At 42.0% G+C, this 568,910-nt stretch overlaps 39 protein-coding genes, 2 long non-coding RNA genes and 1 other non-coding gene across 102 annotated transcripts in view; 24 read left to right on the forward strand and 18 right to left on the reverse strand.

Annotated features, from left to right (window-relative positions):
* Positions 1-9,336: 9,336 nt before the first annotated feature.
* Positions 9,337-12,780, forward strand: fam83fb (family with sequence similarity 83 member Fb). Of its 2 annotated transcripts, none has more exons than XM_028973311.1 (5): positions 9,337-9,864; positions 10,467-10,631; positions 10,717-10,838; positions 11,222-11,886; positions 11,968-12,780. In XM_028973311.1, the coding sequence occupies exons 1-5, from the start codon at positions 9,406-9,408 to the stop codon at positions 12,003-12,005; spliced, it is 1,449 nt and encodes a 482-aa protein (XP_028829144.1). In that variant the 5' UTR covers positions 9,337-9,405; the 3' UTR covers positions 12,006-12,780. The 2 variants fall into 2 exon arrangements, with proteins under 2 accessions (XP_028829144.1, XP_028829145.1); XM_028973312.1 differs by having other exon boundaries at positions 11,971-12,780.
* Positions 12,699-23,073, reverse strand: cyth4b (cytohesin 4b). Its single transcript, XM_028973313.1, has 13 exons — positions 22,863-23,073; positions 20,649-20,731; positions 20,490-20,554; positions 20,226-20,292; positions 17,560-17,678; positions 17,394-17,474; positions 17,174-17,286; positions 16,505-16,653; positions 16,304-16,415; positions 16,147-16,223; positions 15,891-15,962; positions 15,616-15,770; positions 12,699-14,076 (listed from the first exon to the last, which is right to left on the reverse strand). Exons 1-13 carry the CDS (start codon positions 23,038-23,040, stop codon positions 13,995-13,997), a joined length of 1,353 nt encoding a protein of 450 aa, XP_028829146.1. The 5' UTR covers positions 23,041-23,073; the 3' UTR covers positions 12,699-13,994.
* A 3,447-nt stretch (positions 23,074-26,520) lies between these two features.
* On the reverse strand, positions 26,521-30,720 carry LOC114786375 (protein CutA homolog). 5 transcript variants are annotated; one of them, XM_028973437.1, is made up of 7 exons: positions 30,229-30,432; positions 29,893-29,971; positions 27,863-28,011; positions 27,349-27,408; positions 27,227-27,272; positions 26,953-27,002; positions 26,521-26,773 (listed from the first exon to the last, which is right to left on the reverse strand). In XM_028973437.1, the coding sequence occupies exons 2-7, from the start codon at positions 29,953-29,955 to the stop codon at positions 26,674-26,676; spliced, it is 468 nt and encodes a 155-aa protein (XP_028829270.1). In that variant the 5' UTR covers positions 29,956-29,971; positions 30,229-30,432; the 3' UTR covers positions 26,521-26,673. The 5 variants fall into 5 exon arrangements, with proteins under 5 accessions (XP_028829270.1, XP_028829275.1, XP_028829271.1 ...); XM_028973442.1 differs by lacking the exons at positions 29,893-29,971; positions 30,229-30,432 and adding an exon at positions 30,443-30,720 and having other exon boundaries at positions 27,863-28,007; XM_028973438.1 differs by lacking the exons at positions 29,893-29,971; positions 30,229-30,432 and adding an exon at positions 30,443-30,714.
* Positions 30,721-30,912: 192 nt separating this feature from the next.
* slc26a11 (solute carrier family 26 member 11) lies at positions 30,913-39,001 on the reverse strand. Its single transcript, XM_028974253.1, has 17 exons — positions 38,835-39,001; positions 38,355-38,609; positions 38,069-38,261; positions 36,811-36,896; positions 36,379-36,458; positions 35,676-35,818; positions 34,714-34,892; positions 34,563-34,635; positions 34,310-34,360; positions 33,794-33,854; positions 33,650-33,705; positions 33,134-33,274; positions 32,563-32,690; positions 32,367-32,466; positions 32,141-32,274; positions 31,520-31,607; positions 30,913-31,425 (listed from the first exon to the last, which is right to left on the reverse strand). The coding sequence occupies exons 2-17, from the start codon at positions 38,562-38,564 to the stop codon at positions 31,388-31,390; spliced, it is 1,761 nt and encodes a 586-aa protein (XP_028830086.1). The 5' UTR covers positions 38,565-38,609; positions 38,835-39,001; the 3' UTR covers positions 30,913-31,387.
* Positions 39,002-39,032: 31 nt separating this feature from the next.
* On the forward strand, positions 39,033-42,676 carry sgsh (N-sulfoglucosamine sulfohydrolase (sulfamidase)). Its single transcript, XM_028974254.1, has 7 exons — positions 39,033-39,194; positions 39,607-39,767; positions 39,843-39,948; positions 40,137-40,471; positions 40,560-40,641; positions 40,996-41,199; positions 41,568-42,676. Exons 1-7 carry the CDS (start codon positions 39,116-39,118, stop codon positions 42,125-42,127), a joined length of 1,527 nt encoding a protein of 508 aa, XP_028830087.1. The 5' UTR covers positions 39,033-39,115; the 3' UTR covers positions 42,128-42,676.
* Positions 42,677-45,793: 3,117 nt separating this feature from the next.
* Positions 45,794-46,933, forward strand: npb (neuropeptide B). The gene is made up of 2 exons (XM_028974222.1): positions 45,794-46,138; positions 46,505-46,933. Exons 1-2 carry the CDS (start codon positions 45,866-45,868, stop codon positions 46,631-46,633), a joined length of 402 nt encoding a protein of 133 aa, XP_028830055.1. The 5' UTR covers positions 45,794-45,865; the 3' UTR covers positions 46,634-46,933.
* Positions 46,934-47,021: 88 nt separating this feature from the next.
* Positions 47,022-74,784, reverse strand: gnav1 (guanine nucleotide binding protein (G protein) alpha v1). The gene is made up of 9 exons (XM_028973340.1): positions 74,355-74,784; positions 73,690-73,781; positions 70,353-70,445; positions 67,890-68,050; positions 62,734-62,862; positions 50,772-50,901; positions 50,303-50,374; positions 48,558-48,645; positions 47,022-47,960 (listed from the first exon to the last, which is right to left on the reverse strand). The coding sequence occupies exons 1-9, from the start codon at positions 74,482-74,484 to the stop codon at positions 47,770-47,772; spliced, it is 1,086 nt and encodes a 361-aa protein (XP_028829173.1). The 5' UTR covers positions 74,485-74,784; the 3' UTR covers positions 47,022-47,769.
* An 869-nt stretch (positions 74,785-75,653) lies between these two features.
* Positions 75,654-89,705, reverse strand: pcyt2 (phosphate cytidylyltransferase 2, ethanolamine). The gene is made up of 13 exons (XM_028973804.1): positions 89,384-89,705; positions 87,323-87,411; positions 87,016-87,177; positions 86,486-86,552; positions 86,331-86,415; positions 86,207-86,248; positions 83,304-83,442; positions 82,386-82,468; positions 81,512-81,589; positions 77,614-77,679; positions 77,315-77,380; positions 77,111-77,199; positions 75,654-76,076 (listed from the first exon to the last, which is right to left on the reverse strand). The coding sequence occupies exons 1-13, from the start codon at positions 89,503-89,505 to the stop codon at positions 75,962-75,964; spliced, it is 1,203 nt and encodes a 400-aa protein (XP_028829637.1). The 5' UTR covers positions 89,506-89,705; the 3' UTR covers positions 75,654-75,961.
* A 1,225-nt stretch (positions 89,706-90,930) lies between these two features.
* On the reverse strand, positions 90,931-96,279 carry LOC114786202 (uncharacterized). Of its 7 annotated transcripts, XM_028973107.1 has the most exons (11): positions 95,649-96,270; positions 95,511-95,537; positions 94,353-94,655; positions 93,952-94,227; positions 93,601-93,873; positions 93,100-93,399; positions 92,090-92,191; positions 91,660-91,681; positions 91,517-91,571; positions 91,376-91,441; positions 90,931-91,228 (listed from the first exon to the last, which is right to left on the reverse strand). In XM_028973107.1, exons 1-11 carry the CDS (start codon positions 95,680-95,682, stop codon positions 91,136-91,138), a joined length of 1,551 nt encoding a protein of 516 aa, XP_028828940.1. In that variant the 5' UTR covers positions 95,683-96,270; the 3' UTR covers positions 90,931-91,135. The 7 variants fall into 7 exon arrangements, 5 of the variants coding, with proteins under 5 accessions (XP_028828940.1, XP_028828939.1, XP_028828941.1 ...); XM_028973106.1 differs by having other exon boundaries at positions 91,376-91,571; positions 95,511-95,517; positions 95,649-96,274; XM_028973108.1 differs by having other exon boundaries at positions 91,376-91,571; positions 95,511-95,512; positions 95,649-96,272.
* A 111-nt stretch (positions 96,280-96,390) lies between these two features.
* LOC114786693 (hemicentin-1) lies at positions 96,391-100,990 on the reverse strand. Of its 2 annotated transcripts, none has more exons than XM_028974022.1 (9): positions 100,877-100,990; positions 100,760-100,786; positions 100,387-100,668; positions 99,413-99,706; positions 98,774-99,043; positions 97,824-98,117; positions 97,111-97,209; positions 96,981-97,008; positions 96,391-96,904 (listed from the first exon to the last, which is right to left on the reverse strand). In XM_028974022.1, the coding sequence occupies exons 1-9, from the start codon at positions 100,914-100,916 to the stop codon at positions 96,781-96,783; spliced, it is 1,458 nt and encodes a 485-aa protein (XP_028829855.1). In that variant the 5' UTR covers positions 100,917-100,990; the 3' UTR covers positions 96,391-96,780. The 2 variants fall into 2 exon arrangements, with proteins under 2 accessions (XP_028829855.1, XP_028829852.1); XM_028974019.1 differs by having other exon boundaries at positions 97,824-98,123.
* A 3,056-nt stretch (positions 100,991-104,046) lies between these two features.
* tmc8 (transmembrane channel-like 8) lies at positions 104,047-121,820 on the reverse strand. The gene is made up of 16 exons (XM_028974808.1): positions 121,636-121,820; positions 119,263-119,452; positions 115,065-115,213; positions 114,844-114,984; positions 114,303-114,334; positions 114,088-114,215; positions 113,494-113,641; positions 113,211-113,375; positions 112,932-113,080; positions 109,929-110,019; positions 109,652-109,749; positions 109,357-109,543; positions 106,289-106,419; positions 105,816-105,965; positions 105,615-105,693; positions 104,047-105,188 (listed from the first exon to the last, which is right to left on the reverse strand). Exons 1-16 carry the CDS (start codon positions 121,733-121,735, stop codon positions 105,045-105,047), a joined length of 2,082 nt encoding a protein of 693 aa, XP_028830641.1. The 5' UTR covers positions 121,736-121,820; the 3' UTR covers positions 104,047-105,044.
* LOC114787062 (uncharacterized) lies at positions 104,731-106,372 on the forward strand. Its single transcript, XR_003749291.1, has 3 exons — positions 104,731-104,814; positions 105,943-105,983; positions 106,077-106,372. It is a non-coding gene; the product is annotated as an uncharacterized LOC114787062 (long non-coding RNA).
* Positions 121,821-123,145: 1,325 nt separating the features above from the next.
* tmc6b (transmembrane channel-like 6b) lies at positions 123,146-147,786 on the forward strand. Of its 16 annotated transcripts, none has more exons than XM_028971787.1 (23): positions 123,167-123,209; positions 123,615-123,680; positions 124,103-124,191; positions 125,226-125,381; positions 126,524-126,648; positions 128,675-128,815; positions 129,275-129,433; positions 130,328-130,436; positions 131,896-131,983; positions 134,672-134,923; positions 134,999-135,195; positions 135,780-135,924; positions 136,451-136,606; positions 137,076-137,257; positions 137,348-137,438; positions 137,516-137,613; positions 137,741-137,836; positions 138,037-138,112; positions 139,052-139,185; positions 142,990-143,166; positions 144,211-144,289; positions 144,380-144,475; positions 144,930-147,786. In XM_028971787.1, the coding sequence occupies exons 4-23, from the start codon at positions 125,332-125,334 to the stop codon at positions 144,966-144,968; spliced, it is 2,490 nt and encodes an 829-aa protein (XP_028827620.1). In that variant the 5' UTR covers positions 123,167-123,209; positions 123,615-123,680; positions 124,103-124,191; positions 125,226-125,331; the 3' UTR covers positions 144,969-147,786. The 16 variants fall into 16 exon arrangements, with proteins under 16 accessions (XP_028827619.1, XP_028827620.1, XP_028827617.1 ...); XM_028971784.1 differs by having other exon boundaries at positions 125,229-125,381; XM_028971800.1 differs by having other exon boundaries at positions 125,229-125,381; positions 147,101-147,786.
* Positions 147,593-159,158, reverse strand: notum1b (notum, palmitoleoyl-protein carboxylesterase b). The gene is made up of 11 exons (XM_028971802.1): positions 158,689-159,158; positions 155,114-155,166; positions 154,936-155,031; positions 153,576-153,636; positions 151,741-151,799; positions 151,142-151,244; positions 150,470-150,661; positions 150,269-150,366; positions 149,146-149,293; positions 148,819-148,866; positions 147,593-148,737 (listed from the first exon to the last, which is right to left on the reverse strand). The coding sequence occupies exons 1-11, from the start codon at positions 159,018-159,020 to the stop codon at positions 148,404-148,406; spliced, it is 1,524 nt and encodes a 507-aa protein (XP_028827635.1). The 5' UTR covers positions 159,021-159,158; the 3' UTR covers positions 147,593-148,403.
* Positions 159,159-163,221: 4,063 nt separating this feature from the next.
* Positions 163,222-183,703, forward strand: aspscr1 (ASPSCR1 tether for SLC2A4, UBX domain containing). Of its 3 annotated transcripts, XM_028973423.1 has the most exons (17): positions 163,222-163,333; positions 163,555-163,610; positions 163,783-163,897; positions 167,599-167,699; positions 168,304-168,355; positions 168,452-168,525; positions 168,620-169,124; positions 170,422-170,487; positions 170,846-170,985; positions 173,671-173,752; positions 174,399-174,465; positions 174,576-174,638; positions 174,737-174,789; positions 178,651-178,702; positions 178,843-178,912; positions 182,391-182,584; positions 183,523-183,703. In XM_028973423.1, exons 1-17 carry the CDS (start codon positions 163,244-163,246, stop codon positions 183,531-183,533), a joined length of 1,791 nt encoding a protein of 596 aa, XP_028829256.1. In that variant the 5' UTR covers positions 163,222-163,243; the 3' UTR covers positions 183,534-183,703. The 3 variants fall into 3 exon arrangements, with proteins under 3 accessions (XP_028829256.1, XP_028829255.1, XP_028829257.1); XM_028973422.1 differs by lacking the exon at positions 183,523-183,703 and having other exon boundaries at positions 182,391-183,452; XM_028973424.1 differs by lacking the exons at positions 178,651-178,702; positions 178,843-178,912; positions 182,391-182,584; positions 183,523-183,703 and adding an exon at positions 175,397-178,644.
* A 5,709-nt stretch (positions 183,704-189,412) lies between these two features.
* LOC114786854 (myeloid-associated differentiation marker-like protein 2) lies at positions 189,413-190,677 on the forward strand. Its single transcript, XM_028974399.1, has one exon. It carries the CDS (start codon positions 189,446-189,448, stop codon positions 190,364-190,366), a length of 921 nt encoding a protein of 306 aa, XP_028830232.1. The 5' UTR covers positions 189,413-189,445; the 3' UTR covers positions 190,367-190,677.
* A 4,727-nt stretch (positions 190,678-195,404) lies between these two features.
* pycr1b (pyrroline-5-carboxylate reductase 1b) lies at positions 195,405-201,267 on the forward strand. Its single transcript, XM_028972728.1, has 8 exons — positions 195,405-195,494; positions 195,705-195,773; positions 195,882-195,952; positions 196,078-196,257; positions 196,665-196,886; positions 199,165-199,257; positions 199,571-199,734; positions 200,203-201,267. Exons 2-8 carry the CDS (start codon positions 195,707-195,709, stop codon positions 200,357-200,359), a joined length of 954 nt encoding a protein of 317 aa, XP_028828561.1. The 5' UTR covers positions 195,405-195,494; positions 195,705-195,706; the 3' UTR covers positions 200,360-201,267.
* A 3,665-nt stretch (positions 201,268-204,932) lies between these two features.
* On the forward strand, positions 204,933-220,981 carry mafgb (v-maf avian musculoaponeurotic fibrosarcoma oncogene homolog Gb). 4 transcript variants are annotated; one of them, XM_028972731.1, is made up of 4 exons: positions 204,989-205,527; positions 215,621-215,688; positions 215,935-216,381; positions 216,584-220,981. In XM_028972731.1, exons 2-4 carry the CDS (start codon positions 215,653-215,655, stop codon positions 216,599-216,601), a joined length of 501 nt encoding a protein of 166 aa, XP_028828564.1. In that variant the 5' UTR covers positions 204,989-205,527; positions 215,621-215,652; the 3' UTR covers positions 216,602-220,981. The 4 variants fall into 4 exon arrangements, with proteins under 4 accessions (XP_028828565.1, XP_028828564.1, XP_028828562.1 ...); XM_028972732.1 differs by having other exon boundaries at positions 204,933-205,085; positions 215,935-220,981; XM_028972729.1 differs by having other exon boundaries at positions 215,935-220,981.
* A 5,914-nt stretch (positions 220,982-226,895) lies between these two features.
* On the reverse strand, positions 226,896-228,916 carry LOC114786540 (uncharacterized). Its single transcript, XR_003749210.1, has 3 exons — positions 228,850-228,916; positions 227,097-227,156; positions 226,896-226,921 (listed from the first exon to the last, which is right to left on the reverse strand). It is a non-coding gene; the product is annotated as an uncharacterized LOC114786540 (long non-coding RNA).
* Positions 228,917-233,699: 4,783 nt separating this feature from the next.
* Positions 233,700-242,362, forward strand: cp110 (centriolar coiled-coil protein 110). 5 transcript variants are annotated; one of them, XM_028973721.1, is made up of 10 exons: positions 233,700-233,977; positions 234,318-234,444; positions 234,520-234,621; positions 234,704-236,525; positions 236,743-236,834; positions 240,442-240,558; positions 240,844-240,930; positions 241,170-241,283; positions 241,543-241,613; positions 241,952-242,140. In XM_028973721.1, the coding sequence occupies exons 2-10, from the start codon at positions 234,325-234,327 to the stop codon at positions 242,115-242,117; spliced, it is 2,691 nt and encodes an 896-aa protein (XP_028829554.1). In that variant the 5' UTR covers positions 233,700-233,977; positions 234,318-234,324; the 3' UTR covers positions 242,118-242,140. The 5 variants fall into 5 exon arrangements, with proteins under 5 accessions (XP_028829554.1, XP_028829555.1, XP_028829556.1 ...); XM_028973722.1 differs by lacking the exon at positions 241,952-242,140 and adding an exon at positions 242,147-242,362 and having other exon boundaries at positions 233,701-233,977; XM_028973723.1 differs by lacking the exon at positions 241,952-242,140 and adding an exon at positions 242,147-242,362 and having other exon boundaries at positions 233,702-233,977; positions 241,222-241,283.
* A 3,324-nt stretch (positions 242,363-245,686) lies between these two features.
* Positions 245,687-245,848, forward strand: LOC114787259 (U1 spliceosomal RNA). The gene has a single exon (XR_003749385.1). It is a non-coding gene; the product is annotated as a U1 spliceosomal RNA (small nuclear RNA).
* Positions 245,849-248,437: 2,589 nt separating this feature from the next.
* On the forward strand, positions 248,438-252,207 carry sirt7 (sirtuin 7). The gene is made up of 10 exons (XM_028973726.1): positions 248,438-248,564; positions 248,933-249,070; positions 249,411-249,515; positions 249,987-250,057; positions 250,256-250,328; positions 250,413-250,511; positions 250,694-250,930; positions 251,022-251,102; positions 251,201-251,307; positions 251,540-252,207. The coding sequence occupies exons 1-10, from the start codon at positions 248,460-248,462 to the stop codon at positions 251,733-251,735; spliced, it is 1,212 nt and encodes a 403-aa protein (XP_028829559.1). The 5' UTR covers positions 248,438-248,459; the 3' UTR covers positions 251,736-252,207.
* A 6,410-nt stretch (positions 252,208-258,617) lies between these two features.
* On the forward strand, positions 258,618-264,007 carry syngr2b (synaptogyrin 2b). Its single transcript, XM_028973889.1, has 4 exons — positions 258,618-258,845; positions 260,701-260,938; positions 261,299-261,435; positions 262,623-264,007. The coding sequence occupies exons 1-4, from the start codon at positions 258,738-258,740 to the stop codon at positions 262,818-262,820; spliced, it is 681 nt and encodes a 226-aa protein (XP_028829722.1). The 5' UTR covers positions 258,618-258,737; the 3' UTR covers positions 262,821-264,007.
* A 696-nt stretch (positions 264,008-264,703) lies between these two features.
* On the reverse strand, positions 264,704-267,464 carry tk1 (thymidine kinase 1, soluble). Its single transcript, XM_028973888.1, has 7 exons — positions 267,316-267,464; positions 267,164-267,195; positions 266,162-266,275; positions 265,985-266,078; positions 265,495-265,584; positions 265,267-265,386; positions 264,704-265,167 (listed from the first exon to the last, which is right to left on the reverse strand). Exons 1-7 carry the CDS (start codon positions 267,379-267,381, stop codon positions 264,988-264,990), a joined length of 696 nt encoding a protein of 231 aa, XP_028829721.1. The 5' UTR covers positions 267,382-267,464; the 3' UTR covers positions 264,704-264,987.
* Positions 267,465-269,567: 2,103 nt separating this feature from the next.
* Positions 269,568-273,043, forward strand: afmid (arylformamidase). Its single transcript, XM_028971888.1, has 11 exons — positions 269,568-270,180; positions 270,308-270,398; positions 270,494-270,598; positions 270,748-270,796; positions 271,048-271,133; positions 271,213-271,285; positions 271,365-271,462; positions 272,031-272,109; positions 272,247-272,382; positions 272,467-272,571; positions 272,670-273,043. Exons 1-11 carry the CDS (start codon positions 270,100-270,102, stop codon positions 272,697-272,699), a joined length of 933 nt encoding a protein of 310 aa, XP_028827721.1. The 5' UTR covers positions 269,568-270,099; the 3' UTR covers positions 272,700-273,043.
* Positions 273,044-274,121: 1,078 nt separating this feature from the next.
* cant1b (calcium activated nucleotidase 1b) lies at positions 274,122-278,522 on the forward strand. 8 transcript variants are annotated; one of them, XM_028971892.1, is made up of 6 exons: positions 274,122-274,791; positions 275,088-275,155; positions 275,481-275,645; positions 276,397-277,038; positions 277,121-277,324; positions 277,739-278,522. In XM_028971892.1, exons 2-6 carry the CDS (start codon positions 275,149-275,151, stop codon positions 278,107-278,109), a joined length of 1,389 nt encoding a protein of 462 aa, XP_028827725.1. In that variant the 5' UTR covers positions 274,122-274,791; positions 275,088-275,148; the 3' UTR covers positions 278,110-278,522. The 8 variants fall into 8 exon arrangements, with proteins under 8 accessions (XP_028827725.1, XP_028827726.1, XP_028827728.1 ...); XM_028971893.1 differs by having other exon boundaries at positions 274,122-274,470; XM_028971894.1 differs by having other exon boundaries at positions 274,129-274,284.
* On the reverse strand, positions 278,364-285,028 carry ogal (O-GlcNAcase like). 2 transcript variants are annotated; one of them, XM_028971891.1, is made up of 16 exons: positions 284,540-285,028; positions 283,974-284,025; positions 283,785-283,882; positions 283,330-283,460; positions 282,531-282,597; positions 282,342-282,440; positions 281,798-282,073; positions 281,591-281,689; positions 281,263-281,525; positions 280,875-281,049; positions 280,547-280,632; positions 280,366-280,458; positions 279,929-280,017; positions 279,736-279,856; positions 279,530-279,653; positions 278,364-278,896 (listed from the first exon to the last, which is right to left on the reverse strand). In XM_028971891.1, the coding sequence occupies exons 1-16, from the start codon at positions 284,583-284,585 to the stop codon at positions 278,760-278,762; spliced, it is 1,956 nt and encodes a 651-aa protein (XP_028827724.1). In that variant the 5' UTR covers positions 284,586-285,028; the 3' UTR covers positions 278,364-278,759. The 2 variants fall into 2 exon arrangements, with proteins under 2 accessions (XP_028827724.1, XP_028827723.1); XM_028971890.1 differs by having other exon boundaries at positions 282,531-282,702.
* A 2,068-nt stretch (positions 285,029-287,096) lies between these two features.
* LOC114786338 (peroxisome proliferator-activated receptor gamma coactivator-related protein 1) lies at positions 287,097-295,585 on the reverse strand. Its single transcript, XM_028973380.1, has 11 exons — positions 295,470-295,585; positions 292,981-293,106; positions 291,432-292,878; positions 291,250-291,303; positions 290,708-290,794; positions 290,031-290,619; positions 289,735-289,935; positions 289,468-289,531; positions 289,251-289,372; positions 287,898-288,049; positions 287,097-287,732 (listed from the first exon to the last, which is right to left on the reverse strand). The coding sequence occupies exons 1-11, from the start codon at positions 295,554-295,556 to the stop codon at positions 287,635-287,637; spliced, it is 3,027 nt and encodes a 1,008-aa protein (XP_028829213.1). The 5' UTR covers positions 295,557-295,585; the 3' UTR covers positions 287,097-287,634.
* Positions 295,586-301,273: 5,688 nt separating this feature from the next.
* ldb1b (LIM-domain binding 1b) lies at positions 301,274-319,043 on the forward strand. 2 transcript variants are annotated; one of them, XM_028973683.1, is made up of 11 exons: positions 301,274-301,700; positions 310,409-310,511; positions 312,217-312,261; positions 313,421-313,496; positions 313,579-313,681; positions 315,664-315,836; positions 315,932-316,054; positions 316,197-316,280; positions 316,397-316,520; positions 316,620-316,762; positions 317,479-319,043. In XM_028973683.1, the coding sequence occupies exons 1-11, from the start codon at positions 301,673-301,675 to the stop codon at positions 317,707-317,709; spliced, it is 1,233 nt and encodes a 410-aa protein (XP_028829516.1). In that variant the 5' UTR covers positions 301,274-301,672; the 3' UTR covers positions 317,710-319,043. The 2 variants fall into 2 exon arrangements, with proteins under 2 accessions (XP_028829516.1, XP_028829515.1); XM_028973682.1 differs by lacking the exon at positions 301,274-301,700 and adding an exon at positions 306,422-306,552.
* Positions 319,044-319,528: 485 nt separating this feature from the next.
* On the forward strand, positions 319,529-338,215 carry armh3 (armadillo like helical domain containing 3). 4 transcript variants are annotated; one of them, XM_028974090.1, is made up of 27 exons: positions 319,529-319,672; positions 319,776-319,844; positions 320,689-320,795; positions 321,245-321,301; positions 321,780-321,926; positions 322,069-322,176; positions 322,352-322,444; positions 323,210-323,284; positions 323,388-323,474; positions 323,548-323,604; positions 324,009-324,052; positions 324,179-324,239; positions 324,508-324,554; positions 325,445-325,520; positions 327,650-327,743; positions 328,770-328,871; positions 328,964-329,022; positions 329,116-329,181; positions 329,809-329,878; positions 329,988-330,048; positions 330,133-330,221; positions 331,071-331,153; positions 331,662-331,788; positions 332,138-332,213; positions 334,772-334,850; positions 336,425-336,541; positions 337,320-338,215. In XM_028974090.1, the coding sequence occupies exons 3-27, from the start codon at positions 320,697-320,699 to the stop codon at positions 337,410-337,412; spliced, it is 2,067 nt and encodes a 688-aa protein (XP_028829923.1). In that variant the 5' UTR covers positions 319,529-319,672; positions 319,776-319,844; positions 320,689-320,696; the 3' UTR covers positions 337,413-338,215. The 4 variants fall into 4 exon arrangements, with proteins under 4 accessions (XP_028829923.1, XP_028829925.1, XP_028829924.1 ...); XM_028974092.1 differs by having other exon boundaries at positions 319,781-319,844; XM_028974091.1 differs by having other exon boundaries at positions 319,529-319,844.
* Positions 338,216-345,428: 7,213 nt separating this feature from the next.
* kcnip2 (Kv channel interacting protein 2) lies at positions 345,429-365,420 on the forward strand. 3 transcript variants are annotated; one of them, XM_028974193.1, is made up of 10 exons: positions 345,431-345,495; positions 345,830-345,902; positions 358,543-358,635; positions 362,076-362,200; positions 362,322-362,391; positions 362,794-362,876; positions 362,950-363,057; positions 363,197-363,301; positions 363,609-363,671; positions 363,751-365,420. In XM_028974193.1, the coding sequence occupies exons 2-10, from the start codon at positions 345,830-345,832 to the stop codon at positions 363,796-363,798; spliced, it is 768 nt and encodes a 255-aa protein (XP_028830026.1). In that variant the 5' UTR covers positions 345,431-345,495; the 3' UTR covers positions 363,799-365,420. The 3 variants fall into 3 exon arrangements, with proteins under 3 accessions (XP_028830025.1, XP_028830027.1, XP_028830026.1); XM_028974192.1 differs by having other exon boundaries at positions 345,429-345,902; XM_028974194.1 differs by having other exon boundaries at positions 345,429-345,902; positions 362,794-362,864.
* Positions 365,421-367,562: 2,142 nt separating this feature from the next.
* Positions 367,563-372,785, forward strand: arhgap19 (Rho GTPase activating protein 19). Of its 3 annotated transcripts, XM_028973680.1 has the most exons (12): positions 367,563-367,859; positions 367,952-368,149; positions 368,593-368,870; positions 368,979-369,059; positions 369,134-369,343; positions 369,510-369,736; positions 369,906-369,992; positions 370,191-370,256; positions 370,358-370,528; positions 371,165-371,263; positions 371,346-371,447; positions 371,760-372,785. In XM_028973680.1, the coding sequence occupies exons 2-12, from the start codon at positions 368,106-368,108 to the stop codon at positions 371,805-371,807; spliced, it is 1,413 nt and encodes a 470-aa protein (XP_028829513.1). In that variant the 5' UTR covers positions 367,563-367,859; positions 367,952-368,105; the 3' UTR covers positions 371,808-372,785. The 3 variants fall into 3 exon arrangements, with proteins under 3 accessions (XP_028829513.1, XP_028829512.1, XP_028829514.1); XM_028973679.1 differs by having other exon boundaries at positions 367,563-368,149; XM_028973681.1 differs by lacking the exon at positions 367,563-367,859 and having other exon boundaries at positions 368,125-368,149; positions 368,600-368,870.
* A 1,114-nt stretch (positions 372,786-373,899) lies between these two features.
* On the forward strand, positions 373,900-424,947 carry slit1b (slit homolog 1b (Drosophila)). 2 transcript variants are annotated; one of them, XM_028973233.1, is made up of 37 exons: positions 373,900-374,303; positions 379,515-379,586; positions 380,417-380,488; positions 381,663-381,734; positions 393,159-393,230; positions 393,642-393,713; positions 393,796-393,867; positions 394,932-395,095; positions 395,280-395,424; positions 397,257-397,328; positions 400,554-400,625; positions 401,615-401,686; positions 401,793-401,936; positions 402,771-402,934; positions 404,214-404,237; positions 404,898-405,042; positions 405,131-405,205; positions 405,304-405,447; positions 405,938-406,081; positions 406,164-406,330; positions 406,605-406,743; positions 406,901-406,969; positions 408,151-408,222; positions 408,651-408,722; positions 408,847-408,918; positions 412,826-412,989; positions 413,331-413,455; positions 414,499-414,593; positions 414,782-414,921; positions 415,068-415,161; positions 417,734-417,871; positions 418,039-418,267; positions 419,469-419,599; positions 419,698-419,852; positions 419,936-420,263; positions 423,658-423,869; positions 424,083-424,947. In XM_028973233.1, exons 1-37 carry the CDS (start codon positions 374,116-374,118, stop codon positions 424,337-424,339), a joined length of 4,644 nt encoding a protein of 1,547 aa, XP_028829066.1. In that variant the 5' UTR covers positions 373,900-374,115; the 3' UTR covers positions 424,340-424,947. The 2 variants fall into 2 exon arrangements, with proteins under 2 accessions (XP_028829066.1, XP_028829067.1); XM_028973234.1 differs by lacking the exons at positions 373,900-374,303; positions 379,515-379,586; positions 380,417-380,488; positions 381,663-381,734 and adding an exon at positions 387,273-387,393.
* A 12,919-nt stretch (positions 424,948-437,866) lies between these two features.
* On the reverse strand, positions 437,867-470,474 carry lcor (ligand dependent nuclear receptor corepressor). Its single transcript, XM_028973577.1, has 7 exons — positions 470,378-470,474; positions 449,318-449,383; positions 447,651-447,730; positions 446,360-446,486; positions 445,703-446,026; positions 444,686-444,782; positions 437,867-439,629 (listed from the first exon to the last, which is right to left on the reverse strand). The coding sequence occupies exons 1-7, from the start codon at positions 470,472-470,474 to the stop codon at positions 438,555-438,557; spliced, it is 1,866 nt and encodes a 621-aa protein (XP_028829410.1). The 3' UTR covers positions 437,867-438,554.
* Positions 470,475-471,384: 910 nt separating this feature from the next.
* LOC114786466 (MORN repeat-containing protein 4-like) lies at positions 471,385-481,485 on the forward strand. Its single transcript, XM_028973606.1, has 5 exons — positions 471,385-471,520; positions 472,063-472,133; positions 477,669-477,783; positions 478,830-478,939; positions 479,546-481,485. The coding sequence occupies exons 2-5, from the start codon at positions 472,067-472,069 to the stop codon at positions 479,692-479,694; spliced, it is 441 nt and encodes a 146-aa protein (XP_028829439.1). The 5' UTR covers positions 471,385-471,520; positions 472,063-472,066; the 3' UTR covers positions 479,695-481,485.
* Positions 481,486-483,951: 2,466 nt separating this feature from the next.
* Positions 483,952-487,596, reverse strand: hoga1 (4-hydroxy-2-oxoglutarate aldolase 1). Its single transcript, XM_028974056.1, has 8 exons — positions 487,455-487,596; positions 487,164-487,362; positions 486,819-486,947; positions 485,993-486,120; positions 485,546-485,680; positions 485,051-485,147; positions 484,407-484,540; positions 483,952-484,243 (listed from the first exon to the last, which is right to left on the reverse strand). The coding sequence occupies exons 1-8, from the start codon at positions 487,557-487,559 to the stop codon at positions 484,094-484,096; spliced, it is 1,077 nt and encodes a 358-aa protein (XP_028829889.1). The 5' UTR covers positions 487,560-487,596; the 3' UTR covers positions 483,952-484,093.
* A 10,425-nt stretch (positions 487,597-498,021) lies between these two features.
* LOC114786335 (zinc finger protein 239-like) lies at positions 498,022-507,171 on the reverse strand. 5 transcript variants are annotated; one of them, XR_003749193.1, is made up of 4 exons: positions 506,857-507,064; positions 504,907-505,074; positions 499,733-501,139; positions 498,022-499,342 (listed from the first exon to the last, which is right to left on the reverse strand). XR_003749193.1 is itself a non-coding variant. In XM_028973365.1 (4 exons), the coding sequence occupies exons 3-4, from the start codon at positions 505,064-505,066 to the stop codon at positions 500,250-500,252; spliced, it is 1,050 nt and encodes a 349-aa protein (XP_028829198.1). In that variant the 5' UTR covers positions 505,067-505,074; positions 506,249-506,266; positions 507,079-507,171; the 3' UTR covers positions 499,581-500,249. The 5 variants fall into 5 exon arrangements, 4 of the variants coding, with proteins under 4 accessions (XP_028829198.1, XP_028829197.1, XP_028829196.1 ...); XM_028973365.1 differs by lacking the exons at positions 498,022-499,342; positions 506,857-507,064 and adding exons at positions 506,249-506,266; positions 507,079-507,171 and having other exon boundaries at positions 499,581-501,139; XM_028973364.1 differs by lacking the exon at positions 498,022-499,342 and adding an exon at positions 506,249-506,266 and having other exon boundaries at positions 499,581-501,139.
* A 2,853-nt stretch (positions 507,172-510,024) lies between these two features.
* On the forward strand, positions 510,025-520,838 carry LOC114785415 (metal transporter CNNM1-like). Its single transcript, XM_028971664.1, has 10 exons — positions 510,025-511,455; positions 513,677-513,820; positions 515,107-515,247; positions 515,869-516,038; positions 516,475-516,571; positions 516,660-516,805; positions 517,293-517,536; positions 518,300-518,404; positions 518,637-518,741; positions 519,672-520,838. The coding sequence occupies exons 1-10, from the start codon at positions 510,072-510,074 to the stop codon at positions 519,749-519,751; spliced, it is 2,616 nt and encodes an 871-aa protein (XP_028827497.1). The 5' UTR covers positions 510,025-510,071; the 3' UTR covers positions 519,752-520,838.
* LOC114785416 (aspartate aminotransferase, cytoplasmic-like) lies at positions 520,786-525,027 on the reverse strand. 2 transcript variants are annotated; one of them, XM_028971666.1, is made up of 10 exons: positions 524,685-524,803; positions 524,508-524,574; positions 524,230-524,411; positions 523,870-523,993; positions 523,605-523,717; positions 523,168-523,272; positions 522,886-523,036; positions 522,629-522,794; positions 522,374-522,516; positions 520,786-521,482 (listed from the first exon to the last, which is right to left on the reverse strand). In XM_028971666.1, the coding sequence occupies exons 3-10, from the start codon at positions 524,350-524,352 to the stop codon at positions 521,343-521,345; spliced, it is 1,065 nt and encodes a 354-aa protein (XP_028827499.1). In that variant the 5' UTR covers positions 524,353-524,411; positions 524,508-524,574; positions 524,685-524,803; the 3' UTR covers positions 520,786-521,342. The 2 variants fall into 2 exon arrangements, with proteins under 2 accessions (XP_028827499.1, XP_028827498.1); XM_028971665.1 differs by lacking the exons at positions 524,508-524,574; positions 524,685-524,803 and adding an exon at positions 524,822-525,027.
* A 14,999-nt stretch (positions 525,028-540,026) lies between these two features.
* On the forward strand, positions 540,027-541,136 carry LOC114786772 (homeobox protein Nkx-2.3-like). The gene is made up of 2 exons (XM_028974221.1): positions 540,027-540,315; positions 540,559-541,136. The coding sequence occupies exons 1-2, from the start codon at positions 540,051-540,053 to the stop codon at positions 541,134-541,136; spliced, it is 843 nt and encodes a 280-aa protein (XP_028830054.1). The 5' UTR covers positions 540,027-540,050.
* A 7,299-nt stretch (positions 541,137-548,435) lies between these two features.
* LOC114786100 (ectonucleoside triphosphate diphosphohydrolase 7-like) lies at positions 548,436-558,691 on the forward strand. Of its 3 annotated transcripts, none has more exons than XM_028972928.1 (13): positions 548,436-548,580; positions 548,868-548,917; positions 549,041-549,223; positions 549,309-549,514; positions 554,656-554,806; positions 555,062-555,165; positions 555,251-555,310; positions 555,462-555,613; positions 555,737-555,903; positions 556,907-557,228; positions 557,319-557,404; positions 557,745-557,906; positions 557,985-558,691. In XM_028972928.1, the coding sequence occupies exons 1-13, from the start codon at positions 548,557-548,559 to the stop codon at positions 558,199-558,201; spliced, it is 1,884 nt and encodes a 627-aa protein (XP_028828761.1). In that variant the 5' UTR covers positions 548,436-548,556; the 3' UTR covers positions 558,202-558,691. The 3 variants fall into 3 exon arrangements, with proteins under 3 accessions (XP_028828761.1, XP_028828762.1, XP_028828763.1); XM_028972930.1 differs by having other exon boundaries at positions 548,485-548,580; positions 548,868-548,957; XM_028972929.1 differs by lacking the exon at positions 555,251-555,310.
* Positions 558,692-562,215: 3,524 nt separating this feature from the next.
* LOC114786101 (CREB3 regulatory factor-like) overlaps positions 562,216-568,910 on the reverse strand; it is a 7,890-nt gene continuing 1,195 nt past the window's right edge. Inside the window, exons 3-9 of the mRNA XM_028972931.1 lie at positions 568,276-568,392; positions 567,527-568,202; positions 565,155-565,322; positions 564,884-565,073; positions 564,560-564,633; positions 562,764-562,892; positions 562,216-562,664 (exon numbers count right to left, since the gene is read on the reverse strand). Coding sequence (XP_028828764.1) covers positions 562,570-562,664; positions 562,764-562,892; positions 564,560-564,633; positions 564,884-565,073; positions 565,155-565,322; positions 567,527-568,202; positions 568,276-568,392 — 1,449 coding nt within the window. The 3' untranslated portion in view covers positions 562,216-562,569. The remainder of the gene's footprint in view (positions 562,665-562,763; positions 562,893-564,559; positions 564,634-564,883; positions 565,074-565,154; positions 565,323-567,526; positions 568,203-568,275; positions 568,393-568,910) is intronic.

The following is a 568,910-nucleotide window of genomic DNA, read 5'->3' on the forward strand; positions in this document are numbered from 1 at the left end:
CCATGAAAAGGATTCGGGAAATTCATAAAATACGTTCTTTAATAAAATAAATAGTGGCGAGCAAAGAGTGGCCATTTTGAAGAAACTAGAATATAAAACATGTTTTCAGTTATTTCACCTTTTTTTGGTTAAGTACATAACTCCACATGTGTTCATTCATAGTTATGATGCCTTCAGTGAGAATCTACCAATGTAAATGGTCATGAAAAAAAAGAAAACACATTGAATGAGAAGGTGTCCAAACTTTTGGCCTGTACTGTACATATTCCAACAGATAATCATAGTGCTTCTAAAATAGGACCTGGATTTTTATGTGGTCAATACAAAGTAGCACATATTTTACACAGGTAATGTGGTAATGTCAGGAGGGGATCATTACACAAAGAAAAGAATACCTTTTGTATAAACCACTTTTCATACAAATATGAATCCACAAAAGAATAGTGATTGATTTTTTGGGGCCGGAAACAGTCGGACTTAGAGGGCCTAACTACCCCCTAAATACCCCTCTGGGTTGCAACTTGCAACTTGCAAGCAGTGATTTGGGACCTTCTTCACCACGTAAGAGACACGCTCCACCACAGAAACTTTTGGCAGAATCCAGTTCTGGAATGTTCGGTCGTAACAGACTGCACCAATGTTGCAGTGTGTAATGAAATACAGCACCGCAGTTTGTTGTGCTGCATGACCTACACGGTCTATCTATTCATGACTGTAAGCAATTTTGCATTCCTTTTCAGACGATTCCCTCTGTACAACACAAAAAGTATGCCCAGCTCCATGACCAGCTGAGGACTCCTTTAATCACACCTATAGGCAGAAGATGGGGCAAATGGGGAAGGAACCATGCCCCAATAAAACAACCTTTTATCACCATCTCCCCTCAGTTCTTACACTCTTCACCTCAGTTAGGACACTTTTATGCCTATCACATAACTGTTAATGGTTTTGCCGGGATTTTACCTGTTTCAGCCTGTTGCTCAAAAGCTTTTTCAGAAAATAAATGTTCTGCCATGCAAACATCATTTGGGTGACATGAGGTTCGCATCCAGATGAAACGTGCCTTGTCTTTTGTTTTTCTCAGCGTGCCCCTTGGCGGTGCCTCTCGGCACTCTGGCTCACATAAGGCCAAAGGTTCTCCTTTATGCATTTCCTACAGTACAGTTGGTCTTGCCAATGTAGGAGAGAGTAAAGCAGGGCGTGCTGACCTTGATTTTGATGGCTTCTCACTGGTACGCACAGATCATCTGCTTCTCAGTGGAACACATGGTGCCACCTGCTTCGCATGGATATGCCCTCTCAGGCGGTGGAAGTGGTCAAACCTTTGCACGGATCTGTGATGCCTTCAGGTTGAAGCTCAAGCCTGCTATAGCCACTATTCAGAGCTTAGAAAAGATCAGCATATTTCTCCATTAGACCCCACTAAGCAGATCTCTGCCATGTAGAAATCCCCACGGGAAATCTGTTTGTTTTGGTGAGGAGTTTTTGACTTTTAATCGGAATGAAACGGTTACAGTCAGTGGGTTTACTATGGTACTGATGTTTTAAGTATTGGTTAAATGTGTTTTGTTCAGCATATCCATAATCATGAGATCATTTGAGTATAGTGAGTATATACTCAATGAGTATAATGGTAGCAGAGAGGTACTGAATTCTGGACAACTCTTTTGTTTTTCTCATACCCAGATACTCCTACTAGTCCTTGAGGGAATTTGAAGAGTGGAGCAGGCCGATGCTCTCCTCAATACAATTCTAAAAAAACAAAAACAAAAAAAACATAATTTATTATTAGGTTGTTACGGATTAAGATTTTGATAAAACTAAGCAATGTCCCCTAAACACCTATGCAGGTAGACTGCTTTTTGTGCTGTGATAGGAGGCCACATCTGTAAGTCCAGTTGATGGGTTGATCTTGGCCCTGAGGAACATTTTGGGGATGGACTCTTCCTATTCCAAGAGGACTGCACACCAGCACAAAAGGCAAGGTCTGTTAAGAAATAGATTTATTGTTGTGTAAATCCCCGTAAAAACATTTTAAGCCTAGTAGAAAGCCTTCCCAGAAGAATTGAAGCTGGTATGTCATTAAGTTCATGTGTCCCAATACTTTTTGTCATGTAGGTAAACTACTGGTGGAATAAAAAGAAAATTTAAAACCATTACTCGTTCTTCCACACGCTGGCAGTATAACACCAGCTATGATCTACCAGCTCATTGGACTAAATGTACTACAAATTGTACCACAGTCTCAGTCCCGATGCATCAAAAACCGACACATGGTCAGAGCCTACAAGGTTGACTCCTATTGTGAATATTTTATGTTCAACCACTAGAGGTCTGCGCTTCACACCGACGTAAATTTTTTTACTCCTCAAGAATTTCCTGCTCTCAGGAGAAATTTTCAGCTTGACAACCCAATTACCCACGAGTAAAACAGTTCTAATTTCACTTTGACACCTCTGGAAATGTAGCACATATGAAGAGAGGGCAACAGTAAGCATGGCCTAATGGCCTTTTATAGGAACAACCATGAACCTAACATTCCCAGACTGAGTTGACGTGGAAAATATTAATTATTTATCTAAATAGCGCAATTATTATCATTGTACCATGTAAATGGCTCAAACTCTCATCATCCCACTGATGCATTCCCACTTAGCGTATTATGTGTAGTACACCAGTCAGCCACAATTCCTGTAAGTTGCCAGGTGTCGACTACATTAATGTGTTTTTCCAGATGATCCCACAGATGCTTGATCAGCCCCAAACATAGCAAGTTGGGCTTCACTGTGTGTTGTAGTATAATGTTGTATTATCTACACCATAGAAGCACACACTAAAAGACCAAACTTTTTAATTTTAATGTTAATGTTGTTGTGGCTGATAATAAACTGTATAATAAATGTGTAGCATATAATCACTGTGACTAGTTTAAAATTAGCCATCTATAATAACTTTCATAGTGCGTTTAAAATATGTGCCTGTACCATGGTAATGTAGGAGATAATTATGCCAGACTGCACTACGTTGCAGAGAAAAAGCATTCTGAGGGCACTTTATCTAACATAAAATTGGTCGTGTTACTTTTGTTACATGTTGTACCATGGCACAAATCACAAGATCAGGTAGGTGGCCTGGCTAACAACATTCTCATCCAGCTTTCAGTCAAACCAAAAATACATAAAATCAGAAGCAATCTGACTGAATAAACCACACATTCTGAAATGCTTTAGGATCAATCAGCTAATTTCAACTTAAGTTACTATTTTCAGCTTTCTTTCTCCCAGCATTGCATAAGGGGAAGTGGAAAGTTAAATGTGAAAAAAAGGAAACCTGCATTTTTAAAAAAATCCCCAAATTTATGTACATTCTGGTGAAAACTGTCATCAGGATTGGAATTTCCATTAAAATAACTTCTGTCACCTTTTTTCTGCCTATGAATTATGGCCTCATTCGGTTAACCCTATGTTCCGTCTGGGACAACATATTCCTACTGGCGCTGTTCATCCCAGTGAATTTTGTGCGTTATTGGAGTTCTTTGTTAAGCCCACTAATCTGACATTTTGTCCTCCACAGTCACAAATTCTATGCCTCATGGAGTCTGTCTTTGATCTGGTTTCTACCAGGGCCTCGAATGCACCTTGTTGGCCATCTGTCAGACTATAGCCTGGGACGTAAGGGGTTAGCGTGCTCCAGACTTGGCCAACCCCCTTCAATCCACATCAGACTGGTATAAAATGAAAGATATGGACTGGTATGTGTCAGCATAGCTTAGACCCATCTTTCACTGGAAGAAGTGAGACGCAAATGGCTGCAATGAGAGCCCTGCTGAAGTTAATGGTTCTGCTGTTTTGTATGGAGCAGGGAGCAGGACACTGGCTGCCATCTCTGAAGGGTAAGGAAAGAACCCTTTTTATAGAGTACAAAGAGTTTTATGATTTATTTGAAGGGCATGTCTCTAAATTTCAGAACTTAAAGGCCAGTTTGCCTCATCCCACAATGAGGTTCATCAGGGGGGAGAAGGTAGAACAATGGATGAGGAGAAGCTTTCCCAAGACGCTCAGAGGTCCCGTCGCTCGACAAGATCTACGTGCAGTTTACATTCAGCCTTGATCCAGGTCAGACACCTAGGACTGGGCTATGATTCCGACGAGACAATACTTTTCAAGTACTGTGCTGGCACCTGCCCTCTCCTGCGATCCAATCATGACCTGACCCTTGCTAACCTCCTGCAAAGCGGTACCCTCACACCCGATCCACCCGGCGAGCTTTGGCACAGCATGCCTTGTTGTCGCCCGACAAACCATGAGGACATTGTGTTCTTGGACAACACACACCAATGGCACAAAATCGAGAAGCTCTCTGCCACAGACTGTACCTGCGTGGGATGATTCAGGGCTTTCTTTCAGAAGTTCAAAAACTACGATTTGCTCATTTGTTTCATTTGTGTACATTGTAAGTGCTTCTTAACATGTTCATTTTATTTCTGTGAATGACACTAAAAAACGTCTTTCAGTGAGAGATGCATATGTATCGTAGTCAATTCTCCTTAATAGCCAAGCTACAAACTCAATATATCATGCAGGGAATGCAAAAAATATATATGTATTTATGCATCGTAAATTATTTATTTATTTTTTCTTTATTTATTGTGTGCACATTTCTATATGTTTATATTAAAGACCAAAATGACAAATGTAAGATGCCTGTCCTCATTTGTGAACATGGCGACAGGGAAAATTCCTTTCCAGACACTCCCTTCAGTAAGTATTTCTCACTGCAGTGAAGAAATGGTGAATGGTGAAATTTTATTTAGAATTTAGTTAATTTTCCTTTGTACTGCTGACATAAACCCAGACCACACCTAATCAAGAATAGTAGGGGGCTGGTGAAATGGCTAAACGTGGGTACAATGGAAACATGCCGAGTTCCTGTTGAGCACCATGAACGAATGATGGCAGTGTGGATCTCTCTCAGCAATTAAGGAAAGTTAATTTGCAGTTAATTCATGTTTGATCTGCCACTACAATTACAAATCATGGTTTGACACATTTTTTTCAGTCCTTACCTGGCAGAGGAGATACCGTAATCAAGAAGGCAGTTCACCCAGGGCGAGGCTCAGTCATTGCACTTCGTCTAGGGGCAGTGGTGGACTAGCGGTTAAGGAAGTGGCCACTGAGCAAAGCACCGTTAAATTCAGAGGACAATTTTCACTGTGTGCACCGTGTGCTGTGCTGCTGTGTATGACAATCACTTCACTACCTGGGACACTTCCTGTTTGATGCCTGTATGTGTTTTAGAATTATTTTTTATTTTGTGCCCCCATTGTGTCTGGCCATTTTATATTTTCTGTTACAGGGTGACGTGATGATGGATGGAGGCATACACACGACTTACAACAAAAGGGGATGAAATAGAAGAAATGTGAGCATGTACACAGACAGGAGAATGATGATGACCCGACAGCGACACGATATGCTAGGCATACATTTATAACATCGACAACATAAAAACTCCGGAACCAGATAATTCCCATCATGATATGTTCCTTTTGTCTATTTTGTGTGGAGGAAGGTGGGTTATGATTATGTCTGTAGCTGTCTGGTTAGTTTGTGATGGTTTACTTCTTTTATATGTGTTTGGCCCAGTGTGATGTTCATTATTTGGGGAATACATCCCTCCTGAAGCTCTTTACGGTCCTTATTCAGTCACTGGATCTCTTAAGCGATCCGCTGAACTGCATTGTCCTGCCTCGGGTGTTGTCTCTCCTCAATTGCATCCTTTCATACTTTCTGTACATTACATCCAGAAGGTGGCAGTTCACTGGTCCTGGGGGGCCAGAGAAGTGAGCTTGTATATATGCAGATAGGCCAGGGTGTGAGTTAACACTGGCAGATTAGTCAACAGTCAAATGTTTGCACTGATAATTAAATACTGTGTGTATGTTTATTTCCAGATCTCTATCAATTTTATAGACAGACATATTTCCTCATCATTTGAATATGAATGTAAATGTTTTTCATTTACATTTATGGCATTTGGCAGACACCCTTATCCAGAGCGACTTAAAACGTGCTTTCAAGTTACCATCGATGAAGAGATCAATTCCGGTTCACTAGGACCCCAACTATGAATACAATCTTTTTATTCACTCTGTTGTAGATTCTGTACACAAGTTCGACAACAAGAAAGTTACAATTTAATCTAAATATTCTTTAAAGAGGAAGGTCTTGAGCTGTCGTTTGAAGGTGCTCAGTGACTGAGCTGTTCTGACCTCAAGGGGAAGTTCATTCCACCACCGAGGGGCCAAGACGGAGAAGAGTCTAGATGAATGTTTTCCTTTTACCTTATACAGTGGTGGCAGTGGTGGCCTAGTGGTTAAGGAAACAGTCCTGTAATCAGAAGGTTGCAGGTTCGAATCCCGATCAGCCAAGGTGCCACTGCGGTGCCACTGAGCAAAGCACCATCCCCACACACTGCTCCCCGGGCGCTTGTCAGGGCTGCCCACTGCTCACTCAGGGTGATGGGTTAAATGCAGAGGACAAATTTCACTGTGTGCATCGTGTGCTGTGCTGCTGTGTATCACATGTGACAATCACTTCACTTTTATACAGGGAGTGCAGAATTATTAGGCAAATTAGTATTTTGTCCACATCATCCTCTTCATGCATGTTGGCTTACTCCAAGCTGTATAGGCTCGAAAGCCTACTACCAATTAAGCATATTAGGTGATGTGCATCTCTGTAATGTCTAATGACATCCACACCCTATATCAGGTGTGCATAATTATTAGGCAACTTCCTTTCATTTGGCAAAATGGGTCAAAAGAAGGACTTGACAGGCTCAGAAAAGTCAGAAATAGTGAGATATCTTGCAGAGGGATGCAGCGCTCTTAAAATTGCAAAGCTTCTGAAGCGTGACCATCGAACAATCAAGCGTTTCATTCAAAATAGTCAACAGGGTCGCAAGAAGCGTGTGGAAAAACCAAGGTGCAAAATAACTGCCCATGAACTGAGAAAAGTCAAGCGTGCAGCTGCCAAGATGCCACTTGTCACCAGTTTGGCCATATTTCAGAGCTGCAACATCACTGGAGTGCCCAAAAGCACAAGGTGTGCAATACTCAGAGACATGGCCAAGGTAAGAAAGGCTGAAAGACGACCACCACTGAACAGGACACACAAGCTGAAACGTCAAGACTGGGCCAAGAAATATCTCAAGACTGATTTTTCTAAGGTTTTATGGACTGATGAAATGAGAGTGAGTCTTGATGGGCCAGATGGATGGGCCCGTGGCTGGATTGGTAAAGGGCTGAGATCTCCAGTCCGACTCAGACGCCAGCAAGGTGGAGGTGGAGTACTGGTTTGGGCTGGTATCATCAAAGATGAGCTTGTGGGGCCTTTTCGGGTTGAGGATGGAGTCAAGCTCAACTCCCAGTCCTACTGCCATTTTCTGGAAGACACCTTCTTCAAGCAGTGGTACAGGAAGAAGTCTGCATCCTTCAAGAAAAACATGATTTTCATGCAGGACAATGCTCCATCACACGCGTCCAAGTACTCCACAGCGTGGCTGGCAAGAAAGGGTATAAAAGAAGAAAAACTAATGACATGGCCTCCTTGTTCACCTGATCTGAACCACATTGAGAACCTGTGGTCCATCATCAAATGTGAGATTTACAAGGCGGGAAAACATTACACCTCTCTGAACAGTGTCTGGGAGGTTGCTGCTGCACACAATGTTGATGGTGAACAGATCAAAACACTGACAGAATCCATAGATGGCAGGCTTTTGAGTGTCCTTGCAAAGAAAGGTGGCTATATTGGTCGCTGATTTGTTTTTGTTTTGTTTTTGAATGTCAGAAATGTATATTCGTGAATGTGGAGATGTTATATTGGTTTCACTGGTAAATATAAATAATTGAAATGGGTATATTTTTGTTAAGTTGCCTAATAATTATGCACAGTAATAGTCACCTGCACACACAGATATCCCCCTAAAATAGCTAAAAATAAAAACAAACTAAAAACTACTTCCAAAAACAATCAGCTTTGATATTAATGAGTTTTTTGGGTTCATTGAGAACATGGTTGTTGTTCAATAATAAATTTATTCCTCAAAAATACAACTTGCCTAATAATTCTTCACTCCCTGTATATAAACAATTATAAACAATTTAAAACAATAAAGTGTTTTAAAAATCTGACACTCACCAAACCTTTATGAACCATCCGACCTCTACAACTAATACAAAATGCAGCAGCACGACTAATCTTCAACCTTCCCAAATTCTCCCACACCACCCCTCCACTGGCTCCCAGTAGCTGCACGCATCAGGTTCAAAATACTGATGCTGGCCTACAAAGCCAAACATGGAGTAGCACCATCCTACCTCACAGCCCTTATTATACCTCGCACTGCACCTCGTATACTCCGAGCCTCCAGTACTGCTCCCCTGGTCCCTCCATCTCTGAAGGTAAAAGGAAGACATTCATCTAGACTCTTCTCGGTCTTGGCCCCTCGGTGGTGGAATGAACTTCCCCTCGAGGTCAGAACAGCTCAGTCACTGAGCACCTTCAAACGACAGCTCAAGACCTTCCTCTTTAAAGAATATTTAGATTAAATTGTAATTTTCTTGTTGTCGAATCTACAACAGAGTGAATAAAATAGATGTTTTCATAGTTGGGGTCCTAGTGAACCGGAATTGATCTCTTCATCGATGGTAACTTAAGCACGTTGTAAGTCGCTCGTAAATGTAAATGTAAATGTGAACACATACACCGACCAAGATCGGTTCCTCAGAAAGTGTTGTAACACCAGCAACATTGAAGTTAAAAGCACCGAATGTTCACAATATAAATGAACTAAAATAAAGAGAATATAGATTTCCAGTCCTTAAGAGTCAGAGGGTAACACAAGAGATCTAAAAGGAACAGAGAGTCTACATTCGCAACATTTAAATTAATGCTTTAGTTATGCATTCTTTACTCTGTTTTTATTCAACTAGTTGTAAAGTGTACAATGAAATGACAGAAACCAAAGGATAACTAAGTGAGAAATGGAGATACTTCTTCCAGACAGGCATCCTACTCATACATTAAATTACACTTTGTAGTCTTTCAGCCAGTTGTGGACAGACTAAATGAATGAGGCCATTAAAACTAACCCTCAGTGAAGCAGCCTTAATTATGATGAATTGGAACATTCTACCATAATCTTACAATAGTTCTGCAAGTGTTTAATAGAAATACATGTAATGAAACTACACAGAAGCGGATTGCTGAGCACTCTGGAAGAACCCCGTGACGTCACGATAGTACTCGCCGTGATAAGAAGCCCCGCCCACGGATCAGCAGGGAAAAGTTCAGCTCACCTGCGCCAGGTGAACCTCAAGCGTCGCCGGCCGCGTCGGTCATGGCCGAGTCTCAGCTGACGTGCATGGACGACGGCCATATAAACGAAAAGATCGCCGAGTCCAAGCCCCAGTTTTACTACAGCGAGGAGCAACGCGTGGCGCTGGAGGAACTCCTGCGGAGCGGAGACGGAGAGTACAAGACGAGCCTGGCGAAAGACGGCGTCAGGGACTTCCTGTCGGCCCGCGAGATCAAGCTGATCCGGAAAGGCTTCCGCGAATACGGAGACGGCCAGGACCAGGAGTCGCCCTCGGCCGCGACATCGGGCGACTCGGCCACCCTGCGCTCGACCTACTGGCCCGAGCTGTCGGACTACGAGGTGCCTTCCCTGGACATCGGCTGGCCGTCCGGGGGCTTCTTCCGGGGGGTGACGAGGGTCGAAGTTTACTCGCACCCTCCGAAGGAGAATGCGCCTTGCATCAAGGAGCTGGTCCGCAGGATGATCCAGGAATCGCGGAAGGTGCGCAGGATCCAGCATCTGTCCTGGCAGCTTCACTCTTACTAATTAACATGGCCTATGCAAATTATAAAAGGGGAAAAAAAGACCATTAGGACCACATTTGGGCCATTTTTGACCATAGCGTGAGAGCATATGGTAACTCTGGAAAGAATGTGTTCAGCAGAAAGTGTTCAGTCATGTCTTCACTCGTCTGACTGCTCACACTGGTTCCTCAGGTATCTCAGGTTGTGTGCCCTGCGTGCAGTGAAAATGCAAGAGGTAGAAAAGGGCATGTGAAATTAATGCGGCATATGTTGGCTTGCATGTGACCAGAAAAGGACTTTCACTTTCCCTGCAGTGTGATGCCATGACAGTGAATGAATTGCTATATGTGGTAGATTACATCTGATATGATAACCTGGTATGACTCCTGACTCCTTTTTTAAATGAAGGAATCGCTTTGTGGGCTTGTTTATCCATCTAATTATTTAAATCTGATAAAAGGCAGGTGAACATTAAATCCAAACGAGAGCATTAATTCTTTCACCGTTGTCTGGATCAACCTAATCTGGGGTTTGTAGACCACTCGTTCACTCATTGGTGCCTTCCGCTTCCTGTCTCAGGTGATCGCAATTGTCATGGACCTTCTGACAGATCTTCACATCCTGCAGGACCTCCTTGAGGCAGCAGCTAAACACGTACCGGTTTACATAATCCTAGATGCCAGTGGAGTGCCGCATTTCCTGGACATGTGCAACAGGCTGCAGTTTGGCTCACAGAATTTACGGGTGAGGATGTGAGCAAGCCGTATATTTGCCGTATCTATTATTATTTAGAAAAGTGCTGTCATTTGATTTTGTTTTGTTTTTTTAGAATATCCGTGTTCGAATAGTGAAGGGTGCCGGCCTCAGCCTCTCCTTTGGCAAATTAGCTGGCAGTCTGTGCAGTAAATACATGCTGATAGATGGAGACAAAGTCCTGTTTGGATCCTACAGGTAAGTTCTGCTTCACAGCAGTAACCTTCTCAAGCCCTGCTTTATTAGTTAAGATGTAGTAGCCGAATTACTATCATTTGATCCCACGTACCACGGCTCGTTAACATCAAGTATGCTTGAAGGTCATCATTTTGGGATGTCTAGCACATGCATTTGTTTCTGAACAAATCTGCATGCTGGAAGTATGAAGTTTGAACCATGTGACCACATGAGAAAGTGAACACTGCATGGAATTGATATCATGTCATAGTAACTACGTACATTTGATATTGTCATGTAGTATTTAAAACAGTTTATGGTCCAAGATTAGAGAGCAAAAATAGGCTCCAGATTATTTTCCATACATTGTTTCTTAATAACTGAAATATTTTCCCCACCCTCAGCTTCTCCTGGTGTACCTCGCGCATGGACCGCAACACAGTCACTGTCATGTCAGGCCAGGTGGTGGAATTTTTTGACCATGATTTCCGTGAGCTTTATGCCATCTCAGACGAACTTAATCTCTATAAAGAGTTCCATGTGGCCAAACCGATCAATGTCACCCTGTCCAAGACCTCCGTGGGGCCCAAGCGGCCCAGTGTCTCTGTCTCGACCTCCCGCTTTCAGGTTGCCCTGGGTGATGCCAGGCAGGGTGAGGTAAGAGTGCCTGCTCACAAATATTACAATCCAAAATACCTTCTGGCATTAGGAAACCTACCTGGGCCATCGTCTGGTTCGAACCAGGATGTCTCTTCCAACGAGAAATCCTTCACCCTGCAGAGGATGTTACAGGACCAGGCACGTGAACAAATACAGGGCAGCACGGAGACACTGGACTGTTCTGTCCATGCAGACAGCAAAAAGAAAGCAAAGTCTACACTGTCTGGAATATTCAAAAAGAAGGCAGTCAGCGGGAACCCAGCAGGTGCAGAAACAAACACTCCACCCAACTCAACCTCTGAAACAGAACTGGACTATTGTCCAGATCTGGCGGAAAACACTTTAGCACCCAAAGGGAAGAGCAAAAAGCCTCCAAACCGACCTTCCAAAAAAGCAGCAGATGAAAATGGTGAGATTCAGATTTTTTTTACATTTCCTATAGTAATTTCTTTAGATTTCACAGGAATCTATCTCTTTTGCCTTTTTAAAGCAGGAAAGCAATCCAAAAATAAATGCCTTTCATCATAAAGGAAGAAAAGATGCCAATCAGGATCTGATCTAATCTCCAGCATTCTGCCTAGACTGATGTGAAAGGTTTCCATTCCACCATTTCCCTGCTGTGCTATACAAGTGTTATTATCGTTGTTGTTGCAACATTCAGATTGTCACCCTCTGGTGGCTTTTTCCTGGTGAGTGTGAGAGAACAATGTGAATGATCCAGGAAGTAAATGCACACAGGAAGCTGAGACTATGAGAAGAAAGTTGATATGCACAGCGCATATGTTGAGCGCATAAACAAGGCAATACATAGATTGAATAGTTGGTGAATAATGCATGTGTATAGTCTTACCATTAATGTATTAAATTATAGATTTACATTGTAATGTGAAAAATGGTGAGATTAATTCCATATAGATTGTTTTACATTTACTAAATTGGATTATTAAATATTATTGATAATTCAAATTATTTGGGAATTAAAAGTGCATGATGTGGCTGCTTTAGGAGATTAAACCCAAGCGGGTTTACGGATCAGGTCATTGGGACCAGTGACCCATCTGGGTTGTGAGGGTTCTTCTGAAACCCCCCCTCTTCAGTTGGTCTTGGTGAAGTAAATGTATATTCTGTTTGTCTATACATAACATGTATGTAAAATGTGAGTGCAAAGTAAGAACTACTTTACACCATAAACTTCTTAATGTCAATACTTGTTTTAATAGTAAAGTGACAACATTGAGGAAGATTTATAAAACGAGTACATGCAAATCAACCATGTTTCTCAATAAAAATATGTATTTTTTCATCTCCCTCGTAGCTTTCTCTAACGGAAACAACCAATGCATTTGTTTTTGTGCATTTTCCATAATCACGCAGTTAACATATAGACATAGACAACATAGAGATATAGACATCTTCAAAACCGACACAGAGATGGAGAGGACCTCTCCTCAACACCATTGACACTCCTCAACAGTCTTCCAGACTTGGACGGTCTCAGACTTGTTGAAGTTAAAGCCAGATGGGACTCATGCTGCATGTTTTCCAGCACCTTCTTTCACAGATTTTGGCCTAGTTTTAGATCTTAGTCTGTCTGTTGATTGGGATTCCAGCATTGACTGATGAGCACTTGATTTGTTCACTGCACCAGCTTTAAATGCTAATATCATTAAAATACATAAATCTATTGAATAGACCTATAAAATTGCACTGTAAAGTAATTAAACCAGTTGTAAGCAAACCATGTGCCACATATGATACAACGACTGCCTTATATTTGCCTTTAATTATTATTTGCCTAGAGAAAAAAAAGTCTACAGGTTGGAGTCACACAGATTTTACAGAAGGGAATTTTTTTTAACATATCTACATTCTTTACATATGTAACATTGACCAAATAATATTCATATGATCATAAGTAATCATAAGTAATCATAAGTAATAAGTAATCATAAGTAATCAATGGAACATCATGGGGTAGTTTTCCCCAACATTAATTTTAAGTTGGCCAGGGAGGTGACAAATCTTATGGATATGCTTGTAGACCAATATTTTTAGTGAGGTAGAAAGTGTGAATTACAATTTGTTTGTTCATTAACTTCAGATAGCATAATCTGCAATGTTTGTGAGTAAATGCACACTAGGCCACCATACATATGTAATTGCAGATTTATCAAATTTCCCATTAAGTCTTTTCCTCAGTTGTACATGTTTTGGTTTTTGACAAAACCTCACATAATACTCTGCACTAAAAACAACTAAAATACAACATCTGCAGAAGTGTTCATGGACTGACAGTTCACAGAGCTGAAGAAAGCACCCACAGTTTGGTCAAAATGATGCAAGTTATGTTACCTTAATCTTTCTAGCACATAATACTCCCTTTCACAGTCAAGAATGACGTACAACGCAATCATGACATTTCAGTTCATAAACGAAAAAGGGTAGTGGTGGACTTCCTCCATACACTTTGTGCTAAACCAGACACAAGGTTCTAAAATCCCACAGAAGCGTCACCTTTCAGTCCTGAGGTGCCTGGTTGATGACTTTCCTTTTGCGCGCTGACACAAGATCATAGAATGGGTCTTTGGTAATACTGGCTCTGTGGAAGTACAAAGAATATGTTCAGGACATTTCAAAATGTTCATATTTAACAAATAATCAAGACAGTAAAATTGAGGAATAGGGGTTGATTTGTGTAATTAAAAGCTTCAGGATCTCTGTAGCTTTAGGTAACGTCCTTTGCAAACACGGTATTTGCTTTCATTGCTACACTGACGACACACAGATGTATTTATCAGCAATGCCAGACGATAGGCAGCAGCTGAACAGAATAGAGAATTGTCTGAGGGACATTAGACAGTGGATGCTCACCATCTTTCTTCTGTTAAATCCTGATAAGACAGAAGCTCTTGTACTTGGGCCTCAAGCAGCCAGACAAAAGCTGGCTGACTACATCATAACTCTGGATAGCCTATCTATCACACCAAGTACTGAAGTAAAGAATTTAGGTGTCATCATTGATGCAGGCCTCTCAATCGTAGATAATGTAGATAACATCACATGTAGATATATCACCAGGATTTTTTCACCTTATGAATATTGCAAAAGAATGTACAATGCAGAAAAGTTGGTCCATGCCTTTATTACATCAAGGTTAGATTACTGCAACGCATTACTGTCTGGATGCTCTAGTAGGTGCATGAGTAAACTCCAGCTAGTACAGAATGCTGCAGACAGAGTTCTAACTAGAACTAGGACATTTGACCACATCACCCCAGTCTTACAATCACTGCACTGGCTACCCATCAAATTTAGGATTGACTACAAAATCCTACTTTTGACCTATAAAGCTCTAAATGGTCTCGCCCCGCAGTACCTGAGTGAACTTTTAGTTATTTACGACCTGCCACGCCCCCTGCATTAAAAGGGTGCAAGGTCACTACTGGTACCAAAAGTACAGAAGGTCACAGCTGGGAGCAGATCCTTCTCATATAGAGCTCCACAGTTGTGGAACGGCTTGCCGGTCAGTGTTCTGGACTCAGACACAGTCTCGGTGTTTAAATCTAAACTGAAAACACATCTGTTTCCTCTGGCCTTCTGTTAAAGTCCCAGACACAGTGTCAATTATTAAGTCCACTTTATCACACAGTCACCCTGTTAAGCACAGAGAGAGTTAAATTCACCCTAGTTAGGATGTCCTAGTTAGGATACCGGGCCACTGTAGCACCAATATACCACTATAACCACGTATTTCAGTATCGGTCGTACAATGCCACCGTCTGCAGCTGCTTTTGTTTGTTCTCTCCGAGACACTGAATCAAGCTCACAGACTCTTATTTGACAAATCATCAACCCTGCACTGACTCCATTTGCAGGCTCACTCTACCCTGGAAGGGGGTCACTCTCTGTATCACTTCTTCCAAAGGTTTCTTCCTTTCTTTTTTCTCTCTCCTAGAGTTTTTGTGTGGAGTTTTTCTTTGTGTGCATAAGCGTCAAGGGTGGGGAGAGTCAACTGTAAGTCCTGTCAAAGCCCATGTGATTTTGGGCTATATAAGAAATAAATGTTGTTGTTGTTGTTGAAGGAACGGGTTGCAGTGTGTGAGTGTGTTTGTTTTAGTGTGTGCATCACTTGGCTCACCTGATGGACTCAATCCAGTCGTCGCGTTCTTCAGCTGTGGATGCAGAAATCATGTAGGACTGGTGCTTGCCTTCAACCACCCTACCATCCGTGTCAGTTTTACATGCTTTGATTTTCTGGCCTTTACTGTTTGGGTTGTAGAGTTCTAGGCAGTACTGTGTGGGGGGATAATTCAAGAAATGTGAAAAATCTGCCAATGAACAACAAAAAACTAAATGACGACTTTTAAGTGGAGAAGGGAATAAAATAATGAGGAACATGTGGGAGATACCAACCGGTTTGCGTGGGCATGCTATCTCCTTCACACACAGATTCTCCAGGGGAATAATGCCTCTTGGCTCTTTGTCCTAAATTTCAGCACGAAAAAGAAAATGCTTCAAAGGCATGTTCCGTCTACATTCTCAGGATTTCATGAATGTTTTCCAGGTTCCACTGTATGTGTTGGATAATCTGACACATGAGCTATTGTCTTGTCTGCTTTTCTCTTTTTCTGTGAGCAGCGCAGGGATTCTTCAGTCAAGAAGAGCTTACTGTGGTGAACTCAAAGTAGTACAGGCAGTTATCAGTCAAAATGAACCACCTTCTTTTCCAGGTTTTCACTCTCCCACCTTGAAACAACAAATTCAATACATTACAACTGCATCACAACTACACATTTATGCAACTTTACATTATGAAGCATATTAACCAAGCTTTAGAAGCCAGCCTTCTCTGTCAGGGTTGAAGAATGTGTGTGTGAGGTCATTCCCATCATCCTCTGGGATTTTAAACGGCTCACTTTTTATGCTGTCGTAAAGTTTCTGTTGTGTCGGAAAAAGAAACATTTAAACCACTTTTAAACAGATGAAGTGCCTTTAACAGATGACTTTGCTTGCTTGTTTCCACCTACTGTAAGTAGCTCATTGGGTAGATCTTCGCCATTGTTGATACCGCGATTCATGGAAATGAAACGCTCTTGTGTGGTTTTGTCCTTTACATTTGGGTTGTGTAGACTGGTGTTCAACATGATTATTGCAAAGGAGAGGATGTAACAGGTGTCTGAAATCCGAAAAAAAAGTTTAAACTTTTTTCAGATGAGTTGAATGTTTTATTGAGAGGAGGCGTGGCTTAAACTGAGGAATGAAATAAATGAGGAATGAAAAAATTAATATACAGATTGTCAACGATTGTGATAGTAATTAACTGGCACTCAAATTAATGCAAAATGATTGTAAAGATGTTGATTTGAGCTCCTCACACAATTTGTGAGTGTGAGCTGTCAGGGACACACTAATGTAATGAGAAGAAAGGTGTCATCATCTTCCACAGCTGCTACTTTCATAAAGGTGCAAAGTGCATTGGCATGGTCAGAAAAGTAGAAAGCAAAAGCATCAAGAATACGTAAAGCAAGTTTCAGATGGGGTGACAGGGATACTGTGTGGACTTGATGGTGGCCCCTTGGTCAGATTGCTGATAGACTGACCCTAGAAATCCTTTTCTGGAGGCCACAATCCTCAAGCAGGTCCATGACGGAACTAGGAATGGGGAAAAGATGGGGTCTCCAGCTGCTGTCACCTACCAGTAGACTGGAAAACATCTGCATTGCATTCACAGTAGCGTGTAGCAAAAGCCTCCATCATTCGATCGATCTTCTGGGCTTCACCAGGCAGTCGGAAACTCCATAAGAACTGCCTGAGTTGGATATGGTGAGGAGATGATAAGGACATAAAAGTTGCAAACTTTTTCATACTTTGTAATAATATTTTAGATTTTGTAGCTGAGTTATATTAAAGGTTCACCTCAAAGCCTGCACAAGATTTAGATCTGAAAACTCATGGAGCTCCACAAAGGCTTTTAGAATTTGCAGGTGCTTTTCTTCTCTACAAAAATTAAAACACAAAGATTATTACTATGCAATTATTATAATGTACAGATCCTCAATGCCATATTCCACATCCTTCATACCTCTCGCCCAGGAAATCTCCGATGGCAGTTTTGTTGAGTCCCTCTTCCTTGTAAAGAAACTCTGCCACTGCATGAGGTGTGCCCTCCAACAACTTGTTGTCCACTAGGTAGCAGACGCCCTGGTAGATATGAGCCACACTTAGCTTAAACATGATGACCCACTCATGTGAAATGGCAGTTATATTCCAGAAATGATGCCATGTTCAGTCTGCCGCACATTCCTTTAAATCATTTCTAATGTAATCACTTGCTGCAGTACATTCGTTAAAATTCCCACTTGGTGGATGTTTCTGTTACTGTGAATGACATTCGGTTGAAATAATTATTCACACACACACCCTCCATCTCTCTCACCCTACTTCCTCATTCTGTCACACGTGCAAATCTGGCGCAAGGCCCCATCTCCTCCCTTCCTCCTCTGTTTCTCTCTGCTTTTATTTCCCCTTGGCCACATACCATCAGCAAACACATGTCCACTAGCGAACACACCATGTACATACGTAAGTTTAAGTGTCATCTCTGAAACATATTAATGATCATAAAGGTAAAAAAACAAACTAGTAGTATGAACTGTAAGTTTACATCCACAAGTTCCATTGAGAATATTGCAGACCCAGGTTCAAATCCCACATACTACCATTGCATACCTGAGCAAGACACTAAGTTGCTCCAAGGGGGGACTGTCCCTGTAACTACTGATTGTAAGTCACTCTGGATAAGGGAGTCTGATAAATGCTGTAAATGTAAATGTAAATGAATGTTAAAGCTTAAACCATTTTTAAACCAGTTAAAGCTTAACCGTTTTAGGCATACAGCAACATACTTAGATTAGCAGTGTAAGAATTTGTAGTTTGTAAAATATCTGAGTTATTCTAAAAATATTTTTGTGCTCTTCTTTTGGCTTTTACATAACACTAATAATTGATTCACTGGTAGATAAATTATAATCGAATCTATCTTGTTGTTGTCAATATATCCTTCTTGTGGATTTTCTCTTGATACCCCTGATCCAGGTTCACCCAGGTTGTGGTTCATGCTATCTGATCAAACTGACACTTTTAAGAAAAGTTATTACAGAATATAGAAACTGCAGTAAAACACAGTCTTCCCTGTCAGAGCAGTATATTTAGTGTTAAATATTTTACCTGTTTTAAAATCCATACACTGATCAGCCACAACATATAAGTATATAAAATATAAGTCAACATATTTTATATATACAACATATATAAAATATAAGTCCACCTAATACTATTTAGGTCTTCATCATGCCCTGTATATCATATCATGCTCAGACTTCATTGTGCGGGACCACACATCACACTTTAATACCTTGGACTCTATGTTCTTCCAAAACTGTTTTTATGGCATTGCAGGGCACATTATTTCGTTCAAAGGGACCTCTGCTATTGGACAATATTAATACCCTGTATGTGTAATGTCCACAAAAATGCAGGACCCAAAGACCAAAGAAGGGCTTCGCTCTCCAGCATTTCTAGCTGCCATCTTTAGCACAGATAAAGAACACACACACAGATATCAAAGGAACCTAAAAAAATAGTATTCATAGGACCAGTTGGGGATCAAACAAATGCCAAGAATGTAATAATCCAGATAGAGAAACAAACTGGGAAATGAGGAAACATGCAAATCATCATTAAACAAAAACATGCAAACAAGGCTGACACCATGGAACATTATCAAGATCTTAGTACACAGGGTTCATAGCCAAGAAAGCCCAGAAGCATCTCTACTGCCTGTGAAAGCCCATCTCCCACCACCCATCCTCACCACCATCTATAGAGGGACTATTGAGAGAATTCTAATCAACTGCATCACTGTCTGGTTTGGGAACTGCACTGCATCAGACCGCAAGACCCTACAGTCTTGTGGTCCCACAATAACAAGAGGGAAAGTCCCTCCATAACAGACATTTACAACACATGCAGCATCAGGAAAGCCACCAGCATTGTGAAGGCCTCCACACACCCCTCACATTCACTCTTTGCCCTCCTACCATCCAGAAAAAGGTACCGAAGCATTTGGGTGCTCACTGCCAGAATCTGCAACAGCTTCCTCCCACAGGCCATCAGACACCTGAACACTCAGGGACTTTTCACTCTGAACAAACAAACACACTCTACCTCTTATGTTCAGAACATATCTCCATTACATTTCTATTACATTACATTACCATAGCAGCATTTGCACATTTCTTACTCGGCACCTTAATTACCAATTTCACTGGTTTTTAGTGATGTCTGTCTTCTTTATTTATTTTCTGTATCCTATCCCATGTTTTTGCACTTTATATAGCCCGGTTTGTCAATGTTGCACACGTGCACTTTATGTCAGTATGTAACTTTGTTTAAATGTTACATGTAGCACCAGATCCCAGAGAAACGTTGTTTCGTTTCACTATGTACCATCTAACATGTATGTAGTTCATCTTAAACTTGGACTTGAAATTAAAAACATCAGAGTTTTATAGGATGATAAGAGGGAACACAAGGTGAGAACACCACATGCAAAACAGACCATGGTGTAAAATGACCAGACTGCACACGTTTGGGACCACCACAGTCAGTTTGTTTTCTGATCACTTTTACCTCATATTTACAGTGTTGCATAAGATACATATTGGATTATTTTTGTTAGTGTCTTACTTTTTTAGGATCCATGTTGAATTTTTTTTTTCCACTTGCAAACTGCTTCCCCCGCTCAAGTGATTTACTGTAATAAGAAACATATGATAAAATAGGGCTATTATTTAAATGCAGTATGCTAATTCTGCTTGTTAATTCAGGCTACACTCCATATGATTGGGCACATGTTTAAAAGAGCATGCACATCCCAGAAAAAAATAGTGTCATATTTTGACAAATGCCGTCTGGAACAGTTATTAAAGGAAATAAAATTCGGGTACTCACTTCTCTTCCGAAGATTGAAAGTCTTGAATGTCAGCCATCACATTTTCAATAGCAAGTTTTAATTTCTGGAGGGGAAAAATGAATGTTCACTTTACAATAACTATACTACAGTACTATGAATATAAGTGGAAGGAAATGTATATTTCAGGTTCCCCCTACCTGAATGTCTTCTAAAAGGTCTTGTCTGTGCATTCTCAGGCCTTCAAGCTCTACTTTTTCAGCTGCTGTAAATTCCATTTTTACTGTTGAAGAAAAACAGAAGAAATAAATGACAGCAATTTCTTGCTTCTGGAAATCAATAAAGATGTATGTTGGTCATTTGTGTCCATGATAAGTGTATATAAGTTTCTGATCACAATGAATGTTTGCTAATCATATCAGTTCTGAAACCTGTCAATTACAGATTCACTCAAGGCTCAGTTCTTGGGCCCCTGCTGTTGCTATGTTGCTAAATGGTGATTTCATTTGCAGGACATTAGCTTCTAATGATGTTGCAACCAAACTGCAGTTCCTACATTCTAGATTTAAACATCTGTTGGAATGCAACTCACTGGCATGACGAGGCAGGTGAACTGAGACGATGACAAACTAGATGAGGAAGAAGGACGCATTCGCATGACGTCACAATACAGGGGTTTAATCAGTGAAGAACAAGACAGGGGAGACATCCGGTGTATATGTAACATAACAAAGACCCGACGGGATCCAGACCGGAGTTTCACATTAGTCATGTGTAATGTTCCCTAATCATTTTCACCTGTTTAATAACCCCTTCCTGACCGGATCATGACAGACTGCAGGCACTTGCATTCTTCTACTATGAATCCATGCTGTTGTAATAGATGCTGTATGCAGTTTAATATTGATGAAATATGCAGGGAAATATGCATTTGTTGATGATATGATAAACTCTGTTCACAGACAACAATTTCTGGAAGTGTCCTCAGCCCATTCAACGATTTCATCACTGTGCCAGTTTTTAATGCTGCACCACTTGATGGCCTGAATATCTCAGGCGTCCCTTGCACACAGTGATTTCAACAGATTCTTGGATTTTTTTTTTTTAATAAGAACTGTAACAATTGTACATTGAATTACTGCCCTTCCTTTTAGTACTTTTCCAGCCTGTTTGTGTCAGTCCCATCAAATTTAAAGTGAAATAGATAAAAGTCTCACTTTTAGCATAACATATGTTTCTATATTCCATTGTGAGTAAAATATGGTCTTATGAGATTTGCAGTTTGGCTATTGGGACTGTATGTACCCAATATTTTGATGACAAAAAAATGTAACTGGAGACCTGATGTACTCAAGCCCACACTTCATTATAAAAATACATATATGTGACAATATCTAGCCGTCTTGGGTTAGAGATGATATGAGAAATTAAATGATATTTGAGCCAGTGACAGCACAAGATATTGGCAGTTTGGACATTTCAGAACACATGTACAAATACATTTAAATTTAAAACATGTAAAATTTATGTTAAATCCAGACGTGGTAAGTCCAAATTTTCATTCATGTTTAAAATAGGAACAGAAACCCAAGCAATTAGTTTCAGTTTTATCTTAGACAATTTTGAGAATTTCCTTTTTTCACAAACCCTGTTGCTATTTATTATAACCATCCAATGATGGTCTTGCTGGGAGTTTAATTACATTGTAGTTCCTGATTTGCCATGTATGGTTCACAAAATACATGCCATTCAGAGTAAACATGAGCCAAATAATAATTTTATTTCGTTATGTATATGTATAAGAATAACATAGTTCTCGAACACCACAAGACAGCAAAATGGTTGCTCTCATACTATATAAGATAAGAGGCCTTCTTCATAACAATCTCAATAAATTGATGTTCATGCGGTAATTGTGTGTTTCAATTTCAGGTTGATGTTAATTACATTTAAACCAGTGGAACTGAATATTTTCAATGTATGAATAAATCCAGACATTTTACCCTAAAAGTCACTTGCACCAAGCAACTAGATCACACTAGTAAATGTATGTGTGTGTGAGAGAAACAGGAATTGTTGAAACACACCGACTAATCGACATGCTGACTTCTCTCGCCCCTCACCTAAAGATAGCTGCTTCCGTTTTTCAGCCCTGAGATCATTTTCTGACTAAGTTCTGAACAGCCATTCTCACAGACATAAATCTCTCATTTCAGATACGCCGAACGTCGTCGTTTCTCCACAGAACTCGCAAAAATAACTCGTATTATAAAAGGGCGGGTACCCAGCAAACCGAGAGATCATTAAACAGGCGAACTTGTTACAAAGTATCCCCCTCCAATCTGTGCTGCAAACTGCAGGAGTATAGGAATGAGCCCGTTATGACGCGCTCCTCGGTTCCAGAGTCTCCCTACCTTGGTGCCAGTACTCCAGCATGGGTGGAGAGCCGATGAAGAGGAGGGCGGAGGTGAAGTGCAGATGAAGCGCTGCTGCTGGAGCTGCACAGTCCGCGCCCCTGAACCACAAGTCGGCATCTGTTTCCGCAAATGATGCGGTCCCACCCCGCCGATCATATTCAAAGCGGCCTGACATACGCGGAACAAGGTCTTCGTAACACTTGCCGACTGGAATTTCTGAAGAAGGCTCGTGTTTTTGGAGGAGAGACTCGGTGACATCTTCCATTTATCAGTAGTGACAGGGAAGGTCCCCCTGGAGGGTTAAGTGTCTCGCTCAGGGACACAATGGCAGTAAGCGGGGTTTGAACCTGGGACTTCTGGTTCATAAGAGAGCGTGTTACCAACCAGGCATTTAACCAGACAGGTTTTAGATGAAGTTTTGGAAAACCTTTTTAACAAGTCCTACCTGTAACCAATCACAGTTAAACTTGTTAACTCCAAGGTTCCATTTGACTTTATGATCTATGGGGGGGGGGGTCAAACGAATGTTCACATCACATGCTATAAAATGAATCAACAATTTAATAAAGTGTGCTAACTTCAGGCCAGACATTACAGTAGAAAAGTAGAAGTAGATAACAAAGTTACTAAAGCCCATTAAACAATTGAATTGCATTATTTAGGCATCTCTATGTTTCTTAAGTAAGTTGGCTTATTACATAATGCCCTCACTCCAAATTTAACTATGTCTAATTTAAATACTTTATTGTCATTGCATCATACTTAGTACAATGAGATTGTGGTCCTGCCCACCACCCCACACTGCAAAATGCCATAATCAAGAAATAAAAAATGTTTAAAATATATACAGGGAGTGCAGAATTATTAGGCAAGTTGTATTTTTGAGGAATAATTTTATTATTGAACAACAACCATGTTCTCAATAAACACAAAAAAACTCATATCAAAGCTGAATGTTTTTGAAAGTAGTTTTTAGTTTGTTTTTATTTTTAGCTATTTTAGGGGATATCTGTGTGTGCAGGTGACTATTACTGTGCATAATTATTAGGCAACTTAACAAAAAACAAATATATACCCATTTCAATTATTTATTTTTACCAGTGAAACCAATATAACATCTCCACATTCACAAATATACATTTCTGACATTCCATACCACCCCTCTGCTACGTTCCCTCCACTGGCTCCCAGTAGCTGCACGCATCAGGTTCAAAATACTGATGCTGGCCTACAAAGCCAAACACGGAGCAGCACCATCCTACCTCACAGCCCTTATTACACCTCGCACTGCACCTCGTTTACTCCGAGCCTCCAGTGCTGCTCGCCTGGTCCCTCCATCTCTGAAGGTAAAAGGAAAACATTCATCTAGAGTCTTCTCCGTCTTGGCCCCTAGGTGGCGGAATGAACTTCCCCTCGAGGTCAGAACAGCTCAGTCACTGAGCACCTTCAAACGACAGCTCAAGACCTTCCTCTTTAAAGAATATTTAGATTAAAATGTAATTTTCTTGTTGTCGAACTTTGTGTACAGAATCTACAACAGAGTGAATTAAATAGATGTATTCATAGTTGGGGTCCTAGTGAACCGGAATTGATCTCTTCATCGATGGTAACTTGAAAGCACGTTGTAAGTCGGCCTGGATAAGGGCGTCTGCCAAATGCCATAAATGTAAATAAATGTAAAACAAATCAGCGACCAATATAGCCACCTTTCTTTGCAAGGACACTCAAAAGCCTGCCATCCATGGATTCTGTCAGTGTTTTGATCTGTTCACCATCAACATTGCGTGCAGCAGCAACCACAGCCTCCCAGACACTGTTCAGAGAGGTGTACCGTTTTCCCTCCTTGTAAATCTCACATTTGATGATGGACCACAGGTTCTCAATGTGGTTCAGATCAGGTGGACAAGGAGGCCATGTCATTAGTTTTTCTTCTTTTATACCCTTTCTTGCCAGCCACGCTGTGGAGTACTTGGACGCGTGTGATGGAGCATTGTCCTGCATGAAAACCATGATTTTCTTGAAGGATGTGTAAGAATGGACATCGCGGGAGCCTGCTTTGTCTTGCATAACAGATGTCTGCAGGGGGAAGTGTAACATTCCTGTGTCGACGGTTGTGGGTGAAGATTCGACACCCCGGTTTTTACATGTCTTTTGTCCGACGTCAACGTGCGAAGTATCAGCCGTCAGGACCGCCCACCCTCTTTGTCTTCACCAAATGGGAGGCACCGGGGGCGTGACATCAGAAACAACAGGTTCTGATTGGTCAGTGACAACTTCCTGTAGGCCAGTGACAACTTCCTGTAGGCCAGGGGTATAAAAGTCTGCACACATGTGGAAAAGGGGGCTCTGAGCTATCTTGCTCAGGGGGGTTTCCCTCAAAAGCCGGAAGCCGGCTTCTGGGACTTTTATCTTCCCTTCTCTTTCTCTTCTCCCTCTTTACTCTTTCTTCTCATGTTTACTTTCTCTGTAACCTTGGTACCTTTTTACATTCAATATTCACATGTAACTACAATAATTATTTACCGGTGTTAATAAATTAGAAACTGTTCATTTTTAACCTCTGTTGTGCCATGCCTCTTTCTGCCAGGTAACATCAAATTGGACACCATCCTCAACCCGAAAAGGCCCCACAAGCTCATCTTTGATGATACCAGCCACCTCCACCTTGCTGGCGTCTGAGTCGGACTGGAGCTCTCAGCCCTTTACCAATCCAGCCACAGGCCCATCCATCTGGCCCATTAAGACTCACTCTCATTTCATCAGTCCATAAAACCTTAGAAAAATCAGTCTTGAGATATTTCTTGGCCCAGTCTTGACGTTTCAGCTTGTGTGTCTTGTTCAGTGGTGGTCGTCTTTCAGCCTTTCTTACCTTGGCCATGTCTCTGAGTATTGCACACCTTGTGCTTTTGGGCACTCCAATGATGTTGCAGCTCTGAAATATGGCCAAACTGGTGGCAAGTGGCATCTTGGCAGCTGCACGCTTGACTTTTCTCAGTTCATGGGCAGTTATTTTGCGCCTTGGTTTTTCCACACGCTTCTTGTGACCCTGTTCACTATTTTTAATGAAACGTTTGATTGTTCGATGATCACACTTGCGTTGCAATTTTAAGAGCGCTGCATCCCTCTGCAAGATATCTCACTATTTTTGACTTTTCTGAGCCTGTCAAGTCCTTCTTTTGACCCATTTTGCCAAAGGAAAGGAAGTTGCCTAATAATTATGCACACCTGATATAGGATGTTGATGTGTTAAACCACACCCCTTCTCATTACAGAGACGCACATCACCTAATATGCTTAATTGGTAGTAGGCTTTCGAGCCTATACAGCTTGGAGTAAGACAACATGCATGAAGAGGATGATGTGGACAAAATACTCATTTGCCTAATAATTCTGCACTCCCTGTATATATATACACACATAATGCAATCTAACAGTTAGTTATCATAACCCTAGCTGAATGGGCTACATCAGAGAAGCTATTAAAACTAATTACACAAGCAATGTAAGCAGGGTCTCCATGTTCAACAGACCATCATATTATCTAACATCATGCCTCGGATGCACTCAGGCAAGCTCTTCAATGCAAGCTTGCGATAAACTAATGAAACTGGGGAAAACATCACTGAAATTACATTAAAGAGAACAACACCAGACATGATTTTATTAGTTTAATCACAGAAAACACAGTTATTAATAGCACAGTAGTTTTTTACTAATGAATTTGGTTACCAAACATTTTACAGCTCTGTGGCACACAAAGTGGGACAAGGGTCTTTATTGCAGTCAAACTGGTCTTTATGGAAGCCATTCACTCGGGCACAACATCACCGATCCATTTGAGGTAAGGAGGATTTCCTTGATCAATGGGAAGACTTATGACTTCAGCCACTTCATATGGATGGTTTGACCTGATGTCACAATTAGTGCATAAACATACAGCGCAATAAAAAGTGCACAGACTGAATTGGAAGGGTCAAGGCGGGAGAATATTTGAAATTATTTATTGTGGTCTTGTTGTGTTCATGCTTTTTATATCCAGAGAAAAATTGGCTGGTGCCGCATAGCCATTTATGCCCAATTTACTCACCTGACATATTCAGCCAAGGCAGGTATTTTTGAACTCCGTGTTTTAATCATCTGTGGAAGGATGAAGAAATGTTCTATTTGAGTGTCTGGTGTTTTATTAAAATAAAAAAGGCCAGATCATCCCCCATCTGAGCCTCTTTACCATACTTATTTAAATAGCATTACAGTAAGCTTTAGTCAAAATAATTATTAACACGTAATTCGTTGCAAGGGGTGCATAAGATGATTTCCATTTTTAAGCAAAGTAAGTAGATTTGTAGTAGATTACACCTCACCAAGAGAAGCTCACTGTCCTCCTCAATCTTCCCCTGCCATTCATATCTGCAAACATTGCAATATACATAAAACAGACACCAGATAAGAGTTGATATGTGTGAACAGGATTATTATTACTTACACTGACATGATCTTGGGCACAATATTAACACAAGCAGCCAGTTTCTTCTCCACAATTCCACTGTGAAAAAAGAACATGAATTCACACATTATGAATCATAATAAGATTATTATTAATTGAACCCATCACATCTTCACTAAGCAAACTAGGTCACATATATTGTTGGGTTTTGTGATACCCCTTGTCATGACCAATTCCCAATTGAACCTGCATCCTTTGCTAAGTTTTTTTTTTTTTGCTAAAACTGTGCAATAGCACCACTTGCAGTGGTGAAGAAACGTCATAACTTGACTTATCACAACAGGGTTGTCCAATGAAAGTGACACCTCTTCAGAACAATTGATTTTGTCACTAATGGAACAATTAATTTAAATGAAGATGTTTTGGCACCACAATATATATTCACAAGCAAGCGTACAACAGTGGGAGGAACAGGGTGACCCATGAGCATTTTTACATAATTTTATTTAAATTTTTGCTTTAGATGTTGAGGGCTGAGATGCTAAACGCTTACCGCGCCAGATCTTTGGCCACAGTTTCGTTTGGACATGTGACGAAGGCTGCAGAGTGAGTGCCTGAGGTGTACGTTTCAGAAGCCATGGAGAATGCCCGCAATCCCACAGTCCTCAGCAGTGAGAGCATCAACCCACTCAGCAACACTGTCTAAATGGAAATAGAACTAATGACTTTTCAAGATTAAAAATGTGCAAATGATCAGTTTTTTTCCAAATCATGATAATTTCTGTGGACATGTAAGCGGACTAGGGCTGAAACGATTATTCAAATAACTTGAATGATTCGATTACGCAGTGCGGAGCTGTGCAGCACCAAAATCATTATTCTACACAGACTGTTTTAACTGACCACATTTCAAAGATTTAAGAAGGCGCAATTAATTGGCGGAAAATGAAGATACCGGTGTGCGTAAAAAGCATAAAATGTCTGAAGTGTGGGATCATTTTACACTGTGTGGACAACGTAGTGTAGTGTATACACTGTAAAACGGACCTGGCTTACCATAAAAGTACTACGTCAAAGCTACAGCACCTTAACCAAAAGAATCTCCAAGCAAACTCAGAACTTCTACAAAGTATCGTATTTTTCTGATTGCTAACTAACATTAGCGCATCTTAGAACGTACATTATTTGTAATTATTTGTGTTATGAGTCGATAGTGACGGGGCATGATAAGGCATGAAATCTCACTCATGTAATTCATCCCTCCTCATTTTTCATTCCCGCACGCCAAACACACGCATCCGCACACTGATAGGTTACATCTCAAAACACACCAAACAGAAGGTAGTAATAATAAAGGCAACAGATGGACAAATCTACATTCATTAGAATATAGGTTTACATTCGGGCTAGTTTATAGCATTTGTTGTACATCCCAGCGGTGCACATGCACTAAGACAAATTCTCTCTCTCTCTCTCTATTTTGCACATAACATTGCACAAAGACAAACATTCCACCTACCTACCTCACCTGGATACAACTGGAAACTGAACTGTATTGCTTAAGTTGGATTATTAGTAATACTTGAATTGTTTATTTATATTTTCTTTTTACTATTTTGTACCTTTATACTTTTTTCTCTTTATTCTCAGATGGCCAATAGCAGAGGGTTCACCCCTTTTTCCTTTTTTTTATTAAAATAAAACTAAGGATAAATAGGCTAACCTATGTTTCATAGTTTTTTTCATGTATATCATGAATGTTTCACATAAACATTGATTAAATGGGCTTAGTTCTGGAGCCAGTAGCCCAAAGGTTTTAAGCATTGATCTAATAAAAGTATTGAGCTTAATAAAAAACTTTTTTGTAAGGAATAACAGCCAATTGCTTGCTCATTTTAAGAGGATTTTCATGTTGCATAACACACTATTGACAGAGTTGTTTAAAAACGCAAAAGTTGGGAGTTATCTGATTACTCGATGAAATCAACAGAATACTCGATTCTAAAAATATTCGATAGTTGCAGCCCTAAAGCGGACCCGTAATTGGAAGGTTGTGGGTTCGAATTCCAAAGTCAAGGTACCATCCCCACACACACATCTCCCCGGGTGCCTATCATGGCAGCCCACTGCTCACCAAGGGTGATGCAGGGTTAAATGAAGAGGACACATTTCGTTGTGTCACCCTGAGCTGTGCTGCAGTGTTTCACAATGACAATCACTTCATTACTATGCTTATTTATCCTCTCTACTTACTGAGGCAGTTAACAAGCAAAATACTGCTGTATTAAAGGAATGGGTCCAAATACTTGTCCTGGACCAAGAATGGGATGCTCTGGTATATAACCAATAATTCTGGAAATGGTCTATGGATAAATAATTGCTTTTGTGAGCATCCATCTGGTGATTCAGACCGAAGATCCAGCACAATGTCTCTTGGTGGTTCTTCTTCCACACAATATTAATTCCACAAGTCAGCACATAAATTCTTCAACGTGTGTTTTTTAATATTTCGGTTTAATGGCAGGTTAAGTAATCTCTGATCTATTTGGCCTCTGTGGTGTGAAGATTATTCGGCTGACTCACCAAAAGTACAACTCTTAAAGTTCCACCCTGCAGATCCAGAGTAGGGGACAGTCCAACCTGCATTTCCTGCCAGTAATATCTAGAGATATATATATCAAATTCACGTCGCCATTTCAGAATTCAATAGCTGTAGACATATCTGAGGGAATATGTGTTTTAGGACGAGTGCCGGCAGCATTTGCGCACATCCGTGGAAGATGCTCTACAAAACTTCCAATTCACGGTTAGCTGGGAAGCTATTTTTTATGCTTTTCCCGGGAAAACGGCACCGCACATTAACTATTTTTATGCGTAAATGGCCCAGCACGTTGAAAACGCATTTCGTTTAAAACTCACCTTTCCTCTCAACCAGTGCACGCGCTGGTTAAACACGTAAAGAAGCGTTTGACTGCCGTAAAACGACGTCGTAACGTGCACGCGATCGGCGTAATTTATGTGTCCTACACAGTGGCTACTGAATCTCAAGTCGTGCCTGTCTTGTGGATGAGCACTACTGAACTTTAACTTCTAACATGTGTTTCCACGGCCCCAATCCAAAAGCTTCCCTCACCGTGCTACGGCGAAAAATTCCGGTGTCGTGGCGAATCAAAATGTCCTGCCACGATGATAAAATAACGCAAAGGAGGCCGAGCTCGGGGGTGGAGTCAAGCAGGAACCACAGCCCGCCGGGTAGGGCGAAATGGCAGAACACCAGCCGGGTTTCGGAATCTACTATCGTAACAACACTGTACACTTGACAGGAAATCTAATTGACCGCTAATCACATGTGTGGCTTGTGGCTTATCCCTTGTTTTGCTCGTCGCTACCCGGTTTGGACCGCGCATGCGCAACGGTTAGGGTTAGGCCCTATCACGGTTGTTATCCGAGTACGCATGCGCACGGGTTACTGGGCCAAATCGGGTAGCGACAACACGCGTCTTCCGGTTGCTTTAGTTTTCTCGGTTCCTCTTCTTTGTGGTGTGCGTCTCACAAGCAGCACTCAGTGTATCGTCAATATAACATTTCCCAAACAAAGAAACGTTGCTTTGATCATACTTTATTAGTCCTTTTAAGTCTTTTAATAAACTGTCAATATTCAACCCGTATTCCAGACAGGATTAGAGAGACCATTTTTAAACATAGTCAAAAAAGCATTCTTTAAAAAAAATTACAAGAGGTTAAAAGGCATAAGAGTGCTACACAGCATTTTTCAAATACTCTGTACCTTATTATACTGCTTGGTAGGTAACTTCAGTAACTTTTATGCAGTAAATGTGGTTCCCTCAGGCCATGTTGCCATGTCAGTGTCATTTTCTGAGCATCATTCTTCAGTACGTGTGACTTAATGTACTTCCTGTTAATTCAGTTCCGTCACTGGTATTTTTAGTCGACAGCGATGCCTGCTGGGGGTATGGCACCAGCATTTGATGTGATGCAATTTAGTGCTAAAGTGTAAAGAGATTTTTTGGTCTGCACTAGCTGAGCAGTTTTGGCCTCCTCCAGTTTGTAGAATTTCTCAATCCTCGTTAGTTGGTTGGAAAGCACCATGGAAGTCTATCAATGAACGTCAATAGCAGTGATTGGCTCTCTGAGTAGTGAATCATTCTAACAGGAACCTGTCAGTGTTGTCAATCAAAATGGGTGTTACCTGACAGAATCTGCAGTGCTGTTTCTATACTGTCAGTGTACTTCAGTCCTGGCAAGTCTCCAGCCAGAAGAACCTCCAGAACTGAATTCTGTCAGTAAATCAAGGCAAACAGAAATGGAGAAGAAAGGAACAGAATGGATTGAAGGGAGAGAATGTACAAAATCAGATTCATAGATATTGATGTTGTTAGAGTTAGGTCTACAAGAGTTACAGTGGACTTCAGAAATGTTAGTTCAAATGCCTGTTCTACAGGTCTAATGCTTGGAACTCCAGTCAGTATCCAGTTAAAGAAACAAGAAAGGCATTGAGGCTGAAAACACAGCCTTCCGTTGCTACAGAGACCGAATAAGCCAGTGTGCAAAAGATTTGTTAGTACTTTTGCATATTGATTAATTGAATGGACATGTGCTTCATGCATTTTAATGATTAATGACTTCAGAAGTACAGCTTTTTTTAGTGTGCATTGCTTTCATTTTAAATAAATATCGGAGATGGCCAGGGTGAAGAGAGGGCCATTTGATTAGATTTGACTTAGTTTTCTAACTAGGGGGATTTGTTATTTGCAGACACATTGGCCCCTGACAGACAAAACTGAACATCCCCACTTCCCTCCATTCCTACCTTTAAGCCTGAGAAGACGAGAGAGACATTCCGGAGCCTAAACTGCTTGAGCAGATCCTTAAGCTCGTGCACCACAGTGCAGTCAACAGAGCTGATGTGGTGACAGTTCAGCACTACACAGCGAGGAGGGGACACTGGAACATGCAAAAATAAGCGGAATTACAGAAGAAACTATCACATACATACTCCAAATGGCCTTAGAAAATAGCTAATTATACCATCCTACCATGCAGTGCTTGGCTGTAGATGACCTGGTTGAGGTGTTCTGTGGCAGGAAAGTTAAGTCCACTGTCCAGATCCATCACCAGAACACCATGGTCATGAACCTGCACAAAAGTAGCATTAAACATCCCTCACCAGCTTGGCCATGACACAAACAAGACGAAAAAGAACAGCTTTCTTCTATCATGTGTAGAACCCACCTCAATATGAGGTCTGGCCATGTGGTACAACAGCATGGCACCTGACACAAGGACTCCACCCACAATTCCATACTGCACCTCCCAGAAGCTAACCAAGAAGGTGACCATGAAGGGTAGCAAGTCCAGTTCTGTGGAATGCATATACCAGATTTTTTAGCATACACTTATACTATTTTACACAAAAGTCCTTGAGAATGGGAAAGAAAGAACTATTTAAAACCACACCAAATTAACAGCAAAACCAAAGACATGAGCAGTGTCACCGATATAAAAAAAATCCCTGTGCAAGTGAACACGCATTCCTTGCTGAATGTAGCTGTTCTTTCATTTGGCAACATTGCACTGTTAGCTCTGAAATAGGGTGGTAATAGCCTAGTGGTTAACATACTCGCCTATGAACCACAAGACCCAGGTTCAAATCCCACTTACTACCATTGTGTCCCTGAGCAAGACACTTAACCCTAAATTGCTCCGGGGGGACTGTCCCTGTAACTACTGATTGTAAGTCGCTCTGGATAAGGGCGTCTGGTAAATGCTGTAAATGTAAATGTAAATAAATAAATTCACTCACTCCTGACCCGCCACAGCTGCAGAGGCGCACGCCAGTCAGCCATCGGAGCCACTGCACAGATGATGACCGCGGCCAGGGATGCTTTGGGGATGTAGTAAAAGACGGGCATGAGAAACGCCAGGGATAATAGCACTATCACACCTACACAGAGAGGGAGAAAAGGTGAACACAAAAAAATAAAAAAATACAATTAGTACAGCTAGAAGCTTTACAAGTCATGACGATTGAACAAATACTGGTTTAACAATAATAATAAATTAATCCTCATCCTTTTATTTTCCCATTCTTGTATATTTATTCCTCTTTGTTTATTTTGTATTACAAAAACTGGCTCATGCAGCAGTGGGTTAATTGTGGACCCCAACAGCTAGAAATGTGTGAATCTCTACATTCATTTTAGGGTCTTCACAAGTAAGACTGTATTTATAGTGTTCTTTTAGCAATGTACACTGATTCCTGCACAGAGGATTTGTGAAAGAATGCAGTCCTATACCCTGATTGAAAGAGGATGATTACCCGTAACCACTCCCCCTGCTGGGGTGCAAACTCCAGTCTGCGAATTCACTGCTGTTCTGCAAGTCAAATCATTGAAAAAAAATTTTAATGGCATAATATAATACTTTGTGGTATAATGTTATTAATGAAGAATCATATACACACCTTCCAAAGCTCCCAGTGACAGGATATGCAGAAACAAATGAGCCCATGATATTGGTAAGTCCTGTGGACAGAACCACATTAAGATTCTATATTACACTAAGGGAGGGACAACAGTGACATTTTCAACATCACCTTTCTAAACCTTTTATCAGTTACAGCTTTCAATAAACTGTTTAGTGTAATTAAAAGGACACAAAAGTGAAAATTTCTACTGAAGAACATGCTTTTGAGGCAAGACTGTGGCAAGATGCTGGAAGCTATGAGACTTGCAGCTACGGTGCCATGTCAATGTTGAAGCTACAACACATTGTGTGCTGAAACGTGGAACATCGAACTCGCTCCCTGACTCAAACGTGAATCACGCAGAGAAAATATCGGTGACTCCATGAACTTTCATTTCTCCCTTATGCACTGTTCCAGAATATGAATAATAAAAAAAAAGGAAGTAAATTGTCAGTGGTGAAATAGATCAAATTTATAGTGGCCTCCACTCAGAACAACAGACATTCTACGTACCAATTGCAAAGAGCTCCTGGTTTGTGTCGATGCGATAACCATTCTGACTCCCTGATAAACACAGGAAAAATCATTCTTTTAAAATCCTTTATGGATGCTGAGTTTACTCATGACATCATAAAGGTTTCCAATGACTGTTAACAATTGAATCACAAGAAAACAATTTCCTTTAATTAAACTTTGGTTCACAGCTATTATTCAAAGTTTCATTCAAAGTTTTCCTTCTATTTAAAGTTTACAAAAAGTTCTTTACCAAAGGCCTTAGAAATGGCAATGCTCTCTAACAGACCCATTAGAGGTATTACTGCCAAACCTCCTCCCAAATCCTACAACAGAAAAAAATTACCTGGATAATCAAAGTTACAACTGCATTTGGTTAAAAGAGTAAAGACCTGTGTGCTCACCAGTACAATCTCTTTAAAATAGATAATCGTTCCATTGGCTTTGGTTTCTGAAAATGCAGGGGGTTTAAAAGGAGGGAGACCTTTTGCAGTCTGTCCGGTTAGAGTGAAGTAATGGTGGTTGGAAATTTCGAAGGAAAATGCCACACAGGATGCCATAATGACAACCAGAACATTCCGGACTGTAGGAAATAATCAAAACGTAAGCGTTAAAATGCAGACACCACTTCACAGTTCTTTTTTGCCCTTATGGAGCAATTCAATCAATGTCTATTATTGCATTTCTGATCCTTCACACATCAAGCACAAGAATTACATGTAACCCCATGTGAATACTTATTTTCCATCTACCAACAGTTTGGGGCAGTTAAGGAAGTAGACCCATAACCAGAAGGTTGCCTATTCGAATCCCAACTGCCAAGGTGCCACTGAGCAAAGTAACATCCCCAAACACTGCACACACTAGGTTAAAAGCAGAGCACACATCTTATTGTGTGTACTGTGTGCTGTGGTTCCCTGAACTGTTCATGGAAAGCCTGCTCACTCTGTTCACTCTGCATAGTTCTCATCAGGAGACAAGGGAAAGCTGTTTGGATCTGTCGTTTCTAATTTGAATGAAATATTACTTGCTAAATGGCATTTCATTATTAGTCTAGATTTTATATTGACACTGTGATATGGTGGCAATAAAAAAATAAATCAGATAAAGGTAGAGCTGCTGTTACTACTATGCATACTATTTATTGCTAATGATACACTCCAGTCCACTTAACAAAATGATAAACACTTATCTCACCATTTTACAGAAGTATAAGCAGAACTAACATTTTTATTGTCTTTTTCAGCCTTAAACATTTGACAAAAATAAACTAATTATGGACAATTTATTTAAAAATCTGCATGATTTAAATATACTACAACAGGAAAGTCTGGATGGCTGAGGGTTAAGATGACTTGATACTTACTTGTGGCACATCCCCAGACCAGGCCATGAGCCACCTTTACATATGTAGGGTGCTCAGGTGAGGGAGACACCAGATCTGTCTTCATCCATGTCAAAGATACCAGCAGGGCCAGGCAGGACAGACCCAAAACCACATCACCAAGCCTGGGTTAGGATTAGATGAAGAGAGGAGCTCGGTTTATGCACAGTGAACACACAGGCAAAGAGAGAATGAGATCAATGAGGAGAAAATCATATAATTAAAAAGAGGGTTTATTTTCCTGCTCCCTGTACCACATGAGTGTCATGAGTGAGAGCAGCAGCCAAAATATTTTATCACTGAGAGCCTTTTTTTTACGATCAAACAGCCAGTGGAGTCACCCATCTTCCGAACCGTGCATGATGAACACTACACTGAAGGTTCATAATACGCATGTAAGGCCCATGTAAGTGTGTAATTTATTCAGTGTCAATCAGGGTTATGATTCCACGGTCCAGACTGTAGTGAAGAAAGCATGAAAAAAACGCAAAATCTTTTGCTTTTGAGAACTGAATGCAGAAGATGGCTTACAGCAGATATCCTGCAGTTGTCAGCAGTTTCTGGATGACTGTAACACTGCTAAGGTTTACATGCTTAGAACAGCACAAGGCTTTATTTACTCTCTCTGCAACCAACCACAGCTTTTGAAGGTCAGATAAGTGAAAGATCCTCAGAACCTATTTACCTGGCCTCTGGGATCCTGTGGAATGTGTAGTAAACCTGCAGTACAAACTGCTGAGGGATGTTCTTCAGTCCGAAAATGTTCTGGATGAATAGCATGAAAACATCAGATGATCAGTGGTCACATTTCATTCTGTGCACCATGTGCTGTCACAATGACAAAAACAATCACTTTCACTTTCAGCTACACCACCATTTCTCACAGCAAGTAAGAGGAAAAAAGCAGTATTTTATCCACACTGGTACAACCAGACAACTCCATCCTGTATTTATCTGTCTGGTTAAATGAGGGTAACCCAACAAAATAACATCTTGACAAAACTAGAACACCATACCACATATGTCAGGTTTAAACACTTGAAATGACATCTAATCTGCAAGACTTTGTGTTTCTTATACTTTTTTCTTCACAGAGAGCCCTTCATAAGAATCTCACCTTGACCTGACCAAAACCGATGGTGATTGCAGCAGCACAGGTGAAGCCCTTGATCACTGGGTAGGAGATAAAGTCCAAGAGGAAACCTGCAGAGTAAAACCAGGTCACTCAAAACAGTCAGTTCAGCTACAACTATTCTTTTTACCTAACATTTTATTTTTAAACCATTCACAAGGTAAGCCAATAGAAAAAGAAAGAAAAATTTCCCAATATATGTGGCTTTGATGATGGTCAACCCCAGATCGGATCAGAAGACCTTTAAATAAAATGTGATTGTCATTGTGAAACATTGCAGCACAGCACACGGTGCACACAACAAAATGTGTCCTCTGCTTTTAACAATCACCCTTGGTGAGCAGTGGGCACCATGACAGGTGCCCTGGGGAGCAGTGTGTGGGGACGGTGCTTTGCTCAGTGGCACCTCAGTCACAACTTGGTGGATCAAGATTTGAACCGGCAAACTTCTGATTACGGGACCGCTTCCTTAATATTTGGTGATTTTGCAATGAAATTGCACATGAAAATGAAAATTATCATTATTTGGTATAAAAGTCAAATGCAACTTGATCCACGCATTGTTGTTACCAGTAAGTCTTGGTGGCACACATCTGTGAATTCTCAGTGACATCCTGGACTGTTTAAAAGCCGTGGTTTTTGTGCAAACCTCCAGGCCTCCATGGTTAGTCCTACCTTGCCTGCCCCTACTGTAATCTAGCAAAGAGGAAATAGTTGAGGTGACAGGGCCATAGGCTGCCAGAACAACTTCCTCTCATCAGCTTCTCTCCCCTCATCACTCTTCCTTCAAATTTGCCTGTGTACACATGAGCAGAGGTGAACAAAGTCTCCTCGTCAAACATGCTGTGGATAGGACTACTCCCTTTACATTTACAGCATTTATCAGACACCCTTATACAGAGTGACTTACAATCAGTAGTTACAGGGACGGTCCCCCCCGGGAGCAACTTAGGGTTAAGTGTCTTGCTGAGGGACACAATGGTAATAAGTGGGATTTAAACCTGGGTCTTCTGGTTCCTAGGCGAGTGTGTTACCCACTAGGCTACTACCACCACACCCTTTAAAACCACACACTTGAAATTGAATATGTATTTCAGAAAAAATATTTTGAGGCAGTTTGTAACTTGAGATGCATGCAAATAAAAGATCACCTACATTGAAATATAGACCAAAAAAAGTGAAGCATAATGTTCATTGGGTGCTAATAATAATGTTCTGCATGCACCATTACAAAAATTCTCACCTAATCTCAGAATGGCCATAGCAGCCTGAATGGAGCCACACAGGAAGGACAATAGCACAGCATAGACAGGGTCACTCCCCATGTAGGACGCACAAAGCAGGGACATGATGGCCGTGGGTCCAAGAGTCACGTCCTTTGAAGTGCCAAAGACACAGTAGATGAAGCAGCCCATGAAGGCAGAGTAAAGGCCATACTGTGGATCAAGGACACAGAGACTGGGATCAAGGTGACAAACAAGGTAGATGGGACAATCCGAGTGATATCTCTCTCTCTCACACATACACACCTGCACAGGCAGTCCAGCAACCTCTGCATAGGCCAAAGCCTGAGGCACAGTGGTCAGTCCCACAGTAAGACCGGCGACCAGGTCCATCTGCAGCCATCTCAGGTTGTAGTGGGGCAGCCAGCTGAGGACAGGGAACCAGGACTGCAGGGTTCGGCAGGAGCAGGAGGAGGTCGCCCTTTCACGCAGGGAACCCACTAGGGGTTCCATCATGGTGCCCGTGGAGGATGACGTCAGCTGCGTCAGAGCAGTCCAGACCTGTCGCGTGGAAGCGGGGACAAAAGTTACGGCAGTGGGGAGGTGACGTCCATGTCCGGATCTGGGTCCCTCAGCTGTCCAAACCCAAACATCTCCAACATCACAAATATAAGGTTCAAGGTGTGACACCTCTGACAGCGGTGGTTTAAATGGACTGGTCTATACAGAAACGCGCCAGATAGTCCGATAAAAGTCAATAAAACGTCGTTTTCTACGCTCGTGTACCTGTTCAGTGTTTTATGAAAAGTATCCGCGCCCGACCGCGTCCTTTCTGAAAACGTGGGACCCCGCACATCCCGTCGAGATGTTTTTTTATCGGCCCAGAATCAGTGCAGTGTGAAGAACGCAGGTTGCGCCGAAGCGCTACCGTGGCTCCTGGTCTCGCGGGTCACGTGACGCGACTCCAGTCACATGACCGCAGAAGGCGGAAGTAGTGACGGGGCAAAACAGCCAGGGGAGAGCGAGAGGCGGCCGAAGGGGTCGAAAATCGGGCACGTTTGGTGGCGATGGAGCCGGTGTTCGTGTTACTGACCGTGCTGCTGTGCTGCTGCCAGGCGAGGAGGCGGAACGTGTTGCTCATTGTCGGTGAGTGCATGAGCACTGGGAAGAGGTGCACGGCGGGCAATGTCCTAAGGAATTCGAGGGTTTGCCAGAGGAGATGATGGAAACACAGCCTCTCTTCATCATCAACAGTAAAATACGTTTTTAGACTTCATAAACATGTGCGTATTAATTAAGGGATAGGAAAGAGTGACACGTTTGGTTTTATCAGTTGTGTCTAACTATTCCATTACAAGCACGTGTGTAATGCTCTGTTCAACAATCGCGGTACAGTGAAGCTGGCAACTAGACCTACATCAAATGAAGAAGTGGGGCTGCTGTTAGCATTGTTCTTATTGGATATATTAATTTCGAAAGCCACCCCACCAAAATGCACTCTAGTGAGGACTTTGTGGTTATCCGTTGCATGAGTTTTGTTCCCTTTTCACGGTTTCAGCCGATGATGCGGGCTTTGAGACAGAGGTGTACAACAACTCAGTCGTGCGAACTCCTCACCTCCGAGCTCTGTCTGAACGCAGCCTGATCTTTCAGAAGGCCTTCACCTCCGTCAGCAGCTGCTCTCCAAGCCGCTCCACCATCCTCACTGGCCTTCCACAGGTAACGAGGACAGCCTTTCTTCTAGTCCCTGCACGTTGATCTGGGTAATAACCTGCTTTACAACCTGTTTTTTAGCACCAGAATGGCATGTATGGTCTTCACCAAGGTTACCACCATTTCAGCTCATTTGATGGAGTCCGAAGTCTGCCCTTACTTCTCCAAAAGGCAAATATCCACACAGGTGACAGTCAGCAGATCCTATATATTGTGTGATACTTGCCCATAAACATCCATGCATGTGGATAAAAGTGTTGATAGAATTAAGTTGAACCATTTGGTAATTATGTCATGTTTTTTATTCCAGTGACCATTGTGGGTTTTTCTTTCTCTAACGGAAGGGTACAGTGATTCATGTTGTGTGCCATGCAGGCATCATTGGAAAGAAGCATGTTGGCCCTGGACCTGTTTACCCATTTGACTTTGCCTACACTGAAGAAAACAACTCTGTTCTACAAGTGGGGCGGAACATCACTCGGATCAAGCTGTTGGTCCAGAAGTTTCTGAGAAGCCACAAGGAGGAAGCGGAATCTGAAGGAGGCGAGGAGCGTCCGTTCTTCCTTTATGTGGCTTTTCATGATCCACATCGTTGTGGCCACTCCCAACCACAGTACGGAGCATTCTGTGAAAAGTTTGGAAATGGTGAAAGCGGAATGGGCTGCATTCCAGACTGGAAGCCAGAGTACTACACTCCAGACCAGGTCAAGGTGAGAAAATGTAGAATTTCAACTAACTGTGCTAACACAATCCTTCTAATAAATAATTACCTTGAACGTGATTTAAATATCATTCAAGGTTCCATACTTCATCCCTGATACTGCAGCTGCTAGGGCCGACTTGGCTTCCCTGTACACCACTGTCAGCAGGCTGGACCAAGGTAAATATATCAAAGCTTATGTACTATTCCACTATTTACTGGATTGCATCATTATTTCCCAAAAATTGTTCACGTGTCCGCTGAGTGGCACTGCTCAAATTAAAGATTGGGAAAGCAACAGGGTGAAGGCAGTAAAAAGTGATGGTGAGAGATGATACCCTTTGAGGGACATACAGACTTGTATACATTAGTTAGCCACTAAAACATGATGTGCATTTTAACACTTTGCCACTTTATAAGTTACAATAAAATAGATAGACTCTTGTGCTAAGAGTATGCACTTATTGTTTGTAGATTCCTCTCAGTTTGTTTCAAGATGTACGTCAATAAACAGCAAATTTTCTGCCTGTGCAGGAATCGGGCTGGTCCTGAAGGAGTTGAAGGAGGCGGGGTTTGAGAATGACACCCTGGTGATCTACAGTTCAGACAATGGGATCCCTTTCCCGAACGGACGGACCAACTTGTATGGGTCCGGCGTTGCTGAGCCCATGCTGGTGTCCTCCCCCGAGCACAAACAGCGCTGGGGACAAAGCAGCCAGTCCTACGTCAGTCTCCTGGGTTAGCAACAGGGGAATGTTTTTCTTAGTTTTCATGCTATTAGAATTACTAGATGCATCAAAACAATATATTGTTTTCTTCATGTACTGGGATCACGTTTCTGAAGTTTCTGATAAATGTGTGAGAAATCATTCATTTAAAATAGGCATGATGTCCATTACTAAAAACTATCCTCTACAATAGCAATGCAAGACGAGTACATTTCCTGTTGCCAGTCGACAAACGCTCATACCTTACTCATCCCAAACTATACATATACTTGTTTTATATAGCACATAATTTGAATGTTCAGGTTTGTACTCCATTCACAGTGCTAGGGGGTGCTGACAGGCGGTGTTTAATTTGCTAATTCCTTTCCTGTCCTCCAGATATTACACCCACCATCCTGGACTGGTTTTCCATTCCATATCCATCTTACAGCCTGACCGGAGGGCCACTGGTCCAGCTGACTGGTCGATCACTGCTTCCTGTGCTAAGCTCAGAACAGCCCTGGTCTACAGTCTATGGCAGTCAGAGTCTACACGAAGCCACCATGTACTACCCCATGCGTTCCCTATACAAGGGTCCCTACCGCCTGCTGCACAACCTCAATCACCTCATGCCATTCCCCATCGACCAGGACTTCTACGTCTCACCCACATTCCAGGACCTTCTGAACCGCACTCAGACTGGTCAGCCCACCGGCTGGTTCAAGACGCTGAAAAGCTACTACTACCGGGAGCGCTGGGAGCTATTCCACACCACCCTTGATCCGACTGAGAGCCATAACCTGGCCTCGGACATGGCCCACGCTGCCCTCTTCGAAGAGATGAAGGCCCAGATGGTGAAGTGGCAGTGGGCCACATCAGACCCCTGGGTCTGCGCCCCAGATGCGGTGCTGGAAAGCCGGATGGACCCGGTGTGCCGGCCTCTTTATAATGGACTGTGAGAGCAGCCACTGGTTGTAGACTGCAGCACACACCAGAACGGGTTCTTGGGGATTTGTTTTTAAAAAAAAAAAAAAAAGAGGTGCACGGCGGGCAATGTCCTAAGGAATATAAATGAAACAATGCTGTGTCAACTGTTATTGTATTTCAGAGCCTTAAATCATGGTCACCAATGTAAGTCAATTATTACCACAAATAGAAATATAAAGTGAGCGTCATGAACATTTTGTTAAATTAAGGACTGTAAAAAGAAGGACAATTAGATCAGTTTCCGCTGGCAAACCAAATTGAACGATCCATTATTTTCTCTGTTAGGTTGTTCAAAAGGTACAACAATGGGATTTTTAGATAACAGATTGGACTGAATCTTTAAAATGGGTTGTTTTTTGAACTAATCATGTTGTTCAAATGTTTGTGTGTGAATTTAGATACTTTTTTTTTTTTTTTTTATTCTGGATATTCATGATCCCAACACAAGGGAGGATTCAGTGCAAATGTCAGGGAAGGAAAAAGTGAAAATGAAACAATAAAACATGTTTTCTGATATGTAATATAATTACTTTTTGTACGATTGTTGAACTAGGACAGTGGCAGTGAAAATAGTAAGTAAATTAAATATATTTTTAAGACCATTACCATTGAAACAGAAAATAGTCTTTTTGATTAAAATACAATGTAAAAGTCTGGCTGTATAACAATGAAAATGTTTTTACCTGTACCTTAGAAGAGATTATTGCTATTTGGTTACTGTTATTTTTTATCTGCCTGTTCTTTACATGGCCAATAGGCAAACACTTCAATTTAAAGTACTAGTAATCTGGATTTGGTCATTCTGAAATTGCTGTATTTGGATAATAGTGATCATTTGTTGGATGGTAGTGCATCTAGAAGTTTTTTTTTATGGAATATTTCACATGGTAACTTCCTAACAATATTCAGATCCAGAGAATTGTCCAGGAAATTCCAGAAAAAGGCATATCTGTGATTACCAAAAATGCTAGTATAGCTCATGAAAGTGAAGTGATTGTCATTATGATGCACAACACATGGTGACACATCGAAATGTGTCCCTGCATTACCCGTAGTGATCAGTGGGCAGCCATGACAGGCGCCCGGGGAGCAGTGTGTGGGGACGGTGCTTTGCTCAATGGCACCTCAGTGACCTTCTGATTCCTTATCAACTGCCCTAAAGCAGCTCTGTTCAAAGCATCTCTAAATGAGAATTTTTACCAGGAACAACCTTATTGTCTCCTTGGTGATTTGAGCTCGGCTACATGTACATGACTAGGAAATGTCAATATATTAAAACCAAGGACCATTTATTACACTTTTAATAGACACTCCACATCTTCAAAGGATACCTGAGCAATACATCAGGCCTGAATCAGCAACCCCTCCCTGCCAGATGAGCTTCTTTGCATGCTTCAAGGCAGAGATCAGAGAACCACAGAGTACCAGACTCTCTGTCTTTCCACGGGAGACATCAGGATTGGCCTGCGCAGATCAAAGCAGCAGGGAGTGTGCTGACATCTTCACAGATATCTTCAACACGTTGCTGAGTTCAACCGTGGTACCTGCAGGACTCAAAACTACCAAGACCGTCCCCAAGTCAAGTGTGTCCTGCCTCAACCATTATCATCCTGCAGCACTCAGACCCATAATTATGAAGAGCTTTGCAAGGCTCTGGACCTACTTTGTGTAATTGGCGTATACAGAAAAAAATTATTTTATTTATTTACTTGTAGAAATGCACTATGGAAGTCTATGTATACTGTGCATATTGTTATACTGACAATAAATATCTCTTGCATCTTGTATTTTCTCTTTCTCAGACTCTTCTCTCTGTAAACTCTACACATGGTTGAGCATAAAAATCCCAGTAAACCAGCAGATTCTGAAATACTCATATTGATCTTTTTCTTTACCACGTCGATTGACTAAATGCGTTGAGTTGCATTTAAGCAGTGTGTTGGTCTCTAACAGTACTTTTTAATGTCTATTATGCTCTAACAGAGAGGTAGCTACTTCTGTCTCACTCCTCTTGCTTGTCCTGCTGACTCTTGTCTTCTCTTGTCGCTCCCCCGTTCTCATTCTGCCACACCCTCCAAATAGTCAGTAATAGACAATAGAGTAAAAGTTTTTTTTTTTTTAAGTCTTATGATCACCCCACATTTGTACTCCAGTGTTTTAAAGCCCATCCTGGGGGCACAAGGCTTGCTTGAAAATGACAATTTATAGGGCTTGATAGAAAAACCTGGACTTGCAAAATGACAGTAAAGATAAGAAAATGAACTGACCTGTGATTATTAAGAGTTAGTTTAAAAGAAAGTCAGATTCTGTAAACTATGTGCCTTTTCTGTCCTCCAGATAGGAAATTAATTCATGCATTTGCCCTCGTCATCATAGCAACATTCAGTTTTGACCTCTTGGCCGTTTCAGTCTCCAAAATAATGATGCAATGCCCCAAAAAGCCACAAGATGGAGATATGTTTCTCCTTTTCAGTGGCAACAAGAAGCTGCTGAGAGGTTCCTGTGGACAGGTCCATCTGAATGCCTGTGCCGACTACACGATTCCACCAAGTGTCCCATCCGTCACATCCTCAACAATCCATGTCGCTCCCAATCCACCAGGTCTTCTCCATCTTATACCAGGAGCTTCACTGCACTTATGCGGGCTTAAGTCCCTGAGGAACTAGGGCTACAGACCCAGACAGAAGTCTTAGAGAAGATGAAGGCGTCCACGCTGAGGCCTTCAAAATATCCACAATGATTTAAAATGCGAGTAGACATCAATTTATTTGATAATAAACTGGTATCTTTGAGAAATAAAGCAGCAACCAATTATAATGAATACCAATTTATTGATTTAACTAGGCTGTAAATGCAATTTTTAGTCATGACCACAAATAGAAACGTGGAAGGGAGCACTACGTAAATTTTGTTCAATTAAGGCCTGAAAAGAGGGAACAATTAGATAAATTACTGTCCGCAAATCGAATTGAACGCGTCATTCTTTTTCTTGTGTTGGTTCTGGCGACCAGGGCGCAGTGTATTGTCTCTGGCTTTCACCATCCATTTTGTTTTTTATGATAGACCTACCCCTTTCTCTCTCACACACACACCACACACACACACAGGCGCGTCTATAGGAAATAATCATTTTAATTCTGTAATCTCATACATATACACACACACACACACACACACACACACACACACACACACACACACACACACACACATATATATATATATATATATATATATATATATATATATATATATATATATAATTCAGTCTCCGGTGAACAGACACTATAGACCAACATGTTTTCTGCTCCCGCTGAACAATTAATCAATGAAATCAAAGCAATTTGATTTGTGACCGATGCATTGATGTGTGGATTTGTGCACGTGCTGCGCTGTGTAATTATAGTATTAATGACATATCTATTCCCATTATACCATTTATGTTAAACATTCCTTATTATCCAGGCTGAATAAAGTCTGGTTTAGCACGCTTTTTTTTTCAAACCCGTGACGTCTTGGGCCATCATCACGCAACAGTGGAAAAGCGGGAGAGTCGATCGGTCCCGACAGGGATATTCCTCGGCGGAAACATGAATCACGGGCTCTGAAGGGGTCGTGAGAGGACTATATAAGCCGCAGCGTTTGGGACCACCCGCACAAAGTTTACCGGCTGAACGAAGTTGCCAGACAGGTGCAGCGTGCGCGGAAAGATGTGCGCAATGAAGACGTCGCTCCGCTCCGTGGCAGTGTTCGTGATCATCTCCATGCTCGCCTCCTGCCAGCCCACAGAAGCGTGGTACAAACAGTCCACCGGCCCCAGCTACTACTCCGTAGGAAGAGCCTCGGGTCTGCTGTCCGGGATCCGGAGATCCCCTTACGTGCGGAGGTCCGAGCAGGAGACGGCGCTGGACAGCGGAGAGTCCGGCGCCAACAGCGTGTTTCCCGACCAGGGCAGCCGACAGACCCCGGTCCTTAAAAATATGGTGAGCCCACACGCTGCATTGTGGATATATTGCATTAGAATGTTGCTATCCAGCGGGGAGCTCCGTGCGTAAAGCTCCGTGCGTAAAGGCTCTCCGACGCGGCCGGCGCGCGCTAACCGTCGCGAAAACGCAATAAAATCACTTGTCTTTAAAAAGTTCAGATTTCACTTGTGCACATAAATAGCTTTATATTAACAGTCATTTTAAATGTTTCGCCACTTTCACATCTCACACCTGACCTTTTTCATAGCTAATAAACAGAAAATGTATTTCAAAAACCGTTTTAAAAGTACTTCTTAAGGTTATTATTAATATGATATGTTAATATGATTTTAGTTTATGTTACAGATTTGTTTCTCTCTGCAGGCCATCTGCGTGAAGGACATCTCCCCCAACCTCCAGAGCTGCGAGCTGCTCCAGGACGGCGGCAGCGCGTTCCGGTGTAAAGCGGACGTGCTGCTGTCGCTCGACGCGCTGGAATGCGCGGGCGCGTGAACGGCGGCGGACAGCCGTCAGAGTTCCTTTAGCTGAAGCAGCGCGGCGGACTGATGATGACACTGAATGTTTTTCTCTTTTGTTTTTTTGGTGACGATGTTAGCGGCGTAAAAACAACAAAACGAATCAAAAATTATCACCAGAAAAAAAACGCGTGGAAGATTTTTATGATTTTATTTTCACTGCCTCCCTCCGCCGATATTCTGTATCTATTGCCAAATGTATTAAATGTCCAAAAGCCGTTTAAAGAAAGAAAGAAGTTGGTTTATTTTATTTATTAAAGTTGAAATATACCATAAACTCTTCTCCCGCCCACGTTTCTGTTGCCCGCACCGCGCACCATCTTCCCAACATGCACTGCGCAGGAGCAATAAACCAGACGCTCATCTGAATTCACAGTACTTTAGTAATTTACAAAACACAAAAAATATATCAACAAGTCGACATTGTAACAAAAGGCACTTTTACATTTCTTTTACATATTTTTTTTTTTAACTTATGAAGCATATGAAATACATTATCAGAAATGATCATTTCCGATCCAAAACCAAACTAAAGCATTTTGCAAATGTCCAGTGGCATTAAAATTGGTCATAACAAATAAAATAGTAAAACGAGTCAACTCTAAATGAAGCTGTAGGGCACACGAGCGAACCAGCTGCTTTTCTTTCACAAAGACGTAAAGGAACAAGATTTAAATCGGAGGAGGTTATGGGGTCAGCGCTGATATCTTCCCTGATTAAATAAAAGTTAATGTTCTCTCAGGTGATCATTAACTCATCTGAAACACACACACACACACACACACACAGGACGGATGCTGTAAGGGTTGAGACTGACCCCCCCATGCATGACTGGGCATGTGGACATTGTGTGTGAGTGCTTATGAGTGTGTATGCATGTGTGTGTGTGTGTGTGTGTGTGTGTGAGAGTGTATGTGCATGCACCAGTGGTCATGTGACATTTCCAAGACTGTGTAACCCCTGGAATGAAACATGTAGGCAGGCAACATTATTTCCAGTTAGCCTTTATGCAAGAATGACCCATTTTAAACGGACACAAAATTACAGGAAGAGGAAAAAAAGATATAAATATAAATACATAATATAATTTATCTTCAGAAAACAGTAAAAACCTCAAAGCAAAGAAACCGCCTCCAGGTTCTCCTTGATGATGGTGTCCATCACCACCTGGAAGACCACCTGGACATTGGTGGTGTCTGTAGCTGTGGTGAAGTGGTGGTAGATAAGCTTGCGTGGTGTAACATTGACAGCAAAAAACATCCCAGCAATGAAGCGGGCGGCAGCATCCACGTCACAATCTGCCCCTGGACAGAGGTGAAGGGAGAGGAACAGATGGTCAGCATTTCATTTTCATTTAGTATATACACAGCGAGAGTGAAAAAAAGAACATTCATTTCTAAATGAACTATGCATTATACATGGAGCCCTCTGGACCCAAAGTGGATTGAGTCTCCAGCCAGAGGAAGGGGTGGCTTGACATTTACATTCATATTACACCAGAACAGGGGACCGTTTGTGGCCACACACCCCCACCTCAAATCTGGAATGATTTGATTTATTTCGAAATCAAAAAGAAGCTGAGAAAGGTTGAGGATATTTCCACTAACTCTACGCTCTGCATCATCTGCTCCACCCAGGATGACAAGTCAATTCCACATGACTGAGTAAAAAGACCCACACTGCTACAACATAAGGGGTCCTTAATGGACACAAAGCCACCGGGGGGAAAACAGACAAATTCTGAGAAGGCTTCTTCCATTTCAAAGAATAAAATCAATATCAACAGATATGGCTCCATACAGGGACCACAATCAAAAGGTATGATTGAGTTTTGGCCTGTTGCCAATACATTAGAAATATGTAACTGCACTTTGTCTTCTTGTTCGGCGTGAAGGGCATACCTCTGAACTGTGGCAGGTAGAGTCGCAAGTGCCGGCCCGAGCGCAGAATCTTCTCTTGAAAAAGATCGATCTTGTTCATAAATAAAATCTGGAGGAAAGAAAGGGACAAGAACAGACACACACTTTATTATTAACTGTGACAATCCCTATTAAAAATAGTAAATAATTACTTATACTGTTGAGCCACAACAATCCCTGTCCAAGAACTGGGAAATTTGCAAGACACCTTGAACTCTCAATCATCACGATACAATACAATCAAATAATAATAATAATAATAATAATAATAATAATCACCTGAATGGTGAGTGGTGGATATCATCACCACTAGGTTATTCCTACTGCTTGTTTGCCTTCAATATGTTTAGGGTAAATATTTAGGGTCTTTTCACATAGAAACTGTTGGATTCCAACAGTAAAATATATTTTACTCAAATTGATGTGTAATGGAAGGACAAATTTTTAAACATTTAATCTTGGATATGACTATGTAAACTATGATTCAAACGTGAATAACACACTTGCCTGTGAACCAGAAGGTCACAAAGTCCCAGGTTCAAACCCCACTTAGTACCATTGTGTCCCTGAGCAAGACACTTAACCCTGTCTCCAGGGGGACTGTCCCTGTCATTACTGATTGTAAGGCGCTCTGGATAAGGGCGTTTGGTAAAAGCTGTAAATGTGAAATGTACCATGCCCACCTCTGCACTGGCTGATTAATGTGTTAGCACTATGTTTCCAGGTAAATGGGGTCTGATGAAGGAGTTGTACAGACACAACTCAATTACTACGTCCTAGCAGGAGGTGTGGCAGCGCTCATTTTCTATCAGTATATGGATAAAAAAAAAATAACACACACATTTACAAAAGAATAACAAGATCAAATCCTGACAGTTTGTGTGCTGTCGTCGAGTGACAGTGTAGGATGACACAAGACCTACGATCAAACCACACACAGACGCATAATTAACCACAGTGCACCTTTAATGGCTGCCAATCTTCTCTACGGCCTTGGAACTGCAGAGCATGACTAATGCAGCTTTAAAAAAAATCCAATTAAACAAGCTCGTTACATGCATTTTTAAGCAGTGCCGCTGGGGTGGGGGTGTAGTGGGAAGGCAGCAAGTGCGACCAACATCTCCCACAAAGCCCACCAAAATTTCGCCTAGTGGCTTAATTACGGATGACAGAGGCAATTAGAACAAAGGCTGAGCCAGCCAAGGTGTGTGTGTTTGTGTTCCAGTGTGGGCAGCAATTATGGGTGACAGACGATTGTCAGAGAGTTATCCAGGCAGGGAAAGGTAATTAAAAGAAGTGAATTGAGGGGGGTGACAATGACAAAGGGCTTTATCTTTATCCAGGCCTGTATATAAGTAGAATTTATGCTGCTAAACCCGATAAAAATCCGCCACGAAGACGCCGAGCCAGTAAGCCGCTGAGAATGTCTCTCTCATAACAGTGTGGACTCCGACTTGGCATTTATTGAATTCTCACATGATTTATTCCGCATCACCAAGGTTTTCATTTCTCTGATAAAATGGCCATCTGTAGGCTGTCTGGAGGAACTTCATGCAACATTCATGAAAGAGTCATCCAGCGCCGTCCACTCATATACTCATTTGTCCATTCAAATCAAACAGTGTATCTAAAATACGACACTCAGCTGAAGCACGCAGACCTCTTCAAATTAATTGATAACAGTGGCATTTGCCCTTTGTTGCAGTAGGACGAGGGTTGTCACTTACCATTGAGGTGCTTCTGAAAAAAATGTTGTTGCAGATGGAGGAGAACAATTTTAGGCTCTCCTGGAGACGGTTCTGATCAGAGGACAAACAAGAGCAAAATGAAAACCTTCATACAGCTGATGCACAAAGTAAAAAAAAAAAAAAAAAATGTATTCTCACAGTATCTGGGTCAGCAGAATACAAGTATTTTCACCAACATTTTATGAGAGAAACTAGACACATCATATGGCTGGAGCACTACAAAACTGCATAGATGAAGCAAAAAGACACGTCTACATATCACATAAAAAATATGACTCAACATCATCTAGCACTTTCATAAAAAGCATTGCAAAACTGGAAGCCATTCTAATCAGGTTGAGTAAATGATCTTATATAGAAACCTGACATTAATGCATAGTAAAATGATCCTGAACATGAATTCAAGTTCAAGGGTCATGACCTAAATAAATAAATCAATAAATCTGACCATTGATGCGTCCTCTACAAGGGTCATGTCGTAGCCACTCAGGGACACCACAAACAGCACAGCCCGAACGTCCTCAAAACAGCTGATCCACTTCTTCCGCTCAGTCCGCTGGCCTCCAACATCATACAGCCTGCAAACACATGCAGTCAGTTACCTGCCAGCATTTTAAAATGATTATTCAATTTTGATTAAAACAAAATCTGCAGTGACCAAAACAAAAAATTATCACTATGTCTGAAAAACATCTTGCAGTGGTTAGAACTGCTGCAATAATGGAAGTTAGTTGAAGCCCTAAGAGAGACGTTGACTCAACTGCTGGCTGCCAGCATCAGAGGGTCTGCGCGACTCTGGGCCTGCAGCACACTGATTACACATCAGAAGGTTGAAATTCAGTATTAGCACCCTTCCGCACCTCTATTCCCCCAATTCAGAGCCCCACCAGACACAAACCAGGTCACATGGTGACTCACGCTAGGGTGGGGAGGGGGGGGGGGGTGTGGTTCTACAACTCTACTGCCCTGCATCTTTATCTCTGATATGAACCATATTTCAAAGTTTTCGACTGCTTTATAGACAGAGTTACTATAATTTTTCTAATGAAAGGAGCTCAAGGCAAAGATTGATTGGTCTCATGCACTCTCATGCTTCCTACTCATGGACAATGTACACCCATTAATCAAACCGATTAACAAATGCAGCCGAAATTCCTGATAATTTCACCCCCAAGTAGTACTACTTTCATATAAATAAGAAGTGGATTCCTTAAAACACACACACACACACACACACACACACATATATATATTTAGTAGAGGTGGGCATAGATTAATTTTCTTAATCTAGATTAATCTCACTGTAATCTTGGAATTCATCTAGATTAATCTAGAGTAATCTACATTAGTCTAGATTAAAATGGCTCATTTGTATTCTGATGAAGGCATTCAGAATATGTGTGCTACCCAAATAATAACTAAAAGTAAGTCTTTGAGAACGGGTTTCTCAAGCCAGGTGGTATTAGACCAGGGGCTCATCTCCTGTTTCCAAAATGCATCACAAACTGCTTGAGAAAGCTGTTCTACTATGATAATTGGTGCTGAAAATAAATGATGTTCAATAAGATGTACTTGTGTTTACCAACTGTTTATTCAGTTAAATAGCTGCATCCATGTTACCACGTCACGTTTGATGTGGTAATTTCACAGTTCGAAGACTTGTTCTCGCCCCCTACAGTGCAATTCGGCTAGGTATACATCCGCGCTAAAATATCAAGGTGAAAGTCATCATAGTGTAGCGGTTCTTCTTCTGCATTGTGTAATCTTGAACCACAAATGATGAGCTGACACCCAAGAGATTTTCTGTTCAAAGTGTGTTCTGTACAAACATCACGTCTTTCTGCACCTCTCTCTACAGTATTAAAAGAACATAAAAATATTCACAAAATAACACACATGCAAAATATTCCTAATATGTACATAAATTAAAATGAAAGAAATAACTTTTTGCACACAAACCCCATGCACCTCTCACAACTCACGCCATGTGTCCAAGAGACCTGAACCGGGTCTCAAAAACAAAATAAAAGTATTTAGAAAATAGCTTGCGTAGTATAGACCCAGCTTCCAACCCAACTTTGTGAATAGATTAACGGCGAGTCTCACGTTAACGCTGATAACGGCCCACCACTAATATTTAGTTTTATCATAATTGAATCATCATTCAATTATCGTTAACAATCAGTAGTTATCAGTGCCCCTGGAGACACTCAGGGTTAAGTGTCTTGCTCGGGGACACAATGGTAGTAAGTGGGGTTTGAACCTAGGACTTTATGCTCTTCTGGTTTAGAGGTGAGTGTGCTACCCACTAGGCTACAACCACAAGCAATATTTCCCAAAGTATCAAATCTGGCAATGACTGAGCAGAAGATCTAGTGTCCATGCATCAGGGGACATCACAAACAGGATTGTGTCTGCTAACTAATCCAAAACTGCTCATCATTTAAAGTAGTCCCTTTAATAAAAAATTCTGATTGGCAAAATATCTTAAATTATGCCTCACCTGTTAGTCACCATCAAAGAAAACAGCTTGCAGAAACATAATTGACATTTTTATTAACTGCACTAATAAGTATTCATTCATATACTGAACCAATATAAATGTGTGGACACATTGTGTGTTGGATATGTGTGTGGTGAATGTGTGGAAGTGTGTGTTGTCACAATTCTCCCACTTGCTCTCTGAAGAGTGTGTAATTGTCGCACCATGATGTTTCATTAAATATGAAGCAGTAGTAATAATTTAGTGGTGACAGACTGCCTCTGCACAATGCAAAAAGCGGATCAAAGCACCATTTACGCATTAAAATGGAGCCAGCAAGGACTGCGGAATCTGGGGAGCATAAGAGATCAACACTATTCCAGAAGATTCTTCTGTAGTGCGAGGAGAAACTGGGCTACACAACCACATCCCAAATCAATGGTGGTTAAAAAAAAAAAGAAAAAAAGACAATGAATCGTAGTTGCACCTAGTTTGTTAATGTCAGTTCGTTTTATTTTTTTGTTTTTTTTTGGCTGGGCAGATTATATATTTTAGTTTAAATATAATATCCTTATATATCATTAAATGTTAATAACTGTTTAAATTATGATGTCATGTATAAATAAGCAAGCAAAATGCATCATACAACTCTTCAGACATCAATACACTGGAAACTGAAGCCTGTAAGGCACCACTGAAAATTCATGATCTGAAAACACAGTGTTATCATCGAACCACACTAGATTTTATAATAATATTTTATGCAGAAAAAAATTATGGTGCCAATGTAAGGGCATGGCATCAAAAACTCCACGTACAGCATAACAGGTTTGGGTGCAATGCGCTCACACTCAGAGCCTTTCTTTATCAAATCAGTTTTGATTTGGCCTACAGTGTTTCATTTCCCAGCAGCCACTTCAGCATTAGCCTCTATTTGTGCCTGCGGATTCCACAGCACGCTCATAACACAACAGGGATTGAGCAGCTCAAGAAACAGGCCCCTTCACTCCCAGATACAAACAGAGGCGGACAAGAGAGACGAGACTTCATTCAACCCGCCTCACATTGGCTGGTAAGCACTGTAGCATCTCAAGTCCACCACCTGCAGGACTGTACTTGACTTTTTCCATTTTGCACCTTAAAAGAGAACTTTGACATGCCACTGTATTTCAGATGAAATGGGAGGTAATAATAAACTTGCAATAGGTGTCATGAATACAGATTTTGGAATTGATGGACTAACATTTTTTCTGTGAAGAATACACAACCCACTGTGCCTCCTAAAAATTCTGTGCAATTTGCAATATCCAGTTACAGCCACCCATAAACCCCAGCCATTTTTCCACTAGTCAGAGGCACTTATCATTAGCGTCTAATTGCATGACCGATTCATCATCATCGTGTACTGATACAATGCTCTGATGTGGAGAAAATGGCAAATGATGTGCTCTGGGGGTCAAAGGTCAACGCAAGGCATGTCCTGATGCCTGCATGGGGGGACAATCGGGGTAAAAGTGTGACCGTTCAGCTCCAAGCATCAGATTATAATAATTACACTGAACAAAGAGCTATAATTTTAATATCTAATGGAGAAAACCTCATCCTATGGTCCAGATATTTCTGTAGGTATGAGATCTGTCTTACTGGCACTAGAATATACTGAAGTATATTCTGTATTGTTGCGATGTCAGTATTGAGTGCTCATTACATATTTTTGAATTGATTTATTCTTTGAAATATGAATATTAATTTATGCAACTGCAATGCCTTGAAATTAGTGAGGTAAGTACATACAGTCGCAGACATAACAGCAAATGGTACAAAATTGGCATAATATATATACAGTACAGGCCAAAAGTTTGGACACCTTCTCATTCAATGTGTTTTCTTTATTTTCATGACCATTTACATTGGTAGATTTTCACTGAAGGCATCAAAACTATGAATGAACACATGTGGAGTTATGTACTTAATAAAAAGTGGAGACCTGGCCTCCACAGTCACCGGACCTGAACCCAATCAAGATGGTTTGGGGTGAGCTGGACTGCAGAGTGAAGGCAAAGGGGCCAACGAGTGCTAAACACCTCTGGGACAGTAGGAAAACCATTTCAGGTGACGACCTCTTGAAGCTCATCGAGAGAATGCCAAGTGTTTGCAAAGCAGTAATCAGAGCAAAGGGTGGCTATTTTGAAGAAACTAGAATATAAAACTAAAATATGTTTTCAGTTATCACTCCACATGTTCATTCATAGTTTTTTTTGGGGGGCCTGTACTGTATATATTTTTTTCACTATTTTGGTTTCGGCCTCATTTCCAGTTTTGGCCACAAATTTCACTTCACTGCATCCCTAGTATATACCCTCAGATAATAACGATAACTCAATGGCAGACCCTGTGAAAGTGAAAGTCATTGTGAAACACTGCAGCACAGCACACAATGACACAGTGACAATCACCCTTAGTGAGCAGTGGGCAGCCATGACCGTAACAGATTGGGATTCGAACAGGCCACCTTCTGATTACGGGGCCGCTTCCTTAACCACTAGTCCACCACTGCCCTGTGCACTGCATGCATAATCATAACCGCACACAGTATTTGAAATGTACTACTTACTACTTCCTATACTATTCACCTTGTTTCAAGATGAAAAGACAAATATTGGAAGTGCTGTCTTCAGCAGCCCACAGCACCCAGCACTAGGGCTGCAACTAACGATTATTTTTTGATTAATCATAGAATCAGATAAAAAAAAAAAACAAGAAAAGCATTCATTTCCAACCCTTTATTCAAAAACAGAACCAAAATCTTTAGAAAGTTCACAAACATGTTGCTCCTTGAGCTGTTATAATAATAAAATAAAAATATTTTTTTTTATGAAAATAAAGTGCCACCTGAGCTGCCAGAACGATAAATAATTTATTAAAAAAAATAAAGAACAATACAAATAAAAAAAATTAACAAGATTTGTTTGAATGTCAGAACTTGTTCTCTACACTACACTGCAGATGCACACACTCGCAGACGCACACACTCACAAACTCTCACACACACACACTGCAAAAAATGCTTTTCTAACTTACATTTACATTAGTAGTTTAGTAGTAGTAGTAACTTAGTAGTTACTACTACTAAGTTACTAGTAGTAACTTAGTAGTTTTGTCCTGATTTCAGTCCAAATCTCTAAAAAAATCTTGTTTTCTGATAAAACATCTCAAAATTAAGTGATTGTTTAAAACAAGCAAAATTATCTGCCAATGGGGTAAGAACACTAGTCTTAATGAGATATAATCTCATTTAAGCATCACTATATTTTCTCATGCCATTTTTCGTGTCTAGTAATCTGGATTTAAGATTTTTTAGATATTTGGACTGGAAACGAGACAAAATTACTAGGTAAGAAAAGCTTTTTTTGCAGTGTAGCTATACATGACAACAGATTGAAAAATGAATGGTCCAAAAAAGGCTAGTGAATAAAAACATGTCTTTAATCTTTTAATGCAAAGTAACTATAGCACCCCTGCTTTACTACTGTAATTAACGAGCTAACGATAACTTGTCATGCTTGTCAAGCTGGATGACGGGTAAACATTTACATTTACAGCATTTATCAGACGCCCTTATCCAGAGCGACTTACAATCAGTAGTTACAGGGACAGTCCCCCTGGAGCAACTTAGGGTTAAGTTTTGTCAGGGACACAATAGACGAGTCGTCCACGCGGAGACGCAGCGAACAGTCCGAACGCTGTTTCACCCCCCCTCCACACCTGTAGGTGGCGCTGTAAGTCCCCATCTAGTTCTCCTCCGCGGCGAGTTAAACACCAGCACCAGGGACATTACGTTCCTCGCTTCAAAAAGGAACAAAAGTAGGATTCTGTAGCGATTTACCCTGCTGCTGAACTCCCTTCTTCCTCCTCAAACATTCCAACATGTTTGCGTTTCAGGTGCTGGATCATTGTCGTGCCATGTCGCTTTTGCATATTTTCGCGCAGATTTCTCTGCCTCCGCCATGTATCTTTCCTCTACCTCCGCTTGTTTTTTTTTTTTTTGCTTCGCGCTGTCTATGAGGCGCCAAACTCTCCTTGCATCTGTTCGCGAGAGAGACCGAGTGTGTTCACTCCGCTCCGCGCTCAAATAAAGTTTTTTTTTTTTAATAATCAAATGTCTCGGCGTCGCGCGACATAACGAATCGATTAGGAAATTCGTTGCCAACTCTTTTAGTAATCGATTTTTTTATCGATTCAATCGATTCGTTGTTGCAGCCCTACCCAGCACCCACCCATTCACAATGCAGCAGTGTCAAAGAAAACAGAGGAAGGAAGAAAAGAGAACCTGGAGAAGTACTTTAAAGAATGTCACATCTTCAATTTATTTCTTCATTTCCCAAACAGTCATTTCATCCTGCCTAATGACAGCTACTGTCATCCCCATCACCCAACAGCCTGAATGACTTCAGTCTTGTGCCACTGTCCAAAGTCCAGAAGTGCAGTCTCCTATTGACCATGGACCAGGTCATACCAGCTTGCTTATAGAGCAAATAGATTGATGCATGATTCACTGTGGGACGTAAACTCCAGATCAAAATTTGAATACCGGTGAAAATTAACAAGCATTCACATTTCACTTTAGTGGATCACAACAGGTAATGACTGAGCATACCAATCAATCAACAACAACATTTATTTCTTATATAGCCCAAAATCACATACAGTATGGCTTTGACAGGCCCTACAGTTGACACCCCCACACTTGACCCTTCTGCACCCATAGAAAAACTCCACACACAAAAAAAACTAGGAGAAAGCTCTAAGAAAGGAAGAAGCCTTGGGAAGGAGTGATACAGAGAGGGACCCCTTTCCAGGGTAGAGTGAGCCTGCAAGTGGTGTAATTGCAGGGTTTGTGATTGTCCAATAAGAAAATATAGTTGTAGAGGTGGAGTCCAGTGTCATGGCAATCATCTCAATCATCTCAGACATCCTCATAAGAAAGCTGTCCTCTCATATCTGCTGCTGGACCATGGATAAGACATTGGAGCTCTATCCACATGGAAGTGCAATGAGGCACCTTATATTGAGAATAGTGTTGTTTTCGTCAACTACGTATTTTTGTCCACTAACCTTTATGACAAAGACTAATAAAAACACCTTGATGCAAAGACTAGACTTGAACTAAAATTAAGACAGGCTGCCAAAAATCAACAATACTGGAGAAGCTCTCCTATTTTGCTTAATGGCAGTAATTAAAGGGCTTATTCTTTTAGGGTAAGCAGCCCTCTAAATTTGCAACAATTGATGCACATGTAACATATTGATGGGTGCATATTTAAATACTTCAGAATAAAGATCTAGTTTGCACAAGAGCAGTTGACTATCAGGCTCAATCCATTTTAATGTCTGTTTATTAAAAAACAAAAACAACAACAACAAAAAAAAACAAGCTAAGCACATTTGTTGCACAGTGAAAATAGTGCCTGGTAAAGTAACATTCTCTGTTTATACTGGGACACTCTGGCACAAGTTGAAGGAGCACTGAATGAAGAAATGAGCGAACATCCTGCAGGACGGCTGGCTCTTTTTGCTATAATGTTCCAGACTACAGCCAATGTATAACTGGTGGATCTTTTGTGATCTTGATCTAATTGGAGAGAAGTGAAATTAGACCACCAGAGACACCATTTCATTCAAGGAATAATTCCTTGTTTGCATTATTCAGTGAGGCTGAGAAGATTATACAGTAAATAAAAAAATGTGAATGAATCTTGATCTACTGACATGGTCTGAACTTTTGATTTTCATAGCAATGCATAATGATTAAAACACAGCCTTCTGCATCATTTTCAAGAACAGGAAAAATTAAATATGATCTCATGGATTACCATGACAGATGAGTCATGAAATCAATTTAATGACCTCTGCTAGTAAAACGAGCATGCGGTTACAACCAAATACTTCCCAAACCAAGTTAACTACGTTAAAAACAATGAGAAGTGTGAATAATTGGACTTTGAGAACGTGTTCAAATTAAGCTGGCTGTGAAATTGTCAAATTAACATTTAAAAGAACATAATTTATGTATAAACTACTAATATTAAAATTGGTGTAAAAAGTGTAGTCTCGAGTGAAACAAATGCTGTGACATCAGGAAACTACTGAAGAAAGTAACTTTTCTTCACAGTGTAGTGTATAAATGTACAATTACAAACACAAAATCACTGATTCATTTGCAGGGGTTTACTAAACAAATGGGGGAAAAGATATAAATACTGAAAAACACACAGAGAATGTAACTTTGTGCCATTCAATGACTATGACCAGACAGTCTGGTGCCAGGCAATGGTTAAGGAAAAAGGGTGAATCATATTTTTAATGTGAATGATGCTGATGTTTACCTCCAGCAAAATCCTAATTAATCCAAGCGAGGAGCATCACAGTAGAAATATTATAATGAGGACATCATATAATCCAGACCCAGGAGAATGACACAGTGTATGCTAAAACCTTTTCCCCCTAACAATTAGGTAAATCTGATTAGGCTACATTCATTGAAGAATAAACTGGATTGAGGGCTACCACTCTACACATAAATAAACAATGAATCATTAATCTGCCTTTTGCTACGTGCTTATTGTTAGAAATCTCAATATAAAAAAAAATCTCTGGTATAAAAAAAAAAAAAAAAAAAAAGGAAATCAGGAAGACGCACATTCAAAACCATCTGGGTTTACAGTTCAATATTTAAAGATGCTGCTTTATTCTGACACAATGGGAGGTTAGAAAGCCCTTTATGAAAAACTGTCAGTTTTTTATGCAAAGAAATGCATTATAGAAATGAGGCTGAGTGGTAATGGCACCGCAGAGAAGTCAGGTAAAAGAAAGGTACTCCGGGGGCTTCAACATCCATAAGATAATAAGATGAAATTAGATTTTCTAGACAACATTTAATGGTAGGGTGGGGGTGGGGGGCAAAGGCACCAAGGGTTTGTAGTATAGCACTACATCCATATTTCCCACATCCAACTCCCCACCATGATTTGTTGAACTTCCATATTGAAGGCACCGTCAAGTGGGCCATTATCGCTGAAGCAGCTGCCTAAGCAAGTACGAAGAAAATTACCCACAATTCTCCAGATACACTAAAACCCCATTTAAAGACCATCTCTTACAGTCATCTGGCAGAAACACAATGCTGGAGGATAATGGGTAAAGATACAAATGAAGAAAGTTCAGGAACAGGTTTCAAGAATCCTCCCTGCCCTACCTCAAAACTCATACCTACACAATAGCACACTGGGCCATGTTTTCTCAGCACAAAGTACAAGGAAGCATGCAGGTTAAACGATGGAGCATCCTCATCACATCTACCTCCCATCATGACAGATCACAACTCTATAGCGTGGCTCAGAAAGTCTGCCTGCTGGCGATAATGCCAGTTATTGATGTATTGAGTTGTCCCTCTACGCTCCTCAACGCAGAGCTCATTTCTGCTCATCAGTGGCGACAACGGATGGCAGCATCAATTTAGATTATAAGGAGCGTACAATGAAGGGAGATGTTTAGCATTATGTAGACCAGGCATGGGGAAACTGTCAATCAGGATCTAATTTTAGAGGCTGGAAGCTACGTCAACATGCCAAGACAGCATCGCTCCAACACTAACTCTCCATCCATTCAGCTCCGAAGGTGGACTGACCTCTGGGTTTGTCTAATAATTGCTTTCGTTGCATTTATTCAGCTTGAAGAATAATGCTGATAAAGTATGTTTTACCAAAATCAAGGTTATAAAGTCCTTGAGAGAACTGATTTTATGCGATGTTTCTTGTTTATTACTGACTGAACCATCTGATATTAATTTGGCAGGTTTAGTGGCAGGATTTCCTTCTAATTACTGATAGATCTCAGATTAAGGATTAACATCTGTGTGCTTTTGTTACCCGCTGTAACGTGTTTGGTCTGTGTTGTGGAGCAAACTCTGATGAAGATCCATCTGGAGCGGTGATAGCCTAGTGGTGGTAGTAGCCTAGTGGGTAACACACACGCCTATGAACCAGAAGACCCAGGTTCAAATCCCACTTACTACCATTGTGTCCCTGAGCAAGACTTAACCCTAAGTTGCTCCAGGGGGGACTGTCCCTGTAACTAGTGATTGTAAGTCACTCTGGATAAGGGCATCTGTTAAATGCCGTAAATGTAAATGTAAATCTGGACGAACGAGCTCACACCACTGCTGGGGTCTCCATCACACTCTCTTTATTACGCTCACAGCACCTCAGATCCGCCACACCTGGGTAAACGGCTGTAACCGCTCTTACTTGAGATGGGGACAGTACATACCAAAACATCTCTATTTATATGTACAGGAAATAATAAAAGGGACCACAGGAGCTTGACACAGTCTGCGTGGTTCCTCTGCATGATTAAAAAGTAAAGCTGCATCAAAACTGGGCCAGATGACTAATTCCAACAGCCTAGTGCCGTATGCATTTAAAGGAGCACTACACAAATATATGACTGTTACGCCTGGTCAGAGCTGCCCATTCATACTGTGTTTCACCAAGGGTGATGGTTAAAACCAGAGGACACATTTGTGTGAAAGTGAAGTGATTGTCATTGTGATACACTGCAGCACATGGTGCTTTGGTCAGTAGCACCTCAGTGGTACCTTGGCGACACGGGACACCACTGCCCCAACTGTCACCGTGTGCTGCAGTGTGTCACAATGACAATCACTTCACTTCTTACCTCTGCATCTCTTCCACATCAACACCATCTGAGCGGCTATTTTCTGCAGCAGGCAACATAGCCTCAAATAGCAAGCCTGAGCCAGGAGCATGTGGACATGCTCACATTTTTGAATTGCAATGAAAAGTGTGTGAGGGAGTGAGAGAGAATGAATGTGTGTGTGTGTGTGTGTGTGTGTGTGTGTGTCAGTGTGTGCATCTGCGAGTGTGTGCATCAGCAGTGTAGTGTAGAGAACAAGTTCTGACATTCTGTTCTGGCAGCTGGTGACATGTTCAATACTTATTTTACCTGCTCTGTTATACAACAAACCTTTATCCTAAAATATGGACAGAGGCCTTCAGGAGCAATATGTGAAAGGTGCCATAGCACAGCTATATATTGTGATAAAAACAGGAACAGAAGGCACATTCTCAATAGTTTTATGCAATTTAGGACCCCCCCCCCCCCCCCCCCCCCCCCCAAGTATTTTTTCATTCTTCAGTTACAGTTATATCATGATCGTATCAGAGCCAACATGTAGTAGTATCACAGAATGACAATATTGTGTTATAATTATCATATATCATGTTGGGACAGTTTGAATTGAAAAAGAACTATTCATAATTTTTTTTTTATTATATCTACACCACTCCAAATTTGTTTAGAGTGTGCAGACATGGTCAGGCAGACAGTATAGACGAGCCAATGTCACTAGAGGCAATATGTGCCATGCCGTAAAACGTGAGCTACAATAATCATTCATCGTTATTTATTGCAGCTTCACAAAATTGAGGAACGTGTTCATTAAACACAGAGCAACCAGTTCAATAAACACACCAATGGTAAGGAAATTATTGTAATGGATGAAGGGATCATGAATTGGGATGCAAATATTCCACTTTTACAGTTCTAATACAGATACCTGGTTTTGAATATCGGCTGATCCAATACTAGTATTTAATTAATAAACATTACTCTGTTATTTCTAAGGAATTTCACTTAATACTTTCACTTAAATACTCTTCTCTTACTTCCAAGACAATATTACAGTAATATATAATGTATACATTACATCAAGATTTCCCCACTTTTTGTTTTGCAGAACTCCTTGTGTTTTTGGCATGATGCTGTTGGAGGTGCTTTATTAAGTTGGTCACGAGTTGATAAATGTATTGGATCAGTGCATGACCTTTCAAAAGCAGTCTAGCCCTACCTGAAGACCAGGTGGTTGACTTTGAACTGCATCTCTATGACTCCTGTGGTCCGTAGCCTAACTCTTAGCACGTCCATCTCGGTGGGCATGTAATCTGGAGCGATGATCCTGCTCATGTTCTCAAAGAAACTGCAAAAGAAGCAACAAAGAAGGCAATTACTGGGCTGAACCTAATAAACACCCTCCTGGCAAATTCAAGGTGCACAGGTTTTGTGACATTTTGGAATGTAATCCAGTGCTGTCAGTAAGCATTGCTTAAAATGGAAATATGTTCACAGGCTAAACTTTTGGCTGAACCTTTTTTAGTCAATATTCATATGCAGTATAATTATTTGCCATAAAAAAAAAATCACGCAGATTGAATTAAGCTTCATGGGATTTAATTTCTTTATCTTGAGGGACAGGATTATCCTCTACAGCCCCATGGGACAAACTGCGATCTTCCTCAGTTCAAATAATGCTTTGTCAAACATTCAACACCTCGCATGGCGCTTGAGAGAAAAAAAAAAAAAAAACAGTGGGGGTGGGTTGTATTTGACTGTGATGGAAAAGTTGTAAATAGGCGTGTTAGTGTGATTTTTCCAGCTCTTACCCTGGTCCGACTGCGCAGCAGGGAGCCACTTAAGGTCCTCACTTAGTACCACAAACTCAGCATAAACACTTAAGCACCTCAGGTTAATTAAGAACAATTACAGCCATAAGCAGCCTGCTATCTTCCTGCTGCGAGGTTTGGAGACGGGGACCCAAACACACATCTGGTACAGTGAGGCTGACATTATAGCCCTGTCTCATCCCATAGGCCACCTGTGGTAGATGTCTGCCCCTCTCCTTCACCTCAACTCCGACCCTCTCATCCCCATCTGATGAGCTGTAACCAGGCAGGCCAGCTGCTCTCTCTGGCCTTCAGAGTCTGAAGGAGTCTGAAGGCCAGACTCAGCGGGAACCAAAGGGCCCGTCCATACAGATAACCCTGTAAATTGTCCCCACGACAGGGTGTGAGGATTAGAGGAGGAAGGATGCATCTCTGGAGCAACAAGGTGCTTCTCAGAGACTCTCCAGTGTCTGTTTCTCCTCCACCTCTCTGATCATACTACCACACATGGTGATAACCTGACCTTTAACAGTAGCATTCAAGACATCGGTCATGACAGTGTGGAAGAAAGGGAAAGTACAATGTGCTTAAATCAAACTTCATACAGGATACTGAAGGGACAGAACTGAACAGAATCAAATCAAAGAAAGTTGTGGCTGTTCATCAAACAATCCAGCCCACAACATTAAAACCACTGACATCCGGTCTTATCGCAGAACAGAGCTTCAGGAGTACTAAACTGTTGAAAACTGTGACGATCATAAAAAAAGATACATACAAACAGGGATCAGTAACTGCAAACCAGTCAGGGTGTCCCTGCTGACCCCTGTCCACCAAATGACCTACACTACACAAAATAGGGAACACAAAAATAAGATATTCTAGATCCAAATAAATAAAATATTATTAAATAATTTGTACTTTACATAGTTGAATGTGTTGACATCAAAATCACAAAAAAAAAAAAAAAGATTTATCAACCCATGGAGGTCTGGATTTGGAGTCACACTCAAAATTAAAGTGGAAAAACACACTACAGATCCAACTTTTATGTTATGTCCATAACACAAGTCAAAATGAGGCTCAATAGTGTGTGTGGCCTCCACATGCCTGTATGAGATCTCTACAATGCCTGGGCATGCTCCTGATGAAGTGGTGGATGGTCTCCTGAGGGATCTCCTCCCAGACCTGGACTAAAGCATCCACCAACCCCTGGACAGTCTGTGATGCACCGTGGCATTTGTGGATGGAGGAAGACATGATGTTCTAGATGTGCTCAATTGGATTCAGGTCTGGGGAACAGGTGGGCCAGTCCATAGTATCAATTCCTTCATCTTGCAGGAACTTCTGACAAACTCCAGCCACATGAGGTCTAGCATTGTCTTGCATTACGAGGAACCCAGGGCAAACCACACCAGCATATGGTCTCACAAGGGGTCTGAAAATATCATCTCAGTACCTAATGACAGACAGGCAACCTCTGGTGAGCACATGGAGGGCTGTGCACCCCCCAAAGAAATACCAACTCACACCATTACTGACCCACTGTCAAACCGGTCATGCTGGAGGATGTTGCAGAAAGCAGAACGTGGACATCAGGCCCTCATACCACCATCATGGTGTCTGTTTCAGACAGTTTGAGCAGACACATGCCCATTTGTGGCCTGCTGGAGGTCATTTTGCAGGACTCTGGCAGTCTTCCTCTAGTTCCTCCTTGCACAAAGGCAGAGGTCCTGCTGCTGGGTTGTTGCCCTCCTACAGCCTCCTCCATGTCTCCTGATGTACTGGCCTGTCTCCTGGTAGTGCCTCCATGCTCAGTACTCTATGCTGACAGATGCAGCAAACCTTCTTTCTATAGCTTGCATTTGATGTGTCATCCTGGATGAGCTGCACTACCTGAAGAACCTGTGTGGGTTGTAGACTCTGTCTCAAGCTACCACTAGAATGAAAGCACCACCAGCATTCAAAAGTGACCAAAACATCAGCCAGAAAGCATAGGAACTGAGAAGTGGTCTGTGGTCACCACCTGCAGAACCATGCCTTTATTGGGGATGTCTAGCTGTTTGCCTTTAATTTCCACCCGTTGTCTATTCCATTTACACAAGAGCATGTGAAATTGATTGTCAGTGTTGCTTCCTAAGTGGGCAGTTTGATTTCACAGAAATGTGATTGACTTGGAGTTACATTCTGTTGTGGACACAATGGACACATGACTGTCAGACCAATGGAAGGAGGAGGCCTGGAATAATGAATCCTGCTTTCTTTTATCTGCACATGTCTTACCTGGGGAAGAGATGCACTATGGGAAGAAGACAAGACAGTGGAGCTGTTGTGGTGTCAGACACTACAGGACACCTTCAGAGGTCTTATGCAGACCATCGTGGCTGATCATTACAGTGTTTGATAACCAATAAAAACAGCAAATGAAGGAACAGGTCAGGATGGGAGTGGTGAACCGAGGCTCGTGCCACTGAACAAACAAATAAATAAATAAATACAGACACACACACACACACACACACACGCAAGCCTGACCATTTCTGGCAATTTTCAAAACAAAGTCTTCAAAGGGACATTACTCACTGCTTCATGCAGGAAAGTGTGTCACTTTTTGGCAGAACAGTTCCCGGGTCCTGGGGGTTTCAGGGCTGAAGTGCCCAAAATTAACCCTGAGATCTGCCAACCGAATAATAACAACTATACACAGACTTGGTAGGAGTTGGAGGAGTTCCCAGGCTGGGAAATAACAAAATATGAGCGACAACATTATAATGTATTATATTTCTCAAAAAATTTACAAGTATAATGTTGCTTTCCAGGGACACTTTAATCTGGGGTTGATATAATTGCTTATACACATTATTACAATATCTTGTTGAGCAGACCCGTTCCAAGAAATTAGATGACTAAACATGAGTATGTTTTCGTGTAAGATCAACTCTTGCGAAGAAATACGACTTCAACCTAATTTCAACCTAAATTCCAGGAAGGCACTCACAAGCCAGAGGGTGGTGGGTTTTTTCACAGTGCTATATAAAATATAGCACACATGGGGAGTATTATATACACTAATGCGCCTAAATTAGAGCACAGACAGTCTAACTGTCAGGTTGGCCCAGAGGTGACAACAGCAGAGATCACATGTGTGATCGCCACATTTGCACCACTTATTTGCAGATAATGGGTTTCTGTCAGGAGCACAGCTGATGCACCAAAACAAAAGCAGATCCACATATTAAGAGATTGATCGCAATAACCCTGCTTTCTGCTGAAGCTGTAAGAAACTCTGGCTTTTTGAGAGAAAGTCAATGGAGAGGAGGAATTGGCTGAAAGATTCACAAAACTGATCAGGAATGAAACCTTTACTCTGTGCTTGAGTATCTGCCAGTGTGGATTAAATGACCCCCTACATGCATTCGACCCCTGGTTATGAAGCTGAGCATGTGCTCTTCTTTGGTGGACCATGGCGAGTGTTCTGAGTGAAACCTGTCTTGTATGGTCGTGGCCACCCTGCTGCAGCTCTGTTTCTTCTTACAGCCTCGTCTAGAGCTGTATTTGAGCCGAAAAATTGGTGCCAGACCAAAATGAGTGGGTTGGATGCAATGTTTCATGTTGTGTATGTTAGATGGGGGTTAAACACAGTTTAGTGTAGGTGGGCACTTTACTTTACTTAGCAGACGCTTTAAACCAAAGCAAATTACAAGAGGAAGACTAAATTTTGAGTTTACAAAACGAAGAGCCCTGAAAAGGCCTAACTTGTCAGAAAAAGAACATGCTCAAAAATTGTTAAGTGCTAGACGAAAATTCTTTATTTTTCTTATTTTATGCAGTGTGTGTGTATGTGTGTGTTTAAGTGTTAGACTCTTCTGAAATACTTTTTGAACAAGTGGGTTTTCAACTGCTTCTTAAAGGTAGTATTACTCTTGGCTAGTCGAATGGAGCAGGGAAAGTTGTTCCACCAGCCAGGGACAACAAAGTAGAATAGAGTTGATTGGGATCGGAGACCCCTGTGTAAAGGGAATTTTCAGTCTCATTTCATTTGCAGATCTGAGAGGGAGTGCAGGAGTGTAGCTAGGTAGTAGTGTATTGATATAAGAGGGTGTACTTCCATTTTTTTTTTGCAGACACCGTGGGTGTTAACAGTAGAGAGCCAATTTGAATTGAGAGGTTTTGCTGAGGGGAGTTGTTGCCCGGAAAGATTAGAATCTCAGTTTTGTATAGGTTCAGTTGGAGGTCCAACTTTTCAGACATCCATGCTGAAATCCATGCATCCATGTCTGAGAGAATTTTATGGGCTTCCTCTGGTGAGACTTTAGCTACGCACCCTGCTTCCTCCAACTCCAAAGTAACTCTCAGCCTTGACCAGATCTCGAGCTGAAGTTCCGTTGCATGCCTTGTTACATTTATACAAGCTGTACACTGACTACTTTACATTAAAGTATTAAAGTGTCATATCTTTAGTGTTGTCCCAATGAAAAATATAATAATCTATTTACATAAAGGTGATGGAGTGTATGCACCTTTGTGAGATACTGTATTACATATTGAACATGTCAGTACTTACTAAAGAGCTGAATCATTCAGTTCAAACTCGTAACCGCGAGCAGCCGCAGACCGAACCCCTTGGTCTGCCCAGAGGAAAGCAAGGGCATGGCCTATGAAAGGAAAGAGCATCTGGTCTTCATCGAAACAGCGGCCACATGACAGCACAGAGTGAGCGTGAATCTGCGTAAAAGAGAAATTCAGTGATTAATACAGAAACAAATTCTACACACAACATCCCATAATGACAAGGTTTTGGCAAATTTATAAATAAAATTGAAATCACATAAGTATTCACAGCCTTTGCTCAATACTTTGTCCATGCACCATTGGCAACAATTACAAGTCTTTCAGGTTTTCATCCAGGAAGTCTCTGTACGTTGCTGAAGTCTTCTTTCCCTCTATCCTGACTTATCGCCCAGTTCCTGCAGCTGAGAACCATCCCCACAGCATAATGCTGCCACCACCATGCATCACTGTAGGGATAGTATTAGCCTGGCAATGAGCAGTGCCTAGTTTCCTCCAAACATGACACCTGCCATTCACACCAAAGAGTTCAATCTTTGCCTCAGCAGACAAGAGAATTTTGTTTCTCATGGTCCGAGAGGTGCCTCTTGGCAAACTCCAAACTCCTTGCTGCTGAGATGGTTGTCCTTCTTGAAAGTTCTCCATTGACCACAGAGGAGCTCTAACAGACCAACCATTGGGCTCTTGGTCACCTCCCTGACTAAGGACCCTTTGCCCTGATTGCTGAGTTTAGATGGCCAGCCAGGGACTGTATACAGACAGATCTGTCTTTCCAAATCATGAACAATCAACTGTTCTCCACAGCTGGACTATTAAGCTGCAGAAATATCTCAAGGATGATCAGGGGAAACAGGCTGTGAATACTTATGTACATGTTTTTTATTTTTAATAAATTTGCCAAAACATCAAGAACTTTTATCACAATGAGATTATGGGGTGTTTGTGTGTGGAACTCTGAGGGAAATTTTCATTTACTCAATTTTGGAACAAGGCTGTAACGTAACAAAATGTGGAAAAATTGAATACTTTCCAGATGCGCTGTACAACAACAAACACAGACATCACAAGAGAAGAATGGGGGGACGTTGAGCTCAATTATAAACTAAACAATAACCTCACACAATCTGGAAGAACAATCGCTGAAAATACTAACAGTAAAAAAAAAACAATTCTCTGTTATTAAAAAGGTATGATTACAGAAAGGGTCATTTTTGCACAATGAAATGTGAGAATAAAGTACTCTCTCAAAGGTGGGATTCTGATGTAGTTGCCATTCACAGAGACCACAAGTTTGTGTGTATGTGCATGAGACAGAGAGCAAGAGAGAGAAACTGCTGCCATCTAGTGAAGAAAAACATCATTCAACAACCCAGAGCTGAAAATGTCCACTGGCTCGCCACTCTCAGCAGACCAGACCCTTACCAGTCCCCACCATGCATACATGTAACAGATCAAATCAAACATACAGCATAAATGACAAGTAAAAACCTGGCAACATTTCTTTAAAAATAAAATAACATGTAATACTCTTAAACGTCAGCATTCTGTTTTCAGGAGCATAGACTTTAAGAAGATACATAAAAACAGGCCTCTCTATACATATTTATATATACATTTGCCACATAATTTCAGTTTTATCCTCGACACAAAATTCTTGACACATGATTAGTGGGTTTCACACAGATTTACTGCACAGAATCAGTAGTAGTTTTGTTGAGGTGGACCGACTTTTTTATCATCAGGGGTGCTAGAAGCCTAGTGGGTAACACACCCGCCTACAAACCAGACGTCACAGGTTCAGATCCCACTTACTACCATTGTGTCCCTGAGCAAGACTCTTAACCCTAATTTGCTCCAGGGGGGGGCTGTCCCTGTAACTACTGATTGTAAGTCGCTATGGATAAGGGCGTCTGATAAATGCTGTAAAAGTAAATGACAGACAGTCATTATTTATCAGTACAAGCCTTTTTGACAGTGAATCTCAACTACTAAGCATAATATTTCAAGTGTTATGAAATGACCTAATATTGAATTAAATTAAAAGTGAAAGTCATGTATGAGAATAAAGAAGAAACACATGGAGAAATGTGCCTAAATGGCCTCTGAATTGTGAATTTTGAATGTATGGTAGCCAGGTAATGTCTTGCATTTGAAGGGTCTGGACGTAGGAATCCCGTTCAGCAGTTGATTCATATAAAACACAGAGATCGCTGGGGCAGTGGTGGCCTAGCAGTTAAGGAAGCGGCCCCGACAATCCCGATCTGCCAAGGTACCACTGAGGTGCCACTGAGCAAAGCACCGTCCCCACACACTGCTGCATGGGCGCCTGTCATGGCTGCCCACTGCTCACTCAGGGTGATGGGATAAATGCAGGACAAATTTCACTATGTGCACTGTGTGCTGTGCTGCTGTGTATCACGTGTGACAATCACTTCACTTCACTTTGAAGAAGACCAACCTTGTTCTTGTTGTTGGCCAGGTTGATCCGGAGGATGCCCATCCCATACAGTACAAACTTCATTGAGGTCAGCAGGTTATCCAGCACAGCAGGCTACGGGAGACACAAAACACAGCAAAGCCCAACTTTAATAACATGATCTGGGAGTGGCTCTTGGTATGTTTTTCCATGAGTGTGACTGTGTATGCAATGCCTTTCAAAAAAAATTATAAAAAGTCCATATTTAAACGTTTCCCCAAAAAAAGAAATATGGAAACCTCTGATCCTCTATTCTACCATCTTTCAGAAGCTGTAATGAGTTGGGATTTTTTGCAAGAGACAGAAGTCCAAAGAAGTCAACACTGCTGGTTGAGTTTTGCTTTTCATATTTCAGCCTTTACTTCGGATAAGTATTGAGTGTTTCAGTCTAAAACGTCCTGTCACTGCCACAAAGGGTTATTTCTACTCTGAGTGATTGCGATGCAGGCTCCAATCACATTTATCTGGATCTTGACAGAAACGTAGGACGGGAGAGAGACGCCACATGCATTATTCTTCATTATCTAAAACCCATCAGGAATTCATGCTATAATTCCAGCCAAAGGGAAAATTATGGATGGAAGCGGTCACATGCAGCTGATTAACCCAGGTCACCCATCCTCCTCCGGTCACAAACTTCTGTCCCTTCAACTGTTCTGTTCCCACCAGTAAGACACCCAGATCAGAGATCTCTGAACATTCAATTTATCCAAAGCCGTGACAATGACAAAAGGACCTTTTTTTATTTTTCCAGTTTCTTGGGCCAGAACACTGGACTCTGGATTTATGAACTCAGGATCTGAGCTGTCCTACGCCCAATACCCCGGGATGCACTCCGGAAGCCACGAATAAGAGCTTCTGGATAGTGAGTGAGTGAGAGAATTTGTACTGAACACCACCACCCCTACTAACAACAATTTCAAAGCCTAATTTTTTTTATAGCACTTATACACACACAGACAGGTGGCATTACGGAAGACGTTAACAGGGAGACACGTCACCCTTTGTTAGGGCGTGAAGGGGAGAGGGACCGATAAGTTAATAAAAGGCGCAGTACGCAGACGGGTCCCATGCAGCATAATCAGCTCCCACTCACCATGAGACACCGTGAGTCTTCGTCCTTATCACAAAACCAACAGGACAGAAGGCGAAAGAGAACAAGGGGAAGAAAAGACAAAGACAAAGAACAATATAGACGAACAACAAATCTGAAGAACAAAAACACAAAAGCACTGAAAAAGAAGGAATTCGCTGCAGTGAAACAAAGACACTCACCCCATGAGTTACTAGCCATGTGTAACCGACCACACCCTACAGTCACCAGGGCAGAGGTGGCCGGCCACAATTACGGGACTCCTCAGGTAAAAATAGCTACCCTGTCATCATGAATGACCTTGTGACACTGAAGCCAGTTCTGGTCACTATGGTAAAGTCAGCAATATAACCCAGAAGCAGGCTTCAGTTTCTCCTGAACCGCCACCAATTTCACCACCAGCGTTCAAGCAGCGGCTCCAGCTTCCGATTTTCATGTCAATCATTTTGAAGGAATGTAGACGGGTGGGTGTGGGACGGCGATTAAAACCCACAAACCGAGATCTACAGGTTGTCTGTAGGAGAGCATTTGGTGCAGACAAAAATGAAATGAACCCAGTTTCCTCAGAGTCTTGCATGACAGAGCTAAAAAAAATTTAATTTGTGTGCATTTTTACATCGCACCTTTAACACTTGAGTTAAACGATTAATGCTCACAATTAACAGTAAAGCAACCTTTAGATTCTTAATGCAAACAAATTCCACATGAAAGTGAAAGTCAACTGATTGTCATTGTGAAACATGGCAGTCCTCTGCAGTGGGGTAGTGGTTGGAGTGACTGCTTAACCTGAACCAAAATGCATTTTGGGAAGGCAGCTGTTAGTTGTTGGACAGCTTTGGTCTGTCTGGAAAAATTAAGGTTTTGAGATTAATTGCAAGCATTAATGCAGCAAAAAAAACCAGTGTGATGGGAATCTGTGTGACTGTGTGTGCGACCATAAATGTCAAACAATGGTCAGAATTGGCAAGTGGTGGCCTAGCAGTTAAGGGACGGCCCTGTAATCAGAAGGTTGCCAGTTCGAGCCCCGATCTGTCAAGGTGCCACTGAGCAAAGCACCAACCCCACAACCTGCTCCCCAGGCACCTGTCATGGCTGCCCACTGCTCACTAAGGGTGATGGTTAAATACAGAGGACACATTTCACTGTGTCACCGTGTGCTGTGCTGCAGTGTTTCACAATGACAATCACTTCACTTTCACTTCAAATGAAGCTTGTGATTGAAATTGATCAGACAAATGCTTGGCGATGTACGGAATGAAGGTTCATATGCATAAGACCTGCTTTTACCCTGCCTAAGAATAGAAGGGGGCTTTGAGTTGACCAGGTGGGTTTGACAGCCACAGCTGACATCATACAAAAGAAAAATCCTCCCGGTTTCACAGACCCAGCGGGCAGCTGAGTCAGGCCCATCTGGCACATCAGAGGAGGTCGGCACGCCATTACAACACCGAGCGCAATTTTTTTTATGCCAGTCGTGAGCTTGTAGAAGCTAATGGAACTAAATTAGCTCATAGACGATGAAATGTGAAACTGAATTCCTCCGGTTATCACACCGAGCACCTGTGTGTCTGGAGGAGGTGACAACATTCCTGCCTGCCGGCCACATGGCTTTCACTTTCAACCAACAGGAAATGGAGAAGTGGTTCCTTCAGCACCATCTCATAAGACATCCTGCTCAATCCCAGCCACAGGGACCTGTAGATTGTGATGACCTTCGGCCAGCCTGTGGAATGCGGCTTTATTACTTGAAAGCTTTTGATATGAAGCAACAATAACAAGAACCCTCGCCAAAAACTGAAAGAGAAGATAAATCTTTGCAGGAAGCATAAGACAAACCTCTCAACACCTAAATCCTTAACATTGAACATAAAAACACAAAACAGCTGGCTGGTGTCCTCAAACGTTCCTGTCTGCACCTCAGTGTCTCTATCCTGCAGGTCTCATCCTCACATCGCAACTGTGTGTGAATGAAGTCTGGTGAAAAGCCCAAAAGTGAGATGTAAGAGGGGCCAAATGGTCTGGTGTCTACCATGGGGGTGGGGTGGGCTCACTCTTGATTGTTTTTACTAGTTTGCTCTCTCAAAAGGGGTAACACTGACTCCTGTCTAATCAGAACGCTTGCTGTAATCTCCCCAATCTGGGTGGCACTGTTCAATCAGGACAAAGGTGGTTGGTTTTGGACTCAGAAACTACCTGTCGGGGACACAAATCTGTGTGTTTGTTCACCTTGAAGCTGGCCAGCTCTTGTTTTGTGAATCCATGGCTGTGGATGATCTTCATCTGTTTCACCAGAGTGCTTTTTCCACTCTCAGCAGCTCCTACATCGACACAGGGCACAACACCAAACACTCTTACTGCAGGCGGTGAAAATAATCCTCTTTGTGACTATTATAAGACTCCTCCCGCCAGCCTTCATGTAACACATATATTATTGTTCAAAAGCTGTGTCAGGTAGAAATATCCAGATTTTTAATAGATCTTTTTAAAAAATGATCAGAAAACCTGTCCAGACATGGTTAATTTTAATTCTGAAATACTCTATATTCACACTCATTTACAGTTTCATTAACAGTTTAATCTCATACAGTGACAATGATTGACAATCTCTGCACAGGGATTCCAGAACATACTATCTAAAACACAGACTGTGTCCCTGTGTGTGTGGATGTGGATGTGTATGTAAGTGTGTGTTTGTGTCTATGTGCATGTCTGTGTGTGTGTGTGTGTGTGTGTGTGTGCGCGCGTACATGCGTGCGTGGTGAACAGCAGCTTACCCAGCATGAGGATCTTGTGTGTCTGTGAGTGTGTGTATATGTCTGTCTGTGAGTGTGTATAAGTGTGTGTGTGTGTGTGAGAGAGAGAGAGAGTGTGCCTGGTGAACAGCAGCTTACCCAGCATGAGGATCTTCACCACGTTCATCTCCCGCTTGGCCAGCTCGTACAGGTCTCTGTCTATCTGAGCGCTCTGGATCTTCGCCTTCTTGTCCTCCTCGCTGAGTTCTGATCCCAGACACAGACCCATGTCGGCCAACTCATGTCTTCATCTCACCGGTGAAATAACCCTCCCTAATCCAGACTGACATCGGGAACAGTGGAGCCACACATGTCGCCAAGATGTCGCTGCGGTTTGGAGGTTTTGGAAGAAACAGAAGATGATTTGGAGAGAACAGCGGCAGAACTGAGACGTGCAGCGACGTCTCAGCCGCAGAAAGCCGCGACTCTGCTGTACCGCTTCCCAGATGTGAGTCTCAAGCACTGTGGGAATCCCTTCCGTGAAAAAAAAAGTTTTGAAAGTGCAGGCGGGTCCTGGGACACACGGGACTCAGGTTTCGACCGGATGTGACGTCAGCGGGGAGACGCCACCTGAGCTCATTCATAAAGTCAGACAGAGCCTGAACATTTGGGATTTGCTGCGTTGTAATAAACTGTTCTTCATAATAGGTGTTTGATTTTGATATTGCGCTGTACTATAATGTTTTGATTTATCTCGCGTTAAATTACACAACGCTTTCGCTTATTATATTAATTCTAAAGATGCAAACGAAATATGCCTTTTGGAGACTAAACGGTTTTTCGTGTCTTACACTGAATTATACTCGTGGTTTATAGCGGTCTATAGCCCTTTTTTGCAGCCTCAGAGTAACTTTTTATTCCCAGTAACTTTTTATTTATTTAGTCGCACCACCACTGCCACTAATAACTAACTGCGTTATGGCTGGAACAAACAGGGTTATCTGGTGAACAGGCCAACCAACAACTTGTATTAACTGGACGGTGCTGTGTTCTGTGAAAACACACATCTTGTGATGCTGCAGCAGCAAAAGAAACACTGGCAAATGTTACTTATGTGACTTTATTATTTAAATTTAATTTATCGGTCATTTATTTTAAATACAAAATCACACGTCACAAAATCATGCCAAGAGTCCTGGACTGATTAAAAAAACTACCATAAATAAATATGGAGAATACACTACAAATCGAATTCCCAGGCCACCGTTTCCCCACCCTACCCATCTCAGTCATGTGAACGTAATGAACATAGCTAGGTGAAGAATGGTTTTACCTGAGGTCCAAGTCATCAAGAGTGAAGGAGTTACAGAAAACACCAAATCCATGGGGAAATAGTATGGTTAAAATTCCACAAGTGAACAGGAAATTCACACACAAAAAGAAACTGAACACAAAAAGTTAGAAGACGACCTTTAAAGAACACCACAGTGACAGTCAATTTTGTATGATAATGGACTTAAAATAATTTGAGGCTTATATTTATTGTCTGTTTTTTATTCTCTCAGATAGAGAGCATGTAAATCATTAGGAAGATGTTCACCCATTTAATAGCTTTTTTAAAATTCCTCTCCTGAACCGATTATGTGTTACTCTCGTTATGAAAAGCAATTATTTAAAAGGAAACACCGCTGCAGCGCGTAGGGAGAGGTCACTGAAGGCCATAGGGTTCAACAGTCCTGGCTTTCCTTGTTCCGAGGCAGCAGTTCTTATACTGAATGAAGCGACTCCTGCTCCTGAGTCTTCTCCTCTCGCTTCTTCATGGCCTCAATTACCGCCATCTCTTTGGCCTCTTTCTTCTGATTCCTCGCCTCATACTGAAGCCTACAATAGGTAAGCAAAGAAAAGTTCAAATGAATTAATCAATGAAAATGATTTTGAAATGACATAATTCATGGATAAGATATTTTGCCAACAGTTTTAGTTCTAGATCTAGTTTATGCAGGTTATGCAGGGTGGTAGTAACCAGAATACCACAAAGTCCCAGGTTTAAACTGTGTCCATTATGTACCATTGTGTCCCTAAGCAAGACACTTAGCCCTGAGTGTCTCCAAGGGGACAGTCCCTGTAACTAGTCATGGTAAGTACTTTACTTTACTTTACTTTACTTTATTTAGCAGACGCTTTTATCCAAAGTGACTTACAAGAGGAAGACACCAGCAATTCTCGTTCGGTTTCTATAGAATATTGAGTTTCACTTGTCAGTGAAGAGCATGCTCAGAGATTGTTAGGTGCTAGACTAAGAAAAAATATAATGCATTTATACATTTTTGTATTGTTGTGCAATGTGTACGCATGTGCGTGTGTAAGTGTTAGATTTGTCTGTAATATTTTTTTGAATAAGAGGGTTTTCACCTGCTTCTTAAAAGTGGTGATAGTCTCGCCTAGTCGTGTGGAGGAGGGCAGGTTGTTCCACCAGCCAAGGACAACAACGGAGAACAGAGATGATTGGAATCGGAGACCCCGTGAAGAAGGAATTTTTAGTCTCCTTTCGTTTGCCGATCTGAGAGAGCGTGCAGGAGTGTAGCTAGGGAGTAGTGTGTTGATGTAGGAGGGCGCAGTTCCATTTACAGCCCTGTAGGCAAGCATCAAGGATTTGAACTCAATGCGAGCAGCTACCGGGAGCCAGTGGAGGGAGGTAAGAAGAGGTGTAACATGGGTGTATTTTGGCTGATTGAAAACGAGACGGGCTGCCATATTTTGGATCATCTGGAGTGGTTTTATGGTGACTGCAGAGGCTCCAGCCAGGAGAGAGTTACAGTAGTCGAGTTTGGAGATGACCATTGCCTGGACGAGGAGCTGCGTAGCGCTGGATAAGGGTGTCTGGCAAGTAAATAAATAAAATAGACATCTTTTACCTGTTCTCAATTATTCTCTGTACAATGTCATCGGTGGTCAGGCCATTGCCACTGTCCACAGTATGAAAAATTCCCCTCTTCTTTGGTACCTGTTCGGGTGATAAATCACACTTCTTCACATTCCCTGCACCGGACAGTCCAAAGACACTTTACAATTATTATATTTGTTTCAATGACGGCTGCAATGGGTGCTTTAGAACTCACAGCATATGGGTCAGATCCATCTTTATCTGGAAAAACCTCAGTCTTCCCATGACAAACCAAATCAACCTGGAAAGGGAACAACATTCAGGTTACACATCTGCGGTCACATGACTCCTACATTCCGCTGTCATTTAGCACCACAGTGAGCCAGTTGTGTGCATTGTATGTTAATGCGATTACATGTACAGACATACAAACCTCAGTGATGCATTAAACACACAGATGACAAATGATGCAGAGAAGCACAAAAAGGGATCAGAAAGGGTCCTGTAAACATTTCCCCCAAAACAATGTCCTACCTTAAAGTGGTCCAGTAAATCTTTGCCCACAGTGTATGGCGCTCCTATCACCACCTCAGACACATACTGTAGAAATAAATAAGGAAGAATTAAAAGCTGAAAGAAAAAGAAAATATGCAATTTGAAGAAAATAACATATTTATTAGTTAAAAGTTTCATGAATGATTCAAATGGATACAACTCATACAATATGTAGGACAATGGCTAAGTAAGCAAAAATAATTTGCGCCTGGTTGGTGAGAAGTAGGGTTTAGGACTTGTTCCTCTCTAAACTTCTGTTAAGACAGATGTGTAATGTTTGTGTTCAGTGTTATGGAATAATTAGTGGAATAATTTCTGCCCCTCTCTAGCTCACAGGTGGACTATTCTGTAGTATGTCTGGCTGGAAGGGGACATTGAAGGTGACTTACTCAGGACAGTTGGAGGCTCATGAGCACCCTGATCAACAGCTATACTGTGTATACTTTATTATTCATGAAATATAAACAAGAAAAGTATGTGAACCATATACCATATGAGTATTCATTGTTTTCTTCATTAACTTGTTGTAAAATGCAGTCAAGGAAAAAATCATAAAGAAGAGCCATAAAAAAAATAGTGGAAAATTCTAGTGGAAAACGTAAGTGAACCCTTGAAATTAAAACATTTTGAATCCCCTCATTGTTCAGGAAGAATCTAATCCCAGTTTTAGCTTAATACTGAGATAAGTGTTGACAAACCAAGGCAAGTGTGTATAGCTACAAGGTCCCTGAACGTCTATAGTCCAGTGGTCCTCACCGCTACAGGTGCACAATAGAGTCAGTCATAACATAACACACTGCATAACAGTGCGGTACTCTAACTGCACATCAGAGAAGAGGAAGACCCTCCAGTGCATTATTATTACGACCCAGCCGTAATTGTTGTGTCTGGTGTAAACACAGTAATTGCACTCAAGTGTGCATCAAAACAGCCACACCAAGATTCGAATTAAATCGCAAACTCCGCCTGGTGAGTGCAGTCCGCCTGGTGAGAACGCGTGCCGAACTAAAACAGGACCAAATCACGCTATCAGAAGATTTAGAGAACAGTGAATTATGGTTAAATTTCAAAGTCGTTTCACATTTTTTTTCCCACAGTTCTGTATGATTAATGCACGCCACATCCTGTATTGTCTTGTTATATGCCGTCGGCGACTCCATTGCATCAGCATTTTGTTTTCAAGATGAAACCGTTTTCAAACTGTATGTTGGTGGTAAAGTGGTAAATGCATAAAATGTAATATAAAAGTGCCTGGGCAACAGACAACCCATGTATAGTGCATCCGGAAGTGTTCACAGTGCATCACTTTTCCACTTTTTGTTATGTTCCAGAATTATTGCAAAATTGATTCTTCTTTTTTTTTTTCCCCTCAGAATTTTTGCTTTTATATCGGTCTTAGTGCTCCCTTAATCCTTTACATGAAGTCTCTTTCCAAAATTCAGCCTTGATGCAGAATTACAGCCACTTTGATCAAGTCACACAATGAGATTTCCCCAGGATGCACCGTTTCAGTGTCTGTATCTTTCTACGCTAATGAGGCGGAGAGAGGCCCGTTTGGCCCTAACAGGAAATTGTGCCAACATTTTTCCAGGAACATTTTTCATTAACCCACTATTCAGAGTCTTGCATGACTGAACTATCACTGAGCAACTGCACATTTTCAAACCATGACTGTCGGTGGATTTACTTTCTAGGGGATGGGTGGGAAATTCTTTGCGCAGACAAAGCAAAGAGAAACAGGAGGAAAAATTTCCTCTTATGACGACATGAGCTGCTGCTCTCTGAATGGTGAAGCATAATGGCCACTTTTTACATTCATGTATAGCCATTTCTAGCCACTGCAGGACCATAGACGGGCTAGGGAAACTCATGATAATGTTAAATACCCTCACAAAGTGAAGTTTTCATAATAGGGGACCTTTAAAATAAAAAACGTGTACATATGTATTCAAAACCTTTACCATGAAGCTCAAAATTGAGCTTGAGTGCTTCCTGTTTCCCCTGATTATCCAAAAAAAAAAAAAATGTTGATTGGACCTGATTTGGAAAGGCACACACCATTCTATATAAGGTCCCACAGTTGACAGTTCATGTTGGAGCACAAACCAAGCATGAAGTCAAAGCAATTGTCTGTAGACCTCTGAGACAGAATTATCTCGAGGCACAAATCTGTGGAAGGTTACAGAAAATCAGTAATTAAAATTGCTAATTAAGGTGCAGAGTAACAATGTGCAAATACTGCTGTAATAGAAACATAATAAAGAAATGTTCTGAACATAAGAGGTAGAGTGTGTTTGTCAGTTTAGAGTGGAAAGTCACTGAGAGTTCAGGTGTCTGATGGCCTGTGGGGTGAAGCTGTTTCATAGTCTGGCAGTAAGGGTGGTAGTAGCCTAGTGGGTAACACACTCGCCTATGAACCAGAAGACCCAGGTTCAAATCCCACTTACTACCATTGTGTCCCTGAGCAAGACACTTAACCCTGAGTTGCTCCAGGGGGACTGTCCCTGTAACTACTGATTGTAAGTCGCTCTGGATATGGGCGTCTGATAAATGCTGTAAATGTACAAAATGTACAATGTACAAGTAAGGGGCCTGAATGCTTCGGTACATTTTTCCAGATGGTAGGAGGTTGAAGAGTGCATGTGAGGAGTGTGTAGATTCCTTCACTGATGCAGCATGTGTTGTAAATGTCCCTTATGCAGGGAAGAGAGACTCTGATGATCTCAGCTGTCCTCACTATCCACGGTAGGGTAATAGTCCCTCTATAGAAGGTGGTGAGGATAGGTGGTAACAGATGGGCTTTCCTCAGCCTCCGCAGGAGGTAGACACACTGCTGGGCTTTCTTGGCTGTTGAACTGGTGTTGAGATTCCAGGAGAGGTTCTCCTCTAGATGAACACTGAAGAACTTTGTCTTCCATCCCTACAGTGAAGCATGGAGGTGACAGCATCATGCTGTGGGTATGGTTCTCAGGAAAAAGAAGTGGCTTCAGGACAACTCTGTGAATATCCTTGAGTGGCCAGACTTGAATCCAAATTAACATCTCTGGCGAGATATTTAAATGGCTGTGCACCAACGCTTCCCATCCAACCTGATGGAGCTTGAGAGGTGCTGCAAAGAGGAATGGGTAAAACTGGCAAATGAGTCAGTGCTTGTGCATCATATTCCAAAAGACTTGAGGCTTGAGCCAAGACACTTAACCTTGAGCTGGTCCAGGGGGACTGTCTCTGTAACTTCTGATTGTTGCTCTGGATAAGGGCATCTGATAAATGCCATAAATGTAAATGCTGTAATTGCTGCCAAAGGTGCATCAACAAAGTATTGAGCAAAGGCTATAAATACTTTTGTACATGTGACTATGTACTTATATATATAAACCTCAAGTAAACTTTTGTCATTATGGGTTGATGTGTGTAGAATTCTGCAGAAAAATAATATTTAATCCATTTTGGAATAAAGCTATAACATAACAAAATGTGGAAAAAATGATGCGCTATGAATACTTTCTAGATGCACTGTAAATTTACTTCCATCATGTTCCTCCAATTTAACACAAACTCAGTCCACAACAGCAGATCTGCATCCTGTATTTACTTTTGTTGTTCTCGCAGTGATACATCTTATCAATCAGCAGAGAAATTCTCACGTGATTTGAAGTTGCACAATTTGGTTCGCTTGGATTTTTCTCTGTGTGAAAGGTAACCAAACCAAGAGGAAAATTATACATTGTTACAAACTCACCAACTGATTCGGACCAAAGCAAATGAACTATTTTGTGAAAGTGCCCTTTGGTCAGTAGCATGATAACACCTCAGGGTATTGATGGCTTGACTTTGTACAGTATGGTGATGGAATGTGTTGTGATGTGAACGCACTTACCCTGCAAGCCAGCACACTCAGAGTTCTTTCATGTACGTTCATGATTGGGTAGTTCTTCCCTTTGTACCGGTTTACTTCCTGGTTTAAAAAAAAAAAGAAAAAAGGGGTGTAAGTCATCACTATCAGTCCCCCCATTAATCAGCAATAAGTCCATCACCAGTCCCCACATACCCCTGTTAATCAGTAATAAAAAAAAATAAAAAAAAAAGTACATCTAACACACCAACACAAACAATACTGCCGGCAACAGGACAAAGAAACAAAAGTATCCACCGCTCTGTTCTCCTATTTCCTCTGAGCAGCAGTACAATATTTTGTTTACAACCCCCAGCTCTTGACGCACAGCTCGAGATGAAAAATCAAGTTCTCAAATCAAATGGAATTATTGCTACATTGACTTTTTAATAATAATTATTAGTGTGCTTTACACGTTTAACAATGCCACACTAACTGTTAGAAAGACCTAAAATTGGTTTCAATACTGCCTAAAACCTTTGCACAGTACTGTACATGCCCTGGTAACCAATCTCCGAAAGTAACAATAATTTATTAACATATGAATTTGATTAAGTAGAAAAATGTGTAGTCCCATCTAGCTGAACATATATCAACACCGTATGTCTTATTTATGCTAAGAAAACTCTTTCCATGTGTTTTCCCTCATGTACATTGAGGCATTTCCGCAGCAGGAAGTCTAAGATTCATTCAGACAATTATATGTTATAATCTGGACAATAAATTGCAGTCATTAAAATGACGATTCAACACAGTCTCATGGCTATTATGATTGAGAGATGCTGTAATTATATTATAATCCATGGAAAGTCCGTAACAAATACAGCATTGGGACTGCTTTGTTTCCAGGGACAGTCACCTGATCAAAGTGCAGGCCTACAATGACATATGGCCTATCCGCCTGTTTGTACACTGTTTCCAAGAAATCCACATGGCCGATGTCTGGAAGCAGAGTGCTGGTCAAGGCACAAATATAGCAGTTAACTATAAACAGACCTTGTGACTTGAAGGGCTATCCCTTAATATAAATTTTAAAGTGAAGTGACCTTCTGATTATGGGGCCACTTCCTAAACCGCTAGGCAACCACTGCCCCTTAATTCTAGCCTCTCCTCTGTACCTGACAGTAAAAGGCCACAAGGTCTTCACTAGATTAAATTTTTATGATAAGACAAGTTAACAGGTTTCCTAACTACGTGTGGTTATTTGGCAATAATTTGTTGTGGTATAAATATCTGTAGATAAAAAATGCAGGGTGGTATCTGATTCTCACTCCTAAGGCTCCTGATGCCCAGATTTGTAGCTCTGCATTGAAAAAACATTTCAATCACCATTTGAAAGTGAAGTGATTGTCATTGTGAAACTCTGCAGTACAGCACATGGTGACACAACGAAATGGGTCCTCTGTATTTAACCATCACCCTTAGTGAGCAGTAGGCAGCCATGACAGGCCCGGGGAGCAGTGTGTGGGAGACCTTGATCAAGGGGACCTCAGTGGCACCTTGACAGTTAAGAATTTGAACACGCAACCTTCCAATTACTGGTCGGCTTCCTTACCCACTAGTTCACCACTCCCCCGATTCAATTTAGTTAAATTATTCAGAAAAATATTCCAGAAAAGTCAAAGGCCAGTGAAGTACAAACCTTATTATTTACAAAATAAAGTTTAAATGTTAAAAGTTTTTATGGGGCCTGTCGATGTCCATTGAGATGTATTGCTTGTGATTTGGGTTGAAAAAAATGTTGTTGTTTGTGTGAGATATCAATAGAGAAGGATACGGAAGAGGTCAAAAGCTCCAGCAACATAGATGATTGTGTCTGCAGTTTGTGGTTCCTTTCCTGAGGCAAACTGGATAATCTTCTGGGATGTCTGGAGAAACTGTGAGACCCCAGTCCAGGGACTGTGACCTTTAGGACCCTGTGTTTGAGACATGACATTACTCAAGAATATTTCCTATATTGCATTATTAATATATAAGAATGATGCTACAACAAATCTGAATAAAAGTTCCTTTTATTAATCTTTTTTTTTCTTCTTGCTTGTCAGTAACATTAACACATGAAAGTGTCAAAACGTTGACACATGAAACACATGAAAGGAGAAAAGGACAATAGAGAATGAACGACAATCTGCTTTGATACCTGCTTAAAAAAAAAAAAACAACCAACCACTGAACCACTGTATAAGCTAGAGTAAATAATGAATTTTGAATGTTATTTAAAGGCACACAGGACTAATATTATACAAGACATGTTCCTGTCTATAATAGATTCAGTCGGAGTTAAACAAAATATAATAGGACCAACTCATGAAGGTGGTCACATGCTTGATCTTTTACTGACCTTCCGTTTAAATAGTCACTCTTCTGCAATTTCAGATCTCAGATCATTTCGTTATCACTTTTAAAATATGTCTAAGACACAATAAAATCAACTCCCCATGCTACAGAGACAAACGGACAATTACATCAAGTACAGCGCAGAGGTTTATTAATACCCTACCAGATTTATCCCCGCTGATCATCTCTCAGACCCCGCTGAACTTGAGCAAGCAATTAAATCAAATAGCAGACCACCGATTAGAACACTTCAACCTTAAACAAGTAGCACAAGACGTTATCCTTATCCTTATCTTATCCTTAAAAGTATTCATTTGTTGCTTAGCACCAGCTACGTACCACGTTTGTTAGCCCCCTGATTAGACCCCTGATTAAAAAAACTGATCTTGATCGCAGTCAGCTATTGAATTATAGACCGATATCCAACCTCCCGTTTATATAGAAAATTTGACAAATGGTCATGGCCCAACAGCTGTGCACATACCTAGACAGCAACAACATTCATGAAGTATATCAGTCAGGATTTAGACCTCATCATATTACTGAGACAGCGCTGGTTTATATGGTTAATGACCTGTTGTTGGTCTCTGATCAGGGCCGCATCTCACTGCTTGTCCTGCTTCCTACTGATTCCTACTGCTATTCTCCTTGAGAGGTTGGGATTAAGGGAATAGCCCTCTCATGGCTCAGATCATACTTGACTGATTGGTATCAGTTTGTGAATATTAATGGTGATTCATCTTCACATAGTAAGAAGTAGAGTTTGGTGTTCCACAAGGTTCTATCTTAGGTCTGTTGCTATTTTACTTATACATGTTACCTTTAGGTCACGTCATTGGTAAACATGGTATTAACTTTCACTGCTATGGCGACTACACACAGTTGTATTTATCAGCAATGCCAGACGAGAGGCAGCAGCTGAACAGAATAGAGAATTGTCTGAAAGACATAAGACAGTGGATGCTCACCAACTTTCTTTTGTTAAACCCTGAGAACACAGAAGCTCTTGTACTTGGGTCTCATGCAGCCAGATGTATGCTGTCTGACTACATATTAACTCTGGATAGCCTGTCTGTCTCACCAAGTACAGAGTAAAGGATCAAGGTGTCCTCATTGATGCAAGTCTCTCATTCTAACACATAATATCACTAGGATATTGCAAAGATGAGAAATATGATCTCAATGTACAAAGCCAAACCGTTAATCCAAGCCTTTATTAAATCAAGGTTAGATAACTGCAACGCATTACTGTCTGGATGTTCATGAGTAAAAAAAAAAACTAAGACAGAATGCTGCACTAGAACCAAAAAATTGACCACATCACCCCAGTCTTACAATCACTGCAATGGCTACCAATCAAATTTAGGATTGACTACAAAAAAAATCCTACTCTTTGCCTTTAAAGCACTTAATGGTCTCGCTTGCAGTTACCTCAACAAACTTTTAGTTATTTATGATCCACCATGCCCCCTGCTTTCGAAGGCGTGCAGGGTCAACTACTGGTACCCAAAGTACAGAAGGTCACAGCTGGGAGCAGATCCTTCTCCTATAGAGCTTCGCAGCTGTGGAACGGCTTCCAGTCAGTGTTCGGGACTTAGACACAGTCTCAGTGTTTAAATCTAAACTGAAAACACACCTGTTTCAATCTGGACTTCTGTCTGGACAGTGTCAATTACTAAGTCCACTTTATCACATATTAACCTAGTCAAGCATAGACAGTGTTCAAATTGAACTTATTTAGGCTGTCATAGTTAGGGTACCAAGCCACTGTTGCACATTATGTACCATTATTAATGTACCATTATAACCACATATTTCTGTACTAGTTGTACAATGCCACAGTCTTCCGCTGCTTCTGTTTGTTCTCTGAGGCACTGAATCAAGTGCCCAGACCACCTCCATAGTCCAATGAAGAGACCACCAGATGAATCCTAGTACCTAGCAATGAACTGCTGATGAGATGACTTTGCATGAAACATACCAGTGGGTCACCACAGCTATCACCACTACAACAGTTAAAGCCTCCAGGATCTTCAAATAGACCAGTAGCACTATAATGGACATGCATTGTACACTATGATACTGGACTAACATGGACAGATGCTCTATACTATAAATCATCACAAGTGGTTAATAGTGAATGTGGGGAGCCACATATCCCTGGAAAGGAGGCAAGAACACTGCCTGGGCCCTGCTAATCATCAACACTACTAGAAAATCTTTTTAGACTACAAAAAAGGGACAGCAGTGACTCCTTGTGGTAACATAGGGTTTATTTCGTGTGTGTATAAGCTATTTTATATTACAAACCAATAAATAATTTATACTCAGAGAAAGTCTCACCTTTCCAAAGTTGTCTGTGTGCTGCTGATACTCTGAACTGTCCTGATTGAGATAAAAGGACAAGAGGTGAGGACAGACTGAATCAGTCTCACTCGTGCTGTCCTACAAAAGCAAAGACACTTACAATGTTGCTGTGGTGGGCTTTGGTCATGAGGAGCATGCGGCCCACCAGGTCAGTAGTGGAGACGCCCTGCGTTCTCTTGCACTCCCTGCGGAACACAGAACCCTCAGCCAGGGTGCCACAGCCTCCAGTTGATCAGAACACCCAGCCACACTCACCGGTATCGGTCCATCCTCTTCACCTCTTCATAGGTATCCTTCCCATCAACAGTTAAGGTGATGTCATCTATGAGTCCACATAAAATTATTGCAGAAACAAATTGTTCTGAACATTTATATCTTCGATTGGTGATCTTCGTGTCTACTTTAATCAAGGGACAAACTACATTTTTAATTACAGGAGCATAAAATAGAGGCAAGTACCTAAATTATATAATATCATACTAAATTATAAAAATACTAGCAAATCTTCAACATGACTTTCATTTTGCAAGTGATCAATTGAAAAATCTCATGTGCGGATTGAGGGTTCAAACCACACTTAGGTTTGCATTTTTGCAATAGAGACACAATAATACCATTGTGTCCCAAGGGGGACTTTCCCTGTACCTACTGATTGAAAGGCGCTCTGGATCAAGGTGTTTGATGAAAACTGAACATTACATGCATAAACGTGCAACTGGTAATCATTAAAACTTTACCAGTTAAACTATGCCACCTCCTGTTCAAGAAGAGCACTAATGCCTCACCTCCATGCACACAGAAGTCACAGTTGTACTTTTCCAGCGTCTCTAGTGTGGTGACGTAAGGTGCCCCCTCCACAATTTCATCCACCCACTTGATGGCGCGCACCATTTTATACCTCTCTGGCTGCGTAAATACCGGCGGGCCCTTGTGCTTCGCAATCTCCTCTAATAGAGTGAGACCGGGAGAAAGAAGGGAAGAATACAGGTGGGTAATGATAACCTGACATACATGCACTTCAAGTAGTGTGTATGCCTCTGTGTGTGTGTGTGTGTGTGTGTGTGTGTGTGTGTGTGTTTGCATTACTCTCACCATCACTGTGAACTCCCACTATAAGATAATCTCCCATTGCCTTTGCTTGTCGCAGCTGGTTGGAGTGGCCATAGTGGACCATGTCATAACTACATAACAAAAAAAAAAAAAATGGTCAGCTGTAAATGTCAACATCTTTCAGAACACTGGATAGGCAGAAAATACAAGATGGCCCTAAGGCCCTTTAACAAGAAATGGGAAGACTACCATCATGATTCATTATGCAAGGAAACTGGTACCCTGGTTCAAGGCCAGGTGGGGGTGTCACTGTGCATCCTCTGTCTTCCTCGGTCCCTAAATCCCACTTTGACTAACACTGCTCTACACCTTCCACTCATTTGTTTGTTAGGAGAGATTTAATCGTCCAGCTTTTTAGAACGTGCCAGGGAGAGGAGGAAGAAAGCAGGGGTGAGAGAGAAAGTAGCCACCAGATATCAGGCTATTTCATTTCCAAAGTGACCTTAAAGGATAACGTGACACTAAAACACCGCGTTCCTTAAGATGGATTACTGAGATGACCTCGTTCCTTTCTGAGGCAGCGTTTATCGCCTGCAAGTTCTTTGGTTAATATTTTGTACTTGTGTGGAAAGCACGGGACTCAAGGACTCCAGAGAATAATCCTCCTACCTGAAAATGCCAAGCGACCCAATGGGACGTTATTGACATTGTCTCTTCAAGGCTGCTGCTCCAAATGGACACTCCAATCAGCAGACCTGCTGACTTCAACATCAAAACTCCACCAAAAACGCAAATGCACTTTCTTCAAACTTTCTCCCAATGAGAGAAATGCTTCTATCGAGGCTGTTTTTATTTCTTCTTGCATGAGGTTCAACCTACACACTTTGATTTGAAGTGTTGTCGGTCATGTCAGTATTTTTAATTTTCATAATGCAACTATGACAGGTATGCAGACGATTCCTCTGCCACAGAGCAAGCAATGTGTACACTGTGCTGGCTTCTATCATCACCAGGGCTGAGGGACCACTGCACAGGAGCAATCTGGCTTCTCACATAGTGAGTATCAAACATAGCAACCATATCACATTACCTGTTTCATTTTACATTTACATTTACAGCATTTATCAGACGCCCTTATCCAGAGCGACTTACAATCAGTAGTTACAGGGACAGTCTCCCTGGAGCAACTTAGGGTTAAGTGTCTTGCTCAGGGACACAATGGTAGTAAGTGGGGTTTGAACCTGGGTCTTCTGGTTCATAGGCGAGTGTGTTACCCACTAGGCTACTACCACCACAGTAAACGTAAAGTAATAAAACATCTAATGCTCAGAAATATTAACAGGAATGGCGGAGGTCTGGAGAAAGTCCTACTAGAAGCAGCTAGATGTTCAGACCAGTGAGGTGAAGCAGCCTGATTTTGAACAAAGGGTAAATATCACTACAGTTCTACCCTTTACCTCACAATAGTAATTGAGTGTAAGACCTTTACCTGAGACCAAAATACAACCCCCCCTAAGTGCAGTTAAACCCATATTAGCCCAATAAGGAAACTGGACCCAGCTTTCAGTCAAGTCGTCCTTTCATTCATTCATTTCTGGGGCAAATAGTTGGGTGGAGGCACGTAGCAGGCCATATGCTGTGTGTCACAATGAATTCCTGCATGGTCGCCATTCAATCCCCCAGATGGAACAGTCTGCTAATCCCAGGGGTCATCAGGGGCCATCCGCGCTTCTCATTCAACATGAATCCAGCATGAACTCCCCACCAGTGCCACATACACACTCCACTTCATCTCAGTGCCAACACATTACACTAAAAAGAATGAACTGGATGTGACAACCTATTTGTCTTCTGTTGGTATTGACATCAGGATCTAGAATGACCCGTCTAGAAATATCAGCCTTAAACCTAAACATCAGAATACAAGTATATTAAATGTGTCTGTGTGTGATGTAATGATGTAATGTAATATAATGTAATATGCTGCAATACGGTTCTTTAGCTAGCATGTTTAGCTAGCATGCTAAGTCTACACTACAAAGATACGTGACACTTGTGACGACACATATTCTGCGCTTTAAATGGAAAAAAACACCAACTTACCAACCATCACACCAAACCCGTACAACGCGTTTCCTTTTCTCCGGACTACAGGCTGCTGCTCCCGGATTAGCGCAGGCTTCCCTACTCGGCTCGCTGACAGCATGGTGGCCGTTCTTGATCATTGTTCCTGTAGAAAACCGTTACTTTAAAATACCACAAGTTCTAAAATGTCATTAAATTTGGATAAAACCGCTGTAATAAAAGCTCCCCGCCACGGTATTAGCGGAGTCCCGCCCTAGTGAAGAGCGATATTCGGCGGGACAACGCCTCCTTCCCTGCAGGCTGCCGGAACCTACAAAAGCAAAGACACTCTTACAGCTCGAGAACGATGACTCTCTACTGGGTCACATGACGTAAACTCGACCCTCCAATTTACACCACAATTTTCTTTAATGATTGGTCTGTTTTGTGCGATACCAAAGTAGTTTCGACTCTGTTTCATAAAAATTCCTTTCCTCATAACAAAATCCATACTTTTTAACCATACTGGCGAATCAGTGTCAACTGAAACTGAAATGGCTACTTATAAGCTTTTTTTCAGGTGCCGTGTGTGTGTCCGGAAATAACGCTGCCCATATAGTTAATGAGTCCCACCAGGAATTCGCGATGTTGCCATCGCAACAATTAATTTAGCCATTTCCGCACGAATTATGTGCGTTTTGCATTCATTAAAGTGGGGGTAAACTATACAAACTACAGATCCCACGATGCACCACTTCAGTTGCCTTGCCGAACGTCGACGGCAAATGGGTTGTGAAGCAGCTCGAAATTCATTTTTTCGTTCTTCATAGTCACCAAAGCGCCGTGCGAACTCAGTGCGTCGGGTGCTCAGTATTGTCAGCACTTCACGAAAGCCGGGGGGCTCCATTTCCACGGAAACCAGTACAAAAATAATCCTGCTCCGAAATCTGCTCCCACTGAAGACTATATTACTAGGTGCCTAGTAATGGCTACGGTGTAATTCATTATTCTTTACAGTGATAGCCAGTGCTGCATATGTACAGTCATACTAGATACATTTCTGAAAATGTGTACAATGTAACTGTTTGTATTTTTCTTTACATATGTGCATTTTTGTAGCAAATGTTTCTCTTTTATGGACAACTCGTTTGTAAAGTGTAGGATGTAGAATGTAGATGAGCTCACACAGTATCCTAACTAACCACTAATAACTCCTTAATTAATCATGAATTGCAGTATTGGCAGATGTTTGTAGAATACAAACATAGTGAATACATACAAAGTTTTAGTGTATACATGTACATGTGTAAATAGTTTGTAAATCATTAACACACACATCCCAACAGATTTTTTAAGCCATAAACAAGTCCTTAGCAACTAATTCATAAGTGAGAAATTACTTAATTTACAAATGTTTAACACTGTGTTTATACTGTGTTGAACAAATGTTACGTATGAACATTTAATTCATAAAGAACTTTTAAATGAGCTAGCTTACCAGGAACAAAACTTTTATAACTGTGATTACAAATGAGGTATTGATGAGAATTAATGTATGAATTATTGTCAAAGATGAACACAAACTCTTCACCAAAAGATGGAAATCTTTATTCAAATTTAAGGAACATACCAATTTACAGAATTCAGGTTGTAATTCGGGTTGTAACAAAATACACTACAAAGTTTTTTTTATTTTATTTTACTTTACTATCCAAAAATGCATCTTCACACTGTGCATTTTTTACACTAACACTTGAGTTTCAGATTTTGTCTGCATTGTCTCTCTTTCTGTCAGGAACCACTAAGTGGCACTTCATCTTCATCCATATCAGACAGTATAAAATCTTCTTCACTATAAGGCCAATCATCAATGGATTCCACATCCTAATGTAAAACAGATAACAGAATTAGTTTTATTTTCTTATATGAAACACATAAGCAGCATAGCTTAGATCACATCACTAGACTAGAAAAAATACCAATAGAGAAAACATCAGTCGTTCTCTAATCTAGACAACTTGTATATCATACCTGTCTTGAGTCATTAAAGTTGGCTGCTGTGACAACATCCATGTCCTCTATGTAATTTTTCTCATCCTGCAAGTGACTGAAATGGGTGGGCAAAACACATGCAGATATACTTAAAGCACAGAAAGGCACACTTCTACATACCTCATCAGTGTGCTCAGTCCTCACTAGGCTCATTTCAGTGGTGTCTGTAATCAGCCTACAGAAAACAACCATTTTGGAATGAGGTGATGATTGATAGAAGTATTTTGTATGATAGTATGAACACTTCACATGATATGACTTACAATTTTTGGGGGGTCTTTTGTTCTAAAAAAGTATAGTAAAAGATGTATATCAGTGTTCACTATGAGCATCAAAATATTTGGTAATTGTTCATATAATGAAGACCTATATTTTACTGAGAAACACATATATGCTGGTAGCTTCTATGGAAGTGCTTGTAATGATGGTGGCTTTTAGATTTCCTATTAGAGGAATGAATTGTTTAGATACACTTTTTCTGCAATTAAGTTTACATAGGAGAAATAGCACTTGTTTGAGGTATTATTTTGCATAATAACAGACTTAACAGGTATGTATGTACTTTTACCAGGACTGTAATAATTTTGATTACATTTTTCCAGAATCAAAGTTTTTTTCTTACATTGTACTTCTACAAATAATATATAACACATGAAAAGTAAATTCATATAGAAGAAAAGGCAGTGAACTCACTGTGTGATAGTCCAATGAGACAGCACCCAGTTACCAGCACCACAAGGAAGAGGAAACATCCAAATACTACTCCCATCACTTCAGTACTCAGTCTGTTGAGCACTGAGAGACAAGATACGGATGTCAGTTGACAGTATTTCTATGCTATTTTTGTTTTATGTTTTGTCCTTTGCATGGCAGGTATCTCTTCGTTAATCAGCCTCAATATTAAAATGAAACAGTCTTTTATCATTTAAGGAAAGCAGCCACAATTTCATTGATGAAGTGCAGGAACTGAAAATGCCCACTCATCAGGTTTTAGGTTCAAATCTTGCAGGTTTGTCTGCTTGTGAGCTGCTGCTTGTTCAAGAATCGTTGAAGAGGTGATACAAAAGACATGCAGCAATTGGATTATGTGTTTCCAATTTAAAAATAGATGTAGACCATTTTATTTCTAATATGACGTCATCAACACCATTCACCAACCACTGTTTCGCAAGAAGTCATGTTCTGAATGTTCTGAAACATTTTTTCAGAAAATGTAATTAACCCTCTGGTTCTTCAGGGTCTCACATGACAGAACTAAAAAAATATTTGTGCTCATTTTATATCCTATCACAGAGCAACTGCAATGCTTTGCACGTTTTCAAGCCATGATGGTCAGTGGAGTTCCGTTTTTAGGGGAATGGTGGGAAATTCTCTGGGTGGAAAAAGCATGAGAAACAGGAGGTAACCTTTGACGTCATAAGGGGACAAATTCCAGATCCGACCATCTGAGCTGCCGCTCTCTGAACGGTGAAGCAGAATGACCAAAGCTCTCTTTACACCTATCACCACTTCTAGCCACTGCAGGACCACAGACAAGCTAGGGGGAACTCGTATTATTGTTAAATAATCTCACAAAGTGAACTTTTCATGATAGGGGACCTTTACTATAAACACACAGCAGCTGTGAATATTAGTTTCTTGGCATACCAAGGTTTGATAACCAAGGATGTACAATAGCAGGTAATCAAACAAGTTTATAATACCTTCTTTAGTGATTAAAAATTTCTTGCTGGGTGTGCTGGATGTTTTGTCAAAGCTGTTGGTTGCCTCACAGTGGAAGTATCCCGAAGTAATTGGAGTAACAACAAGCAAGAGGACAGAATCGTCTGGCCGTGTGACCATATGGACAGGGCCTTCATCCTCCAGGAGGGTGCCATTCAGGAACCAGTGGTACAGAGGAAAGGTGCCCCGTTCCACATGACAGTACATCCTCAGCCAAATCACTTGGAAGGTCGGGGTCATGTCATAGTCATATGTTAGTGTAACAGCACCCCCCACAGGGACTGTAAAGGTAAAACCACAGCAACAGGAAGCATTTCTGATAAAGAATGTTTACTTGATCAATGATCAATTATAGTGATCATGTTTAGGTGTGGGATTAAGGATTGCATAAAGCCAGGATGAACTGCAACATTTGAGTAATATTACTGAGGCAAATAAGAGAAATTAACAGATTGATAAATGTATGAAATATGAAGGCTTACCTACTTCCAAAGCCACCACGGGGCTCTTTGCTGCCATGTTGCCATTGTCTGCTTGACACTGTATCAATCCCATTTCTTTTTCTAAGGTGATGGGCACTACGAATGTGGTCCAAAGGTGACCTCTAACTATTGTGTCAATGATGTCAGAGTGGTTTAGGAGTTTGAAGGTGATGGGCAGAGAACCTCTGGAAGTGTTACACGTTATGTGGGCTGAGTATTTCCCATCCGGTTCTTTGACAACAGCGTAGGAGATTTCTGGCAGAGAAACAGGCTCTACAGGCAAAAAGTTAAGCATAATTTACTGTACTCACCAAAGCAACTCTGAAATTCACAACATGAACTTTATGCTACCTTTGATGATGATGATTTGGGCACTGCTATTAGACACAAAAGTCCTTGTACTGTTCAGTTTGTTGTTAGCAATGCAAACGTAGGTGCCACTGTCTTTAAGTGTGGTTTTGTGAATGGTCAGGGCTTTGTTCTGATTTGGAACTTGCAAGCCATTTACAAACCAGCTGTAGCGGATATGGGTGCCTTTAATTGTGTTGCAAAGCATAGCTAGCGCCATGCCTTCATACAGCTTTTCATGTGGTGGGTCAGTGACGATGTGTGCTCCTTCGACAGGCTCTGAAACAGTGAAAAAAACATAGAATTCTCTCAGTAAGTGAAGGGTCTGCAGACCGGTCAGCACTGCACTGAACCAAAACAACATGTAACATTTTCTCCACAAATCTCATGTCTCATGTACTCACCAATCACAGTGACGTTCATGCTATGGCTGTAAGTTGGGGCGATCTCAGTGTTGTTATGCACACTGGCCTTGCACACTATTTGGCCTTCATGGTCAGCATTGATGACAACATTAGCACTGGCAATTTCTCCAGTGAGGGAAGTGTATTCAGAAAATGGCTTCATTAAGTTCTTTTTATTGTACCATTCATAGTGTATATTAGTCTCTGGTGGAAACTCCAACACTTCACAGTGAAACGTCTCTATGGAGCCAAGCAGTACAAACTCAGGGGCATAAAGAATAGGTCTTCCAAAACTAAAGGCACCTGGAAACAGAGGATGACAGGGGCCTTATTGTGGATACCAGCTTGGCATCTGTATTTTTATCATGTACACATACAGAAATTCCATTATCAGCCCCTACAGGATTTAACCCAACCACCATGAATTTTGTGCAATTCTGCAATTTTGTGCAATCAATTCGAATTTATTGCATATTCAACCAATAAGTAGAATCCTCATGAGTCCTCAAATGTATCTCCATTTATCCTACCAATGTTCTACGGACCAGAAAAAGCTTAGTGGCAGTTAAAAATAAAATGCCATTAACATTGGCTGGATGTGGCGAGGAAGTAGGGCGAAAACATATGACATCACGAGACAGGGGTTTATTACATGGAGCACAGGACAGGGGAAACATCACCAAACAACGTGGAACAGACATGAACAGGGCAGCTTTACACAATCACACACAGGTGAAAACAATCATGAAACTTAGCAGCACAGGACATACATGAAACTCTTGTCTGAACTCCGGATCCAGACTAATCCCTTCTGGACTGGATCCTGACACATTTCTTATAATGCGTTAAAATATAATCTAAATGCTTGTCCAATCATGCAGAGTTCACTGTTCATCAGTACAACAACCACACACTGACGAAAACTGAACACAGATTATGAAGACGTGTAACATGATTATCTCACATTAAGCAAACATTTTAATTCTCACTGGAACATGCAACATTTTTGCAAAACTTTACTAAAGGTTGGGCATTTTACAACAATCTCAAAAAAGCAAGTGAAACCCTGCACTGCCTCATGAAGTACATCTGGCCTGTTTTTGTAAAAATTTCACAGAAGACAAAATGTAAATAGACTGAATATATGGCAAAACTTACTGCTACTCTTGAAAAACATGCAGAGTCCTCAACAAGAGAGAGAGAAAAAGAAAGAATTAATTGTTGAAACATTCAGCCAACATGTGTGCAGATTCACAAATAGCTTTTTAGATCTAGATCCTGCGGAAATGTTCTTACCAAGAAACAGTATTCCATTTTTCAGGTGCGCCATATCAACTGGTCTTCTTCACTTTTTTATACTATGAAAGCTGTGCTCTTACATAAGCTTAAAATGACATTTTTGAAAGCTTTAAGGGTCACAACTGAGCTCAGTTGAAAGCTGTCGTTGGAGTTGGAGAAATAAAAACCACACACATGTATCCACTCACTGACCTTTGGAGAAGACATTCACTAGCTGCAGTTGACAGTTTTGCCACACCCTTGTTCAGATGTCAGATTCCACCATGTGCACCACAGAGATAGTGCAGTCTGAACGTGGGACTGTGGGTGCAACCACAGAACAACACAACAAAGCCCCCTCAAATGCTTTTTATGAATTTATTTATCACAATCCAATCCAATACATTATCCTGAGGAGATCTCAGGAAATCCTGCTCTTCCCTCATCAAGTGTAGGTCAAGGTCACTGTCGACCTTCCTTTCGCAGGTCATTCATCATGTCTTGACCACGGCTAGAACAGTCTTCCTGTCATGACTACAGACATACAGGGGAAGGAAGTGCAGAGGTTTGACATGCTGGGAACGGGGTTTTTATTATAAAATAAACAATAAACAAATAAACAATGGCTTGGTGGCCGAAAACAGTTTAACTTAAATAAAGAAGATAAACGAACCCGCAGGCTTGTGGCGATTGCCAGAAATCAAAAATACACGTTTAACAAAACCAGGTCAAGTTTGTGCACAGAGTCCACGAAAATGTCGTCCCTTCCGAAGGGGCGGAAATCACAGGTTTTTATGTGCCGTCAGGATTGGCCACCGGTGATGAGCCCAGCTGCAGTCAATCCTGACACTTCCTGACTCTTCTGCCTTTGGACCAGTTGTCATTGCTTCATAATCCTCATATGAATACATACAAGGAGTTATATTCTCCCATGCAAATATTTTTCACCACCAACATATCTGTGTGCATATTGCATTTGGAAACTCAAACAAGAGCAGAGACACAATGACTACCCATAACCACAGGAGGCAGCTACAAATGATATCAGTTTGACCTCAAGAATATAACTGTGACACTTACAGTATTATATGAGGTTATCTTTGATAAAACGACAATTCAAATATACAAAAAGTTACATAGCACATGCTCTTCATAGACAGGACTGCTGTTCAAAGTTAACTGTGTTAACCATAAAGTGGTGCTCCACGCTGTCTGGGTCTGCTTCAGCACTCTCCGGCCCAAGGTATACCGCAGACATTGGAAGCTCCTCAAAGCTAAAAATTGATTAACCACATTAGTTATGTTGGGTAAATCAACTGCTATTATATGAAATGCCTTAGATGTGCCTACCTGGACATTTCTCTTTCATGCATTTGCCCTTATACATACAAGGACAGACAAAAACAGAGCGCTCATTGTTTATGTTGTTGGCATGCTTATGAAGAAAATGATTCTTGTGAAGCCTGCCACTTGCACTCACAGTCAAATGTCCAGATGAAGCATGTGACTCCGAGTAGAACCAGAAGCATGAAGCCACAGAATCCCACAGCAATAATCTCGATTGGAACCACAGCCTTCCCTGTGGGAAACAGTAGGGTTTAATGCATGAAAACCTGCATCTACAATCTTAGTGAGCTGTGTGGAACACATACACTATGGGTCCCATTCATGGACTAGCCTGGTCCTACATTGAAAGAGAACTTTTAGCCTATGGCTAGGCTCAAGCCATGAACGAGAAAGTGAACCTGTCACAATCTATACTTCCAGGTGCTCCGGTTCCGCGTTCCGAGTTTCAAGTTCATTATACCTGTGTCCACCTTTTGTAATGTGTATAAATGTATCCTTGTTGTGTCTAGTCTATGACTGGAAATTGTATTTTATCCTGTTTTGTGTGTGTGTGTGTGTGTGTGTGTGCGCGCACACAAGTCACAGGTTCTAACCCCTGTTTGTGAAGTTGAGTGATTGCTGCCATTTTCCCTGCCCTGATAGAACCCTTTATTGGCAAAAGCTTTGACTATGCAGAAAGTTGGTGAGTTCTTCTGTGCACTCTGCACCTCAGCATGGAAGTGATTAGAACATTCAAATACAGTGATTTGGAGGCATTTCCCAATACTGAAACATACTGAATTCAATTTATTATGCATGTGTAAAATGCTAATAAATACAGTACCTAGGACAACATTGTTTTCTCACCTTTGGCTTCCACAAAAACCTCTCTACTCTGCATCCAAGATCTGTTGTTATTGAAGCTGTCCCTCACAAGACAGTGGTAGTACCCAGGACCCTGCAAACTGAGGTCCATCAGGACTAGGATCTGGCCATGGATAAGGGAGTGGTGATCACTCTTTGTTATCAGAAGGGAGTAGTTGCGTATCCAAGCATAAGAAGGGAACGTCCCTCTGCTGACATCACATTTCAGCCTGGCTGCGGCCACCTGGGAATCTTGGTTGTACAGGTATTCAACATGGATGCTCACGGTGCCCCATACTGCAACTGACACACAGAGACAAAAAGAGTCTTGACAACATGCACTTCTCACCATGCTTATCTAGGCCAAAATCAACATAGAGATGAGCTTGTAAAGCAGCTTGAGGAAGTCATGAAGCCAAGGAGAACCGAGTCAGCTGTTTTAGTTGCAAAAGCTGTGCCTGAATTAGCACTAAGCACTAAGCACAAAGAAAACGTGAACTAAAATGGCAGTTCATGAGACAAGGACTGTAAAACTATCTCATATGAATATCGCCATCTAGTGTAATGCAGTCTGGTTTCTTGTTTCAACCATTCATTAACATTGACATGAATAAATGTAATTAGAACATTTAGACAGCTGCTCAACACAAAGTTGCTGCGAAGCCGAGGCCTAAGGGATCTACAAGCCAGGTCATGGTGGGCAGCCATATTACACCATTATTTAACACTCTGGATTCAGCCCCTCTCCTTGTTACCCCACTAGTTCTTAGGTTGAACATTGAAATGACTGAACGTGGAAACCCTGGGGAAAGAAATGTGGAAAGAACTAAACTGGATGCCCTTCAGGACCAGGTTTGGTGAATTCTGATTAAGTGGAAAGATTTAAGGTGTCAATTCATGAGGACAGATACACACAAACAAAACACCTTCACACATTCACCCTGGACTCTCACCCACTTCAAGATCCACAGAGTTGCTCAGTATCTGCTGATCATGTGTCTCTGTTAGACACTGAGCTGTGCCCATGTCCATCTCCAGGAAAACAGGCACACTGAACCAAACCGCCAGGGAGTCTGACACCCGCACTGCCGCCTCCTGTCCATTCAGGAGCAACCGAAATGTCACAGGAGTACTGCCTTGACTCACGTGACAGCTCATGTTGGCATGGTAACTCGAGTTCTCCTTGTACACACTGTATGAGAGCTGTGGTGTGGTCAAGTAAGCTACAGACAAATCGAGAAGAAATAGATTTTTATCAAGAATAATATTGATTAAAGGCTTAAACGGATTCATTGCAGCAAGAGAAGATTTGATGAAAATAAATTGCATTTATTATATTGATAATGGATTTTAATAGAGTGGATCTCTGCTGTCTATGACAGATCTGAACCACTGCTCTTCAGCAAGGTCAGATCTCCTTGTTTGACTACAAAATGAAAAATGTCTGTATTCCCCATAATTCTCAGTACAGCCTCACTTCGAATCAGCAGTACTCTTCAATATAAAAATCTATTAAATATCAGCTTTGAGAAATACAAAATGTCTATTCCGTTCAATAGTTAGAGTTGAATTGTAAAAATGTAATATATTACTTTTAATGACGACGTGTTCCTCGTTGCTGTTAGAGAGCCGGGTGATGTTTCCAACCTGATTACACGCCATGCAGAAGTAGCTTCCACCATGATGTTCAGTTGCTCTCTTGACCGTCAGCATATTCTCTGAAATATTATACATGGCTGACGCCACAGACACTTTCTGTCTGTTGTGGTACCAGGTGTAAGAGAGGTGTGACCCCTTCTCCACCTCACATCGAAGTCTGAACCCCACACCCTCATATAAAATGGGTGGGTCAGGTTCAGTCAAGAGTCGGGCACCTATGACCGGAACTGGAGTTGTGCAAGAAGGTGGAAGAGAGGGAGAGAAAAGTTTGAAATATAAATCAATCATCATTTCTGATATGATTAAATGGTTACATTACTGGGACCAGTAATTTGAACAGTTCAAATCCTGCCTTGGACCTTGTGTGTGCCTGATTTTACATGCTCTCCCCATGGTAATAGCCCCGTGAGGTGATGCAAACACATTTCACTGGCCTAGCAGGTAAGGGAGAGGACCCGTAATCAGAAAGTTGCCGGTTCAAATCCCTAACTGCCAATTTGCCATTGAGGTGCCACTGAGCAAAGCACCATCCCCACACACTGCTCACCAAGGGTGATGGGTGTGCCGTGCTTCACAATGACAATTACTTCACTTTTGATTTGGGAGTCGTCAGAAATATTTGATACTGCATCACGTCAGTTTAGACTTGATGCAGTATCAGTATCATGATTTATTTTTGTTAAATGCATTTAAAATGTACTTATTTTGTGTGTGTGTGTGTGTGTGTGTGTGTGTGTGTGTGTGCGTGCGTGTTTATTTATTTATTTATATGTGGCAGCATTACAATTACTTGAATTTCATGGCTAGAAATTGTAAATCTAAATTCCTAGACTAACAATGTTAATATTATTAAAATTACATTATGACAGAATTATACACAAGTAGAACTGTCCTCAGTTGTACTCACTCACTACTTGCAGGTGGATGGAGTTACTGTTGCTGGTTTTTCCATTTGTCTTCACATTGCAGAAGTACATCCCTGCTGAGCTTGCCGTGACCTTCCCATAAAACCTAACAGGCTTGTTCGTCTTCAGATTCTTCTGGAAGTCAATAAGCCACCTATTGTCCTTAACAAATCGGTAAATAATTGGAGCAGAAGCACCTAATGCCTCACACTGAAATTCAGCTCTTGTACTCAGGTAAGCCTTATCAGGCCCAGTCAACACCACCCTCAGATGGTTTAAAATTTCTGCACAGAAAAAGTAAATGGGGCAGAATATAGTTATTCTGAAAACAAAATCTGAAATCTTTACATAACATGAATCATTGCATGAACATACCAGTAGTTCTCACCAGGCCAGTCAACACTGAAATAGGAACCAATATTAATATAAACATTAAAAGATGTCAGACTGGTCACTGGATTTGTATGTGTAAGGTCACAAGAGGAAACTCACCAAAGACTGATGTGAACCACAAACCTACTTTCTCATTCATGTCTTGGTATTGTGAGTCTTACAGTGGGATGTTAAGTCTGGCACTGCATATCTGTGTGTATGTGTGACTGGGAGTGTATGGCTGTAAGAGATTGGCTTGCTGTGCATGTGTTAGGCCATATGTGTAAGAAAGATAATACAAACTTTTCTCTGAAACGTTTAGGCATACAGTTTAGTTCAAAATTGGCAAAAACTAGAAAACTTTTAAAATGTCAAAAATAAACAAACCAAAATATAGTACTTGATATAACATTACACTTTATGCACATTGTATCTTAGCATGTCTCATGTATTTGATTTTAGCCATTGACATATATTCTAGATGAAACATATTGGAGGATATTTTTGATACGTAACAAGTAGGTAGGGTTTGCTAATGTCATTTTCACTAGTTGACCATTCAGAATTCTTGAATTAAAGCTCTGAAAATATATGTGGATGTTTAGTTTGGTAGCAGCCTTGATGACAAGATGTCTAAAATATAGATCACTGATGACCCTGTGTACAAGAGGAATTAGGACAAAACAGGGAGATTGAGGAGGGAGGAGACTCAACCTTGTACTACATTTATAGGGTGGGAGTCTGTGTCACTCTTGGATGGGGTGTTCATTATACGTAACAGTCTTGTGTTTGTTTTTATAGTGGTGTTGTGTGGAGTGTACAGTCGGTCTTTTTTTAAATTTAAAGATCAAACCTAGATCAAAACTAAGATGCGAGATGTAAGTGCACTAATGGTTATTGCTATTGCATGGTTATTGGCCTGCTGTACTACTGGTTGCATGAGCTTACTTATGCCGGCATTTAAAATGGAAAACATCCATGGTTTGGTTTTCAGCACCAAGCCAGATTATCAATACGTTTTTAAAAATAATTGATTATACTGTCCGTATAATGGCATCTTTTTTTCATTTTGCATTCGTAATGCACAGATTGTAGAGTTTCAGCAATGCACGTGTTTTACGTGTTACGTGTTTTACGAGAGTAACATTAACAGATTTAGGTGATTGTATTTACAGTCTTTTCAAAAGCATAGACCACATACATCATCTAATAAATTTTGCTTAGGTAGCAAGGGGCTCTGGAAGAAGATAACTGATGATGTGAAGTGATTGTGATACACAGCACAACACGGTTACACAACGAAATGTGTCCTCTGCTTTTAACCCATCACCCTTAGTGAGCAATGGGCAGCCATGACAGGCGCCCAGGTAACAGTGTGTGGGGACGGTGCTTTGCTCAGTGGCACCTCAGGGGCACCTTGGCAGTTAGGGATTCAAACCGCCAACCTTCTGATCACGGGACTGCTTCCTTAACCAATAGGCCACCAGTTCCGGACATCCTTAAGGAGAGCCACGCCCCGTTTTGGTGTGGCCAATTGATATATAGGAAGGCTTATTTCAAAAACCCAGTAGTAAACACTTTTGTGGTTTTGGATTGTTTTAAAAAAGGGGAAGGGATATTATTTTGGACAAGCTGGAGCTGGTGTGCGCTTGGTTTTCATGGGGGTTGCTTTTGGGTAAGCACGATAAAAAAATGGTATGATTCCCTAAAAGTAATTTGCCCTACCTAATATGTTTTTGTAAACAGTGTGGATCTTCCGGTTAATGTTGTTGGTTGTGGAAAGCCGTTTCTTAAACTGAAGACTCATTCATGTGAAGAGCTTCGGAGGATGTATTGGGTGAGGGGTTAGGACATTGTAATGATTCTCCTTTTTATTATTGGTGTCACATGATTCCATCCAAGTGACCGGGAGCAACACGGAGATGAGGTAACGTGACTCCCATAAATTGGCAAGATGGCCACTGCCAGCTGCTCAGTCATTGATTAACTTTTGTCAGTTTGACTCGGCTCTCAATCACCTCGTCCCAAGTAAGATCTCTCCTGTTTTGTCTCCTATCACCTTTGCCTTATCATCCTGTCCCTTTGCAAATCCTGCCCTAACTCGAACATCAACATCAGTGTGGTGTTGCGGCTTTTGAGTTTACAAAAACTAAGAGCCCCGATAAGGCCTTCTTCATCTTATCTTGTTTTAACCTTTGGAATTTACTTAAATAAATTCCCTGATTCCCTCTCTGCTCTGCTTGGTTGTATTGTTTGGTCTTTTATGTGATATGAGGTTCCTAGTCAAGTGTTTTATTTGTGACTTGAAGACAGGTTAGCCCCCCTGGGCCTGGTCACACTTATGTTATACAATTTTAAGCCATTACACGATATACTGATCACCCAAAACTTTGACACTAAAAATTGTAGTTCGACAAAAGGTCCCTTAAAATGTACTAGTTGTTTAGCTGTTGCACCCAGTAACTCTCATTCAGTCCTACAATTTTCACAGGTTCAGCTTCCAAAGACTGTCTGTGGTAAAAATATAAAAGGGGCCTGAAGCCACAGTCCCTGAACAAGACATTGTCCTTGTCACTAAGTTGTTCTGGATAAGAGCATCTGATAAATGTTGTAAAAGTATATATATTATCATTTTAATATTTATCAGTTATCAGAGTAATTAAAATTATGCCATAAGTTAAACATTTCTTTGACCTAAAATGAATTGATCTAACCATTAAATAAAAACTAGACATTAGAGCCACAATAAATCACTGTACTTTTGATACTCAAGTACATTTGAAGGCACTTTTTCTCAAATTTAAATTTAAACTGACTTTTACTTTTACTCCAGTAACAATATGCCTTTGGTATCTACTTTAACTAAAGTACAGGGTTTGTGTACTTCATCCATGTAATGCCAACAGCGAACTTCCGCTGCAGAACCTCATTTCATGTAGTGGGACACACCCACTACATGCACCACACCTCTGCACCTACTGACCTGACAGTGGTTGTCCAATCTACGCTTAGGTTATGTTGTGGCACCACTGGGTTAAATAAATAAATATTGGTGGAAATAATTTGCACCTGGGTCCACCCCCTTCTGTGTCATGACAAATCCTGTCATATGAGGAACAATCACACAAAATCATGCACAGAAACATGGTTAACACAGTTTCAGTTTCAGCTTGAATTATTATTATTTTTACTTTAAATAAGCTATATTATATTAGTGCTGAGAAACAGCATACTTGTTTTCCTGCTGAGATAAATGAAAATTCCAATATAAATAAAAAAAAAACGCAGGGTGTTTTATTTTACTGTCAATTTCCTTCCATCGGGTTGAGGTGTGTGAAGCCTTTTTTGCTTCACATGCCCATTTATAAATAATGTTATTGTTTATATTTTATTAATGTTGATTCTGATATACAAAAACAAATTTACCACACAGAAGTATTACAAAAAATACACAAATAATGATACAGCACAGTTGTAGCTGTAAAGGTTTTATACATGAATTTCAAATATATTTTAGCTAATATCTAAAAGCACTCTGAATACATGATGTTTCACATAATATAACGTAATACATTCCTGAATACATTTATGGCAATGTATTCAGCCATAATGTAGAGGACATGCAATTTTATTTTATTTTTATCATGTTATCTCAAGATCATGCCACTAATATGAAAACTGTCTATCACTGACAAAAAATAACAGTGTTTCTGTTAATGTAATTCTCTGTTTAAGGCAACTAACAACAGACTAAATATTCAAAAGAACAGAATATTCTGAAGAAAGTAATAGTCATTGAAAAAAAAAAATGTATTAAATTCCATGACATACATCACCCATTCTTGAGAATTGGGACAAAACATGTCCTTATCAAAAATGTTGAAGAATTACTTATTCAATATGTTGAATAATCAGCACTCTAATTCAACATGTTTTGGTATGTATTTGGAATGTTTTTAAAAGTATTATATATATTCAATAACAACTATTTACAAAATGTTTAATTTGCTATTTATTTTTTAGCACAGACCCTGAGGAGAACTGAGCAGTTATGGAAAGTGAGTGACTGAGTGAGTCTATTTTCTTAACCTTTGGCCTCATGTACTGATATTACAAAAAGTGGGAATGCTCAAACATGAAATGTCATTGAATCAGGTGTGTCTCAACCATAACTGGCCAAATCTGTTGAATCTATTTGCTATCCTTCTAAAGAATGAGTAACATTAATTAATCCACTTAAGACTTGGTTCAGTCATTTCAATAGGCTATATATTTCTGTAGCTGCTTCTTAGTCACATAGGTCCCTCCGGTGTGTAAGATGGGAGTCTACTGATGCTCCAGATGTAGCCGATAGATGTTCACCCCACTTTCTGTGCTGAAGCCGCATCTTGTTGGTATGCTGCATCACCAAGAAGCGCTTGTCTGCACTACACTGTAGAGTTCAGGGGATAGAACTTTAATAATTGGATCTGTACAAAGTTATTTGATATTTTTCTGTCCATTCTCTTATTCTTCGATTGTGCTTGTAAAAAAATTTACATCATTAAAGTCACTAAGCCCTTCATAGAGCAAGGATACACAGGACACTGCAAAAACTTTTTCTTTAAGTGGTTGTAGTAGCCTAGTGGGTAATAGACTCACCTATGAACCAGGACACAAACCCCAGGTTCAAACCCCACTTACTACCATTGTGTCCCTGTACATTTAACCCTGAGTGTCTACAGGGGGACTGTCCCTGTAACTACTGATTTTAAAGAGCTCTGGATAAGGCATAATGTAAAAGTAAAATGTACATGAGAGCTCAAAATCATTCAGACAGTTGGACTCAATGCTGTTGCCCCAGTTATGTGTATCTTACCATCACAAGCATGTCTTTAAGTCTCTCAATAGCTTTCCGATTTGCTTGTCCACGTGACACAAAAAATGTCAGGATGACGCTAGAATGCAGGTGGAGAAAGAAAATTCTTATGTTATATAACAGACATTTTCAGAGAGATTGTTGCGGTCAAGCAATCATGAGCAAAAAATGTAAAATACAAACCCAAATCAAGGCACTTACATTTCAGCCATGATTAGTATCAATGCAAAAGCATCACTTGCAACAAAGCTAACACTGGTCTGAACCAGATCAGGAAGACTTTTGACACAGTCATTCATCACCGAAGACATATTCTTTGCTTTAAAAGGACCACAGTTCCCAGGTAGAAGACTGGAAGACACCAAGAAAGTAAGAGCATTTATGATGTGTTCCATGTTATTGGCAGACACCACATATTTAACATGTATCTCTCCTGCTAACCAAAACTTTTGCTTTTTACAGAGACAGAATGAATAATTAAATGTAGATGAGCTGGGGTTGACCATGGGGTTCGGTAAAGACTGTATGTGGAATCAGAGGGCCTAATGAGGAAGGTGGAAATACTTGAAAACAGCTAAAAAGCTGACAATTATGCAGATAATTGTTCCTGAGATTCAATTAAATAAACTTCTCTCCAAAAATATTCATAAATGGAAATGGAAATGGTTTATTACCTGGTGAGACTGATGCTCAGGTGAAGGACCGCCATGATGAGGCCAAGTAGCAGCATGAAGTGGAACATCACAGAGGAGCTATACGTGCGGAAGACTTTACTTGGAGGAGCACAGCAGTGGAGGACTGTGAACTGGGAATAATGGAGTTTTAATGGAGTTTTTTCATTTCCACATTAAAACAGCGATTTAGCATCATATGAATTTTGTTTATATTATATATTTTCTGTACTGCATGGACTGTGGTATCTGGCACAAAGTTGTCTACAGTAAGTATTGCTTGATGTTTTTTGCGACTCCACTTTTGCAATTTTCCGGACTGACTGACCTTCATTTCTTAAAGTAATGATGGCCACTCATTTTTCTTTAGTTAGCTGGTTCTTGCCATAATGTGAATTTTAAAAGGGTGGTAGTAGCCTAGTGGGTAACACACTCGCCTATGAACCAGAAGACCCAGGTTCAAATCCCACTTACTACCATTGTGTCCCTGAGCAAGACACTTAACCCTAAGATGCTCCAGGGGGACTGTCCCCTGTAACTACTCTGTAACTACCCCTGTAAGTCGCTCTGGATAAGGGTGTCTGATAAATGCCATAAATGTAAATGTAAAATGTAAAAGTTGTCTAATAGGGCTGTTGGCTGTGTAGTAACCTGACCTCTGCACAACACAACTGATGGACCCAACCCCATTGATAAAGCAAGATATTCCACTAATTAACCCTGATATGGCACAACTGTGAAGTGAAAACCATTTCAGGTGATGACGTCTTGAAGCTCATCGAGAGAATGCCAAGAGTGTGCAAAGCAGTAATCAGAGCAAAGAAATTAGAATATAACATGTTTTCAGTTATTTCACCTTTTTTTGTTAAGTACATAACTCCACATGTTCATAGTTTTGATGCCTTCAGTGAAAATCTACTAATGTAAATGGTCATGAAAATAAAGAAAACACATTGAATGAGAATGTGTGTCCAAACTTTTGGCCTGTACTGTATCTCATCAACTGTCCAATGGCAATGTAACCAGATAATCAACGTCTAAAATCAATTTATTTACAGTCGTGGCCAAAGGTTTTGAGAATGACACAAATACTGGTTTTCACAAAGTTTACTGCTTTGGTGTGTTTAGATCTGTTTGTCAGTTGTTTCTGTGGTGTATAATTACAAGCAAGGCTTTTTTTTTTTGATAATTACATTTATGTCCAAATATTCATAAAATGTTTCATTTTATTTGCACTGTTAGCCCTCTGTAATTCGCCCTGGCATGCTGTCATTCAACTTCTGGACCAAATCCTGACCGATGGAACAAATTCCTTCATAATTGAGTATTGACCAAGTTCTCAATTGAATTAAGGTCCATGAGTTTCCTGGCCATGGTTCCAAAATTTAAATGTTTTGTTCCCCGAGCCACTTAGTTAGCACTTTGGCCTTCTGGCAAAGTCCTCCATCATGCTGGAAAAGGCATTGTTCTTCACCAAACTGTTCTCGGATGGTTGGGAGAAGATGCTGTCAGAGGATGTGTTGGTACCATTCTTAATTCATGGCTGTGTTCTCAGGCAAATTTGTGAGTGAGCCCAATTTCTTGGGACTTTCTTGGGCACCCCGAAGACTTCTTCACAACACCTGAACCTCTCTCCTTGAAGTTTTTGATGATCCAATAAATGGTTGATTTAGGTGCAATCTTACTAGCAGCAATATCCTCAATGATGACTGTGTGTGTTTCCATGCAGGTAACCATGGTTAACAGATGTAGAACAATGGTTTCAAGCATCACCCTCCTGTTAAAACATCCAGTTTGCTATTTTACATTTACATTTATGGCATTTATCAGACGCCCTTATCCAGAGCGACTTACAATGAGTAGTTACAGGGGACAGTCTCCCTGGAGCAATTTAGGGTTAAGTGTCTTGTTCAGGGATTTGAACCTGGGTCTTGAACCATTTTAACTCAATCAACATCTCCAGCCTTTTGTGGCAGGGTTGAAATGCTGTGGAGATGTTATTTTTTTATTCATTTTATTCATTTCATCAAGAGGGACTTTGCAATTCATCTGATCACATCTACATTTACATTTACGGAATTTGGCAGATGCCCTTATCCAGAGCAACTTACAATGTGCATTCAAGTTACCATCGATGAAGAGATCACTTACGGTTCACTAGGACCCCAACTATGAATACAATCTTTTTATTCACTCTGTTGTAGATTCTGTACACAAGTTCGACCATAAGAAAAGTTACAAGTTAATCTAAATATTCTTTAAAGTGGAAGGTCTTGAGCTGTCGTTTGAAGGTGCTCAGTGACTGAGCTGTTCTGACCTTGAGGGGGAGTTCATTCCACTACCGAGGGGCCAAGACGGAGAAGAGTCTAGATGAATGTCTTCCTTTTACCCTTAGCAATGGAGGGACCAGGTGAGCAGTACTGGAGGCTCGAAGTATCCAAGGTGCAGTGCGAGGTGTAATAAGGGCTGTGAGGTAGGATGGTGCTACTCCAGGTTTGGCTTTGTAGGCCAGCATCAGTATTTTGAACCTGATGCGTGCAGCTACTGGGAGCCAGTGGAGGGAGCGTAGCAGAGGGGTGGTGTGGGAGAATTTGTGAAGGTTAAAGATCAGTAGTGCTGCTGCATTTTGTATGAGTTGTAGAGGTCAGATGGTACATAGTGGTAGATCAGCTAAATGGGAGTTGCAGTAGTCCAGTCTTGAGATTACTAAAGACTGAACCAGTAGTTGGGTGGCCTGGGTTGACAGATAAGGGCAGATTCGTCTGATATTGTAGAGAAGGAATCTGATCATAACATTCTGAAGTATATGCAAACTGCCATAATAAAAATGGAAGCAGCAAACTTGCGAAAACCAGTATTTGTGTCATTCTCAAAACCTTTGGCCATGACTGTATGTGAACTGGTTCATATACAGTCCAACCAGAGCACAACTCACATACCAAATCCAACTTAGCAAAGAGCTAACATTAAATATAAAGAGACTGTAGAATAGAACAGGAGCAATAAGTAATTGCTTGATCACAGAAATCTTCACATAAATACTGTAAAGATATAAGAGATTGTCTTCATACCTTTTTCATGTAAAAGATCAGAATTAGCTTCACTGCATTTATGGCTGGCAGCAGGGGGCTGAAGAACACACCAACCCATGAAGCCGTCTGACCATAGACCAAATCTAACACATGCTGAGTGATCATGAATTCTGTCTTCCCAACATTCTTTGCTAGAGTCGATTCCTTGCAGCTCTCGACCAGCCACCTGGATTATTAGTCAAATAAACGGTGGGTTTAATATCGATGCATAATGTTATGCAATATTTCAAAATATCTAAGGTGAAATCTTATATACAGGAATGAAAACACTTACTTTAAAGGCAATGATACAAAGAAAGTGTTGACAATGCATGCCAAGAGGTCAAACACCGAGAGATGTAACATCTTCTTTCCAAAGTTATCTTCCCAGCACTGAAATAAAATTTTACACTCACATGCATGCACACATTACCATTATCTAATGGGCTAATTATTTATTCATAAAAAGCCATTTGAGTTCATCTGTGAATGTGAAAAGCTTTTGGAGCTTTTTGGAGAAATTAAGTTTGGCTTTGTTGTTCAGGGTGGCAAGGATAGTACTGGAAACATACAGTGTCTGTTATTTTGTTGCTCCCAGGTGTGTGTTGTGCATACAGAGAAAAGATGTAGATCCCCAGACTAGTCAGCTTCAGGAACACACTCCTGTAAAGACGAGAACAAAACGTTAGTCATCTCATTCATGGAGTGCTTCTTTTTAGAAATGGAGCCTGTCCATCATGATTGCACTTGTTGGTCAACAAGAATTCTGTTTCTCTTCAGTATGTACTGTGTGCTCTCCTTTCATGATCATCTGTGACAGTTACAGAAGAGTGTAACATGGTCCTGAGCCCATAGCCTATATTCTTAAACCAGGCATTTATTTTGTATTATGTGTTTTTTATTACTGTACTCCTTTTCTGTTTTTCTATTTTTTTTCTTTTTATCTTGAATGCAGAGTATCTGGAAAGTATTAACAGTTAACAGTTCAACACTTTTTCCACATTTTGTTATGTTACAGTATGCTCACCAAGGGTGATGGGATTTCGTTGCTGTGCTGCAGTGTATCACAATGACAACCACTTCACTTTCAAACAATGGCAACTTGAAAAAGTTTACTTGAGGTTTTGGCAAATTTATTTTAAAAAATGAGAAAGCACATAAGAATTCACAGCCTTTGCCATGAAGCTCAAAATTGAGCTGAGGTGCATCCTGTTTCCCTTGATCATCCTTGAGGAGTCCAGCTGTGGCGAAAACAGTTTGATTTGGAAAGACACAGACCTGTCTATAAAAAATCCCACAGTTGACTGTTCATGTCGGAGCACAAACCAAGCATGAAGTCAAAGGACTTGTCTGTAGACCTATGAGACAGGATCGTTTCGAGGTACAAATCTGTGGAAGGTTACAGAAATGTTTATGCTACTTTGAAGGTCCCAATGAGCACAGTGGCCTCCATAATCAAAAAGTGGAAGAAGTGGAGACCCCTCTTCCTAGAGCTGGCTGGCCTGAACCCGATGGTCACTCTGTCAGAGCTCCAGAGGTTCTCTGTGAACAGAGGAGAACCTTCTAGAAGGACAACCAATTGCAGCAATACACCAATTAGGCCTGTATGGTAGAGTGACAAGATGGTAGCCACTACTTAGTAAAAGGCACGAACCCCAGGCACGCACCTAAGTGACTCTCAGACCATGAGAAACAGAATTCTCTGGTCTGATGACACAAAGATTGAACTCTTGGCTGAGAATACCAGGCATCATGTTTGGAGGAAACCAGGCACCACTCATAACCAGGCCAAAACCATCCCTACGGTGAAGCATGGTGGTGACAGCATCATGCAGTGGGGATGGTTTTCAGCTGCAGAAACCTGGAGACTAGTCAGGAAATAGGGAAAGATGACTGCAGCAATGTACAGCAATGTCTGAAGGACATTAGACAGCTTATACTCATCAACTTTCTTCTGTTAAACCCTGATAAGATGGAGGCTCTCGTAATTGGGTCTCAAGCAGCCAGACATAAGCTGGCTGACTACATAATAACTCTGGATAGCCTTTCTATCTCACCAAGTACTAAAGTAAAGGATCTAGGTGTTATCATTGATGCAGGTCTCTCATTCGATTCACATGTAGACAATGTCACTTGGATAGCATTCTTTCACCTTAGAAATATTGCAAAAATAAGAAATATAATTTCAACGCACGATGCAGAAAAGTTGGTCCATGCATTTATAACACCAAGGTTAGATTGCTACAATACTGTCTGGATGTTCTAGTAGGTGCATGAGTAAACTCCAGCTAGTACTGAATGCTGCAGCCAGAGTTCTAACTAGAACTAGGACATTTGACCACATCACCCCAGTCATACAATCACTGCACTGGTTACCCATCAAATTTAGGATTGACTACAAAATCCTTCTTTTGACCTATAAAGCCCTAAATGGTCTCACCCCGCAGTACCTGAGTGAACTTTTAGTTATTTACGTCCCGCCATGCCCCCTTCGGGTGCGTGGTCACTACTGGTACCCAAAGTACAGAAGGTCACAGCTATGAGCAGATCCTTCACATATAAAGCTTCGCAGTTGTGGAACAGCTTGCCAGTCAGTGTCCGGGACTCAGACAAAGTCTCAGTGTTTAAATCTAAACTGAAAGCACATCTGTTTTCTCTGTCCTTCTGTTAAAGGTCTAGACACAGTGTCAATTTAAAGTCCACTTTATCACACAGTCCTGTTAAACACAGACAGGGTTAAATTCACCTTAGTTAGGCTGTCCTAGTTAGGGTACCGGGTCACTGTAGCACTAATATACCACTATAGCCACATATTTCAGTATCAGTCATACAATGCCATGTCTGCCGCTGCTTCTGTTTGTTTTCTCCGAGACACTGAATCAATCGCACAGACCACTGGCAGACTCCAGTGAAGAGACAATCACAAACCCTGCACTGACACCATTTGCAGGCTCACTCTACCCTGGATGGGGTCCCTCTCTGCATCACTCCTTCCCAAGGTTTCTTCCTTTCTTTTTTCTCTCTCCTAGAGTTTTTTTGTGTGGAGTTTTTCCTTGTGTGCAGAAGGGTCAAGTGTGAGGGCTTGTCAAAGCCCATTGAGACATACTGTATGTGATTATGGGCTATATAAGAGATAAATGTCGTTGTTGTTGTTACAGTGACATCTTGGATGAAAACCTGCTCCAGAGTGCTCTGGAACTCAGACTGGTGCGATGGTTCATCTTTCAACAGGACAACGACCCTAAGAACAGACAAGATCAAAGGAGTGGCTTCAGGACAATGTGCTTGAGTGGCCCAGCCTAAGCCCAGACTCGAATTTGATCTCTGAAGAAATCTTAAAATGCCTGTGCACCAACGCTTCCCATCGAACCTGATGGACCTTGAGAGGTGCTGCAAAGAAGAACTGGCCAAACTGGCCAAGGAGAGGGGTGCCAAGCTTGTGCCATCATTTTCAAAAAGACTTTAGGCTGTAATTGCTTCCAAAGGTGCATCAACAAAGTATCTGAACAAATGCTGTGAATTCTTCTACACATGTGATGTGAATTGGGAGAAGAAAAAATTTAGTAAAATGAAACCTGATCAAAGTGAGGTTGAGCTGGGTGGTCAGTGAGTAGTCCTCAAATGCTGCAAACTTGCAGAAGGCCCGAGGGAGCAGGTAATTAGCCATAGTGATGGTAATGGGTGGTAGGTAGTTGAAAAACATATCCATCATCCAGTGGTCTTTCTGTAGTCAAAAAACAAAGATGAGGATAATGACCCAGGTGAACTGGACTCAGCTCAGTGAGAACATTTTAGGTGGAAAGGAAAAGATGAACCAATATTATTCATAACAGACATACACAATGACACCATACCTGTGGTTTGGAATATGTTGTAACATAATAGATCAAGTAGAAGGATCCACCCAGCAGACACAACACCGCAATGTTTACTAGAACTCTGAGGAGAGTCAGACAAGCCCAGTGTTTCACTGTCCTTTGAGAAACCTTGAGATGAAAGCCCTGCTCTTCCATATCCATCTGAATGAGATTACATCAAACTACTTTAATAATAGTAAAATAATCATATAAACAGTTCACTCAATTAGTTTCAAAATGTGAAGGCCCACAAAACCAGGAAACATCCTTCCACCCTCACCTTTAGTTCATTTCTGATTAAATTATGCTTCAGGTCTGCAGCCGAATGGTCCTGGATACAGAAGTCCCAACCAGAGAACACCTTATTACTCATGTTTGTGTTGAAACGTTTGCCCATTAGCCGAGTGTTCTTGTACCCAACCACCATTCTGAGAGGACAGATGTTGAAGGACATTGATTAGATGTTAATCAGTTCTACTCTCTGGCATTTTTACACTAATAGAGCATGAGCTGCCTTAGCAACCAAATTTCATTTTACAATAATGATCTTGTACACAAAAACCTTCTATACCTAAACCTAACACTACCACCATCCATTACCATCACCATAATTTCCTTAAAAAAAATCTGTATTCATGTGAAATTTTTGGGGGGGTTCTGGTTTCCTCTCTCAACACAAATCTGTCATTTGGAGGTGATAAATGTCCATGTGTGTGAGTTTGTGTGGGTTCATGCTGAAATGGATGGCTCCCTTGTATACAGTAATAGGCACTACTACCATGCCTTGGAATGGGGGGCTCAGAGAATAGATCGATAAACGTACAAGGATTAGATATCCTTCAGTTGAAATTAATGCTTGAAAGTTTGTGCTCACCTATGAACCACCATGCCAAAGCTGATTATGAGTAAAGATATGATGCCAAGAAGGAAGAGAAGTGGTGTGTTCAAGCAACTTTTGTCCAGGGATCCACGCTCATAAAACCTGAAATATATTAGAGATTCCTGCAAAGAATGAACATGTAATAAGATGCTAAGACTGAAATAAACATAGGGAAAAAACAAGAAATGTAAATATCAGGCCATACTTACATTTCTATGAAAAATGTCTAGAAAGAATAGTCCTGAGAAGAAAGAATAAATGTTCTCTCATCACTTTACTCACACACATTCTAAGCATTTAGTAAACCTAATTCCATAGGAAAACTAGCTTGGGGAATAAAGAAATAGAATAATAATTGGGTGGGGGGGTTACGGAATGGTGGGCATGGTTTGGAGTTTATGATACAATCGGGGCCCAGACAAGAAATAATTTGTCCCTAGACCCCCTTACTGACATTTACCTTTTTCTAATTGTATGAACTGTAACAGGCTGACTAACCTTAATGATATCTCTAACAGAGTGGCAAAAGCAATGATGTAGTTTTGACCAGTAGTGTATTTGAAAATATTAAAACAAGCTAGACCCAGGCAAGTTAAATGTCTGCAACAGTTCATCAAAGCATGGAAAAATACATCCTCTTTGAAAGTAGAAATCCCATGTCTATGCCAGAGAAAGAATACAGTATAATCTTGCTGAGCTGAAAGGTTGGACAAAGTTTTTTGACAATACATGTTATCACAAATCTCTTACCATATGAGGATATTGTTTTTGTTCTGTACATGAGTGAAGGTATCACAATGGTTCCACCGATGATCATAGAATGAAACAGGTTGAGGAACAACAAGTAGCGCAGAAACGTAAAGTACCCCTTCACTCCCATTCCAAAAAGACCTTTAAAAGTAGAGAGGTTCATTGCTTGGGTAAATGCTTTATGGTTGTGGCCCCTGACCAGCTAATACAAATGTTCTCACCTTCAATCTTGATCAGAGTGTGGCGCCATGGCAACAGGCCTGACAAGCTGATTGCAATCTGCTCCCTGAGTCGTCTCCTGAAAATTTTTTGGCTCTGACTCCAGGACTCCCAGTAGGCAATGTTAAGCCTCTGCTGCTGCCTCAATTCTCTAATAAACAAATACAATTATCTTGTCACTTTTTCCATATTTTGTTATGTTACAGCTTTATTCCAAAATGGATTCAATTTTTTTTCCCTCAGAATTCTACACACAACACCCCATAATGACAATGTGAAAAAAGTTTACTTGAGGTTTTGGCAAGTTTATTTATAAAAAACTGAGCACATGTACAGTAGATAAGTATTCACAGCCTTTGCATAGAGTTCAGGTGGATCCAGGTGTTTCCAAGTTTTATTTTCATTTTGGAATGTCATACAGTGAAATTCTAATCAGGATTCTAATCAGCCAGATTCATTTTCTGTGCATACGGTAGCGTTAATGACTTCATCCAGGAACAATTACAAGGTCCGGAGAAAATGCATAATTATAGATGGATGTCCACAAATCATATTAGCTGAGTTGGATTATGAAGGGTCAGCAAACAGGTGTGAACAGAGACTTCGCAGGAGACAGGGAGCTAACAATTTTTGATTGTAAAGTGACCCAAGAGTTACTAGGAACCATTTTAGAGAAGCCTGAGAAATATTAAATGACTGTCCTAAACTTGCCCATAAGTACCCATAGACTGTGGTATATAAACTTGTGCGCACAGGAAAATAAATTGGCCAGATGGAAATCTCAACCTATATCACTCATCGGAAGGTTTGCCTCAATAAAAATGATGGTTTTACCAAGAATTAACTATTTATTTGCAATGATTCCAAGCAAACCATCATCTGACTGATTTAGGTCTCTAGACTCCATTTCTAAATTCCTCTGGAATACCACCACATATTATCCTAAAAATGCTGCAAAGAAGCAATGACAGAATTAGTAGTAGTTTGATTAGGAAAATTAGACCTACCCAACTTTTAGTACTATTTCTTAGCCAACAGTCATTCTATAAATGACTCAGTCATCACTTATCCTATGCAAACCTACACCCATCTGGAAAAACCCGGAAAAAAATAAAAAAACAACAATATGATAAATGTCTCAAATTGGAGCTGTAAAGGCATTAAATGCTTGGAACACACATTCGAAAGAAAAAACTTTATTCCCTTCAATATATTAGTTTAAAAATATGGTATTAACAAGAATAGATTCTTAGACTATCAACAAGATAAATCTAGAGTAAAAAGGATCAAATCAAATTACAAATACCACCAAGTGTGGTAGAATTCCTTCATCTAAAAACATTCAAACAATTATCTAAAAATTACTGTCCAAAATATCTCCCTTACTATTGCTAAATGGGAGGGGGATTTATCAGCTCAGACCACAATTTCTGGTCTCATATTTAATTAAAAACATTTAGATTGACTAGAAATATCAATCAACAATTAATACAATCTAAAATTCTGCATAGAGTGCACTATACAGGCCAAAGGATGTTCAGGATGGGTTTTACATCTACAAACAACTGCTCACACTGTCAAGGCAACCCACCAGAAAATTACATCCACACTCTTTGGTTCCTTCTTGCTTCCTTCTTGCTATAAGCAAAAGTACAGCAATACTGCAAAACGTTCTTTAAAAAAATAATATATCAGTTGGAGATTCCAAAAAGGCTTAATTAAAAAAGAGGCTTGTCCCTAATCTCAAAAAGGTTTGACAGGTCCTTCTAAAAAAATAGCATATTGTGATAAAGTTCATTATTTCCTGTAATGTACTGATACATATTAGACTTTCATATATTTTAGATTCATTACACACAACTGAAGGTAGTTCAAGCCTCTTATTGTTTTAATATTGATGGTTTTGGCATACAGCTCATGAAAACTCAAAGTTCCTATCTCAAATAATTAGCATATCATGAAAAGGTTCTCCAAACAAGCTATTAACCTAATCATCTGAATCAACTAATTAACTCTAAACACCTGCAAAAGATTCCTGAGGCTTTTAAAAACTCCCAGCCTGGTTCATTACTCAAAACTGCATTCATGGGTAAGACTTCCAACCTGACTGCTGTCCAGAAGGCCATCATTGACACCCTCAAGCAAGAGGGTAAGACACAGAAAGAAATTTCTGAACGAATAGGCTGTTCCCAGAGTGCTGTATCAAGGCACCTCAGTGGGAAGTCTGTGGGAAGGAAAAAGTGTGGCAGAAAACGCTGAGTGTGGAGTAGAAACATCCAGAGCCACCGTGCACAGGAGTGTGCAGGAAATGGGCTACAGGTGCCACATTCCCCAGGTCAAGCCACTTTTGAACCAGAAACAGCGGCAGAAGCGCCTGACCTGGGCTACAGAGAAGCAGCACTGGACTGTTGCTCAGAAATCAAGGCGCCAGAGTCTGGAGGAAGACTGGGCGGAGGGAAATGCCAAAATGCCTGAAGTCCAGTGTCAAGTTCCCACAGTCAGTGATGGTCTGGGGTGCCATGTCAGCTGCTGGTGTTGGGCAGGGTCAATGCAGCTAGCTATCAGGAGTACTTCATGCTTCCATCTGCTGAAAAGCTTTATGGAGATGAAGATTTCATTTTTCAGCACGACCTGGCACCTGCTTATTGCTATTTACCTGGACAACTCACAGCTCTCTCCTTCTACAACAGCCCGCAACCTTGGCGTAACAATAGACAACCAACTCTCCTTCTCGACTCACATCAGCAACCTTTCCCACTCATGTAGATTCCTTCGCTACAATATCAGATGAATCTGCCCTTATCTGTCAACCCAGGTCACCCAACTATTGGTTCAGTCCTTAGTAATCTCACGACTGGACTACTGCAACTCCCTTCTAGCTGGTCTACCACTATGCACCATCCAACCTCTACAACAAAATGCAGCAGCACGACTGATCTTCAACCTTCCCAAATTCTCCCACACCACCCCTCTGCTACGTTCCCTCCACTGGCTCCCAGTAGCTGCACGCATCAGATTCAAAATACTGATGCTGGCCTACAAAGCCAAACATGGAGTAGCCCCATCCTACCTCACAGCCCTTATTACACCTCACACTTCACCTCATATTCTCCGAGCCTCCAGTACAGCTCGCCTGGTCTCTCCATCTCTAAAGGTAAAAGGAAAACATTCATCTAGACTATTCTCGGTCTTGGCCCCTCGGTGGTGGAATGAACTTCCCCTCGAGGTCAGAACAGCTCATTCACTGAGTATTTTCAAACGACAGCTCAAGACCTTCCTCTTTAAAGAATATTTAGATTAACGTGTAACTTTCTTATTGTCGAACTTGTATATAGAATCTATAACAGAGTGAATAAAAAGATTGTATTCATAGTTGCGGTCCTAGTGAACCGGAATTGATCTCTTCTTCGATGGTAACTTGAAAGCATGTGGTAAGTCGCTCTGGATAAGGGCGTCTGCCAAATGCCATAAATGTAAATGTAATTGTTCACAGTGCCAAAACCACTGGTAAATGGTTTACTGACCATGGTATTACTGTGCTCAATTGGCCTGCCAACTCTCCTGACCTGAACCCCATAGAGAATCTGTGGGATATTGTGAAGAGAAAGTTGAGAGACGCAAGACCCAACACTCTAGATGAGCTTAAGGCCGCTATCCAAGCATCTTGGGCCTCCATAACACCTCAGCAGTGCCACAGGCTGATTGCCTCCATGCCACGCCGCATTGGAGCAGTCATTTCTGCAAAAGGATTCCAGACCAAGTATTGAGTGCATAACTGAACATGATTATTTTAAGGTTGACTTTTTTTGTATTAAAAACACATTTTTTTATTGGTCGTATGAAATATGCTACTTTTTGGAGATAGGAATGTTGGGTTTTCATGAGCTGTATGCCAAAATCATCAATATTAAAACTATAAAAGGCTTGAACTACCTTCAGTTGTGTGTAATGAATCTAAAATATATGAAAGTCTAATGTTTATCAGTACATTACAAGAAATAATAAATTTATCACAATATTTTAATTTTTTTAGAAGGTCCTGTACATGTCTTGGTACAACATATTCAGCAACTTCAATCTAAATTCAATCATGTCAGTGTCAGACATGAACTGGAGATAAATGTATAGAGTCTGGAGTATGTGGAGCTGGAGCAGATGTTTCTTCATTTTGTGTCTTTGTCCGTGTGTGCTTTGACAAACCTTGTGCTCCTCTTTTTTTGTATGCAGAGGGGCAGGGCTCTTAAGGGAACATTAGGGTCTGCCCTCTGTCCCACTTGTCCGTCAGACAGCACAGCCTGGTTTTGAGTCTGTGTACTGGGCAGCTGTTCATAGATCTCAGTCTGGTAATACTCATATGAGTCATCAGTGAGGTCAGAGCTATAGCTCTCATCTGCAAAAAAAATGACAAATAAAACATTTCTCTGGAATATTTTGTATAAATACTCTTACAGAATCGCACAGTCAGAGTAACATATTCAACATGGCTACCCAGGTTACTGTCTTTAACATATGGATAACTGCATGATGATCACTGCTTTGTCTTGCTTTTAGTCTCTAATTTCCTATTTTTCATTTTTCGTCCTCGTCTTCCTACGCTTAAACCAGGTCCGGGTCATGGCGGCAGCATCCCAAGTAGGGAATCCCACCAGCTCCACCAGATATAATTTCTCCAGCGTGTCCTGGGTCCCCAGGGAGGCGTCCAGGAGGCATCCTGACCAGATGCCTGAACAACCTCAACTGGCTCCTTTTGATGTGTAGGAGCAGCGTTTCTACTCTGAGTCCCTGCAAATGTCTGAGCTCTAAGGCTGCGCCCAGCCACCCTACGGAGGAAATTCATTTTGCCCGCTTGTATCCGCGATCTCGTTCTCTCAGTCATTACCCAAAGCTCATGACCATAGGTGAGGATTGGGACGTAGATTGACCAGTAAATCGAGAACCTTGCTTTCTGGCTCAGCTCCCTCTTCACCATGACAGATCGGTTTAGTGTCCACATCACTGCCCCAATCTGCCTGTCGATCTCCTGCTCCCTTCTTCCCTCACTCATGAACAAGACCCCAAGCTACTTAAGTTCCTCCACTTGAGGCAGGTCTCTCCTGACCTGGAGTTGGCAAGCCACCCTTTTCCGGTTGAGAACCATGGTCTCAGATTGGAGGTGCTGATCCTCATCCCAGCAAACTCCCATGCCCCCTCCATCACCCCAGCAAGGGTAAAGACCTGGTCCACAGTTCCACGGCCAGGACGGAAACCAAGTTGCTCCTCCTCAATCCGAGATTCAACTAACGACCGATCCCTCCTCTCCAGTACCAGCAAACTCCAGCAAAGGAGAGTGTCCAACCTCTCTCAAGAACTTGGGTTCCAGAGCCAATGCTATGTGTCAAGGTGTGCCCGACTATATCTAGCCGGTACCGCTCAACGTCTTCCACAAGCTCCAGCTCCTTCCCTGCCAGAGAGGTGATGTTCCATGTCCAAATTGCCAGTTCCCTTGTCCGGGGATCCAAAGCTCCCGCCTCGGTCTGCCACCCGATCCACATTGCACCAGACCCTTCATGTTCCTCCTGCGGGTGGTGGGTCCACAGTTGGATGAGCCCATGTATCAATTTTTTTTCCATGAATGGTCTTCTGAACTGTTCTTTGTCTTGCCCTTTACCTAACACCAATTTGTCAGGGGAGACCCTACTAGGGGCACCAAGTGCCCCAGACAACATAGCTTCTAGGATCATTAGGGCTCTCAAACTCCTCCACCACAATGAGGTGACGATTCAAGGAGGAGATTTTTTATTTTTAAATTTTTTAAAACATTATGCAACTCGCTGCTTCTGTTATGTATAGTTATTTATTATTGTTCATAGTGCAATATATAGATTGTCGTATGATCTGGTGTGTCTGATTTGACAACTGTTATATGGGTGCACTGCTCCACTGTGCCTCAGTCCAATTGTTGATGTGCCATTTCTTTCTGAAATTATACTATGGTTGTCTAAATTTAAAAGCTCAGTTTGCTATGTGTAGACAAGTCCAAAAAATATCCAGAATAGAGCTATTGCTTGAATCTGTTTCTATAGATTTATGTAGAACCCATGTAAATAAAAATAATAATAATTGTGCAGATCCAATTAAAATTAAATTCTTTGTGATTAAATTTAATTCACATTCATGCATCTGCACACCCATGATGCAATTAGAAAACTATCCTTAAAATACAAATGTAGAGCTAAAATTTCATTTGTATGACTGTAGAAGGAAATATTTATGTTCATGAAGCTATGCAGATGACAAAAAATGTCAGGCTGTGAACTATTTTTAAAAAGAGGAAGCTCAGAACAAACCTTTATGAAATTGACATGAAATTTATAATATGCAGATTTGTGCCATTTCAAAATATTTGGCAACCTTTATCACACTGTGAAACAGTGTAATTTTTGGACTGGAAAATGTATTTCTAATCAAAATAGTCCCAGTCCAAAGACATGCTTGGATAATAGATATTTACTCAATAGATAGGTACTCAGATTCACACACACACACACACACACACACACACACATGCATGCATACACAGTTGTTTTTATTTACCTGACAAAAGCCTAAAAAACTGCACTCTCCTCTCTTCATTTTGCGCCATCTCTAGCTTCTGTTGTAAAAAGCATCCGGATTTACCATCTCTGGCTGGCATGAGAACTGACACCCATGTTCAGTAGCAAATGCAGTCTAACCACTAAAGAGCTCAAGCGAGATGACACCCTCCCCCTAGCATCCACAGCAACTATGGTTCTTTTGAAACCGTTGCTTCGCTCTCTACAGGAAATCATGTGACTGTTTAGCAAGGAAACGCGTCACTGTCATTGCACACAAGCCCTGACATTTTTGCATTTATGATGACACAAGCTAACATGTCAACTTAAAGTGAAGTAATTGTCATTGTGAAGCACAGCACAGATCACGGTGACACAACTAAATGTGTCCTCTGCTTTTAACCCTGCATTGATGAGCAGTGGGCAGCCATGACAGGTGCCTGGGGAGCAGCCTGTGGGGACGGTGCTTTGCTAAGTGGCACCTTCTGATTAAAGGTCAGTTTCCTTACATTAACAGCATTTACATTTACCTGCTATGCCACCACTGCCCCAAGTCATGACTGCCCCCATGTGGGTGCTGTGTTGTCACCCTGGACAGAGTCCTGCTTATATGACATGGGACAGCATAGAACCCATTTCATTTACGGCATTTATCAGAGCGATCCAGAGCGACTTATCCAGAGCGACTTACAATCAGTAGTTACAGGGACAGTCCCCCTGGAGCAACATAGGGTTCAGTGTCTTGCTCAGGGACACAATGGTAGCAATAGGGATTTGAACCTGGGTCTTCTGGTTCATAGGCAAGTGTGTTACCCACTACACTATTACCACCCATTTCATTTATCAAGCCTTGGGCTTGGTTTCAGTTGTTCTCATGTAATGTGAAACCTACGCACTTTTACTATTACTAATGTGGGTTGGAAAAATCGACATGTAATTTCTAAAATGATTACATTATCGATAACAAATGTTGTGTGTGTAAATGAAACTAACCTTAGGCTTTGCTGAACTGCAGGTGAGTGTTAGAAGTGTTAGTAATGGGGTTAGAACAGGAACTAAAGGTAGGGGAATGGCCCGTGAAGCAGTGTCCTACCTCTGCTCTTCCTTCCCCTCTGTGGAAAGAATGTCTGTCATTTACTGCAAATGCAATGGCAGGACAACAACATATTTCTAGGCAAATTGTAAACAACTGTGTAAAACTGCATTCATACAGTGTGGAATTTTGCACAAATGGAACCTCAGTATCATCCTGAACACACAATTAGTTGAATCCATGATACAGATGGTTTCATGAGTGCTTATATACAAATTTCTCATTTAGAAACAGAGTTTAGTCCAATGTAGGTGGGTTTGCGACACTGGGCACAACTCACATGCAATTTAGAGTCACCATGCGTGCCCTTGTAAGATGGGACCCGGATTCGAAACCCCCCACCTCGGTGTCAGGAAAAGCATGGAGTTCAGAAAAACGAGTTCACACCTGTCCTACAATTCCCACAGTTCTAGCGCGTCGGGAGGTGCGGCCAGGTGTGGCCAGGTGTTCAGTCGGGACAGAGCGACACAAGGCCTGTGCAGGTAAACAAACGCAGCGTTGGACAGTAAGATTGTAAAATTGTAAGATATAAGATTGTCACGATGAAAAAGTAGAGTTTGAAGTTTATTTCAAGGTATTTACATAGCATACAGTAACATATCTGCCAGTGTTATAAAAATCTACTTTTTTTAAATCCCGAACAATGAATTGGACTGTACCACTTTTTAAAAGCTTTTCTTTAACGGGACAATGGGGTTCTTGTAATAGAAGTTGAAATGCTGCTGTGAGGTCCTGACTAAAACGTGACGTTAAAAAAAATTGTCCTATTTACTGTGTATTCAACCTCAAGTTCGCTTGGTATGATAAAAATCGTGTTTTTTTATACCACGCACCCCCCTCCCCCCTCCCGGCGGCGACTTGGTTTGGCTCGTCTTTTCACGCTGCAGCGTTCCTCGCCAGCTCTCTTCAGGGCAGCAGGCAGGTTCAATCTTGACCTGGAGAGGTACAATTCGGTGAGCTATTTTGTCACTTAAAAAAATACGTGTTTATACGTGTTCCCCGAAACGGATTAGGTACATGCGTTTGGAACTCTGTACAAGTATGTCGAGTAGGAAAGTAACCTGACGAGCCCCGACTTTTCGGGCTGAAGTTTCGCGCCAGGCTGCTCTCTTGGTCCGGTCCGGTCCGGTCCTGTCTGTCCCTCTGTCTACTGCTGACGTGCCTCACGTCATCGTACAAGATCCCCTGCGGACTGCGTGTGGAGCACAATCTATTGTTTCGATGCTTGCCACATTGTCTGGTTTATTTATTTGCGTTATTTATGTTGCTGTTCCATCTTGACTTCAGGAAGTGTAGGAGGGTACGGATTCATATTCAGAACTACTCGGTTCTGTCTCTTGAAGCGTTGACTCTAGTCCCGATTTCTTTTGTTTAGTGGCCCCCTGGCTGGCATTTGTGCTTCACTGGTGGCATCTGGAATGATACATCTCGTCCAGACAGTGGGACTGTGAACATAGGCATATTGTATGTATGCTGACTGAACGTTATTTCATTATGCTTTCCTTTTCCTCCTCTTTCTAAAAGAAAATGTCATTATTCGAGATTTTTTTTCAAATGTCAGTCACAGTTACGTCACTGGGCGTCAGAGGCAGACGGAAGTGTGAAGGGTTTGAGGTTTTGCTTGCTGAATGCCTTCCTGATGTGTTGATCTAGTCTGTTTGAAGATCGCCAGGGTCTCGAGGGTTTCCTTTGCGTCTGTTCTCACACAATCTGCCAGTTCACAGCACCAGCAGTCTTCCAGAGGAAACGAAAAGGCCTGGGAACTTCTCCCCCAGTGTGTATTCTAAATATAATCTGTCTGCAGAGATTTTTCGTTAATCTCCATTATTGTGTGTTTGTGGAAAAATAGTTGTCAAGGTACAATTTCAGAGTATGTGTTAAAATTAAATTCATTATACTGGTTTGCAGATTTTGGCATAGGAATTCAAGGCTCCTGTTTGTAGCTGCATGCATAATTGAACGACTGAGACTCTTGAGAACAGAGTAGGTGACCATTGTGATGGAAGCAGATGCATAAAATGAAAACTGTCATGCATTTATAAATTTACTAAATACTATTTTTATTTAGTTTTGATGATGCTGTAGCATCTCAACTAAAAGGTGGCCAACTGCAAATTTTCTCAACCACCCAATTAGACAGTTTCTAATGAATGTGTATATATATATATTTTTTTCTTTTTGCCTGACAAAGCATAATTCACCCATTTTTATGGGCAATTTTGATGGCCAGTTTTTTCTTGATCCAGGCTTTTCTCTAGATTTAAACGTTTTTGGCACTAAAAGACTAATTGAGGTCTGTGTTCTAGCAATGCACATCCAAACTGGTAATTGTTCAGTACATAAGTACTTTTTTCAGTTTGTGTGTTACCACTTCCTCAGAAAGTACCTGTACAATTAATCGCATATTAATGACATGCATGACGTGCTGTTACAAAATGGGATGAAAAGTTGGTTGATTCAACATTTTTCCAGTTGCTCGCTCTCTTCCTCCCTGACAGCAGAGTACAGAATGACTAGAAGAAGGGGAGGAGAGAAGCAGAGGAAGACGTGCCTATGATCTCAGACTGACTGCGCCTCCCACCCAGGGACCTGAAGACTGAGAGGATGGCACGCAATGTGAACTTTGAGCTGCATGACCTGCGTGCAGTGCTGGAGTGAGTATTCTCGCTCATTGTATTTATACAAGGCTATAACTAAAACTGTTACAAGTACAAATCTATACACCTTTTCATCAAGTCATTAAAGACTAAATTGGTTGATATTTGCAATTCTTTGAACTGTTTATGGATGAACATCCTCGTCTTTGTCCATTATTATCTGCTTACTGCATCATCTAGTCTAACTCTTTGTACTGGTTGCACCGGTGTGCCTAAAAAAGTTAGGCACACCAGCACAAAAGTTAGTTGCACCAGATTTTTTTAATCGTTTAATAATGCAGTTTTAGTTTCACATTTTATTTATTTTAAATTGCTGTGCATATAGGCAATATTGACTATTGAATGATTCGAAATCTGGTTAACATAAAGATCTTTTTTTTAATAACATTTCTACAAGTAAAGTAACTTACTGAAAACGTTTTGAAAGTGAAGTGATTGTCATTGTGATAGACAGCACAGCACACGGTGCACATAACGAAATGTATCCTCTGTATTTAACCCATCACCCTTGGTGAGCAGTGGGCTGCCATGACAGGTGCCCGGGGAGCAGTGTGTGGGGATGGTGCTTTGCTCGGTGGCACCTTGGCAGATCGGGATTTGAACCGGCAACCTTGTAATTACAGGGCCGCTTCCTTAACCGCTAGGCCACCACTACTTAAAGTGGTGCTTAAAATGGTTGAGATTAAAATAAAACAAGATAAATGAAATAAAAAGAAAATTAAAAGTGCAAGTGTTTTAAGGGCTTGAATTTGATTAGCATCTCGGCCTGATATGTTTACTAAAAGGCAGTGGGGAGAGGGGCACTGTGTTTTATAAATGCATTGTGGTTTTCAGTGTTTAATTTCTATTGTTTTACTCGGACTCGGATTACTGCAAAAGTAGAAGCATTAACGTGTGTGAAGCATTTTGGTAGGGTCATGTCGGCCGGCATCCGCCGCCTCTGTAATGTCGAGTTTTGGCTTTTAAAAAGCTGTATTTGTCAGGCTCGGGTCTAATGTTTTAGGCCCGATTAAAGCTCTAATCTGTGGCTACATCCACTCTGTCTATCTGAGTGGTCCAGGCTGCTCACCTCTCTGTCTGTCATACTCATGTATTCAAGGAAATGTGTGAAAAAGAAATTAATTCTGTGTCTCCTACAGAAGCCCAGTGGATGAGGATGGTATCCATGACTCATTTCACCAGCTGATAGAAGAGCAGACACTGGACCTGTCTGCTGATGCTGAAGCCTATGAGTTGTCTGAGCTGGAAGAGGGAGAGGGCAGAGGTAAACTCCAACCCTATTACACCAGTCACCACTGTTCAAAATACTGAATCATCCTCATTTCCCTACAAGACGTCTTGAAGGTTTCACACCCTGGTTTCCAGCTATTTATTCCCCTGAGAGTACATGCGAGTAAATCAAAGGCAAAAATCTCAGGGAATGATTCCTTCCCGGATCCATCCCAACATTCACTGAACAATTCTGTGTGCCTCTCTTCCTCTGTCTCATATTTTCATTGTTACAACATAGGACTGTGTGATATGGTGAAAAATGGATAGTCATTAGTTGTCACATGTGACACACCAAAACACAGCAGTGCACACAGTGAAATATTTCCTCTCTATTTTACCCTGCATCACCTTCCAATTACAGGTCTGTTTTAGGGCTGCAACTAACGATTATTTTAATAATCGATTAATTTGTCTTTTTTTTAATTAATCGTAGAATCGGATAAAAAAAAAAAATTAAAGAATGATAAATAATTTATAAAAAAACAATACAAATTTAATAGGATTTGTTTGAATGTCAGATTTGTTCTCTACACTACACTGCAGATGCACACACTCACAAACTCTCACACTGACACACACACACAGCAAAAAATGCTTTTCTAACTAAGTAGGTTTGTCCTGTTTTCAGTCCAAATATCTAAAAAATCTTAAATCAAGATACATTTACTAGACACACAAGAAATTGTCTGTTTTTTTAAAAAAAAACATCTCAAAATTAAGTGAGTGATTGCTTAAAACAAGCAAAATTATCTGCCAATGGGGTAAGAAAATTAATCTTAATGAGATATAATCTCAAACAGATGTTTTAAGCATCACTTAATTTTCTCATGCCATTTTTCTTGTCTAGTAATCTTGAGTTAAGATTTTTTTAGATATTTGGACTGGAAACAAGACAAAATTACTAGATAAGAAAAGCTTTTTTTTGCAGTGTAGCTATACATAACAACAGATTGAAAAATGAATGGTCCAAAAAAGGCTAGTAAATAAAAACATGTCTTTTGTCTTTTAATGCAAAGTAACTATAGCACCCCTGCTTTACTACTATTATTAACGAGCTAACGCTAACTTGTCATGCTTGTCAAGCTGGATGACGGGTAAACATTTACATTTACAGCATTTATCAGATGCCCTTATCCAGAGCGACAATCAATAGTTACAGGACAGTCCCCCCCTGGAGCAACTTGGGTTAAGTGTCTTGCTCAGGGACACAATGGTAGTAGGTGGGATTTGAACCTGGGTCTTCTGGCTCATAGGCGAGTGTGTTACCCCTAGGCTACTACCACCCTCCGTCATCCACGCGGAGACGCAGAGAACAGTCCGAACGCTGTTTCATCCCCCCTCCACACCTGTAAGTCCCCGTCTAGTTCTCCTCCGCGGCGAGTTAAACACCAGCACCAGGGACATTACGTTCCTCACTTCAAAACGGAACAAAAGTAGGATTCTTTAGTGACTTACCCTGCTGCTGAACTCCCTTCTTCCTCCTCAAACACTCCAACATGTTTACATTTCAGGTGCAGGATCATTGCCGTGGTGCTCCCGTGCCGTGCCATGTCACTTTTGCATATTTTCGCACAGATTTCTCTGCCTCCGCCATGTATCTGTCCTCTACCTCCGCTCGTTTTTTTTTTTTTTTTTGCTCCGCGCTGTCTATGAGGCGGCAAATTCAGCTAGCATCTGTGCGCAAGAGAGACCGAGTGTGTTGACTCCGCTCCGTGCTCAAATAAAGTTTTTTTTAATAATCAAATGTCTCCGCGTCACGCGACACAACGAATCGATTAGGAAATTCGTTGCCAACTCTTTTAGTAATCAATTTTTATCGATTTAATCGATTCGTTGTTGCAGCCCTAGTCTGTTTCCTTACTTGCTAGGCCATCCAAATAAATAGTTTTGTTGCATCTGATGTTGAATTTTTTATATATATATATTTGTTGCATCTGAAGGGGCATGGTGTAAAGACAAAGTATTCTAATTCTAACACCCAGTCCAGTGTTTTCATCAATACATTGATTCATGCCCAGATAACCTGGGGTACTTGGCCAGTCCATCATCTAGGCAACAACATGGTGAGATGCAGGAAGAAAGAACAGAGCCTTTGATGGATCAGCAGTGGTCGACCGCCACTCTCCGCGTGCTGTCTTCCATGCCCAGCCGCACAATTGGTGAGTGTATGTAAATGTAAAAGTCTGCTCCATGCAGGTTTTGTTGGGGTCTTTTAATTTTACATGCAAACAGATGTCATATTATTAACGTTTACATCATTAAATAACTTAATTTTCATTAATCGGCCTCCATATAATCAACAATGGTATATTTACTTCTGTATTAGAGTTTAGATTGTGCTTTATATGGATTTAAACATTGACATGGTCCACATTCCAGACAAAAAAACTGTGATTTATGTTTTATTTTCACATTCATTTGAATGTGAACATAAAGGTGTCCAATACACATAACTGAAAAATGGGAAGGGGAGGTTCTAATGAAAGGCTAATGTTGAACGGGAGGATCACACCTGTATAGATCTGCCATTTTCATGCACTGCCATGGCCACTTTCTCTCTTACTTTTTTCTCCTGATTCAGTTGACCTAAGACAGAATCTCTTTCCTGCTCTCTGCAGGCCGCAGTCGGGGAGCGATCATCTCTAACTATTACAACCGCACCATGCAGCTGCGGAGACGTAGGCAGAGTCGACCCTCCATACGCGACTTCGCCCCTTCCTCCCGCCCCAGTATCCGTGGCTATGGAGGAGTGGAGACAGATGCAGGAGTCGATGATGGTGATCATCAACATGGCTTGTATTAAGGCTGCACGATTTGGGGAAAAAGACATATTGCAATTTTTGAGATCAATAAAGGTCACTTGCTTGTATATCAATGAAAAGTCGCATACAAATTACTAATAGTGAAATGTTTAATTTCAAAATGAAACATACAAACTACTTATAACAACTTGAAATGCCCAGTGCTTTCAAAATACAATATTCTACTAAATTAAATAATCACAAAAAAGTAATTACATTACTGTCGAACGACAAACCCTGGTAAGGCTAAACAACTGTTTTGATTATATTTGGCCATAGCTTAGCCTAGCTTAGCTAAGGTTAAGACTTACAAAACGGGATTTTATATTGGCCAAATATATTCAAAACAATTGTCCAACCTTACCTATGAAATGTAATCCCCCGGGATCTGGTTTGGAGCGTACAGCAGTTTGTACAGTCCCAAGCAGCACAAGAGTGAGGCATTTTTATGCACTTCTCTCCATAGACATGTATATGCGTCACTCCACAGCACAGCCTATCGCAATATGGCGGCGACGTTGACTTACGTGTACCCATATGTCTATGTGAGTCACGGTTCCATTGAACCGAATCGAAAGTCATGTGACCAAACACGTCACATTTAAATCACAGCTTTTTGCGTTCATGTAATCGCACAGACTGACATCGTGATTACGATTGCGATTAGATTAATCGTGCAGCACTAGCTTGTATTAAAATCAGCTGTGCTGTAGCTTTTTGCAGTAAATTTCTTAATATTGTTCTGTGTGTGTGTGTGTGTGTGTGTGTGTGTGTGTGTGTGTGTGTGTGTGTGTGTATGTATGTATATATATATATATATATATATATATATATATATATATATATATATATATATACACATGTTTCTAGAGAGAAAATGGAGGCAACTGGTGATTAACCTACAGAACCTGCCTGTGAGTGACCGTGTGCAGATGCTGCGCTGCATGCCACTGAGTGTGGATGAGAAGCGTGAGATCAGGTACATAACCAGCCCATACCTTTCCCCATTCTGTTTTTTTTTTTTTATCCTTCCAAATGGCTATGGAGGAATGGTGGACTAGCATGTAAAGAAGCAGACTTGTAATCAGACGGTTATGGGTTCAAATCCCAAACCACCCAGGTGCCACTGAGGGATCAAGGTACCGTCCGCACACACTGCTCCCCGGGCGCCTGTCATGGCTGCCCACTACTCACTAAGGTGATTGGTTAACACTAGAACTCTCAGGGTTTTCTGACCCCCTCAGCCCTACCAGAGGTAGGCCAAATGTCCCCTTGATTTGAAACTAAGAACTCAATCAATGACAATTGGCACCCATTCATTTGTAAATATGAAAGACACACATTCACAAAATATATGGAAACACAAGTCTGTTTTATTCATAAAAAAAATAAATAATTAAGTGTTTCAAACTTTGCAGTGTTTGCAGACCCAGTGACCATCGTCCCTGCAATTGGTGCAAGTGAGTTTGTAACACTTTGCACAGTTAAACCTGCTGCGATTTCTGTTGCAGTTCTCTTGTACCTGGCACTGAGTTGTCCATTCAAGTCCTGGCACAGCAGCAGCCTTCCTCTCTGTCTCCATTGCCTTTTGTTGCATAAATCAGCAACAGAGTTCCTTGGCTAGAAGACACAGAAAGAGTCTTCTTTTGCCTTCCCACCCTGTACATGCCTTGTACAGAAAATAGGAATTTGCTACTACCAGACTCCAAGTATGAGATGGCAAAAGATGGCACAGTGTGGGTTGAAGAAGAATTAGGCAGGCCGCTCCCTCACAGCCAACTAGAAACATATACATGTGATGGAGAGCCAACAGAAGAAGTCAGAAGAACTGTCAAAAATGTACAGTTGAGCATAGCCGCAAGATGGAAGCAGATTGGGACATGTCTGTCTATGAACTTCATCTCCATCCTTCTCTGGAGGGGGGTGATCAGAATTCTGTCACTGGCTGATGCATGGTCGGCAACATCGTCAGCGTGTCAATTGCCACATTTACAGAACAAAAGCAACTGTTCACATGTGATTAAGTATATTATATAAAAACAACCGGACCAAATGGCCCCTCTGTGGGAGTTCTAGTGTTAAAAGCAGTGGATACATTTCATATTTCGTTGTGTCACTGTGTGCTGTGCTGTCTATCACAATGATAAAAACTTGCACTATCATCTGACTATTTCTTGTTTGTGTGTGTGTATATATGTATATGCAGCTATATAATGCATGCGAGTTTAAAAATATAATTATATATATATATGTATGTTCCAAATTCAAAATTTCATTTTCTCTGATTTAATGTGTGAAATGAGTCATATTAAACAAGTCAGGTGCAACCTCTCAGACTGTCATATGATTACATCAAATTTTAGCGTAAATGTTTGCATCATTTAAAAGATATTTTTCCTTCCTCTGAATTGTGGTGTGTTTTCTCCATTTCCCTCCAGGCGTGCGGCATTGGAATATAAAGGGAGACGGTCTTCTGAGAATCAGAGGGTTCCCTGCTTTAGCCAGCTCAAGATTTGTGTCATCATTGTGAGTCTCACACCCACAGAACTGGTTGGCAGCTCAGTCAGACTTTAAAGCTACAATATTTTAAATATCAAGGCACCTTGGAAAACCACAACCATATACTAAACATATATATACATTTATGGCATTTAGCAGACATGACACGTATGGAAATAGACACCATTCCGCATGTACAGTGAGTATGGAAAGTATTCAGACCCCCTTAAATATTTCACTCTTGTAGCCATTTGCTATTCAGTGTTTAGTAGAAGCTCCCTTTTGATCTAATAAAGTCATTTTGGGAAAGATGCAACAAGTTTTTCACACCTGGATTTTGGGATCCTCTGCCATTCTTCCTTGCAGATCCTTTCCAGTTCTGGCAGGTTGAATGGTAAACATTGGTGGACAGCCATTTTTAGGTCCCTCCAGAGATGTCCAATTGGGTTTAAGTCAGTGCTTGGCTGGGCCATTCAAGAACAGGATCTTGGGGCAGTGGTGGCCTAGCGGTTAAGGAAGCGAGCCCATAATCAAAAGTTGCCAGTTTGAATCCCGCCAAGGTGCCATTGAGGTGCCACTGAGCAACTGCTCACTTTGGGTGGTGGGTTAAAAGCAGATGACACATTTCGTTGTGTGCACCATGTGCTGTTCTGCAGTGTATCACAATGACAATCACTTCACTTTCACTTGTTGGAAGGTAAACCTTTGGTCTGAGGTCCTGAGCACTCTGGGGAAGGTTTTCCTCCAGGATATCCCTGTACTTGGCCACATTAATCTTTCTCTTGATTGCAACCAGTCGTCTTGTCCCCGCAGATGCAAAACATGCCTTGTACAGAACATAGGAATTTGCTACTACCAGACTCCAAGTATGAGATGGCAAAAGATGGCACAGTGTGGGTTGAAGAAGAATTAGGCAGGCCGCTCCCTCACAGCCAACTAGAAACATATACATGTGATGGAGAGCCAACAGAAGAAGTCAGAAGAACTGTCAAAAATGTACAGTTGAGCATAGCCGCAAGATGGAAGCAGATTGGGACATGTCTGTCTATGAACTTCATCTCCATCCTTCTCTGGAGGGGGGTGATCAGAATTCTGTCACTGGCTGATGCATGGTCGGCAACATCGTCAGCGTGTCAATTGCCACATTTACAGAACAAAAGCAACTGTTCACATGTGATTAAGTATATTATATAAAAACAGATGCAAAACACCCCCACAGCATGATGCTGTGATTCACTGTTTGAACTGTATTGGACAGGTGATTAGCAGTGCCTGGTTTTCTCCACACATACAGCTAATTATATCTTGGTCTCATCAGACCAGAAAATCTTATTTCTAGCAAACTCCATGCAGGCTTTCATGTGTCTTGCACTGAGGAGAGTCTTTCGTTGGGCCACTCTGCCATAAAGCCCTGACTGGTGGAGAGCTGCAGTGATTTTCTACAACTTTCTTCCATCTCCTGACTGCATCTCTGGAGCTCAGCCACAGTGATATTTGGGTCTTTCTTTACCTCTCTCACCAAGGCACTTCTCCCCGATAGCTCAGTTTTGCTGGACGGCCAGCTCTAGGAAGGATTCTGGTCGTCCCAAACATCTTCCATTTAAGGATTATGGAGGCCGCTGTGCTCTTAGGAACCTTAAGTGCAGCAGACATTTTTGGAACCATGGCCAGATCTGTGCCTTGCCACAATTCTGTTTGAGCTCTTCAGGCCGATCCTTTGACATTCTCATTTGCTCTGATTTGCATTGTGAGCTATAAGGTCTTATAAAGACAGGGGTGTGGCTTTCCTAATCAGGTCCAATCAGTATAACCAAACACAGCTGGACCCAAATGAAGTTGTAGAACCATCTCACGGATGATCAGAAAAAATGTTAAATATGAGTTTTTCTTTGTTAATAAATCTGCCAAAAAATGCCAACAATGTGTTTTTGTGTCAATATGGGGTGCTGCAATATAAATAACTGCAATATAAAAAAGATTGAAAAATGTATAAAGTGAAGTGATAGGCACCTCGGAAGCAGTGTGTGGATATGGTACTTTGCTCAGTGGCACCTTGGCGGATCGGGATTCGAACCAGCAGCATTCTGATTACGGGGGCCTCTTCCTTAACCGCTAGGCCACCACTGCCCCTCTAGGCCACCACTGCCCCCAAGAATACTTTCTGTACCCACTGTATGTTGCATGAACCAATCACTCAGTAGCTATTCGGTCTGCACATATATTTGAAAATAAAAAAACACTAACCTGAAAATTTCAGTTTGTGTTCCCCTAGCCGGTCTATGGTCCTGCAGTGGCTAGAAATGGTGATAGGTGTAAAGAGTGCTTTGGCGATTCATGACCTCCCATTTCTCATGCTTTGTCTCCCCAGAGAATTTCCCACCCCTCCCCCCCAAAAAAATGTTTCCAGCAACAGTCATGGCTTGAAAACGTGCAAAGCAAAAATGAGCACAAATTAATTTTTTTTGTTCCATCACATGAGACCAGTGGGTTCATTTAATTTTTCTAGAAAAATGCCAACACAACCTGTCCGCATCAAACATTGTGGTTTGTGAAGAGTGACGTCATTTCCACGAATGCCCCCTCAACTTCCGTAGGCTGCTCTCTTTCTTGTCCCGCCTCTCCTCATTAGTTTTTAAAGCTACAGACACTGAAGTGGTGCGTCCTGGGGAAATCTCATTGTGTGACTGGCTTTTGTCCTTTCTGTCTCTCTCTCAGGCTCTGAGGCATGGCTGGTACAGCTGGCTGTCGCTGCTTTCATTTCTGCAGCTATGGCAGATAGCGCTGAAGAAAGTCAGTGGGCGGTTTGGCACAGGCGTCCTTTCATACTTTGTCTTCCTCAAAACACTACTGCTCTTCAACTTTTTCTTGTCCATTGTCACCGGCTTCTTCCTGGTGCTGCCTCAAGCGATCTATCCAGCACTGAGCTATGCTCTGAAATTCCAGGGACTGGAGCTCCTCACTGGAGGGGTATGTAAAAAAACCTCAGAGAAGCAGCTGTGGAACTCTTTTATGGGTTTTGATACTGGTCTCTCTATCCACCAGGGCTATTTCACCAGCACGGTCATGTACTATGGCTACTACACCAACTCCACTCTAAAGAAGGACTGTATCTGGCAGCAGGCCATCTCCCAACACAGCAATCAAACAGCGTGTCACAGCCTGTACTACAACATGCCTCTGGCTTATTTCTTCACCATTGGATTTGCCTTCTTCATCACCGGCATCATCCTCGTTTACACGTATGATCACCCTCACATGACATTGCATCCTTTCATATGTATGTTTGCATGTTTGTTTGTTTTTTGCAATGCAGAAAAATTACTATGCAAGGATTAATCATCCTCAACTGTTTTGTGAGATTGGATTTAGCAGTGCCTGAGGACTTTCTAGCTTTCCTATTCTTTTCAGAAAACTCTCTGGTTTCTAAACATAGGCACAAGGCAGTTTTGGTAGTGGTTTTCGGTAGTCTTGCAGTTTAGACCCAATGCTATTCAAATGTGAGGCTGATTTTAATTGTTTTCAGGATCGTAAATATTTTCCAGAAAGACAGTTAGTATCCAACATTGGCAATTTTGGACAAACACTAGAGCACATTCCATGTGAAATCAAATCAGAGCGCTACACATTTAAAAGGGACTAAAACAGCATTTAAATGTGTCTCAAAAAAACAGTAATAATATATGGTCCTGTGAAATTATTAAATAAATTTTTATTACATCATTCAGTAGAATTGATAGTACTTTAAGACTTTTTTTGGGGGGGAAGGGTGTTCCCCTGATGTGGGTTAATAGAGACTTAAACATTTTTTCCCCCTCTTTTCTAGGATGTCAAAGTCTTTTGGGCAAAGTTTTCGCATTGATAAGTCTCAGGGAGTTCTGGCCATGAAGGTTTTTGCCTCCTGGGATTTTAAAGTCAGCAAGAAGAGTTCTATCAAAATGCAGTGTGAGAACATCAGCACTCAGATCAAAGTATGTAGCCCCATGTAATCACACACACCTAAACAGACTGGCATCCTCATGGCTTACAGGATGGCTACTGGATTAGGGAGCAGAGTGCCATCACGCCTTCCGTCTAGCTCTCTCTACTTTGTTGTCTTTTTGTTTACTTTAGTTTCAGGCTTGAATTATGGTTTTGACTGTTTAAAATCAAATGCTGGATGGCAATTTTAAAGAACAAAAATATAGCTGAATTTTGTTCTTTTAAAATGATCTACACATGCATCCTCTGATGCTATAACTATCATTGTTCTTTATCCTTTTTCCTAAACAGAAAACAACACATGAAGACATTCTTTACTTACTGTAGTTCCACAAATGCAGTTGGCCAACTTGCTCCATGTTTCTCTGCCAGACTCATGCCGCCACCTTAAAACCAAGCAAACTGAAATTTGAGTAACCTCTCTCTCTCTCTCTCTCTCTCTCTCTCTCTCTCTCTCACACTCTCACACTCACACACACACACACACACACACACACACACACATAATCTCTGTAGGAGCTCTTGTCTGAACTGGCACTTCAGCAGAATACCATGGGTTTGCTCCAGAAGTTTGGGAAGTCCTGTGTGCACCTGCTGGCCTGGACCATGTGTGTGGGAAGCACCCTAGCCTGCGTTCTTGCTGTGTTCTACTTCTCAGATTATATGCATATGGTGAGAGGGACTTAAACACACATTCAGATGTAGCTGAAGGGATCAACAGACACATGTGTATATGAATGACAAAATCGTCTTTTATATTCCTATACTTTAAATGAATTTCTTATTCATAATGAATACAACGTATTGCTATAAATTAGTAATCCGTTGATTACTTAGAGAAGCAATACTCTTAAGTGAAATGTTGAATGTACTCAATACATTGTAAGTGAAAGCATGGAGAAGCAAGGATGGGAGGAGAATGGGTGTAAGTAGACTAACAAGTACTACACTCACCTATGATCCAGCAGACCATAAAGTCCCAGGTTCAAAGCCCACCTACTACCATTGTGTCCCTCAACAAGACACTTAACCCTGAATGTCTCAAGGGGCACCGTCCCTGTTACTACTGATAGTAAGTCACTCTGGATAAGGACAGAATATGCCAGAAATGTAGAGCGTCAGTCCCTCTGTCCCCCTGCAGGATCAGAAGAGCCGAGCTCGTGTAAATGACACCGCAAATCCGTTGGTGAAGGAGGCTGGTCTTCTGGCACTCCCTGTTGTGGTGTCCACCATTAACCTGCTGCTGCCTGGTTTCTTCAATGCTGTAGCCTGGATGGAGGAGTACAACTCACCCAGCACCAGCAACTACGTCTCCATTTTTAGGTGAGCCCGTATATTTGCAGCTTCTGCAGTTAGGGGGACTGTATCATAACTGCAGTTGACAGATATTTCTTTTACTTCTCTTAAACAAAGAAACTTGATGCTGAAAGTAAGCGTGCTTGGAGTGCTTTGTTATCATTGGCTTGGCCGCATTGCGCATGATCCAACAAGTCTCGGTCTGCAGGTGAGAGAATTTCTTTATTTCTTTGTCTTCCAGTCACCAAAATGAGTGGCTTTGATTCTGTGTCTGTGTGGTTGCAGTGCTGGGAGAGTTTTGTGGGTCAGGAGCTGTACCGTTTCCTCCTGATGGACTTCATCTTTACCATGCTAGACACCTTCTTTGGGGAGTTCCTCTGGAGGTAGGCTCTTCCCTTCCTCACTATTAGCCTTAGCACTTCTTATAACATCACTATCATTTTTTAAAAAGTACTTTAAATATTTTTGAGAGTAACAAGCATCCGTACATTTTCTCCACCGATACTGAAGGTTGTTTTCTCAGAAGGCTCTGAAGAGGAAGAGGAAGCCGGTTTTTGACATTGCTCGTCATGTTCTCGAGTTGATTTATGGACAGACCCTCGCTTGGTAACTATTACTCACTCCACAATTGCTAACAGAATGATCTCCACCAGGCTGAGGCTTACTCTCATGCATGCATACATGGTTCACTTCCATTCAATCCCATGGTTCAATTCAACCATTTGTGTAGATGTTCCATGACTAGACTCTCAAACTGATATGTCCACCTCAACTTTCAGTACTTTGACTTGACCTCTGTTCCTCAGGCTGGGTGTCCTGTTTATTCCAGTGCTGCCGATTGTACAGATCATTAAACTCTTATGTATGTTCTACATGAAGAAGGTATGATGCTGGTACCGTTGAATAAGATGTATGAAGATGTGTAAGTTAAATGTATACATATTTATTTTTATTTTTACTTTACTTTAAATATTGGAACATTTGTTCAAATTTCAGGTCAAGTATGAAAATTTTACTGCTCTTTATAGGTCCTCTGACATTTTTGCATTGATATAGCCCTTATTGGTCCCCAAATTCTATATCTGAAGTGTCTTTTCCGAAATCCAGCCGTGATGCAGAATTTCAGCCACTTTTAGCCAGTCCCACAATGTGATTTCCCCATGATTCGCCGTTTTGGCTAATGAGGAGGCCTATAGAAGTTGAGCGGGCATTCGCGGAAATGACGTCAACACCATTCACCAACCACAACATTTAGTGTAGACAGGAAATCGTGTCGATTCTTGTGTGACAATCACAGAGCAACTGCAATGCACCTCTGGAAGCCATGATTGTTCATGGAAATAATGTTTTAGGGGAGGGGTGGGAATTTCTCTGGGTGGAAAAAGCATGAGAAATGGGAGGTAACCTATGTCATAAGGGGAAAAATTTCATATCCGACCGTCTGAGCTCCCGCCTTCTGAACTGTGAAGCAGTATGACCAAAGCTCTCTTTACACCTATCACCATTTCTAGCCACTGCAGGCTAGAGGAACTCGTATTAAGGTAAAATAATCTCACAAAGTGACATTTTCATGATTGGGGACCTTTAAAGGTGCAATGTGTGGTATTTAGGGTACACTTGAAATAGAGAGCAGTATTTTACCAGAATGCAGTCTACTTCTATTGTATGAAATGTGCAGCTTCCCTAATAAAAAAAAACAAAGTGACTTCAAATAAACTTCTCACTTGCTGTTAAATAATTAATTCCATGAGAATAACTGGTGAGTCCACTTTCCAAACTTTGGACACAGATTATGTATCCAATTTCCTCTGAAATTTCCAGGCCAGTCTGATGATGAACTGCCAGGCCCCCAGGAAGCCATGGCGAGCATGTCAGATGACCACCATCTTCATCACCCTCCTCTGCTTTCCTTCATTCCTGGGGGCTTCTGTGTTTGTGACCTACACAATGTGGACGTGAGTGTGCAAACACACACATTCACCAACTCATACACTACCAGCAGCCGTACCAGTAGCACACCAGACTAACAATACACTCTAGCTAAACAACTATGAAGAGGAAGCAGCTTTATTTCTATCGTACGACTTACAGATAAAAGCAGCTTTAAATAGTGCATAGAATGGCAATTAAAATGTTATGAATAATAACAAATTACTACTAATAAATAAACATGAGTAATGGTAACATTAAAATAATTAAAACCATAAAACTGCGGTTCCAGTGGCCAAAAAAGCAAAAAAAACATAACATGCAAATGGTGTCAGTGCAGGGTTTGTGATGGTTTGTACAATAGGAAAGAAAGAACGAAAAAATAATAATCTACAGTCCTACAGTTGTAGGGTTGGAGAAGTCCAGAATGTAGTCCTGTGTCATGGTCTATATTACACGTCCATTATGGTATTACTGGTCCATTTGAAGATCCCTGAAGCTGTAGTTGTTACGGTGGTGGTAGCTGTGGTGACCCTCTGGTTCGTTTTATGCTAAGTCCTCGTTTAGCAGTTTTTCAGGAACCAGGATTTATCTGCTGTCCCTTCAGTGTGACAATCACAGAGCAACTGAAATGCACCTCTGGAAGCCATGATTGTTCATGGAATTAATGTTTTAGGGGAGGGGTGGGAATTTCTCTGGGTGAAAAAAGCATGAGAAATGGGAGGTAACCTATGTCATAAGGGGAAAAATTTCATATCCGACCGTCTGAGCTCCCGCCTTCTGAACGGTGAAGCAGTATGACCAAAGCTCTCTTTACACCTATCACCATTTCTAGCCACTGCAGGCTAGAGGAACTCGTATTAAGGTAAAATAATCTCACAAAGTGACATTTTCATGATTGGGGACTTTTAAAGGTGCAATGTGTGGTATTTAGGGTACACTTGAAATAGAGGGCAGTATTTTACCAGAATGCAGTCTACTTCTATTGTATGAAATGTGCAGCTTCCCTAATAAAAAAAAACAAAGTGACTTCAAATAAACTTCTCACTTGCTGTTAAATAATTAACTCCATGAGGATAACTGGTGAGTCCACTTTCCAAACTTTGGACCACTGGAACCGCAGTTTTATGGTTTTAATTATTCTGAAGCTGTAGTTGTTACGGTGGTTGTGGCTGTGGTGACCCTCTGGTTCGTTTCATGCTCATTAGCAGTTGTCAGGAACCAGGATTTATCTGCTGTCCCTTCAGTGGAGTCTGCCAGTAGTCTGTGCTTGATTCTGTGTCTCGGAGAGAACAAACAGAAGCAGCGGCAGACGGTGGCATTGTACGACTGGCCCTGAAATGTGGTAATAGTGGTATATTGGTGCTACAGTGTCCCGGTACCCTAACTAGGACAGCCTAACTGTGTAATAAACTGGACTTTATAATTGACACTGTGTCAAAGTGAAGTGAAATGAGTGTGAGGGTCTTTAACAAAAAGCCAGAGAAAACAGATTTTGACTGTTTAAAATAAACAGGTTTTGAGATTGGATTTAAACACTGAGACTGTGTCTGAGTCCCGGACACTGACAGGCAAGTCGTTCCACAACTGCGGAGCTCTATGTGAGAAGGATCGGCTCCCAGCTGTGACCTTCTGTACCCTTGGTACCAGTAGTGACCTCACACCCATTGATCGAAGGAGGCGTGGCGGGTCGTAAAGAACCAAAAATTCACTCAGGTACTGTGGGGCAAGACCATTTAGAGGTCAAAAGTAGGATTTTGTAGTCAATCCTAAATTTGATGGGTAACCAGTGCAGTGATTGTAAGACTGGGGTGATGTGGTCAAATTTCCTAATTCTAGTTAGAACTCTGGCTGCAGCATTCTGTACTAGCTGGAGTTTACTCATGCACCTACTAGAGCATCCAGACAGTAATGTGTTGCAGTAATCTAACCTTGATGTAATAAATACATGGACCAACTTTTCTGCATCATGCATTGAAATGATATTTCTTATTTTTGTAATATTTCTAAGGTGAAAGAATGCTATCCTAGTGACATTATCTACATGCGAATTGAATGAGAGACCTGCATCAATGATGACACCTAGATCCTTTATTTCAATACTTAGTGAAATAGAAAGGCTATCCAGGGTTATGATGTAGTCAGCCAGCTTATGCCTGGCTGCTTGAGGCCCAAGTACGAGAGCTTCTGTATTGTCAGTGTTTCACAGGAGAAAGTTGGTGAGCATCCACTGTCTAATGTGGGTGGTAGTAGCCTAGTGGGTAACACACTCGCCTATGAACCAGAAGACCCGGGTTCGAATCCCACTTACTACCATTGTGTCCCTGAGCAAGACACTTAACCCTAAATTGCTCCAGGGAGACTGTCCCTGTAACTACTGATTGTAAGTCACTCTGGATAAGGGCGTCTGATAAATGCTGTAAATGTAAATGTAAAAATGTAATGTCCCTCTCTATTTTGTTCAGCTTCTGCCTCTGATCTGGCATTGCTGACAGATACAGCTGTGTGTCATCAGCGTACCAATGAAAGCTAATACCGTGTTTGCGGGTGACGTCACCTAAAGGTAACATGTATAGGAAAAATAGTAACGGACCTATGACAGAACCTTGTGGAACGCCAAACTCTACTTTACTATGTGAAGATGAATCACCATTGATGTCCACAAACTGATATTGGTTGGTCAGATATGATCTGAACCATTCAAGGACTGTTCCCAATAACATTCTCTAAGGAGAATAGTGTGATCGATAGTGTCAAATGCTGCACTCAGATCAAGCAGGACAAGCAGCGAGATGCGTCCCTGATCAGAGGCCAACAGCAGGTCATTACCCACTTTAACCAGCGCTCTCTCAGTGCTATGATTAGGTCTAAATCCCGAAATAAGTAGTGTTATGAGTCAGTCTAAGGATATGGCCCATAACAAAAGAAAAGACAAAGACAAAAACCTACCAAGATGAAACGGAGAAATTTAACCAATATTTTATTAACAAACAAACAAATAAATAAATAAGAAATACATCCAAAATCAATTACAACGAAATGGGAAAACCGAGAAAACCAAACACCGAAAAGCAGGCAGACACAACAAGTTGCGTTGCCTCCTAAGGGAAGCACCGGGGAACCGGAAGTGATTCAATCGGGAAATCTAGGGAGGCAGGCGGGGTGGATGTCACAGCAAGCACAGCCCCGAAAAAGGAAACTGAGGCCCCTTTTATTCTGGCTGTCCACAGCAGGAACAGGTGGGCTCAATTTGCTATCACCAGGCATCCTGCAAGCACAAATACAGAACAGAAACGCACCACAAAAACCAGGACGTAACAGTAGAAATAAATATCAACAGATATATTTTTTTTAAATAACCACATGCAGCTGTAGGTAGATACCTGAAAAATAAACTATATCTAAAGTTATTGTAAAAATATCTAACTTTTAAAACAAGTAAGCGATTTTTTTTTTTTTATGTAAGAACTAAAAGCTACATTTCTTATTGTTGTGAGGTATGTGAAGAATCTCAGTGGAGATAGATCTTGAAATCCTAGTGTAGATGGTTAAAAGGTCAGTAATGCATGATTCTTTTAAGTGATTAAAATATTTTTTTTTACACTGAAAAATAACTTGTTTAAAAGTACAGTTTATACAAAATGAAAATGAACTAATCCAAGTTTATAATTTATTTTTGATCCTTTACATTCTTTGAACTGGAAGTTGAAATTACTATGTGACATCATTTGTGGTGCATGCTGGGGTGGGAGAAGAGGTTCTCCCATATCTATTGAGGTGATGTGTTTGAGATATATTGATTATTTTTTTTTTTTACACTTGTTGCTCAGTATAAAGCCATCAGAGAGCTGTGGACCGTTCCGTGGGCTCAACTCCATGTTCCAGTCAGGGAAGCGGTGGGTGGAGGAGCTGGAGAAGGGTAACCCCAATCTGGGCTGGCTGGTCTGGGCCCACACCTACCTTGTGGAGAACCCATTTTTCCTCTTTGTTGGTGCTGGCATATTTCTGTGAGTGCCGCATAAGTACACAAACATCCCTGAGCTCCACTAGGCCTGCGAAGGTTTACTGTGTCTGGCCACACATAATCACTAATATGAAGATCTGGAGAATTTGGAGTAAAAAGCAGTGGAAGAAGGTGGCCTGCTCTGATGAATTGTGTTTTCTTTTACATCATGGCTGGGTGCGTGTGCATCACTCACCTGGGAAAGGCATGACACCAGTAACCACTATGTGAATAAGGTGTGCTGCTTTGGGGAACCCATGGGTCCAGCAGTCATGGGGATACCGGAAACGGTATTCTCTGACAGCAGTGATAACGCAACCTGCGCAACCAAACTGCAAAAAGCGTTTGAGGAACACAACAATACGTTTGAGGGATTTACACCAGATTCCCCAGATCTTGGTCCAATCAAGCATCAGTTATATCTTCCAGAAATACTGGCACCACCTCACGGCTTACAGGACTTGGTACCAGACATCACACATTGACTGATCAGTATTTGTATTAATGTGAATATTTTAGAATAAACAATTGGTTTAGGTTATTGATAACCAGTATTGGTCACATTCATTTAAAAAAAGTGAAGTGTGAGACTATGATAGGAGCTTCATCAGATATAAATTTCTTGTTACCGATGTGGATAAGAACTTAGTTCCAGGTGCATAGTGTTCATTTACATTCTTACTTTTAAGGAAAAAGTCATGTCTGCAAAACAGTACACTCTGTAAAAACAGTACTTTTGCAGTGGTGGCCTAGCGGGTAAGGAAGGTGCCACTGAAACCCCCTTGATCCTCGGGCACCTTTTATGGCTGCCCACTGCTCACTAAGGGTGATTGGTTAAAAGGAGAGGACACATTTTGATGTGTCACCGCATGCTGTGCATCACAATGATCACTTTCAGTACGGCTTACTGGCCAATACAGATTGGCTGTGTATGAAGACCAAACCTGCTTCTGTTAGCATTTCAACAGACAGCTAATATTTTTGTTACCTTTCAACTGCTGCTGTTCATGAATCATCTGAATAATTGTTTTTCTCCCCCTCCCTCCAGAATAGTCATTTATTTCCACACCCAGGTGCTAGATGGGCAGAGGAAGATCATCAGTCTTTTACAAGAGCAAATTAAGAATGTAAGATTTGAAAATACAGACTTAATTCCTTTTGTATTTGTGTGTTTTTAACTGCATGTTGCTTTGAATTATATGCTTGTGGCTCTGCAGGAGGGTGAAGATAAGAAGTTCCTAATCACTAAACTGCAGTTCATTCATGAACAGAAACGCCCTCTGTCCTCACACAGAATTCGGGGAGCCAGTGAGGTAAAGCCAGTCTCTGTACCCCTGTCTCTGTGCTACTTGTGATGTTTTGACAGGAGTTGGTTTACATTTAAAAACTTTTTATTACATGTTCTTGGTGACTCACCAACTGTGTTGGAGTTAGACTGAGCAAAACCTATTCACGCTACAGAGGCTCTGCTACCAGCAACCTGGGGCAGTGGTGGCCTAGCAGTTAAGGAAGCGGCCCCGTAATCAGAATGTTGCTCGTTCGAATCTCGATTCGCAAAGATGCCGCTGAGGTGCCACTGAGCAAAGCACCGTCCCCACACACTGCTCCCTGGGCACCTGTCATGGCTGCCCACTGCTCACTAAGGGTGATTGGTTAAATGCAGAGGACAAATTTCACTGTGTGCACCATGTGCTGTGCTGCTGTGTATCACAATGACAATCACTTCACTTTAACCTCATCTACCCCCTATTCTACTTCTCAAACAAGGTTGGTAGGAGGACTCTGGAACTGCCAGTCTGCTGTTGAAGAAGATGACTTCATCTCTGCCCTCACTAATTTTCACTCCCTGGACTTCTTGGCACTGAGACATGGATATCTGCTCAGAATAGAGCTACATCTGCTGCCCTTTCTTCTGCCTATACTTTCTCCCACACTTCTAGGAAAACTCAGAGAAAGAGAGAGTGGTACTTGCCTCTTACCATCACGGAATTGGCCATTCACACCACTGCCTTGATTAATTGGACACTGCTCAGCAATTTTCCCCTAGACACCCCTCTAACTCTCCTTGGTGACTTCAACCTTCTACTAGATGGTGCTGCCTTCTTCCCCCACTCCACATCTTTTCACTCTACCTACTGGACCCAAGATTGACCAACCATCCTTCATTGTACACAATCTCCGCTCTGTCTTGCCTTAATCTGTATCTTCCTGCACTCTTTTGCATCTTCCAAGCACTGTGAAGTGAAACACAGCACACGGTGCACACAATGAAATGTCCTCTGCTTTTAACCCATCACCCTTGGTGAGCAGTAAGCAGCCATGAAAGGCACCCTTGCATGGTACTTTGTACATTGGCACCTTGGTGATTCAGGATTTGAACCGGCAACCTTCTGATTACTTGTCTGTTTCCTTACCCACTAGGCAACCACACCTCTATTTCCTTTCCTTTTCTTTGGGCCATCTCTGTCCTCTATTTTCTAAACCCAAAAGAACTTCTGCCCCTGCTCCCTGGCTCTATGATGCGCTGATACAGAACTAAGAGCAGCGGAGAGGAAATATAAGAAATCACAATTTGATTCAGATCTGTTGCATTATCAGAATATTCTATGTACATTCTCCACAATCCTCACCTCTTCTAAAACTGCTTTATACAAAGCAAAACTAGAAGCCTCTGCCCACCACCGTCAAAAACTCCACAACATATTCTCATCTCTACTTAACTCTTTAATTTCCCCGTACCCCATCTTTCCTAACCGCTGAAGATTTTTCTTAAAAAAATGTTGGTCTAATTTGCCAGACATTCTTCACAACTACAACACTTAACTCTACCTTCTAAAGACTCTCCGACATCAGATGAAATAATCCAGATCAAATCTACAGGCAATCCAACCACCTGTCCACTGAATTCAGTCCCCTCCACAATACTCCAAACCATCTCTCCTGATCTCATACCATTCATTTCTCACATTATAAATGGTTCAATTACATTTGGTCATGTGCCAACTACCTTTAAAAAAGCCAGAGTTCTTCCAATCCTAAAGAAACCCACCGCTGATCCTGCAGAACATCAACAACTACCCTCTCTCATTTCTTTCTAAAGTTCTTGATTGTTGGGTCTAAAGTCAGCTATCGCTTCATCTGTCTCAGAACAACGTTCTGGATCCCAACCAGTGTGGTTTCATAGCAGGTTATTCTACTCATACTGCTCTTTCTGAGAAGCTTAATGTGGCCAAATCAGCTAAATTAATCTGTTTTTATTCTTTTTGACCTTTCTGCAGCATTTGATACAGACAACTCTCTTGTCCATCCTAAAGATACAATGGCAGTTGTTTGCTTCCTACCTTAATGAGCAGTCATACCAAGTGACTTATAAAGGATCCATGTCTGCTTCACGCAGACTCTCCACTGGCATCCCTAAGGGCTCATTATTCTGTCCTCTCCTTTTATCCCTCTACATGAGATCACTTGGTCATTTCCTCACATGGGATTTCTTACCACTGCTATGCTGATTACACACAACACCTCTCTTTTGCGCCCTCAAATGTACATGATTCCTCTCTGCATGTCTGTCATTTCATCTTGGATTGCAGCCCATCATCTCACCCCCGCATAATTCAAAATGCTGATTCTGGCATACAAAGCCAAACATGGGGGTAGCACCATCCTACCTCACAGCCCTTATTATACCTTGCACCTCACACTCTCAGACCCTCCAGTACTGCTCGCCTGGTCCCTCCACCAGGCAACATCTCATCCATATGTCTATTATAGCGAATCGAAAACAGGGCATTTGTTGTTTTAATAAATGCTGGGTAAAAGCACAGACCCTCCTGATCTTTACATATGTAAAGCTGACTTCTGTCTGAAGTCCTTCTTGACTGAGGAATTACCCTGAAACCGCAGACAGTGTAAAATGGTGGTGCTGTCACTCTTTCTAGGGCTCCAGTTCATACTGACTGCTGGAGGCGGCACTGGAGCCTTGCTGTACACATCCTGGAGTTCAGCTGGACTTCCCTCTCTTCCCCAGGTGGCCTGTTACCATGGGACACACAGCACACTTTTTCTGAGGGTCCTACTTGATCAACCGCTGTGACTGTCTTCTTGGATGGTGTCTGGCCATTTTGAGGCCCAGTGGGAAGACCATTGTTGGTCATTTTATCAGATATATAATCTTGTATAAAGGAAAAAGGGGGTAAGGCAATTATGTCTGACTGGGAGAGTCTGTAGGAAAAAAGGGTATAACCGCTACTGTTTTTAAAATTCATACTGTGAATTTATTTTTCTCAGCTCGTCCTCCCACTGAACCTGAATAATATTTGTTGTATTCGTAGCAATTAATCCTGTTTTTAGGAGTTATAATGTGTATATTTTAAGTGTTTTTACAAATTGTTTACTGCAAAGAGGCTGAAAAGAAGAGAATAAAATTGTTTTGCCATAATGTAATATTTAAGATGTTAGACATGCAGTCAAAAACATTTACACTTTACAGAGAAATCACTTCTCTGTCATAATATCATTCATAAATATGATTTACATAAAAAATAAATATGTCGAAATGATCAAAGTAGCTTAGGTTCTTATCTGATGTTTACAAAAATATGTTACATAAAAGAAGAAAAAGAAACTTCTGTTCCTGTGCTGCCTGTTCTTTCTTGGCTGAATCCCCATGATGCATTTGTGATGTGACTGCTCCCCTGCTCCAGGTTTTAGGTCACTGTGAGCCCAGACTGCTGACACTGTGCCAGCAACAGAAGCTTTTTCTCTGACCTGTCGTAGTGAGCACCATAGCTAAAGGAGAGAATCTCCCAAGTCTGGGTTGTGACTAATCCCTGCGTTAGTCTCCCTTCCTACCAGTAGAGGGCAGGAGTGCATTGAAACCACTTCAGCTCAGAGTTGACATGATGAATATAGTCTGTGTATTGTGTGACTGTTTTATCGAACCCTGTGAACCAGCATGAATTTGGTCTGGTGACCCGTATCATTATGGTTTTCCATAAGATCCAGCACTCTTCCCTTTTCAGTCCGCATCGGACAAACTGCGGCAAGGCCTGTAAAGTCTGGAAACTTTATATATGCCACATCTATTTACTGTATTATATTATTTCTCTGTAGGTCAGTCCTCAACTTGTTTTGTATATTTGGCCCGCTTTTCCCATTTTTCTTTAAGGAGAAGCTCTCGGTTGTGGTTCCGCTCACACTCTGCCATAATTGTCCTCCCTGCTTTGAGTCTCTGGGCTGTCTTCAGTTGCCGTTGTTGAGCATGCCCAGTAGCTTGCTGGGCTCCATGCCCTGTTGCTGAGCAATCCTCTTTACATCAAAACCCATGTGGGTGAGGAACTGAATGACGTTCATCTCCTGCCCGGTCAGCTGGTCCCGGATTGTCGGGCATGTGGGGTTGCAGTGGGGCCATGGACAACTGTCAATCAAGTGCAAGGGACAACCCCTGGGTGGAGTGCGGCTGTGTCCGGTGGTGCTGTTAGAGCTGATGTTGCGCAGGCTGTTGTGGAGGCTGCGGTCCCAACACTGCAGGGCCCGAGGAAGAGACGTCCCCTTCACCTGGATGTCCATCCAGTAACTGCAACACAGAAAACAGATGCAGAATTTATCACCCAATTCCACGGAATGGTGGCATGTTCCATGTGTGAGTCTCACTTACGTCCTGGTGATGATTTCGTGAGAAAGGCAGGCAGGAGCAAACATGGCCCTGCAAAACAAGACAAAAAAACTGACACAGACCATCCAAAACAAACATTTACAAATTACACATTTAAAACAGTAGTAAAATTAAACCATGACCAATGAAGCTTTCATGCATCAATGTCAGTGTCCTTCAGACAGACTGAGCAACAGTGGGGGAAACTATTGATTATGATGGCAAAAATGTACAACTACTATATTCACGTATTTGCAGCGCATGCTTTTTTTTTTTTTTTTTTTTTTTTTTTGTTACAGTCATAATGAAAAGGTGCAGCTGATTGCTTACGGGACATCTTTCAGTGTGTTCCTCAGCTCAATGCCCAGATTCTGGATATAGCGCCACTGGCCCTCCTGCACTGGCTGCCCCGTCAGATGGACGTTGTCTACGGTAAGCTGGGCTTCATCAAACAGCCACTGCACCACAAACACTGGACCTGTGGTACAAACAACAGGGTTTTAATTCCTGAACCATCAGCATCTGTGTTTGAGACATTATCTGGATCATTCAGAGCAGCTACTAAGGGCTTTCTTTTGACAATCAAACATTTTACTTGGATTAGGGTTGGGGGGTGATAATGTCTTCAGAAATTCACCACTTTGTTGTGTTTAACTACAATGCAGTACCCTTAATATCCCCACTTGATGTGTGTTTAGCTGCATTATTGACAGTAGAATGACTTAAAATATGAATATCATTTAATAACTGCCTCCTTTAGTCAAATAGGCCAAGGTTACTGTTTTATTGTGGACAATTTTAGAAACACTGTTCAAAAATATTGGATATTGTAAATATGAAAGAAAAAAAAAAAAAAAAAAGTCATTGTGTCTTGGTTTGACAGGAACCTTTTTCCCAATGCTTGTAAATGTCTAAATGTTATGTCTCCAGCCAAATTACATTCACAGCATTTATAAAACTGCCATATCCAGAGCGACTTACTCAGTAGCTACAGGGACAGTCCCCCTGGACACACTCAGGGTTAAGTGTCTTGCTCAAGAGCACGATGGTAGTAAGTGGTGGCCTAGCACTTAAGGAAGCAGCCCTGTCATCAGAGGGTCACCAGTTCAAACCTCAAGCTACCAAGGTGCCACTGAGCAAAAGCACCGTTCCTACACACTGCTCACCAAGGGTGATTGTTAAAAGCAGAGGACACATTTTGTTGTGTGCACCGTGTGCTGTGATGCAGTGTCTCACAATGACAATCACTTTCAATACCTCCCCCCTTTTATTAGGGCTCTTTTGTGTGTGTGTTTGTGGTGAATGTCTTGCTGGATTCTTATATATAGTCTCAGTATAAATAAATGCGCTCTAGTACCGTTTGGTAGCCTTTGTGTGTCTCACTATTTCTTTCCCAAATACATCCTGGTCACATTCCTCTGCACCCGTAGATGAGGACGTGACAGTCACTTACTTTTCAGGGTTGGGTACACTTTGTATCCAAAGAAACATTTCCACTCCTCCCCCTCGTGGGCCTGTCTGCAGCGCTCTGGCACCACACCATCCCAATATCTACCAGGAGGAGGAAAAGTATAGTTAATTTTTTGGAACTAAAATTTAGACATCCCTCACTAGAGTAAAGATTTCTGCATACTGACAAGTCACAAACACACACCTGATTCCTCTCTTGATGGCCTCAGTGGGGGCACAGCTGATTGTGTCCACACAGTCGGTGCAGCGGTATTGCTTGTTGTCGAGGAACCAGCCGGAGTCAGAAAGCCCACGCACCTGAACGCTGGTGTGGCCCAGCTCCTGCAGCAGCTCGGACACAGGGTCTACGTTCAGCAGCACACCTGTCCCCCCAGCACTGCGCGCATGCACACACACACACACACACACACACAAAATACCCAACAATGTCCACATTGCCCAACAAAGCTCTCCATCTAATGGACAGTATGTATGTTTTATGTTGAGGAACTGTAGAAAGCAGGGCCACCCTCTCAGCAACAGATTGTCGAGGGAAAGAGATCAATCAATTTTCTATTAAAATACAAAGGCCCAACATGGCAACACTTTTATAATGATAACTCGCAGACATTTCAACCTACATCATTCCACCTCCACATCATGCATTCCTGTTTAAAAGAGATACACGTAGGTGTTATGTGCACACGGGCAGTAGTGGCCTAGCAGTTAAGGAAGCAGCCCCTGTAAGGTGCCACTTAGCAAAGAACCGTCCCCACACTGCATGGCTGCCCACTGCTCATTTTGTTGTGTCACTGGGTGCTGTGCTGCAGTGCATCACAACGACAATCACTTCACTTTCACAGAAACATTTACTAACCTGCTCCCAGCTAGTAACAGGACCTTGGCATTGTCCAGGCCTTTGGTAAGAAGCTCCTTCACCACTTCTTTAATGATCAAAGACCCCATGAATGCATAGTCATCTAAAAGCACAGTACAAGGGTTAATGCCGGCCTGGTTCTTTTGCTTTAAATAATGTATAATTTCACTTATAACATCAGACGTTTTCTATCAGTTAAGGTTCGTGTTAATGATCAATTTAAATCATAATAATGACTTAAGGTTAGGTAAAAGGGACAAATTTTTAAGCACTTACAAAGCCACATTAACAGACACTAATGATTAGCAGTGTTTATTCTTCTGGACCCTATTGAGTCACACAACACAATCTCTTATAAACCAAACCCTTCTGCATCTGTATTTGTTGAATGAATCCCAGCAAACAATTTCTGGAGCCAGACAATATCCTAAATCCTATATGAGCAAATCCCAAGTGATTCATAGTAGTATTTCAGCCTCACTCTGTCTTACAGTCATGCTGCACTACGGGGACATTTGCTGGTCTCTATGGATCCCTGTGTCCTCAAAACACAAGCAGTGGCTTGTGATGCGGGTTTAGGGTGGACAACTTTCCCTTACTCTCATTTGTCTTTGGTGAGGCTCCACTCCACACGTCACTGGAGCAGTAAGGAATGAACCTGAGGGGGGAGAACCATTTTAAATAACTAATACATACTCTCGCTGTGTTCTCTATAGCCATTATTTCATTTACTTGCTTGGGTCAACATGTAAGAAAACGTAAAAACAATAGATAATTATTACAAGACTCAAGTCTCCATTACATGCAAACACAGACACTTTCTAAATGCGTGTTAAAGGTGCAGTGTGTTATTTTTGTCCCCAGGAAGAGTTAAACTATCAGATAGGGGGCAGTATTTCACCAATTCTTCAAACCTGTCTACCAAATCCTCTCTCATTGGGTACTGGTGGAGGGGAGGTTCATCATGAATGACAGATGTCCTTGTAGACATCTGAAACGTAATCAGTCAAGTACTGATCCATTTCCAAGTTCAGCTTTAGTCAAATGCGATCAAAGATTCAAGTGATGACTGGTGAGAACTTTCCATTCAAGTACAATGAAAATTTTACATAAATTAATTTACTGTATGTGTGAACAGTGGAGACTGGATGTGGCTGATTGGTATGCTTCAGTATCAGCATTTGACTTCATGCTTTTTGAAGCATCATTATCCCTTAGGGCATTAGAAAATTTGGCTGCTCTGTTTGGGTAATGCCAGTTTTGGCCAGATGAATTAAGCTTGCTCAGCACTGACATGGAGTGCATTTCTCACATTTTCAACTTACATGGACCATTGCAGCTCCATACTTTCAAAACTAAGATGGTAAGCATCTTAAGTTTTTGGAAAAGCTACTTCAGCTCAGTATGCCAAGGCTCAAAGTTAGTAGTCTTGAAATGCACATAACCTCTTATTTATAAATTGCTTAAGCCTTGGGAAATTGCTTTTGGGTCATTCTCTTGTCTTGTTGTCTGCTGCTGTTGAGTTTCTGTGAATTATGATTACACTGTTCTCCAACCAGAAATACAGCAAATGCAATGTTTTCATGTGGACACAACTGTGTAAATAATTCACAAGTCAAGGAGACTGGAAAGCTATTTGAATTGAGGGTGCTGACCAGATCAGTAATGGAATATTTGTCCTGGTCTGCATGAAACATAACCTAAAATAAAACATGCACACTCTCTCTGATTAAAGTATTACACTACACCCAAAATACAATAGAATAAATATATACATTGCTCAGATTGCAACAGAAAAAACAAGGGGCACCGCAACACCCCTAGATCCCTTGAGCTAAGGTCAGGTCAGTTCAGCCACAGGTTAATGAGAATTTTGTTTGTTGTAAATGTTTCCATTATTCTTCTCTCATTATCTCACCCTGAACACCCCATTTGCTTCCACACACATGCGCACACTGTTAAAAGGTTATTCATATTCCTGGCATTAAATCACAACACCTCAATCTCCCCCCACCAACTTATTCTCAGCCAAAATAAATATACATGTTGGTGCAGAGAAAAACACTTAACTAGCAACACAAACACACACATGCATGTGTTTTTTGAGCCTCTCTCAGTTCAGGCTGCCCAATTCAAATATCAAACAGGAGCGGAGGGTGGCAAGGAGGAGGAAAGCAGCGAGAGCTCGATTCCTTCATGTTTGTTTTTTATATTGAGCCATATTTGCTTTTGATTGACATCATCGTATTTCCTGACATTGGCAGCACCAGCGTGTGAGGGGTTGACCGAAGGTTAGTGAAACAAATCTGGCTGTTCTGACTATGTGAGAATGTCAGGTTTGCCGAAAGGAACTCTTCAAAGTGAATGATGGAAGCAAGGGGACGCCGGGAGGCGAAGGAAGGGGATTGTGGGAAATTAGAGTAGGAACACTTACACCATGTTGGCGTTCCACCAGTGGGGGTTCTCTTCGGGTTGTGGTGACAGGATCCCAGTCCCTGAGGCCATGTATGCACACACACACACAAAAAAAAAAAAAAGAACGATTAATGGTTTCATTTTCTCCTTTGGCAGTGAAAAAGCCACAGTGGTTGCTTGACCAGGAACTATCAGTTGCTGCGACGTGATTGCAGAATGACATTAAGCATCATTTCTGGTGCTTAACCGAGCCCTTGCAGCCCAGCCCGCTGTAGGAAATCTCAACCCCTGCATTGCCCGCAGAAATCCTGTGTGTCTTGGCAGCCGTTTAAAGCAAACAGAATCTGAGAGGTTGTTTTCTGTTTTTTTTTCCCCAACCACCAAAAAAAAAATTTTTTTTTTAAAATCCCTTCTCTTCCTCATCCAGTGGAATAACATCCCATTACGCGAGCACGCTCAATTGCCGCAGTGTGGCTTAGCCCACTGCCCATAGCTCGGGCCGCCAGGCCGAACCCACCTCATACAGCGAGATCACATGAGGTCTCTTTATAGCAAACCGCCATTAGGACGACATATAAACACGACAGAGGACGCAGAGACAGAGAGAGAAAGGAAGGAAAAAGATGAGAGCGGGGGGGGGGGGGGGTTAAGTAAGTGATGATGTAGTCAAAACATGGAAAGGCTGAGGTTTGTGTGTCATGAGGGTAAAAGAGCACCACAAAGAATCATTCTGCACCCCAAGGGTTTACCCAGACCGTAACATGCTGCCCCCCTTTGATGATGAACGTAAACAGAGGTGGAGAGGAAATGGCCGTTAGTGGTTACTTTTGAAGTAGGAAGTGTTCCCAAATGCTGCACACACCTTGTTAAAAGCATTATGGGTGTTTTTGGGGAGATGTTTTTGGACAGGAGCAGTGGGCACACACACTTTGAAAGAAATATGCGCTACATTTTAAACTGTGCTGATGCTTTTTTCATTATTGAAGACTACATGAAATCAATATGGTGTCCATTGAACCCTTGGCATTTTACCATATATAGAAAAGCTCATTGGACATAAAACATGACTATTGATCTCATACTTCAGTACAGTAAAGTAAAATGTACAGTAAAATATTATAGCTATGCTAAATGCTAAAGCTTATAGAGAAAGGTACATACATGTAATTTGAATAAAGTAGTGGATATAAATATAAATATTGCACAGATGCAGTGGAAGATATTGGACATACAGTACACGAGTAATGGACATTCAATTATAGTCAAGAGCTGTACTTCAACTGGGTTTGGACTGGTAGAGGCCTATTACGTGATGTTTGCTGGAGAATCTCCTTCATGAGGTCTCTCTCATAAGAGATTGGAGATGAGATGTTCCATACCTGTTCTGGTCTGTGGCCACTTGGTGGAGCTCATCAGTCTCCTCAGCGTTTCATATCGACTGTTGCAGTTCTGCTTGTTAAAGCAGTACCATCCACCTACAGAAACATCACAGCGGCCATTCAAAATGTCAGTTTTCTGAAAGGAGCCTTTATAGCCACGGGCTGCACTTGCGCTCACCTTCCAAGAACACCAGCCACCTTCTGCTGCCTTTAGACTCTTTGATGTAGTACCTAGAGAGAGAGAGAGAGAGAATTTAAAGTCACCAGACATCTCAGGATTCCCTCCTGCATAAACAGTTTCAGACAGTCAGCGAGGAGTCTGGTTGCCATGGTACCCCTATTTCCATACAACTGAGTGGCATGAAAGATTTGTTCGTCTCACTTGCACAACTTGCACAAAAACACTTATGAAGCAAAGCCGTGACACCGTGGTAACATCTTTGAAACAGTCTAAAGACACAAGCATCCTATCACAATCATTTTGGTGAGTTATGAGTTATCATAGTTTCCAAATGTACAGTATGATCATGTGTGTGTTTTGGGGACCAAATTTGGATCGACCATGGAGCCCTGAAGGTTTTTCATGTGTTTACATGAACACACATATGTTTGGCTGGATAAATATAGATATATTTAGCAGTGTGTGGTGCGTGTGTTTGTCCTTTGGTTTTCATGTTTGCACGCGCATGTGCGTGCCTTTCCCCATTTCATTCCCCTGTCTCCTCCACTCGGAATGGGGGTGAATTGCATGTTTCGAGTGAGATGTTGAAAACAGCCCCATTTTGACTTTTATGAGCCAGAGCACAGACCACTGGCAGGTGCTCGCCTCTTTTCATGTCAGAAAACAAGTCCAAATGAAACACATCCCCAATGGTGTTTCCAATAAACGTGTTGATCGCACATCACGACCCGTCTGAGTCGACCTGCAGAACTGACCATGGTTTCTCTTCACCATCACATTATGTACCTGCAGCACTCCCCAAGTCCAGCTGTTGGGTCCTTCTTCTCAGTCAGTGCATTGCCAGTGCAGCTCGTATTACTCACCTCCAAAAAACATGTGCTGTAACCTACGGCTTTGATCGCAAACTTGAAACATTTGGCTTTGATTTCACGGCTAAAGCGCTCCCTCTTTATTTTTTCAGTCAGCGGCTTGTTTGGAGCCCTTTTCAAAAGGACCTTGAGAACAATTTCTAATTATTGAATTAGTGTAATACGTGTAGTTGCTCCAAAATGGACAATTGCTCTCAATCAACCCACCGACTTCATGCACTCTCCAGTCTAACAACATCAGACGAAATGAAGGAAGTGCTTTTTTCTCTCTATCTGTTCCGGTGATTGGTTTTGTGCGTTTAACATACGATCTAAAACCTGTATCTAAGCCTGACCCTGGATCAGTTCATCCATTTGTTTGGCTTAAACTGAGACTAAATGGATCTTTGTAAATCAATGACAGATGAGTTAATGAATACATCACCATTCACACACTTTTTCCTCTTTCGCTCACTGATAGACTCTCGTGCAACACCCATATTTCATCGCAATCCATCTCCATTCCTGGCGGCACGCATGTGTTCTGAGTTAGCGCCGAATAACTGAGTCCGCAGCTGCCGGCTGAGCGGCCCAGGCTATGCAAGGCAGAGCACACGCACTTGCACGGATTCATCATCACATCCATCAAGCAGAGGCGGAATAAAGCCATCGCCGAGGAGACGAGAGATGGACGGCCAGCATTTCATCTCAGGGATGAGAGAAATGGATCTGGAGAAGGAGGGAGGGAAGGAAGGGACGGATGAAGGGGCACATCTTTTGCTGCTAATTAATCACATTCACCGCCCAACAGAAGTGTATGTGTGTGTTTGTTCAAAAGGGGGAAATTATCTTGAGTTACTGTAAAAAGGCGGCATTAAGTTCTATGCTGTTTGAATGCATACAGTACAGATGTTTGTGTGTGAGCAAGCGGTGTGTTGTCAGATCTTGTGTGACTACGAGAGAGAGAGAGAGAGAGAAGCATTTTTTTTTCCTCCCATCCTCCCCGCTCAGTATGGAAGCCAGACGCAGAGCCGGAGCTACAGCTTTCGCCTCACATAAAGCTCTGTGTCTCCTGTGGAGGAATCCCTTTGAAGTGTCCGCGTGAGTAAACTCACTGGGCTTTTCAGAACGGGCCGCTGCCTTGACACCAGCACACTGGACCCACCAAAACCAAAAACAAACTACCAGATGCACAGGAGACCTACACGTGGACTGCAGCACTGGCACCTTTCAGATGTATACCCCTTCCAAAAATGTAATCAGTTTCATGGATATGCCCATTCACACTAAACTATGTATACGTATCTTATCTTTTTTACCACTCATACCACTGCTGCTTTGTACCCATGTATAAATACAACTAAGGTGACAATAAAAGCAATGCAATTTGGCACAGAAAACAAGACTGTAGATCACCCCAGCTACTAATTACTAATACATTTACATTCTACGGCATTTGGCAGACGCCCTTATCCAGAGCGACTTACAACGTTCTTTCATGTAACCATCAATGAAGTGATCAGTTCAGGTTCATTTGGACCCCCAACTATGAATAAAATCTTTTTATTCACTCTGTTGTAGTTTCTGTACATAAGTCAGAAGGGCAGAGACAGACAAGAGTGTCTTCCTCGTACCTTCAGAAATGGAGGGACCAGGCGAGCAGTACTGGAGGCTTGGAGTATGAGGTGCAGTGCGAGGTATAATAAGGGCTGTGAGGTAGGATGGTGCTACTCCAGGTGTGACTTTGTAGGCCAGCATCAGTATTTTGAATCTGATGCGTGCAGCTACTGGGAGCCAGTGGAGGGAACGTAGCTGTGGGGTGGTGTGGGAGAATTTAGGAAGGTTGAAGATCAGTCGTGCTGCTGCATTTGTATTAGTTGTAGTGGTAGGATGGTACATAGAGGTAGACCAGCTAGAAGGGAGTTACAGTAATCCAGTCTTGAGATTACTAAGGACTGAACCAGTATCTGGGTGGCCTGTGTTGACTCAAACTTATTCATTTCCTTCTCTACAATATCAGATGAATTGATCATTATCTAAGTTTGAGTCCCACAATCAAGCTTCAGCCAGAGGTGCTACACCTGTAAAGTGTGAAAGCAGATCAACCCGACAACACCATTAAAGTCACTTCTGAGGTTCTCAATTACAAAAGTGTTTAAAACGTTGGGGCAGATTCAATGCCTTTGTTCTGTGACTTAAATTGACTCGAACACATTTACTGTTTAAAAGCCCCAAAGTTGCATCCAGCAGCGTTTGTAGGGCAGGACGACACGTGATTTCAGGGTCGCGACCACATGACCCCTAAATTAACCCGCGCAGCCATACCTGAGCCCAGGAGAGAGAGGAGGAGGAAGAAGAAGAAGAAATCTTTTTTTCTTCTTTCTATCTTTTCTTCTCGCCATCCAGCAGGGTGCTATTAAACAAATTTGTCTGGGAATGTGAACTTTCTCCTTCCAGGAAGATGAATTAATCTCTCGACATTAATTTGCAGGCAGAACGCTTTGATCCCCCGGCTTCCCGCTGTCGTGGAGCCTAGTGGAGTAAAAAGCTCGCAGCGCGTTCGGATTTCACGCTTACGCACCTGTTGCGTGGCCGCGTTTTTCAAAAGCGTATTAAATGCCACAAAGTCGGTGGATACTAGATGATTCTGATAATCGGCGGAAAACGTATCTCTCGCTCAGTGGAATTTGTGGAGCAGGATTAGATGTTGGACGGGAAACTCACCCAGCCGGCGTCCCGTCGTTGCACGTTACCGACGCGTTCTCCAGAAAGCTGAGCTTCATGTCATGGTCCAGTTTCTGCGCCGAACACGGGTAGAGCGACTGCGCGAGGTTCTTCACCTGGGTCATGAAGTTGTCCATGTTCTCCTCCACGGCCGTGAAGTCTAAGGGGAAGCTCTCCGTGGCCTCGCCGCGCTCCCGGTGTGACGGAGGCGGCTGCGCCCGACGGGGCTGAGCCCGACTCCCGCGCACCTTCCTCCCCTCCGGCGCTCCGGCCAGGAGCACGAGCAGCAGGAGCAGCGGCAGCAGCTCCGGGGTCCGCATCCTACCTCTCATGCCCAGCGAAAAGAAATACGACTTTAATCTGCAGCCAGGTGGCCGCTCTTCATGTTCAGTAACGATTCCTCCCGGACTCCATGAGGAGCGTGGGTGAGATGTTCCACGGGGGTGGAGGTCTACAGTGGACTCATGACCTTCGTCGCCACGACTTTAACACATTTTTTTTTATTCCGTTAAAGTGGGTTGGTCTTAGCGGGGGGCGTGGCCAACACACGCGCTTTCTCGCTGTGATTATGAAGCGCAATGCCCGCCACGCGTCGCTTTTATCTCCGGCTGGAGTCACGGAGTCACGTGTTTGGCCACACTTTTACAGATAGATAAATAGATACGTTTGTTTGGATTTTCTGATTGTTTTTTTTTCTAATATTCAATAACGTGACAGCCTTGCATTATAGTGAACACAGCAGCATTCCACTGTGACTCAAGACTAATTGTTTCTGAAGAAGTTCCTCTCGCCATCTATGCGGATGCACCATTCATTCCGGCTACCGCAGTCATTTACACATTTAACAACGTTTTAATCAATTTGATGTCGGACAAATCAACAGCTTTCTATCAAATCTGAGCATATTTCTTAATATGTTACCATGAACATTTAAACGGTAGTGTGCATACATGAACACATTTACACAAACAGTTTCGTCCATTGTTTAATAATTGTGACAACATTAGAAACTAGACGACGTTAAAGTGGCGTCACATAGACGACTTGTAATACTTCCGTTCTGCGATTTACGCGTGGAGGGTCGGGCAAAGCGCGCCTTTTGAAGTTTTTGCCGTCTGGCCGGTTTGTTTATTCAGACGGCGTGAATTTCCCCACGAAAGAGCGCGGCTCCCCACCAGACCAGGGGTGAGCTGGCGCGTAAATACGATTCATTCATTCGAATTCGCGCCGTTTCAGCGTGTCCTCCTTCACGTTTCAGCGTGTACGACGCGCGCATGCGCAACGCGAACGCGGTGTATGGGTCTATATTACATCTATATAGCTAGATAGATTGCCACGACTGATGAATACCGTCTTCCGTTTATCATCAGGTAGAGTAATTCATATCATTTTCATTCAGAGAGCTGAACAATCTGCTTGGAATTACTTTCTTTAACTACTTTTTTGGTCACCCCTGGGGCTTATTAAGACCGCTGGCCCAGTCAGTAAACCCATAAAAACATTAGTTTAATGGCGGCAGTAATGTAAACGCTGTGGAGATTAAAGCTGTATAATAAAGTGAAAGGCGCAGGTAGACAAATGGGGACATTCAGAAACGCGTGGATCAGCGGGGCATTAAAGCGCTCGCCAAAAAGCAAACAGTACGGTGTCGCTCCCGACACCCACGGCCTTCAAAGGGATGCCTGCGTGGATGTGTGGACATGTGGCAGCACCCATCCCCCCCGTCCTTCCCCACGATCGACCATCCTCTCTTGGACACGCAGCCCCTGTTCCATCACCAGGAAGAACAATCAGCGGCAAGTAACGAGTTCACATCCCAGCTTCTGAATTTATTCATCTTTATTCATGGGTTGAAAGAAAGAGAAAAGTGTATATGTTTTTGGCTTGACATCATGACCTTTTCCCGCAGCTCTTGGATACGATGAGACAATAATAAGAACAAAAATAATTGGATTTAAATGAGTCGTCTATATATTTTCATCACATTAATATTTATTGGATTTCTCAATTAGATAAGTTACAATAAAATCCTAAACGAGCACAATCGAACATTTCTCTCTCTCTCTCTCTCGCTCTCTCTCTCTCTCTCTCTCTCTATATATATATATATATATATATATATATATTAGAGGTGGGCATAGATTAATTTTCTTAATCTAGATTAATCTCACTGCAATCTTGGAATTAATCTAGATTAATCTAGAGTAAACAAAATTAGAAAGAAAAAAAGGTTCTAGATTAATCTACATTGATCTAGATTAAAATGGCTCATTTGAATTCTGACGAAGGCATTCAGAATATGTGTGCTACCCAAATAATGACTAAAAGTAAGTCTTTGAGAACGGGTTTCTCAAGCCAGGTGGCGCATTAGACCAGGGGCTCATCTCCTGTTTCCAAAATGCATCACAAACTGCTTGAGAAAGCTGTTCTACTATGATAATTGGTGATGAAAATAAATTATGTTCAACAAGATGTATTTGTGTTTACCAACTGTTTATTCCGTTAAATAGCTGCATCCATGTTACCACGTCACGTTTTATGTGGTAATTTCATAGTTCTCGCCCCCTACAGTGCAACTCGGCTAGGTATACATTCAGGAAACTTTTTTATTTCGTTTCTTGAACCACAAATGATGACCTGACACCCAAGAGATTTTCTGTGCAAAGTGTATTCTGTACAAAAAGCAAGGTCGCGTCAGAACATTGAGTCACACATCGCGTCTTTCTGCACCTCTCACAACTCACGCCATGTGTCCAAGAGAACTGAACATTAACATAAAGCATTCACAATTTACAATACTGCATTCCTGTACAAAAAGCAAGGTCACGTCAGAACATCGCGTAACACATCGCGTCTTTCTGCACCTCTCTCTACAATATACAATATTAAAAGAACATAAAAACGGGTGCAAAATAACACACATGCAAAATATTCCTAATATGTACAGAAATTAAAATGAAAGAAATAACTTTTTGCACACAAACCCCACGCACCTCTCACAGCTCACGCCATGTGTACAAGAGACCTGAACCGGATCTCAAAAACAAAATAAAAGTCTTCAGGAAATAAGAAACTAAAAGACACAAAAAAGAAGAAATATACTTATAAATCTAGTGTAACCATTTAACTCCGGCACAATAGCTTGCGTAGTATAGACCCAGCTCCCAACCCAACTTTGTGAATAGATTAACGGCGATAAGAGACTCACGTTAACGCATCACGTTAACGCCGATAACGGCCCACCACTAATATATATTTTATTAGTGTGTGTGTATGTGTGTGTGTGTGTGTGTGTGTGTGTGTGTACATACATATATATACACACACACAGCCACAGATGACAAAACTCAATATTCTTATCTTGTCCCGTTACATCAAAGAGGCGAAGAAGCCTCTTTTTTTCCTGATTCCTGAATCAGGAAAAAATTAATTCCTGAAAAAGGGCGCCGAGTCATCCCACCTGTGGGCCCGAGAAATAAGCAGCGCCACCCGTTTTCATTTCAGCGATTCAAAAAAAAAAAAAAAAAAAAAAAAAAATTGGACACACCGCGGCCAGTCCTGCGAGTCCTGTTTGAACTCTGCGACAACTTAGATACATCACAATGTTTTAATGTTATTCGGTTTCAATAACGCAATAAACCTGCTCAGTGGGTTAGACACCTGACAGAAGAGCCCAAAGAACCAGGTTCAAACCCCACTTACTACCATTTTGACACTTAACCCTGAGTGTCTCCAGGGGTACTGTCCCTGTCACGCGGCACTGTTGCGGCCTGGCCAACGACATCACCCCAATCCTGGACATCAACCTTTAACTAAATGTCTTGTACATGTATTTGGCATTTTACAACAAATTACCGACCACCGGTAATTGTAATCTATGATTACAGTTACGATTAAAGGACGTTGATAACAGCTATATGTTTCCATGTTTCCGTCCCGTGTGGTCCTAGGTTTGTAGATTAAATACATAACGAAATAAAAGTTTTTAATTCGGTGTGGTTGACGTTCCTGTCGCTGTTCGGTATGTGGTGCTGAAAAAGTGTCTTGTCAGCCATTTTGTGGTCGATTTATAAACCGCAAACCGAAAAAAACGAAATCTAAACTTTTGAATGATTTTTTTCAAGGTTCTGTATTTTTATTATCTTTCAAACAAAGTTCTTTACTTATCTTTCTTTGTCAACATGACAAAGAAGATTTATAAAACCGCATAGAAAGTCTCAGTTCGTGATCGAATAAATAAATTGACTGAAATAATAACGGAGAAGATAAAATGTTGTAGGTTCAGCGTAAAGATGTGAGTGTTCTCCAGGAGAAGATGAAGACCAAACATTCAGATGTAGTTTTATGAAGCACCGACACACTGTCTCAGCAACCAAAAAGAGCAAAAAGTCAAAACATGGGCAAATATTCCACATTAGAAATAAACGCTTTTGAGTCACGATCTGTCCAAAAAAAGAAATAAATCAAAAGACACTCTTTCAGCAATCGTCCCGTCTTTAATAAAGTGTAAATAAAGCTTTCTTTTTTCAAACTAACAATGTGACGTCACTTTGCAATGGCAGCCAGCAGTATCGCTGTTTCAGTTCTTGTTCCAAATGGAAGAAGGCAAACTGTTAAAGTCTCTCCGAATACACCCCTGCTGCAGGTAATAAAACACAGGAAAGGGAACGCGGTCTTTAATATTTTAAGCGCAAATGTCGTGCGTTCAGCGCGAAAACACGGCGCGTCGTGTGGTTAGTACCATGACTGTTCGTTTCACGTACTCTGCTGAGTCAGACTGTCCAGGATTAAAACGTTCTTTGTGTTGTTGTTGTTGTGTGTGTGTGTGTGTGTGTGTGTGCGTGTGGCTTTCTGGGTGTGCTGCAGGTGCTGGAAGACGTTTGCAAAAAGCATGGATTTAACCCGGACGAGCACGGACTGAGGTGAGTGTGTGAGCAGGATGCTAGGTTGCTAACCAGCGCCTAGCCTGCTGTGTGTCGAACAGTTACTGCTGGGAAGGCACTAATCCAGGAGATCTGAGGCTACGGTTGTTTTTGCTGCCTGTCCGTTCTTCATTCAGAAACAATAGTCACTGTTTCTCTGTTCGACGGGTAGATTTCAGAGGAACGTGCTGGACCTGGCCCTGCAGTGGAGGTTCGCCAGCCTGCCCAACAATGCCAAGCTGGAAGTTGTGCCGAGCACCCGGCAGAGGACTGGAACAGAGAGCTTGGTGAGTGGGTTTGGGTTCAGCATGGACACATTGTTTTTTGTGTTTAGTCCTCCTGGAATTTAAGAGTTTCCTGTATTTGTTCTGTCTTAGCTTCCACAGTCATGTAGCCTGTCATTTTCTCCTGTTGTGCCCACTTGGGAATCTTTAATGCATACGTAGTATGTAACATTCCTCAGCAATTTGAACTTTTGCTCTGGATTAATACTGTTGATAGTAATGCTTTTAATAATGTAGTGCCCTGTGAATATAAATTTCTTCACTTGTGTGGGTGGGATCTTAAATCCTGTGGAACTCTGTGGTCAGTTACTTCACCACAGCTCTGTCCAGAACGCAATATGTGCTCATGTTTTACTGCGGCATTATGGGGTTGCAAAAAGAATAAGTGCTTGTTTGATTCAGTTTTTTTGTATTTGAATTTTTTTAGTGTCTCATATGGAAACACCCTGCCTTCTTTCCTCTTACCTGTCTTTGTGTAATTTCCACTTTCTGTTTTCTCGGTTGCTGCCATGTGAAAACCAAAATGTGGTGGCCTTTTCATGTCCCTTGATCCACAAATACACACGCAGGGCTGTATGCCGATGGGTAAACAGTCGTCCGTGTCTGGCTTGCGTCAGGCAGTGCCATCTCAGATGTGGACTGGAATGGAGGGTATATGGGAGTGAAGAGAGGTTAGTTGACATCTGCTGAGCAGGTTACTTTGCCACTCTTGTTCCCCTCCTCACTCTCTCCGTCTCTCTGATGAGCGGTTCATATTGGCTGCAGATGAAGCCCTGTTTGTATAGGACACTAATTATGTCAAGGCAGGACGGGAGCCCTTGTCCTTTTGAGGGTCTGGAATTTTTTTCCTCAGCTGGAGGAATGATGCTGGCAGGTTTTGGTCTGTGTGCAGGTGCTGGAGATTGGGTTGGGTCGGGTCATGGTTGCCTTCAAAACAACTAGTGTTTTTGTCAACAAACCGTTTTGATGTGATAACGAGACGTGAATGCTGGTCATGTTACAATAACTTTATGAATATATCATGAAATAATGTTGACTAATAAAAACAAGACTAATTGTGGTTTACAAGATAAAAAAAATATTTTGTCATTTTCATTGACGAAAAAGACGTTATTTACTCTAGTTTGATTACTTTCTGTACCCACTGTAATATCACATTTTCACCGTTATATTGCAGCCATTTGCTGACATAATTACATTTTTTCCTCCTTAATGTACACACAGCACCCCATATTGACAAATTTATTAACAAAGATAAACTGACATATCACATGGTCCTAAGGATTTAGACCCATTGCTGTGATACTCATATATTTAAATCTGGTTCTGTCCATTCCTTCTGATCATCCTTGAGATGGTTCTACAACTTCATTTGAGTCCAGCTGTGTTTGATTATGCTGATTGGACTTGATTAGGAAAGCCACACCCCTGTCTATATAAGACCTTACAGCTCACAATGCATGTCAGAGCAAATGAGAATCAGGAGGACAAAGGAACTGCCTGAAGAGAGACAGAATTGTGCTCCACTTAAGTTTCCTAAGAGCACAGTGGCCTCCATAATCCTTAAATGGATGCGGTTTGGGACAACCAAAACCCCTGTTAGAGCTGGCAGTCCAGCAAAACTATCGGGGAAAAGTGCCTTGGTGAGAGAGGTAAAGAAGAACCCAAAGATCACTGTGGCTGAGCTCCAGAGATGTAGTCAGGAGATGGGAGAATGTTGTAGGGGTGGTAGTAGCCTAGTTGGCAACACACTCACCTATGAACCAGAAGACCCAGGTACAAATACCATTGTGTCCCTGAGCAAGACACTTAACCCTAAGTTGTCCCTGTCCCTGTAACTACAGTGGTGCAGTGGTGGCCTAGCGGTTAAGGAAGCGGCCCCGTAATCAGAAGGTTGCCGGGTGATGGGTTAAATGCAGAGGACAAATGTCACTGTGTGCGCTGTGTGCTGTGCTGCTGTGTATCACATGTGACAATCACTTCACTTCACTACTGATTGTAAGTCGCTCTGGATAAGGGCGTCTGATAAATGCTGTAAATGTAAATGTTGTAGAGAGCTTGACACAAAAATTAGACTTAATTAAAAACAAAATTAAAACAGTCCGCCACCGCGACTGAACCTTGACTGATCACCTCGCTATAGTCTTTTTGTTTCCTGGAAATGAGGTAGTGTCAAGCAAGTGTGTTCCATGATCTCCTTTGATTTCAGGCTCTACACACACTTATGCAAATATGTGTACACATGTAATTCACAGAGCCCTTCACTTCAAATATGCATTGTAAATAATCTGTCTTTTTGTCTTCTTAATTTGTGCTCTCTTGTCCTCATCTTTTCCCATCATGCATGTTTGTAGAGAGTTAAATGTCTTCACAAATAAACACTTGCATGGATTGCGCACGGCAATGTTTTTTCCTTTTCTCAGGGGAGATGAGCTGTTTAGGGGAAAGTGATATATGATGGGTGTCAGAACTTCAAAAAGGTGAAGGAAGAGGATGGAGATGCTGTCTTGGAATGGATGGTGGTGGAGGTCAGGCACCCTGTGGTGGGGCCAGGCAATAATGACATCATCAATCCACTGCGTGTCATCCATGTGTGCGTGGGCCACCCACCATGAACCGTGAGGACAAAAAGAAAACACAGGGTCAGCCGGCGTTCTGTAACAACAACATACATGTCAAGGGTTTACACTCCAGCAGACTCTCAGAGAAAAACACAAACAAAAATGAGACGGACTGACGTGCCGTTTCTATGTTCCCTTCGCCATTATCACCAGAAATACCTGTAATCTGCTTTTTGTTTTTGTTGTCGAGGAAGAATGTGTTTACAGTGCTGAAACACTTTCAAGAGTAGAGGGGGAGAAAGGCAAAAAGCCCAAATTCCATCAAAGCACACTGGTTAACGAGCAACCACCACCCTCTTTTCTTTTTAATGGGCGGTGTTAGATGAGAAGATGAAGAAACTCATAATTGAGCACCCTTCGTGTTGTGTACGCTGTGTTCAGCTGCTTCTTTTTAAGTATGTCCATTTCAGTGACACAGCAATTAAACCTTCACGATATTATGACGCCACAACAGCCTACAGGTCGTGCTTTCTGAAACCATGAAATTAGCAACAGATACTTTCAGTTGTAGGAAGGACATCCATGTTTTTCACACAACTTCTTGATCAGACCAAAATCTGGGGAATTTGTCGCTCAGTCGAACTCGAACTGTACTATCCTGCTGCAGGAAGTCCCACTATACCCATCAAAACATTACACAGCCTCCACCAGCTCAGCTTTTTCTTACTGCACATCCTGGTGTGGTAGTAGACTAGTGGGTAAGATACTCGCTTATGTTCCACAAAGGTTTAAACCTCACTTTCAACCATTGTCTCCCTGAGCAAGACACTCCAGGGGGACTGTCCCTGACACTACTGATTGTAAATCGCTCTGGATAAGAGCGTCTGGTAAATGCTATGAATGTAAATGTTGTCACCTATTGAAGGGTAAGATGGCCACAGGTCCACAGCCTGGTTAGGAATTGTTTACCACCTTTAGTTCATCCTTTATAAACTTTGTGTGCATACAGATAAACAAAACCGCACCTATAGAAGAATATCAATGCTGTGTGGCAGTGAAAATCTCCAGGCTGGTCTGCTAGTGTCCTGGAATATCTCCCCCTCTTCCGATAGTGTTCAGATTGTGGTTCCCTGTGTCTTCTAGGTGCGAATTGCCCTGCAGTTGGAAGATGGTTCTCGGCTCCAAGGATCCTTTTCCAGTGGACAGAGTCTATGGGAGCTACTTAACCACTTTGAAGCAACAAGGTTTGTTTCTGTTTAGTGCCCCCAAATTTCTCAAAATGCCTTCACAGTTAATTGAGTAATCCTATATTTAGTCACCCAATGATATGCAGCTAGGTGCTGTCTTTACTACTGTAGAATGTGAAAAATATATTTCTTAGTCATCAGCCCGATCTTCCTACCCAACTTACCCTGCCACCCCTCCCACCCACTTGCTTGGCACCTGTTCTGATGTCTTCTTCTCATTGGCTGTAGTGGGCTTTCATCATGTCATCAGGGACATCATCTCTTCTTTTCCACAGAAGCTTACAGGAATGCATAATGAAAGGTGGGAAGGGGATAAATGAAAGTTGGACGAGACGCAATCCTGCCTTTGATCTTCGGTTACGAGATGACTCATGTTAATATGTTTGTGGTTCGGAGAGTTTTATGTGTGGACACACACAGGCACTCAGGCTTACTCACTCGCCGACTTACATCTCACACATGTGCTCCGTCGCTGATGCATTCACATGTTATGTGTGTGACTCATTGCTGCTAATACCATGATGCGCTTCGTCAGACCTTGACTAAGTGCACAAGTATGCCTTGTTTTTGAGACTTCACTGAATGGCTACCTTTTCCTCAGACCTTCAGAAGAGCCCGGATCCACACCTTTATGTGTTTACATGAGGGATGAGGTAGTTACTTTTTTCTCTCTCTCTTCTTCTTAAACAAAGCAAATATGTAGATGTTGAGAACCACATTTAAGCCCTTCCTTGATTTTGTGTGAGTAGATCAGTGGTGTAGATGCTCTTAAGAAGACCACTCTGAAATCTCTGGGATTGACAGGAGGTAGTGCCATTGTCAGGTGCGACAATGAAATTCTTGTGTGATCAGTAGCTGAGCAACATTTGCCAGTGTGATATTTCCATGGTGGTTGTCTTTCTTGTTTTTTTTACCAGGTATGTGCTTAAAAAGACAAATGTGGAGCCCATGGAGGCAGTGGCAGCAGACAATGGCGCCATGGTGTCCACTCTACCCCCTCCTCAGCCAGAGCTTCCACCACAGACACTAGAGATGGCAGACGAATCACCACCCCCACCTGTCCATATGGAAACTGCCCCTCACTCTGATGCCAACATCACCATTCGGCCAGATGACATCATGACCAGGCAGGAGGCAGAGTCTACAGCAAAAACGCAACAGGAACAACCCATTCCAGCAGAGAATGAGACACAAGCAAAACCAAAGAAGGAAGTGGAACCAGAACTGGACGGTGAACAGCCCGGCACATCTAGAGAGTGCCAGGCTCACACTCGGTCTTCTATGCCCAGTAGCTTCGTTCCTTTCTCAGGTGGTGGCCAGCGTCTGGGTGGCCAGGGTGCCTCCGTTTCCTCGTCACCCTCGGCATCACTGACTGGAGGTCCTCCTAAAGCCAAGAGGCCCAAACCCAGTTGCGAAGCAAAGGTGAGGCATGGAAAACAGTACCAGAAAGGACAGTGTGAAGGTTCAGTTCCTTCTGAGAAGGAAATGTCAGTGGTTCTGCCTTGGTTGCTTCTAATTCAGAATTTTGGTCTGTAAGGTTTTTCCATTTTCATGATGTTGCCATTATGTGTCTTTGACTTGGCACACACAAAAAAGTGCCACCAGATCAAGATTCTTCTTGGAAATCTTTCTTTTATCTTTTGTTCCCATTATCTACGTGTTAGGCTTTCCCCCAAGCATTGTCATGGTCAAAATCTTTGAGAATGACACATACTGTTTTTGTTTGCTGCTTCCGTTTTTATTATGGCAATTTGACTATACTCCAGAATGCTGTGAAGAGTGATCAGATGTTTCGTTTCGTTAACACAACACATGATCTGGTGTCGGCAATGAATAAAGAATGGCACCAAAACATCCTCTGACAGCAACTTCTCCCAACCATCCAAAAACAGTTTGTTGAAGAACAATGTCTATTCCAGCATGATGGAGCACTGTGCCATGAGGCCAAAGTGGTAACAAAACATTGAAATTTTGGGTCCATGGCCAGGAAGCTCCCTGGACCTTAATTCAATTGAGAACTTGTGCTTCTCAATCCTCAAGAGGCAGATGGTCAAACAAAGCCCCACAACTCCATTTAATAAGCACTGTGTTAAGTTCAGGTAAGATGATGATTGAGAAAAGTTATTGCACTCCAAAGACATATAACAAAGTAAGACAGTTAGAATAAAGTACATGAGTAGTGCACGACAATTTTTAACACCGCATTAAATAATAATAAGGACAGAGTGGATATTTGTGCGTGTATAAGTCCAGGATAGAGATGTGTGTGTGTGTGTCCATGCAGAAGTCCAGTGAGTCCTGGTGTTAATTTGGAGGAGCGTATGCTTGGAATTCAGAAGTTTGATAGCGATGAGGTAGAAACTGTTCCTGAACCAGAATGTGTGTGTCCTCTAGCGCTTGCCAGGCTGCAGCAGCGTGAAGAGTGTGTGCTGGGTGTGTCTCATCTATGATTATGTTCTTCACTCTGCGTCTACACCATGTATGGATAAAGACTTGCTCCTGACATGCATCCCATATGTAAATGCAGTCTGAGAGGCACGTGTCTCTAATTATAGTTTATCCCCAGTGTTGATCCCTGCATAGAGACAAAATCCACCATAGCTACACTCTGATCCACACTTTTAAGTTCAGAATAGAAAGGCTCAAAGCCTTGTTATTTGTTGTTTTTCCTTTTTTTCATCATTTCTTTCTTTGATGGTTTGTTCTGTTTGTTATTCAGAGCTCAACCACTGCCAAATGTGGAGATGGACAGAAAGTCGAGAATGAGGGGGAGGAGTTTTTGGAGGTATGGCACAAAAAAAAAAATGCACACATTTCTTCACTTCATTTGAGGCAATTTATGAGAAATTGAAGCATCAAAGGAAATGAGAAAACAATCATGTGCAATTTAAAACTGTCAACGTTCTGTTTGCTCTTGGCTCAGGACAGAGGAGCCAATCTGGGGTCCATCCAGCACACACCCCGGGTGTTCTGGAGGTCTCCTGTGTGTGTCTGTGTGTGTATGTGCGTGTGTGTGAGTGTGTTCACTATGGTTTTGAGTGGTGAGCTAGAAATGTACACACACACATCCATCTCTACTCTGTATTTTGGCACAAGTCAAAAACAGACCCCACTTATCCCATCTTTTCCCCCTCTTCCTGTAGCCAGTTGACCGAGACCCCTTGGTCTATCACTTGGACTCTGGAGGGCGGCGACAGTGTGAGGGGGAAGAGTTGCCTGATGAGTTTTTTGAGGTCACAGTGGATGATATCAGGAAAAGATTTGCTCAGCTGAAGAGTGAAAGGTAAGTTGTGAAATGTCCCTCCAATTATAAATATTACTCCTGTCTCGCATTTTCTCTTTCTGCCTAATGACTTTTTTTTTTTTTTTTTTTTGTAAATGAGCTCCTCTTCCAAATTAGGCCTCTGTCTCAGGCATGTGTCTGCTCTTTATACTACAGAAGAGCCGCTCTAGACAAGAGTGTGTGGGCATGCCTGTATGCTTAATTGTGTGTGTAATCATTTCAGAGCCACTGACTATGTTGGCATGTGTGTGGGGTGCAGACATTTCGTGTATATCTTTATCTTTTTGTACGCCTAAGTTGTCCCTGAACACGATGTGTTTCATGTTAGTGATCTTCATCACTGTGTTCTTTGTGTATATAATGCAATATATTTCATCTGAAATGTTGTGGGGAAAAAAGTAAATGCTTCTTCTATATCACATATTTTATTAAAATGTTATTTTAAAAATCTTCAAAATTATTATTACAATTACTTACATGTAACACAGTGCTTTTATAAGGCACATACATATTTATTACCTTTGTAATACATTGTGTTTTGTATATTCTGTCAAAGGATTTATTACATAAAGGAATAAGGATTGGTTGTTAGAGAGAGAGAGATTTTGTTCATCTCTGTTTAGACCTGAATAGCATTATCACATAGACATTTTTGCACAGTAATTATAGAATTGGCTTGTTGATCATACACTGCTCAAAGAAGTAAAGGGAACACTTAAACAACACAATGTAACTCCAAGTCAAGCAGACAAACTGTCCACTTAGGAAGCAAAACTGACAATGAATTTCACATGGTGTTGTGCAAATGGAATAGACAACAGGTGGAAATTTTAATCAAACAGCAAGATGTCTCTAATAAAAGCGTGGTTTGTATTTCAAATGAAATAATACTAGATCCAGAGATAACTAAAGATGTGAGGAAAGACAGAGATAGGCTGACTGAAATCTATTCTTAATTTATTTCTAGGCATGGGTATAATGACCACAGACCACTTCTCACTTCTCAACTTTTTTTTCCCCCACAACATTTCAGATGTAATATATTGCATTATATACACAAAGAACACAGTGATGAAGATTACTAACATGAAACACTTAGGTGTACAAAAACTTAAAGACAAAGACATACACAACTAGATGTCTGCACCCCACACACGTGCCAACATAGTCAGTGGCTCTGAAATGATTACACACACAATTAAGCATACAGGCATGCCCACACACTCTTGTCTAGAGCGGCTCTTCTGTAGTCTAAAGAGCAGACACATGCCTGAGACAGAGGCCTAATTTGGAAGAGGAGCTCATTTACACAAAAAAAAAAAAAAAAAAGTCATTAGGCAGAAAGAGAAAACGTGAGACAAGAGGAAGGGACGGAGCATGGCAACCAAGAGAGAGTACACCATGGTAGACGAGGACAGAGGAGACGTTTTTGTTTTTGTTCATCACTCTCTGTTGCTCTGTGGGCAGCAGGGTTACTAATTAAGCTCAGGAGGGCAGTCGTTTTGACTTTATAAATAACCCCACGACAAGTCTGTCTGAAGCAAAGGTCAAAGAGCAAAGTAGTGTTAAGGAATGCATATCTACAATGATACCTACTAATGAAAGCAAAAAGAAAAATAGACGTTTTACTTCTAAAACTAAGTAATAGACTTTTGTGGTTATTTATTTTAAAAATTAAATATTAAATCATGATTAATTAGAATGAACTAATCCACATATCTGTGAATGGCATAAACATATAATATAATATTGGGAACATATACTGGAAATAAAAAGTAAATAAGCACAATTGTATTTCAAATTAAATAATACTAGATCCAGAGATGACTAAAAATGTGAGGAAAGACAGAGATAGGCTGACTGAAATCCATTCTTAATTTATTTCTAGGCATGGGTATAATGCACCACAGACCACTTCTCAATTCCTATTCCTGTTGTGGTCACTTTTGAATGCTGGCAGTGCTTTCACTCTAGTGGTAGCTTGAGACGGAATCACAAGTGGCTCAGGTACTGCAGCTCATCCAGGATGGCACATCAAAGCGAGCTGTGGCAAAGCGAGCATCTGTCAGCGTAGTGTCCAGAGCATGGAGACCCTAACAGGAGACAGGCCAGTACATCAGAATATGTGAAGGAGGCCGTAAGAGGGCTACAACAGGACCACTACCTCCGGCTTTGTGCAAGCACAAATGTGCATGTGTCTGTTAAAATGGTCAGAAACAGACTCCATGAGGGTGGTATGAGGCCCAACGTCCACAGGTGGGGGTTGTGCTTACAACCCAACAATGTGCAGCACGAATACTTTAAATCGTTTAAATCTGTAATGTATTATTTTGGTGTTCCCCTTTTGAGCAGTGTATTTGACTTGGGCCAAAGCCAGACACCCTGCAGCGTCTCAATCCCCAGTCTTGTGGCCGCTTGATTGGTGCATGAGACAGCCCCATGGCATGGCTCCTTCTGTATAATTGTCCCCTAATTATGAAACTTATCATTACAGGTCTGAGTGTCTGTATTCTTTCCCAATTTTTTTTTTTTTTTTTTCATTTTTACATACTCACACTTTTCTCAGAAGAACTGATTCACTCCTTGCTTCACGGGCATCCTTCACTGTACTAATCACTCTGACTTTTCTGACCTTAAGCCACCAAATATGGATAAACCATCTGTTTTTAAAATATTTCTTCTCAGGAAGGTGTTGGAAGAAGGCCCACTCATGACTAAGGCACTAAGAGAGTGTCAAATCAGACAGAAGATGGAGCGATATCCTAAAGTGAGTTGCCAGCTGTACATGTAAACTCACTCACTAACTGTCCTTAACTACTTAGTCCTGTTACTCAGGGTGACTACTTCCGCAGCCCATCCCAGGAACCTAGCCCACCACCACAGGGTTCTGTACATCTATACATTCATTTTTTATATATATATATATGTATGTATGTGTGTGTGTGTGTGTGTGTGTGTGTGTGGATGTACAGAACTCTGTGGTGATTCTATATATATATTTTTGTTTGTTTGTTTGTTTGTTTTTTATTCCTTAATGCATCTTACTTGCTTAGGAATGCTGTGTTAAAAGCAGGCAAAGTTACATTCACCATATTCATTAAATATACACACAGAGCTTTCTGCCTACAAGGTTGTGAGATATTGGAAATAAACAAGCAACCGGAAACATCCACACAGTGGTCACAGACTAACAATATTCCTAAATGACTTTGTGAGAGTCACTTATTCTAAACTATGTATAAATTATTTTCATGAACCAGGTGGTCTGGCCACCCTGCCTGCATCAGAGCACCTGCTTGTAGTTTGGTAGAATCTGTTCATGTCTAGTACCAGAGTTGTATCATTTATTTCAAATGTAGATATAAAAATTGTAATTATGAATTATTTGTAAGTATTTTGTTCTGGATCTGCAGGTTGTTTTGAGAGTTCAGTTTCCTGATAGACACATTCTGCAAGGATTCTTCAGGCCACTGGAGACTGGTGGGAATTGCTTTTTTGCCACAATGATGAATAATTCAGTTATCAGTGATGAGTTATTCAGTAGATTCAATGTACTACTTTCTTCTCTTTTTTTTTTTCTTGAAATGCAGTCAGTACTTTGAGGCTGTTTGTGAAGACCCACCTGGCAGACCCCCATCTCAGCTTCTATTTATGTGAGTGGAGAAGACACAGTAATAAACACACTTATTACACAGATGTACACAGATTTTCGGCACTTTAATATCATTTTTCCTGACCAACTCTCTCTCAGTCATTGCTCCTCCCAGAACCATTTTGGGTGACCAGTCTGCCACCCTTTTCCAGGTATGTCCTCTCAGAACAACACACATCTAGACTCCTGTGTGTTACTCCTTTGCTTACATTAGAAAGGAGATTTTGCGCCTGGCCTGTCAATGAACCCAGCCCAACTACTGCATACTGAACAATGCAGATATTGAAACATTACAGTAACCCACCCCAAAAATCCTTTCACTTAATCTCTCTCATTCGCTCCACCCTCCGTTGGCTATTCGCCCTACTTTCTTGTTTTTGTGGGGCTGGTTGTGTATCTGGTGGTCGTCACTAAGGCAGAGGTTTGGCTACAGGTGACATTCAGGCTCATGGTTGGAGGTGGGGTTGCATTTATACCAAGATGAGGATGTTTGCTCAAGGGATGAACATTAAGAGAAGGAATGAAAAAATATGGCCTGATTAGAAGGGCCTCTCTTCCTTGGGTGTTTCAAAGGGAAAAGTCCAGAACATTTTCTTCTCTTCTTTGGCCCTAACCTCAGCTGGGTTTGATTTTTGGACCTGCTGAAAATTGGCACATGGGGGTTAGAGAGGGTACTTTGATCCTAAACTGGCCCCCTACTCCCATTTCTTTCTTTCCTTTCTTTCTTTCTTTCTTTCTTTGTCATTTTCTCTCCATCAGAGGGATACAAGACTGAACTGCTTCATTAAGGCCAGTATACTGACACTCAAAGACATACAGACTTTATTTGGGGAAAGACTGGCAGATGTGAATTCAGGAACATATTGTGCTATCTACGTTCTCTCACACACACACAGTTGTAGAGATTTTAAAACCCAGCTGCTATTCAGCTGGGTGTCTTGAGACGCAGACACTTGTTTTTGTTTGTGATGCCATCACTTTTCTTTGCTTTTTTTCAGTGTGTGTGTTGTGTGTTATTTTATGGAATATTTTAGGGAACAAATTGTCCTCACAAAGACACAAATATCTAATCTCAGGGTTGTAAAATATATTTTTATCCCACACAAATAGAATAAAAAGTCAATTATACATTTAGAATATGGTTATATATTATATTATATAACACATTTTTAATATGTTTTAGGACCTCACAAATAGATCAAGTTGTGTATGTACACACATGCTTTATCATCACTGTGTTTCCCATTTGAGTGTGTGTGTGTGTGTGTGTACTTCTCCTGACCTGCTGACCAGTCTGTGTGTGTTGATGTGGTCGCGTTCAGGATGAGATGTAATGGAATCTGAAGGTTGATTGTTGAAAGGGGGAGATTCTCCTGATTAGAGGACAAAAATAAACTTTCCATCCTCACATGAGCAAGTACTCTCTGAGCGCTGCAAGTGTGCGTGTGAACCCTTAAGCTCCCATAGGCAAGTGAGGGTTGAAATTCTCACCCTCATCCTCTGCAGGTAGGGATTTCCTGCGCTGCTGTGACCATGGTGGAAGATGGAGCAGGATGTTTTTTTTTTATTTGGCCTTGACCTCTGCCAGCTGTCCATAAGCGCTGTGGCTTCCCAGAATCCAGCAGGGAGAAGTGCCTTATGGGATATTCAGAGCCACAGTCATGCAGCGTGGTGACCGCTCCATCCGCACACAGAGAGAAGCCGACACATGCCAATAGAGACAAGGAGATGCGAGAGCGAGAAACAGACACACAAATGCAGAGAAAGAGACAGAGAATGAAAGAAATAAAAAAGGCACTGTCTTGTGGTTTAAAGGATCTGTCATGCCATTGCTTTTTTCCTCTCTTCATTTTGATGTTTTTGTATGTATGTGTGTATTTCTTTGGTGCTTTTATTGTGGTATGGGCTTAAAAGAAGTGTTGTGCAGAGAAATGTGATTGTAGTGGCTAAGCTTTAGTGAGCGTGTGGTTCCTGACATATAACTGTTTGTGTGTTTGCTATTACACGCAGTATACAGCACACACATGCGAGCGTGGATATGTGTTTGATGACAGTATATTGAGTACATTGTTGGGCTGCATCCTCCAATATGAGGGCACATTATAGTTAGAATGAGTTGTCAGACGCCTGTCTTTGGCCGTCCCTTTGTCCGTGTTTAATTAAAAAAACTCAGGGCTGGTGGGGGGGACACTTTGACCTTGGCTTCTCTTGGTGTCCTCTGGGGGCTAGACCCACTCGCCCAAGCTGTCATCAGACACGAGAGAAGGAATGCACTGTCTACCCTGCATCACGCCATCTCCCGCACCCTTCCTTCCTGTTCACGCCTTTCATTCTCTTTCTCTCCCCCTCTCTTCTTTCTTTCCTTTCGTTTAACCCCCTCTTCTCGCTGAGTCTCTTTCTTCCTTCCTCCCTGTTTCCTCTGTCTCCATCGCTGTCTCTCTCTATTAGAACTTAAAAGCATTAGAGGCACACAAAACAGAATCTTTAATCACTTTGTCATGTCATGGAAAGAATGTTCCCATCCTGACAAGCCTTTGATACCATCACACACCGCCCCACTGCAGCCCCTACGGGGGCAAGTCTTCGAATGCCTCTCAGCCCCCCATAAAGACCTCTAATAATAGCAATTAGGCCAGTGCTGGCCACTGGGACGGAGCAGCAGGGAGCGGGTGGCCTGCAGACTGGAGTCAGATCCAGTGCATGACCTCGAGCTCGGACTGCTGAATACACATAAAGACAGTGTCTGTGTCTGGTGTACACACATTTGGATGCTGCAAGTAGGGTCCAGGTTTCAGATAAATTACTAGTGCGTGGATGTGTGTGACGGAAGGTGTGCGAAACATATGCATTTTGTGAGTACTGTGTATGTAGGTTAATATAGACAAACACTGGGCTGAGGAAATCTCTTATCAATACAGAAGAAAATAATGAATAAAAATGCAATAATATAGCAATGCATATATGTCCACACAATTTATTCTAACCTTTACAACCTTTGCCTTTTTTGTAAAGACGGCTGGGTGAGCATCACTGGGATGTTCAGGGTGTTCCAAACCTGAGTCTGAATGAGCATCTATAAGATGCATTGGAATAATATGTCCAATATGGCAGGAGGTGGGAGTTTTTCTTGGAAAGCAAAACCCCAGTTCTTGTTGCAGATCTCCTATAATTTCTCAAATCAAATGATATTATTGCCATTTTCACATTTTTGTAATGATTATCAAAACTAATATAATATCAAGAAAATATTATCAAGTGAGCATATTGTTTTAATACTGCATATTTTTATTGTCTATATTGTTTGTGTGTGTGTACATGTGTAATTAGATGTATGTAGATATAGTTATGTGTGTGTGTGTCAGAGAGTACTTATGAACATGTTGAGTGTGTGTGCCCTGAGTACTTGTCAGGGCAGGTTCTCTGTGTGATTAATGAGTGCAGCTTGTCATGGTGTGGTGTGTACGGTTGTGTGAGGGTATGCATGTTGGCAATTCAGGAACTTTCACATAGGAAAAAGGAACTCTTAATAAAATAAATTATTTAATTCCAGCTGTGTGCGTGCCTGTATCTTTGGAACTTAAAATGAGTAAAACTTTAATTAGGCAACTCTATACAACAATTGGCTTTAACTTAACTGTACAATGTTATTTACCATGAGTTGTAATGTGGTATTCATGGTATGTCACTCTTTATATCTATTTAGTTTTAGACTAGGATTTCTCAGGGAAAAAAGCTCTAGAATGTACAGTAACGTGCAGAAGTCTGATACAAACCAGTGAAAACAAAATCACTGTTTATCTGAGCAGCAAACAATTTTCTTAATGCAACATATACCCCTACGGCAAACACTGATCAAATATTTACCTAAACTGTTAATTTTGTAGAAATGTCCTTATTTTTTATGTTAGCAAGTTAAAAAAAAATATTTAAATCAGGATTATGCCCTTGTAATATGTTTGAGAGAAAGGGCCATGGTAAACTGGGGTCTCTGTGTTTCTCTTCTGCTCTCCCAGGCTAATCTCTTCCCTGCTGCTCTTGTGTACTTTGGCTCGGATGTGCAGACAGGTTTGTTAATGGCATCATTCCTCCGCTTCTTTTCTACTTTCTAGGTTGGCCCCTTTTTTCTGTTTTAACTAATGTCAGTAAAGAGTTCATCTGTATGTGTGCGTGTTTTACTGACGGGCGATGTTTGTGTGTTCCCTTAGACTGTTATTTGCGCAGTGAGCTCTTGGACTCGAGTGTGTCTGCACTGCAAGCAGATGAGCATATAGCTGGGTAAGTACATTTCTCTTCATTCATAAAACAATAGTGCTGTGCAATACACGCCATATGATATAAAAAATGTTTTATCAACTCACACTTTAGTTTAGTTTCTTCCAGAAAGCTCCTTTATGGTTTGGGCTTAAGATTCTAAACCTCCATCAGTACCAGCTCCTCTCTCCCATCTCACACTCCATGTCTTGCTTTAAAAGTCACTTTTTTTTTTTGTGGGTCTTCATTCCCAGTGTCCACCAAAAGGCCATTACCCACTCCCCCAGGTTCCCAACTGAGGGTCTCATTAGTTACCACAGCCTGTGAATAAAGATGTTATGCCCTTTTTTGTAGCGATTTGTCTATGCTGGAATCTCTTTGAGGGCCCAGTCTGCATAAGAGCACTCTTCCCCCTCCCTTCACCCCACCACAACACACTTACAACACACTTCCTCTCCAAAATAAGCCCCCACCCCTTTCCAAACAACTTCCTTTCATCTTTTCTAAAGATAGAGATTGTTTCCAAGCCACTGACCCCCCCCCTCCCCCCCAGGTACACACACACACACACACACACGCACACTCTATTACCTCCACCCCACCCACCTGTTGCCTCCTTCTCCTTCCATAGAGGACATGATTCCCCCTTCCCTTTATTGCCCCACTTCAAACGGGATGCCATGCTCTGCGGTCACACAGCTATGCACAGTCACCCTGACAACTTCATAGGAATTGGCACACATGGCGCGCAGCCGGGCAGGGTAACTGACAGGCCACTCACGCACAGACACTGGAACACAGGAAAGGAGGCTTTTGGGTATGAAAATGATAAACCGAGAACATTCTGATGGAACGGACAGCAAATCAGTAAATTGCAACAGACAAAAAGGCTTGTTACCAGTCAGTTTAGACATCAATTCATTTATGGGACTTTTTTACATTATAGATCAAATTTGAATACACAGGACTATGAAAAAAAACATGTGAGGTAATAAGTGAAAAGATAATGCCAATCAAGGCAAAAATTGTAAGATTTTGCGTCTCTCCAAATCAGGGAGCTTTTTCTGTGGTGGCAGCAGCATTTCACATTCTTGTCTTCTCTCCACCACCTTAACTACAAGGACGGAAGGTCCTGAAGGTGTATGCTGAACACTTTCTTATCATTCACTAATGTTAATGAGCAGCTAATGATGGCACTTTTTATGATGAAAATAGTGAACAAAGCAGCCATTAAAGTAAAAAAAAAAAGAGTACTCTGGGGGGGCAATTCAAACATACTTCACCTTCTCCTGATATAACAAATATAAAATATGTTTCTTTATTTGGATTCGTCAAAATGGCTCCATCTTAGTATCCATAAGCACCAACAACAACAGCAAAATTTATTTCTTATATAGCCCAAAATCACATACAGTATGTCTCAATGGGCTTTGACAGGCCCTACAGGTGACACCCCCCACACTTGACCCTTCTGCACACAAGGAAAAAACTCCACACAAAAAAAACTGTAGGAGAGAGAAAAAAAAGAGAGGAAGAAACCTTGGGAAGGAGTGATACAGAGAGGGACCCCCTTCCAGAGTAGAGTGAGCCTGCAAATGGTGTCAGTGCAGGGTTGGATATGATATAATGATAAGTCCTACGGTTGTAGGGTTTGAGAAGTCCAGGATGTAGTCAGTGTCATGGTCTAGATTACGTGTCCATAATGATGTTACTGGTCCATTTGAAGATCCCTGAAGCTGTAGTTGTAACGGTGGTGGTGGCTATGGTGACCCTCTGGTTTATTTCATGTTTTGTCCTTGTAAAGCAGTTGTCAGGAACCAGGATTTATTTGCTGGTCTGATCACTGGGGTCTGCCAGTAGTCTGGGCGCTTGATTCCGTGTCTCGGAGAAAAACAAACAGAAGCAGCGGCAGACGGTTGCACTGTATGACTGATACTGAAAGATGTGGTTATTGGTGCTACAGTGGCCCGGTACCCTAACTAGGACAGCCTAACTGGTGAATTTAACTTTGTCTGTGTCTAACAGGGGGACTCTGTGATAAACTGGACTTTATAATTGACACTGCGTCAAAATCAAGTGAAATGAGGGTCTAGGACTTTAGCAAAAAGCCAGAGAAAACAGATAGGTTTTGAGATTGGATTTAAACACTGAGACTGTGTTTGAATCCCGGACACTGACAGGCAAGCGGTTCCACAACTGCGGAGCTCTATAGGAGAAGGATCTGCTCCCAGCTGTGACCTTCTGCACCTTTGGTACCAGTAGTGACCCCGCACCCATTGATCGAAGGGGGCGTGGTGGTTCGTAAAGAACCAAAAGTTCACTCAGGTACTGTGGGGCGAGACCATTTAGAGCTTTATAGGTTAAAAGTAGGATTTTGTAGTCAATCCTAAATTTGATGGGTAACCAGTGCAGTGATTGTAAGACTGGGGTGATGTGGTCAAATTTCCTGGTTCTAGTTAGAACTCTGGCTGCAGCACCACAGAGTAGGGGGAAGACTTTTAACTTGTGTAAGCCATCCCTGTGTAGCTAATGTGTAGCTAATGTAGGGCATACTGGCATCATGTCATTGTAAAATAGAGACTAAATTTATTCACATCTCAGTGTCACATCACTTGCATCTCCAAGCCATTTATGTCTTCTTAAAAATGTTTCGAAAAATTCCAGTCTGGATTTTGGCCTGCATTCACTTATGCTAAAATACAAACACTATTTGGTTACTGCTTGATCTCAGTGATGTGGTCCTGAAATGGTTAAATTCTTACCTACAAGAAAGGAGAAACTTTGTTCAAACAGTGGAGTACAATTTCTGAGGGAGTTCCAGAATCATGTGGTGTGCCTCAGGGTTTCGTTCTTGGGTCACTTTTATTTAATTTATGTATTTCTTTTGGGCTAATATTACAAGACTATAACAGTCAGATAAAGGTGTATACCTCAAAATTCATTCTAGTATGCTAATTATTTGAGCCAAGTAGAATTCATAGATCAGTCAGTCCTGGCCAATGACATAAGCTAGAGATACAGCTTTCATGACAATATGGCCTAATATTGTAATGATCTTAGTTATGAAAGCTGTATCTCTAGCTTGTGAAACCTGCACAATAGCAGGCTTAAATATGTTGAACTTGGCTTTTTACAACGTATCATAATGCAGTTTTTGCCCTGTTCAGGTTCTGCTCTTGTGCGCTTTCTTTCATTTTAAGTGATATTTCGCATTTGTAAAGCAATTTGAACGAACTTGACATGCCTGAGTGTTCGGTGCCGTGTGGGATTTTTAAATTTTGCCTTCCGAGTTGTGGAGCAGCAGGTATCATACTTGTTCACGCAGCCAGAAAGATTAGGATGTTTTCAATAGAGAGCCTCCACAGGAAACTTCTAATAATGCTTGCCTCTCCAGGGTTTGGCACCCCTGACCCCACCCCACCTCCTGCTCACATGAAAGGCGTTCAGGGCACCCGATGCTAATGTTCTGACTGGTCTTTAACCTCCTTTCTTTGTTTCTCAGCTGCATGCCGAAGTCTCCTGCTCCATCATCAGCCTCTCTGCTTCTGGATGATGTCTCCATTCCTCTCCCTGCTGAGATCAGTGCGGCAGGCAGTCAGCAGGGCGCAGCAACGGATGGGGAGGAATCCCACGACCAGGAGCCAAAGGCAATCCGCACTGACCCTGGCAAAGTACCAAAGTGGCTGAAGCTGCCAGGTAGACGGCCGGGCAGACAGGGCCGCCAGGTTTCGCATCAGCTGTAGCCTCAGCCAGACTCCTTGTTCATGTAGAGATGAACTATAACTTTGTGGTTACAGGTCATCATCATGGTTTAATGTTTGACTAGTACGCCTGCTTAGACCAGTCCACACATTCATCATTCTATTTAGATATCACTTAATTCTGTGTTTTACATTTGGAGATTTGGAGATTCTAATGACAATCTGATGTGCGGCTAGGCTAAAGCTAGAAAACTAGGGCAGGTTGTGTGTTTTGAATCACAGCGCAGTTTCCCCCTCTAGACTTCTCGGATCACATTGTGGTAATCTCCTACATCTCTCTTGGAATTCTTGCCTGGCCGCATTCATCTTGTCTTTACCAACCAAAGTCAATAACAAGTGACACAGCACTAAAAGCAGTGAATCGGTGATAAGGACGCCTCTTAGAATGCTGATTTCCCCACCCCCACACAGTCCTGACTGGGCCACATGAAATGGCAGCAAGGCCCTGGGCTTCGTGGCTTTTTTATGGTGGTAGTGGTTAGTGCGTTGACATTTTGTTTTGCTTCTCGTCTCTTTTGCTGTCTTTCTTTCCCCTTCTTCTTTTCACAAGACAATAAGTAGAAGCAAAGACAGACATAAAAAAATATTAGTGGAGGGGCCTTTATGTTGGCCTCCATGTGTGAACTGGAGTCAGAAGAGTCTGGAAAGGGGGGGTGGCTCTGTATGAACTCGGGTATTAAGTCATTAACTCCACCTAGAGGGCTCTTTAAACCTAATCTCTCAGACTGGTTGATATCAAAAAGAATATTTCATTTACAAATATCTGTTTAATTTTTTCAGCTCACAAGGCACTACTTTTCAATAAAACAATGTATAATTCCTTTAATATAATTTTTGTGTTTTGTTCAAATATATGTTTCTGTTTGTCTGCAGGTAAAAAATGAGAACCAGCTCTTTACCAGTTGCAGAAATGTTAGAAGTGGATTGCTGAAGATGGTTCAGTTTGAGGAATGATTTTAGTCTCACTCCGGCTTCTCAGTTGCCATATATGTAGTGCCATTGTGTATAGATTTACACTAAAACATGAACAATAAATATCCCGTTTGCTCATTCACTGACTCTGTATTTGTGTACATTTCAGACTATGTAAGATATTCATGTTCTGCTACCAATACTCAACCATATTTCAGTTTGTAGGTGCTCAAAACCTATTTCCAGCGAACACTGACAAGTAGTGACAATCACTTTTGTGTTGAAAAGCTGACAAGCTACTGAACACATTTGCAGGGTGTAATCAGTTTCCGTGTCTGTTGGAGAGTTAAAAGAGCCTGATTGATAAAAGAAAGGGGGTGGGGGGAGGAAATTGGCCAGATGTGTTCTGTCCTTCAGTGAAGTTCTGTTTTGGGCCAATTACACATTAACATTTTTCAGGTGCCTTTTTGGCAATGGATGCTTTGATGTCCATAGCCCCATTTTCACTCTCACTCCCATACACACTTAACCAAATAACCCGGCTGCCCAGTTGAAAAGACATCAAAGTGGTTGGAGGGGGTTCTGTGGCGCTCCTGGCACTTGTCATCCGATAACTAGCTGACTGGCTCTCTATGCCCTCCTAACATTGCAGTCCTTCTTACACACACACACACACACACACACACACTCACACTCCTCTCCTGTTCAACCCCCTAATTACTTCCAACCGTGGCAGAGGCTTTGATGGCCGGGTGCTCTTGGGGGGGGGAGTAGGTGTGTGCATGCTGGACGCACCTGCTGAGGGGTTGCAAGGCACATGCAGTTGGGCACAGGCAGTTTCAGGGAGCTGGAAGGTAAGAAGGTGATCATAGGGTTAACTAAGGAACAGCATCCAAGCTCTGCAGAGTTGAAGTTAAGTTCAGGGTGGTAGTAGCCTAGTGGGTAACACACTCGCCTATAAACCAGAAGACCTGGGTTCAAATCCCACTTACTACCATTTTGTCCCTGAGCAAGACATTTAACCCTAAGTTGCTGCAGGGGGGGACTGTCCGTGTAACTACTGATTGTAAGTCGCTCTGGATAAGGGCGTCTGATAAATGCTATGAATGTAAGCTTTATTGTCATTTTACCTATAGACGTGTTATATGGTACATTGTGAATCAAAATAACGTTTTCCTGGAACCTGGTGCTACATTTAACATTTAAAACAATTAAACAAAGTTACAAACACATAAAACTGATATACTGACAACGTGTGCGACACAGACAAACTGGGTTACATAAAATGCAAACGGGACTCCAACAGTGCAAGAGTAACTTTTAACAAAAAACATGTAGACAACGAGACAACGTTACGGCAATTATTGCAATTAATAATAAATGTGCAAGGTAAAATAATGCAAGTATTGCTGTGCAAAATGAAATGGTGCATTAATAGACAATATTATTCAATAAACCAGAGTGTGTGTGTGTGTGTCACAACAGAGTGGAAAGTCCGAGTGTTCAGATGTCTGATGGCCTGTGGGATGAAGCTGTTGCAGTGTCTGGCAGTGAGGCCCTGAATGCTTCTGTACCTTTTTCTGGATGGTAGGAGGGTGAAGAGTGTATGTGAGGGGTGTGTAGTCCTTCACAATGCTGGTGGCTTTCCTGATGCAGCGTGTGCTGTAAATGTCCGTTATGGAGGGAAGAGAGACTCCAATGATCTTTTCAGCTGTCCTCACTGTCCGCTGTAGGGTCTTGCGGTCCGATATGGTACAGTTCCCAAACCAGACAGTGATGCAGCTGGTCAGAATGCTCTCAAAGGTCCATCTATAGAAGATGGTGAGGATGGGTGGTTGGTGATAAGCTTTCCTCAGCCTCACAGGAAATAGAGATCCTGTTGGGCTTGAGCTGGTATTGAGATTCCAGGAGAGGTTCTCCTCTAGATGAACACCAAGGAACTTTGTGTTCTTGACTATCTCTACACAAAATCCATTGATGTTCAGTGGAGAGTGGTCCCTCCGTTGTCTTCTGAAGTCAACAATCATGTCCTTCGTTCAATCATCTCCTTCATTAAAAGAGTGTTAAATCACTTCCTCTCGTTTTTATTTTGGAGGCAGCAGTTGGACTGTTAACTCTCACAAATCTTTCAATTCAGAGAACATATAAGAAGTAATTGCGCAATACTGAAAAAAAGCATTTTGGGACCAGTGGTATCGCTTACAAGTAATTCTGAAGGATGTCTGGGTCCCTCTGGTGGCTAAGGATTTGTTCGATTTATACGAGACTTACCGGCAGGTGGCAGTATTCCTCCATAAGTAATCCCAGAGTCCGGGCTGGTAGATAATTGAGTCTCCAGGATATCTTCTGGCTTCCCTGCTTTTATATCGCATCAGTCCTATGGGATACATCTTTACTAATGACTGAGGCCTCTTTTTTGCTCTCCAGATGTCATTGTGGCCACATGCCTCACAGGATTGGCATACATGCTGTCTGTACCCATGAAAGAATTCACAGAGACATGAAGGCATTTACCCAAAGATACCCAGCTGAGACGGTGACAGCAATTTTAGACTGTTTTGCACAACTTGTATTTTTTTATTTAACATCTTTGTAAAGGTAGATGTAGGACTCAGTCGAGAAGAAAAACTTAAATGGCTGCAATTAATGTAGGTGCGTTTTGTTTACATCATGTGTGGGTCTGACCTATGACTGTAGGCCAACCTGTAGGGTTAAGAGAGTGTATTTGGAGAATGTGAGGAATTCTCAAGCATGCAATACATGCTATGCATGCAGGGATGGCCCTAACAAATTTGGAGGCCTAGGCAAGAATTCAGGTGGCGCCCCCTTGCATAGCAGTAAATTACACTGCTAGTATACTGTAGATTTACTCACAAGCAACTTTGCACACTTTGACGCATGTATCCTGGACTACTAGCCTTCAATTTGAAATTTTAATATTTGTCCACCAAATGCCACTTTTTTATTATTTTATTATTTTTTAAGTTTAACACCTTTTATTTATGTAAAGTTGCCTTCCTAATGAAATGTTTAGTGTGTATCGATATGGATGTCGGACTGATGTATGTGTGAGATGTGTCCAACTTCTAATAATAACAATCATCAAATAACAACATTTCCATATAATACATGTAAAAAAATTATGGACTTATTAAATTAAATTTAAAAAACGATTTGTATTTGATATGTAGGTTTCAGACTGAAGTAGCTCTAAAAGATTGACTCAAATGGGTACAATTGTTATTATTACTATTATTATAATTATTATATACTTTTACAGCAGATTTTTGGAATGGGACATTTTTTGTCATCAGAGGAGGAAGTTAAACAAAAGTTTTGTACACTTTGACGCACATGTCCAGATGTATTATTTTCCATTTATTATGGACCAGTAGCCTTCAATTTGACATTCTGACATTCAAGGCTAATTAGAAGGAGGGCTCTCAAGTTTTAAAGACAGGTAAGGAAATATTTTAGGCTACAGACACGCAGCGTTGAAAGACTAATGCTAATTATCTGCGTTACATTTTCTAACAGCAGTCAAGATGTCATTGTTTGTGTAGAGCAAGTTGTGAAATTGATGTAACATTAAAATAGAGGATGACTTACTCTGTGCTTGAAGTGATGCTCTGAGCTCCTATGGGTGGGGGTCAACTAAATTTCTAATATTCAAGTAAAATAATTTCAAATTCATTTTTTTCAGTTTTGATAATTCAAATTTACACAATTCACATTCAAATAGTTTTGTCATAATATTAGCTCCATAAAAAATGCAAAGAATTCCAGATGTGAAAGCCCCGCCCTGGCAGCTCCTCCTGCCGGCCTTGTTAAAGGCCAACTTGGGATATCCACAGGTTTTAAGGGCCGTCTTCAGATGCCTGGCTTCCTTAGTTCTGGCTTCTGAGGTGGTGGGAATGTTCTCTGTTCTATGGTACAGAGTCCTGATTACTCCTAGTTTGGGTTGTAGTGAAGTGAAGTGAAAGTGAAGTGATTGTCACAGCAGCACAGCACATGGTGCACATAGTGAAATTTTTCCTCTGCATTTAACAAGTCACCCTTGGTGAGCAGTGGGAAGCAATGACAGGCGCCCGGGGAGAAGTGCGGGGGGACTGTGCTTTGCTCAGGACGGTGCTGAGTCAAACAATGTGAGTCAAACAATAGATATTGGTCAGTGTGGGTGGGTTTTCTGTAAACTTCTATGCCCAGCTTTCTGTCAGTCCCAACAATAACCGCACAGTACAGGAAGGCTAGACGGTTATTATTGGAGTCCTCCCTGGTGAATTGTATGTTTGTGTCCACTGAGTTAATGTGATCTGTGAAGGCCTGTACTTCCTGGCTCTTGATCTTCACCCAGGTGTCATCCACATACCTGAACCAGTGGGTTGGTGTCATCCCTGGGAAGGAGTTTAGTGATTTCTCCTCCTCTTCTTCCATGTACAGGTTGACTTTTACAACTAGAGACATGGCTGTGCCATGGGCTCGCCTGTGTCACCTATTGTTGCCAACCTGTACATGGAGGAGAAAGAAGGCTCTAGGTCTGAGAAATATTGTGCACTGCAGAATATTAGACAACAAATTATTTTTCCATGTGAGAAATACAAGGTGTGGCGGGAGTGGGTGACAAAAGACTAGAGGAAGGTGGGTCCAGTAGGTGGGGGAGTTGCATATTATTATTACCCCTACTACTTAAAAGGCTTTGCTAAGCAGGTAAATTCATGTTGGTTTGTTCTTTTAGTATTAAGACCAACAAGTTTAAAGAACAGTGGAATATTTTTTTCCTCCTCTGTTTGGGGCACCCTCAGCACCCTATGCCATGCACCGGCCCTGCATGCATGCCTTGGGAACATACCTCTATTCCCATCCCATTCCTATGTGCATTACAGACCCTATTTATAGCAGTTCTGCTCTCATCCCCCATGAAGGGTCAATCCAGAGCCTGTTCACCCCCAAGCACACACCCCAACATCTTTAAATACAGCCCCCCTCCCCACTGCTGCTTGAAATGAGGGCAGCAAGAAGGAGAGGAAGGGCATTCTTTTGTCGGGAGAGACCTGTCTGGCCACAGAAAGAGAAAGTGCTGGAATTAAGCTGGACAATTTTTTTCAGAAGAATTCTTGGCTTCTCTGCTGCCTCCACTCAGTCTAATGGACATTTAATTCTACGAGAGCCTGAGGATCTGTGCGATTTATTCATTTCTGGCTCTGGATTAGCTAGGCCCATGCGTGTCATCCTTGGAACATCTGAAATGTTACTTGCTTAAACCGGAAGTGAAAAGGACAGAATTGATCCAGCACTGGGGTAAATATTACAAAGGCACTTTTTTAATGATGAGAACATTTGTTTTTGATACATTCCCAACTGAAGAGCTGGTTCATTGATTCCTAATGCATCACCAGTATTCATCATATGTTGACACGTGAAGCACACAGCACCATGTTTTGAGATATTTTGACGATTTGGGATAGTGACACATTATGAGTCACACAGACACACAGAAACAGAGACAGAAATACTTTTGCATCCCCTAGAGACAGCAGGGGAGGCAGCCGGAGGACAGCTTCCGAAAGATTGAGAGCCAGAGAGTGATCTTCCAAAGAAAACAAATCCCACCCCCACATTGCCAACCGCAGGCAGCACTGCAGCCAGAGGGCCTGGGGTGAGCGTGAGGACAGGAAACCTGGGAGACTCACAGACCTGACAGCCTGGACACGACAGCTAGCATGATTCAGACCTATTTACACACACTCTCATAATACAGCAAATTGTTGACAGTAGGACTGCCTAGACATCAGGTTGCAAAAATTTGTTTTTTTTTTTTTTTTTTTTTACTTGAAGCACAGACGTGAAGGACAATAAAAATCCTCATCTCACATCGAGGCAAAGCATGGATTCGCACGGTGGACACTACTTGAACAAGGCGGCACTGCTCTCCCCCATCGGCGGTGCCCGTCTGTGCCAGCTGGCCCTGGGTTGCGCGGTCATTGCTCTGGTCAAACATCGTGCCAGCTACAACACGTCCTATGGTGCCATCTGCATGGCAGTCTGGTGTGCTTGCTTCGCCGCCACTGCCGTGATCTTTGCTCTGGATGTGACCCGCCTCCACACCTGCCTGCATGTGTCCTGGGAGAACCTCCCTGTGGCATTCGCCGCCCTAGCAACGTTGCTCTACCTCACGGTGTCCGTTATATACCCTGTGCACTTTGTGCGTTTGGAGTGTCCCTATTCCGGCTGCGAGGAGCGCAACTTCCGCATGGCAGTAACGGCATGTTCTTGGGCGGCGTTCGTGGCCTACAGTTCGGAAGTTTTCCTGAGCCGAGCCAAGCCAGGACGTGTGGTGGGATATATGGCCACGCCCCCTGGCATGCTGAAGGTTGCACAGGGCTTCGTGGGGTGTGTAATCTTTGGGGCGCTCGTGAACGGGAGCGAGTATGCCCACCATGTTGCCACCACCTACTGTGTGGTGGTGTTTGCCATCTGCTTCACCATGACGGCTCTAATTGTCATCCTGAGCATCTCGGGTCGCACTGCCATACTCAAGCTGCCGTTTGACCATTTCGTTGTCATTTATACTTTTGTGGTGGTGCTGTTGTATGTGAGTGCTTCAGTGGTCTGGCCCATCTTCTGTTTTGACAAGAAGTATGGTACGCCCCAGCGACCCTCAGGCTGTCCCAGAGGGAGGTGTCCATGGGACGGTAAACTGGTTGTGACTGTGCTCAGCTACGTCAACCTCTTGCTGTATGTTGCCGATCTCATCTACTCACAAAGAATCAGGTTTGTGTCTCAGCACCCAAGAGTACAGCTGTAACTCACATTGCCATCAGGATGCTAGTGAACCAGGGAGTATCACTGAGAAGAAACCTTCTCCCACAGGGGATCCGTCTGAGAAAACCACAATTCAGAGTCTCCCGGTCACCCAAGTCCCCCCCCACCAGTGGCCTTCCTGCAGGCCATCTGGCTGGCTCCTTTACAGTCAGCACATTCCAGCCCTCCTGGAAGACAAAAACTGCCAGCTCAGCAAAAGCATCTGCAGAAATCCTTCCCATCTTCATTCCTTTTTGTTTCATCCATTACTTTCCTCTTCTTTTGTCAGACTAGGCTTGTCCATTAGTTCTCACTCCACACTGCCTGCTGTGCACACCTCCTTTTTTTCATCTGAGGGGTACTTCAGGCTGATGGTCTTATAGGCCTCATCTACCTTTCTGCAGAGGCCAAATTTTGATGAACACTCTGCCGTTTCCATGGTGATTCACTCCACACTGCTTTCTTGGGTTTGTGCTCATATATATATATATATATATGTGTGTGTGTGTGTGTGTGTGTGTGTGTGTGTGTGTATATATATATATCATTTATTTTATTTTTTTTATGGGGAGTTTTGCTTTTCTGTTGCATTTTTGAACAAATTTGTGACATGACCTAATACACATATAAAAGTTTTTTAATTATAACAAAAGTTTTAAATTATAAACAATTTTTAAAAGTACATTTCTTCATTTTTGTGAATACGTATACAATTATGCCTATTCATCCATCAAGACTATCCTCAGTTTAGCTTTTGATTTTTTACAACTTTATGTATTTTTAAAATATTATCTTAAGCTTGTAATAATAAATTGAACCATAAAATAATTATGCATAGGTTGGTGTTTGTTATTTTGTTTTGTTTTTTCAATAGATGGTCAAGTTTCCAGATAAGGTTCTGGGATTGTGCTCCCTGCCTCTCCCTTTCACAATGTTTCTGTTCTGCTTTTGCATCCTCGTATCACAGCAGTGGTGTTAATGCGTGGTTTTGTTTGAACATGATCACATTTGTCTGATTTTTCTGCATGGTGTTCACTCTGAACTGACATTCAGAAGCATGTGGGTGTGGGGTGGGGAGAGGACCCTGAGGTGCAACATTCCACAGAGATCAGATCAGGCAGTCCTTGCTGAGTTTGCATCTGCCATGTGCCCCCCTCATCACCCCCCTGGAAATCTTATGGAATGTGACATTGCTGCCCGCCCCTCCCCTGACATCAACAGTCTTGCAGACGACTTTGTGCAGGGTCTCCCCTGAAAAGGATCACACAAGCTCCTAACTGCCTCTTGGGTGGTTCCGTGTGTCTTGAAACAGTAATATTTGTCACACATCATCTGGGACATGGTTTTTACGATGACTCCGCCAACAGATTGGCGGTGACAGCTGTCAATCACCTGATCCACTGCTGTTGTGCTGCAGGGTTTGGAGAGAGTGTATGAATAGTGCCTCATTGTCATGACATATCTGTCATTTAAAAACAGGAACAATGACGGTGTCATCTTTCTCTGTCAGTCTCAACATGGTGCTGCTGTTGGAATCTGAGTTTATTACTGAAGGAAAGTAATCTGAAAAGTTGTGAGAAGGTTGGAAAGTACTCATACTGTAAGCAACACGAACAAACTGGATGTCATCCAAAACTCCAACATGATTCCCAGTTTGAATTACAGTTCCAAAGTTTTGGGGTTTCCAGTGTTCAACCCCGTATATCAAATGTTCAGCCATGCGCCACCAGTTAGTGCAGCTGTCCATTAGTAATGTATTTTGTTTTGTGTAGATCTAGGGAAATAAAAATGTAAAACTTTACAATGGAATAAGTTAGAAAGCTAAGACCCTTCATGTGATATCAGAAATTTTGTAATTATTTCAAGAAATGAATGATCAAACAATATATATTTATATAGTTACTAGTGGTAAACTCACAGATGCATCATGCTAAGACATAATGGGCACACAACCATCATTAATTAGGCAGAATTACAATGTTGTAGAGCACAAACGTATGTTGCCAGGCCAGGGCAATTATTTTTTCATTTATAAATGTATGCTGTTGGTTGCTAAAAATGCTTGCTGTCAATTTATTTCATATTTTTCTGGTTTACCATGAGTAAATATTAATGTATTGGGTGTATTTGGATGTCATAAGGATATTTCTGTATCGTTGTACATTGATATTTGTACATTATAGCAGCTGGGACCTTAGCATCAAATGTTTAGTCATTATTTTCTTTCAGCTTTTTACCTTGTGTAAATATGTCTACCATCATGGCTCCTCTGACCTGGTTGGCCATGCCCCTCCATAAATTGCTGGTTTATTAACGTGGAGGCGAAACGTCAGCCAGACTCTGGGGACAGAAGACCTGCACCTCGGAATGCCACACATTCTGCTCGGCCGGGGACTTTGTGCAGGTGTCTAATCCGGTAGTCGCAAAGGTAATTTTGTGGGAGATAACACCATAATGCAGAGGCTCCTCGTCAGTCTCTGCACTCCATCTCTCATTCTGTCAGACGGTGGAAGAAATGAGCGAGCGTCTGGTGACGGAATTAGCTGTGTGCATCTTTCCCAGCAGGCCGAGGTCCTCCTAATCACAGTGACAGAAATCGTCTACGCTTCGCCTAGATTCCCTTTCAGACTAAACGTGAATCACGTATTTCATTTTTCCCCCCTTCGAATAAATCTCTGGGGATTAAAAAATGACTGTTGCCACGCTCCAGCAGTCTCTGTAAGAGATTGTTCCCACGCAGGGACTGTGTAATTGACTTGTTGGGTATCTCGCAAGTTTCCCCGTACTCATTTTAAAAAACTCCATATTTGTTTACAAAACAGTAGCCCAGTATGTTCCACCTTGAACCAATCATTCTGGCAAAAGGTAGCCTAATCTTTTTTTTCTAACTTTAATCCAGTTCTTCTGGGAAAATTGCTCTTTTGTAAAATGAAGTGGGACCAATAAATGGTGTTTTTATGGGAACGCCATGAATTAGGATTTCCCCGGTTGCGCTTCCACTTCACCTCCAGCTGATGGATTAGACAGGTGCTGCACATGGAATGAAATCTGGCTTTGTACACTGCACTGTATATATAGCCTACAGCTATGCAGTATGAATGCAACCCCCACCCCACCCGTCTGCATTCCTTTACAAGTGTGATCAGTGACTTGGAAGAAAACAGACATCTATAGTAGTACAAACTGCGTGATCTTGTCAAAAATGAATTGAAGTGAATGAATTCCTGCATAAAATTAGGTTTAAACCAATCTTGTGATGGTTCATCACCATGGTTATACAGACCTGCATTACTGCATTCAGTGTCCCCTCACGAAATCAAATGACCTTTCATGACAGAAGATCATCAAATGTCCACATACGTACTGTAAGTGGAACATAATTAAGCTGTTCTGGATGGAGGAATGGGCCAGAATTGCAGGATTGATCAGAAGTTCCTAAGTTATTGCTGCATGAGAGGATCATATCTTAATGAACTAATGGCCAAAGATTGGAGGTTCTGATTTTTAATATATCAGGAAGAATAGAAAGGATGAATGTGCTATTGAGATTATTGTTTCTATCTAAGTCATTACCCAATGCAAATCCTATTGTTACATTTAAGAGACTGGATAAAAATATGAGTTTTTTTATGGCAGAACAAAAATGCCCAGATTAAATATTGTATATTTATGTGTCCAAAGGAGGAGGGTGGACTGAATTTGCCTAATTTGAAAAATTATTACTGGACGCAGATAAGAGGGTTAATTATGTGGATTACCAAAGAGGTAGATTTAATATGGGTGGGAAGAGAGGGCATGTATAAATACGTCATTAGAGTCACTGCTATAAACAGAAGGAAGTTAAAAATGAATGAACGGATTAAAAGAACAATGCAAATATGGTAATCAATGTCAGAATCGAATTGTAGGGCAACAAAAATAGCAATATTTATGCCAAAGTTTATGCCATCACTTATAGATGGAGGTTTTGCTAATTGGGAAGAAATGGGGCTAATTTACATTGAGCAATTAAATGAGGGTGACATCATAAAATCATTTGAACAATTTAGGATTAAATTTGGATTGTTGGCACAAAACCATTATAAATATTTACAAATTCGTCATTAACTCAATACTCAAAAAAGTGTATGAGGAAAGAAATGAATGAGGCAGAAGAATTAATACTGAAATATATGAAGGGGTTACCCAAGAAAATGATCATATCGAACAAATGTAGTGATTGACAATGACGCGTGGTAATATTCCTTCAGGGCCGGACATAAACTAACAAGTAGTCTGACAGTAAGGGAGTTTAACTGGAAGGTGAAGATGTGTTAATTTATTACCCCAGTGCTGACTGCAAAATACACATCAAACTGGATGCTGGAGGGGATGTGGGCAAGTGGGAGATTTGACTCATATATTCTGGGACTGTCCAAAAATAGCTAAATTCTGGAAGAAGATGCAAAAAGAAATTGAACAGATGTTAGTAAGAATAGGTAGAAATAGTGAGAATCATGATGGGTTCGCAAAATGCAAGCATCAGTGTACTTAAGATGGTTCCCACTAGATTTGACATCAAACATCAATCCATTGTCATTCTGTGAGCTAAAGAAATTAACTGACCTTGTGACATATACCGAATTTGTATTTGAACAGCCACTTTATTGGAGATGGCTGAACCTAACTATTTTTTCTACTCATGTTTTTCTGTTTTAACTACAACATCAGGAAATGTGTGACCATGGATGCCATCATATGTAACATATGATATTACATGAGGGGAATTGTGAATGAAAGGAAACAATAAAAATGAAAAACAGTAGCGCTGGCACAATGAACGCAACCCAGTTTCATCCTTAAGGCTTTGGACTTGACCCGTATTTTCTCTGAACCTCCCCTGCCTGTTTTTACTAAAGGAAATGATGCAACCCGCGCCTTATCCCACAAGCCCCGCCCCAAAATAACACGGCGCCAGCTGAGCTTGCGTTCATTGGTCAGATTGACTGAGCGTCTGTTCTGTGATTGATCGCCGCCCCCGTCAGTCAGACAGTTCAGCCATAACACGTGGGCTGGCAAAAAGAAGGAAGCCACGTTGACACCGGTGTTTTCACACCCAATCTCTGTTCCTGACTCATCAACTCACACATACGGTAAGAATGTCTGCATACAGTATATTTGAATGTTAAAAATGAACCACCAAACGACGGTGTTTGTATAATGAGGAGTTAGCTAGTTGCGGTTAATGACAGTACAGTAAAACGCGGTGAATACTGCATTAAAACTCCGAAACGGCGCAGTTCCTCTGCTGTACACGATGTCGCGGCAGACATTGATGTCGCTTTTGTCTTTATCTTCCGCAGGAATGAGCGTCGGATTCATAGGCGCGGGCCAGCTGGCCCAGGCTCTGGTTAAAGGATTCACGGCAGCCGGTAATCAGTCTTCCACACCGATCACGTCATTAATCGTGGGCTAATCGTGGCAGTGCTTGCTCATGTCCCCCTTTTTTCCCGGTACTTTTCCTCTCTGTTTTGTCTCAGGTGTGATTGCAGCCCAGCGGATCACAGCTAGTGCCCCTGACACAGATCTGCCTACCGTTGCTGGGCTTAGGGTGAGAGTGTCATGCCCTGACAGGATCTCTCCTTCTCGCTCTCCTTTTTTTTTTTTTTTATCTCTCTCTCTCTGTCTGTGTATCTGACTTTCTCATTACTTTTTTTTTCGGCTTGCGGTTCCCAGAAACTGGGTGTGAACTTCACAACCAGTAACAAGGAGGCCGCACACAAGAGTGATGTGTTGTTCCTGGCCGTAAAGCCACACATCATCCCCTTTGTCCTGGATGAAATTGGACCAGACATTGAGGATCGGCACCTCATCGTGTCCTGTGCTGCTGGTGTCACAATCAGCTCCATTGAGAAGGTTTGTTCGGGTTGAAATCTTAGATTGACATTTCACATACACACCTTTACTTTAAATGGATTTAATTTACACTTTTCCTTACAATTACGAAGTGGTTCCTGAGTGTAACATGTTTTCCTAACATCACATAATGTTGGTAGAAAAACTAATTTTGTTGACTTCACTGCCTTAAATTCTGATTTGTAATAATCTAAACACAAGCAGTTAAAACACTCATTCACACAGATTTTTTTTTATATCCTGGATACTTTGTCAGTCCACCAGCACAAAAACTGGCTTATGGATTGTACTTAGTAACACACCACCATTTTCAGACATTTACTGTTTCTCTGGTTATAGAATTACATAACATTTCACCTTTTCATTCCTCATATACACCCCTCTTTATCTCCATCTTCCACATCCAGAAGCTGCAGCAGTATCGTACATCTCCAAAGGTGATGCGCTGCATGACCAACACCCCAGTGGTGGTCCGGGAGGGGGCCACCGTGTATGCCACAGGGACCCATGCAGACGTGGAAGACGGAAAGCTGTTGGAGCAGCTGATGGCCAGCGTGGGTTTCTGCACAGAGGTGGAGGAGGATCTCATTGACGCAGTCACCGGGCTCAGCGGCAGCGGCCCAGCTTATGTGAGTATGGCCATCACGATTGGCGAAAAAAAGTCCAGATCCCATCCTTGTTGTTTTGACCTTCATTAATCTTTGCTAGTTCTGAGTTGCTTGATTTTTATATATATATATATATGTGTGTGTGTGTCTTACACTGTATTCTATTCCGCTATGAACACAATACCCAGGGGTCAATACCATGTTATGTAGTGGTGTATAGTAATTAAGTAAATGTAATACATTACTGTTCTTAAGTAGTTTCATCAAGTATTTCCCTATGAAATGTAGAGGAGTCAGTTCCTAACCTCCTATTATAGTAAAACCTCTGTCAGTTACACCTAATGGACATTTTTTTGCATGATCATTTTAATGAATGTCAGTAAAATTGTTATGCCGAAAGTCTTTTCACCTAAAACAAGGTGAAATTTTAAGCAAGCGTTCTTACAAAACTGTTAATAGAACATTTACAACCATAATAAATCTCTACTTTTTGGTACCCAAGTACATATTGTTACGTTCTCCTCGTGTCTAGGGGTGGAAGAGAAGTAACAAAATGAATTAAGATAGCAGCTTTTATCTACTAACCTGAATACAATGTCTAATTTGCTTTTCACCTGTCCAAACACTCCGAAAAGATCACACTATTCTTAAATGCCAAACAAAAAGATTTTATTTACAAACTCAAATATCCAAAACAGGGAGCAAAACAAACTTCAGGAGGGAACAAGGCCAAAATAAAACATAACAGTTCTAACTTAGTGTTAAAGAAACTCAGGTAACCTCACAAAAGAAAATATCAAATAAACAACAGAAGTCTTACCTGGCTCCCTTACTAACTCAACACATGAGAAAAGATGACCATAAGTAAATGGAGTCCTCCTCCCTACTGCTCCTTCTTAAAATAAGTAAGTAAACAAAAACAAAGAACTCAAGTTTCGGAAAAGAGTAGGAATGGGGTTGTAGTAATGACTAATAAGATGACAACGGGTGAAGTTGAAGTTAAGGCTAGCATCTTAGCACAAATAACAAGCTAACAAATAACACAAGCAATAGCACACAAGCTAATGTCTAAGGCAGGAGAAAACACAATCTTCTCTAGTGAGCGGGTCAGAAAGCAGGAGGGCACCTTCTCCTAAGCTGCTCTGCTCTGCTCTGCTCTGCTCTGCTCTGCTCTGCTCTGCTCTGCTCTGCTCTGCTCTGCTCTGCTCTGCTCTGCTCTGCTCTGCTCTGCTCTCAAAACACCCTCCCTCGTCCTTCAGGTGTCGGCAGCCTTTAACTCCACAGAGCTCCCCTCGTTAGCCAATGTGGATCCAGCGGTGATTGGTGAAATTAGGCACAGCTGAGCTCCACCAAGCCGGCAGTGTGGTAGACGAGAGGAAGAAAAAAAAAAAAAGGGAAAAAGATGAGAGAGAAACACAACATACTGTAGCATGACTATTCATGTTTACAATACAATAAACCTAAAATAAATACGTCAGAGGACGTAACAATTTGAATTAAAATTTCATTATTATTTCAGGTACCACTGAGCAAAGTATCGTCCCCACACACTGCTCACTGGCTGCCTGTCATGGCTGCCCACTGCTCACTCAGGGTGATGTTTAAAAGCAGAGGACACATTTCATTGTCACTGTGTGCTGTGCTGCGCTGCAGTGTTTCACAATGACAATCACTTCATTTTCACTTATATAGCCCATAATCACATACAGTATGGCTCAATGGGCTTTGACAGGCCCTACAGTTGACACACTTGGCTCTTCTGCACACAAGGGAAAAAAAGTCTCCCAAAGAAAAGATTGGGGGGGAAAAAAAAAAAAAAGAGCTAAACCTTGGGAAGGAATGATACAGATTAGTGCAGGATTACTTGTGGATGTGTATACCATGTGTATCTCTAACTCAAGTACCTGACGTGTGTACTTTGTCCACCACTGTTAAAATGACTTTCCCAATCATTAGTCTTTTACCATTAGGCCAACCTAGGAGACTTTAAATCATTGAAGCAACCAAACACGCATTGATTCATATGTTGCTTAGGAGTCATTGTGTAAACTTTTTTTTTTGTTTGTTACTGCTTATTAGGTTAAGAAAAAGTTCAGCCTCTGCCAGATGAATGGGGATGTCACTGGTTGAGCTGGGGTTAGTTTGAGGGTGAAGCTCTGTGGGGGCAGTGAAGACCAGACTCTCTTCAAATAGAAAGTGACTCAGCTGCCACACTCTTGAAACTAGTAATAAAACATGTGTCTGTTTCTGTCAACGTGTGTGTGTGTGTGTGTGTGTGTCTGTGTGTCTCTCCATCCAGGCGTTCACAGCTCTTGACGCTCTGGCAGACGGTGGAGTGAAGATGGGTTTACCCAGGAGACTGGCTGTCAGACTAGGTGCTCAGGCCCTTCTGGTCAGTAGTGGGGAACATCCTTCTATCTCTGTATTCCTCAACAGGCAGCCACAATTGCTGCCTGTACCATTTCTGTTCAAAGCCCCAGCAGAAATTATATTCTCAATGCTTTAATATAAGACAATTTATCACACTAAAATACTATGGTTACAAACGTCTTCTACATTGAGTTCATTTTTTCAATATAGCAGTTAGTACCAAAGATGTTTGGCAGTTCATACTGGAATTTACTTTTAGTGTCCTAGATTGTCTAGTCCTAGACTTAATTGAAGCTTGCTAGAAGGTTCAAGATTTGTGTCTCTCTTGCTAATAGGGGGCTGCTAAAATGTTGCTGGATTCTGAGCAGCACCCTGGGCAGCTGAAGGATAATGTGTGCTCACCAGGGGGCGCCACCATCCACGCCCTGCACTTTCTGGAGAGCGGTGGCTTCAGGAGCCTCCTCATCAACGCCGTGGAGGCATCCTGCATTAGGACCAGGTACCTGCCACCACAGACACTCGTCACACTGCTCTGACTGTAGTTCTGAACATGCTGGCCTGTTGCCATGGTTATTTTGGACCGCTCTCCTCCAGTTTGACTGATAAAAGGACGTTTTCACTGTCCTTTAGTGATTATTTCCACTCATCTCAGTGACTTAGGCAGTAAAGTCTCCTAGACTAAAGGCTTGAGCATCTGAGGACTGAGAAGCAGTGTTTGAAAGCGGTGTAGTGTGTGTGTGTGGGTTTGTCTATTCATCAAACAATAGAAACCACAGTTGAACAAAATGAGTTCTCAGATGCAGTAATATTTTTAACTACCAGTTCCAGGTTTTTGCTGTCTTCATGCCAGGCCTCTGTGTCAGCAGTTTTGAGCCCAGTAAGGCCTTGCGGTTGTGTGTCTTTCTGTGTTGCCTGTACACTCTTGTTTCACTTGCTGATTCTTTCTTGTACTTTGTAATCTTCACAGAGAACTGCAGTCTTTGGCTGACCAGGAGAAGATCTCTGCAGCAGCCATCAAGAAGACCACACTGGACAAGGTCCTGCAGCAGCCCGGGGTGTCTGAGGCATCAGTCGGCACCAGGAGCCGAGTCAGTCTCTTCAGGAATGGAGTCAAGAAGCAGTGAGAGCAGACCAGTAGATGGTTACAGACTATGCACAGCCATAAAATGTCCGTCCAGAAAGACAAGTCCTTGGCCGTTACCATGTTGGAGGGGGGAAAAAATGTTTCTTCATGTCACTCAACAAATTACTGGGTGCATGTTTGTTTCAGTGACTTGTTATGGGTTATATTTCCGGTGTCTGTCTTTGTGACCAAAGCAGCACATTTTTTGTGTCCTCGAAGACTATGGTCCCCACAACTTTATACAGTCCTTTTCAGGAAATTAATGGGTCACCATGGTTACATCAGTTACACTTATATCTGTAACCAGTCGCTTAACCCAACATGCACTTCAGTCATCTCAATTTGAAACAATGTGTGTCCAACCAGAAACTGTTTCTCACTTTTGTATTTGTTTTTATGGATCAAGTTGAATCTATACCAAAGTTACCATTTCTTATGATTCATTTTGCACCATTTCTGGCTGGATGTATGACTGTTGGGCTGAAAAACAAGTAAGCACTAAAGATAAAGGACATTTCGTATTTTATTTTAAACTTAATGACTTTTTATCTGGGAGATGTTAGGAGCATGCATCTGTTATGGCCCTATTATTTATACTCACCTCTTCATTATAGTGGTTGGAAGTCTTTGAATAATTAAGTGTCCCTAATTGAATTAACGGGAGACCTTTCCAAAAGGAGCCATTACTCAGACTGGTGGGGGGAAAGGGCTGCTGTGAACGTTCCTCATCTGCATACTAGTGTCATTACGCACGTTGGCGTGCACAACCACAATGAACCTCGCCAGAGCCGTGGAGGCGGCACAGCAGACTGCCTGCTAAAGAGATGATGTTGAGCAAGCAGCTTCTGTGAAACATTTCCTTCCTCGTTCTGTGGACTGTAATGTGAGACAGTAAAGCCTTGCATCACACTGTGTGTCTCCATATCAGCTATTATCACTGCTTTTTGTTTTTTTACCATTCATGCAACACTCAACCCCCTTTCACGTCCAAAAAGCTGTTTGTAATCAGGATCTTTTCTTTAGTCCATTACTTAAGGTTGAAAATAGATAAGGTTTGTAGTAGAACTTTTCCCATAACCTGGCACACATTACCGACAACTGGAAGCCTGAAGTCACAGCAGCTTATTTTACAAGGTAAACGTGGAAATAATTTCCGAGACTGGGCTCCTCTGGTTTCCACCTCCTGAAGCGGATGAGATATAATAAACAGTTAAAATGGAAGAGTCCTGTAGGTTTACATTATATAGACTGGAAAAGATGGCACTAATGACACTAACCCCAACTATACCTACATGGTCCCCTGTGGTCAGAAACTGTTCATTCATGACATGCCTGGGCGAGAGCCTAGGGGTCTTTCACCTCGGGCAGTGTTCAGAAGCATAAAAATACACACAAAACGACCGAAATAACCAGACTAATTCTTCTATGATGAGAAAAGGCGCTGGTTTGTGGAGAACAGGGAACGTTCGTACGTCCCTCGGGCACAATAAATCATGAGCAGCGGGATTAGTTCCGACGTCCTCGGCCTTCATCGTTCGATTAGAAACGCCGGCTGTTTATTTGCGCGCGGGCGACTTGGCGTCTCGAGGCGCTCGAGTGTTTCGGTAATCCTCTCTTAGTCCAAAAAAAAAGGTTATCCTCTGCCTGCTCCTGCTCCATTCAGATAAGTTCCCCCTCGAACACCTCCAGCCCACCTGCCGCGGCGCGCCTGCGCCGGCTGGAAGGCGCGCCTCCGTGGCCGCGCGCACGCTCGGTCACCATGGCTACTGCTGCACGGGCACGTCACGAGCACAATACAGCAGCAAGAGATGCAGCTACGAGATTCCAATCGTGTCCGGAGTTGAGTTTCTACAGCTACGGAGAAGAATACAGAATAAAGGTGTGGTGAAGTGTGGCCGGGTGCGGATAAGCCAGCCAGCTGCTTAATGCGGTTTTATGGATTAATGCAGGTCCCGTGCAAACTAATCATCTTTGGATTGTGAAATGATCTGATGGGTATAATGACCCAGGGAACGTACGCCCAGGGATGTAACGCAGAGGCCGACCTTTGACCTCACAGACTGACAGCGGTGATTTCTTAACTCCTGCAGCATTGGCTTTGTGAAATTGTGTCATTTCCATGACACATTAAGGCTGTCAAGGGGGCCTTGTGGATTTGTGTGATCAACACTTCCCTTTCTAGCACGCAGCCAAGTATAAAGTGTGCAGTTGAGGCCAAAATGATTAGCCCCCTTATGAATTTAGACAACACTCTTAATTTCTGTATGAAAATGACCATTAACAAGTGTTTGTTATTTTTTAAGTTTAATTAGGATATTTTATTGATACCATTGGCAATTAATAGGCAACATTGTCCCCTAGGTCTTTACTAGGTTGGCACAGGTCTCCTGAGTGATTTTTTTCTATTGTTCTAGCTGGTTTCCGAGCATGGACATTCACCTGCTACAGACTCTCAGTAGGTTTTAGGTCTGGGTTCTGAGCAGGACACTCCAGGATCTTGGTTTTGGTGTCTTTGAGGAACTTAGACTAATGTCTGCTTTGGGTCATTGTCTAGTTGGAAGACCCAGCGATGACCTAAACCTAGACCACGAGCAGATTTTTGCATTTTTCTCCCTCAAAACAAAAAAAAAATGATTATGTTTTTTCATGATGCCATGCACCTGGACAAGACTCCCTTTGCCTGAGGCTGATTTGGTTAATCACTGTAAGGTGTGTTTTGAAAGCAAACATTCACACTGGGCTAACATTTTTTGAGCACTTAATTTTTTTATTATATTTAATATTAAGAAAGATTAAACATTTTTTGGGATATGACAACACTACTAAATACACTGGTGAATGTTTGATTATATAAAATTTCATCAATGCTGCAGACATTTGGGAGAAGTTTAGAAAAAAATGTTCCATAATTCCTGGGGGGCTAATAATGGGCTGAACTGTAAACCTTTCTAGTGCTCCACAATTTTGGAAATTTGGCTAAGCAGTGTGCTGATCTTGACCATTTCTGCTGAGGTGGATAAGTTACGACAAACCCACTGACCTTCCTCTAAACCCCCAATTATGGGTTAGAGAGGAAGCCTCGGCAGGATAAGTTTAGCACGGCCATGCAGGGGACTAGAGGGAAGGATGAGTCTTTTTTTTTTTATCATTGTGGTGCAGCTGGCGGCACAAAGAGCCAAAAAGCGGAAGAGGAGAGAAGGCCTGTCTAGGCGTCGGGGTTTGTTCCGTGTCCAGCTACAATGAATCGTGCTTCTGGATACCTCAGGGCAGAGAACGGGACACGGCAGAACCAGATAAGAATGGAAGTGTGCCAGGAAAATACAATTCCCACCTTTGAATTTTTCGGAACGCCACAGAACAAACAACGTTCCTACGACCAGCTATCGCTGAGTCAGATACTTATTAGTCATTGTAATCTGAGATAATGGTGGTTCTCCAAAGTTCAATGTTGGCAGTTCCTTTTACAATTTACTGGCAACTCCATTAAAGAGGATTTTATTTAGTAAATCCTCCTTTTGCTGAAGTATTCTCATGCGGACCAAATCTCTCCTGATGCTCCAGGTTCCGAAACCCTCTTTTACACGCTCTCCTCTTCTACTTCATACAGAGGTTTTTAGTGGTATACAGGTCCAGAGAGTGTTGTCTGATTGGGATCGTTGTCCTGCTAAATGATCTGATGATGGCAGAGTTTTTGTTTCCGGGCAGAGGCATTTGACATTTTGATGAGTGATGAATGAATGATGTCTCCCAAGTTGAAGTTGAACATTGTTTTTTTGCTCATGTCTGCAGAGGACACTGATGCTGGCAGCCCTCAGTGAAGCTGAAACCAGACACCAATGGACCATAAGGGGGCACTATAACCGAAAACCTCGAATATCCAGCAACGGAAACAACTTTGTGGTAACAGGTCCTCACAGCCCAAGCAACAGGAGCACCTTGCCTCGGAGGCCAATGAAAACGCAGCAGAAAGTAGTAAACAGATTTTTTCTGTCCACACTGATGTCCATTGACATGAAATTGCATCAGTGCGGATTCCTTTTGGAGGAGGATAATCAGAAAACAACAGACCGTTCAACAGATTTGAGGTTCTAAAGATGTAATGCAGTCACGTGGTCCAGTTATTACTGCTGAGCCATGATGCTCCAGGTTATTTGGTTTTATATTTCACTACATCATAAACCCACAACGTCCCAGAGCAGGTTCTCAATCCTGGTCCTGGAGAACCTCTACTAGAAGTTAATGAGCCTCATTAACTGTAATAATTTATTATTGAAAATGGCTTTACCCTGGTTTAGAACCATTTGTCTAGAGTGTTTCTGGTACTTCGCTGATGTGTCATAACTCTGATCATTCACCAATGTGCAAAATCCTTAAATTATTATAAATAATACTGCCGTTTTATGTTATTATTAAAATAATCTCACGATGTTGGAAATATGATCGCTCGCGCACTGTTTCTTTAAAGCAGCTAGTTCTTTGCAACAACCTTTTTTGTGCAAAAAAAAAAAGGCGCCCGCCGTCGTGGTCCTTTAAGACTCGTTTTGCAAGTTGCGTAGATCCTTCATGAATGAAACCATGTGACCAAACATCATATGACGTCTGGCCTCGGCACCAAGAGAAAGAGGATCAACAAGGAGAAGGCGAGGGGACTACAACGTTTTCCGAACACCGTCTGCAGACGCGCGCCTGTGTCCTGGCGGAGCTCCTGCGACGCTGCGAGCGGTTCGGTGAGTCGACTCACTCCCGGTATTACTTCGTTATTTATCAGGCTGGCGACCTGTGCGTGCGTGCGTGTGCGTGCGTGTGTTTGTGTTTTTGCTGAGTGAGCACGCATCTGCTCGCCCGTGTGCGTTCCTGCCGGCGGCCGCGCGGAGCGACGTCGGTGCTGCGCGCGCGGCGCGCGCGTTAAAGGGCCGCCCGCCCCGTGCTGATTCATCACCGTCCGCTCGGCGGCCGCTCACGGGCGCCTTCGAGCCAGACAAAAGCGCCTCGCTGCGCCGCGGGGGATTCCCTCTCGGCTGGAGGTGGGGGCGGAGGGACGGAAAAATAGAATCCGTAATTCGGTCCGAAATGGAGGGGAGGAGGGCTGCGCGGCGATAGCCGGGTCCGTGCTGGAGGAACCGACCTGAGGCGGCTCGTCTCGAATCGACTCGGCGCGGACAGTGTGAGGTAAGGACGACAAAAAAAGCCACCTGAGCCCGCGGCGCCGGGGACTCTTCGCGTTGTTCACTAACAGCAGAGTTGGCGTGTCGGCGCGACGTAGCCGGATGCCTCCGCCTGACCCGGCTGTGATTTCTTATTTTTATTTCATTTTACTCGACGTCTGGGCTGTTTTTCCGGTGCGAATGAAAGTTCGCCTCCGCCAGCCCGGGCTAACCCTGCTCCGGAGCGTGCCTGGTGCCGGCCGGCCGGCCGGCGTGCCGGAGCTCGGGGTCTCGGGTTCGGCTCCGCCGCGCGTCATGGCGCCTCGGCCGCGTCCTGCAGTTGTATGTGCAGGAAATGTCGGCGCGGGGGCAGAGAATGTCACAACGCCGGCGACACCCGCCCGCCTATTGTTCGACGCCGTCATTTTGGCCGGGAGGAAACGGAGAGGGCGGAATGATGGAGATGCTGATTCATCAAACGCCGAATTTGACGCGGGGAGCCATGGCAACATGGCACCGGCGGACAAAGGTCTGGCGCGGGGAAAAGCCGGGAGACAACGGAGGGGGTCACCGGGCAGAAGACCCTCCTCTTCCTCACCGAGAGAAAACAGGCCGGTTTCTCGCAGTAGTGGAGCGTGAAATAAACGGTGACCTGTGAAGTTTGTCCTCAGATATTTATAATCATGTTCTGTCTGTGTGAGTGTATGTGGGTCATGTGACGGCCCCTCTGGACCCTCATCTGTTTGGCTGGTTTCAGCGAGACCTCGTTTGGTAAGGTGTGGAAGAAAGTGTGCAATTATGAGAGAAATCCCCATTATTAAGGTTCTGTGGCAGACAGAATCTGCCTTCGCTCGCTCGCTCCCTCCCTCCCTCCCTGTTATGCTTTGAATGCATTTTTTGTCACACATTTTGCCCTACCTGTCCCGGTTTCTTAAATGAACGCTGACCAATGATGATGTTGAGAATCTGCTGATGCTTGGGATGGAGGGATGGAGTGAGGGAGGGAGAAGAATGTGAGAGATGGGGATTCGTAAAGAAGGAGGGTGAACAAGAAGCGTTTTGTCTTCAAGGCATTCCGTAAAAATGCTGAGGTGAAGAAAATGCTCCCTTTCGCTTGACAGATGGTGTTTTCACTTGTTACTTAGCAAGCTACTTCTGTGTGTGTGTGTGTGTGTGTGTGTGTCTCACACTTACACACAGACAGACGCGTGTAGTGTAGCCCAGGTTTGCATCTGTGAGCTACTTAGAGGTTGTGTGTGTGTGTGTGTGTGTGTGTGGGTGGGTGGGGATCTGTTTAGGAAGGCTGAGCGTAGGAGTGTGTGTCCTTTTACAAGTAGCATTTAAAATATTCTGCTCTGTGGAGAGAATAAAAAATATTTCAGAGTATAGATGGTTCTTTTAATTTTGAATATTTGCATCTAGACATGTTCTGTGATTGCTTTGAGATTATTCTGGACCAGCATCTGGTCTGTGCAAGCAGATATATTAAATTTAGATTTTATAAATGTATCATATTTTGACCCCATGTTCACTATAAGGATGATATCTGAATGCTGCTGTTTTTTTTTTTTTTTTTTTTTGTTTAATGTACTGAGTTAACGTAGATTAAAAACACTATAGAAAATGTGGGGGAAAATCATGGGTCTTTATTTATTTATTTTCTTCCCTCCCCCTTTTCTTCCTTATACATGTTTGTGATAATTATGTTGCCCCCCCCACATATCAATGCTTCATAATCCATCACTTTTTTTTCTTATAAAATAAAATGTTTATTTGTGAGATGCAGTCTTCAGAGGGTTGAGATGGACAACAAGTAGGAAGAAGGTTGGGTGTGATGCTCTTCAACCTGTTCATCTCCTGAGAAGAGAGAAAGGAAAGCTGGCGAAAGCTCCTACAGCATCTCGTCGTACTCCACCGTGCTATGCTTCAGATGTGCACTAGTTTTTTTAATTTTTAATTTTATTTTTTTAAACGTTAAAAGTGAAGTGAATATTTCAATTTCCTGATCTTGAGTAACATGGTGTCTAAAATAAGAGAGTTCATTCCATAACATGCAGATATGTGCACAGACCTTTCTATTCACAGCGTATTCTGTGTAGGTTGCCCTTCTTTGCCTTTCAGCTTTCCTGCGTGCTGTAATATCGGGTGGCTTGAAATGGGAGCGCCTGTGAATAAAAAAAAAAAAAAAAAAACGGCCGGTGATTCTGCGTTTCGGGATTCCAGGGGACAACCTCCTGACTGCTTTCTCACCTTCCTCTTTTTGATATGTGGATGGACCATACCCCTTTCTCTTTTCCTTTGGTGGCCCACTTTGACTTCCACGACTCAGTCCCATGCTGACTGTCCACTGATATTCTGCCTGCCTCAGACTTCCATCTGGCTAAATGTGTATGACAAACCAGGCAAAGTGAAGTCCAGTTTAACCACCACTCGTTCCTTCTATCCATCCATCCATTCATCCCGTCAAGGGTGGTAGTAGCCTAGTGGGTAACAAACTCACCTATGAACCAGAACACCCAGGTTCAAATCCCACTTACTACCATTGTGTCCCTGAGCAAGACTCTTAACCCTAAGTAACCACTGATTGTACGTCGCTCTGCAAATGGCGCCTGATAAATGCTGTAAATGTAAATCTCCCCTCTGTGTCCAGTATAAATGGGACCAGAAGCTGGTTCTGAAAACTGATTCATTGTTTTGTGTGTGTTTGGTTTTATGGTCATTTGAGCTAAAATTGCTGAGCTTAGCTGCAGCAGAGCCCTCAACCATCAGCTTCTGTCTACCAAAGCATGTACACGCACCATTTCAGACAAACATATTCTGGCCCAGGTTACGAGTGTGTGTGTGTGTGTGTGTGTGTGTGTGTGTGTGTGTGTTGGGCAGAGGGAGGGGGCTGCAGTGACGGCGGCTCTGGTTGATGAAACACTGGGAAAGATCTTCATTGCGCCTTTGCAGCTCTGCCTAACTAATGTAGCAGCGGCTCTCTGAGTAAATACCATCCCAGGCTAATCATTAACGGGGTGGGCGTGGGTGCTTTTCACCTGTTTCCTCTCACTGTTAAACTGTGCTTATCTCGTGATTTTGTGAGTGGTGTGTGTCTAGGTTGAAGACTTAAACTTGGTGTGTGTGTGTTTTTGTATCCATTCTGTATTTATTTATTTATTTATTTTTATGTGCTCTGTGATGTGCTGGCAAAGCTCCGTGGGGACTGTTGAAAGCTTGCGGGCGAGACAGAGCGGTGCAGGAGTGTGGCATGTGGGGTGGTGAGCAGGAGGGGTGGGGTTATCGGCATAGAGAGTGTGTGTGTGTGTGAGAGGGTTTTTTCGTTCTCTTGTTTGAGTAATGATGAAATCTGTTGTAAGTAGGAACTTAGGCATAATCTCCACTGCAGTGTGACGGGGGCCGGCCGGTGTTTCGCTGCCGTTGCAGCAGGAGTGGGAAGCGAACCCCGGTTTCATACCAGCACAGTGTCAGGGAGGGGGTGGTGGAGAATTTTGTAAGGTGAGCTTTTATCACAACCCCTGGACGCACCAACGTCCACACCACGTCAGTGCGAGCAGATGGCCGAGTTAACGTCCGAGAAGCGAACTGAACTTTTTGGAAATCAGCCTTTCACTCTGATGGCAGCCAAACACCGGCCATCGGCATTCATGCACCTCTACGGGACCTTTATTCTCTATACACATCCACTTTCCCTTTTTAATTTTGTCACATACCCCGCAACCTTAAATGAGTCGGCGTTGAGAAGTTGTGTGTTTTTGCTTTTCTTTGCCTTTTTTGGTGCTGAAGGTCTTCCAAGACTGCTGGGTTTTTCAAATGGAGGCGAGCGTCGAATGTCTTTGGGTTGCATCATCCCTCCACCGATGCGCTGCAGTTTTTACCCGCAGTGTCGAAAAAATGTAATTCTGTCTCTTCAGACTCTCCAAATATATATTTATTTATATCTAACCAAAAAGGGGAAAAAACAAATGATTCAAGCTCACATGAAATAGGGCAGAGGAGGGTGGATAACGAAGATTGCTGCATTCATACGTTCCCCCGGTGCTTTTAATGTTTGTTTGGTTTCGTCAGTTGCTGCTCAAATTTTAATGGGATGATAAAGATGTTTGCAATACGGCCTTGTTTACCCCACCTTGAGTCGGTGTCTGCTCCGGTTCGGGGAGCTTTAAGTTGCTGAAACCTGGTTGACCAGGACCAGGTTGTTCCCTGCAGCATCTCTCCTCCTTGTATCGTGTCTTTGCTCGCGTGGGGTCTGCTTCACGCAATAATTAGCGTTTTCTATGAGCCATAGCCATGAAGAGTGTCAGTCTGCATGAGTGTGGAGGGAAGCTGTATTTCTGTACTTCTGGAGCGTTTGCTCTGTTATTGCATCACAGTCTTGTATATAAATATCCCTCTTGCATGCGTGAATGTGGAACTCCTGATTGATCATGGAATCAATTTTAGTTTTTTTTTTTTTTTTTTTTTTTTTCTTGCCCTTCCTCTGTGCAACCGATGAGATTTTCTTTGACACCCCCACCCCACCCCCAGGTTCTTCATGTGAGGAAACTTTTGTAAAAGGTGAATGCTAGTAGGCAGTCTCATGACTGGAATTAGTGGCCTTCTGGGGTGACAACTGTCACCATTATTCTGGGGTTTATGGTCTAGAATTTTAAGTCTCTGTGTTTGCATCTGTCCCCACATTGTCCTACGTAAGTGCAGAAATTGTCCCACATTTCGGCCGTTATGAATCCAGTCACACTACGCCATGAAGTAGACGAAACTGGCAACATACAATCAACCAATCAGAGCGGTGCTGACGTTTCCAATGTCATCCTTTTTTCTGTCAATGTGTGAGATGTGACTGCAGGCATATCATCACATCTGGCTTACTATTTTAAATGTTTTGATTATTTTCTGTATTAATACTACCGCCTGGCATATGTAGCCCATTCTCGCGGAATAATGAAACATTTCTGTAACTTGTATACGTTTATTTCCTCTTTTGTTCTGCTGACCTGTGCAAGCCGAGGAGGAAGTAAGATTTGGTTAACTCATCTCTGTCTCCCTTTGAGAAGAGACCAAATTAACCTGTGAGCTTCTCGACTGGAAAAAAGCCTTACTTAAAAAAAAAAAAAAAGCGTGAGCGAAAAAACGGCCGAGCGCCTGACTGTGCACTTTTTTCTGCTTGTGTTGGGAAATTTGTCATCACACACAGTCTTTACTACCTGAAACGGGGGAAATGTGAAGATTGAGCTTTTTTTTTTTTTTTTTTTTTTTTCTTCCCTCTCTTCTTCCTAATACCACTCATCTTCTTGAGCTTTTTTTGCAGTGTGGAGTGTTTTCTGCTTTACAGCCCCCGCCCCCTCCATCTTTCCTTGCTTCTGTGCACAAATATGTTTCTACATCTACAGTCTCTTCTACAATTTTACTTTTTAACTCTGATGTGAATTTCTCTCCTTTTTTGTGGCCATTTGGATCAGCCTATCCAATGGACTTACCCACATGTCAGTATTTATAATAAATTGTTTATTAATATTTTTACAAGAGATGGGGTAATATGGCAGGTTGGATGAAGATCTTTGCCACAATTCTGTACTAAACTGTCTCTTAAACTTAAAAAGCACAACAAGAATGGCTCAATCTTCTAAAACACACACACACACAAAGGCTGAATGATTTATTTGGTGGCTCATCAGGAATCCCTTCTCACACCATCACCCTGGGGTGAGGAGAGATGATGGAAATCACCCTTCACCATCTCCTCTGCTCCTTTCCATCCTTCTCTTCATTCTGTTGTCGCCAGATGTTCAAGTCCCACCCCCATCTTCACACACACAAGTTGTCTAACCCGGTGCTCGTCACAAAGACGTGACACTGCTCGTCTTTGTGACGACGCACGGGGTTAGACAACGTGTGTCCTTGTTTCAGACATGTTGACTTGATTGAGCAGAATGAGTATCAAGGTTTCTTCTGTTTATCTTATGTTTCCTCAAAAGGAAGTCTAGTTTTTTCCATCTCAATTACACTTCAGTTGTCTTAATTAAGACTGAAAATTAGTTTGTGTGTGTTTACGCATTGTGACGGAGCGTGGCTTTCCAGGAACAGACGTGAACATTCAAACGAGATTAGCAAGGCCGGCGCTAAAAATGGCCCGTCATTAAGAGTCCTGTGGAAGACAAACACACTAACACACATCCCCAGACAAACACATGCCCACCCGAGATTAGCACCCACTCTTAATCTCACCGCGGGGGAAAAGCGGCAAGCAGCTGGATACGGTTGCTTCAGCTAATCTGGATTCCTGCTTTAGTGGGACTGTTTGGCTATAAACGTGGAGCGTCGGTACGCCCAGCTTCCTGCCACCTTTTATCGCTTCTTATCACGGAGATTTGATTCATATGCTCCTCTGCATCACTCTGGGTGTGCTATCTCTGCATCTGTCTCGGCAGAATTCGCTCGGCTCAGCAGTTGAGCAGTTCCTGGGTGTTGGAGGACGGCAGATCAACGGAGAACCCCCCCCCCCTCTCTTCTCCTCCTCCTAATTGGAGGGTTTAACTTGTGGTCGGTGCTGAGTGCGGCGTTTTCCCCCACCTCCCCTCCCCTCGACCCCAATCCTCCTCCCCAACCGTTAAGCTCTTACGAATGTGTCGAGGATGCAGTTTCAGCCGAGCTCTTTCCTCCAGAAAGGAGTTCTCTCTCCCTCCTGCTGCCTCTTCACGTTTTTATCATGTACAACATCTTATATTAGATCACTTTCTCATCCCTTGTCCTTTTTTTTTGTTTGTTTGTTTCTTTGTGTGTGTGTGTGTGTGTGTGTGTGTGTGAGACTGCACTCAGCATTTTTCCCCTCGCGTGATTGCTGACATCTTCAGAGCTGAGCATTCTCACAGGCTGTTCGGGAGAATTCAGCGTGTGCCCGCAAAAGGCCATCACCACGGCAACGACCCTGAACACCGGCACCGCAGCTGCTGGTTCTGCTCTCAGCTTGTCCCTCCTGTCCCACCGTACCCTGTCCGGAGTCCTAGACCAGTACGCTTAGGTCCACACTTCCAACACTGCTGCTCCATCTCGGACACAGACACACACACCTCATTATTATTCATCTTTGTGAAGAGGTCACTGGCGAAGAGTAGGAGTCCTCCTGAGCAGGGCACCCAAAACACATTCACTCTGACAGCAGACAGAAACTCGCTGTGTGTTTTGTAGATTTTGTCCGTCCATTTACAGATGAATCACTGTGACGTCTGTGTAGTATTTTCAATAAAATGTTTCTTCATAAACATAACTTAAACATTATTAAACATCCCTTTACTTGTTGAAGTGTGTGTGTGTGTGTATATATTTAGATTTATGTAAATGAAAATTATTTGACCTGTTAATTACCAATATTTTTTTTTTTTCCCCATATTGATTTGTTTATTTTCTTATAAGCTTGTACAATAAATGTAACCAATAAAATTGGGTACTTGCTGGTTTCTTTCATGATTTGAGGCTTGGTGCTATTTGCCTTTATAAATGCACATTGGGACATGGGAATGTTTTTCAAAAATATTAATGACACCCTGTTGCATCATTAATCCAAAAAGTTTAAAGAAAGCGTGAAATAAAGAAAAAATGGCGGCGTTTGGGAATTGTAGGGCTGGTGGCTGCTCCACTGCTACACAATTTTTTTTAACATCAGTGGCTGTGCTACTTAAAATTGATTTAATTGATCTGTTTTAATGTGCTTTTTATCTTTGATTTTATATAGGTTTACATATACCAACATATTTCCTCTGGCATTCAGTATCAATGTAAGAAGGAACAGATAGTTATTAGTTATATCAAGTCTATTCAGTCTTTTTTGGAGTATATTAGAACATGAACTAATGCTAGTCAAATAAAAAAAAATTAATGCATTCCCTTAAGGGAGACTAAACCTGCAGCTCAAGCTCGGAACATAAATATTATTTTCTGGGGGTGGTGAAAAAAACACTTATTAAAATATTTAGTCAGTAATAGCACCCTAGAGTGAGCAGGCCCCTTTTAAAAAATGTGAAAATAATAAAAGTATAGAAATTTCTCTGTTGTGTTGGCACAGTTAACTAAATCTGACTAACCACCCACAATATTCAACCACTGAAGGTTGAAAGTGAAAGTGAAGTGATTGTCATTGTGAAACACTGCAGCACAGCACACGGTGACTCAGTGAAATGTGTCCTCTGCTTTTAACCATCACCCTTGGTGAGCAGTGTGTGGGGACGGTGCCTTGATCAAGGGGACCTCAGTGGCACCCAGCAATATTCTGATTACGGGGCTGCTTTCTAAACTGCTAGGCCACCACTGCCACTTGATGTGAATAATGAGAATTTTCTTGCTGCAAAAGCATATTAGTCAGGACATGACTCGCATGGAAACGTGTCAAATGTAATGATCTGAGGGACCTTGGTGAAGGACATTTTTTGGCTAGACGAGCTTCTCTCTCTCTCCAGAACACAGGTCTTGTTTGGTGTTCCACAGTGACAAGGTTATGGGACGTCTGGTCTGCTAAAGACCTTAATTCTGCTCAAAACACACAATGGCCCCCAGCATATCTGTTGACCAGCCGCAGCAAGTGAAAGCTACTACGATAGGCTTATTTATCCGCTGTTTCCCAAACCTGAAACGAAGGTATTTATCTTCATTCTGCCCAGTTGATAGAGTGCCAAGTGTTGCTAACAGGCATTCGTCCAGTCTTGGTCGTGCTGAAACTCTCTCAAAACGCTTCCTAAGCCCCATTCTGGATCTGGAAACTTCCTGTTGTTTCCCACAAGCAGCCTCTCTGTACAGATTAAGAGCATTACACTGGGATTAAAATGAAGTGGGGTGTGGCTGTAGTATGGCTTCGTCTGTGTTAGATCAGCATCTTAGGAGAGAAGAAGGGGGGGGCGAGATACAGGATTGGGGTGGAACCTGAATCCTTCAGCATCAGCCCTGTAGGTTGCGGTCGGGCTGGGGGTGAAGAGTTAGGGGTGACAAGTTGCTGAAGAAGCGGTACGTTCGGTGTGCGTGTGTGTGCGCACGTTGTCCCCAACTGGTGTTTCCCTTTGATGTGCTCCTATTAATAGCTGTAGGACGTGTTGCGGCTGTTCAGCTAATTTCAGAGGGAATCTCTCTTTATATCGAGCACAAGCTCTTGCGCGCATGCTCCATGCCTCGCCCACCTTAACATTTTAACCTGCAGGCACATGCTGCCATCTTTTAAACACATCAAGCATTTTCCAAAGCACAAATCCTTGAGGCCGCATTTGTCCAGCATGGGAGAAGTTGGCCGACTGTGCTGACCTGTGACCTCTCTGCCATGTTGCGTCTGTAGACATTTTGCTGTGGGCTTGTGACTGAGTGGCAGAGTTGGGTAGGTGGGGTGGTGGTGAGGAATTTGCTGAGTCATAGTAATCGGGTCTCATGGTGGTTGCTGGGTGGCCAAAACAATAGACACGTTCTCACTCTCTCTCTCACACACACTAACTCACTCACTCACTCACTGATGGCACTTTTCTCCCTGGGTGCCATCTCTTCACTTTCCTAAAAGGCTATATTGTACATAGGAGTGTCAGTGTTACACAAGTGTGTGTGTGACCTCATCCGCATCACAGTTCTGTCTTCTTTGTCCTCGGCCTGTATAGTTGGATCCTTTTTGTTTTAAGTGAAAACACCCCACACGGTCCACAGCTCCCAGATTTCTACTTCATTTTTTATCATAATTAAATCAGAGTTACTCCTCTGAAATCAACATGAAGCGAGCACTCTTTATAAGTGTGTAATTTCTGATTGGTAATCCCCTGGAATCCTGCCCACACATACAACTGCCCCATGATCACCCTCTCATTGGTCCTTGGCCAGCCTATCAGCAGCCCCCAGGGCTGGAGTGAGGTGCTGAGAACAAGGGTTCCTAACCACCAGCACCACAGAGGAACTAGGAAAGAGGAAGCAGCCTCTGGCTTTTATAACAACAGGTAGAACAGCTTCCTCCTACGTGGGGAGCGGTGAAGTGAAGATCTTCCCTCTGGGTCACACGTAGTGCTTTGAGCTTTCGTGCATGTGGAACTTCTGAGTGCTCTGTTGCTGCTCCTGGACGTAATTTTTTAAAAAAATTTATCTTTCTTTATTTTTTTTTGCAGGTCTCTGTGGGTTGAAAGCGGCTCTTCGTGGCATGACTACTACTAACAAGGGAAACAAGGCCTTGAAGGTGAGCTGCTCCTGCTGCTGGACTCGGTCACCTCCAACATCTCAATTCCCCTCTTCAACCTCAGACACTGTAGGTTGCTCAGGAACACAGGTAGTGGCAGGATTTGTAAGACTGGGGTTCATGCTTATCATAGTAATAATACATTCTATTCAAATCTAGCGCTTTTCTAAAAACTAAAATTGGTTAAAAGTAATGACTGAAGCTGAAGGTAAACCCCCTTTTTCCTTTCCTCTCCCTCCATGTCAGGTGAAGAGGGAGCCTGGAGAGAATGGCACGAGCCTCACCGATGATGAGCTGGTGTCCATGTCCGTGCGGGAGCTGAACCAGCACCTCCGCGGCCTCTCCAAGGAGGAGATCCTGCAGCTGAAGCAGCGGCGGCGCACTCTGAAGAACCGGGGCTACGCCGCCAGCTGCCGTGTCAAGCGCGTGACTCAGAAGGAGGAGCTGGAACGCCAGAAGGCGGAGCTGCAGCAGGAGGTGGAAAAGCTGGCATCGGAGAATGCCAGCATGAAAGTGGAGCTGGACACGCTGCGCTCCAAGTACGAGGCGCTGCAGAGTTTCGCCAGGACTGTGGCCCGCGGGCCAGTGGCACCTGTCACCAACGCCAACTCAGCCGCTGCGGCCACCATGGCAGCTCTGGGCAGCGCCCGAGCCCCCCTGGCCTCGGTCATTGGGCCCCTGGTTCCGGGAAAGGTGGGGGCCACTAGCGTCATCACGATAGTCAAGTCCAAAACGGACGCACGGTCTTAGTATTCAGCAAGGATGGAGAAAAGGGAGAAGGGAGGGATGACATGAAAGGAGTAGGGGAGGGGACAAAATTGGTCAGTGCATAGTGATTTAGGCATAGGACCGATTAGGCAGGTAAAAGGTTGGTCTTGCACATCCATTTTCGCAGCTTGCTCTGGGAAGGTGAGGAACTGAGGACCGTCCTGCAATTTCTGGTGGCAGCAGTCTACCAAGGTGGGGAGGGAACTCTCAGAAAGCAGACCACTGGGCTTCCAACTGGGATAAAGATGCTTGCAACTGGGGGTACATTTTAAGTATTTACTTGTCGTTTTTACAGTTTATTCATATGGGGTCCAAGTGTGTTCTGTTTTGTGATCATATTATTGAATTTGTGGATATTTCTTTTTTTTCTTTTTTTTTTCTTTTTCAAATTTAGTTTGGTTGCCATCATTTCTTGTGTAAATCACACTCTAACAAAAATGCTTCCATGCATTTGGCTTTTTGCAAGTGTAAGGCTTGCAAATGGTCAAAACCCATTGACTGGAGGAACCACAAGATATTGCTCACCAAACCTGAACGGTAATTAATAATAATAACTTTGTGACCTTATTTAATTATTGGGTTATAGTAATGAGTAAAAGACTGTCTGTCTTTACCTGTGCCTAGTCTTATGCACTGACCAACAGCCGATGCACATGGAGACATTTGGGAGAGTTAATCAATGTTGTCGTTTGTACAGTAGATATTGGGTTAAATAGAGACCAGTTTATGTGATAAGGTAGTCCTTGTTTTCAAGAGGAGAAGAGAAAAAAAATGGTGTTCATATTGTTCTATTAAGCAAGTATTTTTGCTAATAATACGTTAATATCGGCGAGGCAATAAGATGTTTGTGTTGACAAGTTGCAATTGAAGCTTTCTGGTTTTTGTTTTTGAAACTCTATAATGTTTTTGTCCAATGGTGTCTGTAGGTGACTGACTGATTGGTTGTACTGTTTTTTTTTTTTGCCAAGGTAATATTATTTATTTGCATTACATGACTACGAGGTATTGACTATTACCCATATTTATTTATTTTTTACTTTAAAGATCTCCAAAAAGTGTGCAGGTGACATTTAAATTTTTGCTATTTAAATTGTGGAGGAAGAAGAAGATGGGGACTATCTGGTCTAATAAACAGACGTATTCTCACAAGCTTTACCATAAAGTTGTTGCTGTGACGTTACGTAACGTATTCTAAGAATCTTTGTCTATATGGTTGAGTCTTGAATTTTATAAAAAATACATAGAGTATCTTGCATTATTTATAAAACCTTAAAAAAAAGAAATATAAAAGTTGTTTGATATCTCTTTTTGCAATTGTACCAAAAGTGGCTTAACTATTGAAGTTGATAGCTTTTTCTAGTGACTAGGCACGTAAAACTGTGGACTAGCGCGTGGTGTGCCGTGTAAGTGACAAGGTGACGGTATTGTTCACTATATGGATGTGATGCTCTTTGGTTTTTACTTTTTGGCCAAGCTCGGGTGACATTAGCTTTGATCCATGATCCTCCCTTGCACCCTGGTGCAGTAATTCTGCCTTGACAGTGTGAGGTGGCCCCTTGCATATCAATACACCTCCATATGTATTTCACCGCAGCAACAGGCCTAATTAGACCCCTGCCCCCCAGTACCAAACAGTGACAGGAGTTCCAAGCTGGGCTTCTTCTCCAAGCCAGAGCCTCCACTCTGGGGCCAAGTGTTTGTGCGTCCCCATGCCAGCGGGACTGGAAGCAGTTTCCTTGGCATGTTCATAGAGAGCCGTTGTTCACGCTCTCTTATTTTCTTGTATTTACCTTTCAGCTCTATGTCCCAAGTCAAGGTAGGGGTTTTGGGGGTAGAAGGGAAAAGGGGATTTGGATGGAGTTACTGTATCCTCAGGAATGCAGAAGTACTGCAAGGGTTTATGGGATGAATTTGTGGGGGATCAGAGTTGGCGTCACCTTTTTGTGTTCATCTTTTGTGATGTGTAATTTTATTTTTTTTAAATATATATTTATTTTTTATGAGTAAATATATTTCTATGGTATATTTAATGCATTATTTTCTTCTTTTTTTCCTCTCTTTTTTTTAAATGCCAGGGAAGTGACTCTGATCTGCACTGTTTAAAAATATATAGGAACATACATGTGCTCTCTGCTTTTATCAAAAAGGGCCTTTAAGTCTGAGGAGGTTATAGTTGAAGGTTACTGCCATGCAGTATGCTTGACTGTGCCACTTATCAAGAAGACAAAAGGAATCTATTATCCATTAGGAATGCTGTTCTCATATGCTCTTTGGCTGATGTGACCAAATATTCAATCTCATTTTTTTTTTTGTTTTTTTTTGTTTTTTTTTTCCCCAAAATGCCCATATTTGGACTTGCATTGAAAACATGCTAATTGTTAAGGATTGGGAAAGTGTTTTGTGCTGGTGATGACATTGACTGGGTGTGGCCTAGAAATATCTTAAACATTTTCTCCTACGTTATGTTGAAAATTGGACCTGTCCTGCTATTCAGTATTCACTATTAAGTATTTTGAGGAATGGCGTTACACACACAAAACTCTTGTTTTCCACCTTGCCAAACGTTCCTACCTCCCTATGTCATTTTCATCAGCTGAAATTTCCCTGAAACAGCAGCGGCTGTGTGACAATCCATGATTGAACTGTTAAGACGCGCCTTTCTGTACATTCACAGAAAAGGAGAGAGACATGCGCATCCTGAACGTACCTGATCTTCGATCCCTTGACATTTGAATGCACTTATCTGGCATTTATATATATATAAAATCTCAATAAGCATTTAAAAAAATGTTTTCTCTTTGGTTTTAACAAAAATGATTTGTTAAAATTGGTAAAATTGTTCTGTAATTATTCTATATATTTATTTATTTTTTTGGTCCATTTTTTGGCGTTGCTTTTGTAATCAATGTTTAAAGTTCCTATTGGCTGTGGCAGTTCTGTGGTGTGTCAGACATTCTGTGAGCAATGTGTTTTTAAGATTTCAAAAAGAAAAGAAATACTACTAGATAACGCAACAAAAATGTGAAACTTATTGAAGTGCTCGTGTTACAGCTATAGCGCCACCGCCCAGTTTGTTCCTCCCATTTTTCTTCTTTTTACTCATTTCTTAACTTGTCGTTGTTTGAGAGGACTAGTGGCGCACGCTCACGTACGTCGTGGTGGTGACTGTTATTGTAAAAGTGAACCGTGTTCATATATGCAAATCAGTGGGCTGTAGGAAGGGGCCAGGGCCCTGAGGTAGGAGTAGAGTCTTCGCTGTTGTCGTTGGTAACCGCAGATGTGAAAATTGACCTGTTTTACTGTTTTTGTCTCTCTTCATCAAATACCGATCATCCGCTAGTGATTGTCCGATTGTCCCACAGTGCACCGCTTCCATCTGGCGAAGGGCCCTTGTCTCTTCCTGCATCCACAGTAACTGTTGGAGTTCCTTAGCAAGGGCTGTTCATTAGCAGGCAACCCTGCCTGCTCACTAGATTGGGAGCCAGTTGGACATAGTTGTGAGATGTGAACTGGGCCAACCAAGCAGCTCCACTCCCCTGGGGACGATAGAGGTAGTTTTTTTTTTTTTTTGAGGCCGGGACACCTAGGGGGTGTAACTGATGTTGTTTGGGTGTCCAAGATTTGGATGCAGTTCAGACCAATGCCACCATCACTCATGCCTCAAATCCATAAATTGTGCCATCTATTATAGCAGAAGCATCCTGGTGACCTTTTACACTTTGAACCCTGTATAGTGGGAGGTCACAGGAGGTCATCGATGGGTGGGAGGGGAGAGTCAAGAAAGGTCCGCCTTTTATGCACACCTGCGTCTTCCTGTTTTTAGAACGGTGTCCTGTTTCTTCTTCTCTCTTTTTTTTATAGTAATACCTAATCTTCACTTATTCTCCCACCATTCTGATCCGAAGTCTGGATTTTGTAATATCCATAAAACATTTTTAATGAATTTAAGGGGCAACATCATAATCCTTTTTCAATTGTTAATGTTTAACTAGGGTACTAAGTTTTTTGCTGCATCAAGTTTTTTTTTTCTTGAGGGTTTTAAATCATTAACTCCTTATTTGGTGCTTGTCCAGTCATTATGTCGATGCCATTGGTATTTTAAAGTTGGTCACGTTGAAGACTATTGCCCCAGATTTCTTAATCGTGGATCAATAAATCGGAAAGCGCTGAACCTTCTTATTGACCGATTGGATGCTTTCTTTGAGAGCACTGCTTCTGTCACAGCTGAATATTCATGTCATGTAAATTAGAATAATTTAGATGCAGCACTTGGACAAAGTGAAAGCTTCTGATTTATTATTATTATTCATATTATTTTTATTTTTATCCACCCCGCCTGCATTTAAACCACATGTCCATGTCAACTGGAAAGCATATGACTGCATATGACTACCTTGCTCCAGATGAGGGACGTTTTTCTGTGTCTTGTTTCCAAAGTATACAGTGAAAAATTGAAGCTATAAAGCCTAGTGAGTTTATTGATATGGTAATTAATGTTGATTTTGAGTTTTTTTTTTTTTTTTTTTTTTCTGTATGAGGTGTAATAAATTATCACAGTACTTTGTATGAGTAAAAATACATACAGTAAAGTCCATTTAATTGTAAGTATTTATTAACTAAATTATTGTACTTTTGCTATTTGTAGATAAGTAATATGATGTATTGGTATATAACGATGAAATTAACTGTATCAGTCTGGGGCGTCTTTTAATTTATTGATGTATATATTGTATGTTTGTTGATATACAGCTTACTTTATTTTGTATATGACAAAAAATAAACAGATTTTAAAAAAGATCACCTGTTTGAAAAAGGGGTCTGGCTGCTCCCGTAAAAGCAAGGAACCTATTTAAATTCCTTTCTGTCCACCGCGTTTTATTTTTACTTTCATCCCCCCGGAAACAGAGGGAGGGATGGAGGGAGAGAAAGGAGAAGAAAAAAGGCGAGGCGACGGGTGACCCAGTTCGAGGAACCTCTCGGCGGACGTATTTTTGGCCTGACATTAGTAAAACATGACAGACTCATGAGGGATGTCTAGGTGCGCCGCCGCCGCGCCGCTCCGTGCCGCGTAATGGGGACGCGCGGCGCGCGCCTGCGCCGCGGCGCGGTATTTATTGTCCGGCCACCTTGGGGAGCGACAGCGGAGACTGATGGCCGCGTCCTCGTTGTCCCCGTCCAAGCGCGCAGCCTGGTTCGCAATGGTAGAAAAAGAATAAGCAGCTACGCTCAGACGTCAAATCAGAACTTTTAACGCCGCTTTGCATCGACGTTTGTGGGGAGCAGAGCGGCGCGGTTGTGATGGATCTCGGTCGGTCAGGTGGAGGTGATTTAGTGGGTAATCTGGGTGGAGAGCTGCTCGCCGATAACATTCGTCTTTGGGCCGAGGAAGGTGTCTGTCTGGCCCAGTTCCATCGCAGACAGCCGCCCACCCGATCCATCCCGCCACTCTGCGCGACAAAATTAACATATTCAAGCGTCAAAGGACCGAACGTACCACTTGTCCACAACGAGAGATAAAAAACATTTATTACAGCGTAGAAAGCTGCTGCTTTAGATATTTTGGTTTAATTCGAAATTAAGCCACAGTGAAAATGACTAAGATTTTTACACATCAATTATTTTCGACTTTTTGAGCAGTTATGACTATGTATTAAATACGGCGGAACATAAAACCAAGATTCTCATTCGTCACACGGACCGCTCTGCCTTTTTGTTCTGGAAAACGCGAGCGGTCTGCGGCTGCAGATGGCAGCAGCGACAGTCCCGTTATGTTTGTCGCTTCGAGTCGCAGCGGAGCAGAGGAAGGGTCACGTGGGGCGACCGAGCAAGATGGCGGCGTGCAGGAGGAACTCGCTAATATAGCTTCATTTTATTTCTCTACATGTCTTCAACGTTCCATTCAAATCCTTATACAGTTGATGGCTAAGACCCGGGTCCTGCTTTTAAAAGAAACCGAACTGCCCTAAAAGTGGCCGCCTCCTCGACAAGAAGTAGACCTCAGTATGAGACCCGAGGCAGCGACGCGAATATCCAAGCTAAAGGACGTGAAAACGGAGAAAAGGCATTTACCACTGCCTCTCAATTGCGTGTTTATATATATATTAATTTCACGTTTTTGTTTTCCTTGTTTTTGAGGTTGACCTTTTCACCGGCATGCATCGTGTGACGTCAGCATGAACGTTGCTGACGTCTTATTAAATGAGGGGGTTAAAAGTATAATTTTTTAATGTTGTGCCATGGAACATGAACGGATGTGGGAGTATAGTCAAAAGAAAAAAAGTTAAAAATATAAAAAACACATCACATTTAATAAGGAATCATGAGGATCACTGATGAAAGACTTTAGTTTGGTTTTTGATTTGGAGATTGACGCATCTAAGTGACAGGCATTCTACTTTGTTCTCACACTGCCACAAATTATATAATATCTTCCAGTTATCAAACACAATAATTGTGTTATTGGCTGACCACAACCCTTCAGACAAGCAGATTGGAAAGTTTACTGAGGCACGTGTGCTCGTGACGACTGAGAATGGAGGAGGGAGCAGGGGAGCTTCCAGGCCTCTGATGTTTCAGAATGTTCCAAAATGTCTCCCAAGGCCACAAGTTCAAATTGCTCAGCTGAAGACCAGTTTGTCCGACCTGAAAGCATGCATTCGTAAAGTTCTGGAGTCTGCTCTCACTGAGGTGCGGAAGGAATGATTTCCTGATTTCAAACACATTATTTGAATGGGTATCTGACTGTAAAATCTGCTCTTTTGCTCTGTCAGATCATGCGCTGGTGGAACTCCATATTGTTTTAAATACAGATATGAAGGGGAGGGGTGTGAATTCTGTGAACAAAACTGGGAAATCACCAGGAGTGGTTGGATTTCCAGTCAGTTAAAGATCTTATTGACCCCATACTGGAGAAGGTATACTCAGAATCATTTGAAGTTAGATCTCTCACGGATTCATTCGATGAAGCTTTCATATCATTGATCCTGAAAAGGGACAGAGATGTAGCTAATCCATCCAATTTTGGTCCCATCCAATTATAGTCCTGTTTGTCTTCTAACTGTGCTCACCCTGCAAAATATTGCCAAAAAGAATACACTCAGATCAAATTGCCTTTATCTTCTGCAGATAACATGAGACAATTCTTTATTAAACCACTTACAGTCATTTCATTGGATGCCAAGAAGAATATTCAGTATGATTTCTTAAACTTGTCTTGGTCAGAATTTTAGGGTTTATGGGTTAAGGATGCTTAGAAAAACATCCAAAGCAGCTGATCCTTCAAATGGTTAAATCTAACCATTTTTAAATCCTGTCATTGTTGTCCCTTGTCTCCACTATTATTTGCAGTAGCATTAGAGCCAGTAGCAGAGGTTATTACAACATCTTGAAAAACCAGAGGTGCATGTGGAGGATAATTTACTAAACCATTCCACCTTTGAAAAGCAGTGAACAAAAGATTATTTTAATAAACAAAACCTGATTATAACCCGCTCAAGAGAAGTCTGGATAAAAAGTTACAAGTCTCCTTATGATCATGTGTACTCCTCTCTCCACCATAAATCAGAGATTAGAATAGGAAAGACCAGGATCTAATGAAAACATCTAATGCAACATATCTCATTGCTCGGATGGAGGTTTAGAAGGTAAAAGAGACTCTGGGTGGGATCCAGTCCAACCAAGATGATGTCTCTAGAGAGACACATTGCAACCAGCTTCCAGATATTAAAGAATGGACTGAGTCTGTGATTCAGATGGCATTCTATGAAGCTAAATTTGTTCAAAAAGGTGAATACTGTGGGAACATGTCTGTAAGATGTGTATATGTGTATGTATTATATAGTCCTGTATGTCTTTACTGTGCTCTTTACATGACTGTAAAGAATTGGGTGGTTTACAGCTTTATTGTCACCCCAGTCATATACATGTAGTACACAGGGGTACACTGTAAAAATATTCTGTAAATAAAACAGTAATCTACTGGCAGCTGTGGTTGCCAGCATTGCACTGTTAAAATACATTGGGTTACTGTTCTTAAAATTAAAAGCAAGATGCTGTTTTGTTAGCAGCAGAATACAACTGTTTAGGGCTGCAACTAACAATTATTTTAATAATACATTAATCTGTTGATTTTATTAATCGTAAAAAAAAAACAAAAACAGAAACCTAAATCTTTCTAAATCTTTAGAAAGTGCACAAACATGTTGCTCCTTGAGCTGTTATAATAATAATAAAATAAAATAAAAATGGACTAACACAAAAAACATACACATGTGTGCTTTACATCTGCCAAATATAGACTTTTTTTTTAAATAAAGTGCCACCTGAGCGACCAGAACGATAAATAATTTATAAAAAAATAAAGAACAATACAAATCAGAAAATTTAACAGGATTTGTTTGAATGTCAGAACTTGTTCTCTACACTACACTGCAGATGCACACACTCACAAACTCTCACACTGACACACACACACTGCAAAAAATGCTTTTCTAACTTAGTAGTTTTATCCTGATTTCAGTCCAAATCAGGACAGAAAATATTAAATCAAGATACATTTACTAGACACATGAAATAGCATAAGAAATTATGTCTTGTTTTCTGATAAAACATCTCAGAATTAAGTGATTGTTTGTTTAAAACAAGCAAAATTATCTGCCAATGGGGTAAGAAAACTAATCTTAATGAGATATAATCTCAAACAGAAGTTTTAAGCATCACTTAATTTTCTCATGCCATTTTTCTTGTCTATTAATCTTAATTTAAGATTTTTTAGATATTTGGACTGGAAACGAGACAAACGTACTAGGTAAGAAAAGCTTTTTTTGCAGTGTAGCTATACATGACAACAGATTGAAAAATGAATGGTCCAAAAAAGGCAAGTGAATAAAAACATGTCTTTAATCTTTTAATGCAAAGTAACTATAGCACCCCTGCTTTACTACTGTAATTAACGAGCTAACGCTAACTTGTCATGCTTGTCAAGCTGGATGACGGGTAAACATTTACATTTACAGCATTTATCAGACGCCCTTATCCAGAGCGACTTACAATCAGTAGTTCCAGGGACAGTCCCCCTGGAGCAACTTAGGGTTAAGTTTTGTCAGGGACACAATAGACGAGTCATCCACGCGGAGACGCAGAGAACAGTCCGAACGCTGTTTCACCCCCCCTCCACACCTGTAGGTGGCGCTGTAAGTCCCCGTCTAGTTCTCCTCCGTGGCGAGTTAAACACCAGCACCAGGGACATTACGTTCCTCACTTCAAAATGGAACAAAAGTAGGATTCTGTAGTGACTTACCCTGCTGCTGAACTCCCTTCTTCCTCCTCAAACACTCCAACATGTTTGCGTTTCAGGTGCAGGATCATTGCCGTGGTGCTCCCGTGCCGTGCCGTGCCGTGCCATGTCGCTTTTACATATTTTCGCACAGATTTCTCTGCCTCCGCCATGTATCTGATATATACCTCCGCTTGTTTGTTTTTTTTTTTTGCTCCGTGCTGTCTATGAGGCACTTAACTCTGCTAGCATCTGTGCATGAGAGCGCTCCGCGCTCAAATAAAGTTTTTTTTAAAATAATCAAACATCTCCGCGTCGTGCAACATAACGAATCGATTAGGAAATTCGTTGCCAACTCTTTCAGTAATCGATTTTTATCGATTCAATCGATTCGTTGTTGCAGCCCTACAACTGTTATTTAGCAGCAACATACTGTTTTGTTAGCTACAGCATTTAACTGTTATTTAGCAGCAAGATACTGTTTTGTTAGCTACAGCATTCAATGTTTATTAAACAACTGTTATTTAGCAGTATATAGCTGTTAATTTAAATTATACCCTGCATTTTATATTTATGCGAAAAAATAAGACCAACATATAGTTTTAGTTGTTTTTTATTTAAATTTAACATTGTTAAAGCTGTTGTGTCAATAGATGCAAGGAGTGCATAAACTATGGTGCAACAAATAAGCAGCAATAACAGAGGAAAGAGAGAGAGTAAAAATAAGTAAAATAAATCAACAAAAGGTTTAAAAAAAAAAAAAAAAAAAACAGCCCTTTCTGGATATAAAAGGATTAAAAGAAAAACATAACACCATATACACAAAACAAAAACATTTTAAAAGTGCCACTCAAAGTCCATCAATTCTTTTGGACAGTTTTCCCAGTGTTTTTAGATGTCACTTTTCCTTTTGCAGGGGGAAGACTTTCTGTGATCAGTGTTTTAAAACTCTAATAATAAAACAAGATTTAAAAGAAAATACCATTATTACCATAGTATTGAAAGACAAAAATAAATTTACCTTTGAAGGAATTCCAGTGTGCATGCTGCTTCCTCTTGGTATTGCAGGTTGAAGATGTAATGCAGTGAAAACAAAGCAGCAAGTCCAGAAAGAAACACCCTCACAGATTATTTTGCCCTCCAAGGTGATCATCCATTGTTTCAACCACTGCACTTGAGTATCACCTGGACCTTAAAAGAGTGTACAGATTATGCTATAAATTAACCTTGGAAAGCTAGCATAGAAAAGGCAGTGAGAAAATTATGCAAGCCCTGACAAAAGTATATAATATTGTCTTCCAAGACAACAAACTTTGCAATTTCAATATTTTAGCCGACAAGACACTATCATATTTAATATACTTACCAAGCAGAATCAATCGAGGAGGTTACCAGTCTTCTCAAGGTCAGCAGGAGAGGCAGACATCTATCGTTAAAGATAAAAATTAGAAATTAACATCTCCAAAAAACAGATGTGCTAATAATATTCTTGAATAATAAGCCCATCTTGATTCTCTGCAAAGTGAGCCATTATGAGTTGAACAATGAGGTGGGCTGAATCAATGGCTTCCTCCTTGGAAAGAACTGCCTTAACTTCTGAGTTAGTTGGTGTGCCGGAGTTAAATGGTTACACTAGATTTATAAGTGTATTTCTTCTTTCTTGTGTCTTTTATTTTCTTATTTTCTAAAGACTTTTATTTTGTTTACCTGTATTCTGATATGGGTAAGGGAATTATAACGACAATCAGGGTGTTTGTTTAATTGTAGAATGTTAAAATGTGTTAATGTTTCTGGTTATGTTAAATATGTTTCTGTATTTTTGTTTGTTCAATTTATGGTTATTGTAAGAAGTTATGTGGGTTCTAAAACTTTGATCAGCCCCGAAAAGTGGTTGGATGCAGCCGTGCCCTTGGGTTAGTGGGTTGGAGACCCGGTTTAGTTCTCTTAGACACATGGCATGAGCTGTGAGAGGTGCGTGGGGTTTGTGTGCAAAACGTTTTTTTTTTTTATTTTAATTTATGTACATATTAGGAATATTTTGCATGTGTGTTATTTTGTGAATATTTTTTCATGTTCCGTTAATACTGTATATTGTAGAGAGAGGTGCAGAGAGACGCAGTTTGTGACGCGATGTTCTGACGCGACCTTGCTTTTGTACAGGTATGCGGTATTATAAATTGTGAATACTTTATGTTATTGTTCAGTTCTCTTAGATACATGGCATGAGCTGTGAGAGAGAGAGAGGTGCAGAGAGACGCAGTTTGTGACGCGATGTTCTGACGCGACCTTGCTTTTGTACAGAATACACTTTGCACGGAAAATTTCTTGGGTGTCAGCTCGTCAATTACGGTTCAAGAAAAGAAATCAAAAAATTACACAACGCAGAAGAAGAACCGCTACATTGGCCTGGTTTTGAAAACCTCTACAATGCTCCTCCCACAGAATGTTCAAATGCACGTAGGACATTGATCTCAGTCAGAAGCTCAAAATGTGTAAATAGGCCTTTCTGAAGAAAAAGGTATGGCCACTTTTTCATGACCTCTGCAACAGAAGGTGCTGGAGGTGTTTATTTGACTTCGCTGCAGGCAGAAAGTTGTCTCCATCAAATGAATTACTTCAGCTTTCTCGCCACCCTTTGTTCCTTCACGAGAGTAGATATCCTAAAGCTTTTGACGTTTTTTTCAACTGAATCATCCGTTTCCTCTAAAAGAAGAGCAGGCTGAAACCGTACACAACCATATGTGTTGGTTGGTCCTCTTTTAACACCATGGACTGATGACCGGTAGCTGGTAGTGTGACTAAGGTTCTCAATGTCTTGACCTGGGCCAAAAGTGAGCTGTATCCTTCCCCTATAATTCGTCCATCATGAAGGTGGTCTCCAAAGCTCTGGGGATATTGACTGACAATTGTTTTACAAATTGTAAGACACTGTGCACGTGTTGGGGTTGTCTCAAATTTTTTCATTTCATCTGCAAGCACCCTAACCATTTGTCGTCTTGCTGCTGGTGAAGGCCTTTTTCCAGAGGAAATAGCAGACTGCATTTGTGCAGGCATGAGCTGCCAGGGTACTTTGAAGGTGTCAGGCTATGATTTCCTAATAGAGGATGTAGATGGCTTACTGCATTCAAGACTGCTGGATTCTCCATCAGTAGAGACAGACAAATTAGAAGAGCATGGCAATGGTGAGGAGCACCCATCTGACAAAGAAGGTGTCTTCTCCATGATGGTGAGATCCAAACTGGCAGTGTCCCTCTCTATAAACCACAAAATATTGAACAGGCAGTTAAAATTTACTGTATAGACACAACTTAAGCAACTTAAAATATATACATAATCACATATTGTTTAAAATGGTCCGTTTGTTTAGGTTTTTACAAATGTAGGCACCATTTAAAACTATTTACATTTTTCATTTTATTACTGTAGTAAGCAAGAAAATTAAATTGTTGAACAGGAAATTAAAACCCCATCTACATTTTAACACTCTTACATCCACTTCATGGTATTCTAAAATATCACTTCTAAAATTTGTCTAGTCACACTTTTTAATATTAAAGAAATAGTTCACCATGAAATAAAAATTAACCCATAATTTACTAACACATCATCTTTAGTGTATATGAATGACTTTCTTCAGATTAAAATAATAGGGTTATATAATTATATTTGTTATATTAAATAATAGTGTGGCTCTTTCTAGATTTAATGGTGTCCAAAGTTTTGATGCTCTACAAAATGCATCCATCCAGCATAAACGTAATCCACATGACTTTGGTTAATAAAGAAGAATAGCTAATTCAGTGAATGCCATGTTACATATAAATGTATATAAAATGCACTTGCACATAAAGCTTTAACTTGAACATCATTGAATGGCATTACAAAGGACCCAAGATATATTACGATTGTATATCAAAAGACATATCAAAGACTGTGTACTTGGACAATGGATAATAATCCAGAAGGTCATTCTGATTAACACAAGAGTAGGAACCATTTTTTGCTGAAAAGCAGTAAACACCCATGTTATGGATAGTGGAAGTTTGGAAAAGTTCAGTGATAAAATACAGGGAGTGCAGAATTATTAGGCAAGTTGTATTTTTGAGGAATAATTTTATTTATGAACAACAACCATGTTCTCAATGAACCCAAAAAAACTCATTAATATCAAAGCTGAATGTTTTTGGAAGTAGTTTTTAGTTTGTTTTTATTTTTAGCTATTTTAGGGGGATATCTGTGTGTGTAGGTGACTATTACTGTGCATAATTATGAAAGTGAAAGTGAAGTGATTGTCACACGTGATACACAGCAGCACAGCACACAGTGCACACAGTGAAATTTGTCCTCTGCATTTAACCCATCACCCTGAGTGAGCAGTGGGCAGCCATGACAGGCGCCCAGGGAGCAGTGTGTGGGGACGGTGCTTTGCTCAGTGGCACCTCAGTGGCACCTTGGCAGATCGGGATTTGAACCAGCAACCTTCTGATTACGGGGCCCCTTCCTTAACCACTAGGCCACCACTGCTCCACTTGACGTCCCTGGGTGGGAGTCAAGTGGGGCAGTGGTGGCCTAGTGGTTAACAAAAAACAAATATATACCCATTTCAATTATTTATTTTTAACAGTGAAACCAATATAACATCTCCAAATTCAATATACATTTCTGACATTCAAAAACAAAACAAAAACAAATCAGCGACCAATATAGCCACCTTTCTTTGCAAGGACACTCAAAAGCCTGCCATCCATGGATTCTGTCAGTGTTTTGATCTGTTCACCATCAACATTGCGGGCAGCAGCAACCACAGCCTCCCAGACACTGTTCAGAGAGGTGTACTGTTTTCCCTCCTTGTAAATCTCACATTTGATGATGTACCACAGGTTCTCAATGGGGTTCAGATCAGGTGAACAAGGAGGCCATGTCATTAGTTTTTCTTCTTTTATACCCTTTCTTGCCAGCCACGCTGTGGAGTACTTGGACGCGTGTGATGGAGCATTGTCTTGCATGAAAATCATGTTTTTCTTGAAGGATGCAGACTTCTTCCCGTACCATTGCTTGAAGAAGGTGTCTTCCAGAAACTGGCAGTAGGACTGGGAGTTGAGCTTGACTCCATCCTCAACCCGAAAAGGCCCCACAAGCTAATCTTTGATGATACCAGCCCAAACCAGTACTCCACCTCCACCTTGCTGGCATCTGAGTCGGACTGGAGCTCTCTGCCCTTTACCAATCCAGCCACGGGCTTATCCATCTGGCCCATGAAGACTCACTCTCATTTCATCAGTCCATAAAACCTTAGAAAAATCAGTCTTGAGATATTTCTTGGCCCAGTCTTGACGTTTCAGCTTGTGTGTCTTGTTCAGTGGAGGTCGTCTTTCAGCCTTTCTTACCTTGGCCATGTCTCTTAGTATTGCACACCTTGTGCTTTTGGGCACTCCAGTGATGTTGCAGCTCTGAAATATGTCCAAACTGGTGGCAATGACATCTTGGCAGCTGCACGCTTGACTTTTCTCAGTTCATGGGCAGTTATTTTACGCCTTGGTTTTTCCACACGCTTCTTGCGACCCTGTTGACTATTTTGAATGAAACGCTTGATTGTTCGATGATCACGCTTCAGAAGCTTTGCAATTTTAAGAGTGCTGCATCCCTCTGCAAGATATCTCACTATTTTTGACTTTTCTGAGCCTGTCAAGTCCTTCTTTTTTTTTTTTTTTGCCAAAGGAAAGGAAGTAGCCTAATAATTATGCACACCTGATATAGGGTGTTGATGTCATTAGACCACACCCCTTCTCATTACAGAGATGCACATCACCTAATATGCTTAATTGGTAGTAGGCTTTTGAGCCTATACAGCTTGGAGTAAGACAACATGCATGAAGAGGATGATGTGGACAAAATACTCATTTGACTAATAATTCTGCACTCCCTGTACACTGAAGATTTCTGTATGACTATCATCACAATCCTGCCCACAATAATGCCTTCATCAGTTTCCTAAATAACAACATACATGTTTTTTTTGTATGTTGTTCCCTTAACAGTTGCCTCATGAGCAACTGTAGTATTTTCAGGCTGAAAATCATATCCAGCCACTGCTTCCCTAATGACGTCATTGTAGTCACTCACTACAAACTCTGTTGCCTTGTCTGCTACAGTAGTGGGAGGGAAGAACTCACCGGCACGAAGAAATGCCTGGAGAAGCTCATGTCTTTCTACAAGAGTAAAGCAAAGATTTTTAAAGTTATGTAATTTTTTTACACACTGTTTGAAATAAACATGCTTGCTCTCAAACCTTAGTGTTCACAACCGAATGAGTGGACCAAAATGAATAATGAGGTCAGGGTAGTGGCTAAGTGGCTGATGTTTAGGTCTGAGACAGTGGGCAGGAAAAATGTGTTTCCTAAAACGTAGGCACTCATCAATCAAAACTCTCAAATACCCCACCTGACCATTGGAAATGGCTGGTGAACAAACAAGTGCAACGATTTCCCTTAATACTAATATTAGTTGCCAAACTTCATTTGTACCAGGAGATTCAATTTGTTCACCAATCACCAATGGCAGCATCCTCAAAAAACACCAGCTTTGTACAGTGTGGCCACCAGCTTCTCACTTCTGGGGTCAATTTCACAAGGTCTGTCCCTGTTTTTGTTACCCTGAAACTTAAACCGACTGATCCTGTGAGTTAATTCCAGGTAAGTAAACTGTCTGTCAACTTTTACAAGATGTTGTATACATAAAGGAATGTCATATGACACAACACCTTCAAGCAAATCATGTCCAAGGCATGGGGGCAACCCTAGCTGACAAACAGGATAGAAAGAGAGCTCATTGAATGATGAGTCAAACTTGATGCATCTTCTATGAGGCAAAACCTCAGCACAGTTTTGAACATGATCTTTGTATGACTGCACTGTATGAAATGTGGCCCTGGAAAGTGGATCTTGCTGAAATGTTTTGTTTATCTATTTGACAGTATCGGCAGAAGTATGTGCTTCCACTGAAATTCTCCACAAATCCACCTATGCTATGTGAGCCTAAATTGTCACCAACTATTGCCCACAAAATTGCTTAAATATTCAGTCTCTAATTCTTTCTTTCTTCTGTCCTCACTTGCAAAAAATCTCACTGATATTCACTGACACATCAAATCATGCCTTCAATTTAACTGTTACATTGCATTTAATTATACACTTACTTTAAAACACAATTTAGAACATTTTCTTACCACGTATATCAATACTGTGGTGAGGAAAATGTACTGGAATTACTGGAACGAAATATTCTTTACACTCACATGTAACTGAACCCACATCAAGGACCTGCTCAGTCAAGTCGCATTTTCATTTTTTTAATGACTGTTTTTGTTTTACTGTTATTTCATGTTTTATTGTTGGTGTTTTCCCATCATAGTAGATTCACACCTGGGCATCCTGAGTATCAAGAAGAATAAGCAGCTACACTCAGACGTCAAATCAAAACTTTTAACGCCGTTTGTGGGGAGCAGGGCGGCGCGGTTGTGATGGATCTCGGTCGGTCAGGTGGAGGTGATTTAGTGGGTAATCTGGGTGGAGAGCTGCTCGCCGATAACATTCGTCTTTGGGCCGAGGAAGGTGTCTGTCTGTGGCCCAGTTCCATCGCAGACAGCCGCCCACCCGATCCATCCCGCCACTCTGCGCGACAAAATTAACATATTCAAGCGTCAAAGGACCGAACGTACCACTTGTCCACAACGAGAGATAAAAAACATTTATTACAGCGTAGAAAGCTGCTGCTTTAGATATTTTGGTTTAATTCGAAATTAAGCCACAGTGAAAATGACTAAGATTTTTACACTTCAATTATTTTCGACTTTTTGAGCAGTTATGACAATGTATTAAATACGGTGGAACATAAAACCAAGATTCCCATTCGGCACACGGGCCGCTCTGCCCTTTTGTTCTGGAAAACGCGAGCGGTCCGCGGCAGCGACACCCTCCATCCCCGGATCATCCTGACGTGGCGGCCAGTAAAACCCGGCCGGGATATAGACCGGAGTCAGATGCCAGGCTTCATATTTCACCATCACGCATTTTCAAAAGCGGAGAGCGTCAGTCATTCTTTACAGCCGCGAAGACTCGAGAGAAAAGCGAGTCCGCGGCCAGAATCCGTTCCAGGAAACATCCGACCGTGGCGGTTTCTCCAAACCGCCCATTTCTTCAGGAAGCGGGCGAAATCGCAAACGTAACACGAAACTGGTTCACAAACAAGGTTTGTGTTGTCTACACGTCTTCTACACTTTGCGTCCAAATTATTTTCAGCACTTTTATCGTAAAACAGTAAAAGTCAACGTTGCAGCTTAGAAACAAGTGAAACGCAGCATGGTTACCAGATAGCTAGCTTAGCCAGTTCCGTACTGCTAGGATCAACATTACTTGTCACGTATGACCAAATGCCGAAAACAGGACTAAAAGACACGAATGAAACTGGAAATGCTGTAATTTGCAGCTGGAACGGCGAATGACTTTAAAGAGTTGCGGTGGTTTGCGCTTAGCCTCCTACAACTAGCTTGCTACCTGTCACCTTATTTAAGAATTGAACTTTTTTTTAGCTGCACAATGGAGAACTATGAGGAGTTCATTCGGAACCGTCGCTGCCGTTTGAAAGAAGCCAAGACACCTTTAAACCGTGGGACATCGGAAATTCGATTTTTCGGACGTTCAGTTCTGCCCCCTCTAGTAAGTTCCCCTCCTGCTTGTTCTATTGTTATTTAAGCAAAGCTGTACTTGTCTAATAAAAAAACTGTAATGTAGTTGAATACAGAGCAGAGAGAGGAGATGACGAGTCACAGGGAACTGGCTCACCTGCGAGAGTGCCAGAAGTCCGCACTTCTGCCCATTCTTCACAGGAGTACGGTAATGTACTTCCTTAGCATATTAGCAGCAACACATTCGGCTGTTCATAGTTTATAAATACATTTTCTCTTTTTCTGTGTAGCCCAGGCAAGCTACACCACTTGAAGAATTAGCAGTCGCTGACGGTGGCGGTCCAAGTGACCAGCTGGCAGAGACAAAGTCGTGTGGACAGACTCGTGATTGGAAAGTAGTGGGGGACAGCCGACCCTTGACATCAACAGCTCGCAGTGATGTTACACACTTCCAGGATCCTCCCGGAGACGACGCCATGCGGACCAACCCACGGAGCGCGTTGAGTGAAGCCGTGACTGCAGCGGACCATCAGACAGGAAGAGGCGAGGAACCCAAAGCAGAGACTCTGGATGATGTAAGCCACCAGTCTGTGTCATCAGGTTACATTACGGGCGAGATTGTGGCGACTGTGGTGCATAGTGGGACACAGGAGGAGGACAGTATGAGTCATGGGATGGAGAGGAGTTCTCAGGGAGAAGCGAGTTTCTCTTTTTGCCTTTTTCAGACTGATGGCTACAAGTCTGACATCATCAGCCATGCACCTGTGGATGGAGGAGACTTGGAAAGAGAAGCAGCAGAGTGTCACACGGACCCTGCATGTTCTTTAGCTCCTCAGGACCCACTGAAGTCTCCATATCAGATGAGCCTCCAGAGCCTCCTGAAGAAGTCCCAGGAGCATAGGCGCCAGCAGCGGATGTTAAAGAGCCAGGCTAAGGCCTCCAAAGCAGCAGAGGCAGCCTCTTTGGATGACCACCACTCTTCAAATAAGCAGATTGAAGAGTTTGCTGAGGGATGTGGGGTTGTGAGGACTGAGCCAAGAGGAGAAAGGAGGAGGGAGCAGAAGAGCTTCCAGGCCTGTGATTTAGAGACTGTTGTTTCAGAAGGTATAGCAGAAGTGGAGTTTTGTGAAAGAGAGAATGTGCTGCTGACTAAGAAACTGTGTGAAGCGAGATGGACAGACTGCTCTGAAAGTGAAAAAATTATTTGTGATAATACCACTGGGCCATCATCATCATCTAATAACCATCATCAGCCTATCATATCGAACAGTCTTCAGGCTTTGAAGTTGGCCAAGGGAAAGAAGTCCCATCCTGGTGTCTCGTCTGCCAGGAAGTTCTGTAACATCCCCACCCCTCAGTTTTGCTTGAGTCCTGTACGGTGTAAGAAATCTGGCATGAATGGCCGCCTTACAAAGAGAGCAGCGGGTAGGACACGTCTTTGTGTTGAAGATGAATTGCAGAATAATCCAATCAGTTGCTGGGATCCCAAGATGTTACCTAAGGTTACAGGTGGCAGTTTGTGTCTGGTTTCAGACCAAACTCAGCAAATCGCTGAGCTGGAGCTCAGTTTGTCCAACCTGAAAGCATACATTTCTGTTCTGGAGTCCACTCTCACTGAGGTGCAGAAGAACCCCTCAGATGGTCCCAGAGAAGCTTCTGCTCAGCACAGTGACCAGGACATCCCTCCCTGTCACCCATCTACTGCTGAAAACGAGCCGCCTGTGATCTCTCTGTCCGATTGTGGGTCTAGGCCAGATGCGCTGCCCTTGCGCACCATCACTTCCCTTGGCCAGAAGATGAGGGTGGTGGCACCAGCAGTGTTTGGGGTCCTTCAGGAAGCAGGTCAGTGCTCACAGAGGGGGGTGGTCCTTGCAGATGCCAGCAACCTGCAGGAGAGGAGGAGTGCAGCAGTGGAAGAGAAGAGGGAGCTGAAGGAGGACTCTCCTCGGGTTTTATCTCTGAATCAATCATATGATGTGGACTCCCCATCTGGGCTCTGGCTCCAGCTGACCCCAAAACCAGGTGACCAGGAGAGGGGCTCTCGTGCAAAACGGAGGCTTCTCATGAACATTTCGGATGAGAATGCTGGTTCTCCATTCACTATCTATAAAGGTGAGGTTTTCACATAGCTTTAGAAGTCTCCAAAGCTATTTTATTATTGTAAGAGAGTATATAGAATTAATCTATGCAGGTAAATATCTCTAGAAAGTCTTCTTTCTGACTGGAACAGACTTAGAGAAAAGTCACTAAAAGCGCTACAGCCATACAGTTGTGAGCTTCTTGCGATTTTCCCTGGTTGCTCTACTGATGTTGATTTATGCATTTGCAGCAGTGCAGTCACCTGTGCAGGAGATTCAGAAGCTGAAATTGAAACATGCACATTTGGAGCAAGCTGGGGTGGAGCAGCGTAAGCAACAGCAGGTAAGAAAACTGTAAGCATCACAGTTTAGAACCTGCTGACCTCAACCCACCTTCAGTCATCTCTTCAATCTCTTTTTCCGACCTTTTGAACCTCAACCGTGTCTGGGGATGAGTATTATTGGATTTTCTCTCAGCATTAGTCATGATTGTATCTGTTATATGCTACAATATTATTCATTTAACAATACAATTGTAATTCTGCAGTGTCCTATCCATTATGCAAACCAAACTTTTGATCTAATTAGTAGACTGATATCCATTACTATCCCACTACCATTGTGTTCCTGCGCAAGATACCTAACCTGGAGTGTCTCCAGGGGGACTGTCCCTGTAACTACTAATTGTATGGCTCTCTGGATAAGAGCGTCTATCAAATGCCATAAACGTTTAACACTGTCTTTTTTCAGTCAAACGTAGGACAATTTTGTCCACTATTGGATTTTGTTGGTCTCTTAAGGGCAAAGAGTCCTGTTGGTTCAAATGTCAGTATTTGTAACACTAATAGTGGTATTATAAAGCATTGCTTGAGCACTGCATTTTTTTTCTACTTTAATGGTTTAGCATATTCTGGAGTGGATTTATACCTTCAGCGTTATCTAGTGTTTTATTTTCACTATTACTCAGAGTTGATGTCACTATAGGAGGAAAAGAGGGTGGCGTTTTATAGTGATGCTCTCTGGAGCCCGGGGATTTACTGCCTTCTTGATGTGACACCGCAAGGCCAATTCAATAGCAGGGTCACTTGTTTGGATATTGTCAACCAAATCTGCCCAATTAAACGGAATCATCAAGAGGAAGTGGGCTGAGAAACATTTGCATGATTAGATCTGTGTAAGTGAAACGGTTTAGAAAGGTTTTTGAAACCTAGCCATTTAGCTCTTGGGTGAAAACATGGTTATTAAAAAAATCCATGTAATGAAGTTTTCTGAAATGGAAACTAACTTGTTCGTCCCTGATTAGGATCATTCATGTTCAAAGGAGGTGACTTACAAAAGCACTCAGGAGCATTCATTGTACAAGCAGCGTAAATACTAGGGGTGTTGAAATTAATCATATAATCGATGCATCGCGGTGTACACATTGCATCAATGCAGTACAGAACATAATCGATCCCATCATAATGACGTTGCTTGGGGATTTTCTGGCGGTGGCATAAAGGTTCTTGTTAAAGTAGTGCCGGTAGTGACTGTGGCGGCCTGATCTATAGAGCACGCCACTGCTCCGGGTCCGAATGTTAACGCTGCGTGGCACCCGGCGGGCGCGACAAACAGAACACCAGCGGCCGTGTTTTCTTTCTGCCACTTCGAAACACACACGAAGCGGGAACAGAGGAGAAACGGACCCTCCTCTGAGTGTCAAGAGATCTACGACACGACATTTAGGAAAACACGCAGATTTTTCGCACTGACCGCGCCGCGCTATAACTGTACACACAGTCTCAAAAGTCATAAATAATAGTCGTGTAAAATGGGATGTTTAGTTTAATTCAGTTGAATTTGAAAAAAAAAATCATATTCACCTGCATGTTTTCGGCTGTGGAGGAATTAACCGGCCGATTCACTGACTCTGGTTTGGAGCGTTCGTTCGAATGGGTTGTAGTAGCCTAGTGGATAACACACTCGCCTATGAACCGGAAGATTGTGTCCCTGAGCAAGACACTTAACCCTAAGTTGTTCCAGGGGGGGACTGTCCCTGTAACTACTGATTGTAAGTCGCTTTGAATAAGGGTTCTAATAGGGTGGTCAGACATCCTCGGACTTGTGGAATGTGGGTTTTTAGAAATGCTTTTGTCACAAGGGCAATCCGGTTACGCACTTGCAGACGTACTATGGGTGGGGGGACAAGCTGTCGTACCGGGAGAGGATGCTGGACGCGTTTGGACGGTGAGGGAGAGACTGGCGGGGAATGAGGACTGAAAGGAAGCAGTGGACGCGCTGCTGTGCAGTGGGGAGTGAGTTGGGGATCTGTGGGAAGTACCAGGGCAGAGGAGAACCGGAAGACAGCAGGTTTCAGGATGGTCCGGGAGCGTGGACTGGACGGGAGGACGTATTGGTCGGCAGGAATGTAGTGGAGCATGGATTCACGTCTTAACCGAAGGATCAGGCAGGCAAGCAGAGGTTGTGGCCAGGAAGTTCCAGTCGGGGTTCTTTCGTGGTTTCAATGGGGTCAGGCAATTCTCGAAGTCGGGGTCAGGCGAAGGTCGTATTTCATGGATGCACCACGATGCATCGATATCGAGGCACTGATAATCGTAATTGAATCGTGAGACAAGTGAAGGTTCACACCTCTAATAAATACGTTGACCAGTGTGGGGTGAATGGGAAGATGCAGTGAGAGCAAAACCCTAGACATGGGCGATCAAGACGGATTTTTGGGGGTAAATGTGGGCTTTTTGGATGCCCAAGAAATAAAAAATAAAAAAAGTGAATATTAGAATAAAATATTAATGCTTTCTGTACTCTTTACCTTTAGCAGTTAAGTTCTCTCTCTCTCAGAATTTCCACCTATTTCATTAGCTGTGTTGGAGGAGTGCACCTCAAGTCTTCTCGTGTATCTCACCAGTGTCTTTCTTTATCCCTGTCCATTTTCATGACATCCCTGTAAGCAGCATCTCTCACTTCACAATCAAAATGGGAGTGATATTTTAATTTCTAATGCAGGAAAGAATGTGCCCTTTGCTGGATATTGCGATATCACTTGAACCTCTACTCTTCTTGGCTTCTTCAGTGTGTTGATCTATTTGAGTCAGAAGACTATCCACTGGATTTAAAAAGCCTACTCTAAATGTTTCATACAGTTCTATTGGTGATCCTCTGGCTGTCTTTTTTTTTTTTTTTTTTTATTTGTTGAAGAACCCAAGGACACTGCTGTAGGCATCTCTCCCTCCTTTGGTTTGTACTTGTTTGTGTTCATGTCCCATTAATTATAGCCCCTAATTTATGCGTTTTACTATTAATGAATAGAAGCAGATTTATAATGCTGTGTGTGTGTGTTTTTTCTTTCTTCCCATCTTGTTGTGATGGGGCAGAATGGAGGCTGCTCAGCCCTGTTGTGGGAATTGACACAGAAAATGAGAGGATAATTTTGCTTAATTCATGAGCATTTGAGCCTAAGAAGCTGATTATCCCTCTGTGGTCTGTTGCCTATATCACCTCTTTCTCTCTCTGTCCCTCTACCCACCATCTATGCTCTCTGTCCCCCTATTAACTTATTTCTCGTGCCTCATTTACTGTCCTTCAATGCCCTTTTCCTTCTATCTCTCATCAGCCCTCTCTCCTTCCCCTCCTTTCCCGTTTGATTCCTTTCTCTCTCTCTCTCCCTCCCCTTCCCTCCCAGTCTGTGGTAGCATGGTGCTGGTTTCTCCAGAGCGTGTCCTTCTCCTGTCCCAGCTCCGGCTTGTGTCTGTCTGTCCCCTCCCTCCTGCCCTCTTATGTCTCCTTCCCGCTTCGTAGCTCACCGTTACCCACATGTTGTGAGGCTGCCTCTGTGCTGGGCATTAATAACTGAATTATTTTAAACCGGCCTACCATTAACAGGAATAGGCTAGTGAAAGAAGACAAACTGATTTGGCATAAACACCATGAAATGTAACATCTCTTTCCCCCAGGTGTGTGGGTCTCTGTCTCTGTTCCATTGCCCCCTGGTGGCTGCAGCGGTGAAGGGCTACCTCACACGCCGACTCCTGCGCACAGAGAGGGTGGCTCAGCTTGTCCGCACCATCAAGGTGACTCTCAATAAAACAATCAGTCAGTCAGATCAGGACAAAACAAGGACGAAAGAGGAGATGGCTAGATTGGCTAACGGTGCTGGTGAGGGCATTAGCTTGCAGCATTAATCAGGGCACATTCGTTTAATCCATGTACATTTTTTTTTTCAATTAGCCCTTAAAAGGTGACATGAGGTGACTGCATTGATTTATGACTGTAGTGATGGGTTCTAGTGCTTTGCTATTTGTCCTTTAATTAATTGATACACAGAAAGGATTGTATCATCACTGTTGTGTTCCCAGGACACCCAACAGTTCTCCCAAACTCAGACCCGGTGCTACTTAAGAACCAGACAGGATGTGGCTCTGCAGAAGAGAGTCTCCCTACAGGTATCTGTGTTTTTAAATTTATAATGCCATGTGAGGTTTTGCATCTTGGTTTGGAATGTAATATGGTACATGAACTGATTAAGTACTTTTATCATTTATATTTCCTATTAAAAAGCCCAGTGTATTTGTTGGGCCATTGATGGTGACCATCAGTCTTTGTAATGAGCTTTTCCTTTCAATATATGTAATCCTGTGACTTTTTACGATCTGCCCTCATTAATCTCTCTGTTTTATCTCAGTTGCGTTCAGCTCGGTATGACCTCCATGACATCTTTCGTCTTTCGGCTGCAGACAGGATGCAGCTCATTGCCTGGGACCGGGAGTTGCTCAGAGAGAGACAGTTCAAGCGAATGGTAGGGTCCCGTGACACGTTAGCAGAATAACAACATACCTACACTTTCTCCGGGGGCACAAATGATCTGGCCAGATCATGAAAGGAAAATACTCCCATTGTTTTCAAGTTTATATGAATTATTGACTGCCTTTCTCGTCCTGTTGATTATCACTCTTGAGTAAACTGCATTATGTTCTTTGGCATTGGCTCTGCTGTATGCAGGAGCTGTTGATGGACAAAGTTGAAGTATGCGCTGTTCTAATTTTGTCTCTTCACAGGAGAGGAAAGACAAGAAGGTCTGTCTCTCTACAGCCACTAGGAAATACATAGAAAGGAAGAGGGGTGCGATGTAAGTCACTGCCAGACATTTCCTGTTTAAAATCCCCCTAGGTGATGCTCAGTGTCATGTCCTAATTGAGGGGTGGAGAGGAACGTGACAGCAGGTTGGTGAGGGAAGAGGGCTGAGACACACAGACAAGGGCTTAACAAAATGCACAAGCAGGGCTTTTATTTACAACAGAAAACAGAACCAAGCACAACTACTAACAACATTACAGCCAAAGGAAGGGGACAACAAAGCAAAAACACAGGCGAAGGGTCCAACACACTGAGTAAACAATGACAAAAAAGTGGCAACCACAGACCTCCTGAGCATTAACTGAGGTCTCCTTATATGTGTTGTGCCAGCCAATCAGCAAGCGGTAAGGTGGAGCCGGTTGGCGTGGACCTCCACCCACCGAAGCAGCCTAGAAGAGACAGACGTGTGGAAGCATACTCCCCGATGACACAGGGACATCCAGCAGAGTTCGCTGTTATGTCAGGCTATTTAAAATGTCTGCATTGTACCAGATGATTACTAATGTGAAATTTCACTGTTTTCAGGCTAAAGAACCCTGTTGTGGAGAGAAGACCGCGGTGAAGGCCCTTCATGCATCTTCATTGAATGTTCATGTTTTTGTGAAGTTTCTTGGTTTATATTGTGGTTCCTGTTCTATGTTTTACTTTTATATTATTTATATTGTTCTGCTGGTTTTGAGACTTGTTTTTATTTATATACTGCTCAAAAAAATAAAGGAAACACAAAAGTAAGACATCCTATATCTGAATCCACGTGCCTGTATGATGTCCCTACAATGCCTGGGTATGCTCCTGATGATGTGGCAGATGGTCTCTTGAGGGATCGCCATCTGCCAACTCCTGGACAGTCTGTGGTGCAACATGTAATTGGTGGATGGAATGAGACATGATGCTCCAGATGTTCTCCATTGCGTTCAGGTCTGGGGAACAGGCGACCAGTCCAATGCCCTCATCTTGCAGGAACTATTGATGCACTCCAGCCACATGAGCTGTAATATTGTCTTGCATTATGAGGAACCCAGGACCACCAGCATATGGTCTCAAAGGGGGTCTGAGGATCTCATCTCGGTACTTAATGGGAGTCAGGCTACCTCTGAAGAGCACATGGAGGCCTGTGTGTCCCCCCCCAAAGGAGGATGGATGTTGCAGGCAGCAGAACGTTCTCCATGGTGTCTCCATACCTGGTCACATCTGTCACATGTGCTCAGTGTGAATCTGCTTTCATCTGTGAAGAGCACAGGGCGACAGGCAGGCCCTCATACCACTCTCATACCAATTCCTGGTCTTTTTGGACGAGATGGCATCCACCCCAACTGGGCGGGTGCCACTCAGTTGTCTAAAAAATTGGCTCATAGTCTTAGATTCAAAAAACAAAACTGACTTGCCAGAGCAGAGACCAGGCGGCAGACAGACTGGCTAAACCAAGCGTCTGCCATTTGCGTAGAGCCTCCACCCAAAGTGTACAATATTGACACTGTATCTAACTCGCTCTATTAAAACAAGAGATTCTAAAATAAACATTAATAATAAAACTCATAAATATGCTGACACTGTGTCTGTTCCACGGAATGGGCGGGGTGCCTGTTTCACCTCTGAACATACCACCAACACCTCCGATATAAGAATAAGATTATTCAATGTTACATCTCTCACACCTAAAACGCTCATTGTTAATAAAATTATTACAGATCAGGGGTTTGATGTACTGTGCCTGACCGAAACTTGGTTAAAACAAAACAAATTTGTAGCATTAAATTAGTCTAGTCCTCCTGGATACTGCTATGTATCCAGTCCTCCAACTGTAGGCCTTATTATTATATCATCCCCAACCCTGCACTGATACCATTTGCAGGCTCACTCTACTCTGGAAGGGGGTCCCTCTCTGTATCACTCCTTCCCAAGGTTTCTTCCTTTCTTTTTTTGTGTGGAGTTTTTCCTTGTGTGCAGAAGGGTCAAGTGTGGGGGGTGTCAACTGTAGGGCCTGTCAAAGCCCATTGAGACATACTGTATGTGATTTTGGGCTATATAAGAAATAAATGTTGTTGTTGTTGTTGTATGTACACAAACCTCACTTAACTGGAAGAGGAGGTGGCGTCACAGTAATTTATAATGACAACCTTGGTATTACTCATAAACCCGGACATGGATTTAACTCTTTTGATATTCTACATACCAACACCTTAGAAATATTGCAAAAATAAGAAATATAATTACAATGCACGATGCAGAAAAGTTGGTCCATGTATTTATTACATCAAGGTTAGATTACTGCAATGCATTACTGTCTGGATACTCTAGTAGGTGCATGAGTAAACTCCAGCTAGTACAGAATGCTGCAGCCAGAGTTCTAACTAGAACTAGGCAATTTGACCACATCACCCCAGTCTTACAATCACTGCACTGGTTACCCATCAATTTAGGATTGACTACAAAATCCTACTTTTGACCTATAAAGCTCTAAATTGTTTCGCCCTGCAATACCTGAGTGAATCTTTAGTTCTTTACGACCTGCCACGCCCCCTTCGATCAACGGGTGTGGGGTCACTACTGGTACCGAAAGTACAGAAGGTCACATCTGGGAGCAGATCCTTCTCATATAGAGCTCCGCAGTTTGGTGTTTAAAATCCAAACTGAAAACCTATCTGTTTTCTCAGGCCTTCTGTTAAAGTTCCAGACACTCATTTCACTTCACTTTGACAGCACACAGACCACCAGCAGACTCCAGTGAAGAGACCAGCAGATAAATCCTGGTTCCTGTCAACTGCTAAATGATAACTCAGCATGAAACGAACCAGAGGGTCACCACAGCCACCACCACCTTAACAACTGCAGCTTCAGTGATCTTTAAATGGACCAGTAACATCATAATGGACCAGTAACATCATAATGGACACTTTTTTCTTATTGGACAAATCATCACAAACCCTGCACTGACACCATTTGCAGTTTTTGTGGGGAGTTTATCCTTGTGTGCAGAAGGGTCAAGTGTGGGGGGTGTCAACTGTAGGGCTTGTCAAAACTATTGAGACATACTGTATATGATTTTGCGCTATATAAGAAATAAATGTTATTGATGTGCCATCCTGGATGAGCTGCACTACCTGAGTCATGTGTTTGTGTTGTAGACTTCATCTACAACACACCACCAGCATTCAAAAGTGACCAAAACATCAGCCAGAGAGCATAGGGACTGAGAAGTGGTCTGTGATCAAAACCTGCAGAACCACTCCTTTATTTGGGATGTCTGATTGTTGTCAGATTGACTTGGAGTTACATTGTGTTGTTTAAGTGTTCCCCATATTTTTTGTAAGCAGTGTATATTATTTGTATAGTGGTTGAAATACATTTTTATTTGTCAACTGGTTGTGTTCAGTGTTTTATCATGCATTTTGTGACTGGGTTATTATTATGCATTATACTTCAAGGACAGTATGGTGGTGCATCAGGTATCACTGTGGCCTCAGACCTCCAAGGTTGGGTGTTCCTTCAGGTTTCCTTCCATCATTCTGGAGGGCACTTTTTTGTGTTCATTTTCATTTAAAACTCCTGGTTCAACTTAAGTTGAATGAAGTGAAGTGATTGTGATACACTGCAGCACAGCACACTGTCAGACACAAAATGTGACCTCTACATTTAATCCATCACTTTGGTGACCAGTGGGCAGCCAAGACCAGCAGCCAGGGAGCAGTGTGTGGGCAAGGTTCTTTGCTCAGTGGCACCTTGGCAGTTTGTAGGCACTGTGATTGGCTGCTCCCCACTGGTGGATTAAGTGCTTATTAAAGGTGAGTGAGAAATCGTGTAGAGATCGTGTAGAGATTATGGGACAGTCTGACCAAAAAATCTTCTCCAGCACATCCCAAAGAGTCTCAATTCTTAAAATCTGGACTCTGTGGTGTCTCTTTATGATGTCTCATTCTCCCTGAAGAATGCTTTCACGATGAGGCCAGTAAATCAAATGTATTGCCAGCTGACCTCCTTCTTTGGGATCAGAACGTTGCAGCAACCCCAGATTATAGCTCTGCCCCCCACAGGCTTGTGTGATAGGGACTGTGAATAATGGCTGCATCACTTACTTGGCAGGGGAGATTCCATGCTCAAGTATGTGGTCTTCCCAGGCTCTACCACTACACTTTTGTAGAGCTGACTCCTGCGAATTCCGCAAATGTGGGAGTATTGACTGCATCAAATCTGATAGTGGTGGAGTGTGTAATGGGGCAGTGGTAGCCTTGAACTTTAGGAAACAGACCCGTAATCCGAAGGTTGTAGGTTTGAATCCTGAACCGTCCAAGGTCCCCTTGATCAAAGGACCGTCCCCACATGCAGCTCCCCGAATGCCTGTCATGGCTGCCCACTGCTCACTAAGTCTGATGGTTAAATACAGAGGACACATTTTGTTGTGTCACTGTGTGCTGTGCTGTATTTCACATTGACAATCACTTCACTTTCACTTCATGCACCTTGCTTCTAACCCCGATTCCTGGTTATAATGCTCAACAGCTTTAAATGTGTTTAAATGAAAACATTTAATATTTCATAATTTCAAGAAAAGAGTTCTCTTAGTGATCACTATAAGTCTGTGGTTGTAGCTAATTTACAAGCTAAATATAAGACATGCTAGTTAACATCAAATTCCCCCTGGAAATTAACTCACTGGATGAATTGAGGATCATCCCATTTATCTATTCGGCACCAGTATGTTGAGCTGGATTCCATGGGAACACTAAATGTGTCTTCCAACATGATAGTTTAAAAAACAAGAAGTGACTCACTGCTCCAGTTTTGGTTAAATAACTCAATAAATAAATAACTCGCCAGATGAAACATAATCATCCATGCAGTAATTGACTAATGGAAGGTGCCAGGTAGTGTGTACTGTAACACAGACTGTGATGTCCTAATGTTAATAATGGGATAAGAGCCACCTCTAGTGGTCAACAATCTCTCGTTTTGCTGCTGTAGTTGGACTAATTTCAAGAGGATTTCCATTTCAGCATGGAGCAAGTGTAGCGGTTCTTCTTCTGCGTTGTGTAATTTTTTTTATTTCTTTTCTTGAACCGTAATGACGAGCCGACACCCAAGAGATTTTCCGTGCAAACTGTATTCTGTACAAAAGCGAGGTCACATCAGAACATCGCGTCACAAATCGCGTCTCTCTGCACCTCTCTCTCACAGCTCATGCCATGTGTCTAAGAGAACTGACAAATAACAAAGTATTTACAATACTGCATACCTGTACAAAAGCGAGGTCACATCAGAACATCGCGTCACAAATCGCGTCTCTCTGCACCTCTCTCTCACAGCTCATGCCATGTGTCTAAGAGAACTGACAAATAACAAAGTATTTACAATACTGCATACCTGTACAAAAGCGAGGTCACATCAGAACATCGCGTCACAAATCGCGTCTCTCTGCACCTCTCTCTACAATATACAGTAATAACAGAACATAAAAAAATATTCACAAAATAACACGCATGCAAAATATTCCGAATATGTACATAAATGAAATTAAAAGCAATAACGTTTTACACACAAACCCCACGCACCTCTCACAGTTCATGCCATGTGTCTAAGAGAACTAAACCGGGTCTCCAACCCACTGACCCAAGGGCACGGCCGCATCCAACCACTTTTCGGGGGTGATCAAAGTTTTAGAACCCACATAACTTTTTATAATAATCATAAATTGAACAAACAAAAATACAGAAACATATTTGACATAACCAGAAACATTAACACATTTTAACATTCTACAATTAAACAAACACCCGGATTATCATTATAATTCCCTCACCCACATCAGAATACAGGTAAACAAAATAAAAGTCTTTAGAAAATAAGAAAATAAAAGACACAAAAAAAGAAGAAATACATTTATAAATCTAGTGTAACCATTTAACTCCGGCACACAAGTAGTTACATTTCAGTCTTTAAGAAGACTGAATGAGTCAAATTGTATACCACACATATCAATCATTAAAATGACTTGGTTGTGTGACTGAAGGATGTTCCATGGACAAATGTTTAGTATCTGGGCAGCAGGAATGTCCCTTTAAACAGATAATATTACACATACCTTCAGTGTGGGTTGGGAGGTAGAATACAAAATATAAGTAACTGTATTTCGTTAAGGTTACCGTTTACATGAGTGATAATCAGAATACAGTTACTTTGTTGAAATAAATGGATTACATGGCGGTCTGATCCGCGCCCGCTGCCACCTGGACGACCGGGCCGGGCAGCACCGCGTGGAGCGCTGACCGGCGTGCGCAAAAGCCATCTGCCCGTTCCAGAGCAAGCACAAGTGTACGTAATACTGCGCGTAATAGTGTCAAACTTTTCCGCAAAATGTTCCATTTTCTTCAAGTACAGTATGAGTGCGAGGAATAATTAATTCATGCATTTTTATAATAATGTCATTAAGGTGCTTTTCAATGGCATATTTTATGTTTGTCTAATACTCTTCCACTTTTCAGCTTTATAAATAGAGAAATGGTTAAGGAAAAACAGGGCTTCTTATTATCTGTGATTGCTACATTCATGTAGTTGTAAAAAGCATAAATACGTTACTCACGGAAACCACATTTTGGGTCATGTATTCTGTAATCTGTATTGGAATGCATTTTAAAAGTAACCTTCCCAACACTGCATACCTACTACTTTTTTTTACCAGACCGATGTCACCCACAGTAACGCTGAGAAGTGGATCAGAACGGCAACCGGCGCTGGTGCGCGTTACTCGGCCGCTCCTGCAGTGGGCGCTCCTCTTTCTGCCTGTAGCCGAGTGGCTCACAGCACTCGTTGGTTTTTGTTTGAATGCGTATCAGTGACAGGAAGAATGGCTGAGTCGGAGAGAGTCGTTGTGTCTTCCCGAGCCGAGCGGAAAGCGCTGGAAAAGGAGAAGATTCTGCAGCGGGAGAGCCAGAGAAACGCGTTTAAGGAGGTGGGAGGAATCAGCGGCACGTCACACCGCCGCGTTGTGGAACCTCTCCAACTTGCACAAACGCGACTATGTTTTACAGACACCGGAGCGCCCTACAACCAGTAGTGACAGGGACAATCCCCCTGGGGACAGTCGGGTTTACGTGTCTTCTTACCAGACATTACTGTTTTTTTTTTTGCCCCTTTTCATGACTGCATCTTGCCTGGAGAGTGAAGCCTACTCGGCTCCATGCTATTTCAGGGACACTGGGGGTCATTTCATCTAATTCGCTTCAGGCTAATGACGCATTATTCCAATATGTGTGTCAGAAGCCTGAATGTTTGATGGAAGGTCAACCGCTCCATTCCTCACATTCTCTTTCCTTGCAGGTGTCAAAAATCCTGAAGAAACAGGAGAGCGAGAGGACTGAGGAAGACCTGGACACGCTGCGGCAACACCAGGACACCGTAAAGGAGCTGTGCAATCGCCAGAACCGGAGAACGGTGCTCAAGAGAAAACAGGAGGAGGTTTGTGTGCCATGCATGTGATCCACAACACTGCGGTCTTCCAGCTCGTGAAATGTTCCTCTATTCACTTTTCATGAAGAGAGATTTATTATATTCCTACTCAGTTCAGTGCATTATGAAATCACAATTCCAATGTCCTTATGGTTTAATTTAGAGTGAAATATTAATCTTTTCATGTACATAATTATAGATTCACACCACACATTCAACCCTTTATCCAAATCAAAGCTGTCCACCAAGCAGATATGTCCAGCCTGTACGTCTGCAGACACCTGCAAGGCGTATCTGTACGCTCCGTGTTGTTTATGAAGTTTTGGTCTCTGTGCTCCATCTCGTCTAGTTGTTTGATAATGCTGAGGACCTGAAAGCAAAGGTGAAGCAGTTGGCAGAGGCCATCCGCCAGGCCCAGCACTTGGTTGTCTACACAGGAGCTGGCATTAGCACGGTGAGACAGATAAACCTGGGACTGAACCACCTGTCACTAGATACATCTAGGAACGTGAGTTGGGTTTTTGTAAGATCTGAATCACCTGAATCGTTGTAGGTATTTGAAGTGAATCCATCAGCGATTGGATCACCTACTGGCATCTAAACTAATTACGTGTTCTAATAAACCAATAAATACTATTTGAAAGTGAAGTGATCGTCATTATGAAACACTGCAGCACAGTACATGGTGACGCAATGAAATGTGTCCTCTGCTTTTAACCGTCTTAGTGAACTGTGGGCAGCCATGACAGGCGCCCGGGGAACAGTACCTCGATCAAGGTGACCTCGGTTGCACCTTCGCGGTTCATGGATTCAAACCTTCAAGCACTGCCCCAGCACCAGTTATATCATATTTTCTAGTTCACATTAGTGCATTGATGAAATTATATATTTCCTATTGTATGAGTACTATGGAATGTATTTCCAGGCTGCATCAATCCCAGATTACCGTGGCCCTAATGGCGTGTGGACACAGCTGCAGAAGGGCCGATCAGTGAGGTAGAGGACCGTCTTCAGTTATATGTTTTCAATTCTAATATATAGACTAATGTACAGCATTTATCAGATGCCCTTATCCAGAGCGAATAACAATTTGTAGTTTTAAGTTATACACAAATATTCCCTCATTACTTCCACCTTTTTCTTGCTGTCTCTCTTTCCATCCTCCTCCCTGTTCCTGTTCCTCCTCCCTGATAGTGCATCAGATCTGAGTGAAGCAGAGCCCACGGTCACACACATGTGCATTAGGATGCTTCACAAAGAAAACCTGGTCAGTGAGTCATTTTCATCACAATGTCGCTTTATGTGCTTGGTGCAGAGCGGGTTAATATATATAATATAGTTCCTTTATTAGATTCAGCATGTGGTTTCTCAGAACTGCGATGGCCTTCATCTGCGCAGTGGGCTGCCCAGGCATTCCCTTTCTGAGCTGCATGGGAACATGTTCATAGAGGCAAGTTCAGATCTACCTCCATCTTCTGTTTATTTTTTTCTTACTCCAACTATATGGTGGTGTATAGAGCCAAAAAGATTAGAATGCATGACTGTATAAAAATGTTTTGGTATTAGTCGACTTTTTTTGTCATTAAATATATATGGATGCTGAATCATCTGTCCTATATCTCCTTTTGCTAGGTGTGCACCTCTTGTTCCCCAGCCAGGGAGTGCATTCGACTGTTCGATGTGACTGAGCGCACCGCGCTCCACCGGCACGGAACGGGGCGTTCATGCGGGGACTGTGGATCCGAACTCAGGGACACCATTGTGCATTTTGGGGAACGGGGCATCCTGGAACAGCCCCTGAACTGGAAAGGAGCAGCAGAGGCTGCAAAGCAGGCTGACGTCATTCTCTGTCTTGGCTCTAGTCTGAAGGTGATGGTGTGGTCCTCTAATATTGCTCAGGTTGAGGCTGTGTTATGTCTGCTGTGTTGTAGATCCCTGGCCTTGTTTTTTTCCCCACTAGGTGCTGAAGAAATATGCCTGTCTCTGGGCCATGAACAGACCAGCTAACAAGAGACCAAAACTATATATAGTCAATTTACAGGTACACATTAGGGATACATTAAAAAGCTTTTAAAAATATTTAAAAGAGAATTAAATGTGTCAATGAAATTTTTTGGGTTTATCTGTGTTTTAATATAGTGGACACCAAAGGATGACCTGGCTGCCTTGAAAGTCCATGGCAAATGTGACGATGTGATGCATTTGTTGATGAAAGAACTGGATATTCCTATCCCAGTCTACCACAGGTGGGAGATGTGCATGAACTGGAATATTCCAGACCATCACAGAGCTGTACTCTGAATTCCATTGTTTTGATGAGATGCGTGCCTGCAAAGTATTATGTGTATGTTGTTATTAGACAGTAGTAAAGCAGATAATTTGTTGTGCTGTGTGAAATTACTTAATTTGACCGCGCTGGAAATGTATTGGACAATTTATTCGATAATATTCATCTGAAAGTTTAATTATTTTAAACAGGGCAGAGGATCCCATTTTCACCCTAGCAACACCACTGAAACCAGATGAGGAGGCAAGTCACACTCGAAAGCAGCTACTGCCTGCTGCACTGGTAGACTCTTTACAACACCTGGAGCCTTCACCCTTAGGAGCAGGAGTGCAGGGTGGCTGGTTTGGGAAAGGCTACAATAAAGGCAAAAAGAAACTTGCGAGATAGATGCTGGAATCTCTGTATCTTAAAGATTATGCCCAGTGGGCAACTGATTATCTTTCTCAGGTAATATCCTTATGTTCTGCAATGAACCTGGATTAATATTATTGTTTAATAGCATGTGAATAACTGAGATTCAGTTGTAATCACGACTGTTTACATATCTCTTTCAGTGTTACAAAATTTAGAATGGTTACCTCATTGTTTGTATTTACATGTCCATGTATTGTGTATATTGAGGTAGAATTCTAAATAGGAGATTCTTTGATTTTCGTACTGAACATACCTCACAATGTTGGCAGCTAAAAGCTTCTAAAAATAAAGTCTGTTCTTATAAATGTCTTATACCAACAGATTCTAAAGTATTTTTAGAACATGCTAGTACGTGAATAAACAGTTTGTCAGTGGTGGCATTACTGCATCATATTGCATTGTATACTTTTGGAGATTAATAAAATGTTTTCATTTGTTCGTTTAATGTGTTTTTTTTTTATCATTAATGTAATAATACGGCATTTGTAATAATAATAATAATGGCATTAAAAAGGGGGTACTTGGTGAGAGTCATCCTTAAATATATGCAGTGGGCACTACATACATTACAGTCTAAAACGTTATATTTCCCGTACCAGACAGTGATGCAGCTGAACTGCACTCTTATCTAGAGTAATCCCATATAAACTTTTAATCAAAATACTTTTTGCCTTATATTGCCAATACCAAGAGACAACCTTTCTCAGTGTGGCATAAATGTGAACATTCTGTGGGTATAAAAAGCTGGTATTGTCAGTAAGTCATTTCAAGTTCATCATTTAAACAGCCATGAACACACAATGTCATTTAACGGACAAGCAGCGTCACCTGGCCATGACGCGCCTTTGGGTTGGTGGAAGGCAGTCAGATGTTGCTTGTGAACTTGGTGTGTCTAAAAGTGTCATCAGAAGACTTGCATCAAGACACAGAACTACTGAAAGAGTTCATGACGGACCCAGGTGGAGCCCCATGAAAGTGAAAGTGAAGTGATTGTCACATGTGATACACAGCAGCACAGCACACAGTGAAGTTTGTCCTCTGCATTTAACCCATCACCCTGAGTGAGCAGTGGGCAGCCATGACAGGCGCGAACCATTCGCAACCGACTCCACCGCTTTGGCTTGAATGCCAGATGACCATTGCAGGTGACTCCACTGACACCGCCGTGAACATTTGCAGTGGGCACAAGACCATGTGACCTGGACAATGCAGCAATGGTCTACTGTCAGGTGTTGGGTCACCTTGCACAGACTTGTACATGATGGTCGTCAGCATTGTTGTAAAGGTGAGGTGAGAGATGCGCCAAGGTCAACATGGTCCCCAGGGTTTGCTTTGGTGGAGGAGGTACAACAGTCTGGGCAGGAATCACCAGTCGAGGCAAAACAGATTTGGATATTGTAAATGGCTCAGTCACTGCACATTCTTTCCTCAGAGACATCATAGAACCCATCATCATCCCCCAATATCACCAGTACATGGATGATAATGCTCTGCCATTTAATTTTCATTCTGATCAAATAGGAAAAGCACTGATGTAAATAACAATATCCCTAACTTATGTATAATTTATCGTGTATTGTGACATAGGTAAAAAAAGATTGCAATATTATTTTTAGGCCGAATTGGCCAGCCCTATCTCACTCTTATTCTCACTCTTATTCAGAAGGTCATATGTCAGAAACATCATTCTTATTATTACATATGTAAAACTGTGGAGAATGGTTATCACACAAAAGCTGTATTAAAAACCACTCCAACCTGATGTTACCTGGGAGAAAGAGGCACGGCACAATAGAGGTTAAAAGAATGAACAGTTTCTAATTTATTAACACCAGTAAATTATTATTGCAGTTACATGTGAATATTGTATGTAAAAAAGGTACCAATGTTACAGAGAAAAGAGAAAAGGGAGAGAAAGAGAGAGAAAAATAGTTAAAATAGAAAAGAATCAGGTACTGATGGGAAAATTCCCCTCAGTTCTCAATGGAAAAAGAAAATGGAAGGTTCCCAAAAACCACAAGTGAACATTCTTTATACATTTGACTCACAGGAAGTTACTACAGACCAATCAGAATTTGTTGTTTCACGCCCTGGGGCAGACAAAGAGAGCAGGCGATCTCAAAAAACATGGCTGGCGCTTCACACGTATTTACCAAATGGTCGCAAGAACAAAGAACCGGTGAACGACCCCCACGGACCATCACCACCAAATGGCCACGAGAACAAAGAGGTGTTGGCCTCTCCACATGCCAAAATCTGCAAAAGTATCATGGTCCTGAAGAATGTCCCATCTTACAAATAACTTGATGTTGTGTTTAATGTACATAAATTAATCAGTTGGTGTCTCTGTTCACTCAAAATATATATTTAGTCCTTGTTTTTTGTAGTAAAATTTGAAGTGCATCCTACACATAGATTTCCCCCCCTCAGTAATTAGTTAAACCTCAAGTAATAGTAATTTGATTACTCAAAGCATCATGTGTATGTTCTTATTAGACAGTAGTAAAGCGTAATCTGATAATTTGTTGTGCTGTGTGAAATTACTTAATTTGACAACACTGGAGATGTATTTGTAAATGATTTATTCGATAATAGTCACCTGAAAGTTTCATTATTTTAAACAGGGCACAGGATCCCATTTTCACAAGCACTCTGGAGCAGGTTTTCATCCAGGTTGTCATTGTACATTGCTGCAGTCATCGTTCCCTCTATCCTGACTAGTCTTCCAGTTCCTGCAGCTGACATCCCCACAGCAATTACATTTATGGCATTTGGCAGACACCCTTATCCAGAGCGATGTACAAGGTGCTTTTATGTTACCATCAATTAAGTAATCAGTTCTGGCCCATGAAGAATCATGAAAACAATTATTTTATTCCCTATGTTGTAGTTTTTCCTTGCATAATCAATACTATAAGAAAGTAACAAGTTAAGATAAGTATTCTCTAAAGAGAAAGGTCTTAAGCTGCCATTTGAAATGCTCAGTGACTGTGCAGTGACCAGATGTAATTGAACCATTTATGATGTGAGAAATGAAGAGGATACAGTCAGGAGAGACTGTTTGGAGTATTGTGGAGGGGATTGGATCCAGTGGACAGGTTGTAGATAGGATCTGAATGTGAGATGTGAGTTGTGGCAGAGGTTTCCAATTTTGCTCGGTAGAAAGTAGATTTAGCAGAGGTGAGGTTAGTGGAAAAGTTACATAAGAGTTTCTGATAAAGCAACAGTCAAGCTGTAATGAGTCAAGGTGTGATTTCTTATATTTCCTCTCCACTGCTCTTAGTCCCATTCAACTGTTGCGCAACATCTCAGATTGTCAGAGATGTGAAGTGGAGTGGAGTGAAAGAAAGGTCAGTAGGTGGAGAGGGACAACTTAAGAGGCCAATACTACCACCTCTCCCAGTAGAAACTTCAGGTAGAAGAGAGAGCTGCATGTGTAGCTGTATTCTGAGGGGATATCCAAGTCTCTGTTAATGTCTGGAAGTCCAGCTGATGAAGTCATCTTTTTTTAACAGCAGACTGGCAGTTCCAGAGCCCACCTACCACAGTAGATGAGGTTGCTGGTAACAGAACCTCTGTAGCGTGAATATGTTCTCCCAAGCCTTTAAGAGATTACTGAGTTTCAGTACAAGGATTGGATGAAAAATGCTACTGCTTACTACTATGCCACTTTACCGTCTTTATTGTTGCCTTCAATATAAATCACTAAGCCCTGCCCCCTAATTCACACCTGATGGGAACCTGAAACTATCAATGATTCAGCAAGCTAATGATAACACAACACTTGATAATACTGCACAACACACAATCTACCACACAATTATTTGTCCTACACAATCCTACAACTGAGCTTATAAACTGACAGTAAACAAAGTCTAGATTCTCACCTTTCCAGAAGAGAAAGATTGACATGAAGCACGATTCCCCCACCATCCTTCATCATTCACATCAAAGAGTTCAATCTTTATCTCTTCAGATTTATGCCTCGAGACAATCCTGTCTTGGAGGTCTATAGACAAGTCCTTTGACCTCATGCTTGGTTTGTGCTCTGACATAAACTGTCAACTGTGCGACCTTATATAGACTGGTGTGTGTCTTTTCCAGTGTTGGGAAGGTTACTTTTTAAATGTATTCCGTTACGGATTACTTAATATATTGACATGCTTTTTACAACTACATGAATGTAGCAATCACAGATAATAAAAGCCCTGTTTTTCCTTAACCATTTCTTTATTTGTAAAGCTGAAAAGTGGAACAGTATTAGACAAACATAAAATATGCCATTGGAAAGTATTTACTGTTATTCCACCACTAAAATAAAAAAGTACACAAGGTAAAAAACAGCATTTTCAATGACCCTCTTCCTGATTAGGTAAAAAAGGTAAAAAAAATCTTTTTTAAAGAACTTACTTCCAGATGTTTCTTTAGGTTGCATCTGGAGTCTTTTGACGCTGAGAACAGCTTGGTGGCTGGCAAACAGTGTTTGCATTGCATGGTCAGATTTCGCCCATCCCTTTCTTTTTTAAATGTGAAGTGATGTCGGAATTTCCAAGGAAGAAATGCATTCCTGCCCGGCCACTGCTGGCTCTGTTGTGTTGGCTCCGGGTCCACCAACGTTAACAGGACGCTTACATTAGAGCCGCTTATTGCGTGCTTTGTTTGGGTTTTCGGTGTTGCTGCTTTGTTGGTGCTACCGTTTAAAAACCCGCCATTTAATCCATTTATTTCAACCAAGTAACTGTATTCTGATTATCACTCATTTAAACAGTAACTGTAACGAAATACAGTTACTCATATTTTGTATTCTAAATACGTAATGCCGTTACATGTATTCCATTACTCCCCAACACTGATCTTTCCGAATCAGGTCCAATCAACTGTTTTTCCCACAACTGGAGTCCAATTAAGTTGCATAAACATTTCAAGGATGATCAGGGGAAACAGGATGCACTTCAGCTCAATTTTGAGATTCATTGCAAAGGCTATGAATACTTGTATGTGTGCTTTCTCATTTGTTTTATTTTGAACAAATTTGCCAAAATCTGAAGAAAACTGTTTTCATTGCATCATTTTGGGCTGTTGTGTGTAAAATTCTGAGGAAGAAATGTATTTTGGAATAAGACTTGTGGAAATGATGCACTGTGATGCACTGTGAATACTTTCTGGATACACTGTACATCGCATGGGCTTTCTTGGCTATTGAGCTGGTGTTGAGTTTCCAGGAGAGATTCCCTGGAAGATTCCTGAGATTCACCATCCAGACAGACTGAGGTCTGATGGACTTCTTGACTGAGAAACCACAGTCTGTCCAGATCGGGAACAGCATCTCCAGCACCACCACACTGAGCACTGGAGCTCCTCAGGGCTGTGTGCTCAGTCCAATGCTGTCCACCCTGCTGAGCCACAACTGTGCAGCAATGCACAACTCCAGCCACATCATCAAGATCACAGATGACATGATCGTGATGGGTCTCATCAGCAAGAACAATGAGTCAGCATACAGAGAGGAGGTGCAAAACTGACAGACTGGTGTAAGGTCAACAATCTGTTTCTGAACGTGGACAAAAAAGAGATGATTGTTGACTTCAGAAGAGAACGGAGGGACATCTCCACTGAACATTGACGTTTCTTGTGTGGAGATCGTATTGAAGGTATGATAGATGGAATATGTTTCAATGGATCAAGTATAATGTATATATATATATATATATACACACACACACACACACACACACACACACATATATATATATACATACATACATATATATACATATATATATATATATATATATATATATATATATATACACACACACACACACACACACACACACACACACACACACACACACACACACACACACACACACACACACCCGGATCAGGGATGTATTTTAAAGTTGTTGTTTTTTTTATAAAACCTTTAAAACAATAAATGTTTCAAAGTGAAGTGATTGTCACATGTGATACACAGCAGCACAGCACACGGTGCACACAGTGAAATGTGTCCTCTGCATTTAACCCATCACCCTGAGTGAGCAGTGGGCAGATATGACAGGCGCCCGGGGAGCAGTGTTTGGGGACGGTGCCTTGCTCAGTGGCACCTCAGTGGCACCTTGGCGGATCGGGATTCGAACCGGCAACCTTCTGATTACGGGGCCGCTTCCTTAACCACTAGGCCACCACTGCCCCAAGGAGGTCCCCTATTATGAATTATTTACTTTTTGCTTTTGTATCGGTCTTAGTGTCTCCTTATACTGTATCTGTCTCTTCCCAAAATTCAGCCATGGTGCAGAATTACAGCCCCTTTGATCCAGTCTCACTATGAGATTTCTCCGTGATGCGCCCCCCTACAGTCAGAGGTGGAGAGAGGCGGGACTAGGAGGAGAGCGTGCAACGAGAACGTTTTGTCGACAATTTTCCAAAAAAAAAAAAGAAATGCACCCACTGGTTCTCGCGTGATGGAACTAAAAACGTTGGTGCTCATTTTTACATCCAATCACAGAGCAAGTGCAATGCTTTGCATGTTTGAAAGAAATGACGGTCGGTGGAGATCATGTTTTAGGGGAGGGGCGGGGATTAATATGAGGGGAACTCGTATTAATGTTAAATAATCTCACTAAGTGACAGTTTCATAATAAGGGACCTATAAAATGTTTAATTCACAACTAATTCACGAAGTAAAACTCAACATTTTCAACATTTTAATTTAACTCTTTGTTCAAATTGAATCATGATACTTGCTCTGAAAAATGTCGCAATGACAATAATGATAAGGAAAGAATAAGCAAGAGCTGGAGCCTAACTTGCCAAAATCAGACGTGGACGTCACTTGAGCGACGGTCCCTAAGTGCGACGTTACGTGGTGTGGAGATATTTGCATGATGGGTGGGTTCTGTTGTTTGTCGGGAACCGAAACGAAGATCCAGCTGTCAACAGGTCCGCGGACTCCAGGCTTTTGACGCTTGTGGAATGGAGGCTGGTGCGACCGGCGCGTACGGAGTGGCGCTCGCCGGCGGCGGCTTCGACCCCGTCAGCTTTCTCAAACGGCCGCAAACTGTCGTGCGAATCCTCGGCTGGGTGAGTGACAGTAGCCGACCGACGGTGGCCCTCGCCTTCCATGCGGTAGTTTCCATTTCTTGTATCTATTAAAGGCCATGAGCGGGGTCCAACCAATAGGCGACGTCGCCGATCTGTCCTCATTCTGCAACCCGACAATAGACAGTGACGGAATGGCTGATTGGGTTATTTTGACATCTTTTTCCGGGGACTTTCGGCTGGACAATAATCTCGTGTGTCCACTGTCAACAAATGCGGCCACCTGCTGCGGCGCTTGGTCCCCCACCGCCACCAGAAGTAGGAATATGAGCTGCGTCAGTGCGATGTCTGTCCTCCACATGCAGAATGGACATGATATTGAGGGAATTCCTTCATTCTGTAATCCTCTGGAAAGGTCACAAGGTGACTGGTTGAGCAAAGCAAAGTGTGTCAAAATTACTCTGCACAAATCCTCTTTAACTGTAGGCAGCTTGCTTCTCAACAGAAAGAGTGCAGTGGAATCATAATTCTGGTGTAAAGATTGCTGGGAGTTTACACTTCGTTTGAATGTGCAATTGAATAATTATATGAGCTGAATGGCAAAGACATGGGTCAGTAAACTGGAGTTCGGTGTTTGTGTCCTTCTTCGTCATTCGGAATTTCTCTCTGTTCTACATTGTTCCTGGTCGACTGTTTTATGTTTGGTGCTATTATTAACAAACCAATGCACGTCATGTAAAAAGTGCAGAACCCTGGAATAATAAAGATGCCGAAATTGGAGCATCCTGGAACGAAGCTGAGAACCGCAGCCCTACTGAAAGATACAGAGTGATAAGCAGACAGTGAATTTATTGTATTACTGTGTGTGTGTTTCTGAGAAATACCTTTGCTGGTATTTCCTTTTATTAACCCTTAAGATCCTAGGGACATTTTGATGTTTTTTTTATTTTCAAGGCATTTTTGCTGTGTTGAATGAATATAGCTCCAGTTTGCCAGAGAATATAAATTTTTAAAAACTTCATTATTGTTGTCTCAAAATGCCTAAAGAGCCACACAAAAACATAATGTAAATTAATGCATTCATAGCTTTCAATTTCACATGTTTATATTTGTTTACCAGATGGTCCTTCTCAACCATACAGCAATGTGATGCTTTTTATTTATGTGAGGGCGCCCTCCTAATGAAATGTGTGTGTCAATATTGCTTTTGGATTGTTGGTGTAAAAGTGAAGTGGTTGTCATTGTGAAACACTGCAGCACAGCACATGGTGACACAGTGAAATGTGTCCTCTGTATTTAACCGTCACCCTTAGTGTGTGTGTGTGACGAGTGGGCAGCCATGACAGGCGCCCGGGGAGCAGAGTGTGGGGACAGAACCTTGCTCAAGCTGACCTCAGTGGCACCTTGGTGGTTCAGGATTTGTGAGAAGTGTTCAACTTCCAATAATAATAATAATCATCAAATACATGTATTTTATATAACTTTTTGTAGCTTATTATTAATTTTGTTATGTTACCATACTGGCCTTTAATGGGTTTAAATATGCATGTTTCAGGCTGAAGTAGTTCTAAAAGACTGACTTGTTTGAACTGGGGGGAAATATTAATATATAATACTTTTACAGCAATATTTTGGAAGGTGACATTTTTTGGCCTTATGTGTCTGATCTGTGTGTGTGTGTGAAGATATGGGCAGAGAGGATTGTAATATATGAGGATATTAAATGTTCTATTAAGATTTAAATGGAAAGTGGAATCCACATTAGCTGCAATGCTAATAATAGTCTGCAAATATCCAACCCAGCCCCCACACACACTACTCTTCCAGAATTAATCTGCTCCTGATACCTGCCTGTAGTTTCAAAGTGCATCTTTTTCATTGTGATTTGGTGATCCAGGTTGCTGCCATGGTGGTTTTTGCCTGCATTACGGGAGAGGGGTATGTGAACTCTCTTCACGACCCGCAGGCTCGGTGCGTCTTCAACAAGAGCGACTCTGCCTGCCACTATGCAGTGGGGGTTGGCATCATTGCCTTCCTGGCTTGCATGGCTTTCCTTTTGGCGGACGCCTACATGCCTTTCATGAGCAATGCCCAGGACAGGAAGAAAATCGTGGCTGCGGACCTCATCTTCTCAGGTGGGAGGTTTACTAGACAGGATCTTGCATATGCTTCAGCCACTGTAACCATGAAGGAGCAGAAGTAACTAAATTAACAAGGAAGTAGGAAACTGGCATTATTTATCTGGGACCTGTTAAGAGTAAAGATCTGAGTTGTCGTTCTAAGAAGCTGAGCCAGACGGTCTCCAAAAAATGGACAGTCCTGGTGTTTTAGTATCTTGGTGCCAGATACCGACACCTTCAAAGGTCATACACAATATTAGTCAGGTGGTTGTAACTGTGGCTGATCTGTGTGTGAGTGTGTGTGCGCATGTGTGTGTGTACATCAACATTTCATGCATTTCAATACTTTTTTTTCATTTTCATGTTGGATGAAAGGAGTTTGGACGTTTCTCTGGTTTGTGTGCTTCTGTCTTTTGGCTAATCTGTGGTCAAAGACTACAGACACAAATGGAATCCCGGCTGACGCTGTCCATGCTACCGTTGCTTTCTCGTTCTTCTCGATTGCTGCTTTTGTAAGTATTATGTAATCAGCATGCTGGTATCTGACATCTGGATAGTCATCTTTTTTTCCAAATCTGATACAACCTGTCACCATTCTGTTTATCTCCAACGACTCTTAGTGCGGTCGCTTAAAGGCTGTAGTTTATAAAAAAATACACTCACACAATATACAGGAATAAAAAAAAAAAAAAAGTGAAGTGATTGTCACATGTGATACACAGCAGCACAGCACACAGTGAAATTTGTCCTCTGCATTTAACCCATCACCCTGAGTGAGCAGTGGGCAGCCATGACCGGCGCCCGGGGAGCAGTGTGTGGGGACGGTGCTTTGCTCAGTGGCACCTCAGTGGCACCTTAGTGGATCGGGATTCGAACCGGCAACCTTCTGATTACGGGGCCGCTTCCTTAACCGCTAGGCCACCACTGCCATAGACAGTTTCATTATTTTAAAGATGCTTTGTGGAGACAGCTATTTTTCATGCATCCAGCTAAAACAAACGGAGGATTAAAGATATGGTTATATGGTTATGTTGACATTATACCAGAAATATTACATTGCTCACTTGTTCATATATGTTATTCAGCATTTAATGCAACATCAGTATATGTTAATGAAAGCCAATATTTGATAGATAATCTATTTAACCACTTCCACGTTGTTGGACTGGCGAATCGGCTGGTGCAAAATCGAATTCAAAACTCTGTTATACATTATCAGATGAACTGAAAATAGCATTTTCAGCCAACACGATTTCTATATTTCAGTTATGTTCACAGCTTTCGTTATTCCATACATTGTTAATTTCTGCTACAAACTGACGAAGGGCTAAACACTGTTTGCAGCTGAAATTGTACATGACAACATTAGAATGGGGACACATACATGTCTCTTCTGACACATGATAATATGCCCTATAATAATCATTATTTGTGGTTTCATGATCTTAAAAAAGCTGCAACTAAGACAAGAAACTGCAATAATAAATCAGAATGTGCAAAGAGACCAGCTTCTATTAAAAAAGGCACAGGAATGTAAAGATGCAAAACAATGTCTTGGTGTGATGGTAATAGAGAATGAGGTAGAAGCGTTTATGTCGTCAGATAAGGAGATGATGGCCTGTCAGCCTACATGATGCACATGGCTGAGAGAAGGCAGCTTATTAAGTATAATTGTTCTATTCTGACTGCTGTTGAACAGGGAGCCCTGACCTACTTCTCCCTGATGAGGTTCCGCCAGGGTGTGGAGGATGTCCCACAGACCTTCCCTCCGCCTGCATCCGACCAACCCTCCCCGTACCCCTCCTACCCGTCCAGCTATGCACCATACCCAGGCCCCGGCTTGGATGGTGCTCCGCAGCCTCAGGGGGAGAGTGGCTATCTGCCCCCTGCATACTGAGGGAAGAAGGGACTGGGACAAAGGGAGAAGGCCAGATCACGTGACAATGTGCATCCCTGGCCATGCACACTTGTAGATGTGTTTAGAGGAGAGTTTCAGTGTAGCCTTTTTTTTTAGTCAGTCTTTGTGTGTGTGCATGTGCGCTATGGGACGATCTCCAAAATAACTAACATTAACTTCCGAATGAAAGCATATTCATCTCATTGCATTACAGGGTTTTGTAAACGTTTTCTAAATTTTTTTTTTTCAGATATCTGGTCGCAGGGTAGACTGCTGCCTTGCATAGATTTTATAAAGAGCATGGAAAGGTTGCACTGGTCCCAGGTTATGCAAACCACTGATGTTTGATGAAAAAACTCCACACAAATGTTCCTTCCAGAAGCCGACAATATAACTATAATAATTAGCTGAATATGAAACTGTTGCAAAACTGTTGTTCTGCTCTAAACTGTAATTGAGACGTATTAAGCTCTGATCTTGCTCTGCAGTTAACACTAATGCTATGAGCTTTATCTGTTAGTAAGAATTGATCGGCTGCCTTAATCCAGCTATTACAGGAACGTACCTTTGAAAACGTGAAGGCATGGATAACCTCTGATTTACCACTAAGGAATCCGGGTTCTGTATTGATGCTGTGTGATTATGGAGTAAATGTGAGTCAGCATGGTACTGTTATGACGTGTTTCTGCCAAAAAGGAGCTTGTCATGTTTTTTTTCAGTGCTGTGGTTATGTGAATCTGAGTTTGTGTTTTTAATATATTTTATAATCCCCAGGCATTATCGAATGGTTCTGTCTTGTTGGAACAGGCCAATTCTCAGGTAGCTTATAGATAAAAAATATTAGGCAAAACCTGTGAAGGTTATTTTCAAATTTATCTACGTATCCTTTTGGTAGCAAACTTGCCTCTGACAGCACAGTAAATTGTCCATTACTACGCTACTGTACATTACTTGCCTTAAAGCTCATGGTGTCTAAGAACATTTGGGTATTACAAGTGCACTTTTGAACCATCATGTTTGCTTAACTTTGCTTTGGGAACATCTGACAGATCTGCCTTAATGCCACATAAGCAAGTTGTTTATTTGAACTGCAGTGTAATGTTGTGCTATGTCTAATTTATTGTCTGTGCCACTGGACAACAGAACAGGAGACTTGTGAAACAGGCTAAATAAACAAAAAACACCCACGCTGTAGTTTCTACCATCACTGCAACTACTAATGAATATGAACATTTATAAAAAAGAAAAAGGTCCCCTATTACACAAATTTAATTTGGTGAGTTTTTTTTTTTATCATTAATACGAGTTCCCCAAGCCTGACTCTGTTCCTGCAGTGGCCATAAATGGTGCTTTGGCGATTCATTCTCCTGTATCTCATGCTTTATCTGCCCAGAGAATTACCCACCCGTCCCCAAAAACATTATTTCCATTGGATTGGATAGAAAATTAGAAAATGTTTTGTTCTTTTACAGAACTCTGAAGAACCAATGGGTTCATTTAATTTTTTTCTGTAGAATTCCAGACACAACTTCCAGTTTGCACCAGGAATCCTTGGTCACTTCTATAGGTTGCTGTCCTTATTAGCATTTAAAGGTACAGACACAGGAACTGCACATCCTGGGGAAATTTAATTGAGGGACTGGCAAAAATTGGCTTTAATTCTGCAACCAGGCTGAATTTCATATACACTTCAGATACTAGTATTAGGGGATTAACAAAATTATATATATATAAAAAGAGGGGGACTTTAACAATTATGCACAGATACATAAATAATAAATACACTAGTAAATAAATACTTTATTAAAATCAATATAACTATTCCTTTACACATTTAGAATTCATCATATGTAAACATACAGATGATATTTTATTAGCTGGTGGACTGAAGTTTAGACTGATAAAAAAAAACAAAAACAAACATACAATACATAAATGTTTGGTACAAAAACTGAACTGAGATGTGGGATTTGATGGATGATGAAGGCCAACGTTCAATCTTCAAGTGTAGACCATGAGCACAGCAGAGCTGAGTTAGTAAAAACACCCTGCTAAATAAGGTGAACACGATTTTTTTTCATTACCTTGGGAATGAAATAAAGTAATCAGATGAGGATTATAACTAAATGTAGCAATAGATGACAGGGAGAAACACTTTGAGTTAATGTTATATTTGAAGAGAGCCAAAAGGTTTGCGTGGCCCACTGTGATCCAATGGTCGAGCTGAGACCATCTGTGGCGGGGTCTCATCCCTGATGGGCGCGGAGTTCTCATTCCCAGTGCTGAGCCCACCATAACAGGCCCGGCACACGGCATGGTATTTATCAGTCCCTCCAATCACCTCCACCTGAAGAGAGAAACCAGTACCACACTGAAAATCTCTTCACCACAATCATGGTGAATTTCAGACAGGGAACATAAGGTCAGGCAAAGAAAGAGTCCTCACCTCCTTCTCATTTCCAAGTCTCTTTGTGTAGGCAGCTTCCTTAAAGCACTCCATGCAAACGGCGTTGAGCTTCACCACACTCTCAGCCAGAGGTACAAGATTCAAAATGTTGCCGAAGGCCTGAAATCAGACAGAAGCACAGGGGAGAATATTACACTTTCCCAATCACCCAAACATCCACACAAAGGCAAAGATTGCTCAAGGAAAACAAGGATTTAGTTCACTCACCTTCCTCTGAAAAGTGCCATCCAGAGCAGCAACAATGACCGTCTTGCCCAGGTTGGCCATTTCCTCACAGAACTCAACCGTGTCTGGGAACTGAAGAACAAAAGCACATTTGGTTTCATGATTTTAAACCAGAGGGTATCAATAATTATTTATAATTATAATTATTAACTTATTCTTAACTGCACCTCGCTTATCAGAGTGCCTTCAGCAAAGCGAGTGGTCTTGTTTATAATCTGTATTTTACATCTATACAGATATTGTGTTATTTGAGACTGACGTCCAGTAACAAATTAATTTATATTCTGCACCAACATACATGATTCTGCAAATGAATATGATTTGGTAGTAAGTGGTGTTTGAACCTGGGACCCCTGGTTCGTAGGCAAGTGTGTTACCAACTAGGCTATTACCACCATTAACACGTGGAGGTTATGATGGTCGTTTCTATGACAGACAGCTGGAGTTTTTAAAAGTAAAAAACAACACTCACAAATTGCCCCTCATCAATGCCGATGACGCAGAACTGGAGGGCAAAAGTGCGTACGTCACGCAGGCAGCTTGCTGGGACAGCCTCCATTGTGGTCCTGAGGAGACACTCAGTCATCTGAACCGGACACTCACACGCAGAATCCGCCATTGAGGACAGCAGGCACATCCCAACACCCACCTGTCATGCGTGGCCATCCCCTTCTCTGAATAGCGCGTATCCTTCGCATACTTGACCACCAGGCAGCTGTACTGTGCAACCTCGAAGCGACGGACTCTGCGCATGAGCTCAGTGCTGAGGAAGTTGGAACCATTGGAAGGTAAAGATACATTACTTTATCATCCCAGTGTGATGACTTTATTTTGATTTAATTTTTTTTGTAATTTTGAATCAAGATTCAGGGCAGTGGTGGCCTAGCAGTCTAGAAAGCAGCCCCATAATCAGAAGGTTGCCGGTTCAAATCCCAGTCCCCCAAGGGGCCACTGAGCAAAGCACCGGGCAACTGTCATGCCTGCCCACAGCTCACCAAGGGTGATGATTAATGGCAGATGACACATTTCCTTGTGTCACCGTGTGCTGTGCTGCAGTGTTTCACAATGACAATTGCGTTCCTATTTATTTATATTTTAGTATATTCTGGGACTGTCCAAAAATAGTTGAATTCTGGAGGAAGATACAAAAATAAATTCAACAGATGTTAAAAATTAAGCTAGCTTTATAGACAACTACTTATATCTGGGGCATGTTGCCTGAGGATAACATGCATAATGATTCAGTCTATATATTAAGAGTGCTTTCACTGGCAGCACAGAAAACAGTAACCATGTTTTGGCTGAAAGTAGAAGCTCCTGGCTTGAAACACTGGCGAGAGAAAGTCAAACAATATAAAGGCAGCTCTACAGTTCAGAAATAATTGTCTTAAGAGATTGGCTCCTATATTGCATACTGCAATTCACAAGCCACATTTGCCACAAACGAATTATGCACGACTAATGTATCACGACAAAAGTTGTAGCGGCTGGAGTACAAAGAAATACGCAACAGAAATAAAGCTCCTATAATAAAATACCCTCCAGAGGCTGAAGAAAAACTTGCTAAGAAATGCTAACGCAGCTTTACACGGTGCGACTACCAAGGCACCAATTTGGCGGGATGCGCTGCACGGACGATATAAAAACTCACCTTTTCCCAGAAAACATGGGTCCGAAAATAACCTAAAAAAAGCACAGCAAGGGCGTGAGTCAACGCGACATTATTTTAAACTTCTTAGTTGCGTTTGATTTCTGCTATTGAATTAAATTATCGACCTGTTTGTTTGAATACAACTTGTTTACCTGGATTTGTCCCCTTGCTTTCCTGGGTGAGTTTGGTAAGATCTTAGAAATATTCAAATACTCCATTTTCAAATTTTTCTAATTAATGTCTAAGCTCTGCTACTTTCCGAAAAGAAAACCGAACATCCCGCCAACATCTCGCCGGTTATGTACCCCGAAACCGACGTCATGACGTAACGAGCGGGGGAGCCAATGAGTGGCGATACACGTGATGGTCGACGCAAAGTCAGGTGGTCTCGCTGAAACATTTCTCACATTTCTTGCTGCTTTTAGGGGCGGCTATTTACGGGGAAGGGTGGAATTTTTGTCACCGCTACTATGCAAAATTTTAAGCATAAGTGGTGGTGGCCAGAAAGTTGATGGTTCGAATCCCGAACCGCCAAAGTGCCACTGAGGTGCCACAGAAAAAGCACCGTCTCCACACACTGCTCCCCGGGCGCCTGTCATGGCTGCCCACTGCTCTCTTAGGGTGAAGCAGAGAAAACATTTCCTTGTGAGCACGTGTGCTGTACTGCAGTGTATCACTTTCTTCATTCTTTTAAATGGCAATTCAATGTCCAATTTTTTTTTTGCTTGTCCATCTGCTGAGAATTTGTTAGAATCAACATATACTTTGTTGCATTTTGTCCACAGAAAGATAACCCCCTGTCACATTTGGACCACAAAAGGAAGAAGTTGAAATTTTATTTACTTCACAAAAACTAAAACAATGATTAATTTTGATTCATCAGCACTTACCATTTTGTGGACAGAAGGCTGTGTTGTATGAAGGACAAGATCATTTAGTCACAAAAATTTCATAAACATGTTGGGTCAATGACCAAATGTAATTTCTTCAACAAAATCCACATAGTGTTATTTTGTCCTACTTCTTATGGTGGTCAAAATGACTAGATTTTCTAAAGAAAGTAAATGCATGTTTAAATACAGACAGCATTTCTGAAAACAAAAGGCCCATCTAAAACAATATGGTTTGGTTGCACCATTGTGGTCTTTATCAGTCGGGATTTAGACCTCATCATAGTACTGATTAGTAGTGATTTGGATTAAAAATCCAAAACTATCAATATATACAGAAATGATGTAGTCTAGTGAGTAACATGGTTGGCTATGAACCAGAAGGTAGTAAACCCCACTTACTACCTGGACAAGGGTGTCTGGTAAATGCTGTAAATGGAATGTAATGTATCCTTCATGTTCCACAGCATGACTTTTTAAAGAAAGAGATTATTAAATGATGATTCATTGCTTGAACTTTCTTTGTGTGAAAACGTCTGATATTTGCAGGCTTTACTGCTGCCAAAAAGGCAATCCTCCAGTTGTGCTTTAAACCTGATACTAAGATTGAATTGCTGCTGGATCAGATCATTACATAACATTGCCTCCTTAGATAAGACTATACAATTAAACTGAATAATGCTAGTTTGTCCACAGTAAATGCATGGATAAGTCTTTACTCATCAATGAATAACACTCTATGCAGCTGAATTCCTGTAATTGTCATGATGTCTTTACCGTGTCCTTTTTGTTTGGTATAAATCAAGACTGATTTCCACATTAATTATGACAACATCAAATGTAGACAAATGTGTTGCAGTTTGTGAAGGCCTCACTAGAAAATGTTGGGTTAACAATATGTATGGAAACACAATAGTGTTGCCAGCAAAATCATTTCATGTTAGCTCAAAACAAAATGTTTTAACTTTAAACTTGTCATTAGGTTGTGTTGGCTGGTACTAGTTCACATTAGATGATAAGGTAAATAGAACAGTTAAATCCTAGTAAATTTACTAATTTACTAATATTAATTACAAATTTTATACATTTGTAATCAGCTGTAATCAGTAGGGTGGTAGTAGCCTAGTGGGTAACACACTCGCCTATGAACCTGAAGAGCCAGGTTGGAATCCCACTTACTACTATTGTGTCCCTGAGCAAGACACTTAACCCTAAATTGTTCCAGGGGGACTGTCCCTGTAACTACTGATTGTAAGTCGCTCTGGATAAGGGCGTCTGATAAATGCTGTAAATGTAAATGTAATCACCACTCAATGCATCTTTATCCAGATTGCCGTACAATCAGTAGTGACAGGGAGTACTCCTGGAGACACTCAGGGTTTAGTGGGGTCTTGCTCGGTCCCAGAAAAAAATTAATCAGGGGAAACATTAACCCAGTTGAAAAGTAAGTGGGGTTTGAACCTGTGTCTTCTGGTTCATAGGTAAGTGTCTTTCCCATTAGGCTACTACCCCCCCTTATATAATTTTTGAATTAAGGATAAATCATTTAAAGGGAAAACAGGGAGCTGAACCAAGTGAGCACAAAAAAGAACAAGACATCCAATTAAATGGAAATTGACATTACGTCTGTAAAATGTGGTATTCTATACATGCATTTACTGAAACTTATTTTGTTGGAGAGTTGATGTTGCAGATTTGGTAGTAGCCAAGTGGGTAACACACTCGCCTATGATCCAGAAGACCCAGGTTCAAATCCTGCTGACTACCATTGTGTCCCTGAGCAAGACACTTAACCCTAAGCTGCTCAAGGGGGACTGTCCCTTGTAAGTCGCTCTGGATAAGGGCGTCTGATAAATGCTGTAAATGTAAATTCATGGATTCACAAGCTTCATTCATATAATCAAGACGCGCGCACACACACAGATACACTGATGCTAGCCTGATTTAGTCATATATTCAAGATCTAGGCAACACCCACTTGCCCACTGCAAGCCCATTGGTCGCAGTCATTTCCCCTTTTTTGAAGAACCAAAGGTCTTCTCTGTCATGAACTCTGTCGTGAACCGTCCTGCTGGACCTGGGGCGCTTGCAGCCGCAATGTCGTCGTGGACGGACATGAATGAACACGTAAGGGCCAATTATTAAAAACCAAATATGAGCTCTGCATTGCTTTTGAGCTTTGTTTCTTAATGGCTGTGGAGCTGTGGGGGAAGGCCGGCAGGGGGCGCTAAACGGCTGTCCGTGTCGCGAGCAGGAACTGCGGAAGCAGTACTCGCCCAGTGAGTGGACTCACAGGATGTCCAGGGAGGATGTGGTTAAAGCCCACGAAGCTTCGCTCACGGCAGGTAAGTACATTTACAGCAGAGGCTCACTTGTGTCTGGAGCTGAATGAAATGTGTGAGTGTGTGTGTGTGTGTGTGTGTGTGTTTTGTTCATTCAGGGACAGAAAGGGCTCGTAGGGTCGCCCAGACCCTGCTGGACGTCCCGTATGGAGAAGGAGAGGATGAGAAACTGGATGTGTACATGCCGAACTCCTGCAGTCCCGGTAGGGCTTATTAAACCCCCCAGTCATTCATTCTGCCCTGAAGAGGGTATGTGATCAGAAAACTAATAATAATCCAGCATTCTATTATAATAAAAATAAAGAATTGTGTTATTTTTTTATAACGTATATTTCCTGCTTCTGTGCTTTAGATCTGCCATTAGTTGTTTACTTCCATGGAGGCTATTGGCAGTTTCTGAGGTAGGCCCTCCATGCCGTGCACTTCTAATGTCTGTCCATTTTAATGTAAATGTAACAACATAAATTTGCAAGCAGTGTTGACATTTGATTACGATTCGTACTGCACTTGGACATACTTTGCATCATATGCAAGTTAAAATGCAAATGTTATAAATCTGCTCGGGTCAGGTTGGAAGGAGATAATTCGGGAGGGACTGGCAGGGGAAATCACAGATTGTGATTCACAGTTGATTTTGCTTGGTACCTGACAGCAAAGATCAGTCTGGGTTCATGGCAGTCCCACTGGTCCAGAAAGGCGTTGTTGTGGTGGCAGTGGATTACAGCATAGCCCCCAAAGGTAGTGTGAACCTGTTGACCTCTCATATTGGTAGCATGTGTTTTAATGACGATAAAACTCCTCTCTCTTCTTCGGATAGGGAACATGGACTTGATTGTATCACAGGTTCGACAAAGTGTGGTATCCATAATTCAGCAGTATTCCCACGTAAGGTTAGTGTCGCTTTTAGTTTGGCCCTGTGTGTATTGTGTCTGCGATTGTATGTCTAATTCCATTTTCCATTCTTCCCAGTGGCTTATACATATGTGGGCATTCAGCCGGTGCTCATCTAGCAGCTATGGTCCTTTCTACTGACTGGCCTCGGTACAGCATAACACCCCAGATTAAAGGTGCGGACAGGGGTTAACAGTGGGTTGAGTATTGTCTACTAAATCTGGACTGAAGAAAGAAACACCTTAATAATCTGACATTTACACATGACATACTTCTCCGATGGGATAATCTTTTTCTACTCAGCCAACACACATTTTTATGTTCCGGCTTGTTCACTGAAGGTGAAGTGATTGTCATTGTGAAACACAGTGAAATGTGTCCTTTGCTTTTCACCCACTGAGCAGTGGGGAGCCATGACAGGTGCCCAGGGAGCAGTGTGTGGGGACAGTGCTTTGCTCAGTGGCACCTTGGCAGCTCAGGATTTGAACTGGCAACCTTCCAATTATGGGGCCGCTTTTTTATCCGCTAGGCCACCACTGCCTCCTTTTTTTGAGCATCTAGTGAAGTATTGTGCTCAGTATCTCAGGGCTCGATCTGTGGTTCTTGTATCAGAAAGAAAGCAAATTGTGGATCATCTGATGAGCCACTTGTAATTTTTATACTGGATTGTTGCACATAGTTTACTAAAACTCCTACATGGGTCAATTAAAAGAAAGTGACTTGTCTGCTTCATTTCTTCTTTAGGTGCGTTCCTTGTTAGCGGAATTTATGACCTCCTGCCCATTCTGTCCACCTATGTGAATGAACCAATGAAAATGACAGAGTATGAATCCATTACAGAGTCTTTTCTCTTTATGCAAGTTTGCATGTAAAAGATGGCTGCTAGTTCCCTGTTAGTCTGGATTGATGCGTGTTTTGTGGCTGAGAAACAGACTGTTTGTTCTTGCTCACTTGCTTCAGGGAGGTGGCTTTGAGGAACAGCCCTAGTCAGCTAGTTGGGCAGCTGAAGTGGTCCTCTGGTGACTGTGACATTGTGGTAGCAGTGGCACAACACGACTCTCCACAGTTCCGGAAGCAGTCGGAGGATTACTTTAAGGCGAGCACCTATTCACATTGAGGCAAATTGCTATTTGCTATAGAAATTCCATTAAACATTCATGTTTCACATGTTATTATGTAGGCTTTGAAATCCTTGGGGCTTAAGGTGTCCTTTGAAGACATCCCTGACACAGATCACTTCAACGTTATCGAGAAGTTCGTGGATGCAGACTATCACCTGACAAAGGTAACAGCTTTAATATCTCAGTTGTTCACACAAATGTTACTGACACCATTGCTGCACAATAATACTTTGTTAATTATGTTTGTGTATTTCTGCCCCAGCTTCTTCTAAAGGTGATGGGAAAAAACTGAGGCGTCAACAGCCACCTCTCAGACAGCAAGGCCTTATAATTTGTAATTAAAACCATAATTCCTTTCTCCTTCCTGAGATAAAACCCCCAGCTTGTTTGATTTGTTTGACCACATTTCACTGTGTGCACTGGGTGCTTTGCTGTGGTGTGTCACATGTGACAATTAATCACCTTCACGTACTTGCCGTATCAGTATTTTTCTTTTACAGTATTGCTCTTGTGATTATTGTGATGTGATGATTTCTGTTATTATGATTTATAAGATGTTTTGCACTTCTAAAATACACTGATAAACATACTTCAAAACTGTAATTATTCTAAAAATAAAGCCAAGCCAATCAATTTCTTAATCTATCTATCTATATATATATATTATACACACACACACACACACACACACACAAAAACCATTATTAGATTAGGTTCAACTTTATTGTCATTACACATGTACAAGTACAGGGCAAGGAAATGTAGTTTAGGTCTAACCAGAAGTGCAATAAGCACCAAGTGCAGGATACAGGTCAAATAAGTTATGTATATACATACACAGAGACAGCTCTGGGAAAAAAGCTGTTCCTAAGTCTGCTGGTTCTTGTCCGTGGTAGCCTAAAGCGTCTGCCCGAAGGCAGGACAGAAAACAGTCCGTGGGCTGGGTGGGAGGAGTCCTTAAGAATATTGCGAGCACAACGCAGGCAGTGCTTCCTCTGGATGTCCTCAATGGATGGAACTGGAGTCCCTGTGATGCGCTGGGCAGTTTTCATCACCTGCTGCATCGTCTTACGCTCAGCAACAGTGCAGCTTCCATACTACACTGTGAGACAGCTGGTTAGGATGCTCTCTATTGTAGAGCGGTAGAAGTTCACCAGGATGGTTGAGGATAGCTGGTTCTTCTTTACAGTGTAATGTGGACGTGCAGTCAGTGCAGGGTGTGTTCTGTCTTTTATATGATAATCAATGGGAACCTTGTTTTAAACAACAAAGCTTCTGTGTGGCCAAACCCAGTGACCTCCATCCATTGTTAAGACTTAAGTTGTTGGCTCTTTTTTTTTGGAACGAAATAAGTAAAGAACAAAACCTAATTGACGTGTACTCAGTTGAAATTACATGTGTTTCTCTTTAGGATATTTTCACTGAGGATCCTCTTCCCCAATTTAAATAAATGACTAAATATATTCAATCATGACTTGGATATATATATATATATATATACACACACACACACACACACACGCACACAAACTAAACGCTTTTGTACATAAAGAGTTTAATTATGTGTTCACCAACTAAAAAACCAGACTGCAAAAGCGATATATTATACTCGGTTGATACTAACTTTCAGTCTAATGAAAAAAGGAACAGTAGGTTCCTCAGTTATGCTCTGTTTGGGTTGGATGAGAAGTGGTTTCGGAGGCTGTCACTAGGGGGCGGCATGTGTCGCTCGGGTCCACCGGCTCCAGAGTAGCGCCGTCAGGGACGGCCGACTGCCTCCGCTCTGTGGACGCTGTGGAGGGGATACGGAGCTCATGAAACGCCACAATATCCCCGTTAACAGAAACACGTCGTGTCCAGCAGTCCAACTTCATCCGGTACGTCTCTCGCTAGTTTTTTAAAGTCTCCTTTGCTGGAGCTGGAAATCCGGATGCCGGACAGGCCGAGCCCGGCGCGCTGGATCTTCTCCCAGCAGCCACGTCAAGTTACAGCGGCGACAGGCGTGTTCGCGGACGTATAATGCAGCTGTAAACGTGTCGTGTGTTCAGATGCCTGGTAAGCAGGTAAGGAGGTAAACACGCCACGTTTGGTGAAATTTGTGCACGGACAGTACCGAGTCCACGATGCAGGGAATTTAGAGGACTGTGTATTCCACTGGCCACGTTCCGCCTTTTAAACGCAAATGATAAGAAGAAGACATGATCTGGAGTAGTCCTGTTGGGAATAAATGGAAAATATGACTCTAGGAACTCAAAACTGCTTCCTGTAAATAATACGTGGCGCCAGGAGCCTTCCAACTCGCGGGTTGCCAGATCTTCTGCGCTAAAGAAGCTGAACAGGGGCCGATAAGTTCATGCCAACTCTTGCTAATAAAATGTTAAATGGTAAGGTGGGATGGTGACCTAAATCAATAAAGCAGTAAAACTGTCTAGTGTAAAAAGTGAACTAACAATGACTGAATGTTTCAGCACCACTGCAACAGGTTATTACCTTATTATGTATTATTATGTAATGTATGTGCACTGTTTGTCTTGGTGTGGTACTTTCTTGTACTTTGGAAACGCATCACACTCTACAGTATGATGTACAGTATGGTGATCAATGTAAGATGTTAAAATGACCTTTTTAAAATTAACATTTTGCACAATATCCGTGTAAAATCATATTGTGTTTTTAACAGATGCCTATGAAGTTTACACACACTTAATTAATGCAGCCCAATCTGGTCAACATTTTCTATAATGGGAGGTTAGTCATTCATTCATTTTTAACGATTGTCCATGTGAGCTTATTTGTCTTAATCTACAGTGAAAAGAGTTTTTACACTGTGTGGGGGAAAAACGGTAAAAAAAAATGTAATATTCAAGGCATTCCCAAATGTTATCGGAACAACCCATAGTTTTTTTCCACACACCTCTGTGCCAGTGGCCTTTGTTACAGATAAGCTCACATGGTTCAGGTTTGCCCTTCTTGTAATTAATCAACCACAAACGCTGAGTTCATTATTGCCTCCCTAGTCAAAGTTCAGAGCTTTCTTTTTATCTTTGACCTTTGTCACTGTTACAAAGTGCAGCCACCTTATTCCAGAGAGCGGGTGCACGTATAGGCCATTATAAAAGAGCATTAGTGCAACAGAAGAGAAGCTTGAAAAAGACGAAGAGACGGGTGCAGGTGACAAGGATGACAAAAAAGACCAGGATGGCTGATGTCCAGGCTACTCACAGGATAAAGAATAATGGTAACTAAAAAATTGATTGCTGGTTAGTGGTAGGAACTGGAATGCTATGATAAAATATCAATGATGTCACCTGTGACTGACTATGAAATCACAATACCGCATAATCATGATATGCATATAACAATTTTCTAAACAATTTACAAAATGCATTGACATCTAGATGTCTCTGCTGTCTAGGTCCTTCCTTTGTCCAATACAAAGACGACTTTAAAATGTTGGATAATAATGATAATTCTGGAGGGTAAATGCTGGTAAATTTGGGCAGTTTAATACTTATTTCATGGAGATGTTGGCATGACTAGGAATTTCCTTTGACAATGCAACTCCCACTGGTTGCAGACCTTGCCCCTGACGACGGTTGCATAAGCAGTGATCTTGTCGCCACTCGGGCCCAACTTCCCCTGCGATCTCCGGTTCCACACGCTGCCCTGCCATGCAGGAGGGGCTCTCTTGATCTTGGGTGTATTGTGGGAGGCAATCCTTACTCCACAATGTCATGGATTATTTATTTAAAGCTTTTCTTTCCTTCTATTTGGAAACGGACAGTGTAGATTTCTGCAAAAATAGAATGTTTTTGTTGTAGGAACAATGTCATGGTTGCATGATAAATGGCCTTAAATAGTATAAAATCTGAAATCAGCAATTGCTTGAGTATCGTGACATGCCGGCCTCCTGTCCGAGGCTGCACCTTGTTTGAAAAGGTTGCCTGGGTGGTAGTTCCAGATTCTTATCGGTTTTCTTCTTTTCCCAGGCAATCCCCAGGCCAATCCCGAGGACTCCATGCATTCCATGCGTTTTTCTGTGCGAGGCCTTCCCACCTTGGCCTCCGTGAGCAGTGGTGCCGCGTCCGACCCCCGTTTCCGTCTCAAGTGGCGGGCCATCACCCTGGTGATGCTCCTGGCTCTTGGTCTGCTCCTGTATTTGCACCAAATGGCTCACGATGAGGCTGTCAGCCATAATGACTTCAGTCCATGGCACGCCAGTCGGGACACGGTTCCCTCAGAGATGTCCAGTGTACACTACAATGACACCTATCCACTGAGCCCACCCGAAAGGACGCGCAGTGGTATCCGCTACCGCATCGGCGTGATCGCAGACCTTGATTTGGAGTCCCGCAGTAAGAAGGAGAACACATGGTTCAGCTACATGCGCAAAGGACACCTTTTAGTGTCTGAGAGCGGGGACAAAGTGGCAGTGGACTGGGATTCAGACACTGTGATCCTGGAGAGCCACCTGGCTGAGAAGGGGCGGGGGATGGAGCTGTCAGAGCTGGTGGTGTTCAACGGGCACCTATACAGTGTGGACGACCGGACGGGAATTGTGTACCGCATCGAAGGCCGCCATGCCGTGCCCTGGGTCATCTTGCCTGATGGGGATGGGCTGGTTTCAAAAGGTCAAGGGTCATTCTCTCCCTGTCCTCTCATTCAAATGTTCACAGATAGTCGTGTGCTGACCCCTGAACTCTCCCTCTGCAGGCTTTAAGGCAGAATGGCTAGCTGTGAAGGATGAGCGGCTTTACGTGGGAGGCCTGGGCAAAGAGTGGACCACCACCAAGGGGGAAGTTGTTAACAACAACCCAGAGTGGGTCAAGGTGGTCGGTTTCCGTGGTGATGTGGAGCACAAGAATTGGGTACCCCGTTATAATGCCCTACGAAGTGCAGCTGGCATCAGCCCTCCAGGTGAGCAATCAGTTTAATAGACATAGTGGGTGGGGCTCATTCAGTAGCATAAGGTCAAATATGACCTCAGGATTCACACGGCAATTCGTCTAGTCTTAAATAGTTCCCTAAATATCATTGAACACCTTCCTGCCATATTGGGGCAGTGGTGGCCTAGCGGGTAAGGAAGCGGACCCGCAATCGGAAGGTTGCGGTCCTGAACCGCCAAGGTGAGCAAAGCACCGTCCCCACACTGCTGCCCACTGCTCACCAAGGGTGATGGTTAAAAGCAGAGGACACATTTCGTTGTGTCACTGTGTGCTGTGTATAACTTTCGAATCATGCGACCTTTAGTACGGATTTAAATTCTTGTTTGCGAGATATAATCTTCTCTTCTTGCTGTAGTGTCCATTCTCTGTGTTTTCCTCATTTCAGGCTACCTCATACATGAGTCTGGAGCCTGGAGTGAGTGGCTGCAACGCTGGTTCTTCCTGCCGCGCCGCGCCAGCTCGGAGCGCTACGATGAGACAGCAGATGAGCGACGTGCCACCAACCTGGTGCTCAGCTGCCCTTCTGACTTCAGTCACATCTCTGTTGGTCACGTGGGACCCCTGAATCCCACGCACGGTTTCTCCTCATTCAAGTTCGTCCCCGAAACTGATGACCAGATCATTCTGGCCCTAAAGTCGGAGGAGGATGCTGGGAAGATCGCCACCTACATCACAGCCTTCACGCTAGATGGACGAATCTTGCTACCTGAGACCAAGATAGGTGACGTGAAGTATGAAGGACTGGAGTTCATTTGAACACACATGGTGTGGCTCAAACCTCAGGCCCCTGTTGTGGGAGGGTGACTTATGCAACAGGGTCCCAGCAATGAGACAGGTGTGATGGGGACATTGACTGGCACTCAGGAAGGATGGGTGAGGCTGACACCACTGTCTTCGTGATCCTTGTACTGATTGTAACTCACTGGGCACTTTGATTCCAAAAGAAAACTAAATTATTTATCTGTCTTTAACTGCTTTTCAGAGGTGAATTTTTTTTATTCTATTTTGACTGTCAGAACTAATCCTATTTTTATTTTATTTATAACATTTCAAACATGTTCTCTGTCTACAAATCCAAACACTGGATAAAGACAAATAATTTTACATTAATTTAAGGCCCTATAAAGGTCACTGACCAAGTCAATAAAATGATTGGTATTTAAAACAAATACATTGCAGTGAATTTCTTTTTCCAGCAGTTGATTTGTAGCTTGTATACAGTAAATTATTAGCATTCATTTCTGGAATGGAAATGTTAACATTCAATCTGACAATCTCTTTTGAATCAGAGAGACAGATCTTCACAATCATCTAGTGCAAAGCTGCTTGATCACCACGCACACTTGCTCCTTTTTTATGACCAGGAGTTAAAAGCCAGTGAAATCTTAACTGGGATTGATTGGACATCATAGGCTAGTCCCCATCACTAGCAGATGCTTAGGAAGCCTTTCCACATCCAGCACTCTGAAGGAGCCCAGTTTGGTGAAGAAGTCCAGCGTCCTCCGCTCACCCTGCCTAAACTCACAGAATGCAGATCTGCAGCCTGGAAGAGGAAGAGGTGGCAGAGTCTGTGTAAATAAACTATTTACTTTTATCAGTAAAAAGTCATTTAAACTGGTGAAGGGCAAACAGATTAGATCACATATGTTGAGTCACTACAGCAGTGGTTCGCAGTGCCATCTCTGAAAATATTAGGTTATTATGACTGCTTATGTGACCAACCCTAGATTAATTCTATTCAATTTACACAGATGGTCAATCCTAATCTGAATATTTATTATCATCCACTGTAAATGCTTAACACAGAGCAAATGATGACACTAACAGAGGACATTCTCATATTTTGAATGTGTAAATTACATTCGGCAACTAGCATGCACCACTTCAGTCTGGCTGCAGATATTCAAATATTTGAAACTGAAATATTGAAAGTCTGTGGACCATCCTGAGTAACTCAGTCATATTTTCCAGAAAGTGACAGTGATGATGGCATTTTACATGTTGGTTGTTCTCATCAAAACATAACTCAATAAAAAAATGGATATATAGTGCTATAGATCACTGGAAAGACAAATCATATCGAGCTAACCCATCCTTTAAGAGTGAGAACAGGGACGTAGAACCAGTGAGAAATGTAGCCTCTTGCAGAAATATAAATGATATTGTAAAAACTCACCATTAGCCCTTAGTGCAGAAAGCAGGTTCCCCACTAAGCGCTTGGCAGCGATGGGGTCAGGGACTCTGGGAAGTATTTGCACAGTGATGAAAGCCGGGTAATCACGCAGGAGGACTTCTGGATACTATTACCCCCACAGAGACAGACACAAACAGAGTAACATCTCATGCCACTGGTTTACACCAAAGTGACCTGGGTGTGCTCACCTTGTTTGAGGTCATGGCGAGTTTGGCTTCAGTCAGGCCCAGGGCGTAAGCACAAATGCCAAGCTCATCCTCCAGCAGAAAAGCACATTTTGGAGAAGAAGAGATCTGCCCACTGGCCAGTCTATGTGAGTAAATGAACACAACTGTGAAATATTGGCTTTTTCCATTCTAGACAGAGGAAATAAACTCTCACCTGTGTCCTAATAGGTCAGGGATGTGTGCGGCTGGAGCCAGAACCGTTCCTTCACTCTGCATCTCATTCTGAATTCTCTGGACAGCTGACTACAGGAAAAAATAAACAAAAAAATCACATATTTGTGGAGAAAAGACAGACTATGGATTTGAAATTAAAATGATAGTTTTCTATACACTCTGTTTATCACCATATCATGCTACTTTAATGCAGGGGTGGGGAACCTAATCCATATAGAGACAATATTTTGGAGACACTGCACTAAATCATGAACAGGGCCCACAGAGTATTCAGGGTTTATTAGTTTACACAAACTACAAATGTGAAGACTACAAATTTCTGATATATTGGGTGATTAGGCCATGTGGTGCTTAAATTGATCCCAAGTCATCCTATCAAATATAATTCTAGACATTCTCCTCCCTGGTTGCACTCACCTGGTCATCAGGTGTGTAGGGTCTGATTGTGTAAACCCTTGATGCAGACGGCTGGCGGAAGAGATCTCTGTTGCCAAGACTGGGCAACATTCTCTGTAGGGAATAGATGATTAATTGATGACATATATTCCACCATTACATGACAAGTCATGATTTATGAGATCTGACAGTAGAGGTGCACCTGGAACTCTCCAGAAAGTCCACCTCTGAAGCCCCAGGGCTCAGGATCATCATTCATGGGCTGAACAGATGGGGTGCTCAGCCCACCTGTTTTACATTCAGTATTACATTCAGTCAAAAGTGATGTAATTTTACAGCTGATGTTATGTACAAGACAAAGTGGATGCAGTAAGACCCATTCTTGGCATATCAGAGGTCTGTTATTACACTGTTGCCCCCCCTCCTAACATTTTATAAAATCCAGCAAAGGAAGAGCAAATGGTTTTTGGTTTTCTCTCATTAGACTATTCATTTCATGAGATAAAGATATTTTATAATAAAATATGTACCTAAAGACTTCACATAGGCCCGAGCCATGGAAACCCCACTCTTAATATCACAGATATAGTTGTAGAGATCGTAGAGAATGCTTCTGTTGGGGACATTTGAGAGACGGTTAAACATCTGGACGACTGCCTCGCACATCTGGTCAAACTGGTCGGCTCGGGTTCTCCACTCCACAGCCTATGAACCCAAAAATGTTGGATACATCACCACCCAGTATAGTCATCTGTACGTGTCTATTTCCTTCAAATGCTTTACTGTTTCAAAGCTGTCAGCAGGCCAAATTTTAAAAAGGGATGCAACAAAAATTACTTTTCACAAATAAGACATGTTTCATGGCACTCCAAGTCCAACATTTTAAATCTTCATTAAATTGAAGCTCTGACCTCTCACCTTGCTATTATCTGGGGCAAGTGGGCCAAATCCCGCCGCATCACTGTTGCTCTTCAGCCAGTTGAGCTCCTGCAGCATAGTAATGGCCGTGGGGCCATGCTCATAGGGTAGGTAGAAGAGCTGGGACAACAGCATGAGGTCGTCCAGGGTGAGCGGCTCTGCGGTGTACAACGGGTTCTCCCTGGGGCCTGGAATGTATCCTGGGTCTGTCTGCATTGGCTCCTCCTCTGATGATTCCTTCTTTGGTTGCCTTTTTCGGGAGCCTTTAGAAAACCAAATAAGCATCAAAGTCATTCACATATACATCATTATTTGTGGGTTATCTTACCCCCATGCTGGTCAGATATACCAAACTCCACCAGCCATTCACTAAGGGCTAGTCGCAGTGCTTCTTGGGGAACATAATCCGGCACATTATCCTCACCATCTGGGCAAAACATTTGGTCATTATTACAAAAAATGTTAAAGCTTTTAGTAAAATAATACATTATTTGGTAATCAAGCGAGCAGAATCAGTATGCACAGCAACACTCACCCATGGACACATCTCGCTGAGGATCAGACTTGCACCAAGTAGCCAAGGTGTGAATTGCCACAAAGTTCAGCTCAAATTCACAGTTGGGATTGGTGAGGACTCCCCTGAGATTGGGGAGGAGCTCTGTGGGACGGTCCTTGAAGGGTCCCATCATGACCCTCTGGGGGTCAAAGTCATTGGCATGGATATTGTCCCAGATCACAGGTGCCCTCTTCAGGACACCTGAGACTTCCTTGATGGACTCTACTGAGATCTCCTTGGATACCACTTTTGGGCCTGTGTGTTTGTGTGTGTGTGTGTGTGTGTGTGTGTGTGTGTATATATATATATATATAAATAAAAGAAAAACAAAAAGTGAAATATTATAGCAAACAGGAATTTTAATTTACAACACAAAATGACTTTCAAGACTCAATTATAAAATTGTATTTTTGTCTAGACACAACATGTAAGACAACACTAAAGGCTATTGAAGGAGCATACTTCTAATTATTCTGATTTAATGGGTAAATAAGCATTGATTTGATTGTATGACAAGTCTTACCAGTCCACAGCACATCAATACCAGGCAGCAGTGTCTCCCCCACAGTGTGCAAATAAGACGACTTGTTGACACTGGGCATGCAGAATGCTGCACAGTAGTCTTTGAAATAGAAGGAAAGCAAAAAAAAAAGTATGTTTAGCCCTTGGTTGTGGGATCTACAGAACGTAGGATGTGGGCTGCTCAGGCTACCTGTGGGACAGAAGAGGAAGGTGTCAGGCTCCGGCAGGTGCTGGAAGACCTCATTGGTCACGGCCACCTGTGCGTGAGCAAAAGAGCTGAAGGCCTCCTTGTCAGCAGGACACATCTCTGTCTCAATGTCGTCAAACAGCAGGGCGAAGGACCTACATCCAAACTCACTGACCTACATTCAGTTTAAGAAGCAAAAAGTTTCAGGCTTCATGCTTAGAATGCACTCCACTTATATAAACTGTTTAAAATCCATAAAGATCCCTTGTCAATGGAAAAACAGTCACATGCTGGATGCTGATGCTATTTTATGTATATACAAGCCACCAAATCTGAGCTGTGTTGAATACAGAATTTCCTTTTCGTGAAACAATGACATTATGTGTGTAGAGACGCAGCAATAAAATGGTGTTCTCCATCTGTAGACTTTTGCTTGTAGGAGATTGTTCATTAATTTAGAGTTGGGAGAAAATGGCACCCAGTTCTTCTTGAACATAAACATATTATAGACAAATAAAGCGTATAAGATAAGATCTTCATTTGTGGGTTTTACACTTTAGACAGACCCTTCCAGAGTTGCTCTACATATATTTCAGTATTTTTAAAAATGGAAAGACTCTCACTGACTTAAATACACATAAATAGCCTCTGACAGGTCACAACTTCTGTAAAAGCTGTAACAGTGTGCAGTCATTGCAGTTCACATCTTAAGATAAACTTATTATCTTGGTGAAGTACTACCCATAAAAGTGGGTAGTAGAACCCATAAAAGTCAGAATTTGGTGCTTGTTGGCAACCGTACCTGGTCCAGCTTCCTCTTGAGTGTGGCCACCTCTTTGGGGTTTGAAAAGGTGATATCCAGACCAGGGGAGATGGCGTAGATGAACTCGATATTGTGCTTTTTTGCAGTGCTGATCAGTGTAACAAGTTGCTCTTGGCCATGATAAATAAAAAAAAAAAAAAAAAAAAAAAAAAAAAAACAGTAAAAGGCACGTCCTGAGGCAGCCTTCTTATTGGACAATGACAAACCATGCACTGACACCACTTGCAGGCTCACTCTACCCTGGAAGGGGGTCCCTCTCTGTATCACTCATTCCCAAGGTTTCTTCCTTTCTTTTTTTCCTCTCTCCTAGATTTTTTTCATTGTGTGCAGAAGGGTCAAGTGTGGGGGGTGTCAACTGTAGGGCCTGTCAAAGCCCATTGAGACATACTGATGTGATTTTGGGCTATATAAGAAATACGTGTTGTTCTTCTCACCAGCTTCTGCAGGACTATAGAGGTCCCTCCAATACATTCTGTGCTTGTAGTCATCTTTCGGGGCATACAGGTATGTGTTCAGACCCCATTTCTGCTCCCTAGGAAAGATAATCACCAGCACACCCACAGTTATACAGCCTCACTTGCTTGGCAAACTTTAGTACTAGAGTTGGGAATCGAGTTTATTACCGGCGGAAAAGTTCCTTCCTTTGCTCCATAGTCCATGGTCGACCATAAAACCCTGCATTAAGCAAGGTTCAGCAAGTAAAGACAATTATTACATGAATGATATCTAAGTAACATAAGAAACGTGTAGGTCATTATCCGATTCTGCCTGCTGCAAACATATGGGATACATGTGGATCCAAACATGAAACAAGTTATTGAAATAAATTTCACATCCCACTTCCTACTCATACTGAAATCCAGAATCTTTTGATTTATACATCAACTGCGATAAATTCCCCAAACTTCTTGGACAGCTAACCAAGAGTCTCCCACCAGGAGGTTAAGGGTTCAAAACTTTAAAATATTTTCTGTCATTCATGTTGCTTTTTCTGGATTACAAATTGACAGGACAACTTTTCTTCACTATATATTTGCATATCCTGTATTTGAGAGGACACAATTGTTGACACCATATTATTATTATTATTATGTATTATTATCGACGTTTCTGTTGCATTTTCTGCATCCCTGCAGAATACAGGTTAAAAACACAAACACTCACAAAACTTGCACATACACCTACTCACCCTCAACCACACCAGACAAAAAGCGTCTTGAACTGTCATTAGCCATGACCGAGGGTTTCCTCGCAACAACGCAAAATATGCAGCAGCGGCGGAGGAGGAGGACGAGATAATGACGATGATGCAGCTTATACGCCTGATGAGCGCAACGTCACACGACGTGACGCCTGCGCGCTGTTAACAATGCGCCCACACACAGCCTGCTGCTGGCGGGGGAGACACGGGATCCGACGAATTGCTACTTGCCCGGCTCTACTTTTTATGCACTGGCCAACTTCTCAAGTTCAGCCCCACACGGGATCGAAGCCCGAAAACCATTCCTGGGTTCTACCCACTGCGCAAACGCAGTCGCCGCGTCCCAGCTGCACAAAATGGACATTGACGTTCCGACTCATGAAGACGTGGTCCTCTTCCAAACTTCATTTTAACTAACATGTGCAACACGAAGACCGTGCGATGATGGAAAAATAAGAACAAAAGACAGAAGATTTAAAGGTACAGAGCGCGACGTTCTCTTAAAGGAGCCGCGCACATTTTGGCCGCCAATCGGTGGAGTTAGCCGAAGTGCATTTTGGGACATATCGCCATATTGAGGGTATTGCTCGTGTGGCTACCTGTTTTGGACTGCGCATGCGCAACGGTTAGGTTTAGGAGTATGGTTAGGTTTAAACAGTATCGCAGTGGCTTTCAGAGTACCGGGTTTTTGGTCCAAATCGGGTATCGACAGTTCGTTGTAGAAGCGTATTGCATTGTCGCTGTCGCTACCCGATTTGTTAAGGCAATTGAAGCAGTGCATCATGGGATCTGTAGTTTGTTTGTCGCCGGGCCATAATTGTGAATCCGTATGTGGTGATCTCGCGGGATGTTTGACGCCCCGGTTTTACAGGATTTTTTCTTGAATTAAAAAGATGCACTCCTCTGATAAGCTCTTACTTGCAGTGTTTTTTATTTGTCCAAACTCCTGTTCAGGCACTGGTCAAAGTCAAGTCAAGGTCAACTTTATTGTCATCTCACAATATACAAGCACACAGAGAGAGGAGATTGCGAAACTTTGGAAATTCACAGTGTGCAAAAGGACATAGTGGAATGGAATAACACACACCACAAAAACATGACCAAGGACATTGTGGACATTGTGCGCTGAGCCATAAAATAGGTACAGGTCGAGACAAACTAGACAAACCAGGCAAGTAGCGGCAATATATCAAAATGTATTTAGGATATAGTATATGATATACTATGATAATAATGGCAGTAGTAGAGATATGGCATGATGATAATAATATCACAGCATCACAGTGTATGATCGTTATTAATCAATCACTTAAGTCAGAAATATATAATATTAAAGAAGAGTAAGTGACGGCTGCTGTAGTACGTGCCTCAACACGGAATTACATCTTCAGTGACACACTTCAGTATTTCACGTCATTTTAGGTTACACAGCCAACCTGTATCTCTGATAATTCATTAAAACCACCAGCTTACTTGAAAAACAGTTAAAGCTTTCACTTCTCATGTTGCACTTCATACCTTTCTGTCAACGTTCATTTTATTAGTTAATTATAAACACGGCATCTAAATAAATAACCAAGCCTTATGCAAAAGTACACTGCTCAAAAAATAAAGGGAACACAAAATTAAAACATCGTAGATCTGAATGAATGGAATACTACTACTTTGTTCTTTACATAGTTGAATGTGCTGACAACAAAAACCACAAAAACGTATCAATGGAAATCAAATTGATTAACCCATGTAGTTCTCAAAATTAAAGTAGGAAAACAGACAATAGGCTGATCCAACTTTGATGTAATGTCCTTAAAACAAGTCAATGTGAGGCTCAGTAGTGTGTCGCCTCCATGAAGTCTGTTTCTGACCATTTGAACAGACACATACACATTTGTGATCATCCTGTTCCTCCTTGCACAAAGCCGGAGGTGGTGGTCCTGCTGCTGGGTTGTTGCTCTCCTACAGCCTCCTCCAGATGTACTGGCCTGTCTCCTGGTAGAGCCTCCGTGCTCTGGACACTACGCTGACACAGCAAACCTTTACTTTGAGTTACATTGTGTTGTTTAAATGCTCACTTAGTATTTTGGAGCAGTTCATCTTCTTCAATCAGCTGCTTCCATTAAGGGTTCCTTTTTGGCAAAAAAAATTCCAACCCCAATTACAGGTTGGGGCAGTGGTGGCCTAGTGGTTAAGGAAGTGGCCCCGTAATCAGAAGGTTGCCGGTTCGAATCCCGATCCACTAAGGTGCCACTGAGGTGCCACTGAGCAAAGCACCGTCCCCACACACTGCTCCCTGGGCGCCTGTCATGGCTGCCCACTGCTCACTCAGGGTGATGGGTTAAATGCAGAGGACAAATTTCACTGTGTGCACAGTGTGCTGTGCTGCTGTGTATCACATGTGACAATCACTTCACTTCACTTTAAAATTATTGTTAAAATATGCATTTTAGAAACCAAGAAAAGCTGCAGTCATTTAAATTTTTTTCACCCACTTTTATTAAATTCATTTAACACTGAGTTCAAAATGGCTTAAAAAAAATACAGGACCCACACATGGTCAATTTAGGGACAACAATCCACCTGCTGTCCATGCCTTTGGACACGGGGAAAGCATGCAAACTCTGCACACAGCAGATATTAATTCATAATTGTCAATATACTCCAGGTTCATTTTGGTTCAAGCATTTCCGCGTTCATTAAAAAAATGGAAAACTATAAAAAAAATTAACAAAACTAACAAGCAGGTCATGTCCGAATATTTTACATAATTAATATTAACATGGTCACTACACAAGGTTTGACTCTGGAATAATATAACTGGCAAGTTCATTTGCAGCTCTGAGGCCAACACTTTTCTGCAAAAACTTGTGCTGCCCCTGATCAAGTGTTTTTGGAACTAAAAGAGATGCCAGAAAAGTGTGAATTTTAAAAGTACTTTCTCCTACCACAAAAAAAAAATTAAATCAAAACAAAAAAACATTAGTCAAGTACTAATAAAAAAAATATATATATTTTTTTACAGACAGCCTTGGGTCGCTCCCTGTAACATTTTCCTCCTCTTCCCACAGAAACTTGTTCTCCTGCTATCACTTCAGCCCTCTCTGTGCCTGTTTCAGTAACGTGTCAAAGTCGAGGGTGTCAATTTTACTTCTGGGTGGAGTGGGGTTACCTTCGCGGTTTGAATCTGGGGAACAAAAAAAAATAAGTTTTTATAATCACAATAGAAAGAATGAATACAATAAAACAGACCCAACTGGATACCAGATTCTATTTGTGCTTTGATCCATAAGACCCCTAATTCTTGCAGATATTAACTGACTTGACAACTTGATCTGTCATAAACACTAACCCAGGTCAGCATAGCTTGATTTGCAGAACTGGCGTCTTCCACCAAAGCAGAGGTCAAATGGTAACTCGTCTGGTTGGCGAAGCTTGCCCCCCTTCTCGAGGGCAGTGAAGGCATTCTCTGTACTATAGTATGTTACAAAGCCATAGTTGTCACTGCAAACGGGGACAAAAAAAAAAAAAAAGTTTCCATGGTGATTAACAGTAGTAACTCAACAGAGACAACTTTTTCCAAGTCTTTGTGACTATATATTGATGTGTGCATGAAATAAAAAAAAAAAAAAAAAAAAAAAAATGAGACAAGATTGAGCTGTGTTCAGAATATTAGCTTATAATAGTTTTTTTCTTTCCATACAAGGAATTGCACTGGGAAGATGACAAATGCTATCAAAATTAAAGCATGAAAAGAAACTAATCACGTCTTATTCCTTTACAGAATGTGAAAACTGAGTATTAGGCTGTTAAGAAAATAGCACTGTCCACATTCCTTTACAAACTCAAACATTCACTGTGTAAACTGAATTTTTTTAATCATTCATTTAATATTTAGCTGTGTTCCACTTGTGTTCCATGAAGTCAACAAAGTCCTGGGTTTGCCTCAAACAGCATTTTTGATGTCACTCCACAAGTGTGCGCATCCTAAAGGTACCGGAATGGGGTCAATCACATGTCTGATGATGACAATTTTGTTGGTCTAGAACAAAGATGTTTACTATGAAGGGCCGCATTTTAGACTTTTGTTATACAAACACATTCACATGTAAAATATTTCCTAAATATTTCAGTATATCCAGAAGGCATTTCACTAAATCCGGAAGGTTCTATGGATTCTTGTGTGGCGACCCGATTCAAATCAGGTAGTGACACCACTCTCCCTTCCTGACTAAAGCTTCTCTGTCAACCGAGCACCACCGTGCTACCAGCCACAGCGCGCCTACTATAAATATTACTTTTTTTTTTTTTTTTTACTTGGCTCATTCCTGGGAGTTTGGGCAAATGAAGACATAATACAGTTCTTCACGGATACACTGTGATGTATTGAGATGATACAGAGAAGACAGAGTGGCATCACTACCCGGTTTGGACTGCTTACCACTGTGAATTGGGTCGCCTCACAGAAATACATAGGACTGCCTTCTGGATATAGTGAAATGCCTTCCGGATAGTGAAATGTTCACTCCGGATATACTGAAATATTCACTCACACGAACATGTAAAAAGCTAATGCTATATGGGCGTTTAACACACTGCTTACGTTTAATGCTGAAGCCTTTTGTTTGTTACATAAGAGTACAACATTTGCTGGTTTAATTAGCACTTGGTTCAGAGATTATTTATTTCCATACTGTACTCTTACCCCTGACTCCTGAAATGCACAGTGCAGTCCTGGATCTCCCCGAAGACCGAGAAGCGTCCCCTGAGCTCAGACTGTGTCATGTTCCCATGGATGCGTCCCACATACACCACCCTGCGTTCATCCTGAGACACAAACAGCTTAAGCTATAAACCCACACATATAGACATTTTAGGAGTTCTGAATGGCTAGTTGATGTAAAGCAGCAGCCAGTACTCACAATAGCTTTCTGTTTCAGGATCTTTCTCTCTATGGACTGGTGTTCAAAATTGCGGTCACTGTTCCTACAGAGATAAGAGGAAATATTCAGATTGTCGTACCTAAAAGAAAAGCTGAATGATGTAATAAGGACTATGAAATGACAGGCTGGAGTAAGTTCAAGGGAGCTTTATGGTCATTTAAGCTACTTACATGTTAGACAGTACATAGTGAAATGAAAAACCATTTCGCTAGAACTTGAGATTGTGGGAATTTATTCAGGAATCACCTTGAGAATCTGTAAGAGCCCCGGTGCACGTGGCTCCTGTGTGGCCGTGAAGACCGAGATCTGGAGTAATTAGGGTGGTGACAACAGGACGAAGAACGGGACGAAGAACGGGACGAAGAACGGGACGAAGAACGGGACGAAGAACGGGACGAAGAACGGGAGCTGGAGCAGAAACTGCTCTCTGAGCACCTGAAGCGGTAGCTGCAAAACGGAGTAGAGATAAAATGCAAATATCTAGAAAAAATACATATACATACAAATAAATACATACATGGGATCATCCTATGAGGTCTCACCTCTTTTGGGGCGGAGATGGAGACCTGGAACTTGAAGAGCAAGACGAGCATGACCGGGATGATGACGAGGATGAACAGGAGTCAAATCTCTCCCTGTAGGACCTCCTTGTCCTGCTCCTCCCTCTGAGAGGAGGACTAAGGGGCCGAGAAGAACGCTCAGCACTGTTACTGCTTGCCCTTTGAAACGGAGTTGCAGTGTCAACATCTGACCTGCAAGGGGAGCTGTCAGGAGAAAGCATGACCGACTCAGCGACACAGAAAGTCCTATGATCCAGCGAATGCTGGCTGACACATTTCCTCTTGGCCTGAGGTGAGGTGCCAAGCTCCATAGACGGAAGTTGCATTGTGACATTCACTTGGGCTCCCTGAGGTTTGCAGTAGTCGTGGTCCAAAAATGCCTGCACCTGAGACAAAGTAAGGGTGGAGACAGTCACTGGGGCACAGGTCCTGGGGTGGCACCTGCTGGCACGCAGCGGGCGGGCGTCGATGATCTGAATGGCCTTTGATAAAGGCTGTTTGTTGGACTCTGATTTCGTTGGGGTAAGGGGTTTCCAGGTCTGGTGTGGAGGAGTGGCCGGAGGGGTAAGACCTGAGGGGACAAACATACAGAGGCGTTTTCATTCATAACGATACATTTATAGCAGCTATGTGCAGGTGAAAGCACGACAGCTACACACCTGCAGTGCTGCCCAGATCTGGGGTCTTCTGTCGAGTCTCTCTGTCACACCTTTTCTCCAGTCTGACTTCAGGAACCTTCGGCCCCACTTTGGGTACAGAAGAAAGGGATTATAATAATGCATTTAATTTATATTACCCTTTTCATTGCAAGATCACAAAGGATTACAGGTTAAAACATTGAGAGATTAAATACCTGTGGGGGTGGAGACCAAAGGTTTTACTAAAAATAAACGTTTATTGTAGAACACTGAAGTTGAGAAAAAAAAAAAGAAAAAAAAAACAAAAAAAAAAAAAAAACAAAACAAAAGCAGCCCAACCCAACCAGAAAAAAAAAAGAAACAAACTGGTTATATCACTTGGATATCAAACCAGGACAGAGCCACACCATATCTGACGCTTGGGCTCACTTGGAGAGGGATCTAAATCCGTAACAACCATAAACCTTAGTCCTGCCCTATAAACCGCAATAAAGGCTCGCATCAATCTGAAAAGCGACACACCCATACAACCCCCCCCCCCCCCCTTCTCCTCCTGCTCATACCTTGTGTTTCTTCAAATTGTTCAAGTAGACTGGCAAGGTCACTGGCTTCGATTCCTGCACCATAAAACACAGGGAAGGGGGGGAGAGAAGGCACTGAAACCACACCCGCTGGGCCAGAGTGACGACAGTCAATTTAATCAAGTTCTGAGCAGGAGCACAAACACAGCAGGTTCGTGCCTTACCAACATCTCCGATCACTGGGGGAGGAGATCGTCGAACTCTCTGGCTCCTGTCCTCAGGCTTATCTTGGGTTTTTGATATGGCTTGGTCAGAGAATTCCTCAATGTTTGTTGAGTCTGCGGGTGGACTTCGGCAATCATTAGTCAATGGACTTGTTTGGGGGGGTCGGCTCCTACACTGGCTCTCTGGTAAGGAGCTGGGGCCACAGAGAAGTTCTGTCTTGTTACGGTCCTCCATTTTTGGGCAGGAAGGTAGAAGAACTCTAACAGGGTTAGGTGGATCACTACAAACAGGAGCTCTCCATTTAGAAAATGTGGGTTTTACTGGTGAAAATGGCCTTTTTTGAGCCTTTGGAACATTTGCTGAAGGAAGCTCTGCTTCAAGACGTTGGGAAGCAAGTAGGCAGGGGATGGGAGGAAGCTTGCTAGGTATTTCAGGAACTGAGGGCCACTTGGTTCTGAGGTTATCCCGTTTCTCCACCTGCGGGATTTTCTTCTGCTGCCTCAGAAGGCGATATTGCTGCAGGCTGAGCGATCGGGGCTTGGGTTCATCGAGAAGAGAAGCACATGTTTCTAGGACACCAGCCAACTGACCATCTTGAAGTCTTGTGGAGACAGACTCCACTGATTCAAGTTCTCTGCAATCATGTGAGAGACCTTCACCTTGATCCAAAACTTGGACTGGCATATCATGGATTGATGTTAAATTTGGAGCGAATCTCACTCTTTTCTTCACCTTTAAAGATCTGTTGTGGTTTGTTGAATCCCATTTGACCAACACACTTTTTTGAGACCTTTCAACTGTGTAGATGTCACCCTTCCCACCCCTACCTTCCCACTTTTGGGTGTCACTCAAAGAGCACTTGTCAAGTGCCTTGTCTTTGGTCTTTTCCACATGGGCTATTTTGGTGGAAGATCTCATACAGTTTTTCCTGCCTCCTGTCACCAGGTGGTGCTGCAACTTGCCAGCAAGTGATGTCACCTTCTCAGAGAGTGCCAGGACTATTTCTCCTTGCTGCCTGCTCTCCAACACATCCAAGACAATCCCTTCCTCAGGCAACCCGATGACATCTACATCCTCATCCTCAACGTCCTCCAAAGAGGGCGCCAAGCAGTACGAGTGCATGTACCTCACCAGATCAGTCACGTACACTGTTATGAAGTCGGACAGCCTACCATCCTTGGTCATCCATGGTTCTGTGGTGGGAGGATCTGACTCTGTAAAAAATCTCCTGCAGGGTCCTTCCCTGACCTCAGTCTGCTCCTCTTCCTCTTCTACCGCCCTCATGGGCACACAAGGCTTCCTATTGTCATCTGACACCTTGGCGAAAAGGCCTCCATCAGGAAGAGTATCAAACGGTGACAGGGTCTCGTCATCAACATGATCAAGGATTTCAGTCAGGGCGGTGAGTAGTGTGGCCTCGCTCTCCTCATCAATCCTGCTCAGTCCCTGAAAAAGTCAATAGATTTAATACTCAAATGTTTAAATGTATGTTATCAATGTTGTGATTTTGACATTTAGTCACTAAAAATCCTGTAAAACTTTTCTTACCTCTGCAGCATTTTCTGTTTCCTGAAAAAGGGACAAGATGGTGGGATCAAGGCAGCCATGGAGGGACTTTTCCGTGTTCAAAGCACAGAGCCCAAAGCGTGAAAAATCGTCTCTTCCCACTCTGCCCTGTTTCAAAGAAAACAAAAAATTGAATATGGGTATAATATCATACAAACTACAATATCAAGCACGTTCCCTTCTAGTTCTGTAACTGTGGTGCAATAGTGGAAAGCCCACCCCAAAGTGCTATCAGGAAAGTATTAGAACACCACCCAACCCCAAACAGATGATAAAATTAATGTCCATTATCTTCTTACAGTGTTTATTGTTGCATAATTACATTCAACTTACACATACACACACAAAACAATATGGGATTCGCCATTTGTGTGTACTAAATATAGCTTCTGAAAAAGAAACACAAAGAGATTTACATTTTATAACATTTTTATTTGATATTTCAATTCTCACCATTAATACCCCCATGTTTAACATTTATTAACCACGCCTCCTCATGGTCCTGGGAAATTCAGATCTAGCCTGTGGCACAGGTGTCATTCTGATGGGAATCATCACATTGAATCACTCAAAGGCTGCTAAACAATTAAAGTGAAACTTCCATGATTGAGCAGGTTGTGACGGGGTTTTGGTCTGTGGTAGTGGAGAAAACTATTCTGAAGCAGGCAGACAAATGAGGTCCGCCGGCAAGAAAGAGAATCGCACGCCGCTGCTGGGGTTTCCATCACGCTCTCTATTTATTATGCTTACAGCACCTCAGTTCCACCATGCCCAGGTAAATGTCGGTAACCGCTCATACATGAGACAGGGACATTACACGTACCAAACTCTTTTGGTACTCTAAAATAATAACCACAGGAGCATGGACCAGACTGCTTGGTTCCTCTGCCTTGTGGAGAGTCTCATCAGGACTGGGACAGACGACTATAGGCAGAAATGTACTTGCTGTTACCTACATACAGTACAGGCCAAAAGTTTGGACACACCATCTCATGCGTTTTCTTTATTTTCATGACTATTTACATTGGTAGATTCTCACTGAAGGCATCAAAACTATGAATGAACATGTGGAGTTATGTACTTAACAAAAAAAAGGGTGAAATAACTGAAAACATGTTTTCAAAATAGCCACCCTTTGCTCTGATTACTGCTTTGCACACTCTTGGCATTCTCTTGATGAGCATCAAGTGGTAGTCACCTGAAATGGTTTACCAACAGTCTTGAAGGAGTTCCCAGAGGTGTTAAGCACCCTTTGCCTTCACTCTGCGGTGCAGCTCCCCCCAAACCATTTTGACTGGGTTCAGGTCCAGTGACTTTGGAGGCCAGGTCTCCATTTTTTGTTAAGTACATAAGTGTTCATTCATAGTTTTGATGCCTTCCGTGAAAATGTACCAATGTAAATGGTCATGAAAATAAAGAAAAGAACATTGAATGAAAAGGTGTGTCCAAACCTTTGGCCTGTACGTATGTATGTACGTACGTAAAGCCGTGGTCCATATCCTGCGTTCTTTGTATCATTTTGGGCACGAACGGATGAGTACAAACAGATACAATACGGATTCAAACAGGGGCAGTGTTGTGAGATCTGCACTCAACAGGTAATTATTTTAAGATACAGGCACAAACATTAACAAAGCAACTGCTTACTTATACGCATACATAGCTCACAACAAAGTATATTTCTGTCTTAACCCCACCCACAGCATGATGCACTGTGCATTTAAAGGAGAACTATGGTCTGCAGGTAATCGTCTTTTACACGTTTAATACAACCAAGGTGACAGGATTTGCATTAGAGTGCGTCCGTATGGATGTGACTTGTAAAATACAAAGATTAGTGATTCACCATTCTGCAGACACACACAAACAAAATGACGACAGACTAAAGCCTGTTGTTTGGGTCTGCACCTATGACAGCTCCTGACCCTGGTTTTACACCAGACACACAAATCAATTCACCTTTATATAGACATCAGCTGACAAATAATTGTGAGGGTCTTTGAAGTTATTGACATCGCATGAATTGTTCTCAATACAAAGTCTAAGATAGGGTAACAACAGATCAATGACGCGAAAGCGGCAGTGACAATTAAAAGCTGTCAATCACCCGCAATACAATATGCGTTCCAGCCCTGATGGAGTCGGTTTCCGGTCAGATCAGCAGTACCTGCAGCTGCCACTATTCTAGACACCCACGCCGCAGAAGTTCAACTTCAATACACAATCTGCTCAAGTGGCACACAGCTGTCACTTCACTCAACCATTCACTCACTCACTACGAATCGGGTAAAACCTTTTGCTAATTCCAGCGGCTCGCGTCCTCATACCGAGTTAGCAGCCGGCCACGCGTCTCCCGCAGCTAGCATCATCCACGTGTCACACACGGGAACAGACTGCCTGCGTTTATCCAGTCCGCTCCAGAATCGACATTTTTCCTTGACCAAATAACACGTAACACATTAAATACAAACCTGTGCGTGGCTTGGCGTCTGAAAAATGCCAGATTCCACGTAACCGGTGGCTCCCTCCTCCAGGCTGGGTCCACGCGGCTCCGCCATTTTACTCGCCCGCGCATGATTCACGCACTGAGAACACGTGGTACCCACTTTCCCGGGAAAACGACGCTCACGTGACTCGACTTGAAACTTCTATTCTTCTTGTTGCAAAGGACAACATTTTATTTAGAAATACTTTAAAAATAATATTTCAATGGTAGAAATGATACACATCACTGTTCTGCACAGAGACATGATGTTACATGTTACAGGGTGATATTCTTGAGAGATTGGTTTAAATTTACAGAGTTACAGTTACAGAGTGAAGTGATGATATCAAGTAAACTCTCCTACCCTAACAGTCCCTGTGGAATGAGAGCTGAAGGCCTATAGAATTTAGACTTGATTAATATCCTTTACTGACAGATTGAGAGGTGGAGGGCAGCTATAATAGTATAGATTGTTCCCATTGATAACTGCCCATGGTTCAGTATGCAGACTGCTCATGTTTACATTATGAAACATGAAGTTTCATGTTCATCTTGATTTATCAGTACGAGCACATTCTGTGTCTGTTTTAGTAATTGGGTCTAATATTACCATTACGTTTTACAATGTATCAGCAATGACCGATGAACGCTGCCGAAGATCAGATGGTCTGGTCGTTCTGCACAATTGACCTGGCAAAAGTTTTACGCCGGATGCCCTTCCTGGCAGAAATCTCTTACCCAGGCTTGGGACCAGCACCAAGAAATACACTGTCACCAGCGTCCCCAGTGAGTTAATTTGTCACCAATGACCAAATAACATTATTAATATATTCAGTTATTTATTTACCTCATTTGTAATGTAAAGATAAACATTTAGGCAATTATCATAATAAAAATATTTTCTTTATGATCAGACTTAAATCTATGATGCCTTTGTATCTAATGAGCAGTAGTTATATTTTCGTTTCTTTAAAGAAATGTTGGCAAATAGCGCCCTCTCCAGCTCAGGTTTGTCATATTGACTATACTGGACCTTTAAATGTCTCTGAAATATTCAGAGGACCATAACCTATACCATTTGCTTCAGAAACATTAAAGCATCTCTGATCTAGATTCATTAAAATGACAAGCCAATGTGTATGAAGTGTGTGAAGGGCAGTGGTGGCCTAGCAGTTAAGGAAGTGGCTTCCATAATCAGAGGGTTGCCGAGAGGTCCCCTTGATCAAGGTACAGTTCCCACACCCTGCTCCCCGGTGCCTGGTTGCTCACTAAGGGTTAATGCAGAGGATATATTTTGTTGTGTCATCGTATGCTGTGCTGCGGTGTTTCACAGTCACTTTGTTTTCAAGTTACAAGAAATAATCTAATTGGCAATTTGAATATAGCTGTGCAATATTTCAGAAGTCATTTTGTATTTTATAATTATTCCATAATTCTTTATATTGGTACTTCTGTCTCATAAAAGCACCCTTTTCACTGGAAGGGCAGGAGAATCAGGTTTTGATTACTGAAGCACTGACGGTGAAATTACAATATAGAAAACACTGGGTATTGTGTTTATTGTGATTTATTAATCTATTGTGCCAAAACATTAGAAGAAAGGAATTCAAGGGCAACTGAAGAATACTTAATATGCCACGTGCATAATTATAGCAGTACAACACACAGTGAAATGCACCCTGAAACACACCCTTGTCGTGCTCCTGTGTTGAGGTCATACATGGAGTTCATACATGGAAACACTTTCAATCTTATAACATCTCTAAATTTAGAATCAAAATGAATGGGTCTAGACATTTAATGTGAGTCTCACTTTTGTCTGGGTGTTTATGATTATAATTCCGCAGTCTTAATTAAAACTGATGCTGTATTCTGTGCCTGAATCACAGTTCTGTATAAATCTGAACCAGTGCTAAATTAGGCAGGTGATCTCACTAGAAAATCAATCTCCTTTTCTTTTCTTCTGTTTTTCCTCCTTTTCTTTGTCGTCTTTTTGCTGGTGTCAGGTTTGGACAACGGTGAACAACACCGTGTCTGTGCGCTCCACTGCTCGCACCTCTCCTTACGCTGGTGCCATTCTCGCTGGATCAGGTCACCAGTGATGTTCAGGCCGCACCAATAGGTCAGCGGGTACAGGCTGTATAATGACTCCGCTCTCAGATGCGGACTGGCAGAGGCACTTTCCCTGGATTATTCAGCAGGGGTTCCATGCCAGTTTCTTCAGTAAAGAAACCATTATTCCCGGCGTTCTCAAACCTGTTAGAACAACGCAGAACAACATTTAATGTCACACTTTTAGAATTTAAAGCCAGCAGTGGTGTTTTTATACACCAGATATCAGACATGAAATGTGAGGCCATGGGTCAGTAGTGGCCTCACGGGGCAGTGGTGGCCTAACGGTTAAGGAAGCGGCTCTGTAATCAGAAGGTTGCTGGTTCGAATCCTGATCCACCAAGGTGCCACTGTGCAAAGTACCATCCCCACACGCCTGTCATGGCTGCCCACTGCTCAGTAAGGGTGATGGTTAAAAGCAGAGGACACATTTAATTCTGTGCACCGTGTGCTGTGCTGTGTTTCACAATTACTTTTTTTATTTTATTTATTTACATATTGTTTTGTAACAATGTTTCCAATAAATTTGTAATTGTAGTTTAAAAAATAAATAAGCCTGACTTTAATGCTCCTGTAGTGTTTCTAAAAGGGCCAACGATGAAGGTGGCGGTTTCTGACATGTGGTGCTCCAGGGGTGACACATGCAGGGACAGGAGCATCTGCTGGCACAAAAAATCTAACTCAAAGTAAATCTCTTCCAGGCTGTTTTTCCGGATATCTCTTAAAGGCCATGATTTGAAAAAAAAAGTAAATGGGACAATAAGTTCATTATCTATTCATGAGGGCATTCAGTCAGAATCTCACGTCTTCCCCTCTTTCTTCCTTGAATCTCTCGTTCTGGCTGAGATGAGACAGTTGTAGTCCGGTTGGTGTCTCTTCTTTCACCCTCCTTGTCTCTGCTCGCTCTGTTATTTAGTGAAGTGCCGCTGTCCCCTCCCCCTCCATCCCCTCCTTCTCTCACTCCACATCTTGAAACAGACACTGTTTGAAACAGGGCCAGCGCGTCTTCGGAGACGGGAGGGAGGCCTGAGAAAAGTGGGTCACCTTCAGGCTGTATCCGGACTGCCGAGGAGACTTTATTATTTATCCCAGGTATGCAGAAGCAGATGTGTAAATAAGAGAGAAAGAAGGAGAGACCCCTCCTCCGTCCCTACTGTTTTTCCACTAGCGGCAGGAAACCCAGAGTACCCCTCAAATGGAAAGGACAGAAGGGGGGAAGAAACACACAAACACACAGCTGTCTGCAGTACTATTTCCTGCTAAAACAAGCATTTTATACAGAATATTAAAAATGGCAGGAGTGCTCTCACTCTGGCACTGTGTGTGTTTAAAATTGAAATACATCCAGGTAGGGTACGCTCACGCTGGCCGGGTGTGTTTCTCTGTGCTCCAGCGTGTGTTTGGACAGGCCTTGCACTCACGCTACATACTCTGCACTCTGTGTGGCCCCTGGGGATGCAAGGCTGTTGCTGAGGTGGCAGAAATTGGCGAGGGAGGGGGATAGTGTAAATGAGCTGCATGCTCTGCCCTTTAACGTGACACCCTGCCTGCCCATCAGCCCCCACGGGTGCCAACGCCGCTCAGGGAGTGGGTGACACTGAGCTTTATTTTTGTCACTCCTTTTCTCTGCCGAATTTTTTCTGGAAGTGAGCAGGGAGCATCTGTTCCCAAGGAACTGAGGAGCTGGAAGATCTGACAGGGAGACGGCCCCCTCACAGCTGCAAGGCTTCGGAGGAGTTGAGGGAGACACTGATCATGGTGATAGAGCCATCACACAGACACACATTCCAGCGCAACAACAGTACATTTCACACACACACACACACACACACACACACACACACACACACACACACACACACACTCATACGTTGACAACATCTGCATTGGGAGTTCCAGCGAGCTCTGTCTCTGATGCGGGGGTGTAGAAAAGTAAATGAAACCCGGCGGGGCGACCACCTCTCTCGCCCGATGCTTCCATGGCCGTTCAGAGGCAGCCATGATACTGGCCTGGGTTGGAGCTCATTAGGGGCATCGGGTGCAGACTTGAAGGCCGCACCCACATGTCGGTGTTCCATTTCCATTGTGTGTGCAAACAAGTGATATAGGGATTGTGACTTGTGTTCATTAAGCATTTTTTAAGTGCCTGCCTGTGTGCAACCTGCCTGCACAATTGCAGCTCTGCCACATTGCCATGGCGACAGTGCCCTATCCAGGTACACTGTTGTGAGCTAATCTCCTCCTCTCCACCCACCCTTCCCCTTTTTCCTCCTTTTCTTGTCTAATTAACTCTGCTGAATATTCCCCCTTCAAACCCTCACAGTGATACAGCACGGGCTGACTAACGAGAAGGGGGTGGGCTCATTGTCCCTTATTAGAGCTGAAAGCACGCAGGCATGGACAGAAATCTCGGCGTGGCAGTTGGAGATGTGCGCGGGAGCCTGTCAGTGCGTGACTGAAGGAGAGAGAGATGGGATGAGAGGGTGAAGGAGTGTGTATTTCTGTTTTTGTCTGTGTGTATTTGAATGTACAGTCTGTGTGTTTTCCGGTGCTTCAGCTTGACAGTCCCAAGCGCCTTGCTCAGCCTCAGGGGGACTGTTTACTCTGTCAGAGCCACTGTCACGCAGCCATGCCCCCTCCTCCAAAATCTGCCCTTCATCTCCCCATCACTCCCTTCTTCTCCACAGCTCTTCTGTCTTGTCTGCATATGTGCATGTACGTTTTCCCACCCTGAAACTGGTTCTGAGAGATGTCGACCTGTCAGCGTGCCCACATGAATCAGCTGAGCGATGCTCTAATGCCTTTCTATGTCTACCAGGAGGCCAGTAAGTTACAGCAGAAGCCGGCCAGTATGTCAGGTAGAGAGACCGCAGCCATGTCATGTTTAGCCAGACACGTACCCCTGATGAAGTGAACATGACCACATGATCATGCTTTTCTTTTCTACACACACAATTCTCTCTCTCTCTCCCTCTCTCTCTCTCTCTATATATATATATATATATGTGTGTGTGTGTGTGTGTGTGTGTATATATATATATATATATAGAGAGAGAGCGAGAGCGAGAGAGAGAATTGTGTGTGTGTGCTGATAAAGGATAAAAAAATGACCAATAACCAAGAGTGCTTGGTTTTAAAGCTCCCCCTTGGAGAAAAAGTCATGACCTTTATCTGAACCGCTCAGTTATTAATGAGCATTGCCAGTCCCTCAACACGCATCCCTAACCCACATTAACACACGCTGAACACAGCCCATGTCTGGCCGCAGTCTCGCCGGTATCAGGTCTGGTATCTGTTCATCCGCAGAGAACGAGAAGGAGGGGACGTGTGCGTCAGATAGATGGATAAAAGGCTGGAATCAAAGCAAAGATGGCAGCCCTGCAAAGGTGTAGAGGAGTGTTCAAGAGTGGGTGAGGGCATCCGTGTGACAAACTGCAGAGACTAATGGAGCGAGAGAATGAAAGAGGGGATGTAGGAGGGGACACCTCCACCTCCAAACGCCATCGCCTGCCACCAGACTCTCCTGTTGGAGTCGCAAAAACAGACCATACACCTTTAAAAAGCAGAGGGTGGGGAGGGGAGGGGACCTACATCACATGGCTGTTATTCTCTGAAATCTGCCTCTCAGGTCACTTTGACAGTCCTCCCTCCCTCTCTCTCTCTTTCTTGCTCTAGTTCTCTCCTCCCACCCGCATTGCTATCTGCACTCTAATGAGCGTGAGGGCACAGCCGAGGCTGGAGCAGCACAAACACAACTCCCTTCTTCCCTCTCTGGCTCTCCAGCTCTCATTCCTTTGTGCTCTTGTTCTTTTTTTAACCTTTCCCTCGCTCGCTCGCTCGCTCACTCACTCACACCCTCCCCTTCTCCTCCTATCCCTGACTTTCTCTCTCTCTCTCTCTCTCTCTCTCTGTTGATCTCCCTACTGCTGCGTGCGGACCTCTGGATAACAGACGCCCATGAGCGGGAGGCAGTAGCAGTGACGGTTGGCTGGAGCGAGGGAGGGAGTAAGAGAGAGACCGAGCAACACCACCATTCCTCCATTCCGCTGGAAGCAGCAGGACCAGGCATGTGAGAAGATGTCCGTGGGAGGCTGTGCGTGTCCGGGTAAGCGCCCAGGCTGTGTTGCCGTGACTACCTTCGTTGCCCTGTGTGTTGCCAAGTTGCTGTTGGTGGTGAGCCCAGGCCCCGAGAGGATGGGAGGGGGGCTTTTTTGGTGTTCTGCTTGTTGTTTGTCCCCTGTTCAACAATGTCAAATCTTCGTAAAGCGTGGGTGACCTGCTGCACTCCCAGCATGCTGCTCTGTGACTTGAGGAGAACATGGTGAAGGTTGCACCCCTTGTACAGCTGTTTTGCATTGGTTCATCCTGGAGGGGGAGTGGGGGTGGCTGCATCATCACAGTTTACTGCCTGGCTGACATGGCCGTTGTTGTTGCTGCTGCTGATGATCATTTGTGGCCTAAATTCCGAGCAGACTGCAGAAGGGAAATTGGGGCTTTTTTTCCCCTTGTTCCTCATTGGCTATCCTGTTTCATGTATAATAACAGATGTTGAGGTTCCTCGGGCTTAGTGGAGCAGATTTGTATGTTCTTTCTCTTTCATGTGGAAATAATTAAATGAAGCTGTTTGGAGGGGGGTCCACTGTGTCCTTTCTTGCAAAAGTTAATTAAGGCATAAGGTTGCAAATGAACTAGCCAATGAGTAAAGACATGTAGTGTCCAATCCTGCCATGTTTTTGGAAACATATTCTTGTTTTTGGAAACATATTCTTAGGCAGTGGTGGCGCAGCGGTTAAGGAAACGGCCCTGTAATCAGAAGGTTGCCGGTTCGAATCCCGATCTGCCATGATGCTACTGAGGTGCCACTGAGCAAAAGCACCGCCCCCACACACTGCTCACTGGGTGCCTGTCATGGCTGCCCACTGCTCACACAGGGTGATGGGTTAAATGCAACAGTTCGGAATCTGGGCAGCATCCCAAATTGATATGCTTGCTGATAACCCCACATGTCCATTCACGGTAATGTGACCATTTGAAAAATGAAAACCAGAAGATGGTTGCGGGAGTAAGAACAGTTTTTTTTATTCCCTCCCTAATGAGTCATGTTTTCCTTCGAAGAACTGAACCAGTGAGCGCTTTCACTCTCCTTGCTGCCAAACCACTTGGCCATTGTAAGAGTTCAGACACATTACAAAGCAATGGCTATATGCGACTTCTCTGGGTTGCCTAGGGTGCTTTTTACATGAATGAACCATATGGAGGATATATGTATGTTTTTGTATGTCATTTACAGAAATGGCTCTCTATAAACTAACCATCACAGTTGAATTGCAACTCCAAGATTTTTCTAAAATTCACCAGCCAAACCACAGAAACAGACAATGTGGTTAAAACAATACTGAACAACTATGCAACTTTATACACTATTAATTATAGTGCTTATGCTTAGGAAGGGTCCCATAGTCCAAGGGTCCAAACTGAATAAAATAGGTGTGTTGTTGTTGAAATTCAATAAATATTGGACATGAAATGTCTGTCATAGCTATAGAAAAGTCACTTCACTTTTTTCAAAGCTTTTCTGAGGTCCTCCATACTGGTTTGTATCTGCAGTGTTTATGAGGGTACAACTCCAAGGACCATTTTGTCCAATCGCAGCGTCTTCTGTAATGTAAAAGATAGGCACATGCACTGGGGTTGAGTGGCTGGGGGGGCAAAGTTGGGAGACAGTTTGGGCCATGTAATTTCACAGTTGGTGCAGCAACACGCCCAGTGTGACATAACGGAGCGAGTCGGCCTGACGATGGCCCATTAAACGCCTCACTGCTCTCTCTTCTCATCCTCCCATCTACAGAGAGGGAGCCAGAGAAAGCCACAGAAAATATTCCACAGATCAGAGAGCTTTATCATATTTCCTTCTGAGCACAGAGACCAGTCGGCTGAAGCAGGAAACATTTGTCTGACACATGTGAACAGTTAATGAGAGGAGGTCATGGACAATTCCACAGAAACACTCTTCAGTGTACAGGATTGCGGGATTGTGTGTGTGTGTGTGTTTTTTTTTTTGTGACTAAAATGGTGGGATAGAAGTCTGGACGGATAAAAAGAAAGAATTATATGCTCCTTGTTTCCCTTGCTCTCTCCTGACAGTGCGTCACTGTATTTATAAGCAGACTTCCCCCATCCCTCTTGTGGGATGCCTTGTGGGATGCCTCTTCTGAATTCATGAACTCACAGCAGATTTTTCTGGTTTATTTTACATTTGGACATAAAGGAAATACAGAATATTTTCTCTTGAAGAATCACTGGGGAATCCATAACTGAACACTAATAGAGTTTGGCTTACGGGAGGGGTGTTTGCGTGTGATCATGACCTATGGGTGGTGACGAGGTGATGGAATACACGCATGTGAATGTACCAGGGGGCTTTGTGAGTGGGTTGCAGCGATCGTGCTCTGTGCACTCCTGGCTCTGTTTACATTCCACTGCCATGTAGAACACGCAGAACCTCCCTCCTCTTGTGTGGTCTGAACTACACCATCGTCTGCCTGAACATGTGAGCATTCTGTCATCCCAGTGGCTGTGTAATTTGGTGGTCTACACACACCTCCACAGCATTTCATGTTTGATGTTTTACATGCATAAGCGTTGCCAGGATTTGGTCTTTCTTCCCCTCTCTGTGTGTCTCTGTGTGTCTGTCACTCCCTGCCTTCCACCGCCCCTTTCCCCTCCTCTCCATTTATTGCTCTGTTCCCCTGTGCTTCTCTCTGCTTCCACACAGAGGCTCACATGGTGCCCTTGATTGCAGGAAAATGACTTAAACCAGTACAAAAATGGCAACCACTCACACACACACAAAGGCTGAGCAGTGCAGAGTTGCACAACAGCATGGATTCCTCAGCTAGGGGAGGTGTGCCAGCTTGAGAGAGCGAGTGATGAAAGAAAGAAAGAAAGAAAGAAAGAGGATGGAGTGGGCATTTCTGTGTTGAAGGGGAGGGTCAGAGAGAATGTGAGAGACAGCAAAAGAGAGGGCTCTCACTTAGCTTGGCTGTTTCACTGTTTCTCTGGCAGACTGATCTGTTGTTGGCCACACTCAGCCTCCCTGTCTGGGCTGATCAGACCTGTCTTACAGCAGCCAGATCTGAAACAAAATGGCTTCCTGTGCTGAGAACCGACCGTCAGGGCAATGTCACAATCCCATCAGCCCTGAGGGCAGAACCGTGCATGGTGAGAGGACAGGCTGTTCACACAGGCATTACTACATTATCACAATTCAACCATGCAATTACCGAAAGGTCTATTTAAAACATAACAATAAAGTAAAGTGAAGTGATTGTCACATGTGATACTCAGAAGCACAGCACACGGTGCACACAGTGAAATTTGATCTCTGCATTTAACCCATCACCCTGATTGAGCAGTGGGCAGCCATGACAGGCGCCCGGGGAGCAGTGTGTGGGGATGGTGCTTTGCTCAGTGGCACCTTGGCAGATTGGGATTCGAACCAGCAACCTTCTGATTACGGGGCCGCTTCTTAACCGCTAGGCCACCACTGCCCCGTTTCTCATTAGTCTCATATTCTCATAATAATTCTCATTATTTATTCCACAATTGCAATTTATTAATGTTGCTTCTTATCGTATCTTGCAATGTAGAAGACAAAAGACTGTCTTTACTCATTGACTAGTTCATTTGCAACCTTATGCCTTAATTAACTTTTGCCAACTTATTTGTCTGATGCTTCACACAGTTGGTCATCCATGCTCAACTACAATCAGCAGTTTTCATTTTCTGACCAAAGACCCAAATGCTGACCATATTCTATTTAAATGTGGGTCCTGGAGGCAGTTTGTCAGTCATTGCCCTGGGATTGGAAACTGACCACTGATGCAACGCTAAAGATGCCTTTTGATAACTCCTCTTTCATATTTATTATACGTTATATTCTTTATGTACACCTTCACACACTGCATGTATAGAATTTGCACTGAATGACAGCAATGTTCCTCTTTGGGACATTTGGTGGCACATATTCATTGCACTATTAAAACAGTAATTGACAGTGCAAGTGGCTGTTTCATGTGCACATCACATTATCTAGAATTTTAGGAGGTTTTAAATAATGTGTGGAAATTGCATCTTATGGTCCAAATATTTAACTTCCAGCTATATATCTCAGCATAATGTTAAAGGCACAATGTTAATTCAGTGTAATTAACAATCATGACAACAGAAGGAGTTGGCACAAGATTGCTCCACTTGTAGCCCATGGATTGGCTCCATGACAGCCGAGCACTCAGATGAATTAAAAAGCAACATCCAAACACATCGCAATGGACAGCAGCGTGAACAACAAACGCTGTACCCGAGAGCCGGTTCTGTCTCTCTCCGAGCCTAGATAGCATAATCCCCTCTCTGTGATCAGCTACATCAAAACAGTATTGATCAGCAGGCCCTGGTGCTACAGTAACATAAGCCTCAATAAGAGACCTGTCAATCATGAGGCTAGCCCACCCCCTTCTTAGCATGTCGAGTAGAAGCTATAGGGAAGCTGCAGATACATTATACATGAGAAAATTATGTTTTAAAGATATTTTTGAAAAAAAGGCCACAGCTCTGAGTGTGTCAGGTTGGTTTTGCATTGGGGTTGCGGGATCATGTTGGCTACCCAGCCAAGGAGGCGGAGTAGAGAGAAGATTTAGGGTGGACAGTAAGGGGGGAGCAGAAGGGGGACGGGGGACGTTATCAGGAGTGTGGCAGATGTGCGCCTCTCTGCTTCCTGTTGGCTACAGTGCTGAAGGGCGTAAAAACTGCTGTCCCCAAACTACGCCACTTCACAACAGCAGCCTGGACACCTAAGATATCCTCTAATAACACTGAGCGTACAAGCGAGCAGGGGGGTCATAGTGCATTTATGCCACTGACTGTGCTGGAGGCAATGGAGCAAGAACTAGAAACTGCAGGTGAGAAAATGGGGATTCTTTAGTTCTTTTGCTTGGATTTCTCAGTGAGTGTGGATGTCAGAAATACTGTTCCATGTTTTACTACATGTGGCTTAGTTTTTACCACCACGTCTTCCATAAATATGTTGTGGCGGCAAGGTTCTGATGATTGACAAGTGACTTCTGCCTGGTTTATGAATACCGTTTGAGACCCACACTGTGTGTAGGGAGGAGCATTAGCTGCTGGAGTTCTGCTGATAAGGCTGCTGGCGTGACCACTAAAAAGATCCTTTATGTGCCTGACCCCTGAACACCACAAGAGATTAACCCCTCTGTACCATTTGAATGAATGACTCCCAGCTCCTCTCCACCAGCCACATCACTGGGTGGTTTCCATGGAGACGAAGGCTTTAGGATGATTGGGCGAATTTGTCTAACACATCCACCAGCTCAACCAGAGCACAAATTCTGACATTACCTATACATTCATCAACAGACGGTCATTTCAACCAGACTACCCGCAACAAGAGTCCAACTCTGTCCATATGGAGGTCTTACTATGATATCTGATTAAAATATCGGAGGCGCATTAGAGGGATTTAGAGATTTGGAAGACAGTCCATACATTAATATTTTTCACTGAAAAGAGATCTTACTGCAATCTGCTCTTAGGAGCGGAATCCTGTGGCCCAGCTGGGATGATTCCTTCTCTGACACAAACTAGTGGAAATGTATTTAATGTGCAGCATTTACCCAAAAACAAAAATGCGCCTATAGTTATTCAATTACAATGGTGCTTTGCACTTTAAACTTGAGTGAATGAAGAAATTTTCAATAAAATATTTTAACTGAATTATAAGGAGCTGCTACATTCATCACCAGGAATGATATGGACCATGAGAAGCAGATTCTGCACTAGTGGAAGTATGACCTGTGTGAAATGATATGTTGTGTATTCAGAACTATGCACATAATACAGAATTATGAGAATGATGGTAGTGATCAGTTTATAGACTCCCTTCACCTCACTTTCCACTTTCTTAAACATGAAAAAAAATTCATTTGTGACTCTGAGGTGACAATTGGTTTAGGTTTTGGTGATAGAAATATACATTGATTTTGCTCTTTTGACCTTATGCAGACAGTATTGATTTTTTGTCTAAACTGCTCGTTTGGGGCAAATGGAAAAAACACTTTGTTGCTCCTCCACCTCATCATCGAAAATCATTCGGCTCATTCCTTAAGTAGCTATGATATTTACATATGCAAATTAATAATCGATACCTTTGGACAAGGTTGATAGGGGATTTACAAAAATAATCTGACAGGACCTGCTTATTTTATCGAACGGATTTTACAGAAGGAAATCTGTAATAACTTTTCACAGCACAGCCAACAGAACAAGAGGCTGTTGCAGTGCAACATGGTATTATTTTACTATAACAGAAATGACACGGCTCGGTTTCCGTACGACGGGACGGGGGGAGGGCTGGATCCTCTCTCACTGCCGGGCCGGGCCGGCCTGGGCCGGCCTCCAGTCTGCGGGATAGAGAGAGGGAGGGAGGGAGAGAGAAGGAGGAGGGCCTTCCGCTATTGTTCACGCCTGCCCTGGAACAAAGGGCTTAACGGGGTCCGTACGGAATACCGCGGGAGGCTTTTGCTTATGGACCCGGCCTCGCGTTGAGGGAACCGTCGCTGCTCGGCCGTGCCCCGGATGTCGGGTTCTGGTTCGTCTTCTCGGTGGCGAGTTGCGTGTTATCCTGAGACCAGCCAGCCACCGTACCCGCCGCCCTGCACTCACTACCGGAGCTGAGCCAAACGCGTCGCTTGTCCCGGACTTTCACCAGGTAACCCTTCCCGATTTCAGACAATATCCAGCGTGGCTCTCGCCGTGTCGACGTTAGCGGAGCGGGACTTCTTTTGTGCTCACGGGAGCGCTTAACGGGAGCTTTTGCTTCGGTTAGCCGACATGCTAAGGCGCTACCTGACCAGATGGCTGTTGTGTGTGTAAAGGAGCTCAGCTGCGCAAGGCTAAAAGGAGCTAAATAATCACCGTTAAAAGTCGAGTAGAGAAAGGCGTTGTACCGATGTCTGCTGTTTTAGTTAGCGGGCTAACACAACACAGGCGCCGGTGCAGCAGGCTGGCTAGCCTCGGTAATGCCGAGGGGTGAGAATCTCGCCTCTCATGCCCACAGATGATGAATTCGGACTTTCTCCTGATTCTGCCACAATGCCGGGGATGTGTTTGTTTGGCTGTTTATGGCCAAGTGAACGAGAACATTTAAGGAGTGAGAAGGTTCCTTTGAATTGGAGGCTGTATTCGTGGCTCCCCATCTAACTTGTTCAGTTGATGAAAAAACCGCCAGTGTTCACACGTGTTTTGTGGCAAGAAATGTCACAGAATCCGAGAGAAACACTGCAGCATGTATGAACTCACGTTTTAGACGTTTCAGCTTGATGTGTATTGAAAGTGTGTGTGTGTGTGTTGTGGGCTTTAGGGAGATGGGATTTGTGCACAGGAAGTGCAGTTTGATGCTTGATTCGATTTAGACAGTCATTAACCACCCACCAAGCCATCCCAGTTAATGGCGCGCTCTTAAGATCTAATGGACGTGTATTTATTTATTTATTATGGTGCAGCAGTTCTCCTCGCCCCGATCGGACATTCCCCACTGTATAGTTGCTGCTGTATAGTTTCCAGTCTCAGTGTTGCTCTCTGCCTTCAACCTGACCCAGTGGCATCTTTAACCTTCTAGGGCATCGACATGAGCCTGTGGCCTGTTGGTAGCGCTTGTGACTTCAGGTGGCATTACGTGACGTTTGACAGAGACTCTCTGTGTCCAGTGTCCCTCTGCTTGGTGAATATTTTATGGCCGGACTGTGTGTGGTATGAATGTTTGATGAGCGACCCGGTGCAGTGTAGGCCAGACGGTTTCCTGTCTAATGGACTGCTCTCTGATTGCAGCGCCTTTTCTCTGGTATTTCTACGTATGCAGTGAAGAACGTTGAGGATGCATTTGTGTCTCTTCCCCTCTGTAATAGCCAACATTTCTAAGCACCATTCCATTTTTCATTGGCCACAGTTGGCAGGGATGTTTATTGAGATGTGGGTAAGACTAAAGCTGTAAGACTAAAGCTGTAATAATGATTGTTGTTCTGAGCAGCAATAAGTGGCCTGATGTCATTTTAGACAATCTAGACAATCATCTAAAAGGGGCAGGTGGGTGACACTGCTTTCAGACAGCCTGTCCACAGGGAGCATTGCCAGTGGACGGACACCAGAAGAATGGAACTCTAGAGGACGAGCAAAGCCTCTGTGTTTTTTTTTTTTTTTCTTTTCTTACATGGCAGGTGGGGACTTTGAATGACTTTGCAGGATACTGACTCCATCCATAAAACAACACATCATGTTTTCTGCCTATAAAGAGATGATAAAGCAATAAGGTTATTTGCTGAAGCCGCTTGAGGACAGCCACATTATCACTGAAATACAGTGGATTTAATGAGTTACTTTAAGCAGACTTCATTATGGCCATGCTCCCCTCTTGACAAGTCAGATTTATTTTCTAGACAAGTGGGCCTGCCTTTATTAGGCCGCGGCGTCTCTCCGGCGACAGGGGTCATGACCCTGTCTTGGCTGAATAGCTGTGACAGTAGATGGGTTTAATTGGCAGAGAGGGGTGTGGCAGTTCATTTTGACAGAAGCCCATTTTATTGGGTGTTTGGTTTGCTCCATCCACCCCCACTTCACCACCACCACAGAAACATCCAACTATTCCCTTTTGCCCTCATTTGCAGCATTTCGGCAGACATTTTGATATGTACCAGGGTCTCTCTACCGTTTGAATTTGCGAACATTTTTTTTCTTCCATTCCAGGCTGTTCCTCCAAGTCGTTCAAGCTGTACTCCCCAAAAGAGCCCCCCAACGGCAGCGCCTTTCCTCCCTTCCACCCCAGCACCATGCTGGACAGAGATGTGGGGTGAGTGGAGCTTGATCTGGCATGGGCAGAAATGTCTGTCTCGATAAGGGACGTCAGGAACTTGGGGAAAATTCAACTCTGATCTATACAGAAACAGATACAGTAAATGCTGGCAGAAAATAATAGAATAAGCAAACCTGACTTGGAAGTAGAATTTTAGATTTGTCTATTCTTTTGAGGTCAGTATGACTGAGACATGGCATGTTCCAGTTTTTTTTTTAAATCCAGACCAGAATAAATTTTCCTAGATTTCCTACATTTAATAACCTGTACAATTAAATATAAGATTTAAAAATGTACAAAACACCGCTTGTGTAAGTGTACAGACCTTTGTCGTTGTGTTGAAAGGTGAAACTCAGCTTTCTTCTAGACACCTGAAGATTTAATGCCAAAAATGAACAGTGTTTGGAACAGTTCATAATTCCCACCACCTTTGCTGAAAGCAACTCCAAAGCACAATACTGCCACCACCGTTCTGTAATGTGGGTATGGTGTTCTTTTGGCGATGTAAAGTATAGTTTTTGTGCCAAACATTTTGGAATTGACACAATCTCATCAGACTAAAACACGTTTTCCCCACATGCTTTTGGAAGACTTGATTGATCAGGATGTCCAGTCCAGATATATGGAGAATACAGGAGATTGAAGGAGCTGCAGGAATGTGACGGTTACTGTAGTCTTCTTCCATTTTGGTTTCAGAGCCTGCTTTGATTCTTTGTTTCTATTGGTCTCAGTGTGGTCACGGTTTTCACAGGAGCTCGCAGAAGCTTGCAAAGATGTGATTGGCTGAATTGCTGTTGGTGTGCATGCCATAGCAAACAGTGGGGTTTTTTTTAACACTGTGTCTTGTTCTGAAACCCACTTTGATACTGACAGCCCCCAGGTCCCCACAGGAGAAAGCAGGGAACTGCATGCAGCTTGTGGGCTGCAGGTTGTACCCTTTTCCTGACTGGTTCCTTTAACAATGAAAACCTTTTGATGCTTTGAAGCTGTTGTGGTGCCATAGCTGTTTTTCTGTAGCTGTTCTGTTACTGAGAAATTTTCTGTAGCAGTTCTGTAACTGAGAAATCCTACTTTTGAGATTTATTTTCTTTATGGACACGTGTGTGTGTGTGTGTATATATTTCACTTATTAATTTTACATGGTATAAGTAATATTAATCATGTTTTAAACAATCACAAAATCCTGACTTTTTGACAGTGCGTTTTTTTAATCATGCGGTTTAGCTGAGGCAAAACAGGCCATTTGTTGGGATCCATGATAAAAGAGAGACAGGAAGTGGTGTTGTGGAGAGGGCCTGGCATCAGTAGTAGTGGGGTCTCTCTGGTGGAGGAATACTGTGACCCGGAGCCCTGATGAGGAGTGAAGCAGGACAGGGTGGTGTTGACTGTCTCCACTGTGTCTCAGAGATAAGGACTAACGTCTTCCTGTCTGGGGAGTTTTACAAGCAGGAGTCAGTGAGCCACTGATCTTCCCTGCTGTCAACTTTAACATGATACAAAAATGACATTTGCTACAACTGGACATTGTAGGAAATAAAGTAAAATATTATCAATGTTGCATTTACAAAAGTAAAGGTTTTGCAGATAATTGGTGCTCGGAGTAACAGGGCAAGTGATTTAGGAATGCATTTAAGTAAAGAGCAAAGCTCATAGTCCAGTGCAATAAATGATAACTAAATCATTGTATTTTTCGTCCATCTAGCCCTACCCCCATGTATCCCCCGACGTACCTGGAACCAGGTATAGGGTGAGTACGCACATATACATGCGTATATTTTCTTGAATTACTAAGTTAAGGGCAAAGCAGATTACTTTTTTTTTTCCCCTTTCAATGCAGCAAACACACATTGCCATGTGTTGGAAGTGCTGGTTTTCTAATCTTACCTCAGATATTAAAGCATATTTTTAAAGCACCTTTTATGGCTATTATTTAATTACTATTATAATATTGTTATAAGTTTCTTTTTCAGTTTTTATCTACATGGACCAGTGCTTCAGCTCCTTTTGCACTAAGTGCCGTAGTTGGGCAATTTATAATCTGTAGGCTTTTTTCTGTTGAATACTCCTGATAATTTTTGGTGCAGTGCAGTTGGGTAGGGTGATTTATCAAAGGAGGATCGGGATAAAACCTCAATCAGCGATGGGCATTGTTTACGATCACAATGTACAAAAACACACCATTTTTAATTTTTAAATTGAGACACAGGACTGCTGGGGTACTGGTATATTGAATCATGCATGCAGTACCATGGTTCACTGTGTTAAGCCATCAAAACTGAGGCGAGGAGGGCAGTCGTTTTTGACAGTAATGGTTTGGTTATGGCCAAAGTGACGTGGAGCAAATGAAGCAACTGTGTAAGATATGCTGAGTGGCCTGTGCCTTCAAAGACATCCAATTGTATGCAGAGAGCTTGCAGATTAGGGCTTTGCCTGAACAGCATGGATGTCTGCCTACAAGATCCATCATGAGTGCTTTAGCTACATGACCAACACGGAACCAAAAATCTGTCTCATCTTTTGGCCATCAAGCCATATGCCATTCTAAAAGAAGGCAGGCTATTTCTTTTTGCTTAGCCTCTGACCACCATTGCATATTATTTGGTTTTATATCTTAATAAGCTGTTTATTATCTCTGCTATCTTTGGTTTTAGTCTGGCAATATTAGAAAGAAATTTTATAAAAAACAGTCCAATATGGAAATGTCTATGTGATAATTTTTTGCCATTTCACCCAGCCCTATAGTATTGTCCCTTTCTATACTGTTGCCACTTTATGGATATCTGAACACACTGGCACATTTTAAAACTGGGTACATCTGTGTGTACACCTTTCCAGACATACCATGTTAAATGAAAACCAAATATGCAAAGATTTCTGTCTTAATAAACACACCTTTTCTTTTTCAGGAGGCACACACCATACACAAACCAGACAGACTACAGGATATTTGAGCTCAATAAACGGCTACAGAACTGGACAGAGGTGAGATGGATCAACAGGAGGAGGAAATGCGCATTATGTTCTTGGTATGATTTAAATTCATTGTTGTTTTGTCTTTCACTAGGAGTGTGATAATTTGTGGTGGGATGCCTTCACTACAGAATTTTTTGAAGATGACGCCATGTTGACCATTAATTTCTGTTTGGAGGATGGGCCCAAACGCTATAGTAAGTGGAACATAGCTGCCTGAATTATATGTTGTGCACCACATAAGTTGTTATTGATGATGATTGAAATAGCACAGTGGAATTATCAAACACAATAACAACATACAAACCATTCCCCTTTAAATTAATGGTACTCGTGTGGCTTAGGATGTAAACACATCAAACGTGAGCAATAGAGACCAGATTCCTGCGTTTATTAAAAAACTTGTTTTAATGTCTTGAGAGGAATCATGTTTGGTGGCACAGGAAGATAACCACCCATCCAGTTTACACCCTTGGACTGGATGCAGTCCTACCAGAGTTATTTAATTTTTAAAAAAATGTTTATCAATCCTATTATTAGAAACACATGAACATAATTAAAACTAATCCTGAAGGGGGTTGTGGTTCTTGGAAAAGGCTTGAGAAATTGTAGGAAAGTACTACCCCAGAGTAATCGTGTACCCTCTATTCCAGTGGTCTGTTAAACTACTTGCAAATAATATGACCAAAGCCTGTCAGATTCAAGAAGGGTGAGAGTAAAATTTCAGATTATATATTCGGGCTGCAGGATTTGGGGAAAAATACATATTGCAATTATTGAGATCAATATTGCGATTGTGATATGATAAAGGGCACTTGCTTGTATATCAATGAAAAGTCGTATACAAATTACTAATAGTGAAATGTTTAATTTCAAAGTGAAACATACAAACTACTTATAACAACTTGAAATGCAAACGAAAGGAGACTAAAAATTCCTTCTTCACGGGGTCTCCGATTCCAATCATGTCTGTTCTCCGTTGTTGTCCCTGGCTGGTGGAACAACCTGCCCTCCTCCACACGACTAGCCGAGACTATCACCACTTTTAAGAAGGTGAAAACCCTCTTATTCCAAAAATATTACAGACAAATTTAACACATACACATGCATACACATTGAACAAACAAATACAAAATGTATAAATACATTATAATTTTTCTTAGTCTAGCACCCAACACTCTCCGAGCATGCTCTTCAATGACAAGTCTAAGCCTTATCAGGGCTCTTAGTTTGTATACTTGATATTCTATAGAAATCGAACGAGAATTGCTGGTGTCTTCCCATTGTAAGTCGCTTTGGATAAAAGCGTCTGCCAAATAAAGTAAAGTAAAGAAATGCCCAGTCCTTTCAAAATACAATATTCTACAAAATTAAATAATCACAAAAAACTCTTACGACAAACCCTGGTAAGGCTAAACAACTGTTTTGATTATATTTGGTCATTATAAAATCCCGTATTATAGTTGTTACGTTTAACCAAAACGTTGTTTGGAGGCTGACTTGAACACAGGGATGAATAGCTTTGTTAGCTTAGCTAAGGTTAACATTTGTAAACTGAGGTGAATTTCTTTAGGAAACCTTCAAAGTTTGAAAAAAGTTAACTAAACAGCTAAGAACAGTCTAAACGTTGTTTGGAGGCTGACTTGAACACAGGAATGCATAGCTTCGCTAGCTTAGCCTAGCTTAGCTAAGGTTAAGACTTATAAAACGGGATTTTATAATGGCCAAATATATTCAAAACAATTGTCCAGCCTTACCTATGAAATGTAATCCCCTGGGATCTGGTTTGGAGCGTACAGCGGTTTGTACAGCCCCGAGCAGCACAAGAGTGAGGCATTTCTATGCACTTCTCTCCATAGACATGTATATGCGTCACTCCACAGTATGGCGGCAACGTTGACGTACGTGTACCCATATGCGAGTCACGAATCTGAGGTCTCCATTGAACCGAATCGAAAGTCATGTGACCAAACAAGTCACATTTAAATCGCAGCTTTTTGCATTCATGTAATCGCACAGACTGACATCGCGATTACGATTGCGATTAGATTAATCGTGCAGCACTATTATATATTAAATTCTGTACTTCCTTTGCAGATCCTGCACATTTTTTTTCTCCAGTGCGATATAACTGTCTACCTACTATGGTATTGAAACTAATTAATATTGTGTTTTCCAGCAATCGGGCGGACATTGATTCCTCGCTACTTCCGCAGTATATTTGAAGGGGGTGCCACTGAGCTGTACTATGTGCTGAAGCACCCCAAGGAATCCTTCCACAACAACTTTGTTTCCTTGGACTGTGACCAGTGCACTATGGTCACTCAGAATGGAAAGCCGATGTTCACACAGGTGGGTTCCATTCAGCCATTTCACAGGCTGCGGGGACTGATCGATGTCATGGAAAGCCAATTAGTGTTTCCTAATTGCTTTTCTTTTTCTTTTAGGTGTGTGTGGAGGGCCGCCTGTACCTGGAGTTTATGTTTGATGACATGATGAGGATAAAGACGTGGCATTTCAGCATCAGGCAACATCGAGAACTCATTCCACGCAGCATTCTGGCCATGCATGTATGTATTCCTGAAATTGTGAAATGCTGGGTTGGACTAGTATTAAATTCCTTGCTTCTACATAATTTTATGCGACCTCTAGTCATTAGTCATTGCATTCATAAAAATCAGTTTTCAAGTTTTGCTTGAAATTCTTTCTTAGGCCCAGGATCCTCAGATGCTTGACCAGTTATCAAAAAACATCACAAGATGTGGCCTGTCCAACTCTACCCTCAACTACCTCCGAGTGAGTAGTTAAAAAAGAAATTAATTTTATACATATATGGCATCGCCACCATTGTACATTTAAAGGTGCATGGTTGTTGGTCTTCCCTACTACATCTGTCTCTTTCCCTCTACCAGCTATGTGTAATTTTGGAGCCCATGCAAGAGCTCATGTCCAGGCATAAGACGTACAGCCTGAGCCCGAGAGACTGTCTCAAGACTTGCCTCTTTCAGAAGTGGCAGAGGATGGTAGCGCCACCAGGTACTGCTTGAATTTTAACTCCCAGTTAAACTCTCAGAACTCATTGCTTGTGCCTGCCACATGGCTATGATTGTTGTGTGTGTTTTTGTTTTTTCCTAGCTGAGCCAACACGACAGCCACCAAACAAGCGGCGGAAACGTAAGATGTCAGGAGGGAGCACCATGAGTGGTGGGGGCAACAACAACAGTAACAGCAAGAAGAAGAGCCCAGGCAGCAGCTTCCCTTTGTCCAGCCAGGTTCCTGTAAGCAGAGGGCCTTTTATTCATTCAGTTCTGTCTAGGGATTGAATGGTCTTCTGCCCCCTAGTGGATAAATAAACTTGGAATCCGGGGAATGAGGTCTCCCTTGCATGGGCCTGCTGTCCTCTACTGGATATAAGGAAAAAGTGTTTTTTGCAAAAGCTCTGCAAATGACTTCTGAAATAAGCATGTAAGATTCCCATCCCACCAGATCAGCTGAATGAACTGAATTGTGGGACCCGTGCGGTGCAAGCTCCATCCAATCCGTCTGTTTAAGCCCGCTGTGCTCTCATGAATGGTTTCCCTGCTCGGCAAACACATTCACCACTGAGCATTAAGATGCTGCAGGAAAAGATCTGTTCTTGTGCAAAATGATTTGAGTAAATGTGCCCAAAGTTGATCGTTGTAACTGACCTGAATTATGCCAGGATTACTAATCACAATCGTATAATCACCCAGCCCTACGTCATGCAGGCATTTTTACTTGCACGGTGGTCCCAAACCTTTACAAAGAGACCAAGGCAAAGGTTGTACCAACCCTTAAATTGCTGTCCCCACACACAATCATTGACTGGTTAATGGTAAACGTTGTACTGCAGATTCACAATGGAACAAATGTAGCTGTGGTTACTGAAAAATGTGTTGTGTTCTTGTCAACTGGACATTGTAAGCCTGGGACATGGTTGTTATGAATGTTTCTTTGTCATCTCTCTACTTAGGACGTGATGGTGGTGGGTGAACCCACTTTGATGGGAGGGGAATTTGGTGATGAAGACGAGCGTTTGATTACGCGGCTGGAGAACACACAGTTCGACGCTGCCAACGGCATCGATGACGAGGACAGCTTCAACAACTCTCCTGCACTGGGCGCCAACAGCCCATGGAACAACAAGGCTCCCTCTAGCCAGGAGAGCAAGAGTGACAACCCCACTTCTCAGGCCTCGCAGTAAGCCAGTGTTGGTGAAGACGGGGGTGGGGGGGATGAGACATGGAGGGGTGTAATGATGACAACTCTATATCTACCTGCTGAATCATGCTCATTTCATATTGGCTCTTATTGCTGGCCCCCACTCGGCGGCTGCTGTGGGCAGGAAGTTGAACATAGTGACTCACATGGAGTGCTGGAGCGGGATTGAGAGCTGGTGTGTTTTTCAGATTTTATTTTTCCCCAGCCACTCTGTAAAAAAGAGAGAATGACTTCATATTTCAAAGAAACATCTCTAATGCTGTACCCACCCCATTCTCCACATGAGGGGTATAAATGACAGTCATATGGCATGTGACTCAAACACTAGCACTCATCTAGTCTCTGAAACTGTTCAGAGGGCTGATTGTTTTAAAGGTAAATAGCATTTACACACTGCATTTTGGAAGATTTTATCCAAGTTTTATACAGACCTCTCTTGCCCTAGAATGTTTTTTTTATTGTTATTTTATTCTCCTCTCTTCTTTTTAAACTGAAAATTTAAAGCTACAGACCAAGGAGCCATGGGACTAGCAAAGTCCTTAAAATCTCAACCCTCAAATTATTCTATTCTATCTTTTTTTTTTTTTTTTTTTTTTTATACCCCAGAGTAATTTAGTATGGGCTTTGGTTTTCTTTTTGTGTACTTGTGCTTGTATATTTAAGGTAGTAGCAAAAGTTCTGTATAACTGTAATTAAGTGTATTCTTCCTTAGAGTTATCTAAAGCCATCTTGATCTAATGTTTAAAAGAGGAAAAAAATAAATGCAATGTGGCAAAGGAAAAAAACATGGACTTCTCTTTCCTTAAATTCTAAAATTGTGTGGAGATTTAAGTTAAGGGTACAGTCACCATTTAAATAATCAAGTTACCATATTTCCTTAGAATGCAGATTAACCTTTCTATCAACTGAATTAAGAAATTAGTTGCCTTTTGGTTTCTGCTTTACTGCGTGAATACCTGTGAATCACCTACTGTCCAATGCAGAGAACCTAGATATGTACAGTGTGACCATGTGTGCAGATGTAGCAACTCCCATTGTACAGGAGGACACTGGGTGATACACAGGGACAACAATTGAAGGAATAAATTATAAGAAGTACTTCAACTACAACTGATTTCTCTTGTGTTGACCATAGTGGAATGAATGATTTTTCTTTCATTACTTCTTCCTGTCTTGCTTGACGTTTAATGGTGACCTGTACCTCACTGATCCCTGTAGAAAGTTCCCTGTTTCATATATATATTTTTGTTTTTCTTAGTATCTTCTCTTGATTTAATTTAATGTATGGTACCAATAAAATATGAATTTTCACTTTAACTGTGTCTGTGTATGCATTTAAACAGGATCTAAGTTGCCACTGTAATAAACAGGGATTTATATAATGTACAGTTTTGCTGAACTTAAGGCTATAACAAGGATAGTCCCGAAAAGGACCCTGGAACACAGAAGGATGATAAGAGCAGCAAAGATAACTCTATCTCCATCCATGTCTTCAGAACCACCTTCAGATGGCTCCTCTATGCCAACAGGTTATGTGGAAGATCTGCCAGAACAAAAGCCTTTTCATTAAGTCATCCTCAAATTCCAATTTTAGCCTTATGAGCAAGTAGAGTCATTAATTTATACAGACATGGTTGGTATTGCCATAGGAGCGCAGCAGCAGAAACAAATGTGCGTCAAATTGTGCTTTCAGGGACCTTGCATGTAAATATTCACACTGTTTCACTCTTCGTAGAGAAAGTCAGTCATTTCCTGTTGGTTTTGACACTCTCGGCCCCTCATATGGAAACAAGCATGTCTGCCTTGTGGAAGTGACGTTGTGCAGATCGAACCAGTCGCTGTACTCCGCTTCACAGTTAGCTAGCTGAGCAAGCGTTGTCTTTATATATATTTTTTTGACTAATTTAAAAAAATCTGGCCCAAGCAGGAGTGTCCCAATCATTTGGGTGAATGCACACTAACCCCTGCATTGGGAGACAACTTTAGCCATTCTGCACCAGCCAGTGGTTAGCTGCTTAGCTTACTGACACTGCTTTACCTTTTCCTCAGATTAGTTATTTGCGAATGTGAATCGGCCGTCCCGCGGAATGGGACAGTGAGAATAAACGATTTGATAAGGTATCGGCATTTTTTCTTAATTTTTGTTGCTTGGTTTGGTAGATTTCGCAGCGTCAGTGGCGAAAAGGCTGGCTAGCATGGTAATGAAACAAATTTGTTAGCCCCCCAAATGTAATTCTGTTCTAATCGATCGGAAAGCTCGGAGTGTGTCGTGTTCTTATTTTAAACCGGGCGATGTGGTTCCGAGGTTGTCATTTGTAAAGAAATGTGCGTTGAGAAATGTGCCACATTTGTTAGCCGGTTAGCCGCCTGAACTTGAGCCTTTATTCGAATGACTCTCCATCCCTAAACTTTCTTTTATCTTCTGCCTTTGGATCACGGCGTGCAGTTTAATGGAAGTAAAGTTGGAACTTATACTGCAGAAGGAAGAAGAGAATAAGAAACCTGCGTGGTTCGACAGGCCTGTATCCGGTTGCGCAAGACTGATCTGAGGAATTTTCAAAATTTCTCTCATCCAAACTCCATACAACAATTGCGCAATATGACAGACAATTTTACACTTCCCCACCACTCTTCTAAATCCATTCAGGATGATCAGATTATGATTTGACAACTGGCTGCCCTGGGAAGACTAAAAGTGCGTGATGCTGGGTGGTAGTAGCCTAGTTGGTAGCAAACGCGCCTATGAACCAGAAGACCCAGTTCAAATCCCGCTTACTACCATTGTGTCCCTTAGCAAGACACTTAACCCTAAAAAATTGCTCCGGGGGGACTGTCCCTGTAACTACTGATTGTAAGTCGCTCTGAATAAGGGCGTCTGATAAATGCCTTAAATGTAAACCCCACACATCTTATATGACCGTGTGTGTGTGTGTGTGTGTGTGTGTGTGTGTGAGTCCTGCAGGAGTAGTCATGGCTCAGGTGGAGAAGAAAGCAGGCCTGCTGAGGAGGACCTCATCCAAGAAACCCCTCAAAGAGAAGGTGGTACTGATGTATGATGAGATCTTTGCGGTAAGTCTGGTAAATGGCAGCCGGATGGGCTCATGCCATAAAACACATCACATGACTGATTAATCCCAGTCCCAGGGCAGGGATGTGTCAGATTTCCATCTCCCAAGCTGCTTTTCCTGCCATTTTTGCTCCACCACCTATGTAGCCAAATACATTAGATTTGTTAATCACATTAAATTACCATTGAGTTTGTCCCCAGTGGGTACCAGCATGTTCTGTATTGATTTGTAGTTTTTCCACTTATGGCAGCATTGTGTATGGACATAGCTGAAATATGTTTTTAGTAGCTTCTGGTTCTGTTTGCCCAAATGACATTCATTGAAAAGTGACCCATGGCATGCACATCATGCTAGAAACAGTGGTTGTTTCAGAACGTGAGGGCTGCTCGGATCCACCAGAAAAAAGGGGAAAATGACGTAATGTTTTTGCGTATCTCTTTACTCTTGCAGAAAGATAATCCCACTAAGACAAACCCACATTTCTGGGATGAGCTCTTCCTAATGAAGGTGAGGTGGTGTACCGTCTGAGCAGGGGCGGTCCTAGACCCCCACACACAAATACATAAAACATATTAAGAATTGTACATTTAAATATTTATTGTAAAACCCGTTGTCGGAACCATACTGAAATTGTTTTTCTGCAATTTTGCACAACCCAGGAAAAATTAATTGCCATACAATGGGCTTGCGCTGCCATTTATTATGGATGAAATGTGCTGTATTTGGAAGCTGCAGCTTCCAAATAAGATAATCTTGTCATATGTCAGATCATTAACAAGTTGTGAATTATCTTTGATTGCAGTCTACCTCCAGATTGTTCTGTTTTCTGCTTAGAAGCAACAATGAAAGACATTTGTTTAGAATGAAATTTGAATCCAGTTCCATTGCTCCAGTGTTATAAGGCATTTGTAACATACCCGGTCAGAGCCCATATTGTGCAGTGGTCAGTCTGTTTATTCTGCCGTCACTGTCTTGCCTTGTCCAGGTGAACCTGGAATACCTTGAGGCCAAACTGGAGTCCCTTGATGGTGAAGAAGTGATGAAAATCCAAGACAACATCAATAGCCTGTTCCACCACTGTGTACAGGCGCTCGGAGAGGAGCACCAGATCAAGGTGGTTAACGCCCTGCAGGTATTGAGTTAACCTTCTTTTTTGCACCATACTTTGCAGAGACTTTTTTTTTTTTTTTTTTTTTTTTTTTAATTCTCTTTTTTTTTTTCCCCACCGTTCCAAGGTTCCCATGTTTTTCTGCTGCTGTCTTGTCTTTCCACAGACCCTTTGTGCTCTATTTAGAGGAGTACACCAGAAAAACAAATCAGCGTCGGGCTTTGACATCATCAACATGCTAATGGGCTTTGATAAGGCTGAGCACCGCATGAAGGTGATAAATTTTTTATAGTACAATTAATCATAGAAATGCAAGAAACACAGATTTAACTAAATAGATGTCTTAGCAGTCCAAATTAATGTCTGTGTGCAAGGGCCCATATAAAGATTGTGATGATGGTCCAACGCTGCTCAGCTCTAATCTCTGTGTTTTGCTGTGTGTCCTGTAGGACCTGATGGAGAGCCTGAACACTTTGCTGTGTGGAGAGAGCTCCGACAGCCTGAAGAGCTTGTGTCTAAAGCTGCTGCTGTGTTTGGTGACGGTAAGTTTAGTGATGTCTTCTACAGGTACTGTAGACATCACAGATACTGTTCATAGCATCACTGTCATCCATTTCAACAGCATGCTGACTTCAAAGAGAATTATAATATTTTTAAAGTGGACTTTTTGCTGGTATATGAGGCATATAATATGAGGTATATTTACATGTTTGGCATTTTCCAGAATGCTTTTATCTAGAGCGCCTTACAATAGTAGTTACATGGGGGTTGTAGTAGCCTAGTGGGTAACACACTCACCTATGAACCAGAAGACCCAGGTTCAAATCCTGCTTACTACCATTGTGTCCCTGAGCAAGACACTTAACCCTAAGGGGGACTGTCCCCTGTAACTACTGATTGTAAGTTGCTCTGGATAAGGGATAAGGGCGTCTGATAAATGCCGTAAATGTAAATGGACAGTCCCTCTGGAGACACTCAGGGTTAAGTGTCTTATTCAGGGACACAATGGTAGTAAGTGGGATTTGAACCTGGGTCTCCTGGTTCATAGGCGAGTGTGCTACCCACTAGGCTACTACCACCTTGGTTGGTAGAGTTGTGAGTGCATGGGAGGGAATTGGTTTACTGACTCGTGTTAGTAGTTGACTGTAGTTGCATTACTTATTTTCTCTGGTCAACCTATTATGTGACATACCAGAACAACTTAAGCTTGTGGAGCTTTGGCAAGTTTTTGTGACATTAAATCTCAGTAATATCGAAATATATCAAGTTATGAATGCAAAAGATAAGAATTTTGTTTTGTTTTTCAGGTGACTGATAACATCAGTCAGAACACCATACTGGAGTATGTGATGATCAATAGTATCTTTGAAGCCATTCTGCAGGTAATAAAAAAATTCTGCTAATGTAATGTAATAAAGTGATTTAAAGGGAAGGAATTGGTATGGAAATAAGTTGTTGTGACTGACATTGGTCTTCTGCTGTCAGATCCTGTCAGACGTGTCCAGCAGGAGGCAGCATGGTTACGATGCGGTCGTTCTCCTGGCTCTTCTGGTCAACTACAGGAAATACGAGGTGATGACATGGCATGTAATTGATAGTCTTACTATATTTATGAATCATTTCATTTTTTACATTTTTTTGGCAGTCTGTGAATCCCTACATTGTGAAGTTGTCCATACTGGATGATGAACCAACACTGGATGTAAGTATTTAAGTTGTTACTCCCTCCTGTTCACCAGGAAATGTCTTGGTCTTGTGAACACAACACAATATATTACAAATGCATCATTTTACATATTTGATCTATGTGTTAATTTCAAGAATGAGCTGATTAGACTTTGGTGTTTGAATGGTCTTGTGAGCTCAAAACATGGTAAAAGGTTTACCTACTCAGTGGTGCTGAGTACCCATAAATAAATAATGACTTGGTTGTTGATTGCTGGTGGGTTGAATCATTAGAATGATGTTACTCATTACGGTAAGAGAGGATTGGTTTTTGCAACTCATTATCTACTCTCATTAGTAGCCGTAATGTGTAGATAAAACAACTTAACCCTAATTGAAAGTTGCACCGAATCAATAAAACATTATTTTCTTTGCATCCAGGGAATGGGGATGGTTGTTCATCAGGCGCTGACAGAATACAATAGGTAAAGCTTCGGCTTTTCAGGTTAAACACTTTGCTGTGGCACTTTGTATTGTCTTTTGTCAGTCTCATTCTCCGGCAAATCCCTGCCCCTGCCTGGCCTTTCTAATCTGCCCCTTTTCATGTGCAGGCAGTATAAAGACAAAGAAGAGGAAAATCAAGGAGGCTTTTTCTCCACTCTGACCAGTATGGTAATAGCCTCTTTCCTGGAGTTTTATGTGGTTACGAGGGCTGAGCAACAAAAGAGTGAATATATGACGAGACAGAAATTCGGTATTCACTATGACCATATGCTACAGATGTACTACCAATGTAAATTTATTACAAATGTACTGGGCACATGCTGGAATCTTCAGTATATTGGTGTGACAAATTCTAAGATATATTTGCAGCAAATTATATGAGTGAAGTGTAGGTAGAGGGTGTGTCTGAATGTGCTATTCTCTGTTCTGTCCACAGGTGGGCAGCATGTTCATTGCGGACACGGATGAGAAGCTCTCAGTTCAGTAAGTGTTTGGAACAGGTTAGAGTCTCGGCTCTGACATATCCCAGGTCAATGTCTGAAGTGATTTCAGTTACCAAAAATACAGCATATGAGATTCTATCTAAAATTGTAGTCCTAGGTTGATGAGAGCTCCTCATTACCGTGACCTCACAAACCAAAATTTTCATGAATGGGGATATTTAAGAAACTCTTTTTTTTTTCTTTTCTTCCTCCATTTGTGGCGCCCCTGGATGGATGGTGCCCTTAGCATTTGCCTGTATTGCCAATTCTGTGGGCTGGTCCTGATTTTTAGACACTGTAAACATACTGGTCCTAGACTCCCACCGTAGTCACAATGCACTACATTTGCTTAGTCATATTTCCTCGGCTTAGCCTTCGAGAGGCTTAAGTTTCTCTCATTATCTCCGTCTTTCTATCCCAGTTTGTTCACTGCACGTCATATGTCTCTTGTTTGGTGCAAAAAAACACCCTACTCCCTGCAGCAAAAAAGCATGTTCATGGAGTCACACGCGCCCCCTGGTATTGCTCTGAACTATTTGAGAAGCACTGCCTTAATGTAAGAAGCATTAACACTCTCAATTTTATATATGCCTTGATACATTTGTGGTCTATTTCTGTTGTAAAACTCCCTTTAGAGTGATATACGGACTGGTGTGAAATGCGGGTGTGCTCAGTCATTAGTGATTAAATGTTTAGTTTCAAATAATTTTGTTCCATCTGATGGAAAGACAAAACAAAAATGGATGTTTTCTTTTTATACTGAGCAGCAAGTCAATGTATTCCTAGAGTCGCCTGAATATTAAAGAGGTTGGGGAATTCCATGTGCCTGCTGACTGTATTAGGATGGAGGTGGATGTTGCAAAGTAACTCTGACCTCTTAATGACTTTCAGGACTAATGAGGCCATACTGTTGGCACTGTATGAGGCGGTTCACCTGAACAGGAACTTCATCACTGTTCTTGCACAAGTGAGTGTGTGTATGTGCTTTGTTCTATTGCATGGTACAAGTTTGACTTGATTGAATTCTGCTTATAATGGACAATATTATGGAACAGCTCACCTTGGTCAAACAATATGCAAGACTGCCACACTGGCCACACGGTAGCACGGTTGTTAGAGACATGTCCTTATATCTCCGAGGTTGTGAGTTTGAATCTCTGATCTGAGTTTAAACACTTAACTTGTGTGGAGTTGTCTCGGGCTTCGTCCGAGTTCTCTGGTTTCCTGCTTTCCTTTGGTGAGTGAATGTTGTGTGTGTGCACCCTGCAGTGGGCTGGGTCCCTGAGAATAACTAAGAGGTAATGTATAGTCGGGCTGCACGATAGGGTTCGTTATCGCGATAACAGTATACAGTATACAAAGAGTTGCGATAAATGAAATAATTGCATACTATATACTATTGTGACGAGCCGTTGCCGCAAGGTCAGGAAAGGAGAAATCGGCTCAATCATGAGGGTTTCGAAATAACGCTTTTTATTGAACGGAATCCAGTATGTGGCGCCAACAGCCAATAACTACTCCTCCGGATTCCAAATAACAGGGAGGCATCTCTTCTTCTCCTCCAGACCTACACCACTACGTCCCGGTGTAAAGTTTCTCCCCTTGCACACGCTACATTAAATCCCCATAACACACACATCCCAAACCCCAACAGAACACATTTACCCGTAACATGGTTAACTATTTGCAGTCCCCGGGCACGTCCGTCCCGTCTGCGCGAATCTCACCCGCAAGGCATGCTGGTCCCAACTCATGGCCAGCCTTCACTGACACACGAAATATTGTATGTGAAAAACAGTATGCGAGGCAAGTAGTATGCGCTGTACTTCTGCGCGTGTGGACTGGACACCGACACCGGGCTGGAACCGGACGAGCTGAGTGGATGAGCATAGTATTCGAAAAACAGTAGACGAGAAGTACCCGGATGACCTACTACTTCCAGACGATCTCTGTAGTAGCCATTCGATGGACACTACACTATCCCATAAGGCAGCGGGAGAGGCGGCGTCATATTTGAAACATGGCGGGAAACGGCTCTTTTCAAATGTAAAATGTAAAAATGTAATTCATAGTAATACTCAAGTAGTATGTGAATTTGGATGCAGCATTAATTTATGTGCCAAGCATTTGTGTGTCCAAATTTTATTTATGTGAATGTTGACAATATGTTAGTGTTTCCACTACATACCAATTTATTTGAGACCTGTACACTTTGTTTTTAATAGTATTTTCTTATTTCATTTTGATTTAATAATATTATTAGCATGGCAAGGAAATATTTTGTTTAAAAGATGCTCTTGTTTTAAGACACTAGTGATTAGTGTATGGTTACATGTAAATAAAAAGTAATCTTTGAAAGCAATTATTGTGTTGGCAGGTCTATGGTAACAGCAAACCAGAAATCAGAATATCTGCTGAGGTTTTTAAGTCATTCATAATGTTATGAAGTCTAAATATTTGCAGCTTCCTTGACACATTGTTTCTTTTTAGCCTGAATTAGATTTAATTAGATCAGGTGAATATATATTACATGTTTATTTTAGAATGATCATTACATATATAAATAATTTTTTTTAAATAGCTAATAATGATTAGAACATTTCTCTAGGGAAATGTTATATCGCAAGAAATACCGTTATCGCAATATTCAACAACAATACCGCATATTTTCCCAATATCGTGCAGTCCTAATGTATAGTGAGTAACAGTAACCGTACATTTAGTAAACGTGATTTAGTTTAGATTTAGATTCTTATCAGTCCTTTGCCCAGTTTAAAGCCATCTTTAAATTTACCAACTATTATTCATTTACAGCATATCAGACACACTTATCCAGAGCGACTTACAATCTGTAGTTACAGGGACAGTCCCCCTGGAGTAATTTAATGTTAAGTGTCTTGCTCAGGGACACAATGGTAGTAAGTGGAATTTGAACCTGGGTCTTCTGGTTCATAGGCGAATGTGTTACCTAGGCCACTACCACCCTGCTACTACCATTATTCATGGTCCACAGTCACTTTTGAGTTGTAATTTGCAGTAACGCAGTAAAGTTTTGTACTTATTTGTTTACCCCTACCACATTTCTGTCAATCTCAGAGTCACCCGGAGATCAACATGGCGACTACACCTGCTATTGCTGCACCTACCACACCCACAACACCCTTGGGGACAACCCCGCCTTCCCTTGATAGTAAGTATTCACCAATGAGGACAGCCACTCGTTGCAGCCACAAAGTTCACAGAGTTTACATTTACAGCATTCATCAGACGCCCTTATCCAGAGTGACTTACAATCAGTAGTTACAGGGACAGTCCCCCTGGAGCAACTTAGGGTTAAGTGCCTTGCTCAGGGAATGGTAGTAAGTGGGGTTTGAACCTGGGTCTTCTGGTTCATATGTGAGTGTGTTACCCACTAGGCTACTACCACCCCAGAGTTTATGTTAGCAAGCGGGGAGGAGAAATCCTTGCAAAAGTTTGTATTTGGAGTTATTCTCTCCTCTTCTAAAAACTTCCAATGTGTGCACACGTGCAGGCCCTTTTTTGTCATTCATTTTTGATAAAGCTCCAATGCCTGTAAATTTTTAAACATACCTGTAATGCTATGTTATTGCAAGTTATTCTCCAAAATAAGTTGGTCCAATGTGGTTCTAAGGAATTATTAAAAGGAAAAATAAAGAACCTTCTCGGGTTCATCAGTCGGAACCTTGAGAGAACTGTGGCATTATCTGTGTTAACAGATTATTTTCTAAAGGTAGATGAACTTTAATGAATAGGCAGAGTGTAAGAGAAAAGACTAGACCAATCATACTAAAACACTTTTCCAAACTTAGGGACGGACAAATGAGAATTTAAATGGGCACAGCCTTGTGCTTCACATTCATTTGGAGCTAATGTGACCGTGTGTGTGTGTTGCAACTACCAGTACTAGTTACCATCTCCTCTTAGGCTGTGCTTCTGACTGCTCTATAGCTAAAACCAAAAACCCATTTCCTGCATGAAATATTCATCTTCACCCCCTCATACAGCAATGAATCTTTCAGTTAGATGCATCATGCCACTTCATGTGAGAGAAGTCCCATTGGAGCCCTGCTGGGATCGTTTCGTGATGATGATGATTTTGCATTTTCCCCCAGAACGCTCAGCACATATTTCATATCCATATACCTTATATATGAAATATATATGAAATAACTTTCGGGTTTTCCTTGCTACTTAGTGATGAACTCAACTGAGTTACCCTTGGACCCCAACCTCCAGACCAGTAATCTGCTCATCACTTTTTTGAAGTACTCGTCTATTGTCATGCAGGATACCAAAGGTATTACCAGACATCTGCTTCTCTCCCACATGCCATTTACATCTCATCTCATCTGAGTCTCATCTTCTCACTGTTCTTATCTCTGTTTGCAGATGAGCATAGACTGAACAGCGCTCGACTGTGTCTCATTATCCTCACATGTATAGCTGAGGTGGGCTTTTTTGGGGTTTGTTTAATGGATGAACAGTTGATTTATTGCTATCTTCCTGTCTGCGATTGTTAAGATGAGTCTCTGGTTTGGCAGGACCAGTATGCTGATGCCATTCTACATGACGATAACATGAATTTCAGAGTCAACCTGCACAGAATGGTAAGGCTGAGCACAGCTGAGTGATTGGTAGTGATGTAACAATGCACCGTGATTTGGCTAAAAATCCATGTAAAAATTGCAATTTGATTTTTAAAATTGAAAAGCAAAGTCGTAAAAAAACATGGACATGGGAAGCTGAACAATGTTCGGCCCACACATTAAACCCCCCATGTCATGTGTCTGCTGGTTCTAATCAGGCCAGTTGTGTCTTCTGTTCTTCCATCACTGTGTTGGAATCCAGCTAAATATGCTAAACTTAAAGTGATTTATTTAATTTTTTTACTTTTGTTTAGGCAATTACATTATATATGTATATACACACACATATGTATGTATGTATGTATGTATTATTTTAAATAAATTATTTTGTTATAAATGATAATAAAATTGCATGTTTTGATTAAATTGAAACTATAAACATATTCAGTCATAATTTGTCAGCTGCTATTTCTGTTAAAACATACTTTGTTTTACTTTGAATTTAAAATCTGTATATGAATGCAATGGCTGTTGTGCAGTACAGTTCAGTGAAGACCAATTCCAGAATGTCCAGTATCCTTCATCAGCAGAAAATATTTAGCTGTAACATGTGCATTTTCTTATGTCATTTGTTTAATTTTTCTTCAGCCAATGAGGCACCGTAAAAAAGCTGCAGACAAGAACATGCCTTCCAGACCCCTAGTGTGTGCGGTTCTGGGTGAGTCACCTGTTTGTTTTCAGTGTTTGTATCATAATTCAAAATGTTTTTTATGTAAACATGTTCAGAAGGAGCTTAGTGACTGACGCTCATTCTGTGTCTGCTGCAGACCTGATGGTGGAGTTTATAGTCACACACATGATGAAAGATTTCCCAATGGACCTTTATTTGTAAGAGACATTCAATCAACTTGTACTGTCAGCCCTGCTGCTGATGAAGGTGAGTTTAATGAGCTGCTGCTTATGTGGCTGCAGGCGCTGTGTGCAGATCATTCACAAGCTTATCTGCTACCAGAAGAGAAGTAGGATCCGCCTGCATTACACCTGGAGAGAGCTTTGGTCGGGTAGGGAACTGCGTACTTTTGCCTGCCTGCCAGTCAGTCTGTCTTTACATTGTATACTGAATAAGCTGTATGTGCATTTTATTAATTAGAGATGTCATTTTGGTAATAAAATAAAATCGCATCAACAGTAACTGCAAATCCAGAACATATTTAGCTCTTTTTTTTAAAACATTAACAACATGTGGAATTCTCACTCCTCAGTAAAACAGTTACTGTTTGTCATTAACAGTAAAACAGTTATTATATTAATTAGCTATTATTGCAACATTATATTATACAGTACATTTCAGTATTCTGGTTATCAGCATGGCAAACCATATTAAACTATAATAAAACAATACAGTGCTTCATTTTTTGTTGAAAGTAAGTCTCCATGCATTCTAAGTGTACACTGTGTGTGTTTGTGAGAGAGTGTGATTGTAATGATTCTTTGAATCAAAGAACTATAATGAGGGTTTCAAACCTAAATATGTGTTAAGGAAGGCAACAGGAGAATGAAGAAAACCAAAAGCTGATGATCCATAATTAGAATGCAAATAACTATGGCAACTCGTAAGATTTTAATGCCTGGTCCCTTGAGATCGCCTGTCCCTCCAGAGAGGAGTGTAATGAGAAAAGGGGTGAGAGACCAAATAATGAGTGAATAAAACTGTTTCCCTTGTGGTTCTAGAATCCCAACCTGCTCAGGGCATCTGCCGTGTTGAATTTGAATACATGAAGCCGGCATTTATTTGCTTTTCTCACAATTTCCCTTTTATTTTTTTTTGTGTAGACCCGATCAAACTGCTTTTCATTCTCGTACTTTCCTGCCTTCATGCTCAATTAATCTCCCCCTCTCTCTTTCCTCAGCCCTCATCAATCTGCTGAAGTTCCTGCTGTCCAATGAAACTGTCCTGCTGGCTAAGCACAACATTTTCCACTTGGCTTTGCTGGTAGGTGACAGAGGCCCGTGGAGATCAAAAGGCCTTTGAGACCATGGGTGTGTTTGCAGCCTTAGGATGGCCTCAAGATGGAAATGAACTACATTTTTCATTTATATATATATATATATATATATACACACACACACACACGCACGCACGCGCGCTGCAGTACTATTAAATGTCCCCTATTATTTCCACGATTGCCTGCTCAACTTCTATTGGCTGCTCTCCTCGTCTGTCCTCTCTTCTCCTCATTTGCATTTAAAGCTACAGACACCGAAACTGTGCGTCCTGGGGAAATCACATAGTGGGACTGGATAAAAGTGGCTGTAATTCTGCATAAAGGCTGAATATCTGAAAGAGACTTTAGATACAGTATCAGGCGACACTAAGACATCTTTGCTGGAGTTAAGCTTGGAGCTATAGGTTTCATCGGAAAATTTTAATGCTATTGACCTGCATCTAAAAATTTCACGATGAAGAAGCTCTACCTATTCCGTTTTCTCTCTTTCTGTAGGTGATAAACCTCTTCAACATGTTCATCACATACGGAGACACCTTCCTCCCAACTCCTAGCAGCTATGATGAGCTTTATTATGAGATTGTCCGGATGCACCAGGTCTTCGACAACCTCCACTGCATGGGTGGGTCTCTGAGGAGATTAGTTTGCTTTAATAATAATTCTTTTTATTTAAGGAGCACTTTTAAATGTTCGAAAAGTCACTTTACGTAAAATTGAAGAGTAAAAAAAAATATTTCACTTCAACTTTTACAGTTCATTGATTAAAGCACATACTTATTAGCAAATAGTCTAAAACCAACGTATTTAAAACTTACATAAGGACACAATATTAGTAAAAACAGATAAGTGGTTCATGTGTATACAGTGCGTAAAGGCTACATCGGTTAGGTAGTATCACTTTTATGTTGTGTTACTCAGTCATGTTATCGGTGTGCAGAATGGAGTTTGATTTATCTATCTTTCATTATTAGTTCTCAGAGTCTCCACCAATACTGGCCAATGGAAGGAACCAGCCAGCAAAGTCACTCACGCGCTAGTCAACATTCGGTAGGAGTTCTACATCCACTCCTTCCCCTTTCTCTCTCTCTATACTCCCTCTCATTAATTTGCTAGGTCGTCAATCACTGTGCTGCAGTTCTCGCAGAAGACAAGCTGCTACCCGTGCTCCCTTGCCCTGGCCCGTACTCCCTCGCCCTGGCCCTGCTGCCCGTGCTCCCTCGCCCTGGCCCTGCTGCCCATGCTCCCTCGCCCTGGCCGCAGCCCGTGCTCTCTCGCTTGGCCCAGAAGTTCATACCCCCTCCCTCAGCATTTTCTCAGTGTCTGCACTTAAGAGCTATTTCATCAGGTTGTAATTGATTTAGATTGGAGTCTTTTGTTTCTGGTGTGGCTGCTGGACCCCCATTGATCTGCCTTAATGTTCTGCACAATTAGAGCAGCCTGTGAGTGGAGAGGCCTTTACTTTTTCCGATATGGATGTGCTGGGGAGACGTATTGTGTGCAGACACAAAACTGTATTAAGACACTATGTGCTGTAAAAAATGTAAAAAAAAAATTGGAATATTTCAAGTTATTGCTACATGTAAATTGATGTCTATGTCTACATTTTCTTGTTCTGGTTCAGTAGAAGCCAGGCACAGGATATTAAGCAGACACCAGTTGTATTTCTTAATGATCCTCTCAGATGTAAAATGGAACAGCCCAGCAGATTTAAGGCCCTGTGATAATGACTTTGACCCCACTGTACATCAGTAGTCATCATGGCTTCGGGGAGATTTCCTGGCTGGCCCCATCAGAAAATGCCTTGCTCTGTTTCACCAAAAAAAGACCAGCACAGGTTCTTCATTTACTTCAGCTCATTTCTTTCCTTTATTTATTTCTTACCGAATTATGCTTTTGCTATTTTGGGCTTGTGTGTCTTCTGCCTGTCTGCCTTCCTCACATTGAGACGTGCTGTTTCACGTGCGTACCACAGGGATTTTTGTTCATTTCTAAGAGTGCTAGCTCCAAACCTCGCCAAAATAATCTTTATTTGTATGACAGATGACAGTACTGTTTGTTCTTCTTGAATTTCTTCTCTAAACACCTCAGCCGATGAATAGCACATGCCTTGTTATCTGGAAGGTTAGGCCTTTCACTCTTGAATGGGAGTGGCATCTCATAATGACCATCTTCCTTAAGCCTCATGCCCCTTTTTATATATGCACCCGTGCCGTCTGCACATGCGTTGCTGCAGATTGGCGCCACTGAAGAAAGGAGAAATAAAAAGTTAAAAGACAGAGGAAATAAGCAAAGTAATGTTGAGAGGAACTACAGCCATATAATAATAAATTATTTAGCCTCTCATGGATGTCAGCTCACGAGGTTTGTTGACTTAAATATAAAATTGTAAAACGCTTTCTGAACGTTGTGGATAAACAACTGTAAAAACACTAGGCGCTTTGTAAAGGTAGTACAAATGAAGATCAGATCATATGTTGAATCGGCTGTGCACTGTGATCAGTCTGGGCCAGTAGTAACGTGTGGTTTGGATATCCAGACTTCTTAAGAACACAGGAAAACCTGTGAATTTGTGGTCATCTGGGTCACTTGTGAGTTAGTTACACTCTGGTCTTTCTTGACATGAATATAACACACTTCCAGCATATAACACACTTTTGTGTTTTCAGAGTGAGAGAGTTTTTCATTTCTTTCAATTCTACAGTGCTATGAATGGAAAAAATGACTTTAACCAACTCACTTTTTATGCACTTGCAAATTTGATCACATTCAAATTTTCCTCTGCGTTTATCTAATCAAAACGCTGCTACGAAGAAAATATGAGGGTTTTGAACCTGGGTTTCCTTAGTGGTGGAAGTGCCTTGACCCTGACCTCTGATGGTCCCAACCCTATTATGCCTCTGGGGGCAATTTCTTCCGCTTACTTTTACGAGTGGGCTCAAATCTAATTAGCTTGTGCCTTTAAAGCAATGGTTATGTAAGTCATTAGTTAAATCAGTGGGAGTTGGGTGCATGGCTAGAATAAAAAGCACCATACTGTAAAACGATTCTGTTTCAAGGCATCAGAAAGCTCTCACGGTGTAATGGAGCGCCATTACACTACAGTTTGCACGATTATGCTGGGGGCAGCAGCGTCATGCTTTACATCACGAACACAGAACGGGTTTCAGAAGATGACTAGCTTCATTAGGATTCATGTCTGACTTTTTGCTTAGTGAGGTGATGCTGTCACATAAGATGCTTGTGGTGCGTGCACATAGACCCACACACAGCAATTAGGGTGTGATTGCAATAGCTTTACCATGGAGAGTGTTACTTGTACATGTATTCTTGTACATCTTACACATTCAGAAAAGCAGAAGTACTGGTGTGAATATTTTGATGTGTAGGTTTATCAAGAACCCCACCCCACTTTGTGGCATTATGTGTCTGGGCGTGGTTGGGAGTCTTGTCTTTAAAATACATGCTTTCTAAGCACTCTTATGATGGGGGAAGGCTGATTTAGTTTTTAATGCATGCACTTTCATTCACTGTTCTTTCTATAATTCAGAAAAATTACTGGTTCATTTTAATCTCTGCATACCTTTTGGGGTATCTTTGTGTTTCAGGGCCATCATAAACCATTTCAACCCCAAGATTGAGTCCTATGCAGCAGTGAACCACATCTCTCAGCTTTCCGAGGATCAGGTGAGCAGACTGGACAGTAGCTTGGTTTGAGATGTACAAATGTACAAATTCTTTTAAAGCAGATGCCTCTGCAATGTGAATTTCAGAATGCCTACGTATTACCCTGGGTGTAAAAACCTTGAATGAACTGAAACTGTGTTCCATTAGGCCTTTTCCAAGGTCATCAGAGTTAAAGCCCCTGACCTGAAGTAAATGTTGATGTGCGCCAGTGCGCCAGCTCCCCTTATTAAACTCCAATTACCTTCGGTAATCACATTCCACACAAAAAGCTCTGGCGATAAGTGGGTCGCAGAGATGACCTCCATTCTCAGCTTTTCCACTGATGCGCGTGTGTGTGTGTGTGTGTGTGTGTGTGTGTGTGTGTGTGAGAAAGAGACTTCAGAGTGAGTCCAGAGCCATTGTTTCTCAGCCTCATCTGGCTGTTGTCCTGTGGGGACTGTAATGGGTCTAATTAGATAAATGATGTGACAAAGTGAGAGAGTCTCTGATTGAGAACAAATGACTATTCCAAAGTCTTCACATGTTGACTACATCACTTTGCCCTTGGCACCCTTGACCATGTCACCAGTAATTTAATTATTGAATCAAAGGCTATTGAATTTATATTAAACAGGTGTGACTTATTGGTAGTTTTTATGTTTATGTATCTAGTGTCTATTACTTTGCCTTAAATACCTCTTGAGGTTTGGAATGAGAATGAAAGGACTGAAGTATGGTTGGGCTTGCAACACAGTGCAGCTCATTAAGCTGATCAAAGCGTCAGGTGCTTGGGTGGATTCATTAGCAGGTGCACAGTGTGTGCTGATTGGCCTTTGATCCCACGCTTAATTGAGCCAGGTGGTCGCGTGATATAAGGGACCGTCCCACATACAGTCACATTACACACACACATACATGTACTTATACACATTTCTACGTACATTTCCTGTGCAGTTGCTGCATAAATCAGTCGGAATGGCAGACACACTGTGCGACATCTCCACAGCACACACACTCGACACAAAGGCGCATGTGTACATTATGAAGATAAAAAGGCCTGTCAGCGCTGTGCTTGGCGATGCAGAAAACTGTCAGGCTGAGATGACATGAGCCCTGTTACAGCCCAAAAAACATCATCTTTTTTGGTGCCTGATGAAAGTGCTCTGTTTATATCTCAGAATGTGCTTCCTCTTCATGCTTAAAAAAATCTATTTATTCAGCATTGCTTGAGTATGAATATTTTAGAAAGCACCAAGCACACAGGACCTGGCGTGTGGTTTAAAAGGTTGAGCACAGTAGAAAAACACATTTGTATTCAGTATCATCTACTTCTGAATAGGTTCGATTACATGTTTTCTTTATTGTGAAGACCTCCAGGGCAGATGCCTGTCTGTCCATCTCTAATGCATGGACGCAAATTGTCCACTCTGTCTGGGGAGAGGGTCTCTAAGTGCAATGTTCAAAGGGTTGAATTGTGTCATTGTCATGGTTATATTTTGTATCAATATTATTGATTAATATGGCCACTGTACTGTTCAGCATTTGGATTTTGTGGTGTTTCAGTCCTAATTCTTTTGACTTTCCTTCTTCTGTAGGTTCTGGAAGTTGTTCGCTCCAACTATGACACCCTCACCCTGAAGCTCCAGGATGGACTTGACCAGTTTGAGCGTTACTCTGAGCAACCCAAAGAGGCAGCGTTTTTCAAAGAGCTGGTGAGACTGTGGTGCACTTAGACTGACCTGACATACCATTATGTTCCATTAGCTGTCTGCTTCTGTCCTTTAAATCTTTGGAGGAGCGGAGTGGATTAACAATAAGGGCTACTGGTAACTAGTAAGCAGCAATTTTGATGTGGTTTCTATTTCATCCTGTTAATCCAGAGAGCATAAATGCTGTGATATTATTACAATGTGTCACGATATGATTATTTCATTGTGATACTGTACATATATTGCGATATTCTCTGAAAATGTAAAAACATAGCTGATATGAAAGATGCTGTGTATAATCTGTGCATAGTGGTTATCCCCTGTTGTCAGTATTAGCATTAAACAATGAAACCATGTTTAACAAAACATGTTCTGCTTGAACCAGTGAGTACTTTGCCTGATGAACTAGAGATGTAAGCACGTTTTTGCTTTCATAGTTCAGATCTGTCATATTCTGTTCCACACATTGCCCAAGTGTAAGGTAGTGTGTACAGAGAGAATTTTTTTGTTGGGTTGGGGTTTAACCATTGAGCCTTTCTTCTTTTCTCCTGCTCTGTCTCCACCATTCCCTGACTCGCTGCTGACAGCAGTATGTCTGTAGGTACGGCCTGCAGGTGTGCTGATCTCCACCTGGGGCGATTCTCTGCTTTCTTTAAATTATTAATGTATATTTTGTCTCTCCTGGACCTCTGTCAGCTCCCTACAAGCCTTTTTCTAGTGTGTGCATCAGTAAAGATGATGATGTGTGCTTGACCGTATCTCTTTGTTGCTGTTATTGCAGGTACGCTCTATCAGTCTGAACGTGCGCAAGAACGTCTCTCTCAACACACTGAGCCAAGACATTCTGCTCAAAGAATTCTCATCTATATCCTGAAATGCAGACCCAAAACTGACAGAAGTAATAGACGGGGAGTATGAGTGGGACATCCCTCTACTAATAAAAGCTGCTGTCACCCTCATTTCCTCATTTCATGAACGCTTTCGGAACATGCAGTCTTCCTTGACTTCCACTGGACTGATGTTGTACCTGTACTCTTCCCCAGCGTCCGTCCCTCCTTCATCCCGAAACACTGAAAATGCCTTTGAAATGGACAAATCCTAGAGCGGTTTTCAACACTGGGATAACAAGACTAGTCCTAGGTTCTTACTTTGCTGTCAGTGAGTGAGTGAACAAGAGAGAAAGAGCGAGAGATGCAGATTGTTCTAGTATAGTTTAGTTTCTAATTTACTTCTGGTTCAGCTATGGTTTGCCATCATCTTCACTGGAGCCTGGGGCAGCACAATCATTTGCATTTCATGTTGCTGCTTGAGTTGCAGCAATTCATGGCTTGGAGAGAACAAAAGTGCTCAATCAACAAATTTGACCTGTTATGACAGAAGGCCTAAAACAGAATGCCTTCTTCTGTGCTGTCAGTCCCAGAAAAGCTTGCAATTTCAAGAGATTTTTCCTGGTGGAATAATCTCTTCAGTGGGAGTGTTATTTAAACAGCTGTGCAGCACTATAATGAACAGCAATGTTGTGAATGGAACTATGAAAGCCCATAGTTCCAATTGGACAGTACAGTATCTTCATGAAGATATTTTGCTCTCCCTGCCCCTCAAAAATAATAATAATAGTGGGATTATTTAAGTGTGTATGTGTGTGTGTGTTTTAATTAAAACCCTCATTTGATACTACTTACATTATGTTTTTTTAGTCTTTATTTTTCCACTTGTCAGCTGTCTGTCTGCAGTGTGTGAAAACACATTTTGATCACTGGAGGCTTCATTGCCCATTTTATGGTGTAATGTGAGGATTAAGTTCTTGTTCCATTACATTTACATTTATGGAATTTATCAGACACCTTTATCCGACTTACAATCAGTAGTTACAGGGACAGTCCCCCTGGAGCAACTTATGGTTAAGTGTCTTGCTCAGGGACACAATGGTAGTAAGTGGGATTTGAACATGGGTCTTCTGGTTCACAGGCGAGTGTCCCACTAGTCTACTACCACCAAGGCTACAAGGCTACTTCCAACTTACTATCAGTAGTTACAGGAACAGTCCACCTGGAGACACTCAGGTTTAAGTGTCTTGCTCAGGGACACAAATGGCAGTAAGTAGGATTTGAACCTGGGGCTTTTTGTGGTCTTTGGTTCAGAGGTGAGTGTTTTACCCAGTAGGTTACTACCACCCATTAACAAATACAAAACTTTATTGTACAAAAATTTATTGAGACATTAGCCTTTGCAAAGATGAAAACAAATAGAAACATGGTTTTATTTACAAAAGCCTTTTCATATCTGTGTAGCATCGGGAAAGAATAATCTCACCATTAGCATAGGCTTTCACCCCAAAACATCTTACAAAGGATTACATTTCTCATTACTTACCGTGGAGTGCATTAACTGTAGATCGTGAATCTAGATCAAAGCGTTAATTGTTTTAATTTCTTTCAGGTAGTTCCTGATTCAGACTCTTTTTAAGCCTGTATGGGAACAAAGATGTTGAAGTAAGGATTGAAAATATTGACTGCTCCATTCAGCTCTGAAGGGGAATGAAAGGAGTCATGGGGCTCTGTCAGTGTTCATCAATCATAAATGCACTTTCATTTTATTTTTGCTAAGGGTGACGTTTAGCTTGTAGAGCTGTCTACCCGTACTGCAAAAATAAATAAATAAAAATAAAGGAAATTCAGAGATCTGCAGACAATCCTGAAAAAAAGTTTTGTTTTTTAAAGCACAAAATTCAATAAAAAACACCACTGGACTAAATTAAGGGTGATGCTACTGAATCCTTACTTACTAACCTTACTTTGCATGACTTTTTGCTTTGGGAGAGTATACATGAAGAGAATCATGGAACATTACAACAAACAAAAATATGCAGAAATTAAAACTTGCATTTACATGCATGTGGAAAACTGCAGCCAATAAAACAGGTAACAGCGCTGCATGCTATAAAAATTAACCCCTTATTTGTGAATATCGCCTATGAACCATCAAATCCAACTTACTACCATTGTGTTCCTGAGCACTTAACCCTAAGTTGCTCCTGGGGGACTGTCCCTGTAACTACTGATTCTAAGTCGTTCTGGATAAGGGTGTCTGATAAATGCCGTAAATGTACATCTGTTCATGTACAACAACTTCATGTCTTGTGGAAAAGAAATAACCACAAACTAACTTTTCTGACATTCCTTTGCTAGCTTTTGGTCAATAACTTGGGGCAGTATGTTCAGCACTACTGGCAAGAGGTTAGAATATAATCTTAGTCTATTCTAATGAGAATATGATCAGATGAGCAAACATGCATAACCTCTTGACCTGTTCAGTTTATTTTTTCCATTCAATGTGCTACTTTTTCTCACTGAGATTTTGTCTTGTCATCTAATAGTCACTCTTCTGTCTTCCCTCCCTGTGAGTGAAAATAATTAGCTTCTATTAACTGTGTTAAGCATGAACTGCATTTAAAGTTAAAGTTAAAGTGAAGTGATTGTCACATGTGATACACAGGAGCACAGCACACGATGCACACAGTGAAATTTGTCCTCTGCATTTAACCCATCACCCTGAGTGAGCAGTGGGCAGTGGGCAGCCATGACAGGCGCCCGGGGAGCAGTTTGTGGGGACGGTGCTTTGCTCAGTGGCACCTCAGCGGATCGGGATTCGAACCGGCAACCTTCTGATAACGGGGCCGCTTCCTTAACCGCTAGGCCACCACTGCCCCATTTTCCTATGTGTCGTGTAATGAATGTCAAAAAGAGCCTTTTTCTGGCTGGAGACATACATGGACATGAGGAACTTACTTTCAGACAAAGACAGACAAAAGGGTTAATGTTCTTTTAGCACAGATGAAACTGAAATAGACTGACTATTTCATTAGAGTGCATGGTTACTCTTTTCATCATTGAGTTCAGAAGACAACAGGATTATTTTTTGTGATCTGTGATTATTGTCACACCCTTGACCATAAATATGAAGTTTTCTAGGCTCATCCTGGGCAGATGGACCCTAGGCAGCTAACTTTTAATCAGGAGCAATTTTTGCTAATTTAGTGCTGGAGTACGGCCTAATTGTTTCTCCACACCTTGGGGGGTAAGTAAATGGTTTCTTTCTATCAAGCTGAAGAGCAGCATTGAGTGACAGTGAAATCCTAGATTTTGGGGTAAAATTTCAGTCTGCCAATAGTCTACTAAATGCAACACTTGTTGCCCTACAGAGTCCATCAGCCTAATTTATTTCTTAAAACTTCCCATATTTGAAATGATGTGTCAATAGATCTCCTGCCTTCTCAACCACCATGTCTCATTTCACAGTGTCGTGTCTGCTCATGTTTGAAGAAGATAAAAAACAACAACCATTAAAAAGTTATTTTAGTGGATTTAATTAATAATCTGTCGCTGTACCCTTCATCTCAGCCTGTGCATTTTTAACATTTCATTTCACGTCAGGACCCCATCAAATGTTTGCTGGCATAGGGTGTAGAGAAATATACAAGAGAACCTTTACTGGTTCTACCTTCAGGAGATGTCTCACAGTTTCCCTGTTCTGTAGTTTCACAGCAATAACAAAATAATCCCTCACCCTAAACCAGCCTGTTCTCCTAAATCAGACTCTTCAGGCACTGAAAGACTTTATCAGTGCTGAGCCATGAGAGTAATCAGCAGCCCCCAACACCAGAGCATTTGGAAGCTGAAATGAGAATCAAAGAGCTGTCAGCCCTGTTTGTTCCTAAATTATTTTAATTGGCACCGCTCTCATAGAAGGTTTCATTTAAATAGATATTGTACAAGATGCTAATGCCTGATTGATACAGTATTTAAGACATGTTCAGAAAAAAAACATAAAATGTAGTAGTCACTGTTCAGTTTAGGGAAGGTGGTTGTATCCAGGGATTGAATTATTTCCAGTGGGCAGATACATGCAAGCAGTGCATGTTTATGTTTATGGTGCTATTTTTACTTTAACAATACCATCACAAAGAATACTTTTTAAAAACCATGCTGGACATTTGGGTTTGACTGTTTAAAATTTCAGTTACTGTCATGAGTAAGATATAAACAAAAAAAGTCAAGTCTTTTGAACATGTAAAACATTTTATGTAAGGTGAAACACAATGCAAAGGCTTAGACACCCCAGTATGTATGATTTCTGAGAAAAGTTAGATAGATCTTAATTAGATTATTGAGCTCTGGTTACTTCAAAATCCCATTCAGGAAAGGTCAGGCATATAAATTGAATGTAAAAATATCATCAAAACCAACAGCCATGGGCTCCTCCAAGCAACTCTTTAGCATCCCGAAGAGCTGAAGCAGGAGAAGGCTACAAGATGATAGCGTTTTCTTGAAAGAGTAACTGTACCTGTCCAGCTTGTGTTAAAAGCTGGTCCATAGTCATGGTTCTGATTTAATACTAATAAAAAATTGGCTGATTTGAAGGTGAGTTTTGGTTTAATACCATCAATTGCCTTTCATATAAGCACAATAACAACACATACAAACGTCATTAAAGAAGCTTAATGTAGATAAGAGTAGATAAAAACAGTCTTAATTGATGGACACTAAATTAATGGTTGGAATTTACTGAGTGGCAAATGGAATGAAAACACACCATACTGACATGCTTATGCATTTTTATTTTAGGAAGTTTACTGTGCAGTAAAAATATTTATAGCTGTAACAAAAAGTGAAACTTTTTTAGAGCTGAGTTGGCCATTAGGTGTGAAATATCAGTCTAGTTTTCACTCTGTGCAAAAAGGAAAATGCCCCATGGCCATATATTATTATGTACTAACAGTTTAAGACTTTACAGGCACATTTGACCTTTCTCACTGACTTTAATTCCCATGCACACTGAAAAGGTTAAAGCAAACAGTACATTTCAACCTTAATGGGAAAAAGCAGACATTCACACTTCTTCTATTCATTATTTACAAGATCATACACGTTGGGACAGAATAACCCCTGCTACCCAACTTTGGGTGGTAGTACCCTAGTGGGTAACACACTTACCTATGAACCAGAAGACCCAGGTTCAAATCCCACTTACTACCATTGTGTCCCAGAGCAAGACACTTAACCCTAAATTGCTCCATGGGGGGACTGTCCCTGTAACTACTGATTGTAAGTCGCTCTGGATAAGGGCGTCTGATAAATGCTCTAAATGTAAATGTAAACTTTGGTACGCTTTCTCTGTCTGTAGCAGCAATATGAAAAAACCACAACTACCTAAAATAACTGATGTAGCGTGGATGAAGCAAGATCAGGTTTAGAGCAGATTCATACCACTGGCTAGATTGAATAAAGTTTAATCAGGTTTCTTTTTAGTGAAGAAGAGCGTTTTTGCCTGCATTTGACATTATAACTTACTTTCAGTAACCGCTTCATGCAAAATTCAGAGCATTTTGGATAAAGCACATACTGCATATTTCTTGTAATCAGATCCAATAGATCAGAGGAGAGTTTGTTAAAGTTCTCAACAACAATCATTCTGTACAGTTCTCCTCTTCCAGTAAATACGTCATTGTGTTCTGGAGTTTGTTTACTCTATTATGGTGTCTCAAAACAACTGAATATTTTTCCTTTACCATTCCATAACAGTTAAAATGCACATACAGTATACTATAATGCTCATCTCACCTCGGCTGTCCTAGATAGTCCACCTTGGGCCAGTGCATCATTTTACATTTAAGGCATTTGGCAGATGTCCTTACCCAGAACGACCTACAACATGCTTCCATGTTATTATCAATGAAGTGATCCATTCTGGTTCACTAAAACCCCCAACTATGAATACAATCTTTTTATTCACTATGTTGTAGTTTCTATACATAAGTCAGACAAAATGAGGGTTACAAGTTAATCCAAATATTTTCTAAAGAGGAAGGTCTTGAGCTGCAATTTGAAAGTGCTCAGTGACTGTGCTGTTCTTACCTCAAGGGGAAGTTCATTCCACCACTGAGGGGCCAAGACAGAGTACATGGCCAGATGTGATTGAGCTGTTTATGATATAGGAAATTAAAGGGATGAGGTCAGAAGAGATGGTTTGGAGCGTTGTGGAAGGGATTGGGTCTCATGGACAGGTAGTTGGATTACCTGTAGATATGATGTGAATGATTTCATCTGACGTTAGCTTAGAAAACTGATTTAGAGCAATTGTAGAATCTCCAGAGGGTAGAGTAGGATTTGTGGTGGAGAATGTCTTACAGATCTGTTCAATCTTCCCTGTGAAGAAGTCATCAGCAGTTAGGGAAGATGGGGCAGGGGGAGTCGGAGGGTTGAGTAGAGATAAGAATATATTGTGGAGTTTTTGTGGGTTGTGAGAAGAGGCTTCAGTAAGGAAGGCAGCAGTAAGGATGACTGAAGACCAGGTCCAGGACATTCCCTCCTTTGTTGTCCCACCATTTATATTTACATTTACAGCATTTATCAGACGCCCTTATCCAGAGCGATTTATAATCAGTAGTTACAGGGACAGTCCCCCCCTGGAGACACTTAGGGTTAAGTATCTTGCTCAGGGACACAATGGTAGTAAGTGGGATTTGAACCTGGGTCTTCTGGTTCATAGGCAAGTATGTTACCCCTAGGTTACTACCACCCTTGTTGCACTAGAGTCTAATCTGTCTCTCTCTGAGTTACTCTAGATCCTGGTTCCTGGTAATGAGATTGATGATGAATGAATTCATGAAATGACCATGAAATGTACCAGAGGGTCATCACAGCCACCAACACTGTAATGAATGAAGCTTCAAAGATCTTCAAATGGACAAGTGACATTATAAAGCACATACACTGTGGACCATGACACTGGACTAAATCCTGTCCAGTGCCTCCAAACATGGACAGATCCTTTTATAATACACAACATTGGACTTTTTTAGTGAAAGTGAAGTGATTGTCATTGTGATACACAGCACAGCATATGGTGCACACAATGAAATATGTCCTCTGCTTTTAACCCTCCATCCTTAGTGAGCAGTGGGCAGCCATGACACACACCGGGGAGCAGTGTGTGGGGATGGTACTTTGCTCAGTGGCACCTTGGCGGATGGGGATTCGAACCGGCAACCTTCTGATTACGGGGCCGCTTCCTTAACTGCTAGGCCACTGCCTTTTAATACCAACCTTACCATTAGACATGTTGGACTGTTTCTCTTGGACAAATCATTACTAACTGGGCTCTGACACATTGTATGCTCACTCTACCCTGTATCTAAATCTCTCACTCACTACTTCCCAAAGTTTCTTTTCCTTATGTGCTGAAAGGGTCCAAGTGTAGGGGTGTCAAGCCTATTGAGACATACTGTATGTGAAAAATGTTGTTTTATTTGTATCTAGTCACATTATGTAGTCTAGAATTCCATTACTTCTGCTTAAAGCTGTGCAGTCTGTACTTACATGTAGTCTGTAGTTGACAACACCATTCCACATTCTTTGGCTAAATTGTAAATTCCTCAAAAGAAGCATACAAAATATATTACACACTTCTTAAAAATACAAAATAACTAGTAGTATAGAGTGGATTTGTTTTATTAATAATCAAATATTTAATAACCTTTAATAAACTACCATATGGGCAGTGGTGGCCTAGCGTGGGCAGTGTTGGCCTAGCGGTTAAGAAATCATAAGGTTGCTGGTTCGAATCCCAATCCGCCAAGGTGCCACTGAGGTGCCACTGAGCAAAGCACTGTCCCCACACACTGCTCCCTGGGCGCCTGTCATGGCTGCCCACTGCTCACTCAGGGTGATGGATTAAATGCAGAGGACAAATTTCACTGTGTTCACCGTGTGCTGTGCTGCGCTGCTGTGTATCACATGTGACAATCACTTCACTTTAAACTTTACTTATATTAGATGTACTATTTTTAGTGTCCGCTAGAGGCACTGTATTCACAGCTCCATACGCGGATTTCCGCGCTCTCAGGCAGCAGAATCGGGCTGCTGTTACTACAGTTCATAGCACAGGAGCTTTCATAAGTATGCTCTTCCATGTCACTTAAGAATAATTAGTGTGTATTATGCCAGTGGTTGTCTCTCGGCTACCGATGATTACAGTTTAAAGTCGGCGTTTTAAAAAAGGCGGCACGACGTCTGCGTCCCGCTTGGAGAAGGCGCGCATCTGCAAGTGGACCGTGATTTTTATTGCAAGAAATAGCTTCAGATGTTAAATTAGTTTTTTTTTAGTAGGCCCCAAGTCTCGGGCGACCACTGTAATTTTTTGTATTATTTTTGAAGCCGATACTCCTGAACGAGCAGGTAGTGCGCGGGGTTTTTGACCAGATCTGTAATTTGTCTGGTCCTTTCACCAAAGATGAAGGCGAAATCCAGAGAGCAGAGTTTTACTGATTCCAGGGATCTGGATGGATCCAATGACCTGCTGACAGGTGAGTGGAGACATGAATGGCGCTTCTGGGAATAAACAGTCATAATTGATATGATTATTTATGATATTTGTCGATTTGCGGTTTTATCAGCAGTTTTCGCACTGAAAAAAGTGAACACTAAACTTAAAGAAATTAAGTAATCTGTCACATTTTAGCATTGCTGTAATGTATGTAAACATGTTACAGCAGGTTTGTTTGGTTTATTTACTTTATGTCAATGCTAAAATATTGTGTGTGACAGATTACTTCAATTTTCTAAGTTAAGTCAATTTTGGATGGATGCACTGAAAACAGTAAACTGCAGCTGGTGGATATTTAATGTGTTTTTTTAAACTAAGCTGTCTAATTTATGCGTATGAGTAAAAAGATTTTTTTACTTCACTATAATTATACTGTCAATAGGTTTACATTATGGCAGTGCTAAGATATTAGGTGCATCAGATTACTTTAATTTTTCACCAGTGGTCACTTTTTTTGTTGAAAACAGCTTTAGATAATATTAGCCCATGTTGAGTAGGTGTAGACAAGGTGTAGATGATTTTCAGACAAAAAAGCATTTTGGAAGAAAAAAGTCTGACCTGAAGACTTCAATCGCATCCAAAAATAGCTACATTTTTATCTGAAGAACAGCAGTGTCATGGCAGAAATGCCTGTTCTGCGGCTTATTATTATTAAGATGGTTTATAATGCATAATTAACAGCAATTATTGTATGATGAATAAATCACCATGGGTGACCCAGACTTGTCCTTACAATGAAATTATGATCAACATATTAATGGATGTTAAAAGTATGTGGTGTTCATTTATACGTTTAAAACCTGATACAATAGATGGAACCTCCTGTGGTATATAGAGAGTAAATGACTTGACTTGTTATATTGTTGGACTATAGATAGACATTGGAAACAGATGTTCACAACTATGACTTTGTAATGGACATTGAATAATTCATATGATATTCACTGCTTAATGTGTCTCATAATTGTAGAGAGAGAGTTTTCCTCTGTGTCTTGTTCACTGTAGGACAGTGCATCGATTTAAAAAATAAATTACATTCATGACCATTTTTTTTCTGTAATTAAAGATAAAAATGGATCAGAAATCATGTTGGTACACTACCTGCTGTGGACGTTTTATATTTACAGGGAGTGCAGAATTATTAGGCAAGTTGTATTTTTGAGGAATATTTTTATTATTGAACAACAACCATGTTTCAATGAACCCAAAAACTCATTAATATCAAAGCTGAATGTTTTTGGAAGTAGTTTTTAGTTTGCTTTTATTTTTAGCTATTTTAGGGGGATATCTGTGTGTGCAGGTGACTATTACTGTGCATAATTATTAGGCAACTTAACAAAAAACAAATATATACCCATTTCAATTATTTATTTTTACCAGTGAAACCAATATAACATCTCCACATTCACAAATATACATTTCTGACATTCAAAAACAAAACAAAAACAAATCAGTGACCAATATAGCCACCTTTCTTTGCAAGGACACTCAAAAGCCTGCCATCCATGGATTCTGTCAGTGTTTTGATCTGTTCACCATCAACATTGCGTGCAGCAGCAACCACAGCCTCCCAGACACTGTTCAGAGAGGTGTACTGTTTTCCCTCCTCATAAATCTCACATTTGATGATGGACCACAGGTTCTCAATGGGGTTCAGATCAGGTGAACAAGGAGGCCATGTCTTTTATACCCTTTCTTGCCAGCCACGCTGTGGAGTACTTGGATGCGTGTGATGGAGCATTGTCCTGCATGAAAATCATGTTTTTCTTGAAGGATGCAGACTTCTTCCTGTACCACTGCTCGAAGAAGGTGTCTTCCAGAAACTGGCAGTAGGACTGGGAGTTGAGCTTGACTCCATCCTCAACCCGAAAAGGCCTTTGATGATACCAGCCCAAACCAGTACTCCACCTCCACCTTGCTGGCGTCTGAGTCGGCCTGGAGCTCTCTGCCCTTACCAATCCAGCCACGGGCCCATCCATCTGGCCCATCAAGACTCACTCTCATTTCATCAGTCCATAAAACCTTAGAAAAATCAGTCTTGAGATATTTCTTGGCCCAGTCTTGACGTTTCAGCTTGTGTGTCTTGTTCAGTGGTGGTCGTCTTTCAGCCTTTCCTACCTTGGCCATGTCTCGAGTATTGCACACCTTTTGGGCAGTGATGTTGCAGCTCTGAAATATGGCCAAACTGGTGGCAAGTGGCATCTTGGCAGCTGCACGCTTGACTTTTCTCAGTTCATGGGCGGTAATTTAGGCCTTGGTTTTTCCACACGCTTCTTGCGACCCTGTTGACTATTTTGAATGAAACGGTTGATTGTTCGATGATCACACTTCAGAAGCTTTGCAATTTTAAGAGTGCTGCATCCCTCTGCAAGATATCTCACTATTTTTGACTTTTCTGAGCCTGTCAAGTCCTTCTTTTGACCCATTTTGCCAAAGGAAAGGAAGTTGCCTAATAATTATGCACACCTGATATAGGGTGTTGATGTCATTAGACCACACCCCTTCTCATTACAGAGATGCACATCACCTAATATGCTTAATTGGTAGTAGGCTTTTGAGCCTATACAGCTTGGAGTAAGACAACATGCATGAAGAGGATGATGTGGACAAAATACTCATTTGCCTAATAATTCTGCACTCCCTGTAGAGTACTGTATCAGTATTGTTCTCCAATCCAACCACTTGGTAAACTTTATGCTATTATCTAAGCACTTAAAGCAGTCAAGGTCGGACAGGCTCGGGTCAAGGGTCAGATGATAAATGAAGACTGAAGTTTGTGAGGGTAGTTTAACTTACTCTTATTTAACAGTAAGGCACAATATGTTTCCATAAGTTTATTCATAATCTTCAATATTTTATAATATTTTAAAATATTTTATCTATTAATGTGTTGTTTCTTACCATTCATTTAAATTTCAGTGTCCAATGTATTTCACATGCACATAAATATAATAATAGTCCATCTGCACTTTAAAATGAAAAAGATGACCTGTGATTCACAAGATTACACAAATCACTTAAAAAGCAAGAAAGAAAGCAGATACTTCCACATACTTCACTTACACCAAGACCCAGAGCATTACATAAAGAGGCTCTGTGCTTTACATTCATATTGGGATATAAGTTCTTTAAACTGCCCTTTGTGGAACTCAAAAAACATTCACATTAAACCCAGAAAGCATTACTATATGAGCAAATATATCTACCTTTTAAAACCCTGTGACCCTATCACTGACATTCTTGCATTCGTGCCATTATTCTTTATATATTCTGTGATCTATTCCAGTGTAGTTTCTGAACCATGGAACTGTCTATGGTGCTGATCCATGGATGGATAGCATTTTGATTTATTGATACTTGACAAGTAAAAGTTGAGGAGACAAAAGCAAGAGGTGTGAGATACAAGTGGGAATGACATTTATAATAAAAAAATTCCATCTCCGCAGTGCAATAAATTTTCTTCATGCCAACTGCACGTGTGACATTTCTTTAATTTACCATCATGTGGACTGCGTGTTCCATCAGCGTGATTTATGGAAATGAGGGAATGAGTTATGCAAGAGGTTTTGCACATATCCAGCTGGATTATATTGGAGGAAAACAAGGAAAAATTAGATATAGCACGTATCAGGATGCAGGATGAGATTTATGGGTTGAATGGGCGGGGCTAAAGACAAAGAAATGTGCAGTTGGTGACTTTTGTCCTGTTTCTCTACATTTTATAAACGAGTGATTTAAATTCTGTCTGTGCATCAGGACAAATCATAATTATTGTAATTTCACTGATATTGCATTTACTGCCATTTCTGCAGGTTTCTATGGGGCTTTTGAAGGCTGTGTATTTACAGCCTTGGATGCCAGTCCTAATTCTGTTGCATAACAGTAACAAAAGTAACCCTTGCATAATTAATTGAACTAAAACCATCTGGCATGGTGGTCAAACTGAGTCCTGGTCAATTTATGTTTGAAGCCAAAGACATAGAAGTAAATAATCAACACAACAAGAGTGCAAAGGCCAAAACGCAGGGTTAATAGCAATCATACAAAAATGTTCACAATTCTGTCTGATTGATGCACGTCATCACTTGTACCCTGTGTTCCTTCTACCTTATGATCTAAACAATCTAAAATCCGCTTTAAAGCAATTATGCAGCTTCTGCTATACAATTAAATTGAAACAAAAAATTGTTTTTTTTATTTGATTACAGCATTAAGTCTTCTTGGGTAGGAGTCTTGACGTGGCAATATTTAATAATTTAATACTGACAATATTTAATTATCGTTTCTTGCAAAATCATCCCAAATCTGTCTGCTATAGTTCACTTCCATTTTTATGGTTTTTGATGGATTTAATAAATGCCAAGGTGTCATTATTAAACACAAATCTCATTCCTTGGGTGGTAGTAGCCTAGTGGGTAACACACTCGCCTATGAACCAGAAGACCCAGGTTCAAATCCCACTTACTACCATTGTGTCCCTGAGCAAGACACTTAACCCTGAGTTGCTCCAGGGGGGAACTGTCCCTGTAACTACTGATTGTAAGTCGCTTTGGATAAGGGCGTCTGATAAAGCCCATAAATGTAAATGTAAATTTAACTACTGAGATGAGATGAGATGAGATGAGTGCATCCATACAATGACAAGTCTCTGGTCAATTAACAGACTGTTATCCAGATTCTGTAAACATGCTATGCATTTCATGTGTTTCATTCAATTGAATCTAATAGGCCTTAACCAAACAAACCTGCTGTAACCTGATTACATTACAGCAACTCTAAAATATTAGGTTTGACAGATTGGATTTATAAATGAATCCTCTTTTGTTTTCATCATCTGCCAGAAAATCCTTACTCATCACCTGGGAGCAGCTGGGATGAATTGAATATTGATTTTTAAATCCCACACCTCTATCAAGTCTGTCCTCTGGTTACATCCTTCCATCTTATTCTTATGATATGTGACCGGCTGGGGCTTGTCGGGGTTGGGTTAAATCGGTGTTTAAAACGCTGGTGCAGCCATTCGTACGGCCCTACACTGTCGAACCCTTTAAAAGAAGACATGCTCATTCATTTTTAAATGAAAATATATGACACCAACATACAAAGTCTCATTATGTGCTCCTCGTTTCAACTTAATACCCATGGTTGTGCTTATGTACAGGATAGGATGTGTCTCTGCTGGTGCGCAAATTATGACATGTTATGAGGTGCTCACTGATGTGAGGAGGGTGCTGATCAAGCTTTTTTCTTTATAGGGCTTGGCTTCCATGGAAATCCGGGAAAGTGCATTTTTTTTCTGATACTCTGCAACAGGTTAATTAACAGTGTTGACCAGAGTTCTGCAGGAAAAATAGCCATGTTGAAGATTCAAAAGTGTAGTAAACACTTCATCTTGTGAAAACCCTCCCAGACGAGTAATTTTAACAATTTTAACAATTTTCCACCCCATAACAGGTGCCATTGTAACAAGAAAATCTGTTATTCACTTCACTGGTTTTAATGTTGTGGCTGTGTTATTAACCCACCTAAATTTGTGGCCTCCTGAAGGATGTAATTGTGGTCCTCACTGCTTGTGCTGTTGTTCATGCAGCTAAAAATATCAATGTGCTACTGAGTTAATGCCAATTCAATTAAACTCCATATGAACATGTAGTAACGTGCGTGAGAATTATGTAAACAGAACAGTTTATTATATTTAATGAAGTTGTTGGCCAAGTTATTTCTACTGTTCATTTGAGTGTATGTATGTATATGCTTTTGATTGTGTTAGCTGAAGTTGATCAGTGCAGCCATGCTTCATTTTGAAGTGGAATACTATCATGTTGGCTTAAAACTAGTGGTGGGCCGTTATCGGCGTTAATGTGCTGCGTTAACGTGAGACTCTTATCGGGCGATTAAAACGTGCTGCGTTAACATGAGACTCTTATCGTACGTTAATCTATTCACATAGTTGGCTTGGGAGCTGGGTCTATACTACGCAAGCTATTGTGCCGGAGTTAAATGGTTACACTAGATTTATAAGTATATTTCTTCTTTCATTTTGTTTTTGAGACCCGGTTCAGGTCTCTTGGACACATGGCGTGAGCTGTGAGAGGTGCGTGGGGTTTGTGTGCAAAAAGTTATTTCTTTCATTTTAATTTATGTACATATTAGGAATATTTTGCATGTGTGTTATTTTGTGAATATTTTTTTATGTTCTTTTAATACTGTATATTGTAGAGAGAGGTGCAGAAAGACGCGATGTTCTGACACGATGTTCTGACGCGACCTTGCTTTTCGTACAGAATAGACTTTGCACAGAAAATCTCTTGCGTGTCAGCTCATCATTTGTGGTTCAAGAAACGAAATCAAAAACTTACACAACGCAGAAGAAGAACCACTACACTGATGACTTTCACCTTGATATTTTAGCGCGGATGTATACCTAGCCGAATTGCACTGTAGGGGGCGAGAACGAGTCTTCGAACTGTAAAATTACCACATCAAACGTGATGTGGTAACATGGATGCAGCTATTTAACTGAATAAACAGTTGGTAAACACAAGTACATCTTATTGAACATCATTTATTTTCAGCACCAATTATCATAGTAGAACAGCTTTCTCAAGCAGTTTGTGATGCATTTTGGAAACAGGAGATGAGCCCCTGGTCTAATACGCCACCTGGAGACTTTTAGTCATTATTTGGGTAGCACACATATTCTGAATGCCTTCTGCAGAATTCAAATGAGCAATTTTAATCTAGATTAATCTAGATTAATTAATTTTGTAGATTAATTAATTTTGCTTACTCTAAATTAATCTAGATTAATTTTGTTTACTCTAGATGTATCTTGATTAATTCCAAGATTACAGTGATATTACTCTAGATTAAGAAAATTAATCTATGCCCACCTCTACTTAAAACTATTACAACTACTACTTAATACTATTACAAATACTAATACTATACTGTAAAAGAGCAGTGTTCATTTGTATTTCTTCAGATTAGTCTTCACTGGTGTAAAACAATTTAAGGATAATTTACATACTCATGTTGGGGTGTTGAATTCATTAAGGGTTGGATTCATTACTTTGGCTTGAAACTGTGCTGAAAGCCATTAACTGCAACAATGAATCTTCCAGGCGTCAGTAGAGCTGCCTGTTTATACAGGTTAAGCTGTGTGTGTGTGCATGTTAGAATGAGCTCTGTGTGTTTGGTGTGTGTGCTAGAGGAGTCAGTGTGGTGTGTGTGCGCGTGTGCATGTTAGAATGAGCTCTGTGTGTTTGGTGTGTGTGCTAGAGGAGTCACGGTTGTGTGTGTTTGGTGTGTATGCTAGAGGAGTCACTGTTGTGTGTGTGTGTGTTCATGTTTTAACCCATCACCCTTGGTGAACAGTGGGCATGACAGGCGCCCGGGGAGCAGTGTGTGGGGACAGTGCTTTGCTCAGTGGCACCTCAGTAGTACCATGGCCGCTTGGAATTCGAACCGACAACCTTCTGAAACGACAACCGCTTCCTTAACCACTAGGTCACCACTGCCACCACTGTGTGTGTGCATGTTAGAATGAGCTCTGGGTGTTTGGTGTGTGTGCTAGAGGAGTCAGTGCGGTGTGTGTGTGTGTGTATGTTAGAATGAGCTCTGTGTGTGTGGTGTGTGTGCTAGAGGAGTCAGTGTGATGTGTGTGCATGTTAGAATGAGCTGTGTGTGTGGTGTGTGTGCTAGAGGAGTCAGTGGTGTGTGTGTGTGTGTATGTTAGAATGAGCTCTGTGTGTGTGGTGTGTGTGCTAGAGGAGTCAGTGTGGTGTGTGTGCATGTTAGAATGAGCTGTGTGTGTGGTGTGTGTGCTAGAGGAGTCAGTGGTGTGTGTGTGTGTATGTTAGAATGAGCTCTGTGTGTGTGGTGTGTGTGCTAGAGGAGTCAGTGTGGTGTGTGTGCATGTTAGAATGAGCTGTGTGTTTGGTGTGTGTGCTAGAGGAGTCGGAGTGTGTGTGTGTGTGTGTGTGTGTGTGTGTGCATGTTAGAATGGGCTCTGAGTGTGTGGTGTGTGTGCTAGAGGAGTCAGTGTGGTGTGTGTGCATGTTAGAATGAGCTGTGTGTGTGGTGTGTGTGCTAGAGGAGTCAGTGGTGTGTGTGTGTGTATGTTAGAATGAGCTCTGTGTGTGTGGTATGTGTGCTAGAGGAGCCACTGTTGTGTGTGTGTGCTAGAGGAGTCGGAGTGTGTGTGTGTGTGCATATTAGAATGAGCTCTGTGTGTTTGGTGTGTGTGCTAGAGGAGTCAATGTGGTGTGTGTGTGTGTGTGTGCATGTTAGAATGAGCTGAGTGTGTGGTGTGTGTGCTAGAGGAGTGTGTGTGTGTGTGCATGTTAGAATGAACTGTGTGTGTGGTGTGTGTGCTAGAGGAGTCAGTGGTGTGTGTGTGTGTTTGGTGTGTGCTAGAGGAGTCACTGTTGTGTGTATGCATGTTAGAATGAGCTCTGTGTGTTTGGTGTGTACAGCAGCAGGACAGTTAAGCTCTTGTTTGTCTTTCCAGTCCACGCCAGGCCAAATGCAGGGCAAGCAGCAGCTGTTCACTTTGATTGGCAGCTCGTAAATGCCATCTTTGTCTTTGAGCGCTGCATGATGTTGGATTTACCACCTTTCTGCTCCAGATGGGAAAAAACGCTTGCTCTGCTAACCTTGCCCATGGACTAATCCACAGCTGAAAAATCATTAGCTTTACCTTCATTAGCGTAATGAACTGAATTGGAAAACCATTATGATAAAATAATGGTATAAGCCGTGGCTTAGAAGAGATTCATATGAAAATCATTTCAATAGAGGATAATTTTTGCTTGATGCTGCTTTGCCTTACTCAGTGTAACACATGGTCATATGTGTCAAGAAATCAGTTTAGTTCAGAGGAACATGCAGCAACCTTTTACTCGGCATTATATTTGCTGGTTCACTGTGTTGCCCGCACCATATGTTAGTGCGTCCACCATATTGTGAGTGGCAGATTCCACCCTGTAAAACAATACAGGTAGAAATGTGTTTCTCAATAAAACTATGTTAGAACATTTACATTTACAGCATTTATCAGACATCTGATTATGGGTCTGCTTCCTAATCCACAGTTTTTCAGTTGTGGTAGGCCACCACTGCTCTCAAATTATCGATGAAATCAAATTTATCAACCCATGGAGATCTGGAGTCATGCTCAAAAGTAAAGTGGAAAAACACACTACAGGATGATCCAACACCTTTATTGGGATGTCTTGCTAATTGCCTATAATTTGCCCCTGTTGTCTATTCCATTTGCACAACAGCATGTGACAGTGGACAGTAGTGTGATTGACTTGGAGTTACATTCTGTTGCTTAAGTGTTCCCTTTACTTTTTTGGACTTTTTTGCTCCCCGGGCGCCTGTCATGGCTGCCCACTGCTCACTCAGGGTGATGGGTTAAATGCAGAGGACAAAATTCACTGTGTGCACCCTGTGCTCTGCTGCTGTGTATCACATGTGACAATCACTTCACTTCACTTCACATACAAGTGTGCTTTTGGTTCCATGGACCTTTTTGTTTTTACAAAATATCTTACAAAAGAGAATTGGAAAATGTATAATTACAGTAATAGATACAGTAATTTTTCTAAAATGATTACTTTAACTATGAAAAGTCAAAACAGCGTTGTTCAGGAAGCATTTCACTTCGTGTTCTTCTGCTATAACTATGCAATCTCAATATGAACTAAAAAAATCAAGTATTAAAGAATTTCAAGTTTGTATTCTTATAAAATGACAAAATAAAATAATAAAAGCCTCAATGACAAATGCAACCCTTTATAAATCTAAAACAACAACAACAACAACAATAATCTTAACAATCAACATAACAAATACAAACAAAGACAGTATGTGATCACCAGTGAAAGGTAATCCTCTGGGATTTGGTTTGGGGCATAATGGGTATCTAAGAAAGTTATACACTGCAGCACAGCACATGGTGCACACAACGAAATGTGTCTTCTGCTTTTAACCCATCACCCTTGGTGAGCAGCCATGACATGCGCCCGGGGAGCAGTGTGTGGGGACAGTGCTTTGCTCAGTGGCACCTCAGTTCCACTTTGGCGGACTGGGATTCAAACTGGCAACCTTCTGGTTACGGGGCCGCTTCCTTAATCACTAGCCCCTCCCAATTCTACGCAACATTGTTACGTTTCCACAGAAATGCCACTTACAGTATGGCAGCAGTGCTGACGCACAGACATGACGCGACTATCCATATCTATGATTCCAATGATGTTCATGAAAGCGCATGTCTTTTGCAGCCTCTGAAGTTGGAGCCACTTGCATCAACCCTGGTTTTCAGCCCAATGCTGTCCCCTTGTGGGAAGTTCTGATCAGTTTTGATTTTAAATTTAGAGAAGAAGGTGAATATAATCTGGTTGATTTTGTTCTCATGCTGTGCAGTCAGTAAAACAGTGTGAACAAATGATCAGTAGGGATCTAATACATCCCAACACGGTGCTGTTAATGATCTGCTGATTTGAAAAATGCCCTAGAAGATTTTTCAAATATATTTATACCACTTTATTTACAAAATCTTAGTACTGTGTAAAATATCCCCAAACTTTGACAACATGGTCTTGAAAAGTGATTCCATTTATGAGTTGGGTCTTTTTAGTAAACATATAAAAAGTGTCTCCTGTCATACGTCCAGATAACTTTAATGTGAGAACAGTGGCATTCACAAAGAATTGGGAAAATACATTTAAATATGTTGGCTATGGAAGCTCGGTGACTTTTTAAACCCTATTAACCCGCAAGCATGCATCAGTAAACCTACTTCTGTGTGAACTACTTAAAAATGCCTACACTACTGCTTAATATATTGAATCAAATCCATCGTGAAAAGTTTGAGAACTGCTGCATTAGGTTATTTATAGTTGTGTGTTTCTGCTATAATATTTTGCTCAAAGTTTCTGGAATGTGAAATTGTATAAGATAAAATTAGATAAGATAAGATGATTCTTTCTTAGCACCACAAGTGGGAAATGTACATTATCATGGCAGAAAGTGGACAGTTGTTATGACCACAGGCTGACAGGGGAAGGAAGTGCAGAGATGGGACGTCTGGACAAAAGGGTTTTATTACTAACAAAAGAAAATGGCATGAGGGCCAAAATAAAGGAAACCAACAAAAACATACCCACAGGCATGTGGCGATTGCCAGGAACATAAACACGCAGGTAATTTGTGTGTTGTCCCTGGCTGGTGGAAAGCCCTGCTCCATTTGACTAGCCGAGACTACCGCCACCTTTAAGAAACATTTGAAAACTAATTTGTTTAAAAAGTATTTCAAAAGAGTAACACGCACACACTCAAACACAACACCAAAAAAAAAATCATCTAGCACTTAACAATTCCCTAGCATGTTTCTTTTTCTTGACAAGTTAGGCCTTATCAGGGCTCTTAGTTTTGTAACTCACAATTTATGGAAATCGAATGGGAATTTCTGGTGTCTTCTCCTTGTAAATCGCTTTGGATAAAACTGTCTAAAGTAAAGTAAAGTTAAGTAATGTAAATGTATCCACATTAATGCAGCAGCCCTGTCTGCATGCTGCATTCTGGTTTTATGGAGTCCTGATCTATTAAACCCAATTGGTGCCACCTGGGCTGGTTCAGGACTCCATAATCAGGTCCATGGGCACCTGCTGTGACAGCCCCATGACCCCAGAACGTCACAACAGTACAAGATAAGACCAGCTAAATTAAATAAATATATAATAAATAAATATGCCGACAGTATGATATAAAAAGATCACTATACAAATAAATAATATGGAAATAGTTGTGGATGAATGTGTGTGTGTGTCAGGACTAACACCCGTGATGGTACTCCAGTTCTGTGTTTTGGTCCAGATTTTTTGTTTTCATTTGTTAAAGGTCCCTTATTAAAGGTCCCTTATCATTCCCCTAACCTGTCTATGGTCCTCCAGTGGCTAGAAATGGCAATAGGTGGAAAGTGTGCTTTGGCCATTCTGTGCTTTGACGGTCAGATCTGGAATCGGTCGAATCTGGAATCTGATTGTCAACTTCCTATCTGCGGCAAACATTGAGTTGGTGAATGATGTTGATGATATCATTTAGACGAATGTTCCCTCAACTTCTATAGTCCCCTCTCCTCCTTATTAGCATTTGTTATAGTTGGTTGTTATAGTTGTGAAAGTGAAGTGATTGTCATTGTGAAACAGCATAATTACGGAACGTGTCCTCTGTATTTAAACATCATGATTAGTGAGCAGTGGGCCGCCATGAAAGGAGCCCGGGGAGCAGTGTGTGGGGACGGTGCTTTGCTCAGTGGCACCTCACCTTGGCAGTGATTATTGGTCCGTTTCCTTACCCGCTAGGCCAACCACTGCCCCAGTTGGACAGTGAATCTGTCATTCTTCCACCACATTCCTGTGACAATATAAAATATGTTTATGTATAAAGCATATTACAAAGAGAAATGTAACATTTTCATATACATAACAAATATAAATTGTGACATTGAGGCTAGAAGGGAAACATAATTTCTTTGTTTCTTGTTCATTTTGTAACATGTTTGTAGACCCTGACAGTCTGCTTCAATTTCTTTGTTGGTTGAAAATGTACAGGCAACCCTCCCTCTGGTAAAAAAACCATAAAGCAGCGCTTCCTCAAGCTGCTGCCATGCTGCCGCTCTGACTCAACCTCTCCCATCATTCAGAGTAAGTTACTGCACCCGCACAGCCAGTTTGTTGACCTCTTTATTGAAATCCGTTCGAAACGGATTAAATGCTTTAACAGATTACATTTTTTCCTCAATTTTTTTATAGAACACCCCATAATGACCACATGAAAAAAGTTTGATGTTTTGGCAAATTTCATTAAAAATAAAAAACTGAAAAATCACATGTACATAAATATTCACAGCCTTTGCCCAATACTTTGTTGATACACCTTTGGCAGCAATTACACCCTCAATTCTTTTTGAATATGATGCACAAGCTTGTTACACCTATCCTTGGCCAGTTTGGCCCATTCCTCTTTGCAGCACCTCTCAAGCTCCATCACGTTGGCGCACAGCCATTTTAACATTTTGCCAGAGATGTTCAATCGGAGTCAAGTCTGGGTTCTGGCTGGGCCACTCAAGAACATTTACAGAGATTTCCTGAAGCCACTTCTTTGATATCTTGGCTGTGTGCTTAGGGTTGTTATCCTGCTGAAAGGTGAGCCATCACTCCAGTCTGAGTTCAAGACCACTCAGGAGCAGGTTGTCATCCAGGTAGTGTCTGTACATTGCAGCAGGCATCTTTCCCTCTATCTTCACTAGTCTCCCAGTTCCTTCAGCTGAAAACCATCCCCACAGCATGATGCTGCCACCACCATCCTTCACGGTAGAGATGGTATTGGCCTGGTGATGAGCGGTGCCTGGTTTCCTCTTTAACATGACACCTGCCATTCAAACCAAAGAGTTCAATCTTTGTCTCAGCAGACCGGAAAATGTAGTTTCTCGTGGTCCGAGAGTCCTTCAGGTGAACTCCAGGTGGTCTGCCATGTGTTTTTATTAAGGTGTGTGTTACCTCCCTGGACGTATGCTCCCACGTGTTCTGTGTGTCTGGCTGTGTTTTTGTGTCCCGTCTCTTTTAGGTTGACTTCGTGGGAGGAGTAACATCCTACCAGCTCCACCTACCATCTGCCTATTGGTCACCACCACCTACATAAGACTTTACTCTTTTGGGAGGTCCCCAGGGTCCATGGAGATCTGCAAGGAGCTCCGTTGGGGATCTCATTCGTGTGTCTTGTTGCTTTGTGTGATTAGACCCTTTGTTGTTAGCCTGTTAGCTTTATGTGCCATTTTTGTTAACTTTTGTGCGTGTTTGAATTATCCCCGCTGGACCACCCCTTCTTTTAGGCTGTTTTGATGTTGGTTAGATGTGCTGAGTCCGCTGTTTTATTATTTTGGCTTGGAAAGCCAAAATCTTGTTCTTCCACTTCTTATTATTCTTATTCTACTGACGTTTTTCTAGATGCATCTCCTCCTACAGTTTTCACCCTACATTCTCCAAACTTCACACATGTATCCGGCCTATTGCCGTGGGGTGTGCTTGTGCTTTTCTAAGGGATACGTGGTTCCGCCCACCTGCCACACCCAGTTTTATGAGCCATTTTTCCCATAGACTTAACATTGGAGCGCTTTTTGACAAGCTCTCACATCAACAAATTTAGCCCTACACACCCGAAACTCAATATCGAGCATCTCCATGACCCCCTCTTTCCGTTGCACCCCTTTTTTCCCCAGTGGCCACGCCCACACTCCTCCCAGTCAGCCCCAAATTCTCCCCATTCACATATAATGGGAACTTTAACCCTTTCTCACATCAACACACTTCAACATATTGACATGAAACTTGGTACACACCTTCTTCGGGGTCCCGCCTAATTTTCTAGACCACGCCCCCGACTACAACCACGCCCCTTGCACCAAAACCACGCCCCCAACAATTAACCATGGCCAAATTCACTTTGCTGGTTAACAAACAACATCCCCTAATTGCAGGCCACACCCCCTTGTACACCACGCCCGTTTTAACAAAAAACACGCCCCCAGAAACTAAAAATGCCCAAAAAATTTTGCCAGTCGACAGACGACACCATTCAGCAAAAAACATGCACCTTTTTCTCTTTTAACCTTTTTACGGCTTTCCAAGCCAAAATCGAAGTTTGTTCACAAACTTCCCCGTTCTAGTTGTACCTGTTAGCTCACGGTAAATAAAAGCACTGTTTCATATGCTTTGTTTGGTTGTGTGTGTAACAGTGGACCTCCTCCTCTCCACACCCTTCTCACGTTTCTTCGACCCCTAGAAATAGAAACGTGACAGTGTGGCTTCTATTTGGCTACTCTACCATACAGGTCTGATTGGTGGATTGCTGAAGAGATGGTTGTCCTTCTAGAAGGTTTTTCTCTGTTCACAAAGGACCTCTGGATCAAAATGACCCTCTGGTTCCTGGTCATGTCCCTGACTAAGGCCTTTCTCCCCTGATTGCTCAGTTTAGATGGCTCTAGGAAGAGTACTGGTGGTTTTGAACTTCTTGCACTTATGGATGATGGAGGCCACTGTGCTTATTTGTACCTTCAAAGCACCAAAGCACTGTAACCTTCCCCGGATTTGTGCCTTGAGACAATTCTGTCTCAGAGGTCTACAAACAATTCCTTTGACTTCATGCTTAGTTTGTGCTCTCACATGAACTATCAACTGTGGGACCTTATATAAACAGATGTGTGTCTTTCCAAATCAGGTCCAGACAACTGTTTTATCCACAGCTGGACTCCAATTAAGATGCAGAAACATTTAAAGGATTATCAGTGGAAACAGGAGGCACCTGTGCTCAATTATGAGCTTCATGGCAAAGGCTGTGAATTCTTATGTACACGTACATTCTCAGTTTTATTTTTTATAAATTTGCCAAATCCTCAAGTGAACTTTATTTCACGTTGTCATTATGCCGTGTTCTGAGAATTCTGAGGAAAAAAATTAAATTGAATCAATTTTGGAATAAGGCTGTGAATGCACTGTTAATACTTTCCGGATGTACAGTAGCACATACTGTGCCACCGGACCGCCCTTATTAATGCCTTGTTTCAGTTAATTAGCAGACCATTACTAAATGAATGTTTTTTTTTAAGTAAAATTATTTTGTTGGATTTTTTTTACATTCCATTGCAAATGACCAGGAAGTAAATGTTTAATTCAAATACAAATTCCTGTGTAATATGCATTGTTATTTTAGGGAAATAGGCCTGACAAAAGAAAAGTGAATCCCTTGCCTCTAACACTTGTACATTTTTGTAATGCATGGTGTGGTTCTGTATATTTCATCGGTGATTTCCTCTGTGTGAAATATAAATAGTAGGAACCAATCATGCTGCCAAACAGCTAATAATACATGGATTACTAATATTATTCAATTAAATGTATTTATGTTGCATGCTTGCATGAAATTGGTTGAATCTAGTGTAAATGTAGTCAAATTATTTAGTTAAACATGATTAGAAAGTGTTATAACTAATTTTCCTTATTGTCTACAAATGTACAAATTTCCTTTAACTCCTGTGGTTTGCTATATTAAAACAGCTCTTCTCTGTCTCTCTCTCACTCTCTCTCAGACAGTGTAGATGATGACTTTGAGCTCTCCACCGTGTGTTACAGACCTGAGGGCTTGGACAAGCTGATGCAGGTGACCAAGTTTGACAAGAGAGAGCTTCAAATACTCTACAGGAGCTTCAAAAGTGTGAGGCTAATGATCTGCCGTTTCCATTTTCCTTTCCTAGCCCTTGTTGATTTGTTCTTTGAACGGTGATAATCATGAGTATCTTGCATGGGGTGTCTATATGGGTTTATTTGCATTGTAGGAGTGTCCTAGTGGAGCAGTTGACGAGGAGACCTTTAAATTAATCTACTCCCAGTTCTTTCCTCAGGGAGGTAAGCATCCAATTTGCCTCACCAATTAGGAACTGTGTATTAAATGGGTCATCAGACAATTGATACACTCTGATCAGGTACTGGAATTAAAAAAAAATCTATTTAGGTTTAAAACTACTACCATTACTAATGCCGTTAGAGAAATGAATTTATAAATTAATTCAAGGAGAAAATGTTATATAGTTTTTTTTTTTGTTTATGCAATTGCTTATGATTTCTTTATATCTTAAAACTGAACCAGTCTGTTTTTAATCTGGTTCTTTATTTCTCCAAAAATGACCACTAAGAGGTAAGAGCAATATTCATGCCAATATCCATAACAATGTTTCACAGAGAATGAGCCAGAGAGGTCCAACCACAGAATTGATGCCCAAAATAATAAAATGCTTTATCATTCTCCAGATTCAAGTAATTATGCACACTTCCTTTTCGAGGCCTTTGACAAACAAAAAAATGGAGCAGTGAGCTTTGATGTGAGTACTGATGTGAGTATGCATTGATTGTGCAGTGATTGCTTAAGAAACTTAACATCCTGACTCACTGTTTGACATCTAACAGGATTTTGTCACAAGCCTGTCGATTATCCTACGTGGGTCAGTGACAGATCGTCTCAGCTGGGCATTTAATCTCTATGACCTCAACAAAGATGGCTGCATTACCAAAGAGGTACTGTAGAGGGCATTGTGTAGCAGCTGATGCTGGTGGAGTGCGCAGATGTTGCTGCACTGCAACTGAGAGAAACACAGATATGCAGCGTTTTGGTGTTTCGGTTCATGGATGATTCTTTCCTCCCTCCCTCCTTCAGGAGATGACTTCCATCATCAAATCCATTTATGACATGATGGGGACATACACGTACCCTTGCATCAGGGATGACGCTCCCAAGGAACATGTGGAGAGCTTCTTCCAGGTGTCTGTCTGCCGCCAACATCTACCCTGCTCTCACTAAGATAGATGAGCAAATATACTAGACAATCATCAATCATAAATGCAGAAATGCCAATTGTTGTAGAAAATTATTTAAATTATGGTCATATTTATTTATCTCCCAGTCCTATATATTAAAGTGACATCTGGCTGTAAAAAATGTGAAAGGATCCATGGAAAACACACATGGTTAACCTACAGGCTGTGTTCTACCTGTGTAGACTGTGTGCTCTTGTGTGTGCAAGCATCAGATCAACAGACCATTTCCCCCCTTCTTTTTCTTCATTAAGAAAATGGACATGAACAAGGATGGAGTCGTCACCATGGAAGAGTTCCTTGCTTCATGCCAAAAGGTCCTGACCCCAAGTATATAGAGCATTGTTTTATCTCTCTGATGCTCATAATCATTGTGTACTTGTGCTTGTTTCACAGGATGAAAACATTATGCAGTCCATGCATCTATTCGAAAATATCTTGTAGAGTAGATGAGGTTGGGGCGTGCTTCCGTTTCCTCCATCACCTGCAGAAGAGAAGGAAGAGATGGTGAAATATTTATTTTAAGTGTTCACACACCTTTTTTAGAATAAAAACAGTCCTTGTGTTCCTTCACTTCAACCTCAAAAAGACCAGATCTCAGTGGTTTAAAACCGATGAATAAACCATCTTGTCATTTTTATACATAAACATATGTATATGATGTATGAAAGGATCTCACATCTGTTATCTTTTTTTTTTTATTCTTTATTTCATATTGAAGCAAGGTCATGGGACAATTTCCCCTGCCACCTTCTAGTTGTTCTAGTCTTCCTGTTCTGACCATCACACACACTCATACAGCAATAATCAAAGCGCTGCAAGATTTAGTCTGATTCAATGGCCTGAGCTATGTATTTACAGTATGTCTTGTCTTCTTCGGTGAATTAGTCTTGGTCAGTAGGTAACAATAGATCATGAACAGGTGACCTGCATGGTGGAGGAATAATGGGGAATCTGGTTGACATTTGTAAAACAGTGAATGAGGAATGTAGACACTGCTACATTTTTTTTGATTGCTGCTTGCGCAGTGGACATGGTGCAACTATTGCAGAGCCAGTCAAACGCATGAGACGCCACAAAATCAGTGTTCATGCTCTGTCTGAAATGAGGGACGCTCTGAATCACTATGCTGGCATAAGAAGTGTTCATATCGACTGTGTGTACTTTGTGCATGCAATTAAACGTGGACAGCAAATCTATATTGGGGGTTAATGTTGCCATGGCCTGATATTAACCGAACAAAATAAATTCACAGTTGCTATGCAGTTTGCCCTCATTTATTTGCATTTAAGACCAAGTGATATATTACTAATTCGGTTTGTCAGAATTCATGAATAAAGCCATGTTTGGTTTGGAAGTTGGAAATGAACAAGTTTTAGTAGGGGGACAGAAATCCCATGGATGTGGGTAGTTTGTTTCACTTCAGAAAGTAGATTTGGAGAGAGTAGACAAAAGAAATAATAGCCAACATTTTGAACAGCTGGACTGTTCACCTAAATATGGCTGATGATTCATGTCCAGAAAGAAAAAAAACAAACAAGGATTTAAAAAACACTTAAGAGTGTGTATTGTTTCATTTGCTAGGTTACATCCATACTTCATCCACATAATATAATCTGAAATTAGGTTCACATAAAGTCACTATATTATGGGTGTTAGTAGCCTAGTGGGTAACACACTTGCCTATGAACCAGAAGACCCAGGTTCAAATCCCATTTACTACAATTGTGTCCCTGAGCAAGACACCTAACCCTAAATTGCTCCAGGGGGATTGTCCCTGTAACTACTGATTGTAAGTCGCTCTGGATAAGGGTGTCTGATAAATGCTGTAAATGTTCATGTATTAGCTGTTCATAACTATTCTGATTGCAGGATGTCAGATATTGTTAAGAAAAATTTAAACAATTAAATAATTATGAGGAAATACGACTACTTTTCAGAAGAGGAAATACAGAATATAATACAGAAATATATTCTGACCTGTAAGCTGGATGCTTTATTGTGAAGAGTTTTTCAGCTTGTCTCTGAAATAGCAAAGCCACATGGTAATAAATTATTAACAAATATATTGAAAAATGTCCTCCAATCACTACACAGTAAAAAAAACAAACTGTAGTAGCCTAGTGGGTAACACACTCGCCTATGAACCAGAAGACCCAGGTTCAAATCCCACTTACAACCATTGTGTCCCTGAGCAAGACACTTAACCCTATGTTGCTCCAGGGGGGACTGTCCCTGTAACTACTGATTGTAAGTCGCTCTGGATAAGGGCGTCTGGTAATATGCTGTAAATGTGAATGTACACTAAAAGACTTTTAACTCTTTCAGATGACATCCCCCTCATAATTAGAGTAAAATTTACTCTATGGCCTGCGTTATACTGAATTTAGTGTCAAAATTTACAATGAAATGTGTAAAATTATTTAGCATTGAGGTTTATTCACAGTAATATGATTTACTCCTTATTTTTACTCCAGAATTGGTTTAATTTGAATGTGCAATGATATATAATGTGTATTTCTCTGTAGTGTTATTTTTTACATATTCATCATATGATGCTATATTACTAAATGCCTGTGATCAAACCTTTATTATCTAGGAAGTAGCTACTTAACATTATAACCATGGGTGAATGGTGCCAACACGTCCTTCAGTGAAATAATACTCATGTAGCATTACTCATAAAACTCATTCAATGTCAGGCAGGACTGGATTGGGGACAAGACAATTTTAACTTGAACCTCACTGGCAAGATCAACACTCTTGCCTCTCGATCTCTGGGGTGCTGTGGATAAAGCCGGCAATCATTCGTAAAATAAACCAGTGGAAACTTACCTCCTTGTGTTCAGCCTCACTGGCGTTCTCATTCCCACCAACACACGCTCTCTTTCTGTTCCACGTCAGTGTTCTCAGATGTATGCATGTGTACAAGAACTTCTTGGCAGAACATTCACTTTGACCTAAACATCTTTATTAAGAAATAAAATACGGGACTTTTGTTAATGGCAGCAAAAGCAATTTCTGTTGTAGACCTTGAACATGTGATTATGAGTTGGTGTTGAAAGGCACCTTATCTCACCAAGGTTATGAATATTATAACTCATTCATGTTTTATGTTTGCACCTCATAGTATACATGTTTTTTTTTAAAAGCCCAGCAGATTGTGCTGTCATGCCTCTCTTCATCCCTTTATGGGGGATTACAATTATTAATATCACCAGATCCCTTTGTAGTAGGATTACTGTGATTGTCTTTCATTTGTGTTTCTCTACTGACTTTGTTTGTGTATTCAAATGCTTTTTAATCATTCCCACAGGTAATAAAACACATCCTGATAACAGGCCCAAAAACCGGTAGAATGTGGCAGAAAGTAGCTGTTTTGGGGCATGCTGTGTGGGGCATGAATTCTGGAGAAGAAGCATGAACACATATATATTTATATATATATAAGGAAGAAGTGATGGAAGAATTGAGTGATTGTCACATGGGATACACAGCAGCACAGCACATGGTGCACACAGTGAAATTTGTCCTCTGCATTTAACCCATCACCCTGAGTGAGCAGTGGGCAGCCATGACAGGCGCCCGGGGAGAAGTGTGTGGGGACGGTGCTTTGCTCAGTGGCACCTCAGTGGCACCTTGGATCGGGATTCGAACCGGCAAACTTTAAGATAGTAAAGATAATATAGACAGATAAGAACCTATTTTGTTTATATTATAACTAAATATTGCTTCTGGCAGCAGTTGTTTTAAATTGATTTCACAAATTTCCATATCTTTTATTGCCACTCACATACACAATGAGCAATCAGACACAATATCAGAGGAAGGTAAGCTCACTCACAGCCTTTTGTAATAGAGCCACCTGTCCCACAGAGACAATGCAGGCTGTTTTTCAGGCAGCTGAATTCATTTACATGTGCAAAATTGCAAACCTATGCTGACTGCTAGACTAATAAATCCATCAAATATAGAATCAGATTTAAGTAAGACCAGACCTTAGTTTAGTTCTCTCAGTGTAAATGAATAAGCCTGTCTTGATCTTGTCTTGGAATTTATAGTCTTTAAGGTCAATTTAAGTTGAAGCAAACACCACTGCCTTTCTTCTTCTACTTTGCTCCATTATCTTTCTGTCCTCTCTCTTTTCATTACTGCTTGCTGACCATTGCCACATTATTAGGCTGCATTATTGCTCACCATCTGCATCATGGGCCTCAGAGGAGGGAAACCGAGGAGCATTTGTGAATTTTTGACGGGTAACGTTTGTAAGCGTGAGAAATGCGATTTGTGGCGTGTGGAAATGTGTGTTTCACACGCTCAATGCACTTGGTTACATTCACACATCTGCAATACACTTATTTTTAAAGTCTCCGCATTTAACATTTTTTGGCATATACCCATATACAGGCTTTTCCCATATGTGATCCAGATAGGTCATACCTGAAACTGTAAGATCGCCACGGGTTTGATCCCATGTGGCCTCCGTCCTTCCTCAACTGGGAAATGTAAAAACTTCGTCTGTTTCTGAATGTATTTTACATTACATCATTGTATAGCGTGGGTTTTATTTTCAAGTAAACGCTTGTTTATATCTCAGGATTAAAAACGTGAAGCGACATATTCAAACGGCCCAATAGGAGACCTAGTGAAGCTGGGACGCGCGGTTAAGCCACGCCCACGTGCGAACGCGAACCAATCCGGCTCATAGTAGGCGGAGCGACCGTGGCAGTCGCGCTGGATTCAAACGGAAGATGGCCGCTGAGAAAGAAATCGAGGAGAGCCAGCACAATGCAAGGTAATTAAAAAAATGATCATATTGCATAGGCACATGCATTATACATGTAAATATATATAGATAAAGGGAGGGAGGGAGGAAGACGGAGTTCCCAGCCTTTCTGATCCAGCAACATCAGGCAGCTTCTGCCAGTTTACATAAACCAGACAGACTGCATAAACAGACCCACCTTTCCTAGGCAAGTCTGGTTTTTAATGGATTTCCATCTCTGATGAACTTTCATTGGTCAGTGGTCAGTGATTATGACCTTCCTATGTTACTGTTTGATATATTTCTAAACCTCTATAGAAAGCATTATAATGAATAACATTGTTACTTTTGCATCAGTGCACCTTAATGCTATAAACAGTACAGAAGCAGCGCTGGGGATGAACAGTCGACTCTGTTCCTCTGGCTGCATTCTGAACAGGTCTGTGCAGTTTGCTATTTTCTGGTCTTTCCAGAGGCAAGATGTGCAACATGTCAGCCAAGCCAGATTCAGGAGCCAACGGAGGAAGTGGCTGTGCGCCTGTAATCTACAACCCTGACTTCTTTGTGGAGAAGCTGCGGCATGAGCAGCCGGAGATTTTTACCGAGCTGGTCCTGAGCAACATCACGCGGCTCATCGACCTCCCTGGCACAGAATTTGCTCAGTTGTTGGGGGAAGAGGAGCCAAAGACGCCCACCAACTCTGGTTCAGGAGTTGGCTTCTTCCGCTCCTTCAACTTCCTGAAGCGGAAAGGTCTGATGTAATATGGTTTACAGATTTTTATGGGCAATTTTAATTTTAATGAATCAGTTTTGCATGTTTGTAATTCCATTATTTCAGTGTCCATCTTTTTGTTTTCAGATAAAGGAGTTGTCTTTGGGACGCCGGTGAACGAAGAAGGAATTGTCCACATATGCCATCTTATAGAGTACCTCAGCAAAAGTGAGTTGTTTGCAAGGTTCAATATTTAAACTGTCTGAATATCTACCTGTCTTTTACACTCAACGTGTCTGCAGACCTGCATGTGCAGGGCCTGTTTCGAATCCCGGGAAACAGCACAAGGCAACAGGCTCTTCGCGAGCAGCTGAACAGCGGGGCCGACATTGACCTGGCTTCCGGAGACTTCCATCCAAACGATGTGGCCAGCCTGCTGAAGAGCTTTCTAGGAGAACTGCCAGAGCCACTGCTTACTCACCGTCATTTCCACGCCCATCTCAAGATAGCAGGTGCTCCAAGTCTACAAGTCTAATAATATTTCAAAAACCTTTATACCACTCTGTTCACACCTTACTGTCAACTCATCATCATCATCATCATCATAATAACCTTAATGTGTTGCTTAACAGATATTCTTATGCATTACATGATAATTTTTCACTCATCCTGGTGCAGATCTCACGCTGTTTGATGAACAGGGGAACAAGACGGCCACGCCCGATAAGGAGCGGCAGATCGAGGCTTTGCAGCTGCTCTTCATGCTGCTGCCCACGGCCAACCGGACGCTGCTCAAGCTGCTGCTGGATCTGCTCTACCAGACCGCCAAGCACCAGGACAGGAACAAGATGTCCGCCCACAACCTTGCCCTCATGTTCGCTCCCCACGTCATGTGGCCTAAAAATGTACTACTTCCCGTTGGTTCTGTTAGCTGGCCAGTGCAAGTGCGGCCTTGCTTGTGACATTTGTAATCTTGTATTTTGTTGCATGCTGTTATTTATGCGCCGTCATCATATGTTTAACACCAGACATTTAGTCTCATTCACAGATTAATGAATCATTTAATTAAAACAGATGACTGCAAATGATGTACAGGAGAATCTAAAGAAACTCAACAGTGGAATGGCCTTCCTCATTAAACACTCTCAGAAGCTGTTTAGGGTGAGTAGTGTGAAAATTTAGTTAAGCTTTATACAATTTTGCAATTTAGCAGATTCAAATATGAAAGCTCAGTTGAGCTTTTCAGAGAGACAGTTATTCCATGTAAATTTTTAGTTGGATTTCCATACCAGCACACTTGCATGTTTTTTTTTTTTTTTTTTTTTTAGTTTTAATAGTATACTGTTCCCTCTCCTGCAGGCTCCTGCGTATCTACGGGAACTCGCACGGCTGCAGTTTACTGCCACAAAGCTCTTACATTCCAAAGTTGGTGTTTTTTTTTTTTTTTTTTTTTTTTTTTTTTTTCCTTCTCCTTCAGTTACAAAGACCTACAGTGACTGTCAGTTGTATTTTTACCTCTGTTTAAGGATGATTTGGACCTCTTGCCGGCGAACGCATCCCCAGCTCGGCTTCTGTCCAAGAGACGCGGCCAGGCCCTCGACTGCGAGCAGCACACTGAGGAGGCGCTGAAAGAGCTCTTCCACCACGTCAACAGCAACATGCCGAGCTCCGCCAAGAAGAAGAAGCTCATTCGACAGGTCCCTGCACATCATTTCATTAAATTTCTAATTATTTCTCAGTCTTAGTGACCCCTTATACTGTATCGGAAGTTTCTATCCGAAATTCAGCTTTGGTGCAGAATTACAGGCACTTTGATCTAGTCTCACAATGAGATTTCCCCAAGATTTTAAATTCCTCATTAGCATTTATGAGGAGGAGGAGAGGCGGGATGAGGAGGAGAGCGGGCATTTGTGGAAATGGTGTCATCAACACCATTCACCAACCACAATGTTTGGCACAGACAGGAAGTCGTGTCGGTGATTTTCCAGGAAAAAATAAAAATAACCCACTGGTTCTTTGCATTAAGGAACTTAAAATACATTTGTGCTAATTTTGGCATCCAATCACCGAGCAACTGCAATGCTTGGGTCTGGAAGCCATGACTGTCGGTGGAGACAATGTTTTAGGGGAGGGGTGGGAAATTCTCTGGGCGGAAAAAGCATGAGAAACAGGAGGTAACCTTTACCCTTATGACTTCATAAGGGGACAAATTCCAGATCCGACTGTTCGAGCTGCTGCTCTCTGAATGTGGAACTCGTACTGATGTTAAATAATCTCACAAAGTCAAATTTTCAGGTCATGGGAGCATCTATTAACATGCTTATCCTCTGCAGTTTGTCAAGCAGTCCACACCTGGGACCCCAAGCAGTCAAAACCAGACCCCCACCAGCACGAAGCATTGTCGCTCGCGCTCGTTTGGAGGCCTTATCAAGGTGAGGAGGCTTTGTTCAATCCACCACCTTTGTACTTGCATGTCATATCTGCAATTCCTGATGCTCTCTTTCCCGTTTCCAGAGGAAGGTTTTGGGGACCCAGCCTACTGTTGACCGGCGGGGGCGTCATGTTTCTCCTGAGGCGGTAGGAAAGGCTGGGAAGGAGAACATCAGCCTACAGCCGGTAAAAAGAATCCCCTCAGATGAGTCCAGGCTTTGTTTTAATGAGTATCTGGTAGATGGGACTCCAGGGTCTAATTTAATTGCAACTAGTGGAGATTAAACATCCTTACACATATATGTACAGATCAGCATAAAGGTTTTCTGCGCTGGTGATCTGCAATTGAAACAGCTAAGCCGAGAGGGCTTTGATATGGCTAGAGATTTGTTTCTTTAAATTCTGTATTGAACTCTGCAAATATGAAGAATAAACCAATTAAGTTTGTAGGTTTTTTCTTTTTTACAGCCCCTTGCTTTTTGCTTTTTCTCCCTGCAGGACTCTTCAGCTGTGTGCATTTCAAAAACTCAGAAGACGTACATATAGACGGCCAAAGGAGGAATATTCACCGCTGTTTATTTTAATCTGTAATAGACGCGACTAATATATGATAATAACTCATACAACTGCCTGTTCCCAATCAGAGAAGGGACTGTTGTTTGGGAAAGGCACTTCGGCACGTCCTGTGCACTTGTCGGTGTCTGTTGGGATTGACCACTAGGTAGCTGAGCCTTAATGTTTAAATTCCGTATCTGTTTTTTTTTGTTCATATTTAACTTTAATGTAATTCCAGTGTAAAATTGTAGTCCAACTCTGGACTGCAATCAATTGTGATTGCAAATGTGTTTAGGTTGATTGTTACGATAGGGTACGAATGGGAGAGGTAGCAATGGGGTGTGGTCACTGGTAACTGTCATTTAAAATACATCATATTCCCCAAATGGCGCTAATTAAAATGTTTATAGGAGTTTTGGGGGTTTTGCTGGCATATAATATTTTCTGCTGCTGGTTGCATAGTCTTTGTGCTTTAGGAAGGTGTGGAGCTGACTGCTGTTTTGACTGAAAGAGCAAGTGAGAGCAGAATGTGTTGAAGGTAAATTGGAAGGTAGGTTGGAGTAGGTTCATGCTGGTTACTTTGTGTGTGTGTGTGTGTGTGTGAGAAGGGTTTTAAGAGTGGTTATTTTTATGTTTACTGTTCTTCAGCAGCTGCCTGATCTCCTCAATATCATACACCACAGTGGCTGCTCAGAAACATAAAAAAACTGACCTAGGGTTCGTGGGAATGTGTGCTTGTGGAAGCTGTACCTAAAGCACTTGACTTTACCGCTGTTACATACAGTGTCTAACATGGACCAGCTGTTACATAACAACCTTTTATTCTTTTTATTCGTTTTTTTTAATCCTTCTGTATTGTGTCTAAAATGTTCTGTGAACTCCAATTTTATGAGGTCTTAATTGTCTTTGTGTAGTTTTTATTTATGTCTAATACTTATGTGGAAATTTATATTCTTGCTATTAAAACAATCTCCCTAAATGTATTGTTTTTTTTTCCAGGATCTGATACAAATTACAAAAGTTACAACCCAGTATATATGAACTAAATGTGTGTAGTAAGTGTGCGAGAATGTTACTTCATTCCATTTTGTATTCCTATTTTTTTTTTTTAATGTATGAGTGACATCAAGCTATGCATTTATCCGAATTGAAAAGAAGTCCCACTACTTTTCTCCATGTAGGTAACTGAGGATAGTGTTACATTTGTATCCACGAGGTGGCGCTCAACGATAAAGAAAACGTAAAGAAGGTGGCTCAGGGCACGAGAGGACTGTTGTTGTTTTTTTACTAATGTTATAATATTAGGAATTATTAAAAAATATATATGTGTGTCATGTTGTAATAGGTTTAATGAAAATCTTCATTAATATACTTGTTTACTTTGCATAATTCAGGGTTGTTCTATGTCACATTGATTACAGACCCCTCATCACTCTGAGGGGGTTGCCCTGTGCCCCACATCCCTTCCTCTCTGGTCCACAGGATCCACATTTGGCAACAAATACTGCAGAATTTGTATAAAATGTTATGTATAAGTGAGGTTATATTTTTCCTAACAAAAGCATCAGTGAATAATAAGTAGGGCAAATCGATTTTTCTGGAATAGGATAAAATGTAGGTGTTAAGGTGGAGAGAGGGGGGTCAGGGATAGTAAGCATGGACCCCCACCCCCCATCTCAGGCCCTAATTACCCCCAGGGATAGCATCTGAGCACTTTACAGACAGCGGGGCTCCTGCTACTGGAGGTGTCTGATAGGATGCTGAAGACTGGATGGGGATGGGGGGGTCTGTATGTGGAAGGGGCTACAAAAGGGGAGGAGTCAGATGGCTGTTATTTGTGGAATAATGATTGCTTTCAGTGAGTGAGAGAGTGAAAAAGACACTCTGGTTCTCCTTTTCTCTCTCTCTATTTGTCACCCTGGTCCAACTCCCCCCGAGGACAGAATGAATGATCGAGTGTTAGTACAGAGGGAGAGAGTCTGTACAGTACAACACAGCAAGGGGAGGGAACTGCACCATAAAGAGGAAAGGCAGAGAACAGAAAGAGACTCTCTGAAATGGATTTTTAAAAAGCAACTGGACAAAACCTTGCAGTGACATTAAGAAGGCCTTTCATACCTGTTTTACATAAAGCTGTGGAATTTTATTTTTAGGGAGTAATTAGCTTCTCCGTATCCTCGCATCTTATTGGCTTGTGTAATTGGGGGCGGGCTTGAGGCCAGCAGGACCCCCTGGCGAGGGTAGTGGCAGTGTGTACAAGGGTAGCCTGTGTTTTTGGATTTGTGCTGGAAGACAGAACATGCCGAGGAGGTCCAGGTTTCCCATGGCAGAGATTTGGACGCTGTCCCTGTGGGGGGTCCTTGTGCTGGGGACCAGCAGAGTGGGAGCCTGTCCCCCTCACTGTTCCTGTACCGGCACTACCGTGGACTGTCACGGGCTGGGCATGAGGAGTGTGCCAAGGAACATACCCAAGGGCACAGAGAGACTGTGAGTACTATCCTACCTGGTGTGCATGTGTAAGTGTGTGTACATGTGTTCTATTTGCAATATTATACCGTTTTAAATATTACGTTAGTACGTTTTGTTTCTTCATTCTTTCTGTCTGTTACTCTGTAAAACAGGTTAGCTGGTCACTACACACACACACATGCTATAATGATTTTACGGTGTGTAAACCAGCAGACATGCTGGTTCATTTCACCGGGCCCTGGGTCAGGTCCTTACCTGGCGTGGTGGGTGGGTGGGATTTAAGAAGGCTGGATGCCCATCCCACTCAGTACTGTCTGATTGCAGTACTGGATTTCAAGAACATTTGTATATGTCTGATGTATGGATCTTTGATTACCTTGATTGATTAATGACAGAGACTACTTGTCAAAGAGACATTTTAATTAGCTGATTTTGCTGAACCTCTGCAATAAGAGGAGACCAGGCAGGTTTGGACTGCCCCCCCACCCCCTACTGCTGGTGCACAGCAAGAGCCTCATTTATCAAGGTGACTGCACCAGTCAAACAATATCCCTTCCTGTCCCCAGAGCATTGTCACAGCACTGGTGAAAAATGGAGGTAAGGGGGGACACACCAGAGGAATCGTTATTTAAATGGGGTGGGGGGCATAGAGGAACTGTGCAGATTGTGTGTGTGTATTTGATGTAGTGTGTTGATCATTTTTAAACACAAAGACGTGGACCAACAGACCCCTGTCCTCTTTATGTCATTCTGTATCAGTGAGGAAGCGAAGCAGCAATTCCAGGCTTCTGCTCGGCTCATTTTTTTGGACCATGAGCAATGATGATTTTAATGTAATGAGTGTCTGGAAGTTAGCCCTGCATCACCCTTAGTGAGCAGTGGGCAGCCATGAAAGGCGCCCGGGGAGCAGTGTGTGTCCGGACAATACCTTGATTAAGGGGACCTTAATAACATATAATTTACAAATAATCGTTACATATAATTTATGTTCATTACATATAATTGATGTTTAAAAACATGAATGTGTAATATTTGTTTATATTTGCAATATTTGTAATATTGAGGTCAATAGCATTTCACTGAATATCATAACGTGTATGACCGTGTACGTGACAAATACAATTTGAATTTGAATTTTGAATTTGATCTCCAGTCCACCAATGCTTGGAAAAAAAAGGTTGTAGAATTTCATATGCGATGGAAAATTAACAAAAGCATCTTTTTTTTTTTACTGAAAGTGTTTCAATGTATCTTTTAACATGATTGAAACTCATACCATTTGCTTTGACCTTAGCACCAGCAGAAAGGTATGATGATATTTTATGTATAAAATGGATGTACACCAGACAAGAAAAAAAATCATATTTTCTCATTAGTAACAGTATCCCAGTGTTTCTCCAGTTGAACTCAACTATCTTCAGTATATATGAGAAGACCTCCTCTTCTGTGCCAGTCATGGTTTGGCCAGTGGTACGTTTCTACAACGTATAATAACTGTAAACTGACCAAAACATTGAAAACCGGTGGACAGATGTTACATTGTAAGAGAGATGACTTCTTGATTCTGTCTCCACTGTAAAAGAGGTCTGGACACCAGTGCCCAGTAAGAGGGGTTGATGCATGCATGTCATTCATGTGTCCATTCAGACATTTTTGATGGGTGGGCACCCATCATAATCATTTATGAAATGTAAAAATTGAAAAAGTATAATAGTTACATGCAGATTACATAATTACATAATTAAATCAGGATTCCTTACCATGACATCACAAGGAAGGAGAGAAAGGTTGGATGCTGTAGGCCTGCCATGTATTTTTTTTTACATAAAAGTGAAATGATTGTCATTGTGAGACACTGCATCACAGCACACAGTGACACACCGAAAAATGTGTCCTCTGCTTTTAACCATCACCCTTGGTGAACAGTGGGCAGCCATGTACTTTTCTCAGTGGCACCTCAGTGGCAGCGTGGCGGATCGGGATTCGAACGAGCAACCTTCTGATTACGGGGCTGCTTCCTTAACCACTAGGCCACCACTGCCCCATATATACTGCCAACAGTGCTCAAAATAGCAGGTGAAATCTATAAAGCTACTTTTCAATTTGCCAACTGAAATAATGAGGTATATTTATAAAATGTAATATGTATCTTTACCTTACCGCTAACCTTTTTAATAGGCTATTTGTAAATACATCTTACAAATATACATTATTCAAGTACAACAGTGATAAAATAGTACCTTTGTATCCCACTTAGAATCACTAGATCTCAATTAATTGATTTTTTCACAGAAGCTGAGAAAAGCAATAGAAAATTTGTCACTTATAGAGTCAGGGGCCAACCTGAGGTCAGACACCATCTGGGGTCTAGGTGCACCCATGTGTACTTCATCCATAATGTGAATGCGGTTGAATCCATTACCACCAATAGAGTTTGGGTAACTCTGTGAGTTATGAGGGAGGCAGAACACGTTGTGGAACACGGGTGGATATTCGTCTTAATCAGCAGCACACTTACAGGCCCCTGTGGCCTGAAAAGGGACACTGGGGACAATAGAAATGCCGGTCTGTATAGATAGGGTGTACACTCACTGTTAAGGTTCATTTAAGAAAGGCGATGGTGCCTTAGGGCACGTCTGATGGATTTGTCCCGGTGGTGTGTGAGTGTGTATTTGTGGGTGTGTCCAGTCATGGGCGCAGATGCTGGACTGGCTGAAGCATTGTAGAGTTGTCTGCTCTGATTGGTCACACGCGAGTCCTCATTAAGAAGACCGCAGGAGACATGGCAATCATTGTCCAGGTAAAATAAGTGTTTGTAAAAGAGCATTAATGAGAGGTTTTGCCAGTTTGATTCTGTTTTGTACACTGTGTGTGTGTTTTATGCTGTGCTTCTGGTGGTTTCTCCATAGTTTTTATATGTTGGCCTTTATCAGACGCCCTTATCCAGATATTTGCTCACATACTATCCCGGAATTGTGAACGAACACTGACTCTCTACATCAGGCCTCTGTCTTCTCACACTTCCTCTCCAGAACTTTCCAGGTTCCCAGGCCCTGCTACTGTACCCTGGTTGAGGTTTGGGTCACATAACCCCACCCTGTATCCACCCTCTCAGTCCCTCATAAAGAACAGCTGTCCTGTCCAGTGAAGCTGCTACCTGATACACGCACAGTCCCAGCATGTCTCACCTTACCACATTCACTGCACAGGCCCATGGGAAAGGTGACATCAGCTCAGCTTGGCTGTAGCGTTATCGGTCAAAGCAGGAGATGAAGTCATGCTGTATCGTTGCATTGCTGGATGTGCAGAGATGTTTGCAGAGCTAAAGTTTTCACTGGTTTTCCTCGCTTCTCGCAGTTTATATATCTCGTATGCGTGTGCGCGGACACACACACACACATCTCTCACTCTCTCATACAAATGAACCTGCATTAAATGGATTATTCTGATGAAGCCTTTAACCCATGGCAGCAATAATTGTAAATACAACAATTGTAATTTAGTACTGTAACAAAAATATCAATGAAGGTTATTTTCGTATATTCTCCTGAAATTCAGTCAGTTTGAATCTGAATGGATGCAACACTTCAATAGTCTAGGGGGATTTAGAATAAAAAATGCAGAAATAATAATACATAGTCATTTACAAGTAAGAATGTGTGCATCACATCATTGAATTTCATTCCACATTGATCATTAATTCTCTAATCCAGTAGGGGGCACGGGCAATTTCTTAATAGTTCATTTTGGTCCTTCCACTTTTTTTTTAATTACGCCAGATTAACTGATTTTTTTAAATCAGTGCAACTGTTTTCAGCAGGCGTACTAAAATACTTTAAAAAATGAAGTTTTTAAAGTGACAAGTTACTAAGTTACCAAACACAGCATGATTCCAAGACCAATAAAGTTCCTCTCAACATGCATGCAGATATTTTGTCATCAACAAACTTTTCCAGTTTCCAGAGTCATTTACAACATCAGCAATGTATGAAATGGCTTTTTAATTCATTTTGACCCCTCCCCATGTTTTTGTAGCATGTCCTAAATATTTAACTGTTGTTACCCTCATAAAGCTAAATGCAGTAAGTGTAAATATTTCTGATGAAACATTTGACAGATGTTTGGAAGGAGATTGGTTGTATGGGGACGGTTATTGAATTTGATTGATCTGATTTTAACTGGTATTCAGTGTGTTTACACCTGCATTATTTTACTTGTGTGTATGTTCTATATGTACTGCCCTGTTTCCCATCAAAACATTGCAAAGACTTTACAGTTGCAAAAGCAGAAAACTTGCATAATTGGCAAAAGGTTAAAATCTGATGTTGTGCAATGAATGTATTTTACAATTGAATATTCTCAGATATAACTTTATTATCTGAAATATGTATAACACAAAGGACGTTAATGAGTGATCTCTGTCATGGGTTATTAAATTTCTGCTTTAAATTTTGTCACAATATTTTAATGCCTTGAAATTCTGGGCCTGTTTCAGAGCTGGTAAAGAAATTACTTTAGTGCACATCATGATAGATTAGAAAAAGATTCCCCGGTAGATTGGGTGTAATGAATACTTGCCTTAAAAGCCCACATTGGGGTTCAGACTTGAGATGGTCGTGTGTGCAATGGTTTTTGACCCTCACTATGGATTACTGTTAGTTAGTACTTAATATAAAATATGATATGATCTTATTATCACTTCTATGAGAGTGACATATAAAATTACCCTTAATAACTAGATCAGATTAAATGTTCTATGCTGGTCCTTGCTTGAAACTTTTCTCTTTTCTCCTGTGTGTAGCAAAGTCCAAAAATAAATCTCAGAAGATTTTTCTTTGGGCAACTGTGACCTGTTCACCCACCCCAGCATTACAAACACTCACACTCTCTCAGTCACTGCGGTTTTAATTAAACTTGTCACCGGTGAAATCACCCACAGTGACCCAGACATAGATGGAATCCCACACATCTCAATCACAAAGTAATTTTCTTCCATGACGACCTGCTCCATGGTGATTTCTCACTAGGCATGGTTTGGAAAGCAACCTTGCTATGATGGGATGGGAGCCAGACTCTCGGGTCACCAAATCCATCCTTTCTCCAAATCTCACTCAGTTAACTGTATATTTTCCTTCTGAGGTGAAGATGGTTCACGTTTTCAGGATGATGCACATTTATTAAATCAAAACATTTGTCTAACAAATGATTCTCCTCTGTTCTTTCTCATAGGGACCTAAATGGAAACAACCTTACTCACATTAGCAAGAATGACTTTGCGGGCTTGAAGCACCTCAGAGTCATGTAAGTTCTGTTCAAAATGACAAAATATGTTTTTCTTTCATTACTCACAGGTGTTAATACTTATTTGTGAATGTCAAGATAACAGTGGCTGTGAAGCATGTTACTCTCCATTCAGAGACCGCAATCTAATGGCAAATTCCATGTGCTTTTTGGTAAGGTTCTTGGGTTTATCATTCACCCAATCAGCTCATCTAGGGTTACATTTTAGCCCCTGGCTATGCTGAGGGAATCAGAGAATCAGAAGGGAGATACAAAGAAATACACTGGATCTGTATAGTTGCAACTGACATTACCTTTATGACTGACAAATCTTATTCTCAGTCAGTTTTATGTTTTATGTTATGTTTATGTTACAAATAAAATGTCATTTTTGTAACAATTCCCTAACTTTCTTTAAACTCTGTGTTTGCACTCTGCCATTGACTAATTTACTCTATACAGTTTAGGCAGCTTTAGGCCAGCCATCCTCTTCTCCTGACAGTTTTCAGAGAAAAAACATATGGCAGCCTCTCTAATACCCTGATAAGCCTAAGACCCTTGAATGGTAAACTCCAGGTCCTGACAGAAGGAAACACCCCCAGTGGCAAGTTCAAGTGAATTTTGCTATTAGACAGCAATTACACTGTATTTATACAGCAACCTGCATACAGTCTCCATTATTCATGTCAACAGTTGTCTACAGAAATACTTTACAATCTGTGTAAAATATTTTTTTTAATAAATCTCTGTGTGGTGTGTAATAGTCAGTATGCATATTTAACAACCTGGGTTTCCCTTAATTCCTCCTTCCATCTCCCTCTATCTTCTTCTCTACTGCTGTCTTCCCACAGACATCTGATGGAAAACCAAATTGGGGTTATTGAGAAAGGAGCATTCAATGACATGAAAGACTTGGAGAGGCTGTAAGGACACACACACACATGCACACATCACCACCAACAACAAATACCACAACGCACATAATTATTTCCATCTTGATGAGGTCCTGATGTACGTAGTATATGTTATTGGCCGTGGTGGCCTAGCAGGTAAGGAAGCAGATTCATAATCAAAGGTTTGCGAGTTCAAATCCCAAGCACTGGATTAAATGCAGAAGACCATTTCCATGTGCTGTGTATCAAAACAATAAAAAACACTCTCACTGCACATTTAACTTATTATTTTCAGGTAATGAAATACTTTAAGTGTAAATATCCAAAGTGAATTGGAAAGCGGGGTACTTTCAGTCCTACTATTGGGGAACTGTCATGTGCCTCAAACCATTCCTCACCAGTTAATGTGGTGTGGTGCTGAATGGGGTGTTCTTGGTCAGCAATGATGTTATGGTAGATGTCAAAAGTAGCATATGTGTAAAAACAGGACCTAAGGTTTCCCAGCAGAACATTGACCAAAAGTATCACACATCTTCTGCTGGCTTGCATTCTTACCATTGTACATCCTGCTGCTCGAGTCAGACCCTTCAGACCACCAGCCTTATTTCCTTGCTCTGTGGTGAACGTATGATGCTCATTGTTGGAGATTTTGGGGCTAGATGTGGGTCAGCATGGACTCTCAGATCAGTCCATTTGATGAACTGATGTGTGTTCTGACAGCATCTATGTAGTCTAGTGCTATCTTCTGCTAGTCAGTACTTGACAATCATCCTGTTGATGGATGTACTTCTCTGTTCGTCCTTTTTTTGGCAGATATAGTATATGAGGGACACCTCACCTCAAATGGTTGTTGGAGATGCTCTGACCTATTAGTCTAAACTAATCATAAACTACATTATTTCTGACATATCCCACCCCAGAGTGTGTTTGTGTGTAGGGCTCGTCTTTTAATTTTTTGATGAAATTTGTGTATGTCCTGCTTTTCCAGGAACTAAATACATTCTGTGTTTAAATCAACCTACACCTTTTGCATTTAGTCGTCGCTTTAATTTGTTCACAGAACCGAAAACAATGTTTTAAATGTTCTGTTGATAAAATGCACTGAATGTATTTTGTGCTCGGAAATAAGCACTTGACACATTACACCCAATAGCGTGTGTTTGAACTCTGACCCCTTCCTCTTCCTTTTCACCCTGCCCTGCAGACGTCTGAACAAAAACCGGCTACAGCAGCTGCCAGAGCTGCTGTTTCAGAATAACCCTGCCCTCTCCAGACTGTGAGTACACACTTCACTCCTACACTCTCTGTTTCTCTTACATATTTATGATAACACATATACAAACATGCTTTCATAGTTTATATTTATGTGCGTTCAGAGAAATGTGCAAATGTGCAACAGACAAACCTTACATCAAAAAATGCCAATTTTTAAGAAGCATTTGTCCTCATGTAGACTAGTGCAGACTTCTTTTCTAATATTTGTGAGGACAAGTACAAGTTCACACCCAGTCTCATTTTCCCAGGTGAGAATGTGGTTGTGGGTAAAAGCCATTATCAGCCACACAGCAGATTCTTTCTGCTGGTGTAAAGTGCAGGCACCCTTGTGAGTCCTGCACCACAGGCACCGATAGAAGGTGAAAGAGGGCAGATTTAAAAGAGGGATTTACTTTATTTATTTCATCAGACAATTTTACACTCATTTCATGATAAATGCATGAACGTAAGACTTTTCTTCCCAATGCGGTACGTGGAGTTCATCGAAATTCCATTCCATTGCATATTTTCAAGGTCATTGGCATGTGTTTGATGTTGGCATCAAACCTGTCACTGCTTCAGTAACCATCTGGATCATTCAGGAATAATAAGTGAAAATCCTGCCATATTTTATGTTTTATGACATTCTCATATAATGATGGAGAAGGTGTCTGGAGAACAACAGGAAGGTGTATGGAGGGACGACTAGAGAAGGAGGGTGGACAGATGTTCTTGCAAATTTTACACCTTCTCCCTCTCATTAGGGAACGGCCATATGGACTTTCTGTGTTCAGTCGATAAGCATGTAAATTCTTAACACACACAAGCACACACACATGCACTTTCAACATCCAGCCAGCCAGGACGGATTTTCTCACGTTGCCTTGATAAATTCATAATGCACATCTCAGGGGGCATACACACACTCACACACACACACACACACACACACACACACACACTCACAGTGGGATGCCATCTGTGTGTGATGCAGTGTCCGATGCCCGTGCTGGACAGTTCGCCACATGAATGTTTTTGAATGTTGTTTTGAATGAGTTTGGCAATTAATTCGGTGTCCTCTCTGTCCCCCTTCTCTCATTCATGGCTTTCCCTCCCTCCCTCTCTCTCTCTTCCTCTCTCTCTTCCTCTCTCTATGGCTGGGTGTGGTCTTTTGTGCTACCTCTGTCCTCTGTTGTGCTGCTTCCACACCCAGACCTGCTGCTTTTGTTGTAGAACCTTCCTCAGGGTCTTGCCAGGTCATTCTGGGAACTGCAGCAGGAAATGGGCAAAAAAAAAGAATTGCTCAAATATTTATATATGAAAATGAGCAGTGGGCAGCCATGACAGGAGCAGTGTGTGGGATCGGTGCTTTGCTCAGTGGCACCTCAATGGCACTTTGGTGGATCGGGATTTGAACTGGTAACCTTCTGATTACAGGGCCGCTTCCTTAACCGCTAGGCCACCACTGCCCCACTGGTGTCTTGCCCAGGGACGCAGTGGCAGTAAGTGGGATTTGAACCTGGGCCTTTCTGGGTGAGCTTATGCAGAGTGATGTCATACAGATATTAATGTAATTAAACCTTATCAAACCTTGAAATAAACATTACTAACTAACAACAATCATTACCTTCAAATTAAATGTATATATTACAAATAATAAATTATTCTGTTATTTCCATAATGGCATAAAACTTGCTTCATGTTATTATGAAGGTAATTCTTGTGCCACCAAAATATTCCTGACCTTTTCAGGCCTATAGTACTGACAAAAGGTGTCATATAGCATGGCATTGTTGGATTTTGGATAATACTGTAATAACCCTCAGAGGTACTGCCAAGGCTTTATCAGTGCCACTGGTCCGCTCTCTGTGCAATCAGACGAGGCTAATTAACATTGCAATTACCAGGAGCACTTTGTAATGATGGCTTGGCTCTAATTAGCATGTAGGATCTCACTGGAGTGTAGTGCTGATTGAGCAGTAAGCTTGACAGTAATGGCTGCTTGTGCGTGCATGCTTGTGTATGTGTATGTGTCTAGACAGGGGTGGCGGGGAGGGTGTGTGTGCATGCTTTGTGTTCTCATTAAGCTGAATGGCTTGTTTGCGAGCAGGTAACAGAGTCAGATGGATTCTGGGGGAATACCAATTAAAAGGCTCCTAGACGTGGCTTCAGAAATGCCAGCAGTAAACACACACACACACACACACACACACACACATATACACACACACACACACACACTTAACTCTCTCTCTCACACACATATCATAATCACATGCAAAGAAGCAAGAAGTGAATTTGGAACTGGAACGTTTGGGACCAGCAGCACACACCCACACACACCCCTCCCCACCACATACTCTACGTATTACTGTTGATCATCGAGTGGAACTCTGGTGGATTGTGTCTAATGTACCCAGTCTTGTGATGTGCCGGTAATTGGATTGGGACTGGGGTACAGGAGCAGAGAAATGTTCCTCAGGGGCAACACATAATAAAACTCATGCTTTATTTACACGCTTCATGAATGTGTATGTGGTTTTCGATGGAAAATAGTTTCAAGTATGTTTTTAACCATCTTTACAGTAACTTACAGGGACTGCATCAGTGTAAAAATAGGAACAATAATTACATTTGATTTCATAAATGCTCTTGATATCCAGAGACCTGCTCAAAGATCTGAAGGATGGGCTTCAAACCTTTTAAATAACTTCCTATGAATATTGGATTAGATATTTTTTAGTCAAAAGCTAAAATAGTCAATCTTGCAATAAACCATTCAGGTAAATCAACATTAAAAATGCACTAAATCAACATTAAAAATGCAACATTAAAAATGTATTTTTTATCATTCTCTGTCTCTCACTTAGTCACATTTTAAAAACCATGAAAAACGTAAAGACCAAGTCTAGAGTGACTGGTTGTGAGGTCAGTGAGTGGAAATATTGCTGAAAATCTGTCTTCTGCTCCCTGCTCTCTTTTCTCAAACGACCCAGTAGTGTTTCTGGGAAGAAACAGAAAAGTCCCTTTGAAAATGGGGATTCAGACTTTTTATAGATATCACAGCTGAGTGTTGAGAAATGGAAAGAAAGGCAAGCAGAGATCCACACAGCACCAGGCAGAAAGCTGAAAAAGTAATGGCAGCGTTAAAGTTCCCAGTGAACCAACTCGATACAGTCCTCCGCTCGTGTAAACGGGACACAGCACTTTCAAGCCATTTGAAGAAACAAAATGTTTCCAACCGAGCTAAAGTACATTTTCCTGCCAACTCATATTATTAAAATAAAAATTAGAAGGATCTGTGCAGTGGTAACACCACCCACACAATCTTCAGTTTAGGTCAGGCTGCATTGTTTAAAACACCTGTTATGAACAATGTAAAATTTGACATAAAATAAATTTATTTCAGCATTTGTGTCAAAAGAGCAAAATAAAAATTTTCATTTGTGATACTGGGCATTTCATGCCACCGTATCTTCCTTTGAATGTTTGTCCTGAAGGCTCAGCAGTTGAATTAAGCTCCTCTGTGACAGATGACCAGGGAAAGAAGGGCTTTGATGGAGCAGCTAACACCGGGTTAAACTAACTTTTAATTTCCTAATGCAAACAGCCAATCAAAATTGGGTAAATATCAGCGGGCAAAAAAGGCAAGCGATTAAAAATACAACAAAGACGCTCAAAGTCTCTCTTCTTCTTTCCCACTCATCCCTCCATCCCTCAGTGGCCCCTGGAGGAGGATTTTTCAATTAAACACATCACTCCTGGGGTGTCACACAGCATGTCCTCAATATTTACAGAGGAAATGCTGCCGCCAAGATGATGGTCTTGGATGGCCTTTATTGTGTTTGCAAGCAGAGGTCTCAAACAGTCCGAGGTCGGCACAGACGCGGAATGTTGCCGTGGGGAAGCTGATCCCACTGCACCGGTGATGGCAGGGGTTACTTCCTTCCCAGGGTTCAGTGGGGTATTTGTAGAGTTGCAAGGATTAACCGGTTCGATGATTATCTGTGCTGTGAAACGTCAAGACTTTCCCAACATTGCAAAAAAACTAAAAAAATACTCAAGAACCAAAGACATAGAACAGTGTGACCTGCAATGACAAAGTGAAACACCCCAAGCGGATCATGGCAGAAGGATGATGAGAGACAACCAACAAAGTGACTACTCCACCTAGGAAGCGCTTGAAGTCTCCTGTGTGGGAATATTTAGGATATCCAAAAGAAGCTAAAGGAGAAATCCAGGACCAGGACCCATTTGCAGAGCTTGCAGAAAAAAGTTGTAGCCAAAGGGGGGTTACAGATTCTGGGATGGAGGGGTGGCTATTATAAATCTGCAACAATTCACCCCTTCAGAGGCTAATTTTATAAAACACGTATCTATTAAATAAAACGTCATAAAAAGGTGCTGCTCAAGTTGCCGTCTAGTGTTGTGGGCTGCTAATTAAACTTTGCTTCCTATTTGTCTATAAAAACACGGTATGTTTACTTCTCCGATCGTCTCCTGAAAAGGAATTTCAAACGTAGCCTGTTTGCATAGGTGCTAAAACGGTAATTCCCATAAAGCATTGATTTAGGAAATATAGCGTCTCATTTTATTAAGTGCGGTGACAAGTGGAATTTTTGTGTGGATAACTACGTGAACATGCGCACCTTTTCGCACTTCAACTTGAACTGATTATGAACTGTTGAAACTAGACAGGTTTAAATTATTTTCTTTTTTTATAGTCAATGCATTTTTGTAGCATAAAAAATGCTACAAACATGTGTACAAAGATTACTTTTATTTTATTTACACATGCTTGTGTGTTTGCAGGATTATTTCTATATATGACTATAATTTTAATCGTATCAACCCTCCCTGTAGGTGTGTGTGTGTTTGTATGTTGATGTGGACGTTCATTTACATTCTGCGCCTGTTTGTGTGTGTGTCCTTTTTGACTCTCTCAGTTGTTTTAACACATTTTTGCCTGAAGCCGGCTCTTTGATTGCTAGGGAGCTGTAATGATGACACAAAGACAAATAAGAAAGAGAGAGAGTGAGAGAAATGGCCCCCATCATGGTAAAGCTCATTAATGCAGGTTTCTTGATGAAGCTGTCAGGCATATGGAGACAGCGGTGGGAGTGTAAAGGCCTGCAGAAGCGGTTCATTAGAAAACATCCATCCTTACTGTCCTGAGGCAACACAGCAGTGATGACACACACCCACACACACCCAGATGATGATGATTAGCGTCTGAAGCGCTGTGTACTGGTGATGGCCCAGCACCGCGTCTTCCCTGGGTTTGCATAGTTGGTACAAAGCACCATCTATCTTGGTGAGCAGCATTCATCGTTGGTAAGAAACAAAAGAGACAGGGCTGAGCAAGTGTTTCCAGGTATCTGAGTGTGCGGTTCTTCACTCATAAGCGTCTTCTGGTGACTTATTCAGCATGGCAGCCTGGAGCTCAGAGGAGCACCATCAAAAATTCACACGTTGCTTTTCTCTGTTTTCCTCTGTGTGACTTTTCTCAGCTAGAAGGACGTGTTAGCATCACAGCGCCTGATCCGTGGCACTCTGCAGAGTTCACGGCATGAAAGAGAGCAGCGCTGATAAGATGCTCAGACGACAAGGAAACAAGCCACCGAGAGGAAGTGACATGGGATTGATGGATGATGCATGATGAGGCGGCAGGGTGCACTAGAGTAAATACGGCATCGAACAAACACATGTGAACAGTTGTTTCCGTAGCTACATGACATTCTTGGGGAAAGGGGCACAACTGGGAATGCCTTTGTATCCTAGAAACTGACATCACATCAAGGATTTTTTGGGTGGTGGGAGCTGTGTAGCAGCGCCACATGTATCTGTAGGAAAAACAGGGCCCGTGACTCCTCTCAACATATGTGTCTTATTGTCTTATTTCCACTTAGAGGTCACACTTTACAAATTCCAAGAAAAAAATTAATCAAACATAACATTGTGTAGAACATATGTAACCTTTTAAATCATGTGTCATTCAGAGCAGAAAACAGGCCATATTTTAAGATGTTTAAACTGAAACAGTGTACCCACGATGTAAGAAGAGAAGAAAGTCATGAGGCCAGAAAAATTGAGACAGGTCCATAGTCACTACTGAGTAGCCTGTGAACATCTGGGAACTCAGGAGACCAGTTGCTGGAGTTTTGGGAGAAAAATGTTGTCCAATTTTTGCCTTATTTGGGATTCTAGCTGCCAAATGATGTGCCAAATGTTTTAAATTTGCCTGGACTGCAATCAGGCCAGTTCGACATCTATGAATATGTGGTTTAGCATCAACTTGCAAGATAATCTACAAAAATTATATCCCCTGGATGGGAGCAGATGTTGCTCTGTTTACACATTTGAACAGTGATGGTGCCTTTGCAGATGTGCAAGATGTCAATTTCATAGGCACTAATGCATGGCCCTGCTCCTCTTTAGTCTGGATGCGGCAACCATGCTTTGCCATTTTAAATGATCCTTGGCCGAGAGAAGACAGCAGCATTTCTTGACATATTTCTTCCTTCGCTTTAACCTGCATTTGTTAAAATGAACCTACTTTGTTACGAAATGTGTCTCCATGAGCTCATATTTTTCAGGTTTTATTTTCTACTGTAAATATAATGTAGGTTTAATGGTGTTTTTTTTCTTCTTTCATAAAACCTGATACTGACCATCTATCAGTATAGTGACACACAAGGGGCCAGGTGTGGCACTGTCTGCAGAAAATGAAGCACCTGCAGCACCTTTGCCACAAAGAGAGCAGGAGGAAATTATTTGGGGCGGACAGGGGAATCAATTAGTCATGTCTTCATTTACACCATGGATTACCTCACATGGGAAGCAGCCATTTTATTGTAGTGAAATTTAGGACACAGGCTGTCTGGTCTTTCATTGTGTTTGAGATCGAGGTTAGCGCACTCAGTCGAGACCTCTGGTCATTTGTGAGAGATATGGAAATCCATCATACACAGCAGCTCCTGTCACTGATGTCAGCTTCCCTTTTGTCAGAGGAAGGACAATGAATGTTCATGCTAATGACATTTATTACAAGAATGAATGAATGAATGAATACAGTCTTAATATTCACTGTGTTGTAGTTTCTATACATAAGTCAGACAATAAGAAAGTTACAAATTAATCTAAATAATCTCTAGAGAGGAAGATCTTGAGGTGCAGTTTGAAAGTGCTCAGTGACTGTGCTGTTCTGACCTCAAGGGGAAGTTCATTCCACCACTGAGGGGCCAAGACAGAGAAGAGCCTAGATGAGTGTCTTCCTCATACCTTCAGAGATGGAGGGACCAGGCGAGCAGTACTGGGAGGCTCAGAGAAAACGAGGTGCAGTGTGAGGTATAATAAGGGCTGTGAGGTAGGATGGTGCTACTCCATGTTTGGCTTTTAGGCCAGCATCAGTATTTTGAATCTGATACGTGCAGTGACTGGAAGCCAGTGGAGGGAACATAGCAGTGGTGTGGTGTGGGAGAATTTGGGAAGGTTGAGACCAGCTAGAAGGGAGTTACAGTAATCCAGTCATGAGATTAGGACTGAACCAGTATCTTGGTGGCCTGTGTTGACAGATAAGGACTAATTTGTCTGATATTGTAGGGAAGGAATCTACATGAGCGGGAAGATTGCTGATTGTTGAGAAGGAGAGTGGGTTGTCTATTGTTACTCCAAGGTTGCTGACCGAATGATAAGTGAAGACAGAATGAAGACAGAATTCATTGGGTGTGTGATGATCTGACAAGACTAGTATTGTTGATTTTATTCTTATTTTTATTTAATTTATTCATCACATCATCTTTTCCCAGTGAAATTGTATTAATTTGTCTCTCTGCCTCACAGTGCTGGTTTAGAACCCTGACCTGAAGGGGGTTTTAAGTGGACCCCCCTGTACATCATATCTAATAAACATATATATATATATATATATATATATATATATATATATATATATATATATATATATATCTATATATATATATATTATATATATATCTATATTACTATATATATATATATATATATATATATATATATATATATATATATAAAATTCATAGGTTTCATGCCCTGATGACTTTGCAATCCTCAGTCATCAAAAGAAGTAGAACTAAATTTAAACCAATCTTTCACATTAGATTAACAAACGTATTTTTGACCATGACTTTACATGGTGAGAACAGCAACATCCTTATATTTTAGAATTAAAACCAATAGGTAAGAATGAGTTATGTATTATTTAATATTTAGCACCCATCCTTTGTGTTCATCTTCCTGGGAATGAACTCAATCCATCCAGAAAATCCTCCATTAGTCACTCTTAACCCATTGCGTAGTGAGATGGAAAGGTAAGATTAGATACTTTGGTTGTCTCTGTTAATGGTCTCCAGAAGCCAGAATAGATAAGCAGAGCTGGGGAATGTAAACATCACTCCATAAATTGCCCATGATTCAGTTTGGTGGACCAGAGCTATCTGTGTTTATTGCCCCAGAGTCTACTGTTTGATGACTGGTTAACCCCTGTATGGCCTTCTAATATACATCCTTCACTCCACCTCCTATGTACATCATCCATCCATTTAAAAAGCAGACGCCGCCTATCTTTTTTTATTGAACGGAAGCCAGTAGATTGTGCCAACAGCCAATACCTACTCCTCCGGCTTCCACATTCTTCTCCTCCAGCCCTACACCACTACGTCCTGGTGTAAAGTTTCTACCCTTCACACACTAAATTAAATCCCCATAACACACACATCCCGAACCCCAACAGAACACATTTATCCGTAACATGGTTAACTATTTGCAGTTCCCGGGCGCGCCCGTCCCGTCGGCGCGTATCTCACCAGCAAGGCATGCTGCTCCCAACTCATGGCTGGCCTCCTCTGACACACGACATATTGTATGTGAAAAACAGTATGTACTTCTGTCTGCGTGTGCGAACTGGACACCGACACCAGGCTGGAACCGGACAAGCTGAGCGGTGAATTCATAGTATTCGAAAAACAGTAGACGACAAGTATGCGGATGACCTACTACTTTCAACCGAATTCTGTAGTAGGCATTCGATGGACACTTCACTATCCCATAAGGCAGCGGGAGAGGCGACGTCATGTTCGAAACATGGTGGGAAACGGCTCTTTTCAAGTGTAAACTGTAAAAATGTAATTCAAATGAAGTACCTATTCAGGTACTATGCGATTTCAGACACAGCATTAATTTATGTGCCAAGCATTTGTGTGTCCAAATCTGACCAATCTTTATATCCGTCTCCTAAGTAGGTGATATACATGTAAAGAAAAGTAGATGGTTACATGTAAAGAAAAAGTAATATTTGAAAGCAATTCAAATTGTGTTGGCAGGTCTATGGTAACAGCAAATCAGAAATCAGAATATCTGCTGAGGGTTTTAAGTCATTCATAATGTTTAGAAGTCTAAATATTTGCAGCTTCCTTGACATATTGTTTCTTTTTAGCCTGAATTACATTTAATTAGATCAGATGAATATATATTACATGTTTATTTTAGAATGATTGTTACATTTATAAAATATATTTTTTAACAAGCTAATAATAGTAATAACTAGAAACCAAAATTCCAGAGGAAATTTTGATGGGCCGGTCCGGGCGTTTTTCGTAGGAGCGCAGGCATAACCTCCTGAGCTGGTCTCAGCTGTGAAATCAAGTGTTATTAAAGTATCCAATAGAGCAGGCAGTGATGTGAAATTTGTTGACGTTGAAAAAATAGCATGTTAGCATGCTAATGCTAGCATGTTAACATCAAAAACGCTAACAGGGTGTGGCCAAGATGCGTCACTGTAAATATGGTTACGTTTGGAGCATGTTTAAAAATTAGCATGTTGGCATGCTAATGCTAGCATACTAACACCAAAAACGCTAAGAGGGCGTGTCCAAGATGCGTCACGTTAAATTTGGTGATGTTTCGAGCATGTTTTAAAATTAGCATGTTAGCATGCTAATGCTAGCATGCTAACATCAAAAAGGGGCGTGGGCCGTGGCCAAGATGCGTCATGTTACCATAAAGTTACCGAAGGACAGGGTGTCCCTACAAAAGTGACCGAAGTACCGGGCGTCCCCACTAAAGTAATCGAAGGACAAAGTGTCCCTAATAAAGTGGCCAAAGGACAGGGAGTCCCTAATAAAGTGGCAGAAGGACTGGGCATCCCTAATAAAGTTCCTGAAGGACAGGGTGTCCCTAATAACGTGGCCGAAAGACAGGGCGTCCCTAATAAAGTTACCGAAGGACCGGGCTTCCCTACTAAAGTGGTCGAAGGACCAGGTGTCCCTAATAAAGTGGCTGTAGGACAGGGCGTCCCTAATAAAGTGGCTGAAGGACAGGGCGTCCCTAATAATGTGGCTAAAAGACAGGTTGTCCCTAATTAAGCGGGCCAGGTGGTCTTAATAATGTGGCTGATTGGCATCCTAATGAAGCTGCTGGTTTAAGATTCCATTGAATTACAGTGCTGGCGCTGCTGCTGTATCAGTACCCCTTGTAGGGCCCCCTTTGCTGGCAATGACACAGTAGCAGTAGTACTTAAAAGGGGTCCCATTTTACAAATGCTACCAATGCTAAAATTAGCATTCAATACATTTCAATGGGAAATGACCCTGTTTGAGTGTTAATAGCTCGGCCACGCCCAGTCCCATCGCTTATAAAAGTAATAGCACACCTCACACAACAAAGTAAAAATGTATTTATTTATTTATTTTTTTGCCCATTGACATTTTTTTTTAAATTTGTGCATAATCCATAAATCATACAGAGACAAGCCATATGTCAACCCTGTCATTGCAAATTCTAAGAAAACAAATATTTTCACACTTTTAATGGTTTGGTCACGATTTGTGCGTTTTTCCCAGTTTTCCGGATTTTTCCGGGTTTTCCAAACCCCCGTTGGTGGTAGCGACTCGTCCCATATGTCAGATCGTAGGAGGCCTTAGGCCTCGCCTTGATTTTCGGGTCGCTAGCTTCAGCAGTTAGCCTCAGGGAACCAAAAACCTGTTCCCAGCACAATAGAAAAATAGTCTGTCATTCTGACAGGCCCAAATAATTTAAAAAGCATTTCTCTAGGGAAATGTTATATCGCAAGAAATATCATTATCGCAATATTCAACAACAAAATCGCATATCGTATATTTTCCCAATATCGTGCAGCCCTACTGCAGAGGTCTACTCACTCCCAAAATTCCACACAGTTTCTTTGCCTTTTTGTTCCCCTTCTGTTTTGCTGAAGGAAACTGGAGTCACCATTTCCATGATTGTCTGATCTTTTATAGAGTCAGTGCCATGAGAATGCCCCTGGCACTATTGGTATATTAGAAGCAAATCTAAGATTTGAAACGTTGAGTACTCTGGGGCGTATCTGTGCTAATAAATGGCAACTTAGGCTGTACCAAAATAAAAGAATCATCTGTGGCTGTGCCGACAGGGACCTGAGTGAGAATGCCATCCAGGCCGTTCCCAGGAGAGCTTTCCGTGGTGCCATTGACATGAAGAATCTGTGAGTATCGACATTTACATGCACTTAAATGCTGTGCTGTTATACAGACTGTCCCCTAGTCTCTGATCCATTATTGATCAGATATTTTTCCCGGTGGTGGTGTGTGTTTCCTCCGGGTTCCCTCCCACCATGTGTACTGTGTGTATGTGTATGGTGGGATGGGATCCGGCAGCGGTTATGGAAAGAGAGTGAATGAATCCTTGTAGCGAGGTGCCACAAGAAGCCTCTAGTTGAAGTTGCATCTGCAGAACATAATTGTGAGGCATGAATTGAGTTGGGATTTCCTCAACTCTCTTCCTTTATTGCTTCTCTGCATAAACCTTCAGTGGCAAGAAACTATTGTTATCGGTCCACCATCTTAATAATGGCTGTTTTTTGTCTGTCTGTTTTCTTGCTGGTGAACGTTTGTAGACAGCTGGACAAAAATCACATCAGCTGCGTTGAGGATGGAGCTTTCCGTGCCCTTCGAGTTCTGGAGGTTCTGTGAGTGTCCCCTTCTTTTTGTGCTGATCTCTTGGTTATATCTTCAATAAATGCAACAGTCTTTATTTAAATTTCTCCACAGCACCTTGAACAACAACAACATCAGCACCATCCCGGTCTCCAGTTTCAACCACATGCCCAAACTCCGCACCTTGTGAGTCCAGCGATCCTTCAGCATATCCTGTGTAATTCATATCCCTCCCATATCAGTTGTTGGATCAGCACCCATATTTAGTTCTTGTGGATCAACACCATTTCCAGAGTACTTCATGGTTAATGGTCCTTGTCTATAATGTCCACAATCAATATCCATTATGTGGATCACAGGCACGTATACAAAACATGTTACAGCATCTCACTGCATCTCACTGCATCTCACTCACTTCCAACTCAGCCTTCATGCCACTTAAACTCGTACTTCTTCTTGTCTGGTGTCTGCTTTGCTCAATCTTTAGCATCATTTATATTTTTTTATGATCAAGCATGTGTGGAAGCTTGTCCTACTCTGGAGAGTCATGAAGGAATTTCAGCCACAGCATTACATTTTTGGAATCCTGCTCCTGTGCCTGCCACCGAGTACTGGTTGTGATATTTTTGAAACACTTAATTCCATTTGTCAGCCCAGAACCATTGGATTCCAAACAAAACCACAGTTGGAGCAAGGGTTTTACTAAAATACTGTATATGTCAGAGTTGTCAAATTACTGTTCTTGGGGGTGTGGTTGGACAGTGGTGGAGTAGGGTGACCTTTCTTTTTGCAGAGAAAGTCATTATTTTGATGGGTTAAGAGTTTTATAATATTATGAAATCAAAGTGCTTAAATGGCATTGAATCTAATTTAAATATAGAAGACAGTTCAATTCTACACAAGCCCTCTTTGGATCAGAGTACCTCCAAAAGCCTGGCCTGATATCTCAGATTCTTCTATCATTCTATCAAGGCAAACTACAATCAACAATGTTTTTGCTGATGATTAATTAACTTCACAGTCTTCACAGTCTGCATGCGGAAGGCCATCCCAATATTTTTAACAAAATAGTGGATGGTTAACTGCTTTAACAGCTGCAGAAAGTGTGAGACATTTATGGTGTGAACTATATCACAAGATCAAGACAACAATAAGAAAAAATAATCCAATGATTTGAGACCCCAGAGCCACTCTGCAGTTAAAACCTGGACCTCTGTTTCATTTCAATTTCCTGTTTCAATGTTCTCCAGTCGTCTACATTCCAACAGCCTGCTCTGCGACTGCCATTTATCATGGCTCTCTCAGTGGCTGCGTCAGAGACCCACACTTGGCCTGTACACCCAGTGTAGCTCCCCACCCACACTACGCGGCCTCAACCTGGCGGAGCTGCAGAAGAAGGAGTTCACCTGTGCAGGTTAGTCTTGTTGGTCCAATCCTCTGTAAACTGGCAAAAAGTAGTAAACAGAAATGACTGAACATTAGACAAATGAAGGTCCAGGAACACTTCCCTCAGAGGACAAAAATGTCACATTTCCTGTAGGTTTGTGTAGGACTGAGTTTTCTGCATGTTCTCCTCATTTGTGCCACCTCCTCTGAAGGCATTTTAGATGCAACTGTACAACCGTGTGGACTGGCCTCAGGTTCCTGTCCTCCAATGTGTAGCTGCAGTAACAACATTGTGGACTGCAGAGGGAAAGGACTGACTGCCATTCCAGCCAACCTGCCTGACAGCATGACTGAGATGTGAGTACCAAGAATATCAAGCAGGTCACCACTGGTTGCCAGAGGATTTCCATAAGAAACATGTACAGTACAGAGACTGTGAAAAAATACATTTGTGTCTCTCGAAATCAGGTAGCCTTTGCTGTGATTGCACCATTTCTCACTCTTGTCTCCACCACCTTAAGTTAGACAATGGGGACAATTTCCAACAGTCCTGAAGGTTTATGCTGAACACTTTCTAATCATGGAGGTAAAAAGAGGCGACTCTGAAAAAAACTGATTCATCAAACATACTTTGATTAATCAAACATACACTTCCTTCTGATACAGAATTACTGCGTTGTCACCTGATTTCCTTCAGCTGCTTCCATTAGCGCTTGCCACAGTGGAACAACTGGTCTGGTTGTCTGCACAATTGACTTGACAAAAGTTTGACAAAAGTCTTTCCCAAAAGGACTCATGGCTGTATTAGTTCAAAAGGGTGCTTCTATTAAATAATGAGCAAAATATTTACATTTTTCTTTGTTAATAACTCTGCAGAAATTTTTTTATGTCAATATGAGGTGCTGTGTGTACATTAATGGAACTTTAGTAAATGGCTGCAATATAATAAAGAGTGAATAAGGCAGAGATTATTTTGTGTATTCCATATTGGCCCTGGGAACAGCATGTGCCAAGTTGCTATGTATTCTGGAAAGTGAAATAAGGTCACCATTTCATTTATGTGATGCTCAGAGGCTGCTGGGTGCACACAGTTGGTGTCAATGCACCTGATTATGGAGTCCAAGTTGATCAATCCAAGATGAAACCAATTAGGCTGGATTGATCAGGACTCCATAAGAGCGGTCAGTTGGCACCCAGGCAGCGTGGCTGTATTAACATTGAGACCAGTACCTTTGTGTCTGTTTTACTCCTGTCCTTGGACACACGCCTCTGAGTTGATTTTAGTTCCTTTTGTTTCCTTTTTGTGGCCCTCGTGCCTGTTCTGTTTATGTTTTTAAAAAATCCCCTTTTCCAAAATGCCCTGCTCTTGCACTAATTTGGCCACCCAGTCCTCAGTCGTGACAATTTAAATTTTAGACTCGATCTGGATTGGTTCAGAGGGCATGTTAACATATCAATTACAGGAACAGTGAGCTGAAAAATGATGCAATTATTTTTCAGTTCTGGCAGAGCTGAAAATGAGACTTGTGACCATTCTGCATTAAAGTCAGTTGCTTCAAGAACAAAGCAAACATGATTCAAGACTAAATCAACATTTTTCAACAAATTATATTAGCGCTACATACAAAGCACATCAACATTGAGTGCCTGCCCTCTTCTGAGTGTTGAATGGGCTACATTTACTACTGACCTCTAGTTTCGTGCCTCATGAACAGTATGCGTTTAATTACCAATGAAAATGTTGTTCTATTTGCACACTTAACCTCTTATCCCCAGTCTCAGCCCACTTCCACCTAAACATTCACACAGTATGACCTAGACCCATGCGTGGGTGGGCCATCTATTTAAATCTGCAGTGCATTATTAAAAGGTACAGACTCTCCTCTAGGTATCCATGGCAATGACCCTAGCATAATGAAACCATGGTAATACATATTGTGATAAGATACAAAAGCTAATATCTGTACATGGTAGAGAGAGATCATCTTCAGTCTTGGTGAAGGTGACTAGAGGCTAATTGTGTACAGAACTGAATCAGTGATGCACAATCATAGGGAAATATTAATATTCATGTAAATGAGTAAATTAGGACATTTTTGTTTGCTCACAAAATTTCTCTTATCATAAAACCCAGACAAAGCAAATCAAATGTACTGGAAAACGTACACATTCTTTCTTTCTTTCCATAGACGGCTGGAGCAGAATGGAATTAAGTCAGTCCCCCCAGGCGCTTTCACATCCTATAGGAAGCTGCGGAGAATGTGAGTGAGCATGTCACTGGAATAAAGGCTAGAGATTTGGAATTAAAAAAAAAAAAAAAAAAAAAAAAAAAAAAAAAAAAACCAACCTTTGCAGGCAACATGACATTTTGACAATGAATTTCCAGGATATAGAAGGCACATTTCATATAAATGAGCTAAAGAAATAAGCTAAACCATATGCGGCACCAAGTGTCAAGTGCAAAAAAAACTACATATGCAATATGTGCAACAAAATGAATGATATGACTCAAATCACTTGTTGCATTTTGTCCACAGAAAGATAAATCAGTGTCACATTTTATCCATAAAAGTAATGTCATTGTTGTGACCGTAAGGTTACTTAAATGCTCCCACTTGGTCCACCCCAGACACAGGCAACAAGCAAGGTATAATTCAAACAGTACACTTTATTTGTTGTTTAAAGACAAGATGCATGTTGGGGACGAATATGAGAATAACACTGCCAGGAACGGTTACACCTCACTAGTACTGCAGGGTTGATGTCACGATTTGCTGTGTGTACCGGGGGTGGTGGCAACAGTTCAGAGCACACGTACAAACCCACAAATCAGAAATCGGAGATCACACCAAACACACGTTTACAAACTGCAAGTGAAGCACCACAAATGCACATTTTAAGAGGGTTGGGTGGGTAATAAAATCAGTATGGTGACAAACCAGACTGGTTCTTAACCCCCATACACTAAATTATCTACTAAGAAAGATCTTAAAAACTAGTGTACCCAAACCCACGAAACAAATGGTCACACGAATTGTCAAACCGGAATTGTTCACACGTCGGTCTCCAAGCGCTCCACTCCGCAGCTGCGCCGGATCACGAAGTCCATGATCCCGCGAACAAGCTCCGCCCAGTTCCCGGCCAGGCAACAAGCTCCGCCCAGTTCCCGGCCAGGCAACAAGCTCCGCCCAGTTCCCGGCCAGGCAACAAGCTCCGCCCAGTTCCCGGCCAGGCAACAAGCTCCGCCCAGTTCCCGGCCAGGCAACAAGCTCCGCCCAGTTCCCGGCCAGGCAACAAGCTCCGCCCAGTTCCCGGCCAGGCAACAAGCTCCGCCCAGTTCCCGGCCAGGCAACAAGCTCCGCCCAGTTCCCGGCCAGGCAACAAGCTCCGCCCAGTTCCCGGCCAGGCAACAAGCTCCGCCCAGTTCCCGGCCAGGCCGTATGAATGAAAACGTAACAAGAGTAGGCGCCGTTCCACTCGGTCCACGCTTCCTTCTTTCGTCGGCCGCCGTCGCTATATGCCGATCCCGCTGCAACACAAACACCGTCGGGCTGCTAGACTGCCACAGGTCCACATACAATAACGCATTAACCGGAATTTGCAACTCCGACGGTTGTCGGTTACTGGCGGTAGCGCCGCTGGCCGCTCCATCCTCCACTACGCCGCCGGTCACGGTCCGGCGTCTGGTCGCGTCGCCGCCGTTCGCGCCGCTGGTGACGTCACGGGTTCCGGTTCCTCGTCACCTCACGATGCAAGGTGGGCCCTATTTATAAGGCATACAAACCTACCCACCACCAATACCCAGTCTCCACCAATTAGTCCATCAGAGTCATTGAAAACCAGGCTGATTCAACACACCAGTCCCTGGTAGGAACATAGCCGGTTATTATTAGTGTTCATTTAGTCCAGGACCCACCAAACGAGCACCATTCAGCAAAAACCAAAACACATTACAGCCAACAACACCGCTGTACTTGACATCATTACTTCATTTATTCAGAGAAATTCAAAGGCATTCTTTGCACCAAAGTGAAATCAGCATCGTTATTGCAATCCACAAACATACACATGGGCATACAGTACACTCTTTAAATCATTTTAAATCCTGCCTTTAATTCAAATAAATGTATTCTGGGGAAAAAAACAGAATCCTTCATAATTAAATAAGGATTTTTTTATTAAAAATGCTATTTGGAACCCTTACATTTGATTCGTTGTACAACAGCCTTTGTCAATACAACTGCACTGAGGCTTAGGTTTTAGTTAGGTTTTAAAATGAAGTGCAGGGAATGTGAGAGTATTGTCCTCATCCACTCAACACACAGGTTTTCATTGGGATGTAGGTTATGGGACTGAGATGGCTTTATTTTGCTGCTAGTTCCCACTTTATCCTGGGTTGAGAGTGGCTCTCTAATAATTCATATTAGACAATGTTCTTGATAAATCCTAACACTACATTTTACTGTGTTATATGTTTGGTTCTTTACTGGACTAGTCCAGTATCCAGATACATGCCCTCCTCCATGTTGCCTTCCTTCAACAAATACATACTGAGAATCTTGTGGTTTTGAACTGCTGTAATAGCCTTCAAACATGCAGGAAGCCCTCTAAACCTCTAAATCACTCCATCATTTACTCATTCCCCTCTTCATTGGGGTCAGAGCAATGATTCTACAGGGTGGACCATTCATATGGATACACCTTAATAAAATGGGAATGGTTGGTGACGTTGAACACATTTTATAAGTGGTCAGTGTTTTTCTTGTGAAATTACCAATAAATTTGATGTGTCACATGACCCTCTTCCTACTGAAAAAACAAAAGTTGGATTCAGGATGGCCGACTTCAAAACGGCCACTACTGTCACCACCCATCTTGAAAAGTTTGCCACCTCACATATACTAATGTGCCACAAACAGGACATTAATATCACCAACCATTCCCATTTTATTAAGGTGTATCCATATAAATGACGTTGTCAACATTTTCACAGTCCATTTCTTCACAACCCTCTAACAGAAATGGAAAACATCTTAACCATGCATATCACCACAGGCTGAAGAGAACAAAACATCAATATCAATTTATACCTGATAGCTGATTCCTCAATATAGTGAGGGGGGACTGTCCCTGTCACTACTGAGTATAAGTCGCTCAGGATAAAGGTGTCTGATAAATGCCATAAATATAAATTTAAATGAATGGAATAGGTGTCTGGTCCAGCTGACAAGTTCTATAAACTTTGACAGGTTATGACTGTAATGGGAGGTTCTGGTGCCTCCTGGTATCTTCTTGGGTTCTATTTTTGACTCTACTTTGATCATGTGGCTCCCTGATCCCAGGCCCCCAGCCACAAGCATTTCCTCTTGGAACAATCCACCACTAGAACATGAGTCTATTTTTTTCCCAGTGGTTTAAACATGTAAGAAAGTGATGATTTAGAAGTGAAAGACTGAATTGTATAATTTTTCCTCTTCTTCCAACAGAGACTTGAGTAATAACCAGATCTCAGAGATTGCACCAGATGCTTTTCAAGGCCTTCGGTCCCTCAATTCACTGTATGTACATGTGATAAAATCTTGTGTGTATGTTAAGTAGGTTTGTGTGTGAGACTCAGTCTGCCCGGTTGACATGTTCTGTGTAATGTGACTGTGGTTAACTCATGTATTGTTGGAACTCAAACTCTTGGGAAAATACACTCCTTTAGTGCTGGGTCAACAATGTACCAAATTGTTGTGGTTACACGGTCTCAAGGGCTAATGCAGACTTACTAACCAAGCTATTCTGCATATGACATCTAATGATGCTTGACACAAGGAGGCTTTAGTTTTCCTGTAAAGCCACCACTATGAACAACTGTGAGTGATCACTGATAGCAATAATTCATACCTGGAATTACTGTGGGTCACCTGCACGTTTCTGAAGATTTACCTTTTCAGGCTCCAATGTTCTGCATATGAGTGTATCTATAGGTGTGTCCATATTGTGTAAAGAGGTAAATGTCCCCTTGTCTAGCTTTTTATCAGCAGTCAGGTTCTGACTACAGTATGACTGCTAACTAGATTTTTTTTTAATGGTTACACTAACATCCACTGCTACTCATTCTGGTGAACAGGCTGATAATTATATTGAGATGTGGATGAATGTATAAAGGTAAGCGTTCTTAATCAAGTGACTGTTTTTTTAAAAGAAATCTCTGTTTACTTCTTTGGTGAGTTTATACATGGGTTCACTGTGAAGAATTATTACCCACTTCTGTCCACAGTTTATTATGTATATTAGACTGAACACCAAACACAACCTGTCTGGCTCACGTCCTGTGTCACTCTCATCACCTGTGGCCTAAACTTTCTGTTCAAAGAGAAAGATTTTCAGCCATTCCTGGTGATCATTACAGTTTCTTTGGGAGTTGTTTTGCTATAGGTGATGCTTTTACTTTCAGTAAGCTTCATATAACTCTTTTGATATGTTTTAATAAGGTCCATGTATTGGTCAAATTTGCAAATAATATTAACCATCTGTGCCACTGATCTGTTTGATTCTGCAGGGTTCTCTATGGGAATAAGATCACTGACCTGCCCAAAGGGGTGTTTGATGGTCTGATTGCGATGGAGCTACTGTGAGTGTGTGACTGATACAGTAACGTTGGACTTGAGTGTTTGCGATGTTGTATCTGCTGAGATTTTGATACGCGTGCTGTATTCTCCTCTTCTCGTCTGATACAGGCTCCTGAATGCCAATAAGATCCATTGTGTCCGTTCCAGTGCATTTCAGGACCTGGAGAACCTCTCACTGCTTTCTTTGTATGACAATAAGATCCAGACTCTGGCCAAAGGCACCTTCAGCTCACTGAGAGCCATTCAGACACTGTGAGCATGCAAAAACACACATGTGCATTTATACACACTTATACTCACATTTACAATTACATTTACAGTATTTATCAGACGCCCTTATCCAGAGCGACTTACAATCAGTATTTTACAGGGACAGTCTCCCTGGAGCAACTTAAGGTTAAGTGTCTTGCTCAGGGACACAATGGTAGTAAGTGGGATTTGAACCCGGGTCTTCTGGTTCACAGGCGAGTGTCTTACCCACTAGGCTACTACCACCTCACAAATACACATCAGTATATATACATACAGAACATACACAGAAATACACTGATATATATTAATAAATTCCCTGCTAACAAAATTTGGACTTAGGGACTTTTGAAGGAGCAGTTAAAATTCTTGAATAAAAGCACTGATAATCTACCTGTTTGGTTTCATAGCAGACACGGTGCCAAGATGTCTGTAAAAGAGGCTAGATTTGGCAACCCGGGGTGGTTGTAGCCTAGTGGATAACACACTCGCCTATGAACCAGAAGACCCAGGTTCAAATCCCGCTTACTACCATTGTGTCCCTGAGCAAGACACTTAACCCTAAATTGCTCCAGGGGGACTGTCCCCTGTAACTACTGATTGTAAGTCGCTCTGGATAAGGGCGTCTGATAAATGCCGTAAATGTAAATGTAGCCCAAGAACAAGGGCTAGAGGTTTGGGAGGGCTGAGAGCCATCAATCATTGCTCTGGGCTCCTCCCATTTTAAATGTCGTTCAGAAATATTTACACATGAAATATAGACATTATGTGGGTACATGTGGGCACTATTACGTGGGGCATGTTCCTGTCACGTTTCTCTCCGTCTTTCTCTCTCAGTCATCTGGCTCAGAATCCATTTGTGTGCGACTGCAGTCTGAAGTGGTTGGCCGACTTCCTACGCTCCAACCCCATAGAGACGAGTGGCGCTCGCTGCTCCAGCCCCCGCCGACTCGCCAACAAACGCATCAGCCAGATTAAGAGCAAGAAGTTCCGCTGCTCAGGTAGAATGCAGACAAATGTACAAAAGACAGGCCTGATTCTAGACCTGACTTGCTATATTTTACAGGATCTTGGCACATTAACATTATGTATGAAAATTCTGCATTTCTTGAACGTAGTCATACAGATTATTTTAGTTAGGCAAGATTCATGCAAAACAAGTAAATGTAACAGCATCATGTCATGATGATGAGAACTCTTTATTGCGGTTGCAATACACCATATCACTAGTCACAAGTACCAGCAAAAAATTGCTAATCAACCAAACCGTACATATACACAAACATTACATATGGGGGTAGACAGGTCAGGGCGATAGGAGATATGGAAAAACAGAGAAAACAGAATTACATGGGGAGAGAGGAGGAGAGTGAAAAAATAGTCCCTAGACTGTGGTCCAGTAGGGAGTACACCGTAGAAACTTGAAAAAAATCTCCTCAGTAACATAAGTACATGGTCACGACACAACATAAAAAGTCATTCGCACCAGGGGAGGGCTGTAGGGTTTTCGGGATAGTCCAGCACAAACAAACAGCCATCTGGTCATGCAGCCACTGGGGGCGCTGTTCAGCAGACCTGCATGTCCACTCTGGGGGTATGAAGCTGACGGAAGCGTAAGTTATGTTGTCCAATCTATGATTGATCGACACAGTCTGAGCGTCAACAGCTCTGCCCACTCTTTCCACCATCCTGGCTAGCCCAGTGGGGATTCGAGGGGCTGTGACCGTTTCCAATCTTCTATAAACCAGGGCAGTGCCTAATCCAATCAGCACAAGACCTGTCATCATGATTCCGAAAAGGGAGATTTCCTCGAGGTCTTCCACAGAAAGAACTGCAAGCCTCGCCATTCAAACGTACATGATGTACCCAGCTGCATACGTTCCAGAAGGCCACTCAGGTTCTCCCGCACCTGGATTTCTTTTCGAAAAGGTGGCGTCAGTTGCATTGAGAGACCAGTTGACCAATTCCATGATTTCCTCAGTTCAGAGAGCAGGGCTGGGAGAGTCTCTCAAGTTATGAGACAGTAGACTAGACGAAGGAGCAAGCAGGAAAACCGGGAAGGGAGGGAGAGAGAAAAGATGCGTCCGCCTCCGCCAAGAGCAAAGTGAAGAAGAGGATAAGTGTATGGGATAACTGGATGATGTGCCCCCATATCAGATTACCACTGTACCTGCGCTGCTAACTGATAATTTCATATTTCTGATTTTCATATTTTACTTTACCCTTCATCTCATATCTATATGATAACTAACTGTGTTATTCCTTCTGTCTCCATTTCAGCCAAAGAGCAGTACTATATTCCAGGTGAGTTAGAGATCCTTGGTTATCTGCATTAATGGATCTCTGGTATGATTACCTTTGGCACGTTGTCCCCATGATCATTCCTCCAGATTCAACAACTGGGCCAGTAAAGTGCAGTTTTTAGAATGTAATCATACAACTTTCTGCAAAATTGATGAGTATTGTTTGTTTCGGACATGTTCCGAAAAACAAATGTCACCTATCACCATCTTTCATAAGCCACAGCGCAAACAATTAGTGACAGTAATAGGCCATAATAGCTCCTTTGCACTCATACAATGTACCTCTAATGTCAACTAGATTTGTCTTGGTTTTAGAGTGTGGAATTTGAGGCATATACGTGTTTATCAGGGTGAAGATATGTTTACATTTACATTTACAGCAATAATCGTCCTTATCCAGAGCGACTTACAATCAGTAGTGACAGGAACAGTCGCCCTGGGGACACTCAGTGTAGTACGTGGGGTTTGAACCTGTAACTTTGTGGTTTCCTGATTCATAGGCATGTTTCTTACCCACTAGGCTCTAGTGGGTAAGAAGCATCTAGTGTGTACAGTAGCATTAATTTGTATGTATCCTCTATGCCATTTCTGTATATAGTGTGTCTGGATTTTTCTGGTGCCTGCTGTGTTCTATATGTGTGTGTGTGTGGTTCTCCTGTAGGCACTGAGGACACTCGTCTGAATAAAGACTGCAACAGTAAGCCAGTGTGTCCAGCCAAGTGTCGCTGTGAAGCCGGTGTGGTGGACTGCTCCAATTTACGCCTTACCAAGTTCCCTGAGCACCTTCCCACGTCCACTACAGAGCTGTGAGATCCAGATACACTCCTTCATATAGTCACACACAAACTCGGACCTGAACTAATGTGATTCGTTATTTTATTTGGCGGCTCACAGGCGGCTCAACAACAACGATCTGTCAGTCCTGGAAGCTACAGGCACCTTCAGAGCTTTATCTCATATGAAGAAAATGTATGTTCTTCACACGCTTCACACAAGCAGGTGCATGAATGAAAACCTATTGTGAAGTTTCCAGGTGACTGTGTAGGCTTACTTTCTGTTAACTGCAGTAACCTCAGTAACAATAAGATTTTGGAGATTGAGGATGGAGCTTTTGAGGGAGCCAGCTCTGTCGTGGAGCTGCACCTCACAGCAAACCACCTGGATTCGGTACGTGGAGGGATGTTCCGCGGCATGGAGGGCTTACGCATGCTGTAAGTACCTGTGGCCAGGCATCTTAGCTCATCATTATCATATCATGTAGTGCAATGTAGTCACACTGTCATATGTTGGCTAAATCCAACAAGTCCAGTTGTTAAAAATCTAGTAGTTATCCTTGAATCCAATTTATTCTTTGATAAACAGATATTATAGGTTGTTAAGAGCTGCTTTTACCAACTAAGAATTCACTTCCAGTGAAATACAGAATCAAATTCTAGATTTTACTATAGGGTTTCAAATCTGTCTGAGCTGCTTGTCTCATACACAACTTCACGTTCACTCCATTCTTCTGAACAGAAGTTGTCAGTAGTGCCAAAGATATACAGAAAAACTAGAGGTGACTGAGATTTCACGATTTTAGTCTACCTTTAGAAATTAGGTTGGCTCCATTTTCAAATCTAGACTTCAACACTGTCTCTTTAATTTGACTTTGAATTACAAGACTGAGCGAAATCAGGTTTTCTCTCTCTCTCCATTGTCCAGAATGCTCCGAAATAATCGAATCAGTTGCATCCATAATGGCAGCTTCACTGGCCTTCAAAACGTGCGCCTTCTGTCTTTATATGACAACCAACTGACGACCATTATGCCCGGAGCTTTCGACACACTGCCCAACCTCTCCACTCTGTAAGCTGTCTGTCTCTCCATCTCTCTCTCTGGCTGCATGTGATTAAGCCGACAGCATCTCAGCCATCTCACTGTTCCTCAGGAACCTGCTGGCCAACCCGTTTAACTGTGACTGTCATCTATCATGGCTGGGAGAGTGGCTGCGCACAAGGCAGATTGTGACAGGAAACCCACGCTGCCAGAACCCCTCCTTCCTCAGAGAGATCCCCCTGCAGGATGTGGTCCTGCCCGACTTCCACTGTGAAGAGGGTGAGCGAAAACCCCAAAACACACGTTTTCTCCACATTACATTACATCTAATTAAATAAAACCTTGTGTGTTTGGAGTTTGCATGCTCTCCCCGTGTTGCCATGGGTTTCCTCCAGGTTCTCCAGTTTCCTCTCGCCATGTGTATTTGAATTCCCGGGATGGGCTCCAGCAGCCGTGACCCTGAGTAACAGGACTATGCAGTAATGGAAAGTGAGTGGGTGGATTTGCTCATGTTTTCCTCTAATTTGCTTTCTTTCTCTTCCGATGTGGTCAGGCGCCACGGTGGACGATGGCCGCTGTGTCCCCCGCTCGCAGTGCCCAGCAGAGTGCACCTGTCTGGAAACAGTGGTCCGATGCAGCAACAAACATCTGCACAGCCTGCCGAGGGGAATCCCACGCAATGTCACTGAGCTGTGAGAAGTTTTCTTTATCAGGGTTTCAATGCAGCACAAAAAAAATGGTCTCAGTAAAGCAGCGCCTGCCAAATCTCAGGCGCACGAACTGGATCAAGCAGTGAGACAGGTCATCCCCTCCATCTGCTCAGCTGTCCCTGCCTGCATCTCTCCACAGGTACCTGGACGGGAACCAGCTCACCGTGGTGCCCAAAGAGCTTTCAGCGTTTAAGCACCTCCAGCTAGTGTGAGTGTCTGCCAGCCTTTCAACACACACACACATACACACTCACACACACACACACACACACACACACACACACACACACACACACACACACACACACACACACAGACTAAACAGCCTGCAGTTCCACCTAAGGCTGATGTGACATGGTCCTGTGGTCACACCTGATGTCTCTGTGTCCAGCCTTAGTAACCATTTGTCTCCATTTTAAAATAATGTAAATGCGCATGCAAAAGATAAACCTCCTTTAATTAATCTTTATGTAGGGATTGATTTTGATGATTTTGCATCCGTGTCACAGATCTGACCAAAGACAAACAGCACATTTATTTTAGCATGTTAAAAATGTAGTTAACTGTAGCAATTAATATGGTAATTTTGAAATATTTGTGTGTTTATTTAATCTAATACAATTAGCAATTTCATCATGTATTTATCTCTCTGCTTCTTTTACATACAGTAATGTTCAAATGTCTTGGAAACCAATACAAACCAGAGAAAACTTGGGTGGTAGTAGCCTAGTGGGTAACACACTCGCCTACAAACCAGAAGACCCTGGTTCAAATCCCACGTACTACCATTGTGTCCCTGAGCAACACACTTAACCCTAAGTTGCTCCAGAGGGGGACTGTCCCTGTAACTACTGATTGTAAGTCGCTCTGGATAAGGGCGTTTGATAAATGCTGTAAATGTAAATGTAAATGTAAAACTTAATGACTGTTTATCTATATGCTGCAAGCGATTTTGTTAATGTAACAAAAAAAACATGTCAAACATTGATTTACATAAAACATTTATTGCAGTATGTCCTTATTTTTATTCAAATATTAGATTACATTATTTTACAGAGTTGGAAGACCAACCCCTAAGCACATCTTTCATTTTTTTCTAATTATTATTTTATACTGAACAATGAACAGTGTCTTACTGTTTAGAAGATGAAAAAGCTTTAATTTCACTACACCCTAAAATAGTTAACACTGTGCTGGAAAATAATAGTGGCCACACAATTTATTAACACTTTGAGCATAATTTGGACATTTTCACTTTTGTATGCTTGAAAGTGTCACATTTTCAGTGCTGTCCCATGGAAATATATAATAAAATGTGATGGTGTATTCACTTTTGTCTTTAGAAGTCAGATACATTAATTTTGGCTGAATCTGCTTTAACTGTTTCAGTGACCTGAGCAACAATCGAATCAGCTCCCTGTCCAATTCCTCCTTTGCCAACATGAGCCAACTTACTACGCTGTAAGTCTCTATCACATATCTTTCTAAAACTTGAATAATAAACATGTCCAGCTTTGCCGTGTTTAGGCATTTATGAATTACTAAGGAAGTGTGAATGGCCAGCCTCACCACAACACTAGGCCCACAAGCAGGAGTGTCATCAGCATGGACAATCTTCGATATAATGTTTAACCCAGTGTTAACAGTAACACCGCAGTGCTGCCCATTGCATGCTCTTGCAGGCTCTCCTCTCTAAATTACTCCTTCCCAAGGTTTCTTCCATTTTTTCTCCATGTGAGTTTTCCAGGGAGTTGTTCATTGTGTCCACAGAGGGTCTAAGTATGAGGGGTGTCATTTGAGACACACCGCTTGTGATTTTGGGCTATATGAAAATAAATAGTTGTTGTTGTATAAGTAGTGTTTGCGTGTCTGTGTCATTTTCTTTGCAGGATCCTGAGCTACAACGCACTTCGCTGCATCCCTCCTCTGGCCTTTGCGGGACTGCGGTCTCTCAGGCTGCTGTAAGCATCTCACACCTCAACAGTGTCCCACATTCTTCCACATTGCATTCAGCATACTGCTAAATGGAGAGAAAATCTTTACAGAGAGCTGAAGTGTGACCTCTCTTTCACCATCTATTCTCAGATCACTCCATGGCAACGACATCTCCGAGCTGCATGAAGGGATCTTCAGAGATGTTGCATTCCTGTCACACCTGTGAGTTACACACACAGCAGCTACATCCCTTAAAATACTCACAAAACACACACTGATCCATAAACTACTGCAATCCTATACCTGAACGTGTGATTGCATGTGTACAAAGTGTTTGAGCAAGTGTCCCGCATGCTGTCAAGATGGCAATATGGGTGGTAACAGCCTAGAGGGTAAAATACTCATGTATAAACCAGACAACCACAAACCCCACTTACCAGTAAGTATTCATTTGTAAAGTGTATTTGTCCTCAGTACATACTGACCAGAATGCTGCGTAGAATACAATTAAAACAGAACAGAAGAAAAATACCTTACTACCATTGTGTCCCTGAGCAAGGCACTTTACCCTGAGTGTCTCCAGGGGGATTGTTCATATGACTACTGATTGTAAAAGTAAATTTGTTTCGTTATATGTATATGTCCTTTGTTGCGATATATTACTTATGACCATCTCAGTGCTGAATAGTGCAGGTCAAGTGGTCTGGAAGGGACTGCGTGTGTCTGAATGTGTATTTTATGTGTGCGTGTATTTAGACTCAGTCACTGTGACCTGACACTTAAGCCAAGTGCTCTGTGGCCATGTTATTGAACTGGAATTAAAAAGACGCTTGTCCTCCATAATTGATCTGCAGGGATCATGCAGTCATGTATCTCTGTTAGGCGAACAAGGGGGATGTACAGGTATACAGGTCAGACATGTGCATCTGCTGACCTTGTAATGGTGGAAAATAGTGTGAGACATCGCAGAACAAGATGACACACTGTTCTGCGCACACACACACACACACACATTTGTGATATATATACAGTACAGACCAAAAGTTTGAACATACCTTCTCATTCAATGTATTTTCTTTATTTTCATGACCATTTACATTGGTAGATTCTCACTGAAGGCATCAAAACTATGAATGAACACATATGGAGTTATGCACTTAACAAAAAAGATTAAATAACTGAAAACATGTTTTATATTCCAGTTTCTTCTAAAAAACCCTTTGCTCGGATTACTGCTTTGCAAACTCTTGGCATTCTCTCGATGAGCTTCAAGTGGTAGTCACCTGAAATGGTTTTCCAACAGTCTTGAAGGAGTTCCCAGAGGTGTTTAGCACTTGTTGGCCCCTTTGGCCAGGTCTCCACTTTTTGTTAAGTACATAACTTCAGACCTGGCCAAAGGGGCCAACAAGTGCTAAAAACCTCTGGGAATCTGGCCCTTTACCAGATCCCCTGGTAAAGGGCCATCTACTGGTGATGGGAAAACTACAACTGTTCAGTTGTGAGAGAAAAAGCTGAATGGTCAATAATCTACATTATCTGGTGCGTTATTAGCTGCTTACATGATCATGATCAATTTTACTACCATTAACAGATGTATTGAATAATATTGATCTGGTTGCAATAACAGCTGTTAAGAGGAGGATATATTTGACACGTTTGACAAATGACAAGTTTGTTTGGAATCTCTTGTAACAGAACATTTGCAGAACTGAAGCTCTTGGTAGTGATCCCTGTACTGAGTGGTCCACAACTAAAGCTGTCCACAAAATGACTTCAGTCTATTAAAAAAATAACAAAAAAGCAGGGATTTGATGAAACATTTATTCTTTATGATTATTTGAATGACTGTGCATGTGTGCATCATGTACCTAGCAGCAGGATGCATTGTGGGAAGGATCCTGCTTTTACAATTGAGGATTTTGAGGGATGAACTGAAATGCAAACATGGAATCCAATTTAAAGAATCTACTGGTAACAGCTTTCAAAGGGCTCTGATGACATGCATACAAATGTGTGTGTGTGTGTGTGTGTGTGTGTGTGTGTGTGTGTGTGTGTATATATATATATATATATATATATATATATATATATATATATATACATGCATACATACTTACTTACACACACACACACACACACACACACATTTGTATGCACTTAACAAAAAAGATTAAATAACTGAAAACAGACCCAAACACACACACACACACACACACGGGGGCAGCATTCCAAGTAGGGAATCCCAGACAGCCCTCTCCCCAGCCACCTCCACCAGCTCCTCCGGCAGGACGTAGATCGACAGGTAAATCAAGAGCCTTGCTTTCTGGCTCAGCTCCCTCTTCACCACGAAGGCTCGGTTCAGCATCCACATGCTCTCAGATTTGGAGGTAGGAGGATGAGATTCTCCTGCCACCAAACTTACCACCCTCCACACCATGGCTGTGCATATAAATTCTATACATATAGGTTATGAACAGAACTGGTGACAAAGGGCAGCCCTGGCGGAGTGCAACCCTCACCGGGAACAGGTCCGACTTACTGCCGGCTTTGCAGACCAAACTCACGGTTCTCTGGTACAGGGACTGAATGGCCCTTAACAAAAGGCCATCCACCCCATACTCCTGGAGCTCCCCCCATAGGGTGCCCCTGGGGACACGGTCATAAGCCTTCTCCAAATCCACAAAAACTCATGTGGATTGGTTGCCCCCTCCATCACCCTAGCAAGGGCAAAGAGCTAGTCCACAGTTCCATGGCCCGGACGCAAACCACCACCCCAGACTGCCACTCCACCGGAACTGCCCCCGATGTCCAAGCAATGTTGGAGAGACGTGTCAAACATGACAGCCCTACAACATCCATAGCAATGAGATACCCAGGATGGATCTCATCCACCCCCAGGGCTCTGCTGCTGTGTGGCTGTTTGACCACCTAAGCAACTTCTGCCCCTGAGATTGGACAGTCTATACCCAGGTATCCCAGCTCTGGTTCTTCCTTGGAATGCGCGTCGGTGGGATTGAGAAGCTCCTCAAAGTATTCCTTTACCACCCGACTATAGCCCCAGTCGACGTCAGCAGCTTCCCATCTCCACTGTAAACAGTGTGAGTGAGTTGCTGCCTTCCTCTCCAGAGGCGTTGGATGGTTTGCCAGAACCTCTTTGGAGCCAATCGGTATGGCCTCACCAAACTCCTCCCACACCCGAGATTTTGCCTCGGCAACTGCCACTGCTGCACCCTCGGCAACTCACCAGCCATGCCCTGTAGCCCTCCTTCTTCAGCCTGATGGCTCCCCTAGCCTCTGGTGTCCACCAGTGGGTACGGGGGTTACCGCCACAACTTGCACCGGCCACCTTGCGACCACAGCTAGCAACAGCCGCCTCAACAATTGCAGAGTGGAACAAGGTCCATTCGGACTCAATGTCCCCCACTGCTCTTGGGACGCAGTCAAATCTCTGCTGGAGATGGGAATTGAAGACCATTTTGACCGCGTTCCCAGCAGACCCTCACTATATGTTTGGGTCTGTCAGGTCTACGTGGCATCTTCCCCTGCCATCTGATCCAACTCACCACCAGGTGGTGATCAGTTGACAGCTCCGCTCCCCTCTTCACCCGAGTGTCCAAAACATATGGTCACAGGTCAGATGATATGAGTACAAAGTCAATCATCGCCTGCAACCTAGGCTGCCCTGGTACCAAGTATGCCAATGGGCATCCATATGTTCAAACATGGTGTTCGATATATGGCCAAACTGTGGCTTGCACAGAAGTCCAATAATGAAACAACTCTCGAGTTCAGATCTAGCGGGCCATTCCTCCCAATCACGCCCCTCCAGGTCATGCTGTCATTGCCCACGTGAGTATTGAAGTCCCCCAGCAAGACCATGCAGTCCCCAGTTGGAGCACTACTCAGTGGCACCTCAGTGGCACCTTGGCAGTTCGACATTACGGGTCCGCTTCCTTAACCAATTAGGTCACCACTGCCCGTGCTAGGCCTGATGTAGTGTTTCCTGTCTGTTTCTATACCTATTGATCTATCAACAGTATGTCTGTTTTATGATAATGAGGCTGATAATTTCTTAGTTATTGTACTGTATAAACATAATTCCCTGCTGACATATTCTTTGTAAATGCAGTGCAATTGGCGCCAATCCGCTGTATTGTGACTGTCGACTGCGCTGGCTCTCAGACTGGGTGAAAAGTGGATATAAGGAGCCTGGAATTGCCCGTTGCAGTGGACCATATGGCTTGGAGGGAAAACTACTTCTTACCACTCCTGGGATCAAATTTGAGTGTCAAGGTAAGATATAGGGATGTATTAATAAATGATGTAAAGACACCAGTGAACAGTGTCCAACCTGTTGTAGAACAAAACAATAGAAATATCTTAAATTATGGAAAAATGCAGTATGTCAGGATGCTCTGTTTTATGATATGCATTTGATGTGTGCTTTTAATTTTTTTTTTGTATGTATCTGGTTTGTACTGCTCTACGCTGTTCTAAGTGCTTGAAAAAACACACAAACACTGAAATTTGTCTGCCGTGTAGCACTGGTCATGTGCTTTATTCATATGATGTTGCAATTTTCTGAGGCTTTGTCAGCTCGATAATAGAATGATGTTTGCATTTGTGTGTCCTAGGCCCAGTAGACCCGATGGTTCTAATGAAGTGCAGCCCATGTCTATCCAGCCCTTGTCAGAACCAGGGTCGATGTCACCCCCACCCAATGGACCTTTACCGCTGCAGTTGCCCAGCAGGTTTCAAGGTAGCAGCCCAGACCTATTTGGTGGTTACCCTGACATGTCTGCTTTTGGGTCACTGCCATCAATTGCCGTTGTAGTGTTTCCAATATTTCCAGTGCTTCCGGTATTTAATGGTACATGGAGCTCAGCCATAATGTTTTTTGTCAAAGTTATCAAACAGCATTAATATTAATGTTAATTTCTCAAGGAGAATTCACTCTCTCTGTTGTCGTTAATGGTCATTTATGGTGGTTCATTATAGCTGTACTTTGTTATATTGCCATTTTATAAAGGTCATCTCATCCACATCACATTCCTGGTGACAAGCTCAGATCTTGTAGGTTGATCCCCTGGCATGAACAGGCATGAACACAAATAAGATTAAATCAAATGCAAGAGAGGTGGGATGAATGCCTACTCTCCTACATCAGGTTATGAAGAAGTCTCAGATCTCAGACTATAGAATGACCACATTATCTCAGACCAGAAAGTCTTCAAGAGAAACACCCATATCACCTGAGGAGATAGAGTTGCCACTCTGCCCTTGGTGTGTATGTCCTGCCGGTAATTTCAGCAGCCTTTGAAACACTCACTACTTCCCGGGTGCCGTTCATGTCTGCCCACTGCTCACCAAGGGAAACTAATAGTTTCAGAATCTCACTCCAACCGAGGATAAATGTGGTTATAATGACTGATGACCTTCTACTACTCTACAGGTCATGTTGCCTTGCATAACAGAAGAGAAATATGGCCTTTCCTGAGTCTGCATGCCGTACAAATCCTTGGTTACAGCTCTCGTATAGGGCTTTCCCATTCATCTGTAAGTTGCGTGTGATAAGGGCGCCTGCCAAATGAAAGTTAAAATGATTCTGGTTTATACAACTGGTTCTTTGATTTAACAAAAACCAGTAAAACCAGCACTGGCACAGAGAAAATGTCCAGTGTTTGAGTGTTTCAGACATTATACCTTTTGGATACCAAACCTGCATAATCCATTTTAAGACAACCCTTTCGATTAAATATCTCCCAAGAACCTAGTCGTACATTTGTTGTTGTGCTTTTCCAGAGTACGAATTGTGAAGTCCCTGTGGATGCCTGTGTCAGTAATCCCTGTGCTAATGGAGGAACCTGTCACAGTTTGGAAGACCATAAAGAGTTCAGGTGGCAACAGAAAAACTGCATCCATACCATTCAGTGTACACACACTTAAATGTCCATTGACCTTCTTTACAGCTACACAATAATGCACATTTATTTTATATTCTTCATATTTCTACACTTTTTACTTAACATCACAATAATGTAATGTAACAGATCCAAACTAAGACACATGCTTTGCTCTCTTTCAGCTGCTCCTGCCCTCCTGGATATGAGGGTTATTTTTGTGAAGTGGAGGTGGATGAGTGTGAGAGCCATGACTGTGAGAATGGCGCCACCTGTCTGGACCAAGTGGGAAACTACACCTGTGTTTGTCCGGCCCACTACAAAGGTAATGAATCCAGCATGCTTACACCCCGGCACTGGAAAACACTGCAGTGTTTAGTATTTCTATTAAGTAGGTCTCTCTCTCTCTCTCTCTCTCTCTCTCCCTGTGTGTGTGTGTGTGTGTGTGTGTGTATGTGTGTGTTAAATAAGGTCTGAGGTGTGAGGAAGAAGAAGGTGTATGTTCTTCAGGTTATAACCCTTGCCAGCTCTACTCTACCTGCATTAGCACTGCTAATGGACCCAGGTAAGAAAACTATTTACACACAGATATATGTCCCAGAGGTGGACAGTAAGTAATGTAATTCACTAGTGTTCTTCATGTATCTGTACTTTACTACAGCATTTCCCTTTGGAGAGACTTCTTACTTTAACTCCCACATTTCAAAGTCAAATATCTTACTTTTTACTCCACTGCGTTGTGGTAAATCAGTCGTTCCGTTTTACTTATGGTAATCAGACACCTTAAAACAAAACTCAGTGGTCTAAATCTGTCCAACAGCTGTCAATGATGACATCAAACTGACCGGTAATACAAATTCTGATTGGTCTAGCAGTACGGTCACCAAAGACATTATCACGCAATGCAGTTAGTAATAAAGTATATAAGGAACACGTCAAGTCCATTTTAGATGACTCACGGATGCTATAGATACAGTCTATACAGGGAGTGCAGAATTATTAGGCAAGTTGTATTTTTGAGGAATAATTTTATTATTGAACAACCATGTTCTCAATGAACCCAAAAAACTAATTAATATCAAAGCTGAATGTTTTTGGAAGTAGTTCTTAGTTTGTTTTTATTTTTAGCTATTTTAGGGGGATATCTGTGTGTGCAGGTGACTATTACTGTGCATATTTATTAGGCAACTTAACAAAAAACAAATATATACCCATTTCAATTATTTATTTTTACCAGTGAAACCAATATAACATCTCCACATTCACAAATATACATTTCTGACATTCAAAAACAAATCAGTGACCAATATAGCCACCTTTCTTTGCAAGGACAGTCAAAAGCCTGCCATCCATGGATTCTGTTAGTGTTTTGATCTGTTCACCATCAACACCAGCAACCACAGCCTCCCAGACACTGTTCAGAGAGGTGTACTGTTTTCCCTCCTCGTAAATCTCACATTTGATGATGGACCACAGGTTCTCAATGGGGTTCAGATCAGGTGAACAAGGAAGCCATGTCTTTTATACCCTTTCTTGCCAGCCACGCTGTGGAGTACTTGGATGCGTGTGATGGAGCATTGTCCTGCATGAAAATCATGTTTTTCTTGAAGGATGCAGACATCTTCCTGTACCACTGCTCGAAGAAGGTGTCTTCCAGAAACTGGCAGTAGGACTGGGAGTTGAGCTTGACTCCATCCTCAACCCGAAAAGTCCCCACAAGCTCATCTTTGATGATACCAGCCCAAACCAGTACTCCACCTCCACCTTGCTGGCGTCTGAGTTGGACTGGAGCTCTCTGCCCTTTACCAATCCAGCCACGGGCCCATCCATCTGGCCCATCAAGACTAATCAGTCCATAAAACCTTAGAAAAATCAGTCTTGAGATATTTCTTGGCCCAGTCTTGACGTTTCAGCTTGTGTGTCTTGTTCAGTGGTGGTCGTCTTTCAGCCTTTCTTACCTTGGCCATGTCTCTGAGTATTGCACACCTTGTGCTTTTGGGCAGTCCAGTGATGTTGCAGCTCTGAAATATGGCCAAACTGGTGGCAAGTGGCATCTTGGCAGCTGCACGCTTGACTTTTCTCAGTTCATGGGCAGTTATTTTTCACCTTGGTTTTTCCACACGCTTCTTGCGACCCTGTTGACTATTTTGAATGAAACGCTTGATTGTTCGATGATCACGCTTCAGAAGCTTTGCAATTTTAAGAGTGCTGCATCCCTCTGCAAGATATCTCACTATTTTCTGAGCCTGTCAAGTCCTTCTTTCGACCCATTTTGCCAAAGGAAAGGAAGTTGCCTAATAATTATGCACACCTGATATAGGGTGTTGATGTCATTAGACCACACCCCTTCTCATTACAGAGATGCACATCACCTAATATGCTTAATTGGTAGTAGGCTTTCGAGCCTATACAGCTTGGAGTAAGACAACATGCATGAAGAGGATGATGTGGACAAAATACTCATTTGCCTAATAATTCTGCACTCCCTGTATACATCTGCTAGAAAAATGCTGCCAATCACACAACTATGCAAGGAACCTGGAGCACGCACTTCCCAATGCAGGAGGCTTTAACTTGAATTGATTAATATATAAGGCCAAAATTGGAAATGGGCCCGTCTAAATGAAAGTGTGAGGACCAACTCTGTTGCATGACCAGCTCAGAGCATGGAAATAGGGACAACAGAATTAGAATATCTTTATTGCCAGAGAGGTATAAAAAAAGCTATATACTAATATAAAAAATATTATACAGAATATAAAATGAAAGGGTGAGGTAGAAACTTTATTGCACATGAAGAAAAACTTTATTGCACATGAAGAAAAACCTTATTGCACATGAAAAACAAATTGAGTTGGAGGTGGAAAAATGTATTAAATGTCATTAAGTGCCCTGATAGCAACAGGGTGGCTACAGCTTTTTCATGAAGACCCTGCAAGAAAACAAGGAGTATGAGTGTTTCAAGGATGTGGCGAAGCCCAAGATCACCACGGCCATGAAGAAGTTTGTTTAAAGAAATAATAAAGATGCTTTGGTGTTAATTTCTGGTACATTCTGTTCTTGTTTCATGAGGTGACATAGGGTCATCTTTTGTGTCTTTATGTGCCTTCACAAAAATGTAAAAATGTGTTTTTCAGGTGTGTGTGTCCACCAGGTTTCACAGGTGATGACTGTGGGGTGGACTTCAATGAGTGTGTGGGCCACTACTGTCAGAACGGAGCAGAATGCGTGGATCAAATTGACGGCTACTCCTGCGTCTGCCCACCAGGATACAGGTGACCGAGCTGAACTGACAGTCTCCATAGGTGCCCTGAGGAGATTAACCAGCTTTATTTCTTAGATACATTTTCTTAAACATTGTGATCATACATTGTGAGTAATTGTCATCTTCAGAAACCCTACCCCCTTCCCCCTCTCAAATTCTCATTTTTTTTGTCTGTAGCGGTCGGTTATGTGAGGTGGCATCTGTGCTGCCTTCAGCTTGTGGAGGGGTGCGGTGTGAAAATGGCGCCTCCTGTGTCGAGAAGGACAGCCAGGTGATCTGCCAGTGCCTGCCTGGGTACGAGGGCCAGCACTGTGAGAAGCTGTTCAGTGTGAACTTTGTGGATGGGGACTCATATCTGCTGCTGGGAGACCTGAAAAACTGGCCTCAGGCCAACATTACACTGCAGGTACAGCCTGGAACTTTATGGATATTATCTCAAATAGATACAAGTATGTTGCCAAGATTGAAATATTACAATCCAAATGTTAACAAAGAACAACACTTGCGAAAGTTCACGCCCATGGAATTATTGTCACGACAGCGAGCTGAGGGGGGAAGGAAGCGCAGAGGCGGGACATGCTGGGAAATAAGGATTTATTTATAAACAATAAAGGAAAAAGGTGCGATGGCCTGAAACATTTAAACTTAAACGTGGAACAACATGAAGTAGCCGGCAGGTGTGTGGCGGTTGCCAGAACTCAAAAAGGTTGCCAGGTACAAAAACACACAGTTGCACGCTCCACAAGAGTTCATCAAAATGTCGCCGCTGCAGAAGGGGCGGAGTCACAGACTTTTAACCGTTGTCTGGATTGGGCACAGGGGATGTGTCCAGGTGCAGTCAATCCTGACAGTTATGAAGACTTCATTTTCATTTTAAGTTAAGTTGAGGGAACTTAAAAACGCTTCATACAGTGAAGCATGAGCAAAATATTTATTTATTATTGACAATTATTGATTATTGACAATTATTGTATTTAAACATCACGGATCAAAATTCATATAAGTTTAATGAACTTCCATGTCAGGATCTATACTCACACACAGTAAATGAACAGTAAATTTACAGTTTTACATTTTACATTTAAAGCATTTATCCAGAGCATTTTACAATCAGTAATTACAGGGAGAGTCCCCCTGGAGACACTTGCTCAGGGACACAATGATAGTAATGGTAGTACTACCACCCTAAACATCTTCTGCACAATTTTACAATGAGCATGTAAACACTAGCTGTTATTCAGTTTTACCTCTCTCAGCACACAATTCCAAGTAATTCCAACAATTCCCAGTTTCCCATCTCACTCGTCAACCCACACTGCAGATGAATTTTAAAAGTGGGAGCAGACAGGAAATTGGTAAGATACAAAAAAAAAATTACATAATTCATACATGTTTAGTTTTAAATACATAAATAGCTGTAAACACAATAAACCATGACTGCCATGCTGGCACACGGTGTATAATTTGTTTTTATATTGTTTTCATGCGAAATCCCACACACCCACGCAAACAGCAATTATCATCATTCAACAAACAAATGTTCTGCACACTGACGCACACGAACATTCATATTCATTATTTCACCATGCATTGTGGGACTCCTCCAGGTTTCTACTGCAAAAGAGAATGGTGTACTGCTGTATAATGGAGACAACGACCCCATCACCGTGGAGCTCCACCAGGGCCATGTCAAAGTCACCTATGACCCTGACAAGCAGCCCAGCAACACCATTTACAGGTCATCTTAAAGGTCACAAAGGTCACACTCGTGTTCCTGTTAACCTTGCCGATTCTGCTTTTTTAGTCACTGGTCGGTCTGTGTTATCATTTCCATAGCACTGAGACTGTCAATGATGGGCAGTTTCACACCGTGGAATTGGTGACCTTTGACCGAAGGGTGAACCTGTCGATCGATGGAGGTCTGCCAACTACGCTGGACAGCCTGGCTCATCCTCTTCCTCTCTCTAGGGAGACGCCGCTCTACGTCGGGGGTGAGATATTCTTTGTCCTACAGTTTGTTTTTTTTGTCTTATTATGTTGTGTTGATGTCACTGTTTGGTTTCTCTGAGTCCAGGAATGCCAGAGACTGTTCAACCCTCCTCCTACCCCAGCATCTGGACCCTCAACAACGGCTCCAGCTTCCACGGTTGCATCAGTCACCTCTACATCAACAACGAGCTGCAGGACTTCACCCGCACTCACATGCAGTCGGGCGTGGTGCCCGGCTGTGAACCGTGCCGCAAGCTGCGCTGCCTGCACGGCCTGTGCCAGCCCGACAGCGCCAGCGGCCCCCTCTGTCACTGCCAGCCTGGCTGGAGTGGCACACACTGTGACCAGACAATAAACCCCGGTGCTAATGACACTGTTACCCTCATAAGCCCCAACCCATGCCAAGACAGCAAGTAAGTGTCACCTTGATAGGGCAGAATTTGATGCATAATTACGAGTTGTGTTCATAAGTATAAGTTGTGTTCACACAACTTAGAGTATAAACTCTATTTCCATATCTACAGTCAGGTCCATAAATATTGGGACATTTTTTGGCTCTATACACCACCACAATGGATATCAAATGAAACGAACAAGATGTGCTTTAACTGCAGACTGTCAGCAGGGTATTTACATCCAAATCAGGTGAACGGTGTAGGAATTACAACAGTTTGCTTGTTGTACTGTACTCTTCAGTTCCTGCTTGTTCCTGGGGCATTTTCCCTTCAGTGAAATGCATGCTCAATCGGATTCAGGTCAGGTGATTGACTTGGCCATTGCAAAACAGCCCACTTCTTTCCCTTCAAAAACTCTTTGGTTGCTTTTGCAGTATGCTTTGGGTCATTGTCCAACACTTCAGAATTCATTGCAGTCACATCATCAATAAATACAAGAGAACCAGTTCCACAATGCCCATGTCATGACATTTTCAGCACCGTGCTTCACTGATGAGGTGGTATGCTTAGGATCATGAGCAGTTGGTCTTGGTCTCATCTGTCCATAGGATGTTGTTCCAGAACTGTGAAGGCTTTTTTAGATGTTGTTTGGCAAACTCTAATCTGGCCTTCCTGTATTTGGGGCTCACCAATGGTTTACATCTTGTGGTGAACCCTCTGTATTCACACTGGTGGAGTCTTCTCTTGATTGTTGACTTTGACACAGATACACCTACCTCCTGGAGTGTGTTCTTGATCCGGCCAACTGTTGTGAAGGGTGTTTTCTTCACCAGGGAAAGGATTCTTTGGTCATCCACCACAGTTGTTTTCCGTGGTCTTCCGGGTCTTTTAGTGTTGCTGAGCTCACCGGTAGGTTACTTCTTTTTGAGAATGTCCCAAACTGTTGTTTTGGCCACGCCTAATGTTTTGCTATCTCTCTGATATGTTTCTTTAGTTTTTTCAGCCTAATGATGGCTTGCTTCACTGATAGTGACAGCTCTTTGGATCTCATCTTGACAGTTGACAGCAACATATTCCAAATGCAAATAGCACACTTGAAATGAACTCTGGACCTTTTATCTGCTCATTGTAATTGGGATAATGAGGGAATAACACACACCTGGACATGGAACAGCTGAGAAACCAATTGTCCCATTACTTTTGGTCCCTTAACAAGTGGGAGGCACATATGCAAACTGATTTGGATGTAAATATCCTCAAATAAAAGCTGATAGTCAGTTAAAGCACATCTTGTTTGTTTCATTTGATATCCATTGTGGTGGTGTATAGAGCCAAATATTACAAAGGTGAGTGTGGGAAAGAGAGTAATAATGATGACATTAAGATGTTCTAATGTCATGTGCAACCAAACTGAATTGTGCATTTATCGTATGTGTGATTCGGGGCTGTTAAAATACAAATGGCCAGCCAATCAGTCGGACTTATGCCGGGGCAATGCTCCATGGTAGGTGCCTCTGGAGAGTGCAAGCGTGGCAACCAATCACTGTTTCTCACAAATTGACAATACAGCCGGCATAAAGCCAACTGACTGGCTGTTTTTTTACCCCAGGTAATTGCATAAATGCATTTGATTGGCTAGTGGTTTGAACACTTTCTTTCTAAATGCATTTCAGAGCACATGATCCATTTAGACTGAATATAGAGCATCTCTGTCAATGCTTCCACCGGACCAGCAAGAAATATACTGTCACTTGCATCCACTGTTAAAGCAATCTTTGGTCTCAAAAATTACTCAAGATTAATAATGATTCATTAATTGTTAAAAATGTGCAATTAATTTGTTTTTATTAATAAAAAATAAATGAATTACCATTACATTTTTATAACAAGAAATAACGCTACCCAGAGGGCATATTCTAAGCTTTTTAACAATCATGTTCAGTGCACCACCTCCCTGGGTAATTTCAAGGTAGCCAGTGAATGTGTTGTATTTCCTCTTATTACTCTAAACCTGTCTGTGACCAGGTCTCAGGCAGGACCTCCCTCCAAGGTGTCCTGTTGTTGAGGTTTAATGGACGAAGCCTGAGCAGGCATACAGTGTTTTCTTCATATCTGTCCTGATTTAATAGCCACCTAACAGCCAATCATAAAGTAGCATGTTGTGGCTATTCCTGGATTCATCATAAAAATTAATGACACATTCAGCAACCCTCCCCTAAACACACTGATTCATTTATATAGTTGAAATGTAGAAATTTGACAGATTCCTTCCATTTCTAAATTGTACTGGTCAGCTGTGAACAATTATGAAAACCTGAACTGTTTGTTTGGTAGAATTGGGTGGTAAATGGTGCTTGCAATTTTCACTTGAAGAAATGTACGCATGCCCTGGTTTAACAATGTCTGAAACATGGCCACAAGTTACATAATCAAGGAGCAAGGTAATGTTGAACTGAAGAGTTATACACCAGTGATATTTCTGATTTGTTCTCCAACTGATGGTGGTTTGGAGTATTGGAGATATGTTTGGTCGCCAGTGGTTTAAAGGGTCGTCAGACAGGACTGTGTGCTTCCTTTTATAGAGGTTTCTCATATTGACGCTTTAAATAATGAATTAATTGCATTAAAGCACAGCAGCGTCTCTACTTCCTCTGCAAATTTAGAAGAGCAAGAGCACCAGCCCCCATCATGTACACATTCTACCGAGGAACCATCGAGAGCATCCTGTCTAGCTGCATCACTGTGTGGTTTGGAGCCTGCAATGCGTCCTGCCAAAAAACTCTCCAACGCATAATCAGAGCAGCTAAGAGAATCATCGGTGTCCCTCTCCCCTCCCTCCAAGACATCTACAGCACACGCCTCACCAAGAAAGCCCTCGGCATAGCAGCTGATCCCACCCACCCAATGCAAACCTTCTTCAGCCTGCTGCCATCAGGGAGGAGACTGCGGAGTCTCCAGGCCAGGACCAGCAGACTGAAGGACAGCTTCACCCATCAGGCTGTCAGGAAACTCAACTCCCTCCCGGCTCTGCCCCCACTCCCCTCACTCCCCTCTTCTGCTCCACAAACTTTCTGAACCCTAACACACACAAACTGACCATGCACCAGTCACTCTGTGCAGCTTTGGTCTGCCAACTCCCTCACTTGTCACTTTGTCACTTTAAACTTACCTCTGTTGCACTACATGGTTTTGCACTCTCCACCATGTGCCCTTATTTGTATATGGTGTTTTTAAAAATTGTATTCAATGTTACTGTTTTGTATTTAATGTTACTTGTAAGCACCATGGGTCTGAGAGTAACGTAATTTAAATTCTCTGTATGTCCTGTACATGTGGCAGAATTGACAATAAAGCTGACTTTGACTTTGACTTTTTGACCAATTGCATTTCTGCCTCTCGCTCTTCTTTTCAGGTGTGTCCATGGAAGCTGTGTAGCTCTGGATGTGCAGACCTATCGCTGTGAGTGCATGGATGGTTACCGTGGCGCTCTGTGCAACCAACAGGAGGAGCCTCCGAACCCCTGTTCATCATTGCCATGCCAACATGGCCGCTGTGAGGTGTCGGCGTCTGGAGAGGCACATTGCGTTTGTGAGAGTGGCTACAGTGGAGTACTATGTGATGCAGGTGAACAGACACCACAGATATAAAGGAGACAACATGGTGTTGTATTCATGTACAAATCAATCATTATTTCAACCCAAACAGTTACATTTTAGCTTTGTGCATTTCTTATGAATGAAATAATACGTTTGATGATCCTCTGGAATGGTGCATTGTGATGTACAATTGTGAATGTAAATGTACAGAATCTACATGACATTGTTTTGTTGTTGTTAGAGGTGCTGTGCCGGGGTGAGCCGTTACGGGATTTTCATCGGATACAACAAGGCATGGTTGCATGCCAGAGCACGCGGCCTGTCTCCTGGGTCCAGTGTACGGGCCGCTGTGGGGAGAGCCGGGCCGCGGCCACCGCCTCCTGCTGCACCAGCCTCAGGTTACGGAGGAGGCGCTTCACCTTTGAGTGCGATGATGGCAGCTCCTTCACTCAGGAGGTGGAGATGGTGGTGGAGTGCGGCTGTGGAGAATGTGTGTAGCCCCTTCAGAATCTCAGAGCATTAAGGGGGACTGGCGCATGGACAGGTGCACAGAAAGTTTCTCATGAGTGAGCCTTAGTTGAACATGTGTCCTCCTCGGCAAGACATTGTTCTGGTAAACAAGTAGTACAAACCAGAACTTATAATTTGTCTTAAAGGCTGGTTGAGAGGCGTCACACTATTATATATAATGTAGCTTCGAAGCCTGCCCAAAGATGACCTGTTTGTGAAACCCCTGCCCAACCACTCAGTATTAACAAGCACTCACAAACAGCAATGCAGTCCTTTCATTGTAATCACGCCTATTTATGTGCTTGTAAAACTAAACCATTTTTAACCTTTTTGTTTTTCCTTTTTTTGTAACATTAGTTCTTCATAGACAAATGGCAGATGGTAATATATATATATACATTTGTTTTGATAGTATTTTTATATGTTTTTTCCAATATTCACTCCAATAACTCATAAAAACTAGTCATGCTAGTCAAGGTAACTAATTTTACTGTTTGCTGTATTGTAATGTTTAATGATGTATTTGATTTCTCCTCGTGAGTGTTCTAGTCACTGTTTCCCTTATTTATTTTATTAAAGTTTTATCCCTTAATGGAGGTCCTTTTTGTTCTGTTTTTTAAATATTTTTTTTTGCGCCCATCCAGTTTCACTGACCTTTTATAATCAGTCTTGCAAGTTGGGCATTAAGCATTTTCCTCAAAGTGGTTAACATTTAAATGATTGTAGGCTTATAAAGAGAGGGGAAAAATAGAAAGTGTTTATCGCAAGCCCTTCCAGCCTGAATATATAATAAAGACGCTTTAGCATGGAGGACTGGGTCAGATATATTCACTCAAAATGCACCTTGACAGCCGCAGTAGTGATTTCATTATGGACCTCCCACCATCACTTTAGGGCATTTAGCTTATGTAAAAAAAAAACGGAATTACATGTGAAAAACAGATATGTGTGTGTGTGTGTGTGTGTGTGTGTGTGTGTGTGTGTTTACATGATTGCGCTACTCTTTATGAGGAAGGAGGTAAAAACAATGCGAATCCCTAGTGTTTCTAATATTTGATGAAATACTGATTTATGGCGGCTAAAAAGCCATAAAACTTAACATATTCATACTTTTCTGTCCCCACCTCCCAACAGCAGCTGTGCCCTTCCTGATCCATGTCGTCCTAATTTACTTCCCTTCCCCACCCCCCAAGCAGACCTGAAAATATAAAGAATTCTATCCTATTTCTCTACATTCTACTCTTATCTGATAGAAACAGAATAAAAACTTTTATTATTTAGGGTTGAAGATGAGAACTGAGAGCCCAAAGCCACTTTTAACCAATACGTTCCACAAGAGATAACTGTTCTTTTTCTCTTTACGCAAAAATCCAACCTCAAATACAACGAGTCCTGAATGGATGAGTATTTAACACATGTAATTCTCAAGCAGGGTCTTTACTTCACTCAACTCCCACAAAGCTCTCTTTAGCTGTGCCTCTCAGGCCTTGAAACAGGCCAGATGTGTTTTTATTGATATGATCATGGTTTCAAGGTGCGGATCACACTGCAGGGCACAGCGTGCATACGACCCACGGTCCCGCAGTCCTTCCGCCAATTTGTGTCATCACATTTAGCATGGTGAGAGAGAAAAGGGCGGTGGGGGTGGAATAAGCTTCTACCATGGAAGAAAACCTGTTCCATCTGACTTTGTAACACTGTATGTGTCTGTATTTGTGTGTGTGTGTGTGTGTGTGTATATGTGTGTATGTATATTAGGTCTGCACAATTAATCGAATTTTAATCACGATCAGGATTTTGGCTGCCACAATTAAATTAAGATGATCGTCTGCGATATTTATATTTTAATAACCAACCACCAGGGGGCGAACGAAAGCATCGACTGAGCAGCAACCTCAAATTTTGACAAGTGAAACGTGCGCCTGCAATAAAGGGTCCTTCATCACCTAATAGATATATGCACCACAGATACATACACCATAGACACGTGTCTCTGATGGAATGGGTGTAAATGCTTTGCTGCATGTGGCTGTAATAACGAGCAAATGTAGATGTATAACATTTCCTAAGTAAGATTGTATTTTATCATCTTGTATGTATGAACTTTTGTGTTCCACAACAACATTATTATTGTTACAGACCAGTGGGGGTGTCTTTCCACCCCCTCTAAATAGAAAAGGCACAGCTTCTGTTTTGACACCTGTATAAATTGTATAGTTAGTTCATTGTCTATAGTTCTTGACAAATCTAAAAATGCCTTTTTTATTGGACCTGCCCTGTCAATAGTTATTTTTTTTACAAAGAAGCAGGGAAATGGATTAAGTATTTTCATAATGACCTGCTATTGATCATCTCTTAAACCAGAAAATGTTGGCAGGCTAGATTTATAACAAAAATAAATAAATAAAATATATAAAATGGTGTTTTACCTAAAACAATGAATCAGTTTGATTAATAGTTGTGATTAAATCATGATTATCATTTTAGCCATAATCGTGCAGCCATAATGTATATGTGCATGAATATGTATATGTATTTGTGTGTGTATATATTTATGTGTGTGTGTGTGTGTGTGTGTGTGTGTGTGTGTGAACAGCTACCGAACACCCGAGCGCTGGGTGTTCGGTGGTTAATGAGTGACGGGGGCCACCATGGCGTCTGAGGGAGGGCGCGCCACAGGAGGTACGCTTCATTACGGCCCTGACATTTCCACAGGAGCGCAGTGACAGAATTCAGTCCCCAAAGCCCTTAAAATCCAAATCTGCTGTGTGGTGTGTTTAAAGAGAAACTCTCTTCAAAATATGCTCACCAGACACTTTCTATATTAGTGAAGTCGTTACTCATGTGTAATTTCTCAGTATTACTTCAAGTGATGTAAAGATCTAAAGAGAAATGAAATAACTGAAGAATTCAATTTTACACGACGGCATTCACAGCTGAACTCGGATCTGTTTTACAAGGACGACTTTGAGAATAACACTATTAGAAAACAAAATAATTCCCTCATATATATAGATATTTATTTTGGAGTCACTGTCAAATCATTAGTGATAAATATTTGATGGGTTTCAGCACAGAAAAGTTATGTCTTTTTTCTTCTTCTTCTTCTTTTAGCTCACTAAAATGCATAGCTTTTTTCTTCAGGCATAAATCCACAAAAACACTTTTTTTTCAGAAGATTATTAATCCAGAATTGAGAGGATATGAAAGGCACTGTATTTCAGACTGTATTGCTAGTGTCCTATAAATATATAAAAAAGACGGTAATTGTCTGTAAACTAAATACCCTTTGAGTTGATGTGTAATTATTTCTCTTACCCAGAGATTAAATAATAACTTCATATACGTAATTTAAACTGCGAGGAGCCACGTGATTGACAGAAACATGCAATCTGGTTTCTTTCTGTAAATGTAAATCCTGAAAATATATCATGCCTGAGTAGAATTAACATCGTAGCTCAGAAGCTCTCTGATTCCGTTTGGCCCATGGAAGGAGCCCAAGGAAGACGGTGAGAGTTTGCTCAGGGAACACCAAGCAGAATCATCTGATGAACAAAGCACACAGTGCTATTTTCACAACAAAGTTTATTAGAAGAATAGTGGTTTTGAAAAGAAGATTCTAGCATCCAGTGAATACTACCTTACACAGCATTACAGTTGAAATGTGTTGTGAAAATCATTTTTTAAATCGAATAACATAACCAGTAAAACTTTACACATGCACAAAGACGGATCTACTCAGCTTTGCCCGACGTTCGATGCAAATAATAATAATAATAATAATAATAAAAAAAGACCACAGGAACTCAATTATTTCTTTTCTTTTTAAAAAAATCATACATTAGGAGACAGCTTATTACTCATCAGCCTAGTTGAGAAAAACAAATTTCTGGTTTTGCAATTAAACAGAAAAAACAAATAGTGCAATCAACCCAACAGAATTATTGTGATCCTTGTAAGTGCTCCGAAACACAGACTTCGATCATAGCCTAGAATAAAAGTCCAACTCACATGGTACAAAAAAAAAACAACACATAAATAAAACTACAGTACAAGAAAAACATTAAATTATACAACATTTTGTCAATCTGTAAACAGTAAAAATTGAAAGTGAGGTCCATTCCGGTTTTGGAGAAGCCTGTTATCTGAGCGCAAGAGAGGTGACTGACCAAGGAAGGTCACTTTATTCTAAAGGACACTCCCCACTCGATCTGGATGGTGTGAGGTATATCGATAAAGAGTCGTGCCTTTGAAAAAGCAACCCAACCCTGCACAGCAAGAAGGTTCGACCTCTTTTAAGAGAAGTCGACGTGTAAGTGTTTTTTCCATTTTTATATATCTAAATAAAATCCTTGCTTCATGCCTACACTTGTTATCAAGTGTCAAAAACCCATGTGCTAATAAAAAAAAACTGTTTACCCTTAGTGTCAAGCACTGCAAACCTGAGCCACCCGAACAAGGAACAAAGACCTGCATGTCCAGAAAGACTGACGGAATTTACAGCGACATCTGTACAGCTGTTGTGCTACAGAATAAAATGTGTACATATCTATAAACGTCAGCTGTTTCACCTTGTAAGACTGCGAGGAGGCCGGGAACAACTTGAGAAAATGTTCCTGGGTAGGAATTCTCAGAGCAGCACGTCATGCCACTTTATCCCCAGAAAATTCGACTCAGTCCAGGAAAAAAGCAGCACTTGAGAATCATTTAAGAAGAGCAGCAGACAAGAGCAAAGATGCCGAAAAGCTTAATGCAAACTAAAAAAATACAGAGTAGAATGTCCAGTAATGCCTGACCCCTGCAATTATCCACACTTTTCTGCAGCTGAAATACTTACACGGAGCACCGAGCTCTGCAGGAGTGATTTAATTGGCAGAAAGCAGGCCTCATACTGTTCTTATATTGTGTTCATGAGAAATGCTGAAGATGGAATGCCACCATAATGCTGTTTCTTACCATTTTACAGCCTATAAAGGTAGAGCATTTATGCTGAGCAACTTAGGCACAGTGTGCACAGAGTAGTCTAAATGCAGCTTTTTAAAAACTAAAAAAAAGCACAGTCTGGGCAATAGAAGCTTACTACTTTGAACCAAAAATATACATACATTCATACATACATACAAAATACCTTAAGATGGTCAGTAAATGAAATGATGTTTCTTGTGGTGGATGTGGTGGATATTTTCTCCGCTCAATTTAGTAAAAATACATAGTTGTAATAGCAAGATTATTTGTAATGGCAATTTCATAGCTAGGCCCCAGAATCTAGACAATGTACCTGAATAGAGAATAGTTTGCCAGTAGTCCCTGAGGGTGTTGGTGTTCGCGGCTAAGCTGTGGGGAAACATACACCGATTGGCCGAGAGATAAAAGTGACATAAAAACGTTATGCTGCAGTCGGGATAAGCAGAATAAAAACAGGCAACAGAACTAGCATAAATCACCTCACACTCACTCATTCATTCACAATTTTCTTTTTTTTTCTTTTTTTTTTTACATTTTACCCAGAAAAAGAAATCACTTTAAAAAGAGCATAGCAAAAAACATTAAGAGAAAGGCGGTTGCAGCAAAACACACCTTGGGTTCATGGTCCTTCTTTTCCTAAGTACAAAGATGATTTAGGTCCTTGTAGTAAAGTATCATATTTGTCCAGTGGACGCCATCTTCAAACCAACGACTTCTCAAGCCGAAGTTCAGAACTAGGTATGTACACTCAGCATGCAAAAAAGGAACACAATAAGCCATCGAGGGGATAAAAACACTCCTGTCATTTTCAGGAAAAAATATGTACTAATTTACATCACTGAATGATGATGCCTCGAGTTAAAACTAACTTTATGGTTTTAATCATTTAAAAAATCTTCTTGTGTGTGTGTGTGTATTTAAGCTCCCAGGAGTTCTATGTACACCTTGCCTGATCAAAACACAGGACAAGAGATTGAGAGATTGGGTAGTGAAGCGCTATATACATCCAACCCAAAAGAGTTTCTGGGCTTTTCTTCATAAATATTCTGCATTTGCAGCAAGTCTAGGACAAAGAAGAAGAAATATGAAATAATAGATGCACCCACTGCACACTGATCCGGCTCTAACAGTCTACCATCCATAAGTTGTGTCACTACCAGTTCTAATCATTGCAAGAAATCCAGAAATAAAGAGAAAAGAAAGAAAGAAAAATGGTGTGGCCAGAATGGAGTGACACCTAAATATACTGCACGAAACTTTTTTTGTTCCCTGAATCATAAGAGGATAATATCCCTATCCAGAAGTATACGTTTATACAGATCAATATATACAGTGCACTGTGATGGCTGTGTCTACACACACACACATATATATATATATAATTCATTTAAAAACATGTTTAGTTAAATAAGAGGTTAGTTTGTGTTAAGCATTTTTACATTCAGTTTTGGTAATGATAATGAAGTTAAAAAGGAATGTCCAAAAAAAGGGGGCTGGAGAATATGGCTCGTGCTCAAGTGCTGCCCTTCATACCACTACCAACCCACTTCATAGGAAAAAATAATTATGCAAATTATTATGTCATGGTTGGGGTTTTTAAAACAAGAGTTCAGATTTGCACTTTCAATTGAATTTAATTCATTAGTCTTGTTGAACAATTTAAATAACTTTGTTCAGTAGTTTTAAGCAGCATTATTATGCAGGGCTGCACATCCGTGAGCGCAGGAGTGAAACGGCAGTAAACAGGTGGAGGTTGTGGGTTGGAGATCTACCTACATGTGCTGGCTATCAAGCTTTACATGGAATTCTATCTGAGGTATTCTGCGTTGTAAAAGTTTTTTTTCTCAATATTCCCACATTGACACACACAACACAAACATGAATAAAACCAAAAAAAAAAAAATCCTGAAATTTCCGTAAGATCGCAAACGGAATAGTCACATGACCATCTTTAGAGTTGGCACCACTCTCCCCCATCATTGGTGTCCTTATTTCTATTTTACAATCCTTGCTGTATTGTAAAGCACTAAACACTTGAACACTTTGCAAATAATTTAGAAAAGGCCGTTGGAAGAATCTATCTGAGCTGTCTGGCTTTTTATGAAGCGATATTGTCACCATCTTTGGCCAGAAAAAGCCGATCAGGACAGGGACAAGGAGTGAAGATAACATTCAACACCTTGGTTCTTGGTTCATGGAAGTGTTACCAGGACTGACTGACCTTATTTAACGCATTGTGTATGTTTAATTACTTGGCTATACTTACTCTTTGAGAACTGCTGTAAAAAAGGGCTATTTTCTACCTTCATACAGCCAAAAAAGCTATATGGAGCTATACGTACAAAATAAAGGCAAGTGGTTCTGCAGAGTGGAAAACTGAAAGACAATTCCTAACAGACCCAGATATTCCCTTAACATAAAACTATGCATTAGAGTACTGCACATAATGCATGAAAACAAACATCCAAAACACAATGACTTCTCCTGAAATGACAAACTGTGGACCATGAAATTCTGTGCAGAGGAACAGCTTTGTGACTTTTTTTGGCACGGCTTTTGAGCTGGCATGAAGTGTGAGGCTTGTTCGCTAGTGTAACATCAATAGATATAATTAAAGAAAGAAGCACTTGGTTCTGTGTCTTTATCTTGAAAATGAGAAACTAACTGCTGTATTTGTTGGTGTGCAATTATTGTTGCCGCCCAGAACACAATTTCAGAATGTTTACATGGAAGGAGACAGATGATTGGCGGCTCCTACTTCCTCGGTCCAGATGATCTAACCTGCACCAATGTGAACATGTGAACAATGTGAACAAAAAAATAATTAAAGATGTATTTATTTGTTAAAGTCATGCACTAGCAAACAAGCTACGCACTAAGTGCCAGGTCGAAAGTAGTGCCCCTTGTCTCTTTATTTCTTTACTTTTTATCAGCAAAACACTGGTTACAGCGTAGATGTGACTGTGATGGTCACATGATAGAGAGGTTAGCAGCCATCACGAGAGCCACAGCAGGACAGCACACCAAAAAGCACTAGTGGAAAATCCTTCAAAAAGAAACGCAGTAAAAAACAAGCCAAGCACGTCACCTGTCCCACAAAGATCCAGTCCAGATCAGCATAATATGTGCTACATACTGTTTCCAGTGCGTAATCAACCATATGCTGAATGCCAGCCTTCCATACAAACTCTGTCACACACACCCACTGGTAGGCTGAGGTAGCAAAACACCCACCCCCTCCAAAAAAATATACAAAATCAGTCAGCCCGACTGAGAAATAGGAACAGTCACCAAATCTACCCACAGAGAGAACGTGGACAAATGAGGAGACACATGTAGACCACGCCCAGTAAAGACCAAAACCAGGGGGTTGGGGGTTAATTATTCACAATATTTCACTATCCAATGTACACACTTCAGTAAACAGACTGACAAAGACGCTGCGAGAAATGATCAATTCAACACACAGACTGAGGACAATGGTACAACCTCGAGTAGGAGACACACCTTTACCTGTGACTGATGCCGCAAGATTGTCATGGCAACGCACAAGGACCATCCTTAGCATCCTCACAGCGTGCCTTCATCCTCTTGAGTTTAGTCTGAGGAGACACTCATCCCCTGATCTCCTTGCATATGTCATCTCCGCTCGGAAACACCCCGCTCGATTTCTTGCCGCTTTCTCACGGCTTTCTCGGGAAATCATGGGCGGATTTTGACTACTTCAGGCAGCTCTTTTGGGTTCGGGGTGGGGGTTATGCTGACTCATGTCAATGTGGAGTCCACACACAGACAGAGGCAGCTGACCATAGATGGCTGTGTTCCCTATTCATCACAGTTTTGTTTTCATCCCAGCCTGAGCTGAGACACTTCCTCCTTCCTTCATACATCCAGAAGTAAAGGGTTCAAATCTGACTAAATAAAGCCACATCCTGACAGCTGTAGAGACCAAATCAGACGAATGTTAATTTGCCTGGGCTGATTCTCACACTTTCACAGGATTGTTGCAACGTTGTCTGCTTTAGGAAAAGTTGCTAATTAATATGACAATAAGAATTAGATTTAAATTCCGAACTGTGCGAAATCATCTTGAATTAAGAACTGTGATTGCGACTGGATTGAAAAAAGGCACTCCAGATTACACCAAAGAAAAAAACAGTCAAAGTGACCTCAAAATCGAACATGATTTCCGGTTTTAAATAAAATGTACATTACAAACATGAATTACACGTCTGGAATCACGACTGCTGCACTAACCTCATTATCTGAAGTGCATAGATATAAGATGTCTGCCCTCTAGCTACAGCGCCTGCTTGTTTCCCTCTCCGAAAAAGCCAAATCTCAGTATATGGTATACAGTATATCTTCATCATTCTGGGATAGTTGCACCACCTGCATAACAAATTCTGGAATTGGCAGCTCAGCATTGAACAGGACAGGTAAAGGTGTGCCTTCAGCCTGAATAAAAGGATTGGGAAATTACACCTTTCAGTCCATCAAAGAAAAAAGGACAATGGCGTGAGTGAAATCATCTTTTTCTTGTCCTCTAGCCAAAAGCCAAAATGAATCAGAAAAAGCCAGGACAGCTTGGTTTTGCGTTTCAGTGGCAGTCATAAAGAACGGATCTACTGCTTTTGTCCTTGAGAGGTACTGACAGTGAGGCAGTGGTTTATTTTCTCATTATATACATGTCTGTGTGTATCTCTGGACGCCTTTGTCTTTTCAGCTTCTCTTCGACGTCACGCCCACCTCCTTCTATAAAGGAGTCTGCAGACCTGCAGTCTTAAATCTGTATATATCCCACCCACACAGAGTGTAAATACCTGATGGTGCTTCTGTCTGCGTCTGTTACCGTATGCTAATGTATGTGCAGCTCTTTTGAAACAATGTGCTTGTGTGGTAAATACAGTTAAGATGCATTCAAAAGGGGAAAAAAAGGTAAATTAGCTTTGTTAGGTTGTACAAATTCTCACTTTTTTGTAAAAACATAAAATTCAATTAACAAAACAATAAGTCATAAAATGTAATAATTTAAAAGCTGCTTCCAGAAAGCCCCCGGAAACATGAGGGGAATAAGAATAGTCCTGATTAGGTGTTACTAGCGAGATACAATCAGTTGTACGTGAGTGAACGGACCTGAGGAGTAGCTATTAACTGGCTGTGGAGGCCGTGGGGAGCTGAGACTCCGCACGCTGTGCTAATGACATTCTGAGAGGTTGCGCGCAAAGAACCCTAAATCAGAAACTCCCCCCACCCCCACCCAATAAAAAAAAAAAAAAAAAAAAAAACGTCACGCACCATCCACAAGAGAACGAATGGCACATCACATGGTCTCTGGAAAGTGCAGTCAGAGTGGTCAGTGCTGATATTTCACACCTTCCCACCCCAATCTGTTTTACAATCACAAAAGGAACATATGAATAAACAGAATTTGTACAAAAAAAAAACATAAACCTATGTTGATTTTCTTTCATTTAAAATTAGTGTTTTTTTTTGGAATGCAGTTTAAAAACAAGCATAGATAGATTAGACAGACAACAGAAGGTTAACTTTTCCACCTGTCCCAATTCTCCCCTTTCTCAGTGTGACACATAAAAAAATGTGTCACAAAAAAAAAGATGGGTTGATGGGTTGAGCCTGGCTCCCAAAATTTGAGAAAGAGCAAACAAAAAAGGAAGGTAAGCAGAAACCTGCCTAATCCTTCTTTTAAAAAAAAAAAAAAAAAAAAAAGGTGGGGCTCCACCTATAATATCTCCTTATATCCACCCTGAAGGTGAAATACCAGGGTAGTGGGAATAAAAGATGAAAATGTTCCAATTTCTAGAACAGAAGGGAACAGATAGAACAGAAGGGAACTAATTATTTTTTATTTTTTTTTGGTCGGTTGTGAAAAATTCCTGATAGCGTCGGGTGCAAATATTGGTCAGTCTGTTTGTTATATATATATAACAAAACCAATTTTTTTTTGTCCTCTTTGACGGTCATCCAGGAGAATTTGATACGGTCGGTTGTGAAAAATACCTGATAGCGTCGGGTGCAAATATTGGTCAGTCAGACAAAAAAAAGAACCCTCCCTGCAGTGTACCTCTCACAAGATGAAGGCCAACATAAAGAGAAAGGATGTGTAGGAAAGAAAAGCAGGAGGAATCAGATTTCCCAGAGTATCAACTGTCCCTTATTTTTCAGACATTCCTGAAAGGGACGTGAGTATGAGGCACGGAAAGAAGTTTTTTTTTTCCATTCTTCCGAGGTTGAGGTATAGTACTTGGTTGCAGAGAGCCAAGCTGAATTATATGTTTACACATTTCATCTAGTTCAGGTAGTTATGTCTGTCATCCTCCGACTGACAAATATTGCTGCCCCTCCTATATATCCTGAGATACTGTACTGAAGGCTACTGGTGCATGTTTTCCCGAAAATAGAAGAAAAAAAAGTATTTAAATGCAAGCAGCAGATGGTGAAATAAAACAGTCTTCAGAAATCGACAGTGGCATCTTTTTGCAGATTTGGTGTGTGTGTACGTGTGAGGTTTACAGGTGGCATGACTACATTCACGTGTGTTCATAAGAAGAATAGAAAGCACCAGTTGTTAAAAGTAGGGGGACATTTTTGGACAGGGGGATCCGTTAACCAGTCTTTAAAAGAATAAAAAATGGAATCAGTCTTTTTAAATGGCATGCACCACAATAGGCTAAATGGCTGATGTCGTCTGGTTGAATGTTTTTTTTGTCGTCTGGGAGATAATAAATTCTTAAAATTTACATTAGAATAATGAGTGGTTAATAATGCCTCCTCTTGGAAGTGAATAAATAAAAATCAATTCATAAATAAAAGTGCTGCTAGAGTAATCTCAGTCTGGGACTTCAGTACACCATTGTTTAAGTGCCAATTGAAAAGAAGTAGAAAAAAAAATATTGTTTTGGAAGCAGTGTTCCTCATATTTTCAGCAAAATTAAATATACAAGTGCTTCTGAAACCAGTATCGAATTGTCACTTGTGATTGAGAGGTGAACTCAAATTAGATATTAGCATGTGGGGTGCATTTCATGCACAGGTCCCACTGTGGGAGAGGAGGTGACGTCTTGCTGTTTCAGCATCGTCACATCACCGAGCCGCAATAAAGAAGGTAAGTACAGTCTTCTAAGACATGAGCACTTATACCGCTTTCACTGTTTGAGGGAAAGCTGGAAACTGTTCTTCCCACTTCCGAATCCCCAGACCACATCAGCCGTAAATGAAACTGGTGCATGCCCTTCACATCCAAAAAATAAATCCAAATACAAAATGAATAATACATATCAAAAGATGACTTTTGTCCAAGTTTTCAAATAATGCAGGAGTTAAATTCATCTAAAGCCTCACAGACTGGGTGAGCATTAGGCAGTGATGGAGCAAAGAACTACACAATCCCACAATGCACTTCTGATACCGGAGAGGACAGAGCTAAAATAAGCTGACCAACGATCTCATTTTTTCAATTCATCTGTGATTCATTGAAGAAAAAAAAAAAAAAATTAGGACTCCCTCGACACTTGACAAGAGGACGAACAAGGGGACAAGGACAGTGACTACACAACACAAATCCAACAATTCAAGCTGTCCACCAGTGTAAGTTGAAGAGGTAATCAAAAGAAAAAGAGTATGTTTGGGTCTGAGCTGCAGCTTCCATGGAGTCGATCTGACACGTCCCATCCTCCAGCGGTCTCCTCGGCACCTTCTCCTTCCAGCCCCTACAACTCCACCTGCTACTGCAACAGCTACACATGCACAACCTCAGAACATCTCTCTCTTTTAGGTTAAAAGTGCTAGTTTTAGTTTCCTGCTAAATTTCCATCCCAGGATCTTCCATTTTTTGCCGTTTTTCAGCTAGGTCCTCTGTTCATGGCTCAACTAGATGCCCCTTCTCCACCCCTTAGCTGGGTGTAGCCTGCTCATTACAGGCCACAGATCAAGCAGGAAAATTAGTCAGCATTTTTTTTTGTTTGTCTCTCAAACACATATACATCCGTCTCAGTTGCCCTGAGTTCAAAATGAGGAAAAAAAGAAAGAAAAAAGAGAGAAAAAAGATTGGCTTTTAGAGTTCATAATAATTTAGAATATATTAAAATCTTTCCAATCCCTCCCCCTTAGTGACCCCCCCAGCGAGGCTATTTAAAATTCGCAGCAGAGGAGGAAAAAACGTCTTGTTTAGTTCAAGTTGGTGTCAGCCCTCAATCAGAAAGGGTGTAGAAAAATGTTCACAACTGAAAAGCTCTCACCAGGTGAAGAGATTGAGTTTTTTTTTCTTTTTTTTTCTTTTTTTAAGTAGAATAGAGAGGGCTAGGCAGAGCTTTAAGTGCGTTATGCAAGCCATGTCAATCAGATCTAACGCCAGATTTAGGCACTGGAAAGCGCCAGACTGAAACTGTAGTGCAAAAGAAAGCAAAAAGAAAAAAAAAATGAATCAAACACAGAGAAGTTACCATAAAAAAAAGAAAAAAACTCAGATAAACATGTATCCCTGAATGACTATTAATTGTGTCTCTTTGAAACAGAAGGATCTGTGTGACATTTAAGCCTAGTGGAGATGAAGCAGTGAAGGAAAAAAATCTAAATGCTTGCAGAGCACTCCCTTCCCCCCCTAAAAAGGAAAAAAATGTGGATTTTCATTTTTGGATCCCTGGTGAGATTCATTCTTGACGCTGCTTTCAAGATAAAGGACTTATCAAGACTGTTCACTTACCAATTTAGATCTCCAATAATATACAAGAGAGGGGGGAGGTTGGGTCTTTGAAAAAGTTTGTGAGAGGAATCATATATGCTCCGCTGCCCAAATTGCAACAACATGCAATTATGGATTGAAGCTTTAAGTTCAAAATGGGTGGTTTGGGATAATCAGCTTGATAAAGTTACATATTTTCTTTTGTATACGTCTGTTCATGGCTTTCAAATGCATTTGTTTCATTTCTCCACTCAGGAAAAAAAAGCGAAACAAATGCTTAGACAGTGTCAAAGCGACCACCATAGATGCAGTCAAATTGTTTCTGTTGTCTCCATGTTTACATTTTTCCATCCCCATTTCATTTGTTAATCCTCCTTTAGATCCCTGCTTTTGTGCTCACCCAGATACTGCAAAGTAAATTGGCACAATTAAAGCAACGTCCTTTTCCAATTATTATTCCACTTTCCTACTTTTTTTCCCCAACCTTTTTAGTTTCTGTTACTTTATTTTATTTTTCTGTTGATTTTTTCTTTCCTTTCACTCGTCTTTAATGTCGGTTCCCCCCTGAGAGGTCTCCTCTGGTGCAATGGGGGTGGAGGTGGGGGTGGGTGTGTTTTCAGCATCGGCAGTGACCCCAGATTCCTGGCCCTCCATCCTCATCATTAGCTTGAGCTTCTTCTTTGGCGGGTTTTTCAGAGTCCCCATGCGCTCTTTCACCTTGTACTCCAGGGTGCTATGTGGAATGCCATAGATGTTCTGCGCTTTGGACACACTCATCTTCCCACCCATCACCACAGCAATGGCTTCCTCCAAAATCTCGCTGTTGTACTGCCGGTAGCGGCCCCGTTTCTTGCGGGGCTGCTTGGAACCATTGGCGTCCCCTTCAGGGTCAGACGTTGGGTACTGGGGTCCCGAGGTGGACTGGTCCACGTCTGAGCTCCAGTACTCACTGACAGCTGCCCCATCCAGGAGCCCACCGAGGCCGGCCCGCCGGCTCTGTTTAGGCAGGATGGCTCTCAGCTTGCGACTCAGGGCATTGTCCGAGTGCACGCCACCCAGCGCGATGGAGCCATAGCCATAGAGGTCCGTGTTGGCTGAGTGGGTCTCCCAGGACAGGTCCATCCCTCGCACCTGAGGGATCTTCAGGTCTACAGGTGGTGAGAGGCCCGACTCCTTCTTCACAACAGCACACGGACTCTCCTGGGCCTTGGCGTGAGAGTTGGCGGTACCCTTGGCAAAGCCAGTGTGGTTTTCCAGGTATAGTGGCAGCTCTTTACGCTCCCCAATGGTGCTGTTTGCCTGTTTGAGCTTCAGCAGGTTGTCCAAGTGGGGCTTAGGCCAGGCAGCTTCGCGAGAGAGGAGCTGGTGGGGCTGGGTGTGGTTGAGGATCCCTGCTGATTCCAGGCCAGCCAGTGACAGGGGCGGTTGGCTCAGTAGGCGGTGCTTCTGGTTCAGGAGCTCCTCTTTGATGAGCAGTGAACGGGCCAACGGTGGCTTGAGTGGAGTGGAGCCAACGTAATTCTCCCAGCTTCTCCCATCCTGCAAGCTTCTAGGGGGCAGGCTGTCCTCATCATCTGGGTCCCGGAAGTGGTGGTCAGCTCTCAGGGAACGCCTGATTGGATAAGAGATCAAATAAAGGCTTTGTGAAGAAAGAAACACAGTTGAGCCTGTGCTGCATAAGGGCATTCAAATTCTGGAGAAATATGGGAGTAATAATAGCTCTGAATCACTCTTAAAGGTGCAAAGATACAAAACCTTGCCTAGCACCGCCGGCTGCGGTTCTCAGAAGAACAGGAGTAGCGTGTGCAAAAGGACAAATACTGCAGTACTACTGTATACATATTGAGCATGTCCCTGGAAATGATTTCCAGTTTTTCCATTAGTTTCACACAACAGAGAATATTTATGAACATCGGTTTCACTATATTCGAGAAAAGATGTTTGGCTTGTATTGATTCCTTAATGCCAAGATTGCTGCCTTAAGTGGCTGCTTAAATAGCAGCATGTACACAGGTGTGTGAAAGGATTAGGCATTGATAATAATGGAAGTGAAAGCTAATAAATAATTCAGCAAAAAAGGATGATAGAACACCACGTAATAAACCGTATGCCATAATGCTCATGTGTCTATGAAGCCTGCTTGGGCATTCAGCAACAAGGTCAAGAAAAGATGATGAATGAATTGAAAAAAATATCCCATAAACTACAGCAAGCAAACAAGAGCATAAATGCATGACAGTAGTGCTCATCCCACACTTTAGAGAAGCCCAAACACAATGGAATCAGAGAGAGAGAGGATGTGTATGTGTGCAAACGTGTATGTGTAGATCTGTGTGTGTTGCTTGCTCATGTAGCTCATGCTAGAAAAAGAGCATCCTGATTGGCCAATCAGATTTCAGTGTGGGTGGGTTGTTATTAAACTTCGAGGGCCTAAGTTACGATAACTTTGAAAGCTGATCACCAACAGCATTGCAACTGCACAATAAATGTATAATGTGGTATTTTTGTAATCTGTAATCATTCGTTCATTCACATACTTGGCCAATAAACGCAATTCTGATTCAGTGGGACATTATGCCAGAGGAAGAATGGCCCAAAAAATGTAAGTATAAAACACATTTAACCTCAGACTACAGGTTTTTTCAGATCCCATGTTGGGATGTCTGAGCTACCGAGGCGCTGGACTAAGGAAGCAACGCAGGCTGTTCCTTGTGACGTGGTTTAATATGTAAAGCTAGCAAAGAGCGAAAAAAAAGGCTGAAAACAGAGCAAAGGAAGGTAGCAATAGTCATAGTTTTATATACTGTTTTAAATACTGTTTATTATCTATGGTGTCTACTGTTTCAGTATGACAATATCAGAAAAAATTGTGATAAAAATCTATCTATTTTGTGAAGCATCTGAACACTGAAGCATCTAACATTTAACATACTAGCCTGTCTCCTTCATGAACATCGGTTTCATTATATTCTAGACACTATATTTGCCATAGCTTGGGTGTGGTTTCGGCAAGTGCTGGGCTCTCCGGCCCGGCAGCAACAGTTGAATTCTCATCATATTTACAAGGCTCTGCAGAGACCGAGCCAAGACCTGCAGTGGCCTTGAACTCAAACCGAACTCAAACCCCCATCTTGCAGCCTAGCCCTGATCGGTGGTGGGGATATAAACCACCTCCACAGACAGGTCCTCTGCGTGGTGGTGCGGCCTCTTGTTTTCGGCCTCTTGAAGAGCCCAAATGCTATTTGTTTGATATTAAAATGAACAACACAAGCATGAAGACTTTGACCAGCAGCTGGTCCTTATTGGACTTATATTGGACTTATTTAATAAGTCAAATATCTTTACTTTTAGTCTTCTGATTTTAATGTGATTAGTAGTTTAGAAAACATGTTTTACATTGCAGATTTTACACAGATATTCTCCCTACAGGTTTGTGTATGTGGCCGCTGGGGTGGGTTTCTCCAGGTTCCTCTGGTTTCCCTCCACCATCTGAAGACATGAGTGGCGTGGGTGTGCGTGTGTGTGTGCGTGGATCTCTGCAGTGGGTGACCCTGCTGTAGACTGAGAGCCTAACATGGCCTAAAAAAAAAGTCTCTGTCAGAAGACCAATTTTAAGAACAATATCAGACTCCTCGTAACACTGAATTCTTGTTTAAATGATGAAAACAAGCACCCCCCCAACCCCATTATAATTTTTTTATAAGAATATATTAAAGAATATTTTATTTTAAAGAAAATTTTTGCTTTAAAGATCTTTTGTAATAAGATAAAGAATTATTTTTATTTTATAAAAACACCTATATAAACATCTGCTGAATAAACAACAGAGTAAACAATTAAATGAAAAGAGAAACAAAGAACCAGATAAGAAGTATAACATGCATGCAATCCCCACTTACAAAGTTGAATGAAATGAAGCAGAAGCTTCAGACCACCACCCTGCAGAGGGAGAAGCTGCAAAAGGAGATAAAGGCGCAACACATAGCCCTAAAAGTCCAGAAAAGTGTTCTTCAAAAGAAGTAGAAACAGAAGAACGATATGAATGACAGTCTTGCTAAGATCAAATAGCTGGTGCAGGACCTGAGTCGCTAACATGAGATGAAGAAGCAGAGAGTAATCAAACTGCAGGATTTTGCCTGCCACATTAACACTGAGAACGGCAGGCAGAAGAAAACTTTTGAACAAGAGCTCAGCAAGCTGCGCTACAAGCTAGCAGAATGTAAGAAGAACACTGAAACGCTCAAGAAAAGGATGGTAGATCAAGAAAACAGGGTGTCCATCTGCAAAGAGAATGTCATGTTGCAGGAGGAGGAAAAGAATCGCCTCAGTTCAATGATTAAGGAGCTGAACAGAAAGAATGAGGCTAACACCACCAAATTCAATTCATGCATCAAGAATCTAAATGCTGTGGCTGGAAAAATACAAAATGATCTTGTGATGTTAGCGAGCAAGCGGTAGTAATGTAAAGAGAACAAAACAAGAAACAAGGACAGGATGGCAGCGCACCATCTGAAAGAATAGCTGATCTACGAAGCCCAAAAGAGGCAAAACTTCTTAGAGAGGCGAATGAGAGTAAAGAAAGCTCAGATTGATCTGAGGGAACGTGTCCTGCAGCAAAAAGACATTATGTGTGAAAGGCTGAAGGTTGCGCTGGCTGAGAGACTTGAACTGAAACAAAATAAGGTGGTCGAGCTTATGATCAAGATCACAGAGGCAAGCGGCAAAATGTCAGAGTTTATACGCAAGCAGGACCGATTAGCGGTAGAAGCCCTGATAACTGAACTGAAGTCAATCAAGAAGCAGATTTCTGAGGCGAAGACGAAAGTACAGGAACCCAGAGATTAGTTTTGAAAAAAACATGACGAAACATAAATGCTGGTCATGTGACGATAACTATAATGAAATATATCATGTACTACTGAAATTGAATGACTTTAAATTATTAACGGTTTACTTTAGTAAATGATGTTTACTGCAATCTATGTTTTATTTCTTTTACTCTAGTTTTAATCTAATCGCAATCATAATCGCGAACGCATGATTGCGACATGAACGCAAAAAGCTGCGATTTAAACATGACTTTCGATTCGGTTCAACGGAGACCTCAGATTCGTGACTCACATAGACATATGGGTAGACGCCGCATGACGAGCTGCATCGTACGTCAACGTCGCCGCCATATTGCGATAGGCTCTGCTGTGGAGTGAAGCATATACATGTATATGGAGAGAAGTGCATGAAAATGCCTCACTCTTGCGCTGCTTGGGGCTGTACAAACCGCCGTACACTCCAAACCAGATCCCGGGGATTACATTTCATAGGTTAGGCTGGACAATTGTTTTGAATATATTTGGCCATTTTAAAATCCCGTTTTATAAGTCTTAACCTTAGCTAAGCTAGAGAAGCTATGCATTCCTGTGATCAAATCAGCGTCCAAACAACGCTTTGGCTAAACGTAGGCATTAACTATTTAGATTGTTCTTAGCTGTTTAGTTAACTTTTCTTAAACTTTGAAGGTTTCCTGAAGAAATTCACCTCAGTTTACAAATCTTAACCTTAGTTAAGCTGGCAAAGCTATGCATCCCTTTGTTCAAGTCAGCCTCCAAACAACGTTTTGGTTAAATGTAACAACTATAATACGGGATTTTATAATGGCCAAATATAATCAAAACAGTTGTTTAGCCTTACCAGGGTTTGTCGTTCGACAGTAATGTAAAGAGTTTTTTGTGATTATTTAATTTTGTAGAATATTGTATTTTGAAAGCACTGGGCATTTCAAGTTGTTATAAGTACTTTCACTTTGAAAGTAAACATTTCACTATTAGTAATTTGTATGCGACATTTCATTAATATGCAAGCAAGTGCCCTTTATCATATCGCAATCGCATATCGCAATATTGATCTCAATAATTGCAATATGTCTTTTTTTCCCCAAATCGTGCAGCCCTATTTTACACCTTTGCACTAAAAACATACCACACAAAAGCAAGGTACGAAATGAATTGTAAACCTTTGAGTAGCAGTACAGTTCTAGATTCTGTGTGATGTTGGTCGGACTCGGTATGAAATGTTCAGTTTCAAGGGGATTTGTTAAGAGCTCCTCCCTCTTCTCTGTTGGAATCCTTGTGAGTTTCTTTTCCTCTATTAAGTAAAATGCTTGAATTTAGCAGCTTGTCCCATGTGCAGGTCCTGCTGTTTCCTGAAGCGCAGCGTGGGGCGGCAGCTCTTTTTTTTCCATGGGACTGTTTCAATTTTGGAATCGGCTCATTTTACGTCTGCGAAATGTGCATTTTGAAGAGCGGGGTTTGAGTTTCCTCCATAGACTTCCAAAGCATTGCATCTTTAATGTTCAGCTCTTTCGAGTCTTTTTTTTGTGTGTGTGTGTATGCTGCGACTAAATGCATTTAAACTAGTGACCCCCCCCAATATGCACATATACACTATATGCACATATCAGCCAAAGTGTACATCTAATTATGAAGTACAGTGACAATTATTTTGGAACATTCTGATCTCAAATGAGAACAAGGATATCATCATTTGTAGTTTAAATAGACACAGACACACAGACTAAGTCAATAAAGTAATGAATAAATTATTGCAGTATATATATTTGGAAAACATGAAAAGAAGTCTGAGAAGAGAGACAAAGATGAAAAAGTCTGTACCCCTTCAAGACGGGCGTGACGGAGAAGCCATGAGAGCGTTTGAAGGTTCCACCACTGAGGCCGTAGTTCTTCTTGGTAGAGAGGTCAAGGACTCCATCTGTCAACGGCCAGACAAACAAAGACAACAGAGCTCAGTTTGTTTCGCACGTTCTGATTTCAGACACTTTTGAAGCATGATTATTAGACTCCAGAGACCTGTCTGTGTATCCTGGCAATGTGTGAGGAAGGGAGCGCACAAGTGCCTGACGGCTGTGTGCATGCCTGGTGAAATGTGTTTATTTTCACATTTGCAAAGGGGCTGACAAGTGTGAGGCAGGCATTTAAAAGCAGCAGGCAGTCTTCCCACTTTAGTGCAGTGCTGGGGTTTAAAATCCCAGTTTTTAAAACCCTTCCCACCACCGCTGCATTGTTGCTTACACACACACACACACACACACACACAGACTGTATCCTGTAATCCTGTAAAAGTACTGCTGCCCCCTTGACTCCCACGTTGACCTCTGACCTACACTACTGTATAATCTTTTGGGATTTTTGCTGTTGTCCAATCAGACCATAAAAAAACAACGGTAAAAATGAAAATCTGCACAGGGTATTAGTGTTACTAGTCTAAGCCAAAATTTCACTGAAAATTTAATGATAATGTATGGGATTCTGCTTTTAATTCCAAACGTAAGAATGAAACTTCACTTCACTTCACTTGATTGATTGTCACAATAAGATGATGGTTTTGAAAAACCTGAGAATCGATGAGAGAAGTACATTCTTAGAATGTGTGGATTTTAGAGAGTGCTCCTTCAAACTTGGAGCTTGTAAAGTGTGTGGTTATGCTCTCAACTGTGGTTATGCTCTCTAACAAATTTCCTGTCTATTCATTTTACCTTTGGTGCAAACACACATGCACATGTAAAGCTCTTTTAGAAACTATTTCGCTTTCAAAATCCCAACAGCGCACAGCTGTTCACAACTGCTATGAGGCGAGAGACAGTCAGCAATGGTCACATGGCGTCGGCCTACCCTGGTCGCTGAGCTCTGCCTCGGCTTTCTTGACTGTGAGGTCCAGCGGGGAGTCCTGGTCGGCCATGAGGAGCTTGCTGAGGACGGGGTTCTGTGCAGAGGCAGCGGCGTTGGTGCCCGTGGTGCAGCTGGGGTCCAGGCCTAGCGAGGGCGCTTTCGGCAGGCTTTGGTCCTTGGTGCCGTTGGGCTGAGGCGGGGGCTGGGATTTGTCCTGAGTAGAGCTGGTTTTTGAGGTATATTCGGCAGCGAACTGACGTATCATTCGCTGCATGATCTCACGGGCCACTAGAGGAATGTGAGGGTCCGAGAAGCTTGGGAGGTCTGCTGGAGAGAGAATGGGATTGGAAACCATGTCAAATTGGGAACCAAGTCAAAGAATAAAAATATAATACAATTATAGATCACATATAGATTCGACAAAAAAACAACAACACTGAAGAACATAGAACCTGGAAAAGACCTTCTATGAACTAAAGAATGTTGGGGTTTTTTTTGGTTTTTTTGGGGGGGGGCTTCCTGTGCTTTGAGTGAACAACATGTTATGTATTATAAGAATGTGTGATTGAAGATGGTCAGGAAGACAAGGTGGGAAGGCAGGAAGGAAATACCCTCCCTCCTCCGAGGAAGGGCTCTTATGGAGTCTTCTGAAGGACTCACCCTTTCGGTAGAAGACAGCATTGAGGAACTCTTCTGCTTGTTTCTCAAGTCGGTTAATTTTCTGCTGTTCCTGCTTGTAGCTCTCTGCTTCTGATAAAACTTGGTCATTCAAACCAACCAAGTGTTCCTAGGATCATCAAACAAACAACAATAATCAATGCTTATTCATTTCATTTTTTTAACATAAAAAAATATCATTTTGTGCATTAGCAGCTGTTATGAATTATTAATATTATGCACTGCCTATTCAGTGCCTATTTGATATTATTTTCTGACAGTTTTGGGACTGACGGCGAACCAAAAACTACAGCAGTGACGTTATGGTGCACCATTGTACTTCATTTATTCTCTCTCTCTCTCTCTCTCTCTCTCTCTCTCTCTCTCACACACACACTCCGCCCTTTTCTGTATGTCCTATTCTTTAGGGGGGGCCTTTTGCATAGCAGTAGATCAATGAATCAATTGTTTCTGTCCTCTGTGGGTCCTCTGGCATTTCATGCAATTAAAACCGATGACAAATAAAATATCAGGCCTCTTCCTAAAAAATAGATGTGTGTGTGTGGGCAGTTGGCTGACCTTGTAGGCTGGTGAAGGGAGGCTGAAAAATGTTTAAGCCACACTCCCTACGCCCTCACGCTAAGAAACTCAATTAAAATAGGTGTGAGACCTACGTGTTTTTTTTTTTTTACCAGAAGAGATCTGACCGGATCCGCCGCCATCTAAAAACTGAACAGAGGCCGCTGCACACAGAACAGGAAACAAAGGATGGTAGACGGGGAGAAATGTGGAGGAGGGGTGGCATTTGTTTGCAGCATTTGCTTAAAATGTTTGATAAAATGGTGAACATGACAGCGATTCCATTCTGCAGCGAACAACAACCACCACAACAGCGCATCGTGGAAGGCGGCTGAAAGAGTATCATTGTTCGGGCTGCACACACTTGAGTCCATTGAAAGGAAATGGAGAGAGAGGCTGGCCGGAGGATAAGTGACGGATTGTTGCCAAGTGATGCCTCGACGAGCAAACATTGGCATTGCTGCTCATCTCCGTGTAAGTGTGGAGAAAGTCACGGTAAACACAATGCTCCTGCTTTTCAGAATTAAGAATTAAAATAGACAAAAACAAACAGAGCAGGGACGGAGATGTCGCTGCTTTTGTGTGGTATGTTTTTAGTGCAAAGGTGTAAAATAGGGCTGCACGATTTGGGGAAAAAAAGACATATTGCAAGCTTTCTCTAAGGGCGGGGCCCAGAACTTACTAAACTAACCAAAAAAATATATATATATTTTACCTTCACTTTCTGTCGTCTTAAGCAGCAAAAGAGACAATTTTCATCAAAGGACCAATCGGACACACCCTCGGGCTCACAATCTGCAGGGAGGCAGACAAAGAGAAGGAAACATAAGACAGATGGCAGGAGATAATAACATGAAATGCATATCTCTTCGTGACAAGTCGAGGCAAAAATGGATTAAAATGTTTTTTTGGTTTAACAACACACCCACAATACCAGTGTATGTATGTGTGTGTGTGTGTGTTTGTGTATTTATTTATTTTCAAATATTGTTTGGATTTTTCCAATATCCAATTTGTAATCCTTTTTTTTGTTCTGCTCACATTCTCCCTCTTTCTGCTAGTAATTCACTCCCTGTCAACACTCACTGAAGAGAATAACAAAAACACACTTCACAGATCCACCGTGGCCTGTCTGCCTCACACACACACACACACACACGCGCGTTTGTTACTTATCGCTGTACGGGATTTGTGACGAGGGAGTGAGCAGAGTGGATATTAGACCGGTAAAGACAGGGAGGTTCCACCATTCGGAGGTTACTGTAAATTCACACCTCTTCTGTGAGGGAAATCACAGCTTTTTTTTTTTAATCTGCCAACTTGTAAATAAGAAAGAGGGTCTAAAAACATCAACATGCACACCCATGGGACAGCGAGCAGGGAGTGTCCTCACGGGATGTTCTTTTTTAATGGAAAAAAAGTCTCCCCAACAGGAAACACAAAGTTGTTCAGAAAGCAACCTAAATTTTAAACACACAAATAATAATAATTTCATATGATGTGAATCCTCTTATTGTATTGCTGCTCAGATAAAATAACAAAGTTTCTATCTCTAAACACATCATGTCAATGTTTCACTCTCCAGCAGTGTGATCAGTTTCTTCATTATCACTCCAAAAGCAGACCACATTTACCACATCTACACACAGTGGCCCTGCATCATATAGACTGCTATATTAACTTCATGTCTGGCCTGTTGCCATGGCAGTCAGCTTCCTTTAAGTCCTTTAAGAACCTTCATTTCACACAATGAAGGAGAAAATAAATAATTAAAACCCAGGGGAAGCTGAGTTTACACCACCAAGTGTATTTTGGCATATATAAGAACAAAAGAGTCCCAATTATGACGCAAGACCATTGTTTTGTTTTTTTTTTAGTTTAGCTGTAATTGCCTATGGTCTAATATCAAGGGCTACACATCTTCATCTGCCTTTCAGCACCTTTCCTCTGTGGCTGAACATGACTGAACATGACTACCATCGCATTGTATTTTTGAAAAATAAATGCACAGAACATACAGGCTCTGCAGGGTGGGACGTCATAGGAACCTCTGCATAAGGAAGTCTCTGCAAAGTGCACAGGCGGTATGGGGCAGCAGCGTGCGGCGGGGCTGGATGGCCCGGTTACCGGCCCTCCGCTCAGGAACCATTCCCCCCGGTCAACTCCTCTCAGCAGGGGGTAATGTGCTCAAAGCTCTTAATGCATTTCTGCTATGGGATGTATTGATTCATTTTAATGTGCAGGCCGTGTGTATATTTCTTTTCTAATCTGTTGCAAAGGCTAAGAAAATGAAGTTTGATTTAGACGCACACACACACACACACACACACACACACACACACACACAGTCTTTATTCCAAAGGAAAAAGGTTAAAAACTTACCTTGAAAAATGGTTAGGTCTTTTACGAGTCCTGGACCAAACAGCCCTTCCAAAATACTTTCAAACCCTGTGAAAGATACAAAGACAAATAGAGAATGAATAATAATTAATTGGATGCTTCAGCGTCAGTAAATGTATTGACAGAGAGAGGGAGCGAGAGAGACACCTTTTCATTTTCTTTTTTCCCCCTTCCATTAAGGCAAATCAGGCCTTTGCCTAGTATAATACAGACTGCTAATGTCACTCATTTTTTATTAACTGTAAATACTGGATCCAGCTGTTGCCTAGCAACCACACAGCATAACGCAAATGCATACTGCAGCTTTGTCCCAAAAAGGTGGGTGTGGGGAGAGAAAAATAAAAAGGGAAGAAGGGAAAAAAGAGCCATGAAGTAGGTTCACTGAAGAATGTGGACTGAGTCTGTCAAATAGAGACAGGAGAAACAGAGAGGCAGAGGATGAGGGAGAGCGAGAGTGAAGAAGATAAATGAAGAAAGAAACTGCAAAAGTAAGAAGAAGAGAGAGAGAGAAGGAGAGAGAGACTGAGATGGAGAGAGAGAGAGACAAAAAGAGACGGAAAGAGGAAGAGACGGGGAGAGAGAGAGATGGAGAAAGAGGGAGTTGGAGATAGATGAAGAGAGACATAGAGTGTATCTGTAGTTCCTTGAGTGTAAAAAAATAAAATAAAATCAATGTACTTCAGCATTGCAGTGTTTTATGTTGCCACATTATATTGATTTTTAATTCGCTGGTTATCAGCCTTAACTTAAGTTGACCAAAACAACTCTGACATGTAACAAAGGCCAAAGGGGACAAAATGCCCAGTAGGGACTCCACACACTGCCACCAAATCTGCAAGCATGTGTTTTCAAACTGATTATTTTTGTGTGACTTCATTTTATTTAATTAGTTTTGGTGTCTTTAGCGGTGCCTCATCTGCACACCTTGAATGCATTAATAACCATCATGGAGGGAAAAAAACTACTTATTTTTTCAGTTACTTTTTCAGTACTTATAGTGAGTCGTACCGGAGATAAAAAAAAAGACCAATGACCTTAGGAATACATTGACTGCTACATTTAGCATTTGAAGTATTTTAAAACACCCCCTGCTTGCAGATGCTTTGACAAAAATGCGCAAAAATTTGGATCTCACCTCCCGGAGACACCAATGCCACATTTTTACTTTTCTGGCATCTCACTTTCCCCATTGAATCCCATTCATTTTGGCTCTGATTATGGTCCTTTGTCCTGCTTGCACACGGTTCAACCAAAAGTCGGCAAATTTTGTATGGTGGGTCAGACACACACACACTGAACGAGTAAATGGGATCGATTTGAACCTGTGTATGTTTTTCTGGTTGTTTTGACATCCGCACTGCTTTTTAGCATTGAACTTGCATGAACCCTAGCAACAACCTTCATAATCATTACCAACAACTACAACACAATCACAAACCTGATCCTTTGGCCAAACCTATTAGGAACGCCAATTTATTAAGAACGCCTGGTCTTGTGGCCTCTTTATTTGCAATGCCTGACCTTTCAGCCACTTTATTAGGATCGGCTGGTTCTGCAGCCTTGTTCTGCTTTATTAGGAGCGCCAACTCTTCTGGCAAAAGTCCAGACAGGCCCATTAAAATTTCTTCATTTTCATTGAGCAAAAATTATGACTTATATCACAATATATTAAGTCATATTATCTGTATATTGGTATGTGTATTAGTGCAGATTGTCAGCCCCCATTGTCAGGAAAAGTTGCCAAAAAAAGTTGTTTTTTTTCATTGCCAACTCAGGGAGAATTCAGAAGCTAAACTGCAATGCTGACCGGACCAAGCAGCATGACTTCAAGGCCCAGACTTATTTTGGTCCTAAGCCCCCTCACCACAAAAAAAAAAAAGTAAACTACAGGTATATGCTCAGGCACACGCTCATTTGTTCCCATGTGCTCAACCCTCACTGGCCACTCACGCAGAGCTGGCTGCTGATTGATGAAATTTCACAAGCAATTTTCTCATCCAGAGAACTGCGCTGATTTCTAGCAGTAATGGACTACTTAGCCATGAAGTGCGGCCCTTTTTTTTTTTTTTTACCTCCTCTGTCAGGTAAGGCAAAAACAACTCACATCTGAAAGCACCCCTCCTTCCCCAAACCTGAACATACAAAATTCATATGGTGGCTACAAAGACAGCTTTGAAAAACAAGTGCTTCAAAGAGCTCAGCCATTTCTAGTCCTTTAAAAAAAAACTGCACATTCCACAACAGCACAGAAACAGCATGTCTTTCAAGCGGAGCCAATAATTAGCTGCGTCGTCGCGGCTTGAAAATACATATCCATCTTCCTTCAGTGTCACAGGGCTGCACAAGTATTAAATCAAGCACAAAACCCCCCCAAAAAAGAAATATCTTTCTGCAGTACTTGCCATTCTAGCCTAGCCCAATTAGCCCAAACGTCAAAACACGTCAGCAGAACAAACGCTTTTGTTCTGGACACACAGCCAAATGGAAATAGAAGCATCATTTGAAGAATCTGTGGGCTGGAGCTTCTGAAAGGACAGTCTTTATTTTAATGTACATGTAGAAGGGTGGTGCCAACAATGGGCGCACTGTTCCGATTCCCTGGGTGAGACAAGCTCTCTACCCAGCAGTAACTGTCTGCTATTTGGGCGCCAGAGGTTCATGTGCGATGCCAAAACAGTACCATCCTTTATCGGAAAACACAATCAGCATTCATCCCATACTCAATTCACACTGTTTACAACAACAACAAAAAAGACGTAATAAAGAGCCTAAATCTTTACAGGGACGGATTTCTGTGGACGGAACATGATAGCAAGGAAGTGGTCAAATCAATTTGACACCAGGGAGGGAAGCGGCATCCCATTTTTGTGTTTGGGCTTCTTCGTGACCATTAAGATACTATAAATAGTCCAGAATACATGAATAATTGAATCTCACAGGGGCAATGACCAGCCCCCGTGCACTAACCAGTGATCAGATCAATACAAAGCAAGATGCCTCAGATTTGAAGACAGCCGGGGGGTGGGGCCCAGTTTCCCTCCCCCCGCTGACACCGAACGTTCACAAGATATTCAGATAATGCCAGTCAGCTGACACCATGTTTACTGTTGCTGTGAGGTTATGCTGATTTAATAGGGAGACCAGCTAACATTATTATTCTAAGTAAAACTACAAAAATATTTGAACATATTTTTTTTAATCAAAAGCTCATTTTAAAACCCCGCCAAATTTCTGGTACTTATTTTCTCTTTTACCATAAACAAAAAGCCTGTCTAAAATCATTGTTAAACCATATTTCAGTGACTGCGATGTGCCCAGTGCAGGTACATAGCTATGCACCAGGGTTCGTGCACCTCTGCCTTTTAAGGAGACGGGCTGTTCTGATTGGCCCATGACATGTTACAACCAAAACATACCTCTGAACAATCAGCAGTAATGGGCACTTTATAAGTACTTTCATTAGTTATAATTAATATAGTTAGCATAGTTACTAAAGTTACTATTTACAGCATTATAAAAATAACTAGTTACCAGAGAAAGTAACTTAAAATTTTAAATGTGTAAAAAAATGTGAATGGCATGGTTCCACCTCCTCCTTTGTTAGCGGAGCTCACATTAGCCGCACATTGGTTCGTTGTTGCTTCCAAGTTCTTGGCCACTAGTTTCGATGAAGCAGGAGATGATGAGAGGAGCTTCATCAGGTTTGAAGTGCATAAACACTTAGAACCCATCCACACAACACCTTTACCGCTCCTGTGGCTGGTCAGATGAAAACAGCTTAGTTACAGTAACGCACCGCATGTTATTGTCAGTAAAGACGTTGTAATGATGGAAATAGTAATTGGTTTGTTTTTTCAGTAACGTTGTTATTGTAATGCTGTTATTCCCATCACTACTGTTCTGTGTTAGCTCCTTGCTAATATAATGAAAGTGCAGCCTGCAGGAGGGATTTGAAACCGCAGCCATCTGTACAGTAAACCATATGGATTTATTTGTACGCAGACAGCAATAATAATTATGATAATATGCTAATTCAGAGACACCCCCAGGCTTCTAAGAGGCCAGGGGACCTCAATTTTCCCAAACGTGACCCTCAACCGGAAGTCCGCTCCGACTAACAAATACAAGTCAACAATTCCCAGCGTTGATAAAAAGAACAACAAACAAATAGAATCTAATTTATTAACTCGTGTGATCATGAAGGCGGCAATTCCATTCAGACTCAGCGTAGTGCCACATGCCCACGGGCAACAGCGTGGCAAACTGGAGCAGCTCCAAAACTCTTTTAAAGAAACAGGCACCACCTAGGAGATCAGTATCAAAGGAATGAATCTGAAACAAAGAAAGGAGAAGAAGAACAAACCTCTGTGAATCCCGAGGGGGCTGAAGTGCCATCGTTAAATCATCAAATTCACCCCACCCATGAGCTCAGCCGACATTTCAAGCCGATTTCTCAGCTTGAAACACAATCGATGGCAATTCCATCATGTTTTAAATTGGATGCAAATTTCTTAAAATCTAAAAAGAACATAGCCTGTTTACTCACTCAACTCTTTGGCTTCAGTCTTCAAATTAAGACGAAATATTCAGATATATGACGGATGCTGATTATATTGGCCAAAATTTAAATACTGATTATTTAAAATGATTACACAATGACCTCTGAAACAGCCAGTCTTGACTGAACTATCTTAAAAGGATCTTTTTTAAATGTAACTCACAACTGAAAACAAAAATTATTAAATAAAAAACGCAGTGGTGGGCCTCATGGGTAAATGAATTGGACTCGTAATCGTAAGGTTGCTGGTTTAAATCCCAAACCTGCAAGGTGTCACTGAGCAAAGCACCGTCTCCACACACTGCTCCCCTGCCATGGCTGCCCACTGATCACCAAGGGTGATGGTTAAAAGCAGAGGACACATTTTGTTGTGTCACCATGTGCTGTGCTGCAGTGTATCAAAATGAAAATTACTTCGCTTTAACTTCAACTTCACAACTAAAGATAAAATGTTAAGTAAAAGTTATAAAATAAAATACATAACATGAAAGTGAAAGTGAAGTGATTGTAACATGTGATACACAGCAGCACAGCACACAGTGCACACAGTGAAATTTGTCCTCTGCATTTAACCCATCACCCTGAGTGAGCAATGGGCAGCCATGACAAGCGCCCGGGGAGCAGTGTGTGGGGACGGTGCTTTGCTCAGTGGCACCTCAGTGGCACCTTGGCAGATCGGGATTCGAACCAGCAACCTTCTGACTACGGGGCCGCTTCCTTAACCACTAGGCCACCAATGCAATGTGGGCAGGATTTCTGACACATGGAGGACATTTCATCTCCATGATGTTATGTTTCAAATTGTCGGAAGCTAAAATCCTAATAAATCTCAAATAAAAACTCTGGCCAGTTATGTTACGATAACATAGAGGCACTATTTTTACACACAGGACTTGCATAAATAGAAAAAGCAAGAAAACTGCTGGGAACTGGTCATACATTGTAATCTCTATCTAGAAGAAGAGAAACTCACTTTTCTTGGTGTGTAATTATTCCTGTGTGGCCAACAACACAGGACTTCTTGAATTATTTTTTTTATAAAAATAGGAGGAGCCAGATGATTAACAGTGTGTCACATGTGTATTTTTTATATATATCCTGAGCACTAGGTTGACTTTGCACAAGCCTCACGTTTAGCACTGTACTTGCCCCCAATTCAAACTCAAAAACACTCGATAAAAGCAGAAATGTATAACAAGCTATAAACCTAATCATTGTAGATTCATTGTAGTCATTTAAGTAGAGAATTTATGTTTAACTTTTAAAAATGATGCAAAATATCAATCACATATACACCAATATACCCACCATGTCACCCTAAAAATGAGTATTTGAGTGATTTCTTTAAGGATAGAGCTCTCTAAAATTGTACACTCTGACATTTATGATGGCCACTGTCTAGATTAAGAAGCCAAAATGTTAAGTGATAATGCAGGAAGTCTGAAACACACACTGACACACACTCGTGCATGCCGATACACACCCACACTTACACACCCTGCACATGTCCAATCTGATGGGTTCTTCCAACAACCAAATCTCTAATCACGGAGCTAAATGCAGATGGTGAGAAATGGTAGGAGAGGCTCAACCCCCGCCCCCCTCCCAAAATGCCCATGTAAATAAATGTACAGAGGAATTGTCTGTTTGTTTTTTAAGCAGATAAGAGCTTCCCCACACCACCACCCAAAAATCTTTTCTGTATGAGTTCCATATTTCAACTGTGCTTATCCAATTTCACTTGGAGCGTTCACATGGCAATAGGGTGGGGGGTTGGGGGGGATGAAACTAGGTCATCCACTTTTATTGGTCGAAGAATCAGTGCCTAACATCAAATGTGCATCCAGAAAAAAAAAAACACTCCAGATCTGCTTCATCCTCAGATCCAGCTTCTCATGCATGACAAATCAGTGTATTTTGGGCTAAAGCTCAAACCAAGAGGCAACTTAGGCTAACAACCCCCCCCACTCTGCCCGATTCTTTATGCTGTCAGAGCGATGCAGCAAAGCGCAGCGGCACACGCTGTGCGGCGGAACATATCCTGTTGGTGCCAATGATTTATTCAGCGCAACGGGTGCCAAAAGCAGACTTAATTAACCAATTATCTAATTATCCTACTGAAAGGCCCCCCGAAATGAGAAAGTGTTTGATGCACACTGAAATGTGTTTTTTTTCACAATGATAATTTAAAAAAATTAAAGATGGAAATAAACATAAATAGAAAAAGGCAGGTGTGTGTTTTTTTTTTTTTTTGGGGGGGGGGGCTTAATAAAGATGACTGTGTCTCAGTCTCACAGCCGCTGAAGAGCACCTTGCTCCCTCGGCACCCTTAAGTAGAGTGGGGCGCGAGGCTCACAGGGAACAGGGTGTCTGAGCCAAAGTGCTAACGAGAAAAGAATCAATAACAATTAGGAACGTGATGGAATGGAGGGGGGGGTGTCAGATAAAGAGGAGGTGAACGGCTAAGGCATGATTAAATCTGCTCCAATTATCCCCCTGAGCGCATGGTTCTTAAAAGAGAAATTGGGGGAGAGGGGAATCGTGAGAGATGCCGAATGGTAAATGGCTAATTAATTCTTTTCCTCCAATTAATGCCGCTGCCAAATAGCTACAGAAACAGATGAGTAAAGAAACAAGCAGGTTGGGGAGGAAGGAGAGGCTTTACAATGCCACTGGAAAGGCAAGGTAAGATAAGAGAAGGCAGAGTGCAGGCTTCAGCCATTAAGGGGTCCTGAGTCATGCCTGCTTACTCATGCCCACCACGTTAGCATCAAGCTTTCGGAGGAGTGCCAACAACAGACAGACAGACAGAATATCCGAACTGATAGAGAGAGAACAGAAGTTCATCATCTTCTCAGACTTTATGGACTAGCGCTGAGTCGATGTGAGCTAACATGAAGATTGTGCAGTAGTGTGACCTTTTATACGTATACATTATACCTGTGAAAAGACGAATCCATGTCGTTAACATGCCTGCTTTTTGTTTACTTCCTGAGTGGCATCTGATCTATGACACGGGCGCAAAGATTCATCCTAGCCAGGGACATGCAGATGGAGAGGGATGGCTTTATGTTAATTTCTGATGGGACCAACGTGCTTGTGGTGTCACCGTGATGCGCCTGCTGCTTCCAGATCTGCCCCAATCAGGCCGGTCTGCAGGGTATTTTATTAAGAAGAAATTGAGAGATAAAAAGATATATAGATAAATATAGAGTCACATACATCCACACACACCCAGCCATCCAACACAACAGCAGCAGTCCTACTCCAGGCTGTACATTAACTTTGACCCATGTGGTGGCCACGGTCTTTTGTGCCTCGCTACACTGCACCCATCGTTGCGTGCTCTCACACAGAAAAACAGAAAATTAAAGAGAATGAATTCTTTTGTGGACTCGCAGCGCAGTGTATATTATCAATGCGATGACCTTCAGCATTTTAACTAACATTTGCCCAAGGTGCTTAATACCTAACCACGGCAGCATTCAAGACAGCAATGCTGAATAGCAGAGGCCAGAGAGAGCGGTTTACATAAAGGCGAAAAAAGGAGCCGACTTGCCCGAGGTACTAGGGATTGTCTACCTGGCCAGAATTCACACACACACCTCAAAAGAGCTTCCACTCTCCAAAACATTCACTGTACACTGTACTCCGCAGCACACAAGGCGAGTGTGTGTGTGGTGTGTGTGTGTGTGTGTGTGTGTGTGTGTGTGTGTGTGAGTGAGTGAGTGAGTGAGTGAATGCGAGTGGGTAGATCAGCCTTCCTCAGGGTCACCGATGCCACTGAACAATTTCTACAGAAAAACAGGGAGAAAACAAAAATACAAGAGAATATGCTTGTATTTATTTTCAGTGGTGGAATCTGGGGGGGTCTGACCAGCTCCACCATCCCACCGTCTTCATTTAAGAAGCTGTGAATTTATCCGGGTCCACTGCCTGACACACCAAACTCAAATCTCTGGCACAACAGCAGACAAAGAGCCATCAGAGATAATTAAAAAGAAGATGGCACACACCAACATGCAGTAATTGTGAAGTGGTTGTGTGGTAAACTTAACAAAAAGTAATTACCGAGAGAAATCTCATGTTTATTGTCATGACACTAAAGTTTTCAAATTCTGCATAAACCACAAAGACAGGGTACAAGACAGGTCAGGAATGAACAGATAAAAAAGGAATCAACGTTACGCTGATTGGTGCGTTATAAATGGCTGTTCTTTGTCTCTTCATTTCATGCCCTATTTATGACACCTTGTTTGGTTTAAAGCCACCAAGATGTTTAAACTTTCATTTTCATTTCATTAGCATTCAGAATATATATATATGAAATATATTATATACCAATCCCCCCAATAAACAACAAAAGGGTTGTTGTAAATAGCCAAAGATGGAGATTAATTAAATTACATATCTATACTCTCTATATTCCCCTTCAGGTTTCAGGCAGTTGTTCCCACAATTCAGGCCTAAACCAACGGAAAACACACAATGTAAAAAAATGACACAATGTCCGAGGAGAGAACACCTTGTGTCTTCAATGCCACCTGATTTCCTGAAAGGATTTAAAAAGCGGAATAAACAGGCATACAAGCCTGCACCTGAATGAATGTATAGAGTGTATGCTTTCCTGGCCACGTATCATCAGGATAATTCACCTATTATTTAAAGGCACTGTCCTTACACAACATGCTCAAAAAAACACTAAAGCAACAACCGTTTCTATAGGAGCACACATAAGCACTCGAATGCATATATACGTAGCATAGAGACAAACACGAAAAAAGCGATCGTTCTGACCTCGAGACATTTCACTCCTATTTGCTCACATACAAACAAACATGTGTTGGTCTCTATATAATGAGACCAGTTCCTCATGATTCAAAAATATTTTCCCTTTTCAGAATTTCACGTAAAGTGTTCTTATGTGGTCATTAAATGTCAATTATATTTAATAGATGTTAAAATCTATGCATGTTACACATGTAACAGCAGGTTAAATGTAAAAATATTTCAATATACAATAACAGCATGTTAAAAGTCAAATATAAAAGTATCGCAATTAGCAGATCTATTTCTACTTAGTAAATATTCTTTACATCTTCTGATGTAATTATTTTTGTGATGTTTTGATGAATTATAGATTGACGTCCATGTCTCATATAGCAATATAGCAATAATAAATAATGCCCTGATTTAGCACAGCAAGTGGCCAATCATAACACCATTATTTGAGCTGATTGGACTCATCCTCGCTAAAGGAAAAATATAACCTTAAAAATATACGAATGCATTTTCATTTCATTTTACTGAGAATGACATGATATGAAGTCACGTGTGTTTTGTATATAATTTTTCTTATCTCCTTACTAAACAGTCAAAAAACTTTGTTTAAACATTTACATGAGTAAGGAGATAAGAAAATTTCAATCACAATTTATTCCTGCTGTAGTATAGGGTGTGGATGGGGAACGTTTGTTAGCCACAGAGAAAGAGAGAGAGAGATGCGCTTACAACACCCTACAGCGTGTTCCCCTTCACCTGAACTCCTGAAAGAGCCAAAGATGCAACAAGTGGCCCTTCACTTACATCTGAATAACATATACACACAATCAATGACATTCCAGATAGTAACAACATCATGTCCAATGTTTTCATATTAGAGCATTTTTTTTTCACAAAAAATCAGAGGGAAAAAAAGAAAAAAGAAAACACGTGCTATAACAGAACCTGTCAATAAGTTTTCAAGAGGTGAGGTCTAATGTGCTGTCTATAACACACACACAGCATATTTTTTAATATGGCAGTGTGTGAGAGTGCCAGAACAGGTGAATTCAGTGAAGAAAAGGTTAGGCATTCTCATTTAGCCTTCTCTTGACCTACATTTCCTTTAGAATTAAGGCTCGGTGTGACAAGGCGCTGGAGGGACGCAGGAAGGGGGGGGGCATTTTGAGTGACATCACTCCACATACACAGCTGTGCTACTGGAGAGCAGCAGATCCAATTTAAGCAGCCAGGACTTTGTCCGCCTCACACTGGGATGTGTATGGGACAATGTGAGTCCGCTGTACGAATACACTTTACATTTATGAATATATGCAAGAAGCCACTGGAAAACATGGGGGGAGGGGGGGTGTTAAGCTTTTAATGCTGATGATTAGTGCCAGAGGCAAGGTCTGACTTTACTATTAAGTACCATATATGCAGTATTGCCTCAAAGCCGTGTGAATACAGAATTTCAGACAGAAGTACAGCAGGTTATTTATGGAAGAAAACGTCATGGGAACTGCCCTTTCACAAAGAGTGAACTCAGGACAATAGAATAAAACTAAATGAAATAAATAAATATTAGATGCACCAAAATATTAATCAATGAGTATAAAGCCTAGAAGAGAAACCTGCAAAAAAAAGGGCCATCATCAGGAAATATCTGAACATGTGTGTGATTAAACAAGGTTTGCCCTACTTCAACAGATGAGAAGAAGGGGGACATGGCAGTGTGTTAAAAAATAGATATAAACGGTCTCCATAAATCTCAACTGAGCCCCCCTCTCTATATATATATATATATAATCAATCACATGATGGCAGTAGCTAACCTTTAAGCTGTTTTTTTTTTAAGGACATTTGGGTCAAAGTTCAAGCTGATTTTTTTAAAAATGAGATAAGACAAAAATACAGGGTGAGACGGCTTATCTTCAACTGCATAACTGGTAAAAAATAAACCATATACTTCATAAAAGGTTTGATAGCTGGGTGGAAAACACTTATAACAGCATTTATACAAACAGCAAACAGAACAAGAGTATTCACCTCAGACCTTCACCTCCTCGCACTAAACAATGGATCAAAGTCATTTCTAATCATAGCCCAAAGGGGGAGGAAATAATTTTAATTATGTGGTCAAGTTATATCAATTGCAAAGGCTTTGAGACACAAAACGAGTTAAAACTAGGGGATTTTGGGAGACCCAGCAGGGATCTCTGTAATTCATTCTAATGCACAAAAGAATTAAACGGGGCTTGAATATTCCCCGAAGCTATGAGGAAGCCACTGACATTATTTTATTTATTATTTTTCTAAATACAGATTAATTGCCTCAGCAAAGACCACGGTCATGTGCTCCAGTCTGCACATGTGTTGATGATGGCAGGGAGGAATGTCCTATAAAACCCATTAGTGTATAAAACCAAAAATCCTAAAAACATAAGCTGACTACGCAGTGGGATATAAAGAACGAGATTTTAAAACCCATACCATTAAACCATACTTTTTTTTTTTGCGGTTAGCAGTGATCAGTTGCATCGTTTAAATGGCCCCTGCCCTTATAGCTCGCTGTCTCCACACTTATAGATTTCTGCCCTAATCTAATAAAATGCTAAACAAACAGCAGTATTTTCAAAACTGTTCCAGTGGAAATATGTCAGACATTAATTCTGCCACTGCACTAAGTCACATGTTTCTATATGTACAGGAAAAAAACGAGGTTCCAATGTACAGTTTTACACTTCAAAATTCCCATTATAATAAAGAAATAGCATTTTTACAAAAGAAGACAACCAAGCAACACACAAACATCTTTAAAAAGGAACGCTGTGTTGGCGGAGGCAGGGATAAGACGGCAAGTTTTTGCTGTAATTGATAGGAAATTTTAGCATGCTGGCAGACCTTAAAATCTGGCCTCTTATCATATGATGTTCACATGAAGCAAGGCTCCCTATTGCTGGAGAACAAAGGAGATCATTCACATGCTGGGATCTGCAGATGCATTGGCGTTCCCGAATACCACTGTTAAGAAGCGCACACAACATATTGAATGTGCGTGTTTGAATATATAAGCGGACTGTAACACAGTAAACACAGCTGCATTTATCCGCTCATTTAACAATCTGTATTATTACACAAAAACCAATGAGAACCAAGTTGCTGCCTAACGAGGTCCAAAATTTGGGACAAATGGGTGACTTGGACAAAGCTGCACAGAGGCCGTGACCCCTGAGGACAATTTTTTATACCTGAAAGTTAAAGGCCGGGGTCTGGGGTCAATTCTTAAGTGGACGAAGTGTGTAGACCAGTGGTTCTCAACTTGCGGCCCGTCACAAATGCAAATGCGACCCGCAATGCTGACATAAAATAAATAAATAAATAAATAATAAATCAAATAATAATAATAAATGGTTTTACAATTCATTTTTAAAAATGTATTAAACAAATAAATGTATTAAACAAACTTTGAACAATATTTTTGTCACATAAAGTCATTTTGGTGATCATGTTTTCATATATATTTCAGAACTGACGCAACTATGAACTGATGCAATTACACCGTTAACGCACACAATTACAAGCGCGCGCGCTCTGACAGATTTAAAACAATCATCAACTAACGATCAAAATGGACAAATTTGTTATTAGTGGAGAACAAAGATGTGAGGAAAATACTAATGAAGGAACACATGTAAACAAAAAGAGTTGTTGCAACTTCATTGTGCTGTTACTCCTTTTGAGCCGAATTTCACCAAATTGGTCGGCTCCCGACAACATCAGGTGTCCCATTAATGGTAAGTAGAATTATACTTTCTAATGATAATAATACATCTAATTCGAATCATTTTAGATGCATAATATCTGGTTATTGAGCGTTGATGAGCGTTGATGTCATATGTAAATAATATGCGGCCCGTGAGACTTGAACTTGGACATAGTGTGGCCAAGTATGGTTGAGAACCACTGGTGTAGACCATCATGAGGAACTCTGGAGGATACGTTCTAGAGAGCGGTGGAACACAAACAAACATTTACATACGTTATTTATCATACGCCCTTTTGCCGAGCAACTTACAATAAGTACTGACAGGGACAGTCCCCCGGACTGTCTTGCTCTAGGACACAATGGTAGTAAGTAGGGTTTAAACCTGGAACTTTGTGGTCTTCTGGTTGATGTGCGAGTGTCTTACCCACCAGGGCACTCTCACAACACCCCATGAGATCACAGACACAGAGGCTGACTCAGTTCTTAGATCCCTAATAAGGCTGATAGACAATGAAGCGTCCCATAATTTAAAACTGGTATTTTGTGCAAGGTAGCCAACTGAGGCCATGTTTACATGGTTATTTCAGCCATGGTGGATTTTTAATCTTCAATAAATTGAAAGTATTTCAAGCCAGCTAATTATCACATAAACACATGAGACCTATTTCAGTCCTTGTCTTAGGCGCAAGGCTATGTGCTGTGAGGAAGTGTCAGTTTTTTCGAATAACAAGCACCAGGCAGAATTCGCCAAATTCTGAAAGTTAACCATCCAATTTCATGAGAAGTAAATGAGTAACATGAAATTATTTTGAATGTACAAATGCGGGATGTCAGGAAATTAATTAGATTGTGTTATTGCATTTTCCTGATAGTAAACAGGGCACTTATCACTGATTTTTAAACAGCATGTAGAGAACCGAGGAACCCATTTCTCATTTCTCAAACCCTGTCGCGTGATCGCTATGATCCCTGCCACATGTGTGTAAGGCGCGGGATGTAAGATCTTGGACCATGAAATTCCTCTTGGTATGTAACTAACCCATCTAACCAATCTCACAAAGTGAGGCGATACAGGCATGTAAATGCTGAACAAAGTCAACTATATGCATTATATATTTTAGAAATAAGCATGTATTATTATGGCCAATACGAAGACCAGCTGGCTGCTTTCAGAGGAACTTCCATTTACAGCATTTGGCAGAGTGACTTTCAGATGTCTTATCATTGTAACTCCTCATTTTGTTCACTAGGAGCCGATCTGCAAATAGTGATATACTCCTGCTGCTGTTGCTGGGCAGCCAGCTAGCCATCAACTGAAGGCAAAAACGAAAGAAGTGGGTACAGCTCGAGGATTTTTACTCCTCTGACTTTATACAGCACACGCACATGCTCGAGTTCTCAAGTAGACACTCAATGTTGCAACTGGTTCTGCGCCAAAGGTTCTGAGCATCACCCCGGCGGGTGGACAATCCCTGCTCCCAAATCCCGGGCTCCACTTCCTTCACAGCCAGAACCTGCTAAAATATGTTATCTGCAGGCTAACAAGACTGGAATTTGGAATTAGATTCCAGTGGGTTAGACGCTCATCTACAAAGTCCCAGGTTCAAACTACCATTCTGTCCCTGAGCAAGACACTTAACCCAGAGTGTCTCCAGGGGGACTGTCCCTGTAACTACTAAGTCTAATCTGCTCATCTGATAAATGCCGTAAATGTAAATTAACTATGTAACTATAATAGTTTTCCATGAATATGTCATTTAATATAGGAGAAAGATACAGTGAGAGAAATTCTTCTACTGCCAGGTGGTTAGAAAACGAAGCCGATTAAAGAGAACTGTCAACATAAATCAACCAAATTATAATTAAGGTTCACACTATTAATACATTCAAACAGAGACTGCTGGCATACTTTCTGGCAAGGCTGTGTGTGGTGATACATCCTGTGAATGGCTAGACGAAATGAGAAGGTGGCCAGGGAGATGGGGGAAAACATCTCAACTGTTCCTGAACAAATCAGACAGAGAGGGCTGCATTTCTTCATTCCACCATGAAAACGAGCCTGATTTCAAGAGGAACACAGGAAATCTGTCCCTGATGCTGATCTCTGCTGTTTAAGATGGTTCATTGTGTGCTTACCTTGTATGCCCTGAATAGGGTTCGATCTAATGAGTGTTTTTGTATTATGTAGAAATAACATGAAACTTGTAGATATATCTTTACAATGTCTCTGCATAAATAGCACAATTTTATAAGTGAAAAACCCAGAAGGTACACAATGCATCCAAACAAGGTTCCCAACCATGAACATTATTAGGAGTGGTTAGCGGATGCAGATTTCAAATGTGAAAATGTTCCCTCCTGAAACCAAAAACCTACAGCCATTACCTCCTCTAAGAAAGAAGAGGCCAACGTAACAGAAAAAGCGGGGGTCATGTTGAGGTCTGACAACATGGTCATGAATTTATTGTGCTTTTTTCAGCCGCTGGAAACATTTCATCGGTCAATATATGGTGAATATACTGACAATTAGGGTGGTAGTAGCCTACACTCAAACCAGAACAGCACACAGTCAAGGGTTCAAACCCCATTTACACCATTGTCTCCCTGAGCAAGACCTTTATCCCGGAGTGTCTCCAGGGATACTGTCCCTGTCACTACTGATTGTAAGGCGCTTTGCATAAGTGATTGTCATTGTGATACACTGCAGCACAGCACACGGTGCACAATGTGTCCTCTGCTTTTAACCCATAACCGTTAACCATGAGCAGTGGGCAGCCATGACAGGCGTCCGGGGAGCGCCGTGTGAGGACAGTGCTTTGCTCAGTGGCACCTCAGTGGAACCTTGGTGGTTCAGGGATTCGAACAAGCTTACAGGTCCAGTTACAGGTTACAGGTCCGGTTCCTTAGTCACTATGCCACCACTGCCCCATGTAAATGTAAATGTAGATTTGAACTTCTGGAAGCAAATACCACACCATGTGCCATTTTGTGTTTTATGTATGAAAAAGGAGGATCAGGAGCAGAACAATAGGTAGCATGTCACACCTTTCCTGATGGACCTTCAGATTTGGGATTTATGTTAAAAATTGGACGTGAAGGCATGATAGGTGAGGTGAAATTAGCCACGAAACAAGGCAAGCAGGCCTGGAAAACATTCGATAAGTCTGATTAGAACCGCAGCTTACACATGTGACTATTCATATCGCCAGAGTTCATAAGAAAACAAGCTATGTACATGCTGCAGGCTCTCTTCATATATATAACCACACCTGCAACAAAATCTGTAATATTTGTACAGTGTTCAGCAGCCTAAAGAACAGCAAAGCAGGACAATCCCACCCTGCACACTGATAGCAGACTCTGCCAGGATAAACTAAAGCAGCAGAAAAATTCTGATTCCACAGTGAATAAAATATATATATATATTTTTACAATTACGGAATATATTAGACGTCCTTATCCAGAGCAATCAGTAGTTACAGGGAGAATCCCCCTGGAGACACTCAGGGTTAAGTGTCTTGCTCAGGGACACAATGGTAGTAAGGGGGGTTTGAACCTGGGACTTTGTGCTCTTCTGATTCAGAGGTGAGTGTTTTACCTACTACGATACTACCACTCTATAAACAAAAGGACCACTCTGTCCAGAAGAATTTTATTTTCAGATCACCAGGATCTGTAGTGTGTGTGTGTGTGTTTGAATTCCTAAAGTGACAGAAATGCCCCAGCATCATCAATCCTTCCTGCATTTGCATGAGGATGTGTGGGAAAGATTTTAACTCAACCCTCCCTTGTCATTTGGGTGAGGCCAGTCAACAGGTTTGACACTTTGCACCGCAATTGAGGCATCGCTTAAAGAGGAACTCAACAAAATCGGTGGGGGAACACATTAAAGGTCACATCTATTGACAAATGACTCTGAATTAGAAACAGCATAATCCTTTGATGATTCTGATATCGTTCTGCAACTGTCCCAAGATAATAGTTGCACTTTGTTTCATTTATATAGTATGACAACAGATACAACTAATGTATATCATAATACTGTAAAAAATAATAAAATACATATCTAATGTAAAACTGAATACTCATATTATGATACAATACCAGGCCAAATTCACAAGTAAGGTATTTCCTAGAAAGCATATAAAAAAGCATAAAAAAATCCATCTGATATTAAGGACTTAAGATGATAAAAGATAAAATGCCTCAATTCCTCTGAAATCCGAGGTTTAAATAAGAGATCCCAAATCCTGCTCTGGTGGCTTTTCAGGCCACCCCATGTGGCGAGCATAATCTGCACCAATCATAGGGCAAACAGGCAAAGTAAGAGGTTGCCTAAGAACAAATGCACGCAACACAAAGTTGCTAGAATATGGTGAGCTAAAAAAGAAAAGAAAAAAAAAAGAAAGAAAGCAACACTCTTATGGAGCCACAAGGACGGAGCTAAAAGCCCTGCTGAATCACAGCAAGACGAGGCTAAGCGACATCGGTGGCAGCAGTGGGGCAGAAAGGGTTTTTTCGCAGGTGAGCATCAAGTGTTTTTGGTTTCGGGTAGAAAGGCAAACAGTGTTGCAAGCTTTCGAGAAGAAAAAAAAAGCAAACACCTTGTGCCACAGCCCAGTCATAAACTGCTCACTTGGCCAATTCAAAGGTTGCTCTTATCGCAATCGCTCTTTTGGTAATTTGGAGAGAGAAAAATGGGACAGGGAGAAAGGGAGAAGGAGGGAGGGAGCGCAGAGGCCACCTCACTAGAACTGATCGTGGACGCGTCACGTCTTTCCAGGAATATGACAATACTGACAAAACAATAAATATTCCATCTAATTTTGGAGAAGATAAGAACAGCATCATTTTGTAAATTCATAGTTCAGCAAGAAATGAATATGGTTTTATCAGCATGACCTTTGCCCCATGGATGGGTGCAGAGGAAAGTGTGAACTCCTGCACAGTTAGACGCAATCTTAATGATTTGCCCGAATTTCAGCACCCCAAATTCTGGACAATCCAGTCAGAACATCCACATGAAGAGATGTTTTGGACCTGAACATTGCACTTGCACACACACACACACACACACACACACCATAATTCACTACATCCGGTGCCTTTCCTGGAACTTTCCACTTCCCATCACTGCATCCTCACAAAAAATGCAACAAAGATTCAATTTCAGATTAGAGCAAAAACAAATCAGAAAGTATTTCTTTTCATAAAGAACTGAGGTTTTATCTCCCTCTGCATGAAAGCAACAGAAATCGGACTGCAGCGAAACAACAAGCTTTTTCCCGAACAGCCTACGTACCAATTAAGTCTGAGGGAACCTGTTGTCAAAGAGCTCTGGCTGCCTCTCTTGTGACCTGTGCATAGGGGGGTGGATGCATAAGAGCTTCCAGAAATATCACACAAAGCCAAACGAGTTCACGCCAGACAAAAATGAGAAACATACATCAACATAAGGATCCTTCAGCCAGCAAGAAATGTTTTTTTTTTAAGGACAGTAGAAAATGGTCAAATGCAGGCACATCTTTTTTTTTCTTTCCCAGTACGCATTGTGACTGACACTTCACAGAAGAAAAAGTCAATAAAAAATGTAAAAGAAATTTAAGAATGTTTGCTTCCAGGTCTAGTATTCCTTGTGCATTTCAGAGCATAATGGACCACTCTGGCATATCTAGCGGTGTTCTGTATAGATGTGTAGATGGAACATTCCCACTAAAAAGCTGCATATGAAGTCTACACCAAGTACTGCAGTTCCTAAAAAAAGAGAGCCCACATTGGAAAATAGGTATGAAATAAAGGGTGTCAGTGACTAATTGTGCATTGTGCATGTTGGGCAGGATTTTCTTTCAAAGCATCCAAAATAGCCCTTATATTACAGAACACAGAACCATTTCCCCAAAACGAAATTCAGCATGAACACACGCACATGTACATGCTCAGTTCATGCAACCCGTCTCAGAACTTGTTTCAGTCCGGACAATGTGCCTTTACTGAGGAAACACAAGACCTACAGGGTGGGGTGGAGGACAATGTTTGGATTGGAAACTCCGATCACTGGAAGCATAAGACAAAGGTCATTTCACCCAAAGTTCATATAAAACATTTTATTGCATCTTTAGCTGTTTGTTAAGGGCTGTCTGCACGAGTCACTTTCAGCCATTCTGTTCCTGATAATTAATACACTAATACTATTATCGACTCAATATGACGGCAAAAAAAGAAGAAAAACGGGCAAATATTGTTCAATCACAATGGCATGAAAGGTAAGTATTAAAGGGGAGGCTGGGCCACAGACCCCCCCCGGTAGCGGATCATCGTGGGTCCAGAACACCAGATTAACCCAGGGGTTTCAGAGCCAACAACACAAACACATATTGTCACCAGCAAGGATTTCACCTCTACTATTAATTTACAATTAAATATATACAATAAAATGATAAATGAAAAATTTGATAAAATGTATTCGACTGCGGCTGCCAACAGCCCAGACTGCAGGACTGGGGACCGTTAATTCAGCCGTTAACCCTTATGATGCCGTCATCTGCATTTTATTAGTATTCCTGACTGAGTAGGTTACTGGGGAAGGGACCCGAATTTGAAAGTGGCCGGTCAGGGGGTCACCGGTGGATCAACCTAAACCCACCCAAGCAAACCAAACTCGCTAGGTCGAGGGGAAATAACGGACGGCCTCTCAATCAAGCCGAATGTGTAGATTTCCATATCATGTCTGCAGTGAGGTATTATGATAAATAATGTATAGCGATATTGTCCGCAGAATTACACGAAGTACCGACCCCTATGTTGCGTTTTAATATTTAAGCCCCTAATAAAAAAATATACAGGCTCACCATGAAGTCGTTTTCGCAGAGATAATTAATCATAAAATATAGCAATAATAATAATAATAGGTTCTGCAGCATGAGGGCTTGGAAGATTACAAATCCAGGTCTGAAGCCCAGGAAATTTCCGGGTTAAGAGATCAGAGCGGGAGTGAATCATAATCTCTCAATAACACAGGATATACTGATTTAACCGGATTAAACAAAGCTAATGAAACACCAGAATCCGGCGAGGGGGAAATGTAGATACGTGTGTGTGTATGTATGTATATGTGTGTGCATGTGTGTGTGTGTGTATATATATATATATATATATATCATATATCAACAATGATTGATTTTTTAAATAAAATTATGAAATAATGAATTCTGTAAATTGATGCATTCATTGGGGGGTGGTTTAAATTAAATCTGCTTTACACGGGCAGTAGAATGCCCAAAACGCTCCCGGACAAAACCCACACAGGAAGCATATTCGACCAAAACCCGTCCCGTGGACAAATGAGCCAAACCAGAGTTTAACATTAAGCCGTACGGCCCTGTCGCTAATGTCATTCGCCGTGTCATTCCCACCCCCCCACCCGAAAATATACAATTATTTTCGGTGACCCCCCCGTACCCCCCACCCAATGCAGCAATGCGCGCTCCCTGCGTGCCGATTCGAGGGCAGGAAAGGTAACGCGCAGCGCGCGCAACACCCTCCCCCCCACCTAAAATAAACCTCTACAATAAAGAGGAGCGCGCGCCCGGCAATAACTGCGCAATCTCATTGGACGAGGCTCGATTCCTTCTGTACACGTGACACGCCCTGCTTACAATAAATAAACAGCAATGGCAAATTGCTGGAAAAAAGCACAACAATAAATAAATAGCAAAAATGCGCTCCGCGTTATAAGAAACGCAAACAAACTGACAGCAGCGTGCCGCAATAAAACAAGCCGTCCGAATGTAAAAATGTAGGAGTTATAGCATGACAGCTGCATTTTTGACAGTGCGGGGGACATTTAAAAAAAATACTCCGCGAACGGCAGCAGCTTGAGCGGCGGCGGCGGCGGCGGCGCGGACCCCCGCCTTTTAGCGGCGGCGCTTCTGCATGCAACGCGAAACGAGCTTACCTACACAGTGAATGAGTTTATGCCGCCACGAGTCAAGTTCCTGCCGAAAGCCGCGCCTCTCGATCGTACATTGCTGCCGCTTGCACAGACTCGCCATTTTCTACCGGCCCCTCCCGCGGCCGCGCACGTTCTGCTGGGTGCTTCCCAGCGCCTACGTCATCAGCGCCGATTTTTTTATGTGTGAATATGGGTGGAGTACGTTGGGGTGCGGTGTGGGGGGGGTCGCTGCAGCATCCCGGATTTTATCCCCGCCCACCAAAATATCTCGCTTCATAATGACCGTTTTGTTCAAGCAGAAGGAATTTTAGAACTGCGTTAATACATTACCGCCACATTCAGCAAAGTGGCCGCTGCGCAACTGCATTTCCGCGTTTCTTCGTCCACTCAGAAATTCGGAAGAATATTACGATTACTACCTAGACAATAACTACACAGTAATTACTGTGTATCTCTATTTGCCTTATGATATCATTTATTGTATGACTATAACAACGGAGGATATTGATCTTACCCTGGGCTTTCATTGTTTTATAAAAATCTGGCCCTGGTCGTGAGCTTGAGTTCCCCGTAACTGGAACAAAAGTCTCGATTTAGTAAAGGTGGAGCCGCCTTTCGTGCAACTTGAAAATGAAGACGCGAACGAACAAGGATTTCCAAGGAGTGTGTCAAGTGAACTGCGAACAAAATAATGTTGAAATATCTCCATCGCTGTGAGAAAATAAACGATTTCCCAGCAAAATATATCGGCATCGTCGCGAAATCGAAATGGTAGGGCATCATTCAATTCCAGCTCTAGTTTATTGGCCTTTGGAGACAAAAAGGCAAGGGCATGCGGTTTAACAAGGACCACTCCAGCTAATTAAACCCGTGAACTCCACGGGATCTGCCCTCAACAAAAATGGCCGCAGTGGCGCAGCCCAAGTGCCCGCCTCCGCCAATCGAAGAACAGCTACTTTCGCGGTTAGCCGAGTGGACCAACCAAATGGCACGTCTCTGAACTTCAGTGAAGCAACGGTGCCACAAGATGTGGTAGATACTAAGCTAATTTTCCCATCAAGGTGTAGTTTTCACCACGGGCCGGGGTTTAACGGGAATGTAGAAAGCGTGGATTCGCTTGATCTTGCGCGTAAACAAACACAACAGGTAATGTCGTTTTGTCACTCGCGTTGGAGAAAATGACAAACCAGCCGTCGCGATTGATCCCGATGTGCCAGATATGCCGGTGGCACGAAAGGCAGCGCGTTACTGTGGCAACATTAGAGATGGGGGATGCACATGGTCTGGATTCATGAAAGAATGGATCAAAATTGCGCTCTGTCTATTTATTTAAGGCTAAGGAAAACGGGATATCAGTAGGTAATAATAATAACGCGGTGTATTAATGGAAAGCCTGTGGAAATTGAGAAAGGAAACGTGACTGAAGGGATATTAAAACATCCAAATTGTACAATCATAATGAAATGGCCCTTAAGCCAGTAGTATTTAAATGCTCCCTGAATTAAGCACAAAAAAGAATGCCCTTGTGGATGAATTTTTAGGATCTCATTGGTTTAGTAGAGACTTGTGATTTCTTCCCACTGTGTGCAATGTTGTGATGTTTCTATTTGAATAGACTTACTTGTATCTTGATCTATCTATCTATCTATCTATCTATCTATCTATCTATCTATCTATCTATCTATCAGTAACATGACCTTGACAAGAGGATCTTTTACCTACTCCAACGGTGAAGAATACCACGGCGAATGGAAAGAAGGCAAGTGGTTATCCTTACCATTACTGAACTTAACTATATGCAAGAGCAGCAAACTTGATTTTGAGGGAAACCAGTATGGCATGCCATGTTGACTTTACCAAGTTGCTTGTGATAAGAGGATTCCTGCAGATTCGCATCTATGTAATGCCATATGTGCAGCAGGTGCTAATATCTGAACTCGTGCTTCACCAGAAATGCCAGAATGCCAGTTGTTGGCTCCCAGGGCAAATGGTCAACAGAGTTAGCAGAGTTTACATTTACAGAATTAATCAGACATCCTTATACAGAGCACATTACAACCAGTAGTTAGAGGGACTGTTGCCCTGAAGACACTCAGGGTTATGTCTTGCTCAGGGACACAATGGTAGTAAGTGAGATTTGAACCTGTGACTTAGTGGTCGTCTGGTTCATAGGCAAGTGTCTTACCAGCCCTCATGTAGTGCAACTGTCCAACCAGTCTCGACTAAATGCTGTCCTTTGTTGTTTCTCGATCAATGAGGCAACAAAGAGGTAGAGCCACCTTATGTTTCCACGGAGACCAATTTCTTCCATTATATGATTTTTCATCCAGTTTCTTTTTAGAAGATTGATGTACATTTGCAGACAGCAATTTATTTTGTCTGTTTTTACAAATGATTGAAATGAAAGTGAAGTGTAATAGTCATTGTGATACACTGCAGCACAGAACATGGTGACACAACAAACGTTGTCCTCTGCTTTTAACCCATCACCTTTGGTGAGCAGAGGCAGCCATGACAGGCGCCTGGGAGTAGTGTGTGGGGACGGTGCTTTGCTCAGTGGATTCAGGATTCAAACTAGCAACCTTCTGATTACAGGTTCGTTTCCTTACCCGCTAGGCCTCCACTGCCCCGATATGATTGTATCTTTACAATAACCTAAAAAACATGCCTTTGACTACATTTAAGCACAGTTTTCAGTCTGCTCAAATCCTTAACCTAAAGCTGTATGTTCACCACTTCAAGTATTTAGGGATAATCTGACATTTAAATACCAGTAGGGTGGGGGAAGGGTTTTGGGGGCAGAATTACATGGGAAACAAATCTCATGTGAGATTGGGTACACTGTGGCTCCTTCCCACAGAAAGGGAGGGAGCAAGTCTCCAGTTTAAAAGAAAAAAAAATCATAGCAAAATCAAATGTGTGTGATCAATGTGATCAACTGGTTATCCATGTACACATTCTCAGTCTTCAAGCTCAGTTTAGTCTGCAAAGTTTGGTATACACACACAATTGCCATTTCATTATAATGAACTATTATTTATTTACACCATAGAAGCTTTGGTTCTATTGACTGGCATTATAAAAGCCTCACAAAATTAGCCAAATCCCATTTAGCTGAAAACCGTGACCTAATACAAGATTGGCCCGGCATAGTACTAAGAAGCGCTGAACAGATTAAACTCAGAACAGATTTAGGAAGTCAAACTTAAAGGCGGCTATGCATTGCCTGTTACTTCCATTGAGCTAAACCACTGATGTGGTTTCAGAAATATTCTGAACAAAATCGTTACTTTTTGCAACTAAAAAAGACTGCACTGCCATCTGCTTTAATTCCCTTCTCCATGGCTCTGCCGCTTGGGAAAATCTCGATGGACGGCCTAAAAAGAAAGCAGCAAAAGCAACAGAGCACATGAGCAATAGTGCAAGACTTTTAAATGTCATCTTCTGAAATCTTCTGGCACTCCATTATTCATTATTTTTATGGTGGAGATCAAACATTATAATTATCTCATTTGATGTTGTTTTAATTTTGGGAGTGCTTAATGTTTAAACAGCATTACCAATATATAAAAAAAAAACTTGCACTGGAGAAAGAGATATTAACCCATTTCTTGTATTTAATAAAATGTTCTTATAAGTTAAACCTTGCCTTTGTCTCAGATATATGATGAACATGTTCATAGGGCTTGTATCTTAACTGACCATCTATGCTGATCTAGTTATGCAGGTATGAAACAGACTATAAAGTATGAGGGGCCGTTTAGGAAATATTTCAGACTTTTGTTACACAAACACATGTGAAACACACACACATTCACATATGAAATTGACAAGCATGCATTTATAGTACTGAAAACTCGCACACACACATATGAAACACTCACACAGATACAGGTGAAAACCACACACACACACACATATGAAATGCTCACACAGATACAGGTGAAAAGGTCTCTTATGTAACAAACAAAAATTTAACTTAAACTGTGTTAAAGGCCCATAAAAAGTAAAGTGAATGTCATTGTGATACACATCAGCACAGCAAACGGTGCACACAGTGAAAGGTGTCCTCTAAATTTAACCATCACACTTGGTGAGCAGTGGGCAGCTATAACAGGCTCCCGGGGAACAGTGTGTGGGGACGGTGCTTTGCTCAGTGGCACGTTGGCGTCTCGGGATTCGAAAATGGCAACCTTCTGATTACCTGATTAGCTAGGCCACCACTGCTCCATGAGCTAAATGAAAAAAATGAAAAATATTTGAATATTCATAGGAGGCGCGCTGTGGCTGGTAGCGCGGCGGCGCTCGGGAGACAGAATCTTCCGTCAGGAAGGGAGAGCGGCGCCGCGACCCGGTTTGGACTGCGCACGCGCAAAATACAATTACAGTTTATTGAATCGGGTCGCCAAAATAGAATCCATAGAACCGACTTCCGGATATAGTGAAATGCCTTCCGGATTTACTGAAATGACTTCCGGATATAGTGAAAATTAAAATTTTTGTTTGTTACATAAGAGTCCATCACATGTATCTGTCTGAGCATTTCATATGTGTGTGTGTGCTTTTCACCTGTATCTGTGTGAGTGTTTCATATGTTTGTGTGGTTTTCACATGTATCTGTGTGAGCATTTCATATGTGTGTGTGCATGCTTTCACCTGTATCTGTGTGAGTGTTTCATATGTGTGTGTGCGAGTTTTCAGTACTATAAATGCATGCTTGTCAGTTTCATATGTGAATGTGTGTGTGTTTCACATGTGTTTGTGTAACAAAAGTTTGAAATATTTCCTAAACGGCCCCTCATAATAAAGCAAGGATGTACGTCACTGTGGACAAGAGCATCTGCTCAATGCCATAAATGTAAAATGTAACAATGTACAGGTCCCTGTTTTATCACTAAAGTAGATTCTGTCAAGGTGTGGACTCCACAAGGCATCTGAATGTGTTTTTCTGATACATCACACAGAAGTTTGATGCTACTGTCTGTTTTCTGGTAAATTTGGAGGCCAAGACACAACGTTCCTCGGTTTTGTGTATTTCCTCTGTATCATTGGAGCAGCCTGGTTAACCCTCACTTCCCACACATGTCATACTTGGGTCCCCATCTTTGTTCCTGCTTTCAACACATCAGGTTTAAGAACAGACTGTTCACTTGCTGCCACCTCTTGATAGACAACAATGATCAGTGATATGTTCAGTAGCCTAGTTGGTAAGACACCAGAAGAGCACCAAGTCACAGGTTTAAACCCCACTTGCCACCTTTATGTCCCTGAGCAAGACTCTTAACCCTGAGCGTCTCCATGGGAACTGTCCCAGTAACTACTGATAAAGGAATCTGATAAATTCTGTAAAGGTTCACTTAACCTGCCTGTGGACTTAATGTTGTGGCTGATTGTTGTTTAAATTGATTGATTGTTTATTTGAATAATGTATAAAGTGGAAAGGTCATATTATTGAAAAGAACAGATTAGGAGCAGTCAGACAGTACAGATCTGAAAACAACTAACACCCGAGGTGATCTGCAAGTGATGAGTGCAGCTCAACAACTGTTCACCCCAAATTAATGGGAATCACCATTGCAGACTACGTGTCCTGAGCTGACTGCACCTTCAACCTTCTGAGAAGACTAGGAAGAGTTGCTGGTCCTGCTTTTACAGCGAGCATCTCGCCTACCTGAATGAAAGTCTGGTACAGCAGGTGCACCATAACTGCCAAAACCAGCAGCCTCAAGGACATCACTCATCAGATCCGATAAAAAAGAAATAAAAAATGCCTTCTTCCAATCATTATTTCTCAAAGTTTCTGTCATCATTTTATAATATAAAATAAAAATTACTGAGCACTAATGCAAAAATAATTAAATACACTGTCATATTCCTTTATTTTATACATATTATTTTTTTCTTTAGTTTTAAGTGTTTTTAATAAACATTTTGAAAAAAAAAAAAAAACATTACAAACACAGTAGAAACAGTTAAAAATATGCTCTGAAAAAACTACCTTCAAAATAGTTTTTTAAAAAACACAATGTCTCCACAACTTATGACCCAAAGAACACATTGCCTAATGGCACCGATTAAAAGTTAACTTGATTTTAGCCCTTCCATCAAAATGTACTGAGACCTGCGGAACAGCGAGAGTATTTTACCCTTCTTTCTAGTCTACGAAATCTGTTCAGTCTTAAAACCCCTCTCAGATTAGGGAGCGGGTAGCACTCTAAGAGCCGACAGATGGAGGCCTAATTTAGTAAACCATTAGTTGGCAGAGAGAGAGAGAGAGAGAGAGAGAGACTCAGCCTCCCTCCTCATTTCCCAGGCCATTCAACCCCTCAAACAAGTCTGAACCAATCAGCTGTTGCTGGAAAAACTTTTTTTCTTGCTTGTGTTAATTACATGAACATGTCATGTACAACATTATGCATCTATATATAGGTTCTTCTTCTTTTTTTTACTGCTGTGGTATTGCAATTTTGCATATAAGTAACTTGAAGTGCATCACTAAATCAATAAGTCACGGATAGCTGTGAGTTATGGTGATTTTATTATGTTTAAGGGATAAATTTATGCTTAAATACACTGCCTGTTAGTAAAAAAATCAATACAAACTGTTCATATGAACATATTATTGTTTCCTAGCAACAAATCAAACCCTATCCACTTTATCCCTGAGTAACTAGTGTGTGCCACTATAATGACCAATCTGATTAGAGCTTCCGATCGATTCCGATCTGTCCAAAAGTATAAGGAATTCAACTGGCAGATGTTTGAATCAAGAGCTATAAGAATGGGGTGCTAGTAGCCTAGTGGGTAACACACTCGCCTATGAACCAGAAGACCCAGGTTCAAATCTCACTTACTACCATTGTGTCCCTGAGCAAGACACTTAACCCTAAGTTGCTCCAGGGGGGGACTGTCCCTGTAACTACTAGTTGTAAGTCGCCCTGGATAAGGGCGTCTGATAAATGCCATAAATGTAAGTGTAAATGAATAACATTATTCACTCTTATTTTCTTCCCCCCTCCTGGTGGTGGGGAGGTGCAGAAATCTTATCAATCAACTGTAAGGGAGTTAATAAGAGGATGTAGTAGGGTGTTGAGACACTCGCCTATGAACCAGAAGAAGGTTCAAACCCCAATTACAACCATTGTGTCCCTGAGCAAGACACTTTACCCTGGGTGTCTCTAGGGGGACTGTCCCTGTCACTACTGATATGTCGATTCTACTGATGGTTTTTGCTTCTGGTTTTTGTCATTAAATGTGGTATTTTTCATCATGGTGTGTTTGTTGTATATTGTAGGTCTGAGACATGGTCTGGGCCAACTCACATTCGCTGATGGGACATGCTACACGGGACAGTTTGAGAATGGATTATTCAATGGCTACGGGATGCTGGTTTTCTTGGACGGTTCAAGGTTTGTGTTCAGTACCATGTGGTTAAAGAGGGATGTAAAATAATAAATATTACTCTCATTCTGTAGTGTTAATCATTCGGAAAGTCAGCTGTGTAGAAATTTTCCCCAACAATAGAATGAAGCAATAGAATTTAACCAGTGACCACTGAAATGGGTTCCTGTGAAGTAAAGGGTGGGTGGGGCACCACCCAAAGGGTACCACCAGTATAGGTTGGTAGTAGCCTAATGGGAGGCACACTTGTCTATGAACCAGAAGACCCAGGTTCTAACCCCACTTACTACCATTGTGTCCCTGAGCAAGACATAGTCTCCAAGGGGACTGTCCCTGTAACTACAAATTATAAGGGCCACTGGTGGCCTAGTGGTTAAGGAAGCGGCCCCGTAATCACAAGGTTGCCGATTTGAATCCCGATCCACCAAGGTGCCACTAAGGTGCCACTGAGCAAAGCACCGTCCCCACACACTGCTCCCCGGGTGCTTGTCATGGCTGCCCACTGCTCACCAAGGGTGATGGTTAAAAGCAGTTAAAAGTGTGTTGTGCTGTGTATCACAATGACAATCACTTTCTTTCCTTTCTTTTTTAAGTAGCTCTGGATAAGAGCATCTGATAAATGCCTTAAATGTGAAAGTAAATGCTGTAAAACTCTGAATGTCACTATGGATTTGTGCACTAAATTGGCTTGACACTGAGTAAATTAATGCAAGAATTTTTCAGCATTTATTTATGGCCAACAATTAACACTTTACAAACTTAAAAGAAAGTTGCGATTTAGCATTCACTGTGGGTTGTTCCTTAGCAACATCATTCAGGTAGCAGCTTGTGACCATAAACAATTTCATAAGTCAATGAAGTATTTCCAGAGTGCGCTGATAATTGTGATATTGTCACTCTTGGGATTCTTCTTAATTTAAAAAATGTCAAATGGTATTATCAGGGTTAAATTATGCCTAAAACAGACTGAATTTTATTTCTAGACATCAACAAATTTCAAATGCACATGTTAAAATAGATGTGTAACATGCAGCATCTGTGTTTGGCTGCACAGGTATGAGGGCGACTTTGCCCAAGGGAAGTTTCAGGGCGTCGGCGTCTTTACCCGCTTTGACGGCATGAGGTTTGAAGGAGAGTTCAAGAGTGGCTGTGTGGAAGGCTTCGGTAACTTTTATCCCCGCTGCCTGTCTCTGCTTCCTCCGAAACTCTTTTGCTCTCAAATGTGTTGATTGTGCCTTTATTTTTTACCCTTCATGTTACAACTTTGAAGATGCTGCTGCTGAGGCAATCAACACATTTTTGATTTAGACTGTTTAGAGTCGATTTTGCCGGAAACAGGAGAAAATCATTGAAATAAACTTTGCTTGCAAGTAAGTGATGTGTTAAAAGTGTTTTAATACGGTAATGACAACTGTCACTCCACATAAAGTTTTGGAAGTTATCGTGAGGTAATGTCACTAGACATTAGAAACAGATTTATAGCCTCTTCCCCCTGTACTTATTCCTTGTTAGATTCTGTTGAAAAATTAATTATGATTGCTTGAAACGGAAATTTTGCAAATCTGTCATTTGACCCTCTCTGGCATAAACATCAGTGGATGTCATGCTCTGAAAGATTTTACTAATGTAGCTTTGACATTTTTTATGCCCATCAGTCTCCTTCCTTGTCATTACCGGAAATATGGAAGGGTGTCTTGTTGTTTCTTTCATAAATTTTTGATTAATGATTGAAATTATGAGAAACCGCAAACATTCTTTTCATTTTTCTAGGGCTACTGACTTCGGCAGGTGAAGTCCAAGGCGTGTCTGTTCAGGAGGGCGTCTTCGAGAACAACCAGCTGCTGCGGAGAGAGCCATGCCAGCCTGTGGTGCAGCGGGCACAGGCAGCTGCTGCCAAAGCCCGCAGTCTGAGCCAATGACAAAAGGAACATGCCCAAAAGTCCAGCATCACTCACTCACTCACTCACTCTCTCCATCACTCATCTTCAGTCTTTAGTCAAGACCAAGTCCAATCAAGCAAAGTCACACAGGCATAGGCAAGAACAATCTGCTGCATACAGCCCATGACACTGCACTGCACGGTACAGAGGTTTTCTCTGGCCAGCAGAGCCTCTCTACAAAGATGATAAAACAGGCCTTTGGTGTTTGGAAGGTGGGAGGCATGTCGACTCCATGTCCAGTCCTGCTAACCACTCAGTGTTTTCGTCATGTCCTGAACAAAGAAAAGGAATTTGCGGGCACATCCACACCTGTTCCCATTAGCAAAAAAAACATAATGAAAAAAGCCACCAGCTTTATTAATCTTCTTCCATTCCTAGCTCCACTCACTTCATCATCGCATTCTGTCCATAAATGTTTGTGTATGTGAATTGCTTGGCACTTTGCAGCATGCCCATTGTTCCTGTTGCCCACTTCCTGCGTTCTTTTCACCACGTCCATCTCTTCGGCCCACCTGTATGTTTTCCAAGTATGTCTTTGTCCCTTCCTTTACATATATATCATGTTTACACATATCTGGTTGTGGTTGGTGCTATGATAACACCACGTTTGCCTACACCTAAGTGGATCACCACTGTGCCACTGACCACTGATCAGTCCAGCCAATCACGTGCTCACCCCTCTACTATCCAAAGGCATCAATTTGTTTCTTCACTTGGCTTCAGAACCCTTTAATGCTTGAAAAAAGGATGAAAAGGATGGTGAACCATCTTGGCACTGGTATGACCTCACCGTAGTTGGGCATCGCCTCCGTCGCATCACCGATGCTACTTCAGGGATGTCATTCTTTCTCACTGGGATTGTTTTATGCTAATCACATGAAAATAGCATAAGGCAAAGTGAGCAGCCCACCATGACCACTGGTGCATATGTAAATCACATGGAGTTTAAAGGCTGGAGGTGGGGGGCTGACTGCTTACGTTACTGACCTCAGTGCTCCTTTATTTATTCACACTTTGTGGCACTAGATCTTTGGACCTGTCTGCATATATGTGTTAAAATTGATTACAGAGCCATATTGATGTTGTTTTGACAATAGCGCACAGCCAGGTTAAGCAAATGAAGTCCTTTACCACAGATTTGAAAAGAAATTACATTAGATTTGCCTCTGATGGACTGTGACTTGAAGAACCTTGGTATTGTGCATAACACCAAGCCTTGAAAGCTGAGTTTTTGGATACATTGCATCATTTTTTCTTTTGTTCTTAACACAAGTGATTTGCTAATTTTTAAAATACGTGTATTATGCACCAACATCAGCCCATGGCTGTTTTATTATGTTTTGAAAGATGTCATTTTAACCTTTAAAGTATGTATGGACATGCTGGTCAAATCAAACTATGTCTTGTGTGTAGTGAGATATAACACATTGGATACATGCTTTGCAACTGTTTAACAATTTTTGTGTTATGAAAAAGATTTAAGTGTGTGTGACGTGACTGTGTTAGGTTTGAAGGAATCTAAATTAAAGGTCTCTACCAGCGATTGAAAAAATGGCCAAGACAGTGAGAACTGATGATCGGAGGGATTTACCAGCCTGCCTTTATGTTGGTTGACTTATGTTAGTTGTGCATGTGACTTTATTCTCTGCAGTAATACGGCTGGGACTGTTTCTTTTAGAGGGTATCAGGTATTTTTTTATGAATCCCTTTAATCCCTTTAAACCTTAGAAGGGGATTTCTTCGGTTGCTACAAAATTGTTAATTTATACTTCACCCACCAGTGTTTCTTTCATGTACACATGACAATACACCTTTACAACCACAGCAGTCATATATTTAATTATTTAATTGCCCCCTAAATGTTAAATCAATAAATACTACATTTAAATGGTAATGGTCAAACCTAAAGTGTTTCATACAAAATGTTTTAATCATAAATGTGTCATAATTCATAATCAGTATTGAATCAGTATTGACACTGGCACAATGGTATCACTCTTCTATTTATGTACCACGTTCCAACTGAAAGAAACATGCTGGTAGAAATACTACTCCATCAACATGACCCTGTGACGTCACAGAAATGGGCGGGTCCAGCCTGTGGTGCCCTCGGCTAGCACAAACCCCACCCCCCCAACAGCTCCAGTACACAAGACAACCCCCCCGACCCCCCTCATGACGCCGCAGGACACACACTTTTTAGTTTGACTTTCCAATCACATTTAGTTTTTGTATAAAGTATCAGATCGTTATCGCAAATACCTATCTGAATTTTACTATATCGGATCGGAAAGGAAATCAGTAGTATCGCACATCCATAATTCCCAGTCCTGTTCCTGAAGGCCACCCTCACAGAGAGTTTCATTCCAGTCAATGCTTAATTAGAATCAGGTAATAATGGGGTGGTAAGAGACACTCGTCTATGAACCAGAAGACTGCAAAGATCCAGGTTCAAACCCCAATTTACTGAGTGTCTCGAGGGGTACTATGGACTGGATAAGGGCGTCTGATTAATGTTCCAGTTTGAAATGACAACATTACAACACGACTGGTTTGATCGTGCGTGTTCAGTTTTTATGGATGAACCAAATGCTGGCCCCCAATTCGCAACATTTTGGTCAATTTTGTAGATATCTGCGACTATTGTTTCAATCTGTGGCTTGAGTCCTGACACAGGAAGCACCTTCCGCCCCGGTGTTTAGACTATGAGCCTCTTTTCGACGTTAGTATATAATAACTTGTAGTAATTTGAAAGTCCATCTTGCGCAGGCGCGGAGCCATATGGACTTAGGCCCTGCGGCCTGTCGAGTTGCCATGGCGACCCGCCGCAGTTCTCTTAATATGTATCATCTCGCAATCCCAAGTGCCGCAGCAGTTTAGCCGTGTTTCCCTACCCACTGAGCCTGTTGCCATGGCAAATATTTAAATAAGTCTTCCGCCTTCACCTGAGAGTCCAGGATTGTTGGCGGTGGTCAGAGGATCTCTTCCATTCTCACTTTTTCTATTAGCAGCAGGCTGCCATGCGAGGGATTATTTTGTCTTCAACTTTTCAGATGGAATACACCCATGTCACATCACGCTTTATTTAAATAGTCGCCCAACTTTACTGTTTAGTGAAGTTAGAAGCAGCTTCCTGTTTTATTCTATTGCACCACTTTGACCTTTTCATGCCAATCCATACTTCCTCCTTCTCCATGTACACTCAGCACATAGTCAACGGTGGGAAAACTTCACCAACATTGTTAATGCGGCCATTGTAGAATTTGAAAATGATGCACCAGAAAGCTTTAAGAACACCATAAAACACAGATATGCCTTTAGAAACAAAGATGGAACTCAAATGACAAGAGTTTCTCCACCAAAACAACCCTGCTTCCTTTACAGCTCCTGATTAGGCCTGTGTATTTACCAAACCCCTCCATTAGTGGGCCCATGAGTCACGTGGCGGAACGGGAACACCAGCTCAGGGGCTTATCAAGCAGTCAATCAAACATCTTAACGCCTGAGGAGATAGAGGGGGTGGGGATGGAAGCTGCTACTGAATGAGTAAGTGGGGGAAAGGGAAAGAGACAGGAGGAGGGGGAGAAGCATGCTGCTTTTGAATTTCAGAGGACAGGCGGGGTGGGCCCGGCCGCTCTACATGGTACACTTCACAGAGGGGTCAGAGCATTGCCCGAGGAGGAGGAGGCCATCTCTACTGCTTACGGTCAAAGATTGGAAAGGCAGAGAACAACAGGAACTAAAATTGGATAACAAGCGAGAAATAGGGATGGAGTGTATACAAAGGAGATGTTAGACAGAATTAAATCAAAAGAGTGGAAGTGATGGGTCTGTGGAAAGAGAAGGTGATGAGCTCTCATTTCAGCCCTGCACAGTCCCAGCCATGACAGGAGGATCATGGGAACAAAAATCACATGCCACAGCTTTCCTACTGTAGCACAGGGATGCCAGTATGGGTGAATAAGATGAATAGAAGCCTTACATGGGCTGCAGCACTCCCCTGTGGTGGCACTGCTGCAGTGCAAGCTATGCTTTTAGAGTTAACGGACTAAAACCACACAGTTCTGCAAACAGAAATGATGCAGACAGGTCTCAAACCCGCACACGCAATCAGAGTTGCATTCAGATATCTTAGGGTATCAAACAGAAATAGAATAAATTAAATCCACTTCTACCACCTTCTCAATGGGTGTCAATATAATAAAAAAAAATAAACAATAAACGGAATATGAGGCCTGAAATAGATTTACTGTATTGCAGAATCAACAAAGTTTCATAATTACAGAGACAAGAAAGGTATGTTGAAAGGTATTGTGCATTACGTATTTATGTCATGTCAATTATTTTAGAATGCCAGCATGTCTGCACTCTCTCTGAGTCACAGCCAGCCATTAGTAGCAAAGTCCTGTTGGAGCTGCCGGGTCTCCGCATCTGACAGTGGCTGTAGAGGGGAGCGGGTGGCTCCACCATGGTAACCAAACCAGTCCATGGCCTGCTTAAGGGCAGCCACTCCAAACTTCCTAGTCACCTGGCAAAAAAAAAAAAAACACATCTTCATACAGGCCTAAAGTCTGTAGTTAATCAGTCACTAAAAGAATAATTCGTCTTTAGTAGTCAAAATAATCTGAAAATTCCAGTTTTTTTAATTAAAAGTCAGATATAGGTGTGTACTGTGTGTGAGAGACACTCACTGCTGTATTGGGCTCTATGAGGCGGTATTGCAGCTCTCTGGCTTCCTTCCAGCGGCCCGACTCACACAGCTTCTCTAACTCACACACCTGAGCTCCTAAAACATTGGCCAGCGCACAAACACCCCCCACTGCCCCTATAACACACATCAACAGAGACATATATATAAATATATACATATACATGTACATGTACACACATATGAAACCTGCCAAGCAAATGGCAATTTTCATAACAAGGGATTACTGTAAAATGAGTGACAGTTTAACGCATCTTTGTGCTTTATCACTGACACCCTGTCGCTCAAGCACGACTCCCTTGTTGCTGCATAATTGACGGTTTGTAAGTAACTCCCACATTCTGTCTGTGGCCTGACTGACAGGCCCCCTCCCACACAGCATTCTGAGTGACACCCTGCGAGCCCACCCCCACCTGACCGCAGACTGGGTGAGTCACCGCCGCCTCTCTCAGGGACCACAATGCTTTCACTGTATTTTTTAAAACGGGGTGCAGGGACACAAGACATGAGTGTAATAATTCCTGATTTACTGCAGGACATGGAGAAAATGGTCCCCATGCTGGTGTCATGTCCAGCACCAGATCTCAGATGAAAACTACTGCGTTTTGTGCACAACAGAATCCTTACCCACAGCATATGCAGCCATAAGGAACCCGGCCGAGCCAGCTAGCACCTGAAAGTCCTGTTTTCTGGTCTTGTGCACGATCAGACCAATCCTCGTAATCTGAGGTGAGATTAGAATGAAGATGTTATTTCCTCTCAGGAACTTCACCAGAAACCTTCTGCCTTCGCTGTTTAGTGGGCACATTCCTGTATTCTTAAAGAATAACAAAGAAGGAAAAGGCAAGCAAAACCCAAGTGAGAAATGCTCTGACTTCAAATAGACGAGTAGTGGGGAGTAAACCATGAAATATTCAGATGCCTTTCCACCTGTGTAGGTGTGAAAACCAATGTGAACTGCATGAGGGATTTCATGTGATTGATATGGCCATTTTGGGAGGAGATTACATTTACAACATCTGTTATACCCTTGGTAATAATCTGCAAAATCATTTATTTATTAATATTATTTGATAATTTTGTAAGTAGCAAGCATGAATAAATGATCAGAGTGAATCTCACATCTCCACCACTGTCTTTCAGCCCCACTATGTTGGGATGCTGGGAGAGGTGAGCAACGACTTCCACTGGCAGGTCCAGCCCCGTGTTGCCCGGCACACTGTACAGAACAACTGGCACTGGGCTGACATCTGCTACCTAGTGGAGGGAGAGTAAATTAGCTGGATAATCACAACTCAGTTACAATACTGATACATGGTGTTTGGATATCGGCCAATCCAAAGTACCTATCCAATACGATTATTTAATGAAGAAACTTAATCTTAGTCTGAGGAAAACTCAGAATTAAATAATTCACTTATATACTCTTTTCTTACTTCAAAGTCAATATTGCACTAATATATGTAGTATAGAATGCATCAAGATTGTATTGTTTTTGCTGAGATTCTACAAAATTCGTATATTGCGGCGATATTATCCCGTCATTTCTCGGTGCCGTTTCGGGTTGACCTGTGTGTAGTGGTGAGCGAGCGCTCGGCTGTCCATCCTGCCACGGTAGAAACACGGAGTCACGACAAGAACAGCATCTGCTCCGGCATGGGCCATGGCCTCTGACATCTGGATTGTTGCTCTGGTGGCTGCAGTGTGTGTGTGTGTGTGTGTGTGTGTGTGTGTGGGGGTGATGGAAGAGTATAAAAAAAAAAAAAGATAAATCCTTTAAGTCATAATGACTACTCAGAGTTTTATTACCAAATTAAGGTAAAAAAAAAAATTACATTAGGGGTAGGCTTAGGTGTAAGGCTATCAGTTTGCTCCATGTAGTGCTTGGCTTCATAGTCACTACGTTGGGAGACGAGGAAAGACGTGAAATGTTTACCTCTTCCTAGGGGGGCTTTAACAGAAAATAATTGCGAAGCACTGGTATAGAGGAATAGTATGACTGTGAGAGATGAACACTGATCTGCTGAACAGCAATGGCCAAGGAAGGAAAGCTGGTGAACCAGTGACAAGGTCAAGTGCTGATTCATGCTGATTCCAATAGAAAGGTGTCAGAACCGACAGTGCCCCACAGCTGTAGACCAGTCAGGATGTCCACACCAACGTGGACATTACTTGCTTGGAAGAAGCCAAGCCAGCAATGTTCTGCTGGGAAACCTTGGTTCCTGCATTCAAATTATCCAGATCTCAGTCCAAGAGGAAAATCCATGGAGGCACCACTTCACAACTCACTACGGTCCCAGACGAATCCCTCGTTGCTCTGAAGGTATGCTGTGGTATCTTAAGTGTAAGATCAAGTTTGGTTATATTTTAACATATTAACATAAAACTGTCTTACACTCGCAGCCAGATCCGGCCATGATCAATTTGTCCTTGGGCAGGACATTCCGGACCCGTCCCACCACATCAATCCGCTCTTCCACAGTCAGATACGGGTATTCTCCATTAGAACCCTGCACCACCAGACCTGCCACAGAACCCAGAAGGCCACACTGTTACCACTGTGACAGACACCCACAAGTGGGAAACATGACCAGGCCGCTTCTGTTATTGCAACACCAGTGTGTAACACTGAACTGAACTTTGAACCCTTATTTTCATGAGAAGTAGACACCTGCTTCATGGTGTTTGTGTAAAATTCTAACAATTCAAAATGTACAAGGTTTTAATAACGACGGTGCACCTCTGAAAGGGATCGCGGAGTATTTGTGCAGGTTTGCGCGCAGTTGTTCGTAGTCCACCTCTCCTCGCTGAGTGAACGGCGTGGCAATGGGGGGGTAGATGCCGCGGAGATCCAGCCTAGACGCCGATCCGTGCTGCCGCAGGGCCACGCGCCGTCCGCACGCTGGTCGGATGCTTCGGAGCGACCACATCGTCCACATCTATCGGCGCCCAGCAACAATATTTCACCACGACAGCGACAACGCTGGAAAATTCCCGACAACGAGGAAATTCCTGTCAGAATGTACATTACCAGCAGCCGCGGGATCCACGTGCCGAAACACGTGAGCCGAAACACGGGAAGAGACCAGAAAGTTTTCTGAAGCGAACCGATGGTGACCGTTTGACTAGTTGTCATTTATTTCGTCCAATCAGTTGGTAGATCTTGGCTGGTGATATACTGCCACCGTGTGGAATAACGAGTAATTGTTTTTGTGAGAAGTATCAAATAAGAACAAAAGTACTGGGACACATGACATGCCATCCTTAATCCATAACCCCAGCTTGGCCCAGCTTCAAATCTTCTGGGAAGACTTTCTACAAGGTTTAGATGTGTTTTCATAGGAATTTACAGGTCATCAAAATTCAGACTTCCTTTCGTAGAAATCAGAGCCAATCGGAACCCCTGTAAAACAACAAACAATGGCCTCCTATCAAGGCACCATGCTGGAATTCACTGAGCTCCTGAGATCGATCCATTACAAACACAGTGGGGCAGTAGTGGCCTAGCGGGTAAGGAAACAGACCCATAATCTGAAGGTTGCCGATTCAAATCCCGATCTGCCAAAGGTGCCACTAAACATGGGATTTACAATGGTTGTTTCGTTCTTCACAATTTTGTTTGTACTCCTTTGCCTCAAAGGAACTCAATTTAATATAAATGTGCCTGTGGTGTTCAGCACCATAGAAACACTAACAACGTCTCTCACTTCCCTCACACACCTTCCCTCCCTACCACCCTGCTCCACTCTTCATATCGCCCTCAAGGATTAGTGGCAGTACCTGGGTATGAGAAAACCAAACGCCACAGCCACAATTCCATCCTTCTCTGGTTTCATTATAATCTTCTAGACAAGTGGTTGTCCACAAATATGTTCCAACCCACTTTTCTGTTTGCAAACAACTGTACTATGCTGAACAGAACACATTTAACTCAATAGTTAAAACAAAACAATAGTAAACCCACTGTAATTGTTTCATTCCAATTAAAAGTCAAAAACTCCACACCAAAACAAACTGATTCCTGCAGGAATCTTGTGGGTTTCTACCTCATAATTTTTTACTATATTCAAACATCATACAGTAATTTTTCTTTCATACTGTAATTTTTCCTGTTCCTTTCACTTCAAAATACACAGTTAATATTTATTCACATCAACACATACGCTTACGTCCTTTTTTATTATTATTTATATTAAACTCTTGACCACAGCTTTACTTGCATAGCTTTTTGGAAAAAAAAAAATTCTAAGAGTAGGTTTACAACACGATACTTTTTACTTTTACTTGAGTACATTTGTGAATAATAAACTGTACTCTTACTTCGCTACATTGGGCACCACTCGACTTGATGCTTTATTTTTGCCAGACAGATGCTGCCAGTAGAGCACACACGTTTCACCAGCAATTATCACCAATAAAGCAGCAATAAATCACATTAAACCATTTCGCTAATCAGATGCAGCCATGCAGTCACAAGCTGGGGGGGCAGTGTTACATCCCTTGGGCTGTTTTCAGGCTGCGTTTCAGGCTGTTTGCTGGGTGGAGTTTGGGAAAATATTCACTTCAGCTTGGTACATGTGTATTCCCACCTCATACATCCCTCTCCTTGTTGTCATGTTTGCCAACCCCTAGACGGGGACGTGAGTGACACAAACGTAACACAGGACAGACATGGAATGAAAAATGGCAGGTGCCACTGTCAGATGCAAAACCAAAGAATATAGAATATAGAATCCCAATCTTTCATACAGACCCTTTTAGCGTTTGCTAACATTTTGTTAAATGGTGCCATGAGCTAAGTAGACCTCTATACATTTTCTGTAGAGGAAAGAATTAGCGTTATCATTTAGCTATTTTATTTATTACAGCAAAGCTAACATAATAATATAATTAGCATATAAAAATTGTACTCTCAGATTTAGTCCATTAATTACTACACATCAAATAGCTGGGCATACACTGTGCAATCCTTCCTGGTCATTTCCTGTCGTGAGTAATACACCCAGCTTAAACCGTACAAATAAATTGCATGCAAAAAGAAAAAAACTCCCAATTTATGTGTGCACAATTTACAGTCTATGCGACCTGACTACTCACTACATGACCAATATGAAAACATCAGAAGCAAAAGGAGAACCCATATCAGTAATGTGATGCTAATGTTAATCCCCAGTGATGCTAAACAGAATGAAAGGCACTTTAATGTCTTCCACAAAAAGAGCTGCCAGACATAAAACCCTCCATCTCTGCATTGTGTAGCCAGCCACATACATTCTAGCAGGACAGTTAGGTACCCCCGCACCAGGGCTTCTCTTTGAGAAGATAGTGTCAATAGTGCTGACCAGTTGATCGCAATTGGGTTTCTCATGTCCTCCCTCCAAACTTATAAAATACTTGTAATTATATTGCAATACACCACAGACTGACAAAAAAATCGAAAAACACTGAAGCGGCAAACTTTGTGATTCACAAAACTTTTGGCCAGTCTGTTCAGTGCTCTCACCTACCCAGGATTCCTTCAGCACATACAACTTGAATCTGATGAGCAATGAGCAATGGTTTAAAGGGAGAAAAATCCTGTGGATGCCAGTGGTGTCTCCCAGTAATTGAACATCAGATCTGGAAGTGTCATCCATGATGACACGTTGACCAGGGTCTGTCAAAACGTCTAATCCCCAAAAGTTCGTACACAACCCGTCTAAGGGTTTTGCTCATAAAATTTGTACCTTGGTCTATCAACACCTCTCAGGGGATTTCTGCTCTCAAAATCAGCTGTAACAATGCAGTGGCTTCATTGGGAAAGATTCCAGATATCTAATGGCAAAATCACATATTACCAACATAAACCGACTTCCTGTTTTACTCCTTTCTAAGGACCCAACTACACCGCTCAAAAAACACTTAACACAATGTAACAAACAATCACACTTCTGTGTTATCAAACTGTCCAATTAGGAAGCAACACTGACAGACGATCGATTTCACATGCTGTCATGCAAATGGAATGGATAACAGGTGGAAATTATAGGCAATTAGCAAGACGTCCCGAATAAAGGTGTGATTCTGTAGGTGGTGACCACAGTCCACTTCTGGCTGATGTTTTGATCACTCTTGAATACTGGCGGTGCTTTTACTCTAGTAGCATGAGATGGAGTCTTCAACCCACACAAGTGGCTCAGGTTGTGCAGCTCATCCAGGATGGCAATGTGAGCTGTGGCTAGGTTTGCTGTGTCTCTCAGTGTAGTGTCCAGAGCATGGATGCGCTACCAGTAGACAGGCCAGTACATCAGGAGAAACGGAGGAGGCCGTAGGAGAACAACAATAAGCAGACACTTGTAACAATTGTGCATGTGTCTACTCAAACGGTCAGAAACAGACTCCATGAGGGTGGTATGAGGGCCCGACAACCAACAACAACAACATTTATTTCTTATATAGCCAAAAATCACATACAGTATGTCTCAATGGGTTTTGACAGGCCCTACAGTTGACACCCCCCACACTTGACCCTTCTGCACACAAGGAAAAACTCCACACAGGAGAGAGAAAAAAAAGAGAGGAAGAAACCTTGGGAAGGAGTGATACAGAGAGGGACCCCCTTCCAGGGTAGAGTGACCCTGCAAATGGTGTCAGTGCAGGGTTGGATATTATATAATGATAAGTCCTACGGTTGTAGGGTTACGTGTCCATTACGTGTCCGTTACGTGTCCATAATGATGTTACTGGTCCATTTGAAGATCCCTGAAGCTGTAGTTGTAACGGTGGTGGTGGCTGTGGTGACCCTCTGGTTTGTTTCATGTTTTGTCCTTGTAAAGCAGTTGTCAGGAACCAGGATTTATTTGCTGGTCTGATCACTGGGGTCTGCCAGTAGTCTGGGTGCTTGATTCCGTGTCTCAGAGAAAAACAAACAGAAGCAGCGGCAGACGGTTGCACTGTACGACTGATACTGAAATATGTGGTTATTGTGGTATATTGGTGCTACAGTGGCCCGGTACCCTAACTAGGACAGCCTAACTGGTGAATTTAACTTTGTCTGTGTCTAACAGGGGGACTCTGTGATAAACTGGACTTTATAATTGACACTGCGTCAAAATCACGTGAAATGAGGGTCTAGGACTTTAGCAAAAGGCCAGAGAAAACATAGGTTTTGAGATTGGATTTAAACACTGAGACTGTGTCTGAATCCCAGACACTGACAGGCAAGCTGTTCCACAACTGCGGAGCTCTATAGGAGAAGGATCTGCTCCCAGCTGTGACCTTCTGCACTTTTGGTACCAGTAGTGACCCCGCACCCATTGATTGAAGGGGGCGTGGCGGTTCGTAAAGAACCAAAAGTTCACTCAGGTACTGTGGGGCGAGACCATTTAGAGCTTTATAGGTTAAAAGTAGGATTTTGTAGTCAATCCTAAATTTGATGGGTAACCAGTGCAGTGATTGTAAGACTGGGGTGATGTGGTCAAATTTCCTGGTTCTGGTTAGAACTCTGGCTGCAGCATTCTGTACTAGCTGGAGTTTACTCATGCATTACATTTTTACATTTACATTTACAGCATTTATCAGACGCCCTTATCCAGAGCGACTTACAATCAGTATTTACAGGGACAGTCTCCCTGGAGCAATTTAGGGTTAAGTGTCTTGCTCAGGGACACAATGGTAGTAAGTGGGATTTGAACCCGGGTCTTCTGGTTCATAAGCGAGTGTGTTACCCACTAGGCTACTACCACCACGCACCTACTAGAGCATCCAGACAGTAATGCATTGCAGTAACCTAACCTTGATGTAATAAATGCATGGACCAACTTTTCTGCATCATGCATTGAAATGATAGTTCTTATTTTTGCAATCTTTCTAAGGTGAAAGAATGCTATTCTAGTGACATTATCTACGTGCGAACTGAATGAGAGACCTGCATCAATGATGACACCTAGATCCTTCACTTCAATACTCGGTGAGATAGAAAGGCTATCCAGGGTTATTGTGTAGTCAGCCAGTTTATGCCTGGCTGCTTGAGGCCCAAGTACAAGCGCTTCGGTCTTGTCAGGGTTTAACAGGAGAAAGTTGGTGAGCATCCACTGTCTAATGTCCTTCAGACAATTCTCTATTTTGTTCAGCTGCTGCCTCTGATCTGGCATTGCTGATACACAGATACAGCTGTGTGTCGTCAGCGTAGCATCAAGCAGGACAAGCAGCGAGATGCGTCCCTGATCAGAGGCCAACAGCAGGTCATTAACCACTTTAACCAGCGCTGTCTCAGTGCTATGATGAGGTCTAAATCCTGATTGATATACTTCATGGATGTTGTTACAGTCTAGGTATGCGCTCAGCTGTTGGGCTACAACTTTTTCTAAGATTTTTTATATGAACGGAAGGTTGGATATTGGTCTATAATTTGAAAGCTGACTGCGATCAAGATCCGGCTTTTTAATCAGGGGTCTAATGACTGCTACCTTGAACGAACTTGGTACGTGGCTGGTGCTAAGCAACGAGTTAACAATTTTGAGGATAGAATTTATAACATTGGGTGCTATTTGCTTAAGGAACCTTGTTTGAATCGGATCCAAAGCGCAAGTACATTGATTTGATGACGAGATTAATTTGATTAATTCATGCTCTTTAATAAGGTTGAATCGTTCTAATCGGTGGTCATCTATTAGAAGATTATTTTCCATGGAAATAAAGTAAAGTCACATGTGATACACAGCAGCACAGCACACGGTGCACACAGTGAAATTTGTCCTCTGCATTTAACCCATCACCCTGAGTGAGCAGTGGGCAGCCATGACAGGCGCCCGGGGAGCAGTGTGTGGGACGGTGCTTTGCTCAGTGGCACCTCAGTGGCACCTTGGCAGATCGGGATTCGAACCGGCAACCTTCTGATTACGGGGCCGCTTCCTTAACCGCTAGGCCACCACTGCCCCTATAAATATCGGCGGAGCTATTTGTTGTGCTTTTAATCTTCTCTCTATTTGCGACAATTTTAGTATTAAAGAAATTCATAAAATCATCGCTACTATGATGATATTGAGTTGTCGCATCCATTTCTGTCTTATTCCTGGTTAGTTTGGCTATAGTTTTAAACAGGAATCCGGGATTATTTTTGTTTTTGTCTATTAACGAGGACAGATACGTTGATCGAGCCGCGCTAAGAGCCTTCTTATAGTTAAGTAGGCTCTCCTTCCAAGCTATTCGGAATGTGTTTAATTTACTTTGACGCCATTTGCGTTCTAATTTCTTAAGCGAGCGCGTGTGATCATTATACCAAGGAATTAAGTTTTTATCTCTTACTATCTTCCTTTTGAGGGGAGCGACTATATCTAAGGTACTATGCAGTGTTAATTCTAGACATTTGGTCGCTTGGTCAAGTTCAGCGGGGTCTGATGGTGAGTTTATCAGCGTTGATAAATCTGGTAAGGTATTAATAAACCTCTGCCGTACTTGATGTAATTGTCCGTTTGTCTCTATAACGAGGGGGATTGAGTTTGTTGTGTCTGAGACGTATTTTAAAAGCAATGAGGAAATGATCAGAGACCATTTCAGATTGCGGAAGAGTAACTATATCTTCTATATTGAAACCGAAGGTCAACACAAGATCGAGCGTGTGACCACCTTCGTGAGTAGGTCCTGTTACATGTTGGTTAACTCCAACTGAGTCTAATAAAGACAGGAATGCGGTTCTTAGTGAGTCTTCTAATTTATCACAGTGGATGTTAAAGTCGCCGACAATTAGGGCTTTATCCACAGATACAACTAAGTTGGAGACAAAATCTGTAAATTCACTAAGAAACTCAGAATAGGGTCCAGGGGGTCTATAAATAATAATCAATGGAATGAATTTTTTATTTTGTGAGACTACATGAGTTATATTGGTATGTAGAATCTCAAAAGAGTTAAATCCTTGTCCGGGTTTATGAGTAATATTGAGGTTATCCTTATAAATTACTGCGACGCCACCTCCTCTTCCAGTTAAGTGAGGTTGGTGTACATAGCTGTATCCAGGAGGACTAGACTCGTCCATTGCTACAAATTCGTTTTGTTTTAACCAAGTTTCGGTCAGGCACAGTACATCGAACCCCTGGTCTGTAATCATTTCATTGACAATGAGCGTTTTAGTTGTGAGAGATCTAACATTTAATAATCCTATTCTTATGTCGGGGTGCTGGTGGTAGGTTCAGAAGGAGTGATAGTAACGGGTAGTAAGTTCCTGAAACAGACACCCCGCCCAGCCCTTGGAACAGACGCAGTGTCAGCATATTTATGAGTTTTATTATTAATGTTTCTTGTAGAATCTCTTGTTTTAATAGAGCGAGGTACAGACACAGTGTCAATATTGTACACTCTGGGTGGCGACTCTACGCAAATGGCAGACACTCAGTTTAGCCGGTCTGTCTGCTGCCTGGTCTCGGCTCTGGCGAGTCAGTTTTGTTTTTTGGTTCTAACACTATGAGCCAATTTTTTAGACAGCTGAGTGGCACCCGCCCAGTTGGGGTGGATGCCGTCTCGCCCAAAAAGACCAGGCTTCCCCTAAATATTGGCCAGTTATTAATAAAGCCCACTTTATTTTTTGGACACCACTCCGACAACCAGCGATTTATGTCGAGGAGCAGCTACAGGTCTCGTCGCTACGCCGAAACTGCGGTAATGGGCCAGAGCAGATTACTTTATCCGACATCGTTTTAGCCAGTTCAAGCATCTCTATAAAATTATCTTTAGTTATTTCCGACTGGCGTAGCCGGACGTCGTTAGCGCCGACGTGAATTGCTATACTAGAGTACCAGCGGTTATTTTTTGCCAGCGATTTTAAATTTGCGCGGATGTCGGGCGCTCTGGCTCCAGGAAAACACAGGATTTTATTCGCTGGTGCCGGTATCCTCACGTTTCGAACTATAGAGTCGCCAATGACTAGAGCCGGTGGACTGTAGGACCCAGCGGATGCCTCGCTGAGGGGGGAGAAGCGGTTCTGAACGCGAACCGGTGTGTGGTGCCCAGGTGGTGGAGGAGCTTGGCGGGTCGCCACGGAAGCTCGCTTGAGTGATTTACGCCGAGCCGTCACCCAACTGCCATGCTGTCCGGAGGGCGCTACTGGTACCGGCGCCGGGGTAGACACACTCACCGGCTGACTGGGCTGGTGCGCGTCCGGGACTAGAAAAGAGTCAATTAAGACTTCTGTTTCCCTAATTAAATATAAATTTCGGATGCGCTCCTCTAGCTCGGCTATTCTCTCCCGTCATTTCAACTAGTCTCCTACACTTCCCACAGGTGAAATCCTCACTACTGACGGAGTTCGTCAAGCTGTACATTTCACACACTGCACACGGAATTAGCGAGGGAGCCATAACTTACGTTTTTGGCGATTAATTCTGAGGTGGTTCAGGAAGTCCTTGGACGTAATACAGGCTCGCGCCAAACACACCAAACAACCACAGGTGGGGTTCAGCTCTCCATGTGCTTGACAGAGGAAGCCTGACTGCCATTAGGTAATGAGATGAGATCCTCAGATCCCTTGTGAGACCATATGCTGGTCCCTAATAATGCAAGACCTAATGCTAGACCTCAGGTGGCTGGAGTGTGTTAGCAGTTCCTGCAAGACAAAGGCATATGGACTGGCCGTTCCCCAGACCTGAGGGAGGTCATACACACACTACTGAGCCTCATTTAGATATGTTTTAAGGACATTTGAATCAGCCTGTAGTTTTTTTCACTTTAATTTTGAGTGTGACTCCAAATCCAGACCTCCATGGGTTGACCATGGGTTCCATTGATGATGTTTGTGATTTCATTGTTCTGTGCTGACAAAGTATTTATTTATTCAGATCTAGGATGTCTTAATTTCATTTTCTTTGAGAAGTGTACATCCATTCCAATCTTGTCGAACAGTACATTTATTACAGGAAAGGGAATTAAGTGAAGTGATTGTCACATGTGATGCACAGCACACGGTGCACACAGTGAAATTTGTCCTGCATTTAATCCATCACCCTGAGTGAGCGCCCGGGGAGCAGTGTGCGGGGACAGTAAAAAGACCTCCTTAAAGACCTCGGTCCAATAAAAGTGTTTGCTGATGCGTTGCAGGGTCTTGGCCAGTCCATGGGATTGTGTGTTCCAGATTCAGCCCTTGTTTTCTGCAGACATCTGGTAACACCAGTTGCAAAGGAACAAACTCAATATCTTCTTTTACCTTTTTAAACACTGGGGCCATTGTGGGATCAATACGCTGTAGCTCTGTCAAATTACCTCCCAAAAAGTTAAGTAAGCAAAGTTGCACCTCCGACGGCAGATCACCTTGTGAAAGCATTTCCCCCATCGTGTGTATGTGAGATTCACAATGCTCCACTCCCATACATGGTGGTGCTATCAGAAGTTTTTCCCCCTAAAACAGCAACTCTGACAGATACAAGCGCATAACCATTCCACAGCAGCTAATATTACCAATGAACCCTGTCCCAGAAGATCTTGTCCCAACAAAAATGGATATGGGAGTCTATGAACCAGACCTAAAACGTCTGACCCCACATGTTCACATACATATCTCATTCTGATCGAACCAGGTGTGCTTGTTTGAGCGCTTGTGAAAATCCAATTAAAAAAAGTGGTCAGGATGTCACTTCTTTCTTGCCAGACTCCTAATCCTACTTCTGACACTAAATTTACTTTACTTTACTTTATTCAGCAGACACTTTTATCCAAAGCGACTTACAACAGGAAGACACCAGCAATTCTCGTTCGAGTTCTATAGAATATTGAGTTTACAAACTAAGAGCCCTGATAAGGCTCAAACTTGTCAGTGAAGAGCATGCTCAGAGATTGTTAGGTGCTAGATGAAGAAAAATTATAATGTATTTATATATTTTTGTATTGTTTGTGCAATGTGTACGCATGTAAGTGTTAGATTTGTCTGTAATATTTTTTGAACAAGAGGGTTTTCACCTGCTTCTTAAAAGTGGTGATAGTCTCGGCTAGTCGTGTGGAGGAGGGCAGGTTGTTCCACCAGCCAGGGACAACAACGGAGAACAGAGATGATTGGAATCGGAGACCCCGTGAAGAAGGAATTTTTAGTCTCCTTTCCTAAATGCTGCTGGAGGGGAAGAAAGGAGGTAGACAACGTGGTTCCACAAATCAGTGTTGTGTTGGTTGCCAGCTCTGATAGTTCACTTCAGAGAGCTGGCTTCTGTGTGGAGTTGCTTTTCGTCTTTCTCTATTTTCTTTCCCCAAAAACGCACATGATTAGCCAAATATATGATGCATGTGTGTACTGAGGAAGAGAAGGAGGGGCCATGTTATAGGGTGCAACTTGGGCTTTGAATTTTAAAAATGTCTTTGGTGACGTTTTGCAGCACCTGCTGAAAAAAAACGGTGTAAAGTCAAATGCACCCACAGACAAATACAGCAATCGCAGGCACAGAAACGGGGGAAGTGACAAAATGAGTGACAACAGAAAACAGGAACATTTGTATGCATTTCAATTACTTTCATAATACAAAGTCAGAGTGTAGAGCAAGCAAGGTTAAAATCTCATAACAGGGTCTACAAATAATCTACGTCAGCACATGAAAACTGTACATCCAGCTGTGCCAGCAGAAGAAAACAAAAAAAATTGGATATATTTTTGAGATAGTTTTATTTTTGTATCTTAAAATGTATTATTCTTTACCATTTTATAAGACATAATTAGCCATAAATTTTATATTATTTAAGTTTTGTATTTTAGTCATTAATTTCAGTTATAATAATATTCAGTTATACATATATTATTTGTAATAAATTAAAGCACCAAAAGAGCCAAAAGAGTCAGTTCTTTTAAGTGAGGAGAGCTTTAAGAGCCAGCTCTCTTAAAAGACATGCAATTCCCATCACTACCACAAATAGTGCTTGTTTTTTTCCTAAAAAATGTGATATCAAAACACATATTTAGTGAAATTGAAACAATAGGGGTCACAAATAAATGAACCATGGTAAGAATAAAAAAATGACAGAAATGAGCAGTGAAATGTTTGTCGTTACACTGGCAGCTCAGTTCGTATATACACATAATTTAAAATATATACACACACACACACATCATATTCACAAAACACACAAGATCACATACAGAAATGCATGAACACCACAAAATTTACAAGCATATGCTAAAAACCAAAAAGTAAACCCCCCTTTACCAAAACCTCCAAACATCCCCAGTGATGGTAATCCCCTCACTCCTGTTGCACCCTGTTAAGTATTAGGGACACCTGTTCATGACACCCACCAGCATCAGGTAACTACGATGGAAGCTCCGTACTGTGTGAGTGATAGGGAGCATGATATATCGAAAAATGATTGTTATTGCGATAATAGTATACACAATATCTGTATCACAAAGAGATGTGATAAATGAATTCTATACTGCATCCGAAATTGTATACTATATACTATTGTAACGAGCAGTCGCCGCAAGGTCAGGAAAGGAGAAATTGGCTCCATCATGGGGGTTTCGGAATAACACTTTTTTTTTTTTTTTAACATAAGCCTGTAGGTGGCGACAACAGCCAATACCTACTCCTTCGGCTTCCAAATTACAGGGAGGCGTCTCTTCATCTCCTCCAGATCTACACAACTACGTCCCGGTGTAAAGTTTCTCCCCTTGCACATGCTACATTAAATCCCCATAACACACAAATCCTGAACCCCAACAGAACACATTTACCCGTAACATGGTTAACTATTTGCAGTCCCCGGACGTGCCTGTCCCGTCAGCATGTAGCTCACCCTCAAGGCATGCTGGTCCCAACTCCACCGCCACACTATATTGTATGTGAAAAACAGTATACGAGGAGAGTAGTACGCGCTGTACTTCCGCTGTACTTCTGCGTGTGCGGACTGGACACTGACACCAGGCTGGAACCGGACGAGCTGAGCGGTGAATTCATAGTATAGAATTCAGGTCTATGGTAACAGCAAACCAGAAATCAGAATCTCTCTTGAGGGTTTTAAGTCATTCATAATGTTTTGAAGACTAAATATTTGCAACTTTGTTGACATATTGTTTCTTTTTAGCCTGAATTAGATTTAATTAGATCAGATGAATATATATTACCTGTTTATTTTAGTATGATCATTACATATATAAATATTTTTTTAAATAGTTAATAATAATAACAATAATACTTTTAAAAACATTTCTCTAGGGAAATGTTATATCGCAAGAAATATTGTTATTGCAATATTCAACAACAATACCACATATTTTCCCAATATCGTGCAGCCCTAGTGACTGTCATGGTTACTTTATAGACTCAAGAATACACTACATATACACAACAATTCACTAAATACCTCCTTTATCCTGGAGATGTGGCTCCCAAAAAGGTTGCCACAGACCAATCAGATTGTCCTTTGATGTTTGTGCTTGGTCAAGAGACTGCAGGAATGCAGTGGTCATCCACCCCCAAAAAAAGACTTTCCTGTCTTCCTGAAGGCCATTTGCTTTTGAAGGTCTTTTGCTAACCTGGTGATACTTCTTTAAGAGGGGAAGGAAACAGCTTGGAGATAACGTGGGGGTCTTCATTAACACATCAATTCAACTACGCATGTACACTTGTAGGGCTTTTCATCAGAATATTCACATTAAGGACATTTGAGCTGATCTAATTCTGTAAAGTATTTAAATCTTGCCCTAATACTACTGTCCAATGTGTAAATGTTGGTGCATTATGAGGCATAATTTAGTTGAAAAACTCTTCCAACATGTCACACACTGGTAGGGGTCCTCTCCAGTATGGATCATCTGGTGTATTTTAAAGCACAATGCTTGTGTAAAAGTCTTCCAAAACTCCACACACAGTTAAGGATTCTATCCAGTATGTATCCTCTGGTGTTTTTTAAGGTCTGATGCTCGTGTAAAACTCTTCCCACATGCCACACACTGAAAGGGCTTCTCTCCAGTATGTATCTTCTGGTGCATTTTAAGGCACGATGCTCGCGTAAACCTCTTCCCACACTCCATACACTGGTAGGGCCTCTCTCCAGTATGTATCCTCTGGTGTATTTTAAGGTCTGATGCTTGTGTAAAACTCTTCCCACACTCTACACACTGGTAGGGCTTCTCTCCAGTATGTGTCCTCTGGTGTATTTTAAGGTTTGATGCTTCTGTAAAACTCTTGCCACACTCCACACACTGGTAGGGCTTCTCTCCAGTATGTATCCTCTGGTGTATTTTAAGGCACGATGCTTGTGAAAAACTCTTCCCACACTCCACACACTGGAAGGGTTTCTCTCCAGTATGTATACTCTGGTGTATTTTAAGGCAGGATGCTCGTGTAAATCTCTTCCCACACTCCATACACTGGTAGGGCCTCTCTCCAGTATGTGTCCGTTGGTGTATTTTAAGGCACGAAGCTTGTGAAAAACTCTTCCTACACTCTACACATTGGTGGGTCTTCTCTCCAGTATGTATCCTCTGGTGTATTCTAAGGTTTGACGCTTGGGTAAATCTCTTCCCACACTCTACACACTGGTGGGTCTTCTCCCCAGTATGTATCCTCTGGTGTATTTTAAGGTGCGATGCACCTGTAAATCTCTTCCCACACTCCCCACACTGGTGGGTCTTCTCCCCAGTATGTCGCCTCTGATGTGCTTTAAGGTTCTTGCCTTGTCTTGAACTGTAAATACACTTGTTGAACTGGTGCATTTCTTCCTCAGTTTCCTTTTTACATGTTTGATCCGTGAATTTGTTTCCGATTTCTGCAAATATAGGAACAAGTTATAGAAGTTTTTACATTATGTTTAACTAGTTGTGACTGGTTTGGTTTAGTTTTTTGTATTTCTATTATGTATAACACACTTCTGACAAAGTTAGAGTTAAAATTACTATTATCAGATTACACAGATTGAAGTTAAACTCTCCAGCAACAATAAAATCACATCTGGTTATTCCAACTAGAAATAATTTTGCATTAAACAATAGCAAAGAGTTGCTGCTGCCAGTTTAGTGACTATATATTGATTTCAGAGCCATTTAACAACTTTTAATAAACAAAGCTAGTGAGACTTTTCACAAACCCTAGATACTTTCTTGACATCATCATTGTCAACTATTTCTTTTGTTTAAATTTATAAGGCCCCTTTGTGCCCATGTGTTTGAGTGTCACCCAATGTTTCAAACAGAATTCCTCTGTGAAACAGATCTTTCCTCTAGAAGCCTCTCAGACAGAGTTTCATTTTGTTACATAAACATCAACTATTTCACATTTCAAAACGTCACATTCCAATCCTATTGATTAACTAGAAAAGGGAAGCTTGTACAAAACTTTGATTTTGGCTTGGAAAGCAGTGAAAGGTTAAAATACAAGAGAATGAAAGGATGAATGGGAAGAGATATAAAATCTTTGTTTATTTAATTAATTTCTTGGAATGGAATTTAATTTCTAAAAAAAAATTAAAAGCGTAGAGCAAAAAAGACAAAGTGTGGATTCATTGTTGAATTAGTTAATTTAGTGGAAAAGCTTTAATTTGCATATTAACACAATGCATGTTAAAAATGAGCATGTTAGCATGCTAATGTAAGAAATGCAAACGGTCATGTACACTATGTAATTTGGAGCATGTTGAAAAATTAGCATGTTAGCATGTTAATGATAGCGTGAAAAATGCTAACAGGGTGTGACCATGATTCACATTAAATTTGGTGACGTTTGGGACGTCAATTATCTTGAAAATGTGACAATTGTTCCTCTGTAAAATTAAGGGGCTTCAATGGAATAATGGAGGGATAAAAGGAGGAGAGGAGGATAAGGGGATGGAGTGGAAGGAGGTTAAATGTGGTTCAATAGTTGATATGTGGTGGTTGGAAGGCTGAAAATGTGACTATTGTAGGGTTGAAATGATTATTCGAATACCTCAAATGATTTGAATACAAAAAATGTTCGAGGAAAATTCTTTGCCTTGAGGCTTTGTTTAATTAGTCACCAAAGTCCATCTATTATCGTATCACTCCCGTGGAGCTACGGTGTGTGTAAAATGTCTAAAGTGTGGGACCATTTTACGCTGCGTTAGGTGGACAATGTAGTGCAATGTATACACTGTAAAACAGACCTGGCTTACCATAAAAGTACTTTGTCAATACTACAGCACCTTAACCGAAAATATCCTCACGTAAACCGCACTTCTCCAAGAGGACTCGGAGCTTATACAAAGTATCGTATTTTTATGATTGCTAACTAACATTAGCGCTTCTTAGAAGAAGGCCTTAGAACGTACATTATTTGTTTTTACATTTATAGCATTTATCAGACGCCCTTATCCAGAGCGACTTACAATCAGTAAGGGACAGTCTCCCTGGAGCAATTTAGGGTTAAGTGTCTTGCTCAGGGACACAATGGTAGTAAGTGGGATTCGAACCCGGGTCTTCTGGTTCATAGGCGAGTGTGTTACCCACTAGGCTACTACCACCAAGTAATGGGAATGAGCAGAAGGAGGCTAAAAGTGGTTGAATATGTTAAGTTTGTTAAACAGGTTAAATATGTGGTGGTTGGAAGTAGGGCTGCAACAACGAATCAATTAAATCGATAAAAATCGATTACTAAAAGAGTTGGCAACTAATTTCCTAATCGATTCGTTATGTCACGCGATGCGGAGATGTTTGATTATAAAAAAAAAAAAAAAAACTTTATTTGAGTGCGGAGTGAACACACTCTCTCTCGCGCACAGATGCTAGCAGAGTTTGGCGCCTCATAGACAGCGCGGAGCAAAAATTAAAAAAAAAAAAAAAAAACAAGCAGAGGTAGAGGACAGATACATGGCAGAGGCAGAGAAATCTGTCCGAAAATATGCAAAAGCATGGCACGGGAGCACCATGGCAATGATCCAGCACCTGAAACGCAAACATGTTGGAGTGTTTGAGGAGGAAGAAGGGAGTTCAGCAGCAGGGTAAGTTGCTACAGAATCCTACTTTTGTTCTGTTTTGAAGTGAGGAACGTAATGTCCCTGGTGCTGGTGTTTAACTCGTCGCGAAGGAGAACTAGACGGGGACTTACAGCGCCACCTACAGGTGTGGAGGGGGGGGTGAAACAGCGTTCGGACTGTTCTCTGCATCTCCGTGTGGACGATGGAGGGTGGTAGTAGCCTAGTGTGTCCCTGAGCAAGACACTTAACCCTAAGTTGCTCCAGGGGGACTGTCCCTTTAACTACTGATTGTCGCTCTGGATAAGGGTGTCTGATAAATGCTGTAAATGTAAATGTTTACCCGTCATCCAGCTTGACAAGCATGACAAGTTAGCGTCAGCTCGTTAATAACAGTAGTAAAGCAGGGGTGCTATAGTTACTTTGCATTAAAAGACTAAAGACATGTTTTTATTTACTAGCCTTTTTGGACCATTCATTTTTCAATCTGTTGTCATGTATAGGTACACTGCAAAAAAAGCTTTTCTTATCTAGTAATTTTGTCTCATTTCCAGTCCAAATATCTAAAAAAAATTTAAATCAAGATTACTAGACAACAAAAATGGCATGAGAAAATTAAGTGATGCTTAAACCTTCTGTTTGAGATTATATTTAATTAAGATTAGTTTTCTTACCCCATTGGCAGATAATTTTGCTTGTTTTAAGCAAACAATCACTTAATTTTGATTGTCTTGTTTTTTCAGAAAACAAGACAATTTCTTATACTATTTCATGTGTCTAGTAAATGTATCTTGATTTAAGATTTGATTTGGACTGAAATCAGGACAAAACTACTAAGTTAGAAAAGCATTTTTTGCAGTGTGTGTGTGTGTGTGTGTGTGTGTGTGTGTGTCAGTGTGAGTTTGTGAGTGTGTGCGTCTGCGAGTGTGTGCATCTGCAGTGTAGTGTAGAGAACAAGTTCTGACATTCAAACAAATCCAGTAAAATTTTCTGATTTGTAATGTTCTTTATTTTTTTTATAAATTATTTATCGTTCTGGCAGATTAAATATGTGGTGTTGGAAGGCTGAAACCATTGTTTCTCTGTAAAATGCATGCTGTTGAATGGGACTATGGAGGGGTGAAAGGAGGAGTGAAGGAAATTGTGATAGGTGTAACAAATGCTTTGGACATTCTGCTTCGCCATTCAGAGAGCAGCAGCTCAGATGACTGGACCTGGAATCCACTCGTTTATGTCATTACAAGGGGATTGGTTACATTATGGTTGGTGAATGGTGTCATTTCCATGAATATCCCCTCAACTTCTATAGGCCGCTCTCCTCCTCATCCCGCCTCTCTCCTCCTCATTAACATTTAAATCTACAGACACCGAAACACTGCCTCCTGGGGAAATCTCATTGTGGGACTGGATCAAGGTGGCTGTAATTCTGCACCAAGGCTAAATTTGTGGAAAGAGACTTTAGATGCTGTATTACGGAACCACTAAGAAATCATAATAGGGGATCTTTAATCTTCACACCACCATGTGACCTTTGGCAAATTGAAAAAGCTAAAATTCCTACTAATATCCAAATCTCAACAACGTCCTCATATCTATATGACTCCACTTACCTGAATAGTCTTCATCATCCGACTCTTTCTTCACATCAATTCCTGTTATTTCCAGGGTTTTACCACAGTTCTGATATGTGATGATATCTGATGATATTTCTGTTTTAACATGTGTGTTGTTCCTCAGATCAGTAGGTAACAGAAACAGCCTGGGATCCATCTTGGGACCTTGGAATGAAGCAGAAGTAGTTGTAATTATTGTAGCATGTCAGCTGTCTCAGTCTTTTACAGCCAATCACATCAGAGTGCTTTCTTATTTAAATATGATGAAAACATTTCATTAAAAGTGGGAATGATCCCAGACATCCTTGTGAATTAGTATTTAGCTGCTATTTAGCATAACTGTATCTGTGATAATGTGTAGTGTTCTTGGGTGTTGGGAAGAGTGTTGGGTGTTACAATTACAAGTTATTCTATTTAAATATAATAACTATTATGTAACTATTGAAAGCAACATTACAAATTACAATTCAGTGACCTAGAGGGGGCAGTGGGTGGCCTTGCAGTTAAGGAAGCGGCCCTGTAATCAGAAGGTTGCCGCTTCGAATCTTGATCCACCAAGGTGCCACTGAGCAAAGTATAGTCCCCACACACTGCTCCCTGGGTGCCTGTCATGGCTGCCCACTGCTAACTAAAAGTGATTGATAAAAACAGAGGACACATTTTGTTGTCTTGCTGTGTGCTGACAATCACTTAAATTTCACTCATGCCATTTACCAGACATGCACCTTAGTCAGCAGTTACAAGTACAGCAAATCCCCCTGGAGACAAGGACACAATTGTAGTAAGTGGGAGTGTAGGTGAGCATGTTACCCACAAGGCTACCACCCCCATTCTTAACCACATGAAATAGTGTAACCAGTAAACACTGCCAGGCTACACAAACTACTGTCAAACTCACTACATTCATTAATAATTGAACATCATGTGGCATAACGCAGAAGTGGACATGAGCACACGCTCTGTAGAAGGAAGAATCTGTAGGCCCGGACAATCCATGTTTTTCACCTTTGGTCATGGAACAGTCAGAAACCAACTGTATCTCACTTTAAACCTTGGTAATTCACAAGGCTAAGATGTTTTCCAAACAAGCATATGCAAAACAGGTTCTGGTGTCCTTGTCCAGGCGCCTATGACGAAGCTGGCATGATTCTGCTTTCCTACCCTTCATTACCCACAGTGGTATAAATATGCTTGTGAACTTACTAACGGTGGGAGTTCTCTCGCGAGTCCCCCCGTGCACGGAATTAAACTTGGATAGTCAATTTAGTTGACTTCCTTCATAGCAGCTCTCCAGACGGAAAACTTCCCACCACAGCTCAAAGAAGAAGTTTAATCTTACCCAAAGGTTAATCCTTGTCTTAACCCAGGGCACACAGGTTCGATCATTCAGAGAGGAATGAGACAGACATAAAAAATAAGATTACTGTACATATTACACAATAAAAAATTCTACTACATCAGTAAGTTGAGAAAGGAAAACCAAAACCACACCGTTATACAGTCTAATTATAACCACCAACATCGGCACCAAAAGCAAGACCAAATCCACAATAAAGCAAAACAAGCAATAAAGATGCTCATGTGCGCGGCTGGTTGCCCGAGAAAGGTGGCTAAAAACACAAGCAATTTTAAAAAGGGAGTTATAACAGGTTGGGCCCGAGCTTGTTAAAAGCCAGACTACGAGCGCTGGACCGCAGCAGGAAATGCGCATTTTTCCTGCTCGTTTCCTATCGTGGGGGAAACACCCAGGCAGCTCAAAACTGTACTAATCAAATGTGATCATGTTGAAGGCAGAAAAAGAATGAAGTGATGCTGAACAAAGTGAAACGCGCGGCTTTGGTCATCTGTGCGCAGAAGAAAAAACCCGCGGCGGCGGTTAGGGCTACACTTAAAACGGGGCGGGTTCACAAAAATCATTTGATTTAGCACCATAAATAACTTCTCTACCTGCTGTTCCAGTCATGGTAAGTAAGCGAGACCACGTTAAAATGTTTACTTGCGTCTTTCACAACAGAACGAGCCGAGATACCATGTTCTGGTGCTTTAACTTCGGTTCAGCAGTCGCACATGCGCAGTGAGGACCAACCTCACGACGGGCGACACATTTCTAACAGGGAGGGCGGATCGGTAATTCATGTACACTGTAGTGAGAATAATCCCGTTTCCTACCCGGTCGGATATATCCACTCTCCCGCTGCAGAGACCACGTCCGTACTGCTTACTCCCCGGCCCGGATCAGCTGACACGAACGTCCAATGACAGCACCTTCCGGGGAGTGTGTGTGTGTGTGTGTGTGTGTGTGTGTGTGTGTGTGTGTGTGTGTGTGTGTGTGTGTGTGTGTGTGTGTGTGTGTGTAGCGGAACTGAAGCATCAACACTGCCAGATGAACTCTGCAGGACGCCAAGAACCTGGCCAGTGGACGGACTTCATGAGATCAACCGTAACGTCCCAAGAACGTAGCACCTCATAGCTGGAGGAAATGTAGCAAGTGCCAGAAATCTTGTAGGATCTTTTTAACGACCCTGTACATCCTGAAGTTGTCAAGTCATCATTTCCACATCATATATATGGAAAAGGTGGAGTGTGTACAACATAATAAAGCAAAGAAACATCAGATCTGGGCAGATTGGGCATATTTGTTTAGAAATTTGGGGGAAATTGCTTGTAGAAAGATTTTAATTATTTGAGCAATTTTGTTTGCAGCATTTATCAGACGGCCTCATCCAGAGCGACTTACAATCAGTAGTTACAGGGACAGTTCCCCTGGAGCAATTTAGGGTTAAGTGTCTTGCTCAGGGAACCTGGGTCTTCTGGTTCATAGTAGCCCACTAGGTTACTACCACCCTAAGTAACTACTGATTGTAAGGTGCCCTGGATAAAGGCGTTTTATATAATTCATACAATCGTCTGCAAAAAGAAGCCAATTAGATACATTTCTGTATACGTAGATGCTTCGATTGTAACTTGAAAGCACGTTGTCGCTCTGGATAAGGGCGTCTGCCAAATGCCGTAAATGTAAAATGTATCTGAAATAAAATGGTTTAAACGTTGCTTGAAGATCTCAGATTACCAGCGATCTGCAGATCATTGCGAATCTCTAATTAGGAACCACTAGTCAGCCTCTCTCTCTCCATGTAGAACCTGATCCGCCTGGTGGCAATGCAGAAGTTGCGGGAGGAGTCGCTACAGCGCCGGAGACGAGGGCATCAGCCATGCAGCGACTGAAGAGCGGCTTTCTGCGTGTGTCAGGACTGCCCCGAACACAAGGGGGCGCTGCTGCACGGTGACCTCACCATTGCGTCCTCCGACAGCCATAATTAATAATGTATTTATTAATTCATTTTAACAACTTGTTTGATATATATGTTTTGTTGTTTGGTTATGACAAATCTGTTTAGTGTTCTAAAGCAGGGGTGTCAAACTTCCTACGAGATCAGCGCCTAGCGACACACAAACTACAGATCCCATAATTCACCACTTCAACAGGCTTACCGAACAGGATTTTCACACTGCAGCTGAGTCTGTACAAGAACAGATCCCACGCCGATGGCTTGTGACGGGTTGTGAATCAGCTCGATATTATTTGTTCGTGCTTCAAATTCACCAAAGCGCCGTGCGTCACCAGCGCACTGCATTATGGGATTCACAGCCCGTGCGCCAACAGCGCGTCGCATCGCCGGGCCCGATCAACAGAGCGGCCGAGTTTGACAAATGTGCTCTAAAGAATCAAAATAAAATAAAATAAATCCAGTCAGTCAGGATTTATTTGTATTTAATTGTTTTTTACAATGCTGATTGGCAGAAAGCGCTCAAGGCTCCTAGGAAAAAGTCCATGAGCAAGGAAAAAACCTTCAGAGGAACCAAGGGCAAGGGGAACGTTCATGTCTGGTCACTACGTCCATGATTTGTCATGGTACTGTGGTTCGTCCAGTTATGTATTGTGCTGTAGCCGAGGTTGGTGACCTGCCCTGGCTAATGTAGTTCACTGTGGAGGTCTATTGAGGTGGAGTGTTGGAGAGATCAGGGCTTTGAGCATCAGTGAAAACTTCAATCATATGTGAGCAGGGGAATTTGAGGAGCGGCACTAACTATTGCACCCTCACTAATGCTGAAGCAACTTTGACTCTATCGATACATTTTATCTTTGATTTAAATACTTTGATTTATATTAATTGGGAGGTTGATCCATAATTCGTGATGGGCTATGAGAAATCAGATGGGCCAAGACCATGCAAAGCTTTACAAGTGAGTACAATGTTAAGCTTCATTCACACTACAGAACAAACGTGGCCCAAATGTGACAATGTGAACAGCACAGGTGACATGGAATTCATTTTCATAAATTGGGTAAAAATGAGAACCCTGAAAAAAGCACATCAGATTGCAGCTTCACCTGAATTCACCTACTGCAAATTCATGATCATTTCATACAAAACACCTTGATGATGAAATGGCTTTATTAAACAAGTCGAATTGACCCAAAAGTATTTTCTCAGTCTGGTCTAACAGTAAAACCACCACTGCTATCACACTTACTTTCTTGGGGTAAGAAACGCTGTTGGGGTTGACTGTATCAAGGGATCCACAAATACAGTCATATATTCTTGCTTTAAAGAAGCCAAAATGTAGTTCTTCACCTATTATCAACACTGGAAAATGTTAATGACATAATTCATGTTTTGATTTTTGAATGAACCCCAGTAAGCAAAATATAATAGCATGCTAACAAAATGATCAGTGTCATATTTCATAATATAACATGCAAGTCTTGTTAAAATTACACATGGCATTCAGTCAGACACTTTAACCCATTCAACCAGTTCCACCATCCGGAGTACATGGGGTTTGAACCTGTGACTAGTTCAGAGGTGAGTGTCTTGCTAGCTAGGCTGCTGCCATATATATATATATATATATACACACACACACACACACACACACACACACACAGACACACACATATATATATATATATATATATATATATATATAGTGTTGTGTTGTTGATTAGTAAAGGTGACAACCACTTCATTGTCGTCTTTAGTTTTATTGTAGGAAACGTTCTGCAGCTAAGAGAACCGACTCTTTTTTTTTTAGTGCGCTCGAGGGACAGAGTGGGGACGCGGCCACGTGACCGCGCGCGCACCCGCTCACTCAGCATCATGGCTGCGGATGCTGCAGCGGCAGCGCTGCTCATGGTCCTCGTCGTGGCGTGCCTGCCAGCCTCCAGCGTCGCGCTGCTGGGCTTCCGTCCGGAGGACACGGGCGGGGACCTGACGGTGGAGGACGGGGTGCTGAGAGCCACGGAGGGCACGCGCTTCATGCTGCGGGTTTACTACGCGTCCACCCTGCAGAGACCCAACAGGACGGCGAGCGGAGGCAGGGTCAACGCTGCGCCCTGGATCGCCTTCATCGAGGAACCCAGCCCGGGCAGACAGGGGCAGGTTCAGCCCAAACGGAACATGTGCGTGGACAAGAACGCTAGAACGTCCGACATCGAGGTTCTGGGCTCCTATAAGTCCGCATCCAGCCAGAACTCGGTCCTGGTTGAGCTGCTGGCCAAAGATTTGCGCAGGGGTGAGAGGATCAAGTATTACTCCATGTGTGCGTTCGACGGGACGGCGTGGGAGCACTACCGGACTCGGGACTTCTGGGTGGCAGTGGCCGAGCGCTCGGCGGAACCAGACCTCTGGCTCCAGGTCCTGGTGTCGGTGCTCCTGCTGGCGCTCTCTGCGCTGTTCAGCGGACTCAACCTCAGCCTGCTGGCCCTGGATCCGGTGGAGCTCCAGGTTCTGCAGAACAGTGGGACAGACAAGGAGCAGAAGCATGCGCGGCGCATCGAGTCGGTGCGGAAACACGGGAACTATGTGCTGTGCACCCTGCTGCTGGGCAACGCACTGATCAATGCGTCGCTGGCCGTGTGGATGTGCCAGATCCTGGGCATGACCTGGCTTAGCACCTGTGTCTGTGCCTTCACCATCTTCTTCATCGGCGAGATCCTACCCCACTCTGTTGCATCTCGCCACGGGCTCGCCATCGCCTCCAAGTCCATCTGGCTGACCCGCCTGCTGATGGTCCTCTCCTTCCCCATCTCCTTCCCCATTAGCAAGCTGCTGGACATTGTCCTGCACCAGGAGATCAGCAACTTTTACACTAGAGAGAAGCTCCTGGAGATGCTGCGGGTCACCGACCCCTACCATGACCTGGTCAAGGAGGAGCTCAACATCATCCAGGGCGCCCTGGAGCTCCGCACCAAGACAGTGGAGGATGTCCTGACCCCGCTGAGCGACTGCTTCATGCTGGCCAGCGACGCTCTGTTGGACTTCAACACCATGTCTGAGGTCATGCAGAGCGGCTACACCCGCATCCCCGTCTACGAGAACATGAGGTCCAACATCGTGGACATCCTGTTCGTCAAGGACCTGGCCTTCGTGGACCCGGACGACTGCACCCCACTGAAGACCATCACTCGCTTCTACAGGCACCCCATGCACTGTGTCTTCAATGACACCAAGCTGGACGCCATGCTGGAGGAGTTCAAGAAAGGTATGTTGGAATAGTGGCAACATTCTCACAAAAAACACACAGTCAGCCAGAGAATAGCGAAGCTGGTCTGACCTTCCTGGCTACTCATTATGTAAAGGTTCCTGGCAGTGAGGTGATGGGGGGGTCACAGGTTCAAGTCCTAAAATGACTACTGTGGATGGAAAATTGTCTCTTTTTCACTTCCCTAGGATATTTATTTATTTATTTACAGACATAACAATTAAAACAGAAAACAATGATGATTGATATCATTTGACAGGGATTACATATCAAAAACTGTCAAAGGAATGTGAAGGCATAAAAAGAACCATATTAGAGACTGACTTTGACCATACGAGTATCGACCTGCCTGGTCACCCCTTGTGGTGGGTTGAAACTTGAGACTCAGAGGGACGTAGATTGCTGTTTATTGTGATTGTTCTGGCAGTCGGCACTAAGCCTCTCTAAAAGCTGCTGGAATCATTAATGGTTTCCCCCACCATGTATCACAGGTCAGCGTTTCGTCTTCTTCTTCTGTGTGGATTCACTCTTTGTTGACAGATCAGCTATTTAAGAAATGATATCTAAATATGTAACACCATGAGCCCAATGATATAAGAGACTGAGGGTCACAGGGATAATTTTGGGGGGATTTTGGTAATATTGTCATGAACAACGCTGTTTGGGTGAAGTTTCTGCGGACGATCCGGCCGACTGGCTGCTGTATAATTAACTCTGACCCACATAGAGCTGCAGTGTGCTGACGGTGGGAGGGGGGTGTGGGTAGTTTCTGTGTGTGTGTGTGTGTGTGTGTGTAAGGGTACATGAGTGATCCTTTGTGTGTTCGTATAGGTGTGTGTGCGCCAGATTGATGCCAACACTTTTTTTTGGCAGGGGGATGTCCCCCAACTGCCAAGCACGGGGGGAAGGGACTCGTGAGGAGATTAAATAAGAGAAGCATGGAATGAATAAGTCCGGGCTGGAAGGGAACTGAAGGGGGGAGTGGAAAATGGTGCAGACAGAATGCTGGACTGCGCTTGTTCTGTGAGCAGAGCCACTCTTCTAGAAGTTATGAAAATAAATGATTTGCCCCGGAATCGTAATAGATATGTTTGTGGATCAGTTTCCTTAGCTGAGCTTTGCCCCGCCCCTGCCCTGTGGAGGGGCATGGCTACGTCTGTCACATACAGCGTTACAAGACCTGCCTACGTACTGATATAAAAAACATGACGATGGCTCTGAAAGACCATGCTTAGAATCTCTGTCATTGTTTATATAGGAGCTCACACACACACAGAGGATGTCACACTTTCCCACAGATCCAGAAAATGCGTTCCTCCCACTGACACAGAGCAGTATTAACCCACACAAAAGCACAGAGCCAAACAAACAGCCACACAGTTGAAGCCAGACAGACCACACACACACTCACTGAAGAATCAAAAGGGGCTAAAGGGCCCAAATGCCCAAGACGTGCATTTGGGCAGGACAGGAAGTGTATAATCTTACCTCACCCAAAATTAGGGGCAGCAGTAGCAGGCGTAAAACAGGGCAACACGTCTTTTGCCTAAAATACCACATAAAGCTAATTTCCGGAGAGGATGATTCAATGATGGTGCTGGTTTTCTGCACAATTTTGCTTGTGGAGCCCTGAATTTCGACTCCTGGGAGAATGATGCCTCTGAGATCATGTCTGGGTCTGCAGGCCTACGCTTGTCTTTGTACTGGAACACGCTATCACTGTATCCCCCCGTCCAATAAAGTGGATGTGACATGTTAAGCTAGAGCACTGGTTCTTAAACCTCATGATTACCATCACCACTGAGAATCAGTGTCTCTCCAAGCACCACCATTATAACTGGCATAAGAAAAAAGGGCCTTTTAAATAAGTATACATACTAATTAATATTATTTATTACTGATCATCATACACTGTCAGTGCTGCTGAGAGACATGCAGTCTTCATGGGGGATGTCTGTAGAACAACCTTTGGTCACACTGCTCTTCAGAAACAGCTGGGATGGAACTGTGCCAGGGTGGAGGAACGAATTCACAGCATTGCACCACGGTAGACAATGAAAAAAAAATCTTAACAAAAATTTGGCAATTTTCAAGCAATTATGCAATAATTATGACAGGCTAACCAGGCCATCATTCGTTGAAGCAAGAGATGGAAGCAGCTGTTCTGTCTGACTAAAATAAATTTAGCATTTTGATGTTAATGTTTCCTTCCTATGTACAGGTAAGTCTCACTTGGCCATTGTGCAGAGGGTGAACAATGAAGGGGAGGGGGATCCCTTCTACGAGGTCATGGGCATCGTCACCCTGGAGGACGTCATTGAAGAGATCATCAAGTCTGAGATCCTGGATGAAACAGACCTCTACAGTATGTATTATTTATGTTTCTTCATACAGTTATATGCCTTCCCAAAAATGATTGAATGTATTTTCACTATTTAGATTTACAGATTCATTTTTGATGTTTAAATGTTTAAAACATGAAGTCAATACACAGAAGTCAATTTTTTTAGATGTTTGATGGAGCAGCTATAAGGGGGTTTAAGTGCAGAAGGACAACTGTTTTGTGCACCCTCTGTGAAATTTCAGAAAAACATACAGTAAATACAGTCCACTCACCAAGTGTGATGCAGGGGTATATGCAGAGGAGTGCTTGCTGTGCATTGTAATGACAATCACTTTACTTTTACTCACTTGAATCTGAAATGATGCAGTGAGTAGCTCCTCATTTCTTAAACAACCATGTCTGACTTTACAGAAGAAATGTGGTGAGAAAAGGGATCAGCAATCACTGAACCATAAAAACATCCACAGCTGAAGTCTATGTTCAGCATTGATAGTGCAAGCTTTTCGCACTCCAGGGACTAAACAGCTGTGGAGCCTTAAGAAATCCACTGATTAATGAGTCTAATCAGGAAAAAAGGCTTAAATTTACTCAGAGAAATAAAGATTGGACTCTGAAGAAGGTTGTGTGGTGTGATGAGTCCAGATCTCCCCTGTTGGGGGAGGCACTGTATATATTTGGTCCTCCACAGTTCTTTCTGTCTGCCATTATATCTGAATCTGTCCTTCTCCATGCTTTTCCTGTAACAAACACTTCAGACAAAGCCCTGCTCAACTGCCAGCACTAATGAAAAGGCAGAGGTGTGCATGAAATCAGATACCATCATTTATGTAAAAAGCCCTCCTCACTCCCTCAAAATCAGAGTTGCTCAATATTAAATATAAATTTTTCCATGTGAAAACATCACTATTATAGCAACAGGCTGTCCATCCTGTACAATTCTGCCACCATTTACACTCATGAATAATAAATTACTGCTCACAGTCATTACTTGTGCAAAAAATATGATGTTTTAATAGTACTCATGTGATTTGATGTATGTTGAAAGCATTAGCTATGGATACTTCATAAATTTTTAAATGCCTCATTTGACTCCATAGCAAATATCCTGTCGCAGGAGCCCGTTTTCCCCAGACGTTGCTTGTTTGACGAGCTCTGAGGGACGCAGTGTGGCCCAGATGATCTGTCCTGATGCATCTCCAAACTCATGCTGCTGTGCTAGTGCTGGTGTACATCATTTTAAAGGCTGGGCTATAACAGCGTGGGAAAAGTGCTGACTCTGATCCTCTTGCCCCTTGCTTCTCTGCCAGCTGATAACCGCACCAAGAGACGGGTGTCGCATCACGAACGGAAGCAGCAGGATTTCTCCATTTTTAAGCTCTCCGAGAACGAGATGAAGGTGAAGATCTCACCACAGCTGCTACTCGCTACTCATCGCTTCCTGTCCACTGGTGAGGAAAGGGCGCAGCCCGGAGACCATGCGGCTCACTCAGGGTCTGCCGGCATTTGCAGCAAAGGCTGCTGTGTATGAATAGTGCATGAGCAGTAATCTCGCATGTGCCTTTTCAGTCCTGATATTGATCTAAACCCAGTGCTCACCAAAAAGGTGGCAAGATAATAAATAAAGGAATAATATCATAATGAGCTGCTAAAACTGAATCCAGCTGCTGGAGTCAGAACCAGACCATTATCAGTGTGTACACTGGGGTGGCCTGTATTCAAAATACAAATATGAAAAATTGAGTATTCAGTCACAAATCCCATGGTTATGAAGGTGATATGACAAGTATGGTGACAATCAATAATTTAAATAATAATTTAATAATTCTTTTTCATGTTAACGCTGATATGCAAGAAATAATTTGACACCCAGAAGTACTGCAAGTTGATTTACATTAAAATGTAATTTAAGAAGGAATTTTATTTTAATTTACAATAGTAACTGAATTGTTAAATATGTTTATGGCAATAATGAAGTCAGTATTCCAACATCAATACCTTAAGTACTATGGAAGTATTCTATAATTTCCAATAATATTTCTCCTTTTCCACTGGCCACTCTTTACCCTCAGAAGTGGAGCCCTTCAAGCCATCTCATCTGTCTGAAAAGATCCTGCTCAGGTTGATAAAGCATCCCTGCGTGGTCCAAGAATTCAAATTTGATGAGAAGAACAAGCAAGCACCACAGCACTTTCTGTTCCAGAGGAATAAACCTGTTGACTACTTCGTCTTGATCCTGCAGGTGGGATTGGGCAGTCATGGAAACACATATAGTGGTGGCACCAATAAATCCATTTGCCAGTGTAGCATGATACTAACTTTGGTCATATGTTGCAGATTTAAGCACTAAAACCTATGTGCAAATGTGCAGCAAATAGTGCTGCTGTATCGATATGCCACATCAATACTTTGTCATATAGATGCACTGTCCACCATTATCGGAGACCTGATCATGTTTTTGACATTGGCTGTGACAGAGATGGTTATGATGACGCACACTGTTATTTGAATGCTTTAAAGCAGATTTAGAATGTTGGTGTTTTGCTGATTGATCCATCAAGTGATAACTGATTATCTTGTGGAACAAAGGACATTCATGTACATAATGTTATTGAAATAATGACAGATATAATGTCTGAATGTGTCTATAAAATTCTTATCTTTATTCATATTTGCAGGGCCGGGTGGAGGTGGAGTTTGGCAAGGAGGCACTGCATTTTGAGAACAGCGCGTTTTCCTACTATGGAGTTCCTGCCATCATGCCGAGCCTCACAGGTAATACCAGCCACTCTCACATCTCTCTAGAGTGTGCCGTGTGTGGGAATGAAGCCAGTCGAGTTGATCTGTGGCCCTCTATGTTCAGTTCACCGATCCCCCTCACGCAGCAGTGGCCTGGATCGCTCCGACTCCATGCTGTACGGGGGCAGCATGGTTCAGCTGAACGGAGGCAGCAGTGCCTACCTGCCAGAGTACTCAGTCCGCCAGCTCACTGACCTGCAGATCATCAAGGTCAGAGAGACCAGAGCAGCAAAAAAAGGTCTTATATGGCTTGTTGCTTGTATGTGTTTGATGGTTTGGACCCCATAAGACCTCTATTGTTGTTCTGTCACATCTGGCACAAAGTCATAAATATTTGTATGATCAGAAACAATCTTAATATTAAAATGAAAGTGAAAGTGAAGTGATTGTCACATGTGATACACAGCAGCACAGCACACGGTGCACACAGTGAAATTTGTCCTCTGCATTTAACCCATCACCCTGAGTGAGCAGTGGGCAGCCATGACCAGCGCCCAGGGAGCAGTGTGTGGGGACGGTGCTTTGCTCAGTGGCACCTCAGTGGCACCTTGGCAGCTCAGGATTCGAACCGGCAACCTTCTGATTACGGGGTCACTTCCTTAACCGCTAGGCCACCACTGCCCCACCACTGCTATATTGAATGTCATTCCATTTGCTATTTTATGCTCATTTTTGTCTTCTCCTCTGTGGATGAAAGATCACACGTGGTCACTACCAGAACGCCCTTACAGCGTCACGTATGGACAGTTCAGCACAGACGCCGGACGCAGAACCCCACACAGGCGATGGGAACTCCCCCACCCCTGATGCCTCCTCAACGGAGCATGGAGATACTCTACTGCCCCCCAGAGAGCCTCGTCCAGGTCCAGCCCAGGGGAGGGGCCACCAGTCTGGCACCCCCCACAGAACCACCTTCCTCAACGAGAAGAACCGGATTGTCCGTGAGCTTCATGTCCCTCTACTTCATTCACTGCTTGGGAAAGACAGAGAGGGAGGGGACCTTGAAAGATTAGCAGTACAGTAATAGAAACGCTGAGATATCGTTTAGGGAGATGAGAACACATGAGAACAGAGGGCAGACAGTGGTCAAGGTGGATGAGTGACTGAGTCTGACTATGTGGAATGAGTGGGGCACAAATAGCTGCTCCTGTTTCAGACCCTCGTAATGGAAGCGGTTGTGTGGATTGATTTCACGTGAGAGGGTGTATGAAAGCAGATCTGAGCGGGACAGCAGTCTCAGCTCTGTCACCTCTATAATCTCCAGTGCTTCTATCTACCACCCCTCCAACCACGTAGACTTCTGATATTAAATGAATGAAAGCCAATACTTGCATACACATAAATACACTGAAGTCATACAGTTATCCCAGTAGGGGGAAGCAGGGAAAAATTCGATATCCAAATAGAAATAAATCAATATTGCAAATATACTGAAACATTATATATTGCAATGCATAAAAAAAAGGAATATATATATTATATAAATTCTATACTTTTTTTATTTCATTCATTTTGATTCATTGCAATACATAATATTTATAAAATTAAATAATTAATGTTTCTTTACAGTTTAGCAATGTGAATACATCATGTTGTTTAAAATGTACAAGGCCAGTTTTCAATTGCTGGTCTGTAAAGGCAAGAGTAAAGAAAAATGTGCATCCTCCCTCCTTCTTTACTCTGTCTCTCTGGCGCCACCTTCAGGCAGTAAGTCAGATGGCCAGAAGAGCCCAAGTGACTCGGTTTTCCTGCGGATGGACGAGATTCCATACATCAGGGAGAACCGTTCTGAAAGTGATGGAAACAATGGTGAGCAAAATCATGTTTCACTCATCTGATTCTAGAAAAAATATAATATTATGATTTGAATGTCTGGTATCCAAAACTGTACGTATATTTCTCTAGAAAATATAATTTTGTTCCTCTGTCTGTAATTGAATGTCTGACTGTTTGCATTGGACTCCCACGTACTGTTTGTTATGTATATTATCTGTGTTTTTATGAAAGTGGAGCTTCTCTGCTCTTCCTCTCACTCCTCCAGACTCTGAGGCTGTTCCCATAGAGACAGACTCCGCCCCCTTCATTAGTACTCTCTCTCTGAGTGGTTCAGAGGACACGCTGGGGAAAAAGCTTCTGCTGAAACTGATTAAGTTCTCTCTCTCTCTCACACACACACACACACACACACACACACAGTCAGTTCCATACACATTCCTCTGTTTGTGAAAAGTGGATGTAGAAGCAACAGAACATACATTGTGACAGCTTAGCTACTGAATGTTACATCTAAATCTCACGACTCTTCACTAACCTTTAACTCACCATACCGTAGCAACCAATCAGCTACTTTGAACTACTTTCTTTTTCTCACAATGTCAATACCGCTTCATCACAGGCCAGACATACCATGAGAAAATGCTCACTGCTTATTTCAAATGAACTAATGAACAGAAGCTGACTGTAGCTCCATCACTACCCACAACAGAAGTAGTAAGGGCTTACACAAAAATATCTAAATTAAAATAATAATTAAGTCTATGTACTCTACTTCCATAAGTGAATAGAGAAAAGATGCAGATTTTTTAACATATGCTAGATGGCCAATAGGCAATAGTCTTTTGATTGGTTAAGAAAGAAGAAGAAAATAAAGTGAAATGATTGTGATACACTGCAATACAGCACACAGTGCACACAATGAAATGCGTCCTCTGCTATTATCCCATTACCCTTAGTGAGCAGTGGGCAGGGAGCAGTGTGTGGGGATGGTGCTTAAGAAATTTTATGTTTTTCATCTTAACTGATGCAGTGAATAAATTATTATTGCTTAAACCACCCTGTTAGAAGACATTTCCCATGGTGCATGAGTTAATGCATGCTGTCTTCGAAGCTAAAGATGGTCCAGACTGACAGACTAATATATGGCATAAATGTATGACAGGGATTGTGTGACTGAATACAATCTATATTCCTTCGTCATTTCTTATTTTCTGTGAAAATGTTACATAATACTGTCTGATGTAAAATTATTTCATCAGGCATTTCAAACCAAGCATTTAAATTTACAATTTCCCTACAGGTCATAACAAGAGGAAAAAATCTCGTGAGGGGGAACGGACTCCCGAGGACATCTCAGATCAGCCACTGGTCAACACCTAGCACAGCGCCCCCCCCATGCGAAAGGGACAAACGGTGATGTGTACATGTTGTACACAGACTCTGTTCAAAAAATGCATGGCAGCCAGGTTACCATCATATTCTTATTTGAATTCATCTTTTTCTCTCTTTGGTGCAAGATTTTTGTGTGATTCTGCTCGCTGGTTGCTATGGAACTTTTAAGGGATTTACTTCTTCACAGAAACCAAAGGCAATCTTTTTTTGATGAAAACCAGACAGTTTTTTTTATTCAGTATTTTTCTGTCGCTCTGTTTACACATTTGAATTCTCATCCTTTTCAAGGTGCATGAGCATCATGGCTGGGATTTTGGGGGTGTTACGCGTTTCACTAGTGCTCACTGCCTGCATGTGTTTGACTCGGCATGTTTTCTGGCCATAATAATGTGGCCTGTTAGAAACCACATGCTTCTCTAGTTGCTCATTGCGAATTTAGGGTGAAGTGAAAGAATGGATGGTCTCCTCTTTCCTAAACTGCATGAAAGGGTGACCGTCATTTATAAAACTAAAAAAGAAGCCAGCATTTTGTCTTTGACAATAAAACCATTCAGTACCCAAAATTTCATTTGATAGCAATGGGGTGGCCAGAAGCACAAAAGAGGCGTTTGTCACACTGCTTTTCTTGTGCTTGAGGCACGGCACACTGCAGGTCTGTTCTTCCAGTGATGTCAGGAGGGGTGTCTTGTGGGTGTTGCAGCCTGAGTGGTCCAGAATCTGCAGGATCGGGGGTGTGGTCCGTTTGCTCTCCAATCACTGGCCAGTGAGATGCAGGGAGGGATGTACGGTGGTGCAATTCGCATAAATGGCTGAGTCACTTTAAAGTAGGGTTACGAGCAAAGAGCAATCAGAGGCTTTCTGGCTCCTTTCGTTGTTTTGTACCAAAAAAAGAAAAATGTATTCATCCTTTATTATTTTCTATTTATTGTTTCTATTTGGGCATTTAACTATTTGACTTTGAGAATGGAAAATATTTTCCCACATTCTTCTACACCCAGATATTACAAACATAACAAGATTCATTAATGTAATGTTTGTTTTATTGTTTCTAAATAAATTTATAGTTTTCAGGAAAGGGCTGGGTGTTTGTTAGACACAAAAACAAAATACCAAAACAAAAAAACAAGGCTTCAATGGGTTAAAAGCACAAGATGAAAGCACGGCAACGCAAATGACGTCTGAGACTCGAGACTGAATGGCTTGACCTATTGGGCACAACGCCACACCTGATCCTTTAACCTGCAGTAAAAGGGTTTGGCACACGATACACATCACTTGCCGATTAAAAGCCTTTTTCCATATCTTTCAGCATTTGGCCGATTAATTTCTCATACAACGACTAAACCAACATTTTTAGAAGTAGTAGGGATTCACTAGGCATTGCATACTATTTGAAAATAAATACACACAAAACTGCTAAATTCATTAACTTGATTTCTCCTACAGATTTAAGGAGAGAAAAAAAAAAAAAAAAAACGCTAGAGAAAAGAGAACGAAACAGAAAAAAAAAAAAAAGAAGAAGAAAAAAAAACCTGCTGTGCACACACTGGTCATGACAAGGCCACCAGCAAGCCACCTCTTACTGAACCTTGGAAACGGCTTCGTGGATGGACTCGGCAACATAGTCAATGTTCTTGGTGGTCAGTCCACACATGTTGATGCGGCCACTGGCCATCAGGTAGATGTGCTTCTCTTTAATCATGTATTCCACCTGCTTAGCTGCAAAGAGAAAAGGGGAAAAACATTTACAAGCTGAAAGCTATTTCTAAACTGCCGACAAGTACAAAATAAATAATCTTGAAGACGATTGATCATCATGTTGAAGAGAAACTAGCTACCTTCTTTGTTGCTGTGTAATTACTTCCATCACCCCCAGCACAATCTTTGCCAGAGTATATACAGTGATATTGTTGATAAATTACACGTACAAACATCATAAAAGATTGTGTTTCTTTCCTGGTTTATTCGTTTATTTTTTAGAAATGCCTAACCTTACACTAGTGAAGAAGCCCCATGCAGGGTATCTAGCACCAGCTCAAAAACAATGGCCATAGTGGGCATGAAGCATTTAGTGAATAGAGGAAAAAAAGCCAGTAGTTTCATTTCTTGGGTGGTAGTGGGTAAGACACTCACCTATGAACCTGAAGACCCATTTACTACCATTGTGTCCCTGAGCAAGACACTTAACCCTGAGTGTGTCCAGGGGGATTGTCCCTGTTACTACAGATTGTAAGGCACTCCAGATAAAGGCGTCAATGCTGTAAGAGTAAAAGTAGTTGACTGCTGCATCCGCAGCAGCAGTGCTGGGCCTGAGCTACAACAACCTAACCATTAGATATACACACTACACAAGCACAACTGTTTTTGCAACCTATTTACATGCTTGCAATATCTGGAGGTTCACCAACTCCATACTGATGGAGAATATGGTGTCACCATAAGTGCTTTTGTGAATCTAGTATTAAGTTTGTTTCTGGGATTCAAATGAATTGATTTTTGGCACAGTAGTGAAAGAAAAGTGGAGGGGAGTTCATTTTTTAGATCTCTAGATCTCTTGTATTCAATCACAAAACTCATTAGAGACTAGTTGAGTGAGCTGTGGCCACGTACGGTTTAGCCCGGTGAAGCTAAACATCCCGATCTGCTGAGTTATGTGCTCCCAAGTGCCTGGCGTGGTCATTGCCAGCAGTTTGGACTTCAGCTCAGAGCGCATCAGCAGCACCCTGTCGGCCATCGTCTTCACGTTGCCCTGCCTGGAGACAAAAGAAAAAAAATGTGGAGAACTGCGCCACATATTACATATTCTTAGCACACAAATATATACCAGAGAGTTAACAAACTATTAAAACAATGCAGTAGCCATACCATTCTGCAAACAGTTCAGGGGAAGTGAGGGTTTTGGCCACAATTCGTGCTCCCTGAGAGGGTGGGTTGGACCAGATGGTTCTCACAATCTTCTCCATCTGTGACAGAACCCGGTTGAGGTTGTCACCATCTTTGGCAACCACTGTGAGGTTTCCAACCCTCTCATCTAGAATAAAAAAATATTTCCCCCATGTGTTTTTAAAAATCGACATATATATATATAGAAATGGGTCAAATCAACAAAGAAAGACACTGACTATAGAGACCAAAGTTCTTGGAGAAGGACTGAGCACAAAAGAGCTCAAGACCCTCAGAAACAAAAAAGCGAATGGCCCAGGCATCTTTCTCCAGGCTACCAGAGGCAAATCCCTGATAGGCTGAGTCAAAGAAGACAAAGAGCTTCTTCCGCTGGAAAGGAGAGAACAGACAGAGAGAGACTAATTAGAGATGAAGCCAAACCAAATAATTTTTCCTGAAGGTTTCAGCCAAAATTCCCAAAACCCACTGACAACCATTTTTTCCCCAATTTGGCCACTGACCTTCATAACATCAGCGATCTTCTTCCACTCCTCTTGAGAGGGGTCTGTTCCAGTGGGGTTGTGAGCGCATGCGTGGAGTACAAAGATGGAGTGCTCTGGTGCTTTCTACACAGAACATAGTTTTTTATTCTCAAGCAACAATTGCCATTTTTACTAAAAGATAAAAATACAGGAAACTTCTGCTCTGATGACAACATTTCACACTTGTGGTTTCTCACAACAGCCTTACAATGAAGATGATTTTCCAACAGCCCTGAAAGAGTAAAGCTCTACAGAAAAGCTCACGATAGATTAACCTTTTTTTTTTATTCGATTATGGAGGCTTGACTTTTCAACAGGAACAATACATTTCAAGATGTTAACTTTTTGGCAATATTTGTATTGTCAAGACAATGGATAGTACATGAATGACAGAACAAAACAAGAATCCTCCATACTTCCATGTCCTCCAAGAAGCCAGTAAGATCCAATCCACGCCTGGCAGCATCCCAATAGCGGTATGGGCGGATATCTTTGAATCCAGCGTCGCTAAAAACTCCATTATGGTTTTCTACATATAAGACCAGCATGGAACGTGTGATTGTAGGGGATAGGTTCATACCAAGACTTTACTTTTAATTTCTGAAGGTATGCCTGTATTCTGTAATAACGTTATAGCTGGGATATATTTCATCTGACTGCTCCTGATGAACTTCACCTTACCCCATGTTGGTGCAGACACATAGACAGGCGTGGCAGTGTTGTTGGTGCCGTTGTACCAGCGTCGCAGAAACTCTGCCCCAATTTTCAGCGCTCCAGTACCACCAAGGCTCTGAACCCCTCCCACCTAAAATAGAGACAGAGGGTGGGGGTATGTAACAACTGCAACATGGACACTCCGGGGGTCTCCTAACTGTCTCCAAATCCTCCACATAGAGGATTGCAAAGTTCTCGCCCCAAACAGACCAACATTTTGTACTAAATAATGAATAGTGAACAATTAGGAAGCAAGATTGCTGCATTAAGACATGACTGCGTTTTACAGATTTTAAATAATCTGGGAGATCTCCACCAGCGTTTTACCCTTTGCTCTTTTATTGCAGGGCTGTCGTCTCCAAGAGCGATTTTGGACGCGCTGGATCGGAACTCAGGAAGGCCCAAAATTGGTAGGTACTCGTGGTTTAGGCTCTGGTCCTCACAAATCATGCGTTCTACCTTCTTCACCACAGGCAGCACCCATGGCTGGCAGTCGTCTGTTCTGTATGCTGCACATACATATTTTAGACATAAAATAATAACAAGATTTATTCAATGTTACTCATAATGACAGAATTAGTTTTAAATCATTATTTTGCACTCACAAATGGAAGAAATTATCAACTACAGGTTGTAGTCTCCTTGTATATACCCTCTGCTGGTACAAGGAGGCTAAATTAAGGTCAGGGGAGGGTGGGAGACACGAAATGTCAAAGTTGGCAAACACGTGACAAAATTAAACGCGACACAGTAGCCCGTACTCAAAGAGTAACGCAACTTACACACACACAGCGAAATAAGTTCGGTGTCGTGCCGCAGCGCCGACTGTTAAAAGCCGCCTGCCGGTGTTCTCTGGAGACCAGAAGGTCAAACACGAGCTGCCTGGCTAACCGTAACTTCTCCCGGAGTTGGATCTTACCGCCGACCCCCAGGTTCACCTTCTTCGGGTGCGAATCTTCGCGGAAATCGGCTGTCAATTTGAAGACAGCCACCGGCGCGGCCTGAGGAACCTCCGTGAAAGTTGACATGACGTCGGCGAAGCAGCCGGAGAACGCGGAGAAATGAGCCGGACGGGGAGGACTGGGAAAGCTGCACACGCCTTCACCTTCAACTCGCGCGGGAGGCTGTGCCCTCTCGTCTGCGGCAGGAGCCAATAAGCGCTCGACCTTTCTCTGAGGAACCAATCAGAATTTGCCGCCGTACTTATTCATGCAGACGTTCCTGTATAAATTCTAATTTAATAAAACCTTCTACTGACGTTCAGTACTTTAAATAGTATTTTTTTGTGTTTTCCAATATTGGAATTTCAACCTATTATTATGGTAAATTTGAATACAACGCAAATTAGTAATATTACACATTAAGCTAGGGTTGTATCAAAAGAAAATACTAACTTTTTACAAATATCTGATGACAGCACAAATGTAATTTTTATTTTTTATTTCGAGTTCTCTTTTAACAGCACCATCTTATCCACAAGTGGGCAGCAAAAACAAGCATATTGCAAAGTGTCTTTCTCCCACATACTGTGGATCTTTCACTCTCTCCAAACTTACACAGAAAGGGGTCAGCATTTCTTCTCCGTTACTTTTCCTTTATGAGCATCTGGTCCTTTACCAAATTTGGATGCTTACTAAAATTTGTCCAATGTTGCCCTTTATGGGCCACTTTTGCCCTATATCCTGAGCCGCCAAGCTGCCACTGAGGTCCCCTTGATCAATGTACCGTCCCCACACACTGCTCCTTGGGCGCCTGTCATGGCTACCCACTGATCACTAAGGCTGATGGTTAAATGCAGAGGACATATTTCGTAGTGTCACCATGTGCTGTGCAGCATTGTTTCACAACGACAAACATTTCACTTCACTTTCACTAACAACTTTCATATTCTATGCTTGAAAATATATTGGGCAGATGGTGACATTGGGCTGCTTTTTCAGTAAAACAGATAAAAACACTGACTCTATGTCCTGTTTTTTTACAAAGAACCCTGTCTTACCATCTTGTGGTGTTTCCCTTTCTTAACTTTCAATATGCAGGTGTTTCTTTTTCTAATTCTCCTGTCCTTATTCCTCACACTTTTCTGTCCCCCAACTCCCCATTCTCATTGATAAATTGGTGTGGCCTCACTTCTCCAGCTCCACTTGAGGTGTGTGTGCAGCAGAGTGTGCAGCCAGCCTCAGATCTCGGCCCTCCGCTCTCCGTCACCGGCTCGTGTATGCTTCTCGTTTTCTTTTGCTCCAGCAACCATGAACAATCCCCCGAGTTGCATTTCAAAGAAAGAGGAGCCGCAGGATGAGGCCTGAGACTGAACCATTCTGTCAGACACCTGAGTGTGGGCGAGCCTCGCTGTCTTTGCCTGGGGCGCATAAACAAGCTCCTGTTTTTGGTGGAGATTTCTCAATAGGCCTGTGATACAATGGTCTTGAACTATAACTATTTATGCCACCAAGGTTACTTCCCAGCTACTCCAGTAAAAGACAAAGGACGAAGGGCGCAGGCGGACGCCGCAATCTCGTTTCTGAAGGTCAGGAGCAATCCGGCCTCCAGCACCTGCATGATGACACACTCTCTCATCTGGCCTCCTCCTCCTTCCCTACTGTAGATGTTTTCATTCCTTTCCCGATGCTCAGAGGCGCTCTTTCAGATTGTGGCTAGGGGGGCTGTAGCTGACACATCACCTGTCATCTGGGTAATTATCAGATTTCTGGTTTGAGGACCCCGCAGGGCATTCTGGGGCTGGGGCTGGGGAGGATCGTTGACAACGTCGGTTCCTGCAGACTCTTTTCTGAGAGCCACATCTCATCCACAGCATAAACAGCGTACAGTGGACCTTCTGGGGCAGTTCATCATTCAATTATCAACTTTTTAACCCCCACACAGGCACTGTCAGACATTTTCAACAGATCCATGGGCTGGCGTGAGGTGAGTCTTGCTCGCCACAGAGGTGAGGTGACCTGTGGAGGTAGCTGCACACAAACAAACAGGATTCCCCTTGTGTTTGGGGCCTTAGCCTTTGCCCTGCAGGGTCGGGATGGGGGAGGCCGCTGAGTGACGGCCTTTCGAATCGCTTGTCTCTGGTGTTTGTTTTCAGAGGTCGGCGTCATCCTTTCTGCTCCAGCGGTGGCTCCTGTCTCCAAAGCCCCCCTGTGTGGAAACACGGCGGACTTCCAAGAATGAGGACACAACGGATGAATTTGGAGGAGACAGTGAGTCCGGAATGCACTCACTGCCCACTCTCCCCCCTTTATACAGCTTGACTCTCCTGACTGCAGCACCACAACTAAAATCAAGCGGTCACGGCACCACTCAACACTGCAGTGACACTGGTGGGGTCAAAAATATCCTGTGGTCAGGAACTGACCCCTGATGATGAGGACAAGGCCGCTGAGCAGAAGGATGCATTTCTAAACATTTCTTTAACCAATAAATTCTGGCCCGCAGCAGATTTATTAGCCATTTGAAACATCACAGATTGCTTGAAAATTTATGTGCAAACAATCACAGCCAAAGTAAATTTATGGCTGCACGAAAACCCCTATTTAGCCCGTGTTTAAATAAGGCGACATGAAAATGCCATTTTTAAGGGCTTTGACGTTAATTATAAACGTGACATACAATGGCCCTGCAGACAGTTGCTCAGCCATGTTTGAGTAAATTCTCAAGCTATGCTGTGTTTATAGACCTATAAATAAGAAGGACAAAGATATGCTGTTTGAACGTTCTACACAACGCGTTCTTTGCTCTAGTGCTGTAAGGCCATTGACTAATTGCTGCCTTTTTCCGCTGGATTTGGATATTGTTCCGCAGCAGCTGCTGTCAAGGTTAACCGGCAGCAGGGTGGACAAAATGGCCTATTCTATTTTAGCTCTTTAGGAATGGAATGGCAGCCCTCTCAACCCCACTGACAGGAACTGTACCCAGGCCACTGCATTTCCACTGTCTGGGAAATCGTATCTGCAGTGTTTCCCCTGCACACTAGGTGGCGGAACTGGGCTGGAAACTTCTACCATCTTGACTGTTCCCTAGGCACACACTGCACAGGGACTTTCAGTTTAAGTCCTGGTAGTCAACCAATCAAATGATTCCTTTATTTATTCTTTCCTGCCATGTCTACATTAGTGATACTCTTGATACAATAATGTGTGTCCTAGCATAAAACGGAACCTGACTTTTAAATATATTTTGCATAAAATGAACATATTCTAACCCCTCATGAGTAGGGGCAGTGGTGGCCTGTTATCATTTACATTTACATTTATGGCATTTATCAGTAGTTACAGGGACAGTCTCCCTGGAGCAATTTAGGGTTAAGTGTCTTGCTCAGGGACACAATGGTAGTAAGCGGGATTCGAACCCGGGTCTTCTGGTTCATAGGCGAGTGTGTTATCAGAAAAAAAAGTTATCAGAATGTTGTTGGTTTTGGTCCCCACACACTGCTTCCCTGTCATGACTGCCCATTGCTCACCAAGGGTGATGGGTTAAAAGGACACATTTCGTGGTGGGCACCGAGTGCTGTGCTGTGTATCACTTCACTTTCACTTTTTAATTTTTGACATAAAACAAAAATGAGGGAATCAAAATACATGAAAATATAAATGAGGGAATCAAAATACCAGCCAGCCAGCCAAATTTCTATTAGAAATATGTGAACAAAGTGAATGTTTATTTAAAAAATAGGATTAAAAAATGAAACTTGGAAAATTTATCTTTCTTCTGTGCAGAGTTGTTTAAAGACTCTCTATTTTTTACTTACCTGCCATTAGTGATGCTGAATCCTAGTTCCAGAAAGACTCTGACTCTGTGACTCTGTCCTATTAGAAAAGTCACCCCCTGGGTTTAAATGAGCAAATACGTAAAAGCCTTTGGTTGGTTAATTGCTGCTTTAGAATGTTTCAGCCAGAATAACTTGTCAGTTCTTTTAGTTTGGACTCTAGAGCATTGGAAGAAGGTTATGTGATGAGTCCAGAATTATCCTGTTCCAGAGTGATGGTGCATCAGGGTGAGAAGAGAGGCGCATGAAGTGATGCAGCCACCATGCCCAGTTCCTGCCATACAAGCCTGTGGGCCGGTGCTGTGATCAGAAACATTGGATTCAGAAACGTTGTGTGGCAGGATATACTAAACGAGCATATGCCAGGATTAATCATCCATATGCAAATACACAGAGAGAAAATATTGAAGCTTCTAGGATTCACAGTGTGCGAAAAACAACTCTAAATTTAAAAATCTGGAAATTTTAAATAACACACAACACAACAGTGTGACATAGGAAATATGAAAACAACTGCCAAACAATGCCACAGCAAATGCATCCAGCAATCAAAGCTAAAAATGTCTGAGTGTGGGGCAGTGGATCATTTTGGAAGATTTGTGTCCATGTTTTACATATGAATCTATTAACTATTAGCTGTGTGTTATTCATCAATAAAGATGGGCTGTGCAGTGATGCCCAGATCATTTAGGCCTCAGTCAGCATGTTGTGAAAATTAGGATTATATATACTTGTTCTGTAGTAAGAATATCAACTCATACACTGATTTTGCACTTTTCATTTTCTTACTATGAGGTAGTCTGTGTGATTCGATTCAGTCATTCTTTCCCAATAACCTTTACAAGAAAATTGTGAAAGTTTACCAAAAAGTGGGCCAAGACCAGCTGTGCGGTTGCGTGCTGTGTGCGGCTCGCTTGTAGTCCCCGTGCCACAGCTGTCCAGCCCGGGTCCAGGCTGCAACCTCTGCTCAGCATTACCCACGTTAGCTGGCTAAACACAAAATCAGAGAAGCAACGGCCACAGATGTTATGACTACGGCCCATGGCCATCCTTCCTCCATTCCGCACTCCTTCGTACATGTCCCCACCCCCGCATGCATGATGGTTCTTTAAACAACACACCAGGCCTGTCTGAGATAAACACGTCGTCACTAATGGCTTATTGCACATATGCACAGGTCCATCCTCATGACTCATTTTCTTTCTGTCCTGAGCTCGGAGGAAAAGAAAATGACCCCGGCTTCGCCTGACTTATTTACTGCACCGGCTGCTAATGCAGCACTTTCTGAAAACAAATTGTCATTTTGATCGGGACGCCACAGGGGTTGAGGAACAGCCCGAGTTTCTCAGGGGGGAATGTTTACACGAGAGAAATGTTTATGTATCTGAAGAGAGGAACGCAACAATTCACCATGAATTACGCCAATCTAACAAAGACAATAAAACTTTTCTCTTAGGCCACAGCAATTTTTTTTACTTCCTAATCAACATAACATAAAAAGTGATTAACGGTAACCTATAACTAGGCATGTTTAGGCGTCGGTTTGCTGTTTGCTGTGAGTAACAGAAGTGTGTATACAATGAAGAGCAGACTGTCGGTACTGTTGGATTAGAAACCCCCCTCTCCCACGCGGAGGCATGGATTTCACACGCTGAGAGCCCCTCTTCAATACCCATACTCCCTGACACATGTACATACACAGAAACACACGCCCACGTTGCCTCCACGGCCTGTTTTCTGTCCAGCCTCAAGGGTCCCTTCGCTTTGCATTACATCCTAGTTCATTTATAGATTATGCAAGGCATTGTGAAACTCACCAAAATGCAGACAGTATACATAATATGAAATTCTCAAATAAATGTATCAAGAACACTACAGTGAATACAATACCAATGACTACAATAATGTGTGCCCTATGTTGCACATAAAATTGTACCTGACTTTTATATAGATATATTTGCATAAAATAAACTTATTCTAACTACTCATTGGTAATATTTGACATAAAACAAAAATGTGGGAATCAAAATACCAGCCAGCCAGCCAAAGAGTCCCACAAATATATTTATTGTCTGTCTTGAAGTTTCCTGACTAAATTTTATTTAGGTTACTTATGCTGCAGCCATCTACTGCAAATATGTGACAAACAAAAGTGAACGTTTATTTAAAAAATAGGATTAATTAATGAAACTTGGAAAATCTTGCTTCTATGCAGAATCATTTAAAGACCTGATTGAGGAATGTTCACATTATTGAAAGTACTTCTCCATTTCATTCATTCATTTTCATTCATTTATTCATCCATTGATCTTGTAAAATGGTCTTGCCCCATAGTACCTGAGTGAACTTTTGGTTCCTTACGAACCGCCACGCCTCCTTCGATCAATGGGTGCGGGGTCACTACTGGTACCAAAGGTGCAGAAGGTCACAGCTGGGAGCAGATCCTTCTCCTATAGAGCTCTGCAGTTGTGGAACAGCTTGCCTGTCTGTGTCCGGGATTCAGACACAGTCTCAGTGTTTAAATCCAATCTCAAAACCTATCTGTTTTCTCTGGCTTTTTGCTAAAGTCCAAGACCCTCATTTCACTTGATTTTGACGCAGTGTCAATTATAAAGTCCAGTTTATCACAGAGTTCCCCTGTTAGACACAAAGTTAAATTCACCAGTTAGGCTGTCCTAGTTAGGGTACCGGGCCACTGTAGCACCAATATACCATTATAACCACATATTTCAGTATCGGTCGTACAGTGCAACCGTCTGCCGCTGCTTGTTTGTTTTTCTCCGAGACACGGAATCAAGCACCCAGACTACTGGCAGATCCCAGTGATCAGACCAGCAAATAAATCCTGGTTCCTGACAACTGCTTTACAAGGACAAAACATGAAACAAACCAGAGGGTCACCACAGCCACCACCACCACCGTTACAACTACAGCTTCAGGGATCTTCAAATGGACCAGTAACATCATTATGGACACGTAATCTAGACCATGACACTGAATACATCCTGGACTTCTCCAACCCTACAACTGTAGGACTTATCATTATATCATATCCAACCCTGCACTGACACCATTTGCAGGCTCACTCTACTCTGGAAGGGGGTCCCTCTCTGTATCACTCCTTCCCAAGATTTCTTCCTTTCTTTTTTTCTCTCTCCTAGAGTTTTTTTTGTGTGGAGTTTTTCCTTGTGTGCAGAAGGGTCAAGTGTGGGGGGTGTCAACTGTAGGGCCTGTCAAAGCCCATTGAGACATACTGTATGTGATTTTGGGCTATATAAGAAATAAATGTTGTTGTTGTTGTTGTATATAGCCCATTAAAACTTAGTCAAACAAAACAATGCACATGTAATAGCTTGAGTAAACATGACATACTGTAAGGGAAAAAAGCAATAATACAACATACGATTCATTAAACCAATCAAAAATGTCTTGTAAAACACATTAAATCCAGAGCGGAATGGAAATTTATACAATTTATACAGATGTGGCAGATATCAACTTTTCTAAAGTGTTTTGTGCTGCCAACGAAAAAAGCCCTGTTCCCATTATTTAGTCAGTTTGAACCTTGGAATTGGTTTGATGACCTCAACTTTATAGAAGGTGTCTGAGAGATTAAAAGATATTCAAAATAATGTTAAAATCCTTACTAAAGACAGTCAAGTAGTCAAGTATTAATACACACATTCAACACATTTAATCACCTATGAATTTATTACAAATGATTCATTCATATTGTTGCACCACATCTTATATTCTTTTAATCCAATCAAATTGAAATTGTGTAGGTTTTATTACCAAATTATAACAACTTTGTTGTGTTGTCATGTGATGTTTCATTCAATTTAAAAGGAATCAGATGTTGGAATAACTATTTACTCTCTTCAGCACAGAACACCAACTGGTTCACATGAGAATGTTTTTTCTCTAAAACAGCACAATTTCTGTCTAATTTGGTCTAGTGTTCACACAGAGACTGCATTTCAGGGAACCCAGGGAACGGCATAGCGGCTTTTTTGTGTGAAAATACTGACATATTAGACCAGTGCTTCTCAATTATTTTCTGTTACACCACCCTTGGAAAAAGTAAACTTTTTGCCTCCCCCCTGAGTAAAATGTCAGCTGTGAGTTGTATTCAACAGACACTCATTGAACTTTGCTGGATTTAAGCTTACTCTTCTGACGGTATGCAGCATTTCATAATAAAGTGAAGTGATTGTGAAACACTGCAGCACAGCACACAGTGACACAACAAAATGTGTCCTCTGTATTTAACCATCACCCTTGGTGGGGGCAGTTGTGGCCTAGCAGTTAAGGAAGCGGCCCGGACCGCTAGGGTGCCACTGAGGTGCCACTGAGCAAAGTACCGTCCCCACACACTGCTCCCCGGGCGCCTGTGATGGCAGAGGAAAAATTTCACTGTGTGCACCGTGTGATGTTCTGCTGTGTATCACAATAACAATGACAATCACTTCATTTCAGTGGGCAGCCATGAGAGGCGCCAGGGTAGCAGTGTGTGGGGATGGTACTTTGCACAGTACCACCTAAGTGCCACCGTGGCGGCTCGGGATTCGAGCCGCCAGAGAACAACAATGCATTTAATTCACTGTGGAGAACTAGATAACAAAAAAGGAGAGCAGGGAGTTACAGTGCCACCTACAGGTTTGGTAAATTTTACGGATTTCTGTGTAGATGACAACGTTTGAGATAATTCTCCCGAGTTGACAAGGGTTTTTTTGGAAACCAAAAACCCTGCCCTGCCTTCGTGCCAGTGCATTTTTGGTATTGCATGGGCACCGATAATTATTTTTTATTCCTAGTTTTATGGGGTGAGGTAGCAATTCTTGATGCTGGGTCACTGGCCATCCATTTCCTACATTCTGCAACTTATTATTCATTTCTCGACTCCAAACCCAATTTCATACTATTAACACAATGTAACAAATCCTCATATAATTACACTGCTACAGTGTGGGTAACACTAATTAGATCTGTTCATTAACAATTGATCATTTATGCAAGTGTCTTCAGGGATTATGTAATCCTAGCCTGAACAATGTAGACTGGAACATAGGCTTCACCGGCTGACCTCTGTATCGATTTAAGAGAAAAAAAATGCAGAATTTGCATGGAATTTCCCTGTGCAAGTTTTGTGTGTGTGTGTGTGCTCACAACTATGAAATATTTCCTCAACTTCCTAGCATTCAGAGGAGATCATTTTAAGCAGAACTTCCATGCTGAAGTCTCCACCTCTTCCTCCGTTAGCTACAAAATAGAAACACCTCAAGTGCCATGTTCATGTTCAGGCCTGCTGAGTAATGAGCCAGACCCCCCCACACACACCTCACCCTGCTCCGCCTGCAGTGTCTGCTCAGAATTGTCCTTATGAGACAAAGATTCCTGCTCCTCCCACAACAAGCACACACACACACATCAGTTACCACCCTATTGTCAAGTGGTCTTCTTGACATGTTACTGTCAGTGGTCTCACAGGCTTCCACAGGTTTCCTGACTTCCCTCACTGCACAACCACAAACATCATCTCTACCCCTCCAACATCCAATCGCTTCACACAATGAGCTGTTTTCTAGTTTTTATCCAGACACTAAATGTAACTGTCTGGGGGACGTGCCACAGTCACACCAAGGATTCACAAAAGAAAAAAACAGAGACAAACAGGAAAGGATGGGTAGAGCTAATGTTAATGTATAATTATTTCCAAAATCCAGACAAATGAAATCCATAAATGATAATTTTTTTTAAACAAAGTTTTATACTGTAGGAGCTTGTAGGGCTGTTTCTAACTTCCTAGAAACCACCTTCCCTACTTCTGTGTTCCCAGGGCTCCCATTTCCCTCTATTCCCTACACTCGTCCCTGGAGAGTGCCAGGAAATACATGACCTGTGCACTAAATCTTTTTTTTAATCCAGAAAATACAACCTAAGAACAAGGTTGTAGCCAGGAATATCCTTGGTGAAGTCCCATGTTATGCTGTTGGAGGAATTTGCATTAGCTGATAGCAAAAGGCCTCTTTCAGCAGAAAACATAAGTCAACATGTTACTGTTTTATTTGACTGTTCTATTGTTAAGTGCTACAAACGTGAAGAAGTGTGGCTGTAAATAGTTACATTATTATAAAAAGGAGTTTTACTACATAAGAACAGCAGGCATAATGCATCCAACAGAAGATATAACACAGCCAGAGAGTGAATGGAGTACACCAAGCCCAAAGTTTATAATACAAACCTTCATGCAAGGTTTAAAATGAACACATAGAATTAAGAACAAGGGCATGGGGTCAGATATGGGATCAGACAAACACACTGGAGATTATTGAAATGGTGGGTGGTAAAATGTAATGTGCCTTGACTTCGTTGTCACACCTGTAGACTTCAGGTACATGAACAAACACCTCCCTGCAACACCATATGGGTCCCTGCCAGCGTAGTGCTTCTCCCCAAGTACTAATTACACTGTCATTACATGGTTATCAAATGATGCGATGGGATTAGGACGGGTGTTGGGTTCCTTGAGTGAGACATTGGTGACACACAACCCTGTGGTTGTCTGTCCCCTCCCTTCCTCCCTCACTCACAGCCATTCATACATTCTCATATTCTTATAAAAAGCACAATGTCTCCTAATCAAGGACAGAAAAGAAATTGATACAACAATCTGTGTACAAAATTATATTTCTGTAGAATAACAGGGACAATTTCTTGCCAAAAAATAATAAGGAATGCATATCATGCAGATTTGTTTTCTCCATGTTTTTATGTTAAGAGTTGTACTTTGACACACTTTCTTTTCTGCAGAATCAATGTCGTGGGCATCCTATCATCACATAACTCATTATACTAGTATACTAGAGATACTAGAGATTATTATATATATATTATTATTATATACTAGAGATTATAATGCAGTACCTCCCAACAAATCATAACTGTAACATTACAGTATTAGGTCTAAATCAATAAAAATGCATTAATTTGAACAGTATTATTTCTTTCTGTGTGAATTCATTGGTTTTTGTATAGAATAATGACTATGTTACATGACAGTGGGGCTGGTTTTGGAAACTTCATGCTTTATTTTGGGGCACACTGATTTAAGGAAACTGCAGCTTTATGAAGAAGGTTCGCAGCCAGAGGAGGGAGAAGAACCTCAAAATGCACCACTACAGATTAATAGAGGTTTTTAAAAAATTTAATTTTCACCTCCTGCTGCCTTATTAGATCTGGGATCCACTGAACAGAATGAACAGGCTAAAGCGACTATAATTTACCATACTTTTTAAAATTATTATTATTCCCAGTATCTTAACATAGTAGCACTAAATCATCATCATTACAGCCAAAACAAGCACATCCGTTATGTAAACGTGTGTCCGGTTCCAGGAGAAGGTGAGACCCCGGGGTCCGCAGTACGGGGAAACAGGCTCTTCCTCCGCGTAAACACCGAGAGACACCCGGCCGGCCGGCCAGGGTCACTCCCAGCCTCCACGTCGGCGACCTCCGTGGGCCACCTGGTATCACATTGGCCCGTCTTAAATAACAGAGTGGCCCAATATAGAAATAATACATTACAACACAGCGCAGATGTGGTCCAAAGAGTCGGATTGTTGTAACCCACGATCTTTTACAAATCGGTAATCTAAAATGACCGTTATTTTCATATTTATACGAATGAATGATGTGCTGTTGTTACTCGATCATCGGCGGCGACTGGAAAGCATCACGTGGTCGCGGGGTTATTGATGGCCTGGAACTGTTTACCAGATCCAGAGCAGATAAACCCTCGAGTCTCTCTCCAGAACTGCGCCCTAATGGCGGGAGGTGGGATCCGGCTGTCCGCACCGTGATGGAGTGACGCACGCACACACACACACACACACACACGCCCTTCAGGCGTTAATGCCTCGCAATTTATATACACACACACTGAGCGCCCCGGAGGTGCATTCTGCACACACATACACACACGCACATCACAGCACGAAGTGAGCGTTTAATAATCCAGATATGGCGCGAGTTATCTTTCCATTGAGACCCACTTAAAAGCCCGGCGAGAATCGATGGTTCGGATAAGATTCAGAACCGACATTATCGAGTCGTTAAAAGACTTTTGGAACGAGTCATAAAGTGCGCGTCATAACTGTGGAATCCGCCGCGGAAGTGATCGCGTTTAATTAAACCGAGAATCCCTGGCCGACTGGGGGAATATTTCTTGCCGATTTTATTGTGTTTGCGTGACTTTTGGAAGGAAAAAAAGAAGTGTACAAGGCCTTTGCCAAATGCGCGCGCTTTTGTGTACAAATAAAAGCGATCCATTGGGAATCATTTATTCATTAGAGTCGCTAAATGTTTTATTCTCTTTACATTTCCCACATAAATCAGGCATTCCACTGGCGGCGGGGCGGTGATTTTTCACTCGGCCTTGGCGCGCGCGCTGACAGAAAACGAGAAACAGAAGTCCCGTTAGGTAAACCATTCAAGCCCCCAATTTATACAACATCAAGCTCGGAACCAAACATGGGCCGTTACGTCACTCTGCTGCCGGCCTGACTCTCTGTCCTGATCTCAGGATAATCGCCCTGTCGTTCAACATCAGCAATAATCCTAGTAATCAGCATCATAATAATCAGAAGCTTTTTTTCCAATTATGAGCTCGCGATGGCTGAAACTCAGTAAACTGTAAAGACTCAGAATAAGCAAAACAATTTGATCAAATATTACATTAATTAATGTGTATATTATTGTCATATAATAAAGACATAATGTGTCTGTAGACTTTTGCGCGTTCATTAGTTATTCTAGAACATCGCGACATATCAGCTTCAACGTTTTTAACACTTTTACTGACTTATTATATCTGTGTGTTTTACACATTTGGACCCTGAACAATTCCAAGGTTATTGTCGGGAAAATTATATAAAAAAAAAACTTTAATTATCTGGAGTTGAAAATAGTCGCGTAAAGTACCATTTTTAACCCAAAAATAAAAAAAAAGATCATTAGAGTTTTTGGGAATTTTGCTGCATCCCACATGTGGTTCCGTGGAAGTGGGAATGGGTCTGGGGGTTTTATCACCCCTCGCTACTGCTTTCTGGGTGTATTTTATGTATTAATTTCACCGCCAGCAGAGCGGAGTGAGGTGTTATTTTCTTCACGACCAGCATCGCTTCATCATTTCTTTTATTGCGGAGTGTCGAAAATCAAGATGCCCGTGGACGAAGCGCAGGCCTACGGTTTTCTCGCCTCGTTTTCCCGGCTCCAGGATGGACAGTGTGAGTGTGGAAGTTTTTTCTTTTCTTCTGCTGTCACTTGTCGGCGCCAGGGCCGGGTGGGACGCGCTAATCTCAGCAGATCCCTGTTTAGATTACTCTGCTGCGTGGATCTGAAGGTGCTTTTCCACCTTCTTCTTTTTTTTAATCTAACAACGCAAAAAAAGCTCCCCGCGTCTCCAGTAACGCGACGCCTGCGTGGCTCTGTTTACGTGGGGATCATGATGAGCGTTAAGCCGCGATTCCAAACGCAAACACGAGCGCGCGTCTGCGTGAAACGCGCCAGAACGTTTTAACGGTCACGAACCCCGCAGGTAATGAAGAATGATTTTTTTCCACTGACGTCACCATTAATTCTCCTCAATACATCTGAAGGCATGAAGCCAGAAAATCATGAACTCTAGTAACGTGATGACGTCATAAAGCAACAGTAACTTGTAATTATTCATTTTATTATTACCCTGTTATTCCTGTTGCAGCATTTGCCCGAGTTGTCCTCGAAATGTAAAAAATTCCCCTTCGCTCTGGTAATCCGGCCCGAGGCCGCCGGCTCGCCGTTGTTTGGACAGTTAGGGGGGCAACAAGGACCCTAATAGCCTCCATTAAGTCCGGCACGAGACGCAGTCCCAGTGATTTGGACAGACAGGCACCCGTCAGGATTTCCACTTGCACGCAGGGAGATCTTCTATGACGTGAAATTCATTCATTTCAGTAGCAGTATTGTACCCGAGTCCAGTCACATTCAGTCAGCAGTCATCTTTCCGTCTGTATCTACGAAACGGTTCACGCAAATAAAAAATACTGTTTAACTGTTAAAGTGGTAAGAATGTTGATAATGTAGAGAGAATATATTAATAAATGATGAAGAACAATATCAAAGAAAAACTTTATCCACACACATCACGTCATTGTTTCATATAAAAAGCGAATTTAGGTAAATTAATATAAGATTCGATATTTCTATGTTTAACATATACAGGCTTTTACGTTGTTCTCTGTGGTTTTAGGTTGTATATCATATCGTTTTAGTCAAGAAAGGTACAAAATTCCACTTAATATTAGATGTAAGTAGCTTTTAAAAGTTATTTCGCTCTCTCGGTTCAAACATTGTCACACGGCAGAAAATTCAGTAAAAGCCACATTATGACAAAGCTGCATAGATAATTTTAAAATGGTAAAATTTGGAGACTGATAATGAATATTTATATATTCGCTGTGTTTAGACAGACTGAATTTGGAAGAAGACATTACAGGATTTTTATTATGTGGCTGTGCTTGTTTGTCTGCCGTGGGTCGAGGGCGGAAAAACGGGAAAGGCAGTTGATAGCGACTGATTGCAAGTCGCTAAAAACGCCAATCAGCTTCGTGCAGGAATTTTAATTGCCCTGCTTATCGTCCCACGGGGTTTATTAATAAACTGCAGATAATGTCGCCGAGAGTCCCTGGCACACAACAGTGCGCGAGACCAGGAGTAAAATTACTACTAGTTTGAATAACTAGTCCAGTCGGCTTGGGACGCTTTATTATTCGGCTGGTTGTGACACTGAGACAGTGACATCGCGCGTCACGGCGCCTGCGAAGGGTTTAACCCTTCAAATCGAAATAGTCAAATTGTGAGATGTCAACAATCACAATATAAATAATCATCACCATGTTTTATTCTGATCTTGGGCGGCATTTCTACTTAGGAAGTTAAAATGTTGCTTTAAGTCGCTCCCACGCTGCATAATTAAGTCGGTTCAAATGTAGCAGTTTGGCTCCTGTGCACGACTGTCACACTGCAGCATGTTAGAGAGAGAGAGAGAGAGAGAGAGAGAGAGAGATAAAAGGGACTCCCCCTGCTTTCTTTCTCTCGAGGTGCCCCTGACTTCTCCTCCACTCATCCCGCCCAGTCGTGGTGACGTCACGAGGCCGGAGAGGGGCGTTCGAGTCCCACCACCGACAAACTCCTGCCGCAAAAGCCAGAGCGCGGCTGTCATCCTGCTCCACGCCGGTCACGCCTGTCGCGCCGCCAGCGATGAAGACGTCCGGCCTGTGACTCGATGAGCGGGGTGGCCGCTTTTTTGGACGCCGGCGGGCAGGAGGCGGGCATGATGCTGCCGAGCCCGCTCACCTCGACGCCCTTCTCGGTGAAGGACATCCTGAAGCTGGAACAGCAGCAGCACTTCCAGTCGCCCCCCTCCTGCATGCTGGCGGCTGGCGACAGTCCCCGCTTCTCGGACGGGGAGGACGGCATTGCGTACCTGAGCGCGCTCCACGCCGAGGCCAGCCTGTCCCCCGACATGTACGCGCCCTCAGCTCTGGGACACTTGGGCGACTCCAAGCTGGATGCCGATCTGGAGGACCGGGACGCTGGTGAGCTCTCCGCAGGGGTTCATGTCGGGGCGGGGGGCTTTCTTTGTGCTCAGCAAGCAAACAGTTTCTGGAAAAGAAATGAAATAAAATACACTTTTTAAAAGACTGTGATTTGTTCATGAGTTCATTTCATTTTGTGGAGAATCTTAAAATTATGAGGATTCTGAAATCCAGTCGGATTCTGTAACACGCAAAACAGCTTTTTAATCATTAGTATTCATTAGTGGTGGTGTTTTCGTACAGAGAGCTGTGGCGGGGTCTCCAAATCCCCGGAGCGGCCTCAGAAGCAGCGGACCAGGAGGAAACCACGCGTGCTCTTCTCCCAGGCCCAGGTCTTCGAGCTGGAGCGGCGCTTCAAGCAGCAGCGCTACCTGTCCGCCCCGGAGCGGGAGCACCTGGCTTCCACCCTCAAACTCACCTCCACCCAGGTCAAAATCTGGTTCCAGAATCGCCGTTACAAGTGCAAGCGGCAGCGGCAGGACAAGTCCCTGGAGATGGCGGGACACCCGCACCCGCCCCCGCCGCGGCGCGTCGCCGTGCCGGTGCTGGTGCGCGACGGGAAGCCGTGCATGGGCGGCGCGCAGGGCTACAGTGCGCCCTATGGCGGCTCCGGCCCCTACAACTACAACGGATACCCGGCCTACACCTACGCCGGCCCGGGATACAGCGGCGGCTACAGCTGCACCTACTCCAGCATCCCCGCCCTGCCGCCCGCCGCCGTGAACATGAACCTGGGCACCATCGGCGGCCAGGCGCAGGCGCACCAGGGCGCGGCGGTCGCGGCCTGCCAGGGATCCCTGCAGGGCATCCGGGCCTGGTAGCCCCCGTGGAGGGGTGTTGGTTAACGTGTAGCCTGTGTATTCGGATATCTGTGTGGGTTTTTTTGGGGGGTGGGGTGGGGCGAGTGGGTTAAAAAAAGGGCTACCTTTGATTACGGTGGTGTTTTTTGGTTTGGGGAGAAGTTTGACGCTTTAATGCCTGTGCATGGCGTCACCTGCGACGGTTTTTTTGTACATAAGATAACTAACAAAAAAGAAAAATAATCACGCGAGGAAAGGAACTGTTCCCGAGCCAGATCTCAATAAAACACACAGAAGGCATTTTTTAGAGGAAACCAACTGCGGAATATGTCGTTTTTTATTATCAAAATTATTGTTAATATTATTATTTTTATTATTATTTGAATGACAGCACACTATGACTCCATTTTGTTGAAACGAAATAAATCAGCGTAAAAACGGACACGTGGGTAGAACATCGAGAAATCGTTCATTTTTCTTGACATTTATAGAATAGTGTTGTGTCGTTTTTACAAGATGAATTGCAATCCACGAGCACCTTGATGTTGATACAAAAAAATATATATTTTGTTATTTTTGGACTGTATGAACAAGCTTCTCAATTAAAAAAAATCATGCGATGTGTGCAAAAGAAATGTCTTGAGCAGTTTATCCCAATTTTACGCAGATTTATTTAGATTTTCCTAAACATACGCAATCTGGCCGTCAGTCTGCAAATATGTACACAACCCAAAATAATCAATTTTTTTACAAACGGAATCCAAAAAAAAAAAAAAAAAATCCATCCATTCGTTTCACTAACTCATTTTCTTTTTTCCGTCTTTGTCAGCCTGAAACCGCCTCTCGGGAGGGCAGCACTCGGATGAATTGTGAAAGGAGGAAGTTATTCTGCGTTTGGAGGGGCCAGCGCCGGCCGGGCCGCGGAGCGGGAATAAAGGCCTTTATTGGATGCGTGGTAGGCAGTCCCGGCCACTCGGCAGAGACAAAGGCGCGCAGGAGCGGCGAGATTGACGTCCTAATATCGCGCGATTTGAAGGGGCCGAGGCGCGGGTCCCCCCCGAATAAAAACGTGTCCACTTTTGTTCGCTGGCGGTTTTGTTCCTGAGAAAAGGAAGGGCTGATTAGGCCTGGAGGAGGGGGCGAGACCCCGGCCGGGGGTCGGCGGTGTGAAAGTGGGGCTATTATTGCTACAAGTTGAACGTTTTTTTCCCCCTGGAGGGACGCGGTGGCACTAGAGAAGAAAGTGACCCTACAGACATTCAATAAACACGAGGCGTGAAACAATGGCAATTTAATGAAATAAAACTTCGCTTTTGCGAGCCTGATTGAACATTATTCCGTATGTTGCGTGCGCGCGCGCGTGTGAGTGTGTGTGTGTGTGTGTGTGTGTGTGTGACCCGCATACCGAGGAAACTGAAACGACCCAGACAAACCGCAGCACTACACACCACAACCCACAAAACCATTCAGGTCTACGCTTGTCCATATCACTTGTTTTATTCTAATTATTATTCTAGTTGAGGTCGTATGAGTAATATTATTGAGCTCACTTAAACGAACCCTGCATCAAAATGTCTGTGTGAATATCTTGAATTAAATTAGATGTATACATTCAAACCAGTGAAAACCACTGTTTATATAAGTTTTTTTTATTAACAGAACAAACGATGATCAAATATGAATTTACATGAAACAATTACATGGATGTGTGTGTTGTTCTCTATCCGACACCCAGTTCTTCTAGAAATATCAACATGGAATTGTTGCCATTTTCACCTTTTAATCCTTTTTCTGCGGGGAATTTATTTAGCACAGTGCCACATGTATTTGATTTATACATGGTTGCCTCTTGGCTGTATTGGGCTCTGCACCTCATGCCCGTCTTTACTCTCCCTATCACCAGCAGACGATCAGGCACACCTCCTCGGATTATTTGCCAAGATTAGCGTCTCTAAATAAATCCCGGTTGTTGGCAACAATTGAAGCCGCAGCGCATTAATCTCGCGAGACCCTCGGCCACTAATCTTGTGTTGCGGTAAAAACCAACAAGGAATCCCGCGACTAATCGCGATTAATTGGTGCGTAAACACGGTGTAGGCTTTCCCCCGGCACTGAGAATACCTGTTGTCGTGCTAAAAGCCGGACGCCTGATGTATGTAAATAGCGGCTGCGACAGCGTGGCGACGCCGATGCGTATCTGCGCCGGGTGTCCATTCCGCGTCCATCACTCTTCTTTAAAGGTTATTAGACACCGCGTTGTCTTATTATTTCTTATTACATATTTACATATTGCTTTTTCCTGTGATTATGCTGTTCTCGCCAAACAATAAGAAGAATAAGAAATCCTTATCAATGGGATTGGTGATAACTGAGTGAATGTGCGTGTTTTACAAAAGCAAAAAAAGGACCCGAGAGCGCGAGGTACAGTGTTTATTATTATTATTATCTGGAGCAGCATATGGAGACTTTATGGCAGAAGTTCACAAATGTCTGTGTTAGTTACACGCTGTATTGCTGCTTATTTCACGACCACTATGTTCCCGGATATTTCAAGGATGCACCCCCTTCGACTGTTAACATCTGTTACTTTGACAGAGCAGTAATTAACCCTTTGCACCGTTTTCATATATAATATTTTTCCATAATTATTTTGGAAATCGGTGACCAGGACCCAGCAGAATGACTCTCAGACTCACATTTTCAATTCCGTAAGACCTAAACCTAAATTATCTAAACCCTGCAGAATTCTCGAAAGCTCGCTACATACTGACTGAGTGTGTAACATGAGTGTTTCCGATAAGATTTGTGGTGGACACGGTGGTGAAATGAAGACAAGATTTAAGGTGAAGGAGATTGATTGATTGATTTCTCAGCCCTTCCCCATTTTCAGCGGAATATCGCGGTGTTTTGACAGATCAGCATACCGATCAGCATGGCATACCCGTGGCTAATGCGCATGCACCGAGTCTATCATGTGGCCGAATAAAGGCAAGAAATTGTACATGATGTAGGTTTAGGGCTTGGCTCTACCGGTATGCTACTCTGACAAAGTATGCTGATCTGTCAGAACACCGGCCCACACCTCTATTCCTCACCCGGACACCCGGACACCCGGACAAGCCTAAACAGCAATGCTAACCCCGCATTCCAGCGCACTTCCTTCACATTTATGGTCCATTAGAATAAAGCAAAAGAAAAGCCTTGCTGAGATGAAGACGTGGACTTTTCACAACATCGATTTGAATTTCCGACGCTTTCATTTCAGCGACGCAAGGGACCTTCTCTCCTTCATTTTGTGCGGCTGGCGGTAGTTTGTAGACTATCCCTTGTTGACTAGCGAATATTTCCTTCTGACAACGTGGATGGGGACAGATGCTGTCCTTTTGCCGTCGCAGCCGCGCTCGACCCAGTAGCTGCAATCTCGTCTCAAAATTATTTGGTGAGGGCGATTCAATAATTGCTGGATATTGGTGGCGAAGACGCGCGCGCGAAGTCTCACGACATTAAAAAGATGTACTATTATTAACAACCAAACACGATCAAACATGTAGAATTACAGAGTTACAGTCAACCTATTAATCGGATTTATTAAGATACCAAACTGATGGTTGATGAGGAGGAAGGGGAAGCCACCACAACACGGCGGAAAAAAATCAGCAGTGGGACAAAAGACAGACACATTCATCAACTACGGACATCTAAATATTTCTCTTCTGGGATTTACAGAAAAACCATTAACACAAATCCCAAGTATTCTGGGCAAGTTTGGCCCATGCTAAGCAATGCCTGATTTATTTACTTTAATAACAAAACGAACAATAAAAAATTGTTTAACATATAAAATAAAAAGGTTTTGTTTTGAGGCTGTTGTCCCGACAACTCCTCAACATCCTGTCTCACAGTCACCAAGACAACAAACAGCAGAGTTGAGGGCCATGCTGATAGATTTTATACACTCATCTAGAAACACTAATACACTATACACTCAGCTAGATACACTGTGATAGATTTTACACTACACTACTATGTTTACATAGTGTGAAAATGACCGCGCAGCATATGATGACACTACGAAATGTGTCCTCTGCTTTTAACCATCAGGTTAAATCAGGTACTGCCCATTGCTTAGTGAGCAGTAGGCAGCCATGACAGGCACAGTGTGTGGGGAGCAGTGTGTGGAGAGGATACCTTCATTAGGGGGACCTCAGTGGCACCTTGGCGGATCGGGAATCGACCACCACCACCACCATTAATGCAATTTAATGCCATTAAATGTCCATTAAAATATTCTTGTATTGGAATTCCCTGGAATATCTTAAGAAATGAATATGAGTATTCTATCCAAATAGAATAGTGACAACCTCACAGTATTAAAATGTAAAAGTGAATGTTTACAATTTCCAAATGGTTATAATACTTTTCTCCATCTAGTGGTAAATAATGGATCTTTAAACAAATTATGATTAATCAATTCAAAATCACAGATTAATTACGATATGATACATCAGTAATCAGTAATGGATCTATCTATCAATCTATCTAGCAGAAAACTAGAGCACAATTTTTTATGCTGCTGGTGGTGCTGTTTGAAGAATGCATATTTATAACTGACAGCGCAGTCATCTTATGTTCATGACAGAAGGTAAACATTTTTGAAGTATTCACTCCCTCGCAGTTTTCTTTATATTCATTAGATATATATATTTTTAATTTTCTGGATAACATTTTATTACTTTGACAACAGTAATCTCTGTGAAGCATACTGTTGATATTAATTTTGCCCATTGGGAAATAAAATTAAATGGAAATGAAAAAAGGATGAAGTTGATGGGGCTTAATAGCTTGTAAAAGAAGTCTATAACCCACTTGGGCAAAGTTAACACAACAACACAAGCCATCGTGACCTCAAGGACCCCTCTGAAAGTTGTGACTCTGACTAATCAAAGCATGGACACACGCCACACAGACAAAGGCAGACCTTCCATCCTGGGACCTTACTTAAAGACATCTCACATATCAGAGGAGCTGGCTGTGAAGGGGAAGGGGCGGTGCACATGTGCTGGAAATTGAGTGCAACAGGAAGTGGCTTTCATGTGTAAGAAGTATATTCTTTAGTCATACCAATCAGTTGATTTTCTGTAAAGTACAGCTTTAGTACATTTTCAATTTGTTTTTGCAACACTGATTCCTGACACGCTTTATTGGCTGGTGCCCCATCCCTACCTGAGCCCAACTTCCTGGGAGGGGCTCTGGCACTCATGTCCTTGTTATGGATCAAGTGGTTATGGATAGGCTGTGATTATTTTCAAGAATGTTTGACAGTGCCGGTCCCAAGCCCATAACAGGAGCTGGAGATGAAAGGAGATGACAATGGTGGCACTGTTATACTTGGTTAAAACAAATACTAATAAAAGGCTACATGGACAAGAATTAACATCACCTTGCAGTCAACAACTTAACATAAAGCCTTTAAAGGTGTGATTTGTTAGAACCAGTAAAGTATCACAAGCAGGGATGGCCAAGCATATCGTAAGAAACAAAGAAATACAAAATTCACACTTCTGTTGAACAACCTAGTAAAATCACAAATGTAAAGAAAGTAAATAGTCTCCAGGCATTTCTTATCAAAAAAACAAGGCCATGTTTACATGACCATAAAAAATAGAATGGTTGTGTAGTGCTTATGCAACTGGAAGGTTTTTTTCTTGTTTAGATTGGCAATGAGCAGTTCCCACATAGTCACACAGGATTGGTTGGATGCTTGTTGCCTGCCCATTGGGTACACCATCTGGAAAGCATGGCTCAGAACACACATGTGGCACAAGTTTTTGAAAAGAAAGTACAATGTGCCATGCAGTCATAACTACAAAGTACAAAGCACACGGGACACGGCTGCGGCTTCACTGGGAGTTCACAGTAAATATGTGGCAATGAGAGACTCATATCAGATGACGTCCTCATTTCCTGACCAAAGGCACTGGCGTTCAGCGACTCTGGACATTACCACACCTCACAGGACGTTCATGGCCACAGCTGGTCAACTGACTGAAGTGGATCTGTCCAGACCTGAGTCACCCAGAACAGTTGACACCACATATGTTCCAACAGGTGCATCTGCTCATTTCCTCGATCCACCCCAGAAGAAGAAAATCCACCCCACCAGAAGATACTGAGGTGACTTTGTCTGGTCTGTGAGGTCCCCCTGGTGCCAAAACTAAGAACTTCACACAGAGTGTGGGAGGGATCATAAATCACAGTGAGAGTGAACCTGGAAAATGTACTTTGCACCAGAAAAAAGAAGTAAAAAAGAAGATGAACTGGTGCGATGCAATGTAAGGTGACATTAAGTAATTTAAAGTTTGCATATATTTCTCCAAGAAGTGGATAATCTGATTTATTACTGTAGAGCTGTCTGTCTGTAAATATGGTGAGCAGTGGTTTATGTTGAATGCATGGAGTGTTATGAGGCTGCCAGAGCTGGGCCATGACAGAATTAGTTGGCTTGAGAACGGTAAAAAGATGAGCTGGATTGCAGTTTGCCGGAAGAAGCAGGGGTACATATGTACTAGCTCTAATGAGAAGCAAATAATGAACATTGATGTTTTAATCCAATTTTTAGCAAAAAGGAACCCCAACTGTTTAAATGACTTTCACTCTTCTGGTCCTGGTATGTGATCAGCCTGGTTGGTCACCATAATCAGTCATACAGTTGAACTGTGAAGCGGACCCCTTCTGTACACTGTCCGTTATATTTATTCAACTGTGGTCTGCACAATAAAATATTTATTACAGGCACCTTCATCTTAATCCCACAATAACTACACTTTGTGGAGTTACGTAATTCCACGTTTCTAATCACAGCTGGAGAGCTGTAGTTCACAAAACATAAACTAATAACGAGTTCAATAGTGTTCGTGCATGCGTATTATGTGATCGTCATATGTAAACGCTCAGTAAACTGCGCTTGCGCAAGACAGTCAGACGTTCTACCAGAAGTCAGTGCGTGAATCATGGTGAACGGTGTGCGCACGCGCACGTGTGAGTTCACGGCTCGGTCACGAGTCACTAATCGGCTGCGGTTGTGTCATGTACAATTTGTTACAGTACAAATAGTAGCACTGATTTTGAAACCCAGTCCGCAAACAGCGTTGAGGACAAAACTGCGCCCAGTAATAATTCAAGAATGTATCGGCGCGGTTAAATGTTTTTTTACGTCATTAGTTAAAGAACACCCATACTGGCTAATAGTTGTGGAATTTCAACGTTTCAACTGTTGCGCACGCGTCCAACTTTTAACGCTAGCAACTGTCGGCAGAACACCGGAAGTGTCGTCACACAGTGGCTTTAACCTGGTTACATTTGTTTCCACCGTCGGTAGCCTCTTTCGTAAAAATCGAATTTTGCTGATTCAATAAACGACTATGGAAATATGTGATGTACCATGCTAATCCGGACAAGACTGGCGGTTGGTTACTCTAAACCTTTATGAAAAGAGTCTGTTTGTGTCTATATTTCACGGCTTCCGGAAATTCAGGCTGTTAGTTTATCCAGATAAAATGAACCTTACATGACTAACGTCAGGAAATTAGTTTTCGGATGGCAAAGCACGGTTAATAGCAACCACAAGCATTGCGTTCTGTGTATCTGTTTCTGTAAAACAGTCTGTAACGACATTAGGCTCGGATGTCATTTATTAGGTTTTTACAGGGCTTGTGTGGGTTACAGCCCCTGTGACGTTCTCTCTCTGTCCAGGCTTCTGACGTGGATCAGAGCACATGGGAACGCGTCTGCTGTCATGAGTTGTAGGTGACAGTCCCCACGGTGCCGCTCGCATATGGCGCGGTAACTCTCACCTCCGTTTCACAGCAGCGTGACTACTGTCTACACAACTATAATATTTACGCATGTTTTTTTTTTCCATGTAGGATCAATTTCTCATGTCTGCTTCCAGCCTCATGGCACTTCAGTGTGTCAGTGTTGTCTCTGGGGTGTCTGTGTCGGCAGAGGGCTTTTCCACTGCTGTTTGTCACCTGCTGTGTGTTGCTCCTGTTGGGTCTCTATCAGTTGGAGTTATGGCACCCCTCACACCAAGGTGTTCGTGCCAACAAGTATGTACCGCATGGAGTGCGAACGCCCCTAAACAAGGCCTTTTTTTTTTTTACAAAATGCTTTCCATTTGTGTCCAAATCCAAGATACCTCTCATTGATGGAGACGATGGAAGCCACAGATGTTTCGAACCCGGCACTGAACTATGCAATAGTGGTTGACTGCGGCAGCAGTGGCTCTCGGGTGTTTGTGTACTACTGGCCTCCGCACAATGGGAACCCCCACACACTGCTGGACATTAGACAGATGAGGGACCATGACCGCGCCCCTGTTGTAAAGAAGATCAAACCAGGTAGGTTTTAAGGATTATGCAGGATTAGATAAGTATACAGCCTATGATAGAAACTTGTGCCCCAAGAACAACAGTGTCCCAGAGTGAACAGTCACCTGGAAAGTATGGACAGAAGACTCTGTGTGATTTTTGGACAAATTTCTGAAATGGCGCACATCTTTCAAGCTGTTTCAAGGTTGCTGGTTCGAATACTGATCCGCCAAGGTACCTCTGAGGTGCCACTGAGCAAAGCACCATTCTCAAAACACACTGCTCCCCGCTGCTCACCAAGGGTGATGTTAAAAGCAGAGGACACATTTCATTATCACTGTGTGCTGTGCTGCAGTGTATCACAATGACAATCACTTTCACTTTCCTGCTCATAAGGATAAGCAGCAACTCTACAATGTTAAGACTCCAAAGAACTAGAAAACTATGTGACTTAAAGGTCTACCATCACAGTGCACCATCGCAAGCTTTTATTCATTATCGGTTGTTTTAAATTTTTTTTTTTATTTGAAATTCATTTGTAATTTGTTTTACAACATGTCTTCCATGAGAATTGGGCCTGCTAAAAGCTGACACTCACACAAAGGAGTGATGTACCTGGTCCAGTAGGTGTGGTTGAACCTATACCAAGTTCTATTTTAATATGCTTTGCTTTGATTACTGCTTTGCACACTCTCTTGATGAGGTTCAAGAGGTCATCACCTGAAATGGTTTTCACTTCACAGGTGTGCCTTATCAGGGTTAATTAGAGGAATATCTTGCTTTATCAATGGGGTTGGGACCATCAGTTGTGTTGTGCAGAGGTCAGGTTACTACACAGCCGACAGCCCTATTGGACAACTGTTAAAATTCATATTATGGCAAGAACCAATCAGCTAACTAAAGAAAAACGACTCACCATCATTATTTAAAGAAATGAAGGTCAGTCCGGATAATTGCAAAAACTTTAATTGTGTCCCCAAGTGGAGTCGCAAAAACCATAAAGCGCTACAACGAAACTGGCACACATGAGTAACCTCTGCTTCTGAAGACAAGTCATCAGAGTCACCAGCCTCAGAAATCGCAAGTGATCAGCAGCTGAGATCAGAGACCAGATAAATGCCACACAGAGGTCTAGCAGCAGACCCATCTGTAGAACAACTGTTAAGGGGAGACTGCACAAATCAGGCCATCATGGTCAAATAGCTGCCAGGAAACCACTGCTAAGGAGAGGCAACAAGCAGAAGCACAAGGAATGGACATTAGACAAGTGGAAATCTGTGCTTTAGTCTGATGAGTCCAAATCTGTGGGTCCATCCGCCATGTCTTTGTGATATGTAGAAAAGGCGAACGGATGGATTCCACATGGAGCATAGAGGAGGAGGTATGATGGTGTGGGGGTGTTTTGCTGGTGACACTGTTGGGGATTTATTAAAAATTTAAGGCACACTGAACCAGCATGGCATCCTGCAGTGACATGCCATCCCATCCGGTTTGCGTTTAGTTGGTCGATCATTTATTTTTCAACAGAACAATGACCCCAAACACACCTCCAGGCTCTGTAAGGTCTATTTGACCAAGAAGGAGAGTGATTGAGTGCTGCGGCAGATGACCTGGCCTCCACAGTCACCAGACCTGAACCCAATTGAGATGGTTTGGGGTAGGGGTGCACTTTTTTGGAAAACGAGTATGAGTGCTTGCATTTCAGTACTTGGCGATACAGAGTACTTAAAAACATGATTTAAATTGACAGATTTAGTCATATAATTTAACAAAAAAAAAAAAAACAAGGGACTAGTTTGGAATGAAGAACATTTATTTTATTATTTATTCAAGAACATTGAGGAATCCCACATTATCTACCTCCGAGAGTGGATGGTCACTCAACGCAATGTACTCGATAATTGCCTGTGTTATTTTCATAGCATATGGATTGTCTCTGGACATTTTCTCTCGTCTTTCAAGAGTTTGCTGCAGCGTGGGTTGTGTTGTCCAAGATGGCGCCGGTGAGGTCGGCTGCCGTCGCGACTGCTCCGACCCCGTTTAGCTTGTTTTTGTCTTTTAAACTTGTTTTCAATAACCTTTCACCGGAAAATCCACCACCATTGAGCGCATTAAGTACAGTAGAGACACTCTTGTTTCTATTAGCATACAATGCGCTTACAATACGAAGATACCGAGACATGGCTGAACCCAGTGGTGCCGGACCACGTCATCTAGCCGGCAGAGTTCTTCTCGGTTCACCGAGACACGGGGAGGCGGCGTGTGCTTGATGGTAAACTAAGAACAATAACGGATTATAAAGCACCAACATCCGGTATGACGAACGCAGACGTGTCTATGGCAGACAAGCTGAACACCTTCTATGCTCGCTTCGAGGCTGCAGCTAAAGACGCTAGCGATGCTACGGATCCAACAGCTGCAGACAGGAAGCCTCTGCTAGCACCGAGAACGTGTTCATCATCACCGAGCATGACGTGAGGAGAGCCTTCAAGAGAGTGAACACCAGGAAGGTAGCAGGTCCAGATGGCATCTCGGGGAGAATCCTTAGAGCCTGCACAGACCAGCTAGCACCGGTGTTCACAGAGATATTCAACCTCTCTCAATCTCAGTCGGTGATCCCCACATGCTTCAAGGAATCCATCATTGTTCCAGTCCCGAAGAAACCCCATCCTGCTTCCCTCAAGGACTACCTTAACCTACTTAATTTAACCGTAGCCTTAACCTCAGTAGTGATGAAGATCTTTGAACGGCTGGTCAGACTTTTCTTCATTACCGGCCACACTCGACCCTCTGCAGTTTGCCTACTGTCCCAATTGATCCACAGATGACGCCATCTCTCTCGTAAACTACAGTTTAGCATTTAACATGATAATCCCTTCCACACTCACCACCAAGCTTGAGCACCTGGGACTTAGCTCATATGTCTGTCAGTGGATCTCCAACTTCCTAACTGGGAGACCACAGGCAGTAAGGATGGGTGGACATGTCTCAGCCACCATCATTCTCAGCACTGGAGCCCCTCAGGGCTGTGTTTTGAGCCCCCTGCTGTACTCTCTGTACACCCACGACTGTACAGCCACTACAAACTCCCACCACCATCATCACATTTGCTGACGACACCATCGTAATGGGCCTGATCTTCGACAACGACAAGACTGCCTACCTGGAGAAGATTGAAAATCTGGTGAACTCGTGCCAGAGGAACAATTTCCACCTGAAAGTCAGCAAGACAAAGGAGTTAATAATGGACTTTAGTACCAAGCAGGAGAAGACCTACCAGACCCCTGACATCAACAGGAGCCCAGTGGAGAGAGTGGACAGCTTCCGTTACCTCGGTGTTCACATCACGCAGGACATGGTCCTGTCACATCAACACCATGGTGAAAAAGGCCCGGCAGCGTCTCTACCACCTCAGATGCCTGAGAGACTGCTCTCCAAGGTGCTCAGGAACCTCTACTCCTGCACCATAGAGAGCATCCTGATCGGAAACATCTCAACCTGGTTTGTGAACAGCACCTTGCAAGACAGGCGAGCCCTACAGAGGGCGGTTCGATCAGCTGAACGCTCCATCTGTACCAAGCTCCCTGACCTTCAATCAACCGATAGCAAGCTGTGCTGGACCAGGGCCAGGAAGATTGTGAAGGACCTCAGCCATCCCAACAATGGACTGTTCTCTTTGCTGCGATCAGGGAAGCACTTCCACTCCACACAGAGAGAATGAGAAAGAGCTTCTTCTCTCAACAATATCAACAATAACAACACTTCATAGTGCTGGAGTGTATTGGAGTTCTTTCACTTTCACTCTCAATCACTTCTGGACTAAATTTCCCTAGAAATCCTTTTAATTAATTTTTTTACTGTTTTACCTTGAACATTTACCTTATACTTTTGTCGCTTTATACCTTGACTCCACCTATTTGAATTTTGTATAGAAAAATATGGTGTTGGCTCAGACTTCTACAAGAACCACAGATAACACTACCTTAGATAACCGACTGGGCACTTAAATATCTTCTTTTCAATCTTATCCAATTTTCTTTACTTTGTTTATTGGAATTAGAGCATAAGCAATAACAATATTCTCAAAAGGTTACAAAAGAAAACAGCTCAAACAATCCCCAATATAGACCACAATACAAAAAAACCCCTCCAAAACAAATAAATAAATAAAAAACAAAACCATAGGAAAAAAGATATTACAGATATTACACCAAAAAAAAGAGCCTACAATGCCCCCACAATCAACCTATACAAAAATGAATTAATTAAAAAACACCACTGCAGAGCTCCACCAAGACATGAACTGTATCACCTAGGAACAGAAGGGAAATTCTTATTCTTAACCAGATCAAGAAAAGGACCCCATATCTTTTTAAATGTCTTTTAAAGGAACCCCTAAGTGAAAGTCTTATCCTTTCCAGTTTAACGAAATAAAGAATATCTCGTATCCAGTGAATTTGGCTGGGAGGTTTAGAGGATTTCCAGTTCGTCCTAAATATTCTTCTTTCCAGTAAGGTAGAAAAAGCCAGCACGTCCCTTTGGTGAGCAGACAATAAAGCAGGTGAGGAGAAAAACCCAAACAATGCCCCAAGTGGGTTGGGCTCTATTCTTTTCCCCACAAATTCTAACATCATGTCAAATATTTCAGTCCAGTACTGATGTAAAGAAGGGCAAAGTCAGAACATATGAATAATATTGGCAGAGGACTGCTGACATCGGTCACACAATGGACTGACACCCTCATAGATTTGTGACAACCGCACTTTAGTGTAATATGAATGGTGTAAGATTTTAAACTGTATGAGGCCAAGTCTAGCGCAAATAGATGATCCATGAACTCACAGCAGAACCTCCTCCCAAATCTCATCAGGAAATTCCTGTCCCAAATCTTATCCATTTTATCTTAACCATTTTGGTGTCCACAAGGTTAGCGTGTTTAAAATGCAAATTTATGTTATGCTGAATTATTAATTTATTGTGATCCGCCCAGATGGTACACAGCATCTTGTATATCAGCTCTGTTTTTACATTTTCAGTGAACATCACATTATGTACAGTATTACAATATATCATATCGTATCGAGAGATCCTTGCCAATACACACCCCTAATTGCGAATGACATTTAGGGTATTTTTCACATGGCTAACATATTTTGAATTGGTCTCTTCAGGCATCTCCACCTTGGCCCAGACCCCTAATAAAGCCAGCGATTACCTGCAGCCTTTGCTGAGCTTTGCTGCTGCTCATATTCCAAAGCAAAAACACAAGGAAACAACTCTGTACATCCTCTGCACTGCTGGAATGAGGCTGCTCTCTGACAAGTAAGCAAGGTCCATGTAGACAAAGATGGGTGGAATTCGTCCGGGAGCATTACAGGCGATGTGATATATGGAATGGTCTTCCTATAACAAAACCGAAGACTCCTTTAAACCAGGACAGACTGACATGTCTACATTCGCACATTTTATTCTCCAAAAGCAGTACAGACTTATCATGAATCTGTCCCAAAAGCTCTGCCTCTCTGTCACCTTCTCTCCACCTCCCATGTTGAATGTAATTTCTTCTTATTTCATTAGACAACAGGCTGCCATTCTTGAGGACCTTGTGACAGACATACCTGCGGAGTTTGACTTCCTCTTCTCCAGCTCCCAGGCAGAGGTGATCTCTGGAAAGCAAGAAGGTGAGAAACCTCAGATGTTCTTGCTTGACTGGTGCTTCGTTGGTTTTTGCTGTGTCTGGGTGACTTCTAACACTTCTTTTGTTAGGTGTATATGCATGGATTGGCATTAATTTTGTGCTTGGCCGTTTTGACCATGCTGAAGAGGGTGAGTTTTGTTCTCTTCCTGTGTGTATGTACCACTTGCTGTGCCTTATTTGTGTTTATGCTTACAGAGCTCTTGTGAATTGTGCAACCAAAAACAAGAATGAGTACTTCTGTTTTCTGATTTAATGAATGTATGACTATTATTTGTTCAGGAGAATATGGTATTGTTGAAGTGACCACAGGATCACAAAACCATGAGCCAACCAGTCGTCGACGTACTGTGGGAATCATAGATATGGGTGGAGCTTCACTCCAGATAGCCTATGAGGTGCCTGGTGCAGTGGTCTTCAGCTCACCCGAACAGGTAACATTCTGTTTTCCAGTTCCAAATCCATTAAAATGAGTTAATGCTTGACTTGAGAGGGTGCTAAAGAGAATAGTGGAGATGGTGAAGGACACTGAGGACACCTTGTCTCACCCTGCACAGGAGGAGGCAGCCAAGAGCCTGCTGGCTGAAATTAACCTGGGCTGTGACTTGGAACACACAAGGCATGTCTACCGTATTTATGTGACAACCTTCTTGGGCTTTGGTGGCAACATGGCGCGTCAGCGGTACGAGGACGACCTTGTCAACATGACCCTGATCAAGAGCAGGTGGTGTATTCAAGTGTTTCAATGTGTTTCCTATAATCCCAAATTTAACATAGATTTCACAACCATGTGGGCTGCAAGAGGTTTTAGATTTCAAATAGCCCACAGCCTAAGTAAATGCTTTCACTTTTTGGGGTGGGTAATACAATGGTCTTATTTTGAGATTTAAATGTCAGCTTCTCTGAGGAATTGTTCATATTTATTGACATGTAAAGCAACTCAAAATATCATTTTCCTGGAATTAAAACTATCCTGAGACCTGGTAATGCTTTTAGGCACTACGGTAGTTGCAGCTATCTTGGTATTCTCAAAATAGGCCAGAATGTGCCCGTAGGCATGAGTCGAATAATAACATTTTTATCATGCTGGGATCATTTGAGTCATCTCAAAAATGAGAAAATCCTCACACCCTTGAAAACTATCCCTGATATAGAAATGTATTAATTTTAACAAAAACTATGTTTCCCATGTTTTAGATTCGATTAATGGGAATAAAAGAACATAATGAATTAAGTCCTAATTAACTGAGCTACAAACCTGACATGACGCAGAGGCCAGTCATTCACCAAGATGTGAAATATATTATAACCAAATGAGGTGATTGTTGACCTTCGTAAGCCAGAGATTGCTGCTTAAAAATAGCTACATGTTAGGAGATGAAAGGAAGCAGACTCATAACTGGAAGGTCATACAGATGTCCCCTTGAGCAAGGTACTGTTCCCACACATTGCTCCCTGGGCACTGTTGGTGGGTGCTCACAACAGGGTGACATTTCATGTGTGATGCTGTGTATCACAATGACAAATCACTTTCAACAAGAATTTGTGAAATTCTACAAAACATTTCAGTTATATACTCTCCAAAAATACTACAATTCTCTTGTGAGGGTTGAAATGTGCCCAGAAATTCTCCTGTAGGAACCTATGAGCCATAAGTTGAAGCTACTGAACTAAATGGGGTGAAGACTGTACACACATTTGCTAGTCTATGATCTCCACTTTGACAGGTCCACTGGGGCACAGACTGGGATGCAGGAGTCCTCGCCGCACCTGGACCCCTGCTTCCCACGGGGTCTCTCTGACATCGTGGAGCGGGATGGCCAGAAGGTGCACATCCGTGGCCTGGGTGACTGGGCACAGTGTCAGGAGTTGGTGCGCCCATTCCTCGGACTCTCAAATGGCACAATGTCCTTCAATGGCAAATACCAGGCTCCCATTGATTTTGGCAACAGCGAGTTCTATGGGTTCTCGGAGCTCTACTACTGCACCGAGGATGTGTTGCGCATTGGTGGCCAGTATAACAGCTCCAAGTACTCCAAATCTGCTATGGTAATGAGCTCCTGGGGATCAAGTTAATTCAAAGCTGAGGTTCTGGAGTTTTTATGCAGTCCATGTACCTTGTCTTTGTCTGTGGTTTAGGATTACTGCTCCACCAACTGGAACACACTGAAACAGCGTCTGGACAGCAAGCTCTTTTCCATACAGGCAGACTTGAGTAGACTGAAGTATGTACTGTTCTTTTAACAAAATACTTAACACAATGGGCACTGTTTTCAAACTTGCGCTAAGAGCAGTGTTATGGTTTTCGTAAGTGCAAGGACATTCTCAGGACTTAAACTGATAAAACAAGAAGAAACATGATGCTTTTGCCTTTGGCTTATTGACTGGTTTAAATTCACCCACTGTCTAAGAGCAGGAACAGTGAGGACATAGCAGGACGCTCACCCACACACTCACATGACCCACGCTTAACAAGCCCTGTGCTCAGTGCTAGTTTAAAAATGGTGCATAATAACTGAATCATGCGGTTAACTAATGCCCTGTCGAATTGTTTGATCTTCCTAGGTACCAGTGTTTCAAATCAGCCTGGATGTATGAAGTTCTCCACTCAGGGTTCAAGTTTCCCAAAGACTATTCCAACCTTAGAACAGCTCAGCTGGTTTACAACAAGGAAGTGCAGTGGACGCTTGGAGCCATCCTCTTCAAAACTCGTTTCCTTCCTCTCAGGTCTGTTTGAAATTGTGTGAACGGTTTGAAGGTGATGTATAATAGCTGAATGCAGACATCTTCTGCTGTAAACCACAGGGACCTGCAGCAGGAATCGTTCCGCCAGTCACACACCAACTGGCTGCGGACCTCCTTCGTGTACAACCACTACCTGTTATTCGCCTGCATCCTGGTGGTTCTGCTCGCCATCCTGCTGTACATCCTCCGGCTGCGGCGCATCCACCAGCGCGAGCAGAGGCAGGCTGACGCCCTCGATTTGCTGTGGACAGAGGAGGGGGAAGCTCTGCTTGCGTAAAGAGGAGGACAGTACCGCTCTCCATGTTAATCAGAATTGAAAGAAGTATTAATACTTTTTTAATTGAAGACTTGAATCATTTGCTTTTGCTGGATGATATAATGGCATTCTAGTGACTGAGGGTATACCCTGTGTCACACTACTATTTATTTTGTTTAATTAAATGTTGTTAGTGTTCAGTCACTAAACATGAGGCCAATTTTGGGAGAACTTTTTTTTTTTTTTTTTTTTACAGTGAATATAGAGCTTTCAAAAAATTTCTATTTTAGATATGTCTGGGACATTTTTAGTCCTGTAATGGCAAAAGTGACGTGAACGTTGAGTGGTACATGCCTTACAGTCACCTACCAAGTGCATGGAAAGCCATCTTAAAGCTGGGTATTGTGCAATGTAAAAAGATCCCGACTATACATTTGTGAAGGTAAAAAAAAAAAAAAAAAAGTTTTAGCCAATCAATTAAATGAATTGAGTAAATATTTTAAACATTCAATGGTGGTGTCAAACATGAATACTTGATATTTTTAAAAAATATACTTTAATACAACAGCTGCATATAAATATTCAAATTACATTATACTCACACAGGAAAAAAAAAAACAAAAATTAGGCGTCTATTGGTACGGCACTTATATTTCTTTTACTTTTGTACTATAACAGACAATAGGAGTTGTACATGGAAATATTAAAACACTGCCAGACCTAAAACAAAGAGCAGGTTATGAAACCGAAGTCAGCTGTACATGTGAAGTAGAACGCTGGGAAGTGCTCCTGTATGGTGGTCAATTTCACAGATTTTATGAATTTCTAGAAAATGTATTTGTTTTCTAAAATGGAAACATTTGAAATGTAATCGTAGGACGAGATGGACACTAAACAGCTTGTGATAACAGACCCCAGAGAAGAGTGCCCAGACCCAAAATTACTTGTTCTAGACTATTTGAAAGTGAATCACTGATTATTGAAGGGACAATGGGAATCAACGGGTCATGGGACTCCCACAAGTGTAGCCTTACAGACTCCAGCTTTTTACTGTCACACCCAGGTTCACAAAGTCAGCTCAAGCTGATGGAATGAAAGGTTTTTTTTTTTACCTTCTGAGAGACTTAGAAATTAGGAAAAAAAAAAGTATACAGTCTAATATAAACGAGTAAACAATGCAGTGTGATTCTCCCCTCATGCTCAGAGTTCTAAAGCCTTCTACTAATTCAGAGCCCAAGTCTCATGAGTGCGGATGAAGAAGAGACCTTCGCTTGGTACGATACCAAGACACAACTTGTGAACGAGGCTTTAAAAGACCTCGACCTGCATAATCACATGCAAACATTAACCAGTGGCGACTGGCAATGGGATTGTGTGACTGCACTGGCACATAAAATGATTCAGATAAAAAGTACGAAAGAAAGAGCGATGAGCACACTGACCCTCTTCCACTAACCCTCAGCGGAAAGTCGTTTGTCAGTTTAAAGATCAAATTTTGGTGGTGTGCGTTACATGTAACACTAGTACAGCACGCTTGGTCTCAGACTGGGAATCTTCGGATAGTATCCGCAGTCCTGCATTACACCAGTGGACGAATGTCTTTGGCATCATATTCTGTCAGGTGCAGAAGTGTCTACAGTATAATTTCTAGAAGTTTCAGCTCTGGACCATTTCAGAAGATGAATGGTATTGCTTAACACGGCCATTTAACTTTTTTCAAATGTGCATGACAGGGTTTTAAAGCAGATCTTACTGGCTCCCTGTTGCAAAGAAAGGCTGTTACTTCATAGAGACATGCTCTTTAAAGTAGGGCTGCACGATATTGGGAAAATATGCGATATTGTTGAATTTTGGAATAATGATATTTCTTTCTAATGATCTAACATCTCCCTAGAGAAAGGCTTTTAAAATTTATTATTTTTGAATGATCATTACATATATAAATTTTTTTAAATAGCTAATAATAATAAACATGTAATATATATTCATCTGATCTAATTAAATCTAATTCAGGCTAAAAAGAAACAATATGTCAAGGAAGTTGCAAATATTTAGACTTCAAAACATTATGAATGACTTAAAACCCTCAGCTGATATTCTGATTTCTGGTTTGCTGTTACCATAGACACACACACACACACACACACACACACACACACACACACACACACACACACATATATATATATATATATATATATATATATTATTAAACAAAAATTAAATAAGAAAATACTATTAAACAAAGTGTACAGGCCTCAAATAAATTGGTATGTAGTGGAAACACTAACATATTGTCAACATTCACATAAATAAAAATTTATATTAACATGTAATTATTACATGGCCTGGTCTCGGTAATAGCATTATATCACCTACTTGGGAGGTGGGTATAAAGATTGGTCAAATTTGGACACACAAATGCTTGGCACATAAATTAATGCTGCGTCCGAAATCGCATAATACTTGAGTAGGTACTACATTTGAATGTAGAGCCGTTTGCCGCCATGTTTTGAATATGACGCCGCCTCTCCCGCTGCCTTATGTGAAGAGTCCATCGAATGCCTACTACAGAATTCGGCTGTAAGTAGTGGGTCATCCGGGTACATCCGGTCTACTGTTTTTCAAATACTATGAATTCACCGCTGGCACTTACTGTTATTCCAAAACCCTGATTAAGCCGATTTCTCCTTTCCTGACCTCACGGTCATAATAGTATATAGTAATTGGGACGCAGCATAAATTTCATTTATCGCAACTCTTTGCGATACAGATATCGCGTATACTATACTTTTTCGATATATCGTGCAGCCCTTCTTTAAAGCGCCATATGTACTTGCTTTGTGTATTTTAACAGTGGACAGCCTCGGCAGCTTCGGGCTTTAGGCACTTTGAAAATGCGTGACTGCAAGGCCCACATCCCAACATTGGGCTACAGCACTGTGTCTGAGCAATACCCGGCCAAACACTGAGGACCTCAGCAGCATCTTCAGCTTCAGAATATAATAAAGAAAAGAGGCTTTTGGGTTTTCCCAACCAAAGTGCAAGATAAGACCAAAATCACTTGTGCAGACAAACCAGCAATTTGTAGCGCTTGATGAAAGCATTTCCTTTAGATCCACAGTGTTTGTCGGGGTATAATGTTTGGATTGGATATGGGCTGGTATTCCACACCAGATTTCTGCAAAGTAAAATGAGTTCATGATTGTCCAGTAAGAGTTTAGATAAGGAATATTCCCATTGGCAATCATGAAATGTTCTAGTTAACACAGAAGCAGTGTAGTGTGAAATACCACTTTTTTTGGACCATAAAAATATTTTTATATATGTATATAAATAAAAAAACAACCAGACAAGCAGCTAGGTCAACTCAAAGTCTCGCAAGTCTCATATTTCATCTCGACTGCTTGAAGTGAGTCTACGAATACAGTGACACTGACACTACCCACGTCCAAGTCATTTTGTCCCCTCACTTTTAAAAGTATTAGCTTCGGACACATGCACTGCGACTTCACATTTAATAGTGCACCAGAAGGCATTGGCAATATGTCCCATTTCACACAAACCTTTAGCCAGGCCAGGCAGCTTTCAAGTTTAAAAGGTTGCACATATTTGTTGCACATAACAATCCCCCTCTCTGATATTTACTCACACCATTTGCAGCAGATCTTAGACTAAAAGAGCAATGTTTAGCAGATTTCAGACTGAAAAGCCTGGGCAAGTTCAATGAAGGCCTCCAGAAGATTGGACAAACTGAATTTCTTCAGTTCTTGTCATCTTTGGTTAATGATCCTTTCCAACTGTGACAGTACTTCATTTCTGCTTCACACACCTACAAAGCTTACATGCAAGATGGCTCTCCGATAGAAACGGCGCAGTAGCCACTTCAGTAGTCATGAAAGACCCACATCTCCCACATCCTGTTCCTCTACCCAGTCACCATCCTGAAAGAGTGCTCTGCCACCAGCCAATAGCTACAATAAACAGAGTGGTGTCCATTCATAGGCACAATGGGAATGGAAATTCAGACACAGCTTTTTTTTTTTTTTTTTTTTTTAGAAGGAAGGGCACCTGACAAACACATACTGTTTCAAATGCACTTGTGCTTATTCAAATACATACACACACAGCAGCTAGGGGAGCAGCTTTAGGAGAGAAGGTTAGATATTGCTACTGAGGGGCTGAAAAAAGAGTTTAACAGCTAAGCGTGTGTGTGGTACTCCACCAACCTTCTCTCCTCCCACTACCTGTACAACAGGTAGTGGTTGTACACGAAGGAGGTCCGCAGCCAGTGTGCATGTGAGTGCTCAAAACAGTGAAAAACCGTGAAGGGAGTGTCATATGGAGAAAGTGTGCAGGATTGGTCAGCTATATACGGGTGAGTGGGTTTCAAGTGGTTTTCTCCACCCCCTGGCTCTGACTTCCTGCACTGACCTCCAGGATCCTCTGCACAAACTCTTTGGTTCTTCCAGCCACCAGGGGACCTGATGGAAGGTGATTCAAAAGAAACTCAATTTCACCCCACACTGCAACACAAAAATTAGAACTTCAGGGAGAGTGGGGGCTTTTGGACACTCACTCACCGCTGGACTCTTTCATAATGTCCTCCAGTCTTTTTGTCATCCCTCTCTCATCCCCGTCTACAACATTGTTGCTCTCCACACGCTGCCGAATCACCTCCTTTATGCGCAGAAGTGCCCCCAACAGGTTATCTGTCAAACACAATGCCTGCCAATTACTAACTAAACAGACGCATAGTGATAGTGAAGTGATTGTCACTTGCGATACACAGCAGCACAGCATATGGTGCACACAGTGAAATTTGTCCTCTACATTTAACCAATCACCCTTGGTGAGCCGTGGGCAGCCATGACAGGCACACGGGGAGCAGTGTGTGGGAATGGTGCTTTACTCAGTGACACCTCAGTGGTACCTTGGCAGATCGGGATTCAAACCGGCAACCTTCTGATTACAGGGCCGCTAGGCCTCCACTGCCACTTTGTGGCATGATGTAATCATTAAAATTGTTATTTGTTGCATTAGAAACGGAATGAGAGTAGGCTGCACATTTAGAGGTGACATCAGGATGATGAGGTCAATAATGATGACTCAATAATCAATAACAAATCCTCTCAAAATCCAGCCACAATATCTATTTAAAGGTGCCATAAGCTGGTGTTTCTTGCTCTGAAGTCTCTTTCTGAAATTCAGCCTTGGTTAAGAATAACACTTTGATACAGTCCCACAATGAGATTTCTGTGTCTGTAGCTTTAAATGCTAATGAGGAGGAGAAAGGCTGGACGAGGAGGAGATCGGCTTATAGAAGTTAAGCAGGCATTCATGGAAATGACATTGTCATCAACACAAATCACAATGTTTGGAACAGACAGGAAGTCACGCCAGCATTTTCCCAAAATATAAATGAAGCCTCTTGTGACGACAAAAGGGGACAAATCTCAGATCTGGCTGTCTGAGACAGGCTAGTGGAACTTGCATTAATGTTAAATAATCTCACAAAGTGGGATTTTCATGTCATGGGAACATGTCTTTACTATACAGTAAGCCATTGTAATTAGCAGAAAAATTATTTATGTAGACAAACATTGAACATTGCAACATTTGGGGGTGATTAATACTGTAAAGACTGTGTGTAAAGTAGGATAGGTAAAAATATGGGACGATAAAACAAGTACTGCTCGCCTGGTCCCTCCATCACTAAAGGTAAAAGGAAAACATTCATCTAGACTCTTCTCCGTCTTAGCCCCTCGGTGGTGGAATGAACTTCCCCTCGAGGTCAGAACAGCTCAGTCACTCAGCACCTTTAAACGACAGTTCAAGACCTTCCTCTTTAAAGAATATTTAGATTAAATTGTAACTTTCTTGTTGTCGAACTTGTGTACAGAATCTACAACAGAGTGAATAAAAAGATGTATTCATAGTTGGGGTCCTAGTGAACCAGAATTGATCTCTTCATCGATGGTAACTTGAAAGCACGTTGTAAGTCGCTCTGGATAAGGGCATCTGCCAAATGCCATAAATGTAAATGTAAAACGGAACAGCGTTCTTAGTAATAGTTCTGTGCTAACTGGTATTAACCTGGCAGAAAGGAAGCCTGTTGCAATGTCCGCATGCAGAGTTGGGACAAGATTAGACACCCACAATCTGGCAGGGCTGCAACGAACTTGTACACCCACCACCACAAGCCCAATTTTCTGCCACAGCTTCTCACTCATGGGCGGATATTGGATGGCAGCCCTCCAAATGGAGGAGTCGATGATTCTGAGCTGCATTTTGTGGGCTTGGCCCCATTTAGGTGGGGTGGGGTCCAAAACAAAATGCAGGCCCCAAAACCAGAGCTGGATTGTGTAGGACAACTAACCGTATTCCTGGTTGAGACCCCACAGTTTGATCTTGTTGGCCTCATGCTGCGCTTTCTTCTTGAGGCGACATGCCCTGCACGTCAAGGAAATGCATAATGGTCATGAAGTGCTGCCATCACAATCAGCCACAACATTAAAATCAGAATTATTTTTCCTGAGCTAGGTTCTTGGAGACACATATCGGACCAGATGGGCTTGCAATCACTCCACACTTACATCAACCATCCTTGGATGCCCATGACCCTGCTGCATACCACAAACTCTTTTTTTACAATTTGTTAATCTTTTACCATGTTTTCCTCTCTCTCTCAGTCTCAATGTACCTGGATGCCAATTTATTCTTCTCTTTCCGAGAGCGAGCCCGGGCCACCACCGGTAGGTCATTGACAGGTCCCATGCCATCGATGGCAGAATTGAGCTTCTGCAGCTGCTCACCAATGTTGTGCAGCTTCTGTGGGTTTGGGGTCAGGTCACTGGCATCGGTTTTGCGAGCTTTGCGCCTGCCCTTTTTCCCTGTGGAAGCGTTGAAAAGAACAGAATTATGACATTGGATTACTTACGGTATAGCCTGATTTAAAAACAGCACACACAGACCCTCTCGGCGGTATAGGGTGCTTGGCAGGGTGCTGGAACTCCAGGACAGTGACCACCGCACTTCTCCTCCAGCATTCTTCTTGCTGCTAGAGTCACGGGTGTGCCGGTACTCCCAGAAGCACCGGCGTTTCTGGGGGCGCTCACCAGCGCACTGGTCCAGTTCTGCATCTGGGTTGTAAAGTAAGTAGCACATTCACATGCCTGTAAATAAGGATATTTGGTGTTCCGTACACATCAATTTGTAGAGGTGCATTCAGATTTTGGGATTTTGATGTGATGTAACTGCAGTGCAAGACAATCTGCATACGGGGTAGGCAAGTTTGTCATGCTGTACGAAGAAAAGCCTGTGCACAGTGGTGGAAAAATTACAACTTGTACACAAACGTGTTGACGCCCACTGCAATGTGTCCCAGCAACAATTCAGAATTAATCAATGACCCTGCATTTCAAGGAATAACTAAATTCACGTTTTGCAATGAGTGGCAAACTAACTGTGGAACAAGACTATTTGTTAATTATTTAAACAAGCGATGAGTGACAGGGATAGGGATCTCTGGGAAGGTATGGACACAAAGGCATGAGTCAAGAACACAAGGTTTTAAAGACACAAGACTTGAAACACGGACAAAAAAAGAAAAATGACAGAACACAGTATACATTTATATGAATTACAAAAGAGGTGCACAAGACAAGGCAAACATGAAATGCACTGTCTAATGAGCAGTCTTTATAAATTCTGAATTATCCTTCAGTAACTGCTGGAAGGTGAGCTTCATGAAAGAAAGATGATCACAAACGTGAAATTACGTGATTGTCATTGTGATACACAAAGAAACGTGTCCTCTGCTTTTAGCCCAACCCCCTTGGTGAGCAGTGGGAAGCCATGACAGACGCCGGGGGAGTAGTGTGTGTGGATGATGTCTTGGCGGCTTGGGATTTGAACCAGCAAACTTCTGATTACGGGGCCGCCTAGGCCACCACTGCCCCTACTAAAATGTATTTTTTTTGTTCAGTTGCACAAAACTAGTGAGTTAATTAATTTTTTTCTGAAAAAATGGCGACAACTTTCTGTTTGTGGCAAAACATTGTGGTTGGTAAATGGTGTTGGTGAATTCTATAGGCCACTCTCTTCCTCATTAGCATTTAATGGTACAGAATGGTACAGACACAGAAGTGGCTGTAATTCTGCACCAAGGTTGAATTTCGGAAAGAGACTTCAGATACAGTATTAGGGGACCAATAAGACCGATATAAAAGCAAAAAAAAAAGGGAATATAATTGAGCAGTATCACAGTTAGTTGGGTTAGTGGTCACTTTAAGGTTAAGGATTTCAGACATCAGAGACCCTGCATGGACGTGCAGGCTGGGACAGTGCAAGATGGATTTCAAATACCTCCATCCAAGCTGGCAAAGAACATTTAATTTAAACCTAAACTGAACCCATACTTAAGAAATAAAGCTTCCTCTCCAGACAAAATGTTGCTCAGAGACATTGTGTTGAAATGCTGTTGATTCACCGTTATCTGCTGCTTAATAAAATACTAATAAATCAGATTTTAAGAGAAGATATTTAAGCAGCCTCCAGTCATGCACTGAAGTGTGGTGCTTGTCCACTGCATTAGAGTCCCTGGATGCTGGTAGATCTATGATTCAACTATTATTTTAGTGTCAAAATAATAAAGAATATTAGAATTCTGACTGGTCAAAGACCATGTACCCATGAACAGAAACAGCAGGTTAAAGCGCAATGGTTTACACCCAGAACTGTGCATGCTGACATCTGTTTTCTACTGCCCTGACATATAGGCAAGTCACCATGTCACCGGCTGCTCCTACACACTGAGCTGGGAGTGATAACCTGTCCTGATGTGTCCGTAACTGGATGCAATCCTTGTGATTAGTTCGTTGTGATGCCAGCACTGATGGAATGACTTAATTTGTGCTAATCATCTTCAGCAAGACCTCGTAGTGCAATGGTAGCATGTCTGACTCCAAATCAGAAGGTTGCGTGTTCGAATCACATTATGGGGCAGTGGTGGCGCATAATGTTAAGGAAGTGGCCCTGTAATCAGAAGGTTGCCAGTTCGAATCCCGATCTGCCAAGGTGCCACTGAAGTGCCAATGAGAAAAGCACTGTCCCCACACACTGCTCCTCGGGCGCCTGTCATGGCTGCCCACTGCTCACTCAGGGTGATGGGTTAAATGCAGAGGACAAATTTCTCTGTGTGCACCATGTGCTGTGCTTCACTTCACTTCACTTTAATGTCTCTAGTTCACATTTGGGACAGAGTTGGGTAGCCCCCCGGTGGTCTGTGACTGCTACTTAAAATGTCACAGTCTAGAGTCCTATTAAAAACAAAAAGAGATCTCACCACATTCAGTTCCTGACGAGCTGGACAGTTCAGCCTCTGGTGTTGTATCTTCTGCTCCCTCTTCCTCCTCCTCTTCTTCCTGTGTGTCATCATTCTCTGATTTCTTGCACTCGTCCTTCCTCACCAGCAGAGTATTGTCCCCCTGCTCATTCTCCTCCTCCTTCTCAGTGTCGCTATCAGTAGGCCTCTCGGCCTGTAATGAGTAGTTATGTTCCTCGCTGCAGTGCTCCAAGGCCAAGGTCACTGGCTCGTTCAGCTCCACAACTTGGTAAACCTCCACCGTTTGGGCAGACACTCCACAGACCTCTCTACACACCTTGGCTGCGGCTTGTTCAGCCTCTTCGGACCCTCTGGGCTCCTTCCTTCCAATCTGCTTGTTGAAATGGGAGTTTTGTTCCAGCATCGGACTGCCAGCCCTGGCAGAAAGCAACGGTGAAAACTGCTCCTGTTTTTCCTCGTGGAGAAGGCCCCAGCGGCTCATGAGAACCGGCTCTTCATCCCCGACTGTTTCCCCCTGCAGGGCCAGCTTACTGCAGCGTGCCATCTCGTCTAACGCGGACACGTCCCAGCGCTCATGCTGCAGGTCCTCACCGAAGCCATCATCCACCAGGTCACTCAATAGTTCGAAAGGCCGCTTCCTCAGGGATTCTGGGGAGCCCAGCATCACAACCACACCCTAGTTTCAGGAAAAACATACCCAGTTAGTTTCCTGTTCAAGAAGTCTATTAAAAAGAAAGCTCTGATGTAACCTGATCATGGTCAGTCCTGCCCATGAGAGGAGATGCGGTGAGTGGGTATTGGCTCAGCAGGTACCGATGGGCACCATATGCCTCACCAAAAGCTGGTTCCATCTCATTCATACGTGGCTGAAAAAAAATGTACAAGCACAGGCACTATTTAAATATGCTGGTTATGATGACAAATCTTACATGTCAACAGTTTTTTTTAAATTTTTTTTTATATATTTTTTACCTTAAGACATAAGTCCAGTAAAAACATGAATGATTATTATACCTAAATTGCTCCACGAATTATGTTTAATTACATTCACTTACTATGCAAATAATATTATTTTTTAAAAATCAACCAAATAATTCAAATGCAGGCCCTCTTTCAGGCCTTCACGCATACAGAATGATTAAATATTATTACTACTTACAAACATTTAAAACTCCAAAAAGGTTCTGTGTCTTACTTAAGGTAAAGTGTACCAATCAGACCCAGATATTTTAGGAAATGGTGGCATTATATTCATGAATTAATTCATTATTGCTATTATGGCCACATTATTAAAAATACATAATAATAATAATACCAAAATGACATTTAAGAATACACAGCACACGGTGCACACAGTGAATTTATCCTCTGCATTTAACCAATC

The sequence above is a fragment of the Denticeps clupeoides genome, chromosome 3 (genome assembly GCF_900700375.1).
Source record: "Denticeps clupeoides chromosome 3, fDenClu1.1, whole genome shotgun sequence".
Taxonomy (NCBI): Eukaryota; Metazoa; Chordata; class Actinopteri; order Clupeiformes; family Denticipitidae; genus Denticeps; species Denticeps clupeoides.

Coding starts and splice junctions, on each gene's coding strand:
- LOC114786854 (XM_028974399.1), top strand. CDS start 189,446: ATGGATTCGCACGGTGGACACTACTTGAACAAGGCGGCACTGCTCTCC.
- sirt7 (XM_028973726.1), top strand. CDS start 248,460: ATGGCTGAGTCGGAGAGAGTCGTTGTGTCTTCCCGAGCCGAGCGGAAA. Junction 250,329..250,412: donor TGCTTCACAAAGAAAACCTG/GTCAGTGAGTCA, acceptor TTCCTTTATTAG/ATTCAGCATGTGGTTTCTCA. Junction 250,512..250,693: donor ATGGGAACATGTTCATAGAG/GCAAGTTCAGAT, acceptor TCCTTTTGCTAG/GTGTGCACCTCTTGTTCCCC.
- armh3 (XM_028974089.1), top strand. CDS start 320,640: ATGACCGTGTGTGTGTGTGTGTGTGTGTGTGTGTGTGTGAGTCCTGCA. Junction 325,521..327,649: donor TCATCACTGTTCTTGCACAA/GTGAGTGTGTGT, acceptor TGTCAATCTCAG/AGTCACCCGGAGATCAACAT. Junction 329,023..329,115: donor TCCTCACATGTATAGCTGAG/GTGGGCTTTTTT, acceptor CTGGTTTGGCAG/GACCAGTATGCTGATGCCAT.
- ldb1b (XM_028973682.1), top strand. CDS start 306,504: ATGCCACTGACTGTGCTGGAGGCAATGGAGCAAGAACTAGAAACTGCA. Junction 315,837..315,931: donor GAAAGCCGATGTTCACACAG/GTGGGTTCCATT, acceptor TTTTTCTTTTAG/GTGTGTGTGGAGGGCCGCCT. Junction 316,281..316,396: donor CTACCCTCAACTACCTCCGA/GTGAGTAGTTAA, acceptor TCCCTCTACCAG/CTATGTGTAATTTTGGAGCC.
- hoga1 (XM_028974056.1), bottom strand. CDS start 487,559: ATGACAACTAGTCAAACGGTCACCATCGGTTCGCTTCAGAAAACTTTC. Junction 487,363..487,454: donor CGTGGATCCCGCGGCTGCTG/GTAATGTACATT, acceptor GGGCGCCGATAG/ATGTGGACGATGTGGTCGCT. Junction 485,681..485,992: donor TCGCTCACCACTACACACAG/GTCAACCCGAAA, acceptor TCCCTCCACTAG/GTAGCAGATGTCAGCCCAGT.
- LOC114786693 (XM_028974019.1), bottom strand. CDS start 100,916: ATGAATGAGAAAGTAGGTTTGTGGTTCACATCAGTCTTTG. Junction 99,044..99,412: donor GGAACACGTCGTCATTAAAA/GTAATATATTAC, acceptor ATTTGTCTGTAG/CTTACTTGACCACACCACAG. Junction 98,124..98,773: donor CTCTGTGGATCTTGAAGTGG/GTGAGAGTCCAG, acceptor TCTGTGTGTCAG/TTGCAGTATGGGGCACCGTG.
- notum1b (XM_028971802.1), bottom strand. CDS start 159,020: ATGAGAGGTAGGATGCGGACCCCGGAGCTGCTGCCGCTGCTCCTGCTG. Junction 151,800..153,575: donor TGGTGGAACGCCAACATGGT/GTAAGTGTTCCT, acceptor CTCCCCCCTCAG/GTTCATTCCTTACTGCTCCA. Junction 151,245..151,740: donor CTCACCAAAGACAAATGAGA/GTAAGGGAAAGT, acceptor CTGTGCTTTTAG/ATGACTATGCATTCATGGGG.
- cp110 (XM_028973721.1), top strand. CDS start 234,325: ATGGAGAACTATGAGGAGTTCATTCGGAACCGTCGCTGCCGTTTGAAA. Junction 234,445..234,519: donor GTTCAGTTCTGCCCCCTCTA/GTAAGTTCCCCT, acceptor ACTGTAATGTAG/TTGAATACAGAGCAGAGAGA. Junction 234,622..234,703: donor CCATTCTTCACAGGAGTACG/GTAATGTACTTC, acceptor TTTTCTGTGTAG/CCCAGGCAAGCTACACCACT.
- syngr2b (XM_028973889.1), top strand. CDS start 258,738: ATGGAGGCTGGTGCGACCGGCGCGTACGGAGTGGCGCTCGCCGGCGGC. Junction 258,846..260,700: donor TCGTGCGAATCCTCGGCTGG/GTGAGTGACAGT, acceptor TTGGTGATCCAG/GTTGCTGCCATGGTGGTTTT. Junction 261,436..262,622: donor TCTTCTCGATTGCTGCTTTT/GTAAGTATTATG, acceptor GCTGTTGAACAG/GGAGCCCTGACCTACTTCTC.
- kcnip2 (XM_028974192.1), top strand. CDS start 345,830: ATGAAGGCGAAATCCAGAGAGCAGAGTTTTACTGATTCCAGGGATCTG. Junction 362,201..362,321: donor TCTACAGGAGCTTCAAAAGT/GTGAGGCTAATG, acceptor TTTGCATTGTAG/GAGTGTCCTAGTGGAGCAGT. Junction 363,058..363,196: donor ATGGCTGCATTACCAAAGAG/GTACTGTAGAGG, acceptor TCCCTCCTTCAG/GAGATGACTTCCATCATCAA.
- LOC114785415 (XM_028971664.1), top strand. CDS start 510,072: ATGGCTGCGGATGCTGCAGCGGCAGCGCTGCTCATGGTCCTCGTCGTG. Junction 516,039..516,474: donor ACTTCGTCTTGATCCTGCAG/GTGGGATTGGGC, acceptor TCATATTTGCAG/GGCCGGGTGGAGGTGGAGTT. Junction 517,537..518,299: donor CGAGAAGAACCGGATTGTCC/GTGAGCTTCATG, acceptor CGCCACCTTCAG/GCAGTAAGTCAGATGGCCAG.
- cyth4b (XM_028973313.1), bottom strand. CDS start 23,040: ATGTCAGGCCGCTTTGAATATGATCGGCGGGGTGGGACCGCATCATTT. Junction 20,732..22,862: donor GCTGGAGTACTGGCACCAAG/GTAGGGAGACTC, acceptor TTTCTTCAACAG/TAAAAATGGAATTTACAGCA. Junction 15,963..16,146: donor ACTACTTTGAGTTCACCACA/GTAAGCTCTTCT, acceptor GCTGAAATTTAG/GACAAAGAGCCAAGAGGCAT.
- pcyt2 (XM_028973804.1), bottom strand. CDS start 89,505: ATGATCAAGAACGGCCACCATGCTGTCAGCGAGCCGAGTAGGGAAGCC. Junction 83,443..86,206: donor ACACAGACAACTTTGGAAAG/GTGAGACTTTCT, acceptor TCTCAAACACAG/GGTCCTAAAGGTCACAGTCC. Junction 77,680..81,511: donor TGAGTGTGCTGGCTTGCAGG/GTAAGTGCGTTC, acceptor TTATTTCTACAG/TATGTGTCTGAGGTGGTGAT.
- LOC114786466 (XM_028973606.1), top strand. CDS start 472,067: ATGACCTTGACAAGAGGATCTTTTACCTACTCCAACGGTGAAGAATAC. Junction 477,784..478,829: donor GTTTTCTTGGACGGTTCAAG/GTTTGTGTTCAG, acceptor TTGGCTGCACAG/GTATGAGGGCGACTTTGCCC. Junction 478,940..479,545: donor TGGCTGTGTGGAAGGCTTCG/GTAACTTTTATC, acceptor TCATTTTTCTAG/GGCTACTGACTTCGGCAGGT.
- slc26a11 (XM_028974253.1), bottom strand. CDS start 38,564: ATGATGGAACCCCTAGTGGGTTCCCTGCGTGAAAGGGCGACCTCCTCC. Junction 33,706..33,793: donor GTCACTGGGAGCTTTGGAAG/GTGTGTATATGA, acceptor TTTGACTTGCAG/AACAGCAGTGAATTCGCAGA. Junction 32,275..32,366: donor CTACAGCCAAGCACTGCATG/GTAGGATGGTAT, acceptor TGCATGTTCCAG/TGTCCCCTCCTCGCTGTGTA.
- tmc8 (XM_028974808.1), bottom strand. CDS start 121,735: ATGCCAGCCAGAGATGGTAAATCCGGATGCTTTTTACAACAGAAGCTA. Junction 113,081..113,210: donor CAACATATTCCAAACCACAG/GTATGGTGTCAT, acceptor TTTTGACTACAG/AAAGACCACTGGATGATGGA. Junction 110,020..112,931: donor CTCAACCTCACTTTGATCAG/GTTTCATTTTAC, acceptor TCGTCTTTACAG/GAGTGTGTTCCTGAAGCTGA.
- LOC114786202 (XM_028973105.1), bottom strand. CDS start 95,682: ATGGCGCACCTGAAAAATGGAATACTGTTTCTTG. Junction 92,192..93,099: donor ATTTTTAATCACTAAAGAAG/GTATTATAAACT, acceptor CTTGTCTCTCAG/TGCTCAACAGACTGAGTACT. Junction 91,572..91,659: donor CAAAAGACCCCCCAAAAATT/GTAAGTCATATC, acceptor TGTTTTCTGTAG/GCTGATTACAGACACCACTG.
- LOC114785416 (XM_028971665.1), bottom strand. CDS start 524,930: ATGTCAACTTTCACGGAGGTTCCTCAGGCCGCGCCGGTGGCTGTCTTC. Junction 523,994..524,229: donor CTGCAATAAAAGAGCAAAGG/GTAAAACGCTGG, acceptor TCTCTATTTTAG/GTGGGAGGGGTTCAGAGCCT. Junction 523,037..523,167: donor AGATCGCTGATGTTATGAAG/GTCAGTGGCCAA, acceptor TCTCCTTTCCAG/CGGAAGAAGCTCTTTGTCTT.
- pycr1b (XM_028972728.1), top strand. CDS start 195,707: ATGAGCGTCGGATTCATAGGCGCGGGCCAGCTGGCCCAGGCTCTGGTT. Junction 195,774..195,881: donor TAAAGGATTCACGGCAGCCG/GTAATCAGTCTT, acceptor GTTTTGTCTCAG/GTGTGATTGCAGCCCAGCGG. Junction 196,887..199,164: donor GCGGCAGCGGCCCAGCTTAT/GTGAGTATGGCC, acceptor CTCTCCATCCAG/GCGTTCACAGCTCTTGACGC.
- LOC114786338 (XM_028973380.1), bottom strand. CDS start 295,556: ATGGCGGAGCCGCGTGGACCCAGCCTGGAGGAGGGAGCCACCGGTTAC. Junction 293,107..295,469: donor AGACGCCAAGCCACGCACAG/GTTTGTATTTAA, acceptor TCTTTGAAACAG/GGCAGAGTGGGAAGAGACGA. Junction 290,620..290,707: donor AGATCTGGGCAGCACTGCAG/GTGTGTAGCTGT, acceptor TTGTCCCCTCAG/GTCTTACCCCTCCGGCCACT.
- tmc6b (XM_028971786.1), top strand. CDS start 125,332: ATGGCACGCAATGTGAACTTTGAGCTGCATGACCTGCGTGCAGTGCTG. Junction 129,434..130,327: donor AGATGCAGGAGTCGATGATG/GTGATCATCAAC, acceptor ACATGTTTCTAG/AGAGAAAATGGAGGCAACTG. Junction 137,258..137,347: donor AACTACGTCTCCATTTTTAG/GTGAGCCCGTAT, acceptor TCTTAAACAAAG/AAACTTGATGCTGAAAGTAA.
- lcor (XM_028973577.1), bottom strand. CDS start 470,474: ATGGCGAGTCTGTGCAAGCGGCAGCAATGTACGATCGAGAGGCGCGGC. Junction 447,731..449,317: donor AGACCTAACCATTTTTCAAG/GTAAGTTTTTAA, acceptor GCCTCCCTGCAG/ATTGTGAGCCCGAGGGTGTG. Junction 444,783..445,702: donor GGCAGAGCTCAGCGACCAGG/GTAGGCCGACGC, acceptor GGCCGTTGACAG/ATGGAGTCCTTGACCTCTCT.
- mafgb (XM_028972732.1), top strand. CDS start 215,653: ATGACTACTACTAACAAGGGAAACAAGGCCTTGAAG. Junction 215,689..215,934: donor AGGGAAACAAGGCCTTGAAG/GTGAGCTGCTCC, acceptor CCTCCATGTCAG/GTGAAGAGGGAGCCTGGAGA.
- LOC114786772 (XM_028974221.1), top strand. CDS start 540,051: ATGATGCTGCCGAGCCCGCTCACCTCGACGCCCTTCTCGGTGAAGGAC. Junction 540,316..540,558: donor TCTGGAGGACCGGGACGCTG/GTGAGCTCTCCG, acceptor GTTTTCGTACAG/AGAGCTGTGGCGGGGTCTCC.
- slit1b (XM_028973233.1), top strand. CDS start 374,116: ATGCCGAGGAGGTCCAGGTTTCCCATGGCAGAGATTTGGACGCTGTCC. Junction 406,970..408,150: donor TTTAAGCACCTCCAGCTAGT/GTGAGTGTCTGC, acceptor TAACTGTTTCAG/TGACCTGAGCAACAATCGAA. Junction 408,723..408,846: donor CTGCGGTCTCTCAGGCTGCT/GTAAGCATCTCA, acceptor ATCTATTCTCAG/ATCACTCCATGGCAACGACA.
- LOC114786375 (XM_028973437.1), bottom strand. CDS start 29,955: ATGCAGGTTGGACTGTCCCCTACTCTGGATCTGCAGGGTGGAACTTTA. Junction 28,012..29,892: donor CTTTAAGAGTTGTACTTTTG/GTGAGTCAGCCG, acceptor ATTTCCATTTAG/ACAGTGTTGCTGAGTGGGTT. Junction 26,774..26,952: donor GCCTTGGCTGAATATGTCAG/GTGAGTAAATTG, acceptor TTGTGACATCAG/GTCAAACCATCCATATGAAG.
- gnav1 (XM_028973340.1), bottom strand. CDS start 74,484: ATGGGTCTGTGTCTGGGATCAGAACTCAGCGAGGAGGACAAGAAGGCG. Junction 68,051..70,352: donor TGGCCAACAACAAGAACAAG/GTTGGTCTTCTT, acceptor TCTTTTACGCAG/ATTCACGCTCACTCTGTGCT. Junction 47,961..48,557: donor CTACCTGCCACAGTTCAGAG/GTATGCCCTTCA, acceptor ACCTCTGTCCAG/GGGCAGATTGTGACGTGGAT.
- LOC114786335 (XM_028973362.1), bottom strand. Junction 501,140..504,906: donor GGATGATGAAGACTATTCAG/GTAAGTGGAGTC, acceptor CTATATTTGCAG/AAATCGGAAACAAATTCACG.
- LOC114786100 (XM_028972928.1), top strand. CDS start 548,557: ATGCTAATCCGGACAAGACTGGCG. Junction 548,918..549,040: donor CGCGTCTGCTGTCATGAGTT/GTAGGTGACAGT, acceptor TTTTCCATGTAG/GATCAATTTCTCATGTCTGC. Junction 549,515..554,655: donor TGTAAAGAAGATCAAACCAG/GTAGGTTTTAAG, acceptor TGGTCTCTTCAG/GCATCTCCACCTTGGCCCAG.
- afmid (XM_028971888.1), top strand. CDS start 270,100: ATGAACTCTGTCGTGAACCGTCCTGCTGGACCTGGGGCGCTTGCAGCC. Junction 271,463..272,030: donor CATAACACCCCAGATTAAAG/GTGCGGACAGGG, acceptor TTTCTTCTTTAG/GTGCGTTCCTTGTTAGCGGA. Junction 272,572..272,669: donor CAGACTATCACCTGACAAAG/GTAACAGCTTTA, acceptor TTTCTGCCCCAG/CTTCTTCTAAAGGTGATGGG.
- cant1b (XM_028971892.1), top strand. Junction 275,646..276,396: donor TCACAGGATAAAGAATAATG/GTAACTAAAAAA, acceptor TTCTTTTCCCAG/GCAATCCCCAGGCCAATCCC. Junction 277,325..277,738: donor AGCTGGCATCAGCCCTCCAG/GTGAGCAATCAG, acceptor TCCTCATTTCAG/GCTACCTCATACATGAGTCT.
- npb (XM_028974222.1), top strand. CDS start 45,866: ATGTGCGCAATGAAGACGTCGCTCCGCTCCGTGGCAGTGTTCGTGATC. Junction 46,139..46,504: donor CCCCGGTCCTTAAAAATATG/GTGAGCCCACAC, acceptor TTCTCTCTGCAG/GCCATCTGCGTGAAGGACAT.
- fam83fb (XM_028973311.1), top strand. CDS start 9,406: ATGGCCGAGTCTCAGCTGACGTGCATGGACGACGGCCATATAAACGAA. Junction 10,632..10,716: donor TTGGCTCACAGAATTTACGG/GTGAGGATGTGA, acceptor TTGTTTTTTTAG/AATATCCGTGTTCGAATAGT. Junction 11,887..11,967: donor AAAAGCAGCAGATGAAAATG/GTGAGATTCAGA, acceptor GCCTTTTTAAAG/CAGGAAAGCAATCCAAAAAT.
- arhgap19 (XM_028973679.1), top strand. CDS start 368,106: ATGGCCGCTGAGAAAGAAATCGAGGAGAGCCAGCACAATGCAAG. Junction 369,993..370,190: donor ACTCTCAGAAGCTGTTTAGG/GTGAGTAGTGTG, acceptor CCTCTCCTGCAG/GCTCCTGCGTATCTACGGGA. Junction 370,529..371,164: donor AGAAGAAGCTCATTCGACAG/GTCCCTGCACAT, acceptor TATCCTCTGCAG/TTTGTCAAGCAGTCCACACC.
- tk1 (XM_028973888.1), bottom strand. CDS start 267,381: ATGGAGTATTTGAATATTTCTAAGATCTTACCAAACTCACCCAGGAAA. Junction 265,585..265,984: donor GCATTGATGAGGGGCAATTT/GTGAGTGTTGTT, acceptor TTTGTTCTTCAG/TTCCCAGACACGGTTGAGTT. Junction 265,387..265,494: donor ATGGCACTTTTCAGAGGAAG/GTGAGTGAACTA, acceptor GTCTGATTTCAG/GCCTTCGGCAACATTTTGAA.
- sgsh (XM_028974254.1), top strand. CDS start 39,116: ATGGAGCCGGTGTTCGTGTTACTGACCGTGCTGCTGTGCTGCTGCCAG. Junction 39,195..39,606: donor GAACGTGTTGCTCATTGTCG/GTGAGTGCATGA, acceptor TCACGGTTTCAG/CCGATGATGCGGGCTTTGAG. Junction 39,768..39,842: donor TCCTCACTGGCCTTCCACAG/GTAACGAGGACA, acceptor CCTGTTTTTTAG/CACCAGAATGGCATGTATGG.
- ogal (XM_028971890.1), bottom strand. CDS start 284,585: ATGGCTAATGACAGTTCAAGACGCTTTTTGTCTGGTGTGGTTGAGG. Junction 281,690..281,797: donor TCAGCGAGATGTGTCCATGG/GTGAGTGTTGCT, acceptor TGTTTTGCCCAG/ATGGTGAGGATAATGTGCCG. Junction 278,897..279,529: donor TTCTGCACTAAGGGCTAATG/GTGAGTTTTTAC, acceptor TTCCTCTTCCAG/GCTGCAGATCTGCATTCTGT.
- aspscr1 (XM_028973422.1), top strand. CDS start 163,244: ATGGCAGCCAGCAGTATCGCTGTTTCAGTTCTTGTTCCAAATGGAAGA. Junction 163,898..167,598: donor GGACTGGAACAGAGAGCTTG/GTGAGTGGGTTT, acceptor TGTGTCTTCTAG/GTGCGAATTGCCCTGCAGTT. Junction 178,913..182,390: donor GCAGATGAGCATATAGCTGG/GTAAGTACATTT, acceptor TTTGTTTCTCAG/CTGCATGCCGAAGTCTCCTG.